Below are 576716 nucleotides of genomic sequence, written 5' to 3' on the forward strand. Positions count from 1 at the left end.
ATTAAAACACCTAAGTTTCTTCCAAATGTATGCGAATACATCGGAGGGCAACGTCAGAAATTTCCAGACTAGCTTCGGGATTCAGCCCAGTGCTCTGCAGCACAGTGGGTTTACAGAACTTGCCTCCACACTCTGAAGAGGCTGCTCCAGAGCAAGGGGAGGGGTGTCCCTTCTCAGTCCCCCGTGAGAGCCCTGGGATACAGAGTATGTGGAGAGGCAGCTGTGCACCTGCGCAGCGCTCTGCAAGGGCTTCAGCTGCGAAGTTCAAAGACAGCAGCGAGCAGGACGGTGTCAGGGAGGGTGTGAGCTGGGCGTCCTCAGGGAGAACCAGCCCACTTCCTGCCGGAGTCAGGCCGCAGCTGTACCCGGGAGCCCTCGTTAGGCCCGCCCCAGATCAGGCAGACCCAGGAAACTGAAACACGGGTTAGGATAAGGGTCTACACTTTGCTTAAGGCAGTGGAGATACAACGTGTCAGTGAGGTTGGATGGGGAAGGAGATTCTTGGCAGTAGGTTTGGTTAGGGATGAAACTAGCAGAACAGGCATCTTGTCCTCACGATGATCAAATACTGCCGTTCCCACTCCTCTTCCTTGCAAACCCATCTCAGACTCTGAGCCTGCCTACAGGGAGGAACAGTGCCAACACTTCAGGCACCAAGACTGGGACACTCCTGACAAGGCAGAGATGCAACCTGAGCCCCATGAGAGTCAAAGACAGGTGCCATATTGGATGCAGTTAGCCTGCGACCAAACGGCAAAGCAAGCCTCGGGTGTCCTGAGGGGAAGCAGCTGGAGGTGGTGGGGAGGAGGCCAGATGGGGTCTTTGGGATGAGACCAACTGGAGGATTCTCCTCTGGAACTTTGTTTCCAGTATTTGCCTAAGACATGGTCCACAAACCCAACGATGATCGAAGAGAAGATTTTAGTGTACATTTCTATGCATTGATTTTCACATGTTTTAGGAAAAGCAGTATAACTTGCACTTAAAGTGTGTGATTCCATCTGTTTTTAAGATCAGGTTTAAGGAGACATAGCCTTGAACATCCACTTTATTCAGAATATCATTGATATGTTAAGCCTTCTGTAACTTGCTGCCCCAATATATTCGGAAGTATGGATAGAGAGAATCACCATTCCCTACTCCCCCCACATCCAACGATGTCCCCCTCAGCGTCCCTCTCTGTGCCTGGCAGGGTCTGCCAGGGAGAATGGCTTGGGGAGGACTGCTGGACCCACCCCGCCAAGGGCGATCACATGGAAATGGGCGAGTCAGCCAAAGTGAGCATTTTTCAGTGTGTCCTGGCCTCAGGAACACATCTGCAGTGAATGGAGGAAATTCTCTCAGTCTTTTCTGATGCTGGTCCCCCAACCAAGTCCTTCTGGAAACATACACAGGAAGCCAACAGGGCCTGCTTTTCAGTTGTTTTTTTCTTTCTTATATTGAGGTTTTTCAGTTCTAGTTTTATTCTAGTATTATTTTTTTAAAGTTTTAAACTTGAGAGCATTATTTTGTCTTTATCCCATGTACTGTTTTGGGCTATTTCATTACTTTTGGCTAAATGATTCTCCTTTTCAAGTCACAGTATAAAGTTTCCTTTAAAAATGTAAATCCTTTTTTTTTTTTTTAAATAATATGTTTTAAGGAAAATGTTGAGAAATAATAGACTATCCAGGCAGGAATTTGGTACCTGGGATGTCCAGGTGGCAAAAATCCTGAAGGTGGCACAAAGAACCCAGTTAGGCAAACACTGGTGTATAGAATTTACTCTTCCCTATTCTTCAGTTCCCCAACTCTGTTTTTGTAAATTCAGAATATCCTTAAAGGTCGATTGAGTCCTCCTCTATCATAAACCCCAGAGCAAGTGCTCCCTGCTCTGAACTTCCTCAGCAATGCAATGGGCCTTCCGTGTCTGTGGGTTCCGCATTGGCAGATTCAAGCCAACCTGAAAATTGAAAATACTTGGAACAAAAAATTCCAGAAACTTCCAAAAAGCAGAACTTGAATTTGCCACACACAGGCAACTGTTTACATAGCATTTACACTGTATTTACAACAATGTACATACATACAGAATGCGCATTTACATTGTACTGGGCATTATAAGTAATCTAGAGATGGTTCAACATTTACAGGAGGATGTAGGTTATATGCAAATACTAGGACATTTTGTATAAGAGATTCGAGCACCTGTGGACTTGGGGCCTGTGGCGGGTCCTGGAACTAACCCCCTGTGGGGACCAAGGGACGACTGTACTGTCTGTCCTCTTAGTTTCCACTGGGTTCTCACAGCTGCTCCGTCCTGTAAGGCTGGTTCTGTTCCCATGTGCTCCAGTCCTGTCTCTCTGAGGGGAAGGACTGGGTCTCAGACATTGGTCCGGCCCCAGCCCACCCGTCCACAGCTGCGGTGCTGCTTAGCGGCCAGAGCAAATTCCTCCAAGCTTCGGTTTTCCCACCTGCAAGTGGGGGTGATAAGACCCTCACCTCGCGGCCGCCAGGATCCAGAGAGACACGCTCCTATCACAGGCCCCCGGACCCCGGCGCGCGGGGGCGCAGCCGGTCCTGCTGGAGGCGCCGTCACACCGCCCCGCAGCGCCACGCAAAGAAGCGCAGCTCTGCTCGCCTCCGTCATGAGATTTTAATCCTAAATAAAAGAGCTAGAGAAGGAAAAGCACGCCAGGGGCTAGTGCGAGGAAGGGAGGGTGGCGGCTTGCTTCCCCGAGGGCACAGCCTCCCCGCGGCTGGGGCAGGGGCCCGCCGGGCCCGGCGCACACAGGGCGCATTGAGAACGCGCTCGGGGGGCGTCGGGCCGCTCAGCGCACTGAGCGGGCTATTGTGGGCGCAGAAACAGTAACAGACGTCTCTGTGACGGGGCAAAATGTGTCCTTTCTCTGGGTGGAAATTCCCAAACTCGAGTTTTAAAGGGACCTCGCTTTATTGTTATTTTCTTTAGCATAAGACGTTGAGGTGTGAATCGAAAGCTGTGACTCTCCCCGGAGTGCGACTGCGGGGCTACCCCGCCGCCGCCAGCTCCCTGAAATGAATGGGCGTATTATGCCTTCCGTCAAAAGTTGTGGCTCTTAATTAAAAACGTGATCGCGGGTCTTTATGGAGACATTGTTTAGGTTTTCTTTAGCTGTTAACACATCATAAATCATTTTAAAAGGACCTTTCCCCCTATTGCTTAATGGTGAGTGTATTTTTAAAAAGCGATTCGAAAATAAAACTGGGATTAAATTTAGTGTTTGACAAGGTGCTAAGGGGCTCACCACCTCGCTGGGCTAAGACAAGAGGGCTTTGCTTCATCTGCTACTGATGTTCCCATCTCACCAGCTCCAATGTGGCTTCACTGGTAGGAACAGCAGGGTGACTTTGGTGTCAAAAGTTTAATGGGTGGGTACCAGGGAAAACTCCAGCCAGACCTCTCTACCCAAGCTTCCCTTTACTCTCTTGTAATTGCGAAACATGCAACTCTGCCGAGAAGAAAATCCTGCTTCTTTTATGAACTCTCCTGTGAGGCCGTAAAGCAGGGAAGGCGTGGGTCGCGTGTGGGCGCATGTGAATAACCCATAAATCCCAAAGACCTTGGCCTCACTTCTCCTTCCTGGTGCGGGCTGCCTGAGAGTGGAGTAAGCGGCGTGAGCCCTTGGCTTCCAGTCCGTGCGGGGCTCCTGTGCTTGCAGAGGCGGGAACCACTGCGACTCTGAGTGGCCGTCACGCACACTTCCTGATTTATTGGGCTGTTCTTAGGGCCTTCTGGTTGGATGGTACAGTGTGGACAGAACTGAAGGACATGCCCGGAGTCGATGTGGGACCTTAGTTGTGCAATGTTGTTGCACTTTCTGGATGCCTGTGTCTTCTGCAAAGGGGGAAAACAGTACTTTCTAAGGGTATGATGAGATGACAAATGTCAAGGTGTTTTGCAAACTGCCAGGCACCAGGCAAATAAAAGAGGTTGTGATGATGATGATTCTAACCCAGTTTAACAATCACTTAAAAATATCATTTCTCTGCAAAATTTCTAGCTGGCTGTGAAGGTGGTTTTGGCTTTTTGTCTCCCCTTCTCTAATGGAATTTCTTGTAGAGAAAGGCGTTCTTTTGTTTGCGGCTGGCAGAGAAGCTTGCTGTCCACAAGTTTGCCTTGCTTCCAGGCACCCAACTCCAAGTGAGGCTCGGCCTCACAGCCTCCCAGTGGTGGTCGCCCCGGTAGCCAGTAGAGGGCGTGCTGCCCTCTGCGCTCAGCACCTGGGATGCCAGTGGCCGCTGGGCTTCCGGTTCCCTGCTCCCTGTCCTGGCTGTGACCTTGACTCTCGTGTGTGCGCCTTGGAGACCACACACGGAGTGGGCAGCGGTTCTTGTCTTGTTTACTGAAGGGAGAGGAATTTAACTGGAATTCTTCAGAAATTACAAAATGCCAGACTTATTCCTGGTTACCGTCCATTCCAAAGTTTATCCCTGATTCCGCCCAAAGTCCCTCCGGCAGGGAGCCTCTCCACCTGCAGGTGGCAGCTTTTGCTGACTTAGTCCAGCCTGGTGTCTGTCCCCCCTGCTTCCTGCGCTCTCATTTCCAGTCCTGGCCCTGGTTATGCACCCCTCCACAATGAATTCTCTATTCGAGTCTCAGGCAGATTAGCTCCATGCTCCCCGCCTCAGAGGAGGGGGGCATTCACAGATTTTGATGAAGAGAGTGGAAGGATCCCAGCGAAAGTCATGATGTCAGCACTTAGCTTGGAATGTAAGTGCCAGCCCATCCCTTCCTACTCTGAGAAAGGCCACTGCCCTCGACACCTCCCAACCCCAAGACTAAGCACCATCCTCTCTTCGTTGTCAGCTCTGCTGCCTTCGACCTTGGAGAACGTGGTTATGTAAGCAAGTTTGCCTCCCGTGATTGGCTAGAGTTGATTCTAAAAGTTGAAAACGAATCCACAGTGTTTATTCTTTCATAGATGACATAACTATTGTCCCTTGCAGAACCAAGCAATGTGCTATGATGCCATTTCCATTAATATGCGTGGAATAGGATAATCTCAGTACTCAAAGGAGACGCTACCTGGAAGTTCAAGTTCAAATGGGGTCTCTTTTTTTTTTCTACCCCATTAATTGCCTTTATTATGTTATCAAAATTCCCCTAGTCCTCAATCATAAGAATTATTCTATCAATTTCTCCTACTCTGTCCTCCTCCTCAAACTCACTCTCCCTCCAAATGGTGATTTCAGCTTGATGCTGCCATCCTGGGAATTCTCTTTACTCCTCTTCTGGGTGGGGTTCATTTTAGGTTCCACATCTTTCTGTCTCTTGGTTTATTCTCTTGTTTTGCAAGAAATTTTCTAAGAATAGGTTGGTGGGAAATAAACTTTTTGACACCTTTAGGATTCTGAAAAATCTTGCTTTTACCCTTGCATTTGATTGATGCATGAACCAATAACACCGATAACCAATAAGGCAATATTAGTCAACTTTCTTTCCATAAAGTTGCTTACCCAACAAGCCTTTAATGACTCTCTACTAGGTACCATGCACTAGAAATAGAAAGATGAATAAAGCAAAATTTTGCCCTGTAGTTGTTCAGAGTGTGAAGGGAAAGAACAAACATATATATGTAATTATAATACAATGAGGTAACTGCTCTCATAGCTATGTGCAATAAAATACTGACATGCATGCTACAGATAATAAGTGTAATAAATGGCCAATAATACATAAATCATTTGGGAGGAATACCTACGTTCTAAACACTGAACATCTTTCATTTAATTCTCAAAACCCTATGAGAATAGATTCCATTGTTCTCCCCATTTTTAAAGATATGGAAACTGAGGGGGAATCCCTCCTCTTGAAAAGTTCTAGTGAAACTGCTATTTTTAATCCACTCAGATGGAATGTTGTGGAGCTAAAATGGAAGAAGCTTTGGAAGAAAGAAAGTCATCTCACAGATGCCAAAGGGAAACCCAGACTCAGTTAAACACGCATTCTAGACCCACCGTCTTCAAATTTCAAAAGCTTTACAGAGAAAAGAGCCATTATTTCCAAAGCTGAAATCATTATAAGGGACAGTCGCCCACAAAGGATGAAATACTCTCAAAAATTAAATTCTGACAATATAATTATGAATGATTTTTTGATGAAGAAAAGGGGGAGACATCTATAAAAATCAATGTGGCTAGACTTTCTGATTAATTCACATTTTAAAAGAACACGTACAAGAGATGTAAGGAGGGGCAGAATGCAAAGGACAGATGGAAAAGAGAGGCTGGTATGAATGTGTAAAAGGAGAAAAATGCTGAGACTTGGAAAAAACACCAAGAAGATGGGGCTTCCAAAGATGCATCCAGAACAAGATTCATAAGGAACTACAGGGTCTCTCCCAGGGCGGAGGGTGTAATAGTTAAGAGATAATGCAGAAGAAACAGAACGACACAAATATTTAAAAAAATTTTTTCTGTATTTCTTAATATTTACATTTGAAAGGAACTGAACAAAATTCTATAGGTGGGAACCAAACCTCTCTGAGATAGCAATTGTATCTACAAGATGAACATTTTAATTTTTATACTTTACCAGGTTTGCATCATCAGAATCATCTTCATTTTGGAAAACGAGTTAGGTTTTCTATGTTTCTCTTTGCTCTTAGTTTAATTGACATAAGAGCCAAGTATTCTTTGAACATCTGAAAGAACTCATTCATAAAGACTACTTTTTTTGTATAGGTCTTTAACAATTTCTTAAAAACTACTTCTTCCACTGTTATGAGGCTTTTGAACTTTCCTGTGCATTTTGTGTCAATTTTCATAGTCTATGTTTTCCTAGAATACTTTCCATTTATTAAAATGAAAGGTTAACACACATTTGTTTAGGATTAAAAAAACCTGTCTCTCTAGCCATGGCTATTCACGGATATCAATGGTGGTATCTCTTTCTTTGACTTTAAATTGTGTTAATTAGGTGTTTGAATTTAAATTGGCCTATTAAATATTTTCATGTATTTTTTTTCTTCATCCTTGAAGGTTTAGTGGTAGCAGCAGCAACTGTGGCATCGATGACTGGCAGTGGTGACATGATGGTCTTCATTTCTTTCAAAATGGTTGAAGGAACTGAGAACCTTTTTCCTGAAGAAGTGAGGACTTGTGGTGGTGACAGCTGCCTTTCACTCTGCCAGGCATTTTATATGTGGAGAAATGCTAGACTTTTCCTATGTCGCTCTGGACTTTGAACAATGGGGAATAGGAATTAAGAGGCCAGGCTGATGTCAACTTGATTTGTGGAAGAATTTTCTAACAATTATGAATGGCCAGCAGTGGATTGAGCTGTCTGGGAGGAAATGGGTTCAGTTTCAGATACAGGCAGGTAAGGAGGGTCACCTGGTCATGGGGTCATAGACAGTAAACCATATGGGCCAGGGGACCAGGGCAAGAGTGACCACTGTGCTCCTGTAGGACATGAAGATCCTGTGATTCACACGGTCTTGCATAGAGACAGTTATGACAAGGCTAAAAAGTTTCCAGGCATCTGCCTTCTGAATCCTGTGCTATCTCTAAGTTGTGTCAGAGTAACCTCATGCTTAAGAGAGTAAGTTCTACAATCTGTCGTGGGGCGTGTCCCGGCTTTGGTACCTGCTAGCTTGTTGAATGTGGAACAGGTTATTTACTCACAGCCTTGTTGTGTGAGAGAAGTGAGATCACGCGTGCAGAGCGGGTGTCTCCCTGGTGCATGGTGAGTGCATGACGTACATGGTAGCTAGTATTATAACCACCTCCTCTCCCAGTTGCCTCAACATCCCCTCCTTCACTTTAGCATTTTCTGCTGTTTATTTCTTACTAACTGAGGGTCTCTGTCGCATTCCGGAACATGTGATGTCTTGGTTCTCTTGTTCAGACACTGACTGTGTACTTTGGGGCTCCCCTTTTGGGATCCATCCGTTGGACACATTCTGATTTACTCTCATCCTGCTTTTAACACTCTCCCTGATGAAACAATAATCTCTTCAAAATTGTGCAGGGAGGAGAGTCTAAATTCTTCGGTTCACCCATCCAGGTGGACAAAGAGCCAAAAATTACTCATCCTCATCAACGACCTCCAAGAGTTCTTCCTACCAGGGTCTACCGCACTTTGCTGTCTGATCTGAGCACCAGAGACTCAAGGTTATTGCCCTTCACCCTACATCGTCTAAGGTGCGCCGTTCTTCATCCTCTCCCGGACCAAGCTTTGGTATTAGTGTTGGCTCAATAGGCAAAGAAGATAGCCTACTTAAATTCCCACTCTCACAGGGTTTTAGAGCCACGGGAATTCTCTTTTTTTTCAAAGCAAGTTTTCCTGATCCATCATCTCCTGCTTCTCCCGGCTCTGTCCAGCCTACAGCTGCTTCCTGCACTTACCATCAGTAAAAGCCTGGTCTCAGGGTGGACCACAGAGTCTGTTTCCATTTCAGCACTCTGGCTATCACCTAAAGGGGAAAGGTCCCTAAAGCTGCAAACTCATGAGATAGCCTAACAGCCTCTTCCAAGGGCGTGTTTCATAACGGTGCCCATTCACCCGGGGTCTAGTCTAAGGCGGGCAATACCGGGAATCTCTATGTACCGCCATGCCTTTTCTCAGAGCCAATAACTAACTCCATGAAACAGGAAAGGAAAGGTCAATATTTGCAAGTCCTTGCTTTCAAGTTTTATGGCAAGTCACTGCAGAGAAAGCAAAAACATCTGTATTGGAATATTTCGATCACTTTTTGAAAAAAGTCTGTCTTTTCATTAATCAAACATAGTATATTTTCCTCCACTTGGCAGGACTATAGCAATTTGGAAAACTGGAATTGTAGGGTCTTACAGTTAGATGGAATCTTTGGAATCATCCAGTCCCATCCTTCCTCATTGCAGGAATTTCTTTAAGAGCATTTCAAGCAGCTCTAAATCCTTCCCTGGGTGGAGGGCTTTGTGCTTCAAAAGACAGACCATCTAACTGAAGGCTTATTTCTATTGTTAGAAATTGTTTTCTTCTTTGCTGTCGCAAAATGCCAACAATGATCTCCTAAGTTTGCTACCTAACCATCTGTAGGCAGAATTTTGGTCCCCAAGACCTTCACCTCCTGGCGTTATTCTGTTAAGTATGGCAACCTACACGGCAAAAGGGGCTTTGCAGACATGGTTAAGGTTACTGATCAGATGGCTTTGAGACTAGGTGAGTGGTCGAGTGGGACTAATGTAATCACAGGAGCCCTTAAAAGCAGAAATCCTACTCTGGCTGGTAACATAAGGGAAAATGAGGAATTCAGGACAGGAAGAGGATAGAATGTACTGTTTTTGGCTTGAAGATGAAGGAAGCCATGTACCAAGAAAACTGGGACCTCAGTCCTACCAACCACAAGGAACATAATCTGCCAACAACTTGAAAAAGCAAGTACCCTTTGATTTCAGCCTTGTGAGACTCTGAGCATAAGACTCAGCTGAGCCACTCTGCGCCCAGACTTCTGAATCATGAAACTGAGATAATAAATGGGAATTCTTGTTACTTGAGAAAGGACCCCCAAAGTCATCCGTGACCCCTGGCTCTCCCCTCTGCTTCACATCTAAATGTTAATAATGATTGTCCATCCTACTCAGGGAAGCCCTTACAACAGCCCCTCTTTCCCTCCCAAGTGTCCCCTTCAGTACTTGGGTCCCTTCTTGAGGCTATAGGCACATATTTACCACCTGTTTGCCCCTCCAACACCCTACATGGGCCCACCATGACAGATGGGTGACACCATCCAGTCTTCCCAGGACTGAGGGGCTGCCCAGGATGTGGAGCTCCCAGTTTTAAAACTGGGAAAGTCCTGATGAACTGGCATGAGTTGTCCACCCTACTGTTGGTTGCTTGCTCATGATGGAGGCTTCCCCTTAACACAGAAGCTGGTCATACCAGACACTGGTTTCCACAGCCTTCCTTGCAGCTTGGGCTTGGACACAGGATCTAATGCAGGTCAGTGGAATCAAAGGAAATCTGCAGGGAAACTTCTGGGAAGGTGAACAAAGAGGAACAGCCTCTCTTATTGCCTTTGAATGTCTTTGGGTGAAGATAAGATGTCTGGAGCTGTAGCAGCCATCTTGTGATTACAAGCAGGTAAGCCTAAAGACAAGGTCCATATGCTGATAGGGAGAAAGATGGAAGGAATCTGGGTCCTTGAAGACATAATTGCCCACTGCACTAACCCTGCAGCCACCTTCTTCTTGACATCACGGAAGATAATATTATTGGAGCCACTTTTAGTCAAGAATTTTGTTTCTGGCAGTTCAAAACATCCTCATGGATAAGATACCATGTCTACTGCACATTCTGCTTTCTGAACACCTGTTGATACATCCATGGACCCTATGGAATAATCTCTAAAGCACTCTTATCTCATTGCATTGTCATTACGAGTCCCAGTTCCTGCTAATTTGAAATTCTAGCATATAAAGATTAGTTTTCCCTCCAACACACGTGCAGGAGGTAAAGTAGATAGAATAGTGACATAGAGATTTTGGCAAGAAGATTACAACACAAAAAGGCAGTTGAGGAAAATCAAGCCAGAAATTGACAATTATTTTCTCACTTTGAGGCACAAAGCACTGGGAGATGTATGACGTATAGTGAGTTGGCAGTGTGTGACATTCTGCAGGTTGGTGCTTGGGTGATACAACCCTGCGAGTTGGGAAAGGAGGAGTGGGGAAAGACTGCCCGGCATTGGGCAGCGTGTATTCACATATTTGGCACTTCTAACTTTCCTGCTCTGAGTCCTAGAGACAGGCAGAGGCAAAGCGGCAGGGCACCTACAACTTGGAGCCATAAATTTGAAGCTACTGAACATTAAGGTGCAGAACGTGTGCCGAGGGGAAGGTACAGACCAGTCCATCAGCACGAAAGCAAAATGGATTTACATGCATCTCAACCAATGGGTTACTAAGCACAAAATATGAATAAAAACTAAATTTTGCCAATTTCAGAGAAATGTCATCATTACCCTTCATATTTAGTGGGAAACCTTCATAATTGTGAACATGCACATATTTATAAGAGTTTTCATGAGTTCATCGCCCCTACCCTATTTGCAGGTTTTAAGTTTGGATACCTCAAATTTTTCTAACCTGAGGTTTTCAGGGAGTAACTCTCATGGTTGGGAGTGAGGTTGCAGAGCAGAGAACATGTCTGTCTCTACCTCTGAAGGCACAGTTTCTTCTTCATGTCTTATACTCAGTGCTTATCAGGAGCGAGTTGATAGGTAACAGATGTTTTCTAAAACACAGATTTCATCTCGTGGCTCCATTGCCTAAAAGCTTCCAGTAGCTCCCACTGCCTAGAGAATGAATGCTTAGCACGATGTAGAAAGTCTGATCGCAGCTCACCTGGCAAGTCTCATCTCCAGCTCCTTCTCTCGTTGCCCCACACACTCCCTGATGTCGCACCAAGCATCGTCACTCCTCTGCAGACACAGCCTTCACTTTCTCACCCGTGCACCTTTACCGACACTGCCCCCTCCACGGCACATTCTCACCCGATGTGTTCCTGGTGAAGTCTTACACGTCATTTACACCTAACTCAGAGTCAGCTCTGCTCCATGACTTCTCTCCACACATGCTCCTGGGAAGCAGGTGAGCACCTGAGCACCTGGCAGAATGCCTGGCACACACGATGTTCTCAATAGGTGCCTAAGGAATTGAGTTACAATGAATTGAGACCAAATCCACCTCCTTGTAATTTGAATATTGGCACTAGTCCTTCCCTGAACATACATAAGGCAAATCTATCGTCTCTTCTACATAACCCATTACACTTTGAGGGTAGCCATCAGGCATCTATTTCCCCTTTGCTTGTTCAGACTCTTCCAGTGATTACAGTGATGGTGTGAGTTACTGATGACCCATCTTTGTCAGTGTGCAGAGCTCTTCTGGCATTACCTCATTTGACTCCCAGACAACTCCCTAAGGAAGGCAAAGCAGGTATGAATCTGTCTTTGTCCCCAGGTTAGAGATGAAGAAACTCAGTCTTGGAGAGGACAAGGGGCTTGTGCCAGGTCACGTAGGGGAATGTGAATTCATCTGACTTACATCCTCATTTTAAAAAATATGCTTTATTGAGTCCTGATCACCTTGGTCCCACTACTCAAAAACACCTCTTCGAACAAACAATTTTGCTTTCAGTCCTCAAGTCAGGAGAGAGTTTTGTTTTTCATGCTGTGGCTGTCTTACCATCCCCGGAAGGAGGTTGAGTGAAGCTACAGTTTGGTTTGGATCAAGCACTACAAATTCTGATGCAAAAAAGTGACTGAAAGATCTGTGATTCCCAGGGAATTTGCCCAGTGTTACTAACTGGACATTGACAATATAAGGTTTTGCATTTTCTCCCATTCTAATCACTTGGCCTCCCCATTTGAAAGCTGCTAGGCTGTGGTTAAAGCTGACCTCTCACCAAGTATGTAGGTATAAACACCCTGTTGGTTCACAGGTCTTGCAACAAAAGTGCATGATTTTAGCAATTTTTAGAGGATTTCAATGGCCTCCTAAACCCTGAACATTGTTCTATTGGATTCATGGAATTGCCACCTGTCGATGAAACAGGCAGCAGGCTTGAATTCCTCTTTCTTCTCCTAAGCTGTGTGTGTGTGCACAACGTCTGTGCTGTGTGTTGTGCTGTGTGTGTGTGTGTGTGTGTGTGTGTGAGGCATCTGCACTGCTTTGGTCGGTGTGTGCAGTGCTGGCAGGAGAGGGAGGAATGGTCCAGGAGGGAGGAATCTGCCTTCTCCCCAGGAATGGCAGGGATGTTGAAAAATCTTCTCTAAATCCCTAATCTCTTCACCCAAGATTAAGCAAATAAAATTGTTGGCTTGAAGAAGTCAGATTCTTGATGACTCTGAAGAGACAGCGGCAAAGTGAGGCAAGAGGCTTAGCTTCATATCAGGCAAGAGATAAAGGGCCTTCGGTTCTGAATGACAGTTTGAGCAACATGCCCTAATCCGATTACCAGGCAATTCAGTGTCCCTCTGTGTTCATGGTGCTTTTCAAAAAAATGGCCGCCGAAGAGTTAGTGTTCCTCACCCGAAGGCTGCGGCTATTCCTCAGGATAAAGTAACCCTGACCCGAAACTCAGGGCCAAGGGGCAGGAGGCTGGGGCGAGGCTGGGGCAAGGGGCAGCCGAGACTCATCTCTCATAAGGGTCCTTTGTTCACCAGGGCTTTGTTGAAGCTGTCAGCCTCTCTTCTGCCCAGAAGAGGGAAGAGGGGATGGAGCCAAGGGGGTGGGTGGGGGGCTGGGGCCTGAATTCCACATCAATTCTGCTTCGAGTTTTCCAGGTGGAGGATTCTCACATTGAGTACATCTGTCCTCTCCTTTAACCTCCAGGCTGAATCAACCCCTCCTTTAAAAACTGTCCTATGGGACTTAGCATCTTTTAATGCTCTATTTATTTGGAACAGAGGGAGGGCAATGTGGTGTGAAAGAACAGAAAAGGTATATTAATGTCTAGGGACTTGGGTGGGAAATCCTGTTATAAGTCACGAGAATAAGATTTACAAGTAATGGACACATTCTTGGGTGCTGTATTCCAACCTCTGGCTCCTGTGTTTCAAATCCAAACCTGGTCCCTCAAGACTGAGGCGCATTACTTGGCTGGCACACTGATGTGTTATGCATTTCTTCAATGAAAGGCTTATTTCTAGAGCAGGTACCCCCAAACGTGTGTGGGCTGGATTGGTTTGAACCTAATTTCATCTGGAAAGTGGCTGGCAAGTAATTTAACCACATCTACCCTTAGCCTGAGTGGGAAGGGAACATTTTGTGAATCCTTGGGCGGAAAACCTGGATGTGGTCTTCACGGTAAGGGACATCTAATGTTCCTTTAAGAATTCAGAGTGACATCAGGCCTGGACTGAGAAGTCAGTTCACCTCCCTGAGTGACAGTGACTTTTAGCTCTGGTTAGAAGTCAGACTTAAGAGGAGAAGGAGGGAGCTGTCTCTAGCTCTCCGGCACTCTTGATCGCAAAGAACCCCTCACTGGAGCTTTGTTTTTCCTAACACATACACAAAAATGCGAGGCATTCTCAGGTGGAGGGTTTTCTTGTTTTAGCAGCATGGGGCCAAGGAAAGATGCTGGATAAATGCGTTACTCACTCCCTGATCTCAAAGCCATCTCCAGATTTCCCAGGGAGGTCAGTAATCTCCACGCTTCGTTCACCACTAACATCACCTTGGGCATACTCATTTAAATCAGAGATTTCTGGCCCAATTCTCGCCCCAGTCAGAATATCAAGGGGATAAGGCTCAGGGACACATTATTATAACAGTTTTCCATTTATTTAATGCTGGTCATCATTGCCTGGTACCACCGATGGAGGGTGTCTTGGGGCAGGAGAGGACCCACCAAGGAATGTGGCAGAAGGTCCCAAGGTGGTTTGGCCCTTTCTTACTATTAAATGATTATTAGCCTTTTTTCCTTTTAACAAAACCTCCTTTTTACAATATATGATGGCTATTCTGAGAGGAGACCTGTAAAGGGTGTAGCTTAAGTCAGAAATGTAAATATTTGGATATTTTCAAATCCTTAGCCTTTGTATTTTACAGCTGATGAATGTGAGGCTTGGTTAAGGTAAGTGACTTGCTTAGGTTCAGCCATATATTTAGTAGCAGAACCAGGTTTCAAACTCAGCTTTTTCAGACCCCAAAGTCCGTAATCTTTCTACTCCATCATGTCAACAACTATGAAGGACATGATGGGTCCTGTGTTCCATGGCTCCTCTCACGTTAAAGGGGACTTCAAAACAAGTGTGTCTTCTTTTAACCTTCCAGTGTTTGTTGTGGTTGTGATTTCTGATTTCTGATTTCCCCAGGATGGAAATCCCTGGTGAACACATCCTCAACCATCTCTAAGCACGGGATCAGAGGCCATGGGCCACTAGAGATCTTGGCTAACGCCTAGCCCACTGGAACATACTACTGTTCATGTTTTTATTTGTAATTTGCTGATTTTTCTCATCATTGTGATTGAAAGATTTACGCTTACACTCAGTAGAGAAGCAAGGCTGGTTGATTCAGAAAGAAAATCTCCTTTTTCCTTGTGGAGTTAAACGTCGACATGCGGCAAACCACTTTAAAAAGGGTGGGGTGTTCTGCCTTCAGAAATAAATGGGGTGTCTCAGGTCAAAGAAGGGTGCATCCAGATAGCACAGATGTGTACTCTAAAATAGGACCAGCGTGATTCTGAAGCCTGGAGTGGAAACAATGACTGTGTGGTCTGAGCTGAAGACTGGAGTTGGCAGGACTGGTGGAGGACCCTGTTACACCTGGAGCAGGGGTGGTAGAGGAAGGGGACGAAGATGGTGGACATGGAATGGGGAGAGTGGAGAGACGAAAACTGCCGTGTGTTTCCAGATGGAAAATGGGGAGGAGGACGAACCTCCACTGAAGCTGGAAAGGCTCCCCAGATTTACTTCAAGGGCTGTGCCACGTAACAAAGAAGAGCCTGCTGGTCCTTGCAATTATGCTGATGATGCAGCATTAGTCAGCCTTGGATAATAAGTAGATGAAGGGTACTGATGATAGTGTATTCCCAGATGATGTGCTCTCTGTATGCCAAGAATTCTTTGTACAAGTAAACTCTCTCTAAGGGACTGAAGCAAAGCAGGGTGGAGAATGAGATCCTCATGGATCCAATGCCACGTACAGCTTCTGATAGGAGAATTCTTTCCTCCTCACCTGACCCTGGGGGACAGAAAAGCAGGCAGTCCCAGGAGCACCATGGTTGAACAAATAGTAGGTTTAGTCCATTGTCTTAAAAAAACTACATACCAAAAACCTTAAAAGAAAACGGAGAATTGGGACAATAGGTATGTAAAAAAAAGAAAAAAAAAAAAAAAGGAAAGAGCAGAGCTGAGTCCCAGCCCGCAGATGTCAGTAGAATCAAAAGGATCTGGGTTACAGAAGACCACATGCCAAGCCGCTGCCACAAACAAGAACAGGACGTTGTGGATTCTGCATCCGCTCTTTGTCTGCAGCAGGGGCTGCCGAAGCCTGTTCAGCGGGATTTCCACATCAAAGACAGGCGAGGCTTCTCGGCCTGCCTTGATGGCAGTTTGACAGCCAGTGTCCTATCTCAGATCAGTGCCCTCTGCCACTCGTTCCCACAACAGGGACTTCCTAACTTATCTGCCCCGAGAAATGTATTCCTTTCAAATTATTTGTGAGGGAAATCTCAGGGGGAAGAAACTCACAGCCTTTTGGCTCTGGAGGTGAGGTGAGACTGTTACCAGCACAGCTCACCTCTCTCGGCGTCTTCTCTTGGCTTCAGGATTAAGTGGGATCTACAGTGAAAAACTGCAATAAGATATGCAGATATTTTCAGCTTTAACCACTGTTTGCAGCGCCTCAAGGGACTTTACAAAATTGACAAAGGCTTGAATGGGGATATATTATTCTTTGGATGCAGGTTATAGTCAGAAAAACATTGAGTCTTCCTCCCCCACCTTCCTTCCATCCTTCCTTCCTTCCTTCCTTCCTTCCTTCCTTCCTTCCTTCCTTCCTCCCCTTCCCTTCCCTTCCTTCCTTCCCCTTCTGCCTCCTCCACTTTCCCTTTCTACTTTCTTTCCATTCATCTGTCTTTTCTGCTCTGCACGAGAAAAGGGCTTAGGAACAGTGAAACAGCGTATAAATCCCACCAGGATATTCCGACAGACGCTAGATGGCTTAGCTGCAGTGCACTTTAGCCAGGAAGCAAGAAGGACAACCTGTTACTACAGTGTGACCAGTGTTACCCAAATACACCCTCAAATAGTACTTTAAAGACTCAAATTCTCACTGTAGACTTAACTTTTAGACACTGGAGTAAGAGGATCCTAGTCTTTTAAAGAACTCTGGCTGTGTTTGGACAGTAATGAGACTTCAAAGTCATTGAGTAATTAAGCCATGCACTTCTGTGTGCAATTATGTGATGACCATTCACAGCCTCTTAAAATTCTTTCCTCCTTCAGTTCCCCTACATATACCAGTGTTCCCCAACCTTTGTATCTCAGGACACTCTTTCCATGAGAATTCAGTAAGTTTCACTTTCACTAAATATTCCGTCTCCTCTAAGTTTGGGAAACACTGCAACATTCTGTAGAGCCCCAGAAAAATCTATGTATCAAAGGCTCTATGTGATTTTGGAGTCAATAAATCTTCATGACTAGGTTTACCCTCACATATTTGACACACAGAGAATGTAACTTTACATATCATTCATCAATGATTGTGGATCGAGAGTAATGGTCTAGTCTACTCTTGTTTCTTTTCTTTCTTTCCTTCCTACCTTCCTTCCTTCCTTTCTTTCTCTCTCTTTTCTTTCTTTCTTTCTCCCTTCCTTTCTTTCCTTCTTTCTTTCTCTTTCTTTCTTCCTTTCTTTCTTCCTTCCTTCCTTCCTTTCTTTCTTCCTCTTTCTTTTTCTTTCTTTCTTTCTTTCTCAGGTTTCCTTTGGTGTCTCTGAATCTTCTCTTTTGCTACCCAGTTACAGACTTTTCTCAAGGCTCAACTCTTGCTTCTGGGTCTTTTTCCCTATGCATTTTTTTGAGGTTTTCACCCACTTTTACAGATTTATATAGCAAGTTTTACATTCAACTCTACAGAAGGTCTTGGCCTTTTTCTTTTGTTCCATTTAAATTCCCATTTGTCTTTCTTATAAATTTATTTGGAAGTACCCTCTACTTCCCTCTCCTCAACTGAGCTGATTCCATCTTTTCCTGCAATCCAGTTTCCACTTTTAGTTTCATTCTGTGTTAATGACACTGCCATTCTTCCTTGAGAGAGGGAGATCTTAAAGTCATGTTTTAAGTTTTTCCCCTGTCTTGAAAAAATGATTAATGACATTTTTCATAAATATCTTGAGGACTCTTGCTTCTATAGAGAAACATTTAACATTGAAAAGATGATAAGAATCTTTATACAAATATGAAGAATTCCATCTGTGGATTTAAAAGGCTAGGAAAAAATGGGTTGGTGTCACCAAGTGTAAAATTAGAATGGTATTCCTTAGAGAACTCTGCTGGAGGTCTCCCCTCCTCCTCAACTTAGAGACCAAATAAACAAGAAGAAAAAAAAAATGAATGAGAGGTTGAAATTAAAGAGCAAGAAATACTCTTCCCCAAACTGGAGGAAGATGGTAGGTTGATGAGGAGTACATGCGGATCAAGCCGGGGAACACACGGAGGTGAGAATGTGTCCAGCTGGTGTGTCCGGTGCCTACACAGGAGACGCTCTGCCACCCTGCAGGGAGTCCTGGTGTCTGTGCCTGTATGCTTTATTCCATCGTGTTTGAACTCTCTCTGTGGTCTGGTGAATGGGAGGTTTCCCGGCATTACCCTAGCTTACTCTTTAAGAAGTAAGAAGTACCTTGACCACACTGGTAACGCTCGTCATAGAAATTGTTTCTTTGAATTCTGTGTCTTAGCACTCTGATTATTTTTCCTCTTATTACACAAGCAGTGCATGCTCATCAAAAAAAAAAAAAAGTGCAAGAGAATAAATAAACAATACCTATCATTCCATGCAACCAGATGTCTTGGTATGTAGCCTGTCAGTCATGTTTTTGCTTTTTCATAAATATGTGCATTGATTTACAAAGATCATTCTTCTATAGCCTCCTAATCTGTGTTTTTAAATTTTGAAAATGTTTTCACACAATAAATCTACTTCACAGCCTTATTTGTGAGGGCAACATAGCACTTCATCCCTGGGTTTCCTCTGACGTTTTTTCAACAGTTAGATTAACAGAAATTCTTCTGTTATAAACAGTGCTGTTATGAACTCTTAGAGATAAAACTTTGTGCACAATCTTAATTATCTTCTTTACATGGAATATTTAGAGTGGATTTTCTAGGTTAAGGGGCATGCACAAATTGTAAGTTTTAAGAAAATATGTTCTGACACTTTACTTTCCCAAAGATGCTAATGACTGTTTTTGCTTTTTTCTGCTATTATTAATTTTTGATAAGTATTAAAATGAAAAAGGTCACTTCATTGTTGTCATTATATTTGTTGCATTATTAAATAAGGTTGAATAAATCATTATATCTTCATTATTAGCATTGTTTTATGTCTTTTATTGGGGTATTTACCGCTTTGTCACTAAGTTGAAGGACCTTTTGCATATTAATGATTAACATTTAATCATAGGCAGTATTTGACTGGCACTTTTTCTGTGCCAGACATTATTCTAAGGTTTTACACACATTATCTTTGTTAAGCCTTACTACTTCTCTGTACAGCAGGTACAATGATTATTTCCTTTATTTTTTTGATGGAGAAACTGAGGCAGCTTAAGAAGTTTGTCCAAAGATACATGGTTTGTAAATTTTAGAGCTAAAATTTTACCAAAGCAACTTAGTTCTTAATCTCCTTGATACTCAGTCTTAAAAGTGAATTAACATTAAATATATTACACATCTGAGTCTGTTATGTTGTATTCTGATTCTTTTTCCTGGCCCACAAAATATTTTTATTTCAGGTAAACAAATCTATTAGCGTTTTCCTTATGTTTTCTGCTTTTGATGTTATATCAGGCTTCTTTTTACCTAACAGACAGTTGTTCTAAACCAGTAGAGTGCAGAGAGTACAATGATGTCTCTTTCATTTATAAACACCATGTATATTTTTGTTTTATCTGAACTTTCCATACTGTTCAATTAATGTCTCTTCATTCATGCTTTTTTTTTTGTAGTTTAAAATATAATTCAACATCTGATAAAGGAATCATTTGAAGAAACCTTTTAAAGAAAACTTATTGACCAGTCTTCTTTATTTCCTTTGGTAAATTTTTGCCAATATTTTCAGACATTTCTAAATATTTCTTACATTTGTTTTTAAGTCTTTAAATATGTTCATTATTATTTTTGAAATCGGTCTTTTCTTTTCTGCTACGTTTTCTTATCAATTCCCATTTTCCTTCTTTGGTTGGGTTGGGGGGTGGTGCACTCCTCCACTCCAGCCGTGTGATTCACGAGGAGCTGTTACGTCTTAATAGACCCCACTCTCCAGTAGATTGGTCAAAAGGTGGGCATCCCACCCAGGCACAGAGAGCCAGTGTCTTTTCTCAGTCTCTTTAAACTTGGGACTTAGAGAACACACCCCCTTCTGGCGGTGGAAGATATGGGAGGTGAGACATGGGAGCTTCAAACTAGGTGGAGGAACCCAAGTTACAGTGAGAGACACTGAAGCTGATGCACAGATCAAAGCAAACAAGCGGTGTAACGAGACCACCAGTGTTCAGAGCCTGGTTCTAGGAGACTCCAGGCCTCAGAGTTCCCGCTGCCTGGGGCTTCCCCTAACAGCTCATGGCACCAAAGGACTGAAGATGTTACTGTAAATGATAATGTGTGTTTAATTTGAAATTCCACTTATTTATTTCTGGTATGTTAGGAAAGCTATTGATTTTTGTATATTAATCTTAAATCCTACAACTTTGTTATAATTGCTCATTAGTTCAGGAGTTTTTTTGGTCAGTTTATTCACATATTCTATGTAGATGATTATGTCCTTAGTGAACAAAGATAGTTTTATTCCTTCCTTCTCCATCAGTATACATTTAATTTCTTGTTCTGTCTTACTGCCTTAGCCAGGACTTGCAGGACAATGTGACAAGGACTGGTGGGAGGGGGCACATTTGCCTTGTTCCTGACCTTAGTAGGAAAGCTTGTTTCTCACCATGAAGTATGACATTAGCTGTAGGTTTTTATGGTAGCTGTTCTTTATTCAGTTGAGGACGTCTCCCTTTATTCCTACCAGGATGACAGTTTTTATCTTCAATGCACATTGGATTCTGTAAAATGCTTTCTCTGCATCTATTGATATGACCATGTGACTTTGAATTTTTAGCCTGTGGAAGTGATGGATTACAGTATTTGATTTTTGAATGTTGAACCAGTCTGCCATACCTAATATAAATCCCCCTTGGTTGTGGTAGATAATTCTTTTTATACATGGTTGGATATGACTTTCTAATATTTTGTGGAGGACTTCTGTATCTATTTTCATAACAGATACTGGTTTGTAGTTTTCTTTTCTTGCAATGCCTTCGTCTGGTTTTGACATTAAGGTGATGCTGGACTCATAGAATGACTTTCAAATGATTTCTCGTTTCTGTCTACTGGAAGAGATTGTAGAGAACTGGTGTAATTTCTTTCTTAAATGTTTAGTAGAACCAGGAACCCATCTCAGTGTGATGCTTGATGGTTTGAAAGGTTGTTAACTGCTGATTAAATTTCTATAATAGAAATTGGTCTGCTTAGATGGTCTATTTCTTCTGTGAATTTTGGCAGATTGCGTCTTTCAAATAATTGGTTTATTTCATTTAACTTATCAAATTAGTAGGAATAAAGTTGTTCATAGTACAATTTGTTATCTTTTTAATTTCCATGTGATCTGTGGTGCTGTCTCATCCTTTAATTTTGATATTAGTAATTTGTGTCTTTTTATTAGTTAGCTTGACAACAGGCATACCAATTTTATTACTTTATTTTTTCAGAGAACCAGCTTTTGGTTTTTGTTGATTTTCTCTATTGATTTTCTGTTTCGAATTTCATTGATTTCTGCTCTATTTTTTACTGTTTCTTTTCTTCTGCTTACTTCGAAATTACTTTGCTCTTCTTTTACTGGCTTTCTAAGGAGGAAATTTAGACAATTGACTTTGGAGCTTTCTTCTTTTCGAATATACGCATTCGATGCTATAAATTTCCCCCTGGGCACTTTTTTCACTGCATCTCACAAATTTTGGTTAAGTTGTCCTCTCATTTTTATCTAGTTCAAAATATTTTTGAATTTCTCTTGAGATTTCTTCTTTGACCCATGTGTTGTTTCGAAGTGTGTTGTTCATCTCCAAGTACTTTGGGGTTTTCTAGCTATCTTTTGGTTATTGATTTCTAGTTTAATTACACTGTGGCCAGACAGTATACAGTGAATGATTTCTATGTTTTTAAATTTGTCAAGGGACGCTTTATGGTCTAGCTTGGTGAATGTTCCATCTAAGCTTAAGAAGAATGTGTATTCTGTGGCTGTTGGACGAAGTAGTCGACAGATGTCCATCATACCCAATTAATTGATGATACCGGTGAGTTCAACTATGTCATTATTGACTTTCTGGTTGCTGGACCTGTCCGTTTCTGATACAGTCATGCTGAAGTCTTCAACTATAATAGTAGATCCATCTATTTCTTCTTACAATATTATCAGTTTTTGCCTCATGTGTTTTGATGCTCTGTCAAATTAACAATTAAGGATTGTTATGTTTTCTTGGAGAATTGGCCCTTCTATCATCACAGAATGCCCCTCTTTAACCCTGATAATTTTCCTTGCCCTGAAGTCTTCTCTGTTCTAAATTAATATAGCTACTCCAGCCTTCTTCTGGTGAGTGTTAGCATGGCATCTCTCTCTCTATCCTGTTACTTTTTAATCTATATATACATCTTTATATTTAAAAAGAGGTTCTTGCAATCAACATATAGTTGGGTCTTGTTTTTTCACCCACTGACTTTTAATTTGTCTTTTAACTGGTATATTGAAACAATTTACTTCTAAAGTGATTACTGATACTACTGGATTGACATCTATTATTGTTTTCTATTCATTGCCCTTGTTCTTTTTTCCTGTTTTTGTCTTCCCCTCTTTCCTGCCTTCTGTGGTTTTTAACTGAACACAATTTAATTTTCTCTTCTTTCTTAGCATATCAATTATATTTCCTTTTTTTAAATCTTTTTGTTTGCCCCAGAGTTTGCAATCTACTTTTACAATGAATCCGAGTCCACTTTCAAATAACACTACACCACTTCATGAATAGTTTAAGTACTATGTCATGGGGAAACATTCCTAATTTCTTCCTTTCATCCCTTATATCATTTCCTGTCGTTACTTTTACTTTCATGTAAGTTATAATCATTAACTATGTTGTTGCTATTAGTTAGAACAAACAGCACATTGTTATCCATTAGATTCAATTAAGAATAAGAAAAACAAATTCTTTCATTTACCTTCACATATTCCTTCTCCCATGTTCTTTCCCTCTTTATGCAGATCCAGTTTTCTGACCTATATAAGTTTCCTTCTCTATAAAGAATTTCTTGTAACATTTCTTGAAAGGCAGGTCTAGTGGCAATCTAATCACTCAATTTTTGTTTGTCCAAAAAACTCTATGTCTCCTTCACTTTAGACAGATAATTTCTCAGGATACAGAATCCTTGGTTAGTAGGTTGTTTTTTTTTTTCTCTTGCAAAACTTTAAATATTTTACTCTGCTCTCTTCTTGCTTGGCATGGTTTCAGAAAGTGAGTCAGATGTAATTCTTATCTTTGCTACTCTAGGTAAGGTTTTAATGTTTTTCCTCTCTGGCTTCCTTCAGGATTTTTTCTTTATTTTTGGTTTTCCACGGTTTGAATATGCTATGCCTAGCTGTAGTGGAGTTCTTCTTCTTCTTCTTGTATTTATCTTGCTGAATGTCCTTCTTCTTGTATTTATCTTGCTGAATGTCCTCTGAGTTTCCTAGATCTGCTGTTTGGTGTCTGACATTAATTTGGGGGAAATTCTCAGTCATTACTGCTTCCAATGTTTCTTCTGTTTCTGCTATTCCTGAGATCCCCATTATGCATATGTTATACCTTGTGTAGTTGTCCCACCATTCTTTGATAGTCTGGGTTTTTAAAATTTTCTTTCCGGTCTTTTGTCTCTTTGCATTTTCATTTTGAAGTTTCTACTGACACAGCCTCAAGCTTAGAGAGCTCTTTCCTCAGCCACGCCCATTAGTCTGCTACTAAGCCCATCAAAGGCATTCTTCATTCCTGCTACAGTGTTTTTGATCTCCAGCATTCCTTTTTGATTTCTCCTTAGATTTTCCGTCTCCCTGCTGACACTGCCCGCCTCCCTCCTCTGTTCTTCCATGGCATCTATTCTGTCCATCAGAGCCTTTAGCATACGAATCATCATTGGTTTAACTTCCCCGTCTGATGATTCCATCATCCCTGTCACGTGAGTCTGGTTCTGATGCTGTCTCTTTATAGTGTGTTTTTTACCTTTTACTGTGCCTGATTTTTCCCTGATAGCTGGACATGATGTAGCTAAAAGGAACTGTGGTGAACAACCCTTTTGTAATGTAGAGGCAGGGTGAGCGGGGAGAGAAAGCAGTCTACAGTTTTATAGTACCCACTACAGCATGTTTGAGTGAACCTGAGCCTCAGGACCGTGAATTCCACATGTGGTTTCAGACACTTGCCCCTTAGGTGGGACAGGACAGCTGGAGTGGGCTGGAGTGGGGATTTTCCCTTTGCCCACATGGAAGGCTAGAGGGAGGTGGCATTGAGCATACTCCTTCTCCAAGGCCAGGGAGGCTCAGAAAAAGCCCCAGTCGTTGAGGCTCTGGTACCACAGTTTCCCTTGAACACAAGGCTTGTTAAGAGGAACGGGATTCTCTGCAGGATTTCAAAATGGTTATGTCCCCCCATTTCCCCCTGAATTTCACTCTGTGAGATGATCAGCCTGGGGGGGCTTCTGAGCTCATACTCACAAATGTGTCCCCACTGCCCCCCGTGACTGGATCACTCTAGACTCGTCCACGTAACCTGTAAGCATCACTTACAGGTTAGGTTTTCCTAGCCCAGCACTGCTTCCCATGGTTTCTGCTCTGTTAAGTTGTGATTCTCTGTATTTGCTTGTCTGTCTCTAATTTTGGGGCCAGTGGTTTGCCCTGTGACCTCACTTCTCTGACAAATTTAAGAAGAGGTCATGGTTTTTTTCAGTTTGTTCAGCTTTTAAATTATTGTTTAGACAGAGCGATGACTTCTAACCTTCTTACTTCTTGGACCTGAAACCAGAAGTTCAGGCCAGTATATTTTTATGCATGAAAGTTTTATCAATCAGTCCATGATATCTTTTTTGCAAAAAAAAAAAAAAAAATTGTGTATATACACATACACACATTATACACATATGTAAATTGAATTAATTTTTTCCTTCTTCTGACTATAAGGTTTTAAGTATTAAATGTTTATACTGGATTGAGTAATCATCATAGTTAGTGGAAAGTAATTGATCAAATAAGAAAACATAATACAGATTTTGATAAATAATTACTAATCATATAAAATAAAATCTTCTGACTTAAAATTTGTTAACCCAATCATTTGTAATTAACTTTCTTAATTTTCAGGAGGGACAACAAGAAGTCTTTACTGAGTTGTATCAAATGGTATTAATTCTACTTGTACCTCCTGCACTGAGAGATTGCATTTTTAAAGCCAAAATTAGGTAAAGCTGAGCTCAAATATCCCTATGAAATTTGAAATCTCACATTTATTCATCTCAAAGTCTAATTTTTCAAATGTTCTCTGAAAGTATCTTTTTAAATGACAGTCAGGCACTTGAGAATTTATACACCCAACACAACTACCTTTTTAAGTTCATTTCATGGTTGAAAACAATTTGACAGAATTAGAATAACATATAAAGTTTGAGCAGGAGGAAGTAATTCAAATGAAAAAAGGTGTTTTCTAAACTGTAGGGACCAATGGATGTATCATTTAGAGTTTTGTTTTGGGTTTTTTTGTAGGGGGAGGAGGTAACTAGGTTTATTTATTTTTAGAGGAGGTACTGGGGATTGAACCCAGGACCTCATGCATGCTAGGCATGCACTCTACCACTTGAGCTATACCCTCCCCTGGATGCATCATTTAGAGTGTATGTTGGAATGTTCTGTCTATACATTCATACATTAATAGTTCTCATTTTGGAGGAGGAGTTTAATGTACTTGGGGAAATAAACTGCAAACAAAGAAGAGAAGACTTGAGGTCACTGGTAAGCTAGCAAGTAAGGAGCTTACAACAGGCACGTTAGTGGTTGTTGTGAAATGTTAAATTATATTCTGACTATGCTGACACAAACCTGACGAGTAGGTTGTCCAAATGAAGAAATAAGCAGGTGTTGGAACATATAGGTAGCCGAAGACATGTTGCCAAGTGAAAAAATAAATACAGATTTACAACTGCCAATGAACTATTGGTAAAAGTTAATGAAATTATTTCTTCCATGGGCTGAGTAAATAATCAAGAAAATATAAAATTCTATCTTCTGATCTATTCTCCCTTTACTCAAAGCTACAACATTGATCTGTTGGAAGAAACTGTGAGAGTTTTTACTTCCTTCTCCTTGAAATGATACAAAACAGGCACCTGATATCCACTCTTTTTGTTTTTCCCAAGAATGTTGAAAGTAGCAGACAATTCTCGCCGATGTGCGTGCACGTGCATGCACACGTGTTAATCCTCACTGTTCCCACAGCACGACAGATAAAGAGATAAGGCATAGATCCTTGCCCTCAGTTTGTGGCCTTGCTAAGGTAAAATTCCACTGTCTACCATGTTTCACACTGACAGTTTCTTTGCTTTGCTCTCACCAAACTCTCCCTAAGAAGTGACGACCACACGACTGTTGTAGAGAGTAGAAGAGGTACAGTCGTTAGGTAGCAGCTGCCATCCCTCCTGCTGCCTCAGTCTACAATGTGCTGGGATTTAGGACGTCTCAACATAGGCCAAAGCACCATGCTTTGGCTTTAATAGAAGCCTTGGAAATACAGGAAATGACTCAACACGCTGGGTGAGACCGTGGTGGCTTGATTACAGACGCTTCTCCGACATTTGGAATGGTCTGTCTCCTGGGACGTTTTCACAGCCCTGGGGCACTGCAGTCAGGTTTGGGATGGGTGAGAGGAACACGTTCCTTTTAAAAAGCGGGTCAGGGTAGGGGTCTAGCTCAGCGGTAGAGTGCGTGCTTAGCACTGGGTTCAATCCCCAGCACCCCCATTAAACATTTTTAAAAGTGGGTGAAGGTGACACTAAAAGGGAAAGGGACAAATTTTGAGAACCACTTGACGGCTCCACCCCATTTTCAAGCAGATCAACTTCAGGAAAGAGCATTAGTTTAAAACAACTACTTGAATGTTCCTATGTTAGATTCCTGGGGCTGCTGAAATAAATTTCCACACACTTGGCAGCTTAAAACAACAGAACTATATTCTTTCATGGCTTTGGAGGCCAGAAGTCTGAAGTCAGTTTCACTAGGCCAAAACCGAGGTGTCAGCAGGGCTGTACTCCCTCCAGAGGCTCTAGGACGGAACGCATTTCTTGCCTCTTCTAGGGTCAGGAGGCTCCTGGCATCCTCGGCACCGGCCAGTTCCACTCCAGGCTCTGTCTCTGTGGTCACGCTGCTCTCTCCTCGTCTTCTGTGTCAGATCTCCCTCTGCCTCTGTCTAATATGGACACTTGTGACTGCATTTAGGGCCCATCCAGATAATCCAGGATAATCCCTCCAACTCATGATCGCTTACTTAAGCACACCCACAAAGACCCCTTTTCCATATCAGGTAACATTTACAGGCTCCAGGGATTAGGACCTGGTATCTTGGAGGTGCATTATCCAGCCTACTATTGTACTTCGTAAATATTTTCCATCTATTTTAAGGAATTATCTGCTGTACTTTTAGTGCAGAAATGGTGTATACTAAAAGAGGATAATGCTAGCTTCTTAAACCCCAACAGTGGTGAATTCTCTTGGGTTCTATAAAAATGTTGCTTGTTGGTCTTCATTTTTACAGTAGGTATGAATTTGAGTGTGGTTGTGTATGTGTGTGCGTGCGCACACACGTGTACGCATTCTTAGGATACGCTGGCTGATGCGACATTAAGCTATCAGGTGCTCTGTAAAATTCTGGAGAGCAAAATCAAGTGGGCCTACATGATAAGAGAGACAATACTCATTATGTTGACCTAGGGTTTCCAGTTTCCACAAAAACTTGAACACTGATATCCAGCCTCCTTCCATAGACTCCCTGGTTCCCTGCCTCTGCAATCCAGCAACCCCCAATAAATATCAATGACCCCATATGCTTTGGGATCAGTGCCTAGTTTTCCCTTGGGTTATTGAAACCATAGACACTTGGCACCATTCAGCTTTAAATTTGGGGGGGGGGTGCGGTTCAGAGCCATTGACCACATAGAGCTCACATATTCCAAAGAAGCCAAGCTCTCCAATATATAGCAATGATAAACACAAAGTGGAAGCATAATTTGGGCAGGACAGGCCTCTTATTAGCTAAGAAGGCCCACTGCATGCCAGACAGAGAGCAGTAACGGTGTCCCCGGCACACAAGCCCAAGACCAACTATAAATGAGCCATTTGAGTCACTCTGAGTGGCTGTGCTAAAGGACTTCCAGATGTCCTCAACGGCAGGCCCCCGTTCCATAATCCGGGTCTCATCCACCATATGGTGCTGATTTGTTGCTTTCATAGAGCAATGCGGGATGAAACATGGTCTGCTCTGCAAGCCACAAGGGTTGGTCAATTGTTCAAGGCCTCATCGTTCATCAGACTGGCGGTCCCTATGGCAGACACTTCTTGACTTCCGTGGGAGGAGGTGTGTAGGCATACTCTAAGGACAGACAGTTCATGAAACATATAAGTCATTATTTCAGTGCCCTGGAATGCGCCCTCACATTCTGGGGTCTCCTCACAATGCTCCGTCCATGGACAGCAGGTTGGGGCTGCAGTGGAGCTGTGACGTGCAAAGCAGGGATCAGAATCCTCTGTGTGTGTTCATCCTTCCAGTCCTGTTTCATTACTGACAATGGTTACTCCTAATCCCGAGGCCAGGGTCCATGTCTTACTGATCTTTGTAACCCACATCACTGACAATGTTGCTTACAATACTGCTGACATTAAGCACACATTTGTTTGAATGGACAGATTAATGTGTGAACAAATGAAGACTTGAGGATCTGGATTCTAGCAGACTGTTGTGAGGAGTGTAGCAAGCACTGAAAGTATTCTAGAACCTCAGAGCCTTGGGAATAGGAGGGGATTTTGAGAACTGTGACCCACAGAGACCCACTCACCAGGGTGGACTGAAGCTCTCAGGAAGTTACCTGGCTCTGGAAGCCAGCCCCAGACCTGGCAGCCTGAGGGGCTCTGACCCCTGGGAGGAAGCCTCAGCTTCCAGACTTTTGCAAGGCCAGCTTCTTCTCTTCATTCAGCTCTTGGATCAAATGTCACATCCCTCCACCCATTGCATCACCCTATTTTCTTCAAGGAAGTTTTCATTTATCTTTATTTTATTTTTTTTTAACCATTGATGCATTTCCCCATCTTTCACAGTTTTTTGTTTGTTTTGTTTATTGGGGTGTCCTCAGCTCCTAAAACAGTGTCTAGCATGGTTCAGTTTGTTGAGTAATTGAATCGACAAACTCTCAGAACTGGTATACACTCAGGTAAGAGAGAGGGGTAAGTGGGGGCGATCTAGGTGGTGGCCAGAAACTCGGGGTGGGCGGTAAGAGAATGATAGTCAAGGGAATTAGTCGATGTGCACCTGACCGCATCCTCAAGGAAGAGGGTTGGCAGTCGTTAAGGCAACTAGCTACCAATTTTAGAGTCTGGAGAAGGGCAAGGATTGGAATACAATGAACAGAAAACAGTAAGAACTGTGGTGGGTCAGCAACCATGTGGGACTAGGGAATGCTTCTGGGTCAAGCTAGTGGTCTAGAAGAATTCCAGGGATGGATCCTGGCTCTGGTAGGGTGAGTTCATCCCCAAACAATGAGGTTGGTGAGGGGACTTTAAAGTGGGTGAGGCTATTTGCTATACACACACACACACACACACACACACACACACATACATATATATATACACACACGCACACATATTTATGTTAAAAATACTGACGTTGATGGTCTTAAATTGGGAATTGGGAGAATGGAGCTGTGTGTTTTCAAGCTTAGGAGCTTGGGAGAGGCTTAGGCAAGAGAATAAGAGAGAGGGGATGGGGTACAGGAAGAAAACCAGTAATTTTTGAAGGCCTATTCATGTGCCAGTCTCTGTACCTTGTTGTTTACGTGAACTGTTGCATTTAATCCAAGCCAACCTTACAGGGTAGTTACTATCAACTTCATTTCATAGCTGAAGGAACTAGGTCTCAGGAAGGAAGAACCCCCTGAAGGTTACTCAAGTCACGGAGAAGCCAGGGTTTAAACCCAGGCCTAGATGACCCCGTGATCCTTTCATTTCCCCGTTCCGCCACCGTGGTTTTCTATTAAGCACTGCTTCCTCCCCTCTTCCTTCTGGGATATGTATGATGTGATGATAGCGCAGTGACCCACTTCTGTATGAATATCAACAATTCTGAGGTGTCGTCTATGACTCTCCCTCTTTCCTTCCCACTCGGAAAGGCATCTCAGGATGTGGGTGTGATGTTATTGGCGATAACCTGAGGTTTGGGTTAAAAGGCAAATGATTTATTAGATTTCTAACCTTCAGTAAAAACTGGTTGTGAGACACCAGGGTAGGGGTGGACTTTAATTTGTTCAGATCTTCTTGGGGTACCCTACTTGCTATGGAGTTAAATTTCCATCAGGAGCTTGAAGAGTACACCTTAGTATCGTTAAAATCTGATTTAAAAGACTCAGTGAAAAGGAATATTAACCTGAATTTGGAACTTAGCCTGATAAAGCTGTTATCCTGGATCAATAAATGGGAAATTAGCTGGACTGAACCCATTCAGTTTGGAAGATTAGCAGAGGAAAGCTCCTTTTTAATGAATCAGAATGTATCATGGCCTGAGAACAAAAGTCAGGATTAGTTTTGATGCAAAAATGTAAAAACAGACTCCTACTGACTCTCTAAATGTAACTTAGAACAACTCTGGCTGATATGAATTGAACTTAGTCCTGTATGCAAAAGTCTAGAGCTTAGCTGATTTTGTAGACAGCAACAATAGAAATACCACGTAATTACCTTCCTAGGACTGCCGTAACAAATTCTCACAGACCTTGGGGACTTCAAAGGATGGAAGTTTATTCTCCCGTAGTTCCGGAGGCTGAAAGTCCAAAATCAAGCTGCTGGCAGGGCCATGCTCTCACTCTGAAGGCACAAGAAGGAGACTCCTTTGCATCTTCTAGATTCCGGTGGCTCCAGACATTCCTTGGCTTGTGTTCGCCTAGCCCAGTCTTTGCCTGCATCTTCCCATGGCATTCACTTCTGTGTCTGTCTTCTCATTTTCTGTCTGTCTCTTATAAGGACACTTGTCATTGGACTCAGGGCCCACTTGGATAGCTTAGGATGATTCCATCTCAAGACCATTGATTCAATGACATCTGCAAAGAAGGTGGACATAATCTTTTGTTGGTGGACACCTCGGCTCACCGTGGTCATATTTTACCATGTAGAGGAATGCAAGTCAAAGTGGGAAAGGACTTAAAAGACAGAGTTACAAGATAAAATTGTACAGGAAGCATGACCTTCTTTTTTCTTTTTTTTTTAATGATGCTGAGTGTACTAAAGCTGAAAGTAGGTGCCGCGAATGGGCATCAGGACAAATTAGGTGGCTGTACACACCTGGGAGCAGAGATCTACCACGAATGAGAAAATGAACTGCCAATCTATTTCTCAAAGCAACTGGGCCACTTTATGTTCCCACCAGCTGTGTATGAGGGTTGTGATTTCTCTACATCTCAGCTGACTTTTTGATTCGACTCATCCCAGGGAGTGTGAAATGGAATCTCATTGCGGTTTTGATTTACACTTCTCTGATGACAAATTATGTTGAACATCTTTTCATGTGCCTGTTGGCCATTTTATATCTTCTTTGAAGAAATGTCTATCCATGTCCTTTGCCCATTTTTTACACATCCAAGCAATTTGAACCTAAGAACACTGTCAAAAACAGTAGAGGTGGTGGTGAAGGGAACTGGAAGGAGATTAATGAAGCTAATGAAAGCACATCCTGTAGGGCGGCTAGCGTGCAGGAGAGAACTGAAAAATAAGACACTTGGGAAGAGCCCCCTATGATAGGAACAAATATAGGTTATTTAAAAATTAAAATGAATACGTACAGAATGAGTATTTTGACACATGTTTCTATGATCAGTTTTTTAGCTATCTCTTGCTCTAATATCTTGTCACTGGTATTTTCCTGGAGAACGTATTTTTCAACATGACAATTTTAGGTTTTAAAATTATCTTAAACATTGGTAAATGTTGACAAACACATCTTCTATTTCGATTAGGATAATGTCATGGCTTTGAACTCAGTTTTGAAATGCTGTGTGTGCCAAAGCTATTTTCAAGTGCATTGCTGTTCCTGGATTTCTTAATTTAGTAAAAGCATTATTTTTACCATTGTCTTGTGCTTTGCCATAATTTGTTTTCTGTATAATCGCTGTGAGCTAAACTGTTTTATATTAAAATTTTAACTTTGAAATTTAAAATAGAGTTTACACTAATGTGAGATACTTCATTTTTTCCCCAGATATTTCATTTTTGACAGAAGGAAATTCTAAAAGCTTTACCTTAATTGCTGTTATTTTTATGCAGATCATTATATTACTTATAAATTATCAGATGTGTACCCTTTCTTTCTCTTTCTAGTCTGGTCTGTTTTGCACTGTCAGAGACTTTCCTGAGCAGTAATGCAGTATATCTTTGCCTTTTTTCTGACTTCAGTGGGAATGCTTCTAATATTTCATTATTAAAATGGTACTTACTTTTGATTTCAAGAAAATGTCTTTTTTTTTTTTAAGTAAAAGAAATGCCTGTTGATTCTAAGATTTATTTTGTTAGGAATTAGTACTGAATTTTATCAAATGTTAAGCCTGTGTTGTAACATTAAATATTACATTACTATCTTTTAAAGCTGTGAATAATCTTTCTGTTCCTGAGTACACCCAAGTGAACCCCCTACAGCAATACATAAATACTCAGTTTTCATGAAGATATGGAGCAAAAAGCTAGACAGTCTTTGGTGCATTGTTGCAGAGGTGGGAGCAGACGGAACACCTGTGATCTTGGATCTATGCTCAAGGCTCTGAGGAAACAAACTCTCATGCATTCTAGTGGGAGTGTCATCTCGAACAATTGTAATGGATGGCAATCAGGAGATACATCAAAATTATGAATACAAGTACCCAATGAGTAAGCAAATTCTGTTCTATGAATTTATCCTGTTGACATATTCTCAAACATCTAATGTGAAACATATAAAGATTATTCATTTCTGCATACTGAGTAATAGCAAAAAGTCAGAAAACAACCTAGCTATCCATCAGCAGAAGACTGGTTAAATCAATCATGGTAACATTCCCACAGTGGAATAAAGTACAACCATTAAGAAGAACAAGAAAGCTCTTCATTTACTCAGGTGGCAAAATGTGCCAAGACACATTATGAAACCCAAAAAGCATACCCAGTATGCTAGCATGTGTAGACTAAAAAGGGATGGAGAATAAATTCATAGCTGCTCTCCGGCAAAATATACCTGGGATTCAACTCGTTCTGACCGACCTCATTGCCAACACCTGGGTCCAAATCTCCCTCATCTCCCACAGGGTGACTGAGATGGCTCTCTAGATGGGTCACTGCTCCTGCACTTGCTCCTGAGCTGTCTGTCTGTTGTCCACATAGTTGTGGTTGTTCTTCTTAAAAGATGCCTCTTCTGCCCTTCAAAGGTTTCCCATCTTCAGAGTGAAAACCAGAGCCCTTAGGGTGACCTGCAGAAAGAGCCACGGCTCCCCTGCTCTCGCTGTCACTTGTGGTCCAGCCGTCCTAGTCTTCGCGGAATCGCTCTCAGCATCTTCTCTCTTCCAGGCTTTTCTGCCCGTTGGTTCCTTCCCGGATGCCTCCTCCCAGGATTCCCACATAGGTAGCTCCCTCCATGCCCTCAAGTCTTGACTCAAAAGCTGTTTTCTCAGTGAGGTCTATCCTGACCTCCACTTCTTTATATTCCACCCCCCACACCCTTCTTTTATATCTGTCTCTTCTGGTTTACTTTTTTCCTTTGTAACACTTGCTATTACTTACGTCTTTCACATTTCAATTATTTCCCTGTCTCTTCAACTAGAATGAAAACTCTATGAGGGCAAAATTATTTTGAGGAAACCTCTTTGTCTACTACTAAATCCTCAGTACTCTGCTCATAGTAGGCGCTCAGCAAATTTTTTTTTAAATGAGTAGCAGAATGAATAAATGACTGAATGACGATAATTAAAATCTTTCTGGAAGACTACCTGGGAAATTGGTAACAGCTCTGGGGAAGGGAACTGAGAGGTCACATTCAGGCGGAGTACTTTCCATGGTTTGTCCTTTTGTAATACAAAATTTGAATATTTTGCCTAATAAAAATACATAAATTAACTCAAAAGTTAAAAAAATTCTTTTAATTGGCAATCACCATTACCTAACTGGTTTATGAAATCTTTTGCGTTGCCAATCTAACTATGAATAATGTTACCTGATTCTAGTTCTAATTTACATCTCTATTGTTACTGAGGTTAAGGGTATACAAATACACTCATACGAATTTTCTGTAAACTGTACGCACATACTTTGCTCATTTTTCTGTTGGGTTATTGTCTTGTCTTATTTGATTTGGAGAAAACCTTAAACATTAGTGATAGGAGTTGGAAATGTGTTTTCCCAATTGTTGTCTGTTTTTTGACTTTGTCTACAGTACGTTTTTCTTGCAAACATTCATGATTGTATGTACTTCAATGTATCTTCTTTTTTTTTTTTTTCCTGAAAATAGTTCATGTTTCTTTCCTGTAACAGTTTAAATAAAATAGCAGTTATCTGTCCTTTAAAGATCTGGAAGCTTTCCTCTGTGAAGCTAACTGTGTTTGGGTGTTTTGTGGGGTATAGATCAAGATAACTGTCTGGTTCTTCTACTGTAACTGATGCATTTAGACTTGTCATGTCATCTGGTGTCAACCTTAATAAATATTATTTTCCTAGAAAGTATTTTATTCAAGTTTTCAAGTTTATTTTCATGAAGTAGAGGAAAGTAGTTATTTGTAATTCTTTTAATTTTTCTCTATATTTGTAGTTATTTCCTCTTATTTGTTTTTTGAGCTTACTTATACATTTTAAGTTAGATAAAAGTTAATTTATTTTTAAAAGAACCAGATCTTGGAATTATTTATTAATTCTTCCATTTTATTCTATCTATTTTATTTTATTTTTTATCTTCATTCATTCATTTATATTGTATTTGCTCTTTTGTGATTATTTTTCTGATTTCTTGAGTTGAATGCTTAATTCATTATCATTCTTTCATTTAAAACATTTACTGAGGTCTAAAAATTTTGCTCTGAGTACTGCTTTACCCACATTTCGTAAGGTCTCACATATAACATTTTCATTGTTGTTGACTTTCAGAAGTTCTACAATTTAAGGTAGATTTCCTCTTTGATTTAAGGATTGATTAGGAAGCGTTTTCTTTTTTTAAAGCTGGCATTTTATTTTATTTGTTTTTTGTCTGTCTGTTTTTGGTGGGGGGAGGTAATTAGGTTTATTTATTTTTAGAGGAGGTACTGGGGATTGAACCTAGGACCTCATGCATACTAAGTATGTTCTCTACCACTGAGCTATACCCATTCCCCAGTCTTTAAATTTCTGAATGGTAGGGCTTTTTGTTTTATGGCTTAATATTAATTTATATATTTTTTGGAAATGTATTGGTATTTATTATGGCTTAATAAATCACCAAATTTTGAAAATATTACTTTTCAAAAGAAGATCTATTGTCTTCTTCTGTCTTACTATTTGTCTCTTTTTTTTCTTATGAACTGAAATATATGGGTTAAAACCATCTTTCCTTAATGTATTTATATTTCTCATAATGTCTCCCATAGTCTTTACTTTATGAATATAAACACTATGTTGGTAAGTTATTGCTAAGTGTTTTGTTTCATTATTAACTTCAAAATGTTCTTTTTGTTTTCCTCTAATGCTCTTTGTATTAATTCAACTTTTTTTTTTAAAGATCATGACCCCTCCTTCTCTTTCACTGATGGTTGTCAGTCTATCATAGCCAGTCTTTCCAAATTATGGTTTATTTGTGTCTCATGTATTCGGGTATATATCCAAATATCTTTTTTCTACCTAAGGATGAATTTAACCCATTTTTATTTAATGATATGATACGAGTTTTGTCTTTATTATGCTCTATGCTTTATGCTATATTTTCTGTCTGTAGCTTTAAGAAATCTACCATTATGTGTGGTCTGCTTCTTTTGTAAGTGTATTTTATCAAGCATTAGAAAAATCTGACAGTTTTCTCTAGGGGTTACTTTAAGAAGTATAACTTTTGTCATCTCTTTATACCTTTACTTTTAAAGACAACGTCTCTTAATTTCATACTATAAGGAATGAAGAACTTTCTCCCCACTCTTATACCACCTGCTTTTAATTAATCATCCTATTTTTTCAAAATGTTTATTATTATACTTTTAGTATACTTACACTTCTATGACTAGATTTGTAGATCTTAAATTCTGTCTTTAACTTCTAGTTAATAAAGACTATGAATTCTGTACTATTTAGAAATAATCCTGAGTTTCCATTCAGCACTAAATAACCGAGGCAGTGTGAGGTGTAGGTGTCACATCATCCATTGTCACAACCTAAAGACACAGATGGAAACTTTAGTCTGTTTTCACACACGTACTGGCCTGGCTGGGGGTATGCAGATCATTCAGCTGTGCTAAAATTTGAGGCATGGTAGGTGTGCAGGGGTGCGATATAGCTTTTGTGGAAGACCTGCTTTCTCAAGTCAGGGGAACTTACACTCTAGTTACACTGCTGCACTAATATCACATCATAAGGGGCAGGGAGAGGAAGGAGGAAACTCGAGATACATTTTTCTGCTGCTGATGGAGGTCAGGCTAGTCCCCCAGCATCACTCTAAAAGGTACACAGAGCTGATGAGGTTGTGGTCCATTAAGGACCCCTCCCCAAGGACACCAAGCAACAGACTGTGACTCAGTGTCCATTTTTTTTTAAATTCTGAATCTCATCCACCATATGAAGGAGCATTTTTACCACTGACGCTTCTCTTCTTGGCAACATCATTGCGAACGGTGACTTGCTAAAATTACATCCTCGTCTCTCACGTTTAAGTGTAACAAGCAACTTTGAAGCCTGTTCTACTGACAGGCTCACAGCTACGGCAGCAGTGACAACACCAATAGCAGCTCTGGCTGAGCACTTACTAGGCAACCTAATTCCTTTTAGCATATACCTAATCTAATTTTTCCATCTAACAGCAAAGTATTGGGAACCTATACCCAAGAATTGTTGCCTGGGAAGCTATCTGTGTTCAGGGGTATGGAAATGGAAGTGGTATCAGGTGCAACGAATGAACTCATTCCTCATAAACAATGTCACCACCACTTTATAGATGAGAATGCGAAATTAAGGGATATTAGAGTGATGTATATGTATACTTATAGCAAAGAACTCATTGCCAGAGTAACAAGTCCTGTAAATCAAAAAACAAAAGCAAACTACTCAATTAAAAATAGGCAAAAAAAACCCTCCATCGAACCCTACCTACACAAAGAAGGTATCCGAACTGTCACACAGCATACGAGAGGCTGGTATCCAGCGTCATTATTCATCAATGAAATTAAAACCCAAATGAGAGATCACTGTGCCCGCCCACCACAGCTGGACGGCTAAATTCAAAACCCTGACAAGGCTTAGAATTTCCAAGGATGTTAGTCACCTGAAACCCCTACACGTTGCTATTGAGAGTGTGAAGTGGTTCAGCCACTTTAGGAAACTGTAGAACCATTTTTTGCTTCTGAACCTGATCTAGCAATTCCACCTCGAGGTACACACCCAAGAGAAAGCAATGCGTGTGCTTCCAAAGATAGCTGCACAAAAACAAGTTCAGAGCAGCTCTGTTATAATAGCCTACACTCAACAACCCAAAATGTCCATCAGCAGAATAAACTGTCGTATTTGTTCAAAATAATATTATTTATCAATTAAAAAATGCACTACTGTTACACTCAACAACATGGATGAATCTTAGTTGTTACACGGACTGAAAGAAGCCCACGCACAAAAGAGCGTCTGCTGCGTGATGGCAGAAGAGGCATAACTAATGCACAGGTGACCAAAATCCAAAGAGTGGTTAGTTTTTGGGGAGGAATGATGAAAAAGGACTCAAGGAACTTTCTGCAGAGATGGTAATGTTTTCTCTCTTGCTCTGTGCTGTGTAACCTGCGTATTTTACTAGTTGTTAACTACCCAAATTAAACACAAGAAGACCACAGGAGAAAAGGGAAGCAAGTTACTGAGTATGTGCCAAGCCTAGACAGCAACCGGTAGACCTTGTGTTCGCACTCTGCTTTCTCCCTCCCCATCACAGTGTACGGCTTCAGATGACCTCTGACCCTGGGGCTCGGTCCCCGGCACTGCTGGTAGGTGTCATATCATCATAAATCTATCCAATAGGTGTGCATCCCTGCTTCCTGGTCCTCAAGAGGCTGAGGCTTGTGATGGATGCCATCCAACCATGTCACTGCCTGAGGAGCTGACCTGCCTCACGGGCAGGGGGGCAGAGTGGTGCATCAAAAAGTCACTGCAATGCACTTTACCCAAAATTAAGTGCTAAGGGATAATAATGGGGCTTTTATGCTACGTGCATGTTTTCCTTTCCATTAAATCTCAGATATGCTGTTTGCTTTAGTACCCTTAGTTCAGGCAGCTTTGAAATCCATCGGGGAAAGAAACCCTTCATTAAGTTCCGCAGCCCAGCCCAGCAATGCAGCAGTGCTCCTATTTGGTTTTCCTTCTGTAAATATTTGTGCTCTCTCAGGCTAAGGAGTGGCCTGTGCCAGAGACTAAAATATCGCCATTTATAAATCCTCCAGGTGCAGCAGGGAAAGCCTGACCCCTCACCCTGTCCCTGCGATGACCCCAACCTCGCTCTTGCGGACCACCCTCTAGGCTGCCCCCAGTGCAGACCCGTGATCACCTCTCCAGGTTGCCTGCAGAAGAGCAGGAGAGGATGAACCTGAAATTGAATGGTTATTGCAACCCAGCTTTTTCAGTCAAAAGGTGAAGGTTACTTAGCTTTAGTGGCTGCTGTTAAGCTTGTTAATGAAGACGGAAAAACAATATTGACATCAGTGAAGTCCAACTTGTCTAGAAATGAAGGCTGATTTATTATAGAAATGAAACAGAAGACAAATGGAAAAGTGAGCTATGTAATAAGACCAATAATAGAAAGAAAATTGTAAAATTCTTAAAGAAATATTTCTTTTCTACTGGGTCTATTCATCTGGGTTTTCAAATTTCTACTTTTCACAAGAGGATCATGATATGAATGCTAACCCCAAATAAGATGCCAGACTGAGGCTCAATTATCTTCCACTGCGAACTCCAACTTACTTACAGCTAAGGGAATTTTGATCATTCACTCAATAAACATTTATTGAACAGCATAATATTCCAGATGTTTGGCTTATTCACTTACTTTTTAAACTTTCAGTTTTACGTCTCTATAAATTCATTTCCTTTTCCATTTTCCTTAATTCTTATAATGCTGATTCCCATCAGAGCTATGATATTCCATGTATTTCAAAGTTTTATCTTATATAAATTGCCCTATCTAGCTTCTAAGTCTATGATAAGGGGCAACAAAAGTCATCTTGATAAAAGCCTATGAAAATATTTTCCACCTTAAATACATTTAAAAATGTAATCTAAGTCCTAAACCTTTGTTGGAAAAGAAAAACATCAAAGAAGTTAATTCATCTTTGTAACTTTAATAACCTTATAAAAATGGAAACAGAACAAAAAATAGGGACTGGAAACTGACATGAAATCAGAAATTTTTCCAGTAAGAAAAAATATGATTGCTGAATTTTAAAAGGCAATGAAGCCCATACACATTAGATGAAAGTTATAAGCAGCAAATAGGACTTTAAAATACAGTGTCTTGTCATATTCTAGCCTTCAAAGTAATTCTAACAACAAAAAAAAAAATCCAAAGGGAAATAGTATAGAACACAATTTCTTATTATTTCATAGTACAGTTAGAGGTTAATAATGAAAGGATTTAAAAAAATCAAAATACATAGAAATATTTTTAAATTTCCTTAAGTAACTTGTAGAATGAGAAAATAATAACTGCAAATATAGAGTTTTATAAAATCATGGCTTATCTAACCATCTTCCTTTCTCTGGGTGGGAGCTTGGGGAAGGGTAAATGGTGACGTATCGGACCACCTTCCTCTCCTCCTCTTTTCCTCAGAGACCCCTCCCGGGGCTGGAAAGGGATAGTCAATTCCAATTTCTTCTGCAAGCTAGGACCATTTTTACTAAATAAATATCCGGTGTTTACCCCAGTAGCCTATCATTTGATATGATAATAGAAGAGAAAGAATTCAGACAATCTTTTTTCAAGAGAAAGGTGTGTCTTGCTGCAAAATCCTGCTCTTCTAGGACAGAAGTTGAACAGCGTGGCTTCTGGGGGCTGAGAGGATGTCCTGCCTTTGACAGGCAAAACAGTTAAGTCCACTAATAAATTTAAAAGTATTATAACTATTATATTTTATTACTAAGCAAGAAGAGTTAAAATAAATTAGGCATTTAACAAAGAAACTAGAAAAATAACAAGAATACTGAATAAACCAAGGAAGCAGGAGAAAGGGAATAATAAAATAAGAGTAGAAATTAATGAGACAGGAAAGAAAAAAACAGAATTGATAAATTGTCAAATAGAAAGTTCTTAAAGAATAGGTAAAGTTAAGGTGGTATTAGTTAAAAAAATTCGAAAAAAATGCAATAGTAGGAAGGAGCAGAAATATAAAAATAGGGATATTAAGACTTATTAACACTACAAAGCTACATCAAAACAGCATGGTATTGGCACAAAAACAGATATATGGATCAATGGAGCAGAACAGAGAGCCCAGAAATAAACCCACAAACTACGGTCAATTAATCTTTGATAAAGGAGGCAAGAATATACAATGGAGAAAAGATAGTCTCTTCAGCAAGTGGTGCTGGGAAAGTGGGACAGCCACATATAAATCAATGAAGTTAGAACACTCCCTCACACCATACACAAAAATAAACTCAAAGAGGCTTAAAGACTTAAACATAAGACAGGACACCATAAATCTCCTAGAAGAGAACATAAGCAAAACATTCTCTGACATAAATTGCAGTGATGTTTTCCTAAGTCAGTCTCCCAAGGCAATAGAAATAAAAGCAAAAATAAACAAATGGGGTTGAATTAAATTTATAAGCTTTTGCACAGCAAAAGGAACCATAAACAAAATGAAAAGACAGCCTACTGCATGGGAGAAAATATTTGCAAGTGATGTGACTGACAAGGGCTTAATTTCCAGAATATACAAACAGTTCATTCAACTCAATAACAACAACAGAAAGCAGCCCAATCAAAAATAGACATTTCTCCGAAGAAGACATACAGATGACCAATAATAGGCACATGAAAAAATGTTCAATATTGCTAATTGTCAGAGAAACGCAAATCAAAACTACAATGAGGAATTACCTCACACTGGTCAGAATGGCCATTATTAAAAAGTCCACAAATGATAAGTGCTAGAGAGGGTGTGGAGAAAATGAGGGGGTGTGTGCGTATATATGTATATGTACACACAATGGAAAGAATAAAATAATGCCATTTGCAGCAACATGGGTGGACCTAGAGATGATCATACTAAGTGAAGTAAGACAGAAAAAGACAAATATCAAATGTCACTTTTATGTGAAATCTTAAAAAATGATACAAATGAACAAAATGAAAACAGACTCACAGACATAGAAAACAAACTTATGGTTACCAAAGGGGAAAGGGGGGAGGGATCTATCAGGAGTTTGGGATTAGCAGATAGCAAACTACTATATATAAAATAGATAAACAACAGGTTCTAATATATAGCACAGGCAACTGTATTCAATACCTTGTAATAGCCTATAATGTAAAAGAATATGAAACAGAATATGCACATAGATGTATAACTGAGATCACTTTGCTGCACACCTGAAACTAAGATAACGTTGTAAATAAAATAGACTTCAATAAGAAAAAAAGCAAAAACAAGACATTAAAGTACACAATACTTCAATTAAATAATAAAATAATAATTCTCCTAACTTTTGTCTTCATGTCACTATAATAAACTTGAACATTATTATTAAAAAAATAAAGTACACAATACAATATAAAACTTTATGACAATATATTTCAGTGTTGATGAAATGTTCAAAGCTAAGTTGTCAAATAGAAAATTTAATAAATAAAATCTGCATATCCATAGAAAAAAGAGACAAATATTTATTAACTCCCACCAAACCTCTACCCCCTTTAAAAAGGGGCTAACCACACTGTCTTACAGATCAGTTCTTCATTTTTGTGAGACAGTTATGCTATAAAATATGTCAAATCTTTAGAAAGAAATGAAAAGCTTTCATATCTCTGATCCTGGAGCCTAACACACAAAGGATAAAAATGGAACATAGGGACCGATTCATATGAAATAGCAAATATCCTGAATAAAATGCCAACAAAATAAATATACCAGTAGATATATCCATATATATATGTGAAATAAAATGCATATTTTATGGCAAGAGAAGAAAAATTTAAACATAAACAATAGTCTCTGCCCTTTGGCCTCCCTGCCCACCCCCCTCACCATGCATTGTGTGTCTGCATTATCGACCCAACCTCCCCCAGCGGCAGAAATCCTGGCTCAACCATAAAAAGCAACATTCTCCCGGCATCACAAGACAACGCTTAAAGATAACACTCCTTCTTGATCTCATAAGGGGCCAGGATGACGCTTAGATCTGGATTGGGTAAACTGTCAATAATACGACATTTAATGTCCAGCCCTCTGCCTCAAAAAGTTTCTATAACAATGCCTTGAGTTCTAAGGGGCGGAACAGTTCCCGGAGCTTTCTGAGATGCTGTTCTCCATATAATCCTCAATTTGTCGTAAATAAAATTTTCCATTTCTTTCTTAGATTGGTATTTTGTCTATGTATATGTCCTAGTATGCACCCACTTCTGTGGTCAGCAGGGTAGCAGGACTTAGCGTGTGTGACAGGCTTTCATGGTAGCCATTGGGTTGTCTAAAAGCCTAGCCTGAACTTGAATCCACCTTCCCAGGGTGGATGGGGGGTATCCATTCTGTTCCTTTAGAACTTACTAAAGCCTGAGCCCGGTGTGGAACTCCATGACTGGCTGACCAAACGTTAACTCTTCAGCCCCCTTTAGCAGGGCTGTCGTAGCTGCTCCTGCCCTGTCCCTTAGCTCTCAGATCTAATTGTGCAGAGAAGTCAGCAACCACCTGAGTAAGGGCTCGCAGTTTCTGAGCTAATACCCCGAGGAAAATTCCCTTTTTTGTGAATGTAAAGGTCAAAGGGTGTGGCTCAGTCTGGGAGTGGGGAGGGCCAGGGCAGGGGCCTGAAGTAGTTGCTTTTACACTTCTAGAAAGGCCCCTTCATGTTCTGAGTTTCATTCAAAAGTATCATCATCCTTTCCTTTTGACTTTTCCTACAGAGACCCTGCTGTTAGACTCTAGTTAGGGATAAGATGTTCAAAACCCGGCCATTCCCCAGGAACCCCCTCAGCTGTTTTCTAACTTTAGGAGGGTCAAGACTGCAGATGGCTTTGTTCCTTTCCTTGGGGTGGGGTGGGGGGGAGCCTTCTGTGACCTTCCATGAGAATGACACCCAGGTTGGTCACCCTAGTTTGTGACCCACGGATGGGCCCACTTTCCCGGTCTCCCAGCCGGTCTTGGGGCCAGGCTGTGCTGCACAGGAGGATGGGCTATTTCTGCAGGACGCACCCACATGGGCTATCTCTCCCCGCCATGGACCTTTGGCTCCACACCCCTTAGATGTTCTGTTTGGGATTTGTTTCCAACTAGCAATGGGGGCCGTCAGAGTGATTAATTGGCCCACAAATGCCATCAGATTTGACCCTAATAAGATTTCTGGTTTGGGAAATTTGGAACCAGCACCAAACTGTTCACAGATTCCTCAAAAGATCCAAATAGGTGTCCAAATGGCATGGACTCCGCTATAATCAGAACAAATGCCTCTTGAGTTTGTAATGGCCCAAGCTTAAGACGGTTGGTCCCCCCCATGATGTCCCACAGGGGTTAGCTGGGACCGCCTCCGGGCCAGAGCAGCTTGGCCACCTGAGTTCCTGACCAGTGTGGTCCCTTGGCGGGTGGCACCGCTGTCTGACTTGGTGTGTGGAGGGTCTTCTCTTTCCTCCTTTTGGCTGAAAGGGAGAAGCTTTCAGACTTCCCACCAGGTGAGAGCTAAAGGCAAGACGGGTTCCCCAGGGTACTCACCAGATCGCCGGGCAGCTGGCATCCGGTGCCGATTCTGGGAGGGAGCCCAGGAACCTCAGTCAAGCAGTGTATCGCGTTCCCAGTGGTGGGGCTCCTGGTCTCGCGAGCAGCTCCCGGGGCTCCCCAGGCCACTTCAGAGAAACCACCGCTGCCCGGAAGAGGCCATGTCACGGGGTCCGTACCCACCTTGGGACCCTTTTGCCCCAGGTGTCCCCTCTGTCCTTTCCTGAACTTGGATTTAGAGTCCTCCCTCCCTTTTGTCAGGTGTCCTCGTTGCCTGGGCCTTTTTCCAGGCCTCCTGGGTCACGGAGCTGCCCGCCGCCATTCACCAAGACAGAAGTGACCACGGAGGATGCTACCGTCGACCCCACGGCGTCGGCGAGGAAGGCAGAAGGCCCTGGGGCGGCCGCTATTGCCTCGTTCAGGGGTCGAGCTGACCGCTACTGGTGAGAGAGCAGGCAGGACGGCTGGGGCGCTCTGTCATCTACGGGCCCCGCAGCCCCCAGGCGTCGGGCACCGCGTGACTTTCAGTCTCTGATCGCCAGCCACGACGCAGTGTGTGTGTGTGTGTGTACACCACACACTGGGGTCAGGTTCTGGGCAGAATTGCTCTGAATTTTGCCAAAGGCTGCCAGGTTCTACCCCTTCGGAGTCCTCGGAGCCCTGAGTCAGCCATCCTCACAGGCACCTCCCAGAGCCTCCAGCGTTCTCCCAAAGTAGCGCTGAGCTAAAAAGTCACTGCCCGTCCTGTCTCGGGTGTCAGATTTTTGTTACTGACCCTCCCCAGTGGGTCCCCAACAAGGGTGCTCCTGCCTAGTGTCGACGAAGCCAGTGGAAGGAGACCGGACTCGGTTCAGAAGCTGAGGAAAGCTTTAATCCCTGACTGAAGAATGGAGAGGAGTGGGCGCTGCGCTAGCGCGCATGCTCCCAGACAGGCCTGGGGGGGCTGCTTTAAGGGTCTCCTCCACAGGACGGCGGCGTTCTCGCAGGGCGGGCACCGCTCTGTGGCTCTCGCTCCAGACTGCAGTGCCAGGCGCTGCTTCCCTGCACACAGCCCCCGCCGCCATCTTTGATTGAAGTGTTGGGAGTGGGGCTTCTGCACACAGCCCCCGCCGCCATCTTTGATTGAAGTGTTGGGGGTGGGGCTTCTGCACACAGCCCCCGCCGCCATCTTTGATTGAAGTGTTGGGGGTGGGGCTTCTGCACACAGCTCCTGCCGCTATCTTTGATTGGGCGTTGGGGGTGGGGCTTCTGCACACAGCCCTTGCCGCCATCTTTGATTGGGCGTTGGGGGTGGGGCTTCTGCACACAGCCCTTGCCGCCATCTTTGATTGAGGTGTTGGGGGTGGGGCTTCTGCACACAGCCTCTCGCTGTTTTGGATGGAAGTGTGGGCAGAGCTTCTGCACCAGGCCCGGGCTGTGGCGTCCAAGAAGCTCTGGCGTCTGAGCAGTCATTTCGCACCAGGGACTCTGGTCTGAAGGGTCCGGTGCAAGGCCTCTGCATGCGGTGAAACTAGACTGAGCAGAAAAGAGAAGAAAAAAAAAAAAAGGTTAGACTTTATTTTATTACCCGGGTTCTGTTTTTATTTCCTAGGAACTGTTTGTGGGCTTTGCCCGTGACAAGGTTGGAGGAAGAGCTTCTCTGTGGGTTCATAGAAGCCGAGAGCTGGAATGTTTTCTAGGAGAGAGGGGGTTATGCTGAGCGGTCAGAAATGAGGACGCCAGAGAAGGTTCTGGCTTTTACAGCGAGGAGGTCTCTATAGTTCTTCCAGGAATCCTTTTGGAGGCCTATCTTGAGAAGAATCTCGTTTTAAGTAGGTTGACTAGTGAATGAGAGGTGATTAAGTGTGATTAGTAATTGCAGACAGCTTTTCACGAAGGGTTTAATGCTCCGGGAAAGAGAGTTGCGCACTTGGGGTTCGGGATAATTTTTTTCCCTTAGGGAAGCTAGAAAGTAGATCCCGTTTATTTGCTGATTAAAATAATCCAGGGAGGAATCAGTTCCTTGTGCTGGAGGGAGGGTGTCATTGCTGGAGGAAAATATTTGAGGGTGGAGAAGAGAGCCTTCATAAATGGTTAGAAAATTTAGATAACAAGATGTGTAAATATGCTGTATTATCTGCAAATGAACCTCTGCAATTAAGTAGTTTTTGAAAGACTTAACATTTAAAAATGCTTAATTTGATCCAATTAAGTGCCTGAGAAGAACTGGGAAGGTTTTGACAGATAACAGTCATGAGGAGAGAGTTGCTTGATTGTACAGAGTTTCAAAAATTTTTTATGATGAGAAATAAACAAAGTGGCCAGTGGAGCAGAATGCAGTATTAAGGGGTAAACCTAACAAAATAAATAAGGTAGTGTGTGTTGAAACACTGGAGAAAACATTATTCATTAAAAAGTCATCTCACAACTTGTTGACCCACAACTACTGAGCCATTTGAAAAAAACAACCAGATTAGATCATGCTGCCAAATCATATTAAATTCCAGGTGGATTAGCACTTTAACAGACACCATAAAATACTGAAAGAAAACATAATGGACTTCTGAGCATACTTTCAGAAAGAAATAGATATGTAAATAGGCTGACAGATGGATTAAATAAACATTAAAATCCTCATTGTAAGATCCAAAGATGGAAAACTCTTAAGTAGCTATGAAAACATGTTTAGATCAGAATTTAATAAAAAGGAAAAATAATCACAAAAATATTATGCCCCAAACTAAATGATTATAAAAGGTCTTGTATCATGCAATCCCTACTTTGAGATAAAAAAAATACATATATACACACACTGCAAAGAGTGAAAAAAAGAATTGTTTATTTCACAGCAAAGAATCACCTATAATATTAGTTTTTTAAGGAGCCTTTCCATAGTTCCCAATACATGTGTCATAATAGGAAACAAATTTTTTTTCATGATGTTGGAGCTAATAGTGGCTATTTTAGATAATTTATATTAAAGTCAAAATCTTAAGTACCAAACAGCCTTTTAAGAATTACGTTTGCTGCCTATTTGCAAAAATTTAGGGGGGATAAAACCCTGAATAATGTAAGTATTGGGTATTTATACATGTATTTCTTTTCATGGCTAGAATTGGCGAACCTTGACCTTGGTCAACATCCAAGTATTGAGTAAATTTGTATTTGTTCTGCTGGATTCATGAGTGGGGAGGGGATTTCTCTTGAAGGAGTCCATGTTATCTCTGTGCCAGTCACTGTGTTAGCTTCCTGTGGCTGCTGTAAAAATTATTATAAACCTGGTGTCTTAAAACAACAGAAGTTTATTCTGTCACTGTTCTGGAGGGTGAAAGTCTGAATTCAGTATCACTGGGCTGAAATGAAGGTGTCAGCAGGGCCATCCTCCCTCCAGAGGCTCTAAGGTAGAATGCATTTCTTGCCTCTTCCAGGCTCTGGTGGTTGTTAGTGGTGGTTCTTGGCTGTGGTTCCTATCTCTGCCTCTGTGGTCACATGGTCTTCCTCTAGTCTGCGGTGTGAACTCTTTCTGCCACCCTCTTATAAGGGTATGTGTATTGCATTTCAGGGCCCACCCTCATAATCCAGGATAGTCTCCCCATGTCAAGCTCTTTAATCTCATTTGCAAAGTCCTTTTTGGCCATATGGGGTAACATTGATAGGTTCCAGGGATTTGGATATGGGCATCTCTTTGGGCATTATTCAGTGACCCACAGTCACTCTGAAATGTGCTCAGTCCTGGGGGGCAAGACCTTTGGTTTTGGGCAAGGAGTGGTTTCATACTCTTTCTGAGGAGGTGGGAAATAAAACTCCAGGGAGGTGGTTCTAGTGAGGAAAATGAACTGCTGTTTGGCACAAAGGATGGTGACTCAGTGAGGCTCCTGCCTTTCATTCTCTGCTAGAAACTAGAGGAGGTTTTGGGTGTCAATCAGCAGCAGCTACTCCCAGAAGCAGCTTCTAGGCAGCTTTCCTCTTGGGAGCATTACCTCCGAGTTCCAGCTCCACCGGTGGGCAGCCTAGGTAACCAGAAGTCACCTTTGAGCTGAAAGTCCGAAGAACAGAGCAGGACATCCTCCATGGTCTCTGGCAGAAGGTGACAGCTCACCAGAGGGTCATTCTCCCATTGTGGTCATTAGCCTAGAGTAAGCGGTGACGTTAATGAGAAGAAAGCCAAAGTGAAGAAATCCAAAAGCTTTGTTTTGAAGTCCCCAATAGCAAAAAGATCAGAAATAGCATGAATCCAATTTGATGGGGTTGGCAGGAGTCTGTGCCTTCTAGTATAATCCCAATTTTAGATCAAGGAAGTTGAGGGCATAGATTTATTGCTTAAATCTCTTTTCTGATGAATTTGTTTTGTTACTTTTCATTTTAAAATCTTATATTACTTTATTACAAAATTTTAGTGTCTTGGGCTTGGATCGTGGAAGATAAACAATAGATTTAAGTATCTTAGAAATGATCGTCTGAGACACTTTCTCTGTCTACTCACGAGCTTCACTAAGGATCAGAAGTGATATGAAACCAGCAAAGAGAAAGGATATGTCTCAGTTAGCAAGAGTCTGCAGTAGCCTCCTTCTGTGCTTTTTGAAAACTGAGGCACCCAGGGTAGTGTTGACAGTTGGCCGGCCACCCAGACCCAGTGGATCTGAAGAGAGATGAACTAAGGGACTCCCAGATTTTTATGGTCCACCCTGTTGGAATAGCTACACCAGTACTGAGAAATAGTTTGTTAGCGTGGTAATTTTGCTGCTCAGCACATTATGTCACCAAAGCCTAATGTCTGGGTTCTGAGTGATTCATATTCATGCAACTACAATTTTCTGTGCTTGTACCACAAGTTATGGATCTCCCTTTGCCTGTGCCTATTTCAGGACCTAGAAATTTCTCATGTCACTTGGGGGCTTTCCGTGTGCAGGTATGGCCATGGGTTAGTTCCCAGTATCTGATCTCCAGCCTCAAGCTACCATCCAACTCCATTCTCATATTTCCTAACTGTGTAACTTGACGTTCTTCAAGAGCTGTTCTACCACTGCTCCAAACGTGACATGTTTTTTCCCAACAGGATCATTTACATATCTCAATACATTCTTTTTCCTATTCTTTATTGTAGGGTATTGTAAGATGTTGAATATAGTTCCCTGTGCTATATATTAGGACCCTGTTTATATATTTTACATATGGTAGTTCTGCATCTGCTAACACCCAACTCCTGATTTGTCCCCCACCCCTTCCCCTTTGGTAACCATAAGTCTGTGAGACTGTTTCCGTTTTGTAAATAAGTTCATTTGTGTCATATTTTTAGATTCCACATATAAGTGCTATCACATAGTACTTGCCCTTTTCTGTCTGACCTACCTCACCCAGTATGATAATCTCCAGGTCCATCCATGCTGCTGAAAATGGCATTATTTCCTTCTTTTTTATGGCTGAGTAGTATTCTGTTGTATATACATACACCTCACCTTCTCCATCTATTCCCCTGTTGATGGACATTTAGATTGTGTCCATGTCTTGGACATTGTAAATAGTGTGGCTGTGAACACTGAGGTGCATGTGTCTTTTCAAATCAGAATTTTCTCTGGATGTATGCCCAGGTGTGGGGTTGCTGGATCATATGGTAACTCCATTTTTAGTTTTTAAAGAACTCTTCAGTGGAGATATTTTTGACCTGAGACCCAAATGTTAGGAAGATACCAGCCAAGGAATACCTGAGAGAAAATTGTTCCAAGAACAGAAAAAATAGGCTGTAGAGACCCAAAGATGAGAAGGAGCCCATTGTGGTCAAGGAACAGCCAGTGTGGATGGAGAATAAGAGAGAACCATGTGAGATAAAATCTGAAGTAGTCAAGTCATTCAGAGTTTTGAGGATGATGGGGAGAATTTGTATATTATTTTAAAAGAGCTGAGACGTTCTACTGAAGGGCTTTGAATACAGGTATAACACAACATGATTTATACTCTTAGGAGAACACGTGGCTGCTGTGTGGAGAATGGATTGTGGAGGGAAAGAAGACATTTCCTGAGCAGTGGAATCTAAATGAGAGGTGGTGATGGCTTGAGCTAGGATTGAGGCCATGGCGTTCACTGAGTGTGGTTGGATTTAAGATTAAAGTTAGATTTGGGGTTCTGTTGCTGCTGAATTAGTTAGATGTTGGTTGAGAGAGGAAGAGGAATTAAGGATGGCTTGATGTCTTGAGCAGCTGGGTTACTCGTGATGCCACACTGAAGTGAAAAATGGGTAGGGCATGTTCTCTTTGGGCATCTGGAGATGCCCATTTGACATCCCAGGGGAAGTTTCAAATCAGCTGTAGGTCATATGAGTCTAAAGCTTCAGGGAGAGTTCAAGTTTAGAGACATAAATTAGAGCACTGCCAACTTACTTAAAAAAAAAAAAAAAAAAGAGAGACTAGATATGAGCTCCCAGGAGAGAGTGGGTAGAGAGGGAAAAGCAGAGTTCATAATCACTTTAATCTTCTAAAAATACTCTTTTAATGAGTGTTTTCCTGCTTTCTTGCTCAATGATTCTAAAGCTTTTCCATTTTCATTAGAATGTAATTCACTTTAATGATTAAAGTGCTGAATGAAAACCCAATATCCTTTCCAGTTACTCCAGTCCGAGCTCATCTGTCCATACTCCGGCAGTTTCTGTACCCTTCTGGCTAATGGAGAATTAACCTTACCCAAAGGGATATCTGGCCTTTCTCCTCAGCTATGGGAAGGTGATTGCTGGGCACCTAGATTATTCTGCCTCATAGAAGCATCTTTGTTTGCCTGGGTGCTCTGGCCACTGGACAGCCTAATAGTGTGATTCATGTTGGGGCCTCTGGGCCATGGGGTGTCAGTTCTGGCTTCTGGAGGGACTGGAGACCAAAGGAAATAATCCCAACCTTAGGGAGAACCTGGATAATAAAGGTCAGTCATGCAGACAGTGTGGGATTGAGTCCCAGTAAAAACTCTGGACACCAAAGTCTGAGAGGACCTTCCCTGGTTGGTAATACTCCCTGCATATTGTCACACATAGTGACTGAGAGGAGTTAACTCCATTGGCGAAGCCACAGGGAAAGGATAATCGAAAGCTTTGTATTTGGAAATTTCCTGGACTCTGCCCTATGCGTCCCTTCCCTTGGCTGATTTTAATCCATATTCTTCCCCTGTAATTAACCGTAAGTGTGAGTATAACAGCCTTCAATGAGTTCAGTGAGTCCTTTCTGTGAATTATCAAACCTAAGAGTGATTTTGGAAACCCTCTGTTATGGACAAAATATTTTTATCCCCCCAAATTCACATGTTGAAATCCTAACCCACAATGAGATGGCATTAGCAGGTGGGGCATTTGGTGATTAAGTCATGAGGGTGGCATTCTCATGAATGGGATTAGTGCCCTTGTAAAAGAGACTGCAGGGACCTCCCTCAGCCCTTCTGCCAGGTGAGGACACAGTGAGAAGACAGCTGTCTCTGAACTAGGAAGTGGGCCCTCACCAGACACTGAATCTGCTAGTGCCTTGATCTTGGACCTCCCAGCCTCCAGCAATATGAGAAATACATGTTGTTTAAATCACCCAATCTTTGGTATTTTTATCATAGCCGCCAGAACTGACTAACACACCCCGTGAGTTGGCAGTGGATATCGTTTGTAGACTGTTCCCTCTAACTTGGTGGTTGGCCGTATTATTCCCCCCTTCATTTTGGTGGTTAATCACATTCTTGTTTCCTTGTTATTCAGCTGTTTCATGTGTTTCCATGTCCTTTTCCCCAAGAGTGGATCTCCTAGAGAGCTTTCATTTCTTTTGTATCCTCCTCAATAGGTTCTCAATATATGTGTTAATTTGTCATGCTGTTAAGTCCATTATCTTTCTTTTTCTAAATAATTATTGTATGACTTAAAAATACTTGAGGGGAAATTTGGACTTTAGGTAATTTTTCTTCTTGTACTTATTAAAATGAGGAGGTGCTGTGTATGTGTTTAAGGGGTTGTCCAGGAGGAAGGTGGAAGAGGAAGAAGTTTTTCTGAATGTGATTTTCTGTACTGTTTGACTTCCAGTCAGTACAAGGTGTAGCTGCATTTCCCTGATGCATCGGGCATAGATTCGTGGGGAGTTGATCCTGTCGCATTAAGAAGTGTCCCAGCAGTTCAGAAACATGCATTTACTGAATTTGGGGAGATATTTCAAGGAGAAACCCTGTGTCCTGGTTTTCTGTTTAGAGTACTTACACTTGTCCTATAAACCTATACGTCCCAATATGGTAGCTACAACCTATGCATGGCTGTTGGACACTGGAAATGTGGCTAGTCCAAGTTGCGATGTGCTATAAACGTAAAATACACACTGGATTTTGAAGATGTAGTACAAAAAAAGGTAAAGTAGTTCTCTAATGATTTTTACAAACTGATCGCATGTTGCTAGGGTAGCTTTGAATCTGTTGCTTTAAGTGAAAGATGCTACCACGATTAGTTTTAGCAGCTTTTTACTTTTTTAAGAAATGTGGCTGCTAGAAATTGTAAAAGTATGTGAGGCTCGTGCTTGTGTATCACATCATGTTTCTGCAGGTCAGTGCTGCTCTGTAGCCTGGAAGAGTCACCCACCGTCTGTCTCCATCACTGTGTGCTCATCCTCACTTCTGGGTGACAAAGTCCGTGGGAAATGGGAGGTAATCCTTCCTCGTTTTAGTGCTGGAGTGGAACACATGGTTTTCCTCCCTCCTTTTTATGTCTGATAGTCATTTTCTTTCATTTTTAAGAGGTGGGGAGGATGAAAAGAAAGAAGGAGATGGCTACTTTCAGCTGTCATCCATCCAGATGTTCTTGAAAAAGCTTCCTTAGAAACAGAAGATGGGGAAGCACGGCAATAGCTCAGAATAACCAGTCAAGAACCCGTCTACAACACTTCAACTCCTCCAGCATGTATTAAAGAGAGAAACTTCAAAAGTGTTGATTTTTTTTCCTTTTTACATTTTTCTAAAAATGTTTCAGAGCCAAGCAGAGATTGTGGGTGCCAAGATTTGGTGAAAAGGGCTTTTTCTTTTAAATCACAGAGTTACTAGCTCTGAGAATTTGGTCATCACAGAGTCTACATAACCTCCCATGAAACACCAGGAATGTTCTAGTTTAGTAATGGCCTTACCTGTGCTCTAGGGCACAACCAGTGAGAATCTCTGTAACTGGGGAAAGAAAACGACTGAGAGTTTACAGTTAAATCTTCTGGTATTAATGTGTGAACTGTATTAGTGACTTCTTCAAAGCAGAATCTGGTTCCTGGTTGTATCAGAAGCTCTTTTAATGGTTGTCAGTTCTGTAAAGGGAAGTATCTATTTTATTTCTCTGAAAGCATTAGAATCTATAGAGATAGTGTCATTCCCCCCCCCCCCCCATAACCACAGTGACTGTCTTTGCACAGTAAGTCTAAAACCCATTACCAGACAACCGGAAGATAGTACGGTAGACACGGCTAGGCTTGGATGCTCTGCACAGATCTCTCATGGGGTGCAAATTATTACTTTTTTTTGGGTGGTTATCAAGTGTGAGAGGTCCTGACCCTATCAAACACAGCTAGTTTAATTATATCCCCTTTTAAAGGCAGTTTAGTCACTCAAAATACATTTTTCAAGCCCTCCAATGAAAGGCATAAAAAGGGAAAAACTATCTTTGAACCATAATTTAGTAATTCTTCAATCTTGATTTTTTGGCTTTCCTTGCTGCCTAAGTGGTCATATATTTTATAAGCCTTGCTAATTTGCTGTTAAATTTGCTATTTATATGATCCTAGATGATTTGTTGGACTTCATTGAACAGAAAAGATTTTTATTAGCAGCCAGTGCTTTAAAAGAGGTGTTTTTTTTCACACTATCAAGGCCACTTTCTCATCTTATTGACAGCTTTATGAGTGTAGCTGGATAAAGAACAGTTTCCTGTATCCAAAGCCGTTGTGCATTCCATGGGGCAAAAGCTTGGGCTTTTAATTAGGATATAAGAGCCTTCCTTTTCTCCCAACATTCCCTGGGGGCACAGAGCAGTTACACTTGGATTTAGATAGTTAATCACTTTTCCAGACTTCAGTCCACTAAAATTAGGGAGGTCTTTAGGGCCCATGTTTACCTGGATCTGGGCCAGCCCAAGATGGTATTTCTTTCTGCACATCTGCATTTTGTATATGTACACTCATGGTTTTGCCTTTCTAATTAATTGAAGGTATTTTGTCTACTGCAAAAACTGTCAGATGAGTTCTGTTTAGAATCTTTGTTGAGCCCCGATTGGATATTTTTCACAAGAAAATGAAATATGCCCTAGACTTTTCCCAGATGAGATTGCTTTCTGCATCAAGTGCCAGGCAAATTCTCGTCATTCCTTTCTCTTCTTGTCTTGACCTCACTATCCAGCATATTTATAGGAGTTTTAAGGTTTTATGTTTCTGTTAAAAATTTCCTTATTGTTATAATCCCATTCAGCCAATTCTTTCTCCTTTCAACATGGTGTTAAGGCTTTGATGATGAAAACGAGATGCCAAAGAGTACGTGAACATTTAGGGGCTCAAAGTGGTAGCCTGGTTGATATATTTTGCTAGTATTTGGTGTCTTTTGAGCCTCTGTGGGAAGCATGTGTTTTCAGACTATTCCAGTCAACTGGCTCTGGCCCCTCCCTCAGTCTTTGTAGATGCATTGTTAGCAATCATACTAAATGGGCTTCTGCCAAGGGCATTGAGAAGTTTAATCTTACAGGGTCTTGCCTGATGGTGTGACACCAGTAACAGGGACACTGGGACCAGCTGAAACCTACTCACTTATTTAAGTAACCATCAGGAGTCTGAAATGAAGGTGCTCCTCAGGAAGTCTTTCTAAATTGCCCTTTTTTGTTTGTTTGTTTAGTTTGTAACCATGTCAAGAAAACCTATTTATTGACTCCAAAATGAAAATAAAACAAAATTTGAAAAAGATACAGATTTTTACTCATGGCTCAGAAATCTGGCAGCTTAGCGATGCTGCTGGTAAACCTCAACCATGTCTCATTGTTTGGAACGGCGAAATAAGAGCTAGCATATTGGTCTCAAGTTCAAGGTCTGCCTGCATCCAAGCATAGGCAAGTTTCCCTATTCTTTTTAATCTCCACCTTGTCCTCAATGAACACACGCATCCAAACAAGCATTTGCAAATGTCTACACAATTTACAAATGCAGCCTAACCCAAACTAATTCTGCAAGCGCTCCTCTGTGAGCCATTTGCTTAGAGTGCCTTGACCACTTCCGTGAAGCAATGAGCAGGGTCGCGGACTGCAGTTGGAACGCATTCTGATGTGGGGCTTCGCTCTGTCAGTCATTGGCGTACAGTTTCCCGAGTGTCAGTATTTGTGTCTTAGAGCAACTAGTGCTGAATTTTAATCTGTTTAACAGATTGCAGTGAACATCAGTTCTCTTTTGATTTGTGCAGAATCAGTATGTACTTTATGGGCTCCTTTGTACTAGTAACTACGTAGCCTGAACGCAGCGTCTCTGGCGGAGCCCCTCCTGTGGCTGCATTCTTGCTTCAGATCAATAGGGTCGTAAAATTGAGTTTTAACACCTTCCATTTCCACCCTCATGATTCTGGCAGTTATGTTTTTCACTTCCTAGTCTAGGCAATCACTCTGCTTGCCCATTTTTAGCAATGGATCTCCTGATGTTCCTATTGATGCTCAAGATGTCTCTTCTCACCAATCAGTGATCCTGACCTAGGGATTCTGTGAAAAGTAATCCTTCTTGGGAGCTAGGGAGCCTCTAGTCTAAGCTCTTCCCTCATTAGTGTGAGGACTTGGGCAAATCACTTCACCTCTCAACATCTTGACTCATCCAGTGAATCACAAGACCAGATACAGGGCACTTCCCCATTGCTTCATTTTGCTGTCCCCAAAAAGCAGCTAAAAGCAGCTTTACCCTTCAAAATTCTTGGTGCAGATACATGCCTCAAGGAACAAAACAAATACTTCAGTTTCTTTGCTTCCCTTTTACTTTTTTGCTGACTGTGCTCTAGGAGATTGTTGTACCAACTTAATGCATGTGATATATGGGATATTTTAGAAAATACTTCTTAAAGTTCCATCCTTCTATGCATTTTACCTCAGCTCCTTAGTGTTGTGTCCTTCATTATCAAACAGGATTTGATTTTCTTTCTTCCTTCCCTCCTTTCTCTCCCTCCCTTCTCCTAGTGACAGGACAACGCTCCCTCTCTGTTCCGTAGAAGGGTGTTCCTTGACTCGTGGTCCCTTGCCCATGCTCGTACACCCAGCCATATTCTCCAGCCAGCCTACATACCCTCTGGATTATATGGACAGGCACGACCTGTGGATTTTCTTAAGGCTCCAAAGTGAATGATAGAATCAAAACTGAAACCTGTATGTAGTCAATAGACAAGAGTATGCTTCTTACGTGGGTCCATTTACCCCATATTTTCTCTTGGTGGTTTTACATCAATCATACCCATTTGTGTGTGTATGTATTTCTGTCTGTCTGTGTGATAGGAGTTGGCTCTGGACAGAAGTCTACATGATTTATAGTTAAGAAATAAGTGATTTTTCTTGAGAAGCTACCAAGGTTTTCTTATTGTCTATTTCTTCCCCTCCTTCCTTTTTTCCCTCCCTCCTCCTTTGCCCCTTTCTCTTTCTCTCTTTCCTCCCTTCTTACTGTCTATGCCTAAGCTCTTTTCTCCTTCAGTATATACCTTGGCACATAGGTATTTCTCTCCAATAATGTGTTACCTCCCCAGGCATTTCATTAATAATAAGAGCTGCAGTTGGATCACAACTACTTGGCCCACTAGTTACTCAGGTTGTTTTTCTTTAATTACTGTTCTGAAACTCCTCCTGAGATAAACCTGGTTTAGTTCTGCCTCGTTCTACACGGTCTTACTCAGAGCCAGTCTCTTGCTTCATTCAATAAATATTTATGGAGCACCTACTGTGTACCAGGTGCCAACACTAAAGAGTTCTGATCTCTGCTCTCAGGGAGTTTGGAGTCTACTGAAACACGAAAATGAAAGTGAAAACAAATAAATACAGCATTGACAGGTGTGATAAATGTTTGACACCAGGGTAATGTCTTGTAGGGAAGAAGAATGAGGAATGTGCTGCTTCTAGATTGGTTAACTGGGGAAGGTCTCATGGAGGATACAGGGTTGAGGGGAGGAAAGCCAAGCCCAGTATCCCCAGCACAACCAGATGTGGCATCGGAAGATGTGTTGTATTTTGCTAACTCTAAGCAGGCTAGTGTCTGGGATATAGAAGCAAACTAGGGGAGTAGTGAGAGTTAAAAGTAGAGTGGTTGACAGAATGTCATTAGATATTATGCTGAGGAAATCAGATTTTTGTCCTGGAGGTAAAAGGGGTGGCTTAACCAAATTTATATTTGGAAATGATCATTCTGATAACAGCAGTGGTATATCCAGGTTTTATGGGGCCAGATGCATATATAATTTGGTGGGGGGGGTCATCTCTTTAGGAAAAAAATAGTGTGAATTTAAAAATACAAAATTAGATACAAAAGTGAATATTTGTTTAGAATGAGAAAAGGGAGTATAACAAATTACAAGTTTAAAAATGGTGAGAAAAATCGTGAAATCTGGAAAAATACAATATTTTATTAATTTACTGTGAACCCGTTTCTGTAAAAGATTTCCCCCATTTGTAAAATTAAACCTTTGGTTCACCTCTTCACATGACAGTCATTTTGTTATATCATTTCCTATTGAAGAGTAGAAAAGTTAATTTAGTTTATCCTTCGGTATGGTTAATGGAAATTTTATTTATTATTAAGAGTTTAAAATTTTCTTTCATCTTTACAATTTATTGGTGGTCTTACATACATTTTTATGTTTGTTTATCAAATTTGAGAAAACCTCTTGTTATTTCATGTATTATGAGCCATAAGCTTTTTTTTGTATATATATTATTTTTATTGAAGTATAGTCAGTTTACAATGTTGTGTCAATTTCTGGTGTACAGCATAATGCTTCAGTCATACATGAACATATATATGTTTGTTTTCATATTCTTTTTCACCATAAGTTACTACAGGAATTCTAATATAGTTCCCTGTGCTATATAGCATGAACTTGTTTATCTTTTCTATATATATCAGTTAGTATCTGCAGATCTCTAACTCCCAATTTATCCCCTCCAATCCCCCTCCCCACTGGGTAACCACAAGTTTGTTCTCTATGTTGAGAGTCTGTTTCTGTTTTGCAAATAACTTCATTTGTCTTTTTGGTTTTGGTTTTTGTTTTTGTTTTTGTTTTGGTTTTTGTTTTTGTTTTTTAGATTCCACATGTGGTATTTTTCTTTCCTTTTCTTGCTTATTTCACTGAGAATGACAATCTCCAGGTCCATCCATTTTGCTGCAAATGACATTATTTTATTCTTTTTTGTGGCTTAGTAGTATTCCATTGTATAAATATAAATATACCACAAGTTCTTTATCCAGTCATCTGTCCATGGACATTTAGGTTGTTTCCATGTCTTGGCTATTGCAAATAGTGCTGCTGTGAACACTGGGGTGCATGTATCTTTTTGAATTAAGGTTCCCTCTGGGTTTTGCTGAATCATAAAGTAAGTCTATTTTTAGTCTTTTGAGGAATCTCAATGCTGATTTCCATAATGGCTGCACCAAACTACATTCCCACCAACTATGAGCCATAAGCTTTTGACACATCATATCACATTTTCCTGTGTACTTACTAGTATAAATACCCTTTGTATGGATGACTCTAATTACTCTAATTATTGATGGCTTTATGTTGTGATGCTAGGAGAGTAGGCACAGAGATAAGTAGTAGTATTTCTGGAAGTCATTCTTATGTGGAAACAATAAACAATAATTTAACCTCTATGTGGACGTGACTACGAACCATATACATATATCCTAGTAAACGCCAACCAAATGTAATCCCAGCCTAACTTCTCTTTGACTCAACCCCCAATACCACCTGACACAAGAGGAAGTGTGACTGGAAGTGGAGTGGAGTGACAAGAGTCTTACGCAATGGTGGTGAAAGCATCTTACTTTGCAAATTTTGCAAAACACATGGCCATGTGGACATGTACCAGGGCTCTTTCCAAGCCTTGGCAGGGGCCGGCGCAAGTGAGGGGCCACGAGACAAACTTTATCAGCCTCAGGAAACATATGCTGCAAGGTAGCCAAGGTAATGATGGAGCACTGGGGTCCTGCCTGGAGGCACAGAAACCTTGGTGGGGCTATGACTCTGAGATGGGTCAGTGGGAATGAAAACAAAGGCATATGTGATTTTTATATCTCTTCTTTAAAGAGGAAGATAATTAATAGTGATTTGTCTTCTGGGGGAAAGGGGAGAGGGAGGGAATAAGGATGATTCACCTTTCTGGCTTGAGTAGCCGGAGGTGGTTATGTCATGGAGACAGGAGACAACACTTGTGAACATGATTGAGTTTGAGGAGCCTGATGATATCTGAGTTGGCAATGCTGGTCTGAAGATCAACCTGGGAGGTGATGGTGGGGGCTGTGGGACTGGGAAGTTGGTGGTGCCATCGATCAGTGGAATATTGAAGCTGGAGCCAGGGAGTGGCCACTGCCTCAGCCAGAGGAGCCCTAGAGTAGATAGTAAACCAGGTTAATGGCCCTGGCAGTTCACTGTAGGCTTGGCTTGAACCAGACCCCGCTCTTCTACAGGCACTGTTTTCATTGACATTTTCATTCAACTTAATTTGACATGTTTCATGGCAAAAATTCCTGGGCCTAAGGTTTATAGGTTTTTAGTAGAATCTCTCTCTCAGTTCACAACCAGGTAACAAATCAGGAATTTTTTTTCTTCTCTCACTCACACTTAGATAAGTTCGAGCTGATTCTTCTTATTATCCTTCTTCTGGTCATTGCTGTTAATCTTTTGTTCCTTACTCATACTTTTCAATTCCATTTTAGTTCTATAGTCATTTAAATTCTTATTTATATCTAATAAGACTGCTGAAGTCTTTTCTTTAAAAAAAAAAGCACACTTTTTTTTGCATTTAAATAAAATTTATTTTAACTGAAGTCTTGAATTCAAAAACATATTTTAGTGCAATCATGATTTTAATTTTTTTTCTTCCAGTCCTACTGAGGTATAATTGGCATACAACACTATATAAATTTAAGATACACAGCACCATGAGTTGACAGACGTACATACCACAAAATGATTACCACAGTAAGTTTAGTCAATATCCATCATCTCATAGTTACTATTTTTTCTTGTGACCAGAACTTTTACGATTTACTCTCTTAGCAACTTTCAAATATACCAAGCAGCAGTTTTAACCGTAGCCATCATTTGTACACTATCCCCAGTACTTGTTTACCTTATAACTGGAAGTTTGTGGTTTTTAGCCACCTTCATCCAATTCCCCCATCTGAAGTATTTTCATGTCTGATTCTGTTCTTTGTTACAGTGGCTTATTCCCACTCATGGTGTCTTTTTTCTTGTAAGCTTTGCCTTTGTGTTTTAGTTTGTTTTGTTTTTATTGTGAGCTTGTATTCATTGAAATTTTATCATAGGGGAGTGGAAATTCTTTGAGGTCCACATTAAGGGCAATTTCTTTGAAAAAGATTGTGTTTGATCCTTCTTGAAGGCATTGTAAATTCCTGGAATCACTTTAAGCTAACTTCTCAGTTTATGTACTATTTACTTTGCTTATTTTTAGACTATCCCCCATAATGTAAATTCAGACCTCAAATCCATATAAAGGCCAGCTCATGGTTGCAAATTATGAAGAAAGATTTTTGTTTTCTTTTCATCCAGAGACAAGGTAATTGTAGGAAATTTTCTTTGGTATCTCCTTTTGTGGAGTGTATTTCCATCTCCCCCCCCCCCCCAGTCTCTCTTTCGCTGAAGATGTCCAATATTCACAGGAATTTTTTTGTATTCATTTCTTCAGTTTGTCAGGCAAGGGACATTTTCTGGGAAGGAGACACATTCCTAGACTTTGTCTCCTTTCCCTGGGCAATTGTTAAAAGTGAATATTTTGGTAACAGTAATGAAGATGCCCTGTGGGTAGTCAGCAGCTTCGAAGCTCACTTTGCTGGATTCTTGCATTTGCTCTGTAATTGGCCTTCAAGGATTTTCGTTATTTTCTTGCCAGCTCAGGCACACATGTTGAATGATCATTTTTAGGTATTTTGTTGCTGGATGATTATTCAGGTTATTGCTAGAACTGGAAGCTAACCGTGACTTTCTCACACAGTTCCCAGCCCTGCACCAGCACTTTTCTTTTCTCTTGTTGACAAGAGAATGGTATGTCCTTACCATTTTCTCAAATTATCTAGCCTATCTGTCTTGGCTATACGCAGTCTGCTTCCTTCACAGCAATTCCCTAGAAACTCCTTGAATTTTCTGCTCCACCATGGACCATTGTCATCCTGAGAATCTCCCACCTCTGCTTGCTAGGTGAACCTATGATCTCCTGGATTCAGTGGCTTCCAATATTTTGTTTATTTCTCTAATTTCTCTAGTATCTCATTAAAGAATTCCTCAATTACTGGACATTTCTGAGTTCATCAATATCTAGGAAAGTTTTTATTTTGCTCTCAAACTTGATTGATGGTTTGCTGATGTATTGAATATAGGTTCAGAATAAATTTCCTGGACTTCTAGTTTTAGTTTCAGAATTTAAAGAACTTGGGAATCACTCTTGTCCTTACAATAGGAAAAGAGCCGAACACACTGAAGATCATGACTTTTCTTGGGTCTGTTGGAGAATTGAGGTCTCAGGGCAAATTGCTACTCCCGAATCTGGAGAGAATGGCAAACCCAGAGAACTAAAATCTGTTTCCATGGAGCAGAAGCTAGTAGAGCCTTAAACTGGTAGGAACAATTACATGGTAATTTTGATGAATTGCTGGAGACTGAACATGGAGTGGCACGGAGGTGAAAGCCTCCTAGAGGCTGCAGTCTTAGCACGTTTCCCTCCACAGTCATGGACTTTACTTCCAGGAACCCCCAGGTGCTCATAGTGCAGAGCTAAGGAAGATGCCTTGCTGACTTTGGCAGAGGGAGGGAAAAGTCATCTTTTGGAAATGCCCAAAGCAGTCTCCATAGCAGAGACCTACTGTCTAAGGGGAAAGCCGTTACCAGGGCCTTAAAACACCTAGGGAGAAGAGTATTTACGCACTCCTGCTCCCACTAGCCTCCTGCCTCACCTAATGGTGAGGAGGGGAGTACTAAGAAGAGACATTTGTGAAAGTCGCAGCACAGGCACAGGGGCCACTGAGAGACAGAAGTAATCATAAGATTATAAAATGCTTTTGCACCCTCACGCCTTACCGCCATATCAGTAGGACTGCAGTGTTTCAGAGCTGAAAGACCGGCAAGGTACAGACTCGATACTTAAGGAGCAGTGCTTAGGGAAGCTTAACACAACAAGGGAAGTGAAGACAAGGACGGCAGACAAGTTCAGAACCTCTGGTGCCTACAGCTACAGCTAATACCAAGCAGTCCAGCTCCCAGTCAGATTAACATGAAACCTCATGTTAACAGATTTTTATCTCAGTCTGTATTGCCTGATGCATCATGCCTGACTTTCATCAAAAAGTTATAAGGTCTGCTAAAAAGCAAAAAATAACACAGAATACAGAAAGTGCTATGGTCTGAATACTTACGTCCACTTGGATTTGTATGTTGGAATCCTAATCCCCAAAGGTAATGGTATTAGAGGTGGGAGCTTTGAGAGATGCCTGGGTTATGAGGATGGAGGCTTCATGAGGCATTAGCGTTCTTATAAAAGTGACCCCACAGAGCTCCCTCACCCCTTCCAACATGTGAAGATACAATAAGTATGTGGCCTGGAGGGGGTCCCTCACCCAACCATGACGGCTCCCTGATCTTGGGTTTTCGAGCCTCCAGAACTGTGAGAAACAAATTGCTGTTGCTCCTGAGCCACCCACTCTGTTGCATTTTGTTACAGCAGCCTGAACAGACTAAGACAGAAAGAAAGCATCAGAACCAGGCTCTAATATGACACACATTTTAGAATTATCAGACTCGGAATTTAAAATAACTATGATTAATATGTTAGGAGGCTTGTATTCATCAGAATTTTATGGAGAAACAGAACCAACAGGATATGTGTGTATATCTATACATACATACGTATATATGAATAAATTTAGTATAAGGATTTATTATAAGGAGTTGGCTCACATAGTTATGGAGGATGACAGGTCCCAAGATCTGCAGTCAGTAAGCTGGCCGACCCAGGAAAGCCAATGTGTGCTTCCAGTTTGAGTTCAAAGGCCTGGGAATCAGAGGAGCTGATGGTGTAATTTCCATCCAAAAGCCAGCAGGCCAAGTCTCAAGAAGAGTCAATTTTCAATTCAAGTCTGAAAGCAGGAAAGACTGATGTCCCAGCTTACAGTCAAGCAGGAGGAATTTCCTCTTACCCAGCCCTTCTGTTCAGGTCTACAGCTGACAGGATAAGGCTCATTTATAAGGGAGCACAGTCTGGTTTTACTGATTCAAATGGTAATCTCACCCAGAAACACCCTCACAGATACATTCAGAATGTTTGGCCAAATGTCTGGGTACCTCATGACCTAGTCAAGCTGACACATAAAATTAACCATCATGGAACTTGAATGGAAAAAGTAGACAGCATGCAAGAACAGACGGGTAAAATAAGCAAAGAGATGAAAGGAAAGACAGAATAAAAATGAAATGCTAGAAAATAACAGTAACAGAAATGAAGAATGGACTCATCGGTAGACTGGACAAAACTGAGGACAGAATGAGCTTGAGGATATGTCAGTAGCAACTTGCTAAACTGAAATGTGAAGAGAAAGAAGAAGAAAAACAGAAAAAAGGATCTGAACTATGGGATGATCTCAAAAGTGTAAAGTACACATAATTGGAATGCCAGAAGGAGAAGCAAGAGAAAACAGAAAAATATTTGAAGTGACAATAGCCAAGAATTTCCCCAAATTATTGATAGACACAACACACAGATTCAAGATGTTCAGAGAACACCAAGCAATGTGAATACCAACGCTGCACGTGGGAACTTTACATTGGAACTGCAGAAAACGAAAGACAGAGAGAGAGCCGTAACTGCAGCCTAACAGTCAGACTCACTGCAAACAGAGTCCAACAGAGAGACATTCTGCAGAATACTGACCAGTATTCCTCAAAGCTGCTCCTGTCATCCAAAACGAGGAAAGTCTGAAAAGCTACACAGTCAAAAGGAGCCTAAAGAGACAGGAAAGCTACACGTAGCGTCCCTGGGTGTGATCCTGGAACAGAAAAAGGACATTAGGTAGAAACAAAGCAAATCTGAATCAATATGTAAAGATACTGGCTCATTAATTATAACAAACGTCCCATATTAATGTAAGATTATTTATGAGAACTCTCTATACTATTTTCTCAGTTCTGTAAATCTTAAGTGCTCTAAAATATGAAACACATTTAAAAAAAAAATGACCCTCAAAAGCTGGAAGGCAGTATCATGTAGCCAGTGGTCTTCATGAGAAATCAGATTGTTGTTCCTTTGTGGGAGATAAGATTTTTTCCCCTTCCTCTGGAAGCTTTCAGACTTTATTTTGTTAAATCCATGCTGTTCTTAAGTTTCATGACAATCTTTCAGATGTGGTCTCCTGTCATTTATCTTGATCGTCACACTATAGCCTTTTTATTCTGAAGAATGTTGTGTTTTCCCTCTGTGAGTTTCTTTCACTCTGTATTTGTTGCTTTTCCCCCCGTTCTCTGGTCTTTGTGGTGACTTCCATAAGTAAGATTGCTGAACTGCATGGAACCTGCTCGCATCTGTTTCCTTCTCTGCCTCCATTGTTCTGATCTACGTTTAGGGGAGGTGTCCTACTCTTCCAGTCCTTCCACTGCCACTTTATATTTTGGCAATCTTATTATTAATTTCTAAGAACTCGTGTGTGTGTGTATATATGTATTTTTTACTTTTCAGCATCCTATTTCTTGATAGATACATTTCCTCTCAGATTTTATTGAGGTTAAAAAATGTCTCTCTACCATATTTGTTGTCATTTTATGTCACCTGATCTGTGGGTTGCTGCTGCTTTTTTTCACGCTGCTGGTTTTTTATCCTATATCATGTAATTCCTGGTTGCCTATTTATATGTGAGAATGATGATCGTGTTGATGATTGGATGGAGTTGATGTGAGGTTCCTGTGAACTTCTGCAGGCTCTGGGAATGAGCAGGCTGGCTTCCCTTCAAGCTGGCTTGGAAGGGAACTGATTACCTGTGAGATTAAGATCATCCACATATAGAATCAGAAGGGCTTTACCCTGTACCAAGAGCAACCATAATGCACATTCTTCCTATGCAATTTGCTTTATTTATTTAGAGGAGGTACTGGTATATTTTTTAATATGAGATGAAACTAGGCTTCCTAGACTCAGGGTGAGGGTGGGGCAAATGGCACTGCCAGTCTTGCTTAAACCTTCCAACTGTCCCCTGCTGTCTTTCCCTTTGATGTTTCACTCTGGCATTCCGTTCCTGCTGTCTCCACACTGGGAGCCTCTCCTGTGTCTGTCTGGAGAATGGGCCCTTCCTTACCTTGAAGCTTTAAAACCAACTTGGATGTCCCTTGATGACTTCCATTCCCTTTCTTTATGTGGTTATGAATTTGTTTCCTTGTAGTGTAATTTTGCTGACACTTTCCTGAACTTTGAGAGGGAAGGGGAGGAGAAGGCATGTGATGGACTTGCTCCTTTGAAACGAAAGCCTCAGATTACTCTTTTAAATAAGAAGACTTTATAAATAACAAACATACATTACAAAATATAACACACTTAGTTAAATTGTCTTTATTTTCTGATGTGCAAATAGATGGGAAGTCACTTGCAGATTGCATTTTACAGTTCTTAGCCCCTCAGATTCAACAGAAGTCATTTTGTCTAGTTGTTGTTTACACAGAGGAGACCAGGGCTCTGAGCAGAGAGCCCTGCACTGACTCATGGAGAAGTATTTGGGTTTTGGGGTGAGATCAGTCTAGCTTGGATTCCACTTTTCCTGCTGGCTGTGAGGTTTTGAGGAAGTACTGAATTTCTCTAAGCCCCAAATCTCTCATCTATAAAACGGGAATAACGGAACATGCTTTGTGGAGTTCTTGTGAGGACAGAGTAAAGTTACAGCTGTAAAGTGTTGAGCACTGTGCTTTAAATGGTCTAACCTAATAAATATTGCTATCACCATCAATAATTATCTCCATCCAGGTTGACGGTACTTGCACACCCAATAGACATTGTTTTTGTGGTGGATAATGATCACCCAATTTGATATCCTTTCACTTTGCCATGTTATAAGTGATATACGTGTGACATTATAAGTTGTACAAAGGAATGGAGAAAGGAGTTTAACTTTGTCAGGAAGAGATTATTGTGACAATGAGACAACTATTTAAAAAAAAAGTAAACATGAGAAGAAGAGGCCATGTGAGCAGCCCTCGTGATCCACCTGTGTTTTGTTTGTTTTGCCTCAGAAGTTGGTTTGTAAATGACCTTTGTAAATGACAGTTATGAACAATGACATTTGAATGTTTAACTACAGCAGAATCTGGAATTAGAAGGGACCAGACGGAAGCAGAGGCACTGGGTTTTAGAGCAGTTGGACAGGAGGAAGAGAGACGTTAGGACTAGGATGCATTTTACTTTTCATTATGGGTTTCAATGATGGTGTAATTAGGCAAATGGGCTTCTGAGTACAGAAAACAAAACACATAACTTCTGTGTGGGAAATAAAAGAAGCTTTAGGGCAAACACAAATGAGGTAGTCCAACAGAACAGGAGGAGAAGCCATCGGAACCAGGATGGAAAACAGGGTCTTGGGACAGGACACGTTTAATCCTGTTACCCAAACCTGCAGATTAATTCTGCAGTTAAAGTTCAGGGGTTGTGGGCGTGGTGCAGGAAGGAGGTACCAGATTCCCTCTGCTCAGTGTTCATTTTGTAGACTCTCTGGTGAGTGTATGCCTTTCTCTTGTTTGACCCACACAAGCAGGGAGTGGGGAAGCTTCTCCTCGCATGTGTTTCCCCACTTACCAGGGTCGTCGCTGACATTCTGCACACCCCGCCCTGCCTGTTAACCCCACGCATCTGCTAATCAGCCAGGTCACTTGCAGGCTGGAGGTGTGCTTGTGTTGTGCTTCTTGGCGGGCTGTTGTGTTGTTGCAACAACTGTAAATGCCATATGCAGCTGCCGTGCAGGTTGTGCTCAGAAGGCTGTTTGTATAATTAGGGCGTCAGCCAGGGATGGAGCCTGCCAGCTGACATTCAAGAGGCAATAATAACTTAATTTCCTTCACAACAAATTGGCCCTCTGATAGGGAATTTAGTTAGACTCCGAACTCGGGGATGGCTTGTGAATTCCAGCAAGCACATTTCTGTCCAGTTATTACCATTGGGGTGGGATGAGCACGCCTACAGCCAAGTCCGTCTCCTTGCTGCCTGAGGATAAACCGAGGAGTGGTACTTCCCCACACCTTTTTATTTGCAAAGGAAAGATACATTGTCAGAGGAGCCAGCAGGCCTCAGCGAAGGATTTGTCAGATAAGTACAGTGTCATGGAAGATTTTTGCCCATCTGGTGTCTCTAACTGAGCACAGTTCAGGAACCTCTTTGCTTTGTCATGGTGTTTGGGGTTAAATCAACTAGAGATCTCACCTGGAACCAGTTTCCTGAGACACTGACTTCACTGTGCCTTTGTTCATGTTTCCCTTAGGCCCAAATATTTCTCCTCTCGTCAAACGTTTGCGCGTAGCCATTTCCTCTGTGGTAACTTTCTTGATCCCTCTCTCTTACCTCCAGAGGATAGGATCGCTTTCTTGTTGTTTTTCTCACATTTGGTATAATAATTATAACATTTCTCTCTCCCGAGTGTTTGTGCCCGCACCTGTCTCAGAGTTGGCTGGGAGGCTCGAGCAGCACCTGTTTCTTGTCCATCCTGGTAACACCTACAGTGCCTTTTACCCAGCAGGTGCTGAAAGCAGTTGTTAAATGGACTTAAAATATGTTTAAAGAGCTATAAGCATTCTCTGTTTTAAAATATGCGTAGAACTTTAATCACAATGGCCAACAAAGGTGCTGTAAAAGATTAGTGGCTTGATTACTTAAAAATAAAGCTTGTTATTACACAGTACGTATAAACAGATTTGTCTATGTTCGTATGTGGTAGATAATATTTATATTTTGGATATCTTTTGTACTCACATATTTATACATCTCTACCTTCATATACACACCCGTAATAATTTCTGTATCCATATTGGCATCTATTACTTTGATACTCTGTGCCATTTAAATGCGATTAGGAACTTTTAGTGATCTGGAAAGACTTGATGCCTTCTGAAAGGGTGAGAAAGTTACAAAACGTTATATACGTTAGGAGTGTTGATTTCTATAAAAATAATCTAGTGATAAATATTTATGCACCTAAAGTCCGGAAAGATGTGACCAAATAATACTGAGTGTTTATCCATGATGGGATTTGGATTGTTTTTACTTTCTTTTGCTGATATGTATTTCCTAAAATATTTGCAACATATATACAAAGCTTTTGTGTTCAGGGGGAAATGATTATTGATGTATAATTAATATATTTTCAAAATTTAGTCAGAGGAAAGATTTTAGCATTTCCAGATTCTTTTTAAAATAATGTCCAGGACATAAGTGATGTCTGGAAGTGATTTTTCTTCAAATGCCTGATGATAGGGTTAATTTCTTTTACGAGTTAAATGTTTCAGTGTTAGGGTAGATAGTGTTTCTGGGTTCACAGGTGCAATGGGGGTGAGGCAGGAAATTAAGACATTTTGAAATGAAAAACATCAGCGCTGGGGCTGAAACAATATTAAATTAAGCATGCACTTTAGTTATTTATTTTGTTTTTATTTTGCAAGAAGTTAAAACTGAGTTGGGTTAGGCAGTAGCAAAGGAATAATTAGCTAAAGTTCCCTGAGCTTGTACCTCATTCCGGTAATATGCTGTTTATATTGATACACAGTGTTTTTTAATCCTTACAGCTATTCTATAAGGTAGGATTTAAAAAGATAATGATATCCATTTTATAGAAGAGAAAAGTTAGCCTTAGGTTAGATCATTTTCCCATGTCACCATGGCTGAATTGGACCTCAAAACCAGTCTGTTTGACTTGATAGCCCAGACTCTGACTGCCTTCCAAACAGCACACATTTGTGAATAACGTGCCTGAGTGTGTTTTGTATTTGTAGTTATTTATTTATTTATTTATATTATTGACGTATAGTCAGTTTACAATGTTGTGTCAATTTCTGGTGTACAGCACATAGTTCTTTAATTTTTGATCTAAGGCTTTATTTTATACATAATGTAATGAGCAAAGGCTGTACTCAGTGCCATGGAAGCACCTGGTGCCCCACCCAGGTCCCCACCTCAGGGCCATTGGTACCCTGTTTTATTCCCTGTGGGTGGAGGCTCCTAACGGCTCACATCAGCCCTTTCTCGAGGGACATCCCTCAGTGAAGGGGACCTACCTTGACCAGAATGCATCCTCCTTCCTCACCCTGGGGGCAGAGAGGAGAGGCAGCCAGAAGTAAAAGACTGACTCACAGGGGGACGTGAAGGACCACCTCCTTGCCCGGGTTCTCCTTCTACTGGGGCAGAAGCCAGTTTAGGGCTGGGACCACATCCTTGCTCAGCTTCCTTCCTCTGACCCATCCTCCTGCCCTCACTCTCTTCCTCCTGAGAGCACTTCTTCCTATGAGACTCTCCCCATCTCAGGGTCGGCTTCCAGACACCCTATGTGAAACATTTAGATGTGTAAATAATTAAGTGGAAATATATTATGATGTTTTAAACTCCACTTCTATGAGTAAGGCTGAACATCGTTTCATATGTCCAAGTCATTTGTATTTCCTGTTCCGTAAACAGTCTCCTCATAAACTTTGCTCGTGTAAAATATTGCTTTAAATCCTGAAGCTTGTAATATGTTTTTGTATCTAGTAGGGCCACATCAGCCTGCCCCGCTGCCTACCACCTGTCTGCTGCATTACTCTTCTTTTTCAGAATTTAGTCTTATCTTTGTTTAGATTTGCATATATTAACTTCAGAATCAGACTACTTCTCTCATGAGATCCCATTGCTGTTAGTGTTGGGACTGTAGTAAATGTTTAGATAAACTAGGATGAATTAACCATCATTACGCTGGGTCTTCCTAACTAGAAAACATGGAATGACTTCATTTATTCAACAGTCCCTTTGTGTTCCTCAGGATTGCATTAAGGCTTTTCTGCATGGAGAGTTTGCATTTTCTGAAGTTTATTCCTCTGTATTTTGTGTCTTTGTTTTTGTAAGTAGAGTATTTTATTCTATCATATATTCTAGTCCATTGTTTTTCTGTGTGTATGTTACTGATTTCTGTGTATTGGTTTTTACTATAATACTGTGTATTGTATTTACTATGTTTTCATATTGTACTGTTTTGGGTTGATTCTCTAGTATATTTCAGGAATACAGTTATATCACCTACAAGTGACAATTTACCTCTTTCTCTAGATTTATACCTTTAATTTCTTGCTCTTGTTTGTCAGTATTGGCCAGAATGAGGATAAATAAATGTCCATTATTACCATTAGTGAACGTTCATTTATTGTCTCTGATTTAGGTAGGAAATCTTCTGGTATTTTTTCATTACACATGATTCTGGGTTTTGGATTGAGGCAGATAATGTTTTTACCATCTATGCGTCTATTTTACTAATTTGTTAATAAGACACTTGGATTTTCTGTTTACTTATTTTTGAGCCTGTAATTTTGCTGCATTCCTTCTTTCTTCCACCTTCCTATTACCTAGAGTCAGATATGACAGTTGTCCCTCTGTATCTTCAGAGGATTGGTTCCAGGACCCCATGGATACCAAAATCCTCCGTGGATGCTCAAGTTGCTTGAACAAAATGGCCCGATACAGTCGGCCCTCCATATCTGTAGTTCCATGTCCGCAGATTTAAGCAACTACGGCTACGGCCAACTGCATTTAATGGCGCTAGGTCAAAAACAGCTAGCTTCCTGGCCTTCTCTCATCACACCCTATAATAACCCAGCCCCCTAAGTATTTACTAGCTCAGCCTCATCTTCTAAACTGTCTTCTAAGATTTCTTACATTATCAACGTAGGGTCAGGGTGAGAGACACTCTGGTCCCTCTATTCAGTGTAAAATTTGGCATCTTTTCAAGAACACAAAAGGGGAAAGGAGGCAGGTCTGAGAGTCTCCTTGCTTGATTCTCACAAAGTCCATCTATTTAATTTTAACCTTGATTTATCAAACCTGTGTTTATCAGAACAAATCAGTGTTTCTCTTCAGACATGCATGGCGATAAAGCCCACAAGTTGGTACTCCCCTAAACAAAAGTGTTAGAAGATGAAATGTCTCTTGGCACCCATACGCTCCTGCAGTACCATACACTGTTACGCTACTCATTTGAAAAAGTATGTTCTCGTATTAGTTATATATTTAATCGATTATTGTATGCATGTGAGTGCACGTGTAAGTGTGTGTGTGTGCATTATGTATGTATTACCCAAAAACTCAGGCTTGAATTTCCCATCCCTTATCTGTAAGGGGAAACACTGTAGAGAAGCTGTAATTTTAGCAGGCCTCCTTGGAGATACTTCACATGGTGTTTCAGTATCATTCTGAACCCGATTCCTTTATGTGTTCATTCACTTGACAGCAATTTATTGAGTACCAGCTCTGCCCCTGAAGTCTAAAGGGTTAAATACTACTGAGAGGGTCCAAGCCCGAGCAGACTGTTCTCTGCCCTGTAGGTATTGAGCTTATCACTCCGAAGGTAAATCCTGGCTTCCCTGCAGCATTCTCTGCCGCAGGCGTGTCTGCCAGGAACAATGACCATTTCAGTGTAGGTGAAGGTAAGGTGTGCTGGGCCCTAGGGGAGGAACAGAGTCTTGATAAAACCAGCCTGGAAAAGCTAGGTAGGGGGCAGCTTGTAAATAATGGTCTGATTTAGACAGTGCCCACCTTGTGTCTGGCACTTTGCTTTACAAATGTTATTTTATTTAATCAGCATAACAGATAGGTATTATTCTAACCTGACATTAGCACATCAAGCGTCTACTTTTAATTCCAGCTGGGGCGAAGAAGCTTGGAAAACAGAAGCGTTCCCAGCAGGCAGGCGCACCGGGCAGCAGAAAAGTGTACAAAGCAAAATGCAGATCCCAAGTCTGAAGTGTCAATTATATTTCTAACAATTGCATATGGATTTCATTAGCTGGCTAAATGGTACCTATTTTAGCATCCCGCCAGCTGGAGGGGTTTCCAGTAGGAAATGTGAGAAGGGAGAGTCTAGGAATCTCAGGTTCCCCAGGGCCTTCTGGAATTTGTACAGATTAAGCAAGATAAGGTCAGCCCTAAAGTCCCTTTTCTTCTTGCACCCTCTGAGTGGTCACCTCACGGATGAATAAGACCAGAGCACCTGTATCTGTCCAGTGGGGGCCAGGGCTGTTTTATTCACATCCCTTCGGGCCGCTGAGGCTGTGTCCCCCTTGGGGATGGTAGGCAGAGGCAGAAAGAATTCATTCAGCACCAGCTCTCTGTGGGAAATCTGTATCTCTTTGACATGAGGGCTTTTTATTATATGCTTTCCATTACATCTTTAGCACAGCTTTGTGTTGGCTTTTCCCATAGGTTAAATATAATGACGGGTAACCTAATCCTGAAGGTAACAGAATAATCTTAGAAGACACAAGGCTGTATTTAATTCTTGCCAAATGACAGAATGTACCCAGACTTTGAACAGACCTCCGCAGAACTCCAAGAAGTTTTTGTGTCTTTCCGAGCTTGGAGCCAGATCTTCCCTTTCTATTCTTTTTCCTGCTCCCAGGCAGGATCTGATTTCACACCAATCGATCCGTAAGAGGATAATGGTATCACAGTTCAAGACAGGCAACCATGGAGAATTGTTTTATATGCTTCTGATACTCAAGAAGTTTCAGTGGCCTGGGCTATGTCTCAGTTTTCAAGGAGAGTCAATTCCAGGGCAGAAGACAGTGTGGCAAAGAAAGAAACAAACAACAACAGAAACACCATGACTTTGGAATCCGGTTGACTTGGTTGGGAAGCACTGTTCTGCCTCTTACTAGTGATGCTCTTCACAATGCCTGGGCCTCAGTTTCCTGATTAGTAAAATGATGATATCCATCTTGTAGAAATTTTGCAGGAACAGAATTAAGGGGATATGTGGAGTGACATTCAGAGTGTGTGTGTGGGGGGGGGTGGTGCGTGCGCGCGCGCGCGCAGAGCCAGGCAGGAATCTTTTCTCACTTGGCCTCATTTTGCAGATCATTTGAAAATACCGTCGAGTGCTGTCCAGTTAATTCTCCCCCTGCCTGGGAACGGGCATCACGCTGTCCTCCAGCAGTGCACAACTGCAGTGCTTGAAGTTGGGACAGTAGCTAGCATTACTGTTGGTGGACAGCCAGCTTCTTTCCCTGGACTCCATTTGTATATACAAAAAGCACTACTAAGAACATTTTATATAGTGAAATGGACATTATTTAGATGCTAAGGATTATGCAAAGAAACACATGCTCCCTGCCTCCAAGGGACTCTTGGACCAGTAGGAGAGCCAGATACTCCTGCAGTGCCTGGTGGATGCTTGAGTTGCAGTGAGTTCACAGAGAAAGTTAAGGTCGAGTCTGTTGGAAATAGAAAAGGAGAGGCGTCCAAGAGGAAATGACCTTTGAGCTGAGACTTGAGGCTGAGTAGGTGTTTTCAAAGGAAGAATGGACTTGGAGGGCGTTGTGCGAATTGAAATAAGTGAGACAGAGAAAGGAAAATACTATATCCCCTCCTCTGTTTTCTTTCTTTTGTTCATTCTTTCTTTAACCAGGCTGAAATTAGCACCTCATATGTTGTATCTTGTCAGGATTCGGCCAGGAAAGCAAAACCAACAGGAAATGTATATTAAGGGATTTGTTTTGTGAGTGAAAAATTGGCTTACATGATTGTGTGGCTAACTAAGGCAGGCCAGCAAGAAGGGCAGACTAGAACACTCCGCTACAGGGCAATACTGCTGTCCACAAGCAAATTTTCTTCTTCAGGGAATCCTCCACTCGGCAGCTGATTGAATTAAGCACACCCAGACTACCTAGCATAATCTCCTTTGCTTAAAATCAACTGATAAGGATTCTTAATCATATCTACAAAATAGCTTCATAGCAACACCACGATTGCTTTCCAGAGCCTTCCTAGTGTCTTGAGGCATTTAGAGCCACCTCCCTGTGAGGGAGTGCAGTCTGCCTCTCACACTAGTTTTCTGCACAGCATGCCCAGTACTCGCTGTAAGAACACACTGCTGTGGCAGAAGGGTGCTCCTCGGCATAGAAGGAGTAAAAGTCAGCACCAGATGAAGTAGGAGGATGGGACAAATCAACCCCAAGATAATTTCTCTATTGGTTCTTACCCACCTGTTGAACTTCTAAAGAAGATGATAAGAAAAAGCCCGCAGTATTGCAGGAGGCAGCAAACAGAGGTCCTCCCCTCACAAACCCACTACCTGTAGCCTCATCACAGAAATGTCTAGGCTGTCTCCCAGACTGGGGGTTGGTCATGCATAGCCAGGTCCTATTTGCAGGTAAGAGACCCAGAGGGCTGGCTCTTTTAGGAGCCACTTCAGATCTGGCCCAGTTACAAAAACAGTGGTTCTCCCACATGGTAGAGAGGTAGACATCATTACTAAAGTCATGGAGGGAAGTGACACAAGGCATCATGGAAACAGTAGGGGGTGTTCATACACCTGGAGATCACCAGTGTCATATCTGAGCCCAAGGAGACAGTCATGTTTGAAGCTTATTAAATAGGAACCAGAGCAGGAAGTTGCAGTGGGGACCAGGGCTTAGGGAAATGCCCCTTGAGAGCCAGCTTGACCAGTGCAGTACAAAGAAAACCATACACTCTCAGAATAGAATGCTATCTTCTCAAATTGCCACGTCCCAGGTCCTAGTAGCAATCTCGTTTGTTTTGTGATGTCAGCTGTGATGCAGCCTGAGACCCAGGCAAGTAGAGCCCCTTCTCATACTGAGCTCCACACGAGTGCTCCTACTTGCTGGAGTCCCCTGTGTTTTGGTTCTCCAGGGCTGTGGCTGAAAGTCATAGATTGCCTTCTGTGTTTTGGTGGAAAGCACCAACATCATCATCTTCCTTTCTTCTTTCTCTTTTCATGAAAATCCCTGAATATAGACAGTGAACGTTCAGTCCAGTCCACAGGGACAGTAAGTACAGGACTTGTGTCCCATGGGGGTGCTCAGGGGAGGGATAAGGGTAAGGGGTGCAGTTGCTTTTGCATTGGAATAGAAATGTCTATATCATATTTTATGTATATATATACACATACACACATACATGTTTTAATGTATAGTTTATTTTTCACAACATATTTGAGTCTTCTTGCTTAAGAATTTTTAAGCACTGTGTGTATGTGTGTTTGTTGTGTACAGGGTGGGGTGGGGGTAGGGAGCAGTAGGGGAAAGGGACAAGTGGTTCCATCACCACCTAATGAGCCAGACTGGGGCGTGGCTGGCACACTCTTTCTAGCCGATGTATGAGGCCAGAGAGCCATCACTTACTACTATCAAGGGCTCCTCGAGCATCCAGCTCGAGCATGATAAAGTTTTCCAAGTAATGATTTAAGAAAATAACTGTTCACTTGGCCACTATAAAATTACATCAAGTTTTCCTGTGTTTAAGAAAAGATAACAGTTCTCAAGAAACACAAAACTCAGAAGCCACATAAAGGTAGAACTGGAGGTCCAGAACGGATTTCCACTGGGGATGATTAAACTGTAAAATATCGAGTATGTGTGTACACACACACTCCTCAAAAAGGACTATATTAATAACATATTATATTAAAAATATATATTAGAAAAGAGAGGTAAAGAAATAACAACTTGAGTTTTTTTCTTAAGAGCCTGAATCACAGTTTCTATAAACTATGTTGGTTACAGCAATGCTAGTGAAGAGGTAATGGATATTAATAGCCTTTTGTCAGCTCCTTAATGAATACTGCCTTTTAGACCTCAGATGCAGCAAACATGTATCAATGCCATACTTCCTCACGCACGGGGCAGCAAAATCTCGTTTAAACCTCTTGTTCTATTGAAATAACAGTTCTTACCAGTTAAGGGAACTGAGTGCTTATGGGTGCAAGTAACTTACTAAAGGTCACATAGCTCCTAAGTCATTGAGTAAGAGCTCAAGTCAGGTATGGCTCCCAAGTAAATTAGTGAATCCTTTGGTAAGGAAAAGAAAGGTATTGAATTATATTTCTGGAAGGTGTTCTAAGGAAATTGGGCCAACATCCCGTATTACTCAGGGTGGTATACTCAGAGAAATAAAAATCACTAGGAGTAAAGGATAGGCTAGCCATTTCTTTCTAGAGTATGTCTGTTCTGTTCTAAGAATAGTGCCACGATCTGCAGAAAAAAGAGTACTTTTACAAAAGCTCAGTGGGGTCCCTCCATCCCTGTCTAGCCTTAAATGTATCTTATATCTTCAGATCTTTAACACTTAAAAAGCTAAGGAGGTTCTAAATGTCTGTGCTTGAGCAAAAAATAAATAAGGGGTAAAAAAGGATAATTGGTTTGTTCAGGTGTAAGATCATGAGAAATACCCTTTACGCCTAAGAATGACCCATATTTCTGCCTGCAAAGCAAGACTTACGATGACATCAAAAGTGTGTTGGGTGGAACCCTGAAGATTAAAGAATGGCAGGCAGTGAAGGCAAAATCAGCATTGGCAACATCACCCCAACACATTTTCTGGGCCAGATCCCCATGGACACCTGAATTGTGGGTCTCAGACCAAGTGAAAAAAAACCTCATTTTTTTCTTTGGAGTATGTAACCCTGAGCTATTTCTCAATGACTTTTATGTTTTGCATAATACATCACAAATATTTTTAAACACACTGCTAAAATTTATTTTATATGGCTGCTTTTCAAGAGAATAAGTAGTTCTTTTTAATCCCAAATCCAGAGTCAATACACATAAATAACAATAATATTTTAAAAAATATAAAGATGCTTATTTTTGTTAATTTACAGTATTACTTAACTATCAGATATTTGTGAGATAAAATTATTTTGGTATCATAAAAATACATATAAAATGTTATAAATTTTCATTTTTCTCCTGTATCTTGGATAAGCTGGTCTAAGATATGTTTGTTTCAACTAATTGTCTCAGAATTCTTAAAGTAAATAGCACTGTGTGTAATAAGTTCCACTGAATAGTATAAATTATCTTGTGTCTCAAACACAAAAATGAAGGTAGAAATTATGTAAAGAAATATTAAAAAGCAAAAACAAATTAATTCAGTCTTTATTTCTCATTGAAAACTATAGTAGACTTTTTAAACATTAAATGCTTTTGAAATTAAAAATGTAACATCTTATAACCAAGTGAACAAACACGATGATATTTAAACTTAAAAAAGCAGTAAGATCTGTTTTATTCCTCTGTCTCTGGGGAATTAGTGTGTAAAACTTAGTATGTGTTTTCCCACAGCTTTCTCCTTGATCATACAGTTATGCAGAAGCAGTTATACACACTAGCTGAGTTTCTTAAAATGGGCTGTTCCTATACACATTACTTTGTAAACTGCTTTTTATTTTTACATTAAAAATTATATATGTGTGTGTATATACACACATACATTCAATTTTAACTAACTGTAAAAGCAATACATGTACATTGCAGCATTTGGAACATTAGGAAATGTAAAGTAAAAAATAGAAATTACCAGTAATTCGATTACTCAGAGACAGCTACCATTTCAGGTCTTTTTAGTTATGATTGTTTTGTACTGAAGTCATTTAAAGCGCTCAGAAGTTGCAAAAATAGTACAGAGAGTTCTCATTAACCCTTCTCTGAACTTCCCCAGTGATAATATCTTATATAACACAGTGCATTTTCAAACCAGGGCATGGCCACTGGTACAGTGCTGTTAACTAGGCTGCAGACTTCACTGGATTTCACCAGTTCTTATGTGCACTTTTTTGGGTGTATTTCTCTGAAATTTTTTCTTATGTGTAGATTTATGTAACTGTCACCGCAACCAGGATGCAGAACTGTCCCATCAATACACAGGTGCCTTCATGTTACCCCTTTAAAGTCACACTCTCCCCCAGCCATAATGAATGTCTGGCACTGGTCTGTTCTTCAGCACTACAGTTGTATTACTTTGAGAATATTTGTGTGTATGTGTGTGTGTGAGTGTGTGTGTGTGTATATTTGTTTTCCTTTGCATGTTTTTTGCTATTCGATTTTTTAAATTCCTACTATACAGCACAGGGAACTGTATTCAATGACTTGTAGTAACCTGTAATGAAAAAGGATATGAGGAATATATGCATGTGTGTGTATGTGTGTGCATGTATGTGCATGTATGTATATATGTACATATAACTGAATCACTGTGCTGTACACCAGAAACTAATACAGCATTGTAAATTAGCTATACTTCAATAAAAATGGGGGAAATTTTTAGCAAAATGACTCTAGCAATGCTTAAATGAAGTGATAGATGGCAAAAAAGTTTTTTGAGACTGTTCCTCATGAGAATTGACTGCTGACACTCTCTTACTTTCTTTTTAGGTGTTCACATGTTTTAAAAATAGGTTTTATTGAGGTATACTTAATGTACATTGCACATTATAAAGTACAAACTTTCATAAACTTTGGCATTTGTACATGTCCATGGAAACATCACCATTACGATAATGAACACATCCACCCCCCAAAGTTTCTTCCTGCCCCTTTGTACTTTTCCCTCGTGCCTCTGCCCACCCACACGATCACCAGGCAACCGCTGGTCTGCTTTCATCCCTCCAGATTGGTTGCATTATCTAGAATTTTATATCAAATTGAATTAAATAATCTGTCGCTCTGTATCTCTCTGGCTTGTTACATTCACTCAGCTTGATTATTCTGAGATTCATCCATGCTGTTTCCGGTGTCAGCAGTTCACTCATTTTTATCACTGAGTAGTATTCCATTGTATATCCCAATTTGTTTATCCATTCACCTCTTGATGGGTACTGGGGCTGCTTCCAGGTTTTGGCTAGCATGAGTAATGCTGCTATGAACATTCATGTGCAAGTCTTTGTGTGATCAAATTTTTAAAAAAATTTCTCTTGCATAAGTAATAGGGTAGAGTGGTAAGTATGTGTTTAGCTTGTAAGAAATTGTTGATTGGCTCTGCCAAAGTGGCTGTAGCATTTCAGATCCCTGAAGGATAGGAGAGGACCAGTTGCTTCCCAGTCTTACCAACATTTGATGTGATCAGTTTATTTAATTTCAGTAATTCTAATAGGCTTGTAGTGGTTTTTCATTGTGTTTTTACTTTGTATCTCTTTAATAAATGATACTGAGAATTTTTCAGTTGCTTATTTTCTGTCTGTGTTTCTTCTTTGGTGAAATGTCTGTGTAAATCTTTTGCCCTTCTTTACTGGGCTATTTACTTTCTTATTACTGAGCTTTGAGAGTTTTTTATATAATCCGGATACAAATCTTTTACCAGATACATGATTTTTAAGTGATTTCTCCTAGTATGTGGTTTGAATTTTCATTCTTTTAACAGTCCCTGTCATGGAGCAGAAGTTTTCAGTTTTGATTAAGTTCAGTTTATCAGTTTGTTCTATTATGGACTGTGCTTTTGATGTCTTATCTAAGAAATCTTTGCCTAACCCAACGCCTCAAGTATTTTCTTTCAGAAGTTCTGTAGTTTTAGCTCTCTGATCTATTTGAAGTTAATTCTTGATTATAGTGTGACATATTTTCATCAAAGTATATACATTATGTATTTGTTTATGTTTAAACAAATTTTCATTCTATACATTACCAATTTCTAATTGTTTTTAAAAATGTATTTTTGTAGCTCTCATTTGATTACTCTCAGTTGTGAAGCTAAATATTTTATGAGAGTTACTACGATGACACCTGGTGTAAGTATACCTCAGTCCCACCCAAAGCAGAATTCCCTAGTTCCCCAGAGAGCTTATAAAATGTGAACTTTCTTCTACAACAGAAATTATTCCCTTTATCTTCCTGGCTCCTGAAGACAATCACGGATTTTTTTTTTTTTTTAAGCTTGGAAAACAAGCTAGTATAATACTACAACACACTATTCTTTTGATTTTGTCTAAGTCTTTTGATACTTTTTTTTTTTATGTCCCACCGTGGCCCTTGTAGATAGTTGCACAAACTCCATTTTTCATGACAGCAATATCTAAACACAAAATTTAAAGTATTTGGTAACAGCACTAAATTCTTGATGTATCTTCCAGTTCCATAAAGTTACATTTGCAAATGGCATTTCAGAGATTACCATAGGGAACTACTCACTGGTCTCCAACTTAAATGTAAAGATGTAGCTCTCCAAACAGTGATTGGTGGCATGTGTTTGGAAAACGAAGCATTTAGGCACTCGCCCAAATATTAAGTGGAAATCAGTGCTGCAAGGCAGATGTTTACCATCCCTAAACAAATGGACTGCAGGACTGACTCCACGGGTCTCCCAGCTGTCGATTTGCTCTCGTTTCAGCAAGAAGAGAGTCATTTAAAATGAAATCCCTTTGCCTTTGTAAAAACAGTTGTGGGTGAAAATCACATTTTATTTCAGAAACATAATCTGCTGATGACTTGTTTGGAAATACATGGAGTCCATACAGGGTGGACGCAGGCAGTGGGACAGGATAAACATGGCGACCAATTGTGCGAAAGTCTCAAAAGTAAAACCCACTTGACAGAGGGATGGCCACTTGGTCTTCTGATGGGTATGGCCCTGGATTTCCAGTCTGTTTTCAGGAGGTCTGTGCTTCATGTGGAGAAGCCAAGATTGTCTTTCTTAATCCAGGTCTTCATAGTTAGGAAATAATCTTTCAAGTTTCAGGCATCATGTTGTCTATAGGTTTCAGACATTTTGTTGCCCATCATTGTTAGTATGGTTGTAAATTTTTATATTTCTGAAGTTGTTAGTTGTTTTGGTGGGCTGCCTTAGGCATATTATTTCAAATTGGAAATCTAAAGGAATGTTTATTGGGTACTGTTTCTAAAAGTGACACTGATTCTAAAAGTGAAAAGAGGGGAAATAGAGGCACAAAACTGGTTTTATAATAGAATATTATTTTGAATAATATGGTAACATTTTTCCTTGTCTTGGAGTTATTATCAAGGGGGAGGGTGAGAATTTATTTCCTCTAAAATATATCTTACTTTGATTTTTTAAGTATCAGTGAACCTGACTACAGATTCATTCCACCAGCATGCAAAGCTTTCTGCTCTCAAAACTGTCCTGCTGGAATCAATAAGCTGTTGATTAAAAACCTTGTTACCTAATACATTTAGTAAGCTTAATCTGTTTTTTAGAAACCTAATCACTTTCATGTCACTAGCTGCAGGGGTAGAGACAAAAGCTGTGGCTAATTATTAACAACTTTACAAAGCTGATATTGAATTTCTAATATATCCCAAATGCCCCTTTTCTCTGATTAGTTCCTGTGTCCCACCAGCTCACACATTGCTAGCTTAGAGAATGGCTTTCGGTTTAAGATCCTAAGGTTTCAGAAGAACTTGAAACAGTAACAGATTCTCTGGTCATTTTGAAACAGTCCTGTACTGCTACAACATCTGGATACAAAGGGGAATAATTGCTGGCTGGGAGAGGACCAATAGCATCCTTCCCTTCCACCTGCTTCAAGATGGCTGACTCCCAGCTGCTGGGTAAAGAGGACGAGTGGGGTCAGATTTGCCTCATAAAACAGGCCAACTTGGTTTAGATGTGTTTTAACTCTCAGATCTGTCCCTTTCCCCACAATCTCTCCTGAGTTTCAGAACTATATTTCTAACTGCCAAATATACAAATATTTCCTAAATTGCAGAAAACAATAGTGATCTGAAAGACAGTACTGAAAGTTGAGGACCAGAGACTGAGATTTTGAATTGAAAACTAGTCCTTGATCTGTCCCTGGGGGTCTGTCCTGGGAGTGAAGGTGACATAATTAAGGCATCCAATTAATCTGGCATGATTGGTGAAGGCTCTGACTTCTGAATAGCTCACCCCATATGCCATATAACATTATAACTCAGAAAGAACATGCTGGAATCATTATGCCTCATGCACGAGTCACACTGGTAGAACAAGGTCTAAGGCCAGGACAAAAAGATCATTTTCCTCTCAAATCTGCCTATCTCATTAGCCTTTTCATGGGTGATATAACTGCCCCTTCCCCCCAAACATGCACGGGTCCCGTGGCCATTCCTACTACACATGCCATTTCCATTATGGTTATAAATTGTGTGCCAAACCCCCAGAGGCTCTTGTCCCAGGTTACAGATACTTATTGAAGATGAGCTATTATATGATGGCACAAGGAAAAATGAACTTTAGGAAGCAAAACTAACAGATTTTTTAATAAACCATTAATTCATCTAGCATGTGCAATATGGGTAATTACCATAAAGTGGAGTACATAGTTCACAGGGATTATTTCTGAACTTACAACACACACACACCCACGCAAACACACCACACATGCACAGTCTTTTCAAATAAACATGACCATCAGTTTAATATTTTAATTTTATTAATGATTTTAGTTTTATTTTTCTTACCTTTTCTAATTTTTCCAGTTGAATTTCTGAGTTATAATTACTTTTATCATTGTGTTTTGGTTTTCTTATTTAGGATCTGAAATTCAAACAGCTGAGAGTTGACCCTGTTGGTTATATAACAAAGATACTGTGAAATTATATTCTCATATTATCTGTGGGTCTCTCTATGTAGAATGTCTTTGAGGTACCTGGTTGAAATTTGATGAATTTGCTGCCAGATGATATTGGTGCCTGAAAGTTTCTGAAAATCATATGTTTTGGTCAAATAACTAAATCAGCTTTGCAATTTTACACAAAATACCCATTTCAAAATATTCATTTAAACCACTAATCTTGTACCTTTATTACCATTTACTGTATTGAAATTGTTTTATATAAATTAAACTAACACATAAAGTTAATTTCTTTCCTAACTAAAAATTAGCCATTTTGAAGACTAGTTTTCTTTCCACCTATGTAGTTTTAAGAAAAGAAGCTATATTCCTTACAGAAAATGATTGAAAGAATTTGTTGCTAGCAGACCTGTCTTAGAAGCAACACTAAAGGAGGTCCTTCCAGCTGAAAGGAAACAATAACAGATGGTAATTCAAACCTGTATGAAGAAAGGAATAGGACTAAAGAAGTAGGTTAACATAAAAGACTGTGTAAATACATAGTTTACTTTTTTTTTCCTCTAAACTTCTTTAAAAATTTATATAAAATTTCATTAAATAGTAATATGACATTGTATCTTTGAGTTTATAACGAACATAGATGTAATATATATGATAACACAAAAGGGTAAAAATGAAGCTATATTGAGGCAAAATTTTTACATTTTATCTGAATTAAGTTGTATTAATCTTATGTACATTGTGATAAACTAAGATGCATGTATAATTCTTAAGGAAACTACTAAGAAAATAACTAGAATTATATATAGTTAAAAAAGACAAAAGAATAAAATGATATGTGAAAATATAGCTGTTTAACAAAAAGGAAATAAAAAGGAAGAAAAAAAACGCCAAAAAGGCATATAGCAATCAAAACAGAAAATGGCTGATATAAATCTAACCATATCAATAATCTAGTAAAAAGTAAATTAAACAATCGATCAAAAGGCAGAGATTATCATACTTGAATGTGAAAAAAGCCAAGATCCAAATATATGTTGTCATAAAAGGCAATATTTCATCCTTTTTTTATGGCTAAGTATTATTTTGTTTTATATTTACATCTTTATCTAGTCACCCATTGATAGACACTTAGGCTGTTTCCATATCTTGGCTATTGTAAATAATGCTGCAACAGACATGGGGGTGCAGGTATCTTTTCAAGTTAGTGTTTTCATTTTCTTCAGATAAATACTCAGAATTGAAATTGATGGATCATATGGTAGTTCTATTTTTACATTTTTGAGGAATCTTCAAACTGTTTTCCATACTGTCTGCATCAGTTTACATTCCCACCAATAGTGTACAAGAGCTCCCTTCTCTCCATATCCTCACCAACACTTGTTATTTCTTGTCTTTTTGATAAGTTATTCTAACAAGCATGAAGTGATATCTCATTGTTTTGATTTTGACTTTGATTTGTATTTCCCTGGATGATTAATGATGATGAGAATTTTTTTAGATACCAGTTAGCCATCTGTTTTCTTTCTTTGGAAAATGTCTATTCAGATTTTCTGACCATTTTTTAATCAGGTTGTTTTTTGTTATAGTGTTTTTTTCCTGAGTTGTATGAGCTCTTTATATATTTTGGATATTATCCCCTTATCAGATATACAGTTTGCAAATATTTTCTGCCATTCAGTAGGTTGCCTTTTTATTTTGTTGATGGGTTACTTTGCTGTGCATACACTTTTTAGTTTGATGTAGTCTCACTTCATTATTTTTGTTTTTGTTTCTTTTACCACTGGTATCAGATTCAAAAGATCATCTCCAAGACCTATGTCAAGGAGCTTACTGCCTATTTTTCTTCAAGGAGTTTTATGGTTTCAGGTCTCATGTCCAAGACTTTAATCCATTCTGAGTTAATTTTTGTGTATGGTGTAAGATAGTAGTCCAGGGTCATTCTTTTGTATGTGTCTGTTCAGTTTTCCCAACACCATTTACTGAAGAGACTGTTCTTTCCTGATTGTGTATTCTTGACTTTTTTGTTGTGAATTAATGGATCATACATATGTTGGCTGATTTCTGGGCTCTTGATTTTGTTCCACTGATCTATGTGTCTGTTTTTATGCCACTACCATAGTGTTTTAATTACTATAGCTTTATAATAAAGTTTGAAATCAGGAAGCATGATGCTTCTAGCTTTGTTTTTCTTTCTCAAGATTGCTTTGGCTATTTAGGGTCTTGTGTGCTTCTATCCAAATTTCAGCATTGCTTGTTTCATTTCTGTGAAAAATGCCATTGGAATTTTGATAGGGATTGCATGGATTCTGTAAATTGCTCTGGGTAGTGTGGGTATTTTAACAATATCAGTTTTTCCAGTCCGTGAGCGTGGAATATCTTTCGATTGATTTCTGTCTTCTTTAATGTCTCCCCTTCGTGTTTGGTAGTTTTCAGTATGCAGGTCTTCCACTTAGTTGGTTAAATTTACTTCTAGGTATTATTTTTGATGCAACTGTAAATGGGATTGTTTGATTGTTTTCTTAATTTCTCTTTCTGAGTTGCTGCTGACAGACTCAATCGGAAGCCAGTTTGTCTGAGAGCAGAGCTGATTTACAGAGAGACATGTAGAGAAACAGAACCAGGGGTCCTGATCAACCCATATCCGATGCCAAACCTCTCTTTAGACATTTCCTTCCCATGAGGAAATATACCTTTTGTCATTTAAGAGCGTTTTCTATTACTTGCAATCATAAGTACTCTGCCTGGTAAAATGCCTATGCCTTAAAATCTAAGCCCTGGGTCATTAGAGTCTTAGATCAGAAAGAGTGAGGAGAGGAACTTTTTTTCCGAACAGTGTTACTGGGTTTGGCTCTCTGAAGTGTGACTGCAAAATGGTGGGCTGAGTGAATTTACTCAAAGCTAAAACCAAATATTTAGGACATATTTTTAGATGACAGACTCCAGGAGATGGTAGGGCTTTTACACACATTTATTACCTTAGAGATGGTGAATAATTTTTAGACACTACCTGCTCCGCACCTGACCGCCTGGAACTTGGTTTACTGGACTATTAATAAATGCTTGTTGAATCCATGAATAAATGGTTGAAAGGAGACGGTGGAAGAGAGTCGAGGAATGGAGGGGGAGGATTTCAGTATCATAGCTGTATCGGTGTGGCAATTTTGTAATGTAAAAGTGGGCCAGACTAACCTGGAAATTCTCCAGAAATCCGTTGCCACAGCTGGTGTTTGTACATTGGAGACTTCGTGTCCAAGAATGAGCTATAACATTATGAAGTGTTAGGCAGTGGAACGACCTGATGACAAAAATCAGGAGAGGAAAAAATTGGACCAGTTAGTGCTTCGTGATGCATAATTCAGGTCATTCTGTAGTGAGCCGTCCCCTCCTCCCCCCGGCTCACATGGCATTGCTGCATAATTATATCATGTGACTGAGCGCCTTTGTCCAATCTCCCACCTGGGTTGCCATCACACCCCTCAGCATGAGTCATTCGAGAGCTGGAGATCTGTTTATTGACTCTGATCCTCTCTTGTAAACAAAAGGCCCATTTGCTTCAGAGACTTCCCATTTGGTTCTCCAGCAATATGTACAACATGAACTCACACACTCTTAAAAGAACTTTTAAAACGTGTGTTTAATAGGAGACCACACAGGAGCCTATGAAGACAATGTTACAATTTTAAAGGACATGACAACAATTTGCCAAAACACCAGGCCCTAAACTTAAAATCTCAGGAGGAGGAGAGGAATATAAACGAACTATACATATTAACGAAAACTTTGATATTGATAAAATAAAACTGGAGAACATTTTATAACACTTGGTCCTACTTTTTCTTCGCAGAAGCTATGTCCTGAGATATCTTGGACTTAATTTTCATTTTGTCATTCAGAACAAGAAACCCAGTGCTCCTGTATCCATTCTGGCTGAGAGTTCAAGTGAAGTGTTTTTTGAAATGTTAAAAGAAAAATGAGTTCAATATAAACTTGGTATTAACACAAATAATTTCTTTCCTTAGAATGACCCTTTAACCCAAATGATCTCATCTTACTCTACAGTGTTGCATGTGATAGGATATCATGTAATGAGGCTATAAAGCTCGGAAGAGTCACATTTCAACTAAAAATGGAAGTTGGTAATAAACAAAGCTGGCTAGTTTCACTGGGAATGGAGCAATATAGTAAAATGTAAACACACTGTAAATTGATCCTGGGTGGAAGGGTTGGAAACTCTCTTGACACAGACAAAGACAGTGGAAGGGGAGTGAAGCCCCTGATTTGCTGATGATACTTAATATCCCCAGAATTAGCACTGCTACCACCATGATTGCCACTCACCTTGGAATGACAAGACTTGGCCAACTGGCTTCTATAGAATGAGCCAAACACCATTTTGGAGTTTTATTTTGCAGCTGCTGTAAACCCAGGGGAAGATGCCAATCCCAACTGAAATCCAAGAAGAAGGAAGAGAAGAAATGAGATCTTGGCTATAAACGATTCATCAACTGTTTCTGAGGGGAGATGCTGGCAGAGGTCACTTGGGTCAATACAGAGCGAATCCCTCATCACTTGGAGAAATCTGCTGGCTGGCATTACGTTAGCTCTTTGCAAATGCAAAGCCTTAAGCCTTCCATCAGTAGCACCTGGGCTGCTCCTGACGGATGAGCAGAAATCATTAAAGGTGTCAGAAGTTTCTGGAAGAAGTCCAGGTGACAAAATTCTCTGGGGTGAATACAAAGTGGACAGAGCGTAGGAACTTGCTTTCGCTTTATGTCTCCCTCTGAGTCTCCCCAGGAATAAGCAGCCCTTTGCAAATCACTCTTCACGGCAGGAATGGAACTGGGCTGGAAGCCTAGGGAGCAGAATTGCATGGATATGACCTCCTACCCCCCAGACCATGCTTTTTCCACACCTCAATGGCCTGCACCCCTTCAAATAAGACACAGTACATACAAGCTGTGAGAAGGGAGGGGGTGAGGGTAGGTAGGTCGTCTTGAAACCAAACCTAGTTTATGCCTGAAATTGAAAGCAACAGGCGTGACCAGGCACAGGTCAGTTTAGGGCTGCCGGTTCTTAGACTGCAGGTACCAGGAAGTGAGGGGAGATGGAACTCTTCTGATCCTTTAAGGAGAATGCCCTCTGTGGACAGAGGTGAGGGGTGAAATGCCGGAGGGGATGCTCACACTGCCTTTTAAGAGGGCGGGCTCTCTGAGGGCAGAATTTTGTCTTCTTGCAGAGAGGCTGAATCTGCTGAGCAACAGGAGACTCCCGTGCAGTACTCAGCCTCTTCTCTGAGTAAATGTTGAACAAATATTTACATCATACTGGCTCGAAGCGCTGCCACATTGGCGGTCCTGGGTACCCACCTCTCTCCCCAACAACCCAGAAGGATGGGTGTGTGCCTCTGAGCACGGAAGGACACAGCATGAAAACAAGCAAGCAAGCAAACAAGTACATTTAACAGCCAAATTTGTGTGGGGCCTTAAGTGCTGAGGCCTTGAGAACGTTCTGGCCCTGGAGAGCCTCTCTCCACATGAAGGAACCAGAAGGCAGAGAGAGACCTACTTCAAGAGCGCTTGCCTAGACTCATCCAGTGGTAGAGTAGGGAGAGACTAGGGAGTCTCTGGTCTGGTGCTTTGGAAACATTTTCTTAATAGGACCCTTCTTGTTTTATTTTGTTTTTCAAACAAAATGTTACAGGGAGCCTCACAGTTGTGCAGAGGGCTGTGGAGTTCCTCTGGTGGGAACTAGGGAGGGCGAGCGTCTTGCCTGCTGAGCCCTCCTGCGTGACCCTCAATAGTGGAATTCTTTTGTAACACATTATTAGCCACTTCAAATTGTAAATTATTTTGAACTATTACTCTTAGAGTTCTTAAAGTCATCTAGAAAGTTTTTTTTAAACAAGAAACTGTATTTAGTAAAATTTTTAAAAAGTTTTCAAATTTTATGAAAATGTTTTGTATATTACAGATAGCAAAGTAGAAAAACAATTTTAAAAAAAGCAAAAAAGAAAAAAAAAGGGGAATCCCACAAGACTGGAGCTTTGGAGGAGCACAATTTGAGCATGTTTTTAGATGAGGCAAACATCTCAAGAACCTTATTTATAAAAGGTCATTGATTTATTAAATAAAAATAAAACAAAAAACCAAAACCAAATCCAATTTAATGTGTTGAAATTGTTTAAGAGACATCCTATGTGGACCCTCACCTCAAGAAGCTTTTCATGTGGCAGGGAGGGAAAGATGGATACAGAAACGTAATGCAAGCTATGTGGTGACGTCAACTATGAAAGAAGCCGATAAAATGCTCTGGGAGCTTATGCTAGAGAGCGTTTTCATTCCACCATGGGAATACTCAAGGAGACCCTTAAACAAAGTCTAATATCCTGGGACTGTTGGGGTGTTGGAGGTTAGGAAAGTATAAAAACCAGGTGGAGAGAGTTCTAGCAGAATAATCAACAAGCCAAAACTCAAAAGTGTGTCCAGCCTCCAGTGAGCAGCTGGAGCTTCTGTTTTGTATAGAGGAATTCTCAGGAGCTGAGCAAGATGGGTGCAGATGAAGCTAGATATTAAGAGTCAGTTTAAAGATTTGAACTTTTATTCTATAAGTGAATTGTTGTTTTGAGATGGGAAGTGATGAAAATCAGAGATGAGCATAAGGAAAATTGGTCACTGGGTGCTTTCAGAATGGCCAATTGTAGGGACAGACTTCAAGACATTAGATAGTGGCAGAGTAAAAAGGAAGGGGCACATACAGGACCGGTGACCATCCAGTGCAGTCCATAGACTATAACCACGATCCAGTGGGGTGCCACGTGAGAAAAAGTTCCGTCAACTATCAGTGCTAATCAAGGCATGGGTTGTCGTTAAGAGAAGGGGCATGTTGGAGTTCTGGATTTCAACTTTGAGTCCCTAAGTCCGTACGAGCAACAGTTTCCTTGTGTGGTTAAGAGATAAGACAGTATCTACCCCTTGGGGTGCTTGGGAAGAGTTCAGATAACAACACAGTATAATCTGAGTTTCCCGCAAGTCACCAGACTGGGTATAGATGAAGTCTGAGGTGTTCCAAAAAGCCCTTTCAGGGCCTCAAGGCTGAGTCCCCAGCTTGCAGGACTGTTGGGCCTCCACTCCTCCTGAAGTCTGTCCCAGTAATCTCCAGCACTTTCCAGGTAGGAGTGCCAGATTTAGCACAAGATCAACAACAACAAGACGGCCAGGTAAACTGGAGTTTCAGAGACAACGCACAGTCTTTTTAGCATAAGTATATTCCCAGTGGTACACCTGTTTTGACTGCCTCCTCTCCACCCCAGTGGGGAGAGACGGAGTCCCGTTTTAGGAACACGAGCGTGGCCAGACCCTGGACAGCAGGGGTGGACAGTAGCTTATTAGTCACGTAGACTCACAGCCAGGGTCGGAGGACATCACACACCATGCAGGGCCACGCGGGGGCCGGACTCAGGAACGTGGGGCTGCGGGAGGCAGGATCTGCAGTGTGAAGAGGATGAGCTGGCCCCTGGTATCTGGGAGGGTGGATCGGCTTGTGTGGCTAAGTCCATGTGTTGCAGGAACTGCAGTCCATCCCTGGCCCCCGTGATAAGGAGGGTTGTTTGGCCAGAGGATGTTGTCTGCAGGAGCATAACGGGGAGGAGGATTTGCAGTTAGGCCTTTGAGACCCTCTCAGTTCTAAATGTCCAGGTGACACATAATACTGATTTTAGGCCTTTGTACCATAGTGTCATTCGTCATTTATCTGAAATTGAAATTTAGTGGGTGTCCTGTATTTTATTTGGCAATCTTTTTTCCAGAGACTGCTTCAAACGCATAGCTGTCAGCCTCTGTCTCCCTGGGGATAGCTGGCCGCTTGTGAGCCTCTGCTACTTAAGCTGTCCTTGCAAATCTGCTCCAGCCTGCTCTCTCTCACCATCAACTGCAGCTTCTCTGCCCGTGTGAGCCTTCTCCGGGCTGTCAGGGCCCTGGTACCCTGAAGTCTGTGGCAGGATGTGTTAGGGCCCTTTCTCCATATTGATGTCTTATTTTTCGAATGAATCTGAAGAATCAAGACACATAGAACCGAAGACTCAACCTTCAGCCAGAAACACAATTGCCCTGGCTTCTGTCCCTAACCTCTTAAAATTTGTCCTCAGGCTGGGATAAGTGAGATCCTTCCAATATCTGTGTTCTTTCCCCAAACTCCTAATTTATCCCACCCTCCCACCTCTTTCCCCTTTGGTAATCACAGTTTGTTTTCTATGTCTGTGAGTCTATTTCTGGTTCATAAATAAGTTAATTTGTATCATTTTTTTAAGATTCCACATGTAAGTGATGTATTTGTCTTTCTCTTTCTGAGTTACTTCACTTAGTATGAGAATCTTTAGATCCACCCGTGTTGCTGCAAGTGGCATTATTTCATTTTTTATGGCTGAGTGATAGTCCATCATGTGTATGTTTGTGTATAAATATAAATACTACATCATCTTTATCCAGTCATCTGTCTGTGGACATTTAGGTTGCTTTCATGTCTTGGCTGTTGTAAATAGTGCTGCTGGGAACATTGGGGTGCAGGTGTCTTTTTGAGTTAGAGTTTCTCTAATGACCATTTTGAGTTAGAGTTTCTCTAATGACCACATCCTCGAAGCTGTGCTCTATTTCTTCATCCAATTTTCACTTCTTCAGGGAAGACTTCCCTGGTTTCTCTGACTAGTCCGGTTCTTTCAATCACATGTTCTGATGGCCTATTCTCACCCCTACCTGTGTGATATTTGGTTCCTGTCTGCACTCTGGCTGGGCCGTTAGCCCCATGAGAGTGAGGCCTGCCTTTGCTAATCAGTTTCACACCCAATGCAGCTCTTCCTCCTATGAGCCATTCAGCATACAGTAAACAGATGGGTGGCAGTTACAGGAAAAGACAGTTTGTAACTGGCCATTGACACAGGGGTAGGGACGAAGTCAGAGAACAAAAATAGTCTTCACATCTGGCTAGACAGTGTGGTCAAATCATGAAAGATAGACCTTAACAGGAATAAAAGTCCAGCCAGCCACAGAGTCAGAACATCAGTTGTATCAGTAAAAAATCTGGGGGACATTTGAGTAGGTCCTGGACTTGTAATTAACCGCAAACTCAAGGTCAGCCGTGACTGTGAGGCTGTTATGACGTGTGACAATACACAGTTTACTGTCCAGAGAAGTAGGAGTCTCCCTGTGGAACTGGGCGTTTGTCTGATGCTACCTGGTGAGCTGTCTGTCATTCTAGGTAGCCTTCACAAGAGGGCTCCAGAGTTACTTAGCCAGGTTGGAACGGAACCTTGAAACCAAGATACATTGCACAAAGTTGAAGGGAATAAGAATATTCTACTTGAAGAACAGGGAGAACATGACATATGAGTTTTCAAACACTGGACATTGTTTTGTTGAAGAGGCACACAGACTTTTCTGTCCTGTTCCAGGTAGTAGAACTAGGAGCTGTGAGCAGCAACTGTGTAGTACCGGTTTTCAGCTGAATGGGAAGAACTTCCCAATGAAAATTCCCTGGAACTTCAACAGGTTACATCACCTCATTCTCAGGTGTCTTAAGTAGAGACTGGGTCATCATTTGGTGAAGATGTCGTAGAAGGGTTTCCTCAGGTTTGGCTAAACTATTTTGGGGGACCCAGTGCAAAGTGAAAATGTGGGACTCCTGCCAGGGGCAAGGAATCTATCTCCCACAGCCCCAACCCACTGCATTTGGGTGACCCACAAGGGGTTATAACCTCCAGGCCAGGACATGCCCCAAACCTGGACGGGGGGTGAATGAGAGGCTCCTGGGAGTCACCTGGGTTGGGGACTGCTGTCACCTTGCCCCTTCCCCAGGAATAGCAGTGCATGAGTGTGGCCCCAGCTCTCTCCTGGGGGTAGAGGGTGGGCCTCCGTCTGCTGACATGGCCCAGCTGCCACGTGGGTGGCAGTGATCCATGGGTGGAGGGACAGGAGGGGGCAGGGCAGGAACCTGTCCTGGGAAGGCTGGGGAGGCAGCGGGAGAGGAGACCAAGTACGCATTGAAGCTCGAAAGTCCCTGGATCACGTTCCCTTACAGAACCCCAGCTCTGCGGTAAGCTTACCAAGACTCTCAGCACAGCCGCTGCAGAGCTTTAAACCTCAGGCGAGCCCTGCTGAGCACAGGAGGCTGGGGCTGGGGCTGGGGCTGCCTCGTGAGCCCCATAGATTTTGGGATGGAGTCCTGTCAGGAAGAGCAAAGGGGACAGCTTCTCCTTGGGTCATGGGCCAGTCTGCTTTGGAACCGACCAGAGTTAAGAGGATGAAGATGGCAGAGAGAACAAGGTCAGCCGCAGCAGGTGACCAGTCACTCCAGGAAAGGGGTGGAGGCCCTGCTGTGTGAATGGTGAGAGCAGCCCAGCCCAGACACACGAGGCCCTGGAGAGGGAGCCGTCCTCCACGGCCTGCGGGCCAGCCGACGAGGTGTCACCTGATCCTGGACCTCGACGTCATCTCCAGTTTCAGTGACGGGACCCCTGCTCACATCTGTGAGATCTGTTTCATCCCTCACAGCACCTAAGCACACAAAACACGTTCCTTTGTGCCAAAATCTTTTGTGCCTCCTGCTCTTTCTTTTCCTCTCACTTCTCCGAGGTCTCTCAAGTATTTGCCCTGTGATTATTGAAGAATTGCTTTATGTTCATTCTCCTGGGAACATGGAAAAAAAAAATCACACTTGAGATTCTATTGTCTGAACTTAAGTTACAAGAATTGAAAGCGTTAATGTCTTAAAAAGCAACCGGCATCACCTGTGTTTGGTCATTGTAACACAGACCAAATGGCTCTCTCCAAACTTCTGCTCTGGTATCCTTGTACAACATTATTTGTCTCTATTTATTATTAAAAATATTTTCCCGCTGTCTCATATGGAACAGCTTTTGAAGACTCCCGTGAGCCGCAGCTGGGAAACTCCTTCTTTGAAGTGCCCCACTGATTCATCTCTTGTCAGTGGCAGGCTCTTCATGCTCAGACATTTTATACTTTTCACAGTTATTTCAAAATCCATTTCACTTGACGTAGCATCAATTTATCATTCTGCACACACTCCTGTTTCTCTTGTCCCTCATTTCTCTCACTTTGGCATTCTGTTAAGTTCATCAGAGTACTTCTTTCCTCCTCCTTTTCCTTTCAAACTGCATTGTGGAGCCTAGAAAGACACTGAAAAGCCCACTGCTTTTGAAGGTTCAATCCGGTTTTTCCATGGACCCCCAGCTAGGCCCAGAGTTTACAAAAGTTGGAGACGGAAACTTACGAATCTGCCTAAATAATAAGACCAACTGCTCTCAGATATAAATCTGAAAGTGGGTGGTTCGTTGGAGAACATCAGCTTGGCCCTGTTTAGAATCAAAGGCAGCTTCTGTGGTTGGTCCGCCTGGTTGCTAAATGCTGTTCTCAGTGGACCAGCTCTGCACCTGGGCGAGATTTGCGTCGGGTTGTCTAGGTGTGAGAGAGAGCAAGATGATGATCCTGGGGTTCTGAAGTGGCTTCAGATTCAGCAGAGCATTCCCTTGAGGCAGCTACACAGAGGGGCCTTTTATTTCTTAGCTCATTTTAGCTGAGTATTATCACGTGTATTTGACTTAATCAGGAAAAAAACCTGTCATGATGGAAATCCGGGTAGTTGATATCTCAGGATCTTTCTCTTAGCAGCTAGCAAGACAGTGCCGCCTAAGCTGCATGAATTGTACGCGGCAGTCCTGTCATTGTCGTTCGTATTCGTCAAACTCCTTTGGCCTATTTATTTTCCTCTTGGAAATCTGGTAAGAGGCTCATTGGCGAAAAGAAAAAAAAGGAAAAAGAAAGAAAAAAAGAGGAAAAAGATAGAAAAAAGAAAAGGAAAAAGAAAGAAAAGGAAAAAGAAAGAAAAGGAAGGAAGGAAAAAAAAGTGCAGCCAGAAAGAGAGCCAGACCCTCTCTTTCAGAAACTACATGATGAGCTGAAGCTTAGGGCCTGAAAACAGTGATTTATATGGATTGCTGCCTTCATATATTTGTGAGTGTCTTTTAAATACAAAATTCATGCTTCAAAGTACTTTATGATTGTAGAAGTTATAATCCTATTTATACAATAATTCAGAAAAGAACATAAAGGAAAAATAACATCTTAATCCCTTTACAGTATTTTTATAAAAATGGAATTGCATCGCATATACAGGTCTTTTGGCTAATCCTGACTATTTTTACCTTGTACAAATCAAAAAGATGCTAACTATCCAATGTAAATATTCTAGTCAGATATAATGCAGGAAGTGAGATCTCCCCATATTCTGCCATCCCAATCATAAGCACTGCTCACGGGTTTGGGGGTCACTTCCTGACCTCTTACAATACACTGATTTGTCAGTTTCTTTGGCGTTCATTTCCCTGCACTGTAAGCTCTGCACAGAGAGGGTTTTGTCTGGTTTTACTCTTGAGCAGTGCTTGGACATGCAGTATATACTCAGTCAGGAACTATCCAGTGAGCGAATGGGCACGTGAGTGAATTGCTGATGACTCCCCAGGGTTAGGACAACGCTCGTAAATACTGTTTCAGATCTTTAATCATATTGTTATCAACACCTGAGAAAATAGCATATTTAGTTAAAAGGAAGAAGGAAAGGAAGGAAAAAAGACAGGAAGGAAGTAAGAAAGATGGGAAGCAAAGAAAAAAGGAAAAAAGCTTATTTTAATAAATTAGACAGGAAAATAGTATCGTGTAGACTTTAATTTATTTCTGATGAGGTCTTTTCTCATTTTCTCTATTAAATTATCTGGAAGGCCTTAGGCTAATCAACCTTCTGTGCTTTTTATCTTCTAATTTACAAAATTCAACTTTTATCTTTGTTATTTTCTTTCTCTGCGAAGTTTAGAATTTTTCTCTGGTATTTGAGTACTCAACCTGCCCATGTTGAATTTTTCTTCTTTAACTCTGAAACCATCTAATATTTTGATTTTGCTTTTGAGTACCTTTCTGACCACATACCGTAAATTTTGATAAGTACTATTTCCATTCTCTATATGTTCCATAGTTTTATTTTCTTTTATTTTTTCTCTTATTCAGTAATTATTTAGGATTTTAATTTTTCATTGGTTACAGCAAATGTAATTAAAGCTTTCTTTGTTATGAATTTATATTTCTATTGTATTTTTGTTAAGGAAATCTATATGCTTTTCATCTCTTGGAATTCATGAAGCTCTTATTGTCCTCAGATGATCAGTCTTTATAAATGTTCTGTAGATGTTGAAGAACAAATTGTGATTTTTATTTATAGTGCAGAAAATTAAATATTCTAAATGTGGTAATCCTTAAATTAGTAAAATCCTTATTGTGTTCATTTTTTGTCTAATTTCTCTGTCAAATCTAAAAAATATAAAAAGTCTCATAAGTATTGTGCCTTTGTTAATTTCTTAGTGTTTGCTTTATGTTTATAGTGATTGTAATTTGCTGTCTAAATATTCATAACGCGTATCTTCATTGTGGGTTATGTTTTGATTGACCTCTTTCTTTTCCTTATTAACATTTTCTCCTCTGTTGGACCAGGTCAAACAGTAGCTCCTATGCTTGAGGTAGAAGAGTAGTTACATTGGCTCCTGGTTGCAGTAGACATTGGAACAAGCAGTAGTGGAAGGTGTCACTTCCAGCTCCTCTCTTTCATGTCACCTCTGATTTATTAGAAAGACATTTGGTGGCCCTTGAAATGAATCTTAGTATCTTTTGCTGGATGCAGCTCCAGTGATCTTAAACATTTCAGAAGCTTCTCTAGAAATGCTTTTGAGACACAGTTCCTGGTGATGTGATTTTTCTTGGTTTGTTATGAAAGAAAATACATGTATTTTTGAAGAGAATAAAGTATGCCTTTGGGATTCAGGAATGGGAATAATCATATCAGATGGCAGGATGTTATGGCAGCAACTAGACTTAAGTGCAGGGATTAAAGCCGTCTTAGAATTCAGTGGAAAATTACCTTTTAAATTTAAGAATGAGGAAAGTAATCCCTTTCTTTAGTCTGTGAGTGGAACAAGTTGGAATTTAAAAGCTAGGCATGCAGGATAAGCTTCCCTCAGAAGTAACCTGTAATTATGAAATTCCAAATTTCTAATTGGTATGAAGGTGAAACCCTGACTCCCCACCATAACTGAAGAGTTTTGCTCTTAAGTTCTGGGTTACACTATTTGGGAAAAAAATAAAGTGGTCAGGCTGTGTCCCCGGCGTGAACATCAGAGTGGTAGATGGTGGTTACAGTATGTAAACGGGTAACATTTTAATCACTACAACCAGCACATACTTAATTTTGACCTCCATTAATTGCTTTTCCTTAGAAACACCTCAAACCTTCCCTTACTCCTATCAGTAACCATAAGATTTTCGCCATTACTCTCTAGAAATACTTTATAGTTTCTCTTTTCTAACCCAGAGTTTTTCCAGAGTGACAGATCCATCAAAAGAACATCTGAGAGTAGAAAGCCAATCATCTATCAAAGGAGAATTAACCAAAATTGAGAAGAAAGAAACATGAGTCAGTCTCATTTCAGATGCAGTCAGATCTGGGGACGATCTTACATTTGGTATTCGAAATATTTGGGCAATTCCCCATCCTTATCTCCATCCTTCTCTGTCAGATTGGAGGTCTGCCTGACGCATGCAGTACCTACCATCCACACTGAAGGAAATCCCAGTTCTTTGCAGTACTTTGAGAAGAAAGCCATCATCTTGACACACTATTTGTTATAGTGAAAAGCCTTTGTACAGCCATCTGTTTCTTATAAATGTGTTTATTTGTTCACCCCAGAGGAGCAGGGTCTTGGCTAAGCAGTCCCCAGTCACATAAGGAAAGTCATGATTATCATCAGAATCCTCAAGTGCTGATAATGAAAGTCATGCTGTTTAGTTTCTCCACTGTATAAATCAAGACACATACATCTCACTAAATGTTTGTTCAATGACTCATGTCCATGGATTCAATGTCTTTGAGTTTTTTCAGTCTCCTAAATTAGGTCCAAAGAAGAAAACGTGAATATTTTTTAATGTAAAGTTTATCTACGCATTATCAAAATAACTGGTTTAAAAGCGAAAATTATAAACATCTACTAAAGGCCAAGACAGAAGAGAATGGTATTCTCAAACATTGTCTTGGGGATGGTGAACTGGTTTGGCATTTTAGGAAAATAATCTAGTAATTTCAACAAAAAACCCACACCCCATCTACTAACTTGTGCACATTTAGTCTACAAAACAGGAGACTTAGGACTTAAAGATATTTAGCAGGGTGGTATGGTGGGCTAAGCAACTATTTGTTTTTCCCCAAAGATGAAAACCGAGTTGAGATTAAAACGGCTAAGTACTCCCACTTTCCCAGTTAAATGCTGGCACTTCCCTAGAGGCACAAGCGCTGCCAGGGTTGGGGCATGGGGAGGGGGGTGGGGGAAGGAAGCAGACCTTCAAATCAACCATAAAATTAGAGATTTTTTCCTCTCTTTTTTTTTTTTATTAAGTATAGTTGGTTTACAATGTTGTGTTAATTGCTGGTATGCAGCATAGTGATTCAGATATATTTATTTTCATTTTCTTTTTTATTATAGGCTATTACAAGGTATTGAATATAGTTCCCTGTACTATACAGTAGGGCCTTGTTGTTTATCTGTTTTATGTGTAATAGTTTCTACCTGCTAATCCTGAGCTCCTACTTTTTCCCTCCACCCCACCCCCCACCATTTTCCCCTCCTGGTAATCATAAGTTTGGAATGAATAAGATTGAATCTTCAGAACTCAAATAAGGCTGTCTTATCAAACAAAAAGCTACCAAATTGTGATGGTTTTTTTATAGAAAGGGGGTTTTGATAGAGTATAGTTGGGATTGGTTATTGGAAAAATAAAATTCTCCCATTTTTATATCTCAAGTGGATATACTGCATTAACGATTATTACGCTGAAATGTACATGCTTATTTTGGGGAAGAAAGTATTTTTTCTGCATATATTTTAATCATTAACATGGTTTGCAGTACATTGGTAATTTTTTTTCCTTCTGGAATAAAAGTTTGGCCAAAAAAAGATACATGAAATTAATAAAATATACAGAGAACATGAATATAAAAATCAAAATGAAAGCTGGGAAGAGGCACAAAATACTGTTTAATTAATTTGGGATGTTTACTTGTAGATGGTTTAAATGAATGTTTGTGGAGTGTCTTCTATGTGCCACAAGCTGAGTTGGATGTTTCCACATTTAGTACATCTGGTGCAGTCAGAGATGCAGTACCTGACTTCACAGCTCTTTGTAGACAGAGTTTTCAGTGATTGCAGGGAAGAAACTTTGAAACATAATATCCTGAAATTTTAAAGTTGGTTTCTGTGAATTTCACAGGACAGAGCTCAAAAAATATATATGCATAGGACAGGAAGGAGGGGAAAAAAAATCAAAGAAAATTATGACCTCAGAAACCAGAGTTGGTTCTGCCTAAAGACTCATCTAGAGAAAAAAGTTAACCCATTTTTAATCAAAATCCCGGGACAGGGCTGTTGGTGACGTATTGGCAACAGTCAGCTGTATCACTTGAAGGCTATCCAAATTCTTCACCTCTTTTTCTTCTCCCTCTCCCTGCCTGCTCTTCTCAAAGTGAGGTTCTTTCCCTTAAAAACAAACACACAAAATGTCTAATCAAGGTCATACAGTTTGAATTCACATGGGGTCATTAATAAATTATCTACTTTGGAATGTAAACATCCTTGTTTGTCCCGTCTTGAATCTCCACAAGGCCACATCTGGTTGTATTGCTGACTAGCTTTGTTTATCCGGGGGTCCAGTTTTGACATCCTTGGCAATGATGGAACATGACCACAGGTCATGGGGTTCCAGATCTGAGGAGAGGGATTCAGACTTGAGGTTGAGAATGTTCAACCTCTCATCTTTCCTTGGCCAGGGACTCCCTGCAGCGTGAATCTTTTGTTGTGATTGCTTTTCCTCTACTGTGATCACCCAGTCCACCCTTCCCTGGTAGCCTGGGTAACCCAAATATTTGTTGTCTGCATATTCTCAAGCATCAGCTTTCTCTTGTCATCTTTTAAATGTTAGACATTTGAATATATATGGCTTGGTATATGTCAGTTCTCTCCCCCAAATCTCTAGAGTTAGGCAGATGGGGGTGGAGCGTTTCCTGTTGTCAAATTCACTTCCCGAGTCCCTGCCCCTCTGAATTCCCAGTTGCCCTGCCTCAGTCACAGCTCCTACTGCTGAGGTCTCACTTCTGAGCTGCTCTGCCCTCCGCTAAAGGGTACATCTCTTCTCCCTCCTGCAGAACCCCACTCACACAGTGCTACTGTGTGAGTGGACGTGGGAGAGTTTTAATGATGTTTAGAGGGTGGGACGTGAAATTTGATGACAGAGAAGAAAACAATTTCCAATTTCATGGCAGACATGACAGCTTTATAAATGTATTGGCTACTTCCCAAAACAGGGACAGCCTTACTGGTTGTGTCCCTCTGTAGAGCCTTCTGCTGCGGTCTTTGTATACCAGTGGTTCTGTCTTGACTGTGTATTAGGATCTCCTAACAATTTGTTAAGGATCCCAATGCCCAGGCCTTACCCTAGACCAAATTAAACAAGAATCTCTTGGGGTGATTCAGCAAAGTTTGAGAACCACTGCTCTAGATACTTCTTACATTTCCCTCTCATCTTTTCTCAGATCCCTGAAGTCCTTCTCTCTCCAGGTTCCCAGGGAAGCCAGATACTCCTCTTATTTCATTAGGAGCAATTCAGGTATCCTATGTGTGAAGGTGGGTGCCTGTGTTTGTATGTGTGTGTGTGTCTGTCTATACAGACATCTATGCTTTTGGTCTCATACCAGCTCATCCATGCTGTGCCCAAGGGTTTTCATTTTCTTCTCCATAAGTTTTCCCCAAAATAGGCTGAAGCAAAAGAACCATTTCCCCTAAAGACAAATTGTCACCGGCTGAGAAAGCAGACACATTTGCAGTCAGTTTTTGCTTAAATGGCATTTTTTCCCTTAACAGTATATATGGAAAAAGTCCTTTGAACCCCTTGATAATAAAGGGCTTTGTACATCTAAAAACTCTCCCTGTGTGTACAGTGCCTAGCTCTACTTCCTTGGGAGATCAGAATTTCCTGCTGCCCAAGCAGTGTGATCTCAGAGAAAGCTGTCCTCACCCCAGACTCACAAAACCAGACCCTCCAAAGTGAGACCCAGGGCACTCCTGCACTGGTGTCTGGGGCTGGGTAAAATGAACTGTTAAGTCCTTTTGATCTTTAACTCCTAAGAGTCTGATTTCCCCGCACGTGGGAGGAGAACCTGGCGTGAGCTGACCCACAGGTGTGAACTTGCCTAACCTCTGCTCTCCACATCTGTTCTCTTTGCTTTGGTGTTATTTCGCGTTTTAATGGACATTTTTATTGAGAATTGGAGGAGAACAGATGCCAGTGAGAAAGTTTGCTTTTTTACAGCTTCATCTGTCCTAGCTTGTCCCATCACCCAAGACTTGGTTTTTCCAGAACAAACAGTATCTTCAGCCTCTACATCCAGGTGCTTTGGAGGTCTCATGAAGATGCCAGAGAGTGGCTGTGGGTATGGTTTTGGAGGGCTAATTACTAAAGCAGCTAGAAGCTGTCCAAGACACAGGATTCCTTTGGTTTGTGGGACACCTTGTGCCTTCTATGTTGGCAATATAGGTGGTCTTCTAAAATCTTAAAAAAAGGGTGGTTTTCTTTTTCATAAACCATCAGTTCTACAGCTCAGGAGTTGCAGAATAATGCTGCCTTAATCAGCTGTTCGATGTGTTACTAATAATGGTGTTTTAATGCCAGTATTTGTGATTATTTATTTTTAAAAATATATTTGAGTTGATTCGAGGTTATTTCTATATTAAAAAAAAAAAAGCTGTCTCACTTGGATTCCAATATGCTTCCCTGAGCCTGACAGAAAGGCATGGAGTTACAGCGCATGCTTGGGGGGTCCTGCATAACTTGGCGCTGGCCCGCGGTTACAGGTCACACGTGACATCCATCATGTGTGTGGGGGAGAGAGGGCTGGGAGCTGTTGGGATAATCAATGCAGTAAGAGGCAGTTAAGTTCAAGAAGATGCTGTGAAAATTACATGAGTGATCATCTTCTCTCCACTACAAGCTGTTTCCTTGTTTGGGTTAGAGTTTCATCTACCTAGGAAATTATATTCTTTGTTTTCTGCATTCAATAGTAGTTTATCCACAGCCTTCTAGATGTGTGTTTGCTTTACTCTGCGGCTTGGGCATGACACTAAAACAGTCACTGATGAGATTCTCAGAGTTTAATTGATTGCTAGGTAAATCTTTTCTGGCCAAAATTGTAGAGCCAATAGGACAGGGTTTTGCACAATCTTGACTTAAGTACTTGTTGATGGAATAACTAAATGGAATAACTTACGACATGTGGCACACAAAATGCAACACGAGGAGGCTGTTTTCTGAAAGCGCAGTGTATTCTTATGTTCTTTCATCCTCGCCCCACCAATCCACACCTTGGGTCAGTTTTCTTAAATTTCTCTTACCGTCAGGCAAGAAAGTGAGATTCTTTGATAAATTGCTGAGGTTTCTGCAATCAACATGAGAAAAATTAAGTTGCCATTGCCGGCGTGGAGCAACCCCAGCCCAGCCCCTGCACGGGTGCGGGTCCTGCGTGCCCGAGTGCGCCCTGCCTGCACGGGGGTGCTCTTGCAGAGCCAGGATGTCCTCCCTCTCCCATGCACTGCAGGTTCTATTTCTTGACCTCTCTCAGTCTTTGAGAGTCTGGGAGGAAAGGCTCCTTGAACTCACCTCTGCTGCTTTCATCCGCATCCCTGATCTACTTCTTCTGTGTCCCACCCTGACTTCTCTCTCTCTCTGCTTCCAGCCATCTCCTGTTGCTCTTTGTCTCTCAAAAAAACCCCTGGCTTCTTCCCTCATCCCTATTCCTTATCTCGGAGCCTGAGACACCTAAATCAGTATCAAGAGATCATGTGTCCTGGAGTCTCAGCCCTCTGTGTCCAAACAGACACTTCACCTGGAAGACCTACTGTGATTTTAAAATCAACGCACTGTGAACAGGGGTCCCCACCACAGCAGTTAGCCTGAGCGCATCACAGAGGCTCTGTCAGAGGAGCAGAGGCCCTAGGTGGGAATAGAAGGAGGGGCTCGTTACGGGGTTTGGACTCCAACACATGGAGAAAGCTGGTTAAGCAGTTTGTGGCATCTGCTGCTTCCGTCTCTGGTGCTGGAGCTTGAACTGAATAGAGCGAGCAGCTGGGAAGGAATGATGGTGTGAAGCATGAGAGAGAAGGGCGGACTGGAGCCCACGTCTTTCTCTTGCTCCTCTAAGCAGCCAACTTTAATGATGTTGACATGCTGGAGATCCGTGCCATGGGCTCAATACACAGCTGGTCCAGGAGTCAGAGAAGCTGCAGGGAGAGACCTGGCAACGTGCAGTTAGCTGCTGCGAACACCTGACGTGGCCGATCATAAACATAGGTGCTGCATTATTTCTACCTTCCAAAGCTCACATGAGACTCTCTTGGGGCATCATAATGGGAAGAGACTTCTAAGAAACTATTTGTCCTTTAGTCATATTGACTGAGTGCAAAGCCACCCCCCCAAGCTCTGTTACTGTTCCCTCCACATCATTTGTCACTTTGCTGTCAAGCTGAGTTTTGGGGATGTTGAGTTTTTATTTAACTGCCATGCTATTTAAAAACTTCCATTGGTCTGACACTGCCCAGAGTGGTGTTTTCCCTTTTTGGGGAGATTTCAGGTGTTCTGTGGAGGGACACTGAGGGTCTCAGCACAGTGAGCCCTGGGCCCTCATCCCTGCCTCAGCCAGAACAGTTTTGCCTTTATCTGCTGTAAGTATTGGACTTCCTAGGAAGATTTCATTTGTAGAAGACCTACCTGTTGGTGTTAAAGAAAACAAAAGAAAAAAAAAAGAGAGCGAGAGACACAGAGAAGGAAGGAAGGAAAGGAGAAAGAACCTACTAGCCCAGAGGATCAAGTTCTTACCCCTGCAACTGCCAATTCTCCTTATTTACCAGCTTTGTCTCCTGTTACTAACCCCAGTAGGAACTGTCTTCATTAGTGTGACCGGGTCCCTTGGCTATCTCTTAAAAGTCTGTGTTCATTACCAATTTTATACCTCGACTTTTTTTTTTTTTTTAAAATTAGATTGACTAAAAAAAAATCCCTTGGTTTTTCCTTAAGCAACTGTAGACCAATGTTGTCTCTGAGTCAGGGTAGAGAAGTGCAGACTTGTCTCCTAGGAGAGAGGGGAGGATGACAGTGGGGTACCACTTACTTTACTTAGACAGACACATATGCACTATGCACTGGTTATAGTTTTATATTAAATTTTTAATGTAAATGACTATCTAAATTTATATGTAAATGGCCATGTCCTCAAAGTAGATAAAGATTATTAAAAACATGTCAGAAACCATTTAGAAGAAAAGTAACGTTAGTAGCATCTATTCAGTGCCTCTTACGCACCAGGTCTCAGAATTTTCCCCTCGTTTAATTTTTAAGGTGACCCCAGGTGTAGGAGTCATGAGCCTCATAGAACCAGTTTATGGAGGAATCTCAACTCTTTGTGGGAGAAGCATGAAGCAGTTTTATTTTTTCTAATAACCTCCCCAACCACATTCTGTATCCTGGGCACTGAGGATGTTTAATGACATCTCAGCTAGATTCTATGCCTTTTGGGTCTCTTTTGGTTTTTTGAAGTGTCTCATTTGAGTTCTGAAGAATCAGTCCTGTTTATTTAAAGCCTTCAATCTAATGCCTAGTAACCTCTGTCTTTTCCCTCCTGCCTGGGTGGGCTAAACCTGTGGGCTGCAGTGGCTGATGCAGAAGGGGTGGGCTGGGTGGTCTGAGCTCTCACAGCTCCCCTTCCCTCTCTTCCCTGCCCTCCTCCTTCCTTTCCAGTTGTGGTCGGAAGGAAAGAGAAAAGACAGAAACCCTTTTTACTGAATGCTCTTAATGAGGTCATAGTCCCTGTCTTGGAGAATTATATATGCTGTTTTAACTCATTTCTTTGGACTCTGCATTATGAGCGATGACTCTAACCTGCCGATTTGACAAGGAACTCATCCCAGGCAATTCTCTTATGTATTTATGGTTCCTTCTAAGATCCTGCTTCTAATGAGAAAAAGGGAAAGGGTGTGAGGCTTTGGCATTTCTTGCCCTCTATGACAGTATACCACGGAGTCAATGATGGCATTTACTGAGTCACTTAACAGATGTTTACTAAACACGTATGTATGATGGATACCATTCTGATACCAGGTGTGAATAATGCCAAAAATAAAACCTCACATGCATGTAGAGAGGTAAAAAAAATTTCAACTCCACTACTCAGATATACAAAGAAGAGGACAGCCTTTTTGTTTTCTATAACCAATAGAATTTTCTAATGAGGGCCTATCCTGCTGTCTGTTGGCTGGAGGCAGAGGGTGGTATTTAACTTACCAACTAATATTTCAGTGTTTGGGGACTTGAAGTCTTTTGTTTTATTCAGCTTTAACATGTTTTTTATTGAGTTATAGTCATTTTACAATGTATCAAATTCCAGTGTAGAGCACAATTTTTCAGTTGTATGTAAACATACATATATTCATTGTCACTTTTTTTTTCGCTGTGAGCTACCACAAGATCTTGTATATATTTCCCTGTGCTATACAGTATAATCTTGTTTATCTATTCTACCTTTTGAAATCCCAGTCTGTTCCTTCCCACCCCCCGTCCCCTTGTCAACCACAAATTTGTATTCTATGTCTATGAGTCTGTTTCTGTTTTGTATTTCTGTTTTGTTTTATTTTTTAGATTCCACAGATGAGCGATCTCATATGGTATTTTTCTTTCTCTTTCTGGCTTACTTCACTTAGAATGACATTCTCCAGGAACATCCATGTTGCTGCAAATGGCGTTATATTGTCGGTTTTTATGGCTGAATAGTATTTCATTGTATAAATATACGACCTCTTCTTTATCCAGTCATCTGTCGATGGACATTTAGGCTGTTTCCATGTCTTGGCTATTGTAAATAGTGCTGCTATGAACATTGGGGTGCAGGTGTCATCCTGAAGTAGGGTTCCTTCTGGATATAAGCACAGGAGCGGGATTCCTGGGTCATCCGGTAAGTCTATTCCTAGTCTTTTGAGGGATCTTCATATTGTTTTCCACAGTGGCTGCACCAAACTGCATTCCCACCAGCAGTGTAGGAGGGTTCCCTTTTCTCCACAGCCTCTCCAGCATTTGTCATTTGTGGACTTTTGAATGATGGCCATTCTGACTGGTGTGAGGTGGTACCTCATTGTAGTTTTGATTTGCGTTTCTCTGATAATTAGTGATATTGAGCCTTTTTTCATGTGCCTATTGATCATTTGTATGTCTTCCTTGGAGGATTGCTTGTTTAGGTCTTCTGCCCATTTTTGGATTGGGTTGTTTGTGAAGTCTTTTAGTACTTATTAGATCTTTTGGGGATAAATGCTCAATCTATCAGTTTATCTCCCCTACTTCTGTCCATACATATGGGGACACTTGGGTGACCTCCTGGGCATGTCAGGAGGGGCCTTAGAGCCACGTGCTGACCTTGCATCTGGATGGTGTAGTTTGTCGATGAGGACTGACCATTTGTGGTACCTTATGGGTACCCATGGCTGCAGCTGATGGTCTTGGTTCTTTACCTCTGGTGGCTAATTCCTAGTATTCTGTGTCTCCATTTCATATCTGAGTGGACACCAGTCCCCTGATGCTTTTAGTATGTTGGCATCATCACTGGGGATGCAGAAACTTCTGGTTCTCCGCCCACCATATTTAGAACATGGGCTACTTTCGATAGAGGCTGCTGAAGTCCCTTTTTCTAATTGTCCTCAGCCATCAGTGCTGCACCATTGATGATTGCCCCCCCTCCCCGAAGCGTGTGGTCTCCTGCGGGGCCCAGCAGGGAAGAGCGGGGCACTAGTCTTGATGTTCCAGGGTTCCCCACGCTTATACGGACAATTCTGCAACCTCCTCTCCTGAGCCAGCCCCAGGGGCACGAGGAGGTGCTGCGTCTGCTCTGCTGGCCCTGCCTTGCTGCTCTTTTCCTTCCCGTGCCCCTGCTTTCTGTCACGTGAGACTTGCTGTACCCCCATCCTCCTCCTTCCTGGGGACAGGGGGCTCTGTGGCTCCATGGATGGTGCAATACAGGGAGAGAGAGAACTTTCCATGTATTCTCTCCTTTGAAGGTCTTTAAGACTGTAAGAAAATATCAGTGAGTTTAATAAAAGGAATTTTGGAAAGGAGGACAGCTTTAAGCCTCTGTAAATTCTTTTGTTCTAACACTTCAGCCAACTCTGGGGAAGACCTAATATCTCCAACCAGTGAATTACTGAGTCAGATGTGTTGCTTCTGTGTCCCCAAACACAGACGCTTACATACTCTTGGAGCAGAAATCTGTCCTGAAATGCATTTGAAGCTGCCTTTTCAAAATTAAAATTTACAGATGGTGCAGTTAGAGTTCCAATGACGAACAAGTTCCTGAAGTTGTATGAGCAGAAATTCAAAGTATATCCTCAGGTAAAGGGTTAAATGAAGGCATTGTTTTGTTTTTGCATGTGAGATAGGTAGAAATCCAGTATTGGCAGTGCATGCTATTCCTGTTACACAGCAGCTAAGGTTTTGGATTAAACTGAGGGATGGAAAGTTAATTTTTAAAGGTTTAGGCTATTCACAGGACTAGGACTAAGAGATTGATAATGAAATAAGTTTAACAAACTCCAGAAAATGGGTGTCTTAGTGAATTTTATAAGCTCAAAGGTGTAAGAAGTTCAGTTACTCTTTGTAGATATCCATTACTTACAAAGATGTGGTTTGCTTATGGCTGGTAGGAATTTAGTTAAATTCTGAGATCAGCTTCCTTATGTACACTGGAGTAAATTCTTATAAATGCTTCTGTGTAGCTTTATGAGGTGTGTAATAGAATTTGCTATGTGTTGCCATAGTCCTTGTCCTCAAAGAATTTCAAAACTTAGGGAAGAGATAAGCCATTCAACCAAGATTAAACCACATGCTTTGATTATTTCATGTCCAGTGCTGGTTTCTGGGGGTTCTGTGGGGCTGGGGCATCAATGGTTTCCAAGCATGTGGCATCTGAGATTCACTGAGTGAGGTTAGTTTGGGAGAAATTATTCTAGGTTGCTCTTTCAATAATGGAGATAAAACTACCTGCTAAAAGCTGAGGAGCAAGGAGATGAGCACCAGTGTTTTATGTCAGCAAATGAGAGGAAATGTGAAGACCACCCCTGCCACCCTCTCATGGTTGACACACTGGATAGAAACAGAGAGCAAGTTTCAAAGAGTGGCTGGGCCCAGTCACGATGGACAGTGGTGGCAGGCCAGTGCAGTGAACCGCTGAAGTTGAGGGCAGTGTCTGTTGTAGTGTCTGTTTGAGAAAGCAAAGGCATTTTAAAAGGAAAATAAAACTGTGGAGTCAGTGATTACACAGCTGGAAAGATGCCAACGCATTTCATTTCGAGTTTGTCACAGATACCAACTTCCATGCAAAAATGTTTTGACCTAAATTTTATTCTATTCTGGGCACTACCAACTTACGTAAAAAGCACACTGGTTCAAAGGTATAAAAAAAAATCTAACTAGAAATGTCTTGCAGTTCTTAACAAGACACTCAGCTGGAGTGGGGAGAGTTTGATAGTAGCTGAGATGAATGAAAGGATACATTGGGAGGCATTTCAAAGGCAAAGTGTTGGTTCTTATCAGAGAGCATAGAGGGGATAAAGAAAGTATATTGAGTTTTTGAATAACACTAAAATTTCAAAATTGTTTGAAAAGCAGAAGAGAAAGAACATTTGGATTGTGGAACAGATTTTAGGGGAAGAGAAAATGAACTGCTCTGGGACTTTTCATAGGAAGTGATGTCAGAGTGTAGTTGATGGATGTGGTTGATGACGTGAACACTGAGGTGAGGGGTCAGGACTGAAGAAAGAGATTTGGGTCCTGAAGGACTGTGGTAGGCTGAATCATGCCACCCTGAGGTGTTCACATCCTAATCCCTGCAACCTGCGCACTTTACCTTATGTGGCAAAAGGGGTTTTGATTTTGCAGGTGGGATTGACTTAAAAGGATCTTGAGATGCCTTATTCCATGGACCCAATATAACCATAAGGTCCTTACAAGGGAGATAGAGGGGATCAGAGGGAAGTAAGAGAGAAAATGATGGAAGCAAAAGATTGAGTCATGTGAGGACGGAGTCAGAAGACAATAAATGCAGGCAGCCTCCAGAAGCTGAAAAAGGTGAGGGAACAGACTGTTCCTTAGAGCCTCCAGAAGGATCCAGCCTTGTCAATGTCTTGACTTCAGCCCAGTGAGACTGATTTCAGTCTTCCAACCTCTGAAACTATAAAATCATAAATTTGTGGTGGGGGGGAGGGTACAGCTCAAGTGGTAGAGTGCATGCTTTAGCATGCACTCGGTCCTGGGTTCAATCCCCAGTACCTCCTCTAAAAATAATAAACCTAATTACCTCCCCCCAAGTGAAATAATAAATTTGTGTTGTTTTAAGCCATGAAGCTTGTGGTCATTTGTTAAAGCAGCCACAGAAAATTAATACATGGTCCTAGTTAACACCGGACGGAGTAGACCCTGTAACTGAAAAATGTCCTTTCCAAGGCTTCCAGAATCTTTCGGTTCTGTTTCTATAGCCCACGGTGGTGTGGGGAACCATGCAATCCCACTAAGGTTACCCAAGTGCAGAACCATGCCCAGGCTTCATAAGAACGTAAATGATCTGCTATGATCTTTTCTCTTTTTAAAGGATTATGGTTTAGAAGGTATTTTTACCCATTTTAAAATGATATTTATTTCTATTTTGGACTGATTGTTCTGCATTATAAGATATCTTCCCAGCATAAGATTTTAAGTTCTTGAGTCAGTGTTTCACACGTGTGTCCATGTGTCCCTGGGTGTGTCTGTGGACATATTCTTGGGAGTTTTAAGGAGTCTATACATTACTCAGGTTTGAAGGACGCTGAAATACTTATACACTAAATGAACAAAGGGATGAAGGATGCTTCCAAAACAATCAGATAGTGAATTCCGTGAGGTGGGGAAAGCGTAGAGCATGTTGTTGGGTGATGTGGAAATCAAAGACCTAACGGGCATATTTAATTTTTCCCATCTCAAGCTGTGACAGTTATGTGGACATGGCCTTGTAGCGCTTTTTCTTTCTTTCTTTCCACTTAGAGTATCTTTTACTATACAAAGTGCAGGGCAGCAGCATGGGCTGATATCGCAGCACCAGACTACATCTTGCACCTATTATCAGTCCTGGCTGATGGTAACAAGTGGACGGCAGGCCTCCCCTTTCAGGCCCCGGCAGAGGGCACAGCACTGTTTCAGATCACCTGAAGGGCGCCTGGGCGCGCCTCTCCCAGCACCTGACGGGGAGGGGTGGAGGCCCAAGAATAATTGCCGTGTCACTGGCATGTGATTTATTGCCATGCTTAATTATGTCTACAGGGCACCATCTGGAGACCCAATTTGGGTTCTTTACGAACAAAAATTAAAGTCAAAATGTACCTTCTTCTGAACTCAACTGAGTCCCACTTTGGACTTCTCACACCTGGAGAATATTACCCTCTGCTTAGTCCCCAGACCATATCCTAATTGTTTTAGTTCAGAGGGTCCCAGACACACAGAGGAAGTCTCGCTGTGGAGGCTGTGGGTTTCCCTCTCTCAGACCATGCTGTCCAAGGGATGAAGCATGTAGAATGTTCGTATTATACCAAAGACTCAGCAGTACAGTGAAATCACCTTCAGCCCATTTCTAAATTGTTATGGCCATCAGCCAAATGTAGTATTGCATTGACTGGCACTTGTTGTTTTCTAATTATCAATTGGCTTATAATTGTCCCCAGAATATTTGTTTAAAATGGATAATGGCAAATCAGTACAGATTGTTTTTTAAAAACTATTACTCAGTTTTCAAATGTTTAATCTATTCTAGGAATCTTTTTTTAAAAAAACATATTACCGTGAAGAGTTGATTTAAGAAATACACATTCCTTTCAATTAAAACCCAGAGCATTAATCAAACGTTTGACACTATAAATGTTTCCAATTAACATCTAGCTTAAAACCACATGTGGTCCAAGTGAAATTCAAAAGATCTATCTGTCCAGGTGACCTCAGAGAAACCATTAACACATGGCTGGAGACAGCAAGAAACATTCTCCATTTGTGAGACTAAGATAAAGAATCAGTTTATGACTGATTATTACTTGAAACATCCCTTTCAGATGTGGGCTTCCTAAACTAGAAGTTTAGGAAGTTTCTCACAGTGTCAAAAAGAAAAGTAAAAAATATATACATATACATATGTATATGTATATATATATGTATATGTATATATTTAACTCAGACATAAGAAAGAATGAAATAATGCCATTTACAGCAACATGGATGGACCTAGAGATTATTATACTAAGTGAAGTAAGTCAGGCAGAGAAATATAAATGTCATATGATACCACTTATGTGGAATCTAAAAAAATAATACAAATGAATCTATGTATGAAACAGACTCACAGATATAGAAAACAAACTTATGGTTGCCAAAGGAGGAAGGGGTGGGGGAGGGATAAATTAGGGATTTGGGATTAACAGACAAACACTACTATATACAAAACAGATAAAGCAACAAAGATCTACTGTGCAGCACAGGGAACTATATCCAATATCTTGTAATAACCTATAATGGAAAAGAATCTGAAAAAATAGATATATGTATAATTGAATCACTCCTGTACACCTGAAACCTTTAAAATCTACACTTCAATTAAAAGTTATATATATAACATACAGAGAGAGAGAAATGAAGTTAGGAAACCATCCCACAATCCAATCTTGATTAACAGCTAGTAGGTCCAACACTGTCAAAGACAGAGGTTGTTCACAGTACGGGCTTCATCAGTAATCTTACGGCTAAGAGAAATTTTCCAAGCAGCGCTTTTTCACTTTCTGCTGCAGAGGTAGCAAACTCAAATACTTACAGGGCCCAAGTAAATAAATGAAAGAAATGGGATGTCAGACTGTAGTGTCAACCACAGTAACCTGGAGAGCATGCCTCCTGTCTGGATGTGAGAGCTACCACCCAGCTCTAGCCAAGTGCTCTCCTATGAAAATGGAAGCCCAGTTGGACCAAACATACTGATATTTCAAGAGAAGCCAGGATTGAAGCTTTTTAATAGGAACGCATGAATTTTACATGATGGCAGTTAATTCAATTGAAAACAATAGCATAGACCTCTTTGCGGCTAATTTGTGACCTTCGTGTCTGCTGCATAGTCAGGAGCTGGGCTACTGTGGTCAGAGGCAGTGAAGGGCACAATTTGGATGAAAGTGAATCCCTTTCAGTAACATGTCAGCACAACATCAGCCTTGGACGGCATTCTCTGGCTAGCTCACTGTGAATCCACCAGCTAGCTCCCAGCAGAGAAAGACAGAGTACATATTTTCCAAATAATTTCTCAACTGATCGGTCAAACTTAATTGTTAAATTATTCCAGGTGTGCTATGCAGGGGGTTATTACAACCATAAGGAAAATGGTAACATTAAGACATGCCCATTTGCCCAGTGTCCTGATGAATTGCATTCTCTCTCTCCTGTCTCCCTGCAGCCTGTCGACAGCTGGGCTTGTCAATCCAGTTGAGGGCTGCCGGCAAACACCGAGGGCCAGGCTGCTGTGGATGGAAAGGTACATACTTCTCCTTCTCTCTCTCTCTCTCTCTTTTTTTTTTTTTTTTGGTTCTTCAAATATTTTTCCAAAAGAAAAAAAGAAAGCAGAAGATGACCATAATAAGATAAATGCCTGGCAGGTTACACACAGTAAAATATTGGACACTCAAACAATTTCAAGACCCAAAGAGCCATTACATTCATGTCTGATTCTTTTTTTCCTTGTAAGATGCAAGACCAAGGTTTGTATATCTTTGAGAGAAATTGTTCAATGGCTTTAAAAATAAGAAAAGATGATAATTTCAGCTTATTTAAGGGGACAGTTCAGTTCATAACCACAGCCAGAAGGCGTGGATTCTAGTTTTGTTTTTCTTCCTCACTAGCTATGTGACTGTTGAGTAATTTGCATTGACGGGATCCAGAATTAACCACTGTGGCATAAAAATGATTTTGAACTTGAAGGAGTTTAAGTTCCTGAAATCCCTTATCACCTAAAAGCAGAGGCCTCCAAAAGAACTCAGTGTCATAAAGCCCCTTTTTGGGAGCAAGTCTAATTTTCTCCCCTCTGAGAGGAGAAGTCAGTATCACACCCAAACAGACATTTTTCACAAAACCAACTATCTCCCACCTATTCTCCAACGGCCTCATTTATTTTCCCCAAAAATCATTTGTTTTCCCATAAGTGCCCTTGTCACCCTCTTCCTAACCTGTTGAGATGGTATACAAGCCCCCAATTCTAACTACCCCTTTGAGTCACATTTTTCTGTGAACTCCTGCATTTATATATGTATGTAGATAAATATTCTTTAGTCTGTCTTTTGTCAGTTTAATTTGCAGGACCCCAAGGACAAACCTAAGAAGGTAGAGGAAATCATTTTCCTCCTCAACAGCATCATTTTTTTCTCACTGTGGTTTTGATATGCATTTCCTAATGACTAGTGATGTTAAGCATTTTTTCACGTGGATTATCAGCCATTTATATAAAATAATTTGCCCATTTTTAATTGGGCTCTTGGTTTTTTTTTTTTTTTTTTTGGTAAGAGTTCTTTATATATTCTGAATACTAGACCCTTTTAGATACATGATTTGCAAATATTTTGTCCTATTATGTGGGTTGTCTTTTCACTTTCTTGATAGTGTCCTTTGAAGCACGAAAGCTTTTGTTTTGGTTGAGGTTGTTGGGAGGGAAATTTTTCCTCTTCCAACTTGGACCCAGTGGTCCAGGGCATGCAGTTAGCTAACAATAGACAGATTAGCAAGGGGAAAAAATAATCAAGGTTTATTTATGCCCTCAGTAGAGAGTAACTCCTTCAATAGCCAGAGATTAAAGTATTATATGCAAAACCTAAACAAAGGTCTTGTTTGTTTGCTTTTGTTTTTGCCTTTAGTGCTGCAGTGGGAAGGTATGAAAGTTTCTATTGGACTTTTTGGTGCTAATGGAATGATGTAGTCTGTCCCCATCTCAGCTGAATTCATAGGAAATTCCTTAGAGGTGAACAGCAGCTGTATTTTTTTGGAGGCTCTACTCTAGTCAGATAAGGGAAATTTAGATAAAAATTTTTTTCTGCATCTTCTTTGGCTCAAATGTTTTCAGTTAAAAATAATCTTTATACTATAAGAGGGTCTCCACAAGGTTTAATTCATCTTTTTTTATTCTTTATTTTTCCGTTGCTTGTGTTTTTGATGTGATACTGTTACTGAACCAAACTTGGGTCCACTCTCCTGCACCCAGTAAAGCCAATCTACTGACGCCAGGTTGTGGTGAAGGAAAGTGCAGTGTTTATTGCAGGCACCAAGCAATATGGGCAGCTAGTGCTCAAAAGACCTGGCGTTGGTCCTGGCACTTTTGATTTTTGTGGTAAAGGAGACAAGGCACTTGCATTGGCTAGTTGAGATAGATGTTTCTGGTAAGCAACGGAGCTCACGTGCGGCAACACCAGGGTATTCTATGGCACTGACTTTGTCTCTGGTGGTGCGCTGGTTGGAGCGCTCCCTTTTGCACTCAGACTTGGTCATTTGGCCTTGTTTCTGATACGGCATTGGTTGGGAATTTCCCTTTCGGGGTCTAGGAAACTGCGACCCTGAGAGATGGTTTTGCATTGCATTGGTTTCTTTGTTTGCTTGATGTTTGACAACATGGGCAGTGAATAATTAGGTATAGGTGATCAGAGCTCTGTTCTGTCTTGTAGTCCCCCAGGATGTATTTGACAGAGTTGGTAAATTTTCAGCTATGGTCCTATAAAAGGGAAGAAAAATGGATTTGAGATTTCTAGGTCTCCCGTCTTCCAGGCCAACCTGGACTAATTATCCTGTCTCTGCTCCAGACTCCATTTTGGTTTGTTTGGCCTCACTGTGCATTGGGCACATGAACTTGGGTATGACAACAATATCTACAAAAACATTGCTTATTCCAAGATTTTTACCTGTGTTTTCTTAGGAAAGCTTTACAATTTTAGCTCTCACATTTAGGTCTTTGTTCTGTTAATTTTCACATATAGGATGAAGTATGGGTCCAGCTTCGTTCTTTTGCATGTGGCTAACCACTGGTCCCAGTGTTGTAAAGGCTGTTCTTTCCTCATTGGATTATCTTAGGACCATTGTTAACTCATGCATTTATGCGCAATTGACTTTTGTACCTGGACTCTTAATTCTGTTCTGTTGATCTCTAGGCTAAGCTTTATACCAGTATCACACAGTCTCAATTACTGTATCTTTGCAGTAAGCTTTGTAGTCTATTACAGTGTTTTGAGAGAAGTTATTGTCAAGGTAAATTTTAAAACATTATTTTCTGTTTTTAGTAGATAATTTCCAGGTGATGGCTACATGTAGGCACCACTAGTTTCTCTTTCATATCTTTGATTTTGCATTCATAGCCCTTACGATTCTCTCACCAAGAATTCTAAGGTAGATTTCTACCGTGTTAGGACTTGGCTCCACCAAACTTCAAACCTGGGCTCATAGGTGTTACTGAAGACCTTTACAACAATTTTACACACAGAGATGCTTCCACTCTTTTATTTCAGTATTTTACTTTCAAAATGTTAAACTTTTCATTGCTAAATTTAATTGCTAAAGCCCATACTAAGGCTCATATTAAGTCATTCTAAGTCTTGGCAAATTTTTTTTAAAAGCTTTACTTACTCTCCAGAGATACTATAGGTGATTCATTGAATAGTTACTCATGAGTAAATCTGTGGCTCTAATTATTCCACGTGGTTTTTGTAGAAATAACTTTTTTTTGAATTATAATTTACATGTTATGATTTACCCTTTACATATAATCAATTCAATAGCTTTTAGTTATAGTTAGTATATTTACTGAGTTGTGCAACTATCACCATAATCCAACTTTTGAACATTTAGAACATTTTCATCATCCCCATGAAGAGATCTACTCTTTTCCGTCACTCCTCATTCCTTCCCCACTCCCAGCCCTAGGAAACCACTCATTTACTTTCTGTGTTTACAGATTTACTTGACTTCCTAGGACCAGGTGCTGAGTCAGCATAGCTTAATGGTTAGCCCCTGGTTGGCCAGGAATTATATTTAAGTTCCCTGTTTTGAGCTGAATGTTTGCATCACCTCCCCTGACCCCAAAATCATATATTGAAGCCCTAACTCCCAGTGTGATGGAATTTTGAGATGCCTTTAGGAGATTATTAGGGTAAGATGAGGTCATGAAGGTGGAGCTGTCATGATGGGATTAGTGCCCTTGTAAGAGGAGACAGCAGAGAGGTCTCTCCCTTTCTCTCAGCCTGCACTCACACTGAGGAAAGGCTGGAAGAAGACACGGCATGAAGGCAGCTGTCTGCGAGCTAGGAGGGGAGCCCTTGCCACAATCTAACCATGCTGGTACCCAGGTCACAGGATTCCAGGCTGTAGAACTGTGAGAAAATAAATTTCTGTTGTTAATCCACCCAGTGTATGCTATTCTTTTATGGCAGCCCCAGATGACTGATACACCCCTGAGCAAGGAAGCTTTTCATCCTTGACTGTTGGATCTCTGTATGGCTTGGAAACTGCTTCCACAGTTCAGTCCCGTGTAGCCAGTGGCTGGTAGCTGTGGGATTCCCTCTCCTGTTGTTCATGAGAAGACATTGCCTTTGCTGTGCACACAGTCTACCCAGACCAAAATGATAGTGATTTTAGGTCTTCTTTGACTGTCTCTTACCTAATCTCCCCAATAAACTGCTGGCTTTTTGGTCTCTACTGGAATTGCCTCGAGCTGTTACTCACTGATAGCTGATTGCTCTATTGTTTTTAACAACTCCCTAGGGCACAGGTTGCTCTGTGGTCTTATTCAGATAAAGTCAGGCTCCTTGGGTTACTCAGACCACGCCTCCCCCACCCCTGTGGGATGGGACCTGGGAGAGTGGGATAGCTGCTCTTCACTGGGGGTCCCTTACAGAGCCCTCCCGCCTCTTCCCCACTGCAGACTGAGTATGTTGTCAGTAAAATCAGTTATGACAGTACCCAAAACCATTATTAATATTGTATTTTTAGAAAACTATTGAATATGATGGGAAATAGTCACATATTATAGGAAGGAAAATGTAGTGTAGTATTACGGTATAATACCTAACGGTACTGAAGTGGCAAATATAGAATATATTTGTAATTTTAAAACTTTTAATGTGGAAAGATCTATATCAAAATATTTGTACCTCTGTGCAGTATATATCCAGATTTACCTGAATTTTCTTCCCTTTTCCAATTATATTTTCAAATATTGCTGCAGTGAACCTTTGCAATAAAAACTCTAAAAGTTGTCATAAAAATACAGTGAGCCCCTTGAATACTCGTTAGTTCAGAAAGAAGCGGTGTAACAGGGCTTTCCTTTTCAAAAGGCTCGCAGCTGGGAAAGTCGTCATGTCAGTTGTTTCAACACCAACGGGCTTCCGTCTGAAAGGAAGCAAATCTTGAGAAGGGCCTTGTGTTCACAGACAGTGGTGCTCACTCAGAGACCCTTTTCTTAGCTTCTCCTCACCTGAGCCGTGCACGCTCACCTTTTGCTTAAGCAGAACGATCTCTCAGCCAGGAGCACATAGGTCTATTTAAACGATGACAGCAGTGCTTAGAATGAGACTTGGATGGATTTTCAGAGAACGTGTAATTACTCTTCTATAGTGAGTGGCATCTGAATGGGTTGATAGCTTAGGAGGGATGAGAGACTCTTCAAAGTTCTGACCACACAAATGACAGTGGTTCTGCTGAGGAGGAAAACAGAAACCAACAATTGTCCAAGCGGTCAGCTTTCAGCTTTGTGAGGACGGCGACCAGGCTTACCTTGCCTGTCACTGTCTTTGCGTGGCCAGCAGAGGCCCTGGCGTGCAATCAGTGCTGATGAGTATTTGTTAAGTAAACGAGCTCTGTTTTAATATAATACTATATATATATAATTGGAAAGAATGAATATACAAGAGAAGTGGAAAGAGGAGGCATTGAATAATTGGAAGAAAATAACCCAGAACAAGATACTAGAAAATCTTAAATGACAATTAAATATATGTTGGAAACAGAAGAATATCACAAAAGAAGTAGTCCCATTCTTGCAGGAAGATGGTATAATGTCAGCTGAGGATATGTTTCATGTATGCTTTCATTTGTTCATTCTTTCCTCTTCCTTCCTTCTTTCCTTTCCTTCCCTTCCTTTCTTCCTTCCTTTCCTCCTTCCTTCCTTTCTTTCCCCACCTGTCTTGTCCTTTTTTTCATTCCTTTTATTTAAAAAAGCATTTGAGGCCCATTCCACACCAGACACAAGTTAAAACACTGTACTTTCTCTTACAGTATCAATTTTACTCAAAGGTTTTTGGGAAAATTATGCCTCAGTAAGCCTTGATATATTTTAGATTGAATGAAAAAAGGGCACATGAATTACAAAACATATTAAAAAATCATATTTGCTTCCAGTGAATCCAGCTTCCTGTTCAACCTCTAGAAGACCATTTTGGACTCCTCACGATTAGGGATTCTTTGGTAGATACTTTTGGGAAGCACTGTTTGACATGAACACCTAGAAAGCATGTTGATCAGTATGTGGAAAACACAAAGCTTGGAGGGATGGTTTTAGGTTGTATGAAAGAATGAAGATTTAAAAAAGAGCCTGACCTTACCAGGATCAAAGTGAAAAGGTAAAAACTGTCCAATTATAATAAATCATTCACTCAAGGAAGAGATGGAGGGGGAAGGCATTCAGAGAAATTCACAAGAAAGGGGTTTTAAGTTGTACATCTTTAATATGCTCCAGCAACTGGATGGTGAGTCTAAAGAAAGGTTTATGTATCTCAGGCTAAATTATATGGATAGAGGGAAACTCCATTTTATTCCAACCACAGTAGGTCGGATTATGTTTTCCTCAGAATATCATATTTTTTAAGAAAGCCATTGACAAATTTGAATATATTCAGAGAAGAGTGGACAAGACAATGACAAAGACGTGAAACCATGTTATATAGGGGATGGTGTAACTGATGAAGGAACGAATCTCATTGTCATACTAAGTGAAGTACGTCAGAGAAAGACAAATACCACATGTCACTTACATGTAGAATCTAAAAAATGATATAAATGAACTTACTTACAAAACAGAAACAGACTCACAGAGAAAACAAACTAATGGTTACCCGGGGGGAAAAGGGATGCGAGAGGGACAAGTTAGGAGTTTGGGATTAGCAGATATAAACTACTATCCATAAAATAAACAGCAAGGTCCTACAGTATATTCCCCACAGGGAACTATGTTCAGTATTTTGTAATGACCTATAATAAAAAAGAGTATGAATATGTGTGTGTGTGTGTGTGTGTGTGTATATATATGAACTGAATCACTGCTGTACACCAGAAACACACGGCATTGTAAATCAACTGTACTTCAATAAAGAAGGAAAGTTAAGGTCAGCGTGAAGGCAGTGAGGGCATTCTCAAACACTAGAGGGAATGTTGACTATTATTAATTGCTCTATAGCAATTTGGCAAGTATATTAAAGGCATAAAAAAAGTTAAAAAAAAAAAAAGAAACTAATCTCAAACACTGTTGTGACTACCTTTGTGGTATTTCACGGACCACCATGCTGAGGTCACTAACAATCCTCAAAACTTAGTGAGTTCAAAACAAAAGTGCTTTTTTGAGAAAAGTAGAATATTTTATTCTCATTCATGCCACACGTTGGTCATGGGTGGTCATTTGCTCCACAGTCACTTGGGGACTCAGGCTGACGGAGACTCTGCCATCGTACACCTGCATCACCTGAACCACTTGTCTGTATCAGCCCCTATGGCTGCAAGAGACACTGTGACTGGAGAGTTGTGTGCAGGCTCTAGAAGGCTTCTGCTCAGCAGTAACATGTGACCCCACTGAGCTGCAAGGAGCCGGAAAACATGAGCCAGCCCCGGATCAATGTTTTATTTAACCTCTTATAAATTGCCAAAATTTTAACTTTACATTGCTTTATCTTCAACCCAAAGGATAATATCTAGGAAATCATGGGCCTGCTGTTATCTTTTCTCTAATATGTATTAAAATAAGTGACTTAGAAATATAGAAGCTCAGTTCACCTGTAAGTGTTTCACATACTACAAAAGGTGTCACTTTAGAGACAGAGGACCCTGCTGGGTGCGATCAACTGCAGGGAAGGGGAGAGGAACACAGCCTCTACGGGAGGGGCTGTGAAATGCTGTGGGATTCCTGAGGGGGTCACACTGCAGAACAGTTACAACCATGGTGTCCCCAGACGAGGACAGCCGTTCTGGTCTGGAAACGTTAGGATGGAAATGCATAAGAATTAATCCATGGCAGATTAATAATATAGTAGGAAAGAAATGCAACATAAAAATGAGTTTTAAAAATTGAGTTTTGACTTTCCACGCTTGGTATTTTTTTTGGTAACTTGTGTTAGTCATTTAACAAGGCTGAGTAATTGAAGGGCAAATAAACTTGGCTTGCTTAAAAATCATTTTGCTGTGATAATAACAATCACTGTAGTGTTACCACCTGCTGTGCTAAATTCTTTCCTCGCCTTATCCCTCTTAATCTTTTCAACAGTTATATAAACTGGATTCTATTAATAGTCCCATTTTATAGACGAGACGCCTGAGGCTAATTTACATTAAGGTACTTACCCAAGATCACAGAGCTAAAACTGAAACCCAGGTCTTCATCTAGAATCCAAACCTTTGAAAGGAACTCTTATTCTCAGCTTATTTTAGAGTCTTTCCTTTTAATGTTTCCATCATTTCTTTGTCTCTTAACTATTCTTTTTAGATGTAGGCAAGGTGTAAAAAACGTTAGTTCTAAGAGGACTGTTAGACAGATTTTCTGAGTGATTATTCTGTCTTGTTTCATTTTCTTACTTTCATATTTCTTTTTTCACTTCTTCTTTTTAACATCTTTCCCAGTCCGAAGCCCAGAATCAACAGGATCAAAAATCAAACAAAAATCTTGATCTTCCGTAAGGACACACGTGGGGGATTTGGGAGTCTCAGCTGTACAAATATGACGCCATCTTTAGATAAACTGCCTGGAAGGATGGGGGGCCCAGTCCCCGAGAGGTGCATGCAGATGTCGTGTGGCCATGCCTCTAGCCAGCTTTATTGTCTGACAGATACGGAGCACAAATACTGACTTCCGCTATTTTTGCTGTAACTGCAGCCATAAACAGTGATTCCTGCAGGAGAGGGCAGAGTGGGAAGAAAGCTGCAGTGTCTTCACAGCCCAAGAGAGCCTCTGTCTTTGCTTCAGGACAGAGAGAAGCAGGATATGAATAAGGTCCTTATGGAACGATTCAGTGCAAGAATAATAAAATGGTGATGACGTGAAACATCCCGGGGCTTTGACGGACTTGGGGGGGGGAGCCCTGTTGGTTCCTCGTTGTCATCTGTGTTCACTTAGCTCAAGCAAGTTCTGAACGTAGGAAGGAACAGAAGTGAACTCAGCCTCCCTCCAGTGCTCCACACACTCACCTAATCAGTCCTCTTCCTCTTCGAATGACAATGCACCATTCCTCATGACTACTTTTTTCCAGTTTCTTCCCATCTGTATCCCAATGTAGCAAGGGAAACAACCAACACGTAGCGTGTTGTTGGTCTTGTGTAGGAAATGAAGGGATTCCTCTTTTGGTGGCAATCTGTTCACTTGTCAAAGGTACAAAAATCAAGAGGATTTTCCAGTTGAGGGCTGCTTGTTGTTTTTTAGATCCAGAATTAAAATTTACTTTGCCAGTGTAGAGTGACTCAGATTTCCTGTTTGATTGGATCAGTGTGTCCTGTGTGAACTTTGGGAAACTGCGAGACCATAGTATGCAGTAAGGACAGTGACAGTATTATGAAGGGACAGGCACCACCAGGCTGAGGGTGGGTCCACAGAACAACTGGCTCTCATTTGCAAGAGAATAGGACTCAGCTCAGCCAGGCACTCAAAGGCTCGGCATCATTCAGTGCTGCGCAGTCTCCACCTCCAGGTACATCTGTCTCATGCCTGCATCTCACCCCCTGCACAGGTCAGTCCAGAACCACTGGAACTGTGCCTTCTTGAGAGATTCACGGAGTAAATCCAGGAATAATCCAAGAATAAAGCCTGCAGAGTCACTGTCGGGGGTCAAAAATCATCCTAGTAGATGCAGAGGAGCAAAGTGATAAACGTGGTCTGGAGGTGGAAGTGTGCTTGTGTGTTGAAGGTGGGAGTGTGTGTTTGTGCATGCTAAGGAAATAGTCAATTCTGTTTTCCTCTAGAGTCACTGTTACGAGACTTAACACATTGGTCCATTGCAGCAGTGGCTTCCATGGTTAAATGCTGCTGGTATCTCCCTTTAAAAGGGTCATTCATTAATTGACTTAATGAGTGTGATGGAGAGGGGGTGGGGTGGGACATATGAGCACGTCACATCGGGGAAAGAACTTGGTTTTTAGAGTCCAGAAGAGTTGAATGCCATTCTAGGTTCAGGCACATACACTATGTGTGATTTTGCGAAGTTTCTTGGGTTTTTCTGAGCCTCGCTTTCATTTTCTATAAAAGAAAAAAAAAAAAAGACATGGTTATTGCAAGGCTGAAAATAAATAATATCTGTACAGTATTTAGCATATAATCTTTCTCCCCTTCATTCCCATCCTCCATCCTCTGTAAGAAATAACAATCAGTAAAATACAGAACGGTCTCTATCCAGCAGTTCACAGTACAGTGCGGGACTGAGCGTCCACTCAAGGGAATTCAGTGGGACCGATATCTTAGAAAACCAGCTGATATGGCTTGTTTGGAGAGAAGGCTGCAGACGTACCACATTTGTCTAAGATTCACATAGAACTTGAATCTACAGTCATCCTTTGTGTGTAACTCATAGAGCACTTTTTCTTTCAAGCTTTTGTAAAAAGGGTGAGGATTGCCGTTGATCCAGGGTCACTCTCCACCTCCAGTTGTTTAATTCATTGTAAAGAGGAGGTCTTTCCAAACTCCCAGCCCTCAGAGTTCCTCTCTAATTTCACACTTGGTAACATGAGCTTGTTCTCCGAATCATCAGTTACATTTTTTTAAAAAATGAATTGCAGTCTCTAGGGTTTTCACTGAGATCTCATAATGTTGTTAGTCACCCTAGAGACACATCTGAGGTCTCCGCTTGAAATTATGAAGGTCTTTAAACCCAAACACGTGAATACCATTCACTGTGATAAATGCAAAGCAGTCTCCTCACTTTTCTTTACCAACATCCACTGAACTCTCTCACTTTGGATAATTATGATTAGATGACAATGAAGCAGTTTTGGGGTTCGCAGTCTGTTTTATTTATATATTCATTTTGATTATCAAACAACAGTGATGATAGCTGTTTTTACTGAGTTTGTGGAGTGATGTTGGCATCAATCCTTAGATCTATTGGTTGTAATAAGGATATTTCCACCCCCCTACCCCAATCTAGTCCTGCTCTTTCTAAAATCAAAATAACATGCCATGGCATTTAATAATAAGATGGGCAGATGGAGGGGGCCGGGTCAGTGCCAGGATATATAATAAACTTACGTAAGATTAACCCAACTAGGACCCAGGACGTGGACCCTCACAGGGAACCTGCCTACACAGGAGAATGTAGGCTGCTTGGACATGCAGCTCGTGGGATGCCTGAGCCTAAGTTCATGCTCAGATTTATAGAATAGGAAACTATTTATAGACCTTCTTCCACTCTAGTGAGGAAAGAAGTCTTGTTTGTGTTATTTCAGGGTCTAGGTAGGCAAGTACAGACCTATGTTGGTGGCTTGACTTGGATAATTGTGTCCTAACATGAATACAGGACTATTTAAATAATCTGGGAATATACACGGCACTTAAAAATTACAATATCTGCCTCTATGTTACATTCAACTAGTTGAGTGACCTTGGCCAAGTCACAGCTCACTCAGCTTTGGTTTACTCGTCCCTAACGAGGGGAACACCGTGTCTTCCGCACAGTGTTGATGGGATTAGGTGGATTATGTACGAGAGGAGACTTCTGAGTTAACAGTACAGCATACACACTCGGTCCCCTTCTCTGTTGTCACCTGCCTTCCCTCCCCAGCTTTACTGAACATTCAGAAACCTTTGATGACTTTCTGTTAAAGCCAAAGACATTAGCCTGAGATTCAGTCTCAGCCTGCCCACTGTTATTCCCTAGGGTTTCCTTGCACACATTTTTAACCTACAACAGCAAGTCCATTTTTCCTTAGGTGAGTCCATTGTAGTTGCAAGATCTCACAGGGACATCTAGTTGTGCCAGCTAAGTCTGACATCCCATCTTGTAGCATTACTGCAGTGAAAGAGAGACTTTGGTTTTTAAGATGTGGAAGTTTCATGGTCAGAATCCCAGCCCAATCCCTGGGCTAGGGTCACGCCCAAAAGTTCATGAGAGGCAGAATGCCAGCTTGTTAATGGCCAATACTAATTGCCAACCCTTTATTTTATGCTGTTGCAACATCTTCCTAGAAATTGATGTTAGCTTTGCTGGAGGACTATGAAAACAGAGCAGGAGGAATCCATTTGATGAAATTGATGAGTGTGTTGTTAATGCTGAAGGGTCCAAATCCCAGTGGAAAATAGGTCTGTGGGTGCCCCAGAGAGGTTTGGCTCTCTTGGCAGAGCTCACGGGGGTGCACTGTTGTAACTGGGGGATGGGGCATAAATGCATGGGGCCTGGACCCGCTCTCAGACAGGCAGGGTCTGGTGGACGGTGGAAACACCTGTAATTTAGTGTATGTCTGCAGAGGCTCTTGCCCATCCCCGGCTGACTTGTACTGAGGACAGAAGGAGGCTATATTTAGTGGATAATTACAGAGATGCAGACAGGGAGAAATCCCTGCACACCTTTCTTTGGTTAACTTACGAGTCATTTTCTCCCAGTAAACAAAACCCCCACCTGAGACACCTGAGATCACATGGCTTTTCTTAGAAGCATGTCATATGTTTTCTTCCCCTCTTGCCCATGTTTTGTCCATCATGAGAAATGATCTTGCAGAGTTCCTGACAAACTTGAGATCACAGCAGAGCCAGCCTGACCCAAAAAGCTGACCTGGAAACCTGGGAGATTCTTCTTGAAACATCCCAGCCCCATTCCAGGGCCTCTGTGGTCAATCTTCAGACAACAATCTCAGCTCCTTAAGCCAGTCCATCACCTCATCTAGAGTGTTTGCCATTCTTAGTTTGTGTCAAACTCTTAAGAGTTGGGCAAAAGGAAACATATTTGGGCAAGCAGTTCAAGAAAAGTCAAGGTGATTGGTGGCCTGGTCCTTCAACTCCCTCCCACACGACGCACAGATAACTAAACTGAAAGTAGCAGCGTGTGTGAAAAGGAAATCCCACCATCCCAGCTCCCTTACCGTGTTGTCTGAGTAACCACGAAGACTCTTCTAGGGTTTTCCCATGAATTCTCAAGAATTGCCCACTCTAGCCCTCCTGATGAGTTTACCAGTCTGTATTTTATTAGCCGGTCTGTTATGTGTTCTTCAGTATTCTAAAATGCAGCTCTGTGATTATCACTGGATGCGGAACATCCATGTTTAGTCACCTCTGAGCTAGCCACGAAGATGCCCCCCAGGGACGTCCTGCTGCCGGGTGAAGGCGGCGTCACACGTGGAGGGGCAGCCGTCCGCCACGTCCAGTCTGCTGGCCCGGGAGGAGCAGCGTAGGAGGCGGGAGTGTGGTCTGAAAGTGTCTTTCATGTTGCCATTGCTCATTTGTTTTCATTTGCAGTAATTATTTTGAAATCTTAGTACTAAAAAAGAACTCAATGTTCTATATTTCTCTGAAGGAAGACAGAGATTAAAATGGCTGGGAAGTATCAGTTTAACCTAGTCCCAGAGCAAATACAGAGACAGCTCTTAGGTAAGTGCTTCACCAGTAAATAGTAAATAGCAAGACACAGAACATGGGAAAGCTCACTGATATATTCAAGGCCATTTTTTATTTTTTAACTTTATTGAGAAATGATTGACAACTGTAATTGTATATGTTTAAAGTGCACAATGGGATGATGTGATATACGTTACGGAATGATTACCAAGGTCAACAGAATAAACACCTTCAAGGCGCTTTTTCCTGTGACCATTTTTGTATCGGTGCCCCATGGAGAAATACTCTAGATACTAAGTGCACTCGTGAAAGAGCCCTGCGCTAGAAGTAGCGCCCCCTTTGTAGGCAGAAGACGTAAAAGGACGTTTATTTTTAGGCTGTTCAGTAAATATTATCCTGTTAGAATATATTCACGCACTACTTGCAGAAACCGAATATTAATATAATTTTTAAAAATTATACAATAATAAGAATCAGGTGACCTCACAGGAGTGCTGAGCCTGCCTGTTGAGCAACTTAGGGCATTTCCTCAAGGTTTCTAGACCCAGTTTCTCATCAGGAGGAGATGGTGCTTGATCAAGGTTAAGGAATTCCTCTTAGGGTCTGGGTTCCCCTGGCTCTCAGCTGAGACTCAGTCTCTAGGAGTGGAGGGACAGGGAGGCACTGAAGGCTAGAGAGAAGACTGTGTGTGAGTGTGTGAGTGAAGCGGATGCTGGTGGTGCTCCAGGACCTCAGCCCCGTTCAAATCCTCCCCAAGAGGAATTCTTAGATGTCCTTCTATGTTAAACCACGTTTAAAAAATGTGGGACTATATGATTCTCTATTGACAATTGTATTTCTACCAAAAGTCCAAACCAAGCCAGAACAACCTGTGTGAGGAGCTTCTAGATCTACAAGGCATGTGCTCTGAGCGGAAAGGTACTGTTTACGCAGAAGGCACATGGAAGCGCTCAGCTCCCATCTCAGCCAGTGTGTTCTGCCTGTTGAGGGAGGCGGCAGAGGCCGAGTAGGGAAACCTTAGTGTCCAGCCCGTCCTTCTCCTTGGTTCTTCTCACTGCAGGGCTGGTCGCGTCTCTGCACGTCTCATCCTGACATGTGATTCTTTAGTTTTAAAACTCAAATGAACCAATTGTTTTTTTATCAGTTGCAACTCTTCCTATGGCAAGTGATAGAAAACCCAGTAAAATTTACAGCAAATAGCAAGGATGGTATTTCTTCTTGAAACTGAGAAGCCAAGGGCTTTAAGCTTTGATGGATCCAGTGCCTCAGGGGACATAATAGTCCCCTTTTCCCTCAACTCTGTGCTCCCTGTTGTCCTGTTCTCAGGTTCCAGGTGGTGACAAGGTGCCTGCCTCCCAGGTACAAGTCAGCATAAGACAGGGATCTCTCTCTGGTCACGTCCACGAAAGTCCAGGACTTAACTGACTGGATCACCTTGAGTCGTTGGCCCTCTAGATCCCAGTCATGAAGGAGAAATTTGGTGCTCTGATCTAGGATACTATTTCCTGAAGTGTAGAAAAATCAGTAGGTCCACTGATAACATCCCTGCTGGCTCCTCTGAGTACTTTTACAAAAAAATTCTGAAATTGGTAGGAAATATGGTGCCTTGGGTGATCATTCCTGCATCCTCCTCTGTCCTCTGTGAGTCTAACGAAAGAATCAGGGCCAGGTATCATCTCTCTGTAGCTTAATTTTTGTAACACAACTTACTTGTAACAAAGGTTTTTTTTTTTTTAAAGCAATACACCATTTTCGTTAAATGTCAAATATTTTCAAACCATGCAGTAATGTATCAGAACTCTCTTAAGCAAACCCACATAAGCAAGTCTTGAAGAGGGAAGAAGTTGCAGATTGAGTCTCAGGCAGAGTAAGAAGAGAATCAAAGGGAGAATGAGGGTATTGTTGCGTGAAAAATAATAACTATGCCAGTTTACAGGATGGAAACCTCTAAGCATGTTACCCTTAGCAAAGTGGTTTTATTCATCGAAGTCTGTCTCTCTTTGGCATGAGGAAAATATTATTTTAGTTCATTAATAATTCCAAAAGTGTTTTATTTAATATTTTGACAGCAATTTCAAATGGAGACACTTTCACGTGCATACATAGAAATGATTATTTTTAAAGGTATATAGTCACACACACATAGTTATTACTACTAGTTGAATCATAGCCTGAGGTAACGAGGAAGAAAAGGTCAGACGTCGAAACACAAGACACATGGATGTCGAGAGCACCATAAGCTGGAAGGGAAAAACAAATTTATTCTCCTATCTTTCATCAGATTTTTTAGAGTCATGAATAGCAGAGACCTTCTTATTGATTAAATGTCATAATTCTGAATTTGATCAAATCATAAAGTGCCAATCAGACTATAGTTTTTAAACCATTATAGATAGTGAAGGAAAGATGGAATTAATAAGAAAGAATTCACTAAGAGTTTTAAATTATCCCATCTTTATCTTGTTAAGAAAAATTAGAAATTGTGCATGCGTGTGTTTTCAGTCCCAAAGAAGTGTTTCTTCTCCTAAACTCACAGAAGCCCAGTTCCCCGACTCTCTGAGGCAGCAGAGTTACAGGCGAGCGGCAAATGCCTTTTCCCCGTGTGTGGTGGACGTGGGCCCCACCGTGCGCAGGGCTGTGTTTCCCTGAAGACTGGTGAGTCCAGACCAAGCCAGGACCCCCACATCCCTGGACTCAGACCGGAAGAGTTTCCCTGACGTGCAGATGTTGTACCCAGACCTGGCAGTCTCCTAAAAAAAATGCCAAAATAGTCTTAGGAATTTAAATCAATCAGCAAATAGAGAGGTGTCTAGCTCCAGCTGAGAACTTCTCAGCTTTACTCAAGCCTAATCCTGTCTCAGGAAGGCTCCTGAGTTCCTCAGTGCTCACTGCAGGACCTGCAGGGGGAGCCATAGCACCAAGGTATCTCCGGCCATTCAGACTGTGTCTTGGGATGTTTGGGATTCACAGCGAGGTTACACAACCTGTGGCACGTCACAAAGGAAACCCGTGCAGGTAACATGAAGTTCTGTGATGAGCATTTGGGCAAACGGGGCTGTCTTTTACATTCCTGTCTATGTGAACAAGCATGAACAGAGAAAAATCTTTACCAATCTTAGACATTGCTGATGGTGGCCGTCGATACGTCAGAAATCTTAAGGCACTTTCACAGCACAGATGGAAGAGAGAATTTATTGGCCAATGGTCTTTGCTGCTTGCAGCCTGGCTGAAGGGAACCTGTGTATCTGGGAGTAGTGGGTGCTCCTCAGCGCGGACAGGTCGGCGTTGGGGAAAGATGAGCTTTGTTTCTACTGTTGACAAGCACTCAAAGCCCCTGAAATCACACGGGTCAGAGAAACCAGCTGTGGCTATTGTTCTTGACCCATATTAGCAGGGACAGTACCAGTCAGGATGGCAGGCACTGGCCCAGCTGATTCCTGGCTCTCCAACAAGCCCCGAAGGTCAACGTGAGGCCCAAAGGCCATGTTCCCACTTGCTGTTTCCTTACTTCTTATGGAAAAGCGGACCCCAGTTTCAGCAGAGCAAACCTAGGTGTTTCATTCTTCCTTTTCCTACGTTGGAAAGATTTAAAAGTATTATAGTTAAAGTGGTTCAAACTCAACCTGTATAAAGGTGAGCAAACAGGGAGACACACGAACACACAAGGAAAGACTCTGCCAAAGAAGAGAAACAATCTGAAAAGTCCAGCCACTGTAGCCTATGAAATGGAATTCTTCCTACATGAGATAGAATAAAAGGATAGAAAATCTCTAACTGGTATTCTGCCCAAGTTTCAGAGGATGTGGCATCTATGGAGTTGGAGCAGTCATGAAAAGGTACAGATCTGAAGTCAAGCAGACGGCCTGCAATAAGCCAGCTGGTTAAATTTTAAAATGTAATGAAAGAAGTGAGCTGAAGATGCCCCGCTTCCGCTCAGAACACTGGAGTGTGCTCTAGCAGAAGGAAGTGTAAGAAAGTCTCTCAGAACCCAGAGGAAAAGCACACTGACACTAGATGGATGGAGAAAAGAAAGGAGATATGTTTTGTGTATTAAGAATTCCTAAAGTGTAACATAGAGGGGAGGAGGGAAAGGAAATCACCGAAATAGTGATGAACAGAAAGTTGTTAAAATGAGTAAGGGTTATGATCTCGTTGGAAACATTCAGCAGATCCTAGAGGGACTTACTTAATAAAGCCTCTCATTGGATGAAAATTTCCAAGCACCTTTATACTGTGACTCTGAGCAAGGGAAAGACAATCAGCTAGGATGGGCACAGTCTGTTTCAACAGAGCTGCATCTGCTTAAGCAGATCACAGTCGGTGGTGTAAAGCAAGGGACGTTCTGGGGACCTGCTTACAAGAGGTGAACCTTAGGTGGCTTAAGGAGATAAGGAGTGATTTTTTCGGAAGAAGTGATATTTTAGCAGACTTGATGACCAGGTGTGCATTATCTGGATGAACAGAAAAGTCTGAGTAAGTGAGAAGGAATGTAATTAGGCAGAAGTAACAGCCTGGGTAAAGTCTCAAAACTAAATGAGAGAATGACACATTCAAATAACTAAAGAAATTCCTGTGAGATTATCTCTGTATTTTCAAAGCTTTCTCTAGTGATAACACAAAGAATGGGCAGTAAGTAGAAGAGCAAGACTCAGTGGGAGACCAGTTAGGAGGCCTTCGCAGGAATTTAGGGAAGAAGAGGTAATCTAAACCAAGGCAGTGGCCTTGGGAAGAGGAGTCTGTAGATGTGAGACGTTTTAAAGGGGTAGAGCCAACTTTAAATCAATTAGATGTGGGTATCAGGAAGGAGGAGGGGGGAGGGGGTCAAGGGTGACAGCCAGGTGTCTGCGATGGGAACTGTAAGAGGAGGCTTGTAGTATTTGCTCCACTTTGACCTTGTTGAATTGATGTGTTAATGAGATGTTAAATGGGCAGCTGGATCTAGAAATGGGAAGGGATACCTAGGCTGGAGATTGTGGGTGCTCAGTGTATATGTGTAAATGGTGCCAGGGGAGAGGATGACCTTGCTTAAGAGCGTGGAGAGTGAAAGAGGATAATGTTCAGAAGAGAAGAGAAATTCTCAGTATCCTTCTCTTCTCGCTCTCCTCACTCTCCTAAGCAGGGTCACCCTCTCCCAAGGCATCATTTACCGTTAATCTAGGGAACACTCACCAGGCCCTTCACTAATGGGATGCAGATGACTCCTGCAACTGGAGTCTTAGGGGAGATTCTGCACCTGTTTTTCAATAGTGAGGGGCCATAACTAAGAGACTGGGCCAATGGTAGCTGTCACGATGTGGTTGAAAACTGAGGCTTTAAATGGCACGTAGAAAAATCTTGCCTCCTGCTCCCGCCCCAAGTATTTGGTGGAAGTTCAGGGAAGGGGGTTCTTAGGGAAGAGCTAGGTTTCAAACATGGCATGAAGGTGAAGTGACAGAGGTTTAGCAGAGTCCACTTCTCATTGAAGAAGAGCTTCAACTGGCAAAGTAGAAATTCCTTGGGAGAAATGGGAGAGATTTAAGAGAAGGTGCAAAGAAGTATGTAGAAGAGAGATTAATGAGTGGCGGAGTGCTACATGTCATGCACTAAAAAAGACATGAGATATGAAACGTGATGGTGTAAAGTGGGAACCACATTGAATTATATGGAAGATAAGTTTTTTAAATGTCATGTTTAGTGGAAAAAATACAGTAAATGCCCAAACAGAAGGAGACCAACAACTTAAATGGGATCTAAAAGCAGTTTGTCACCAGATGGTGACTTCAAATATCAGACAGTTGTGGGGCAGCACTTACAGATTTTGAGGTGGAAAGACTGTGAGACCAGAGTTTTATACCCAGCTGTCGTTTATGTGAGAGGATGCTAAAAATTACCAGAAATGCAAGGACGCAGAAAATACAGCAACCAACATGCACTTCTTATAAATATCCTTAGAGTACTCCAGGGACTTGAGAAATGCATCCAAGTTAGAAACATGGCTTCTGTATCAAGAGTGTGTGTGTGTGTATGTGTGTACATATATCCCTTTTCTCTTCAAATCCTGAGAAAAAAACTAAAACGGGGGTATAAGAATAAGATTAAATCCTTAGCAGTCCTGGGAAACAGAGAAGGGTTTATCTGCAGAAATTTTAAGGAATTTTGGAAAATTATAAAGTAGACTAATTTGACAGGGAAAATAGAGCCAAGAAAATCACAAACAAATAGAGACATCTGGAATGGGTCACTGGAATGGGTCGCACCAGTCTTCCCCACAGAGCCCTGGAAGAGCTCCAAGATCATCATCCACCAGAGCTGGAAATATTTGCTGAATGATGGTGAATGAATGGGCAGCCTGTGCGGCAATTAGCAGCATAATTAGTTGAAGGGTTGCCAGCCCAGCTGGACTGGTCCTCAGCTCTGGTACAGAGAGGGCTGGCTGTGGCATTTTCTCCTAGGATATAGCAGATGAGATGAGTTCTGTAAATAAAGGGGAGGCTCTGTCTCCCAGAAAAGGGAAGTATAATAGGAAAACAGCTCTGTAGGTCAGTAAAATGCCCTAAAATTCCCTGCTCCCAGAGGAACATCTGCTTGGCTTGCTTCAGTTTATTGAGATGAGTCCTTAACCTGCGTATGTGCTCTCCCAACCTGAAAAGAGGTCTGTTTGTGGGACCATCCCCACCCATTTTATAATCTGAGATTATATTAATGGGGTTTGTTTCCTCCCACCCTGGTGCTGCTTACAGTTGATGGGGGATTAGTAAAGATTATTATGATCTATCAGGGAGCACTGTGGGAGCAGGGAACATTGGCTGACAGCATGGAAATATCTAATCTCTTGTTATTTTCCCAAACATTTCTGTATTTCAGGATTTTAAGATTTCATCTTTGAGCTCTATCCATTTAGAAGCCTGATTATTGCATCTAAGGTGATGCACGTTGAAAGAAAATGAATTTAGAAACACCAATAAGAAAAATTCCCATTTATTGCACATTGTTTGAAATCATGTGATGTTTATTTCATGGCTAAGCAATTTCTACTTGCAGAAATGGACCCACTGATCACAGTCTTTGAAAGCAACATGCACAAAGCACAAAGCCCTCAAGCCTTCACTAAATTGAATCAAAGTTCCCACCAGTGTAATCATAGAAGCATCATAGTTTGTGATGAAATCCTGTGTGAAATCTTCATTTTTTCCATGGCTAGGCTTCTACAATATTCTGTCTTGCTACTCATTAGCAGATTACAAGATGCTTTAAGTTCAAGTTCAGAAATCTTATAAGAAAATGTTAATTTTAGAATAGGATGAAGCATGTTAAATGGATGATTATGACCCACATTGGGAGGTAATTTTCAACTGATTAATGGTGGGCCAGGTGGAGAAATTTTGGCACAATGTGGAATGGGAAATGCTTCTGTGTCAGCGAAGGCTGTAGATCAAAAAGGAGTCTATTTTCCTGGGGAGGCAGAAGATGTTGTAGGAGTGAAAGAAGAGTCATTTCTGCAGAAACTGGAAGTGAACTTGAAGACTTAAGGAAGTGAGTTCTCAAATGTAGCCCAGACCGAGTCGGAAATAGTGGCTGGATGAGATTGATTGTCCCCTCAGTCAGGAGAACAGGATTTTGATTAGAGTTTAAAATATCATGGTATGGGAAGTAAGTCCCAGATTTCTCTGGGAGCTAAAACCTGGGCCCTTTAGAGGGTTCCTGTTATGTTCATAATTGCTATTTTTTGATCTTTACAACAGACTGTAAGATAAACACAGTTGCTTTCATTGTTGAAAAACAAAAATAGTGTCACAGTCATTATGGGCTTAGGCGTCTGAGCCTACCTTGGTCAAAACTGAAGGGATGACAAAAATGGTACCCTCGCTTCTTCTACCGTGGTCCCTCTCCTCTTCCTCACCAGGGTATCCCGCCTACCTCAGGGTTATCGCAGCTCCCAAGCTAATCCTAGGCAAGGTGTGAGTTCATGTGCTCATTGATGGGACACCTTCCAGAATATGAGTCAATTTCAAAAGCAAACTGTCTTTAGAAAACGAAATGGCATACTTTAGTTAAAAAAACAAAGAAAAAGAAATGGCAAGACAAGTCTTTGGTTTAAGGCTGAATGGTTTATCAAAAGGGTGGAATAAATAAGAAATCAGACGTTGGAGGGACTCATGGCGGACTACCAAGAATGGCTTATGTCAAATTTTTGAAGGCCAACACCAAACCAAGCATCATTTTATTTAACACTTACAATAAAAACCTGAGGTAGCTATGTTGAATCCTCTGTGTACAGATGATGAAAGGCGATGATTCAAGGACACTGATGTCATATTTACGACCATGTAGAAAGTTTAAGGTTCATGGCTCAGATTTGAACCGAGAGTTACCTGGCAGCAGAGGGCATGTTCTTCCTTCTCCACAGGAAACCTGGTATTAGAGAACACACGGCACAGGCCAGCACCAGGTACTCGGTGACAAGTGACATCTCCCAGTGCTCAGGGGTGGCCTGGTCTGATCCTCGTTAGTCTGAGGGGTTCTGTAAGACTCTGAAGCATCATACTCCAACTGGAATCCAACAATAACTAATCATTTCTACTGATTAAACCTATTTCTAAAAGAATTAAGAAGAAGTGGAGTTCCCTCCTGACTATGGTTGATATTTTGCAGGCAGGAGGTTGACCTCATCCTACACATCCTCCCCACACATTTCCTGGCCCACCAGAAACTGCCCACATCCATGGCCAGACTTGGGCAGAGGCCTCCAAGCTGGGAACAGTCTGTGGAAGTGGGTCGGTGAAGCCAAACTCTAACTGTTCTCTGGGTGCATCCTTGTCTGTGTGATGGAAGTCCCCCGCCCAAGTCATCCTTTCCTGTCTGGGAAGTAGTTTCTGTTCTTGGCAATACCACTGATTCAGGAGTGATTACTAGTCACTTGCTGTGAATAGGGTAGTTGATGAAGGAAAAGACATGTTTCTTGGTGATGTAGCCCCATGAAGATGTGCTAGGCTTTGGGGGATGGTTTCAGCAGTATCTTAGGCGAACCCCCTTGTCCTGACCGCTCACGTCCTCCACTCAGAATCAGTTTAGAGGCAGAGATATCAGCTTTGGTCCCTCTTGCATGTGACTGAGTAGTATATGAGAGACATCCAAGGACTTGCTGATATAAATGCGTGTGAAAATATTTTTTGTTTGTTTTACCACAAAGCCAATGAATATCTGAGACAGCATCTTGGATACTTTAAAGCACTACTCAAGAGTGAAGTGGAGGTGTGATTTTTTTTTCTTTATCTCTCGTTTAAAGGCCTGCATCTATGGTTGGCCTCAATCATATGTCCATCCTAAATTAATGTTCTTTTCTTTTTCCAGTTCAGTAAGGTATTTACAAAGCCAGCGCTGCAGTTTTAGCAGGCCAGGGTAATTGCGTAAGGATCAGCCCTTTGGAAGACCCTGGCCTTGCTAACTGATGGGTAATGTCTCAGAAAAGTGATCCATTGCTAAGGCTGAAAAATCTTGGAGGGTTCATGCAACCTGAGGAGTAGGATAGAGAGGTAACCCCTGACAGCCACCACTAGCCCAGTGTTCACAGCTGGACCTGAGTGTTAGTACAGACTCCTCTGATGCTCACAGCCGGACCATTTTGTTTCCCTGGAGCCCATAATTTCATGGAACCTCAGATGAGGTTACTTTAGACCATGATAAAAAGAAAACAGGCCACTTCATAATTTTGTTTTAGCACATACTAAAAACAAGTTTATTGTGACACTCACAAAATACCCAATCATAGAATTGCCCCACTCTCTGAAAACATCCTAGCTGATTCTTCAGACCATTCCCCGAATCAGCCACCCAAAGCTGAGTTCCTGTAATGAGTTATTTCTGACACCCTTCTACTGCGATGCCCCCAGTTTTCTGTGGTGCGCGTTCTCCCTCGTGTGATGAGAAACAAACCCAATTCTCTCAACACCAGGTGTTTCCTTACTGCACATGGCATAGGGCACTGACAGAGCTTAGAGTTAGCCCACGACTCCGCCATTGCTAACGCAGAGTAATTAGGAGTCTCCCTTATTGTCCTCCCTCCCCACCCCATTCAGTGCCCGTGATAGTCACAGGTATAAAGTTCAGTGGTGGGACACTGCAGTTTCCCCTGCACTCCTGAGGACAGCAGTTCTCAGCATCCTGTGGGTCAATTTAAACCTTTTCAGCCAGGCAGACGGTCCAGTGCCTTGCCTACCAATGTGGAATGTAGGAGCTCCCCGTCCCTGTCAGAGGGGCTCTCGTGGTGAGAGTCATCTTCATTCCAGAAGGCATATGTATCTGTATCCCCTTCTAGACTCCACAATGATGGATGTTTTTTTTAATTGAAGTACAGTCAGTTACAATGTGTCAGTTTCTGGTGTACAGCACAATGTCCCAGTCATGCAGATACACACATATATTCATTTTCATATTCTTTTCATTAAAGGTTATTACAAGATATTGAATATGGTTCCCTGTGCTATACAGAAGAAACTTTAAAATCTATTTTTATCTGTAGTGGCTAACATTTGCAAATCTCAAACTCCTAAATTTATTCCTTCTCACCCCCTTTCCCCAGTAACCATAAGATTGTTTACTATGTCTGCAAGTCTGTATCTGTTTTGTAGATGAGTTCATTAGTGTTCTGTTTTTCATTCCACATATGAATGATAGCATATGGTATTTTTCTTTCTCTCTCTGGCTTACTTCACTTAGAATGACGATCTCTAGGTCCATCCACGTTGCTGCAAATGGCATTGTTCTTTTTTATGGTTGAGTAGTATTCACTATGAAGGATTTCTACAGAGCTGGCTAGTGGAATAATGGGAGGTACCGGCTACCCAGGTGCTTCACACGTGGAATGTGTACAGTTGGGCTCAGGGTCAGGAATTTGATGATTGTAGGGGCGAAGCAGCAAGCATGTGCACGAGGGCCGACCGGCAGGTCTGATGCAGCCCCAGGTCATGGCATGTTTGGCAAACTGGCAAGAGCATGTTCTTTCTAAAGAGGGGACAATTTCATTGCTGCTCAGCTCTGCAGTAAATCACTGGGGTCCCAGTGTGGCCAGACCACTGGATTCCTCATGTGAAGTGAAAAGACAGATTTAAAAATATGAAGTCTCCTCATTGTCTGATGCTGGCATTAAATTCAAATGCTTAAAAATACCATGAGTATTTTAAAACTATATAATTAAAACAGCAAATTCAGCCTATTTGTTTCTAGTTTGTGAATCTGCCGTATCACTCCCTCCTCTTTTACAAAGTGAGAAGAAAGCATAATAACACTTAAACGATTTCTTCTACCAAATCTACCTTTTTTTCTTTTGCTACGGAAGTAAGTTATTCCTTGTGGGTTTTCATAGGAAAATAAAATTTTAAATATTTGGCTTTTCTTATAAATATATATAATTCTTAACGATAATTATTTCCATCAGGCTAATCTCCATAAGCAATTCTATGATAACAAACCAGGAGCTGAGGGAGTTGAACAGTCACCACTTCTTAGATTGGGGATTGCAATTTGAACTTACGGTGAATTATAATAACCAAAAGGACATACATTGTCGTAAGATCAAAACCATATTCTTTGTCCAGTCAGGCCCATTAATAAAGTTATTTGTTTCATAAGAATAAATCCTATGAATTTCTAAAAAAAATAAATTTATAAACAAAGTGAAAGGAAATTACAAGCTAATTTATGAGTATCACTTATATAGTGAAATGCAGGGAAGGGTATTTTGTTTCATCACGATGCTTATATTTGAAGGTGGTGATGATGTCTGATGATGAGGCCAGGTTTTGCTGACTTGATTGACAAATGGTATAATCCTCTTCCCATATTTCCTTTAAGAGTCTTTTTCTTTTTTGCAAATAATTGCTTAGAACTTGGCAAAATTTCAACACCCTAAAGAGTCAAGGGTAAACAATCGAGCCATAAATGCCAACCCACTGTGTTATTTGCTTAAACTGGCGAAGTCTCTCTAGAATATAAAAATACATCACATAGCACTTACCCTGTGAGGGCTTACAATCAAGGCTCACACAGTCATGGACAGAGAACAGCTGTAATGGCCACTAAGCTCAGTGTTTGAGCAACTCTCCACCCAGGCTATTCTTAGATTCTTCCAGCAATAGAGAACATACAAGTCTCAATCCCTATTTATCTTGAACAGCTATCATAGAAAGCCCTTTCTTACAGAGACTGACACATCTCATTTTTGGACCTAGTTTTCCACTGGAGCCATGCAAAGTAAGTACAGTCCTCCTTCCACACGGCCGCCCTTCTAACTTGTCAGAGATACATTTCACGTTCTCTCCTGGCGAAACAGAATGCACTGAGTTCTGCAACATCTTGACATCATGCTTCCTTCAAGCACATGCTCTGTTTTCACCATTCTGGTCATCCTTCCTTCCTTGTGCTCCAGCAATGCTGAGGCCAGTAAAGAGGGAGACTGGTACTCAATTTCACTTGTGTATACCCAGCATACGATGGTATTATCTGTTTTAATACCACTCACCAAGTGGTTGAAACTTCTTGTCTGCTAAAACTCACAAGAATTTCCACTTACGTTGGTTTCCAAGACACACCTAACGGATGCTGCTTTTGTAAGATAAGTCCCTTGGATCCAAAGATAGGATCTTAGACCTAGCTCTGGTGAGTTTCATCACATTAGTCGTGAAACAGCCAAAAGTCTTGCTTGGAGGTGGCTGCTGAAGGCATTGTCCTCAGAAGGAACATGACGTCTTGCTAGTAATTAATTCTCGTATGAAGCCGCCTCTTTTGAACTACCTAAATTTGTCATACTCTTACTGTTTTTCTCTTTTTCCTTACATTAAAATGGGAGGTTTTTATTTTTCTTGCATTCAGAATTAAGAAGAATTCGTTTAAAAATTTTCACGAGTCTCTCTTCAAATATTGAAGGTCCAGATAAAGACAGTCGGGAAGTTTGGATTTCTTCTAGCTTTTCTTTGCCAGGTTAGCGGATCTGTGTGTGAGGCATCAGGATGGAACCACTGCTGGAGCCGGCTGTGGGATGTCACCTCCGTGACAAGTAGTTTATTTCCTTTGTTTGTTGTGGCAACATGCAGTGAGCTGGGACAGGGCCCATGGTTGCTAACTGGCAGGACTTTTCAGGGATTCTAAAACCTCCCACGGTCTTCAAGAGTCTTCCAGATCCCCAGGGCTGTTGAAGTGCTCTGTCTGTCAATGGGCACCTTCTCTTCTTGCTAGAAACCCCCCTGGAGTGACTGTCCTTTGTCCCAGGCTGAGGCCCACGTGTCCACTTGGGACAAGTTCTGTTTGAGCCTCTGCAGCCCGTGTGCTCCTTCAGGTCTGAGAATCGGGTTCCGTGGTGTGTAAGACTCTCAGGAAACAGTGCTGGTGATTACTCGTCCTGCTTATGATGGAGTACTGAGTGTGCTGTTTGAGAAGAGCAGGATGGGAGGAAACAAGAACAGTGCCACATGTCCTGAGATAAGCAGAAACAACCCAACAGCATAGAGTAGTTAATTACTTAAGTGACATGTTACGGGGAGGGAAGGGGTAAATTGGGAGTTCGGGATTTGCAGATACTGCCTACTATATATGAAACAGATAAATAACAAGCTTCTGCTGTACAGCACGGGCAACTACATTCACTGTCTTGTAGTGACCTGTAATGAAAATGAACATGAAAAGGAATGTGTGTATGTACGTGTATGGCTGAAACATTATGCTATCCACCAGAAATGGACACGTTGTAAACTGACTATACTTCAATTAAAAAATTTTTTAAAATAAAATAAACTGCAGAGCATGAAAAAAAAAGACATGTTGCTAAGAGACAGTCATTAACAAATCAGTGGGAAATAAGTGCTTTTCCCTGACAGCACTGGCAAAGAGCAGATTTCATTCATGGATCAGGACTGGCATGGAAAAACACCCCACTGTTTGGAGTTCATCAGAGATCTGGTTCAACTCCTGGGTCCTTGGGGAAGCTGAGTAGCCTGTCACCCCAGCTCAGCAGGGCGTGGTCCAGGGACACTGTGCTGAGTCCTAGGCACATGGAATCAGTTGTAAAAATCTTTCCTTAGAAATGAAGGGAATTGACACACTGATCCATTGTGATGAACAAATAGGCTCCTCTTCCAAGTGCTGTAAAACTGTCAACACCCAAAGTGCTATGGATTTTAGGATACAAGCTCTTCTGTCTTCTGGGACAGTTAGGCCAGCTGTGAAGTTCATGTCGGAAGGGAGGCATAAGCCACGGTAAGCCACTCTCACCTCCCTCGCTCACAGTCCCACCTCAGGGACTGAGATGTTTGGCTTTGAATCCAGCTACGTGCCCTGGAGCCCAGCGAAGAGATACTAATACTATCCGAGAATTCAGAAGCCAGAATAATATCTTGTAAACAAGAAGAAGAATTTCTTCCGGTCAAACAGTACTAGTTGAACTTTAAGCAAAGTCAGATATTTAGTATTAACGTGTTAAAACCATGGCAAAGTTGTGGCCAGTACTATTAACACATCTAAAGACAAAAAGCTAACAAAAAAAAATGGAAAAGTGAAATTATTACAGTAACGGGAGGAAAGGAAAAAGAAAACCAAGATCACATGAAAAAATAAAAGCAGTGAAATAAACTCCCATGATCGAACACCAAAGTAGAAAAACATAAGTATTTGGAAAGAGAAAGGAACTATGATGACAGATGATGATGATGACAATGATGATGGTGATGATGATATACACTTAGGTAGTAGTGTTTTGTGTGCCAGGCTATGTTCTGGTGTTTTAAATATATGAACTCTTTGAATCCTCAGAACAATTCTATGATGTAGGTATTATTCTTTTTATTTTATAGATGAAGAAACCAAATCACCAAGAGGTTACAGTAATGTCTTATTTTTAATACTGATACATTTCTAGTCTTATATACAAGTGCTTGTTGCAGGACTTACTACAATACAGCTGCTTTGATTGGTATCTTCCCTTAACAACCATATCCAAGAACTCAGTCCTGCAAGTTCTACCTCCAAAACATATGCTAAATCTGTCATTTCCTCCAGGCTCTCCTGCTGCCTTCCTAGCGTAAGGCATCATTATTTCACCTAGATGATATGACAACCTCCTAACTGGTTTTCCTCTTTCCACTCTTTCACTCTTACAATCTTACAATCTATTCAGCAATTAAAATAAGCTTGTGAAAAAAGAGCCCACTGTAGTTAGAGTACATTCTAAACTCTTCAGCATGGTTTTTAATTCTTTAGATGATTTGGCCTCAGCCTACCTCTGCAACTTCATTTCATTCTGTTCTCTTTCACTTTTTTACGGGTAGAGGGTTGAAGTTCCAATAGCTTGTCCTTTACCTAGAAGAAGTATATCCACATGTGCATAGCGTTGGATCTCTGCAAGGGTCCCAGGTACTTGCACTTCCTGCTGACCGTATCTGATTAGCGTACTATCAGCATGGTGGCTCAGCACGCCATTCTGTAGAATGTCGAGACAGTCAGTGTCCCTGAAATCATATTACGACAGAGAGCAGGAGAATAAACAGCCCTGGGCAAGAGAACAAACATGTACTGCGGTCCTTCTCACGTAAAAGCAAATTGCTTTTTAGCCTTCTTTACTGATGGATGTTAAAAAGAACACTTGCTGGGTGGACAACCCCACAGCAGATGCCAGAAGCTGTGTCGCTCGCTGCTAGTGAAGATGTCTCACCTGGCACGAGCTAGAACTGGGGCTGATGTTCGGTTTACAGGAGTCCACTTTCGCCCACTGTGCTTCACCCGGTGTTTGCTGGGCCCAGGCAGTGTAACTAAGAGGGAAGGGAGCGGCACCACCAGCCCTGCCTCCTTCAGGGCCTTTGACGTTGGTAGCAAGTGCTGCGGCTTTCCTGGAATGCAGCATTCCTCTGCTTTGCCGTCCTGGCCCGGGTACTAGGGGAAGAGTAATTTCTAGGTCGTTTGCTAGTTCTCTTACCATAATGACTCTTCTTGCATAAATCAGAGCACCAATGTGAGAATTTTGGGAGTTGCTAAATATATTTATCCCAATCGTGCACTTGGGGATTAGAAAACCACCAAGAACTCGTGGCAGGATTCCCTTTATATCAGGCTTTCACATGTGCTGGAAGATACTTTAACTTGGGGCCCACACTGGCCTTTAAGTTTCCCTGATGTCAGTGTCAGTTGACTCCTTACCCACTGTCCTTTTGAAATCTGGGTTTCCCCTTTCCCCAGTGTACATGACTGTTGAATGGCTGCAGTTTAGTTAAGGGAAGTGTTGGGGAGTGTTTACTGAATATGCTTTTGGTGTTGTTATAAAATTCTTCCTCAAGGCTGGTATCCACTTGGATGAATGATTCTGGGTTTGTGATCTGACTTCACCTGGAAACTGGGCGAGGGATTGCACTTTTCCACTGGAGCTGATGTCGCTTTCTTTTCTCACTTCTTATGTCTTTCCTTTTCCTTTTCCAACTTAAGTGAGGCTGACAATCTGTCTTGTCCCCGGGGTCGTCATGCTCTGTGAGCCGTTGGCGGAGACAGGCACTCTCATTGCCGCTCCTCCCTTGCTGCCCGTTGCGGTGATAATCTTGTTTCTGAGGACTAAGCACATTACCCGGTGCTGCCATGGCCCAAGCCCACCATCCCCACTGACACAAGAGGGCCTAACCTGTCATCAGTTCTCTCCTACCAGGGACAGACCCCGCTCTCCTTGGCTAGAGATGGAAGTGTCCTTTGAACCCCCTGGAGTGTATTATCAGTTGGTAGATCTTCTGACCTCATGCAATGAATTTATTCTAACATTCCCACTGCCCTAAACCTTCTGATATCTTCTTTAATACCACAGTAAGGCAGTTCTAGCATTTTTACTTCGTGTGTTGTAGGTCATTTTTTGACCAAGTTTCAAAGAGTCTTAGCCAGCTGTGTTTAAAAATCATTTCCAAGTGGCTTTTCTAGGATGTTAAAACTGGACGCATGGGAGAATGCATCCATGTTAATAAATTCCCCTATTATTTATTTGTAGTTTTTTTAGATAATTGGTATTGTATTGAAAGGGAGACTCAACTAGATGTACACATTTGAAACCCAATTTCAAGATACTTTTATCAAACAAAGAATGCATAGAATTAGAAATAGAGTTTTTATAATTCAATGACACCACTGTTTACGTGAAACAATATTGTATTTATATCTAGTTTCTAAATTTTGAGTGGAGTAAAGTTCTCCACTCAAAATAAGAATAACAATAACAAAAAACTAGGCATTCTTAGAGCAGAGATAATTCCATATTTTGATTATCTTGTTGCAAGGAAGCAAAGATTATTTCTTAAGTTCAGAGATGATGTTAAAAAGGCACAGGGCACTAAATTAAAAGGTGTTGCCACTGGTCAATTTATGACAATTTGAGTGTCAATGGAAAATTAAAGCAAACAATATGGTTAATTAGAAATTTTTATTTTGTAAAACTTATGAACTGATCGGGGTTATCAAGAAAATGTAATTTTTTTAATTAGCTAGTGCCATATTCAAGTTAATTTATCTAAGAAAATACATCTATGTAAAAAGCTGACTATCAATGGAATACTTCTAAAGGAGTTAAACCCCAAGTTTAAAATGTCCTTATACATGAATAGCAATAGGACACGTGCTTTATAGGAAAATTTACAATAAAAGCATGTGAGCTTTATAGAATCAACAACACTGTGACTGCTCCTGTCACCTAGAATTAGACGAATCAGTAAAACCTGCAAGTGGGACTCTTTTTTTTTTTTTTAAGGGTGCATTTCTGAGGCCTTGAGTCTTACAAGGACAGTCATCTATTAAATAATATTTCACTAACTATAAATCCATAATGAGCTATGTTAAGACATTCTTTTAAAAAATATGTATGCTCACTCTTATAATCCAAATGAGTGGAGTCATAATCTGCTGTGGGCTCTGGAGAATAACTGTATCTCATATCTCATCCCTGCCTGAGGAACATGCTTTCCGTCCCTGACTTGTCAGCTTCATGGACCGCTCTGCTCCCCCCCCCCAAGACTGTTCACTGGAGAAATCTCTCGAGGCATTTCTTACCCCAGCGTCTTCACCTTTGTTTCTGATTGACCAGGCTGACTTTCACCCCTTGATCTTAACTCTTAAATTGGAGGGAAAGAAACAACTGAAATACTTTTTACCATCTGAGGGGTGAAATCTTCCTTAAAACCTACCCAGTGTCCCTGGGACAAAGTGATTGAGAACTACTCCTTTGTTAGTGAAAGGACAGACAGTTATAATCACCTGGAAGCTCTGAGGCCCCCACACCGGCAGTCTCTGGAGACTGTACTCACTGTCCCAGGTAGTAGGTGAAGAGTGGGTCTGACTTCTAAGGGGGGACATTTATGACACACACCAAAAAGCCAAGAGGCTCCACATGCCATTGTATAGAATGAGTAATCATAATATGAATGAAATAGAATTGGAAATAAATTGAGAAAAAAATTATAAAACTGGTACAGATTCAGATTTTTGAGGAGATGGTGGAAAATGGGGGAAGCACTCATATTAAACACTCAAAACATGGGAGGTCAAAATATATTTTCCTTTCTTTCAGAAAGAAAACACAATATCAGAAATACAGGCTTCTACTTTTAAGATGCCAGTTTTTAATTAGTAAATTTCTCTTTTGTTTATTTACTTATTTATCTAATCTATCTCTGTACTTTACAGTTTATTAACCTCCTGGCACCCAAGCAGAAAAATATGAGAAAAATTATTAAATTTAGGAATTTTTTGATTATTATTTCTTCAGATAGTCCTCTGTTCCTTTCTCTCTCTTCCTTCTGGGACTCCCATTATGAGTATGGTGATTCATTCAGTGATGTCCTGCAGTTCTCTAAGACTGTTCATTTCTCTTCATTCTTTTTTATTTCTGTTCCTCAGACTGGATAATCTCAACTGAACTTTCTTCAAGTTTGCTGATACATTCTTCTGATTACACAGATCTGCTGTTATTCTGTGGTAGGCAGAATAATGGTCCCCAAAAATGTTCATGTTCTATCCCAGAATCTGTGAATTTATCATTACATTGCAAGGAGGAATTCAGATTGCAGATGGAAATAAGAACTCTGATAACTTGACCTAAGATAAGGAGATTGTCCGTGGTTATCTGGTGGGCCCAGTGTAATTAAGAGAGCCCTTCAATAGGGAAGAAGACGTAGAACAGTAGAACCAGAAAGGTAGCATCATGGGAGAGATTTTAGCTGCATTATTGTTGAAGATGGATAAAAAGAGGCAGTGAGTGAATGAATGCGGGGAGCTTCCGGAAACTGGAAAAGATGAGAAAATAGAGTCTCCAGAAAGGATCACAAAGGTACCTGCCAGTACCTTGATTTTAACCTAGCGAGACCCATGTCAGATTACTGACCTCAAGAATTGTAACACAGTTGTTTTAAGCTGCTAACTTTGTTGCAGTTTGTTGTAGCTGGGAAGCTAATTCAAAGCCCTGCTGTTGGGATTCACATTTCAGTTCCTCTTTCAACTTCAGATTTTCCATTGAGTGTTTTTTAAAAAGTAATTTCTATAGCCTTATTAATATCCTCTAGTTGGTAAGACACCATTCGCATTCTTTCCAGTGGTTATTTAGGTATGGTATTTAGTTCTTTAGCATATTTAAAATAGCTGATTTAGAGTCTTTGTATATAGTAAGTCCAACATCTGTGTCTCCTCAGGACCATTTCTATTGACTTCTTTCTTCCTGGGTATGGGTCGTACTGTCTTTTTTTCTGTATCCCTATTTTTTGTTGAAAACTGAGCATTTTAAGTAATGTAACGTAGTAATAGTGAATGACAGATTCTCCTCCCTGCTCCTTCGTCAGGTTTTGGTGCTGTGGCTATTTTTGTTGCTGTTTTAATTATTGATTATTTGTTTAATAACTTTTCTAAAGTAATTCTGCATAATGTGCATTCTTTGTCCTGTGTGGTTTCTAAAGTCTTGCTTGATAAGCTTGATGTTTGGCTGATGATTGAACAGGGATTTCCTAAAATGCCTGCAACCAGTAAATTTACCTGTATTCTCCATTGGGTCCCGTGTGTATAGTAGGGGCACAGTTTACAACTGTGTCAGCCTTCACTGCTTGCTTGCACAGATCCTCAAGGTTATCCAGAGATGAGAGCGTAGGGCCTTTTCAATTCTTCCTGAGAATGTTCACAGCCCTGCCCATGTTCATGGCTTAACACATGCATGTGGTCTCTCTGACTCCCAGTGATACGTCAGAGCTTCTCAAAGCCCCTCTGGACAATTTATTCCCTAGCTTTTCTTTTTAAGCTTTTTGGTTGGTCTGCATATACCTCAACTAGTATTGCCATCTTAGGCAATTATAATGTTAAACTGTTGTCTATGATGGTTTTCAGCCAGTTTCTCTGTTGAAACAGCACAAAAGCTGCTAATACTGGACAAGCTCTGAGTCAGGTCAATTAAAAAAGTCTTTGAAGTGGTGTTTTCCAGGAAACTACCAGGCAGGGAATGGGATTTTGAACAAGTTCCTACCCTGACCAGCCCTTTTCAGTGGCTGCCAGGCTGTTGGTTTTCACTGTGATTGTAGTCTGTTGGTTTTCGGGGCTACCACAAAGCTGGAGAGAAGGGATGGGAATATGAATGGCTGAAATTCTACAAAGCTTGCTGTTCTTGTCAGTTCAGCCATTTTTCTTGCATGAGCGCTCCATGGGTTGCTGAGAGCTTTGGTTAATTTTCAGTGTTGTGAAAAAGTTAATTCTGATCACTTAACAAGTGTTCTCATTGGTTTTATGCAGAGAATTTTTGGAGGGTCTTGACTCTGCTGTTTTCACTGACATCAGTTTAAATTAGTTGTATGGTTTGAAAGTGTTAAGATCATTTTCCACAAAATCTTAAAACTATGTCTAATCTAAAAATTAATCATAGTTCCAAAAGGTACTAGTAAATATAAATAACATAGCAATAAGAGTTTTCTAAACAAAGTTAAAAGATTTATTTTCAAAGTAATAAATAAAAAGTTTTCATGATTAAGATGAACAATTCCAGTTCTAATCTTCCTGTGACTTCTAAGTTTTTTGATGCCTAAATATACTTAAGTATTTTGTTTTATTGATTATTTCCATACCCATACCTAGCAAATTTACACATTGGTTATTTACCCCTGGAGAAATACTCGCTTTTCTGAAAGAGCTGAATCCAAGGATTTATAAAGTAGAAAATTTTGGTAACAAGTTAAATTTCTATTGACAAATTATTTATGAATGTGTGCAATTGAATATTATGTGGCTGTTAAAAGATTCACTGGAACTTTGTATTAGGCTGATATGGAAAAATATTCATTACATAATTTTAAATTAAAAAGGTGAATAATTATGCATATATATAATGTTGAAACTAATTAAAAACCAATAAGACAAAACATAACTATTTATATATGTGCATATACACTTGTAATCATCTGTAAAAACATCTGGAAATATACATATAAAGTAAACATCATTGGTTATTTCCAGTGATAATTGTGAAGTCAACAGGATCTGGGTTGGGATAGGGGAGGGAGGGTGCAGGGAAGGGGCAGATTATAAAAAATACTAACTTTGAGATTTTAAAAATCTATTATAGGTGTCATTTTGTTAATATAAATTAAATCTAAAATAGGTACAACTAAAATAAATTTTTATGTATGAACATATATCAGATATTGATAGTAATTACCCTTTTGGTCCTGGAAAATTGTGTAGATTTAATTTTCCTATGTGGAGTTTTCTACTTTTTTCTGTAATTCTCTATAATAAACATGTATTTCTTTGAAATAAGAAAAAATTAAAAATTGATATAGGTAAATATAGATAATAAAGAATAAATAGGGAATCTCTAAATAGTATTTTAATACTTTAATAGTTGGGCAAAAATTATAATTTGGTTCAAAATTGAACACTAATGCTATTACATCTTGTGCAAAATATATAACACTTGGAGAAGCCTATTTGTATAGCTCTAGAAACTAAAACCTATTATCAATTAAATAATAGGCCAAAAGTTTTTCCCTCCTCCTTTGTCTTTGAATGGGACTGCTATATATTGTGACAGGATTTCTTAGAGAGTCCCGGAAGGTTCTCCTTGAAAAATTATACCTCTAAATAACCCTAGCACATATTAAAATTCCAATCCATGGGCCTGGAAAATAATATATACCTTAATTGAATATATGTGGTTAAATCCCAAAAGATGAACAGAATTTTATTCAACTTTCCATCATAAGTCCCTGAGCCCTTTGAAGTTACAGATTGAAATGTATTTTATTTCCACATGACAGATGTGACTTAAGAAGTGCCACTGAATTTTTATAAATTTCTGAATTCATTGCCCTACTTCCCAAAAACAATCTCATATGTTCCTTCTTGCTTTCGAAATGCTGAAATTTTACATACAAAAATCACCTTAGTCACAAGAGTGGCGTCAAAGGGTTTCTAAGATGTCTTGCAATGAAGCAATCTCATTGCAGAGTCTATTCCCTAATTCCTCTTGATGTGTCCTGGTCATCATACTCACCACCGCCCTGCTGAAAGACAAGGACAGCACCCCCTCTCCTCACCCCAGAAGAACCCCAAGCTGATGTAAACTTTTGGGTGTCCCAGCTCTGTCTATCTGTCACCCCCGCTTCATCCCCTGACAGACTAGTGTGAACTAATGCTGACTCCCTTCCTGGAGTTGCTGAAAAGAAAATGTGACCGAGTGAATAATGTATTGCAAATGTCAAAATAAATTTCAGCTAAAAATGATATTTTTCAAGGAGATCTAATGAGAAAACTATTCAAAAGGCAGAGTTAGAGTTTCCTGGTTCCACATTTAATTAACTCAATCTGACTTTTATTATGCTTTGTATTATGTGTTTCCCTGTTCGGTAAACAAACAGCAGAAAATTAAACTAGGGCAACTGCCAACTAGCAGTAAATTTAATTGAAAAATAATGAATTGCCATAGGGTACCATAGAGTTTTGTGAAGATAAACTTATTTTTCCTGGAAAGTTTCCACTTGCATTTGTCACAACTTGATATATAAAATGAACAAAAGAAGTGAAATATGGTACTTGATGGTAGATGTATAAAAGTGGAATGGCCTTGGAGAATAATTCAAAGGCCGGTTTCTAGGGCTCTGAACAGATGAGTCGTGTTCCCTCCCAGAGAGCAGGCTTGGCTTCCAGGGGTGTTCCAACCCTGCCCTGTGGATCCATAGAGCCTGTCCAGATTCTGCCTTATCATCTTTCAGCCAAAGGAAGCTCATCACGGAAGAAGCAGGGTGACCCTGACAGCAAGGAGTGCACATGATTTAGGGAACAGGGAGACTTCAGACAAAAAACGATACTCCGAAGTAAGTCTATGCCAGGTGACTAGTAGCTGCTTAAGTCATTCAGATTTGATAAGGGTCAAAAGTATTGATAAATGTTTGGCTATTTGTTTTCTTTCCTTGATATCTTTTCCTGATGTACACGTACTCTTCTAACGATTCTCTGAGTTTATGTCCAGGCATGAGAAGGTTTGAATTAAATCAGGAAAGAAATAAGATGTTTCTGAATGATGTAAAAATGACCACATCTGTTTCTCAGTCTCACAGTGTGGAGGGCAGGTGTATGTTTATCTGCTTGTGGATTCAGTCTTCCAGGTCCAAGGACGTGAGTGGAACAAAATTCCCACTCCATGCCCCAGACGCCCTGAGCAGGAGTGGAACCGCTGGGTTCTCCGCACATGTAATCATTCCCTCTTGCTGTTGAAAAAGATATTACTCAGTTATTCTCCTGGGTTTGCAGCAAGAGTTCCTACTCTTAGAGGCTATTTGGCACAAAGAATCCACTATTTGGTGTTAGATATTCTTTTTGATCCCATCCCCATGCATTACTGGTTAGATAGACTTTGAAGAGTCATTCATTTATTTAATTTATATTTTCTGAGCACCAGCTATGTGATTGGCACTATTCTAGTTACCAGGGCTTTAAAACAAAACAGAACCGAACAAAAACAACAAAAATTCCCTGACTTCACAAAACTTACAACTTTTAGAGGGAAAGACAGACAAAATCAATGAATGTGTCATAAAGTGATGCTTACGAAGGAGATACATGGAGTTCCAGAAGTCGGCAGCTGGTTATAGTGAACCTCCCTGTGAAGGTACCATTTGAGAAAAGACTTGAAGGAAAGAGGAGTGTGACTTGAGGATATCTGAGGGCAGAACGCTCAGGCAGAAGAAGTGACAGGATGCACTTTGACAAGGTTCTGGGTGTCCTTGGAAAAGCACAGAGGCCAGGGCAGCAGAAGTGAAGTGAAGGTGGCAGGAGACAGGTCAGAGAGGGCACAGGGCCCTCTGGTGCAGGGTCTTTGCAGCCACTGGAAGGATTCTTCACTCTCAGCAAGGGGACAGCCTGCAAGGGGGCCTCGGGTGAAGTGAGAAGAGCGTACTCAGAGCTCGGTGGGCAGGAGGCGAGAGAGGACGCAGGCAAAGCTGGCTCTTTGCAGCCGTGTGGGGACAGGAAGCCAGGGTGGCTGTGATCAGGTTCCTCACCCTGTGAAGTGAAGAGCTTCTGGAACAACCTAACATTTTTAGCCAACTTAGCCAATGAGGAGATAAAACTTGTACTTGGTTATCTTAATAACTGGAAAAATGCAGGTGAATGTCTATTGCTTTATAATATGGATCAATAAATGTTCATTCTTTTCTGTTTCAAAGCGTCTTAACCTAAAAAGTGGTGAGTGAAAGCATGAGAACCACAGGCTTTTAGCAAACTCTGTACTAACAAATTCAACTCAAAGAAGAGGTTGGAGGCTATAATTTATAATTCGTATACATTTTTAAAAAACATTTGCAAGGAACAATACTGATGGCCATAGGGAGTTAATGGACAGATTTATATACATGAAGTTATATTGTTTAAAAAGTACTGTAGTTTGTAAACCAGGCTGATGATAGTTATTGCACTAGAAATGTAGAGAGAAAATGGACTAGAGATAGTGGTGAAAAGGAATTGTAGCTTAACTTTTTCTTGTTTTTGAAAAGCAACTAAGGAGAAAATTATCAATAGTTGTTAAGTCCAAATGGTACTAACAAGGGTGACTTTAATTTTTGCTTTGTTTATGGTATAAAACATTTAAAATTTTAATTGCAATTCAAAAGTGAAACAAAAAATAGAAGCAGGTAAAGAGGAAAGGAGAGAGAAGGAGGGAGAGAGAGGGAGTCAGAAGGGAGAGTCAATTAGATTAACCATCATCTACTTTAAGCAGACTTTATTTCAGTTTGAAATATGGCTTTTTAAACATTCATCAGCAGCTAGACGTTAGCTGAAAATTATCTGCATAATTAGTAACCGTTCTAACTGACATTGGAGTAGTACTTTATAGATTGTAAAACCCTTTCATGTAACTTAATGCATTTAGTTCTCAAAACAATGGTAAGTGATAAGGCGGCAGTTTGGGAATGCCCATTTTACAGGTGAGGAAATTAGCATCCAGGGTTGTGAAATGATTTTCCCACAGAGTACTTGCTGCAGAGCCAGGCTTGGGACGCCAGCTTCGGGGTCTGAGGATTCAAATAGCTACTCCTCTTCAGCCTCCGTAACTGTGAATTTCCAATTTAATAGTAATTGTGTTCTTTTTATTTCACGAGAAGCATATGGGTTCTATTCTCACTCTAAAAATACCAACAATGTGGGAAAGCCAAGCACTCCTTGATTCTCTGGCACCTCTGCCCAAGCCCTGTGACCTGTCTCGGGACCGCTGACCTCGGAGATAGCGGCTTTTACTCTTTCGGTGTGATCCTTGTGAACCCATTCCTTTATAAGTTCATACATATATTTGTACCTTTAGAGATATACTTTTGTTTTTGACATAAGTAGGATGAAATTAGGTCTCTTTCTGTAAAAAAAAATTTCTGAATTGTCTTCCAAAGTGGCTAAACCAATGGCAACTCTGCATACAAATGGATTGCTTTACATCTACAGTGCTGGTTATTAATAGCCCCTTTTGTTTTACCAGTCCAAGAGGGAAAAATGCCGTGCTCTTCTAAGTTGTATTCCCTGGGAGGAAGTGAGCATCTTTCTGTGGGCTCATTGGCTGTTTGCATGCCCTCTTCTTTTTCCTTTATTAATTTGTCTTTTGGATGATTTACCTTTTTCTTATTGATTGAAGAGTTTCTATATTTGGTTATTAATTTTTTATGTTTAAACATATTTCAAATATTTTTCACAGTCTTTCTTTGCCTTTTAACATTCTTATAGTATCCTTTCTCATAAATAAATTTTACATGCTACTAGACTTACTGTATATGCATTCTTCTTTGAGGTCATGTTTTAGAAGACCACTCCTGTCCAGAAATTAATAAGCACTTTTATACTTACATGTGATTTTGCTTTTCGGTTTAGTTCTTAACTGCACTTGGAATTTATTTCTGTGAGAACTCAAAGATCTATTTTCTAAATAGAAATACAATAATTTTAAAGCCACTGAATCAAAAGTCCATAGTTTCCTCAGTGATCTTAGTTACTGCCTAGATTATTCTATACAAAATCCTCATATAAACTGAATCTGTTATGTGCTCTATCCGTTTTAGAATTGATACACATAGACTGATGCAGTTCAGAATTTGTTGAGTTACATGAAAAATCCAATGCATTTAAAAACTCAAGCAACTCAGATTGTAGAATTAATATTTCAGTTCTTTCATTTATTTCCTCTTGCCCCAACTGTAGGCTCTTCCTCAGAGAAAACTACCGTTGCTGTTTATTTCTCAGACTCTTTTCAGTCTTTAAGTATTAAGCAATATATGAATAGATTCTCTCTGTAAAAATATAAAAATGCTAAGAAAGGACTCCAGGTGCCTTTCATGATCCCTTCCAACACCAGTACCCTCCTTTGCAGTTATTACTATGAGCAATTTAGGTATTTCTTCTAGACCATTTTTTTAAAACAAGCATTGACATGTATGTAGGCATACAAAATACACATGGGGCTGATGTTCAGCTGACATACGATGGTGTGGTTCTATCAGTTATTAAAATATTGGTAAGCTTCTGTGCTGTTTGACAGAGAGCTTCTGCCTCTGGCTCCCCAAGTATCCTCCACTTGCTGGGTCACCCCTTACCTTCCGAGGCCCCCCACCCCCAAGCCCCTGCAAGCCCCTCATTATATAGCAGCTGATTGTGAGAAGGGTTAGTGCCCCAGGTGGCAGTGGGCCCCCAGCACTGCCTCCCGCGTCTATTTTGGTCTGTTGTTTCCTGCATACTAGTTGTTAAATGTCTTCAGTATCATCCCTGACCATACAGTATATATAGTAGATTTCTAAGGCTTACATTTAAGTTTAAAAAGTCAAGCTGGAGAATAAGGTTGGCAGAGAAGCAGTCCCTCCAAAATGTTCATGTCCTAATGCCTGGAACCTAACACCGTATGTTATGTTATATGACAAGGTGGGTATTCAGGCTGCAGGTGTAATTAAGGTTGCTAGTCAGCTGATTTTGAGATGGGAAGATAATCCTGGATTGTCTGGGTATGCCTCATATAACACAAGTGAAGGAGAAGTGGACATGACAGAGTCTGAGAGGAGCTGAAGATGCTGTGCCTCTGGCTTTGAAGACCAAAAAGGGCCACAAGCTGGGGAATGCAGGCAGCCCCTGGAAAACAGAAAGGCCAGGAAATGGATTCTCCCTTAGAGCCTTCGGAAGGAACACAGGGCTGCTGAGACCTTGATCTTAGTCCCATGAGACCCATTTCTGATTTCTGACCTGCCAAACTGAATGAAAAGATAATTTGTGCTATTTTGAGCTACTAAGCTTATGCTGATTTATTAGAGCAGTAGGAAACTAATGCAGAGAACTGACAGCACAAATTGTACAACTGATACTACAGTACAATTCATTTCAAACCACTCTAAGCTGTTTCTCACCTCTAAATTCTTAGAAAACTGTCCCTATCATGGCCTTCCAGTTGTTGCAATTAATGGACTGTGTTTGGTTCACATCTTACAAGATCTTGTGGCACTGGCCACGGTGGAGACCTCTTTTTTAAGTTCTCCCCCTGCCTATTTCGCTACTAGCATCCCTCATTGCTTGCTTGCTTGTTTGTTTTTGCATTTTGCTGCATCTGCATTATCAGTGTTCCAGTGTTCTACAAATTTTGTCCTCGCTCCCTCCCTCCTGGGTCTGTATAGTCTTTGATGAGCTCACTCACACCTTCAGCTCTGCTGCTCTCTGCCAGTGACTCTCAGAGGCTGGTCTCCAGTTCAGGTGTGAAGACACTCCTGTGGTTTTGATCTTCCTTCCTCCTCTCTGATTTGTGATTCAGCAACTGTGTCAAAATCAAATAGTACTTGCAGTTTCACCGTTATCAAAAGTCCTGGTTCTTTCTAAGAAGATGAGCTGGATTTGCCTTCAGTCCACTTCCTCAGGTCTCACAGTCTACTTAGATCTAGGGGAATAAGACACACCGAATCTCACACTTTCCAGACTGTCACAGAAGCCAACAGTGTGCTCACGTCAGTGCTAAGGCGAGACTCTTAAGTCTAAGTAGAGCCCTGGAGAGTCGCTTTCCAAAGAGAAATATGGAAAAGAAAGCAGCTCATCACCGCCACCGCCACAACCACCACACCATCCCCTCCAGGGTTTCTGCCCCCACTGTCTGCACGGCTTCGGCTGTCTAACCTGGTGGGGAGCAGGGGCTGCTGAGCTACCTGGGAGGTCAGCAAGGGTCTTCTCACTTCCTTACCAGGATCTCTCCAGACGGACTTCGACCTGGTCTTAGCTGAGGGCTTGCTCTCTTTTCGGACAAGTTATGGAATCCAAACTTCCTCTATAAAGCACAGAAGTGCAGTCTCCCCAGTGACATCTAGCCACTGCATCTATGGCCTGGAACAGCTGTTAGAATCAGGCTTGTTACTCTTAATTCTCCCAAAAACGCAGATCCTCTGGGGTCCAAATGATACCATTCCTTGTCTCCTCCTGCCCTTTCATCTGATGCCTTTTCTATTTTTGCCTCTACAAATCATCTATTTCTCTCTCTCTCTCTCTGGGTCCTGTGCTGGTCTCAATAAAACTTGTCTCTTTAATTTTAGTATTTTTAGTTTGTAATCAGTGTGTGATGCCAATTACAAGTTATGCTCTGACTCTGTTATCTCCCAAGCAGGCCCTTCAGGTAGTAGGTTCACAGAATGACTCAAGCTTTAATTCAGATGGGCAAGGAAAATGGGGTTTCTTTATTCTCTCAAATAGATCCAATCATTCGTAAAAGCTCTACCCGCTGGGTAGCAAAAAAACATGATGCCTTTTAAGGATGATTTTCTGTTGTATTGAAGAAGATGATGATGATAATAGTTGAGCTTTCTAAATGGCTCGGGGGGTCAGTTCTAAGCAGGAGCCACATCTTAGAGGAGTGAGAAGCTATCCTTACTCTAGAAGATCTGTTAGATCCCCCAGCAATACCAACTTAACCCAGACATGTAGAGAGCCTGGTGGTAAACCAGCAACAGACTCTAGTCGGACCTAAACTCTTCCGTCGTGGAATGGAATGTGTCCTTGACGGGGTATATGGCTCTGAGGGGTCATGAAGCCTTTCAGGGAGGAGCGGGTAGAGTATAACAGACCAGATTGTTCTGAAAAATCATAATGAATCTCTTCTGCACTTCTGGGTACAAACCCTTCTCCTTACCGAATTCCCACTGGCAAAATAACTGTCTGCCTTGGAGTTAGGGGTGGTGACTATTTCTGTAAGAACACAAAGAGAATGAAACAATTCCATTTTGGGTATCTAAACTAGGATTTTGGAATAAAAAATGAGCTGGAAAGCTGGGTAATCAAGCCTACCCAGATCATCTTCCCTCAAAACAGAGATTGCCGTCTTTCTGCTGGGATTCTGCACTGCAGCTCCCATCCGCCTTGTGAAACCCCTCTTTACCAAGGAAACAGCAGTGCAGAAGTCAGCACTCATACTTTGTTGCATTCTGCTGCTGCTGCTCAGAATATAACTTGTAATTGGCATCACACACTGATTACAAACTAAAGAGTCTAAAATTAAAGGTGCTTAGGTTGGAAACTGGTGGTTTAATTGCCCACCATCTCTCCCTTCTCCTGGGAGTAAACACCTTTCTCCTTCGCACTGTCGGCAGCCCACCCCCTTCAACCTGCTCTAACACAGGGTCAGGATGGTGCCTGCGAGCTTCTGTACGAACTAACCTCTGTCCACAGTGATTGGAGGAAGAGCAGAAAACTCAGCTAAGCCAGTAGGAGTCCTTCCTTGAGATCTTTTGAACTGCACTAAGCAGTGTCTTTTGAAGGTGAAGCTGGTCTGGGTTGCATTCAATCACCCTCCCCCTTTCCCCACCACCACTCACCCCTTAGGATGCCGGGATTCTGTCCTTCTTGCAGTTTCACTACATGAACCAATGTATTTTGATTTTACCTAAGCTTGTTTAAGTTTGATCTCATTTTCTTGTAATTAAGAGCTCTGACCTGGCAGTGCTCTTGTGAGTTTATGAATTTGGCCAGTATTGAATGAAATTACTCTCCCTCTCTCAATCCTACAATACCAGATAAAAGTATTCCTAATACATTGAGATGCTTCCTAGAAAAGGTTTTGCCAGTGTTTGTCCATGTGTTAAAATTTTTAAATAGCCTTTTTTCTACATCCCTTTGCAAATAGCACTAACTTCCTTTAGAAAGAACAGACAAAAGGAAGACCAGTTCTTCAACACATGAGATACTATGACGTGATTTCTCTGGCCTTTATGTTGGGAATGATTTTGCTGAATTTCTATTCATTTTTCATTGGTCAGATAAGAAAAAAAGCTATTTTCCCCTTTCCATGTTGTAAATGAATATAATTGCCAAAAATTCAACAAAGTCTTCTGATGTGAACTTGTGTTAGTTTCAGCTAAGCCCCTTCAAACACCATCACATATCTAAGGACCTGGGTATCAGTGTCTATTTTCACAGTTCTTTCCAATTCTAATGAGCTCTAAAGAAGTTTATTTCAAAATAATCCTTCTGTATTAAGCTCTGGCTTATTGACAAGTCCCCTTTTATCATAATTGTATGAAGTTTATTTTCTAAATGAAGGTTTATTTTCACATGGAATTCTGAGGTTTTGCATTGTGTATATGAGGCAATTAGTTTGGGATTTTTGGAATTTATCTTAGACCAGACAGATGTCTTCAATTTACACACTCTAGGAGGTGACAAACCCTATTAACATTCAAAAGCTATCAATTTGCTTTATCTTTGTTCTTCAGCGTTGTCGGCTATGATCCAAGGGAACTCTTTTTGTTTGCTTTTTTTTTTTTTTTTTTTTGGTCATGTGTGTTCATGTAGACAGAAGCAGAAATTTAAGGAAAAAGGTGGAAGATAGCTTTAGTAATTTTATCACTGTCAAAATCTGGTGGGTTACTGTAAGAACCATGAATTTTACCTTTATTAGGAATGTACTTTTGCTGACTAAAATTCTTTCCTTTTAATAGTTCCGGTCTATGCATAGACACATGTCCTAGTTGCTTGTCTTTCCTCTTGTCATCCTTTACCTTGTTGGTGGCCCCGAGTTAAATCTGGTACTGCCTTTGCACACACTTTCTTTTTTAGTTGTGGGTTGTTTTTGCACATGTAGTATAAACACCTCTCTAAGTTGTTCGTGCTTCAGCGTGAATTCAGTTACCCTTCTATTTGTAGATCAAGAGTAGTGGCACTTGTGTCATGTGTAAAGTCCAGGACTGTTGATTTGGGGGAGTCTGGGCGTGGGATGGGGTTGGGGGGTCAGTGATGTTGTCCCATTCTTCTTTTTTTTTTAATTCTAAAATTGAAGACCCTACCAGTGTTGCATCTTTTTCAGGTGCACTCTGCAGCCACTAGATGGCTCAGTGGATATGCTCAGGTCTTTCCCAGAGTCATTATTTCAACATGCAACAGCCTAAATTGCTATTCATTTCTCACATTGAAATCGAAAACTGCACCCGGATTGTGATGATTATAGGATTAAAAAAATGAGGGCACAGCAGCCCCAAGACTCAATCTGAACAAACCCAGCCCACCGTGGGACAGTCTTGTTTACATTTGCCTTTATTATGGCCACCATGTTTTATTTTAGGTGCACGTGGGGCATATTCTTACTGGCAAGGAGAAGATTATGGACTAACAGATGTCATCGGTAGTGTCAGATCCAGATCAAATGTAGAATGATTATACATCCTGACACAGTTGTTTTTGAAATCAAGGGTAATCCATTATTTACAGGATGTCTGACTAGTTTTGGTGACATTGTGCTTGCCTTTGAACACATGCTGTTTCCTTTATCATGGATTAAGTTATTTACCTATAAATCCAATAGAACTAAAGCCACTTAAAACTAAGATTAGAGGGACACTTCCTTAACATAACTACTTCCAACCACTTCAAATGTATGTATTGAAATATATTTAGTGGTGAAATATTATAGGAGTTCCTATTAAAACAAGATCGGTATACTTGCTGTGAAACTTTGAAAGTTCTTTTCCTGGACATCCTAGGTAATGCAGCAAGTCAGGAAAAATAGAAAAGATAACTACTGTTAGAAAACAAGAGACATAATCCTCTGTGTGTAAATCATAGTATTTTCTACTTGAAAATAGGTTTTAATAAGTGTTATAAGTGGGTCAGTTACAAATAAATTGTACAAAAATCATTAAATTAAAAAATTGTACAAAAAAATCACCTTTCCCATGTGCAGCAATTATCAATTAAAATAAAACAAAAAATTATCCATTTACAACAATATGCAGGAATACTTAAAAGAAATGCATAAGACCATATAACAAAAACTAGAAAGTTTTCTTGGATGATGTAAAAATACATTAAAAAAAAGAAAAGAAAACTCTTCCTGGATGGGAGCAAAATATTGTGAATATATTAATTCTTACCCTAATTAATTCAAAATTTTAATGATAGTTCAACAAATGTCACTCCAAGATTATTTTCTTTCCAAATTTCGTGTGAAGACTCAATGGAGGAAAAGAACCAAGAAAATAGGAATGAGAGACTCTTATTGTTAAGTACTTTGTTTATAATTTATCATGAACCTACAGTAATCACAAAAGTATAGCATTAACTATTCAAGGACAATAATAAGAGTTCATATATAATAAATATTAACTAAATACTAATACATATATTATTATTATATATTCACATGTGATATACCATAAGATATATGTTTGAATTAGTATTTAATAAGGTAGCTTTTCAAATCATTGGATAAAGAATGGATTTATTCAACAAATTATGTTTGTTTAATATTCTAAAAATAATTAAAATATTTCCCTACCATGAACTCAAATGCAAAATATAATCCAGGTGGATTATAGAGAGAAATGATGAAATATAAATATTTAAGAAAACCAAAAGTATGAACTTGAACATTTACATAATAATGAGGTAAAGAAAGCTTTATGAGCAATTAAAGGAGGAAGTGTTGATATATGTAATGATCTAAAAATAAGTGTTTTTTCCCCGTAAGTATAAAAATGATAAATTATCAACAAGGAAAGTTTTTTTTTGGTAGAGATTTATTTTTTAAATGCTATTATTCTCAATAGTATTGAGCTCTTAAAATCAATGAGGAAAAAAAAAACAGTACAGCAGAAATTAAGGAAGGGCAAAGACATGACCTGGCAAGCCACCAGCAAAGAAATATCAATGACAAATGCCCTAGATAAAATTTTTTTTCAAGTACACTAGTAGCCAAAGAAATGAACATTATAACAACAATGAAATACTGTTTTTGTCTCAAATTGGCAATGACTGAGAAGAATAATTTTTGAGTGCTGGGCAGGGTACAAAGAAATGGACCCTCATAGTCCAATGGTGGATATGTAAATTGGAACAACATTTCTGGAGGGCAATTTGGCAGTGCATTTCAAACACATTAAAATGTGCATATCTTTTCACCAAGGAATGGCACACTTAGGGTTCGATTAGAGGTGTATACAAATCTGCGAGGGTGATCACCATCCTGTCTCATTACTTTGAAGATTTAAGCCAAATTTAAATGTTCGGAAATACCTGAGAGATCAGGTAAACTACAGTATGCACACAGAACTCTTTTATCTAGTCATTCAGCAAGAGTTTATTTATGGTAAGATACAGGGTACTCACTAGAGATCTGAAAGACAGAGGACTAGGAAGTGTTCACAGGACACTGTTGGGCAGGTGACAGCAAGGCATGGAGTAGTACGCACGGAGATCCTGTTTTTATGAAACCTGGGTGCCCCTGCCCTCAAGACAGTGAGGACACAAGCTATAGCGATGCTGACACCCATACTGTGGAGCGGCTGAACGTGACTGTGGGATTTTAGTTCCCTTCTCAAAATCTCCCTCAGGAATCATTCTTAGATTCACATAAAACTGACTCAAGCCTGCTATGCCATATCTGGTGTGTAACAGTGCTCTCCAGAGAAATAGAGAAATAGGAGATACACATATTTATATTTACATGTTACTTAATGTGTATATATAAAAAGAGATTTATTATAAGGAATTGGCTCACACAGTATGTGGGCTGAGAAGTCTCAGGTTCTGCCCTCTGTGAGCTGGGGACGCAGGAAAGTCAGGGGCGTCAGGAAGACCTGAGAACTAAGGGAGTGAATGGTGTGGGTCCCAATCCCGTCTGATGGTGGGGAGGCTGATTTCCATGGCGAGCAGTCGGGCAGGGAAGGCACATGCTCCTTCCTTTGCTTTGCATTTTGGCTCCATTCAGGTGCTCGGTGGATTGGATGGTCCCCCCTCATATCGAGGGCAGTCTGCTCCACTGAATCCACTGAATCAGACACAGCTCTCTCCCAGAAATACCCTCACAGACACACTCAGAAATAACGTAGAAGCAGATATTTGGGCATCCCACGGCCAGGTCAGGTTGACACATAAAATTAACCATCACACAGCGAGATGTTGAAAACATTCCCACATTCCTGGGGACTTTAGGGATTTAACTTTTCATGCTGTTCTCTCTGCCGAAAGCCAAACTAGACAGGGAACATGGCACCCCCTAATTTTTAAAGTAAATATTCCTGGTTCACCATACACACAAAGTGTATTTCCATGCAGAACCTTCACTGAACACTTGGGTTGGGTGCATAACACTCAGAGCCCTCTGGTTACCCATCTACCCAGGGAATCCTCATGTGTGGGCAGCTCCATCTCAGCCTGGCTGGTCTCTCAGTGGCCCCTTGTATCATGTATGCTCCAGGGTTCTCCGGAGAAATACAGCCAAGAGTCTTTTTAAAAAATTTAAAACATACATATATATAGAGAGAGGGAAAGATTTATTTCTAAGGAATTGGCTCACATGATTGAGGGAGCTGTTAAGTCTAAAATTTGTAGGGCAGGTTGGCATGGAAACCCAGGCAGAGTTTTTATGTTGTTGTCTTCAGGGGAGTTTCTTCTTTGGAAAACTTCAGTCTTTGCTCTTAAGGTCTGCAACTGATTGTGTGAGGCCCACCCCCCGTATGGAGGGTGATGTGCTTTACTCAGTCTGCTGATGTAAATGTTAATCTCATCTACAAATACCTTCACAGCTGCATGCAGACGCTCTGTGGCCAAACACCCGGACAGTGTAGCTGAGCTGTCATACCTCCCTGTCTCCTTCCTCATGCTTGTCTTCTCTGTGCTTTCCATTCCATATTCCTGATAAGTTTTCATTCAAAATGATTTAGTTTCTTCAGCAGGAATCCTTTCAAATAGGCCATAACCTGGAGTTCTTCACCTTTTATTCCCTTCAAAATCTCCCGAATCTTCTACGTACTAAATTCTGGAGTGATTTCTTCAGGTGAAAGCAGCACCTGTATTCTCTTGTGGCCTCAAGTAGAAAGTAACAACAACAGCGCTTCCCAGTTTATACACACACACGTGTGTGTGTGTGTGTTACTCTGTATGACGAATGACACACAGCAGATTTTTTAGTTTTTTTGTTTTTTACTTTCTTAGCACTGTTGTATGTTTTCAATGGTTTCAACAATATATGCTTTTGTAATGGGGAGAAGTTATAGAGATGTATTCAGTGAGCCAGTGTCTGTTGATGCTTTATTGCTTACTTACAAAACGGACCTGTAGGGGACTTAGAATAATTTACATTTAAATAACATATTGCTTCTTACATCCATTGCTTTCTTTTGCATCAATTGTTTTATTTTCTGCAGTTTTATGAAGTAAACAGGGCAATTATAGTTGTCCTTGTACAGATGTGAGCATTAGGCAGTAAGAAGCGTCCACACTGAGACCCAGTTGTAGGTCTTCTGACTCTGGGGCAGTGATTTCCCATTTACAGCAACCCCTGCATCACTGTGGGGCAGAGCTGATCCATACAACCCTCAAATTTTTGCTGCCGCACATACCGTGCAGGGGAGATGCCAGAGGTGTGCTCTGTGTCACCGTGCCTTTTCCCTAGGGAGAGTCAGTTTCCCGTCTTGTACCCAATGCTGTAGACCCCACTGTTAACCCTATTTGCGCCTCCCTTTCTTCACTAGCTCTTTAGGGCTTTGCTGGGGCGTAACAGACACATTCACTGAGCAGCATCCTCTGGTTCCCTTGAGGATTCCTCCTCACGAGCCGCACTCCCACTCTTAGTTTCTCATAGACGGACCTGTCTGGAGGGCTTAGGGAAAGCTTTCTTGCTCCTTCCAGTCAAACACGTGGAAAATTATAAAACAATTTTCATTGCATTGACTTTTTCCTGGAATGAAAGGATCAACCAGTAGGGAAGTCGGCCCCAGAAAGCCATCTGTTCTTTCCACAGTGGGTCAGTGAGAGGTGGCCTCTGCAGTGGGACAGAGCATCCGAAAGACTTCAATTGCAGGGTGACCATTAAGCTAAAAACTTAAACTTTGAAATGTGAGCTAATTGAACATGTAAAAGGATAAAACTGTATTAGTTATTTGTGATGTATTATAGATACATGAATTTAAAAACTTGTATATAATGCTAGTTTAATAATTTCTATGTGGGAGGCTCTGTTTTAAATACTTACCATCAAATTGGATGATTCCCATTTTTCTAGCTAGAGGAGCTGTGGCAGGGAGAAGCTAAGGGACATGGCCAAGGTCACACAGCTAGTCGATGGCAGCGATGGGAGTCCAGTCTAGACCTTGTGTTCTTACCCTATGCTATGCTTCCACATATATCACACAGGTCATTGCTTTATGCAGGTTTATTGAACACCTGCTCTGAGCCAGGCACTGGACTAGACCTCTTCTGTGTTACTCATTGAGTCCAAAAGACATCTTTATACTGATGAAGAGAATAAGACCTGGGGGACAGGGTTAAGTTGCTTCCTTACTGGTTTCAAAGCCATATCCATTGGCTCTGGGTTCTCATATCTGTCTGATTCCAAAGCTTGTGCTGAATTATGAAATACTATCCTTTGATTACTGGGTGTGGACTTTTAAGTAATGAAGACCCTGATCTTTTTCTTGGGGAGGATGTTTATCCATGTTCCATGGGAGTGCCAAGGGCAGAATTATCCAAGTGGGTCCAGTAAGGGCACGGGGGAGAGACTGCTCAGATTCTACCCCATCCGTAATTTTCCCTCTACGCTTCTAGGTGGTAGGCTGAGATCCCTCCTGTAATAAAAGAGTAACAGGAGAAAAACAAACAGAAGTTTAATAACATGTATACCTCTTTGTTCCTGACTCAGAGCTTCCCAAACCTTTGGTGCTTGTTAGTTCATAAGAGCAGTAGGAACATCTTTTGTTAGAATATTTGTTCTTTTGTCCTTAGTTCCCCAAATGGCTTCAGAGCCATAAAGGTGAAACTGACTTCACAACAAGACTCTTTCAACCACAACTGAGTTTATATTAATAAGGTGTTAGTTTTCTAGTTTCTAGCAAAGTTACTCAGTAACACAACGTACGTATATATTTATATTTATTTTTTTTCATTATAGGTTATTACAAGATATTGAATGTAGTTCTCTGTGCTCTACAGTAGGACCTTGTTATTTTCTTTGTGGTTTTTGATTTATATTTCCCTAGTAACTAATGATGTTGAGCATCTTTTTGTATGTTCACTGGCCATTAGTATGTCTTTGGAGAAATGCCTGTTCAAACCCTTTGCCCATTATTTGTCTTTTTATTGTTGAGTTGTAGGTGTTCTTCTTATGTTCTGGGTACAAGTCCCTTATCAAATATATGATTTACAAATACTTCATCCTGTTCTGTGCGTTGTCTTTTTCATCTTTTTTTTTCCTTCTTTTTAAAATTAAAAAAAATTTGGGTTGGGGGAGGTTATTAGGTTTGTTTGTTTATGTATGTATGTATGTATGTATGTATGCATGTATTTATTAACAGAGGCACTGGGGTTTGAATCTAGGACTTTGTGCATGCTAAGCACCCACTCTACCACTGAGGTATATCTCCCCCATGATATAGCCCATAAACTGTAAAATTCACTCTTGTGCAGCAACTGTCAGTACTGATTCCAGAACATACCTCACCTCACAAAGAAACCTGGCACCTTTGGCCATTACTCCCATCCCCCACTTTCTCAGGCCCTGGGAACCACCAGTACTCTTTCTGTCTCTATGGATTTGCCTGTTCTGGACATTTCATATAAACAGGGCCATACTGTAGGTGGCCATTTACCTTCAACTCACTTTTAACTTCAATTTATTAATTTAATCATTGATCTAAACAATTCACTGATTCATCTGATGATAAACAGCAAGGGAAAAGTACCCCAAAACTCATTTATTTCAAAAAGGCTCAAGTCAGATAAATAAGGATGCCTATCTCCATTTAAGTAGGGAATAAAGTCTCCAAAGTAATTTGGTCTAACCCTCCCTACACTACAGTGTCAGTTGTTCTAATTTATTACTGCCTAGAAAGTACCAACAAATACAAAATTTATAGTCATAATCCATATGCTGCCCCAAAGAGAGTTTCACTCTGGAGAGAGAGAGCTCGGGTTCTGGAGTCATAACACTTTGGCACAGATCTTGCCAAATCTCCACCATTTCTGAGCTGTTTGATTTGAAGCCAATTAATTTACCTCTCTGTTCTTCCATCTGCAAAATAATAGCTCTGGCCCCATCTAATTGTGGTGAAGATTAAGTGAGTTAATTAAAGGAGTTAATGCACGTCAAGAATGTTGAAGAGGGCTTGTCACTTAGCAAACACTTAGTAGCTATTATTATTATAGGAAGTATGGATTGCTACAGAAATGCCATATTTAGTATTTATGTCCATTCTACTAACTGTGTTTATGGAACATCAGAGACTCTCTCAAAATTCTTAGAACTGTGGCATTTAGCAAAGTCTATTTGTCACATTCAAAATATGTAACAGCATGTACCATCCAGGCACTGACCAGTCAGAATGGACAGGCACTGCTTTAGAGGAGGCCAAGTGTAAACTTCCTAGACGCCAGATTGTGGGAAAGCTCGGGAAGGGTGCCTGACCACTGGGATGGTGGTAGGGGCCCTCCAGGCACTCTGGAAAGCATCCATTTGCCAGCCTGTAAAAAGGTATTTCAATATATCGCCTACTGGCAGACTGCACGTTAGCCTGGCTTCACAGCTACCATTGAATCACGTTCTTTCTTAACTGTCCTAAACCGAAATGAAGCAGAAAATAGGTACAATTATGAAACAGCGAGTATCTTTTACACTCCACCCAATTCCAAAGGAATTAAAGCCTTTTTCCCTTTAGTGGAAAAAAAAAATGAAATGCGGAACTGTGTTTAGATTTTGTGTATCTATTACATGCTCCCAAAAGGGTAAATGGACCAGAACCTGGGTAAATGGCCCTGAACTAACCAGCCGCCTTGGCTTGCTCAGTTGTGTGGCTTGAGCGCGTCACACTAGGCGATGGGTTACATACTTTCATCTCGTTAAACTCTGCTCCTTTTCCTTCTTTACACAACTCCAGCCTGGGCTGCAGCCCTGGGATCCAGAGTGTAGCCTGAATCCAGAAAGGTAGGAATGCTGTGATAAGTCCACGGCGTGGAAAATGCACCCAGCCCACAGAGGGGTTCGCTGGCCCCTGAAAAGGGGTTTGCTGCTACAAATTTTTTGTCCAGAACATTTGAACCAGCAGTAGTTCAGTCTAGACACAAAGTGGCCAACGTGCTTTGAACAAATCTGCTTTTAGTGTGCAAAGTGCTCTTGTTTCCAGTTATTATTCTGAGTGATTAAACAAACTGCCAAACTTTTCCTGCTGCAGTCACCATTTATTACTGAGATACTTATTGGGGATTTAATAGGACTCCATTTGAGACAATATCTCCAGCCTTACACTTAAAAGAAAAGAGATGTGTTTTTGGCACAAATTGATAGAGTTTCAAGATTTCTGTAATAGATACACACACAATCATATTGTTGAGTCAAAAGAAATGTGTTTCCAATAAGCAGTATTTACTGGGGTTTAACAGTGCTATAATAGTTACCTGTCTATTACATGGTAGTCAAAGCTAAAGAAATGTGTTTCTAATAATCAGTTGGCACTTATAGTAATATAAAAGTGCCATATGATATCTGAACCTAGAGACGACCTATATTTTAGATTTTTTCCTGGGCGCTCATTCATGACATCAGGGTATCAGTGATTGGCCATTGCAGAGAAGGACATTCTCATCAAAGGGCTAGAATTTTTATGCTTTGCTCTTACACTTTCTCAGCTTTTCTTTTTTCATTCTTCCTTTTCCTTCTGCTTAGCCTGTATTTCCTTACACCTTGTATTATATAAGTGGTGTAGTTTGAATTTTGCCTGTATAAAGTAATGGGATCTTTCTTTCCAACTAGGATAAAACGTAACTGAAAAGGTACCTTTAGCTCATTTTGGGGGGGAGGGGTTAGGTAATTAGGTTTATCTACTTATTTTTTAAATGAAGGTACTGGGGATTGAACCCCGGACCCTGTGCATGCTAAGCATGTGCTCTACCATGTGCTCTACCCGCCTTTAGCTCATTTCTTCCCTACCTGGAGAGATAGATGGGAGAAATCTGAGAGCTGCCGTGATGTCTACGTGGTGACAGATTCCCTGGGGAACAACTCTGCCTCTAACTATACAGTAATAACTTCATGAGTCATTATGCTAGACACCGGAAATTTATTCAGTTACATCTCAATAAAACGGGCAGTGGGGGCGAGTTTCAGCCGCTCTCTCTCCCTGGCCCATCTTGAAAGCAGCCCATCCTCCCACACTTACATAGACTTTGCCTCTTTCATTCATACGTTTGGCAAATATTCATAAGGTATTTGTCTTATGCTACATGCTCTGCTAGGTACTAGTGCCACTGAGAAGGGGAAGAGAGACGGGGCAGCCTATAAAGACACGTTGCATGGTCGGCAAAGGTCACACCCATATGAGCACAGGGCAAGGGGGGCATGGGGGGCAACGACCCGCCATCAACCCTGCCGGCTTCGTTCTGTTGTCAGAGGGCGCAGGATAGGGAGCACTCAAAAGATGATGCTGCTGACAAGATGTGACTCTCCTGTGCCTTCCGGTACCTCGGCTCACCTCTAAAGCATCTTCCTGAAAGTGCCCTTCCTAACACCCAGACCCCCTGTTTTCACATCACCTTTGTGCTCCTCAAACACTAAGCAAGATCTCATTGATGCAGTGGCTTGTCATGTCTCCTCCTGGTAGGATGGAGACTCTGCAAGGCCTGGCTGCCGCCGTGAGGACCGCTGCAGCCCTCGCAGGCAGGCAGAGGAGGCTCTGACAGCAGTGGGCACTTCGTCCTCATTGCTTGGATGAATAAATGCACAAACCTGCCGTGCTGTTTAAACTTCAGAGCAGTGGCCCCCAGGCAGCCATGGTTAAGGCTTTCAGGACGAGGGAATGCTCTTTTCTTGAGGAAGTGAGATGTTCAGGGTCCCACACAGAAGGTGGCTCACACACGTGCCTTGGTGCGCATCGTAGACTGGCTTTGTTAGCTGCCCAGCCGGCGCTTCCTCCAGAGGAGACAGAGTGCTCAGTCCAGGAAGGATCCTTGGACTCTGCACTGAATGTTGCCTGTTGTCTCCTCCAGCTGAGCCGTGGCAGCGAGTGCCGGCGCTCAGGGTCTGCAGCCAGACGTGGCCTCTCTGGCTGTAGCTGACTGCAGCCTCCAGGGCCTCGAGACAGCCAGTGGAAGCTCATTAAGAGCGCGTGCCTCTGCTCCCTGCCCCTGCCCAGTGTCAGCCTTCAGCAAAGGGCTCCGGGGAAGATCAGTTGCAGGACAGGGTGAGGCTGGGCCAACACAGGGGTTCCCTCCCAAAGCTCCAGAGGCCTCGGTTCACGGCTCTGCGGACACTGGCAGCTGGGGGAGGACTTGCCAGACCAAGAGCTTTCTGCAGGTTTATCCAGCCCTGCACATGCACATTTTGAAAAGCAGGGATCTGTGGAGAGTTGACTCACTCTTCAGTGGAGCTTCCCAGTTCTACCTCCCCAGCTCCTGGCCTGCCCTCCCCCTCTTTTTCTCTCCCCTTTTGGAATTCTGAGACCCCCATGTTAGGAAGTGTTTGCTGCTAAAGGTTAGTGTTTTTAGAAGAAATTTATTCCAGTAATAATAGTATATTGAATTTGTACCATCCTCTGACAGACGAAGACTATTGTTTCTAAACGTACTTTGGAAAATGTTGCTATACATGTATTAGCTCACTTGGAGTTTTCAGCCTAATTAACAATCGTGAGAGTAACATCCCAGTTTTACATGAAAGGAAATTGAGATTCAGAGAGGTTAAACAGTTTACCCAGGGTCACACAGTTGAAGATGGGTAGAGGGGAAACCAAACTTCTGTTCTCTCTACCATTTCATCTTGATGCAGATCTTTGGTTTAGATAGACAGAAATTGAAAGATTTCTTTCCAGTTTCTGAGATATTCCTTTTTAACCTAAAAGAAAATAATACCAAATATTTATAGCAAACATTCCTGTTTAAGCATGGGTAAATGCAGCTTACACAATGAGTTGTATGTCGTTTTCAGAGACATTTTTAATGTTTCAGAATATGTCCCTAAGGCTGAATTCTTTGCAAATAATACACCCAAGTTCCTCTCTCTCTCAAAAGGGCCACAATTTTGTAATTTGATATTTGAAAGGAAGTGATACATAATTTTTACACAGTTTACACTGTTTTACTTGGTATTAAAATGATTGCTTGATATTTTAAGTTTTTATGAATAGTGATCCCATTTCATTAGTTTTATTAACGCACATAAAAACAATTTAATCTGAACCTTACTAATTTGAAATTCATGGCCATCCAGATGTAGATCCTTACCTTTGTTTGGCTAATGGGGAAAATGTGTAGGCAAATGGAAACTGTAAACCCTAAGTGTTTAATATACTTAGGAAAATACGTATTTCAGTCTCTTTAGAACCAGATGCTTGCACTGTGTGCATATCTTATTTATTCATTAAGACCAATCCCCAAAGGGTTTTGTGTGCCAGCAGTTACTGGCTTAAGAATGTTGTCTGGTATAGTCTTGAGTAATAGTTATAACTCATTTTGCTTAAACCTCATTGGGGAAACTTTACTGGTTCAGGCTGCTAGTCCAGATTAGTAATATTTAATAGCAACGGAAAGAACACAGAGTTTGGACCCAGACAGACCTGGTTTGAATTCCAGTGCTGCTGCTTTTTAGCTGATTTAATCCATCCTTGAACAAATGGATTAATCCCCCTGTGTTTCATTGTCATACAAACTGAGACACTTCTGAGAAGAAAAGAGAGTATTGTTAGTAATTACTCTGGAAAACAAGCAGAATCAGGGACTGTCCAGGGCAAACCAGACATACGGTTACTCTGTCAAAATGTGATTTGTCTTTCAGATTTCTGGGCCTTGTCTTATCTGGATTGCTGGTAGACGATGTCTTGTTTCAATTTGTCTATCATTGCTTCCACTATTAGGACTCAAATCTCCCAGCCAAGCCCCGTGACGTCATCTTAAATCTGTCACATTCAGTTGTGAGAATATTCTTATTAAGGTTATTAAGTCAGATGTTCGTGTGTAGACAAATCCTAAAGGCAAGTTTGAAACTTCTTATGTAATTGAAAACTTTCCCACTCCTGATACTGGGTCTGAGCCCCTCGGGACCAGCAGAGGGAAGGAGTGTGCTCTATTCCGTTCCTCTTTGTTCTTCTAATCCTCCCTCCTCTCCTCAATCCACTGATCCGGCTCCCCCAGGGTCAGGGCGGGGGACATGGGATTACTAGGAAAGGGGCCCTGCCCCACCCACCCACGGCTTCCTCGGGGAGCACGCTCACCGTGCACTATACACTTTATCAAAACTCTGTGCCACGCGTGGCTTTGATTGCCAGGCCTTTGGTTAACGATGACGTTGAGTGTATTTTTACCTGTACGTCTCTTCTGTGGGTTACCTATTTATATCCTTGGCCACTGTCTCTTTCTTTACCTTTTGTAATAATATTTTCTTTTACTTTCTTAGAATAGAAAGAATAATAAAAAAAATTCCCATGCTTAGAAATGATGATGATTAACATTTTATAACATTTTCTCTTTCTGTTTTTAATAGAAGAACTAACACACTGCAGATAAAATTGAAGTACACTTTATAACTATAGTAACCATGAACTCTAAGTAGTATATCATTCATGTATGTTTTAAATTTATATAAATGATAAAATACAATACCCGTATTCTGTAATTTGCTTCTTTATTCAACAATATGCTTTTGAGAGGTTTCCATTATGTATATTAAATGTACATATTTTAAAGTTTCTTCTAACTGCTGTATCATATTCCACATGTGTACCTGATTATTGAAAACCCTGTAACTGCCAATAACATGCTGTCGTGTTTCTAAGATTTGGTTGTTACAAGCAATGCTGGTAAACATCCTCATACATGTCTCTCCATGTTTGTGTGCAAATAGTTCTGGAGGGTATTTACTAAAAGCAGGATTTCTGAGAGATAAGATACGTGCATTTCATTTTTACAGGCTACTGACAAGATGCTCTGTAGGTTAGTCATACTGTGCTCCTGCCAGCAAGCTCTGGCACAACCCACTTCTCCACGTTCTTACCAGCAAGTGATGTGGCCAGACATTTAAATCTCTGTCAATCTGATAAGTGAAATATAAAGTTGTATTTTAATTTGTAATCATCTGGTTTTGTTTCTGTCTCGCTGTCCACTATTCAGTTAATACTGAGTGTGAACAACATTTGTTACGCGTAATGGCTACTTACACTTCTTCATCTGTACATCTCTCATTTGTATTCCTTGCCCATTTTTCTTTTGGGAGAATGGCTTTCACTTATACTTTAATAGAAGTGCATTCACAGAAGATTTTAGCTTTGATTATATTCCAGCTTATATTTTACTTTTTAGTTTTCTTGTGGTGTTTTGGACACTTAAAAGTATTAACTTTTTGTGCAGTTATGAATTAGCCTTTTCTTTTATGATTTTCCTAGTGATTTGATACTTACTGTATTTGGATGCAGGGATGGAGGTTAGTATGGCTACAAAGCTGTTTTCAGATGAAGAGGAATTTTATAGCTTTAATATTCTCAATTTTGTAGCTTTAATATTCTCAAATGGAATAGGGGGCAAAACATATGAGAAAGGTAATACTTCATGTGGGGAAAAATAGAAATATTACCTGAATTGTTAAGAAGATAAGTGATTTTGTTCTAAGGAGGGTGAGGTGGCATCTCCTGAGCACAGCTACTTACTGGTTCATCCTTCTCAGTTACCAGGACAGTCCCAGTTGAAAGAACTCCAAAACTGTGCTTATTGCGATTATTTATTTCTGGACTTCGTGTCAAAATAATAAAATACTTCTTTGAGAACTATTTGTGACATTGTGGATTTGGGTAGCATGTTCCTTTTCATGTCTAGGGAATCCAGCAAAATAGGATTACTCCTGGAGTAATCTGACCTGAACACAGCATAAAGAGAAGGGAAATTATCACGCAAACAACAAACATAAACATAATCAGCAGCCTCTTCTAACAGCTGACACTGGAAGTTCCTGGGTCAGCCAAGTGAGCCCTCCTGATACTAGGCAGAGACTTTGACTGACGTTTCCTGTGTGTAAACTCTGTTCTGTCTGTAATTGTCAGAATCAATTATTTAAATAAGAGTCAGCCAGATCCTGTGCTTTTCTGGACCTGGCCTGTGTCCGAGTCACTGCCTCCCAGGATACTGTGCATCATGAGCATGTGCTGACATCCTGTCCTTCCAGGACCGGATCCCTGGAAAGAAACCTAAGATTCACAGCACAGATTTGCAAGGGGTGGTAACTTGGTTTGGAGGAAATACTAATTGGCTACCGAACCTTCCATGGATGAATTTGGAAGTAATTTATATACTCTCCAGAGACTGGCCTGGGAAAATAGGGACATAAAGGTTCTAATCCACAAACACTGCAAATAGTAAAGTGGCTCCAAACTCCAGCCAATGAAACTACTCATGTGAGGGGCAGGCTGCCTCAGTTGGAAACAAGCTTCAGACTCAGTGGGAATCTTCACGGCAACGCCAGCATACCTGCCAGTAATCATCTTTAGGGCTTCACATTCACGTACCTGCTGCTGTATCTGGAATAGCCTCAGTATCTTATTTCCACTGGTGCTTGGAATGAAGATTATTTCCTCAGTTTTCCCTGTAGCTGTTGGAATAATGTCATCACTTCTGCTGCATAGAGAATTTCCTTTCCTAGCTGTTGGCAGAAGCCTTTCCATCCCCAGATGTGGATGGGACAGAGCACCCCTGAAGCACAGGCAGTGTCATGTGCTCAGCTGCGAGCTGTGTTTTTAACGCAATCTGTTATTTAATCTTTGGTAGCCCTAAGTTTGGTGTTACGGCCCACAATTTTTACAGAGCATGCTACTGAGATCCAGAAAAGCCAGTTATCCGTTTGTATTTGGGAGTCCAGGATTCAAAGCCACATTTATCAGACAATAAAGCACTTCTCTTGGTACTGCTCCTCTCTTATTGTACCTGTTCAATGCCATCATTAAAATAAATAAATAACTGGGTGATCTCAGCCAAGTCATATCATATTTTTTCCTTCATGGAGCATAAAATGAGAGGGATGAATGACATAATCATAAATACTCTTTCTGTCTCATAAGTCTTTCAGTTTTATAAATAGGAATAGAAATATCAGTGTCGTTCTTTATATCAGTAATTGATAATAAAGAGGTGAACCATAATTAAAATGAGACAAAGCCTTCAGAAAACACATTTGCGTATGATTTTCCTCTATATTAAATAAAACTTCTATATTTTTTTAAAGATTTGTTGTAGACAGAGTTATTGTAACATTTACAGGGAGATTTTTACCTCTGGTTTTTAAAAATTTGTAAGTTTATTATCCAGTCAATCTCACTTTTCCTTCAAAGACTTGTTTCGTTTTTATGACGTATTAAAGACCAAAATGCGTAATAATAAACTAGCATTTCAAAAGCAACAAAATTTATAAAAATATCCAGGAATTAACATAGTGAGAAAAGTGTGGGCTCTATGGACAGAAAAGAAAACCTGAATAAGTACATGGAACTATTTCCTTCGAAGAAAAGATTTACTGTAGAAAAGTGATCGATTCTCTTTGAATTAACATAAATTTAACAAAAGGTCAATAAAAAATTTAACATTTTTTAAAAAACATTTTTTATTGAGTTATAGTCATTTTACAATGTTGTGTCAAACTTCAGTTGGCTTTTAGGAAAACTTAATATAATGATTTTAATGTTTACTTTATGCAATGAAGTTGTAAGAAAGGCAAGTTTTAAAAATTAAAGTTAGTGCTAGGGCTTGTGGAAGAACTCTTGCCAGATTTCCAGTTGCATTATTAATTTTGGTTCTTAAAACTATAAGCAAAGTTTTGATGAAAAAGGTAGAGAGTAGATATTCTAGCTTAGGCAGCATATCAGCTTAGCCTTCTAAAAATTTAAATGGGGAGTCAAGGATTCTGGTCATGGGTTGTTTAGAGAGTAAAGAATGTGATCAGTCCACTGAAGACAAAGAGTGAAGGAAGGGGTGTGATTTATTGGCTGCCTCATCCCAGCACAAACATTAGCTGTATCTAGGAAGGTATATCACTTAGGGTGGAATTCAGCTATGAGCATACAGCCCAGAGAGCTAGGAAGTTTGCTCCAAACAATTACTGGATTTCTTATTCTGGATCACACTTGTCATTCCTAGAATATAACCCTCATTCTCTTGATCCAAGATGGCAGTGTCTACTTACTAGGCAATAGGATGCAGGAAAAGAGTGAGAAGAGGAAAAGGGTAAAAGGCATAGACCAACAGCCCGAAAGGAAGGGTCTTGAGATTTGCCTTCTTCTTGTATCACATGGACCAAAACTGGGTCACATGTTAGTCACATGGGTACATGAGCACCAGAAATGTTGCCTTATTCCAAGGAACATGGTACCCAGCTAAAATTCTACGATCCTGGAAGGAATGGATACCAGGAGACAACCAGAAGTCTCCACCACAGAGGGAGGGAGGGAGAATTGAGGGGAGATCTGGGCAGGTATTATAGTTGGGATTTGGGAATACCTTTGTGAAATCTTCTCTGAAATAAGTGTGGGAGATACTTCTTGGCTCCTTTGGTGTGAATGTGATCAGGATACAAACTGAAATCTCTTAAAATCCTGCCAGCCAGAGTCACAGCCTCCTACGGTGTTAATTTATGTTATGCCAGAACCTAAATAATACAACTTTAGAAAAAGGTTCTTGTTTTAGAAAATGAAAAAAAAAACATTTATAGATCCATGAAATCATGCTGTATATAATATTTTAATCTGTATTAAACTTAAAACTTTGATAATAATGTTTGGAACAGTAACCAATATAAAGTGAGAAATTCTTAATCTTTCCAAATCATTGTTTTTAATGCCTGCGTAGCATTCCACCACAATTTATTTTACCAATTCCTCATTGTTGGATTACTGGGTACAGGTAGCTTTGTCATAGTAGGTAAAGCAGACCCTTGCTTGACCTTATTTAAGGACCACGAGAATGCCCCGTGTTATCAAATCAAACAAACAGTTGCTCGGCTGCTACAGAACCTGTTTCGCTTAAGCCTCTTGCTCTGTTTACCGTTTGTCCTGGTAAACTGTTAATCCCAGTTGCTCACTCGGCTTTGAAGGATTTTTTTTTTTCCTTTTCCCTTTAATCAGTGCAACCAAAGAAAACCAAAAGTAACTTTGACTCTCAGGTATCAAAAGCTGTCCCCCAGGTTTGTGTCAGGTTGAATTGGATGTGTCCAACAGGGGACGCAGACTGATGCGGGGCAGGTCTGGTGCCCAGATGGCTGACCCACTCTTGTTTTGTTTTTCAATTGAGCCAATATACAACAATCAGGATATTGCACATAAACATGCAGTGTTCTGGCTTTTCTTAAAATATCAGGAGATGTGACAGTTCCAGACCACCAGCCCCCAGCACATGACAACAATGAGAAAGCACTGACGAGTGACTATTCCTTTACCACATGCACCCAAGCTCCTTGCAGACTTCACCACTTTGTATTACCTCCTCCATCCTGAGACCAAGTGTCGTTTGCATTTTAAGCACACAGAGAGAGTTGGTTTTCTTACTAAAGGGAAACCCTTCTCTTTGACCTTGCCTCTATCAAAATTGAAAAAGTGAGAGATAATCTAAGAGGGTTGCCTACTTCAAGAGAAATGTGAGGGAGCCCATTGCTTTGTGGAAGTTGAAGATTCTTAAATAACCGCAGTCATGCTAGGTCTCTTCTGTTGTTACCTTCTGGCCCTGGTAGGTCTGTGGGTCTGAGACCTCTGTAATACAGCTTACTTCTGAAATACTTACCTAATGAAATGTCTGATGTCAAGTTTCTTCTAATAAGAGAAACCATCTCTGTAACTTTATCCCTCCCATTCTCCATCTTAATGAAGCTGTGCATCTGGGTGACTGTCTCATACCTCTGGCCGTGCTCATGCTCGCATTCATGCTCAGCACCCAGGAGTTTTGCTTCCAATGCTAAGCCCACCTGTTTTTCACATCTCTACTTCTTTTCTGCACAGATCTCATTAGCTATAAAGAAAACTGTTACTTCCCATAGCTACTGCTGTTTCTTCCTTTACTGCCCAGATGCTGACGCAGGGAGTGTGTGGTCCCTGACTAAAGCTTTCTATCACCCATGCCATCTGCTGCACATACCTCAAGCCAACCTTGACTCAAGCATTGTGGGGTCTTTTCCAACCACTCCCCTGATAATTCTCTCATAAAGATGACCAATGGTCTCCTTCTAACCACTTCCAATTACTTTACTTTAATTGAACTTTCTGGACCTTTTGGCAGCATTGATTTTCCATGCTTTCTTAAGATCTGGCTGTCCTTGAATTCTGTGACAATATATGCTGCAAATTTTCCCATGCCCTAGTTGCAAATGACTTTCTTCTTTAGTTTTTCCTCTCAACTACAGCACTCTAAATTTTCTCCTGTGGAAAGTTCAGATATTTACAGCTTCTGTTACTCCATATATTTCCTTTTTTTTTCAGGATTTATTTCTCTTATAACAGGAAGTTTGTAGCTTTTGACCATCTTTACTTGTTTTGTTCATCCCCCATGCCTGCCTCTGGTAACCACTAGCTGGTTCTCTGTATCCATGACTTCATTTGTTTGTTGTTTGTTTTTAGATTCCACATATACATTAGATAATATGGTGTTTGTCTTTCTATGTCTGACTTATTTTGTATGATGTCCTCAAAGTCCACTCATATAGTCACAAATAGCAGAATTTCCTTCTTTTTTATGGCTAAACAATATTCCATTGTATATCCATGTATTTCATATGCCCCCGAGATAACACCTCTTCACAAAATCTTTTACCCAAATATGTGTATAGCTTTTTTAGATTTTGAAAAGTGCCCTTCATTTACAGTTAGCCCAGTGACTCATGCATCATCATTTCAACAATGCTAATGTTGATATTACCATTACTATTCCCGCTTTAAGAATAGACTCCAAAGAGGTGAATAGGCACCTCCTCATAATTGGTCAGAAATTAGTGTAAGTTCCAGTTTACTGGTGGAAGGACCTTGGTGCTGGGGTAGACGGCAGCTAGCAAAGGTGATTGCGCACAATGAGTTAATAGTATGAAGTCCACCTGGTGATGGAGACCAAGAATCTTAACCCACAGATCGTGTATTACTGTAGTATATATTTAGTGAAAAAAAAATCCACATATAAGTGGACCCATGCAGTTCAGACTCACGTTGTTCAAGGGTCACCTGTACTCCCAGGTCCTCCCTCTGTTTCTCATGACTTTGCAGTTCTTCGTTTCACTTATCCATGCACTATAATGACTGAAAATGTTATTTCATTAATTACTTTTCAACAAACGGCTTTCAGGTAAATTTAAGAAACAAAATAGTTCATTTTATTTCATATAGTCTTTCTCTGGTGTTCCCCCTTTCTTTCTGTAGATCTTAGTTTCCGACCTGAGTTGTTGTCGTTCTGCCTTTATATGCCATTCTTACATGCTTCTTACACTGTTTCTTGCATGGCAGGCCTGGTGGTGATGAATTTCCTCAGTTTTTGTTTGTCAGAGAAGGTCTTGATTTCCCCTTGTTTAAAAAATTTGTTGGATTTAGAATTTTTAGGCTGCTATTTTTATGTATGTTTCCTTTTAACACTTTAAATATTTTACCTCATTCTGTTCTTGCTTGCATAGTTTTTGGTAATTCTTATCCTTGTTGCTCTATAGAAAAAGTACCCACCCCCAACTTGTTCAAGATTTTCAATTTGCCTTTGGTTTCCTGCAGTTTGAATATGATATGCCTAGGTGTTGATTTCTTGGTGTTTATCTTCCTTGGTATTTTTTGAACTTCCTGAATCTGTGATTGTCAATATTTTTGAAAATTTTTTGCCATGATTACTTCAAATATTTTCCTCCTACTGGTATTCTAATTATGCATATTTACTCCTTTTGAAATTGTCCCATAATTCTTAGATGTTCTTTTTTTTTTTTTTCCATATACACACATCTTAGTTTCGGTTGTTCGATTGATGTATATTTATACTCACTGATTCTTTCCTGGGCTTTGTCCAGTCTACTGAAGAACCATTAAAAGCATTAGTCATTCTGTTACAGTGTTTTTGATTTCTAGCATTTTCTTTTGATTCTTAATGCTTCCATCAATTTATTAATTTATTGAAACTAATCACAGCTATCTTAAATTCTCAGTCTGATAATTCCGAATTCCGTTTCTTTATCTTAGTCTTGTCTTGATGCTTGTGTTGTGTCTTCACGCTTTGTTTTTCCTTGATTTTTAGCATGTCAAGTAATTTTTATGTTGATAGGCAGACATGATAATATGAGCGAGGTAATTGGAACTGAAGTAAGCAGGCTTTTAGTGTCAGGTGTCAAGCTAACCTGGCTAGATGCTGAGCCATTGCTGTGGCCAGAGGTGCTAGAGGCTTCGGGTTCCTCTAGTGTCCTTGTTTTCATCTCCCCTGATGACTGGGCTTTCCTAAGAGCTCTTAGGTAGAATAGGTGCCCTGCAGCTCTTACAGCTGTGACCCACTGCTGCCACACCAGAGCCCAGTCGGTGTGGTGTCACAGTGCGGGTGAAGGGAAGTGTCCCATGGTCTTATGATTAAATCCCTTTCTTTTGGTGTGCCTGTGTCCTTTGGCTGTGATCTTTAGTGTGACACTAAAGAAGAAATGTGACACTGAAGAGAGTGTTCCTCTCTTCCCAGCGAGTAAATAGCAGTGTCAGATTTTTTTTCCACTTCACCAAGTATTTTTTTTTTTTTGTCATATAGTTGACTTACAATGTTTCAGGTATACAGCAAATTGATTCAGTTTTATATATATGTATATGTATACATATATATATTCTTTTTCAGATTCTTTTCCATTATAGGTTATTACAAAATATTGAGTATAGTTCCTGTGCTCTATAGTAGGACCTTGTTGTTTATTTATTTTATATATAGTAGTGTGTATCTGTTAATCCTCAGTTCCCAATTTATCTGCCCCTTCCCCTTTGGTAACAATAAGTCTGTTTTCTATGTGAGTCTATTTCTGTTTTATAAATAAGTTCATTTGTATCATTTTTTTAGATTCCACATATAAGTAATATCATATGATATTTATCTTTCTCTGACTTCACTTAATATGATAATCTCTAGGTTCATCCGTGTTGCTGCATATGGCATTATTTCATCTTTTGTGGCTGAGTAATATTCCATTATATATGTGTGTGTATATATATATATATATATACACACACATATATATATATCACATATATGTATATACATACCACATTTCTTTATTAATTTCTGGTTTTGACACTAACCTTGTGAGTTTGAGTTTTTTTTTTTTTTAAACTCTGAGTCTCAGTTCTCTCAGGTTAAAATGGTGAGAATAATATTTAGCTTACAACTGAGGGCACTTGAAGAAGATAATGGTTGGGAAGCACTTAGCACTGTGCCTAGCTGACTGTAAGGGCTCAGTAATGTTATTATAAATATACATAGAATTTAAAGTTTATATATCTAAACTTTGCAGTCATACTGAAAATTATCATATGTTACTTATTCTGCTTACATTTGTGATCTAGTCTCGACAAGTGCCCACACTGTATGGCACACACCCCTGTCTCAGAAACCATCCTACCTGTGACCCCTGATACTGAGATCACGTGTGACTCTGCCATCCTCCACCCCCGCACTCCCGGCTGATGAGAACTAGGGAAGGCACCTGATACGAAGAGAGGCCGTATGGCCTGGACAAGTAGAAAAGACAACTGAGAAATGCTAAGAAATTGGACCAGGTCTGCAGTGAGAGAACAAACTGCCATGAGGCCAGGACAGCCATGGGGAGTGACTCCTAAAGCAGGAGGGAAGCAGGGACCCATGGAGGATGAGGAGACACGAGAGAGAGAGTCCCAAAGCTGCATCTGCCTCCAGCTCAGATTCCATCCACTTCCAGAAAGATCTCAAGGGGATTTTACGTGGAATTTCCAACATCATTCTTATGTTGGAACAATAAACACTCAGAAATAACTAAAACTGAGTAATGAGGAGGGTCTGTCCCTGTCAGTGAGAAGATACGCATTTGAAGAGTGAGGCAGCGTGTGCTGCAGACAGACGGGTTGAGGGGCACACGAGGTCCAGGGACAGATCATGAGCACATGAACATTGTTACAGAGTAAAGCACATACAGCTCCACTGTATGGAGAAGGGATGGATTTGCCCACACAAGATACTGAAGTAATTGGCTCCCCAATTTGAGAAATACAAAGCCAGATCCTTCTTCACTTCTTTTACTGGCATAAATTCCAAAAGAGTTAATAACTTAGATTTAGAAAAGAAAACCACACAAGTTTAATATGAAAAGACAGATGATTATGTATGTAACCTAGGGTGGCTAAAGAGTTTTCTATGGACAATATTAATGGTATCAATCATAAAAGGAAAAATACAGTGGATTTAACTACATAAATATTAAAAACGTTTGCATGTAAAAAGGGATTAACCAATAAAAAACAAATTAAAAATTGGAAAAAATGTTGCAACACATAAAAACAACAAAGGATTAGACCTCTTAATATGTAAAGGACTCATGAATAGCTAAGAAAATACATTGGAAGAATGAGAAATGGATACCACATATGAGTGTGGTCAACTTTTGGTGACCTCCTTTTTTGTAATAACATATGCACATATATGTATATATATATAAACATGTTTTTCATAAATAGATATAATTCTGTAAAAAAAAAGAAAATTAACATATTAGACAGCTCAATAAAAATAACTGAAGAGATTTACCCTGAATTTTAAACATATAATAGAATCGTGGGTGATTTTTATTTGCTGCTTTTGCATCTTGCTGTAATTTCCAAATTTTTCAGCAATAAATGGATTGGAACTTTTGGAACAACAAAAAATAGTTGTAGAAAAGGGAATGAATATGAACAATGGGATGGATTGCTACCTTACTTTGTTTGCTCTATCTGGCTTTCTCAAGATGCTCTAAGTCTCAGGTCTCACTGAAGGCCTTTGGTGCAGGGTTCCTTGGCCTCCATGTTTGGATGTATGGCACAGGGGAAGCCATTGTGTGCACTGGGCCAGCTGGGCCAGCCAGCCTCCACAGGGCGTGTTCCTGGGACCAAACAGAGCACAATGAAGAAAGACGGGAAAACAGCCATAGGCTTATATCACAATAAAGAGAGAGCATGACTCCAGGAACTTTCCAGGGCGTTTCCAATTTGGCATTTCCTTCTTGACCTTTGAGCTTCTCACTTTCCTTCACAGAGACTGGCCCAGAGCTAGATTTAGCAGTATCATTAGAAAAAGGCAGTTTCCCCAAGAACTCCCTGAACTCGAGGAGGCAGGTTCAGATATAGCCTGGCATGGCGCCTGTCTAACAGGGAGTGACATAGCCTTGGAACAGCTCAGGAGAGAGGGCAGATGGCTTTCCAAACTCAAGTGAGTCTTGGGTATTACATGGTCTTTCATCTGTGCAAACGTGTGATATGCCAGAGTGTTCACGCTGCCTCACAGTTACATCACTCTTCAGTTTCTCTTCTTTGGTTCTCCTTGACCTGCCTCCAAACATAAAGAAAAGATGTTGCTTTTGCCTTTAACACTGATGACAGTTTTGATACTTGGGGCAGTGGGGGTTGTCATAGAAGTCAGCAAGGACACTCCCATCTCTATGGCTTTGGACCTGTCTGTTGGTCCAGCATCGAGCCCCAGCCACTGCCTGCCCCTGTGTTTCAGTCACACACAGTTGCTTGGATCCTCTGAGTGACTTTGAAAGTCTGGTCTCCGTCTTGGAAAGCTGGTCCCACCTTGGCTCCACTTTGCCTTCTCCACCTGATTCATTCTGCCAGAAAACCACAGCTGACCCCTTAGCCTTGTTCAGAAGCTCTGTGAGCATCCTTTGATTTCCTCGAGCCAAGACTTTGTGTTCCAATTGCCTGCTTACTCCTCTGGCTCCCCTACTCCTCACCTGCCACGTAAAAACCAGGTGACAGTACACAGACTAAGCACCTGCACTCTGGCCTCAAAATGCCTGGATTCAGACCTCTGTTCCCCAACCTGTGTTATTAGCTGTGTGTGTTAGGCAGTCAAATCAAATCGACTCTCTCTTCTTTCATTTGTAAAATGTGGGTGACAATGGTGGCTGTCTTATAGGCTTGGAGTGAGGTAAAGCCTGTGGGCAGCTTAGCCTATTGGGTGGTTGCACAGTAAACAGTCTGTATAAGATTTATTCGGTATGTTAGTGTTCTCTTTAGCGTATCGCACAGAAAGAACTGTTCATGTATAGAGAGTATTCCTATTTCTGGTTTGCTGATCTTCCCCTCACTAGCTTTATCTGGCCATGTTAGCTTACATGTTCCCTAAACATGAACTCTTCTCTGCCTCAGGGCCTTTGCACTAGCTGTTCCCCATGCCTGGAGTACATTTCCCTGACTCTTTCCCTGTGTGTTTGGCTTCTGCTCATTCTTTCAATTTCAGCTTAATTATCTCCTCCTGGAGGTTTTTAGGCTTATCCTAGGAGAAGCAGGTAAACTTACCTCCTGTTTAACTTCCTATTAATGGCACTAGGTTTATTTCTCCTTAACTTACTCATTTACTTCTAGATTGCCTTTATCTCTCACCAGCCTGTAAACCCTCTGAGAGCAGAGGCTCATCTTCCTCTCTTGGTATCCACAGCAACCATGCAGTATCTGGCACAATCCTCAGTGTTTGTTGAATGAATAAATGGTGAGATTAGTAAGTGGGCTAAAGGAATGCACTTCTCTTACAAAATTTTGTCAAATGACACGGTCAGAGACCACGGAAAGGCTTAGCTGGAAATCCCTGTTCTCCTTTAGCATCAGCAGCTAGCATGGAAGTCTGTCTCCATTTTCCCTTATCAAGACCCAGGAAACTATGCTGAGTCCTTTGAGCTTCTTAGAGGGGAATAGCAGTGCATAAACACAAAAGATAATCTTGTTTCTTTTTATGAATTCAAAATTATTTTTGAAAAGGAACAGGCCCTCTCAAAGCATTATGCCCACACAGTCTTTCCTTTAAGTAGCAAAAAACCCCAAATAGTTTTGTGATCTCTAATGTAATGCAGATGGGGAGGGTAAGAATTTGATGGTCAATTAATTTAGAAAATATCCAGGGCCTTGCAGAAGTTCAACTTATGGACTTTGAAATTTGACTCGTGATTACAATGCCCTTCCCCTACCCCTCTCTTTCCATCCCTAGATATAAAAAGAAAGGAATGCTTGTAATATCGCTTATGGAATGTTCTAGAGGGGTTGTTAAGCTGCCCTTCATAAAAACTCTTGGATCAAGTTTTCTTGGCCTTTTCCAGTTGGGACTGTTCCTGAGCATTGAGGTGCAGCAATATTAAACTGGCAGGCTGCTGAGAGCTGATTATTGTGGGGAGTTGAAAGGAAAGAGCTGGCATCTTTGTGCTTCATTAATCTTCGAAGGAAAGAAAGCTCTGGCCACTGGACCAAAGGCCCACATGTCAGAGCTTGATTTCCTGTTCTTCTGGGTTTTGGTTTGAATGTAAAGCAAATGTTTCAGGGAACTCCAGGCAGCTAGGAGGCATGCTCCTCTCCCCTGTGACCAGGACTTGATTTCATGAATTAATATCCAACTCCAAGAAAGCCAAGAACTATTGAGGCCAGAGGCAGCATGCTGCTGAGAGCTAGCTGTAGGCACAGTTACTCATCAATCCATCAATCAACCAGTTAGCAGTCGGTCACTGAGCATCCCTGAAATTCTGGAACAAAATAGCATCTTCTCTTTCTTTGCATCCAGAGTTCTTCAGATACACTCCCAATATTTCACCTTCCACCTTTTATTGCATCTGAATATAATGTTTTTCTCAAGAGAGAATAAACTGCATAACAGCATTTTTGGGTAACAACTGCATTGAGATAGAGTTGATGAACCAAACAATCCATTCATTAAATTGTACAATTTGATGGTTTTTATTATATCCACAGAGTTGTGCAACCACCAGCATGCTCAATTTTCTAACATTTTTATCACCCCAAAAAGGCCCCATCTTATCCTTTAGCTATGATCCCACCAAGCACTGTGTCACTCCTCTCCAGACCTTGGGCAGTCACTGGCCTATTGTCTGTCTCTACAGATTTGTTGAGTCTGGACATTTCAGATAAATAGAATCATACAACATGCGGTCTTTTGTGACTGGCTGTAATAGCATCTTATGTATGACATTTATCTTTGTGTCAAGCTTAAAAAATGTTCTCAGTGAATAAAGGTATTTGAATAAATGATTGTCCTTCTGTCAGTTCACCACTGTGCTGTAATTGTGTAGAAGGAATAAGACATAAATACTGACCACAAGTTATCTTCCATTCAGATGACAAGAAAAGATGGACGTAAAATACGAAAATCAGCTAAACTGTATGACCTAAAATGCTCACTTAAGTGGTGCACAGACTGGAAGGATAAGATGAAACAGTCAATGTTAAGGGCAAAATGTGTTAAGTGATACAGGCGTGGTTTGGGTTTTATTCTAGTTCACTTCTCGTGGAAACGTTTCTCTTGGCCCCTCCACCTGTATCTGTACCTAAAGGTCTGTGTCATGTTTCTGCCTCTCCATCTCGGTTTCTTTCAGCATAGTATTTATCATGTTTTTGGAAAAGTATCATGAAGTTTCAGATTCTTTCAGTAACTACCGTGGTTTCTTCTCCTGAAACATGAGTACGGAAACCTACGACTTGATTGATGAATAATACTAGGACTAGGTAACCTCAAATGTAATAACCCTTCCATGCTCCCCATTGTTCATTTCCTCCTCCTGTTCCCTGACTGCACATGGTCCAAATCTGGTCTTCAATGTGCTTGTTGACAGTGAGGCCCCAGAACTTTCTCTGAGCAGGAGCTCCATTCTCTGCAGGCCTTTCCCACTTCGATAGTCCATCTGACTTCAGACTCCATGTATTTAAAACAAAACTGTTTTTTTTTTTCCTCATACCATCCTCCTCTATGTCAGTGAAGCCACACATGCTTGAAAGCTGAGAGTCACATCTCCCCCCGCCAGTTCTTCATGCTGTACGTCCAGCTAAACATCAAAGTCTGTTAATGTTTGCCGTGGGCGGTGCTTCACCAGTTGTTTATTTCTGCTTGCATCCAGCTCTCGAGCTGCAAAATGTAGATGACTGTTTCCAGGCCCCACAAGGGAGTATGAGGAGCGAAGAGCACAGGCCCTGAGTTCTTCCCTGTACAGAGGAGAGTGCCCACTCTTCACCAAGGCCCCGGCGCTGCGGTCTGCCGGGTGTGACTCTGTGGCCTTGGGGAAGTAACTTAGCTTCTCTGTGTCTTGCAGGTAAGACAGGAACCTCTCCTGTGAGTAATAGCATGGAGTGGTGAGGATTAAATGACGCGGTCTGTGGAGGTGCTAGAAGGTTGCCGGGAGCAGAGTGAGAGCTCAGAAAATGCACCCTCTCGGTGGCTACACGTGCTGTGTTTGCTCAACTTTGTCAGAAGTAGGGGAGGCCCAGGTTCCCCTCGTGGACTGGGCTGTACGCAGGTAGCCAGGCGTGTGGCCTCCCCTGCACTCGCCTCAGCATGAATGGCCCAGACGTGCGTCTGTGCCTCCTCTTCTGTTCCGGCCAGTGAGAGGGAGGTGGGGCTTGGTGCCTAAGGACTTCCCTGAGATGACTGCAGATGTGCGCCAATGAGAAGATAAGTATGTAGAAGTATTTCATGCTTTCCTTGCTTTAGATTTCTTTAAAGAATGAAATTTGCAGTTTGTTATGAGTTCTGACTGGTGCAGAATGAGTTTCAACTGGCTACTTTGAACCAACAAACCTACTTTTCACTGAGCCAATTCCTAACTGAAGGAGCAACCTCAGACTTCCACAGTGGAGATGAGACACACCCACACACTAGCTCATCTCATGACATTGTAGTTATATCTCACACTGACTCTCACCTTTTCCCCCATTTTTCTTTTCATTCTTTGGTCTGTAAGAGCAGTGTATCTATAGTTACCCACCCTGTTCACCACTATAGTCCTGGGCGATAACTGATTCTTTTCAGAGGGACGTGTCGCAGACGCAGGAGCCTTGTGCACGAGGGCTCCGGGAGGGATTTGAGCAGGGGGAGTGCGGTTCCTCCAAGTGCTCGACTTCCCACATACCTACGTTCAAGGTCCCTGAACTCACGTGCTCATAATGTCTGGTATGTTTGATAAACAAAATCAGAGTCATTACCTACCTAAACTTGGGGGGAAAACCCCACCCAGTCGCATTATGTTTGAGTGAAGTCAACTGTATTTATCCTGGTACACAGCCACCTCCAAAACGTGTTTTCTTTGGCTGTTGGTTTTGGTGCACGTTCACAAGGAAAATCTAACAAGCTCATTCAGTGGGAAAGCAAATGTGGCTTGAGATGGAGTGAGAGATCTTGTAAAATTCCCTGAAAAGGGCCAATTCTCTATTGGATGCTCAAATCCTTTCTCCACTGTGAATATCTGTTACAAATGCATGGAGAAGCCTCATGGTTTCACCATCTTCTCCTCACACGATCAGCCAGCGTAATCACACAGAGATCCGCACAGGCGCATCACCGCCTGCGAGCCAGCAGCGCTCCTGCGGCAGAGAGACGCCAGCCTCTGACGCAGCAGCATATTTTCTTCCCAGAGGTTTGGGCAGCGAAGAACACATGCTGAGGCCACGAGACTGGAGAGCCAACTGCCCTATTCTGTGTTCCAAATGGCAAGGAGGTGGCAATCATTAAAAGGAGATCATTGCTAATAGCATATTTAGAAAATTCAGCCAACTGCCTGGTTTCCTTTTTTAGCCTGCATGAAAGAGTAATGCAGACCAGCTCCATGGCTTTGGAGCTGCTTTAAAACAATACCACATACTCCCCAACAGCAGCCCAGGAAAGAGGATAAGTGTTGATATATGTATGACAAGGATCCCCTTCAACACTTTTCTTATAATGTTTTGGGCAAGTATTTAGCACTTGTCTGCTATGTACCGGAAAGCAGTGAGCAAGACAGTCATAGTACCTCCCCTCAAAAGGCTTACGGTCCAGGGGAGGCGGGTAAAGAGCAGGAAGACAGGTAAGTGCCAGGGCCCTAGGATCACATGGAGAAGCATTTGCTCTAACTGGGGGGTGGGGGGCAAGGCTGGCTGGCTGGAGTAAGTGCTGTCTAGTTGGAGACGTGAAGGATGGAGAGGAGAGAGCCAAGAAGAAAAGGACGGTCCCAATGCAATGGGAGTTTGTGCATGAATCTGAATGCGAGAGAGGACATGGCACGTGGGAAAAACTGGACGATGGGAAAGGAAAAAGAGGAGCAGTTTCTTTAGATCACACGAAGGCATGTTAAGGAGTCTGGGGTGTGTATGTGTGTTGACGGGGGGGTACATGGAAGAGTGAATTTGTTAGATTTGTGTTTCAGACAAAGCACTGTGACTAGCATGCAGAATGAATGGGAAGGTATAGGATTGCAAACGGGGATGCCAAGAGAGGCTGGCACCCAGACTTAGACAGGAAGATGTTGTCTGAACTAAATTAATAACAGTGATGAACAGACATAGAGGAGTTCAAGGTGTCCAGTATCACTGCCAGGTGTTAACAGCATCCTAGTTGCAAGAAGCTTCCTCTACAAAGGCTAGACCCATACTATTGACAGGGCTGCTGAAATCTAGAACATGCATTACTAGAGATGTGTTTCTGTGGATGGCAATGCCCAGTTATCAATTAAATAGATCTGCCTTGTGGCCCTCAGATGGGAAAAAGTGACAGATTAGAGTGGTTGAGATTTGGGAGATAAACACTAAGCTATTATTTGTTTTTATGCCAATAACACACTTTCTTAAATGTGATAGCTTTAAAGCAAGTGTTGAAGTTGAGTACCATTAGCTCTCCAAGTTTGTTTTTCTTTTTCAAAATTGTCTTGGTTATTCTAGGTCCTTTGTGTTTCCTGTGGGTTTTAGAATGGTCTTGTCAATTAAAAAAAAAATACTGCGAAGAGTTTCATTGTGATTGCATGATGGCAAATAATGAGGTTTTTAGGTATGCAAAGATTAAGAAAATTGGCCTTTCATGTACCATTCCGGGGAAATTATTTGAGGATTTACCCTGGCAAGGACAGAGAGAAATCAAAAGGAGGATTTGGATAAACCCCAGGGGTAGCCATGAAGCCTAGATGTCATCTGGTCTACATCATAGAAAGAGGTCAGGGGTGGATGACGTCCCCAGGAAGGAAGTGAACTCTGTGCAGTAGCAGACCACGTTATGCAAAGGCTGAAATGTTTGGAAGCTATGGTGGGGATACGTTACATTTTTGAAAACAAGAGAAAAAAAAAAGGAAGGCATTTGGAGACTTCTGTCAGGGTGAGGGAGAAGCTATACAGACATCTATGGTCAGAATATAAAATGAAATTTGAAAGTGGCATTTTAATTAAAGCTATTAGAGCATAAGAAAAAGAAATTCATTTAACCTTGATGCAAGACTTCTGCTTTGTGTGGTACAGAGATCACTGTGTTGATGCAGTAAGGGAAGACACGTGCTTGCCTGACCGGTGTGAGGTGATACCTCATTGTAGTTTTCACTTGCATTTCTCTGATAATTAGCCATGTTGAGCATTTTTTCATGTGCCTGTTGGCCATTTGTATGTCTTCATTGGAGAATTGCTTGTTTAGGTCTTCAGCCCATTTTTGGATTGGGTTGTTTGTTTTTTTTCTTATTAAGTTGTATGGGCTGTTTATATATTTTGGAAATTAAGCCCTTGTCAGTCTCATCTTTTGCAAATATTTCCTCCAATTTCAGAGGTTGCTGTTTTGTTTTACTTATGGTTTCCTTTGCTGTGTAAAAGCTTATAAGTTTACCTAAGTCCCATTTGTGTATTTTTGCTTTTATTTCTATAGCCTGGGTGGACTGCCCTAGGAGAACATTGCTGAGATTTATGTCAGATAATGTTTTGCCTGTGTTTTCTTCTAAGACGTTTATAGTGTCTTGTCTTATCTTTAAGTCTTTAAGCCGGTTTGAGTTTATTTTTGTGTATGGTGTAAGGGAGTGTTCTAACTTCATTGATTTACATGCAGCTGTCCAGTTTTCCCAGCACCATTTGCTGAAGAGACTGTCTTTACTCCTTTGTATGTTCTTGCCTCCTTTGTCAAAGATTAATTGACCAAAAGTTTGTGGATTTATTTCTGGGCTCTCTGTTCTGTTCCATTGATCCATATGTCTGTTTTTGTACCAATACCATGCTGTTTTGATTACTGTAGCTCTATTGTATTGTCTGAAGTCTGGGAGGTTATTCCTCCAGCTTTGTTTTTTCCTTCAGTATTGCTTTGGCAATTCTGGGACTTTTGTGATTCCATGTAAATTTTAGGATTATTTGTTCTAGTTCTGTGAAGAATGTCCTGGGTAATTTGACAGAGATGGCATTAAATCTGTAGATTGCTTTGGATAGTAAGGCCATTTTAACAGTATTAATTCTTCCAATCCAAGAACATGGGATATCTTTCCATTTCTTAAGTCATCTTTAATTTCCTTAGTTGATGTTCTGTAGTTCTTGGAGTTGCAATATTAAGATTTCTATTTTTGTTTGTCTTCTCAAATGGTTTCTAAATTTCTCATGGAAGTGTTCATTCACAGCCTGTGGCAGAATCCTGCTTCTTATACTTTCAAAGGAGAGATAAAATATTTACAACATATCTAGAGAAATATGCCAATGGTTCCATAAGGGTACACATTTCTCAACTTGGGAAATAGTCACTTAATGATGCTAAAGTCTTTTTTTATGGAAATATCTTCCACCTATGAATTATCAGTGCAAAACATTTGTTCACAGTAATTGCATAATAGAATAGCAGCATGAGACTCCTAACCTAGACTCCCCAAAGCTAATAAAAATCTAATAAACCCCAAGTATCCTCCCCCCTAAATCAAGGTCCAGGGATCAGCAAGAGTTTGCAAATTTTGTTCTGCAAGCATCAGCCCATCCCCCAGCTTGAGGGCATGGAAGCGCTGACATGGAAGAAGGTGGTTGGGAAAATCGCTGTGGAGAGAACTGTGGAAAAGGTGGCCTTTATCCTTTTTCATTCCCTTTTGCCAAGTTAGAAGGAGAGTGTCTCCCCTGCACCTTAAGGGAAGTAAAAGAACTTAAAGACTTGAATGTGTTCTCTGATGTTGGAGACAAAGAGTGTGTCACAGGCCTGAGAAAGCAAGCTGACAGTAAAGAGGAGACACGCACTCACTGGGAAGGGTTGGCATTTCTGCTGGTGGCAGAGGAAACGACACAGGTTTCCCTTGGGATGAGGTATGGATGTGGTGGAAGGCAGCCACCCAAGTGTCGTCTTCCACAAGGTTTCTATCCAAGAGGATGTCTAGAGCGGAGAAGGAACTCTAACAAAGAGTTGGCTACGTGAAGCCCAGGCTTCCTGAGAAACCACAGCCGGAAGGCTCACAAGCGATGCCACGTCAGGACGTCGGTCTGTGGACCCTGACCTGGCTAGAGGGTACCAAGGCACACCACAGCTGTGCTGTCCAGGTCCTTTTCTGCCCTCCCCTCCCCTCCTCGTGGGTCCACCACTGCAGGGGCCAAGAGCTGCTGCCCAGAAGCAGGAGCAGGGATGCAGCCGTACACGGTGCAGGAACCCGCTGTCCCCCCCCCCGCCCTCTGTTCTGGGCTCCGGACCTGAAGCAACTGAAGCTGAAGGAGGAGGAAAGTTTTAAACCCGAATGGAATTCGGGGTTTTAAAATTACTCTGAATGGGAATTGTGTGTTTATTAAAACAGACTGGGTTCTTTATTTTTATGAGTGACAGAAAAGGACCACGTGAGATGAGAGCGAGGAGCAGATTGGGAACTTTTCCTCAGAATTCGTTTAATGGAAAGTGGTGAAAAAGAATAATGTGGATTTCAGCCTACACTCCATGGAGTCCAGTGCACTCAACTGACAAAATAATTTTCTTGAGTTATTGTTGTTCATTTAAGCTTTTTTTAAATTAACCTGAGGGTAGTTTTTGTGCACAGAAGAGACCATACAGAAGTTATTTAGTTTCTAAAATTAATTCTAAATACATTATAGTTACAAAGTTAAAATCCTAGCTCTTCCTCATGCTTTTAAATTCTGTTTATAAATTATATTATTGTACTTACTTTCTTAGCAAAGTTTAACATTGGCTCTTAGAGTTCTTCTCACTAATGCTTGGTCTCGATTATAAACTCAACTAATTTAATTCCTTCAGATACTTTAGACTTCACATTTAAATTTGATGTATTTTCTTTCTTAAGTGCTTTAATTGTATAACTTAACAAATCATTCCTTATAAATCTAATAAACAAACATAAATATAATGACCTTTGAATTCTCTTAAATGTTCCAATAGAGGATATAAATGTGGAAAGACTTAAAACCAAATTCACAAGGCTGCATTCAATATTTAATTCACATTTTAATTTTCAGTTATTGGGCTGCCACACTAATAAGCCAGATTTTCACAAACATAGAGCAAGTTCTTAAATATCAAATACTAAAACCCTGGTGTCCCTTTTCTTCCACATTTAAAGGGGTTATGAGATGCTCACCACTAAGGAAGTTATTTGCCCCTGCAAGTAACTGATGTGAATTTTGACAAGAGATTCCTGATGAGTGTGAGATAAAGGATTACATGCATTCAGGACAATTTTCTGCCAATTAAGGACACTATATATGATGACACATATAACACGGGCTTGCTTCTTCAGCATGCTTGGAGTTGCAAAAAGAAAAATTTCAGCCTGGACACTGCATCTTGTCAGCAACTTTGATGTCATGGTTTACCCTGTACTGGTAATTGCTTACATTAGTGACTCTGTAGCTCAAAGGAGGTTTCCACGTGGCATAAGACCTCGAGATTCGTGTCTCACACATTACCTAGTCCTTATTTCTGCTCACAGACATCTGCAGCTTGAACCTAGGTTGATTACCTCATTTGATTTTCTGTTTCCTTGGATCATCTTAAGTAATGTAGGTGTATTTTTTTGTCTACTGCTAAACACCTTTGAACCTGATGGAAGCCTGCATTTTGTCATCATCCTGGACCACCCAACTCTTATAGGTATTAAAATGATAACCAGTTGCATTTTGAATACCTCACATAGCTACAAGGCCATTGTCAATTTGTACAGTGAAACTTCAAATTAAAAAAATAGTAAGATCATGAATGTAGCCCTCTGTTTGAGACTGTGCTGCGACCAATTCTGTTTTTTTTTTTTTCCCCATTTAACAGACATGGGAGGTTGGCTGCACAGATATTTTTATTTTATAGATGAATTCATTGGAAGATAAAGAAGCCAGGCAGCCCTCCCAGAACATGGAGAAAATAGGGAGGAGAATTAAGACCCAAACTCAGTTCAGAATGCAAGGGCGCCAGTGCGTTCTGTCGTCCCTCCCTGCCTCTCCTGGAAAGTTCAGCAAAGGCAGACTGAAAGAATAAACGTTGGGAGAGAGTTTTCCAATATTTTTTGAGCTTAATAAAAAAAAAAAAGAAAAACAGCTTTTTTTAAAAGGGGGCATTTTTATTATGCTTGTTAGGCCTTTCTGACCAACTTCCATTCTTCAGGGGTGTGTAATCATGCTAAGTCCTGGAGGGGGAAATGCCTCTTTTGTAAGTCTTCCTGATTATCTATTTCTAGTGGACTCATGAAGAGTCAGGAGCACTGGCATTTTTCTTTGCTATATTTCAAACCTGGCAGAAGCTTTTCAAAGCAGAGTCACAGAGGCTTCTGTTAGAAATCCACCCCATGCTGCAAGTTGGTGTTGACTGCCACTGCCTGGGATGGGATGGGACAAAAACCCATAAGGCGAAGTGTCACATCACCGATTTGATTTTCAAATGCCCTTCACCATTTTTTTTTTTTAAAGCAGTGGAACTGTTTCTTCACTCTAGATCTTATGTAGGAAGCTAATATTTAAAGAGATAAAAGCAGGGTAGCTCTAGTTTAAATGCAAGTTAGAGATCTGAATTCTTTGCTCCTCTGCCTTTCCTTGGGGACCATTGAACACTTCAGCACCCATAGTGGTTCATGGAAGACAATTTAAATACCAGTCTCACAGAAAAGGCATGACCGTCTAAGCATGGCGTTTCTCTTAAAAAAAAAAATAATCTACAGAGGACACTTAGAAGATTTCTCTTTGCTCCAGGAGGAAGAAAGTCGAGCCCTGGTTTCGACAGAGGCAGTTGTCATTCTGACTCCATCTCTACCATCTAACATTAGAAACAGTGACATTACTGTTCCCGCCGTGCAGAAGACTTGTGTGATGTCTCCCCGATGTAGCACGTCTCTACTGTTTTGTCTGAGGCAAATGTATGTCAGAGAGTAATCAGTAAGCATGGCTGCTGGAGTCAGGTCTCTGTGGGAGAATTTCCCATCCCCTCTGCTTTAGCTCATCCCAAACGTGGTCTTCGCTAGTGAGTGGAATTTATCACAATGAAGCTTTTCTGTGAAAGGTGTTTAGTCTCGCGATGCCCTACTTCTGCTTTTCTTACCAAATCTTCTTTTTTTTTTTTTAACATTTTTTATTGATTTATAATCATTTTACAATGTTGTGTCAAATTCCAGTGTTCAGCACAATTTTTCAGTCATTCATGGACATATACACACTCATTGTCACATTTTTTTCTCTGTGAGTTATCATAACATTTTGTGTATATTTCCCTGTGCTATACAGTGTAGTCTATTCTACAATTTTGAAATCCCAGTCTATCCCTTCCCACCCTCCACCCCCCTGGTAACCACAAGTCTGTATTCTCTGTCTGTGAGTCTATTTCTGTCCTTTATTTATGCTTTGTTTTTCTTTGTTTGTTTGTTTTTGGTTTTGTTTTTTAGATTCCACATATGAGCGATCTCATATGGTATTTTTCTTTCTCTTTCTGGCTTACTTCACTTAGAATGACATTCTCCAGGAGCATCCACGTTGCTGCAAATGGCATGTTGTCGGTTTTTATGGCTGAGTAGTATTCCATTGTATAAATATACCACCTCTTCTTTATCCAGTCACCTGTTGATGGACATTTAGGCTGTTTCCATGTTTTGGCTATTGTAAATAGTGCTGCTATGAACATTGGGGTGCAGGTGTCATCCTGAAGTAGATTTTCTTCTGGATACGAGCCCAGGAGTGGGATTCCTGGGTCATATGGTAAGTCTATTCCTAGTCTTTTGAGGAATCTCCACACTGTTTTCCATAGTGGCTGCACCAAACTGCATTCCCACCAGCAGTGTAGGAGGGTTCCCTTTTCTCCACAGCCTCTCCAGCATTTGTCATTTGTGGATTTTTGAATGCGGCCATTCTGACTGGTGTGAGGTGATACCTCATTGTAGTTTTGATTTGCATTTCTCTGATAATTAATGATATGGAGCATTTTTTCATGTGCTTTTTGATCATTTGTATGTCTTCCTTGGAGGATTGCTTGTTTAGGTCTTCTGCCCATTTTTGGATTGGGTTGTTTATTTTTTTCTTATTGAGTCGTATAAGCTGCTTATGTATTCTGGAGATCAAGCCTTTGTCGGTTTCACTTGCAAAAATTTTCTCCCATTCCGTAGGTTTTCTTCTTGTTTTATTTCTGGTTTCCTTTGCTGTGCAGAAGCTTGTAAGTTTCATTAGGTCCCATTTGTTTATTCTTGCTTTTATTTCTTCTAGGAGAAAATTTTTGAAATGTATGTCAGATAATGTTTTGCCTATGTTTTCCTCTAGGAGGTTTATTGTATCTTGTCTTATGTTTAAGTCTTTAATCCATTTTGAGTTGATTTTTGTATATGGTGTAAGGGAGTGTTCTAGCTTCATTGTTTTACATGCTGCTGTCCAGTTTTCCCAACACCATTTGCTGAAGAGACTGTCTTTATTCCAATGTATATTCTTGCCTCCTTTGTCAAAGATGAGTTGACCAAAAGTTTGTGGGTTCATTTCTGGGCTCTCTATTCTGTTCCATTGGTCTATATGTCTGTTTTGGTACCAATACCATGCTGTCTTGATGACTGTAGCTCTATAGTATTGTCTGAAGTCTGGGAGAGTTATTCCTCCAGCCTCTTTCTTTCTCTTCAGTAATGCTTTGGCAATTCTAGGTCTTTGATGGTTCCATATGAATTTTATTATGATTTGTTCTAGTTCTGTGAAATATGTCCTGGATAATTGGATAGGGATTGCATTAAATCTGTAGATTGCCTTGGGCAGTGTGACCATTTTAACAATATTGATTCTTCCAATCCAAGAGCATGGAATATCTTTCCATTTTTTAAAGTCTTCTTTAATTTCCTTCATCAATGGTTTATAGTTTTCTGTGTATAATTCTTTCACCTCCTTGGTTAGATTTATTCCCAGATATTTTATTACTTTGGGTGATATTTTAAAGGGGATTGTTTCTTTACTTTCTTCTTCTGTTGATTTATCGTTAGTGTAAAGAAATGCAACTGATTTTTGAACGTTAATTTTGTAACCTGCTACCTTGCTGAATTCTTCAATCAGCTCTAGTAGCTTTTGTGTGGACCTTTTAGGGTTTTCTATATATAGTAACATATCATCAGCATATAATGACACTTTTACCTCTTCTTTTCCAATTTGGATCCCTTTTATTTCTTTCTCTTGCCTGACTGCTGTGGCTAGGACTTCCAGGACTATGTTGAATAGGAGTGGTGATAGTGGGCATCCTTGTCTTGTCCCAGATTTTAGTGGGAAGCTTTTGAGTTTTTCACCGTTGAGTACTATGCTGGCTGTAGGTTTGTCATATATAGCTTTTATGATGTTGAGATATGTTCCCTCTATACCCACTTTGGCGAGAGTTTTTATCATAAATGGGTGTTGAATTTTATCAAATGCTTTTTCTGCATCGATTGAGATGATCATGTGGTTTTTGTCCTTTCTCTTGTTGATGTGATGTATTACACTGATTGATTTGCGTATGTTGAACCAGCCTTGTGTCCCTGGGATGAACCCCACTTGGTCATGATGTATAATCTTTTTTACGTGTTGTTGGATTCTATTTGCTAAAATTTTGGTGAGGATTTTGGCGTCTATGTTCATCAGTGATATTGGCCTATAATTCTCTTTTTTTGTAGTGTCTTTGCCTGGTTTTGTTATCAGGGTGATGGTGGCTTCATAGAATGAGTTTGGGAGTATTCCCTCCTTTTCAATCATCTGGAAGAGTTTGAGAAGGACTGGTATGAGTTCTTCTTTGTATGTTTGGTAGAATTCCCTGGTGAAGCTGTCCTGTCCTGGACTTTTATTTGTAGGGAGGTTTTTAATTGCTATTTCTATTTCCTTTCTAGTGATCGGATTGTTCAAGTGTTCAGATTCTTCTTGATTCAGTTTTGGTGGACAGTATGTTTCCAGAAACTTGTCCATCTCCTCTAGGTTATCCAGTTTGGTTCCATATAGTTTTTCATAATATTCTCGTATGATATTCTGTATTTCTATTTTGTTTGTTGTAATTTCTCCATTTTCCTTTCTTATTTTGCTAATTTGTGCTCTCTCTTTTCTTCTTTGTGAGTTTGGCCAGAGGTTTGTCGATTTTATTTACTTTTTCAAAAAACCAGCTTTTGGTTTGGTTGATTTTTTCTATGGTCTTGTTAATCTCTATTGTATTTAATTCCTCTCTGATCTTTATTATTTCCTTCCTTCTGCTGCTTTTTGGGGCTTTTTGTTCTTCTTTTTCTAATTCATTCAGGTGGTGGGTTAAATTGTTTATTTTAGATTGTTCTTCTTTTTTGAGGAAGGCCTGTATCGCTATAAACTTCCCTCTTAGCACTGCCTTTGCTGTGTCCCATAGGTTTTGAGTGGTTGTGCTTTCATTATCATTTGTCTCAAGGTATTTTTTAATTTCAGCTTTGATTTCCTCATTGATCCATTGTTTTTTCAATAACATATTGTTTAATCTCCATGCTTTCCTTTTTTTCTCCTTTGTTTCTCTGTTGTTGATTTCCAGTTTCATGGCATTGTGGTCAGTAAAGATGCTTGAGATAATTTCTATCTTCTTAAAATTGTTGAGGTTTCTTTTGTGCCCAAGTACATGATCGATCCTGGAAAATGTTCCATGTGCACTTGAAAAGAATGTATATCCTATTTTTTGGGGGTGTAATGCTCTGAAAATATCCACCAAATCTAGTTTTTCTATTGTACTATTTAATTTCTCTGTTGCCTTGTTTATTTTCTGTCTGGAAGATCTGTCTAGTGATGTTAATGCAGTGTTAAAATCTCCAACTATGATTGTATTCCCATCAATATCCCCCTTTATCTCTGTTAGTAATTCTTGTATGTACTTAGGTGCTCCTATATTGGGTGCATGTATATTAATGAGTGTAATATCCTCATCTTGTATCACTCCTTTAATCATTATAAAATGTCCTTCTTTATCTTTCTTTATGGCCTTTGTTTTAAAGTCTATTTTGTCTGAAATCAGTACTGCAACACCTGCCTTTTTGGCTTTTCCATTTGCATGGAATATCCTTTTCCATCCTTTCACTCTCAATCTATATGTGTCCTTCTCCCTAAAGTGGGTCTCTTGTATGCAGCATATTGAAGGTTCTTGCTTTATTATCCAGTCTGCCACTCTGTGTCTTTTGACTGGAGCATTTAGTCCATTAACATTTACAGTAATTAATGATAGATGTGTGTTTATTGCCATTTTGAACTTATCTTTGCAGTTGAATTGGTATATCCTCTTTGTTCCTTTCTTCTTCCTTTTGTGGTTTGGTAATTTTCCTTTGTATTATCATGGATTTTATTTAATTTTTGTGACTCCTTTGTAAATTTTTTGGCTTGTGGTTACCCTTTTTTGTAAATCTATCAACCCATTACTATAACTGTTTTTATTAAACTGATAGTAACATGATCTCAAACCCATCCTACTGTTAAAAAAATTTAAAAAAGAAAGAAAAAAATATTCTATATTTCCCTGCCTCCCTCTCCCACTCTCAGTGATTTGTATGTCTTCTTTTATAATTTCATGTTTACTTTATTTGTAATTCATGAGTTATCACCTTTCCAGTTGTGTGTTTCTCATTTCTGTAGCATCCTGCTGCTTTTCTATTTAGAATAGCCCTTTCAATATTTCTTTTAGCATGGGTTTAGTGTTGCTAAACTCCTGCAGCTTTTTTTTTGTCTGTGAAACTCTCTATTTCTCCTTCTATCCTCAAGGATAGCCTTGCTGGATAAAGGATCCTAGGCTGCATCTTTTTTTCATTCAGGGCTTTGAATATATCTTGCCACTCCCTTCTGGCCTGTAGTGTTTGTGTAGAGAAATCAGCTGAGAGCCTTATGGGGGTTCCCTTGTAACTTACTCTTTGCTTTTCTCTTGCTGCCTTTAGAATCATTTCTTTATCCTTGACTCTGGCCATCTTGATTATGATATGTCTTGGTGTGGGTCTATTTGGGTTCTTCCTGTTTGGGACCCTCTGAGCTTCCTGTACTTGGATATCTGATTCCTTCTTTAAGTTTGGGAAGTTTTCAGTCATGATTTCTTCAAAAACCTTTTCAATCCCCTTTGATCTTTCTTCTCCTTCTGGGACCCCTATTATGCGAAGATTGGGACGCTTTATATTATCCCATAGGTCCCTTATGCTATTTTCATTATTTTTTATTTGCTTCTCTTGTAGTTCTTCTGAATGGGTGCTTTCTATTGCCCTGTCTTCTAGATCACTAATTTGTTCCTCTGCATTATCTAGTCGGCTTTGCACAGCTATTAGATCATTCCTCATCTCTGTCAATGAGTTTACCCATTCTACTTGGCTCTTCTTTATAGCTTCAGTTTCATTTTTGACATATTTTATATCTCTAAACACTATCTCTTTTAATTCCTTCAGCAATTCGATCACTCCTTTTTTGAACTCTTGATCTAGTAGGCTATCGATGTCTGTTTCGTTGATCTTTCTTTCAGGGGATTTCTCTTGTTCTTTTAATTGGGAAAGGTTTTTCTGCTTCTTCATCTTGCTCATACCTCTTTGGCACTGTGGTTTATGGAGTATCAGTTGTTTATTTTGGTCCTTAAGGATTTTATCTATCTGATGCCTATTTAGGAATAGAACTTAGGAAAAAAAGAAAAAAAAAATAAGAGAGAGAGAAAGAATTTTAAAAGAAGGGAGAAAGAGGGTTTGAAAACAGTGTATAATGAATAATAGAAAAGTGAGTTGAAGCAGAGTATTAATCGGGTTGAGACGTCCTTTTGAAACCTTTACAAAAAAAGGGGGGGGAGATGAATAGATGTATTTGAAACCTGTGTCTAATCAATAGCAGGACATCAAAACCCAAGAGAAATAGAAATGAATTAAGAATTAAGAAGTAAAGATTAAGAGAGTAATAGAAAATAGAACAGGTAAAAACAGATTTAAAAAAAGGGGGGGTGGTTGTTGGTGTTCTCCTGGAGTCTGTGTGCTTTTAATGTGAAGTCTTTCTGTCTTCGTCCTGTTTTGGAAGCTCAGCTTGCTGTTTCAGAGGCCCTCCGTTGGCGCCCTCTTCTGTGCTGCTCCCAGCACCTGTCGGCAAGCAGATCGCGCCTCCTCCTAACACTGGGTCAGGTGCAGCTCTCCTCTGCTGTGGGCGGGCGGGTCGCTGCCCCTCCGGATGCCGCAGTCAGATGTTGCAGACTGGCCGGGTAGGAGGGCGGGTCGTGCCCACTCCCAGCACCTCGGTCAGGGGCTGTGTTCCTGCCCGAAAGGCGGGGGGCCGCTCACGCTCTACCTGCGCCGCCGCCGGTAGCTCCGCTGCTCTGTGCGGCTGCGCGCTCCGCCCTGGTCGGCGCTCCGCCCTGGTCGGCCCTCCGTGGGTGGGTTCTGGGAAGACCGAGGGACATCCCTGTCCCTGCTCCGAGCCAAAACCCAGCTCCTTGTTTGTCTTTGTGGAGCAAGTTCTCTGAGGGACCAGGATGGAAGGATCCTGTCTGCCCCAGGCTGCAGGCCAGTCTCAGTCTGGCCTTTGAGGCTGCTAAGCCCTTTGGTGCGGATGCAGGTTTCGCCCCCGCCCCCGCCTGAGTGCTCAGCGCGGAGGATATGGCGGCTGTGTCTGAGCCCCGCCTCTCTTCCCCCGAAAACTTTCCGCGGGTTTTCAGAGATGGGGGTGTGCACCCTTCCCCCGAGAGCACATCAACTTTGCTGTTTTATGGAGGGCCCAGATTGTTCTGCCCTGTGCACCCACAGCCACGGCGCGCAGCCCCTTGCGTTCCCCCGGGGCTGCCTCCGTGCAGCCACTTCCGTCCTCCGCCCGGCTTGGGCAGCCTGGCCCTGCCCGCGGCTGCCGGCCCGCGTCTCAGGCTGGGTGTCGGGGGGACGCTCTGTGCCCTTTTAACTTAGTTCTGTCGGTCAAGGGCTGCTCTGTACAGATCGGAGCCTCGGAGGCTCCCCCTCCATCCCGCTGGCCTCTCAGTTGGAGAGCGGAGACCCAGCGAGCGAGCGCCAGTCCTTTGCCGCTCCCTTCCCGCGGGACCCGCCCCGCGCTGCTTTGCCTGTTGTTCTTTCTTTTTTCCTTTTCTCCTACCAGATTTTTGGCGTCTTTATCTTTTGAAGAGGGCGATGTTCTGTCGGAGTTCCACAGGTGCTCTGGTTGGCTGAGTGGGTCTGTAGTTGTGAATCTTGGTGTATCTGTGGGAAAGGGTGACCTGCGAGCGTCCTTCTACTCCGCCATCTTCCGGAAATCCCCCTTACCAAATCTTCTTAATTGAGTACTGGACATCAGACAGAGAAGTAATGAGAAAGGAGGAACAGGGGTTCTGGCCAGACTTGTCAGTTCACGTTGTCTTTCTGGAGACCCAGATGCTGCGATGCTTGGCGCTCCACCCACGTGTAATTTATGTTACAGTTATCGATTGCTTCTGCTGCCTCTGAATTATGGAAACAGACTTGGAAGTCATTAAGAAAAAGGTAGAAACTATTATTGTAGTGCTTCTACTATCCAATAGTTTGTGGTTTTCCTTTTACATAAACTTGGGGGTTGAAATCCAAGGCCAAGCGGGAATCATAGCCATGAAAAACACGGGCATGTATTTTATTCCCTCAAACCATTTTGAAGAGTTTTGACTATATTATCCAGCCCCAATCCTACCCCCCCTCCCCAAATTTCAACCCCAAATCCCCTTAAAGATTAACAAGCTGACAAACTTTGCTAATGTCAGGGAGAGGAAAGCAGCTCCCTGCTAGCTGCCGGAAATGGACTCCAGACTTCCTCTTTCTTCAGCTGAGGACACTATGTAACTGTTCAAAAATGTGAGGGTTTCTTAAAGCATGATGATTATTACAGGACTGAGATGCAGGCTTCTCCTGGAGCCAGGTAGCAACGTTCAGCCAATGAATCAGACCCCAGTCTGGCCTGATGTTCAACAAGGAGATGATTTATAATGGGATACAGGGGCAGCCAGCGGATACAGCTCAGAGGTTGCATAATCCAGACCAGCTGGGCACAGACTGGGACACTCCTCTCCCCCTCCTTGTCATTTGCTCCCTGCAGAACATGGAGAGCAGGTCTTTGAGAGGCAGCTTGAAGATGCTCAGCACACAAAGATGCCGGCTTATCAAGAACTGGTTTCACCTTATGTCTTTCTAAAACCCACATTGGCCCAGAGGAAATATCCCAGCAGGGTTTAGGCTCAATGAAACTCTAGAAATTGTGAGAAAGTTCTAGTATATAGAAAGATTATTTCTTCTTCTGATGTGTGTGTTTTGTGAGTGTCAGGGGTTGGGGAGAAGTAGCTGAGTTCATAGAAGAGCATCATTTATATTTCTCAAAAGGTTATTATTTCCATAGTGTCTAATATACTTTGGATCATAATACTTGTATTATTTTTGGTTCTGCAGCTGTATAATAATGTATTATATTTATCTATCATAAATATATGTTATTCACTGGCATAGCAATGTAGCAAATGGTATGTAATATTATTACTCCAATAAATAAAAACACTTAAATAATATGCAAATGCTATTTTAAAACATATGAAGTCTCTAGACAACTTATCACATGAAATACAAGTTTCACGAAATGATATAATTACACATATTGTATTTTCAGAAACATTTCTATACCTATTTCTATAGGAAACAAATATTAGCTGAAACTGAACTCATAAACTGATTAAAAATGGGTCAGGCAATTGTAGCCTTGTCATCTCCATCCTGCTTCCTCCTCCTGTGCTCTCCGCCTGCTCCTCCCTGCTCCTCTCCTCTTACTAAAGGTCCGTGGCCATAACTTGCACTCTTGTACTTTACTACAGACTCTGTCAAAAGCCTATTCTATCCTTTGGGAAAATCTCTTTAAACAGGTTTTCCTTGATTTTTATGATAAGTTACCAGTTAAAATCTACATTAAACTTTCACCGTTAAAATGATACTATAACATTCATAAGAAGGGTGGGCAGCTCATTATGTTAAGGGATTTATCTAGTAAATTCTTTTGCAGAGCAAACGGGGACCAGGCAGGGCTGAGGCCTCTCTTCTATTACATTAAATGCTTGAAGACACTGGAGAAATCCGTGAAGAGTTTTGAGAGGAAAATTTAGTAACTTCCAAATTCCTGGACAAAGTGTTATTCATGTGTGAAGATAATGGAAAGAGTTTCCAGATATGCAAATACTTAAAGTATGCAACCGTGGCGTATCTATTCAGAAAAAATGTTACCCAGAGCTGAGCTCAAATGTCATCAGAAACTGTAACAATTTTTAAAAAGTCAGATTCCATAGTGAAGAAATAGAATGAAGGACTATAAGTAAAATTTGAAATTGTTTAAATATATAATTGTTAATAAATTTACATGAAAGTTGCAAAGCACTATGAAAATGCCATAAGTAATTTTGAAAGATTAGAAGGCTTTAAAATGAGAAAAACAATAATAAGCACCTTTCAAAATCTTGTATACATGCAATAGAAAGTGGGAAAAGAGAAGGAATTTTCTTCTCTGAACTGAAGGGAATCAGTAGGTATTATTTCCTACTTGAGGTTGGTAAAGAGCTAAAGGACTAGTTTTTTAAAATTAAAATTAAACTGTAATTGAATTAAAAACAGAATTTATATCTTATAATTCCCTAAGAGAAATAGACAAACATAGCCCATATAACAAAAGATAGGGAAGGAAATCAATGTACAATATGTAAAAGACAGAATAAAGCAAGATGGCATGTGGACAATAAATGTAAATTGGAAACTGGTTAAACGTAAAAAGACAACAGGAGCTTGTATTATAAACTAGAAGTTAACTGTACTCTGTGCACAAGAGCTCACTGAATACAAAGGAAGTTAGAAAAGTTCACATTCAGAGGGTATGAAAACCTTTCAGACAAATGCGAGCTAAAAGAAACTAGGTATCACAATATTAATATCAGAAGCTACAGAGTATTCAGAGCATTAATTGTTAAAAATCTATGGAAAGAATTCCAAGCCAAAACAATATTGTTTCAGTCGGGACTCTCCACTAGGCTTAGTTCCCAATGATCAAATCTATGCATTAGAGAAAATTCTATGTCATGGCCAGAACTTACAGAGGGATGTCTCCCACCTAATATCGAGAGAAGCACGAGCATAAGTGGTGGAAGCAAGGGCAGAGAGAGGGAGGTGCAGAGGTCTCACCAACAAGGGGTACTGAACAGATGAGGAGATGTGGAATTCCTGCCGAAACTGTGTGTGAATGGTCTATTAAAACTAACACACAGGGAAAAATGAAACCAGTGTGAGTAACTGCTCATCAAAAAGAATTACTGTATATTTCAGTAAGGTCGCAAGCAGCAGAACATCTTTAAAGTTCTGAAAAAAAATCCTCAATTCTATATGCATTAAAAATATCCTTTTAAGATGAGGATGAAATAAAGATAAAACTAAGGGAATTTGTTACAGAAAGACCTGGACTACAGTATATACTAAATTATGCACCTTGGGTTGAAGAGAAATAATACCAGCTGCTAAACTTCATCTACAGGAATGTAAAAAGAGCACCAGAAATAGTGAGTATGTGGGAAAATCAAAGACGGCTGACGATAATGATGGAGAGACAAGATGTGTGTCAGTAGCACAGAAGACAAGGGGAACATGGAACCGTGACACTATACTGTGGTGAATTTCTTACATGGCTTATGATGGTATCATATTAGTTTTAAGTAGGCTGTGATAAACTGTGGAAGAACTTTGTAATCCTTAGAGCACCTACAAAATAGTAGAAAGAAATTCAGAAAATCAACAAAGTAAATACTTGCTTCTATGAAAAGATTAAATAATATTGATACAGATAGACCCTGAGAAGACTAATTAAGAAAAAGAAGAGACACAAATAACCAGTATCTGAAGTGACGAAGGTGATGCTGTCACAGAACCCATAGATATTAAAAAGGACACTATAAGGAAAATTGTGAACTTTATGGCAATATACATATGATGACTTAAATGAAACAGATGCATTCTTTTAAAAAGAAAATTTACCAAAACTGACTCAGGAAAAAAATAGAAAATCTGAATAGTTTAAACTCTATTAAAGATATTTAATTAATACTCTTTCTCCCAAAAAGAAACCTCAGTTATATCAAATATTTAAGGAAAAAGTAATACCAATCTTACATAAACTCTTAAAAAAATAGAAGAGGGAGGAATGCTTCCTAATTCATTTTACGCATCCAGTATAATGCAAATACTAAAACGAGACAAAGGTATTATAGGAAAATGAAAATGCTGACCAATATCACTTATAAATATGAAACAAAAATCCTCAATTTAATATTAGCTAATAAAATCAGAAATACATGAAAAAGATAATACCGTATGAGTTCCCTCTAGGAATGGATAGCCAGTTTAATATTTGAAAACCAATCAGTGCAATCTGTCACATTAACAGAATAAAGGGGAAGAGCTATCAGGTCATCTCAATAGACATAAAAAATTAATTTGTCAAAATTCAATACCCATCCTTGATATTTTTTTCAAGTGCAACAAACTAGGAATAGATTAAATCTTCTTCAATCTGAAAAAGAATATTTCTGAAAAATGTACAGCCAATACTGTACTTCAGTGGTATCATTCTGAATGCCTTCTGCCAAAGATCTGAAACAAGGCAAGGATATCCACACTCATCATTTTTACTCAACATTGTATTGGAGGTTGTAGCCAGTGAAATAAAGCAAGAAAAATAAAAAGCATGTATATATATATATGTATATATATATTGGATACAAAGAAGTCATTGTCTTTATTCACAAATAAATTTATTGTCTATGTAGAAAATCCTAAAAAAAAAAAAAAAAAGAGCAACTGGTACAACTGAGTAGCAAAGGTCACAAGAAACAAAGTCAATTTACTAAAATTATATTTCTCCTTTCCAACAACAGCAAAAAGAATTGGAAAATGAAATTAAAGCATACCATTTACAATTGCCCTAAAATAGAAAATATTTAGAGATATCTTTAACAAAATGTATGCAAAACTTGGACACTTAAAATGAGAAACAATGCTAAAAGAATTGAGAATCATTAAAGAAGACCTACATAATGGAGAAATATGACTTGTTCCTGGTTTGGAAATACCAATATTGTTAAGATGTTCATTTCCCTCAAAATTGTTCATACATTCATCACAGTGACAAAATCACAACAGGCTCTTTTGGGTGGGTGTTTAGAAATTGACAGGTGGTTCTAAAATTTAATGGAAATGAAAGAGCCCTGTAATAACCAAAAGAAACTTGAAAGATAAAAAATGCTGGGGACTTAAAGTACCTGGTTTTGAGATTTATTTTATAGTGGCAACATTAAGGCAGGATGGTGTGGGTGTAAAAAAGGACAACTAGATCTGTGGAATATTATAGAGTCCAGAAATGGACTGTCATACAGTCATTTGGTTCTGACAAGGTACCAAATCATTTCAGTGGGAATAAAAGGTCTTTTCAGTAAAGAATGCTGGAATAACTGGCTATTCCTATGGAAAAAAGTGAACTTTCACATCTTCTTCATACTATACATACAAGTTAATTTAAAATGGATCGTAGACTTAAGACATTAAAGGCAAAACTGTAAAGTTTATAGCAGAATATGTAGAATGTCTTTATGAATTTGTGGTAAGCAAAGATTTCTTTAAGATGATGCAGAAAGCATTAACCATGCATAATTAATAATATGAATTCATCAGAATTAAATCTGCTCATAAAAAACACCATTAAAGGAAGCCGCAGACTAGGAAAAAATATTCACAATACTTTTACATCACCAAGGCATATCTGGAATTATTAGTTATTAATAATGAAGACCTTGAAATTTTAAAATGGGAAAAAGTCATGAAGAAACCTTCATAAAAGATACGAGATCATTGATCATCAGGAAAACACAAAATAAATGTGCAGTGAGATAGCACTTTGTATCCAGTAGAATAGTTAATATTAAATGACTGTCAGCCACACATGCTGGTGAAGAGGTGAAGAAACTGAAGCTCTGATACTCGCTGATGGGGATGTAAAATGGTAAAACTAATTCAGAAAATATGTTTGAAGTCATACCTCTATCCTGTGACCCAGCAATTTGACTCTGAGTTATTTACCCAAGAGATGTCAAAACATACGTCCACAAAAAGGCTCTACCAGGTCAAGGAACGCTTCCTGCATCTGCTGTTAGTATTGGTGGCTGATGGCTCACAGCTGCTCCCCCTCAAGAGAATTGTCCTCAGCTGATAGGTGCCACCTCATTCAAGAAGTTATACTCCCACTCTGAGAAGGGGTCAGCACAACTGATGACTGATACAAAGTACAGAAGGTCAGCCCCCTTGTCTCAAGGATAATCCAAGATTTGACCTATGACCTCATCCTTACTCTGCTTCCTTCCTCCCTTTTAGGTTTCTCCTGAGAGCACTCCTGAAATAAATTATCTGCACCAGAATCCAAGTATCAGGCTCTGCTTCTAGGGACTTAACCTGCAATAAGAGGTCACAGCTCTGAGAATTTCTTGTACAAGAATGTTTATAGAAGCTTTATTTGTGTAAACCAAAAACTGGGGATTTGTGGGATGGGAAAGACCCACAAATGTCCATTTACTGTAGAATGGGTAAACAAACTGTGGTATATCTTAGAATTTGAGTTCTATAAAATTTAATAGAGTAGGATTGGATTGGACTGGACTGAACTGAATTGAATTCCATTTACAGAATTGAATACCAATCAGCCATCAAAATGAACAGACTACTGACACATGGAACAGCATGGATGATTGTCAGAGACAAAAACCCTGCAGCAAAGCAGTTTCAAAGGATACAAGGTCAGTCCATGGTTGAGAAAAGTACCCATTCAGTGCCCCCAAAGAAAAGCTTCTGTGGCCATCTCAATAGTTTTCACGTCTATTAGTGATTAAAAATGCACTGGTAAAATAAGAAGAGATGATACTGAATTCTTCATTCTCCTTCCCTCCTGATGAATGTATATATATCATTGTACTTGTGATTTGGATAAATTTTCAACTTTTTCTAGAGTAAATTTTCATAATGCACATTTAAAAATGTTTTTAATGAGGTATAGTTGATTTACAATGGTGAGTTAGTTTCAGGTGTATAGCTAAGTGACTTGGTTACACATACATATATATATATATATATGTATATGTATGTGTGTGTGTGTGTGTGTGTATATATGCTTTTTTTCAATTCTTTTCCACTATAGGTTACTACAAGATATTGAATATAGTTCCCAGTGCCATACAGTAAATCCTTGTTATCTATGTTATATATAGTAGTGTATATCTGTTAGTCCTGTACTCCTAATTTATCCTTCCCCCCACTTCCCCTTTGGTAACCGTCAGTTTGTTTCCTGTGTCTGAGTCTATTTCTGTTTTGTAAATAAGTTCATTTGTATCATATTTTAGATTCCATATAAAAGTGATATCATATGATATTTGTCTTTCTCTGTCTGTCTTCACTTAGTATGATGATAATCTTTAGGTCCATCCATGTTGCTGCAAATGGCATTATTTCATCCTTTCTTATGTCTGAGTGATCTTCCATTGTATACATATACACCACGTCTTCTTTATCCATTCATCTGTTTATGGATACTAAGATTGCTTCCATGTCTTGGCTGTTGTAGAAAGTACTTCTATGAAGATTGGGGTGCGTGTATCTTTTTCAAATGAAAGTTCTCATCTTTTTCCAGATGTATACCCAGGAGTGGGATTGCTGAATCATATGGTAACTCCACTTTCAATTTTTTAAGGAATCTCCATACTGTTCTCCATAATGGCTACACTAATTTGTATTCCCACCAGCGGTATAAGAGGGTTCTCTTTTCACCACACTCTCTCCAGCATCTATTATTTGTAGACTTTGTGATGATGGCCATCCTCACAGGTGTGAAGTGATACCTCTTTGTGGTTTTCATTTGCAGTTCTCTAATAAATAGCGAAGTGAAACATCTTTTCATGTATCTGTTGATCATCTGTATGTCATTTTTGGAGAATGTCTATTTAGGTCTTCTGCCCATTTTTTTGATTGGGTTGTTCGGATTTTTGCTTGTTTTTATTATTGAGTTATATGAGCTGTTTATATGTTTTGGAAATTAATCCCCTGTGAGTCGTATCATTTTCTTCCAGTCGGTAGGCTGTCTTTTTGTTTTGTTTATGGTTTCCTTTGCTATGCAAAAGCTTATACTTTTGATTAGGTCCCATTTGTTTTATTTTTGCTTTTATTTCTTCTACTTTGGGAGACTGATACAAGAAAATATTGCTACGATTTGTCAGAGAATGTTTTCCCTCTGTTCTAAGGTATCATAACTTCTGTTTATGTCCTTAAGCCATTTTGAGTTTATTTTTGTGTATGGTGTGAGGGAGTGTTCTAACTCCATTGATTTCTATGTGGCTGTCCAGCTTTCTGGAACCATTTGGCTGAAGAAAATGTATGGATCTTTTTTCACACATCTGTTTCATTGAGCTTTAATTTCTTTTCTTTTTTTAGTATGAATGTTCTACTTCCTAAGTCAATTATTTTAATCATTTTTTTTCAAAATAGTATCCATTTTTTGAGATTTTAATATTTAAAATTTTCTCTACATTTTTTCCCGTGGTTACTTCTTTCTTTCTTTCTTTCTTTTTTTTTTCTTGATTAAAATAAGCAGAGCTTTACCTATGTTATTTATTTTTAAAGAACCAGCCTTAAATTATTGTTTTTATTTCCTCCTTTAAAAATTATTTTTCTAACTTTATTCTTTGTCCTGAATTTGTGGTTATTGCCCAATTTCCGTCTTATTGACTTGATCATTTAATTTAGTTTTTCTTATTCTTTTTTGAAATGAAAGCATTTAATCTATAATTTGCCTCTGACTATGGTTTTGACTAAATTCTGAGGTTTTAAATTCTGTATAATGTTCTCAGTTTTGTTTTCACTTCAATGTTCTGTCATTGAAATTTTTATTACCTTCTTTGCACAATATTTGTAGGACAATGTTAGTTTCTTTTTTCCTCATTTCTGAGTAGTTTTTTTGCTGCGTTTGTTTTAAATTCGGTCAATTTCTAGTTTTATTGCAATGTAACCACATAAGATAGCCTTTACATTCTTTTCCTTTTAGAAATCTTTGAAGGTTTTTTGTCTTGCAGATTATGATCAATTTTTAAGTTCCCCTTGGGACCTTGTAAAGAATATGTATTCTCTGTTGGTTAAAAAGTTTGGCGTATCTAGTAAATCAACCTTACTTCTTTTATTATCCAATTATGCATGCTATGTCTACTTGACCAAATGTGGTATGTTAAAATCATCAACATTCATATTTCTGATAATGTTGTCTACACATACAAGAATTTTTACCTTATATATTGTGGAGACAGTTCATTTGATTGATAAAGTTTCATGCCATTATATCTTTACCGAGGTTGGTAATTATTATCAAACTGAAATGAATTATTTTCCCTTTAATGCATTTTGCCCTGCATGTAGTGTTAATAGTAACCTTATCACTTTGCTTTCCTTTTTGCTCAAACATACCTAATATATGTTCTTATCTATAATATATATGTGTGTGTGTGTGTGTGTGTGTGTGTGTGTGTGTGTGTGTGTATGTATAGTGTGTGTGTGTAATTTTCTTTTGCATGATACTTTGTTTTAGGGGTGTGTTTCTTACATTCGTCATATGGCTGGGATTCTTTAAATTAATTTAAGTATGCTCGTGGTTTAAAAAAAAATGTTTTTTCGATTTCTAAATAATTTTAGATTTCAAAGAGGTTACAGAGGTTTCCTACACATTCTTCACCCAGTTTCCCTCATCTTACCTTCTTACATAACCATGGTCGGTATAGCTAAATTAACACTTCGTCAGGGCATCATCAGTTTTTCCAGTAATGGTGTTTCCTGTTTCTGCATCCAGTCCAGGACTGTACGTTACACCCATTTGTGTCTTGTTTGTCTTCCCAATCTATGAAGTTGCCTTCATCTTTCCTTGTTTTTCATGTTGGCACTTTTGAAGAGAACTGTTCAGGTATCTTATAGGACATCCCTCAGTTTAGGTTCATCTCATGATTTCTGATGACTATCCTGGGGTAATGGATTTAGGGGGGCGGGTAACACGACAGGGACAGCCTCTGCTCACTGCGTGTGTCAGGACGCCGTGGTGTCAGGACACAGCGGGTGATACTGTGTTTGTCCACTTCCTGAAGATGGTGTCTGTCAGGTTTCTGCACTGTAAAATCATTATTTTTCCCTTTCTATATGCTATTTATCAGAAGCAATCACTAAATCCAGCTCAAATTCAAGGGGGGAGGGAAGTGAAGTCCCACCTCTCGGAGGGAGGGGTACCAGATAATTTGCAAACATATGTTAAAGCCACCTACAGTAATTAACAGATACAGTGGGACGAACTTGGGGGTTATGCAAACACCCTGTTTAAAATATCCTTGAAGCTTCACCCACTAATTTTCGCCTTCATCAGTGGATCTCGCCGGCAGCAATTATCACTTTGGTATTCTAATGGTGATATTTTAATTCTCTCGTTCATTCTACGTGTATTAATTGGAAATTCTTCTGTACAGAATATTTGTCCCTTCCCCTCTAATTACTGATTTACTTAATTGGCTCTTTATCTCAGTAAGCACTTGTGGATATTTGTTTTATTCTTCAGGTTATAATCCAGCACTAAATGTTGTCATTATTTATTTTGCCATTGGGATCTCTTTTGGGTTAACTCCTAGGGCTTTTTGACCTGCTCTGTCCATCTGTCCATCCATCCACCCCCATCTATCCATCCATCTATTCATTAGCATTCACTGCTTTCCGGTGCTGCCTGACCCTTGAGGCTCATCTTATATTTTCTCTGTCTTAGCCTTAGAATCAGCGCCCCCTCCCACCCCCAACTTCTCTAACCATCAGGAAAATGCAGATCGAAACTACAGTGAGCTGTTGCTCCTGCAGGTTTCAAGTGGTCCCTTAGTTGAAGAATGCACTTCCTTCTGAAAACCCCGATTGAAGCCAGGGAGCTAAATCTGCTGCTGACATCATCAAGCCGAATTTCCACAAACTGGAGCTGATAACTGTGGCTAAAATTGGGGTAGCTGCGAATGAGGCATTACTGATGTTAGACAGAGGCAGTAAGTGGCCTTTAATCTGAGGACTTCATGGAAGGCTGGCTGGTGTTTTGGCCTCATTACAACAGCTGAGTCAAAACACTGGTTAGAAACCACTGAAGAGACATGCATTTCCACTCCCAGGCAGACACTGTGGAGACAGGATGGCCGTGTTTGTCCGTGTGAGCCTGTGTGTTCATGCTCTGGCACTGCCAAGCCCTGCCAGTGTCTGAGTCACCCCCTCGGACCCCTGCAGGTCATCTTTGTATACCAGCGCTCAGCTTCCTGGTCCTGACCCAGGAACCCAGCATGCACTGTGAATTCCAAGTTTGCAAAGGAGAGAGATGCTGGCAGGAGGTTCTGATGGAGGCTGCTGGTTTCTATTTAGTTGCATGCCAGTGGATCATTCTAGAGCAGAAGGAGGGAGTGGGTAAGAGAGCCATTGTGCACACAATGTAACGTTTAATCCACAGCCTCAGGTCAGATAGGTCCTTTTCAGCTCCTTCAGTTTGAAGAACTCAGAGTATCCGAATTTCAGGTTCCTGAAAGCACATCTGGAAGATTTTATTGCCTTTGTCTATGACCCTGGTATGTGCCCCAGCAGGAGACTGCTTTGTTATTAGAACATCTGGGTCTGGGTCCTGGAGCTACTCTCTGAGGTCTGGGCAGATCCTTCCATTTCTTCAACTATAAAACAGGAGCGGTAGTCCTGGTCCTACCGCCATGAAGGGGTGTTCTGAGGCTTGTGTGGCAGATCATGAGCGGAAGTGGCGTTGCCAATTCAGCTGTCCACCACTGTGTGGCAGGGTGATGTGGTTGTTCAGGAAATAGCCTGTGGACTCTGACCACCAGGGTGATCATGCTAATCCCAGTGTGGACCCTCAGCGGGTGTGAACTGGGAAAGCTGCTTGATCGTGGTGGCTCAGTTCCCTGGGAAAGGGATGGCACTAGTCCCTGCCCTAAAGCTGTGTTGCAAGGTTGATACATGTAAATCATATTTCTCTGTGCCTGGCACAGAGCAAGCGTATTAAACAGGTCCTGTTGATTGGAGCTGTTATCCAGCCCTCTCGGGTCCTGTATCTATTGAACAACCTAAACTTTCAGAAGGGTGTTATTCCTGGATCTTTCCAGACTAAGAAGAGAGCCACAAAAGCGCCCTCACCCCCTAAGAAATGTGCATCTCCACGGGTTCCACCTTGTTTTCTGTTCCATGCAGGCATCCCGCACGGCTTGTTTGTAATCACAGATAGTGGTATTTTAAAATTGAAAGGGCCATTTAAGTTCCTCCAGTCCAAGTCCATCCTTTTGTAGGGAAGGAAATTGAGTCAGAAAGTCCAGACAGGTTGACACAGAACTAAGTGAACGCTGGAGCCAGGCCTTCTCACCCTGAGGCCAGTTCTTTCCACTAAAGTTTGACATGTTCCCGTAAGTTCTCAGGATTATAAAGCCCCTTAATCTAGAAGAGACTGGCCTGAACCCCCTACTCACATCTTGTGGAAAGTCCCTGAGAGGGACTTTTCTGAGAATTCCCCGGGAACTTGGGTTCTCACTTCCTCATGCGTTGGCTTCTTCCAAGAGTGGCCTTCCCATCTTGCACCATGCTGACCTTTCCTGTTGTGCTGACCTTTCATTTTCAAATTTCATTTTTCATTTCATTTCATTTCATTTTCAAATTCAGTTTTCTTTTGGTCTCCAATCCAGTTTCCGGGTTCAAAAGTGAGGTCCCAGTTCCTCCATTTTCTCTTGTTCTGATTCTTCTCTGTTGCCTTCATTCCACTCCCATCTGCCTCCCACACTTTCATTCCCCCAAATTACCACAGGACTATGTTGTTATGTGGCAGCCTTTTAAAAAAGGTTTCCTTTAACAGGCATTAATTAAGAAAATACAGAAACAGATTCTTCCCATTTTCTCATGCAGAGCAACTCAACTCTCAAACTCAGCTCTGGGCCACCTCCTTTTGCCACTAAAGCTTAGTAGTTACCACTTACAAGGACTTGGATTAAGCTTATCAACCAGGAAACCCTCCTCACTGTGTTGTGCAAAGTGGCTGCTGTGGCCCCTCCATCACAAATACCTCCTTAGCAGTTCCCCTGGAAGAGTTTCTTAATGGTTCTGGCAGAAGAACACTGGGGAAGATTCTAATTATCCTGATGTGGGACAAATGTTTATTCCTAGATGAGAATTTATGGCCAGAGGTGGATGGGCTTTCCCCAGACTGAGTGGCAGGCCCTCCTCTGTGATGGTGGTACTCTGGTGGGACAGCATCCATCTTAGCCATGTGCGAAGTGTTCCAGGAGGGGAAGAGGACTTCTGATATCCAAGGAGGTGGGGATGATGTGCTAGACAAAAAAATTACAATGTCTACCCTAGGCAACATTAAGGCAAGAAGTCCCTTGGCCTGAACCATTCTGCACGTTGCCACTTGATTAATCTTCCTGGAACACCGCTGTTCTGAGTTTCTCTCATATTTCACAACTTTCAAAGACTTCCTGTCACTCAGTGGATAAATCTGGGTTGGAGATAGTTCAGGGAGGGTACTCAAGACTATCCATGACCTGCCTCCAGTTTGCCTTTAATTTTGAATTCCACATGGCCTCCTGCCCCCTCTATAAAGACAGCCTTTGGGAAGGAGAATGTAGTTGGTGTCCTACAAACACATTTCATAGGTCCTACACCTGGAGCATTACACAAGCTGTGACATCATCCAAGGCCTGCCCTCTTTCATCTATAAAATCCCGACCATCTACAAGGCACTTTCTAACCCCATCTCTTGTGAGACCCCTCATGACCACCTACTTCCTACCACCCAGGATGGTGAGACAGGAAATGAGCAGTGGGAGACAGCAACTGGATAGAGCTTCCTCCTGACAGCAAGGAAGATGCCTGCTTGGGGTGCACCATTTTTAAGTGTAAAAATCGTAAGTCACTTGCACTGATTGCACCCAGTGACTCTTCAGCAAAATGAGTGTTGGACTTGATGTAAGGTCCCATCCAACTCCAAAATTTGATAGGAGAGCCTATAAAATTAGGTTTGAACTTGGCAGTTGTACAGCACCGGTGATAGTGTGATGTATAATATACTGGTCCTTGTCCTCATTCCTGGAGTAGACTTTTGGGATTTCCTAAGTGATGAGTGTTAACGGTGAGAAGACAGGCTTGTGTTACTCATATAACAAACCCCTTTCAACCACACCTGAGTTTGTATTAACGAGGTGACGTTTGGAAAGCCAATAAGGATGGGGACCGGTTGCCAGAGAAGCTAACCACATGGTTAGAGGGCTGGAACGTTCGGCTTCCGCTCCCGCCCCCACCTTCCCAAAGCCCTCCAACTCCCAGGGAGAGAGGGAGTGGAGGCTGAGCCAGTTACTGATGGCCAGTGATTCAGTCAGTCATGCCTACCTAATAAAACCTGCATGAAGAAAGCTAATCTACAGTTTGGAGAGCTTCCAGTTTGGTGAACACATGGAGGTGCTGGGAGGTCAGTGCATCCAGAGGGTACTTTGCCCTGTGTAGCTCTTACTTCTGGCTGTTCCTGAGCTGTATTCTTTTATAATAGACTGGTCATCTAGTTGATAAAAGTGTTTTCCTGAGTTCTGTGAGCCATCCTAGCAAACTGTCAAACCTGAGGAGGGGGTCATGGGAAGCCTCAGTTTATAGCTTGTCAGTCAGAAGTACAGGAGGCCCAGGAGTTGTGTTTGGCATCTGAAGTGGGGCCAGCCTTGTTGGACTGAGCTGTAGAGGAGGAAAAAAAAAAAGTTCCCTCTGCCCTTCTGAATTCTTGGTGGAGAAACCCAGTCATAAAAGACAGATTAACAGGAGAAAAACAAACAAGTTTAATAACACGGATACCTCCTGTATACATGGGAGATCCCAGGAACACGGAGCAACTCCCCCAAACAGCTCAACCCCTCACCTTAAATACCAGCTGAAGACGAAAGACCTTGGGGAGTTGGGAGTCAGTTATGGGAACTGAACAGGAAAAGCACAGTAAACAAGGGCAAGGTCACAAATGGAGTGTCCTTGTAAATGTAAATTTCCCTCCCAGAAGGGCAACTTGTTCTTTGTTTTCAGAGATTCTCCCGTGTTTTTAGCCTCTCAGAAACAATGATCTCAAAATATCCTTATGCCAAAGAAACGTATCTGCCCCCTTACCCTGTGGGGTGTGACACCATCTCCACACAGACAGTAGCAGATTGAGTTGGACTGTAGGACACCCGAGCAAATTAGCCAGCTGGCGGAAACCCCACAAGTTTGGTGACCAGAAGGGACGTGGATAGTGTCAACTGAGATAAAAATCACACGACGTGGGAGTTGTGACTTAAGTTTTATTCAGGGCAAAATGAGGACTAGAGTCTGGGAGATGACATCTCAGAACGTCCTGAGAAGCTGTTCCAGAGAGGCAGGGGAGTTCAGTGTTACATATGACTTCAGTGAAGGGGGCACGTGCAGTCAAGCACACATTTCGGCAGAGGCCTGCTGCTGGTCACAAGGAGCAGGGCATCTTTAGTGATTTTAGTGCTTTTCTAGATATGAGGAGACCCAAGAATTGGGCTCATAAAATCGTTCCTGAAAATATCTAACTATCTGAAGGCCTGTTCAGCCAGTTTCCCCAGAGCACAGAGCACCTCATTCCTGAATTCCTTTCTGGGAGTGTTGGAGGTCAGCGGCTGCAGTGGCTCATGAGTTAATCCCAGCAGAGGTAGATGGCAAGTGGTCCAATCCTTGTAGAGGCAGGTGGCAAATGCCAAGTTTTAGGTAGCAATAGTAAGAGAGGAACACAGAGTTCTCCTGTAGTTGATGTATAGAAGTGTTTCCTTTCACCACTAATATATAGAATTACTTTGGAAATCACATGCACTCTGAGAAAGACATGCCTTACCCTGGGCCACTCCTCTTTCAAGAGCTGTTTTGCACTTTGTTTTCAGGAAGATGCAAATAAACACCTACCCCTCACTGTGTTCATTGCCCCCTTAAAAAATGAATGGAAGAGGCAGATTGAATGCCAGCCTCTCTGCCTTTTTGTGGAGAACAGAAATAAAGCCCCTTTTGATACATGTCTGTTCTCTCCAGTGGAATCTATCAGCCTTTAGAACTACATGTGTTCATCCATTTACTTTCCTAGGAGGTGGGATGGTGACAAATTCTGCCAAGAACACAAGAAAACAGAGTATAATGGATAACAGTATCCGTTTAGAAATTTGCATACAAGGTGAGTTTTAAATTACGGTTTATTAAGCATTCAATATGAGTAAGTTGCCAAGAAATGGGCCACCCACAAAGGTGTGACGAAGGTAATCGTCTTCATTCGTAGCATTTCATTTTGCAGCTCCATTTACTTGAAATGATTTGGTGCCAAAATATATTGAACAACATTATTTCCTTCTCCTGAGTGTACTTACACACCAGGAGAGAGGAAGGGAGCATTTCAGTCTCATAGTGGGGAGAAAGGGAGGCAGCATACCGGGCAGACTCGGAGCTGAAGGCTGCGTTTTGTGTTTCAGTGGCCAGTGAATTTTCTATTATCTGATCCCAGGGAATTCCTCCAACTGACGTGTCAGGGGCTGTCATTACGCTGCCATCGGGTCTGACAGTCATGTTGGTAAACACTGAGTGCTACAGAGGTTGGGCTTCTCTCTGGCAAACGCTGAAGAGTTTATGAACACCTAGTACCGCCTTGTCAAGTCTGCTTGTTCATCTGCATTTACAGATGCCCAGTGGTAGATGGGCTGAAATGCTGCCCTGGGCAGGGCACGCAATGGTCCCCAGTGGCCCCCAGTCAAAATACAGGGCAGAAACAGCAAGCCAATCTCGAGGTTGGGGGTGGAGGCATTTCCTGTATTTTGTGAATGCCCCTGTCTGCAGGCTGCTGCTAAGGTCTCTGCACTCATACTTTCCTAATGAATGAGTCTCCTGAGAAAAGCCATGAACACCAAACAGATACAGTTTCTCTCTGACTGTGCCATAGCACGTGCTGTGACTGTAAGTCCGCCCACCCCACGCACGCTACCTGCGGGGCCTTTGGCTAGCGAGGTTACTGCGATTCTGTCTCAGTTTTCTTTTCTGTAAAACAGGGCTTCCTCTATCCACCCGTTTATTCATCCCTGCACATCCTGCCTCCCCAGACTGGAAAGCTCTAGAAAAGTAAGAGCTCTCATCTCAGTGTTCCTTCTCCCTGGCACTGCCCACCCTCCTGTTGCTGCAGGTATGCTCGGTCCCTCATTCTCGTGCACCGCAGGTTCTCAGTAAGGTGTCATCTCTGATTTTTCTCACGGATGTCACCCTAGTACCGGCCTGTCTGCATCCGTGCCACGAAGGTTCACAGGTCAGTCAGCAGCATTAAGCTTCCCAGTATCTTAAGAGTCTATCCTCTTCAGCCTTGTGACTTGTCCAGGGTCAGTAACTGGGGTCCCCTCCCTCACACAATACCTTCTGCCTTCCACACACCAGCTGCCATTCAAACCCACACTGAAAAACCTGCGCAAGCCCTGCGTAAGAAGCCGCAGGGGAGAAAGGTGCGGCCACGGAGTCAGGAGCATCCAAGCTGGGCTGGAAACACTGCTTGAGAAGCAAGGTGGAGCCTCCGTCACAGGATCGGCTGTTGTCAGACACGTCAGGCCAGATTGATAAGCAGAAAAGGCTGTCAGGGCGTGGGCACCAAGGGTGGGCGTGAGAGGTGCTGACAACTGGATGTGAGTCAAAGCCCTTGGAGCTGATGAAAGTGATCACGGCACTGGATTTATTGACATCGCACCACGTATCCGGCACTGTGCTGACTCTCGTTATGCGCCATCTCGTGTCATCCTCAAAACGGTATTGTTATCCCCACTTTAGAGATGAGAAAACTAGGCCGCAGTTCAGTAGCTTGGCCACAGACACACACAGGCAGTAAGTGGCAGAACCACAAGTCAGACTCAGGCTGTTTGATGCCAGACCTCAGGCCCTTACCCGCCACTCATGCACCCGCTCTCCAGCTGGGATGGAGGAGTGGCCAGAAGACAGGGACAGAATGATGTGTCCACCCTGCTCGTGTGGGAAACATACACTCTGCATTTCTGCAGCTTTACCTCATCTGTCTGAAAGAAGTAACATCTCTTTTCCCTCTTACTTTTAAATTGAAGTATGTTTGATACAGAGTGTTGTGTTAGTTTCTGGTGCACAGCATGGTGATTCAGTTACACATATACATACATGCATGTTCTTTTCCGTTATAGGCCATTACAAGGCATTGAATGTAGTTCCCTGTGCTGCACAGTAGGACCTTGCTTTTATCTATTTTTTATATAGTAATGTGTATCTGCTAATCCAAACTCCTAATTTATGCTCCCCCTTTCCCCTTTGGTAACTGTAAGTTTGTTCTCTATGTCTGAGAGTCTGTCTCTGTTTTGTAAATAAGTTCATTAGTGTCCCTTCTTAGATTCCAGATGTAAGTGATATCATATGATATTTGTCTTTCTCTGTCTGACTTACTTCACTGCGTATGACGATCTCCAGGTCCATCCATGTTGCTGCAAGTGGCATTATTTTGTTCTTTTTTTTTTTATAAGGCTGAGTAGTATTCCATTGTGTATGTATGTGTACCACATCTCTATCCAGTCATCTGTCGATGAACACTTAGGTTGCTTCCATGTCTTGCCTATTGTTAATAGTGCTGCTGTGAACACTGGGTTGCATGTATGTTTTCGAATTTATGAGTTTTCTTTTGGATATTTGCCCAGGAGTGGGATTGCTGGATCACATGGTAACTCTATTTTTATTTTTTTAAAGGAATCTCCATGTTGTTTTCCATAGTGGCTGCAACAAATTACACTGCTGCCAACAGTGTAGGAGGGTTCCCTCTCCAGCATTTATTGTTCATGGACATTTTACTGATGGCCATTCTGACCAGTGTAAGGTGATACCTCACTGTGGTTTTGATTTGCATTTCTCATAGCTAGCAACGTTGAGCATCTTTTCATGTGCTTGTTGGCCATTTGTATGTCTTCTTTGGCAGAGTCTTCTTTCTTGACCAGCCTTCCTTCTGGTACCCCAGCATTAAATGGTAATAGTGAGCTTTTAGCTGTTTGTCTTTGCCCAGGCACTCAAATAGCCTTTCCCTGGGAGCAGGTTACACTGACATTAGCAGAATCCTCTGTACAGAGTCTTTTCCTTTGCACTAGTTGTGTAAAGGCTAAGATGAATGAATGAACACTCCCTGTTGAGTATCCATGTGTGTCAGGGTGTTTTGGAGGGCACTTTTACCTGCCATAGCCTTTTATCTCATAATAAGCAGTGTTCATCTAAGCAGACAAACCCAGAGAAACTCAATGACTTGCTCAAATTCATTCAGAAAGTGCAAAGCTGTGTGATGCCGAGCCAGGCTTCTTCCCTTTGGTCTCGTGCTGTTCACACTACAGTGTTTCCACCTGCAGTGACATGTGATAGGAGACAATCCAGTGAGATAAAAATGCACTTCTGTGGAACTACTATGTGCATGCCACCACTTGATGGACTGTGAGCCAGGCCTTTTGATCTGGGCAGGATTCAGACAAGAAGGAAAGCAGAGTCATTGAGGCTGGAAGAGGAGCAGGAGGGAGGTACCTGATACCACGGCATGTTAAGAGGTCGGCAAGAACGTGGACCCCAGTGAAGCTGCCCTTCAGAAACTCTGCCTCTGTGAACTGGAAATCGTCGATCCCAGGAGAACCCTTTGGGCTTCTGTTCCCTATTTCCCAGAGCTCTGAAGAGCACAGCACAGGGTTTGACCAGTGTCTTCAGCAGATACTGACTGCCCGGCTTCCACACGCTGCGCACAGGTTTAGACACTGGGGATGGAACAGAGAAGAACAAATCTGCCTCCACGTTGGATCTGTTTCTTTAACCTCTGTATTCTGTTGCTTTTACTACAAGTTAATCACTAAATGGATGTTGGCAATAAGCTTAAATTATACACAATGGCCCTTTTCTAGGAACCCTGCCTCCCAGGTAATGAGCTAAAATACCTTTGTTTAGCTCACAGGAAATTAACACAGCCCCTCCGGAGGCTGACCAGAACCAGGGAATGTTTGACTTCACTCCCTCCCCTTCTGGTATAGAAGAAGCATGAATTCTAACTCAGGCAAGATGTTTCTTTGGGACACTAGTCTACCATCTTCTCGGTCTGCTGGATTTCTGAATAAAATCACTATCCCTTGCCTCTTCAACTGGTCCCTTGATTTGCTGGCCTTTTGTGTGGTGAGCAGAAGCAGCTTGGACTCGGGAACAGGGATCCAGCCAAGAACAAGACAGACAGGGTGCTTGCCCTACGGAAATTGCATTCTGGAGAGACAGAGAGTGGACATGTGTGCAATGATTAAACAAGATCATTGACCGCTGGGTGAAAGCTGTAAGTAGGATAATGGGTTAGAACCGCGGAGAGGCTTGGAGGCCTCTCTGCGTCAGCGACACAGGGATCCTGGAGGGCTGAAGGCAGCTGGTCCCGTGAACAGAGAACGCATCCCAGCACAAGGAACGGCCCACAAGACCTTAGTGGGCAGAGGCGTGTGGGAGAGATGTGAAGGAAGTGATGCTTTCTTCACTCCCTTTAGCCGAGGGAGCAGGCTGAGACGTGGTGTGAGACAGGAGAGGCAGAAGCAGGCCGGGAGCACATTTTAGGTCATGGGAAGGGGTCTGGATTTTGTTCTGAGTCTAATTAGAAGCAGAAAATGGCATGATCTGATTTACAGCTTGAGAAAGAGCCCTCTGGCTGCTGGTGAGCAGCCTGAGAGGCAGAGTGAGCCACAGAAACCATATTCAGGAGACACCGTGACCACTTGTAGAAAGAGGAAGTCCCTTAGAATGACCTGAGAGTGTAGCAGTCGCATTTGTAATCTCACATGATCTTGCTTTTTCAAGATAACCACTGGTTCATAATATACTTCCTGTCTTGAAATAGTAACACTAATTTGTTTTTGTTTGTTGTATATTCATTCTGCTTTTTAAAACAACATATTATAAACATGTCTGTATCTTACTAAGCATTTTTATCACATCACTTTTGATGGTTGTATAATATTTTGACAGATCGATATAGTTATTGCTATATCAACGTTCGTTTCTATAATAGTCCTTCCAATATGTGTGTTTTCTGTAATACCACCAGCCAATTCTCCAGTTCTCAGCAGAACTAACCAGGTGTCCCCCCAGAATAAGTCAGTTCTGGCACTAGCTACATGGAGGTAGTGTCAGATCCCACAGGTTAAAGGCTCAGTCCCACAAGATCACCCTCCACTTCAGATGCCAGTCGCAAGTCCAAGTTGTCACCCGTGCTGCTGACCGACTGGCTGTAGGTCAGACGTTCCACGACCCCCTCCTTAGGTTTGGTGAATTTTTTAGAGCAGCTCACAGAACTCAAGAGAAACATTCTACTTACTAGGTCACTGGCTCATTACAAACGGATCTAACTCAGGAACAGCCAGTTGGAAGTGATACACAAGGCAAAGTGCGGGAAGAGGTGCAAAGCTCTCTGGGCTCACCCCTCTCCCAGCACCTCCACGTGTTCACTAAGCCAAAGCTCTCTGAGCCCCATCCTTTTGGGGTTTTTGTGGAGGCTTCATTATACAGGCATGATTGATTAAGTCTTTGGCCTTTGATGATTAAACTCAACCTCCAGCTCCTCTCCCTTCTGAGGTCAAGGGGTAGGACTGAAAGTTTCAACCCTCAGATCACAGGTTTGGTTCCCCTGGCAACCAGCCTCCATCTTTAAGTTACCCAAAAGTAACCTCATTAATATAACAAAAGACATCCCCATGACTCTCATCACTTAGGAAATTCCAAGGGTTTTAGGACCAAGTATGTATTTCTTATTATAAATTTCAGTATCACAGTACTGCAGTGAGCAATCTTAAAAACAAAACTTGGTGAATATATTTAATATTTTCCCAAGGAAGCATTCTCAGAGATAGGATTTCTGATTTACAGATAAAAATTTTTAGTGTTTGCTCTGCTTTGCTAAATTATACCCAACGAATTCTTATTTACTCATACTTTTGCTAACTCTGGCTAACACAGAAAATTATTAAATTTTTAAAAATAGACTCTTGTCCAGCATTTCGAGCTATAATATCCTAATTTTTCTGTAAACATGAAGAAATAAAGTCTACTAATTTAAAAAATCCTTGTGCTGCTTAATTCATATTTTTTCTGATTGAGATGTCTCCTTTTTCCTTATTTTCTTAGGCATATTTTGTATTAAAAAGTAATGAGGCATAAAACTAAATTCAGATCAAATCAGAACTTCTTTGGGGGACCAAAACTTGCTGAAACTGGCACCAAGTCCTAACCTTAACCTTAAATTGGATACGGTCCTCGAGGCAGCATCCTTGTGAATGGATCTGTTTATGCTGTGAAGCTTCCACAGGAATGTGTTTATTTTAGGGGAAAAATTTAGAAGGAAAAAAAGAAGTTAAAGGGCAAAACAAAACAAAACAAAAACAACCCCCCAAAAACCCAAAACCCAGTTGTCCTGGATTTTACTTAATCTCAAATTTTTTTCAATCAAATTTGCATTTCTGTTTTCCTTAATAGATAAAGACGGCCAGGCCAATTCAACATTGGCTGACCACTTACACTATCCCAGGCCCATTGCTGGACCCAGGGAACTCAGAGATAATTCAAAAACATTTGTGCCCTCAAGGATTTCACGTTTCCTACAGGAGATGAAAAAGCCAGCAGAGCCCAATTGTTGTGCTAGCGACGTTAGAAAGTTGCACAAAGAACAGAGGAGCCACAAGAAGAGGATGAAAGCCAGGCCTCCCCAACAGAGACCACGATGCGGAGACGGGTGACTAGGAGCTGTTTGCTGACATCAGGAGGGAGGGCATGGGGCAGCCTGGAGTACGAGGGCAGCTGGACAGAAGGACGGAGACGAGGCCACAGGGGTGGCAGGATAAGGCCATTCAGAGCCAGGGTTGGCACACGTGCCCGTTCTGGTCCAGCCTGCCCACTAGGAGTGGTTTCCACAGTTTTAAATGTAAAATGCAAAAAAACAACTGTTAGTCTCTCTGCTAGAAGTTACTCGATTCCCCTTCCTGGTCCACAAAGCCTAAAATACTTATTTTCTGACCACTTTACTGAAAAATTTTGCTAACTCCTGGTGACTTTTTTGTTCTAAGCTCAGAATATTAAGTACGACCCTGTGGGTGACAAATGCCAGGAAGCCGAGGATGAACACGTTCTGTTTTGCATTAGAAGCGTCTGTATCCTAGGAAGAAGCACAGAGGCAAACGCGAGGAAGGAGCAAGGCTAGGAAAACCAGCTACGAGCCTACTTCTCTAGTCTCCCAAAGGTGCAAGAATCAAAGAAGGATAATTGTTCCCATTAGATGTTTGAAAATACATGCACCATTTTCCCAATAACCAAATGAAATTTAGATTTGAAGAATAACTGCCCATAATCAAAGTGACCCTTGGGGAGAAAATTCTGGTTCATGGCTTGTGACTACATCCACGCATCCTAACACTCCCACACTCTGCAGGGACCAAGAATGATCACTCCAGAACGTGTGGGTGTCCGGAGCTGAAAACTAGACAGTTGTGTAAATGTCCGCCCAGATCTAACTGGAAAAACCCTAAAAGGAGAACATTGACAGAAAGCAAACCAATCCCTGAATTCCTGTTTAGACGGTCATTGGACACGACAGCTTCCTCTTAGACCCTCCGAGAGGGGACAGAGCAGCCCACACCTGCAGTGTTCAGACTCGCTTCTGCCCCTGCCTTCCTGGTCAGTCCAGGCTGAGGGCGAGAATGGTGGTTCTCACAAACCAAGTGATGGGGCTGCGGAAGCTGCGGTGAAACCACTGTGGCAGTGGCGCTTTCTCTCCAGCTTCCCCGGAAAGCAAGGGACGACTGTGGCCTGAATCCCTTTGTAAAGGAACAATGCCGCTTCCCCGCCTGTGCATGAACTGCCCTGCCCTGAGATGGAAAGACGCCAGCCCAGAGAGATGCAAACTTCTAGGTGCTTCTTTGTCTCCCTTTCAGTCTTTCTGACCTGGTTGGCAAGCCTGATATTCACTCTCCAGAGCAGTAAGAGAGCAGCACTGGTGAAGACGCCATCTTTGCACACAGCTTATGAGTTGTCCAAGGCCATGTGAGAGTTCATTGTCACTGGCACCAACTGATTCAAGCCCTTGCTTCATGAATTTGAGCAGAACCAGCCAATGGCAAGAGGTGGTCCGCCTTGTTTGTCTGTACAGGTTATAGCAGCAGGGGCTGGATGCCACTTCCCCTCAGGAAGGTTCACAGGAGGAGGAAGATGGAGGCCACTCTCACACAGCCGCACACCCTTGGGGTCACTCTGCTCTGGTCCTTGTCCAGGCCATGAGTGGCTGCAGGCAAGTGTTAGGCAGCCTTCCTGTTACTGTTCCTTTGAGCAACTCCCTTCCTGCGCCCCACAGCTGTCTAGTCACCGTCATCACCTCTGGCCACCATCCCGACTTCTCTCCAAACCTCATGGGGCAGTTTCTCCCTGAGCCCTCTCACTGCTTCATCAGTTTGCATCTCCCTTCACAAGTCTTGCAGCAGCCTGACAAAGACAATACGGTCTAAAACACGGGGGCAACTGTCAGCTCTGGTTTTCTGGTGGTGCACGTTGAGGCCTGTCCCTTCTGTGGCTTGGGATGTGTTCTCCCACCCCCCAAGGTTTGCTTTTCTACAAAGGAGTAGGTGGGCACCCCCACGCTGCCTCATGATCTCAGTCCTTCCTCCTGTGTCTCCTAAGGTACAAGACAGAAGTACAAGCTGTATTTACCAATATTAAATATCTCCTGGTTCACCAGGGAAATGGGGAGACTTACTTCATTATGTTACAGACTTAGTTACAGCTGTGTGGTTCTGATCGTTGGCACTGGGAGGATAACTCAGAAACCGCCAGGGCGGTCTCACGTTGGGCATCTCTGAGCATGTTGCCATCCCTGAGACAGCCCATAATGAAGACCAGCGTGCTATTTACAAACCTGGAAATGAAGACGTAGAAAATACTGATCTGAGAAGAAGCAAAACCACCAAAACTTTGAAATCATCATACCTGGAAGTGTACAATCAGAGTGACTCATATTTCCCTTCAAAAATTTTAGCCAATAAGGCACTATAATGGAAAAATGAATAATTATCCAGGGAGCGCTCCGGAGTTCTCAAGCAAAGTGAGGAAAAGTGTGTGAGTGTGTGTGTATTCGGGGGTGAAATAAACCATCGCAGAACTCATATGACTTAAAACCACCACCACCATTTACTCGCTCATGATTCTGCAGAGATGCGGCGATGGACCATCTCTCCTTCACAAGGCCGTAGCCTGGGCCCCTCCAGCTGGGAACGTGGCAGAGGCTGAATATCCAAAGTGACTTCGCTTCCATGTTTGGTGCCTGATCTGGGGTGGCCAGAATCCTTTCCAGTCAGACTACTTAAATCATGCTTCAGGGTTCTGAGAGAGTGAAAGGGTTCACAGGGGCCAGGAACTTCTGCTCCATTCTATTGATCGCAACAAATTACAGGACAAGATGCAGGGGGTGGAAAGTGGACCCCCAGCTCTTGCTGGGAGGAGTGACATGTAGGTCTAGGAGCGGGAGGGAACCGTTAGGAGTCGTATTTGAAACAACCTGCCACAGACATGTTTGTGTTGGACAGCTGGCAAACACGCTCTCCTTCATCAAACTCTGGTCAGGCTCTGAGGAGCGAGCCCTCTGCTCAGCTAGTCCTCAGCTTTGCCCAGTGAGAACCGTATCTTTGAGAGCAAACAATTTCCTCCACTTGCCACTCTTAAGACATTCGAACAAATACCAGCATAGTTCTATCAGCTGGAGGCTGTGTCCCTGGGATGGCGGTTTTGACCCCCTTTAATGGCTGCCTCAGGAAACTCAATGCTGCCAAAATTGTTTACTGCTTGTTCTAGCCAAAATCTGACCTCTCTTTTCTTAGAGCGTTCACTTCAAAAACCTTGCAATTGCAAATCCTTCCTCTGTTCCTTTGAGATGCATCTTCTGCAACCCAGGAATGTCTTTCTCAAGGACCTGAGAGCCATTCCTTCGAAATGTAATCATCAAAAAGGTAGGGCCTGGTCCCCAACCTCTGTGGGCAGGTCAGAGCCTAACTTTGGGAAGTGACAGTTAGCAGACACGGGTGGCTTGATCGCACTGGCCAACCTGCCTGCTTTTTGCAGTTTTCTACTTTCCTGGCTCTGTGAGGCTCCTGTTCTTTCCTCCTCCCTCACTCTCCCTTCAAAGCCCCAGAGACCTCTGCACAGATTGGAGCTGAGCTGCGTCTCTCTCCTCCACTGCGGCAGCCTGAGTGAAATCTGTGATACAGCTTTTTAACAAGTGTCTGCTGAGTCGTTTTTCTTTGACAAAATTCCTGGTGAAAGATGACGTGTTGAAATGTGGTATTTATGTTGAAGATGTAGAGAGGTGGGCAGACTGAGATGTATTTAGAATCTGGACCAAAAATTCCTGGAGATAAAGGGAAGGAGAAAGAATCAAGAGTTAAAGATAAGGTTTAAGGTTCAGGTTTGGGCAACTGCATGGTTAGTGGTGCGACTCACTGAGACTGGAGACATGAGGGCAGGGGTAGGTCAGGTCCAGCTCATTGGTGCTGATCTGGAAAAGTCCTCCAAACGGAGATGCCCATTAGGCCATTAGGTGTATGGATTTGAAGTTCTGAAATGAGGTGAGCAGGAGGAGTGCATCTTGAAACTCCTTATTTCAAAGGCTAATTAAAGTCACTTTATCCTTTAGGAAGACTAGAGGAGGTGTTTAGAAGGAAAAGAAAAGAGGGCTTTAGACTTTGGTGATAAGCAAATAAAATATCGACCATAAATTAAAACTGAGAAGGGTCAGATGGAGAGAAGGCAGGATGGAACTGATCCAGGGTGTGGGTAGAGAGAGGGTCGCTAGTCTGGTACCGCTGGGTGTGACAGCAGTGATGGAGGCTGGGCTTAATGCAAAGGCAGGTTATACTTTCTGAGAGCTCCAATGCCTCTAGGAAATAAGAAGACATTTAGTCTAAGAACAAGAATAGAAGGGATGGAGTGGGAGGAAAGTAGACGTTTGAAATGTCTGTTTACAGGAAATGAGAGCCCAAATTGAACCAGGCTCAGGGTTACATATATATACACATGCCTCCACGTCAGGCGGTGTGAAGTGAGGGAGTGCTGCACACGGCGTTGGCTGCCCGGTGTGCAGGATGAACAAGACTAGTTCAGTCTAGAGCACAAAAAGGTGGAGCCCCTCCCTCCCTCTTCCCCCAAATACACCGAAATATGTGTGAATACATGTATTCTTTACTCTTAGATGGACGTTGTCTGTCTAGAGGTTGGAACAACGTGGGGGAAATAAAAATCCTTTTTTGTTTGGTTTTTTTTTTTTTGTTTTTGTTTTCTTCTGTTACTGTGTAAAAATCCTCCAAATCACATGATTTTTCTGGAAGATTGTTCTGTCTCCACAGTCTGCCCTACTCTTCCCCAGCGGCTGCTAAGTGTTAGACGCACGTCGAATGCTCTTGAATTCAGCTCTTACAACCTGCTTTTCCTGGTTGTAATGGGGATGCCTTAAATCAACAGCAGATATGATCCAATTCCCATTATGCGGAAACTGCTTGCTTACCTCTAATAGCTGATTACTTAAGAGTTTTTTAAAATTGAAGTACAGTCAGTTACAATGTGTCAGTTTCTGGTGTACAGCATAATGTTCCAGTCATGCATGTACATACATATGTTTGTTTTTATATTCTTTTTCATTAAAGGCTATTACAAGATATTAAATATAGTTCCCTGTGCTCTACAGAAGAATTTAGTTTTTTTAAATCTATTTTTATATATAGTGGCTAACATTTGCAAATCTCAAACTCCCAAATTTGTCCCTTCCCACCCCCTTTCTATAAGATTGTTTACTATGTCTGGGAGTCTGTTTTATTTTGCAGATTAATTCATTAGTGTCCTCTTTTTTCTTTCTTTCTTTCCTTTTTTTTTTTTTTAAGATTCCTTATATGAGTGATAACCATGATATCTTTCTTTCTCTTTGTGGCTTCATTTAGAATGCTGATCTCTAGATCCATCTATGTTGCTGCAAATGGCATTATTTTATTCTTTTTTATTGCTGAGTAGTATTCCATTGTATAAATATACCACAACTTCATTACCCAATCATCTGTCAATAGACATTTAGGTTGCTTCCATGTCTTGACTATTGTATGTAGTGTTGCTATAGATATTGTGGTGTGTGTATGTTTTCAAATTAGAGCTCCCTCTGGATATATGCCCAGGAGTGGGATTGCTGGATCATATGGTAAGTCTATTTTTAGTTTTTTGAGGAGACTGAATACTGTCCTGCATAGTGGCTGACACCAATTTACATTCCCACCAGCAGTGTAGTAGGATTCCTTTTCTCCACACCCTCTCCAGCATTTGTCATCTGTGGACTTTCTAATGATGGCCATTCTGACTGGTGTGAAGTGATAGCTCATTGTAGTTTTGATTTGCATTTCTCTGATAATTAGTCATATTGAGCATTTTTTCATGTGCCTATTGGCCATTTATATGTCTTCCTTGGAGAATTGCTTGTTTAGGTCTTATGCACATTTTTGGATTGGGTTGTTTGGTTTTTGTTACTAAGTTGTATGAGCTGCTTATATATTCTGGAATTAAACCTCTGTCAGCTGCATTATATGCAAATGTTTTCTCCCATTCCTTAGGTTGTCTTTTTCTTTTGCTTATGGTTTCCTTTGCCATACAAAAGCTCATGTTTAATAGGTCGCTTTTGTTTATTTTTGCTTTTGTTTCTGTTGCCTGGGTAGCCTGCCCTAGGAGAACGTTGCTGAGATTTATGTCAGAGAATGTTTTGCCTGTTTTCTTCTAGGAGGTTTATTGTGTTTTGTCTTATACTTAAGTCTTTAGCCATTTTGAGGTTGTTTTTGTGTGTGGAGTGAGGGTTGTTTTAACTTCATTGATTTACATGCAGGTATCCAGTTTTCCCAACACCGCTTGCTAAAGATTCTTACACTTAAGGATATTGAAACTGAAAGAACTGTTTGGATGAGATTTACTTTAGTTACTAATTAGTTTCAGGCACCAGGCTAGGAAAATTCTGGTTTGAAGGCCACATCTGACCCTCCACCTGAATTTATCTGTCCTTAGAGAAAGGATCAAAAACTGAAATATTGAGATAGTCCCAGAAACCAGAAAGCATCATGTTACACTGAACGTTGACTTAGCCACGTCTGAAGTGGATGTCACAGCTGTCCTGTGTGTCCACCCCCTTTAGCTTTCTTACTTGCTGGCAATGAATAGAGACCAAATATACATACATCGTTTTAGTATTTGGTGACTAGAATTGCATACTCCTTTTCAAAACTTAAATGAAAAGGTAGCCTTTGTTGTAAATTATTCTTCCATGTCTTTGACTGACTTTTCTTCTCCTATAGCTTGTTAGCTCATGATACATTGAAAGAATTGTCCCCTCTCGGTACCAGCAGATCAGTTTCAGATGATGATTGTTAAATAATTCTGTTTTTAAAGAAAAAGGTGACATGAGCCGGATGTGTCCAGAATACTTCTTTTTTTGTTGTTTCCTTTTTTCTAATTATTCTCATGAAGCCTCTTTGAGAACACACAGGGGACAAACATGATTTCAGATGACATCAGCTGGTAGACAGATTTGCTTTCCTTTATCCAGTCTGATACCTAGTTTAATTTATCTAAATCTTAGACAGATGTAATTCTGTTCACAGAAGGTAAACAATTGTGAGATAAAGATTATGACTTAGGTTAGTTTTTCTTTGAGCACCCAGCCTGATTCTGTGATCTTGAAGAGCTTCAGTGGATAAAATCGTGTTAGGATCTGCTGTCCTTGAAAAAGATCCATTTTATTTGGGCCACTTACAGGTGCCACCAGCTGTAGTGTTTTGTGTTCCTAGTATAAAGCATGAGAGATATGTTTAATTTTAATCCTTTCTTTCCACTTAGACTTAAGTGGGAATTGCAGATGGAAAGATAATTACTAAGAATTAATGCTTACATAGTGATGGTTATGTACTGCACATTGTTACAAGCTCCCTTCGTGCATTAACTAACTTAATTCCCCTGTGGGATGGGTACCTAATATCGTCCCCAGTTTTCTGATAAAGAAACAAGCCCGGAGACGTTAACAACTTACCCAAGGCCACAGCTTGTGACGGCGGAGCTGGTGCTGTGCTCTTAGCTGGCTCTGCTGCTGGCACTGAGCACAACACGGTCACAGTGGGCAGCACAGACTCCCACATAGACGTGTATAATGAAACCTGGAACTCTTATTATAGAAATATGTGCCTAATATTATGGGGACTCAGAGAAAGACACACCTGAGGCAGCTGGGGGAGAGGATGGGCTGAGAACCTTCCTGGACAGGGACGTTCCTGAGCTGATCCTTAAAAGCCGAGAAGGCTTGACATGGGCAGAGGCGGGAAGGGCGTCCCGTGGCAGGGGGAAGCGTGAGCAAAAGCAGCGAGGTGGCGACGTCAGGGAACCACAGCGTTTCATCCAAATTAAGATGTCCTTGATTGTCAGCTCTCCATGTTCATGTGCGCCACTGAGAAGGGCAAAATGCTGCCAGCCTGACTGATCATCAGTAGAAATAAGCATGCTGACTTCAGAGATATTAAAATGTGTAAAAAACATACACCCTAGAAGAATGAAATACGGTACAGAGAGTTAGGTACAGCTGGGAAATTAAGTGAAAGAGAAAAAGTAGAAGGAGACCATGGCAAAATCTAGCCCTTTGGCAGTGGGGGAGGGAAATAAGACCAGCTGTAAGTTGTTTTTGAGCTCAAGTCAGTAGGACTTGGTGCCTCATGTACCTCCAAATAGTTGCTAAGTAGTTATGACAAGTAGTACTGGATTTTCTATGTGTGGTAGCTTTAGATACATCGACAGAGAGACAGAGAAAGAGTAAAGCAACTTAAAGCTGTGGAGCAGGTGGAATATGGCCGTGATAATTTTGTGAACATAGGTCTGATAAAATTCATGCAGAAGAGCAGAATTTCGTCCTAGAGATACAGATGTGGGAGTCTTTATCATGGATGGTAGATGGAAACAGAATGATGATCACCGTGGAGAAAAGTGTGCAGAACTTAGTAAAAACTGAGACTGACAGCAACATCCTCAAAAAAAAAAAAGTGGAGCACCTGTATCTCAGGTGGGATGGGCATCCTTAGCACCCAGTCTAAGCAGAAGATAGTGCAGATAAATGCGTCTTTCATTTCCTGAACTGACATTACGAGCTCATAAAATAAGTTTTTCCAAATGAAGTGTGTCTGGCAGAGGAACACTCAGAGCTTCCTGCAGTGGTGGACGTTAGAGGAGGTGCCGGAAAGAGGGAGCCAGACTCATTAGTCACCCGAGAATTAAAAAGCTAACTATAGAATGAATGGAAAGTTCTGAAACCCAGCTGATTGCTAAGGTCAGTGGGTCATAGTCACAAATATTTACTGAATGCCTACCTGGTACAGAGGGTACCATTGTGACTCCTTCTCCACGTTCAAATCCAAGCAGCCCAAACCCAGAGCCCTTAAGGAAGGCTCCCTTTCCATCTGATAACAGCGGGGATGAGGTCACTTTTGGCTTCTTGCAGGAGCCTCAAAATGCTCGTCCACAGGAGCCAATGAAGGACATTTCATTGTAAACTTCATCAGTTGGCAAAGACGTGGGTGGCAGGCCAGGCTTCCTAACTCAGCTCACACTCAGAAAACCCAGGATCCAGGCTGTCTCCTGACGTTCAAGTAGAGTGTTTGGATTCCACAGTGGGCTTGTGTTTTTGCTACGAGGTCTCTTTCCATTTCTGTGTAGCCCTCTAGTCAGGAAGCCAGCACGACATCGTGTCCTGCAGGCACCACAGTTGAATGCTGTGTTCAGATCCCTCATGTTCCTTTTGGAGGAGGTGAGTGGTGCTTTTCCATTTCACAGATAAAATGTCTAAAGCACTAAAAAGTGAACTGAATGCCGAGTTCTTCTAAGTTAATCTCTGAAGGGAGAAGGGCCCAGTGATGTTTCATAAAGTTGCAAGTTTAAGAAGGGAAAATAAAAAAAGAATAAAACAGAAACTCTGCTCTAAAGAAACATGAGGTAAAGACCAGTTAGACTTGGATCAAGTTTGCCTGACACAGAAACAGGCAGTTAATGCTATTAAACATTAATCATTATATGACTGAAAAAAACCCCCAACAGATGGATGGATTGATGGATGGATGGATGATGGGTGGACAGGTGATAGATAGTACATACATAGATGGACGGATGAGTGGACAGACAGATAAGTGTGTGGATGGGGACTAATGGATGGCAGTTACATGGGTTGATGGATGAGTAGGTAGAGCGATCGTGGCCAGCCTTACCTGGCACTGAATACTGAAATATGACTCAGTGATACCACAGTGAAAAGACGCTTGAGGTGAGTGTTTTATTGTGTGACCTGGAACCAGCCCTTCAACTCCCCAAGCCTGCATACAGCCCTTGTGGAGATTTTAGTAATAACACCATGATTATTAGTAACTAATATTCCACTGAATGTCAGCAATTGGGTTAAGAATTTTACGTAGAGCATCTCACTTGGGCCCTGAGACAATCCTGTGAGGGAGACTATTTTACTAACACTTCAGACAAGGAAAATGAGGCACAGAGTTTCCCTCAGTGGCCTGAGGTCACAGAGCTACGAAGCTGAGAAACCAGATCTGAACCCTTCTAAGGCCCGCACAGTTTTTACCGCTGTGCTGGAGACACTGGGCATGAGACTGTTCAGGAAGTTGCCAAGTGGAGTACGTAGCAGGCACGTACCAGTGAAATAGGAATAAAACGCGATTCCTGAAAACAAGTGAAACACAATCAGTTAATAAGCACACCTTGCCTGTGACGTGGCTTGATTCCAGGGAATGCCAAATCCCGGCACGCGTTTCCATGTGGCCAGCACATGTGGATGTGCTGAATCCCAGGAGGTGCTAGGAAAGGGGCGAGGTCCAGGTAGCATCTCACCCTGAGGAGCCATGGAGAGTCTCTCTCCCACCCTGCTTCTCCTGACATCAGGGCAGAACCCACAAGCGAACCTTCGCATTGGATGGAGAAGCAGGCCGTGGGTTTAGCATTCCTGTATTTGGAATCCAAGTGGGGTGACGTGCACCACAGCCGTAGCCCGGGGGGAAAGCCGCAGCAGGCAAAACCAGTGCAGCCCCAAACGGGGCTCTTGGATCCGCGAGCAAGTGCATCTCAGTGGAAACTGCAGAGCCGGGGCTGGGGGTCGGGGGGAGGAAAATGCACTCTCTGAACTCCCAGCCGTAGGCGTCCTCAGCTCCACGTTCACTGCTGAGTTGTACAGAGACGATACTGAGTGGATGTGCATACACACCTGGGGGAGCTGCTCTCAGCACACCAGCCTCACAGCCCAAGAAAAGCAGATGCGTGCTTGGAGCAGGGCTCCATTGTTCCCCCACCACATCCCTGCTGTGGACGTGGCGGTACCATTCCCACCAGTCATCATTGTGCATTGTAGGCCCTTGGCATCGCACGTGAACTACAAATGGCAGACATTAAGTCTTACTGTGGTTGTGACTTACATGTGTGTGTCATATGTGCACACAAGTACATCACATACATACATGCCACGTACATGTCGTGTGTACTGTGTATACCATGTGAATATCTGTGTTTACACATCTACACACATCACAACTTAACACACAGACATACGTCATATGGACATGTGTATATGAACAAGTATATGTGTATTTAAAACAGTCACCTGGTCTGTTACATGCACTGGAGCTGGAGTTAGGGCTGATGGCTGGGAGCTGCAATGTCCTGCTTGCTCGGGCAGACTCAGGCCCCTGTCCCAGTTCTGGAGGACTCAGCCGCCCTGCCCCCACTGCGGTCCTAAGTGCAGATGTAAGTGCCTTCTTCGTAACCTGCTCTTTCTCTTGCCTGCTCTGAGCTCTGCGTTCACTCCCGACTCAACCTCCACCCTGTCCCGTCAGGGCCGCCCACTCCAGACACCCCACCCCCTCAGCCCCTGTGCAGACATTCCCTCCGCCTCTGTGCTTGACTGACACGCGCCTCCCTGTACCTCTTCTGTGCATCTCAGGGTCCAAGCCAGGACTTACGTTTCTCTCAGTCCTCAGCGTCGTGTCTACAATTTAATAAATTTTCCAGCTTCAAGTAAAACTCCTCATTTCTTCAAGATTTCATGTCACACAGTCATGTCTTAAGCCGACCCTCCTCCCCACCGTTTAATAATAACAGTGTAACGTGACATTGCGATTGTAAAACTTGTGGGTGTTAAACAATGCGAAGCTTAATTTTCTCTCCCATTGTCTCTCTGTTGTGTTTGTCATGGAAAATTCTTTCGCTTCTTCTAAAAGAAAGCCCACTTCATTCCATAAATTTTGTGGTCATTCCAGAGTCATATTAAATGACTAGGCCAGGCCTCAGTTCAGAAACTGGACTCCCCAGTCTGCATAACGTACAGAGCTTCCACCTCTGTCACAGTGACCCCCCCTTTGCTCGGCTCCCGCCCAGCTCTCTGCAGAAGGGGGCGCCCTTAGCTACTGCTCTCTCACAGGGGGACCCGGCCTACTCCAGGGACCTGCAGCTCCTCCTCTAGCTCCTGTCTGCCCAGGTGCGTGGCCCGTAGGGTCAGCCCAGTCGGATGGGATGTGAAACAAGCACACAGCAGCTCTTCCTTTGTTTGGACTACATCTGGTCCACGACAAATGCCAACCGAGCTTTGCCCTGACCAGCTCCAAGCGTGCAGACTGAGCCCGGTGCAGACATCTGTGCTGCGCCTCGCCCATCGGCAGTGAGCTTTTTAGATCCGCCAGAGGGAAGGGAGACCCCGGCACACTCTCCCTCGTACCGCGGGCTCACGTGGGGGATTCTCCGAGCAGTTCCACTGAGGCCACCCCCCCTCACCCATGGCAGAGCACCGCCTTCTCCGGGGAAAGCTGTGTGACGAACCTCTCTTCTTCGGCCGACAGCCGGCGCAGCCATGTTACTCCCCGTCTGCGGGCAGAGAGCAAAGCCCTGGGTCGGGTCTGACTGCTGAGCCTTGTTTCTGTCTCAGGTGTTCTCCTGGGTGATTCACGCTCCCTCAGGCTCCTCACTTTGGAATCTGTGTCTCTTGTCTGGAGGCCTGGACCTCTTGGCAGAGCGTTTAGCGTGTGACATTCTTCTCAGACAGCAGTCCCACGGCCCCAGGAGGTCGGCATTGTGGTTGCTCCTCACTCACAGAGACCTGTGTCCCCAGGACACACTAAGGGACCCAGCTGGACTGTAAACCACGTTTCTTGGGCCCGGAAGCCCAGGTATTACCGTGCCGCCCGCCAGTGCTGCTTGAAGGCTGCTGGCTCTCCCAGGTCTCCTCTTCATGACCGGGACCTTCAGTACAGGGGGCCTTGCTACTGACTGCTCCCCGCCCCTGGGCTGCCGTGTGGACCATCTACCTGATGGTCGTGCGGTCTTCTCAGTCCTGACACCCAGCCTCAGCTTTCACAGCCACTCACGCCCGTGGCTGTCCTCTCTCCTTACACCTCTCCTTCGGTCGTCACAGACATTCCTGGGGTCGTGACATCAAGACCATCCGTCCCATGATGCGCTGGAAGATTTTGTCTGTATCAGTTCCCCCCCGCGCTTTCATTCTCCCAGCTTATTTCCTTCTAGTCCTGCATGGCCAAGCCTCGTGCAAGAGTTGGCTACCGTGTTTCTCTGTGTCATTTTCACTGAGCTTCCACTGTCTCCTGGCTCCCGTCAGCACCACCGTGGGAGAACTTTGTAGTGATGATTTCTTTTTCTCTCTTACCTCGCTAGTGTATCATACCCTTCAGGACCTCTCGCCTGAATCAGCATAGCTGATGACGCACCCCCACCAAAAGCATTCGCAGTCCCTGTGCTCGCCCCTTCTCATAACCCTAGTCCACACCAGGGTGTAACTTCCTCCCGGGCGGGAGTGGTAGCTTGTGTACCGGGAAGTACCCTTCACCTAGAGAACTGGACAGCCAACAGGGACTCCTCAAATACTCGTGCTTTTTTAAAATTACATCTGACATACAAAACGGTGTGAGTTTAAGTCGTGTGGACAGACTGATTTTACTCATTTATTCTTTATTCATCTGTTAAACACTTAAGCTGCTTCCATATTATATCTTAGCTGTTGTGAACAATGCTGCGATGGAGAACAGTATGGAGGTTCCTAAAAAATTGAAAATAAAACTGTCATACGATCCAGCAGTCCCACTTCTGGCTATACATACTCAAAGGAAATGAAAATAGGTCACAAAGAGCCGTTTGCCCTCCCATGTTTATTGCAGCATTTTTTGTTGTTGTTGTTACAGTAGTCAAATGCGCATCCTTGTTGAGTGGATGAAGAAATTGACAATAGGAGGCTCTGACCAGGCTGGCAGGAAAACTGATCGAGAGACAGGTAGAGGTGAAGTTCTTAAGAAGGCAGCTTTGTAGAATAATCCGGATGGAAAGAAATACGTGGAACTTGGCCCCAAGACATGACTAGGAGTCTCGCAGGAAGGGACTGAAGGCGAAACGTCAGTGAGCAGTTGTCAGGGCAGTTTTTACTTTCCAGAGGGAGAAGGCGAACCAAAGAAATGCCTCATGTTATTATTCATGAAAAGAGCTTAATGGCCAAGCGGGAACATTTGTTAGGGGAAAAACTGAAAGGAAGAGTTTAAAAGCTAAGACAGCCTGACTATTTTAGAATAGCTTGCTGAAAGTCCAGGATAAAGGCATGCCAAGGAAGCAAAAGACCTGGCACTTTAAAGAAAACAACAAAAGCACACATACAACTCTTCATGGTCAACTGGCAAAATAAAATAGGTTTTTCTCCTGCCATTTTTCAAAAATGGAAAGACAGGCTAACTGAGGAAAGCAGGAAGGCATACACTAGAAATTAGACATGCTTAAAAAAGAATCTAAGAGAGTATTGGTAAGGGAATCCAAGGCTAAAAATAATGGACTCTTTATATCCACAAGGAGGGCGAGGTCAGCTAGAGGCTCAGGGAGCCAGTTAAATGGGTGTTGTGCGAACGTAGAATTCAGATAAACTACAGCAGCAGCAGTAATGCAACAAAACGGTTTTAGTGATGGCCAGCCATACACCAGGCACCATTGCAAGTACTTTACATACATTGCCTCATTTAATCCCCACAACTTCCTGCTATTAGTCTCATTTTACAGACAAGGAAACTGAGGCACAAAGAGGTTGAGTATTTACCCCAAAATCACACAGCTGGTAAGGAACAGATTTGAGATATGAATGCAGATCTGAATCTAGATTCTGCATATTCTGTGCCTTGGACTTTCCTTGTAAATTACCAAATAGATCAGAGTTATTGCATCAGTTCCTGGGAAAATATACAGGGTAAACTGTCAAGCCAGATATAAATACAGCAGGTAAAGATTAGATGGCAACTCTGTGAGGGGTCATTAAAAAATTGCAATGGTTTTGACACACAGCCTCTGAGCTAGGGTGATGGGTAATGTGATCTATGCCCTAGTTCCAACCCATCCCCCACCTCTAAAATGCATAAACCCAGAGGAGACGACCGAGCAGTGAGGCTAGATTTCATACTAGGTAAGTTAGTGCCACCTATGACCAGAGTTAGTTACGGAGTACTTAACAAAATGTCATCTAGCCTAGAAAAAGCCACACCATGGTTAGTGAAAAGCAATACCTGCCTGTCTCACAAGGCCAGCTCTGTGTTTTAATTCACACCTTCAAAGGGTTAAAGAAAACTGATGTCTCTGATAGATTTTGACGTTATTTATTTTGATGTTATTTGAAACCCTACCTTGTTCCATAGGGCTTAGGAGAGATGAATAAAACACAAGTTAAATTAAAAGAGAAGGCAAGAAAAGAAAGGCAAAGAGAGGAACAAAAACTATAGCCAGAAATTGGTCTAAACCCTTATTGCATCGATCCACAAATTTAGATTCTAGAATTTCTAGCACTTAGACACACACACACACACACAACCCAAGTACAAAAAGAAACATTGTCAATTACACAGCTTACAGTTTCAGAGAGAGTAAAGCAAATCAGTTGCTCGGAGAACCTATTTGTTGTTGATACTCGCAGCCAGCAGGAATTTACTCTGGGATTTCTTGTAAAGAAGACCCTGTGTAATGTAACTAACAGCTTCTCGTCGTGTGTTACGGTGAACACAGAGCCGAGTTTCAAAAGCTATTTCTTATGTTTACTCTCAGTACAGATGGAAAGCATCAAAACAAAGCATTTTATTAAAAAAAAAAATCCATAGAGGGCAGACTTTTGATACCTTTGGATTATGAAAGGATTAAATTTTTAAATTGTTATTTGGCAGGCAAGATTAGGGATAAACTGTCAATTCTTTGAATAAAGAACTATTGATATCTTTCCCAGGAATGAAAACTCTTATAAATGATCTGGAAGGAAGTGTTTAGAGTGAAATCTTTGGGATTAGTGATGGTGCTAAATTATGAGGTTGTATGCATGTTCATTTACTTACCAAATTTTTATTAGATACTATTATTTTCCAGGCAAACATGGTATTAGGTTCTGGGGCCACATTAACCTTCATCCTCATGGAAATTCCATTCTTGCTGATAAACCACAGGACTCTTTCATAAAACTGGACAAGATGGCAAAATACTGTCAGATGCTTTTAATGGAAAGTGCAGGGTGGCTGCACTTTGTGCAAGAGATGCATTCCTGAAAACCTAGCAAAATTCAAGACTGATTTCCCCTTAGGAACACATGTGAAAGTGGACTGGAGGAGCAAATTAAGCTTGGGACCGTGTTCTCTTTCAGCTGTTATTACAGACATTTGCTTTAAGACGGCTTTTCATTTCCTCAGCAATGTCCCTCATGTTTCTCTTCAGACTCTGCAGAATTAACAGCCGAGCACACGTTAGTAGTTTGCCCTACTTCATAGTGTTGTATCACATCTAACGTGTTTCTAGAAGTTAGTGATTTCCAGGTGCAACTTTCAGCAGCTGCTCTAGTAACACAACATAGTAAATGTTTGGATGACATTGTTTGTTAAAGGAGATCTTTTTTTTTTTTTTCAGGATTCCATTAATAATAACAATACATATTAAATGATAAATTATAATAATGCATGTTAAGGGCAATATAATGGTTACCAAAATTGCTCAGGACTACCGATGCATGTTAATTGCAACATCATAAAATACTGACAAAAATGGTGGGTTTTTTTTTTTTTAAACCAGGCTAAGTTATTTTTTGTGTGTGTGGCAGTGACAGAAAAAGTTATATTTGAATATGTCAGTAAGTTTTAAATTTTTGCAGTTCTTGACAATTAAAAAAAATTGAGATCTGTACATTTTGAAGGGGTATAAAACACGATTTTAAGTAATATTTTGTACTGTACTATTTCAAATTTGCCTAATTCAGATTCACATAAAATGTCACTGGCTTTTTGGAGCCAGGCAGACTTGACTCCTAGGTTCACCATTTAAACCTCTGGCCAGGATTCATACATCTTTATGCTTTAGAATCAGGAGTCATGAGTTAGGAAGGTAGAAAATAAATAAAGCAAAGGAGACAGATCCCAGGAATGAACTTCTAAACAGTTGCCCTTCACTCCAGTGGAAGTCTGTCTTTTGTGTACTTGGCCTTAGTTTTACAGGGACAATAATCAATCAACATGTAATCAATCCATATTAACAGAACAAAGGATAAAAATAACATGACCATCTCAATAGTGGCAGGAAAAACACTGGACAAAATTAAACACCATTTCATGATAAAAATACTCAACAAATTAGGACTAAAATAAAAGTAAAACTACCATATGATCTAACAATTCCACTTTTGTGTATTATCCAAAAAATCAGTATCTTTAAGAGATATCTACACCCCCATGTTAATTGCAATAATATTCACAATGGCCCAGAAGTGGAAACAGCCTAAAATGTGTATTATTGGATGAATGGATAAAGAAAGGGAAAAATATACATGTGATGGAATATTATTCAGCCATAAAAAGGAAGTTTTGTCCTAAGCTACAACCTACATGGAGCTAGAGGACTTTATACCAAGTGAAATAGGCCAGTCACAGAAGGCAAATACTGCATGATTTCACTTACAATGGATACCTATAGAGGTCAAACTCACTGAAGCAGAAAGTGGAACGGCGGTTGCCAGGGCCGAGGGGGAGGGGAACGTGAGGAGCTGCTCTTCAGCAGGCATAAAGGTTCAGCTACGCAAGAGGAGGAAGCGCTGCAGACCCTGTGTGCGGCGCTGTGCTGCAGCTGACCGCACTGCGGCGTACTCGTAAGCATTTATTAAGAGGGTAGGTCTCAAGGTCTGTATTTTTAAGCATACACAAAAAAAGCATGAGCAGAGGGAAAAATGAAAAAGGACGAGGAGCCTTAGGCCCTCAAATAAAGTTTCCTCCAGGAAGAGGGATTTGCTATCTCTGGCCACAGGTTTCATGGCTCTCCCCCGATTTAAGGACAACTTGGTCCATGTTCTGCCTTCCTCTCCTCCTGCTGCCTCCCAGGCAGCATCTGGACACCACAGTCTCCCTGGGAGGGGCCCCCGCGGGGTGGATTGTGGCTCTACCTGCTTGTTCTGCGGGCGCTCAGCCCGCCTGTTGCTGTGGCTCTCTCTAGCTGGCAGAGGGCTGTGCGGTGGCTGCCCAGGCAAACAGGCAGGTTATAACTTTAGCCCTTTTTCGTGGTCAGCTCTTTTTTCATTTTAAATTGGGAGGACTTGTACCCATTAGTCTTTCCCTTGTGAAGGAACAGAATCCATAAGAAACCTTCTTGAACCCTGATGACTTTGGATTAAATTGAAGCAGAAATGTATGAATGCCACAATGGTGATTTCCTGATACAATATATTGAACTCTGACTATACAACTGCTGTTAGAAGTTTACAAAATCATCGTGACCCAGTTTAGTTTGTGCACAGGAAAAAAACCCCATATAACCATTAAGATTTTGTCAATCTTGTCAATGCAAGAGGCCAGAGCATGGTTTTCCTGTCTTCTCACGGGATGTGAGGATGACCTACAGAGAATCCTTCTGCTGCCTTTGTCTCTAGGCGGTGACTAGCTGCTTCCTATTAAAGTTAGTTTGACTTTCCTCAGTATGCTTTCACTTTACCACATTGACGTGTGACTAGAAATACTTTTAAGGTAATACATTCTGATTTTTGATGTATCCTAAACCTCTAATCTTATTTTCTAATAGAAATAGAGATTGTTGGGAGGGTCCCATTAGTAATGTGTAACTGACACAGTATAGATGTCATGGGCAGAATCTACATTATGGCGAGAACTGCCCATAAAATTCCTCTTTGTCATTTTTTCATAGGACAGCCCCCCAACTTTTTTCTTTTTACAGAAAATATGCAGGTATTTAGAAGGTGTAGCAGGTAAACAGTTTCCTGGTTTCTCCTTTATTTACAAGAGACCTATAAATATAGAGCCCTATAGGTAGAGATGCTAGATTTAGCAACAATACCAAAAAAAAAAAAAAAAAAAAACCCAAACCCGGGATACCCAATTACATTTAAATTTCAGATACAGCAAAATAATTATTCATTATTTAAGTATGTCCCATGCGATATTTGAGATATCCTTATACTAAAAAGGTTTTTGTTTTTCTGAAATTCAAATTTAATTGGGTGTCCTACAATTGATCTGGCAAACCTATCTGGCTGACAAAGACTTAAAGTAGAAAAAAATTCTCTAATGGTCCTGAACATAGTGAATTCAAATTATGATCAGGATCTGGCTCAAACTATCTTCTGTGTGGACCACATGAAGCAAGGCATGACCGTAAGCCACGTCTGCACTTGCTCAGATATTATCATCCGCTCACCTTGTGTGAGGAGGGGACAGGAAGGCAGGGGGCCCCCAGTCAGCAGTGCATGAAGGAGTTCAGCACAGGGATTATCTTAGCAGACTTCTGCTGCACGATAAAGCAGACGGAAAAGGTTGTTTCCTGAACGTTCCCTCGAAGCCAGAAATCCCGAGCCCATGGAGGCACAGCATTTGCTTCACGATCTCTGCCGTCCGCACACTGCAGACACACACACAAACGCCCTAAGCCTGTTCGGTTCACAGAAAAACTTTTTTTCCCCATATTTTCAATTAGGGTAAGAAAATGCTTGCTGTCTTGCTAGGAACTATGGATTTTTGCATTTTCCATGCTTCTGTCTCATGACTCACTCGACACCTTCAAAAGATAAATTGCACCATGTTTTTGTCTAGATAGTCGCAGCACCAAAGGATCTATTTAACACACAGACTTCCAGATGAAGTCAACATGATACTGTGAAACGAGCATTCTGAATTTCCAGTTCAAAATGGCAACTGGCTGCCACGCCGGTAACTTTTTATTTAAAGACCCATGAAGACAAAGAAAAAGAATACAACATTCACCACCACTAACAGCCTGAGACCAAGAGACAGACAAACTAGTATCTGGGGAAGGAGGAAATAGAACTGACTTTCGTAAACTTGCTCAGCTTTCCTATCACCGTGTCCCCCCAAGACATCTTGAAAGGAAAGCCATCAGTGTTTCCCTCTCCTTTGTCACCTTGACTCGGTCTGTATTAGCCAGGGGATTCGGCAGCCATTCTTCTCCATCTTTTTTGTGCTATGCTGTGAAAAAGGCAGGATGCTGCTTTTTAAAAAAAATCTTAGGGTCGCGTGGACATCTTTCTACATCAGAGACTCTAATCCCAGGAGGCAGCTGCGAGGTGGGTACCACCAGTGCATTCTAGGATTTGCTCTTGACTGAGCTGTGGTAGGCATGGCATGTGAGGGTTGCTTTTAAATAGAACTTAGACTTCCAAACAAATATGCAAAAATACACAATGCGTAAAAATCTGCAGCACTGTCAACATCTGAATTATTGATCAAATCACCTCCAAATGCCCCTTTGCACCCTCTGAGTATGATTCCTGGGAAACTCTGTCCTCACCTTTGCTGTTCCCTACTCACGTTTTCATCTCTAACCCTGCCTAGAACTGTGTCTGAATACCAAGGTGATCCTCGCAAACTTAGAGTTGTTATTTCATTTCGTTCATTTGGCCCCTAAAGACAAAGAACATCAATGGTGCGTGACATTTTTCTTTTAACAAAAGGCTGCACGTCGAAGCCGAGTCAAACTTTTGACCCCAGACTCAGAACAGGAGGGCAGATGGTGACCAGCCCAGGCCCCTGTAGCTTATGAAAACCAGCTTCTTCTTAGCATTATTTTTGGGAGGTAGATCATCAAAGAGGAAGTTAACTGGACTCCTGAACAAATGAGTGTGTGAGGGAGGAGACCTCGAGAGGCATTTGGTGTTCATTAGTGGCCATTCAGTAGCTGCTTTGTCATTTTTCTTGTTTGTCATAAAAAATAAATAGAGTTTAATAGATGATCTAACCTAGCAGGTTTTGGCAACAAAGTAGACTGTGTCCCATTAGGATCTTGATGTGTATAATTTAAAGTAAGATGGAACATAAAACCATTTCCAGCACACACAGGGGAGTTAGTGACATAGATTTAGGCCTTGATTGTGCAGAAATGAAAACCAGTGCTGTCTTGGATGGTGTGTTAAATCACGTATTCCGTTTTACGGAGTTTGCGCCGTAAACAGTGTGTTTCAGAATAATTAACCCTGTCATTTTTGACTTAAAAGTTTGTTTTTAAGAATAGGAGTGTTTTATGTAGGAGGCCGACGCTTAAGTGCCTTAATAGATGGCATGAAGACCAAAATAAATTCGAAGGGCAGTGCCTCTTAACTCACAGGTCAGAGCTACCATCAGTTAGCAGGAACTCAGACAGCCCAGCAAGCCCAGCGGGAGTTCTGTGCTTGGTGGGAGGATCTGGGGTTCCCACCAGGGCTCCTCGCCTAGCCGGGTGGCGAGGTGAGCGGCAGGGCCTGCAGAAGTCAGGCCCGTGGCGTGACACGGTGGATAATCGTCTCCTTTTCCACGGAGCGGCATCAGGAATGGATTAACGTCTGCAGCGATCTGGGGGACTTATCAGGGAACAGCTCAAGATTTTCCGCCAGTGGGTGAAGCGACCCGATTGTAGTCAACCCCCGGGGGCTTCTCCTTGAGATGCATTTCTTGATTTATTCTGATTTGGAGCCTACATTTGGTTTTATTTGTTCTCAAAATGCAGGCATTCTCTCCCAGCAAATAAAAGAAGCCAGTCTTTAGCTGCATTCCTAAAGCCCCTATAATTTGGAAGAAATCCTCCCCAAGATCAGGACTCAGAAAAGCATTCTGCTTCTGTCTCCTCCATCCTTTTTCTTCCCTCCTGTCACCCGTGGAGAGCATCTTCCTCTTCCTGTGTCTTAAAACATCCAGGCGATAAATGCCTAGTGAATACTGCATCCTAATGACGTTTGTCAGTGCATTGTTACTGTTAACGCAGATGTCCCCAATGTCCTGAAGGAAGAGGTGTATCTAGCTACTCCCATTTGTGCATCAGACCAAAAAGATTGGGTGACAGGCTGAATGATCCTCAACTAAAGGGCCAACTTGAAAAATGGGCTGATAACACCCTTCTCTTGGGGACTTTGTTGGGAAACTTCTAATGGCATTTTCCTTTCAGTTGCCATGATTCTGCCCTGATCACTTTTCCACATCATAACAGCAGTTCCTCCATCACTCAAGCCCAAGCATGCACAACATTTATTTCACCTGGTATTTATGAATATGACTAGTATTTACTCTCTTACAAATGGTCTCTTATGAAATGGAGAGTTTTTCTCGGGAGTTTAGTGATCCAGCAAGAAAAATCAATATTTGCCCAGAAATTTAAAAAAAAAAAAAGCGTGCACACAACCACTGACCAAACAGCTGCCTTCGCTCCCCCAGAAGACAGCTCTGAACAAAAAATAGGAAAGTCCGTCCAGGACCATCCTCCCAAGACACCCAGGCAGCCAGGAACACCTCTTATCTGGCCCGCTGACCGAGGGCGTGTGGGTGGCCGAGTCCCGTCCCCCTGCCCTGAGCCAGCAGCAGGGACCCTGCCATCCAAGGGCAGCTTTGCTTTAGGCATCCAATAACCTATGAAATTTTGAATGAAGTTTTCTTGGCAAGAAAAGAGAGAAGTAGCCTGATAATATCAGGAAAAAAGGTTTCGTCCTTTCTATACAATCTCAGCGCACTCCTGTTGTAATAGGGAAGAGCAAATCTGACTCCACGTTAGATCTGTTCCTGTGGCTCGAACCCTCTGCTCTGCTTCCTGGGCTTAATCACGCTGGTTCTGCACCCTTTGTAGAAGAATGTTGCCTGTAGCCTGCAATGGACAGGAGAGCCCATCCTCAAGGCTCTGGCCTGTAGGCTCTAACACTTTCCCATGCATCTAAAGATTAAAAGGTGCAGAAGAGAGAGTATCATTTGTCTTGTTGGAGGTTTACAGGAACAGCATGACCTGACCTACGTGGACAGCTGCAAGGACAAAGGATTCTGACACCAGGAAGTTTGCACCAACCAACCACACCCCCCGCCCTTTGTAGTATAAAAGGAGCCTGATTTCTGACTTGGATAAGATGGTTCTCCAAGACGTTAGTCTGCCATCTTCTCATCTTTCAGGCTTTCCAAATAAAGTTGTTATTCCTTGCCCCAGCACCTTGTCTCCTGATGTACTGGCCTGGTGTGCAGAGAGTAAAACGAGTTTAGACTCAGGAACACTGTGAAAAAGACTTCTGTTCTCATTTTACAGGTGAGGCAGCTGTAGTTTGAGAGGCAGTAAGTACTTCTCTGTAAAGGGAGAGTGGGCGATAGTCTGTTAGAAGTACTCAGCTCTGCCACGTCTCATGAGAGCAGCCACGTGCCGTAGCATACAGATGGGTGTGGCTGTGTCCCAATAAAACTTTATTTACAAAAAAAAAAAAACTAGTGATGCCTGGTTGAAAAGACAACTGTGAATATGTTTTAGGACCTGAGGGAGGAAGGCTGTGTCCTCTTTCCTTTTTCTATTAGAATTGTCTACCAGATACATTTCCTTTCTTTGTTAAAAGAATGGAGACTCTTACGGGGAAAGAGAAAAAGCCAACAGCCAGCCCTGAGTAGCCAGGACTCCTCCCACACAAACAGGTGCCCGAGCACAGAAGCAGGCTCCGCTGTGCCCCTCGGTGCTCCCATCACTTGAGAGACTGAATTACAGGCCTTTGGATAACGGCTTTGGTGTTGAGTTGGTTCACTGACATGAGCACAATCCTAGCTTCGAATCCTGGCTCTTAAATACAAGGGTTGTTACCTGACCTCTCTGAGCCTAAGTTTCCTGTATGTGAGCTGAATATAATAAAGCCCACTTTGCATGGCTATTCCAAGGTTAAAATAAGCGAGTGAGGTGAACGTAGCAGGAACTTTAACAAATACTGCTTCATCTACCTTTTGAATACACACACACACACACACACATACACACACACAGAGAGACACAGAGATTGTCCTTTCCCTTTGAGTGTGCCTGGCTTTTTTGGAAATAACCTCATTGCTTTCTTACCAGGTCTTTTAGGCTAGTTCATAATCTCGTACTCTACAGCAAATCAGAACTGGTCTTGAGCTTTGTTGCCTGAATCAAGTATCTAAGAATCCCATTACAGTTTTATTTTTAAGATGTTTACTGCTGGCCCAAGTGTAGAATAATATGATTAAAAACAAGGAGAAAAATTTAAATTATGTAAACCTCACAAATAGCAGAATATCTTTTGTGTAGATTTGAACCTAAGGGAGTAGATCTTTTCTTCCTTTAATTTTAACTCTATTAATTTCTTTCCTATGAGCCCTCTCCCAACATTTCATGTATATTTTAATTCTGGAAGGGAAGCACTTGAGTTCCTGGGTTAGTTCTCCCTCTGCATAGGTGTGGCTACGCGTATGTGTGTGTATGTTGTATTAGCCTATATTACGTTACTTTGCATTATATCATATTATAGTACATTTACATATGTAGAATTTTTTAAACTTACTTAAGAGTTAAACAAGTTAAAACTTAACTCTTAAGTATTTCAGTATCCAGCTATTTAAAACGCTCAGATTTTCCTACATAATCACAATAGAAACCATTCTTAAGAAATTTAACATTGTCTTTTAATCCATGGAGTTGATCGTCCTGTTTCCCCAGTGGTCCCCCAAATGTCCTCCTTTGCATTTGTTTTCCAGCCTGGGAAGGGATGCTAGTTCTCACCCTCCTCTGAGGCATCCGGCCCCAGTGGCACCTGTTTCTCCGGCCCCAGTGGGGACCGCTCTGCTTCTTGCTGAGCCTAGCCAGCCGCGATGTGCGACCTCGTTCCTGAGGGCGGAGCTCACTGTCTGCCTCGGCCCCCACCCACTTCCCTTCGCCAGGTAGCAGTCAGACTTTGTTTTTCCTAAATTCACATTGACCTCTTTCCAAGTAATCAGTCCTTCCTTGGTCTTGTACTTTTATTCATGAGCCGTCAGATTGTTTTGATCAAAAAAGAAAAAAAAGAAATCAAGGTCTTCCTTTTAAAGGGGCGGCAGACACAGGAGGGCTTCCTTGGGGCAGGGCTCTGTCCCCAGCTGGCTTAAGTGAGACCTTGATTTGTTCCTGTCCTCAAACCATGAGGACTCACTCTTAGAAAAACATTGACAAAAACTTCTTTCTGCTTCTGTTTCATCTGTGATTTGTGGCATGCAAACTGGAGTGATCCCTTAAATTGGCAAGGCTCAAAAAGGCAACTGAGCTGACCTGGGAGCCTGATTTCCTCTGGGATGCCTTCTGGAGCTCAGAGGTCAACATCAGAAACAATAATTAAAGGCTCTCGCAGCCCCTCGGCCCGTGGCTATTTTCCATCCTAGCTGGGTAACTTGCCAAAGCAAACTCCTCTAGACGAAGGGGGCCTCTCCCCAGTCACCTTCCCTGCAGCTTTTGCTGGTAACCTAATTGCGGGGCAGATAATGCAGGTCCGCCCCCTCCCCCCCACCAAAAGGAAGCAGCACTTCATCACCTAAGTCCAGGAGCTGCCCCGTGTGGCTACATCTCACAGGAACATACAACCAGTGCAGTCCCCTTTCCCAGCACAACTTTGACTGCATCTCACACAGCTTCTGTTCCCATGAAGCATCTGACTGCTTTTTTAATCTTACTGAGGTTTGGAGGGTCGCAGGGAGATACTACAGAAAGAGGTCTCCCCCTTTGCTGGCTTCTGTCTCCTCTTCTCCATCTCTGAATTTCTGTCTCTCTCCCAGAGAGAAAATTGTATAGTGTTAACGTTCAAAACAGCTCGCCTGGCTTCTGCATTTAACTGCATACATCCACCCACCACAGTTCTCATCAGACAAAACCCTTTTTACTTCTACTGGGAGTACGAGCGTTCCCTGTCCCGAGGTGTGGGCTCCACGTTCACACGCGTGCTCACCTCCCCGCCAGCCCGGAGCCCCCAGCCGAGGGGCAGCGCCCCCAGACTCACTTCCCGGGCCTGGGACAGAGACGGTTCTCGTCCCTGGGGGTTTAGAAGACCTGTCCCATTCCTCTCCCTGGGAACCCCACCCCTCTGAGCCGAGACACAGTAAAGCTTGTCCACCTCCCCTTCTTCTGTCTTTTGGGTTTTATTTCTAATTCCGTAGCAGTGGTCATATCATGTATTGTCCAAGAGCCGCTGCCGTCTGTGACTGCCGGCACCGCTGTCACTACTGTTAGTGCTGCTGCTGCTGCTCAGAAGGAGGAGGCGGAGCACAAGGGTCTGACTGCGGTCGCCAGTACCACACAGACCAAGAGACGGGGCCGCGGCAAAGTGAGTCATGAAGTCGTCACAGGGTTGCGAGGGGCCTGGAGCGGGTCCCCGGGCATATTCTGTCCTCAGAAGGCTTTGGCTCATAGAGTTGGTGTGTGATGCTTAACAGAGCTGCCTCTTCTAAACCTGTCTGGAGTAAATTGTTCCTGAGACCCTGATGATACGCGGAAAAGCGCCCAATCAGACCCAAGTGGGAACAGCCTCCTGAGGCTTTGCCGTTCAGTTCTGCTTCTGAAGATTGACTGTTTCACACGTTGCATCTTTGACTGTGTCGTTGTTCTGACTTCCAGGAAGTCCTTCAGTGTTTGGTTCTGAGCTCCTTGATGTTGTTTATAATAACCTGCTGTTTGAATGTCTTGTCAACGACACACTGTCTGGGTTTTGAGTCTAGAGAATGGGGGTTTTCTCTGGCTGATTGTCCCCCCAACGATCTAATGGAAAACCTCTCCCTCCAAATCAAATTTGCTAGATGATTGAGTCTATTGTTTAAATTTTGTGTGGCTTTTGATACATTAGGAAGGGTGCTCGGCGAAACAGAGCTGTGATTTGTGTGTGTGTGTGAGATTTGAAAGTCCTTGTGCCGAGCAGAGCTGGCCATTTTCCATCTGTTTCCATAACTGCATTTAAAATGCACTGAGGGTTGTGATTGTGGGGTGATTTTTGTTTGGCTGTCATCATCAGTTTGATATATAATATAATAAATTTCAAAGATACGTTTCTGTGGTATTGCACTTGTGAATGAGAACTTTACCGTCTGACATGAGACTCGTGGAAAAGATGATGCTGTGTTAATGACAGCGACCTTTTGAAATGTTCCGCATTCAAGATCATTCCAGTCCAGAGGTGTGCCGTCGCCCTCTCGGCTTGCGCCGTCCTCCTAGGAGGCAGCGTGTTAGCCTCCGTGACTGTTCCTGCCACTCCTCTCATCCTGCCTGAGACCGTTTCACACGTGCTCAGCCCAGGGGGTGTTCGGCTGCGTTTTCTCAGCCAGCTTACAGGGGCTTCTGTTACCCACTGGGTGAAAACTCCTGCTGGTCTCCAGCTCCTAGTGGAAGGCCCTGGGTCAGGCTGTGAGACCCTGTGTCATCCTACAGAAACACCAAACGAAGCTTGAGGTCTTCAAGCCTTTCCTTTGTGGCGCAAATCAGTTTTGTGGGCATGAGACAGACCTAGAAGGGTTGTTTTCACGAAGGAAACAACAGACGCGAGTGCAAGAAGCCCCCTCCCCTTCCACCCAAGCCTCAAAAGTCCCATAGAAACTGGAGAGGTGACACGGGATCCAAGAGGCATAGAGTCGACAGCTTGTGTGTAACCTACATTGGAAAGGAAGGAATAAAGGAAAGCCTTCAACAAGAAACCCAGACTGAATAACTGCAGGGATGTGGTCGATGATGCAGGTAACAGAGTAGCCCCAGTGGGAGAGGTGGGCACAGGGAGGGGCTGAGGGCATCCCCGTAAAAGGCAGGCGGCTTCTGTCTGCAACAGGGGTGGTGGCGGACAGTAGCCCTCCGCGGCCAGATACTTGGAGTTTTAAAGGGAAACTCAAGTCCCATTTTTCATAGGAAGTCTAATTTTTAAATGTCTTAAAATTACGTGTGTGTACATGTGCGTTCATGTATAAATGTTAATAAGTCAGTGCAGCTGGGGGCCGTCGTTTGTCTTCTCCTCTGTAAAGAGGACTCTGGCACGGGGTTTGGGAAATTCACTTTCCAGTACGAGTTTTACAGGCGAGAAAGTGAGACCCTGGTGGTAAATACGAGAAAGACGGTCAACAGTGTCCCTGTGGATGGAGGCCTGAGGTCACGAGGCTTTAGGGGCCGGTAAGTGGCAGCGTGGCAGCCCCCGCCACCCCAAAGGCGTGGCCCCACCCCCTTCCCTCTTCTGGGTCTTTCTGGGAGTCACTAGAGAGGCTCTGTGTCTAGGCTCTCATCAGCTCCTGCCTCCCTCACTTCAGCCTGACTCGAGTCTGCAGGGAACCGTCTCAGGGGGACGTCTGCCACTTGCCCTGCTTCCCCGGGGTTTTGCGGAAGATAACCACCCATCGTGCTCTGAGAACAGCAGAAAAATGGAAAGCACCCACTTTCCTGCCCTGTGCCTCACGCTGCGTGGGCCGTCGTGGGTGGATTTTGCCATCACCTCCTCCGCCACTGAGGCACAGTGACCTCTGCTCTTAGGTGGCGTCACAGAGCATCCCAGCTGCGCCCAGGCGGACCCGCACCTGCTGGCACGTGATGTACTAGGGAGCTTTCCTCCCTGACAAGAGGAGGAAACTGGCCCTTGGGCTCTGCGGGAGGGAGGGAGGGAGAGGCTCCACCGGACCCTCACAGAGTAGGAGGCGACGGCACACAACGTCTGCTAGCGCCTACTAAGCATAAAACACACTTGACACTTCGCCTCTGTGTTCTGGCTTCGTTCTCGTTACCCCCTAGGTTGACATCACACCCTCCAGTATTCGTGGGAGCCTCAGAGAAGCCGACTAATGTGGCTCAGTCGAGTGTTGGGGGTGGGGCTGGGACCCTTCCTCAACGGATGCCATTGCCTCAGAAAGAAGGTCAAAGCGTCCTTGAGCTTTGATGAGTCCTCAGACCCAGGCCTCACGAAGTTTTGGGTACTGTTTTGTAAGAGGAGTAGTAACACATTGTAGGGTCTCCAGAGAAGAGAAACCCAGTCTTCTGAGGACTGTCCAAGGTAAACGGAGGCTTGAACCCAAGCGTCACAAGGCTCAGTAGCAAAGGGGAGAACGTGGCGCCCCGCCCGCGGCTGGCGCTCCGTGCGCACCCGTTGAGTGAGCGAACCACGTGCAGTGGAGGCGGCCGACCGCTAGTCCTGGGGCTGTGAGGGACACGGGGGTTTCCTGCCTCTGTGCCTCCATTTCTGGGGGTGCAGAACCCAACCCTTGGCAGATAGAGTTGCCAGCAGCTGAGGCCAGGCAGCTGGCAGAACCACACTGGAAGGGCTGCCGTGGAACAAAGGTGGCAGCGCAACCCGGCGAACAAGCCAAACCCACAAAACAACACACACCCCGCCCCGCCCGGCCACTCCCCCCGGGGCGGTGCGCTCCCGCTCCTGCAGGGCCCCTCGTGTTCGCGGTCTGGATTCACAGCTCCCCGGTCTCTCCAACGATGATTAAAGAAACTAGACAAATGCCTAATGTTTCTTAATGCGTGCAGGTTCCCTTTCCTATTAGCTGAGTAAAGCAAAGCAAATGGAAGGTGTGACCTTTTTTTCCCCTGCTAATATATCCTCCCCAAATGCAGTGAGTGGGCTTAACAGACTCTGTGAAATTTGAGTCTACCAGCCAGGGCCTGTGGAAGAAAGTGACAAGCCAGGGTTATGAAAGGGTGAGGGCTCAGCCGTTGTCTGAAGACAGGGAGCATTTGAAATAGGGCTAAATGGCCCTGGAACCCTTGGAGTCTAGAAGACGAGGTGACACAAATAGGCGAATTAAGGCAAGCCTGTTCTGAGTTGTCCTTTTCTCTGCGTGTTCGGGGGGGGGGGGGGCTGTGCCCGGGGCGGGTCCACTGGATCCGGGGGAAGGAGCCCCTGTGGAGCAAGGTGGCCTCACAGCCCCTCGGCTGTATGGCTTTCTGGTTTGCTGGCATCTCGCGCTGTCCCAGGGCCTCAGCCTGCAGGCTTAGACTAGACGTAAAAAGCAGGCGGAGCATCCCCACGAGGCCTAGTGACTGAGGATGCGGAAGGACTCCAGTGCGTGAAACCAGCCGAAACTGGGCGGAAACCAGACCTGCCATAGGAGGAGGCGGCAGCACATTGTACCAACACGCTTCCTTAAGAAGAGTCTCCAGAAACAGTCAATAGATGGTTTCTGATGCCTCCACAATGTCTCTGTTATGGGTGGAAAAGCTTCTGCGTTCATCCGAGGGGCTCCCAGAATTCTGCTTCTGTGCCTCAGATTAACTCTCTGACTTTCAGTTGAATCCAACAGATACCAAGAAGAGATGTTGCATTTTGTCAAATGGTTTTTCTGCATCAGTTGAGAAGATCATTTGTTTTCCCTCCATTCTATTAATGTGCACATCACCTTGGTTGATTTTGATGAATTTCTTGAGTCCTGCATTTGCAACCCACGTACAAAGTGAGACTTTCACAAGACACTACTGCTCCCAATGCAGATATAGAAAACCCATCTAGAAAACAATATTCCATTTTTCTTTGTGCACAGTTCAAGAAAACACCATAAAATATCCTCAAATCAAGGCCCTGGCAGTGCCTGTGGCTGATGTACCTGCTGTGTTCACTTGCAGGAACCGTTCCCCTGTCCCCCAGAGCACGCAGCAAACAGCTGGTTAGCCTTGAAGTGAACACGGTGATACAAGAATGATGCTCCGGGTGTGTGCTCAAGGAGGTCTCGCTGCATATATAAAAGGTTGCTCGTTTATTCATGATGCAAAAAAAAAAAAAATTCTTCGTGCATTTGGCAGAAAGAGTCATCAATTATTTACTCAGAACTCCCTGTCTCCAAGCACAGCTTTTTGTGCGCATGAGGCGTGACTGCTGTCATTACTCTAAAACGTGTAACTTTCTTTTTGATGGTGGTGGATGTGCTGTCACGATGCGTGTGGCGTTGTGGTCACTGATGTATTCAATGAAGGATTTCTAGATGATTATCCCCTTTTCATCTGAGGCCCCCGTCACCCTGTCCTCAGACACCCAGAAGTTATCAGTTCATTCACTCATTCATTGGCATCCTCACTCCCTTTCTCTGCCTCCAGACAGAAGTACTGCGTTGCTAAATCATTCATTATCCTCTGGGAGCAAACATTTTCTCGAGCATCACTCCTCACCCTGATCCTAGTGAGGGCACGACTAGGGAGACGTCCTCTGTCAAATGCACCTTAAAGCCCTAAACTGTGTTCCATCCGCATTGCCGGCAGCTCCGTCACGTCAGTTGTCAGGTCAGAGAGCCTGGTTTCCGAGGCCCCCGTGGAGACAGAGATGTCGGAGCCCGCTGTGCAGGTCCCGGGGCGGGGGGGCTCCTTCACCCCCAGTGCAGTGCAGCCGCCCCCAGTGCAGGACTCAGACTGACGCGAGGGAAGACACGTGACCTGGGCCAGGAGTTACTCCTCTCCCAGCCAGCTGTCAAGGGCTTTCGTAGGCTGAGGGTGTGACGTTCCCCTTATCTGAGGTTTGGGTGGCTGCCTGGCAAAGCGTCTGGTCCAGCCCAGCTTTGAGGCCCTTGAGCCATGCCAGGCAGACAGTCCAGCCCTTGGTTTCCCTACCCAGCCCCACCAGGGGACGGTCTCGGCTTGGGTCCCCATCCTGGCTTCAGACACGGCAGGCGTGGCCTCCACAGATGTACAGGGCTCAGGTCTCCTTGCAGGAGCCTGCTGCACGGAGAATGGTGGTCTCACAGCCTTCAGCTGCCCACCCAGCATCCACAGCCGCGTGCAGGCGGGGGCCAAGCTGTTCCCCACTACTTCTGGCCAACGACTGAGGGCAGCGGAGGGGACGGCGGCTGGAGGAAGGCCGTTTCTCCCCACACGGAGCCCCTCTCACGACAGCCCAAAAGGGCTGCCCTGCAGGTTGGGGCTCTTCCCGCCCCTCTCCCTTCCTTTCCGTCTCCCCTCCTGGGTCGGGCTCGCGTGGTGACCCGAAGGTGATGCTCACTTCTGCTCCGTGTCTCCTTTATTGAAAGATAAATGGTATTTGCTCCAGCAAATCTCTCCTCCTCTAAATTCCATTTTAGTGTCTGCTCTCGGAGACCTGAACCGACACTCTTGGTTTCTAGGTTTCTGCCTTCCTCTCCTGCTCTTCCAGGACCCCCCACCCTTGCCCACGCTGTCTATGTCTGCCTACACAATGGCCTGCTTTTCTTTTCTTTCTTTTTTGGTGGCAGATCTGAAAGAAATAAATGTCCCATCTATCAAGCCTAAATCATTAACACACACACACACAAACCACAAACTGGTTTGCTTTCCGAGTCTCCACTGTCTAGGGGGCAGTCTTGGCACTCCTTGCTACCGGTAGCCCCCTGTAGGATAGATGGATCCTTCTAGTAAAGCCAAGAAAAAAGTAAAAATCAAGTAGAACTTTGCAAAAAGTAGGTGAAACACTCAAAGGTGCTCTATCTGAACTCAGTGTGATTATGTTGTATTCATGTTTATGGCACATTACCAGTGCTGGGTCAGCACTGGCACGATTATATAACCATTGTTGAATAAAAACCCCGCAGAATTTATCTCCACTCATTCCCCACTCACACTCCTTACGTGCCCCGCTGGCACGCTGTGGTGTCCAATGAGTTCAAGCTTCCTTCTGGCATTTTCTACGACCTTCACTGTTATGCCCAAATTAGAACTCTCTCCACTCAGATCTACCCTTGGTTCTTCGTGGAAAAGCCACATTTAAATCCTCGTTCTGCTCGTGCCCATTGTTGCAGCTACCAGAAAGCTGGTTAAACTCATAAAGTGGGAAAGGAATTTCCATGGAAGTCAGGATGCTGCCTTTAACTAGCTGAAGGTGTTGGATAAGTAATTCCATGTCTCTTGGCTTCCATTTTTCTCACCCATGCTGCCTAAGTGTGTAAAGTCTACTGTACATGAGAAGAATTTTCTGAGAAATGAATTTATGCAACAATATGAATGGTTGAAATTTTACTTAATACTTTTTTGTTCTTTTTTGCAGATACCTGTAAGATCGAATAAATCAGTTGCATTTAGCCTTTCTGCTGATGGAAGCGAAAAGTGTCAAGCAGTGCTGAGGACACGCTGGGAGGACTGGAAAGAGGGATCTTGCTGCTGTCGAGGTATGTTCTCCCTGCCTCACCACGCACACTCACACGCACCGTGCCCCCCCCCCGCCCCCGCCTCCCCTCCGATCTTCAGCCGCTCTGGGATAAAGGGCAGTAGTCTTGCTGACACACGTGGGCATCTCCTGGGTGAGACTCTAAGTCCTGGGATTGGTTGTCAAGGCAAATAATGGATGTCCTGACGACGGAAGACGGCAGCATGCGTAAGCGGCGTGGGAGGGGTCTGAAGCGCAGGGCGAAGGCTTCGGTGTGTACGCCGGACCGCTCCAAGTCTCCGAGAGACGGAGCCTGGCGTCAGCCGTTGCGTTTCCTTTCTCCGTCACTGGGAAGAGACCCTGAAGTCCCCGCACCCGGGAAAGATGCAAGCTGCCTCTTGCACCTGAGCCTCGTCCCCGCTGCATGTACGCACCGCAGCGCAGGGAGGTGGCGGACCGCCCGGGGGCACTGCAGGCGCTCCTCGGTCACGGGTGCTGCGGCGAGACCCTCGTCTGAGAGCCTGCAAGAGGAGTGAGGGGCCTGTTTCCTTTCTTGTCCAGACTTTTTTGACAGAATCCTAATTTTTCAGTCTTCTGCAGTCTCACAGTACAGTTTATATACACCCACTTCCCCTAAATACTCCAGAGGGGCCCTTGGGGTCCCAGGAGTTGCAGCTTCAGGACAGACGGCAGCCTGTGGGAAGCTAGGTGCATCCACCCGGTGCCAGCAGCAGATACGGCGGGACAGTGTTTTGAAGTGCTAGACAAAGGCTTCCCCTCTGTGCTCTGGGATGACTCCTAACCCAGACAGACAGAACGGAACGTTCTGTGTTCATGTCTCAAGGCAGGGGTGTTTGAACAGCTATGCCAAGAAGTAGGAGAACTGGGTCAGCTTCAGATCAGAATTGATTTTGGAAACTCCTAACAGGAACAACGGTCTACAGCAAAAAGATTTTTAAGTCCAAAGACCTCAAAATTAAGAGTTTGAGGGGCAGACCTGGTACAGCAAGTGTTTTCACAACAATCTGAAGTGAGAGGTAAATGAGGAGCTCAGTGTCCTGGCGTGCGTGGGGCGGTTTCAGAGGCTGGGAGGAGGGGATCGTGAGGGGGAAGAAGGGAAGTTAGAGGCTGTCTGGGACTCATGCTGGCCCCACTCCCCACCCGCCTGGTCCTAAGGCAGGTCAGCGGGATGACAAATCTGCTGGACTGGAGAAGCAAGGCAGTGACGTCTGGGTCTTGTCCCTGTGGAGCTGGGGGAGATAAAACCCCAGTGTCTGGTGCCCAGCAGAACCCGGAGCTGCACAGTGGGAGGGGCTGCGATGAGTGTCCCAAGGACGCAGGTCCTTAGACTTGAGAACCGCGCTGGAGAGTGGCTGAGTGCTTGCCTTGCAACCCCCTGTCTGCTGTGGTAGGAAACCCTGAAAACACTGGCTGGGAGTCAAACAGGTGTGTAGGAAGAAAGCTTTTGGCTGGTGCAAGAATGATGAGACAGTGAGCTAAATGGTCCAGTAACTGGAGAAGTGACGGGAAGAGGACAGCCCAGTGAATGCCGGCACTGACCGACAGTAGCCTAGGACCAGACTCTCCGTTCTCCAGGACACACACAACCTGCCTTGGCACTTGGCAACAGACTGAAATACAACACTGCAGGCATTGGGAGATTCCTAAAATTCACACATTCAAAAACTCGTTTCTTGAGTTCTAGACATCATTTTAGGTTTCTGGAGATGTCAGTGTTTAGAAGAAATTCTACCACTCAGTGGCATAGGATCTTAAAAGAGCAAATAGGAATAGCTCTAGAAAATAAAGTGACATTTCTTGGAAAGGTGAGTTTGTAGCTTGAGATGAGTATTTGTTCCCTGGGGATCTCAGAGGTGTGGCAGGAGTCAGGAACGGAAAGGGAGAAACATGGATGTTCCGCTCTGGCGTCCCTCCCTGGGGGCCTGGTGGTGCCGCCTGGAGTACAGCATGTGTCACCTCTCGTGGCTGGGCATCCACAGCCAACTTTCTAGTAGCTTAACTCAGAACAAGAAAGAAGGAAGACTGTCTTGGTGGGTGACTCAGAACTAGAGGCAGAAGCTCTGGGACGGAACTAGATTTCTCGTCCTAGACTCTGGGGCCTGCCACTTCGCCCCGTGGTAACCCCAGTGTAGTCTGTGTGTTGGTTCTTCTGGAAGGTTCTTATCGCCTGGCCCAGATGCTGTTATATCAAGAGCCCAGCTTCTAGCTACCAAGCTACCAGCTACCCCAGTTCCTGAGGCTGAGGGAATCCTGCCAGCTCTGTTTGGATGGAAACCATATGCTTGTACCTTCACGTCAGTGTTGGATGGCAAGATGCAGAGTGGAAGCTACTGGCTCCTTGTCCCTAGGAGTGTTGGCTCGCCTTGGGCTTGTAAAGATCAGCCCTGCAGTCTTCCGGGATAACCTAGCATTCCCGAGCTCCGTGCCAGAAACCCCCTTTTGCTGGCTGTGCGTTTGCTCGTGGTACGTCCAGAGAGGTCAGAATAGTCATCTCAGAACTGAAGCAGTTCATGCACCACACCGCCCACCACAGCGTCCCTCCCTGCAGGGAAGTTGTTCACCTAGAAGGCAGTGAGGATAAATCCGGGCTTTGTTCAGTATGGGGGTGGAAAATCCTAGTCATCAAACTCAAGTCACCCTGAGTGCCTGCTGTTGATTATAAACGAGGAGGAGAACCCGGGATGGGCGGAGTCTGGGGCCAGGAGCACCGTCTCGGGTCTGAGCGTAGCGGGCAGAAAGACTTCCCTTGCTTACACTGGGCCTCTGGTGCCCAGTCGGGGCGCCTCCCCTCACACACAGAGTGGCCTCTGCCAGCCCAGGGGGACCTGGGGAGTACACTCGCGCGGCCTTTGGTCTGCGTGTTTAGACTCATGCCACACCGAATTTCATCTGCGAGGAAAAGCTGTTTCAGATGACCATGAATAGCAGCTTTCATCAGCTGTCACTCCTCATTAGGGCCAGCAAGACATGGAAATGTACTCGAGGCCTGGAGGGGAGGCAGCTCTTTCTGTACTAAACATTTATGGACTCCATTTGCCCTTTTAAAGAAGTTAATCAGTCCGCTTGACTCTTCTTCCCCCATCTTGCTTAGGTTCATCTGACTCTTCAGGGCAGAAACCTTCGATACTTGTAAATCCAGACCTGGGTGGAACTAAGACGCCAATCTCGGTGAATTCTGGAACCCCGTCTAGTGTTCCTTCCCTCAGGGCAGTCAGCTTTGTGTCTCTGCTTCTTTGTGTGGGCGTGGCCTCAAAGAGACAGCATAGGTTTTCTGTATTAGAAGAGGTGGAATGGCATCCCCATGGGCAGGTAGACTGTCTCGTATTTGTCATTAGGAGTAGCGATGGGCTTGCTTCAGTGGCATTTGGTAAATCAGCTCTCGTAGAAAAATGAAAAGAAAGAAAGGCCATACTTGCGGTGTTTGCCAGTTTTCAGAGTGTAAATACTCTCACCATGGTTGAGTTCAGGGGACCAGCCAGACATCACTGGACGTAGAGTCCGTGAACTTGGGAGGAGGTGCAAGCAGCTGGCTCTGGTGAGCCAGGAGGAGTCAGTGTCCACCCCCTGCTGGCTCGTGGGCCTGGGAGCAGGGTACCCGGAGCTGGGTGGCGGGCCTAGGCGCAGGAGCTTCTGACTGACCTGTGCTCTTCAGGTCAGCACAGATGAGCAAAGAGCTCCTGACCCATGTGATGCAGGGGCAGGAATGACTGGCTGTGGCCCGAGCTGACAGACACACTGTGCTCCAAACTCCAGCCTAAGACCCCGCAGCTAAGAAGAATCATTCACTGGCCATTCAAGATGTTGAAACAGGCCACTGGGACAGTCCAAGCTCTCGTGTCTGGATCCTGGAAATCCTGTTAGGTTTGACTGTCCTACAGAGAGGTGCAAAACTGGGGACCAAGACCAGTCATTCAGCCCGGATGGAAACCACTGGATTCTACGGTGCTGGGGCAGCAGGAGGGGGATCCCACCCCTTCGAGGAAACTGACCCTCATAGTGCTTTTCTCTATAAGCTGCTATGGATAAAGGAAGTTTTCGTGAAGCCAGATGGACTTCTCTGATCACCACTGATTCATTTAAGGGTTAGTGCTTGATTCAAAGCAGCTGTGTGTGGGGCAGGCGCCCAGGAAATGGGTGGCCTCTGGGGTGATCTGGGACGAAACACCCCCAAAAAGGCACCTGTACAGCACGGTGCAAAAATGGCCCAGTGGGGTCCTCTTGGGGAAAACACAAGTGTAAGGTAAACACGGAATAGCTGTCATTCCTCTCAGTCTTTCTCTGTTGGGGGTGAGAAGCTGCTTCTCCGGGGCTCCGTGGAATGTGGGCTTGTCTGGTACCATAGCAGCGGGCCCCACCCTACCGTAACAGTGGACTCTCCCCAGGACCCTCGCAGAGTGGAACCAGCCCTTCACCTAAGGAAACTGCAGTGTAGGGATATAAGTTTTGGGTATAAATAACTAGTATAGAAATTGCCAGGTGTCACACAGGGGCTCCGCTAAAGGGCTCTGGGCAGAGGGAGGGAGCTTGAGTAGAGCGATTGGAGGACGGTTTATAAAAGACACCACATTGCAGCTGGGCCTTGAGGGGTTCACAGTATGAAGACCTGCGGAGAAATTAGGAGGAGAAGGGGAGAACATTCCAGAAGGCGTGAGCCGGGGTAATGGGGAGGCAGGTGTGGGCTGTCAGGTGGGGCGCAGGGAAGGAAGGAATAGCACAGCAAATAGCATCAGGAGAAAAAACCCAGTTGAAACGGGGAGGCGAGCAGTGAGCGAATGACATTGTTGTGACCAGGAGGGAGATTCTCTAAGCGTTCTGGGCAATGGCTGTGCTGATAGGGAGAAGCCAGGAACATGAAGGAAACAGCATCCTTTTCAATGATCTGTCCAGAAACAATCTGACAATGAAACTTTTCCCGATCAGGATGCCACACGTGTTACAAGAGGACGGTGGATGTGATGTCCGGCATCGCCAAAAAGCATGCAGGACGCTCAGGACCAGCTCTGGAGGTAAGTTACCGCTTCCTGGACGTCCTTCCAGCACAGTCCCTGCAACGGCGTGGGCGTGGGCGAGGTAGGAGTAACCAGAGATAATCTGATCCACTCGTTCAGCTGCTTCTGTTTCCCTTTTTAAGAGTGTGGTCTGTAGAGAAAACATTATCATTTCTGTTGCAAACCTACCCTCCCAAGAGCAAGGTTAGAGAAATGGAATAGATTCATCACACGGTGGCTGCAAACAGTAACATAAAACAGCCTAGCACCGTGCCCGTAGGAACGTCTTAGAAATGCTTTCCAAACGTGACTCGTGTGACTTTGAAACTCTCAAGTGTGCCGATGGACCTGTCATGAGCCGGTGGTGACGGTGCAGGGGGGCAGAGGGGACGGCTCTGGAGCCAGACGGTCTGGTTTGTAATCAGCCGCTATCAGAGGCCCCCCTTGGAAGCTGGAACACTCCAACCTGGAGCACGTAGCTACCCAGGCCTCAGGTCCCTCTTCCTTAAACTGATGTGGGGTTGCTGGGAACACCAAGTGGATTCACGCGTGAACTTGGAATAGTACCTACCACGTAGTGAGGAGTAACTCTCAGCCGAGAACACCTGTCTGCTCCTCTTTACTGAAGACTCACCTTCTCGGCCGTCGGGGGGAAGTTTGCTCGCCCTCTAACATCCAGAATGGAGCCGGACACTCCGGAGTCCCCCGTGGCAGCACGTTCCCAGCTACGGATAGATTGTCTCAGTGACGCCCCTTTTAGCCTGTGGACAAGAAGGGTTTTTAATTGTGTTCTATCAGAGTCACCCACGGGGGCTCTCTGAGCCTTCATACTCCCATAGGGTCTGAATTGCTCTAGACCTCCCTGCACGCCCTCCCTCCCTCCCCAGCAAGGCCGAGTCCCCCGGGGGGGGGTGATGATGGGGCGCAAGCGTGCTTGCCAGGCACGATTTAACCAGCGCATGAAGGGTCCCTGAGTCTTCACTCTTTCCTTAGAGAGCATGTTTCCTATTACAGCAGCCAGATCTTTTTTTTTTTTTTCCACATTTTTAGGTCACTACCAACGTTTATAACAGGTTTTGAAACAAAATTTTAAAGAATGCGTCACTTGTCACCTCGTGCTGGTGTCGCGTTATGAGTGTGGGAAACATGGAGATGCCCTGAGATCTGGGCCCCAGACCCCACTGCTATGTCCCAGCCCAAAGGGACTGGACATTCAGGCCTGTGTTCTTACTCACAGTTCACAGAATTTTCTGTTCTGGAGCTGATTTATTCCAAGATAATAAATTTGCCCTCCCTTCTCCTTCTCTCCTTTTTAACCAATGCACATGCACATATGCAACTCCTGAGAGGAGCTCACTTGACCTAACTTTTCCTTCTTCCTCGCTCGGTCCCTCCTGTAGACCTACCATCTCAGTCCAGCTTCCTTCAAAAATGCCTGCCGTTCTCACAGTTTTAAGATAAATAAGTTCTGGGGAGGTAACGTACAGCAGGACAAGAAGGGTTTTTCTGGTTAACAATACTGTATTGTCTGTTTGAAAGTTGCTAAAAGAATAGGTCTTAAAAGTTCTCATTACGAGAAAAAAATGTGTAGCTATTCGAGGTGGTGGATGTTAACTACACTGGTGGTCATTTCGCACTACATACACTTTTTCAGATCATTCTGTTGGACACCTTGAATGAATGCAGTTATGTGTCAATTACACGTCAGTAAAGCTGGGAAAAGTCTGAGGGAGGCGGTTCTGCAGTTACAGGGAGAAAGCGTGGGAGTATCTTCTTCCTGAAGTTCCCCTTAGTCTGAAGTTAGTATTTTGAAAAAAACAGTAACTAGTCCTATTTCTCATATAATCTCCTAAATATTATTTAAAGACCCAATCAAGAGATGTGTGTGGTTAATGTATAAGAGGGTGGGAGGCAGGCATGCATGTGTGGAATGTAAAGTAGGAAGGGAGCAAACGCAACGAGCCTTGGGTCCTTTCCTCCTTCCCACCCCTGCCCCGCAGACAGGACGTGACGAGTTTACCCCTGTGTAGATAGACTGGGGGTGGGGGACTGCGACTTCCTAATTTACTCAGTTGGGCAGGATGTGCTCAGTGCTGCCCAGAGATGACTCTCTGCAGGGAGACCTTAGTCATTCCATCCGCCAGGAGCTTCTGGGATCGTGACGCCCTTCGGCCGGAGAAGACATCCTTCTGGAATGAACCAGGAGTTAAGCAGTAGAGCCTCTCCAATCAGATCAGCTCACGTCTCCCAGCCTTGCCGCCTCATCTGAATGCTCTTTTCACATGGTGCCATCTCTTTGGCTCTCTGCTTTCTGCCCCCGACCCACTTCACCCCCCATCAGAGTGAGTTCGGCATGCGTAAATCCCTTCTTGCTTTCGCTCTTCTGACGGCTGTAGCTGGGCTGTGTTGTTCCTGATCCGATCCCTCTGTCCTTGTATCCCATGTGGCTTGCAGTAATACTGCAAATTATACTGGGGAGGAGGTCTTATATATATTTGATATACAATGTTGTGTTAGTTTCTGGCATACAGCATAGTGATTCAGTTATGTGTATATATATTCTTTATAGGTTATTACAAGATATTGAATATAGTCCCCTGTGCTATACAGTAGAACCTTGTTTATCTACTTTATACGGAGTAGTTTGTTCCTGCTAATCCCAAACTTCTAATCTTTTCCCCACCACTTCCCTTTCCCCTTTGGTAACCATAAGTTTGTTTTCTTTGTCTGTGAGTCTTTTCTGTTTTGTAAATAAGTTCATTTGTATCAGTTTTTTAGATTCTACATGTAAAGTGATATAACTTCACTTAGTATGATCATTTCTAGGTCCATCCACATTGCTGCAAATGGCATTATTTTGTCCTTTTTGTGGCTGAGTAATATTCCACCATATATATCCCATCTTCTTTACCCAGTCATCTGTTGATGGACATTTAGGTTGCTTCCATATCTTGGCTACTGTAAATAGTGCTGCTATGAACATGGGGTGCGTGTGTCTTTTTGAATTGGAGTTTTCATCTTTCCAGACATATGCCCAGGAGTGGGATTGCTGGATCACATGGTAAGTCTATTTTTAATTTTTTAAGGATCCTCCATACTGTCCTCCATAGTGGCTGCTACCAGTTTACATTCCCACCAGCAGTGTAGGAGGGTTCCCTTTGCTCCACAGCCTCTCCAGCATTTATCATTTGTGGACTCTTTAATGATGGCCATTCTGACTGGTGAGGTGCTACCTCATTGTAGTTTTGACTTGCATTTCTCTGATACTTAGCGATATTGAGCATCTTTTCATGTGCCTGTTGGCCATCTGCATGTTGAAGCCCCAGTTGTTGAATGTGAACGGGCTCTGCGGTTAGTCAGAAGGAACAAGAGCTGAGCAGACAGCTGAAGCAGCCTATGGGCTGAAGGGCATGATGTGCTAGGAAATGGGGGGGGGGGGGTCGTCTGGATGGACATCACGAAGTCAAAGCCAGGACTGATGGAAGTGTGCAGCTGTCAGTGGCATCCAGCAACTTCCAGTGGAAGCGCTGGGCTCTCCCCTCTCCACTCCTTACAGTCTCAACAAAAATCTGTCAGTGTGCTAAATGGATAGAGTTTGAAATTGTGGGAATGAAGTCTGAAGTTCTTGTTTTCTCATGGGGGGCCCATCTAGGATTTCTCTTTACTTCCAAATAGTTAATAGCGTAAGAGGGGCCTGAAGGGTCTTCTCTGTTCCCTTAGAAGGTCAAGGAAATCAGGATGTACCACTGGAGAGAAGGACTCGGTTGACCACTTGGGGGCTCTGTTTAGGTCTTAAAGAAGCTGGAATGGTTGCCTCCAAAGACCTTGTTGAATTCCATGATTAAATGAAATTGAAAGGTAACTGAGATTTTTCTGCAGTGCATTTGACATTTAATCGACAGTCTTGTGCATTTGTTTATGCCCCTAGCCAATTATATTGAATTATTAGATTTTGGTCCAGAGGGTTGGGAAATTGCATTGCTGTCCTTAAAACCCTAAGTTGTTAGAAAACTTTAAAATTTAATGCCTCTTCTATTTTTCATGAAAAAGCAGTGTAGGTTGTGGATATAATTAGGATTGAAGAGAACATTTTTTAGTGGCAATAATTGGAATCACTGATTTCACTTAAATATTTATTTTTTCATTCCTTTCAAAGGTTTTTTGCTTGGAGCACAGGCAAAAAGAAAAAAAATAAGACCCTGTGATTGGCCGAATTCTTTAATAATCATCCCACCTTCCCTATTACTGCTGTCCAGAATGTTGCAGTGCATCACCCAAAGGCTCGAGGAGAAGGAAATGAGACCCCTGCCGGGTCTAGATGAAAGAGGAAATCTCAGAACACTTCACAAATCTGAGGGGTCTCTCTTATCCCTGTTGGCAAACTCCTGGCCCCTGAGCCGTGTGTCAGGTTGAATAGCCACTTTCCTTTAAGAATCTCAGGTAGAAAGTCGGACCCATTGTGCAGAAAGGTCTCCGAGGGCCAGCTGGGTTGAACTTCCATTGATCTATTGAAAGGAGGTCAGTGTGTCCATCTGTTCTTTTTCATTTTTAGGCAGTAAAATCGAGGCATAGGCAGGCAGAAAGCTTGTGACCATGACCTTCATTAGCCTCTTCCTGAAAATGTGATAGACACCTCTGACCCTTCTTTTGCTTCAAGGCTACAGCCTCAGCCACTGAAGCTGCATTTACTGCCAAGCGTATGGCGACAGAATCACTTTTCTTAATTGCTCTTGAATGTAATGGAGCAGAAAAGAGAAGGCAGGTCTTCCGACTCCTTAGCCTCAGCAGCAGCTAATGAATCAAGCCTCCCACCCCTGCACACCCCTGGCTTTAACTAGGACAGGGTGCAGGGTTTCCTGGGGCAGATGGCTGTGACCTAGGACCCTGGTGCACAGAGGTTCCCCTGGAGGGGGGTGCTGTGTGCCCACGGGGGCCGCCTGGTGCTGTGAACAGATGTGTTTCCTGCCCTGGTGACTGCGCTTGGGTTCTGTAACTAAAGAGGTCCCCGCTGACAAATTCCTCCAGCGCTTTTAAAACCACATTTCCCATGAAGGTCTTTCTGAGGTGAAGTAAAAGTTAACGGGAAGCACAGCGAGGGGCCGGGCTCAGGTTGCATTTGCCAAGTTTATCATGATTCACACGACGCTGTGGATCCCGCAGACACACCCACTCTGATGGGACGTGGGAAATGTGGGGGCAAGCGAGTTTGCCACTTCCTTCACATGATTTGTCCCTAGAGCAGAGGCAGAGTGCCACCCTGCCCACACAAGGAAGGCTGTGTTGGTGGTAAAGGATGTCTCCCACCCTCCCCAGGAGGGGAGCGGCTTGGCCGTCCCCACCGATGTTAACTTCAGTGATAGCGGACGTGTGTCGAGCGCCTGTCACATGCCAGCACTGCTCACAGAACCGGATGCACATACCTTTACTGAGTCTTTGCAGCAATTCTGCAGATTCCATGTCGTTAACATCCCTGTTAACAGAGGAAAAGGAAGCAAGTTAAAAACACGCTCATCTGGCTGTGTGCTTTTGGGACCCCAGATATCTTATGGGCACCTGTATTTCAGCGATAGGTCTGGGAAGCTGAAAGTGATGAAGTTAAACACACTGTAAAAAGAGTAAGTGCTCATTTGAGGCCCCAGTGATCTTGTCCATCTTCTTTCCGAAGCTTCGTTTCTTCATTTGATCCCTAGAGTTCATGCCCTGAACTCCAGGCCAGGGATGGAAAATAGGTTTCATCACAAACAGTGGCTTCAGTCACTTGCAGTAGCTTCCAAAGCACGTGGTTGTGAGGATTCTTGGGGGAAGTCGGGGTTGAATGTGTCAGAGCGCAATGGTGGTGTCTTCTGTGAGTACAGGAGGGCAGGTGAGGCGGGCAGCGCAACCCCCACGGTGGTGCCGTTGGACCGCTGTTCGCCCTTCAGTAGTGACCTGAAACAGCACATTAATTCATTAGCTTATGCATTCTGAGATGCTTCTCTGTTGGTGGCACCATGCTGTCTCCTGCCCTCACACCACCAGCCATCCCCCATCCGTCCTAGGAGGCTCGGGTCCAATTCTGCTGCACTGAGAGTGGTCCTGTGATCAGAGTGTCAGCTCAACTAGAGACTCAGCTGGGGACGTGTGCGGTCTGAGCCCTTCTCTCCCTGAGAGCATCAGTTTTTCACCATGAAGGATACAGTGAAAAGGAGGGTAGGCTGACAGCTGGGCACATGAGGGCTGGTACAGGATGAAAAAGAGAGGGGCCAGCAGTGACATGACAAAAGGCAAAGGAAGGTGACAGCCACTGCAGGTCCTTGTGCACATGTTATTTTGCTGCTGTTTTTGTTTGAATGCTCTACTTGTGGCAAGGATGGGATTGGTTGTAGCCGAAGCAGCCTGGAGAAGAGGACAGAGAGGAGGAAAGAAAGCACGGAGGGTGGCGGAAGGAAAGCGGTCCTGTGGGCTGTGAGAGAGGAAGGTTAGGGAACAAGGTCTTCTGAGCATGAGTCACGTGAAGATCAGGTCTGATGGAAGCAGCCAGGAGACTAACATGATGGGGACCTTCCTCAGCAACCAGTCAGCTGTATTAAAGAGCCACGGTCCTGTGGTTCGCCTTCCTGGAAGCAAGGACAGAGTTAGAGATGGGCAGGGAGCAGTGGAGGAATAGTGTGTGTGTGCGCGCGCACGCGTGTGTGCACATGTTCATTCAAACCACATGAGATCAATCATAATAACAAACAAGTGACAGGTGGGGTTTAATCTAGGTAGTAAGTGGGAGAAACGTGGCCCTTTTGTTTTTGTGATATAATTGTAAAGGCTAAACATTGTGACAGTCCTACTTTTCTTGGGACATTTCACACAATAACAAACTTATTATGCTTCAAAAATTTACTTCCATAAGCCAACAAAGATAAAATGGAATCATAAAAATCAACCAGTCAATCCAAAGGAAGGCATACATAGATAAAGAACAAATGGAAAACAAATACCAAGATGACAGATTTAAACCTAATCTAACATGTTAATGATTACATTAAATGTAAATGGTCTAAATACTTCAATTAAATTTCAAAGGTGGTCATAATGAAGAAAAATTAAGACCCAGCTATATGATGCCTATAAGAAAAATATTTTAAATATAAAACCACAAAGAGATTAAAAGTAAAAGAACAGAAAAAAGACTTACCATTCTAACATTAATCAAAATAAAGCTTGAATGACTATATTTATCCTAGACAAAGCATATTTCCAAAAAAATTACCAAAAATAAAGAAAACACTTCATAATGGTTAAAAAGATCAACTCTTCAAGAGGACGTAACGATCCTAAATGTGTCTGTACCTAATACCAGAACTTCAAAATATACGAGGCAAAACTGAACTATAAGAAGAAATAGGGACCTTTCTGAGTATTGGATGTATTTGTTACTTTGAATATGGTGAGGATTTCATGAGTTTTAAATATTTCAAAACTTATCAAACCATATGCTTTAAATATGTATAGTTTATTATGTTCAATTGTATGTTAATAGAGTTGTTAAAAGAGAGTATTCTGGAAATCCAAAGGGATAAAATAAATGAACTATTTGAATAATAAGTAAGCTAATATTAATAGTTGTTATATCAGAAAACCAAAACCCTCCCCATGTATTCATTTTGGACTGAAAGAAAGTTAGACATAGATGTTTTTAAGAAAATAAAAGGATATATAAAAGTCTAAAGTTTTGCTAATTTTTACTTTAAAGAACATTAAGACGAACTTTAATGCCGAGATACATTTACCCCATCGGTGATACTGCGACCTTTAAGCATTATGTCTTACAAATAAGCAGCAATGAATGACCACAACAGACCCTGTACTGTAAGAAGCAGATGCTTTTTTATTACATGAAATATAAAACACAATTTATTTTTAAACAAATAACACAAAACAGAAAATGTCCAACAAAATATGTGAAGACAGATGTTTTTAAACTCTTTAAACCTTAATAGAAAAGATACATATTTCATGTTACATAGAGACAGAAATCCTGGTGTACTGATTCAATTTAATAAATACATTTAAAATGAAATTTTCAAATTTTAAGCTTAAATTAAAATTTATTATGATTGCCTATAATTTTTCTGGTAATTTTGTCACAGCGAATTCACATTTAATACATTAAGCTGTGTCCAGTTTAAATTACTAGAGTGGAAAAGTTAAAGGATTAAGAAAATTCTCACAGAAATGTTTTGAATAAAAGACCTTAGCAGCTTTTGTAAGAAGTAATAATAATACTGGACTGAAAACAGAAGAATAAATTATATTCCCTCAGAGAAAGAAACCAGCGAGTTGTCTCACGTGGGGTAAACTTTGTAATACACACAAAAAAAAAAAAAATTAAAGACTCGAAGCTACCTTTTTGATGATTTAGTCATAGAGAAACAAGAGAAGTACTTTCAAGGCGCTTTAGGTGGCTTTTTAAAAGTGTTAGTAAGTATCAGACACGACCAGACAACTTGGAGCTTCAGACAGAGCCTCGGTAATACAGCGTATGTGTGGATGTGATTGCTACTTCAAGAAATGTGAGAAAATAAGGTGCGTCAAATCAGCGTCCACTACGAATGCCCTCTGCTCAGCTCCCTCTGCACTGCAGGGGTAAGAAAATAAACAAAAACGTACAACTGGCTTAACTGAACCAAACCATCAAGGGAAACTATTTATTTGCTTGTTTTTTTATGAACCTTAATATATTTGCAAAAATCCCTAGGAAGCCCAGACTTACCCTTGAAAAATTACAACTTTTAATTTAAATAAGGCAGGGAAGCTAAACTGTTTAACCAATTTGACAGATATATAAAATGCTTACAGTCCTGGTCTATAAAGCCAGGAGCCTCGTAAAGTTTTATTTCATAGCATGTAAGTCCTCGTTCGTGGTAAATATCTTCATCTTAAAGAACTGCTGCTAAAGAGTGTTTTCTTCACTTGACATTTTAAATTGTAAGCCTGAATTAATTCCATGACCTCAAAACTTTGATAAACAGAGCATCTTGGTTTGATGAACCTAGTTTTTATAGATGCAGATAGAGGCTGAACAGCACCCCTGACAGTATATGAGTCATCTGTCATTAAGCTTTTTCCCCCAAAGTTGTCACCTGAAAAATCGGTATATTTTAACCTCCAGACCACCATTTTAACTCCTCTTCTAATAGAAACATAAATTGGGGATTTGTGCTCTACTAGATGATGGCCGAAGTGAGATCTGGCGTAGACTAGCACCGCCGCGCCCGTGACAACACGTTTAAAATAAAGAACACACGCCGCCAGGTAGGTGCAAAGGTGTCACTGAGCAAGGACCATGAGCTTGGGGGCTTAGGAAGCTCTGTGATGAAGGGGGAAGTGTCCACCTGCAGGGACACTGACTGCTAAAGAAAACGTTAGTTTTTGGCATCAGAAGACTTGAGCAAACTTTAAAGTATCCACTGTTTAAATGTGTCATTAGTGTTCACCAAGCGATCATGTTTTCAAGTTTGACCAAACTTGCATTTATACATGTTTAGAACTCGTAGAACCTTCAAAACTGTCTAATCGCCTCCCTGATGTGCAAAGTGAGGCTCTAGGAGTCCCTGCGGATCTGTTAGTGACAAGATACACGAGTCCCTGGGGACTGCTCCCTGTAGACCGACGGCCCTGCTGTGGGGACCCCTCGAGGCACTTGACCACGTAACCGCAGTGCTTGCCCCCTGGTGGATGACTTCCAGTGGGGAAGCCGAGTCTCCCTCCCGCCCACGGCTGTGTCTGCAAGACAGGCGTGAGGGCGACTGGGGTCCCAAACTCAGACTCCATCAGGGGTTACGTTCCCCCTCTCTGCTTCCAGTTTCTGCTTAGCTGTCAGGGAGCTTGAGGATTTGGAAACGCCCCATGTGTGTTTGAGCCATCTTCTAATTTCAAGGTAAAACAATCTTCAGATGGAGCACAGTTATGCTGAAATGCACAATCGCTGTGCGAAGGCACCTGGGGCTACACGGGGAGGTACGGGTGCTCATGTCTATTAACGGATTCATGCAAACAGTCATTTCCTAGCAGCAGAGAGGGAGTGTGCAAGGCTTCTAAACAACAGCTAACAGAAACGCTGAGGCTTCCGTCCTGTTTGCTGTGTGCCAGGCACCGATGGAAATGCCTCACGCGGTCATTCGGTCCTCATGGCAACCCAGAGCTTTCAGTGCTGTTATCACCATCCCTTCTTTGTAGGTTAGAAAATGGAGGCCCAGTGAGATTAAGTATGTTTCCCAGAGTCTTAATAAATGAATGCATTTAGGAATTAATAAATCTAGAATTCAGATCAGATGTCCACGCTCTTAGCTAATACTGTACAGTGACCCTCAGGAATAAAGATTTATGTTTTAAAATAGGCTCAGAAGGGCTTGAGGAGGGTGGGGGGTGGTCTGTGAGTCACGTGAACATGTCCAGTGTCCCTGGTCACCACGGGGCTAGGCCTGTGCTGCTCGATTTGGTCTGGCACCACAGGTAAATGAAAATGCAATGTCAGGATCCCTTTCGAGTGGAGCCTGAGGGTGGTCTCTTGTTGCGTGGTCTCTTACGGGGTCCACCAGCCTCTCCTTGTGGGTTACAGCCACTGGCCAGGAGCAAACTGTAAGGGTGAGGGCGAGAAACGGGACGCGGTAGCTGGGTGGTTGGGAGATGATGGAAATCGGGATGTCTGAGTCCAGAAGGGGCTGGAAGGGGGAGGAAATCACATCCAGCTGGCTGGCAAGTTTATCTTCCCCAAGAATCACCCAGGAAGGGATCTGTATCAGCGAAGGGTCTGAAATTTCATTCCCGTCTTAGTAAAGCCATCCGCTCCGGGGTGAAGGCAGGAGAGGCAGAAAGATGGCTGCTGTAGGTGCCCGAGGGACCAGAGGTTGCTTCAAGAAACCCTTCAGGAGAGACAGCAGCTACCTGGGGAGGCTCAGCCACACTGGGAAGAACCAAAGCCACAAAGCTTGCCTTTGAATTCCTACCAGAAACACCTTCACATGAGAGAGAAAACTGATTTGTCTTAGAAAATGTCTGAAGGGGGAAAAAATGCGCCACAGTCATTGGACCCCGTTCTTTGGAAACAGGCTTCCCGTGGCTTTAGCAGGAGTCATCGGTGACAGCACTGAAGTGGTTAAACAGACAGGGAGCACGGCAGGCCCGGGCCAGGTGCCCAGAGAACTCAAGCAGAGGACTCCTGTCCCATCTCTGGACCTGCCTGGGCAGGCAGGCATCAGAAACGCGGTCCACGAGGTGGTCTGGGCTCACCTCTTGATCTGGGAGTCACTGAGGGTAGAAAGGCTGAACTCCAGCCACGGCACAGCAGACAACTCTGCTGCTGGGCGGAACTGTGAAGCTGGAAGCTTGGCTACAGAACAGCAAACGGAGCCTAATTAGCAGGTTCCAAGCAGAATGTCCTGGCGAGTGGGGCCCAGTGAGTGTGGCTGCTCACTTAAGGGTCAGGCACCTGTGTCCCCATCTGAAGACAAGGTTAGTCTCTGAGGCTGGGATGGCTCTGAATTTGCTCCTGGTAGCGTTTTTCTGATGCCCATTTTTCAGCATGACAGCAGTGAGATTTCATGTCGATCCTTTCACTCGTGGTGACACTTCTATATACACATATTTTTAAATGAAAACAATGAATAACACTCAGTTTGTTTCTACTCACAGTGATCCTACAAAGAAGGCTTACGTTTTGCTGAGGAGGTTAAATTCTGGTTGTCCCTTTGGGATGAGGGAGAAATCGTGACTGAGCAGAGACATGCTGGTCTGTGTTTACAGTACTAGTGAGGCTGACAAGCCAGCCTGGAGACTGTATTGAATATATCGTGCAAGACAGGAACGTGGCATGAAGGAAGGGGGGTCTGTTACTTGGAGTTCGTGCTGTTACGGCTGGTGAGACCTGGACCATTCATTCATGGTCTGAGGTAGGTCAGGGGCCTCACTTGAGTGCCGCATACCATCGAGAAAGTGTCTCCAATGTGCAAGTCGAGAGTGCGGCAACACCTGAGATCAAGGTGGATTTGGCTTTGGGGGGAAGGCTGCGTGCACGTGGCTGTGGAGTGTGCTGCCCTGGCCGCGTGCGGGCTGTGATGGGGAGGAAGGAGGTCCAAGTCAGTCACCCTCAGGGGCCCAGAACAGAAAAGCCAGGCAAGGTTGGATGAATCACGATCCAACCAGGTGAAGCCACCTTTGCGTTCAGGGTGGGTGATCAGGAGGGTTTCCAAGATGTGCGGAGTCGGAAAGAAGGCAGAAGAAGCAGTAGAAGGAAATAGAGGATGAGTTGGTTCCTGTTGTAGAAAGAAAAGGGGGAAGCTGATTTCATCTGAGGGGCAGAGAGGGAGGAAGGGTCAGGAAACGGCAGGGAAAATGCGAAACAAGTCTGTGTGTTTAAAAAATAACACAAAGGAAAAGCCCCAGAAGAATGACAAGAGGAAGGACAGACCGTGTGTTAGGGAATCAGGACAGGAAAAGAGCATCCTCCTCCTTCACACCCGTGAAGATGGCTATAAGCAAAGAAACAAAAACAAAGTAAAACGGAAAATAACCAGCGTTGGAGGCGACGTGGAGAGACTAGAGCCTCAGGCCTCGCTGTGGGAGTACGAAGCGGAGCAGCCCCCATGGGGCTACTTGGTGGTTCCTCAGAGAGTGAAGTACAGAACTACCCTGTGATCCAGGAGTCCACTCTGAGGGACACGCCTCAAAAATACAGAGAATCTAAACACATCCTACAGTGTGGATGGTCCTTAAAGATGTTGTATGTGACAGCCCAGACCCAAAAGGACAAATCTGTATGACTACTCACATGGAGCACCTCAGGGAGGGAGTCTGGTTTACAGAGGCAGCAGGGAGAATGGAGACTGCCTGGGGCAGGGGCAGCAGCTGGCGGGTGGGGAGTTACTGGTTAGTGGATACAGAGCTTCTGTTGATGGCGCGGTTCTGGAGAGGGGTAGTGGTGGTGGCTGCAGAACAACACTGTGAATGCATTTAATGCCACCGTATTATACACTTAGTGGTTAAGATGGTAGATTTTATGTGTATTTTACCAAAATTTTTAAAAGGGACCCTTTAAATAAAAAGAGAGTTAAAGGTACCTTGGAAACTAGTAAATTCCCACAAATCAAAGCCAATTGGATTTCATTATAAGGACCATAGAGGTCAGGACACAAAGCAGCAGATACGCCTTTTCTGGGCACTTGATGACAATCTTTGGGCAAACCCTAGACTCCGAAGGCATTTGTATGCTTGATGAAGGGGGAGGAAGCACTGCCCTCATTTCCAGATGGTTATAAATGCTGTATTCTCTCGGCAGTAAGGACTCAGGAGGAAGGGTCTAGCTCCTTCTTCTGTAGGCAGGGAATGGATGTGCAGCAGCTGGGAAAAGCCAGAGAATAAAAATCCACAGAAAATAGCACACGTCGAAGGGAAACACGGTCTTTCTGAACCAGATCAAAGCGGTGGTGGAAGCCACGGCTAACACAGGAACGGATGAGTTTCGTCATAGCTGTATTTTACTGTTCGAGGTGGGAGGTAGTCTGTAAATTAAAGGACCAAAAGCGGATGGGTGAATACAGCCCCAGTTTAGAAACTGTTATCAAGGGCTTTTTTTTTTTTAACAGAATTTTTTCCACCCCGAATCCAGAAGAGAGATGGCCTCAGTGTCAAGAAGGACTGATAATGCAGGAAAAATAGGAAGAAACATACAGTTCAAGGGCAGTCACCACTCCTCCACTGACAAATATGACCAAGTTATTGAGTAAAGAGGAAAAGTCTGGTGGCACTGATTCCTATTAATAAAAGCCAATTTTGGTCACAGTTTTTAGTGGCCTGTGGGAAATGGGGAAAGTGACTCATTTACTGATCATCATTTTAAGAGACAGGAGAAAAATCATTGTAGGTGGCAGCCCCAACCATAAAATGTCTCCAGACATTTTAGTTGGGATGAACTTGACAGCACAGTGCATTTTTTAAAATAAATGAGAAAACTGAGGTTCCATGGTACCTCAATTCATGCAAGACTTCAGCATCTCTGGTCAAATCAAGGCAATTCACCAAATTATCCACAGGACATGGGGTTTCATCATTAAGGCACAGAAAGAGCTGATGAAATTTTTTTTTTATTTTAAAGGAAGGTAGGATTAAAAAAATGAATGATTGAGCAAGCCACGGTTTCCTTTCAAGGTGTCTTTAAGTATGAAGTGTTAGATAAATCTAATGAATATATAGTCCTGCTGTTTATTAGTATGGTTGTATCCCAGGCCTCAGTGAGTGGAGAAAAAATTTAGTGTAGGACATGAAGAAGGAGAGCTCATGAGGGTGCCCGAGGGCCATGGGACAGCAGACTCAGCACGGTTCTGGGTGCCCAGCAGACGTCACGGCGGAAAGAGTCGGAGCAAGGGAGAGGACAGGGGAAGTGACAAAGATCAGGCTGGAGAAACTGGAACTGGAGTCAGTTAATAATGAAAGTGTTGTAGGAATAAATGGGCATGAAAAAGCAGAGCAGAGACTGGTGAGAAAGCAAGGGATGCACACCGAAGGCTGGACGAGGGAGACGGGCTCTGGGCGTGGTTAGCACGCGGGAGATTTGCAGCCTAAATTGGAAGACAGGATGGGGCTAGTAGAAACAGATCTGCTTCCAATTTTTCTGTGTATTCATTTTATATGGCTCAGGCTAGTAGAGTTTATCATTCCGTTGATGCAGAACTTTTTATTAATGGCCTCATCAAAAAACGGGCCAAAGAGTCTGAAAAAGGGCTCATTATTTATGGTCAGGTGGAGGGAGAGCCAGCCGGGTTCAATACGGAGTCATTTTACAGCTGGAAACCAGTGCCGTTCGGTGCTTCTGCCTTTTAGTGGGTAAGAAGGGATAAGAAAGCTACGTCCCCCAGGAAGTGTTCAGTGCTGTCTGCTAGGAGGCTAGCGGGAAGGGGATTTTTCCTAAAGGGAACTTGTCCCAAAATGTGAAGGCGCAAGCTTAGGAAAAGGTAAAGAAGATCAAAGAAGGTAGAATCAAGGCCAAGTTCTGAGATGAAAAATAAGGTATAATTCTGGGGCCAGTTACCAAAAGGGAAAAGTAACAAGAGTTTCATTGAAAAGAAAGAAGAAATTTTTGGAAAAAAGGATGCAAGATGGCTTTTGGTATAAGGACTTTGATACAAGAACATACAGAAGAGAGATGAGATGGAAGTAGGAAGGAGGGAAAGAAAGAGGCTGGAAAGATGTTTGTGAGTAACTCAGCCGAGGGGAAATGGGGGCTTTTTAGAAAAGCGGAAGGGCCGTAGCAGACTCTCTAACCTGTTCAAGCATAAATACGGTGCAGAAGTGCTTGGATCCCCTATAAAAGGTAGGTTGTTACTGTTGTAGGATATTTACTTGGACTTTTCATGACAAAGAGCAGCTGATCTGGGGCTCAAAGGGTTAAGATCAGGTGGCCTGAGGTAAGGGCTAGGCTCGCCGCTGCGGGTGGCAGTTGACGGCAGAGCATCAGGAGCTCTGGTTTCCTCTAAAAAACTGCGGTGAAAGGACTGTAGAGTTTCCTGGCTTCCCCCTGTCCTCTGGCTGACCGGCTGTTGCAGGCTTGAAATAAAGAAATCTGAGCTAAGATAAGGCTTTACGGGAAGGCAGGTGGGGGAAGTGCCTCTGCCCTGCCCGGAGGCAGGCGGCCTCTGCGGGGTGGGGCCCACGCTGCTGGCCTGGGTCTTCAGGTCGGGGCGAGGGGTGGGGCACCAGGAATCGGGGAAGTGTCCTTCCAGTAACACCGTCACCTCCTGTCAAAAACGAGGCCCAAACACTCGCCTCTCTTCATCCATCTTCAGGCCCTGTTTTCCTAATGAAAATACTCTCGGGGAAAGTCAAACCCATCTGACCTGCATCTGTCTGGGCGTCTCCATCAGGCAGGATAGACCGCTGTCCCTAGAGCTAAGCCAAGAGCAGTTGCCTTCCCCGGGAATCTGAAGCGGGAAGTGGACGCCGTCCAGTACAGTGCTTTCGGAGAGGGGGGAACAGAGGCCAGGCGGGGTGGGGACACCAGGGACCAGTGGACACAGGTGGGATGAGGGGAGGGAAGGCATTCGGAAAGTGAAGGAAACATGGAAGGAGGAGGGAAAGGCACCTCATTCCTCTTTGCAATGAAAACAAGCCCTGAAGGACGGTATACACTCTACATTGACGAGGTGTCAGGACCAGCAGTAGCCTTTAAGCTACTTTAAGTAGCCTTTAAGCCCCTTAGGAATTGCCAGCCAGCAGCGAGCTAGAAGCCTAGCCTAGCCGCGTACCAGCCAGGCAGAGCCAACAAAGGATGCCGCTTCCCCTATCGGATCCTTCCAATGCACCTAAAATATCAGACCCAGGGATTCGGGGATGAAAGGATCACAACAGAACGTAAGCTCCCTCCTCATTGTTACTGTATATTTTTGACAGTAAAACCAGAGGAGAACGAAGTCGTTGAGCCTACAGCTATTAAAAGAACACAACCAACGGTTGGGAATTTAACTAGAAAATTAGGGCTATAGCCTGAAACATACCAACTAAATATCCTAGATGTTCCACAGTGGACTCATGTATTGGAAGCAGTTTCCATTTTCAGTTTATTTCCTCCTGACATAATGAAATTCCATTATCTTATTAGTCTGCATATGAGGTTATGAGGTTGTACTGCCTTGTAATTTCCCCAAATTCATCTTTTTTTAAGCTTTAAGGAGAGGCCTGCTATCCCACAGTTTCATGATGTGACAAACCAGTTTACACTTTCCCATCCATGTCTTTCATCCGTATAATTAAGACTCTGAATGCAAATTTGTTTTCGTGTCGATGAAGTTATTTCAAGAACTATAAATTCTACAGTGATGCTGGTATTTCCCCAGAAGGGCATGGTGTTTGGGTTTGTAAAGTCGGTTTCTTCCTCAGTGACTTCAGGACACAACAGGAGAATAGAGGGTCTTTTCTTTCTGCAGTAGGACTGTCATTGGACTGAATCTGAGCCATAGTTTCCTAATGTGGGGACCCTGGCACTCGTCTCTTCCCCGATTCCATGGTGACCACATACAAAGACCTGGGGTTGCTAGAAAATGGCAGGAAGAATGCGTCTTCCTTTGCTACTAACCAGCAGCCCAGGGCCATCTGTCCAGCAGAGCACATCTACTTGAATTTGGCTGTTGAACAGAAGTGGAGCCATTTACTATTATTTCTTGACCCTTGGTTGTGTCAGGTGACAAGAAATACTGTCAGGGCACTGTCACGGAGGCAGGTTGAACCTGCAAGGCTCGAACTTGGAAAAGACTTCAGAAATGTTTTATTGGGATGTTATTCTCCCACCTGAGGCTGACTGATTGCACTTCCTAGAAACGCAGCCGTCTGTTTGTGATAAGATGCTCCCATGTCCCAACTGTACAAACGCGGCTCAGCGATGCTCTAGTCCTCGTCCTAACAAGCACACCCTGCGAACTCTAATGGAGTCATTTACAGAGTTAGAGAAAGGTTTTCAAAAGGAAACCTTGAATGGTGAGTTAAAGAGTCGAGCATTAGTTAGACTCTGGTTTCTATAGCCCTGGTTTGGACACACGCTAGCTGTAACTGGTTTACTTCTTAAGCTGGGAGCCTCCGCTCCAGTGGACATTCTGGGTGGGATAATTCTTTGTTATGAAGGCTCTCCTGTGCGTATTAGATGTCTGGCCGTGTCCCTGGCATCTGCCCACTAGGAATACCCTATACCCCACCATGCTTGGGACCCCACAGCATCTGCAGACATTGCCTTGGGATGCAAAATTGTTTTTTGTTGAGAACCAGTGTCTTCAGTGTTTGTTTCTTCATCTGTAGAGTGGAATGAGAGGGGAGAGTTGCTGTTGGTTTAAGGTGAAAAGATGCATTTGAAAGGGTAACCTGCTACAGGAATATAAGGTGGTGCTGTTTTATAAACACATTTGTTCACATGTTGAATTCTGGTCATCCTCATAGGTAACAGACTTGGGCAGGTCTCAGCCCACAGAACAGGATGGAGGTGTTTGTAAGAAGTTTATCCTCTTTACAACTGCAAAACCGAGAGTTAATTTACAGACAGCAATATTTTAAACCTCTGCATAACCAGCTAAAGAAAGGATTCAGGTGCCAAATGGGGATTTAATCGAGATTACCATTAAAGTTTATTCTAACTTTGAGGATCTTTGAAAATAAGAAAATTAGAGTGGGATTAGTACTCCTAGAACAGCAAAAATCCATTCCCTAGAAGCTTATCAACCTCTAGTTAATAGAATAAAATTAATTTCCCTTAACATTTCTTAATTACCTGAAGAATTTATACTCTGGTGACCTCAAAAGCAGGCTGGAGACCTCTGGTTGTTCTCCACCTCTGAGAAGGGTCCAGGAGGTCAAGCAGGCCTGGCTGTGGAGCAGGCAGCTTGGAAGAGGGTAAGTTAGTTGTTCACATCAGAGCAGAGCCTATCATGTTGTGTCGCTAAATGGACCAAAGGAGCCTGAGGCCAGGTCCAGGCGTCGCAAGAGGACGCAGTGCTGCGAGGGGGAAGTGGAGGTCCCTGCTCTGGAGTGGTGCTGACGCTGGATCCTCGCACACCGTGCGGGGCTCTGTGACATCTAGCACTCTCGTGAAAGCTGAGTGCTGAGGAGGTTTTCCTGGAATGGTCTGTAGTCATTCATTTTAAAAACCGTATGAACAAACAAAAAATCTAATGCAAGAAGAGGGCCTTTGTGCTCAGTTCTGTTCTTTTATTATTTATTAACACACAAAGACAAAGGTTGCTGAATACAATTGTTAGATGCTTTGTTTCCTGTGGAGCCACCTTTGCACAAGGCCAAGCAAATGCTTGTGAAAGAATCCGAAGCACAACGTGAGTTAAGAGAAAAGATGAAAAGAGTTTAAAATGAGTCTCTCGTTGCCAGTAGTGATGATTCAAGTAGAACGAAAAACCAGGGAAATGGAGGGTAGGGGAGTGGAGAATCAGGACTGGAAACAGGGACCTGGATTTGGGGTTTACTTAACTTCTGTAAATGGGAATTAATAAATAAATCCAAAGATTTGGAGCAATGCTAGAGTATCTAGAAATTTAGATAATTTTTTCATTCTTTTTTATCCTGTGTTAGCCTTCTCAAGAAATATTTACTTTGCCCGATACAGACTCTGTGCCAAATGTGATGAGAACTGCGTATTTTGAAACGACTGTAGTTTCTTTTGATGCACAGCCCTGGAGAAGAAAAGGAATGTTGTTTTAGAATTCTAGAGCATCTGGTCCTTTAAATTTTAGCAGATATGGAGAACTTCCACGAGATTGGAGACTTTTTCCTCTTGGGTTTAAACCTGCAGTATAAGGTTGCTGACAGGCTAATTATAAATGTTTTATACGGTTTGTGCATATGTGCTCCTCTCTAAACCAATTTAATTCTCACTAATGCTGATCTCGTTAATGCCCACTCAGAGAGGAAAGGAATACCCTTAATAAACTACTGATTTATTTGAGCTATTTCAACATGGAATGGGCGGAAACAGATGGAAGAGGAAAAACCATCATTTTACCCACATCTGCATTTCTTAGAGTATTTTCTGAATATTAATGAAATTAGCTTATAACTGGTACAAACAGGAAGTGGGGAAAAAATAAAGTGACAAAGTGACAGTTCCCCCTCCACCCATGAAAAACTGGGACCTTGCAAATGAGACTTTTATTGATTTTTTTTTTAAGAACTAGTTTCAAGGTTAGAAATAAGATATCACAGGCAGATTTTCTTTGTCAAAAAGAGGTTAAAAAATGAGATTCATACTCGTAAGTTCTTATTAAAGTGGGGTTTTCTGTAAGAAAAAAAGAAAAAGACAGTGAAAGTAACATAATAGGTGAGTTATTCTCCTACCACACCTTGTCCTGCTCCTAGTGTGATGGTCCGTCTTCTCTAGACAAGGACCCCGTGCTTTCTGTCAGCTTCAGTCAAGGTGAGGTTTCCATGCCTCGGGGTATTTTAATGAGCCAGGACTGGCTCTTAAAAGGTGCTGTGTCTAGGTCTGAGTGTTCCGCTGAGCACAGCTGTGTAAGGTGTTGCGTGCCACAAACGAGCCTAGGGCTGGGGAAGCAACGGGAAACCCTCTCTCCCCCATCTCAGATCACCCCCGTGCTACGTAACCATTTCCAAAGGCACAGGCGTCCACCTTTTTCATTCTCCCTGGAAAAGTGGCACTAAACAGGGAACAAGTGGGAGGTGGGGTCTCGTCCAGGGACCACCATCTGGCCTGAAGACACTTCATTTAACCTCCCTGAGACTCAGTTTCCTTATCTGTAAAATGGATATAATTATGTTCTATGTTCTTATCACCTCTTAGTAGAAGAATCAAAAAAGATGTTTTATTTGCAAGCAGTGTGATAACTGGGAAGTGGTGTGTGAACATAAGAGTATTAAGGAGTGGTAAACGGCTTAAGAAGAAGCAGCACAGGAAAACATTAAAGGGAGGAAGATAGAAGGACAGACACCAGTTTTATCTGGGCTTTGTTAAAGAGAGGGAGACAGAGGTCCTCGGGATTTTCTGGAAAGTTTTAATGGCAGCTGACACTCATACTTCATAACTGTGTATATAAAACACAAAAACTGAAAATGGGGGAGTTCAGACGAGTGAAGGTTTCCTTTTTGTTTCCCCAAATGATTGCTGTCACATTGAAGATGTGGGCGGAGGCGAGATCAATCTCTTAACATTCACTGGGAAACAAGACTGAAACAAACACCTGCAGCACAAATATTAAACTGCCTTCTCTCTACCGCCTGGTAAAAAAAATATATTATATTTTGATATTTTTTTCTTTTTAAATTACACTGTCATCCATCCCAGCCGAAGTCCTGGCCGGTCATCTGGTAGAACTTGCGGTTGAAGGGCCGGTAGAAGTCCCGCAGCCGCTGCAGCACCTCGCGGTCGATGTCGGGGTGGGTGCGGCCCTTGGTCTTGCCCAGGCAGTGCGGCCGGCCGCTGCCCTCGGCCTTCTTGAGGCAGGGGAAGCCCTTGGTCTTGTTGAAGTAGAAGTGCTTGTCGGTGATGATGCGCTTGAGGCCCAGGAAGTCCTGCACGCGGCCCAGCTCGCCGGCCGGGTCGCGGATGAGCCGCTCGCCGCTGACGAAGAGCAGCTGGCGCAGCGGGAAGTGGCGCAGCCAGTGCTCCAGGTGCTTGGCGTAGATGCCGATCTGGATGGCGCTCCACGACGTGTCGATGAGGCCGGCGCTCCTGTTCCGGAACGTCAGGCTCTCGAAGGTGGGGATGTCGGGCCGCTTGGACAGCGTCTGCGTGTAGTCCGAGACGGCCCTGGTCACCGGGTCGCGCACCACCACGATGAGCTTGGTGTCCCTGGACATGGCCGCGATGCGCGCGGGCGCCTCGCGCGTGACGAAGTAACTGGGCGTCTTCTCCATGGTGATCTGGCCGTCCAGGGTTCTGGGCATCAGGTCCCTGCGCGGAGCAGAAAGGCACATTAGAGCCTGAAAAACGAGCGGCTCCCGCTTTTGCAGAGCGAGCTCATGCCCGGGAAGCGGGGTCGGAGCCGCCAGGCCGCGCGCTGGGCCCGCTGCTCCCGCTGCTCCCCCTACGCGGTGCGTGACCGCGGAGAAGCCGCACCTCCGCTCGTGTTCTCAGTGGGAAATAATACTCCGGATCTCCTACGACTGTTGTCATGATTAAGCGTCCTAATATACCTCAGAAGCTGAGTGAAGTGGCTGGCACAGAATTTTAATTTTTCTAGTAATTTTTAACTCACAATGCAGTAAGAAAATAACGATCAAATTCTTTAGGTGAATTAAGAGTATCGTAATAAACACAATTATACTGCTATAAGATGGTATTAAAATACCCTGAGGCCTTTCTGTAGTTTTCTTATAAACAAAGTAGTTATATTTAACATACTATCATTGCACAGGACATAAAATACTTCTCTTTATAATTCCTGGCTTTTCCTGTAACAAGGACTTTTTCAGTGATCCATCTTTTATCTAATAATTGGAAATGCCTTCCTTTCAGTAGTCTGTATCTCGGTTCCTCTCTCCACCGGCCCAACCATTATGTTAAGCTACCATGTTTAAGCCTATTTTCATGTACATCAGAGTAAATTCTGACTGTCTAATCTTAAAAACGTTCTCGATGATTCTTGTCTGTTTATTCTTCCTGATGAATGTTAGAATCATTTTGTCATGTGGAAAAAAGAAAAATCCCCTTGGGAGTCTTGATGGAGCAGAGATTGCTGCCTAGTTCAAGCATGCGTTCCTGCTGAGAACTGGGGGGTTTCAGAGCCAGTCTGAAGGTGTGAGCTGCAGAGACAAAACCTATTTATTCCTCTCGTTTAAGTGCACTGCTATTAAATCCACCATTTATTACATATTTGAAATATATATATATATATATATATACACACACACACACACATTCTAATTTTAAGGCACTTTAAAATTGTTTTAAAAGAGATAGATGTTGCTCAAATCAATATTAGACTAAATGTATTTTGGGGATTTATGGCAGTGACTAAATGTGTTTTGTCCTTTGACCACTGGTAAGAAGAATCAAACTTGTAACTTGTATTAGAGTCACTTTTATTCCTGGAATAATCTCCACTTGATCATGATGGATTATTCTTTTAATATAGTCCTAGACTTGATTCATTATTATTTTGCTTTGGATTTTTCATCCACACTCATTAATGTGATGGTCTTGGAATTTTTCTTTTGATCAATAGCTTAATCAATTGTGAGAGCATGAATTATTTCAAAAATAAAAGTAGTTGAGAAATGTTTCATATTTTTCTATATCCTAGAGAAGTTTAAGTAGCAAAATAAATTTCTATTGCTTAACAATTTGCTGAGCATCACTTACAAAGGCATCTAATAGTGGTGCTTTCGGGGGTGACGGTAAGAAAGGAACCAGAGTCTTCAGAAACCGTTTCAGTTTCTTCTATGGTTATTGTCTCTTGTAATACTCTGCCTTGTGTCCACTTTGGCAATTAATTTTTTCCAAAAGTCATCCAGTTGAGTAGTTGAAACTATATGCTGAGTCTCAACTGTAATTTTGTTTTCTGCCCGTCTTTCTGCTTTCTAAATGACTTTCAATATTCACTTATTTGCATTTAGCTTTTCGATGCCTTCTTTATTCTTCTATTTGTTTTGTTCTTCCAATTTAATTAACTGAGTGTTTAGTTTACTTACTATTTAATATCTCTTCTCAAGTAATAACAGCACTTTGAGGGTACTATTTCCTTTTTTAATTTTAAATTTTTACTTATTTATGTATTTATTTTATAATATCACACCTAAAATTGAAGTATAGTTGATATACAATATACGCTGCAGGTGTATAATATAGTAATTGACAATTTTTAAAGGTTATACCCTATTTATAGTTACTATAAAGCACTGGCCATGCCCCCCAGGCCGTACAGCCCACCCTTGCAGCTTCCTTTATACCCGAGAGTTTGTACCCCTTACTCCTCCCCCTCCATCTCGCCCCTCCCCCTTCCCTCTCCCGACTGGGAACCACTAGTTCTTTTTCTACATCTGTGAGTCTGTTTTTTTTCTGTTATATTCACTAGTTTATTGCATTTTTCTAGACTCCACATGTAAGTGATATCTTACAGTGTTTGTCTTTCTCTGACTTACTTCGCTCAGCATAATTCTCTCCAAGTCCATCCATGCTGTACACCAGAAACTAATACAACGTTTTAAATCAACTGTACTTCAATTAAAAAGCAAACAACCAATCAATCCACCCATTTAAAATATGGGCAGAAGAACTGAACATTTTTCCAAAGGAAATGCAGATGGCCAACAGAAACATGAAAATTTGCTCAACATCACTAATATCGGGGAAATGCAAATCAAAATCACAATGAGACATCATCTCACACCTGTCAGAATGGCCATCATTGAAAAGAACACAAATAAATGTTGGCAAGGATGTGGAGAAAAGGGAACCCTTGTACACTGTTGGTGGGAATGTAAATTGGTGCAGCCACTGTAAAAACAGAACTACCATATGGCCCAGCAATTCCACTCCTGGGCATATATCCAAGAAAAAGAAAAACATTAATTCAAAAAGAGCCATACACCCTGCTATTAACAGCAAGATTATTTATATTTGCCAAGAGATGGAAGCATCCTAAGTGCACATCAATAGATGAAAAGATAAAGAAGATATAGCATATATATATACATATATATATATAATGGAATACAACTCACCCCTAAAAAGGGATATTTTGCCATTTGCAGCCCTTCATTTTTTTTTTTTTTCACTTTAAAAACCAGAATTTTGTAACTGGTATAAACATTTCCAATGCATCAAAAACAACAAAATACCTAGAAATAAACTTAACCAAGGAGGTTACCTATACTCTGAAAACTATGAAACATTGATGAAGGAAATTGAGGATGATACAAAGAAATGGAAAGACATCTTGTGCTCTTGGATTGGAAGAATCAACATTATCAAAATGGCCATACTACCCAAAGCAATTCATAGATCCAGTGCAACCCCTGTCAAAATGCTCATGATTTTTTTCACAGGATTTGAACAAACAATTCCAAAATTTATATGGAATCACGAAAGACTTGAATGGCCAAAGAAAGAAAAAAAACCTACAAAAGATTGCTTTCTTCCTTCCTTCCTTCCTTCCTTCCTTCCTTCCTTCCTTCCTTCCTTCCTTCCTTCCTTCCTTTCTTCATTTTGTTCTCTTTTCTTATGGTTTGATGACTAGAGAAGTTCTTTAACATCGGTTGTAAAGCTGGTTTGATGGTGCTGAATTCTTTTAGCTTTTGATTTCTCCATCAAATCTGAATGAAAAGCCTTGCAGGGTAGAGGATTCTTGGTTCTAAGTATTTCCCTTTCATCACTTTAAATATATCGTGCCACTCCTGGCCTGAAGGGTTTCTGCTGAAAAATCAGCTGGCAACTTTATGGAATCTTCCTTGTATGTTATTTGTTGCTTTTTTCTTGCTGATGTTAATATTTTCTCTTTATCCTTAATTTTTGTCAATTTGATTAGTGTGTACCTTGCTGTGCTCCTCTTTGGGTTGATTCCGTGTGGAAATTTCTGCATTTCCTGGACTCGGGTGACTTTTCCTTTCCCAAGTGGGGAAGTTTTCAGTTATTATCTCTTCAAAAATTTTCTCAGGCCCTTTCTCTCTCTCCTCTCTTTCTGGGACCCATATAACGTGAGCATTAGTGCACTTCACGTTGTCTCAGAGTTCTCTTAAACTGACCTCATTCCTTTTCATTTTTTTTCTGTTCTGCAGTAGTGATTTCCACTAACCTATCTTCTAGCTCACTGATCCATTCTTCTGCCTCATTTAGTCTAATCTTGGTTCCTTCTAGTGTGCTACTCATTTCAGTGATTTTATTCTTCAATTCTGTTTGGCTGTTCTTTATATTTTCCAACTCTTTGCTAAAAACTTCACTCTGTGCACCTACACTCCTCTTGAGTTCTCTGAACATCTTCACATCACTTATTTCTTCTATTGGGATTTTATCTTGTGCCTTGGCCTGTGAGCTATTTCTCTGCCACCTCATGTTGTCTATCTTTCTATTTGTATTTTTAGGTAGTTTAGTTATGTTTCTCAACCTTGGAAAGCTAGCCCTCTGTGGGAGATGTCCTATGTGTCCCAGCAGTGCACTCCTCTCTTGCCACCCAGGGGCCAGGGTCCAGCCAGTCCCATTGCAGAGTCTGGCCTGGGTGTGTGGACTCCTTCCGCAAGCTTTGGGATTGTTATTTCCTTATTTCTGGTATCTCCCTCACAGCTGGATGAGGTTGGACTAGAGGCTTATGCAGGTTTTCTGGCAGGAGGAGCCGGTGCCTGCCCACTGCTGGGTGGAGCTTGGTCCTGGACCTCTGGTGGGCAAGGCCGTGTCTAGAGGCCTTTGTGGCTCAGGAAGGCTGCTGATGGGTGGGGCTGTGTCCCCACCCTGTACGTTGTTTGGCCTGAGGCTTCCCTGCAGGCTGTTGGGTGGAGCTAGGTCTCGGTGCTAATGATTCAATCAAGATGTCAGCCTCCAGGAAAGCTCATGTTGATGAACACTCCTGGAATGCCCGCCACGAGCTTTTATGTCTCCTGATTGAGCCGCAACTGCCCCCCATGTCCCCAGCAGACCTTCCAAGACCAGCAGCCAGGTCTGGCCCAGGTTCCTGTGAAATCACTGCCTCTGCCCTTGGCCCCAGCACATGTAAGATTCTGTGTACACGTCTTAAAAGTGAAGTCTCTGTCTCCCCCAGTCCCGTGGGGCTCCTGGAGTGAAGCCTCACTGGCCTTCAAAACCAGATGTCCTGGGGTCCCCTCCCAATGCTGGAACCTGGACTGGGGAGCCTGAGCTGACGTGGGGCTCAGAGCGCTCACTCCTATGGGAGGGCCTCTGAGATTTAATTATCCTTCAGCTTGTGGGCCGCCCGTCTGGGGGATACGGGGCCCAGTTATGTTGTGAGCACACCCCTTCTACCTTCCTGCTGGGGTTCCCTCTTCGTTTCCAGGTGAGGAAGATCTTTTTTTTGCCAGGCTCCAGTCTTTTTTAAATCAATGGTTGTTTAGCAGTCATTGGGGTTTTGCTGTAGTCATGAGGAGAGGTGAGCTTGTGGTCCTGCTGCTCTGCCATCTTGACTGAAAATCGAGGGTACTGTTCCCTTTAAATACAGACCTGGTCAAAATCTACAAGTTTTGACATGTACTGCTGTCATTTGCATAACTTCACAAATATTTCATAATTGCATTTTTTATTTCCTTTTTGGTCCTGGTGTTATCTAGGATTGCTTTTATTTTTATTAAATTCTGATGGTTTATTTGCCATTTTTCTAAATTTTGTTACTAATTTCTATTTTGCCTTTGTACTAAAGGATGTACTCTGTGTTATGAGTTTGCCTTTGACTTCCTATAATTTTGTTCCTCCTACACTATCTGCTAATCATATATTATGAAAAATTTCAAACATACCCCAAAGTAGAGAGAATTGCAACATAAATCTCATATACTTTACATCCAACTTCAAAAAATAACTGATGTTAATTTAATTTCATCCTTAACCTTCCATTTATACGCCCCCTAGCCCCAAATGAAGTCATCATATCAATTGGTTCATAAACAATCCGGTTTGCATCTGCATTATACCTGGCACAGATTCTTCAACATTTGTGGCAATAGCCACTGATCCTGGATTCATTTCATGGTGCAGATTTTGTCACATTTTTACTTTCTTTAATATTTCAGTCAGGTTAGCTTTTTTTTTTTTTTGGAGGGGGAAATGATACGTAGATGCCTGGTTTCTGTTGCTTTTTCATTGTTGTAAGAAATCTGCAGTTCCTTTCTCAGAAGAACTTTTCACATGCCCCCATTCCTTCAGTATAGCTCAAGCGCTGGGTAAGACAAAGCAGAGACCAAGGAAGTCAGCACTGACACAAGGGAGATGCAGACGGTCCTTCCTGCCTGTGCGATGCCAGTGCCCCCGTATGACACGGATCTACGGGTTCTGTCACCGTACAACCCCCTTCCTGGAACTAGACACTGGCTAGGACTAACCTACTGTGGAAGCTCAGTTACACTTTTATCAAGTGAGCCAGGGGATCTCTCTAGACACTGTTGGACAATCTCAATGAGAGAAACTGGATCAAAAGTGTGAAAACCTTTTAGACAGTGAAAGCAAACATCAAATACCACTGAAACAGTAAGAAAGAGTATTTGTTGCTTTTTTAAAAAAAAAGTCAGCATTCTTGCCACCTTTCCTGTAATCTCTTACTTTTAACTCCCCAACCTCATATTTCGGCCAGTGAAACAGAGACAACGCGCTTCACTCGGGAAGTCCTGGTGGGCAGGCCCAGCCCTCCTTCCGGCCGGCTCTGGGGAAAAGCTCAGGTCCCCACAGCCCTTCCGCAGAGCTTAGAGCTGCAGATTGTGTCAGGCTGGAGGAGAGACAACTAATATCTCTGAAAAGAGAGACCATATTTTAAGTTGCAATAGGGTAGGGAAAAGAGCTTTCCAGAGTGGGAGTTTGAAGAGGAAACAGCTAAAATAAGATTTCGTAAGAAAAACACATCATTCTGTCGTCTGCAGTGTGAGGGGAGCTGACTGGCTTAGCCTGGGGTCGGTCGGGGCTGACGTGGGCTGCCTGCAGGCTACCTTCGGCAGAAAGGAAGATGTGATTATGTAAATACATCCTTCAGGAGGCTTACACTGTAGACAACAGTTGCTTTGTGAAAGGGCTCACAACAGGATTCTTTAAATAGCAATCTCCCTTTTAATTTCTGTATTCAGTTTTCAATTACAACTGGAATACTGATGCTCAAGAAGAGCTCCTGGATCATGTAAAGTGAAATGCACATGCATTCTGGAGTGTCATATTTTGAAATGTTTAGGAGAATTTAGAAATAAATCTACCTTCCTTACTCGAGTGAGGCACATCCTGTGACTCTGCTCCTTGCGAGCACTTGTCCTGGGCTGGACCGGAGCCATCCCAGTAGGAGGAGAGCTGTGCAGAAACACCAGGCAGCCTCTGGGAGTGGGAGGATGTGAGAAGACATGTGAGATTTGCACAGGGACAGAACAAGTCCAGGTGGGGAGTGAGAAAGTCCACTGAGTGACGGAGCAGGTGGGTCCCAGACGCCTTAATGTCCAGGTGGACAGTGGAGGCTGTTCCAACTGCACCTCTACATGGTGAGAACCTGGAGACAGGTCTAATAGGCATGGGGAAGGAGAACTGGGGAGAAACTAGAATTATAAGGAAAAATGAGAGAATCTTATTTGTTTCTTCCTGAAGATGAGGAGAAGAAGGGGTTTCACAAGCAAATTAAGATTTATGACAAGGTGGGTCGCACACATTTGTTCCTTGTCCCTAAAAAACAAAATGAGAAGTCACAATAGCCAAAAAGTAGAAGCAACATCAGAGTCCATAGACAGCTGAACGGGTAAACAAATTGTGACCTTTGCAGACAGTGGAATATTATTCAGCCTTTAAAAAGGGAATTTTTGACACCTGCTGCAACATGAATGAACTGCAAGGCCATGATGCCAAGTGAAGTAAGCCAGTGACAGGAGGACAAATATTGTGTGATTCCACTTACATGAGGTCCTTAGACGAGTCAAATCCATATAGACAGAAAGTGGAACAGTGGCTGCCAGGGTCTGAGGGATGGGAATGAGTCAGTGTTTTATGGGGACAGTTTGATTTTGCCAGATGAAGACCCCGGAGTCCACCAGCCAGGTGGGCTCGCTGCATTCAAGGAGGCCAGGACTAAGGAGACCCCTGTCTGTTCCATGCTCCCTCTGTGCCTGAACCATCACTGCTAGAAGGCAACATTCACGGAGAGGGCTATGACCAGTGACAGATGCGGGGCAGCCAAGAATGCAAGTCACGGTGTCTTAGGAAGAACACGATGAAGCATTTACCACGAACCAAGATCTGGTGCATTACTGCGTCTCACAACAGTGCAAAGCTAGAATTACTGGTATAATTTCTCAGATGAAGAAACAGGCTCAGAGAGGGAAGTGACCTGTGCAAAGACACACAGTCAAGAGTGAAAGAGACAGAATGAAAATCCAGGTCCTTTCTGCTCTAAAGCACCCAGTCCTTCAACCTCCCCATTAACCAGGCAACAGCAGCAGGAGTCTTGGTTGATGTTACAGCCGTCTTTGACATTCTAGAAAAACAGAAGGATGTTAAATGTACTACTTCCGTTCTCATCTCAGTATTAATCATTCTGCCCAGAGTCTTGCACACAGGTAACAGACATCACATGTTTTTCAAAGACTTTCTTCTGTCAGGGGAGGACCGGAGCTGTAAGGCAAAGGTAATTTACCTTGAAAAATAAATAAATCTGGCCCAAGTACACATGCTTTCTTTTTAGTCTCTACGACCAAACAAAACCACGTGCCTGTTATTGGAAGCCTCTGGCAGCAGAAAATTCAAGGGAAAACATGCTCTTTTCATGGCCATGGCCTGAAGGTGGTTCCCGTGGGGACTTGATGTGTGAGCCCAGAGCAGAGGAGGCGGCCGCCTGCCTCCCTCGGGCCAAGTCCAGCCATGTCAGTATTTCTTTTCCTGCTGATGTTCTGAGGGCCCCCACTCCAAATGTGCCTTGTAAGGCTGGAAAGACAAATCCCTTTTGTTGTTTTGTGAGTTGGTTTCTATGGGCGAGGAACACTTATGGCTGCAAACCGGCTCCCACACTGACCCCGTCTTGGGGAGCAGCTCTTGTAAAACCAAACCATCAAGATAGTCAATCATCAGACGTAAATTAAAGGCTGGTACAGGTCGCACTGCCCTTGGTAGCAGAGTCCTACGAAACCTCTCCACAGTCAAGCAGAGAGAGAGGAGGAGCTGGTTCTCACCCTCCCTGGGCTTTGTGACAAAGCAAAAAAGCTTATTTCAAGAAAGCAACCCAATGTTCCTTGGCACTGCAGAGGCGGCGAGAGAAGTCAAAGATTCTCGGTCATTTGGGGGAACCTCATGAAAGGGCAGGAAAGGCACCTGTATCCAGGGCAGAGAGAAGGACAGCCCCGAAAGGGAGGGGCAGGGGGTGCCTCGGGTCGTAAGTTCAAGCAATGATCCTTTATGTTTGTAAAGAACCGCAGAGTCTCCTGAGCAATCCTACAATTTATTATCATACGCTGACTCTTAGGAAATACAAAAATAGACCAAGACTCATTGCTTCACCCTCTGATTTTCTCCTTTTAAGTTTGCTTCATTGGGGAACTCATGAACTTGTAAAATTTAAAATCTCATTCTTAACCCAGAGCACTGCATCTCAGACTCTGGTTTAAAATTGTGTCTGGCTTCTGGGAAGTGACACCTTCTCCCAAAGTCCCATCAGGATATCAGAGAACATCCTGAGAGCAAGCCCTAACAGCATCAAGAACTAAAACCCACAGACATCATGACGTCAGGATCTACGAGGCACCCAGAGCCCAGGAAAGCACCTGGAAAAGGACAGGAGCTTGTCGCCTGTTCACAGAGGGTCAGTGTCTGGACATCAGACGTCCCCTATGCGCCAAGCTAGAAAGCGATGACTGTTCTTCTGTCCCCGAGCCCAGAACTCAGCACCCGGAGAGCGAGCGTCTCCTCACAGCCTGCACCCTGTGCTGCTGTGTCTCGCCCTCCTGCTGCCCTGGCAGAGAGCCAGGCTTTGAAAAGTATTAGTAAATTTTTTTTTCAGAATTTGAGAATAAAGTATCTCATAGGCGTTCACACAGAAAGGCAGGCAAAGTAACACGTTAACTAGGCCACTGACAAATGAAGGGGGAGAGGGAGTCTGGCACTGGCCTGAGTAACAGGAGCCTAAAGAGAAAAAGACCCTACAGGCGACCTTGAGAAAAAAGTGACCTTCAGATTACATTTCAGTTGGACAATAATAGATGCAGCAAAAATAAAGCTCAAGAATGAAGTCAAAGTCCAAGAAAGTGAGGGAACATCTAAGTTCAGTCAGAGTAGAACTAAGTCTTAAAGAATGGTTCTAAATCTAGCTATAAAAATGACACACGTACATCTGGAGAAAACTCTAACTCGTAAAAGGCACCTGCAGCCCAGTGCTCACAGCAGCACTAGTTACGGTAGCCAAGACGTGGAAACAGCCTAAGCGCCCAGCGACAGATGAGTGGGTGAAGAAGCGGCGGTATGTTTATACACGACGGATGCTACTCAGCTGTAACAAGGAATGAAGTAACGCCATGTGCAGCAGCATGGATGGGCCTGGAGACTGTCATACTAAGTGAAGTCAGTCAGAGAGAGACAAGCATCATATGTCACTTACATCTGGAACCCCCCCCAAAATGATACAGATGAACTTACTTACAAACCGGAAGTAGAGCCACAGACAGAGAGAACAAACTACAGTGACCGAAGGGGGGGGGGTGAATTAGCAGTTGGGGAGTAGCAGACACGCACTCCTATATACTGAACAGATAAACAACGAGGCACCACTGTGCAGCACAGGGGACTACATTCAATGCCTTGTAATAGCCTATAACGGAATAGAATCTGAAAAGGAACATTTACGTGAGAAAAGACCACAGATAACAGGTGTGTGTGGGTGGGTGCGAGGGAGGCAGGCAGGGAGAGGGCGTGACGGGTTACGGGGAGACAGGCAGCAGACGCAGAACGCGCTGGAGAGAGCACGGCAGGAGGACGGTGCCCTCCTGAGCCACCGCACCGCAGACAGAGGTGAGAGGTGTCTCAGAAGCCCCGCCCCCAGCACCGGGGGTTCACAGAGTGGGGGGTGTTCTGAGAAGACACGCAGCTGGATGGAAACAGAGCTTGGCTGACACTCTGGTCCTCCCGCCACCAGTTCACTTTTCTTTCCAGGATACAGCATTCTTCTCGAATCCTGGAAATGCAGTATGCTCAGGGTCTGGCCACCTGGAGGTTCCAGCTCCCTTAAAAAGTAAAGTCCATCCCTGGAGGGGAGTCCCCTTACAATCCTTTTGAAGCAGGAGAGGTACATCTCCTGATAAAGGAAGAATTGATTTTTCTTCGTCCTCTTTGGTAATTTTAACCGTGTTCTAAGACCTACAGTCCAGAAAGGGATGTGGAATTCCTGATCAAAGTGCGCAGGGCACAGCCGAGGGCGGGCGGGCAGCCCCCCCAGCTCTGCAGCGACTTCCACGCAGACCCCCATCTAAGCTCATCTGGCCCCTGATGGTCTGATAAATGATGGGTTTGAGAGCTGTGCTGCCAGCTTGTATGTGACTGCGGACAGCTGCCCCCCACGGAGCCCTCCCAATGGCCTGGAATTAGCGGTCTTTGCACAAGTGCCACTGGAGCTACGGGAAGACACGTGCCTTCCTGGCCAGGAAATGGACAAGGGAGGAGAGCGGGGAAGCTGAGAGGCTGAGGGCGTGAGGGGGAGGCCCTGACACTGTGGGAAGGCTCTCTGTTACATTTTGACAATGGTACATTTTTTTGTTTGGTTTGATTGCCTTGATTTTTCCTCCCTGTCTATTAGGTTTTGGACACAGAGGAGCTTCTGATCAATATATCTTTAAAGCTGAAAACAAGAGAAGCAACATGAAGCTGTGATTTTGTAGGGTCTGGGGCCCTGGACTGCCTGGATGTTCTTTCTAAAGTCTGCCATTGGTACCCTGCCATCTGCTTCCCTGGTTTTGAACAGCAGAAAATTACCCATATTGAATGTAGTCTGGTACAGCCATTATGGAACACAGTATGGAGATTCCTCAAAAAACTAAAAATAGACTTACCATATGATCCAGCAGTCCCACTCCTGGGCATATATCCAGAGGGAACTCTAATTTGAAAACATACATGCACCCCAACGTTCAAAGAGCACTGCATACAATAGCCAAGACATGGAAGCAACCTAAACGTCTATTGACCAATGACTGGATAGAGAAGATGTGGTATATTTATACAGTGGAATACTACTCAGCCACAAAAAAGAATAAAATAATGACATTTGCAGCAACCTGGATGGACCTGGAGATCATCATTCTAAGTGAAGTAAGCCAGAAAGAGAAAGAAAAATATCATATGATATCACTCATATGTGGAATCTAAAAAAAAGAAAAAGGACACTAATGAACTCATCTACAAAACACAAATAGACTCACAGACATAGTAAACAATTTTATGTTTACCAGGGGAAAAGGGTGGAAGGGATAAACTTGGGAGTTTTGAGATTTGCAAATGTTAGGCACTATATATAAAAATAGATGGAAAAAAACCGAAAGTTTCTTCTGTACAGCTCAGGGAACTATGTTCAATATCTTGTAATAACCTTTAATGAAAAAGAACATAAAAACGAATATATGTATATATGTGCATGACTGGGACATTGTGCTGTACACCAGAAACTGACACATTGTAACTGACTGTATTTGAATTAAAAAAGAAAATTACCTACATTCTGTCTCTCTAATAGAACTTCCAAAATAATCACACTCTTTGACATAAAATAAACCTCCACCATAACGGCATGATCGTGAAGTGAGGCACGCAGACAAAGCAAGCTTCAGGAGAGACGTCAACAAGTGTCTGTGGAGCCATCACACGTGTCACTAGGAAGGAGAAAACCGCTCCAACAGGGACACAGGTGGAGGGCGTCCCAGGGCTCTTAGACAAGAAGCACTCAGCTCAGAGTCGCACCATCTGCGAAGTCCCATGTATCGCACAGACCGATTTATTAAACTGTCCCTGAGGGCTGGCACAGTGCCACTTGTAACGTTAAACATCTGCTCTCATGACTAACGGGGCTCTGGTCCCTGGGAAGTGCTTCTCCAGACCTCCTGCTCTGTGTCTTCCAAACAAAAGATCTGAATGCTGGGGACAAACGTGGTTTTGTGTTGCTGCCAACACTGTGGATGGACATTGCTTCTGGTTTTCTGGAGGCCTGAGGGAGGGAAGGAATTAGCTGAGAGAAAACTTAGGTAACTTATCGAGTGCTTCGTGTCGGCTAGCGTGAAGTAGCTGCTTGATACAAAAGCATCGTTTGCAAGCATTACTGAGCACTCATTTCTTTGCTCTCCTCCTACTCTGATTCCTGGTCCCGGAGGTACCCACACTGTCATGGCACTCACACCAGTGACTTGGGAGGTGGAGGACACTTCGTATGTTGAGCAAACGATGCTACGCAAAGGCCCGTTAAGTGTGTGGCTCTCGGTGAAATGGATGAAGCGTGACACGGAATTCTTTCCATTGGCAACTAGATGAAAAGTGAAAGCTAGAATCGAGAATAGTTCCAATTTTATGAAAAATTTTTGACCCCAAGTGTAAGGTTTTTAGTTAGCACACATTTAAGTTTCTACTGGGGTCCAGCAGCCCTTAGGAAATGGAGCTTTGAGGATAGAATGACAACCTTCCTGCTCGCAAGGAGCTGACCATCCCAACAGAGATGTAACAGCAGACGTGGTTCAGCGGGACAGTGACGGACGGGAGTGTCTGGACGTGCAGAGGAGCAGCACCTGTCTACTTACGGAGTTTAGAGAAGACTTCATGATTGTGTGGAGACTAGAATGACGGTGAGAGTGGCTCTAACGGCCCCACTGCACGCACCGAACGCGGGTGCTGCAGGGTGGGTCTGACGGGGAGACTGCGAGCCAGTCACCGGTCACGTCACACGCCGATTCCCTTTACCATGGGTTTCCCTGTCGCCCATCAAATGGAAGAGGGGGAGGATTTCAGAAGAATCAGTGTTTGAAATGTGGAGGCGCAGAAGGTGGTGGCACATGCAGGGACTACAAGTGTCTGAGCCTCACTGGAGGATAAAGCAGGAGGGGCCCCGCAGTCCTTTTTCTCCAGGTTCCATTTACTGAAATGCCAGTGTCAGCACACACACCTTGATGTAAACGGCTGTCTGCTGCAGCACTGCTCAGAAATTCCCCAACAGGAAACAGTGTGTATGTCCATCATTCAGGGACTGGATACAAACTCCTGCTGTAACCAGGTAAAGGAACATTTTGCAATGTTGAAAAGATTGCGTTATATCTATTGCAAGTTAAGAAAGACCTTCAACATAGTATAAGCCATAAAATGACAGGATATCACCTCGCAGTTGTTAAAAACAAGCAATTAACAATACGCTTTTTTAAAATATGTTTCAGAGATTGTCAGGCTAGTGTGTCGATGGCCCCAGTTCTGCATCCCTCTGTCCTTGCCCTGTACCATGGATTCTGCAGCGTTTCCATCATGAAAGTGGAATCTGTTTTCCTCTACCTTGACACCGAGTTTGACCATGCAGCTTGCTTCAGCCAATGAGCGTTAGCAAGTGTGCAGTTATTTCAAGAAGAAATTGTACAGTAAAACCTCTTGTATATTCCACTCGTGTGCCCGGCTGTCACCGTGAGAACATGTCTGGACTAGCCTTTTGGAGGATGAAAGACAAATGGAATAAAGTTGAGTCACCCAGTCATCCCAGCAAAGACCACCCTCGATCAGCCTTGGCCAGCTGATTCCCCAGACATGTGGGCAGGACAGCCACCTGGCTGACTCACAGCTGACCACAGACACATGAGCAAGGCCGCCCAGATCAGAGAACCCTGCAGCCTTGTCAGATAAATAACTGTGGGTCTCTGAGGCTTTGTGGTAACGTTATGAAACCTGATTTTAGCCACAAACAAGTAATATGATGTATTTGTATATAATAACAGCTTACCAAAAACCTGGACAGATGCGCACCGAACTGTTAAGAGCGGTGACCTCCAGGGAGTGGAATTACTGGTCAGCTTTCAGTTCCCAACACTGACAGCACTGCTGTGCCCTGTGAGAAGTAGAACTGCTACCTCTGAGTTGGTTCATTTTCCTTCTTTAATTTATTCTTAAAATGCCAAAAGCAGAGTAGGTAAGGAAATAGGCCCTAATTCCGACAGCCTCAGGATGAAGTTGAAACAGTTACAGCACTGCCTTTGTCTGCAAAAGTTTTTGAATGGTCGGCTTTGGTTCTTGTCTGCAACACTGATGGTCTGAACATCAGCGAAGGAGTCCATCTCTATTTTAGCCCATTTTTGTAAGGATGCAGGTGGCTCCTGCTGGGGGTGAGGTCCTCGAGCTACTGATTATGTTTACTAGCAATGGGAAAAGCCACGACGAGAAAGTGTTAAGATGCTGTACACGTGAGCAGATAAGCTAAATGGCTGAGCGCGGCGATGGTGATGGTAACAGTTTGTTTTTAGCCACAGTAAGGGCCAACCGCTATGTGATCTCAAACTCCTTGAGGCTGATCTAGTTTGGACTTTCAGATGATTCAAATAAGTGAGATATTTTATAACTACCTGGATACCGACGTGTATAGTTATTTCATTTATTCCTGCCAACTGTCCGGGAGAAGACATGATTATGGTTTAAATTTGCTAGCAAGTCTAGAAAAGAAGAAAGTACTTACAAACTATTATTGATTTGGTCAGATGATTCTCCCCATATTAAGCTACAACAAACATCGTTAACTGCCCACAAGGCATTTAAAAATAACTGTAAAATCCGAAATGTCAGAGGCCCATCCCCCGGTATGAAGCACAGAACTCAGACGTAGCAGGATGGGGAAATGGGTCAAGGTTGGGGACTAGAAGCATCTGGTTCCATTTCCTAATAATTATGTGACCCAAGAATGTCTTCTCTGTGTCTCAGTGTCCCCCTCCATTTAATGGAAATAATCAAAAGTACCACTGTTACGAAAATCAAATTCAGTCATCTGCCGCTGTCTCTGCTTCTGCCTTTAAAACAGTCAGAAGCCTGGCCAACAATCAGTCAAAACCTGGTGTACATACTACTGCTGGTGACAGTAACTCATTATTCCCTCCCCTTTCCCTGCTATGTTTTTATTTCTAATATCTGCTTAAGTGAAGACACAAAAAAATCCTCTGTATTAGGGCAGTTCTGTGATTCTCCAATCCTCTTAAATCCATAGAAAGTTCAAGGGGAAACCAACGTTTACAGATCATAACAATCCAACCACACATTCAAATATTACAAGAGCCTGGCTGAGACACATGAAATAATTTGTCCAATGTTCTATTAATCAACTAGGAACAAATCTCTCTCCCCCCTCTGTCAAGCTCTCCTCCTTAGCTTGGTGACCTCACCCCCACCAGGACTCTACCCTCTGGGCCAGAGCAACCTCTAAAATATTTCCCAACCAGCGTATGTCTGCAGAACCAGTCCGTAGTGATCATAGCTAAGAATGCTGAGGAACAGGTATTTAGATAAATAAAGTGTGTCGCTTATTCAGAGAAAAACAAGACCAGCATCCCTCCGCGCTGAGCGCGGCGAGAGCGTGGCGAGGCGGTCTTACACCTCCCGACCAAAGGCAGCCTCTGCGCCCTTCCAGGCGCCGTGCCATTCACGTGCAGAATGCACGTGGACTTTCCTTTCTACTCGGGAGCAGCTGAGTGCCGTGGAGCCCCTCCTGAGTCCAGGCTTCTGAGTCTGTCACAACCTGCTTCTTGGCTGGGCTGGTCTGCAGACTGCATTACAAGCCCCTCCACTTTGTGCACTGCTTTTGGATTCTTTGCTAATCGCCTGTTCCTCTTGAAGGGACACAAACACTGCCTTAGCCTCCCTGCCCCAGTAGGCAGGATGTTCTCGGCTTTCAGATGTCCCAGCCCTTCCAAAATACAGTCCTGATCTTGGGAAAAGAAGTAATTAGCCTGATGGTGAATAAACTGCCATTTCAGCAGTGCTTCTCACTCCTGGGTTCTGAAGTAACAGAGGCCCAAGCAGGTCAGAAAGAAGTTGAGGGCGGTTGGGTCTTAATGCCCCACGAAGCTCAAATACCACCGCTGGCACCCGAAGCTCATTAGTTCCAAGCCATCACTGCCAATGGCCCCGAGCGCTGACTCCGCTGCCATGGACACTCAGAGAAGCATTCATTAGTGTTTCAACCTCGAAGTGCCATGTATGGCCTCGAAGACCTCAGTCTCACTAGCTGACATAAACTTAAAGGAAGAGTATGTCATGCACTAAAGTAAGGGAAAGCGGGGATAGAAAAGTTCACCAAAATCCATTTTGTGGGGTCTCTATAAAGACAAAAGTTCTTCTTATCATTCTTCTTGGAAGACCCTTGGCATGTTATTCTGGGCAGTGCTCCCCCCTCCTTGGTAGTCCCAGCAAAGAAGTGGTTTTAGATCTCTGGGTACAACCGCCCTCTGCTACTGACATCCGGGGAGGGACAGCCCTTTGCTGGGGACCGTCCTGTGTACTGCAGGGTCTGAGCGGCATCCCTGACCTCCACCCACTAGATGCCAGTAGCATCCTTCCCCCACCGCTGGGGCACGACAACAACCAGAAGTGTCTCCTGAGGGAGCGTGAATCGCCCCTTGCCAAGAACCACTGTTCAGAAGATTGTCACCTACATTGAGAAGAATAGAATACAATAAAATATGACAGGATTAAAACTACCAGACAGAGGAACGTAAGAGCAAGTATTCTTTCTTGAACATGCATTTCATACTTTGTATGCATAAGCATATAAATAACGTGGGTCATGCTGACCAGCACTGACAGACCACCCTGCGCTCACAAAGCAGTTACCCACCCGTGCTGCTGAGAGGTAGGTGTTAGTCTCCCACTTCAAAAATTCCTAATTTTTTCCCAAAAAGTTATTGCGTGCTTTTGTTTGGCTGTTTTAAATTTAGTATGGTTTTCTTTCAACCGCTAATAATGACTTTGTCTTCTACCTTATTAAGACAATCGACAGTCGTGGTAATTTATCTCTACTTGAGACTTACAAATTATCAAACAGCATCACAAGTCACCCAGCAGATTGTGCTGAAGGAAAATGTGTGAAGCCAAAACCTGGCCCCCTCACCACAGGGTCGACCACCTATTTTAGGAGACAGTCTGTCAAACAATGTCTACTTATAGAGTCTAACTTTGTAGACAGATCACAGTTAGCCGATGAATATCAAGTCATACAAGAAATGCTATCTGCTCCCTAGGGATGTATGAAGTACACACATACAAACTGAAACGAGTATACAATTAACAGTGTACAATGGTAAACGATCCCAGAGCTGTTGTATGTCAAGCTTCCTAGATTACCCCCCCAAAAAGAGTGACAACAGAAGATGGTGCTCTTAGTTTTGGCCACATCACCCTAGAACCCAGAAGTGAAGGACAAGTTCTCAAGCTGAAACAGAAGTCCAGAACGAGCTAGAAGTGCCGCGCATTTGGAAATGCATCAGAAATGGGCTGAGACAGGGATCAGAAGCGAGAGGCGTGGCCAACAGTGAGAAGCTACACGTAACGGAGAAAGGAGGAACTGGGTCTCGTTAGAATCCAAGACTCTAGAATCATCTAAAAGACTCTAGATTCAAGCGAAAGACCAAGAGTTCTGTCTGTCTTCCTCTTACATTAGTTCCTTTCTAGAAGAAAAGTGATGTCAAGATCTGACTATGGAATTACATAGAAAGCAGGTGAAATAAGGAAAAGACAAAGAATCAGGTTGGTTTCTCGAGAAGGAAACAGAGCCCGTAACTGAGACAAAGGATGTAGCAACTGACGGACAAAGGAGCGGAGGAGCAGGGCGGTGCCAGTGAAAAACAAAGTCGGCGGTAGGGAGTCCTTTCAAAAAGTGGTCCTGGTCAACAGTATCAGAAGCCAGATGCTGCAAGGACGGCGAGGGCTGGTGGATTCGGCAACCGGTGGATGGCTGTTGCCCAAGGAGAGAACAGGGTCCCCCACAGTGAGGAGGGTGTTTTCACATAAAGACAGAGGAGAGTGGTGGTACAAGGAGAAATCTCTCAGTTTTCTCTCAGTAGCATTCTGTCTGCTTTTGTTTGGTTGTTTTAAATTTAATTTGGGTTGCCTTTCAATAACTGATGTCTTTGTGTTTCCTGCAGACAGTTTTGGTGACTTGGGTCTTTCAACGGATAATTTATTTCAGGTATATAGATGGTCTGTGACTTACGATGGTTGAACCTATGATTTTCTGACCTGACATCCTGCAAAAGCGATACACGTTCAGTGGAAACCGTACCTGGAATTTTGAATTTGGACCTTCCCCCAGGCGAGTGACAAGTGGTACTGTGCACTCTGGTGACACTGACCAGGACAGCCGCACGGTCACCAGCGTGGACAAGCCTTGTGCTTACAGCCACGCTGCACCCAGACAGCGGTTCTGTTTCTCACTTTCAGTGCCGTAGTCAACCCACTATGTGAGATACTCAGCACTTTATTATCAAAGAGGCTTTGTGCTTGATGATGTTCCCCAAATGCAGGTTCACGGGAGTGTCCTGAGCACACGTGAGGCAGGTGAAGCTGATCGTGATGTTGGGTGGCTGAGATGTAGTCAATGCGTTTTAAACTTAGGACATTTTCAACTTTTGATGGGTTTATTGGGATGTAATCCTATCATAAGCTGAGGAAGTTCTGTGTTTTAAATTCACTACTGTAGAGTTTTCTAATTTGATATTTTTGACCATATCTATTCTCATTGTTCATTTAGTTAGGTTTCACTCCTTTTCTAGTTTCTGCATTTGAATGAATTTAATTGAATGTTGACTTTAATTGATTTTACTCTTTTCTAACTTGATATTAAAACACATAGGAACTTGAATTCACTCTTCTTCCATCACTTACTGTACAAGTAATACAGGCATTTATCATTTGGCTCTTATCTAAGTGATCTCTTACTGAAGATTTGATTTCCTCTTTATTGAAGAAAACAGGTTTTAATCTTGTAGTTTTGTTAATTTTACATTTCCTCTTATTACTTCTCACTTGTAGTCAAAGTGTGAGTTTTAACATTATTTAAACTTTCAGGAAACATGTTCTTTGTGGCCAATTATAAATGTTTTTATAAAATTTCCAGACTTTTGGAAAGGGCCTCTCTTTTGTTTGTAGGATAGGTAACTTTCTAATACCTATTTATTTTATCAAAATAAATTGCATTTTTGAGAGTTCTATACACTTACCCATATTTTCTCAATAGCTTTGGCAAAGACTCAGACAGATGTAGTAGAAACTTCTGCTAGTGCTGTGATACGTTTAACCACCTCACACACGTTCTGAGTTGCATCAGTGCCAAGTCCCTGGTTTTGATGTTGTACTATCACCAGGCACGCTCACACTGAGGGAAGCTGGGGGAAGGGTGCACAGGGGCTTTCTCTTTATTTGGAATCCTGTAAATCTATAATTATTTCAAAAAAGAATGTGAAAAGGAAAAAGAAAAACATCAAAAATTCTGAGGGCATTTCTGCCAGCTTTCACTTTCTCTTTCGATGCTGAGTGGTTGCATTCACCCAGCGCATAAAGGTTCATGAAAACTAAGCCCTGGGTCGCACTCCTGATGATGGAAGACGGGTCCTTCTGTTTCGCTGGAAGTCTTTGACCTGGAGCGTCACCCTGCCCGGCGCAGGTCTGGCCCCTCGGCACCGTGCTCTTTACGTGTGCCTGGGCACGTCTGCGCACCTGATGGGTCAGCTCTGACCACTCTCATATTTGTAAACATCATTTCATATTGTTTCAGTGTGTCTTATAAACAACAAATCGCCACGGATTATAATTCCCTGTCTTACTACGTAACTGGAGTTCACTGGTTTTTATTATGACGCCTGACTTTCCTTCTTAACTGTTTGAGGTCACTGGGATGATTACCAGTCACTAAGTCCTGACGCTCTTCTTCAGAACAGAGCTCAGCAACGCGAGGCCGATGCCTGCCGAAATGCATTTTGGGGACGACAGCTAATGCTAACCTCATTTTTCTTTTCAGGGAACCCGTTTTTGTCATCTAGATGATTGTAGTGTTTTGTTTCATTTTGTTTTTTCCTCTTTCATCCTTTGATAAAACTTTTCCCTTTGGAATCAGGATTCACTGGGGCCATTTTCATTACTTTTGCATAGTATTCAGTAACCTTTTCAGCTGAAAACCGAACTCTTGTTGAGAAAACAAGCAAGAGACTCTTCTCAAGCTCTCTATTTAATGCTGAAACTCCGTATTGCAGGGAACACGAGGGAGGACGTTCATTCTGATTCCTCCGGCAGGTTATGCTCTTGTAACTAGACAAGGCTCATGTTTGATGGGGTTTCTGCCCACGGACCTTCAGGGCACCAGAGACGAATCTACATTTGTCCATATCTAGGGCTGAGCTGGCTTCTGTTTTTTTCTGAGTTGCTGTTGAAATCTGGGAGGGCCAGAGGAAGGGGGAAGAGAAATGGTATCTGTTTTCTGGGATTCACTTTGTCAAGTGAAAAACCAAATGAACAGTCCACCAGGAGGAGGTGGGGGGTGGACACAAGAGAGCTGAGACCTGAAGCAGCCGTGGGAGCTCCCACCTGCCGCTGGAGGGGAGGGGCCTGCCCTGCCGGCGGATGTGAAGGCTGCTGGTGGGTGGAGGCCAAGTGCACCCCTAGTCACTGCGCTGCACACATCCTCCCTCAGGTCCTGGCACCTGAGCCGAGGGGTCTGCAGGTGGCTCCGCTGCGTCCGTCCCAGGCCACACCTCCTTTGGCCGGCCCCGGCCGGAGCGCCCTTCCCTCCTGCAGGCCGTCCTGCGCTGTGTCTTAGCGAGGCTGTGACAGTCTTGGGCGCGCGGGTTGTGCCGCGCTCCTGCCCTGATGCTGCTTTTCCTTAGCGCAGCTGTTTCTTCCGGCGTTTCATGGGGCCTTTGAGACAAGGGGAGACTTCGTTCACGTGACCAGGCGGACCAGGACCCATTTTAACTTTCGTGTTTCCCAGTGTCTGGTTGGCCTGGGACTGGCTTTCTTTCCCTCAAGGTAGGAGAAGACATGGACTCTCCTCACCGAGGATGTGAGACGGGCCCGAGGGAGGTGAAGGGCCACAGGCAGAGCTAGCTAATTCCCCACGGGGGCCCTTGGGGCCCCCTCGCTGTGCTTCTGGCTGGGTGCCTGACAGCTCCGGGGACCAGGACCCCACCCTCAGGGACCTCCTGCCCACCGCCTGTGCCCCGAAGCCGCCTGCCCCGCTTCCACCCCTCCCGTCCCGGGAGCTGGAGGGAGAGCAGGTCCACCCAGACTGAGGCTGGGCAGCCGGGGTCCGTGCTCCTGTCCCTGCTCAGGTCCATCCTTCTCCACTGACTGCTTTCTCCCTTTCCTGCCTGGGCTTTGAAACGCAAAACAGAGGCCTCCAGTGTCTGCAAAATGACACTTTAGGGGGAGGGGAGAGAGGGAGTGAGCATGAAAAAGAAAAAGAATGCTCAGGGGACACAGAGTTGATTCTGTCTAATTATACTTTTAAAGTCCCCCTAATTGCTCTGTTTAATTATTGATGTGGAAAGCCTTTCCTTTTAGGGAGCGGAGTAACCAAGAGCCCTCAGGACCAGGAAGACAGGCGTCACCGGCTTTGGGCTTGGTGACTACAGCAGATCCCACCCTAGAGAGGGCGGACCCCTGCGGGAGGAGGTAGCCCCGCCCACCGCCAGCGCACAGCGCCTCACAGGCGCCCAGAGTCTTGGCGGGTGCATCTCAAAGGACCTGGGAGCCCAGCAGCTCCTGCGAAGGGCGACCAATAAACAGAAAGGGAAACACACTTCGCTGCCAGGGACTCCCACTCTGCCTGTTGGTTTTCTTCCTTCTGTGAACGAAGGTTTGTTCAGACTCCCAGGCTACTGCTGCCGCGGGCTGTCTTCATGGGTTCAGCCCCCCTTCATTACCTGTAATGATCTGGGGACCTCGAGTCACAAAAGCCCAATATTTGAAGTGTCAATACAGGTTTTGTCTTTTTCTTACTGTGGGCCTAGTGCAGATATGACTAATAATTTCCTCATTCTCTTACTCGACATCCATCAGCATTCATTCCCTTGGCCCCCAGGAAAAGGCAGTGCCTCCTGGGGTGGCCGGATAAATGGATACTTGAATGTCACTGGAATGAGGGAACAGGACTGGGAATGGTTGGACTGATCTAGTAGATCCTGATTTGGGGTTCGATTCAGCTAGGATCCTGCAATGAAGGAAATCCGGTGTCTCCGTTTCCTCACCTGTAAAATGCAGAGGCACCACCGCGTGGCCTCTGAAGTCCCTTCCCATCACCCTCTGGGTACGCAGGTCAAAGAGCACAAACTCTGATGAGCAGCAACAAGGCGGAGGACAGAGGTGAGCTGCCTGCTCCTCTTCAGGAAAGGGCCTGCTGCCCAGCCCAGTCGGGTGTGGCCAGCTGACAGGCCCCAGCTGTCGGGAGTCCTCACTGTCCATCTCACTGCCAAGTCCAGACTTTTTGCTCCAGGCGGCTCTCGGTCAGACTGGACAAGGTGGTGACGGAAGCCTGGCCCGGTCTGCCCGGGCTGGGACCCCTCTGATGTGCAGCTTTGCTCCAGGTCTCCTTGCTGGGGCTGGCAGAGACTGGGCGGCGTTGGGTCTGCCCAGTCCTGCTTCCTCCCCGTCTCCTCTCCAAGTGGCCCCTCCAAGCCACCTTTTACACTCCCAGCTCCTCTGCAGGACCTAGTCCCCTGGAGAACCCAAATGGTGACAGAGGAATGAGTTGTAGACAAGATGGCATAAGACTCAGGAAAGGATGTGATGAACCAACCACAGGGGAAAGCTAAGTCACCAAGGGAGTGGTGTTTGAGGTCTCCTTTGATGAATGAGTCGGGGTTTAATGGGTAGAAAAGAAGCAAATAGGCATTTCAAGCAAAGGAGTGGGCCCAGCATAGGCACAAAGGCGCGACAATAGAAGGGAGCAGGGTGTGGGTCGGGCCGCGCGGGGAACGGAGCTCCGCGGATGCAGGGCTGGGAGCGGGGGTGGCTGGACTGACACAGCCGGAAAGCACAGGGTCCGAGACACGCAGCTGTCACGAGTGCCCCGTCTGTACAGGCCTACTGGTCTGTGGACTCTGATGCGGGGAAATGGTAACCCTGGGGCAACAATGTGCTACCCGGAGCAGTAAGATACGGAAAATTGCACAGCACAGTACCTTTGACAGCCTGAGAAAAGATACTCTACTTCCACGCAGGTGGTTTCCTTGAACACACAGCCCCTGCTATTTGTTAGGGAGAAAGTGCATTGCTTGTCCCGCTGTTAGAGCACAATCATAACAGTGATCTGTCATGTAGAAGGCAGTCTCCAGGCCCATGTTGTCAAGAAAGAAATTGGCAGGGAATATTCCTACCCCCATCTACTCATTCAGGAGAAAAAAAGGACCTGCCCCCTGGATCCTACAATAACTTCCTTAAGGCTGTCATCACAGTCTAGCAGTGAAGTTTATCCATCCTAACAAAGGTTTCATTTTATAAGTCACAATCTGATCCCAAACTGTATTCCAAGGAACACTGTCCTAGGGGTTTTCATTGTCACGTGGGAAACACTGCCCATGACAAATCCCATTTACTTGTCACAGTGAGCCTTAGAAACACAGCTCTTAAAGGTCCACCACGAAAAAAGCCGTTTAAGTTTGTTGACTTCATTCTCCACTCGTATTTGACCACAGAATCCTCCTACGTTTATAAGAGCCGCCAACACTACAGAAGCCACGCTATAGGGAAGTACGTTTCTGCGGGCTGACTGAGGATTTCAAAAGCACTTCATATCAAAGTGTGATGGTAGTAAACAAAGTAACTGCTTTCACAAAATTGCACCTTTTGCCCTTGACCTTGGTGCCTCTGGACGCAAGGATAAAAGTAAAGGGGTTTTGATCCCAGCTTGCTGTGTGCTTGGTCCTTCCAACTGGTCACTGTGTGGAAAGCCCAGTGAACGGTGGGACCAGGAATATGAAATGTACTCTTTCTGTGGTAGGCAGAAAAGCTGACAGCCGGACGCACACACTGAAGCATAACTGCGAAGTTCCGGGCCTGAGGTTTGCTGAGTTGCCAGTCATCTATTGAAAGAGTCTCCTATTCCGCGTAAGAGCGGCCCTGGCGCTTCTGGCCCCTCAGCAGTGTGTGTCTGGTAAACACAACCAAGGCACTGCTGAGCGCTTCCCTCCGATCAGTCAAGCCCCTGTTTCTGAGGTCACTTCAGCGTCATCTAGAATTCGAGAGAATCCGTCTACTGCACAAACCTGAATTTCTTGATTAATTCAATCAAATCTTTAGGGACTAAAGCATAAAAAGATGGCTGCGTAATTTTAACACTGGCTTCTCTCCCAAGTGAATTCAAGGCAAAGCATGGATAGAGTGTTCAAAGAATGGCCAGATCCTTAGACACACTCATTAGTAAATAGCTCACCTTCAAAATCCAGAACCCAGGGCTGCATTTTAAATTTTCAATCCATTTTTGCTATAGGTGCACTTCCTGAGTGGCCAGCTGCCCTCACATGTGACATTTCCTCCCATTAGAACAGGAGTTTGCAAATGGCAGCTGTGTATGTGGGGGTGGAGTGGAGGTGCTGATCCCACCCACATCCCACTATCTGAGAGGAAAAGTAAATGGGTTTTGTACCCTTTAAAGTGTTGCAGGCAGGAGAGACCTCTTTGAATGTTATAAACTTGAATAAGGAAAAAGTCCCTTCTTTTTCCCTGCCCTCCCCACTCTGTTCCCAGCATCTTTGTTTGAACGAGTCTCAAAAAACATGTAAATCTTGGCCCAGACTAAGCAAATCACCTTAAAAAGGAAGGTTAGAGAACTGTTTATTATTTGAAATGTCTCTCCCTAGACCTCATTTTTGATAAATTGGCTTCAGCTTCATTACTTCGTGATATGTCTCCTTTGACATTTAATTATACTTACTCCAAACACATTAACCGAATCAGTCTGAACAGCTTCTTATTAATATGCAAATTTCTCCTTTGAAAACCCATGAATCTGTGAAAAATCTCTTTAGGCTTCCATTAAACCCACTCAGGAAGTTGTATACCTCACACAGACACTCGCTTCATTCACCGACGCAGTGATTCAGCGTTTACTAGCCGTCTGCGTTAACTATTCTGGCCACATCAAGGGGAGGTGGTAGGAAAGAGGAACCCAGTGGGATTCAGAAGCTGAACACTTAAAAGATGAATGAGCAGAAGGCCAGGCCTGAATTAGCAGCTGTAACTAGAGTTGAAAATCGAGCTTCTTTGCAGACACAATCAGCCGGACGAGCTGAAGCAGCCCCCTCTGTGGCGGAGAAGCCGGGCCTGCCAGCGAGTGACTTCTCTGGCAACTGCCCAGATGGCTGGAGCGGGGGCAGCTGAAGTGGGACCTGCAGCGGCCTCCTGTGTGCAGACAGAACTCTGTGCATGCAAGCGTGCTCCTGGGCGCATGTGTGCATTTGCAATCACATTTGCGAGAGACCTGGTTGTCCAGTAACAGGGGGACACAGAGACACCCTTCTAGTTTGCAGAGGCACAAGACCAGAGGGGACCACTCGGAAGTTCAGGCTTCAGACTGGCAAAAGCACGGTCCGGAAGCTGTTGGGGGCAGAAGCAAGTTCCAGAAGAGGAAGCCAGAGTTCCTAAAATCAGGAAAAGAAGGCTGTGCCCCAGGAGCAAGCGGGAATCCTGGCATCGAGGAGATGGAGGCAAGATGGTGGGGAAGAGAGTTTTCCAGGAGGATCCGAAGCCTGAGGGGACAGGAGGAGAGGAACAAGGAAAGACCAATGTAGAAAAGGAATCTGGAGATCCAGCATTTAAGAGAGAATTAAGGAATTCTTTGCTACTGGTTGACAGGATACTCAAGATGGGGAAAGACAGCCATTCTCTGTCATCCTCGGACAAAGTGTGAAATCTGGAGCGTCTGGGTAGCTGAAGATAAGAGTATCAAAAAGCAGCGGGCTGGATTCGGGGTCTGGCAGTTTTATAATCTTGGTGGCTTTGACTATTTCCAAGAAATACTTGCAACTAGTAAGCAATATACTGACATACCTGCTTTGCGCCTCATGACGAAAGCGGAGGAACTATAACAGGTTCTTTTTGGTGACATCTGTGATCTTATCTGAATAATCTCAACCTCTGTAGACCCCATCTCATCATTTTAGCAAAGAGAGTATTTTTTTTAAAGGCAATGGTGCCTATTCCATCCTTTTCTCAGGGATGCTGTAAGGATTAAATTGAATGAAATGTGTCCTGGAGTGGGGAGGGGCTCTACACTGAAGAGATGTCTACACACGTGAACTTACTATACATAATAGTTTCTCCTTTACACACTAGCCTTACGGATGATCTCAACTACTCAGCAGGAATAAACCGCTTAATAAGGAGAGCAGGGAAAGAGCTAGTATTTATTGAGTCCTGTCATGAGCCAGGTAGAACTTAAGGTGATTTTTATAAATTACTTCACTTTATCTTTTATAGCAACCTTGAAGGAAAAGGGGGGAAATGCCACTGTCCTAAGTCCCGTCTGGAAGGGAAAGTTCTGGAACACAGACCTTGCTTTAAAAGAGTTTCCAGACTTTAAAAGGAAAGACAAAAAAATTATTGAACTTATTTTTAAGGCAGAAGGAACTCCCTCTGTGTTGGTCATCTGAGGTTGATTTCATCCATTGCAAATGGGTTAAGTCAAAATAATCGATAATGTTGGCATCTGATCGTATTGAGATACAAAAGATGTTACCTGCATAGAAGCAACTTCCTGTAGATACAGCCTGTAAACCGATCAAAGAGGACAAATAACCAAAACAAGAAACAACTCATTAAGTAATGAATGCTGTGAAAGAGGACTGTAACTAGATATAAGGATCTTTTCTTGCTTGTTTAAAATTCCTGCCTTATATTTAATGCAACAAATCAGAAAAAAAGATTCTAGAATAGTTCCTCTGAGAACATTGTAACAGATAAAGCAAGCTAGAAGGAGAAACCAGGATGGACTTGGTGTTTTTGAGAAAACCAACCAGAAATGTCTACGTTGGTACCGTCCTTTTCTCAGCCCAACAGTGACAGCGTGTGACTTGTCTTCTTCTTGCCCGGAGAGACAGAGGGCATGGAGGATAAACACATGACCCGGGGGTCAGTGAGTCGAGTCGGGTCCAAATCCTGGCTGTGTCACTTAGTGGCTGTGCCAACTTGAGTTTTTGTTCCTATAAGTGGCTTACGGCCTGATTTAGAGCTGCTGAGAGAATTCAAAGAAGGTAAAGTATTTACGGCACTTGGAGCGAGTAGTTGTCACAAATGATCACTACTGCCGTTAAGCAGCCCTCGAGGACAGACACGTTCTACTGCATTCTGCACCTGAACAGGTGCTCTCAGCACACATAGTCTATTCTCATCCTTCCCAGCACGTGTGTTCCACAAAGTCCTGCGGATGCTCAGTTAGTGGATACTGAACCATGATCTTATGGGAAAACAGGGTTAGGTTCTCATGAGCCTCTGGTCACATTTTCATTAATCAACCAATACATAACCTTGTTATATGTGTGTTTCTGTTTAAAAACACCTCATCTTGACACATCCTGTTGATCCATTCATATTGAACTCACAGCCAACTGCACTGTAACTCATGCCTGAACAAAGCGCATCTAACACAGGGATTTCCTCCACAGAGCACATCACCCTGGCCTTAGGACAGCAGTCCAGCGCTGTGCTTAGGGACCAACTTAAACAGCGAAATCTCCAGCAAAAAGCACAGAACTGTGAAGAGTGCGGCACTGAACAGACCACACAAAAGGACACCTGTTCACAGTGTGAGCTGAAACAGGAAGGCAGAGTGCTGCTGCTTTCTGTGACCCAGGTGGGAACCCACGACCAGGGTGACTCAAGTTCTTGTGCTCTGTGCATGCCCAAAAGTGCCCGTGCAAGCGCTGCATTAAAACCCGGGGGACTGCAAGCACAGTTCAGCAAGTAGGTGAACTCACAAATACAGATCTGTGAAGAGCGAAGGCCAACTGTATTTGTTACTGGGTGAATAGAAAGTGAAAAGGAAAACTTGTAAAAGCAGGCCAGGTGCACTGCAGGACTTCTCCTCTTCCAAATCAGGTTTTCCCCTCTTACCAACAAAGCAAAACACCTTTAGGTCAGGAACACACGTATTCACATAAGATGGCAAGTTGATGCCAAATTGCCTTCCCAATGCTAAAAAATGGCTTTACTGACTCACTGTGTATTCCCTGGGGCATGAAAAGGGGAAAAGATCTGCAGAATTATCTTAGATTCTCTCATCAAGACCAGAAACTAAAATATCAGCATATTTTTCTGATGACTCCAGAACCTTCCCTAAAGGACCCAGAGAACCACAGAGTCGTTCATTTTGCAGCTGCTGGACACAAAATGATGCTTCTCAGAACTCTACATGCCAAATCTGCATGCTCAGGTTCTGTGGTCCTTTCATGGTTAACACAAGGAAAGTTATATTTCATCCTGTCCTTATTTGTCATAACCCAGAAGTCCAACTTCAGAGCCCAGCCTTAAAGAAGGCACTTGGGTTTCAGGGTCTCCTTCCAGACACATAAACCTCCCAAAGTCGCTCACCAAGTCAGTTCCAAGATAAATGAGCTTATGCTATGTTTTTAAGTTTCTGCTTGGGGACAAAAAAGGTTTAAGTTGTTTAAAAAAAAGGGGGGGGGTAACACAAAGACTTAATTTTCAGTGCAACTGAATGGACTTGGTTTTACTTTATAGATATGAGAAAACCCATTCTATTTTTAACCTAAGGTCTCTTTTGCTTTATGAGAAGTGGCCCCCACTTTCTGCTGCCCACCGGCTGAGCACCCAAGAGGGTCCACAGACCTCTGTGCACGGATGATGGTTTGAAGAACAGGTCGGGAGAGTCCTTTGGACTGAAGGCTTGAATTTCATAACAGAGAGAAGATCCGACTTAGTAATAATGTTGCTAACTGACCCCACCAATGCCCCCCACTCCCCGCCACCTGCAACAAGGGGAGAACTGCCAATCACGTCCAGTCAGTTTCACGCATGGAAACTGAACCCTCCAAATGAGAAGCCTCTCATCCCAAAGTCACAGAGTCAGGAGGGGCTTTGTGGGCATCAGACCTGCCACCGCACAGGGTCCGTGCTCAGAAGGGCCCCGCCCTCTGGGCAGTGCTCTGCTGTTGCGCCTAAAAATTATCAATAATTTTTTTAACAAGGACCCCTTCATTTTCATTTTACATTGCTCCCTGTGAATGACCCACCTGGTCCTGCAGGGAGCTAGTTTCTGGCTGAGGGAGGACTCCACAGATTCCTGGTCCAGGCTTTCTCCCAGTTGCCCGCAGCGGCCCCAGACGGGGTCTGTGGGCTCGCTCACCACGCAGGCTCCTGTGGGGCGTCAGCTCTGTGCCACAAGAACCCCTCAATCATCCCGGGGTGGGCTGTGGGCCAGTCTCTCCACCCCGCCCAACCTGAACACACTGGGATCATGGCCACGGCCCTGCTCAGCACAGACGCAGTTTAGCTCTACTAAAGGAACGAGCTAACAGGCAGGCAGGCTAGGAGCACCGTCGCGTCCTGGGTGGACAGCGTGGACTTCGCACACACGGCCGCATCAGGTGCTGTATTTTACGCATGCGTGTTTTCACAAAGCAGCTAGAGAAACAGAGCAACCTCGTGTCACCTGAGCACAACTGCCCGCCGTTCCTCTCGGCAGGCCGCCCTGCGCCAGCGGCGTCCTCGCCCTCCCTGTCACCTTCAGCTCCTCGAGCCACCCCCCCCCTCGTCCCCATTACTTCGCACACAGGTAAGTAAATCATCGCGAAACTCTTATCTTCGCCCTGCTCCCCCGACTCTGTCCTCCCAATCTTGAATGGTTTGAGAAAAATTAATGCCCTGTGTCTCTGGCAAACGTATTGCACCTATAATTCAGCTTTAAAACCAGCACACCAGCAGTGAGCAAACCTTGGGTAGAAGGCTCACTTTTCACACTGAATTGTAACTGAATCTTCCCCTTCAGTTTTCTTTCAAGTGTTACAGGCAGCTGACCCTCACTGAAAAATCTTACAACCTTCCACCAGGCGCGAGGCGGCCGAGGACAGGGGTGCAGGGAGGGGAGAAGGCAGTGGGAACTGATCCCCTGGGGCGCAGGCAGAAGGTGATTCCAAGGTACTGGAAGTGGTAAGACTCATTTATCCCGTCCCCCCTGCCCCGACGCCGTCAGTACGTCAGTGAGGCGGACATTGGGGCTCCGGTGTTTTCTTAGGTACAATCTCGCTGAATTTAACTGAGTTTTCAAGCGAATACAATAAACATTCTTTAGCAGATTGCTTTTCCCTGCCAAGGTTTTAAAAAGTGTTTTCTATCAAGAAACATCTACTTGGTCTCTAAGTGCTGCATCTGCGTATTTGAAGGGACACATCCATTTTACAGCGTTTTTCTGTTCAAGAGAAGCGACATGTCCGAGCACTTAGTCTCAGACATGCAGCTGAGTTTCATGCACACAGCTCCCTGTGCTGCTGCACCCAGTCACCCTCTGAGCTTACGGGGCACAATTCCATCCAGACTGGCCACTGAGTAACCCAGGAGAGGTGGTCTCACCATTTTCCAAGTTACTTGATTTTCAAAGTTCTTGATACTTTGATGGTAGCACTTTCTCTTCCTAGAAATCACCCCCCCCCCTTACCCTTTAAGTGGCTGACGTCCCATTTCTGGTCCTTACCACCGCCGCCTCCTCCCTGAGGTTTTGAATTCTTGAGAAATTGTGTGTCACCTGTCACGGTCTTCCTTCACAATGAGAACTGAAAACCAGGCAGCAGGTAAACTAACAGGGAATGGGGAGTTCACGAAACCACGACCCGCAGCGGGGCCGCTCTACGAAGCTGAGCTCACGTCGGGCCACTGAAGCCGGGTCCTCCAGCCCCTTCCGGGCGGAAGGGAAGCTGTGCGGGGTCTACCCCTGAGAAGCCCCTGATGTTTTGTTTCTGTTTTGCTTTTCTTCACCAAGAATCTGGGCAGCACCGGAAGGTACAGAAGGGGAAGACTATCAGGAGGAAGGAGAAGTGTCTGGGAAGAGTCTACGAGATGAAGTCAGGGGTCCGGCCTACTGCCTCAGTTACCTGCTGTTCAACAGAGTGTAAGGCCTAACGCGACAGAGCGCTGACTTGCTCGCGGTTCTGGCTGTTGGGAAGGGCTTGTATAAGCGGTGCTTCTGCTCCACGTGATGTCAGTCGGACTCATTCAGCTGTATTCATCCTGGGGCTCGGCCGGGCTAGGATGACCCCCGTGTCTTCACTCACACGCCTCAGCTGCAAGGGCTGAAGAGCTGGGGACTAGCTGGTCTCTCTCTCCATCAAGGTCGGCCCCCTCATGTGGTGGGTAGCTCAGGGCTCCAAGGGAGCAAAAGTAGAAGCTGTCAGGCCCCTGGCACTGGCCAGCTCAGATCCAAGGGGAGAAGAAATAATTAAATTCCACCTCTTGATGGGAGACATAAGAAATAGATGCACAAATAAGAGTGGGAGGAACTGCAGGCGGCCCTCATTGGAGCCAATCTTGTATCAACTCCCAATGTTCTTCTAAACTGAGGTCCTCGCTCAGAGGAGGGCACTCAAGTCAGCTGGGGGTCGGTGGCCCTTCTCTGTGGTTTCACTAAACAGGTTGGAAACATTGCCAAAGAGCACCTTTTTCCTTACACAGCACCGCATACTTGTTATTACAGCCTCATTTCAAATTTATTTGAGTTACCTGTCAGTCCTATCACCACGAGTCAATCTGTGGGTAAAGTAGGAAACTTGTATAGTGACATCAGATCACGTGCAATTCCTCAACACATTCAACTAATCAATCTCAAAGAGAACAGAGCATAATGTATTTATGACACCCTGCTCAGTTCAAGAGACCTTGGCTTCCAACAACACAGAAAGAGGAACATTGCAGCCAAATGTCCAGAGACAAAATTGATACATGACTGGTCTTTGGGCTTCTGTGGGTCTAAAGGATTCTCAGAGATAATTCAATAATTCTGATTTTGTAGCTCACTGATTTTGGAAGCTCACCACCAACCATGAAATTTGACGTTCCACTCTGTATGTCCCAAACTCACCACGGAAGAGCTGTAAGAAAGGGGACCCCTCTGTGCCACAGTTTGGACTTAGGTAAATAAGCCCAAATCCCCTCCATGAAACGTTTTAGACTTGCAGGTCCAGACTGACAGACTTATCTTCTGAGTCCCAGCAAAAGGCAGTTCATCTCAGGTATAGATGAAATGCATTTTTGTACAAAGGAAGTCTGAGTGGTTTCTTTTTAATTTCTAATTGACTCTGATTGCCAAGCTTTTCTGACCAAAACGTCCTCAAGCAGCAATCTATACTGCAGCATCGCTGCCTGGCTTGGGCAACACGTTCTCCCGTGCTCTGAGCTCCAGTTAAGGGGTTCGTTGGTTGGTCACAAAAGGATGATTTAAGGTCCAGTTAAGGGAAGGGAGTAAACCTCATTGTCATCGACACTTATCCTTGCAAAATGTTTTACAGGTTACAAAGCACTTTTTTGTAATTATCTCATTTGATTTCAATTTCTAGGGTCCCTTCCATCTTGAATACGGTATGATTTAATGGATTGAAAAAATGCATGGTCAATTGATAAAATATATCTTTTTCCAGCAGTTTGCTTTAAACAGTCAAAGAGTTTTATAAAGCTCCTGCTGTGGGAAACTCTGATTCCTTTAATCTCTACGTTTACGTTGGAAGACCACATATCACTTTCATAATATTTTTCAAAACTTAAGGAGAGGTGTGATTTACTACTTAATGGCCAGCTTCCACTCACACGCGTTCTGCGGTTCATTGAGAGAAATCCACTGTAGAATCAGAACTTCCTAGAGAAAATGCATTCAATCTATCTTCCTGGGAGATCTTGTCATCCGTTTCTGTTGGGGGAGATGGAAAGGTGGGGGCCTCGGAGGCCTCACATCCTTTAAGCAGAGCAACTTTCCCTTGACCAGTTTTGTTCCATTTTATTTCAGTGTAAAATTTCATTCCAACCAAGAGTTCTAAGGTCATCAAATACTTGAAAACTAGTGCTTAAGGAAACACATGCGGATTTGAAAATCTTGCTAAGTCTACTTATATATTGTGATATAAGTCTCCCTACTGATGCTGTAAAAGTGTTTTCACTGAATCTATGATATGAACTATTCAAACTGACCCCACGTGTTCCCAAAGGCCACCTTTGTAGTTCTACCCAGTGGTTTGAACATGATTTGAGTGGCGCCAAACATTTCCTATCTCCAGGCTAAAAAGCCTAAGACTACAGACTTGTCAAGCCATGAGGGAAAAAAAAGAAAATTCGGCCATAAAGTTTTAAAGAATTCTCAGGTGTTACTTCTGACCCAACTGCCAGCGTGATTCACTGGTGAGAGATGCTGAGTAATCTTACTTTGGACTTCTTAATCCAAGTTCTATTAATGGATTTTAGCCACAGCTCAAAAGGTTAGGAATTAAAGACCACATTTCCACCTCTTTTTATTACATTATTCTACCCTCATCCTGGGTAATTCGTCACTGTCTCACGGCTTGGTATACACGTTGGGAATGGAAGGGCCAGTTTGTATAATTACCCTCTCCACCTTCCCATTCACAGTCAGGGCGCGAGTCCAGTTTCTCTGAGACCTGGGAGGGCAGTTCTTCCAGTTTCATGTCCTGTGCTACAAACACCCAGTTCCAAGAGGCTCGGGCTCCTTGGGCCCCCTCCTCCCTCAGTGGGGTCATAAGCCTGGTTGTTCTCAGTGCCGATGCAGGTTGAGTCTTTGCGCGTCATGCCCAGGGGGCTGTCTGCTGGCTGCTGACGCAGCACTCGTTCAGTGGACACAGATTCTCAAGGCTCTTCTGATAAGGGAGATGCAGCTCAGGTCTTTTTCCACCTGTGAACAGGGCTGGTTTTCTCTGTTTTCTGTGCATGTTATGAAGCATGCTAAAGAAAAGAAAGGCCTTGACTTAATTGTACATGTTATGAGCTCAATGCCATCCTCTTAGAATTTGTGTGTTAAAGCTTTAACCCCCAGTGTGACTGTAGTCAGAGACAGGGGATTAAGGTTGAGTGGAGTCACAGTCTAATAGGACAGGTGCTCTTCTAAGAAGAGACAGACCCCAGGCACGAAAGGCCAAGTGAGGACACGACGGCAAGGTGGCCACAGCCAGCCATGAGGTCTTACGAGAAAAAAACATGCTGACGCCTTGACCATGGACTTGCAGCCTCCAGAACTCTGAGAAAATAAACTTGTGTTGTGTAAGCCACATACTCAGTGGCATTTTACTACAGCAGCCTTAGAAGACTAAAACGGTACCATAGGATGTCAGTCTCCGGAATCAGCATAAAGATCAGTTTCCAGGAGACACTGTGACTGTCTTTCACTATCTGAGGGGCTGCTACATTGAGAATCAGATTTTCTCCCCTGTGTGCCGAGGAGGAAATCTAGAATCTGTTGGAAGTTATTAAGATTTTGGCTCAATTACAAAAAGCGTTTTAATGGTTAAAGCTATTCAAAAGAAGAATGAGTTATATACAAAAGGAAAGGAGGTCCCGTCACAACACAGCCACCGTCAGGATCCGGAATCACCATGTAGAGTATAGTCAGACTGCCGTGCTCGGCGATGCTTCAAGTGGCGAAAGCAGGGCTGAGCAGACCGGCCTTCCAGGAAGGGCTACCGCTGACCGGCTCACGATCTCGGCAAGGGGGTAGCATTTTTTAATCTCAGTTTCCAAAATTTTTTTAAAGCAAGTCTAATTTTTGTGAAAATCAAAAAAAAACTATTACTGAAGCCTTATATGAATGGAAAGAATCATCACCATCATCATCACGATTCTGTTTGTACCACCGGTGACACCAAGGACACACACACAGGTGCCCCTCATTTCACTGAGCTTTGCTTCACTGTGCTTCATTTATTAAATTTTTTTACAAATTTAAGGTTTTGTAGCAACTCTGCATCGAGCAAGTCTACAGGTGCCATTTTTCCAATGGCGTTTGCTCACTTCATGTCTCCGTGCCACATTTGGGTAATCCCCAACTATTTCAAACTTTTTCATTATTATTATATTTTTATGGTCATCTGTGATCAGAGATCTTTGATGTTACTGTTGCAAACAGATTTCAATTTGCTGAAGGCTCCGATGATGGCTGGCATTTTTAGCAATAAAGTATTTTTTCATTAAGGGATGTACATTGTTTTTTAGACATAATGCTTTTGCACCCTTAACAGACCACAGTACACTGTAAACATTACCTTTTATGCTAAAAAATCCACGTGACTGGCTCTACTGTGATATTTGCTTTATTGTGATGGCCTGGAAACAAACCTGCAATATCTCTGAAGTATGGTCATGTCGGCATCACCCTGAGTATCTAGCACAAAAACTTAACAAGTATCAGTTGAATCTTCACTTTCAACCTCTCTCTGCAGTTGACCCTTGAAAAACATGGGTTTGAACTGCATTGGTCCTATGCAGATTTTTTAAAATAAATACTACCGTATAACACGATCCCTGGTTAGTTGAACCGTGGATGTGGAAATGTGGATATAATGGGCCAAGTGTGGGACTTGAGCATCTGCAGATTTTGATGGGTGCCAGAACCACTCCCCTGTGGATAACAATGGACAAATGTATATTTTTTTTCTTGCTCTGTGCTTGTTTAAAAAATATAAATGTGTGTTTATTGGAAAGGCAAATCTCTAGACTCCTTTCCAAACCAAACTCTGAAACTTGCATCAGAAGAAGAAAAAGCAGGGGGGAACTTGGACAGAGGGTTCTCCTTTCCAAAATGGTTGCAGTGGGATCTGCACAAGCTGCAGACGCAGAGGGGGAAACATGAATCCTTCATGTTTAGGGTCTGGGACGACATTCGTAACTCGGGTGAAACTTGCCTTTTCTGTGAGTCACCTTTTGGAGGGAAGGGAGCAGATCTGCTGTTTCCCGTCGCTTTCCTCCATCACTCCCCAGGTCCTGGACCAGACATCTGGCACAGCCCCAGCCTCTTTATTGGCTCTCTGTGGCTCACATTGCCGTAGAGAAGGGACGTCAGGAGGCTCTGACTCAGGTGAGCGATAAGGAGCAGATGGTGCCTCCCCTCCCCAGCCCCTTTGTGCCCCCGGCTCCTTGGAACACGAGTAATTATTAAAAGTGGGCAGGTGATCAGAGGAGCACAGACACAGGTTTTCTAAGGGGATCTGCAGAGCCTCATCCTCTTAAAAAAAAAAAAAAATGCAGCCGCCGCATAGGCAGCACAAAGGAACCCTGATTGGGTATTGTTTCCGAGCACGGTGGCCCCTCTGTGGGTCGGGGTCCTCATCTGATTAAAGGGATGGTGGTGCTCACGGGGCTCAGCCTGCTGCAGCTCCCCGGAACGTGGATTCTCAGCGCTCACGTCAGATGACTGTTTATGAGGAGATAAACGCACGTGGCAGTCTCGGCAGGGGGAGGCTGGTGTCTGTGCTGCTGCTGATGGAAATCATCGGTTTGGTACCAGCCGGCTCACACGTTTGTCAAGTGTCAGCCAGGAGGATTAGCATTCCTCCGGGCCCTCGTCTTTATCTCCAGGCAGGAGTCTGACAACTCAAGATCACCCATGAATAAACACCGAGCCTTCCCCAGACATAATTAAACTGCCAATGCAGATATACCTAAATAACACTGATATCTTAATGACACCAGAGAGCGTCCAACTAATGAGAGCAGCATGGGGTGAGGGGACCAGGGACCGAGAACTGATGCTCTGCTCGCTCCAGGGGGCGTGGCCCTGAATCACCGTCCCAGGATTTGCTCATCATCAGGGCAGGGCTTTCATTTCTGGATTTTTCTCTCCTGTTGGTTTGCCATCACCATCTGAGAGCGCCTTTCTTCTCTCTCTAGACTCAGGAGCTAAGTAAGCATCTCTCTGCGTGGAAGAAGTTTTCATATTTTCTGTCACGCTCTGCTGGGCCCCCAGGGCTGTCGTCGTGTGGCCTCTGAAATAAGCCAGCTGTCCTCGGGACATGGATGAATGTTGATCGTGGACCTGGGGCTGCATCATCACAGAAGGGCCCGTCTCTTGCTCAGTCTGCATCACCCAGAGCATCGAGCACAGTAGCTTTCAAAGTACCAGATGAATCTCTACCTCCAGCCTCTTGCCAGTTCCTGGGGTTGCTTGAATACCGGATCGTGTGTGTGTATTTCTCTGCTCGATTTCCACCGGTCCTTCTGCTCTCATGTTCTATAATGGCCTGTCCACTAGCCAGACCGTCTCCTCTACACCAAGACGCATGCACTTCCTTTCTGCCTTGTTCCTTTATCCCCCTGGTTCTGTTGCCACTCTGCTCAGTTCCCACTATTCTGCAGCCAGTGCTCCCTTTGGAAACTGGACCACCTCTTCGGCCTCTCTAACGCCTCCCGTTACTGACCATTCATAGCCTTAACTTCTTTGTGTGAAAAATAAAGAGTCTGGGCAAGATCATTTCTCAAACTGCATTCTCTAGAACCTCAACCCTTCCTAGCACAGTGCCAAGTAGGAGATGCTCCATAAGTATGTGCTGAATGGATGAAAACACATGGGCCACAAAGAAATGGATTTCATAGACACACAGTTTGGGGAGAGTTGAGATACACGTGTTTAATCTTAAGGACTTTTCAGACCCTCTAAGGTGCTAAAGGCACTGTGATGCCCCAAGACCTACGGCATGCGAGCCCAGCGAGCACTGAGCCACGCAGTTCACGTGCTGCAGGTTGTCTAGGAGCCCCTCACAGAGCACACACGGGGCTGGGTGGTGACCCAACTTCCTGCTCTGTTATTCTGTTACCTATTAAATTATATGCTCTTGTCCTCTTCACAGCGACCCACCCTCCACTCCCGTCCATCTCAGGGGAAGAAGAGGAGCTGTCCCCGCCAGCCGTCCCCTCAGCAGCTAACACTAGGCCTCAACTTTCAAAGTCCCACTACTTAGTTATGCTAGCAAGTGCAAGTTCCACTGCCTTTAAGGCCTTTGTAACTAACTGTGTTGCTTTTATATGTTGTCTGAATGGGGTCAGGATGCTATAACAAAATGACATCAATTGAGTGGCTTAAACAACAGACTTTTTTTCCACAGCTCTGGAGGCTGGGCAGTCTCAAATCAAGGTGCCAGCAGATATGGTGTCTGGTGAGGTCTCTCTTCTTGGTTTTCAGATGACCACCTTCTCACTGTGTCCTCACATGGCAGAGGGAGAGGGCTCCGCTCTCTTCTCTACATAGGAGGGCACTCATCCTGTCACTGGGGCCCCCCTTATAACCTCATCTAAACCTAATCACTGCCCAGAGGCCCCACCTCCCAATAGCATCCCATTTGAATTTTGGGGGGACAGACATTCAGTCCCTAGCACAGATCCACCATGTGTCTGAACATCCTAGATGAGATTCAGGCTAATGAACCATCTGTAACGTTGACCTTTGGTCTGTCCTCTTCCAAGACCCACCCCACATCTGTCCTCCACCAACAAAGGCACGAGCTTAGTTACAGCCCAGCACCACTCAGTCTCTGAGCTCCCAAGTACTTCCTGCCTCTTATGTGAACATTTTCTCCTGCAGGATTCCTCTTGCTCTCCACTGTTCAACCATCTTCTGACCTCACAGGATCCCTCTAACACAGACTCCTCCCAGAGAACCACATCCATTGGTCCTTCTCTGACAGTAGCTGCCCTCACTCTGTTGGGCTCCGTCACTGGATTAATCGACACTGCCTTATTACACAAGCCCCTCAGCCACCACATGGACTTACTGTCTAGCTGTCACACTTGGGAATCCCTTATCTTTTTTTTTTTTTTTACCCATTCTAGACTCTAGGGAAGTTATTAAGGAAAGTCAGAAAACTAGCCTATCTTAGTTCACCAACTAATATAACTAAACTATCATGGTTAACAGTACTCAGAGGATTTTTATGCATTTCTTAGTATCTCCAAACTACGTTTTCCTCTACACACACCATCTCCCACAACACCCACAGGGTACTGACAGATCCTCTGTGAAAAGAGAGTTCCGTGGTCATATATATTCAGGGAGTGTGAGGTTAAGTTAAAATAAGCTTGCTTTATTTAGTCTCAGAGCCTTAAAATGCCACCACGCATTACAAATCTGCTGGGGGCGCAACTGCATGAAACAGTTACAAATCCATTTGATAATTGAACCTATTTATTATTAGTAGTAATATTTTAAAAATATTTAAAGCACATAGGCCAAATTTGGAATAGCATTATTTAAATCTTTTTTTGTATTGCTGAAGATCATTTTTTTCCAGTTTAATTTTTTTAAAGGACTTGTAAAGAGGGATCTGCTAGCTTATTTCCTTTTCTTCCCAAGAACATGGCTGCACCTCACTTGACAAGCACCTGTCGGGATGGTCTGGCGTGTGCCTAAGCTCCAGCCAGCAGAACGAGAGCAGAGGAGATGCGTATCATGTCCAAGTGTGGTCTGTGCAAACCTCCCCTCCACGTCCTCTCCCACTTCTGCTGCTGGAGATGAGCCCCAAGGCCAGCTTGGAGGCAGGTGTTGGAAACCCAGGTCCCTGAGACACTACTTGGAACAGAGTCATCCGACCAAAAATCACCTGCATTGTCCAGGTATCTGAGAAGTCTGCTTTTGTTTAAGGAGAAACTCAAATTTGGGGATTTATTCAGAGCCAGCACTAGGGTGAGATGAGTGAGGTATTTCCCTCAGGTGTAAAATTTAAGGGGGGGGGCACCAAGGATATCAGTCATTAAGGTACGTAAGATGTTGATGCAACATTCTGAGAACTCAGAACTGATGTGAGAAATATTGATCACAAAGAAACGAGCAGCATTTTATAGACAAGATCACCACCGATCTGCTCTAGCAGCGTGTTCCCCTAAGTGACAGAGGTGTCCGCCTTCCACGGCACACGTGGCCCAGTCACGGCTGGACCGCGTCCCCGCCCTGCTCACAGGAGCCCAGGTAACTCTGAACTGCTGAGCCAGCACCCTTCCCTCTCAGGCTCCTACCACTTCCCCAGCTTTAATGGATTTCATTCTCTGGAAAACAAAAACCAAAACTTTTCCTCTGAACAAATGTATTTGCGTCTACCTTTATGCTGTGCTCCAGCTGTTTCTCCAACTTTATCATAATGGGCTACCTGTCTCGTGTATCTCCTTTTTCTCCTGTACTATTTAACTGAACATCGTAGGTCTGAGTCTCCTGTACCCAATGCAGCGGCCTGCTTTGTGGAAGTAAGAACACTGCCTCAGTCCTCTCAGCCCCAGACAGAGACACGGATGGACGGGCGCTCTCTGATCTGATTTAGGGCTGTCTGACTGGCAACTGCTGTATCTGCTTCTTGAACACGTTAACTTTTCCTTGGCTGAGCATGGGACTTATAATCTCAGTGCTAGGGTTCGTCAGGGCGAAATATGACCACAGCTCTGATCAATGCAGCCTCCTGTTTAAAATACCCTCAGGGGCAACGTGTAAAGTGCAGGGGTGTGTGTGTGTGTGTGTGTGTGTAGATGTGTGTGTGTAGGTGTGTGTGTAGGTGTGTGTGTGTGGGTGTGGGTGTGTGGGTGTGGGTGTGTGTGTGTGTGTGTGTAGGTGTGTGTGTGTGTGTGTGTAGGTGTGTGTGTGTGTGTAGGTGTGTGTGGGTGTGGGTGTGTGTGTGTGTGTGTGTGTAGGGGTGTGTGTGGGTGTGTGGGTGTGTGTGTGTAGGGGTGTGTGTGTGGGTGTGGGTGTGGGTGTGTCGGAGGGGGCAGGTTCTTCTGCCTCTTAGGGGGCTGGCTCTGGCTCTGTCACCTCATTTGTAAATTTACTTGTAAAAACTAGTTCCTATTTCTACTGAGATGTATTTTTTTGTGCCCAGATCTACCTAGTCAGGACTGCATTTGTTATTAACTTTCAGGTGGGTCAGGGGGACTTTTTCAAATGCAAAATTAAGAGGAAGAAATGTGGACTAAAACTTTTCCTCCTCCAGCCTCCTGGGCAGGCCTCTACTCCAGAAGGGGGAAGGAAGGGGCAGGGCGGAAAGCCTCTCAGACCTCACCTTTCGGCAGCAAGCCAAGGATCTGAACCTTGAGGAACCCAGTCAGGAGTCCTCCCCTCTGAGGTTACGACTAATACTGCTCCCCCGTTAGCAGGGAGGGGATGGCCGGAAGCACCTAGAAAGGCGGCCTCCTGGTGTCGTTTGGACTTTTGGTCTCCTGGGACTAAGTCTTCCTGGTTTTTCCAAGATCAAGTGAATCTAAATTCCTTTTTCCCTTTCCCCAGGGCAGAATCTACCTAGTAAGTGTCGCTGTGGCCCAAAGGCACACACAAAATCTAGAGCCCTATTAACAGGAGACTGGCTATGTCTTCAAGGCTGAGTACAGAGCTGGAGCCATTCCTCCCTCCAGCTCCAGCACTGAGAGTGCAGGTTGGGGAGAGAGGGGTGCGTGGGGGTTGCGGGGGTTCGCAGGGTAGGAAACGGCGCTGCCTAGGCAGGTGCAGCCAGTGTGGGGATGAGCCTGAGAGCATCCCCACCGGCCCTGGGGGCGGGGGAGCCGCCTGCAGTCTGCCCGCTAGTGCGGATGGCACTGCAGCTCCTCAGGGCATCGAGAAGGATTTCTTGGCTGATGATAACTATGCTCTCTCTCTTAGTTGAAAAAACAAAGATCTTTTCTAGCTGTGGTTCCTTCAGGGTGCTCAGTCTTGTCCACATCAGGTTACATTCTAAAGAAACTACCCATGTACTAAAATTCTAAACAGCAGTTCAGATCTCCCTAAGTATCTCTGAGATGCTGCCTCGCCAATCAAGTTCCCACCCTCAGCTCTCCTTGTTTCTAAAAAAAGACTTTCCTCCTGAGGTGCCCCGGCCAGCTGATACACTCCTTTCTGAAGGCTCCAGAGTTTTTCCTAGGCACAAGAAATAGTGTTGACTTTTCAAAATACATATTTTTAAGTTCATCATCCCTAACCTGCTTCTCTTATCCTTTCAAGTACATTCTTTTAAAACTGTAACCACCCACATTTTTATCAAGTTTCCCTTAAAATGGTATCCAGGAGGAATTTTATCCCTTTGGAAACCCGTACAGAAAGGGACTTCAGAGCAAAGGATGATCTAATAATTTTCCTACAAAACCTCCAGGCAGGAATCTGCAAGGGAAATGAGACAGGGAGACAAGGGGCAGAACTACTGATACGATTGCCGGACAAGGATGGAGGCTGGAGACCCCGAGGAAAAGCAAACTCGAAAGAAGCAAGAACACGCCTTGGTAAATTAACCAGAGTTGGGGACTTCCTGCCTCATCAACAAGACATCTTATCCTATCAAGTGATCACAGGTTCATTCTTTTGGGTGTTCTTGTTTGTTTCGGTTTTGTTTTGCTTTGTTTCTGAGAGTTTCTACTGAGGGGCCAGCCTGTGCACCAGGCAGGACTGAGACTCAGAGCTTCTATAGATCCAGCCGCAAAGGCCAGCACCCAAGCCCAGCATCTGAGCGGCTCTGAGCCGCCCTCTGACTGCAGACAAGCAGCAGGGAGATGTGCGGCACTCGACGGCGTAGCTGCCAGTTACTACCCTACTGGTCCCAATGTTAGCAGTAAATGAGCAATGTGTAATGTATCGAGCTTATTAAAAAATAAAAATGGGAAATAAAAGTGCTCCAAGGGGGAACGGCAAATCCACAAAGTTTTCCCAGACACAGCCGTTACCAGAGCAGCCGTCTGACTGCTCAAGGCCCCGGGTGGTGCTGACGTCCCTGGGGGTGGGCGCTCAGGGGTTGGTGTGCAGCCCTGACCGGCACACAGCTGACTGATGAACGCCTCCTGTGCTGAGTGCTGGTGACTTAGGAACTGTCACCTCCCAAACCCAGGAGGCCAGTTTGGTCTGAAGCACACTCAGCCTTCCTTCAAAAGAGGGGTACCACAGAGGTTCTGTTTTTCAAGCAGGAAGAGGAAAAGTTCATCAAGGTTTCCAAAACCTGCCGAGGTGGGAAAAGACGCCATCTCTGCAGCTGTAACATGCCACCTCTCTCCACCATCCATCTCCTCTCCACTCCTCCTCATCTGGAAACTAAACTATGTGACATCCTCACAAGTTATCTCCTGCAACCACATGTAGCCAAGCCACTCTTCTTAACTCTCCTGAGGATGGTGCTGCTTGAAATCAGTGCCCTGGCTCACCGGCACACAAGCAGCAGACACTTCGGCCTGGAATCTGCAGTTGTCCCCAGTGGAGTCTCAGATGAGCTCTCTCTCCAGGGCTGTCACCCTCCCCTGCCCAGCTTGCAACCCACATTCCTACTGAGCTGAATCTCCTACCACTGCACCTTCACGCCTCTGCTGGGCCCTCTGCTTGCCTGGAGCGCATCCTCCCACCATTCCACTGCGGCAGCCCCCCAGACACAGCGCCTGCAGTGTCGGAAGGAGGACAGGGAGACGGGGCAGCAGGACGCACCCTGTTTAAAGGGCTGTCAGAGCAGACACCCAGGTCACGGGCACAGATTCAGCTTGGCGACAGAGACGACACACTGCGACAGTGCACGGGCTCCGGCCTCGTGTTCAGCTGGGGCGGGGGTGGGTGGGCTGGTGCACCCTGAGAAATAAGGAAGGGGCGCTGAGGCTGTGCAGCCTTCCCTGTGGGTCTCACCTCCCTCAGGGGCCCTCAGAGTGAAGCACATCACCCCACAGTGACCCAGACCTGATCAAACGGCTTCCCAGGTGTGTGTCTGAGCTCTATGAACCTGCCTTACCCGTGGCGTTTAAGACCTAACACTCAAACAAGACATGATTCCCCTACGACAGAGCATGACCCTTTTTAATGAAATTGTGAAAATTAGAAAGATACTTTTATTCAGCAGAAGGTGCTGGGACAATCATGTAAATCTCTGAGATAAGAAATAAGGTGTCTTCTGTACCTTAAACCACACATGAAAGTAAATTCCCAACCTGTCAAGAGCTAAGCGTGTATGTGGAAGGACTGTGTTTTCTATGAGAACTTGAAAACAGAACTGCATCTGCAATCACTCCTCGAGAAGGATTTTCTACCCCAAAAAGCAAAGGAACAATCGGGAAGGTAAAAGATCCCTCTGACTTTGTAAAAACTCCGGCCTCTCAACGTCCTTCAAGCAGTCTTAGACAAAGTGACTCAAGGGCGTGCCTTCAGCACAGAAAGCCAGTGAAGGGTGACCTCCCTTCTTCTGCTTCAAGGTGTTTCTGCGGCTGGTTCGCAGGTGGAACCACGTTTAGGGGCCTGAGGACCATGGGACCAGGCACCTTTCCCACGACAGCAGACTGGAGACAAGCAGTAAAGAGGGGCGGCCTTGGAGGAACTCGGAGAATGTCCCTGGGTGGGTGGGTGGGAGTTAGACAGCAGGGAGGAATCTCAGGGCAAGCGGGGACCTGCTGGGAACCCACAGGCAGCAGTGCTGGCCGCAGCAGAAAGGCCCCTGGATGGGGAGACTCCCCCAAAGGGCCGGCAGCAGCAGGGAGAGCTCAGATGCAGCGGTGTCCGTCCCCAGAGAGAGGTCTCGGCCAAACCAAATCCAAACAAACAGGAACACAAACTCCCAACAAACAAAGGCCCACGTAGAAAGTGGCCACACAGCCCGGCAGACTCACAAAACCAACAGGGAACAGGGGTGGGGGCAGCCGGGAAGCGCTCCCCCACGGCACTCTGAGATGACCCTCTCCTCTCCCTGGCACAGGTGCTGAGTCACGTCGTTAGAACGGATTTCTCATAAAGGGAGCCTTTTGTTCCTCTGAGGTAAATCACACACCCTATTTTTTTGAGCAAATTAAAGGCCTGGATAAAACCCTGAACACATGAGTCAACAGATAACGAGAGGACATCAGTTCTGGAAAGAGAAGCCACAACATTAAAGGAACAAAGCCCTGAACAGAAAAGGAAAACAAAGGTACATTTTAGAGAGAGAAAAAAGATTTACCACAAACAAACAAAATTCGAAGTAAGTTTTAAGTGATATGTGCCCCATGTGCTCACAAAACTTAAACACGGACTTGATGGAAACAGAAAAATTGTGAGAGACTAAGACAGACTAAGGAGAGCTGAGAGGCAACAAACAGGGGTCGGGGCAACCATTAAAAGATACTAAAAATACAAAAGTAGAAAGTCCACCATCACTGTGGAGGTCAGATGGGACGCCATCCCCTCGGGCGGCAGAGGACAGCCGTGGGGAGAGGGGGACGCGGAGGGCGGCCGCAGACACAGACCAGCGGCCAGGACTTCATGATGCAGGCGCTGGCTGTTCTGGAAAAAGCGCTCATGGTCTTGAATCTTGGGACAGAAAAAGTTTACCCACGACAAGGACAATTACTCAAAAGGGACAAACATGTGCTGTGTCCTGCTAAGTATTTTGAATTTTAAGAATAAGGATTGTACAAGTTCCCTAAAAGCAAGACAACAGCTGTCTGAGGTATCTAGTTCACAGCAGTAAATACCGTAAGATCCAGGAACCAGCTTATGCAGAATTTGAGGGGGAAAAATCTATGACTCCGAGAAGCTACAATCTACCAAGACTGTATTTAAGAGAAGATTTTTTTAAAAATTGGACATGCAAAGAATCATAATAAAATGCTGAAACTATTACTTAAAGTACTACAATGAATACATAAATAAAATGTTAAAATATATAAATTTTAAAAACAAAAAACAGCAGTTTTGTGGCATATGTGAGTAATAAAAACATGCAAGTGAATGATTAAGAAAGATTCACACTACTATATATAAAATAGATACACAGCGGGACATACTGTACAGCACACGGAACTATATTCAGTATCTTGTAATAACCTATAATGGAAAAGAGCCTGAAGAAGAAAAAATATGTATGTATATAACTGAGTCCTTTGCTGTACACCTGAAACACTGTAAATCAAACTTTATTTCAATTAAAAAATATGATGAATACCAGCCAACTTTGAGAGTTAATTAAAAACCTTGTGTAGAAAAACAAAATTTAAAAACTTAAAAAATAAGTAACAATGACAACAAAACTCATGAAATGGGAAGACTATCCAAACGTGCCGCTCAAAGTGCGTCAGTGGACAAAAGCGGAGGGAACCCATCAGGGAGATGTGTTAAAAAAAAATACAGCAACATACTGCTCTGCAGAGACACATCTGAAGTGGCAAATGGTTTTAAAAAGTAAAATTAAAATTATTTTGGACAAGCAAAAATAAATAATTAAAGTTGGAGAGTAACAGCAAATAAGTCAGAGTTTAAGGGCAAAAGCACTGAAAAATGGTAAGAGCCAAAACCTCTGTGTTGTCCACCAGGCACCTGGATGCAAGCTGAAAAAGCACTCCATCCTTGGACGCTGCGGCCATGTGGCAAGGTGCTTGGGGTGGGAGCGAGCATCTTTGTTTCGGTCCCCTGGCCCCTCAGCTGGGCACCGCCACGGACGGATGTGGGGAGAGGTCGTTTCATACTGATGGACTGTCCCTCCTCGAAACATCTAGGAACTCATGCACCTGCCTGTCCAATCTTCAGCTCTGGATTACACTTACAGCAGAGTGCAATATATATATATATATATATATATTATAGTATGTGTGTATATACTATATACATAAAAGTTTTAAGCAATTCACCATGTTTACGGTATCCTTCTCCTTATAAAGTTCTAGCAATGCACACATTGTTAACAGAGAGCTTCAGTGAACAGCTGACAGGGCGGGACTAGCATTCTCTCCCTCACAACGTAAGCACACGCTATCCTTAAAGTGACCGAGGAGACTGATGAATAATATGCAAATAGATTTTGATCTTTTTTTTGTTTAGGCTGAGCAATTAATTCTCATTTTTCAAAGAGTTAGTTTAGAGTTGGGCCACCAACTTTTTTCTTATCAATTCTTTGATCCCATAAACTTTTATTTCGGCAAGCGTCAGAGTTAACGGGAGAGTCACAGTGAGAGTGAACCGCTCATCACTCTTCACCCAGAGTCATCAGTGGCTGAACCACAGTACAGTGAGGTGCAGGCACAGTGACGCCTCTCTCCTAAAGGCTGCCCCATGTACGTCCTTCGAACAAAACACACTCTCCCACATAATCGGAATACAGTTGTCACAGTCATGATAGAAAACACTGAGGCGTGTGTGTGTGCGCGCATGCTTGTAACGTGTGTCTGGCCTTCTGCTTCAGGACACAGGGTCTCCATCAGTCTCCACGCCTTTGCTGGCTGTGCTCGCGCTAGAGCAAGCCGACCTCGTCCAGGACGAACCATGCTCACTGCGTCGCTCAGCACCACAGGTGAGCATCCCTAAGTTACCCCGTGTTGTGTATCTGCTTCACTCAACACACACCTGCAGCAGGGGAACCTGACAGAGATGCGGACTCTGAACTGAGGTACTTGGTACTTCAAGAAAACTCTTTTAAATGCTCTTTTAAATGACAAAGACATCAAATTAAAGTGGCATTCGTCAAGTTTATGGGCTGGGGAAAGGTTAGTGAAATTCAGACAGATTCCAGCAGTATCATCCAGCAAAGCACAAAGCTTAAAACGCTTAGCCTGTGGGGGACCTGGGTGTAAAAGCGCCACCAAAGACTGGAAACAAATGCTTCCCTCTCCCTTGTTTCTGCTCCTCACACATCTAAGCAGAGGTCCCCACCCCGCTCCTTGCATATTAGAATTGTCTTGGGACCATTCGCAACACCCAGACGCTCTGGCATCCACCTTCAACCAGCAGGATGAAAGTCTCTGCAGAGAACCAGGGCATCAGTACCACCAGCTCCCCAGGCTGCTCAAGAAAGTGGCCAGCACAGGGACCCAGTGCCCTGGAAGAATGGCCGCTCAGACACTGGCTGCAGCTGGTACTTCTGTCCATTTCCTACCAGCCGTAAGTTTCTTGTCTCAGGAGGTAACGCTGGTCTGCAATTTTCTCTCCCTGCAGCTGACTTTCTCCTGACCATGCACCCTGAGATGCTGTCTGCCAGGCTAGCACATCCCTAAAAGCACTGGCCTCCGACCTCCCAGTGAGATGGGCACACTGGGGATTTCTAGCAGGAAACAGTAGCCCTTTCACTCACAGAAGCACCCAAAAGACAGAGCTGTACATTTTGCCAGAGCAAACGTCCAGCTCACAGGGCAAGGAGAGGCGGCTGGGAGAGCACAGGGACAATGCCCCGAACTGGTCTGGCTGGGGCTGCGGGTGTAAGCAGCTCTGGACGGGAAAGAGCTCTCTGCAGGAGGCCCCTTGTGTCTTGACACTAGCCTTGAACTAAGGCCACCCCCCGTGCTCTACCCCAGCCTCAGCACGCCCCTCAGATCTGTTGCCGTGTTGGTTCTTTCCACAGATGAAGAACCAGAAGTGGAGAAAGAGCAACGGACGGCCAGGTCTCGCCCCCAGCCGCCCCCTCAGTCACCTCGCGAACAAACTGTGTGAATGGTCACGAGACGTCGACAAGCCTGCCCGTGGTGGGGGTGGCGAGGGCTCTGACCTGTCTCAGCGCTTAACTGAGGCGACTTCCCCTTGTGCCTTTAGAACTTCCGTGGCTGAGCAGAATCTTTGGAGATGGTCTTTAGGAGACAGACTGCCGGCATTCTGATTAAAAGCAACTTTCCTTTCTATCAACATTGCCTCTCTCGAGTATTGATTTTGAGCTGCGAGCAGCTGAACCCAAGTTCAGTAACAAAGGCAGCTTCCTCGGATAATCTCCTGGCAGAGATGGGCTTCCCACTGCACCAGGGAGCCTGGCGACAGGAGAAATCCACAGCCGGCAAAGCCGGCTGCAAATTCAACCCTTCCAGACAGGTTTCAAGCAGAAACCAGTGTCTGAGCTCCTTCAAACACTGCACAGGGGACCAACGACGGATGTGACTCTGCCCCTTGTTCCCACCACCCGGTCCTGTGGGTGAGAGGCCAGCAGCAGGAGAGGGGAGCTGCGGCCTGCAGGCCCACCACATGCCAGGAGATGAGTCAGACGCAGACTCGGTCCGGAGGAGTCCAGGGTAATTTATCCTGCAGAAGGCAGGGACGGACCCCTCCACCTCTCACAGACTGACACCCCGGGCCCTTGTGAGCACTTCACATCCTGTCACCAGCACACAGGGACAAACAGCAGGCTGGGGACAGTAACTCTATCCAACTCCCAACATCGCAGCCCCCGCCTGCCCCTCTGATCTCCCTCCCATCCTGGGATTGAATGGCCCTATAAAAATGTCCAGCGTGAAAGACACATTCAGAAACTGAAGAAACATTATCCTGATGGAAGGCCTTTAACCTCCTCCAGCCTCTGCCTTTAGGCCCTCCCTACCAGGCCCCTCCATACCTGCCCCCGCCCCCACCCCGCCTGGCAGGGAATTTATGGGCTGTAAGTCCTGTTTTCCTACACTGATGGAAGTCGCTGGCAAACATCTCCACTGGGCCAGACTCCATCCAGAGAGTCAAATATCAAGGCACCCAGCTGAGCTCCAGGACTCTGGGTTTACGAAGCTGGTCGACCTGCCCTGTGACCGTAAACCATCTTATATTTACTATGACAGGGCCGTATTTGAGTTCATAAAAAAGATGATTTTTGTCTAACTTCAGTTGCCTGGAAGGCCCTAGCTTCTTTTACAAGGGGATTGAGTATCAGGAGCGGATACAGAGCCTGAAAAGCTAAGTCAGCCAGCTGTTGTTTGCTCCCTTTGTTGGGGTAAAGGAGCCCCATCGCTCCACAGGGGCCTCCGCAAGGCCCACAGGTTCTCAGGGCCGCCCGGAAGTGGGAGGAGTGCACGCCTGCAAGGTGGCGCGCAGCGGGCAGGGGGAGGACACCCGGCCCCCCCCCCGCCCCGCAGACCTTTTTCTCCCAGGGGTGTGCAGAGTCCCTTTGGAAAGGTGGATAGTCGGTGACGAACTTTCGGATGTGACGCCAGAAGCCTGGGGAAGGTCAGATCTCAGGTCAGCCATTCGGGGAGCAGGGGCGGTGGGGAGGTGGCGTCAGCATTGAAAGAAACTGAAGCTGGAGACCAGGGAAGTGAAGGGACTAGAGGGCATGACTTACACTGCTGAAGGAAGCAGGCTGACCCCTCTGCTCCTGGGGTCGCCTTAAGGGTCCGCATGCTGGCCAGATCGTTCGTTATGCACGAGGACTTCACGGCTGGAGGAGGACTTTTGCAGGGAGTCCAGGCAGACGACGAACATGTCACAGTGGTCCAGCTATTCGGCTGCTCCCAGCGCGGGGCGGCGTTGGGGGGGGGGGTGTGCAGGGTGCATTTCGTTTTCTTCATGTTTATAGCAGCTGGACGGGTTGGAAATTCAGGGGTTTCTTTCGAGCTCTGACATGTTCTGCCTCAAAGAATCACTAATACAGAGGAGTTTAGCCCAGCAAGGCATCACAAAGCCTCCTTCCCTCGCGACACCGGTCCCCGAAGGATGCTGGACTGAAGGCTCTGTTCTCTTTCTGGCTGTGGAAATTTGTCCTGGAAGAACATGGCTGGAACAGCCATGAATATGTTTCTGAACTCAAAATGCTTTTAGTCACCTGAGAGGGCAATTTACAATCACAAAATTGCAACTATAGAGTTTTTCTTAATTAATCGTCATAGCATGAATGACCCAATCTACTATTACACTATGACATACTTGGACTGGCCCTACAGACCAAAAAGCTGCATGACCGCCGCTCCACAGGACACGCAGGAGTTTAGGATTGGCTTTAGGAAGTTTTTAACGTTAATCCAAGAAAAGCAATGCTTCCATCAGCAGCACCTCAGGACATGTGTTAATGGTTGTTTTCTATACGCTCATCTTGATTCTGCCTGTGCACAGCAACATGTGTTTGTAACAGAAGGCACTAGGAGTGAAGTGTACTGAGCGAGTCTGAAGGGAGTAGGAACTTTCTCCAAAGATCCAGGTTCTTTTTGACGGACACTTACGTTTCAGAAGAAATTATCCAACCTGGGACTCAGCCTCTCAGTGTCCAAGTTTAGTCCATTTACATTTACTTTGATTACTTGTAAATTGGATTTGTTTCCCTCCATTTGATGCTTTCCAGTTTCTATGTCTCCTCCAATATTCTTTTGTTCCTAGTCTATGCTTTTTATTTGGCTCTTTTTTTGACTTCTCTTGGGTTGATTGAGTTTATTTGTACTTTGTTTTACCATCTCTCCAGTTTGAAGTTATTTTTGTTCTTTTAGGGGTTGCATTTAAATGGCTGGCACGATGATCAACGTAAGAAAATCTGAAGTTAATATCATTATCCTTCTCACTATCAGCACTGCCCCCCACCTCACCTCTTAGTCTCATTAATAACCCAATCAATTTGTGACTTTTACTAACTTTACAGTCATTGTTCATTTAGAAGTCCTAGCACGTTTACACAATTCCTGGCTCCGCGGTGGTTTTATTGCATCGTGCTTCCCTCGCGGACTCAGTCCTCCTTGCTCAACTATGTCACTTAGTCGTTGTTTCAGTGCAGGTCTGCACGTTGTGAACTCTTTTATTTATCTGAAAGTCCTCCGTGTTCTGTTCTCCGGAAGTCTTATTAAGTGTATCTTGGACCTAGTTAGTCTATTCTTTGTGCCTATAAACCACACTCTTTTAGTGTCCCATTTCTTTATTTCTTTGGTAATTTCAGCAAATCTTTTAGTTATTAATATCTTCCAGCTGTTTTTGCCCTGCTGTTTGGTAAATGTATCAGAGTGACGTCTCAGTTATTACCAAGTCTGTTTCTGCTACTTCGGTCCGCAGTTTAGCTTACCCACTGAGTTTTTAATTTCAACTCTATATTCCTTTCACATTCTCTTTGGTCTTTTTCGAATTTTTTTTAGCTTTTTCATTATGATTTTTATATTTTTAAAATTTCTTTAATAAATGAAACAAGCACACGGGCATCTTTCAGAGTGCTGTATCTCTGAGGTCCGTCTGGGGTTGGCTGGTTTCCTGTTCCACCTTCATGGCTGATTTCTCTCCTCAAGTGACTGAAATGGCAAACGGTGACCTGGTCCTCAACTGTGGCTGTTCATTCTGGGGAAATCTCTTGGGAACAAGTTATAAAAAATCATCCAGAGCAGTTTCAGTTTTATTCCCCCCTGCCAATGATACCAGGTGTTTCAATAGTCCTGAGACCAGTTCTTATGCTGATTTCTCAGTGTGTGGTTCTCACACATTACAGAAAGCATAAACTCAGACCACGTGCAAATGTAAGTTCAGAACTGCAGCTTGAATTCTTGTGGGGGATTTTTTTTTCTTTTGTCCAAAATCCTATAGAAAAAGGACAAGCTTCCTCGCCACATTTATCAGAGCCTGGGATGTGAGCCGTGAGGTCAGAAAGCGTGGGGTTCAACAAGGCACTTGGCAGATGTAGGGGCCGTAGCTTCCTCTCTCCTGGCAAACACAGGCCACACCCCAGAACCCCAGCCTCTCACCGGCAGAATGTCTCCCACTCGTCCTCTGTGGGTACTGCCACCCCAGCCCCCACTTGCTGCTCGGGCAGACAGAATTCCCTCTCTGAGCTCCACCTGGGGGCACTTGTCTCTGCTGCGGTGGTTGTGGTATTTTGTGCAACATTCCTGTGTGTTTATCGTTAGGGGCAGAATGAGGTGGGAGGGAGATCACATCTTCCCTAAGCTCAGTCCACCTCGTCCCTGGAAGTGTTTCTAAGATAATTAAAGGTTTTCATTATGAGGTTATACTGGTCCCACATCTCAGGAGCGGAGAAGCTAAGCATCCAGCATCCCCATGCACTGCTGGGACACACATGGCAGGTGCGCCCAGCACGTGAGCCCTCCAAAGGAGCCCGCAGTGAAACGCCGTCACACAGGAAGCCCAGTGTCCAAAGATGACACCAGAGTGAGTCACGTGAGTCGCCGCTCCTGGTCCCGGGCGGTGCCCGGCCAGCTTCTCCTGTTCCCTCTTCTCTGTACAACCAGCCATGATTTTTAAGATGTGTGTTTTCACCACGAGCAACTTCTCAAATTTTAATGCAGGAAACTAGACTGGAAGTAAAATTCTGATGTATATCTAGTCCCTTAGGGAAAGATGGCGGAGGGGGAAAAAAGGCAGAATAGAACTTCTGAACAGCAGGCTCAAGAATCTCAGTGACACCTCCTGCTGGTTTTCGCATCCTCTGCCCTAGAGATCTGCAATGCGCCCGGAGCCTCCCCGCTCCTCCCCCTTCCTGGTCACATAAGCTGGGACCCGGGAGCTCTATTCTGGGAGGCAGCGCTAATCCAGCTTGGAAAGTGGCACAGGGCGGAAGACGGGAGTTAGCAAGTTCGCCTACAGTCAGCCTAACCTCTCCAAGCCTTCTTACTGCCCAGAAGCTATCACATCGCCTAGAATTACTGACAGTCAGATGTCCTCAGCACATCTCTGAGACTCCAGCTGCCACCCAGGGATGCAGAACAAACAAACACTGTCAGGCTGTGGAAGGTGTGCGTCAGCAGCCACCACTGCCGCTTGACAGAGAGGGTGCACGTCTGTGACGTTTCAGTTTCTCCCCCACGACTGATGGTTCCCTCTTCAGCTATCTGCTGCAAAGACATCTGTCGCTTTCTGTCCTAAGACGACAAGAGCAGCTGCTTGGTACAGACAGACTTTCCATGATAAAGGTATGATCGCCTTAAAGACAACCCTAGAAACAAAAGGGAACAAGCACGGGTCCATGCTTCCAGCACACCAGAGCTTTAATGCCTCTCCTTTCAGTCTCTATCTTTGCCTCACGACTTTCATTTCAGCGCAGTTAAAATCATAATACCCCGTGTATTTTTCATGCATTGATAGGAATACTGGGTTCCTAAGTATCTCATTTTTATTTTATCACAACAACCCTCTAACTAGAGCACAGTGAAAATTCTGGTCATTTTTAGAGAGAGGGAAGCAAAGACACAGGTATTTGGGGTGAAGTCCCAGGGCGTCACAGGGAGACAAGAGAAGCTTGCTGTCATCAACACTCTCTCCTTAGATGTTGGCAAACCCAGCGTCACCGCTGGAGTTAAAGGGCGGAAGGTGGGATGGAGGGTGGCTCTGAGGAGCAGCATCACTAATTCAATCAGTGTGCACCTGCCCGGAGCTCAGAGTAAAGCCAGTTTTCTTGTGAGCTGGACGGCCCCGAGGGGAATCCCACAAGAAAAAACCCCCCAGTGCCTTCTGTGACGGCAACACGAGAAGCGGTGGGTGGTCTCTGCTGGAGACTGCCCTGATGAGCTCTGCTCATTTGGATCTACAAGTTCTCTCTTTAAAAACAAATTCAGTCTCCCTGATTCTCATATTTTACATTGTGCAGTTGATGCATTCTTTTAGTAAAAGCTCTTCTCTCGGAAGCTGCAGGAAGGAGATCTCCTTCAGAGGGCGTCCAAGATGGCGCTGGTGACTGATGTGCCAACTCCAATTTGTCTCGGTGACAAACTGGCAACTCGCCCTAACTTTCCCAGGGCCCTGTGGGGTCTGAGGGAGTCGCCGGGCCCTGAGGGATTGTGGAGACACGAGAGCGCCTACCCCGAATGGAGGCTAAATCGATGGGAAAACGTGAGAAAACTAGCGCAGGAAAGTGTCGGGAGCAGACTCCGGGTGGTGCGCAGCCGGCCCTTGCGTAAAGCTCCTTCAGCTTTACGAGGCTCTGCAGTCGTTCACGGTCAAATGCTGCTTTGAAAAATGTCCTCCCAAGTCACAAAATGCTGTTGGATAGAGTTTTCCATCTCCTGCCATCTCTTTTCGCCCCACTCTGTCACCGCGTCTTTGTCACCTCGATGCGTTGTTGAGAGCATGTCTCTAAAGATGACCAAATATTTTCAGAAAAGATTGAGTCAACTAAGTCAAACTCCTTTTTGAGAAAACAAAACTGAGATCCTAACAAGCAGGACAGACTTGTCCAAAGTCAAGTCACCACTGGAGGGTTCAGGAGGTCTCCTGTTCCCGCCACACTGCATCCTGCACACCTTCCTCCCGGGGGATGGGCAGTGGGGCCTTTGTCTCATGGATGTTACTTGGAAGGACTAGAAAACCAACATACTTGGAAATTCTAAAAGGAGGTATTGGACTAGATGACCCAAGGTCACTGCCAATGCGAAAATGAGATTTTATGATACGCACTTTTTCCTTCCTAGTCAGATGACCTGTTTTTGGATAAGAACACACAAGTTCAGATCCTTCGGGCTGAGATCTAGTAAAAAGTCTGTGAAATTCAAGCGGGAAGTGAATGCAGTGCAAGTAAATTGTCACACCATCCTGAGTCTATTTCAAGTTTAAAAAAATGCTTAAGATACATTTTACATTCTGCTACAGTTGTGTCTAAAAAGAAAACCTGCAACTATGTCTCGTTTCTGATATTTTTATATGAACACACACTGTTACACAGTCCACTTAGCTTTCCTCTGATTATGGAAGATGCTCTTTCCTTGAACTACTGCCTCAGCATTCCAGAATATAACTCACAGACGCAAACCTTTCTATGTCTAAAGTATCACCTGAGAACAATATGACGTTTTCCTCTGATTTTAAACTTACCTTGACTTTAGCAAACAAACATGAAAAAAAGCCTTTCCCGGGGAAACAGTTTGTCCAACTGACTACTTCCTTTTTCTGATGGATGTTATAAAAGGGGAAACAACTCGTTTGGCAAAGTACAGTACATCATTACTCAAACTTGAGTTCAATAGTTCAGATTTTTAAGGCCTTGGGGAGAAAGAAAATGAACTTTCCTTTTTTAAGGAAAATGATTTTGCCCAAGCTTTCTAAACTGAGCCAGCATTCTACAAAACTCGGATAATAAGCACTCCTAAGTCAGACATGCAAATCAATAACTTGACATTGCTTAAATATCTAATTATTTGATTTTAAAAACTTCCTGTTTGAAGGGCAACAATTTCACCCAAACCTTTAAAACCGTGCTGCAGATTATAATAGGTACACGTAAGTCACACGTCCAAGGCAATGTACTAACAGAGCTGCTCATGTGAACTGTTACTTATTTGCTTATTTAAAAAAGAATAAATGGAGGGGAAACATGCCTGCAAGAAGAGAGCTGAGACAGAATCTACCCACTGATGTAGTCTGCTAAACACTCAAGGGGTCGGGCATGGAGTGAGACATGTCCTGTCCAGTGGATTTCTAGGCACTTCACTGTTATCACCTCCACATTTGCGTACCACTCGCATACCTTATATCATTTGATTCATGATTTTCATGCTTCCTCTCCCTGAGAAATCAAGAATCAATTACAAGAAACTGTGTCTGAAATACCGTCACATCTTCCTTCCTGAATGCCCTCTTTTTTAACCATGTTGCCATAGAGCATAACCCCCAGTGGACAGTTAATAAGATTCAGGCATTTGTCATTTTTGTAGAGGCAGGTGATTTAAATTCCTGTGAAGATGGGATAGTCATTCAGTCTCCACAAATGTGGGGAAATGGTTCTTTCCAAAAAAGATCAAGTAGACAGAATTATGAGGAACTTTACTGGAAACCACGGCTATAGAGAGGCTTGTGACCGGGGAGAGAGATGCGGAGGAGCACGTATGAACGTTTCCACATCTGAGGATGTTAGGGCTCACAGAGGTCCCCCCCAGAAGGATCCAGGGTGCCCACATCAGGCGCGGAACCTGCTTTCCCCTCCAGCGCCCCTTCGCTGGGTCCCTGGGCCCCGTTATCCATGGCTCTGAAACGTGTTCAGAGGTGCTTTCTCTTTCTCTTCCCATCAAGCCTGCTGCTTTCTCCCTGGCTGCATCCTGCAGCCTTCCAGCCGCGCAGCGAAACGCTCCTGGTTTTGTTGCATGTGTGCAGAGGGCGACATGATGGCCGGCTTTATTGTAATCAGGACATTAGATGAGTGACGATTTCATGCAGTCATTTGTTTGCAAACCTAAGCGCTCTGGGTTTTTCATTCCTCAGTTCTCTGGGCTTCTCACACCCTCCCTCCCTCCTTCCTCCCGCATCCTCTCCCATAAATCCCCCTTCATCTGTCACCACACTGCAAAAGGTCGCTTTCTGAGTAGACTGGAAAAGACCATCATGGTGAAAAGAGATTAATTATTTGAAATATGCCAAGACTAAACTGAGAGAGATGCCATGAAAACAGTTTCCAAACTTGAGACACTCAAGTCCTCTCTTATCTTCAGCAATTTTCCACTTCAACGTCCTCCAAGTCCTTCCTCTACGAGCCGCTATCAGTTAGAGAGAAATGATCACCGTTAACTGAATGAGAAATAAAACACAACAGATTTTTTCTCCATGAGCAAAACCTAGAGAGATGCCATGAAAATAGTGAATTTGTGAGTCAGACAGTAGGAATAAATTGGTTTGGTTTTCTCAGGTTTTTCCTTCTTACTTTCTTTCATTCTTTTTTTTTTTTTTTTTTTTTTTAAATATTTTCTCACCATCACCAACATTTCCAGAGAGGAGAAAGGAAGAGCTCAGAAGCATTGCAAAAAAGCCTGCTATTTGATATTCATAGAGAAGAAATAAGAATATGTTACCAATGAAAGACTATCCAATGGTTGACCCTTTAAAAAAATGTTCAGTGTTGGTGAGAGAAAACACAAAACATTTACATGTCTTCATTCTCTTGTGGAACTTTCAAGCGAGTATTTGAAAATTTGGAGATTCTTAAAGCAAGTTTATCTGGCTTTCCACACTTGCAGTGGAGTTTAGAATAGGCTAGCACAGCGATGCCTTGAAAATCAGCCCACCACAGTTTTACCAAAACATTCAAGAACACTCAACAGGCATGGCAGACGCTGCTAGTGTTCCGTAACCACTGCAGGGAGCCTTAAGCATCCACCCAAGGAGGACAACCTGCAATAAAAAAGACCTGCTAAAACTTCACGACAGAGAAACTGCTGGTCGAGCCATGATGCGTCGGTAACCACGTCAGCGCAGAGAACAGGACACGCAGATGCGCCGACCAGGACAAAAGCACACTGAACACACTGCAAACCCTCCTCCGTCCGTCGCACGAATGACAAGCCATCACGGTCATAAAACAGGTATGCGGCCTCCATCTGTCAACTCAGCCCAGGAGCAAGAGGGAGACAGCGAAGGCTGGACACACGCGTGGACGGAGTTCGCCGCACCCCCCGCCTGCCTGGGAGCGCTTCCACGACCTCAGCCACCAGGGCCGGGCTCTGTCTCTCCACAGCGGCCCGCCTGGTCTCAGGGTCACCAACGACTTCCTAGGTGACGACCCAGACATTCTTTTGTCTCAAACCTCTGTTCAGCCTCCTGTAGCATCTAACACCTGTGACCTAGAAACCATCTCCTCCCACCACCAGCAGCACTTCCTTATGAAAAGTTCAAACATAGGAAGAACACTGGGAAGAACTGTGCAGCAAATCCCTATCTACCCACCAACTGAAGTCTACATACAGATTCTTCTGTACCTTTATTAGCACATCTCTCTCTATTCCTCTATCCGTCCATCAATTAATCTTTTCATTTTGAATGTGTTTCAAAGTAAATTCTAGACACCAGGACAGTTCCCGCTAAACACTTCCTGGGTACATCCTTCCTTGGGGCCATAACGTAGACACGTTTTCCTGCCCCTGCTCCCCCCACCCCGCTTCGTGTCCAGCCTCAGCAGTCATGCCTGCGGCCACAGCTCAACCTACCATGCTCCAACCCTCCCTGGCGCCCCATCCACTCCTCGGGTCTGAAACAGCTATCTGCGCCTCCTGGTGCTGCTCATCCCGTGTCCCCGCTTACAGTCACAGTTAACGATAAACATATATCTGCGCTAGAAGCCTTCACATATTCTCCAGCTTCCCCCAGCCCTTTCATCCTTGCTAGCATCCCACACAAAATGTTATCATTCCTATGACCAAAAGGTCGAGCAAATCTTCCCCTCTGCTTTCCAGGGCCACAGCCCTTCCCTAACAGCGCTGGCTCGGCTTGCACCCTCCACCCACGAATGCCACCTGGGACGGGCTTTCACGAGAGCCGGAGAATGTCTGCAGGATCAGCCCCTATGGAGAGCCCTCAAGACCTCTCCCCAGCCCCACCCCGAGAGCTACGCCATCCAGTATGGTAGCCACGGGCCTCGGGTGCTCCTGAATACCTGACACCTGGCTAGCCAGGACTGAGAAGTGCTGCAAGCATACAACGCAAACAAGATTCGGAAGATTTTGTATGAAAAACACAAAACATCTCACTGATTTGTCACTGTTGATCACGTGTTTAAACAATGATATTTCAGACATATTGGATTAAATCAAAATATGATTGGAATGAATGTCGCCTCTTCGTTGTTACCTCTTTAAGGAGGCTACTAGAAAATTTAAAAGGACATGTGCGGTCACCATTCCATCTTTGTTGGACAGTGCTGATCTAGACTGAAGTCCAGACCCCCAGCCCACACCGCTGAGCATCCTCAGAAAGCTTCCCCTGTCCTCGGTCCTCACCTGCAAAGACCGAATGCTGACTCAGAAGAGAGATCAGGGGATGAAGTGTGACCCCAGCGCAGGAGGCCCAGGTTTCCAAGACAAGAGGCAAACAGGAGAAGCTCCAGCAGAGTAAACACTTACTCAAGGACAGAGTCAAGGACAGCAAAACGCAGTACTAAGCGTTTCTTAAAAAATGACCAACGACTGCTTTGATTTGTGTCTATATGATGTCTCTTCCAAAGTAGAATCTTTGTCATTGAGTCACCTTTACATGAAATACCATCATCCTGAACAACTCTGCGTATTTCGAGACGTCCCCACAGGTCACTGCCCAGGATGGACTATACCAGCCTCGCCCAGCGGCAAGGAGCTGTCGTTTCTGGGCTGGACCTCGAGTGCGGGTTAGTCCGTCACATCGTGCACCACAACACTGCCCATGAACGTCAGGGGTGGACACTCACCTGAGAGTCACACGACAGGTAAAGCAAGGGAAGACCCTGGGACGTACTTCAGGCTTTTCGCCTATCCTAGAAGTCTGCAAACTAGGCTGGCAAGCCAAGGGCTTTTCTGGTAAATAAAGTTCTGCTGGAACATGGCCGTGCCCAGTGATTTACACGTCGTCTAAGGCTGCTTTCCTGCTGAGGAGCAGAGTTGAATAGTTGTGACAGAGACCGTGTGACCCATGAAACCTAAAATATTTACTCTTGGCCCTTTCCAGAAAAAATTGCTGACCTATGGCTTAAGGCATCATTTTTTCATTAAACAAACAGTGAATCTATTCTGTGACAGGCCCAGCTTCAGGCCCTGGAGTTACAAGGTTAAAAAGATTGAGGTTTTGAATCCGCAGCAGGGGATGCTCACATGTAGCTTCCCGAGCGACCCTGAAGCACGTTCATTCGTCTGTGCACCCGGGACGTCTGCTCACACTAGCCAGTGTCTTCCCCACTTCCTTCCACTGGGAGCCGCTACTCCAAGTACATTTCACATCCAGCCCTCCTGCACACACTGACCTACATGTGGCTGTAAATGCTGAGCCCCGTCTGTCAGGATAATACCTGCCTGGCTGACTACATGGGGCTCGCGCTCCTGTCTGAACCTGCTGTAGCTCCTTCCATTAATACCACAGTCGGTGGTGTTTTACACTAGTATCTTGGGATTCACAGTTTGAAAACCTCTCAGAACATACCGATCTTCCCCATAAGCCGTGAGTTATAAATGAGCAGTCGTACTCCCTCAGATGAGTTTATTTTATTCCATTCATGCAGAATTTTGGTTTTAGTTTGGGTTTTTAATATGTCAATAGGTTCTCGATATGTTACAAAATCAGTATTGCAAGATTCCTTTGAAAACTCAGAGGCCCTGGCGATCATGAGTCTACTCTCCTCCTCGGTCACCAGCAGCTGGAGCCAAGAAGGTGTCTCGAGTGTCTGCTTCCAACTTGCCACCCTTTGCCACGGGGCAAATGCACCTGAAACTCCCAAGAATTTTCATCACAAGCGTTCGCGCCCCATGACCTCCCCCACCATATAAATATGAAACAGACCCAGTGTGTTTTCCTTCCATCAGTAAACCCCAGCAGGGCACTCTAGGAGACCCCCGGCCCTGGGGAAGCCTTTTCTACACACAGTGCTGTAACCCCAAGTCCTCCTACGCCGAGAAGAAAGGGAAAGGCCTCACTGGGAAGGAAAACAAGTGGTCTTTATTTCTTTAAAAAAAAAAAAAGAAACCAAAACCACAACATTTGATGAAAGAAACTACAAGAATAAAGTCCACCAGAAATTTGTAAGGGAAAAAAACAGACAGATGCCACTTTTTGTTTACTCGAAAGCTTTGTCTGCGAAACGAAATCACTTCACCGCGACTGTGGCCTTTTCTCACCGCCAGAACTTTTCAAAACATCGATTGTGAGCAAACATGGTGTCAGTTAAGAAAGGTGACGAGGGAGCAGTTCGTCCTGGGAACACAATCCAGTTCCCTTTTTAAATACCTGAGCTTAATGAGAATCTGCAAAGATTTATGACCGTAACAAACACACCATTTTTGACTTTGTCATTCAAACCAGCCTGGCAACTTTGAGATTTCCTACTGAAAGGAGAGATCTAATCCAAGTAAGTGATCTGAAAAAGGGAGCGGGAATTTTATTCCCGAAATTTGATTGATTACTTCCTACCCTGAGCACTCAAGAGAGAAAATGCAAACTTGCTCCTGTCTGTGCTTGGGTTTCCCTCACTAATCTTTCACAAGCAGGTAACAGCCATAGAACACAAACTGCTTGTGAGGCTCCCTCGGCCAGTCGTGGAACACTCTGTTCCACAATCTGTGAGCATCACAATATTGGGGAAAACATCTGTGACGAAAACCAGAAAAGTAAAGAGGACTGACCACTGACTCAATTCAATCCAATGCTTCCATTCACCAGTTCTGGGAGGAGGAAAAATAACGCTATCAATTGTTCCGTTTTCCGGAATATTTGTTGTCATTGGTGCAAATCCCCCAAAACTAAATTTGTATAATTTGGAGCATGTAATGGTTTCCCAATTGTCTCCAGAACTTTATGCTGAAAATAAGAAGCCCTGAGCCCTTGTCTTTTGACGTAACACTGGGCAAGGCGCTCTGGTTTCTTCACATGCGGAAGACCATCTCTAGGGCACCTTCTAGTCCCCCCATCCTTTAGAGCTTATGCTGCTGTCTGGCTAGAACCAAAGGAAGTGCAAACCAACAGCCGTGCCTTGTTTGGCAATGACCCGACTACAGTAAAGGGCTTAGAGCTAGCAATGACCAGTTGGTAGGATATCAATTAGACAAAAATTATTAATAACAATAAAAATGAAGATACAAGAATCCTTTGGGGTAAAAACTGGCCTATGGCCAGAATGGGAGTATTAATATTTCTAAAGAATTTTTTAAAAGGGTCAACCAAAAAGTGCAGATTCAGAAGAGTGAGAAAGGTGGACTCTGGCAGTGACTCAGCCGTGTTCCGCAGGACTGGCTAGCTGGGGGCTTCCTACAGTCGAAAGGGAGAGTGGGGCAGCGCAGCCACCAGCCCACCCTGCCCCAGTTCCAGGCACAGCAGGCACCTTCCCACTACGTCTCTGATGCTGTTCTGGCCTCCTCCCCGCAGTGGACAGAAGGAAGAAGCTTGCTCGCTCGGACCACTGAGTAGTTTCATTTCGTGATTACTGTTACTTTTTAATGGACGGGTGAAAAATCAACTGAATGGCTCAGGGCTTCTGATCTTCTCAACAGGATGAGCTTTGTGACCAGATTAGATTATTTCTTAAAAAAAAAAAAAAGAATTACACAAAAAGTAGAGGTGGCTTTAGTTATTCCATATAGGCCAACAGACTCACAAGGATATTTAAATACTTAAAAATTCACTTTTTCAACTGTATGTTGACATGGTGCCTTGCTTCTAACCTCAGATACAATACTCAGAACCAACATGTCCTCTCTCACATGGACCAGCCTTTCAACCCCCCCACCCCGTCCCTGAGCCGCTGGTGGCTCGCTGTGGAGGCAGGAACCACACGTGGCCAAATTCTGTCTGAGAACATGACGGACCATCGCAGTGGTGAAGTGCTCGCACGAGGCGGGTGGGCCTCGGCCCAGCACCAGGTCTACTGCTTACTTGGCCAGATGACCTCACACTAGTTACTTTTCCTTTTTGAGGCCCAGTTTCCTGATCTATAAAAGACAGTAAGTATAAGTAACTAGACCTACCTAATGATATTAATAACACTAATAAAATGTCTAGACCATGCAACTTCATCTAGCATCATCCAGTGAGGGCTCCACAAACGTAGCTGTCATTACCTTACATCTACAATGACAGCTAGATCATTCAGACAGAGAGTCAGTAGGGAAACACTGGCCTTGAACTATACTTCAGACCAGACGGACCTGACTGATGCACACCGAACATCCCATCCAAGAGCAGCAGGACGCACGTGGGACATTCTCCAGGACAGATAGTACGCTCGGCCACAAATCAAGTTTTAACAAATTCAGGAAGATTGAGTTCATATCAAGTGTCTTTTCCAACCACAATGGTATGAAACTGGAAATCAGTAATGAGAGGAAAACTGGGAAATTCACAAGTATGTAGAAGTGGAACGATATGCTACTGAAAAACCAGCGAGTCAAAGAAGAAATCAAAAGGGAAATCAAAAAAATATCTTGAGACAAATTAAAGTGGAATTGGAACACACCGAAATGCATGCGATGCAGCAAGAACAGGTCTAAGAGGGAGGTTTCCAGTTATAAATGCCGACACTAAGGAAAAAGAAAATCTCAAATAAATGACTTTACCTCTTAGGAGCCAGAAAAAGAACAATCTAAGCTCACAGTCAGTAGAAGGATGGAAATAACAAAATTCAGAGTGGAGATAAATGAAACAGAGACGACAATGACAAACTTCAAATGTACTTCACAGGGTTCAAATTTTCGCTGTTTTTAAAAAGGTTCCACATGCATGAGGAAAGCTGTACACCAACCAGTGTGGCAGAACGCAAACAACAAGCCCACAGCGGCATTCGGTCACAGAAGCTATTTTTATCCACATAAGCATGTAGCAGCCTGTCCTTCGCAGGACGCAGGTCACACAACAGATCCAAGTGGACCAGCGACTAAGAGGAAATGCTGTTAACTTGAGTCTCAAGATGTGGCTGGTACTGTTTTGTTATGCTTAAGTAAAAATGTAATTTTTATTTTTACAGTTGTTAAAAATACCAAAGGAAATGTTTCAAGGCAGATTTTTCATTACTCTATTAATAAACCAACCATTAAACCAGAGCCTCAGATACACAACTATGTGTTTAAAATCAGAAATCTTGAGCATGCCACTCAGACAGGAACTTTGAGTCTGATAACACTGCAACGCTGGGCTCAGCCATTTCAGCAGAAGAGCCACCCAGGATGCCAGGGCCGGTCCTCCAGCGCGCACGGGAGGCTGGATTTTCTCCGTTCCTCCCTTATCCTTCAACCTCATGATTGCTCCAAGTCTGCTTCGCTCCCCTGGCTGGTCTCACAAGCACAAGGTCAAGGAAGCAGACCAGATATTTAAGCTGACCCCCCAAATCTGGGCAGTGCTATTATCTTAGCTGTAAGGAGCGTCCTCAGGCCCGACCGGCTCTCCTCACCCCATAACCCACTTCCCCACCCCTGACAACTGCTCCGCCTACGTCTGCAGCAAAAAAAGCCAGATGCCCAGGTCGGATTTTCCTCTGACCCCGACTTCAGTTCTTTGTGTTCTCAGAAACCTGTCACTGACATCAAAGATTTTGCTCTCCAGCACAAGAAGGTTTCAGTCAGGACTGGGTGACTTTTTATACCTTCTTGACTTTACATTTGCCAGCCGTAAGGAAGAGAGAGAAGGAAAGACAGAACGGTCCGTGCTTCAGAGACAAGAGAGTAGGAGGGCAGCGGTGAGCCAGTTTTACTATGAAATAAGCTGAGGGAAAGACCAGCACGTCTGGAGCAACAGGTGTTGGCTGAGGGAGCCGGGGCCTTCGGGAGGGGAGGGAGGGAAAGGGGCTGAGGGCTGCAGAAGCAGCCCTCGGGCCCTCTGCCTTCTTTGTTAATGTTGCAGTTTTTCCTTTGGTCTTGGAATACTTTTAGATAACACAATTTAAAAAACAGTGCAGAAAGTCCTCAGAGACCCCTTTAACCGGTTTCCCAGAGGCTATCATCTTACGTGACCCTGGTACAAGGATCAAAACCAAGAACTTCACCTTGGCGTGATACCGTGAGCCAGACCGCCCCCATTACTCACACGCCCTCAGTTTTTCCACGAACGCCCTTTTTCTACTCCAGGGTTTCCAGGCTATACTTACTTATCAGTAATTGGTCTCTTTGTCCCCTCCCAGCAGTGACAGTCTACCAGTCTTACTTTGTTTTCATGATCTGGACATTTTTGCAGAGCACTGACTAGGTATTTAGCAGCGGCTCCACCCATTCATGTCGGTCTGACGCTTTCTCCTGCTGAGACCGGGGGCAAGGGTTTGGGGGAAGCAGCTCTCCTCACTGCATTCTACCTGGAGATCCATGACCTCAACACAACAAGGGAGTGTCACCCTCACCCCTGGGTGCGGGTGGGGTCCTCCGGGCTCCTCCACTGTCACGTCCCTGTTTTCCCCTTTCGTCCTGCCTTACTTTCAACCTGCCTGCCACCCCTCTCGGCCAGCCCACCCTCCCCAGCACTGGGCTGCAGTCACAGGAAGCTGTCTCCTGTGGGAATTCTGAAGGCAGCTTCCACAGTGTATCTCAAGGATGTTAAGGGTTAAGCAGGCTTCTGTGGGCTGCTTGTTAAGAATCCTGGGACCCTCCTCCAAAGCCTGTACAACACAGGGGAAGAAATAAGGCTGCATTACTGATGCTGAAATGAAATCATCTGGAAGTATTTTCATGTGAAGCTGGCTTTCAGAAACAGAGGCAAAACACACTAACAAACTAATCTGGGACATATGGCATTCCTTCCAGTCATGCACATTTCTAATATAAATCTCCTAATCACTTATACCTTGTTTTTCAGGTTTATTGTCAAGCCAGTCTCTTTCATTTCCCTCCAAAGGACAACCTCCCTGCCTAAAAGAAGAGGCTCTGGCAGAGAGGCGGAGTGCAGCTCAGCCACGAGAATCAGATCACACTTGCCATAAGCATTACCTAACGATCTTCCCTCCTTTTTTTTTTTTTTTTTTTAAGTAGGACCAAATATACTCTGATAATGATGAGGTTTTCAAAGTTGAGCCGTTTGGGTTCCTTGCCGACTCTCCCTCCCACTAGGTGGCGCTACATGTCACATTCCAAGTGGGCTGCTCTCAAGAGTCGGTGAAGAGCATTTTTTTTTAAACCTTTGCAAGCATGTCACTAGTGACAAGTACTAAACTTCCTTCTTAATAAACATTTCTCCTTTTCTTTCTACATTTACTGTCATCTGACAACTGAAACAGGGGAAATCTGAACTTGTGGAATACAGCGTTCAAGTCATCATAGATTAAAAGTAAATGTTAGTGGCAGAAGGGTCATGACCACATGAGTGACATGAAAAAGCAGGAGTTGCATCATTGGAGGCAAGCAGCTGGGAAGATGTTTCAACTCACTGGACTCAGCATTCCCTCATTTCTAAGTTCTGGTTTCACATAAGTGTCTTTCACATAAGTTTATCTATTAACTGTATCAGTATCTCCCCACCTCTGGCAGAGATTTTAAAACTGTATCAAATCAGTAAAGATTTTAAAGTACAGGCAAACATTTTAAAGACATTCTTAAAAACGCAAAAACTAGGTGGGTTAAAATATTACTTAGGTGAGGTTTCCTCTGATTAGAAACCTCTTTCCACAACTATAACTCATTACTTAAGCAGAAACAAACACTCTAAAAGCTTCGAGTCTAAGATCGTTAGGAAGCACACGGAGAAATGATGCTCTTTATCAGCCAAGACACTGCTCCTTGGTGGAGGAAGACGTCCCCCTAAGGAAAAGTCCCCCGTCTGTAAAGTTCCTGACCCAGCCCAGAACCTGACTGATGGTGACTGGGATGTGCATTGTTCGAATGCATCCCATAGAGATAGGAGACCTTGGTTGTTTATATCAAGTCGGTCTGTTTGCTCTGTGATACTCTCCTCCAGTGACGTGAGCATCTGGTCTATGTAAGGTCAGCCCCGTTGTCATTAATTGCACACGCTTACTTCATTCTCACCCCCCCCCCCTTAGAACACAGAGTTGGCACATACTCCTTCCTGGCCAATCAACAGACTTATTTATATGAGACAAGTGTTCCGGCCAAAGCGTTTTTGGTGTTTGGGGGTGGGCAGATTACAATACTGTGGAGGGTTTGGCTCCGAGGTGGCTGTGTGTTTCACACACATCAGCACATGCTAAGGCTCATGGTTACCAGGGCCTAACCGCTCACACAAGGCACTCTCCACTTCCGAGCTGCACCCCGTGTGCTTCGTTGCTGCTGCTGTTGTTTTTAATGCCTGGACTCAACAGTCCAAAGCCCATTCCACCTGGGTGCCTGACATGGCTCAGAAGTTCCACAACCACTAAATAACTTTCCTGTTATAAAAATTCTATCACTTTCCGCACCTACCGGGTGCCTGCTCTTGCACGCTTGTGTGCTTGTGTGCGTGCGCACGAAACTTGCATGGTGCATGCACATGCACGTGCACACACACACACGAAGGAGACTTTGGCTCATCCTGCCCAGGCGGTCTACTGGGGAGACGACCCAGGGCAAACAGAATGGCAGCAGGTGGCTTCCCGCAGAGGTTGTCTGCAACTCTCACTGGATGGAGAGTCCAGTCACTGAGGGTTCCTGGGGGCACACACATGAAAGAAATTATGCCCTCTCCTGCCTTCCCATAGACACGTACTCTAGACTCAAGGCCCAGAGCAGCTTCTCCCCCACCTTTCATCCCTCCTGATGTCCTTCACCCCCTCTGAGGACACAGAGCCGCTTTGGACGTCAGTCCACACGACCTTGCATGGGTGGCCAGACTCCCTTGGCTCGAATTTCATTTCCAACCCTTCGTGTAGAAGGGCTGGTGGCTCAAAAGGGTGGGAATCTGCACACGGAGGTGCAGCCTTGCAGCTGCTCCCAGCTGCTATGAAATGCCGACTGCCCTGATAGGAACCGAAAGTTGCTCTGTTCAGCCTGCCTCTACAGTGGACTCGATAAACAGGGCAGTGATCGTTCAGGGCCAGAGAACAGTGAATTCTGATGATTAAATCACGGAAAGAACAAACCCCTAAACTCCAAGCTGTCAAAGATTATGCAATCTGTGATCTTCCTGGATGCTATAGAGTGAAATAATTTTAGCAATCATCTTCTCTGCAGAAATCATCCAGTCTCACTAAAGAAAATCAGTCAAAACGGAGGAAAGAGACATACTGGTATAAGAGATGAGATAATGAATACTTAGTATCTTGTCCCCAAATGCAAGACTAAAGTGTTACCATATTCAAACATGTCCGTACACACACATACATAAGCACATATGCATACACAGTATATATACACACACACATATCTTCAAATATTTTATGGACAGGTATTTTTCATCTTAGGAGAAAAAGAACCACACCCTCCAGTTGGTGCAGACAGACAGGCAGAGTTGGGAGGGAGCTTCTCACTGAATTCCAAGTTCACCTGTGCTTGAACTACAGCAGAGACATTTGGTCTTGACTTCCAGAAAAGATCTCGAAGTTTTGAAGCTAGCGAAACAACTCCCCACCCTTCATCAGGAGCCCAGCACGCGCACGATGATGGGAATGGAGACTGTCCATGGTGAAGGATGGCCTTCCCGCGACAGGCCAGCCACAGACATTTGTTGTACTGATACCATGTCGGCTAAATTAAGAAATATGGAATGTTCTCTAAACCCATCAGGGTGGAGTTTCATAACCAGAAAACTCTACTGATGTGTCCTAAATGTTCATCAACACATTTCCTGGCATATTAAACTCTTCCTTTCTTTCATTTATTTTAGAGTAATAGTAGGACATTTTAAATCAATAAGGATAATCTCTCTCTTAGCGATTTTGAATAAATTCATTTTCTTGGCCTTTACTATGAATTTATTCAAATGAAGACATTGTTGATTACATTATTCTTGGGATATAGTTCATAAAGTATTTACATTTTTTTCCTAGAGAGAGAAATTTATTGAAACATTTTAGCAACAGGCATTTCTAACTCTCAAACTCAATTTCTAAGAGATTGTCTTCAGACTCCCTAAAGGCAACAGATTTCTGAAGTTGTCAGGACAGTAGGGGGCACTGCCACAACAAACTATCACGGCAAACTGGGAGTTCACTGAGCAAAAAACATAAGGCTAGACATTTATGACTCTCCTATGTCAACAAGCATCTTAAAAATATTGTACATTTTTTTCTCTTCCATAATTCACTTCAGGGTTCAAATCCTGGGGTTTTCTTTCCATTTCTGTGTGTGTGTGTGTGGTCATCAGTGTCTGTTAGAAAGCCTCTATTACAAATTTCAGGCTGATTCAGGAAAGTCTAACCGAATCCCTTTTTCTAAAATGCTGGCTAAATACAAGCGCTAAAATGCACTTAATAGTTAAGTGGCATCTTGTGCGATTATTTTTTCACAGTTAAGTCTTCAATCTTGCTCACAAACATCAAACTCCCAAGTTCAGAGTCAAGATGAAAGAGAACTGTGGCAAAATTTCATTAAATAATTGTATAATCCAGGCTCCATAGGTTGGACTTTTTTAATAAGAGTTTTTCCATGTAATTGAGTTAAACTTAAATTTATGCATCCAACAAAAGACCATTGCAAATGGTAAAACAAAGACCTTGCTCCAACACTTGGAAAATTAAATTCACCAAACCATGGAGTCTACTGTGTAGTTATTTTTGTAACCGCCATAAATTGCTTTGTAAAACTCCTCTACTGAAGTAAACAATCCAAGGAGATATTTACTTTACAGCGCGCATCCGGTTTCCAAGTGAGAGTAGCCTAAAAGTTTATGACTTTTCCTTTTTTTTTTTTTTTTTTAATACTTGTGTTTCTAGTTACCTTGAAACCTTCCTTCTCTTACACGAACTCGGAAAAGTCCACAGAAAATCAGATTCAGCTCTGTAGATATACTGTGCCCTCCAGTACTTCTGGAATGGGAAGAAACAGTCCTACTTTGTGGAAATAAAGTCTATAAGGCAAAACAAAAATAAAGGACTTCAGTACTAAATATTTCACCATATTTAATAGTACCTCAGAGTCCAACATTGTCTTAGATGTTTTAGGCAGTCGGCTTGAAATGTGTTCACTTAGAGCACTGTAGCAGGCCGAATTCAGCGTAAACTGCTATAGATAAGAGTTTTAGGGGTCTTTAATCACTTCTTTCTTGTGTCCTTGATGGAAAAAACAGAGCTGCCTTTGTGCTAAGAAGAAGGACCTGTTGTTTCCAGATTCAACAGGTCATTTTTATAAGGACTTCCCAGAGGATACAACATAAATGACAGAAACACAAGGGGATTTTTTAAGTGGCTGATGATTTTAAATGATATATATACTATAGTAAGGGAGGGCTGTTTGTTTTTCTTTCCAAAAAATGTAAAGTTACTGTTTTAAACAAGTTTAATGTCTGAATTTGACTTTCAGGACCAAATATTTTCTCATGAGTTGGATTACTGTAAATTTGGCTCCTGAAATCCATCTCAATGTCTGCTTGACCCTCATGTAAATAAACTTGTCAAATCATGTCTACTTCTGTTTTGGGGATGAATAGTTAATTGAGTGGGCTTTTGAAATATATTTAAATGGTGTTGGAACTTTTGTGATACTGTTTTAGTTTAAATAACAAGGAGAATGCATATGTAATAAACATGATACAACTTTATAAAATGGAAAATTCTGGTAGGGCAACTTTTCATTGTACTCAGAGGAAAGGAAAAAGGCCAATATTTCATGGCAAAAAAAAAAATCAGGTGACACTAAGATTTATTAGAGTTTGGCTTATTCTGTTATTAAAGATGGTCTGAATTTGAGAAGATGGGCAAATTTAAGATTAAGATCTGAATCAGAATTGTTTCCCACACTGTGCGAGGACAGTTCCTCACAATGTAACCGAGTTTCCTATTTTTCCCCACTTTTCTTCCTTTAAAAAAATTCGGCAACCTCATTTATAAAGAGAATTGTTAGACAGTCCTTTAGAAAAATTTCTGCCAGTCCAGAGACAAACGGTACTCTTCCCGACAAATAGAGAAAGCATTTTATAGAAGTCTTTCCTTGCCCCAAACAAAGTTACTACCAACGAAGCCTTCTCTGAAACACGTGCTCACGTATATTTCCCAAATACATAGAGTCCAGTTCTTGGCACTTTAAATCTCTGTATTACTTACCACCCAGGACAATTATTTCTTAGCAAAGGCTTAAGAAAAATAAATAGGGGCTGGCAAAGACCACATTAACCACAGGGAACTGCTCACAAGATAAAAAAGAAATAAAAACAGGCTTCCTTGAGAAAGGGATCCAATAGGTTACATACCTGGGAACTGCACAGACTTCTAACTTGGGGGGGACTTTTTTTTTTGTTTTCTCTTTACCTACCAACAGAGCAGGGATACTTTTCACAGAGCAAGAGAAAATGATGAGAGCTATTTGGGGAAAAGGGAATCCTGAGGACTAAAGAAAAAAATCTCAAATGCCAAAACTTTCCGGCCACCCGGCCTTCGACATCCACTTCCCCTGAAGGGGAAGGCGAGGTGGGGAACCCAGACCCCTCATCTTACGGACAACCACTGATGACCCTTTGCCCTCCGCACGAAGTGGGGAGGGAGGTGAACTGAGGGTCACCACCCTGCGCTCTGACTGCCCCCGCCCGCCCTGTCCCGCGCCAGCTCACCGGTACCAGGCGAGGCCCTTGTGGTAGCTGCGGTCGAAGAAGTGGGGCTCGGCGCCCACGGCGCGCACGTCAGGGTGCACGCGCAGGAACTCCAGCAGCGCCCGCGTGCCGCCCTTCTTCACGCCGATGATGATGGCCTGCGGCAGCTGCTTGCTGCCTTCATCCAGCAGCAGGGCCAGGGTCCCCGGCGGGCTCTCGGCCACGCTGCTCCCGGCCCCGGAGCCCCCGGGACTCCCCGCCAGGCCGGGGGGCTCCTCTTCCCAGGCCGCCTCCTCGGCGGCGGCGTCGCCCGGCGCGGGCGGCAGGCGTCTCAGCCACGGCTGCCCTTGCAGGAGGCGCTTTCTCCGCGCGGCCGCAGGCCACGCCGCCGGCTCCCCTGGGCCTCTGGCCAGGACACGGCCAGCCGGGGCCCCCGCCTCCTCGCCGCTGCCCGACAGCCCCACGACGGGGCCAGACAGGGTCTGGCAGCGCTCAGCCAGGCAGTAGAAAACGTACAAGGATGTGAGCAGAGAGCAGAGCATCAGCAAGAACTTCCGGAAGATGCTGCGGGACAGTGGCTCGGCAGAGGTGGGGTGGGAGCCGGCCGGGCCCGGAGGGGCCATCCTAGCCGGAGGCGACGTCGGGCAGCGCGTGGGCCATGCTAGGTCGGGATTCGGCCAGTTGCCCTGACATCCTCCGGGAGGGACTGCGCGCTGGACGGAGGCCACATCGCCCTGAGTCCCTGGGGCCGTGCGAGCTGCCCAGGCGAAGGCAGCCGGGGCTCCTCGAGAAGACCGAGCCCCGGGAGCCCTGGGAGCTCCGCGCGGGATCCTAGCCTCCGGTCGAGGGGGCAGGAAGGGGGACGTGGTGCCGTGCTTAAGAAACCATCGTCTCAGACTCGCCCAAGTCCTGAGTCTGGGGCCGCGCTCGGCACACCAGTTCCCTGAGAGTCGCCGGAATGGGGGTCGCGGCCGCGATGGCGAAAGCGTGCGTCTCGGCCCCGGATCGGCGCAGATCCCAGCTCAGCGATCGCGCATCCTTCGCTCGGTCCCGCTGAAGGGACGCGCAGCGCCGGGGCCGCTGAGCTCCGTGCACCGAAGACCGCGGCAGGGACAGCGCCTCCCAGTCCTGCTTCCTCGGTCCCTGGCCCCCCTGGGCGCGCCCTCTCAGCCCTAAGGCCAGGTCCCCGGAGTTCCTCTGCTAGAGCTGGAGTCAGAGGACCCTCCCCGAGCAGTCGGTCTCTCTTCACGCGCGCCCGGCCACTCCGGCTACTCTCAGGCCCCACCTGGGAGCGGCGTGGCTGAGCCCAGCTGCAGGAGACCTGTCAGCGGCCGCGGCCACTGCGCTCGCCGCCTCCCCGTCGCCCCGTCGCCTCACAGTACGCCGCCACCGCCACCGCCACACGTGGGGCTCCGAGGGCAGCAAACTTGGCGGTGACGTCAACGGCCAGGGCCGAACCAGCCCCCGGACGAGCGCAGCGGGGCGGGCAGGGTGCGAAGGAGGAAAGGTGGCGCGGACCCCTCGGCTACCGGACGACATGGGAGAGGGCGGGGGCGACAGAAGCGACGCCCCTTCCCCACTCCGCCCCCAACCCCCACCCCAGCCGGTAGCCTCGCGGAGCAGGGTCTGAGGTGGCTCCCGGGACTTCTGAGTGACAGCCAGGGAGGCCGGATCCCCAAGGGCCTGACTTCCACCCAGGGAGCTGCTAGCTCTATGGGGGGCTCCCAACCTCTCCAACTCTGCTCAGCCCGTCACAGCCCTAACCCTTCCGAGTTCCCTGAGCTCCGCTCCCTCCCTCCCGTGTTGCTACGTCCTTCCTCCGCCCTGCCCCGTCCCCGCCCCGCCCCCTCCGCGAACCTCTGGAAGTTTTGTTGGCTGCAGTTCCCGGGACGGCGCAGCGCGCCACGCCCCCGTTTGTCTGGAGTGAACCGAATTCCTCCGCAGCGGCTTCGACTTCCACCTACTCTGCTGTTCACTGCGGGCTCTGGAGCAAAACCTTCTCTCCCTTCAGCAGCTTTTGGTGCTTGGGGATCTTGTTGTTGTTGTTGTTGTTTTTCCCAATTGATTTCCCTTGTATTAGTTTAGGATGATGGAGAGTTCCCCAGGACCTGGAAAGGAGTAACCTCTTAGGAAATAAACTCATAAATGAATCAAAGGGAGAAATTTATAGACAGATAGAGATAAACAGATGTAGATACATCTCTCAGCTCCGATTCCAAATCCGTATGCCCAGTTTTTGATGGAGTTTCAGTGTGTTGCACGCGTGCGCCTCAGTGAGGGATTTAAGTGTCCTTCCATAAGCTGCGGTTTCCTCTAGCTCTTGCCTCCTCTGACCTTGTGCCCTCCTAGAGCGCTCCTCAGAGAGCAGGTCAGGAAGGGATGCTAATCGCCTGGCTGTTTAATGGAGAGAGGTGGCCCGTGGAACCTGCATGAGGTGGTTTTTAATTCCAATCTGATTTGTTTCCGATTTCCTGGCTTCCTGGTGTCAGCAGGACGCCCTGAAATGTGGGCGGCAGTTTGGCCTCCTCACACGGGCCCCTGCACGTCGTGCCGGCGGCTTTGCGGGCCCACACGGGTGCTAACACGGGGGTGCAGGGGACTCACGAGAAAATCCTGCTGTTCAATGTCCGGACTTCGCCCGCCTGCCTCTCTGTGCTCTATCTGACGTGGAATGGAGGTCTGGGAAGTCCTTTTGAACCTTCCAAAGGAGACCCCGTGGGTCTGACTCTGTGCCTGGGTGGAACTGCCCCATTGGTGCCGGCTGGGTAGACACGCACTACTGGACTTGGTATCAGTACCGTGAAGTACCGATCCCAACCAACCCTTTGTGCAAACTAGTGAAGCGCTTGTTAGGTTCCACTCCCGTAAAGCAGCGGGCTTTTATACCAATGAACAGCAAGCTCTCATGCCTCTTTGTGTCCTAAAACTGGCTATCGACAATCCAGCTGAGGTTTAAAACCAACTTGAACTTAATATATTTTAAAGTTTTGTCTCTAGGTATTTCAGGCTGATTTGCAGAAGACAGACCCAAAAAAGACCATTTAAAATTACTCCGAAAGCTTGTGCAATCCCGTAAATGTTTACAAGCATGCTAGGGCTTTCTCACCGGGAAAATGATGATCTCCAAGTTTCCTCCCAGCTCCAGGATGGCAGGGTATCATGCGTTTTTGCTTTCACATTTGGGCAGCTCTGTGCATTGGAAATAAAATATAAGCCATAAATACAAGCCCCATAGGTAATTTAACATTTCTAGTAGCCACCTTTAAACGGTAAAAAGAAACAGGTGAAATTAATTTTAGTAATATATCTAATACACCCTAAAAACGTGATTTTCACATGTAGTAATGTAAAACTTATTGAGGTTCTTTCTTTTCATACCAAGTCTTCAAAATCCAGCATGTGTTTTACACTTTCAGCACTGCTTTATAGGGCCGAGCCACATTTTAAATGCACGATGCCCACAAGCGAGTGGCTACCATACTGGACAGCACAGGGGGACGTGGTTTGGAGAGATGTGTGTATCTGTCAGAGCCTTGACAGGAAACAGCGTGTCCAAACTAGGACAATTCCTGGAGGGTTTATTTACAAAATGTTTATTTCCAGAGAGTGGGAAAGCAAAGGCCATGGTATAGCCCAAGAACCCTGGAGTTGTCATGGCCCTTAAGCTAAAGGAACGAGGGAAAGGAGAGGCTGTCAGAACCTAGAAGGAACAGTCATGTAGAGGAGGGCCTGTGAGAGAAGCAGTGAGCTGTTCTGGTGGGACACGGCCCATCCAAGGCAACCTCTCAGGGACAGGGTCAGGGAAAGATTCTTGACAAAACAACAGGGGGCCAGTATGTGGCACTATGTCTAATCATGGAGAAAATCATGAGGACTGATTAAAGTCTCATGATAACACTAGTTATGGTCGTACTCCACACTGTTTAAAAAGTGCTTCCTTTCATCCATTCAGATGCATTTATTAGAATGGAAACCAGTCAAAGCTGATCATTATAGTGACATTTTGAAGGGAGAAAAATGGCTCCCAAAATACCAGCAAGCACGAGGGACAACAAAGCCCAGTTTCTTCTAGTTTGTCCCTCTCTCTTTCATATTAAAGCTTATAGCCACCTCTTGAAACTGGTAAGGTTCTATCAGAAGAGCTCTTGCTGTCATGGAAGCCAGTCTTATACTCGGTGGCAAAACAGGTGAGGGTGGTGTTCAGTGACTTCCAGCTCTGGGACCCTTCTCTCCCTGAGGCGGCGGGGGCCCACTGCTGCTCCGTGTCCTCACCCAGCATCCTCTGGGGCATCTGACCTCAGGCCCCCCCACTTATAACCCCCTTCATTCTGCTGCACCAGAGATCACCTGCCTTCCCTCACACCCACCCACAGAGGGTTACATTTTTCAGAAAGGAATATTTTAAAAAATAACTCTCCTACCTGCCTTAGAACCAATAATTCATGCTTATTTAAAACACTTACATATACAATAAAACATAAAGAATAAAATAAAACAAGTCACACTTAGAATTTCAAATTTCATTGCCTGGAGATGACCATGATTTATATACTGGTTTGTCTCCTTTACAATTATATATATACACACATAACTTTTAATAGTATATTTTATATTACTATATATTATAATGATTATATAAATCAAATGTATTTTATATTACTACAAAATTATAACTATGTAATATCTAATTTTATACATTACAGTTATATATAGTTTATACTTTATATCTGTGCATTATATATTATTTGTATATTTTCTCTTTATAAAGCTATATATGCGAAGTTATATATGAAGTTACATGTATGGATAGACAGATGTGGAGACAGATTTTTTTTAAAAAGACCAAGACTTCCCAGCCGCGTGTAGCAAATGGAGAGCAAGCCTGTAACAATGAGCGTAACTGATGGGTATGGATTCACAAATGGTTCTTCTCAAAGAATCTAGTGTGCTTCTCTAGGCCTTCTTCACCTCCCCTTATCCCAGAGGACTGACACAACTAGGAGCGACCCTCCGACCTGCACTACCCTGTTCCTTCCCCATCTGTTCCTCGCCCTCATCCCTGCCTCCCTCTCCTGCCAGGCACCCCACCCGCCAAACCAACATGGAAGCCAGAGTTGGGGAACCCATTGGTGTCAACTCTCCAGGTCAGCTTCCTGGAGCGGGAGCAGAGAGTAACATGGCACTGGGAGACAAAAAGATCATGTCCTGCATCTGGGGAAACACAGGTCTTACGAGCTAATAATCTAAAAGACAAAATGTGCACACATTCCTGAGAATGCAAGATTGCCCTGTGTCCAAATGAATGACCAGAGGTGCTGACACTCACCAGATTCATGTTCAGTTCCCAGATGTGCCCTGTCCCTTCCTGTCCCAAGGAGCATGGTGTTTCAACCGAGAATGTGCAGCACCTTGATCCCTCATATATCAGCTCAAAACACATCTTCAAGGATGACTTCCCTGTGCATCCTCTGCCCCTTGTCTGATCAAGCCTCCAGGTCCAGCTTCTCAGCATTCTCAGCAGTTTTCCTTACAGACTCCAGGGGGGGTCCGTTGTGTTATATGCGTGGCTATGTCTGTGCCCGTGCCTAGACTATGCGCACTCCAAGGCGCCCAGGATCACTCCTCAGAGGCACACCTGGAATACTTAGCACGTTGCCTGGTGCAAGGAGATGCCCAGTGAGGACCTGCTGACGAACAGCGAACCCAGAGGAGGCCTCGGGGCTGGGCGCCCCAGCCTGAGAGAGCGCCACCTAGGAGCTGAGGCGGGAGGGGCGCAGTGCACTGTGAACTGCCTGTGTTTCAGTGTGAAGGCAAGTGCAGGCTGGCCTCGAGGGGGCTGGAAGTAGCCCCAAAACAAGAACAGAGAAGAAAACAAGAGTCGGACCCTGAGGGCCGCGAATGAGTTTTCGAGGGAGCCCGAGCTTCTGCTGCACAGCTGTGGAGATGCGCATGGTGGCATTTGCCTCGTCAGGAAGACTTCCCCTGAAAGAGCTTCTCCTAGGCAGTGCCAGGGCTGGGGGACAGTGCCAGGGCTGGGGGGCAGTGCCAGGGCTGGGGGGCAGTTCCAGGGCTGAGGGGCAGTGCCAGGGCTGGGGGACAGGGTTCCAACTCAGTGACGCGTTCCTATGAGGACAGAGCAAACGTGACAATAATTAGCTAGAAATTAGGAGGGAGATTTGGTGGAGGTAGTGGATTTCAAAATGCATCTTATGGAATTGACTGGGGGGACATGATATTTTGGGTCCGAGGAATAAGCACCAATGTGGCTGTCACAAGGGACAGTCAAGAAATGTTGACTAATGAACTGTGACCAGATCTTCATTTGTACTTGTTTTAGCCCTAAGGAAATGTTTCAGTTCTCTCTCTTTTAACTTAGGAGACCAAAAAATTAGGGTCTAGGATCTTCAGACTTCAAATTCAAATGCTTGATTTCTTGTTCCCAACCCTAGGAATAGTGAAGGCAGCATTCTAGAAACTACTTTGAGAGCTGAATGCTGGATAGGTTGGAAAAGCCTGACATGGATGAGCCAGTGAAGAGACTAGAGTTTGATGCCAACTATAAAATCATGGCATCCCAACTTGAAATGTTGGCAGAGGGCACAAATAGTGAAAATCCAAAATACCTTACAAAGAAACAAACAACAAAATCTGCAATAGGAGAGATATAGCAGATGAAAGAAAAGTCGAAGTCAGAGGTCACTCCAAGTGTCCCCATTGACTCTGCCCCTCCCTAGTCAGCCTGGTGTATATTTGCTAGTTGGCTTTTTTTTTTTTTCATCTGTCTCTGCAGTGAGGCATGCTCGCACTTGCTCTAAATTGACTTGGGGACCAGCCAGTAGGGTTGGAGAAACGGAGTCAAGTAGGCAGCAGTCAAATAGCCAAGTGGGACTTGAAGGTGGGTCAAGTCACTAAAGATACAGCCTTGGTCACATGTCCATTCTCACCAAAGGATGAAGCAGCCTTCCAATGAGGTCACAGTGACTAAGTGACTATTTTGATTACTGTTAAATCACATCTGATTCTTACTCATCTCATGTTGGAAGCAAAAGTGTTTTCTCAATCTCTGGTGCCATGATAATTAAAAGGGTAATCACTGCTATCCTGTGAATCATTAAGAGTTCAAATAAAATAGAAGGATGGCCAAGAATTCCCAAAGTAAGTGGAATTTAAGAAGAACCTTGGTGAAGAAGGAGTAAGAGTTTTGCAGATGGAGATAAGCAAGGTGGTTGTTCCAGATTGAGAAAGAAAATGAACAAAATTATTACAAGACAGTATAAAGAATTGTCCTGACCGGTAGCACTGACCAGCATTCATCTCTGCAGTTTGGACAGTAAAGGGTGGCGGGGGAGAGACTAACGGTATTCCCTGAGTGCCAGGCGTTGTGCTGGGCTCTGAGGGTTGTTCCTGGGGGTAGGTCTTACTCTGAGTGGATGCTCGGATTTTTTTCTTGCCATTTCCAATGCTTCAAGAGACCAGAGTTTCCCCAGATATAGCCCTAGCCCTGGGAAGCACTCCACAGCAGAGTGTTCTGTGATAGAGTAAATTTGAAAACCTGTACCCTCAGCACTCCTGATAAACATCAGCATATTACAGTCTCTAAAGTGACTCTTCAGTAAAGAAACCCGTTAAATTTGCTTACTCCAGTGTTTTGCAAGCCTTTTGGACCAGGGACTCCATGACCCCTGCCCTACCCAGCTAACACCTATTGTTCTCAGGGACGCGTGCCAAGAGGTGCAGTCCTAAGCTTGCAGAGGCTTGCTGTTGTCAGGGGCCTCGGAGCACAAACGTCTTCCGAACACGCCGGGGCCTCGGAGCACACAGTGAGGTCCGGGTTTACTCTGAGACCAGGTTGGGACACTTCACCAAGCATCTGGGGTTCTCTTTGTTCTGTTATTTCTCCAGAGACCCACCTCCCCCAAGGGACAGAGCTTTAACTAAGGTCTTGATAAATGATCATTTTCATGAATTATTGATTTAGCCAAAAATAACTAGAAAGTTTGATAAGTACACAGAGATTTTCTCAGGCTTCTTGCTTTTGTCCCGAGTCAGTTCTCTCCAATTCTGTGACATAGGAAAGAAATGGGTACACCTTATTGAGAAGTGAATTGGCATGCAGAAAGTTCAAGGGGCATTTCCTGTAGACTGACCATTTGGGCTCTCAAAGTCCCTTGGCTCCAGTAGAAGTTAAGTGTTAGATGAAATAAAAACTGTTAGGTGAAAAATGGGACCGATTTACATAAGTAACCGAGAGCTAAAAGCCGGTTCAAGGAGGGCTACGTGGTTACTTTTACTTGTTCTCCTCTCAGTTTCTTTTCTGAAAGGAGAGGATGCTGAGTCCATGATTTTTTCTTTATTATAATATTAGTATTACTTTTATTTAAAGGATATTGTATACTTTTTTAATAGTAGGTAAAAATTGAGTTAATCTTTTAGGTGAAATTCAGGAGGATGGGGACACAAATAATAGACCTGAACAATAAAGGAGAGTCTGAGTGCGTTTCCTTGGTTCCCCAACTCCAGAGGAGATTTAAATGCATTCCTTGTGCCATGTGAGAAGGAGCTGAATCAGAGGGAAAGCAGGAGAGTGACGTGCCAGGGCTTCCTGAGCAGGAGCCAACGTCCTGTCCCCCTCTGCCCACCAGCCCAGGAAGGGCCAGGGAAGGGGCAAGGCTCAAAAAGATCCCCCACTTCAGAGCAGCTTGAGAGAGGAAGAGGAGCGGGACTGTGGATTCCTCAGCAGAAAGCTCCAGCAACAACTCCCTAGGGTCCCCTCAAAGTCCCAGAGTCATGGAAGAAGGAACATGAGACAGAATGAGGTCTGGATAAGGATGCAGAGTCTGGAGAAGCCTGGGGGTCAAGGACAAGGCATGACACAGCCCTGAGAGGCCTGGGCTGGCGACCTAGGACAGGTGGGACAAAGTGCGGCTCGTCAGACGACCAGTGGATGGGCACCAAGGGCCAAAGCCCAGACTCCCTATATCTTGGCATCGCTAAGGCCAAATAGGAAATACAGAGTGGGAGCAGAGGGATTGATAAGGGTCTGGGAGCAGGGGGAGGCGGGGGAGACCTGGAGATTACCCAGCACGGACTGAGGTTATGTTTCTGTCACTTGGAAAGACAGGAGCTCAAAATGGAAATGCAGTTCAGTTTTCAAAAGCACAAGAAAGTTATTTCACGTGCACCCGATTTCCAGCTTGAGATTTCTGTGCCTGTCACACTCTCTGGAGTAGGTATAGACCCGCATGCTTAGTTTACTCATCAGAACATATGAGGCACGCCTTAACCCATCTATGGATACCATCTCTTTCAACAAATGGTTTTTATTTTTATTTTTTAGTTCTGATTATTTTTTCTATGCAATCATAGAGCTTTTTCAGACATTAGTAAGCAACTGAGTGCGAGATTAATTACTGCCAATACTTTTATGCACATTGACTTGGTCTACATTAAATACTTACAGTCCTAAAGTTTGGATGGTTTGATCTCCTACAGTCTTATTTGATCAGGATATTAAATGTTCAAAAGGCTTTTAAGACTTCATCCTGTTAATTCAAGATGAGGGTCTCTTCTCTCTTTGTCCAAATAATCTCCTTTTCATTATTCTCTGGAACACCTAGATAAGGCACATTCACATCATACATTAACATAGACACATAAACACAAATAGCTTTATATTTATGGCAAGAGATTTGAATTGATAGTCCTCTTAGGACCCATTTCATTTCCCCTGCTAATGATTAATTCAAAAAAAATAGAAAAAAATAACTATGACTAATACATCGAATATTAACTGAAATTAGAATAATCATTGTGGACGCTCCTCAAATTATGCAATATTCCACTTAAGCAAATTTTGCCTTCAGCAAGCTGGTTCATAAAGCACATGAAACACAGGGAGATGGTGGGAAAAAAATAATGAATTTTTATAGATGATGGAAAATATTGCATTAATTGCAAAATCATTGGAGGAAAAAACCATGGTACACAGTTGGGTAACTGAAAAGGGAACAGACTGTGACTATCAAGAGGAAATGTTTTATTTTCTGTTCCCCACGGGGTTTCTATTCTGAGTCAGATATAGGCTCAGGTTCTAACAGTGTTACTTGCAAACTCACCCTCCTTTACTGCTTTCTCCTTCATGGCATTTTCACTATCCCAAATGAAGGTCCAAATGATGCCAGCACAAAGAACTAATGCCTGTCTTCTCTTTCCTCACTGGCTCGTCCTTTTCAAGCTGTACTGGGACTTCTGGAACAGAACGATTGCAAAAGTTTGTTGTTGTTGTTTTTAATGAAAATACATGTGGTACAACTGTAAAATAAATACCCCTTTTTAGTTCTAATGATCATTTTCTATATAATTTTCTATACATTTTTCTATCATTTTTTTCTCAGTCATATTATTAAGCAGCTAACGGTGTAGGATGAATCACGGCGCATTGTATTATTTTTCTAGGGCTGTTATACAAATTACCCCGAACTAGGTGGTTTTAAACAGTAGGAAGTTATTTTCTCATAGTTCTGGAGACTAAAAGTCTGACACCAAGGTGTCAGCAGAGCCATCCTCCCTCCAAAGGCTCTGGGGAAGGACCCTCTCTTGCTTCTCTCCAGCTTCTGGTGGCTGCTGACAACTTGGTGTCCTTGACTGCCTGTGCATCACTCCAATTTGTGCCTCCATCTTCGCGTGGCACCTTCCCTCTGCGCATCCGTCTGCCTGCATCTCTTCTTACAAGGATGCCAGTGATTGTACTTAGGACCCACTCTAATCCAGTATGACTTCATTTTTTTCACTTCACTTTTTAAAGCTGAGGTAGAGTTATTTACAATATATGTAAGTTTCAGGGGTACAACATAGTGGTTCACAATTTTTTAAGATTATATTCTATTTATAGTTACTATAAAATATTGACTAACCACACCTTTATCCATTCAGTCTGTTGATGGACACTTAGGTTGCTTCCATAACTTGCTTATTGTAAGTAATGCTGCTATAAACATTAAGAGTATATTTGTCATTTCAAATTAGTATTTTTGTTTTCTTCAGATACACACCCAGGAATGAAATTGCTGGATCATACAGTAATTCTAATTCTAGTTTTTTGAGGAACCTCCATACTGTTTCCCACAGCGGTTGCACCAATTTACATTCCTACTAACAGCGTACAAGGGTTCCCTTTTCTCTACATCCTTGCCAGCATTAGTTATTTGTGATTTTTTTGATGACAGACACTCTGACAGGTGTGAGGTGATATCTCACTGTGGTTTGGATCTGGATTTCCCTGATGATTAGCGATGTGGAGCATCTTTTCATGTGCCCATTGACCAACTGTATGTCTCCTTTGAAAAAAATATCTATCAATATGACTTCATTTTAACATAAATGTTGATCACATCTGCCAAGATCCTATTTCCAAATAAAATTACATTCACAGGTACTGAAGAGAAGGACTTGAACATATCTTGGGGAGGACAGAAATCAGATCACAACAAACCTGTATCAATGCCATTAGCTTAATAAAAATAGCCAAGATGTATGAACTCTTACTGTGTGTTAAGTGCCTTGCAGCTATAATCACACTTAGTTCCCATATGATCCCCCAAGAGTAGGTTCTATGACCGCCACTGACAGATGGAAAAATTGAAGCTTGAAGAAGACAAGAAAATGTGCCCTAAGTTTCCTAGCTCGTAAGCTGCAAAACCAACTCTGAAGTACCTCTGTCTGATACCAAAGCCAATGCTCTTAACAATTAAGACTGGGCATCTCCCTAATGAAACAACATAACTCCAAGGTTTTCCACCGTAATTCAGTGGAACTCTTATATAATCGCAGATGTTTCCAGCTCAGTCTGCAGGTCCTTGTTGTATCTGTTCACACCCGTAGGACTACTAGAAACGTCCTCATGCGCTAGAACCCCCACAAGCTTCCTCTCTTGGAGCTTCTGTTCATTCCTATCTTTGACATTTCCTAGGAAAGACCTGAAGTTTATTTTCTTGCAACCTTCATCACCTCCGTAATTCTTGCAGTCTTTCTATGACAAGGAAGAAGAATGAGAGAGAGACAGACAGACTGTTCTGCTGGTATTACTTCTCTCAAGGTAAAGGAGCATTTTATCCATCTGATCCTCTCTTCTGTTTAGCATTCTGCCCTTTAACTGCTGGCATAACATTACCTGGTGCTGCAAAGGTAATGCTTATCTTTACTAATTAAACACTAAAAGCCCAAGCTCACCTCTGAGCTTTTTACAGCTTAGCCTCTGACACAAATCTCACCCTTTTAAAGGACTTGGAATAATTCAAATCCCAGACTATGTAAGAATGTAATTTTTATAGACCCATTTGCCCAGGAAAAAAAAATAATATTTTTAGATATGACTATATAGTGATTTTAAAAAACAGTTCCTTCTTTGTTTATATGATCAGGTCTCTCTCTCTCTCTCTTTTTGCCTTTATAAGAAGGGGAACTCAATCTGATGTACTAAACATCCTAAGAGACCATGAGCAAGAACAGGGAGAGTTACCAAGAAAGGGATGTTTTGAGTAAGTTTCTTGCCTAATCAGTTCCTCTATTTGTTGTAAGATAACCATCAACTTTTTCTTCACAAATGATGAATTAGTTTTCTTAATACCTCTTCTTTCTTTGCTGACTTGAAATGATGCGTTTCTCTTATATTTAGCTTAAGACATACTTGAATCTGTCCTGGGACATTTAATTTTGTTCGATTGATCTGTTACTTTCATCAGGACCACCACACACTATTGTTACAGTATGTATGGTCTGCTATCACCCTAGGACTCCAAACCCTAAACTGCCATCTGAGAATGTCTTGACTATTCTCACATCTTTATTTTCCTAGAAATTTGAAATTTATTAGGTCACTTATCCCCCAAAATATGCTGTTAACATTTTTATTGGACTTTAATTACATTTACTGATTGCTTTAGGGGGAATTCACATATTATATTATATTATATTATATTATATTATATTATATTACACAGTCCCTTCCAAGAACATGGTATACCTTATTCTACTGCATTACAATTATTCTGTTCTACTGAATATTGTATGACACAGGAAGAGTATTTCATTGTCTTCATAAATTCCTGCATCTTTTGTTATGGTTATTCCTAAGTGAGTTAGATGTATGATTGTTTTCTCAATGATATTTTTCATAATTTTCCCCTGATATATAAACAGGCTATTAACTTTTCCATATATATTCAATAACTGGCACCCTTACTGGGCACTCCTGTTAGTTTCACTGTTTTTCAACAGACAATCGTTTAATCTCTAGTTGATAAAAATTGTAAATCCTCTTTCCAAAAAGTGTAACTCATTCCTTTTTCTTGCCACATTGCATTGGCTAGAACTGTAAAAATAATACAAAATAATAGTAAAGTATTAGATGCCCTTCTTCTGTTAATGTTATTGGCAGAATGCTTCTATATTTTGACCTTTAAGTATGACGTTTATTCCTTTTTTCCACAATGGATTCCTTATCTCATTAAAGAATTAGCTAACTTAATTTCCAATACAAAAATACACTTTAATTATAAATGGTTATGGGAGTTTGTTTAATGCCTCTTACAGATACTGAGATATTTGTTCTTTTGGGTTTATTTTCTGTGATCTAATATTTTATGTTATACCAATTTGTGTTAATGTTGAAGTGTACTCACATTAACCTCCTTGGTAATGTGGTTTTGTTATTATTTTATTCTGCTCTTGTATGTGTTTTCTAAAGTTTTATTTGGGATATTTGCATTTATATTCATTCCAAAGGCTAAACTTTTATTGTGTCCAATTTTTGTCAGGTCTTTTATTATGATTAAGCTGGATTTCTAAACTGACATAAAAATTCTATATTTTCCCATGCTCTGAACAAGTATAATTTATGGGTTATATATTATGTGAGAGTAATATAAAAATTATCCATACAACAATTCAGATCTGGAGCCCTACTGGGGAAGGTATTCAGTGACAATTTTTAAAAATTTATCGTTGCTATATTCAGATTTTCTACCATTTCTTGAATCAGAAATTATTCCTTAAAATCATTCATGAGAATTTAGATCAATACAGTAAACTGAACATGCTCATTACTTTATGGGGTGGGAGTAAAAAGTGTAGCAAATATCACATGTAGACCAGAAATGTTGCAGAATGCATGAAAGCAAGACAGAGGAGTAGCTACATGGAGCCAAGTGCTATCCAAAACACTGAAGGACACACAGCTGCAGAGATGAGCATGGTCCCACGTGGTCCTAATGCCATTGTCAGTAGGTGGGTTCAAAAAGTGGAGGGGCCGTTCATCAGATGCTCAACCTTCTTCCTCTGCACCTCCTCCCACACAGCTTGCTGAGGGACCGAGCAGTGGGAAACCCTCAGAGGTTCTGGGTCATCAAGGGCCAGCCCACCCCACCTGGTAACCCCTGTCAGTGACCAAACTACATAGGAAAGCACAGGCAGAAAAACAGAGATTCCTGCAAGACTTGACAAACATGAATTGCTGTTTTGCGGGTTACAAAACAGTCAAACATCAGTAATGACATTTGGTTCAACTTGATTTGAACCAGCAGGAAAGATCAATACTTAACTGCATGAAAAGAAGAAACAGTATTTGCAGGTAAAATAGGCTAACAGAGGAAACAACAGCAGCAAAACACTTTTCAGTAAGTAAAATTAATATCATCGGTGAGGATTAAGAGAATACTGCATTCATAGAGAAGAATCACCTCCACTTCTAACTTAAGATAGAAATTTTTTCAAAGAAAATCTTTCTCAATACCTATACAAATGAGTAAAAATGAAGAAACAAGTTACCTCTCTCCCATTCCAAAATTAATCAGAAAAAAAAAAAAAAAAGAAAGAAAAGAAAAAGAGAGGAAACCTAAGTCAATTTGAGCAGACTGGGGAATAAGGCTTGATTCTGCTCCTAGGTCTGCCTTCAGTCCCTATAAACCATTCTGGTGAATGGACAAAAGCCTGAGAAATTTTACTAACATTCCTGAGTCTGGAGAGATGAAAACTGAGGGGGCACCTTTATCTTTTGACTCTTCTGATCAATAAGTAATAGAAATTATTGCTGGGGAGCAGTGAATGCATCAGATAAATTACTGGGTAGCTTCATCCAATTAGCAGAGTAAAAACATTTATAATAGAAAATATTTTCAAGAATGAGCAAAAATTAAAAAATCTGAATGAGGCACATGAAAAGTATATTGGTGTTGACTTTTAGGAAGTCAAGTTGCCACCCTCTATCTAAATAGAAATGACAGATCCTTCCAGGAATTTATGCTAAAAAAAATACTTGCACTTGTGTCCAAAGATGCAGAGCTGTTCCATTTCCACGTTGTTTATAATAGCAAAGTTGCTAACACCCTGAATGTCCATCAGTAGGGAAGTGGTTTAGTAATTTATAAGACTACCTTCCCAAGGAACACTCGGAAGCTATAAAATTGGATGAGATAGATCCACATGTCAACACTAGATTTATCAACTCATTTGCTTAAGTGAAAAAGTAAGTTCCAGAGTAGTATGGATAACATTACCTCACATGTAGATTTTCCCATGTGAAGACACAAATACAGGCCTACATACATACTGCGTCGATGGGGAGAAGAACGAACACTCAACTCTTGATGGCGGCTATTGTTAAGAAGAGTGCAGGAGATATGAAAAAAGAGATGCTCTTGGTTTTTCTATACTTGCTTAATTTTGTGACAGCACACGCATGTTTCATTTGTGCGATATTTGCCTAGTAAACATTAAGAACATGCTAAAATCATTTATCAAGGTATTCTGATTGTGTATAGTATTCCCTTATAATTTTTCAAATATTGTATTTGGTTATGTTACAATTCTAATTCTTACTCAGTACACTTATGTTTTATCCTCCCCCCTCCATTTTTTAAATGAAGCTTGGCAGAGTTATGTGCGTTTATTTATTTTGCTCAAAAAAAAAAAATAACCGAGAAGTAAAACTACCTTTTTTCTATGTTCTGATTCATTGATGTTTTTTGCTTGTAACTTTGATAATTTCCTTTTTTCTTCTTTCCTTAAATACATGTTGTTGTTCTGTTCTAGAAACTTGAGCAAGAATAGAGATCATATTTTATTTGTTTTCATTTTTTGCTGTTCAGTGATGGAAGTTTTTAGGCTTGTAACTTTTTATCAAAGTAGAACTCTGTCTACACCCCAAAGCTCTTCTTCATGATGTCTGTATCTAGCTGATGCTTACTGGCCATGTGCTGGGCATTGTGTTATGAACCTTACACGTAATGTCAGAATTCTTTGTCTCATTTTACATGGGAGGAACTCAAAACATCTCTTTGGGGGAGTGGGCACTCCCTCGTTCTCAGTTTACATGGTCTGAGAAGCATGGATTCAGCCTGATTTAGAGGGGGCGGGCACAAGAGCCAGAACCTGGCCATAGTGACAGGGTCACAACCAGGCAAATGACTGAAACCCTGACAATTAGAGTCTTTCATGAGACTTTTTCTGAAAGTCTCAGAAAAAATTACACTCTTCCATGTGGAATCTTTAGCTCTATATCAAAATGAAAACAGGTACCTTTGCCCCATTGTGGACAGAGTTTTCCTGAGATTGAAGACAAACGCAAAGATACCTGTGCTGATTTATGAAGGAAACAGGGACAAACTCTTAATAATATTTTCTAATACCTCCAGTCAACTATACCTGAAGCCAGAATCACCCCCATTGAATTTCCTTGTTCAATGAGCCACTGAATTTTAATTTCAGCTACTTGAGTTTTTTTTTTTTTTGTCACTTAGAATCAAAACAGTTCTTAGAGAGTTAAATCCCCAAGATCCCAAAACTACTGATCAGAGGAGTCACAATACGACCACAAGTTACCCACTACCAAGCCCATGCTCATAACCGTCAGCTCTGTTGCTCTTATTCATTCATTCATTCATTCGTTCAAAACACATACCTTTGAAGAGTTGTGGGCTGGATCATTTAGCATCTTTTAAAACCAGGAAAGGAATATGGAGATCTTTTTGTTTGTGATAGGAAAACCATTGAAGAACTTTGAGTCAGAGTAATGTGATAGGGCTCACACGTCTAACAGATCAGTCCAGTGATGGAGAATGGACTTTGGGGGACCAGGAACACCAATGAGGACTATCACGGCTTTCCTGAAGAGAAATCTTGCTTTTTTGAAGTGGGGTGTTATTGGTGAAGGTTGTAAAAGGAGATATTTGAAATGCATTTCCAAGATAAAGCCAGTGGGACCTAGCTGAGGGATTCAGTGCGGAGTATAAGGGAAAGGGAGGAAATATACTTAACTGTGACCTGAGGAAACAGCATAAACAGAAGGATGAAGAAGGCCAGGCTCTGAGACCTGAGGTGTCCGGTGTGAAAAGACTGAGAGAAGGGAGAGGAGTCAGAAAAGAAATGTGAGGAGAGACAGCCAGCAGGGTTGGAGGAATGTGAGCCGAGCGTAAGGCTTCAAGAACTTGTTTCAAGAAGAGTCAGTTGTACCCAGTGGATGGAACGGTGATGTTGATCGCAGAGAATCAGGAGTAAGAACTGGCTTGAGTTCGCTGAGATACAGTCTGTTCTTATTTGACAAAACAGCTCCGTTAGATTGGCGGGTTCAAGGGAGGGTTTCCTCTTTTCCACACGGGAAACGTTACACATGTGCAGCATGTCTGTTTCCTGATGGAACTCATCTAATAGAGAGGTAAATAGTCAACGGTTCCTTCAAAGGAGGTTTGGCAAACAAAGGGAAACAGAGACATGGTCCAGAAACTGGAGAAGGCGTGGGGAATGTTTTGAAAGGTGGAAAATGTTGAATTTCAGGTTGATGAGAATGCCTCAGTCCACAGGGAAGAGAGACATTTAGGGGAATTCAGTCCTTGGGTAGGTAATAATGTCAGGGATCTGGTGCCCAAGTGGGGAAAATGACCTTGGGCAGAAGCAGAGGTTAAGGCAGAACACACGGGCACAGTCCGGGGGAATCAAACATTTGGAAATGAGAGGATGACGCGTGGCGAGCACCTCACACTCTGCCCGCCACCACTTTCTGCTGTTCCAACTCATTCGTGATCCCATTTCAGTCTTTATCTCATCAAGACCTCCAGTGCATTCCCTTCTGATGAGTTTTCCACTGCTCATTTCTATTTCCTTAAGGCACAGTGAGAGTGTTAAAAGATGGGGCTTGAGGTGGGGAAGGAAGGTGTGAAACTTTAAGAGAAGGAAAGTGAATTTATCAGGAAATACAGTGCAGCCAGCCCACCTGGCACTTGCAATCATGAACTTAAAGGACAGCAGATTAGCAAAGTCCTATTCTCTTGAGTCAGGTTCAGTTAATTGCCTGGGTGCAGACTGACATGCATCAAGATTTGAGACTAACCAAGGTGGAATTTGTTAAACAAATACTATGAAGTCCAAGAAGAAAAGGGAGTTAAGGGAGGGAATGTATGAAAACCACAGAATCTAAACTGAGTGGGAGAAAAGGGAAGGCATGAGTGGGTATCAAACAGTGAGAAATGATAAAACCAATGGATTTGAGGTGAGTGACTGGAAAAATAAGATGCGATGATACAGGGCTTTTGGAGATAATACAATTGTTGGTCATGATAAGACCTAAGGCAGTACTTTAAAACTGTTTTTGACCTTGACCTAGAGTAAAAATATGTTTTATCACAACCCAATACACATATATGTACATGTATCTCTATATACATCTATCTCTCCATGTATGTGTGTATATGTACGTGTATATGTATATATATTTTTTTTCAGAAATTGGCTCTTATGATTATAGAGGCTAGCAAGTCCAAAATATGCAGGGTAGGCCAGCAAGCTGAAGACCCAGGGAAGAGCCAATCCAAGTCTGAAGGCTCTCTGGTGGCAGAATCCCCTCTTGTTAATCTTTTCTTTCTATTCAGGTCTTCAACTGATAGAATGAGGCCTACCCACAGTATGGGGTACAATCTGTTTCACTCAAAGTTCACAATTTAAATGCTAATTTCACCCAAAAATGCTCTCACAGAAATATCCAGAATAGTGTTTGACAAGCCAAGTGGCCACATAAAATTAACCATTATACTCATATATTTTCTGTTTCAAACACATCCTGCTCCACACAAAAACATCAATACACAAAGAAGCTGGTCTTCTGCCTAGACTATATAAGTCAAATTTGAAATCTATGATTGCATATTTGCCTATTTATAGTTAAACATTTAATTACCTGCTTTCTAATATCATAGTTAAATATTTGCCTAAAATCTACATTTACTATATCCCACATTCAGCTAATCCCGCTACACAAATTATTTTTAATATTTTTTTCACCACAACCTCTCTAGGTATTATTACCAATTTGCAGTTGAGAAAAATGAGGGTTAAATATCTAAAGCAACTTGTCCAAAGTTACTACCTAGAAGATGGGAGAGCTGGATCTGTATGTAAGATCATATAACTCAAAATCTCGAGTCCACACAATTCCTGCCTTGTTTTGCTACAAATACTTTTTATTCATTATTACCCATTAATTCTAACACACACTGTTATTACCTCTCATTGAACACTCAGCGGGTATGAGCTATACGCTAGATGCTTCACCTGTATCAGCTCTGAACCTTACAGCTCTCCTACCAGATCTTAGATGCTGGACCAGGCTCAGAAAGCTAAACAGATGTCAGTAAGGATGTGCGGCAGATCTGCCTGGCTGTGCTCCTTCCACTTCGTTGCCGCTGCAGTGGTCTGGGGGCCAATGCTGTGCCCCAGAAGACATGCCAGCGAATGTTCTTTATCAATCTGGCCAACACACATGACTTCACAGGGTAGCAAGCATTTGCCACCAGCCCGCTGCTCCTTTTGCAGAACTCACCTTGCCAGGAGTACCTCTAGCCCACTTGGATCAAAGAGCAACTGTAACTGAAGTGCAGTGTCATTACTCACACAGCTTTGAGCCGCTGAAGCTTAACTTCGTTAAATTTACATCACCACCATAAATCTTAGCAATGTTCTCCTAGGGCAGATTACCCAGGCAACAGAAATAAAAGCAAAAATAAACAAATGGGACTTAGGTAAACTTATAAGCTTTTACACAGCAAAGGAAACCATAAGCAAAACAAAACGACAACTTACAGGAAAGGAGAAAATTTTTGCAAATGAAACTGACAGAGGCTTGGTCTCCAGAATATATAAGCAGCTCATATGACTTAATAAGAAAAAAACAAACAACCCAATCCAAAAATGGGCAGAAGACCTAAACAAGCAATTCTCCAAGGAAGAAATACAAATGATCAATAGGCACATGAAAAAAATGCTCAATATCACTAATTATCAGAGAAATGCAAATCAAAACTACAATGAGGTATCACCTCACACCAGTCAGAATAGCCATCATTCTAAAGTCCACAAATGACAAATACTGGAGAGGCTGTGGAGAAAAGGGAACCCTCCTACACTGCTGGTGGGAATGCAGTTTGGTGCAGCCACTGTGGAGAACAGTATGGAGATTCCTCAAAAGACTAGGAACACACTCACCATATGACCCAGGAATCCCGCTCCTGGGGATATATCCAGAAGGAACCCTACTTCAAAAAGACACCTGCACCCCAGTGTTCACAGCAGCACTATTTACAACAGCCAAGACATGGAAACAGCCTAAATGTCCATCAACAGGTGACTGGATAAAGAAGACGTGGTATATTTCTAAAATGGAATACTATTCAGCCATAAAACTGACAATATAATGCCATTTGCAGCAACATGGATGTTCCCGGAGATTGTCATTCTAAATGAAGTAAGCCAGAAAGAGAAAGAAAAATATGATATGAAATCACTCTTATGTGGAATTTGAAAAAAAACAAAAAAAAACCCATTAAATACAAAATAGAAACAGACTCATAGACATAGAATACAAACTTGTGGTTGCCAAGGGGGTGGGGGGTGTGAAGGGACAGACTGGGATTTCAAAATGTAGAATAGATAAACAAGATTATACTGTATAGCACAGGGAAGATCTTATGGTAGCTCATAGTGAAAAAAATGTGACAATGAATATATGTATGTTCATGTATAACTGAAAAATTGTGCTCTACACTGGAATTTGACACAACATTGTAAAATGACTATAACTCAATAAAAAAAGTTTAAAAAAAATCCATGAATGATAAATGCTGGGAAGGTTGTGAGGGAAATGGAACCCTCCTACACTGTTGGTGGGAATGCAGTTTGGTGCAGCCATAATGGAAAACAGTATGGAGATTCCTCAAAAGACTAAGAATAGACTTGCCATATGATCTAGCAATCCCACTCCTGGGCATGTATCTGGAGGGAATTCTAATTCAAAAAGATACATGTATCCCAGTGTTCACAGCAGCACTATTTACAATAGCCAAGACATGGAAACAACTTAAATGTCCATCGACAGATGAGTGGATAAAGAAGCTGTGGTATCTTTATACAATGTAATACTGCTCAGTCATAAAAAGAATACAATAATGCCATTTGCAGCAACATGGATGGACCTGGAGATTGTCATTCTAAGTGAAGTAAGCCAGAAAGAGAAAGAAAAATACCATATGATGTCGCTTATATGTGGAATCTAAAAAAAGAAAAAAGAAGACACTAATGAACTTGTCTAACAAAACAGAAACAGACTCACACAGGGGAAAGGGGGTAGGAAGGGATAAATTTGGAAGTTCAAGATTTGCAGATATTAACTACTACATATAAAAATAGATAAAAGACAAATTTCTTCTTTATAGCACAGGGAACTATATTCGGTATCTTATAATAACCTTTTATTGAAAAAGAATATGAGAACAAAAAAATTTACATCATCAAACAGACATAATGAAGGATTGCTGACAGAAAGAAAATAGGTATAAATTATACTTTCATGTACATTTGAATCATTCTGGAATCATATTTAATACTCAGTCACTAAGTGTAGACACTCTAAATTCAGTAAAAAAGTTATCATTTTAAAAAATCCTTGGAACTTACGCGTAGATGAATTTCCAATCATATACCCATTATAGAAATAGACTTGGATATGTCAGACCAAATCTAACTTCCCCATTTTACAGATGAGGAACTGAGGGGTTATATAAAACAGTAAATATAAATAACATTTCTATAGTGCTGAGTCCTGGAGCTGAATTACCTGGGTTTAACCCTAACTCCACCACCTGTCAGCTGCCTGCTCGTGGACAAGGTACCTCATCTCCCCCAGCTTTAGTTCCTTATCTGTGTCATGAGGATAATAGTGGCAGTATCGTCTGTCACGACTGAGTGAGTAGTTGTGAGCAATAAATGAGTTAATACGTGTAAAAGGCTGTGCAGCATGCCTGACTCATAGAACGCATTTAACCAACAGTAAACACGTAATTGCTATGATTTATTTCCCCTTTCTTACTCGGTAGGCATAACAAGGGGAAGTCCTGCAGCCAAAGTTATGGGATGTGTGTTTTACATCACGTTTTGAGGGTGTTTTAGCATCAGGAATAAAGGACTTTGAAACATGCAAGTCTCTTTGAGGAAATAGTGGTTTCTTACTGGAGAAAACTGGAGGACTGTGAGCTCTGTGACTGCGGAAAATGAATGCCCATCAAAGAGACAGAAATTGGCCAAAAGCACGCCAAAATGGAACTCACAGAGTTCATGGATCTAAAAAAAATGCTACTTGAAATGATATTTAATGATATGAACAATATGTAATTAATACAAACTGTGTGATAAAGATTACACAGGATTAGAAATTCAGAAAAAGAAGCTGCTTGCTGATGGCGGCAAGAATCGGAAGGCTGAGGACAGGATTCCTTTTTTTATGCTTTGGGTTTGGGCAGGTGGATGGAAGAGGAGAGACCTTCCAGGAAAGGGGAGCAGCTGAGTGACAGCACCGAGGTCAGAATAACGTGGGCAGAGATGATGCAAGGATCCAGGAAGAAGTGACAACTCCTTTACAGAGGGTGGCACCGGGTGTCTCGGCTGAGCTGCCTGCACCAGCCAGCGAAGTCTGCGACACCATTTTTTTGAGCGTTCCTTTGTGTTCAGGAAAGAGTCCTCCTCCTCATCTGCATGTGGGTGCTTGGTGTCCCCTACACAGGGGCCTCATGACCTCCTCTGGTTTGGATGAGCCTGAGGGCCCCACAAGAAACAACTGACCCTCACCCATGGGCAGTGCAGGATGTTCACAACCTGAGAATTCTGGGAGGGGGGTGAGTGTGTGTCTCTAGTTTACAGGTCTGGACAACAGGGAGGCTGGTGAAAGAAGAAGCACAGCTCAGGCACAGGGCGGCCCCGAGGTGGTGGCTCCAACAGCAGTGTCACACTGAGATCAAATTACACCCCCCCAGGGTCTCTCCAGTGGCCAAACGAAAAAGAGCTGGTTTCCAAGCTGCTCTCCGGCAGGTGTTTCCTCCCAGAAGACTGGGAGGCAAAGTCTGAAAGAAGCTGATCACCACATGTCCCTGTGCCTATTTGAAACAGGGAGCCACCTACAGGAGAGAGAACTGAGTACCAGGTACCAGGAGACAGGTCACCGAGAACTCCAAGTAATGGCAGGAAAGAGAACACAGGCGTGCCGAGGTGCTGAAGGTCACAGGGGGGCCCCTTGAAACAGCTGCACTGCAAAGGCAGCAACATCGCGAGGGAAGGAGCAGAGGACATGCAGGTTGGTGGGCTGTACGTGAGCCCCCTCTCTCTCTGGGGACTGTGGCAAACACTCTTTGGGGCAATTCAACCCAGAATTTTCTGTTGGTAAGACTCTCTTGGGACTCCTGCTGGGCCTGCTAGAGCCCTGCCCGCCACACCTGCTGCATAAGCATCTCCAGTGCAGCGCCCTGGATGAGGATCCTGGTAATTCTCATCACTAGGGAAGTCTGGACAACTCTGACTTCAGAGCTTTCTTGAGAGGTACAGAAGTGGATGGTGGAGGTCTGGCCACTTAGCACACAGCGGCTCTTGACATAGCAGAACCGTTAAAGTGAATGATGCTGGCGGGTGACGCGGAGAGGACGTTCAGGTGAGAGTTGTAAACAATTTCGAGTTGGCATGCTGTGCAGATGTCAGCCCATGTCTGTGGCATGCATTAAATAGGCCACAAATCCTAGGCAAGAGGACAGTCTGCCATCAGCAAATGTATCATAAGTCCTTCTCCCTAAGAATTTTCCTGATGAGAGTGTAGAAAACAAATCTAGATATCCCACTGCATCAATGTTGTCATTAACAGATTTACATTTTAATCAACAATACAGGCACTTGGGTCAAATGAACCACATAGGAATAACAGTATTAAACGCTTGACAGCTCTAGAAGTTATTTATCTGTTCCTCTTCATACAGATGTATATGTATTTTTCTATCATGAGATAAAAAGGAAATACATATAGAAATATAGATATTTCCTTTGAACAAGTAACCAGATTCTTATCTTAATTTTCAAATGGCATTCTAAGTATAAAATGTGTGACACGTTTGTCAAGTAAATCTTTAAGGGCTGGCATAAAGTTCCCATGCCCCGGAATATAAAGCTTTCTCACAAGACAGAGAGAAAAAGACTCGCGGGAGCTTCCTGGGGAGAACCTTCTATGCCCTTCTGCACTTGCGTTCTATAAACACTGTCCACTTTGCAAGTTGGAGGTGTCCCACACTTTAATATAATTTGTATTTCCTGTCTTATATTGATTTGGCTGGAGTTCACATAAACTGTGGTGCTTTGCCCACCAAGAGAGAAAGTCGTTCAAGTAAACTTTTACTCCTTTCTGGAATTCACCCCAGTCCCCTCCTCTTCTCTCTCCCCCTTCACCTTCACCCCTCTCTCAGCCCAACTCTACCCTTCCCTTTAAAAAAAGTTGCATTAGTTCTTTACAAGTGAGCAAGAACAGAACCAAATGTTTCACATCTGCTCTCTGAGTTCACGGATTAGCATGAGAATGAGTAGCCAGTGTTTCAATGATGCACAGTCCAGTGGATGAGAATGGGGGCTCAAGCCTGGTATCACAGAGCTCGCTGGCTCCTGCCAGATGTCCTAGGCCTGGGACACAAAAGCGGTGAACCCAGGGCTTTAACAAATCACCTTTCTCTGGGGCTAATCACTCAAGAAAAGGTTTTGTTGTGGGTTTGGAGAGGGTCAGGTTGGTCTTTCTCCAGTGATCTGCAGCCTCGCCCAGCCCCTCCAGCCTTCACCCTCTGGACTTTCTAAAGAGACCTCTTATTTCTTTCCCCCAAATGCAGGGTCTGAGGGCAAAAGCTGCAAGCCAGGGTCTCCCGGAGGCACGAGGGCTGCGGGGGCTCGTTAATCAGGGGTGCCACGTTGCCAGCATGGCACTCACGCCCTCTCTGAACAATGAAGACTTTAGCAAGAATAAAACGGCGCAGTGGGCATGTGCAAGGTCAGGCTTAGCGGCAAGGTGGTTCCGGTGTCACCACAGTCAGAGGAGTTCTGCACTTGCGGAGGGAAGGTCCATGAGCCGAGAGGGTGGTTCTCAAACTGGGGTCCCTGGATCAGCAGCCTCCATATTGTCCGGGAACCTCGGTAATGCAGGTCTTGTGCTCCACCCTGACATCCTGAGCAGAAACTCCGGGCTGGACTCCGTAGTCTGTGTTTCCAACACACCTTCCAGGGATTCCTATCTTGAGAAGGTCTCCTTAAGTTCCAAAGAAAAGAAACTCTCGGCAAAGTCGAGTTCAAGTCTCGCCCTTTTACTTACTTATTATGTGACTTTGGGCAAGCTGTGTAAGCCTCTGTTTACTAGATATCTGGTCTAATAACATCTGTCTCAAAGGGGTTCTTTGAGGATTAAACAAAGTAATCTGTGCAGCATCCTTTGCGGAGCACCGGGTACACAGTGGGTGCCCTGCACTTGCTGAGAAGCAATGTGACACGGCAGCAAGGTTTGGATTTTTGGTTCAATAGAGACGCGGGCTCCATGTCTAACTCTGACCCTTTTGAGTATGTGACTTTGGTCACGCAAGGTCCATCTGTGAAATTAACTGTCTTTATCTCTTTCCCAAAGCTCTACGGATTAGATGCGCTCACATACACGATGCTCAGCCTTCGCTGGCTGCCACCGCCCACCTTGCCCTATCCGGGTTAACCACGCCCGTCCCTGAGTTCCCATCGCTGCGCCGGCACCTCCCCGCTGCCCGCCGTGCACGCTCCCTGTGGACTTCCCGGATGTCTAAGCTCCCTGTATGCGTCTGTGTATCTCCAGCACGGCCTCCGGCAATGAACCCTGAGATGAACTGAGCCTTGAGAATGGACTTCTGGGAATTACGAGGACCAGTTTAACCCGAGCCCTGGCTCTGGGGAAGGCAGAGCGGAGGTTCACTGAGCTCTCTGACCAGGACTTGGATCCCAGGCACCACGGCCTGAGGGGCAGGGCTTGGACTCGGGACTCCGCCCCCCGTGGGTGCTCTTCTGACTGCCGCCCCCACCCCCTGGCTGTGACCCAGCCCTAGCTCTGAGAGCCCGCCGACCGCGGCGGGTAGAGGCAAGGCAGGACCTCCCCAGTCCTCTGGTTTCGTTCTGGCTTCGCACTTCTGTTCTTCAGGCAGCAGCCAGTGGAAAGAATCCTGGAGTTGGGGTCGGCCTTTGGGTCAGACCTCCAGCATCTACCGCTTGAGCTGCATCAAATTGGGTGAGGACAGCCGCCCCACCACCACCTGGGAGCACCCACCACATCATCCCAGGTGGTCCTCCCTGCAGCCTGGTGAGGACACTAGGTGTGGGATCACACCCACGTCTGTGAGCTGCCTGATGCCACTTGGCTGGTTTATGGCACTGTTAGGGCTCTCACTGTCTCTCCAAGTCAGGATTACTGACTCATCCATACCAGGAGCTCTGGGAGGTGGAGGCAAGGGCGGGCTGCCTGGTGCTCGGGCTGTGCATCTCCTCAGTTCCGAAAGGCGGGTGGTGGTGTGGTTAAGAGCATGTACTGCGAGCCAGTCTGCCAGCCTTAGAATCCACTGTGACTCTGGGTAGGTTACTTAACCTCCAAAGGCCTCAGTTTCCTCATTAGTGAAGTGGAGGTAATAATACAAACAGTAGCCACCTCCTAGGGTTGTCGTGACGCTCGCAAGGAATTAACAGAAGTAAGCCGCGCGGAGCCTTGCCCAGCACCAATGGCCCCAGGCCTTCAGCGCGGTGCCCCCATCGTGGAGTGGGTCGGTCTCGCGCTGATGTCAGCGAGGGGCTGGAAAACGAGGATCCAACTGAGGACTCTGTCCTCTGTATTTTCTTAATGCCCGCCCCCCACAGCCTGGCTCACTAACTGTGGTGTGAGTTGAACCACCACCCAGTGCTGGTAACTAACATTTCCTGAGCTTTACTGCGCGCCTGCTGTCCAGTCCACCCCGCCACACTACGCACAACAGACGCCGCGTGAGGATGAGGAAAGAGGCACAGGGATGCTGAACAAGTTGCCCCGGGGGGCGAGTAAGCGGCCAAGTCTCATGGGAGACGGTGGGGACGGGGCAAGCAGGAATTTGCAGAGCGATCCTTTCTAGAAGGTGCTGAAGCAAGCAGAGGCCACCTGACGTCGAGATGACTTCCTAGCAAACTTTCCCTGTTTCCTCTTCCAGGATAAAGGCGGCCGCAAGCAGCCCCGGGGAGGCAAAACCAGGCTCCTTGCTGTGTTTCTGTTACAGCGTCACAAGCAGATGGCAGTCTGAGGCCCGAGGTAGCCGGGACGAATTGGGCAAGTACCAGTACCAGCTCCGTGGAGGCTCCCTCCGCACCGTAAATCAGGCCACAAAGCAGCCGGGGTCCCAGTCAACTGCACAAGGGCGGCCCATCACCCATCTCTCTGCCCCCAAGCGCAGGGCCAAGAGGAAGTGGAACAAAAGGTCGAATGAGCCCCCAAGAGGAGCAGCCCCGCTGACTTCCACTGGCCACTGGCCTCTAAATCTTGAACTGGGATTCAAGTGCTCTTTAGCACTGGTGAATTGGGACTTGAAGCAGAATTAATTGCCTCCAAATTGTCTCTTTCCTCCCAGCCATCCATTTAGTCGCTCTGGCAGAAGGATAATGACACTTCATGAAATACAGCAGCAGAAGCAGGCCCTGTTCACCGCATCCCTGGAAGGAGCTCAAAAAAGTAAAAACTTTCAAATAATATATTTTCCCCCAGGGTGAGAATGAATATAAAACACTTAGGTCGTGATGGCTTTCGCTTAAAAGGAAAACATATCTGTTTGTTTCCAAATAATGAAGTTTTTGAACCTTTCCAAGGCTGTGGTGAAGGAACGCTCTTGGTTTCACGGTAGTGACGTAGAGTCGGATCTTTATTCCAGAGGCTGTTGTCTCACCCAAGGTGTATCGCCTTCCTGGTGGATCTCACTGCACAGAGAGGGGACTGGAGATGCCTGGGGTCGACATGGTGCTGTGATGTGGCTCCCCTGTGAGAGTCTTTTCAGAAATTCGCTTTGGGAAATAGGTGGTGAGAGTCAAAGCTGAAACCTGGATTTGAATAGAGGCTGAGAGTTGCCCTCATGAAGCCACCGGCTCTGTTAGAGGTGGTAATGCCCACGTAATTTTAAGTCCCTTTGAAGGCATTTAGTGCTCAGAATGAGTAGCAAGGAGATGTCAATCAGATATTTAACACCTATATTCCAACTAGCAATGGACTAGAAGCTGAAACGCTGCAGGGTCAGGGATGCCCAATTACAGATCAAGAGGGGCTGGAAGGATCTAACTAGCAGTGTGTGTGTGTGTGTGTGTGTACATGTATGCAGGTATATGTATGTCTACATACATATGCAGAAATATAACTTAAAAGTTTTTTTAATTTCAGGGCATGTTGTATTCATAAGCAGAAAACATTACCTAATTCATGTCATCATTTAAGCAAGGACCCCAAGTCCGGTGCCCACAGAGGAGACATAAGGGATTTAGGGGAGGGACGCATGGAGAGAAGGCCAGCTGGTCCCGCTCATGACTGTCATTGCCAAGTCAAAATACAAACCCAGAACTGCCTAATACATTCATTTTTCAAGAGAACCCAAAAGTTCTGGGTTTTTTCAATATGAAACCTTTTTTAAAATTGGCTTCATTGTTAAACAGATAAATATATACGGTTGGTCCCATCTATGCGCCTAAGGACCTGTATCCAAAATACATGAGCAACTCCTACAAACAAGACAGTTTAAAAAAGAAGATCCAGTTAAAAAGTGAGCAGGACACGTAAACGTGCGCTGCAGAGAAGAGACACCCAAGCGGCAATACGTGTATTAAAACATGCTCTGGGTCACAGTCACCAGGGAGATGCAAATTAAAACCGCACTGGGTCTCACTACATGCCCGCCCAAGTGAACAAACTCGAGAATCTGAAAGGACCAAGCACCGATGAGGACGCAGAGCAGTCAAATCTCTGACACGCAGGACCTGGGAGTGTACATTGGTACAACCACCCTGGAAAGATGTTCGGAAAGATCTTCTCAAGCCGAGCACACACCTAACATGCTCCTGCAGTTCTGTTCCCAAAGGAGTTCTACCCCATTACAAATGAGTGCCTGTGCCCCAAAAACATGAACAAAACTAATCACAGTGACTCTTTGTTGGCGCCAAACTGGAAACAGTCTGATGGATAAAGTAAAGCTGATTCGGACAATGGGCTAGGACCCTGCTCTGAAAAAGAACAACTGACACCGGCAGCCACGTGGGTGCCCTGCACAGAATTCTGAGTGTTAAAAAAGGAAAAAGCAGAAGAGTTTCTTTAAATGATCATTCCATTTAAATGATGTTCAAGAATAAACAAAGTTAAGCTTCAGTGATAGAAGTCAGAACAGGGGCTGCCTATGAGAGAGGTTACTGACCAGGAGGGGCACGTGGGAGCCTTCCGGCGTGCTGTACATGCACCGCTTTGTGATGTGGATGGTGAGTGCGCAGGTGCAGACATAGGTAGAAAGTTACTGAGTTGTACGGTTAAGATTATTGTTCCCGATCTGGCCAGTCTCTCTGGCTTTTGTGTTCAAAAAACATAAGAAGTGGTTTTTAAACCACCCACAAGAATCATTCAAGGACACTTTAAAAAATTACTATTGGCTGGAGCTTTTCCAGATCAAATCAGAATCTATGGGAAATGGGAAGCGGGTGGAGCACCAATTTCTGATGGAGTAGGATTGGCTGTTGGAATATTTCTCTCTCTCTCTCCTTGGATAATTACAATTAACAGCCAGCACTGAAAACCAAAGCGTAAGGGAAATTTAGAGCACTACTGAGTAAGAGAAAATGCGGGATCAGTGGCCATTGTGTCGGTTAGAAGCAGTGACCCCTCTGGGCGGAGGAGAAGGGCAGCGGTCTTGCAGCTCATGAGAGACCCCAGGTAGGAAATGGCCCGGGGTTGTGCTGTCAGCAGGAGCCAGGCTCCCAGGTGGTCTCTAATGACCAGTGCTGGCACACAGACTCTCGCATGATTCAGAGATGCCCCTTGTGACCAACAGGATGGGCGACAGTGACAGTGTGTGATTTCCATGACTAGTCACAACAGGCATTGCAACTTCCGCCTTGGCTCTCTTGAAACACTCTCCCTCTAGGAAAGTAGTCAGTAGGCCTTGAAGATGCTCACGCCACCCTGCGGATAGGCCCACGTGGACAGGAGCTGAGGCCCCTACATCCACAGCACCCCATCCACGGCCTCCTCTGCCTGTGGTTCTGCTGCTCCCTGTGTGTGCTGATGTGCCCTTCAGCACATCTGGAGGTGTATGCAAAGAGCTTTGATGCGTGGGCCAGGGCTCTGTGACTTAAAACCACCACAGCGCAGGTATCATAGTGAAATGTCAGAAAGAAGAATGGTTCAAATCAGTCCATTACCTTCTACCATTTTTTTTACTGCCCATTTGGCATGATTTATGCTATGGACAGCTCTTAAGATGACACTCAAGAGATATGATCTAGATAAGTGATGCAGAAACCACAAAATGAAAGAAGTTTCCCCCAAAGAATCATGATTCCAAAATCAACCGATGGAACCTGGTCATTTAGTTACACAAACGAGTCCTTATCTTTAAATGAGTTTGCATATTTTCTGCATCTGAGGCTACTTTCTTATGAAAAGTTTATTTGCATTTTTCATAAAAAAGAATGTAAATAGAAATATGTTATTATATGTTAAAAATAACTATGTTAGCCATCCTGCATGGTGTGTTTGGACTTAGGGCCCTCATAAAGTAGGCACAGGTCACCAGGTACTGACTATGCTTAAATTCTAAGTTCCTATTTATTGAAATACTATCTGTCTTAGCTTGGGTTATCGTAACAAAAGGTTGGCTTAAACAACAGAAGTTTGTTTCTCACAGTTCTGGAGGCTGGAAGTCCAGGATCAAGGAGCCACCGTAATTCAGTCTCTGATGAAAGCTCTCTTCTTGGCCTGAAGACGGCCACATCTGTGCTGCGGCGTTCTCAGGTGGCCTTCCCTTCTGTGCACGTCTGTGGGGAGAGAGAGTGCCAGTCTTAGCTTCCTCTTCTTACCAGGACACTAGCCCTGTCTGGTTAGGGTCCTACACTTATGACCGTATTTAACCTTAATTAGTTTAAAAAAGAACCTAACTCCAAACACTGTTGCCTTGGGGGTTAAGATTTTCACACATGAATTTGGGTGGGAGGACACAGTTGAGTCCATGGTGCCTCCTAGTAACAAATGATCCGGGCAGGAAAAGCTTTAATACGCAGGCTTTCTGTGGACAACTCTTCTCCATGATGGAGGCTTGTGTGATTCTGTTGTCAAAAATATGAATGATGAGATTTTTTTTCCCCTTAAATCTGTATCATATGAAAAAAGTAATTCCCACACTACTTCCATCAAATTAATAATGTAATTTTTAAGCCACATTGATTGAACATGATACAAAAAATACACTGAGCTATAGGGAAAGGAAAGAATTTAGAATTATTTAAAATGTGTTTTCATGTGTAGACTCTCACATCTGAAGAAACTGCCTTTTCAAGGGTATTGTTCCAAGCTGATGGTGATTAAACTTGTAAGAATTTGCAAGTTATACATTGTTCAAAACACAGGACAAGGTGGAAAGCAGGGTAATCAGTGCTTCTGCTGGTCCCTAATGACATATAATAAAGCTGAATTTTCTTCTAAACAAAGGACATTTCTAAAAGATAGCCTCAGAAAAGAGAAGACAAAGTTTCCTTCAGTAAATTGGAAGAGGAAACAGCGGAGGACAGCAGGTAAGAGGGCCTGCGTCGCAGGGGTTATTCTCAGAGGCACTGGGGGCTGACTGTGCAGTGATGCTCACCCTGACTCTTAGGCTCAGATTTTACCTTCCGACCAGAGGAAGGCAAAGGGACAAAATGTCTAGGAAGCAAGTGCTGAGTTTAATCAGTTAATTTGTGTGTGTGGTAAAATGCATACAACATGAAGTTTACTGTTTTCACCATTTTTAAGTGTACAATCTCGTGGCATGAATTGTTCTATCATCACCACCATCCATCTCCAGACCCTTCTGATCATCCCCAACAGAAACAGCCCAAACAGTGGCCATCAACCAGTGACTGCCCATCCTCTCACCCCCAGCCCCTGAACATCGCTCTGTCCTGCTCTGTTCCTGTCAATCCGGCTATTCTAGGCATCTCCCTGATCCACCACAGGCTCACTCAAACCTTGGTTAGCAGTGGGGTGTCCTGGAAACGAGCTCCATTTGTATTTGAGCTCTGGAAATTGCCAATCATGTGGCCCTTTGCACATTATTTCGATTTTCTGAACCTCACGTCTGTCGCATCTAAATGGGGGGCCCTGTCTTGCAACACTAGCCAAAACTGAGACCTCACACAGGGAAGACCAGCACGGCGCCGGAGGCCCGGTTAGGCCTCGCCGCCTCTTCCTGCTCAGGTGTCCTCAGAGCTTCTTCACCCCGTGACCAGAGCTGGGCTCCACTGCCTCTTACTGATTTCTCTGCTCAAAATGTTCCCATCGCTAGCTCACACCTACCTGAAATCTCGCTTGATTGCAAAGGCTATCCCAAACTGCTCACTCAGGATTGCTTCCGGGTCCTGCCCAGGTCTCAGGGAGCACCTCTCCGGACGAGTGGCCTGGCCCTGGCGGCACGCCTCCCCCCGCACAGCTCCACCGAGCCAAGTTCTTTTCATCTCCTAGGACCGATTCCCTTGATCTGGGGACTTAGCAAACATCCATTCAACAGGTTTCCTAAAACTTTCCAAGACTGTGGAAATCATTTTATTTACAACTAAACTTCTAGACTCCTCTGCAAACATGTGAGCATGCCTAATGGGTGAACGAGCTGCAGTTGGAATCCCACATGTTTTCTGACGAGGAGTCACTTTATTTTCCCTAAAGCCCTGTGGCCTGCCTCAGACGCTCCTGGAGACTCTCATGAGTGTCGTTAGGGGACATTCCAGACTATCCGACCCTGTGTTGCATTTTCAAAGCCTTGCACAGTGTCTAACACATGATACAAGTTCTATACATATTTGTTGAATCAACAAGTGAGACAGGGTGGGAAGAGAGGCAGCACCGAGGCCCCCCTCCACGCTCACACTCAGTATCCTCAAAACCCTTGCCAACATAAAGCTGCAATAAATCTGCCAAGTCAAGAATTTCTTGCTGGCACCAGATCTCACACCAGTCTTAGACGTCAGTCACAGGACATCCTGATGGCTGCTACAGTCACAGAAATGCCCGAGGATGCCACACCAGGCCTTTCCCCAGGTCAGATGAGCTGTTTAGCACCTGGCTTCTCCTGTAAAAGTGACCCTCTTCCATGTATAAATGCAGTCACAGCATTTTTGCCACTTCGTGCCTGTATTCTCATGTCCTTTTTGCATTGATTTTATGTTCATTTATAGTATAAGATACAGTAGATATACACTAAGCGGTTATGCAGTGTATTTTGGTTATGGAGATGTAGAATGTAGGTGTTCTAGTAGATCAGTAATCTGCCCTCTTGTTCTGTGTCAGCCGGTAGCTCCTTTACATCCTTGGGGAGGGGTCCTTATCTGGGCCTCAGCTTACTCCTCTGCAAACTGAGGGGCTGTGAACTAGAACCAGACACCCCACTGCAGCTCCAGGACTCTGTCCACAGCTCTGCTGGCTCGCTGATGAACAGACACATCTCAGGATGAGACGATGCTCTGTCATACGCCACTTTTGCTTTGTGTGGAGAAGGCTATTGTTAATACTGCCAGTACCTGTGGCACCTGAGGCATCATGAGAACCAACAGTCACTTCCTTCTGAAGGACAGAGCCCAGGTGTATGAACATCCCCCGTCTCTGGACCATCTGGCTGCTGATGATACAGTACTAACATCCATACTCAATTTCCCCCTTGGGGAAACAAGGACCCAAAAGAGGCAATGTCAAAAAAATCGATTTAATCCAGATTCTGTCCCTCCAGAGGGCAGCTGGCCGGGGGGAAGCTGAGGGAGGAGAAGTCATACAGCCGAAGAGATCGCCCCTTTGGTAGTGGAATGAGCAGTGTTCGAACTGTGACTTAAGGAGGTCGGGGGATTTCTCTGAATTCTGGAAGATCTTGGGTGTGAATGAGGCAGTGGCCATCTAACCAGGGAGCCAGCACAGCCTTTCCCGCAGTCACGGCGAGGACGGCGTGGCCAGGAGAGCAGCCTGGAGACAGTTTTGCCTGGGTAACACGTAAGAGTGCCAGGCCCAGGCATCGGGCCAAGCAGGACAGTTCTCGGAGTGCCTCGCTGTCTCTGCCTCGCAGGTCAGAACCCGTCTCTGGGAGCTCCCCTGCAGGAACTGCGGGGCACGCAAACCTCCGAATGAGGGCTTTGACTCTGGAAGCGATTTGAGTTGTACTTTTACATTTTCACATGTTCTAAAGTTTTTTAGAGTTAAATTCTTGCCCAAGTGTTAGATTAAAAAACAAAACAAAATATGAAGTTCTCTCTAGTTCTTCTTTTCCTCTAGCCTTCTTCTCTCGTCTCCCCTGACACCCACCCCTTTCAGACTCCATTTCTGTCTTTAGCTCCTTCACCCATCTCTGGAATTTGGGCTCTTCATGTCCTGAGGACAAAACCTTTGGCACCAACCGGTAGTTTCTGGGCAGCATCTAAAGCAAGGATCTCTGTCGAGGGGGCCTGACCTGGGAAGACAGTTGACAGAAAGCAAGCCTAGGAGATCAGCGGAGACAAGACTTGTATCTGGAGGATCTCTGGGACGCTGGGGAGAGAAAGGGCTGCATAAGCTCAGACCTACACGATTTCTAAGGGAACCATGTGGATCAGAACAATAAGCTCTGGAAGACAGGCTAGTTTGGGTCACTCCTTCATTAAGAGGCAGATCAGGACGTGGACTAATGAGAGCATGCTAAACGTACCCTTTTACCACAGAAAGAGCTGGCTTAGTGAGCCAGTGAGGGAAAAAAACCTTTTTTAAATAAACTTCTAATTTCCTTTTAATTTGTAGATTTAAGCACAGAACTGTCCTGATTTCTATGAAAGGGCAAAGCCAGGATACCACTGGACCACAGACATAACAGTTGCCTTGGGCATCACACACCTTTGCAAACCTGGAATTGAAATGATGGTATAACATCTTGATCTTCCAGAAAGGAAGATAATAATAAAAATAATAAATAAAAGAATAAAAGAATAAAAAATTAGGTTCTAGTCCTGGTTCTGAAACTTGAGGTCCATCACTGCCCACAGTGACAGCGTTTGTTTGTTCGTAAAGCTGTTTCCCAGGATGGACGTTGATTGACAAGAGGCAGTCCCAGGTGAGAGGTTCCCAGTGGAGACAGTCTTGACGAAGGCGCAAGTCCAGCTCATCTGCGTGGAGCTGCTCTCAGGGCGTGCTGTGCAGGGGCTCCCTCCCCATCCCGCGCCCACAGCCTCAGGCACGCTGGCTCTGTCCCTTTTCCTTGCTCCTGCTCCCATAAGACTCCACCTCTGTAGGGTGGAGAAGGCTAAGAGATCCCTGTTAGCATCTCAGCAAGATCTCCTAAGCGTACAAACATGGAAAGCAGAAAACCTGGTTGTCAGGACACCCAGAGAATTTGACATCCTTCATAGTATTTTCTGGGCATGATTTTTCATTCCCTTAAGCATTAATGCCTATCACTGACCCCTTAACACATGTTCTTTCCCACTGAATGGTTCCACTTTCCTCGGAGGATGTCCGCCAGTAACTTTTCCACTAAGAGAAATCTAGGCTGGCTGCTATTCGGGATTTTCTTGAATTTAGTTATGGACATTAGCTACAGAGGATTTCTTAGAAAATGGTTTAAAAAAAAAAAAAAGCCTCATCAACGGGAAGTCAGTGTGTCCAGCTCTATTGCCACAAATGCTGGGTGATTCTGAGGCCCATCACTGTTCTTCCTGGGGACTCAGTTTACATATTTGTACAATGAGAGTGCTGACCTAAAGTAACTCTTGAGATTTCCCAGCTCTCGCATTCAATGCTTCTATGTTTTCAGTACTTGCTGATGTTTTAAATGTTATTACTTCATTCCCAGAGGCCCCCTGATCTGCCATACCTCTGTCCAGATTCCTCCACAGATAAATAGTTCCAGGTGGAATTCGTTTAGATTTATTATTATTATTTTAATAGCTACCATATATCCAGTGCTTACTATGTGCAGAATATGTATTATCTGACATAATCCATATGTAACCCAAGTCCTAGGCTTACCTTCCTCCGTATTTTGGGAAAAGGGGAATCTGTCTTAAAACTGTTTCTGGCTCCTACTGGCAGCTGCTTCTCTGGGCTGCATCCTCTTCGCAGCTGCTCTCGGCTGCCTCTCACACAGCACTCACGGCGCTGCCAGCCGTCACCTGAAACTCTGAGCCTGTGGTCCTCCTGGAGGTGGTCCTGCTCTGCTGCCAGCATCTGGGGACTGGGAAATATGGAGGGACACTCCTCTTTCCTCCGGTGTCTCAATCCCTCCAGCTCCACCATACACGCCTTTGTGTTTGTAACATTATAGAGTCGGGGATTACTATTCCTACCCAACAGAGGAAACAGTAACTCAAAACTGGATGTGAAATATGATTGTGCCCAGAGCCCCAAATAGACAATGAATAACGAAAAGACAGATGGCTGACTGGATGGACGGGCGATGAAGCAGAGGTCTTCGCCATGTCCTTTAGGATGCAGCTCAGTTCACACTCTTGTTCTCTGTCTCCAGAGCCTCCCTCCCTTCCCTCTGAGAGAGGTACCTTCTCTTATTCTTCTTTCAAATCTCCATTTTTGTTTCATGAAACCACACCTGCGGTCCGCAAGGGTTGATCTCAGCTTAGATTTTATCACTTTCCTCCTCCAGGGCAAACTATAGGTCGCATGAACCTACAGCAATGTATTTCCCAAAAGTCTGAGTTACTAAGCAGAGAATAACATCACAGGTTGTTTCATCCCAGCAGTTCAGTTACGAGTCTCCAAAACATACTAGACAAGTTCACGGTGAATGCTGACCCTTCAGGTCCCATTTTCTTCCAAGCCTCTCTTTCCATGTGAGGTCTAGGTAAGCCTTCCTCGTGCTTCCTCAATTTTCTTGATTATAAGACCAAAGATTTACACACACCTTCTAACACAAACAATGTATTTTATAGAACGTATGTTCTCTAGAAAATACGAAACACTTTTTCTTCCTAAATGCAGCATAATCCACACAGATTCTCTGGCCCACCCTTGAGGTGGTTCTGGACATTATGATGATATCAGCTCTCCCGTGTCTTTCCTGCAGTCGTGCCCGGAAGAGACGGGTGTGAATAAAATGGTGCTTATTTTTTGCTTCTTCAAACCACAAAGCCATCTATACGTTGTTTCTTGCAAGAAAACAAATACTGTATCTACCGGAAATACAGGGAGGGGCAGCCTATAAATATCAGGGAGGCCGCTGGCTAACAGTGCTGCTCAGCTGCCCTGCAGCCTCCCTGCTGCTCCTCTCTCTGTTACTGAGAGAAGATCGTCAAAACCTCCTACTACGACTACGGACTTGTTTGCTCATCTTTTCTGTTACATCATTTATTTTGGATTTGTGTATTCTGAAAGTATGTTAGAGCATGTAAGTTTATGTTTGTTATGTCCTCCTGATGAACTGCCCCCTTTGTCATTATGGAACAGTCCCCGTTATACCTTGCACTGCCCCTTCTATTTGACATCAATGCAGCTACGATAGCTTTCCTGTGATTAATGTTCTTAGGGTATACATTATTCCGTCCTTTTACTCTCAGTGTGTCTCTGTCTTTATATTTAAATTATATCCTTTGTAAAGATGCTACAGATCATTCTTTTTTTATAGTCTGACAACTAATGCCTTTTAATTAGAATATTCAGTTCATTTATATTTAATGTACTCGTACATTTGTAGATACGGTTACATTTAATTCTATCATCTTGTGATGTTTTCTATTTGTCCCACATACTCTTTGTTCTGCTTTTCTTTCTTTCTGGCCTTCTCGTAGATACCTCCTCCTTTGATTTTTTAAGTTATTATTCTAGAGATTACAGCATGCATCTTTAACCTAATCCAGTATGTCTTAAACTGTTATTATATCACTTGAAACACATAATAATTTATAACAATATAATACTTTTAATTTCTTTTTCTCTTTCACTTTGGATAATTTCTATAAACATGTCTTTGAATTAATTAGTTGGTTTTTTTTTTTTGGCTGTGTCTAATCTGTTGATAAGCCAATCCTATAAATGTTTCATTTAACATATCATATCTTAATAACATTTTCATTTTAGGGTAGTTTTATACAGTATCAACACGTTATTAATACTGATGCCAGGTCTTATCACCTGGCTGAAGTCATGTTTGTCAGGTTTCTCCAATGTACGGTTACTCTTTTTTCCCCCTTTCTATATTGTATTCTTTGGAAGGATGTCACTATGTGGAGTCCACACTGTAGGAAGTTATGCTCCACCTTCTTGAAGATTATTTGGAATTATTCTGCTTAGGAGAATTGTTCGTTCATTCTTTCTTTCTTTCATCATTATATGACTAAATCATGGCTATCACCATGGATATTTATTGTATATGTTGGGTTATAATCCAAACCTACTTTATTTTGTTGCTTAAATTGTTTCAGCTTTGGTCATTGGGAGCTTTTTCATTTGACTCTGGTATCCATTAGACAGACCACATCGTGGTGTCATTTTGTTTGTGTGTTTATGTGTGTGTTTAAATACTTATTTTTCTAGCACTTCTTTAATATTAACACCAGGTGTTCCAGGATCATCTAGTATATTTCCTCCACAACTCCTAGAATCACCAATTTCTCCAGGAAGCCTTGACTCCCTTTATTGGAGAATAGTATTTGAAACCAAAATCTGGGCACTTGGTGTGCTCATTGCTACTGGCGTGATGTTGCATCTAGGCTCAGAGGACAGACCAAGGAGACATATGCAAATACACTAAACCATGTATGTGAGACGCATCTATACATATTTTGTATGCACTCTGTTGTAACTATTTAAGCTAAGCATGAGTTAATACTGATGTCCCCAACTCTAGCCCATTACCACATTAATCATTCCAATCTCCTCTCCTTGCTAATGTGTAATCTCCCACTTCAGTGAGAAACCTGGCTCCCACCATCCACCATCAATTCACTTAACTGTTCAATTCCAGTAATCAGGCATACATTTTTTTCAGAATTAATAACTCATACTACTGTAGGAATAACTTTATCAACTAGAGTACAGTTCTGATGTACAATTCATTCTGCCTTTAGTGTTACAGGTTCCACTCATATCAAAAGTCACTAACCTTGGGATGTGGTGCTTATTTTTAATGTGTGGCTCCTTTCAGGTTTCACTAAAAAGCCCACGGCTCTTACCAGTTCCTTCTGCTTGGCAGGACTTCAACCCTTAACTCTCCTTCCAACACCAGACGGTTGCTAAAATCTCTATACAGTTATTGATTTTGTTTTCCAACTGCTGCTCTCTGATGTATTCCTTGGGGTTACTGCTCAGAATATGAACAGTTTAGGAGTCAGTGAGGGGGATTTTACGCAAATGCTGAGAATCCTGCTCTGTATCGCTCATGTTTAGGAAATCTCCTTTCCATTTATGAGCACTGTGACAGACTTGAACTCTGGATTCCGATTTGCTGTTGTTGCTGTTGTTGTTTGCTTGTTTGTTTTTCCCAGTTCAGTTAGATTACCACTTTCTCGCATTCTGTTTCTCTGTGCGCGGATGGGAAGTGGGAAGCGCCCTCACGGAAAAGGGCACTTTGATACAGAGCTCGCCTGGCTTTCTTCTCCACTTTCACACTTTCCTGTCCCTTCCAGGTTCTTCCATATTTGAGTTGCTCTACAATGCTTTCTAACAGTTTATATTTTGTGCAACACTTATCATTGGTATTGGCAGGCGGATGGTCTCATAAAGTCGTCCTGAAACAGAGCAGGTAGAGAATTTAATTCCAATGAGGCCTCGTAGGTTGGCTAGGAACTACCTAACAAATACACCCTCGTCTAGGATTTGGGCCTCTCCTTGGTAGATTCAGAAACCTGATTATGTCAGGTGGATCTGTTTATATTAACCAATCACAAGACTAATATAAAATCAGAAAGCCATTTTATTAATTTCCCAAGATAAATAAGACTTGGACCAGAGTCCTCACAGCTGTACAATCAGCAACTTTCTTTTCCTGCAGGCAAACCTACATGGAAGTCAAATTATAAGCAGCGGTTTGTTCGCCGAGCATGAAATCAGAAAAAGAGAAGTTCGATGGATGTTTGATGGAATCAAGCTAATACAGCCTCAGGGGTGTGTCTCCGCAAAATGGGAAACCTGGCAACTGGGCCAAGGCTCCTCCAAGTTCACTGACTGACCTGCTTTTCCTCTGACAGCTCTTGTTTATCTCTGTGCCCCTTTTTTTCTGGACTTCTGCGGCTAATCTGTATCTTTATCCAAGGACACTGTTCTTCAGCAAGAATGTCAGTAACACTGACACGATTCCATATAGTACTGGTCTAAACACTGTTCTATCTTTTTCTTGGGACTTTTTATATTTCTAATTGACTCCTGTGTTTATTCATCCAGAGATTAATTCTAAGAAAAACATGTTATTTCACTAAAGTTAAAAATCTAAGAGAAGGTCTTCCAGCATGTCCCAAGCAGGGACTACAATGTCTACCTCTTTGGATTCAAAGATAAAATGGGATAGCATATGTAATGCTTCTGGCACTTACTTGATAAGCATTTAAAACGTTCTTTCATTTCCTTCCTCTTACTTAATGAAAACAGGTGGTGAAGAAAACACATCCATTTTTTTTTCTTGTGTGTTCTCCACATGATAATCAATAATTCTTAAGTTTTTGCTGGCCAGAAAAACAAGGGCTCCGAAAGCATTTTTCAGTCACAAACCTGGATGGAGATGAAAAGACAAAACAAAACAAAAGCATTAAGGCTTTCAATTACCAATTCTCATTTACAAGACACTGGTAAATCAGACCCTGACTCCCCAAAGAAATATCAGCGTTAGGACATCGGAGTCTAACTTCGAGCAGTCAGGAGGAGATCTACGCCAAGGATCTCAGGGTTTCCCTGGGTGGTGATTTCAGAAACGGGGCTGCCAGCCCCGTCAGCAGCAGATAGAAATTATGTGCATGGTAAGTACACACATTATAACACATCCCTTTAACATCCCTTCATATTCACCAGAAGAGTTCACTGTCTGCTACGTGGACAACACTAAAGTGATGTCTCTAAATGTTATTTGGTCGAATCCACACAGTTCTAATAACTAGGGTTGGTTCTCATTTCTGGAAAAGGAAACTGGTACAGAGTGGACTCTGTGTTTGAATGAACGTGGTTGAGAGGGGTTAATAACTTGCTCAAAATCGTATCTCCAGCAGGCATCAAGGCCGGAATGTAAACCACTCACGCCTAGCTGCTAAGGCTCACTGTCATTCTAATACCACATGATTCCTCTTAACAACCTATTTCCTCTTAGTCGAGGCTTGTGGAGATCACAGTTAAAGGAATGATTCTGACAGTGAAGATTTGGGGACCTGGAAGAGATTCAGAAAGAGTTATTTGAAAAGACAAAAGTTTGGGGAGCTGCCTATCAAAAACAAGAGCTCTATCTTGTTCATCCTATTCCTGGACCAGGAAACATACATTCCAAACTGAACTCACGTCCTTTCTAAGCTATGCAGTTACTAACTATACCAAGGAAAGGTTTCCTTTTTAAGAGAAGCATTTTGTTAAATGGAAGGCATGTGGAAGAGGGAGCCAGGCATCCCTGCATAAGTCACAGAGCCCACTTGGCCTCGGTCTCCTCATCAATCAACGACGGGGGTCAGCCCAGATGGTCTTTAAGGTCTAAGAGTTCAAGGTGCCTTGCCTCAATCACAACCATTCTTTCCTTCTGACCCACCTTTCCAGCTGCGTGCTAATGGAACAGATTGACAACAGCCATCACAGAGTCGAATTCCCACGTAAAACACAAGTCTTGTTATTTTGGTACCAATTACAAGGTTATGGATCATGCTTAAAGGTGTTTAATATGCTGTAATGTTTAGACACACTTGGCTCCAACATTTATGGGAGCTGTTTGTAGCAACAAGCAGCATGCTCTCACTCTATAAGTATGCAAGACTGCTGTAAAAACAGTACAGATGGGCCGGAAAGAAAGGGTCTCACACCGGCTACAAGGAAGGGCAGCAAGTGTTTCTGGCTGCACTGCGGTTTCACCTACTGACTAGTCTCTCATCACCCAGAGCCTGCTTTTATAGGCGCACATTTTGTTGTTGCTCCTTGCTTTCTTGCAATCCCCAATGCAGAGCCTTTGTAAAAACGGTACGATGGATTTTTACAGCCTTGTCTGGCCCGTATTGTGCTCAGGAGTCATATATTTTTAATGAGACCACAGTTCCATGACTGTGTTCCTGTTTATCTCTTCTCACCGTATCAAGGTGACAGGTGGCTACGTCCCAGCCGATGGGAAACGCCTGAAGATGCTGGGTGATGCAGTGACAGGGGGGAGACTGGAAGTCTAAAAACCGTAGCTGTGTTTGAGGCCTAGAGGGACTGTATTCCTGAGGCCAATCCAGTATATCTCCATTTTAAAAACTCCATTCAAATATGCTTTTAAAACTGAGAAGGAAGTGAAACATATAATCCATTTAAGAATCAGATTCCTGCCTGAAACCACGTTTTACAACTTAGGGTTGGGAGAGCTTTCGCAAAGAAACCCCTCTCAGCACTCATTAGCTCACAAGCACCGGCCAAGCCAAAATAACCTTTTCCGTGCTGAGAACATGCAGCCACGTGCATGCTTCTACCACCTCTCTCAAAAAAGAAAAAGAAAAAGAAAATTAAAAACCTCACTGACTTGGTTGCACTTCCTTGAACTGAAGGCATCATGTTGATGGAGGAGCAACTGAACTTGAATTAGTTTAACAAATTAAAACAGATAAAGTGGCAAAAAGTTACAGGGTTATTGGAGGTAAGAAAGACTCAAAGAAGCAGAATAATTTAGAAAAAGTCAGCCTTAACATACACCTTTTAATTTAACTCACTTATGCACTTTTGAGCATGCTTGAAGGGCTGGTGTCTGCACTGGGGATGCAAAGCATAACAAGATGTGATTCCCATCCTTAAGAAGTTTACCTCTAGAGCAAGTGTCAGCAAACTAGACCCAGGGGGGCCATCTGGCCTATTTTCGTGCTACTAGTGAACTAAAAATGGGTTTTGCTATTTTAAAAGGTTGAAAGGAAAAAACACTAAGAAAAATAAAATGCAAGAGTTAAAATGAAAAAGAACACGCCAAACCATCTGTGGCCTGCAAACTCTAAAATATTTACTCTCTGGCTTTTTACAAAGAACATGCCATGGGGAAGGTCAAATCACTGAATCACAAAACAAGGGCTAGGGTGGGGGCACTGTGTGGTTCGCCAGGTCCAGCAGAGAGGTGTCTAACTCAGATGTGAGAAACCCCGGGAGACTTCCTGGAGGAAGTGGCAACTCACCTGGGATTTCCAGAATGGTAGACATTAGGTAAACAAGACAGTGGAAGGAAGGTTGCTTGAACATTCAAAGCAGAAGGAACAGCATGGCGTAGAAATGGAGAGAAGTTGTGTTGCAGAAACATAGACGGAAAATGAGTCGGAAGAGGTAAGACTGGTGTAAACAGGGGTGTGGTCTCCCTTTCCAGGTCCAGATTGTATCTACTGTAAGTCCAGACTGTCCTTTGAGGGCTTAATCCCTATCTCCAGACTGGTAACAATCAAGGGAGAGCAATGAAGGCAGCATAAGAGCTGACCTGGAGGAAGGGTCTGCAGGCTTGGGCAGAGTGTGTCCTTGGGTCTGGGACAGGCACTGGCCTTGCTGGCCTCCACTTGCACTAGTCCAACACCGCTGCTGGAGGCCTGCCAAAGCCTGAGTCCCCACGGGCATCGTTTCCCTCTACCTCCCAGACTCCAAGCCTCAGTCGTCCTCCATCCTCTCATCCTCCTCTTGGGGACCCAGAAGCCTCTCCTTTTTAACTCCCCAAAACACAAAGGTCTGATAAAACCCTCTGTTGTGGACAATGGAGCTCCTCATCACATTGTCTGCTACCAGCCAGATGAGGCTTAGACATACGAGATGCTGCTGGAAATACTTAAAAGGCGAACACTTTTGGAAGATTTACAGTAAATTCATGTTCCACGGTGAGTGACTTCAGTGTTCAAGGAAACGCAACTTCATGGGGGTGGGGAGGGATATATTGGGAGTTCGGGGTTTGCAGATACACACTGCTGTATATAAAATAGATAAACAGCAAGATCCTACTGAACAGCACAGGGGACTATATTTAATATCTTGTAATAACCTATAATGAAAAAGAATATGAAAAAGAATATATAGACGTATAACTGAATCACTATGCTCTACACCTGAAACTAACACAACGTTGTAGATCAACTACAGAGTTTGGGATTAATAGATACAATTACTATATATAAAATAGGTAAACAACAAGGTCCTACTATATAGCACAGGAAACTATATTCAATTTCTTGTAATGAGCTGTAATGGAAAACAATCTGAATGTATATACATATATGTATGTATATGTATAACTGAATCACTTTGCTGTACACCTGAAACTAACATTGTAAATAGACTGTATTTCAATAAAAATAAAAAAAAGAAAAAAGAAAATGCAGTTTGTTTTCTATATATAATCCAACTGGACCTGTGACTCCCAGCCTAGTCTGCCAATTTATGGTAGCCATTTCCAAGGAAACCAAGTCACTTCTGGAACTATGTGAGGTTACTTTATGAATTAACCTTGATCAATTCGGTATTTAATGTGTTTGACTGACACTCCTCTGCCTCAGCTCTTCCTGGGGGAGATGAGCTAAGTCCTGGGGCCTTCCAGAGTGTGACAAAGGAGACTGGCTTGTGGTCCTCAGCGTTCATCAGCCAGCCTCTGCTGAGACGTGCAAACCTGAGTCTTTGGTCATTGCCACCTGCTCCTGTGCATCTGTGGCTGAAACAGCATGCTGCCCACTTCATTTTGAAATCCACCCCATGACGGTCACTCTCTTCCTGACCACAAAGGCCTGCTCTCAGCCAGTTCTGAGCCACATTTAGGACACAAAAACGTTCAATGTCCTCCAGGGTCTCACAGGAATGTCCCAGGCCCACTGTGTCTAGAGATGTCCGACCACTATTGGTTTTTTCTTTCCCTTTTTAATTGAGGTACAATTCACATAACTTACATGTAACCATTGACCATTTTAAAATGCACAATTCGGCGGCATTTCATACATTTATGAGACATTTTGCCTAACCCCAAAAAGAAATCCTGTACCTACGAAGCAGTTACTTCCCGTTCCCCCTCCCCCAGCCCCTGGTAACCCCCAATCTTCATTCTGTCTCTATGAATTAACCCACTGCATACAAATGCACATGTAATGTTTTCTGTCTGGCTTTGTTCACTCAGCAGAGGGTTTTAGAGGCTCATCTACATTGCAGTAGGTATCACTAGCTTACTCCTTTTTATGGAAGAAAACTATGCAATTGTATGCATATACTGTATCTTGTTTGACTGACATGTGGGTTGTTTCCTCCTACTGGCGACTGTGAACTGCTTTGCTACAAACATGGGTGCACCTGCATTTGCTGGAACACCAGTTTTCAATGCTTTGGGGTACGTACTGACGAGGGGAATTGCTGGGTGACGTGGTAACTCTAGGTTTAACTTTCTGAAGAATGGTTAACCTATTTTCCATAACAGTTGTGCTATTTTTTATTCCACTGTTACTTTTTCAGCCCTGATGTAGAAGGTTTTTCTTCTAACTCACTGCTTTCTTGAGCTGCACCAGAACCTGAGACACAATAGCCTTCTGTTCTGTGAATCCAACAGGTCCGCTGTCCATCGCCCTCGGCCCCCAGAAGCTCAAGGAGGAACAAGAAGGAGCACAGTATACATTCAAGGCCTTTTTCTTTGGCATCCAAAGCTTCTCTCCAAAAAAAGCCCCAATCTTGCCGTGAAAAGCTTTCACCTTTAAGGCTTGCTCTCAGGTATTAGTGTCAAGAACGTAATCTGATTTCAGAGACAGGTACCTGATTCTATTCAGAGCTCTAATGAGCCCTCCCCAGGAACACAGAGGACACAAAAAGCCATCACTGATTTTTGGATAGTGGAGAAAGATTCCAACACAGGAAACATTTGATTAGTATCTCAAAATATGACCCTGCTATTCTGTGTCTGTGAAATAGAAATAAAATAATTTGGTGACTGATTGGATGCTGCAGGTGAAAGAAGAGAAGTTAAGAATGTAGCCAAGTTTATAGCAATCAGTGGTAATGACTGGAAATCAGGAAAAAAAAAGACTGGTGGGTGAAAAGACTTGGAGTTCAGTTTTATACATTTGGTTTAATGTTCAAGGGAGACAAGGATTTGAAGATATTCATGGAGAGTGTTTGAAGTGACATATTGTTGGATCTCAAGATGAAAGGGAGTGAAAATAAAGCATACATGTTTAGGGAAAAATTAGAAAATTCAAAGAACTAGATGTATCCATGAGACTGAAAAACAGCTGCAGACTTTTACTGCCAGGATTGGGTTGGACCCAGTTCTTCTGTGGACACCTAGAAAAGCTGGACAAAATTTAAAAAAAATTTTGCTTGAAATCAATGGAGAGATGACAACAGGATGAACTGTGTGGCCAGGATTACAGTAAAATGAGCTTAGAAATCGGAGCCACTTGAGGATGTCTGTTGATTCCCAAGGAGGCAACTGAGAGGCTGAGTTCCCGGACTGATAGTTTTGTGAGGCAAAGGAGACAGGCACTGGCATTCCAGGCCTGCTAAGGTGGCACACACCATGCAAGCCCTTCATTTTGGTCTGGATCCAAACTGGCTTCACCCATAGAGGAGGCATGAGCCAGAAATAGACACGCCTTCCCAAGAACTTCACCGCAACTTCAAGTCATGTCAGTCCTTGAACTTAGACCACAGCAATCCTGGGCTGATAGCACTCCCTGTCAGCTGGCAGACACAATTCTTCAGAAGAAGATAACCTCATCCAAAGCCTCACGTTACTTCTACAAACTGTTTTGCAAATGCAATATCCAGTGCACACATATGCATGCATGTAAGGAAACAAGACTACTTGTTAAAGGTATTTTGTTTCCCACTGATTAAGAAAATACTGTAAATACTTGGATGCTATTCTGGGATACTGGTACTATATATATATAGTATACACACACACACACACACACACACACACACACACACACATACATATACAAACACATACACTATGCTAAAAGACTATTCCTGGATACTGGTAATCTCTGTTTCTTGATTAGCATTCTGGTTACATGGGTGTGTTCACTTTGTGAAAATTCAAGAAAAAATAACATTATCTGTTGACAATAAAAATTCAAAGAGTCTATAACTCAATAAAAAATTATTTTAAAAAATTCGAAGAGTGCAAAAGAGTGCAAAACATCATATGGTGAAAAGTACATCTCTTCAGTTCTCCATTTTTTTATAAGATGCAAATACTGTTACCAATTTTTAGATATCCTTAGATATTCTTTATGTAGACATTACGTGTGTCTATGAATGTAGATGTATGCATGTAGTTCTATAACTGAAGGATCAAATATGTGCATTTTATTGTCAAATAAAATACATACAGAAAAGTGCAGAAATCATAAGTGTATAATTTGATACATTTTGACAGTGAACATACCCATGAAAATATAAACAAGATACTATCATGTTTAACCCCCCAAATATACACCAAAAAAAAAAAGCCCAAATAAAAACAAACCCAGGGATTCTGATTAAGATTGCATATAATTTTTAAACTAATTTGGGGAGAACTAGCATATTTGATCTATTTACAATAGTGTTTCTTCCAATCCATGAACATAGTATATCCTCCATTTAGTTTCCACTTCATTAATTTCAGTAATGTTTTATATAGCACTGTACAGTAGAAATGCAATGCAAACCACAAATGCAACTAATATATATACAAAATCTTAATTTTTTTTGGTAGCCACACTGAAGGAAAAGGGAAAAAAACAGGTGAAATTAAGTTTAAGAGTGTATTTTATTTAATCCAATATATATAAATTATAGTTGCAATGTGCAAATATTTTAAAAGTTATTTTACATTATTTTTTACATACTAAGTGTCAAAATTCAGCATGCATTTTGCAATTAAGCACACCTCGGTTTGAATAAGCCACATTCCAAGTGTTTAATAGCTCTATATGGCTAGCGATACTGTATTGAACAGTGCAGTTCTATAATTTTCAGAGTAGAGAAAATGATACATATTTGGTAGATTAACTTCCAAGATGGTTGATGTCTTTTTGACACTACTGTAAAGTGTATTAGGTTTTTAAATTTCTTTACTTGTTTGTTGATATAGAAATACAGATTTTTGTATATTGCCCTTGTATCTAGTAATTTGATTAATTTACTTATTAATTATAATAGTTTGTAGATTATTTCTAATATAAGCACTTTAGCATGGCAATTCATCTTATTTGAACATGTTTCCAGTTTATATGACATCAGATGAAAGATATCCTTTTCAGTGGGATGAAGAGTTATGTTCTCAAGGATTCTGGTGCAAAACAGCCCAGAACTGTTTTCTCAAAAGCATGACTTCTCTGTGGATTGGGTTGTGCCCTTAAAGATGTGGAATGTGTTAACTCAGTATTTTCCAGTTGGATGACTGTGGATTTTACTTTCTCCTCCATATGAAATAATTTTTTTCCTATAATTTTTCCATCACTTTGTAATTTAAAAGAAAATTTTAAATAAACATTTTTGGGGAAGCCATGAGAAATGTAATATTATTGACCATTAGAAATTAAGACCATGAGCTCACAGTCGTTTATCAAAGCACATGCTCTGAACAGTTTTCTCAGTCACAGTGTTGAAGTGAGATAAGCAAGCCCAAGTCTCGTCTTCAGTAAGTCATATCCTTTGTACTTAATGATAAAAATTGTTGTCTCATGTATTCAGTATTATTGGGCAGAAAAGCACTGTGCATAAGTCAGCTTCCCAGACAATTAAGGCATACTACTTTGTACAAAAGCTTTAAAAAATCACAGCTTTTATAAAATATTTTAAATGCACTACATAGTTTTAGAATGCCCTTGACGGAACATATTAAACTTCATCTGACCTTTGATTGATGATTCATGTCGCTCTTAGGAATTACAGTAATTGTTCGATGCTGTAAACCAGGTTTGCTCTCAGGGGAAATCGGAATGTATAAACCTGTTTATTCTTTTGTTAAATTAATGCAGGCTGTTGTTAATTTTTAATTCGAGTTTCCAGATTGTTTTTTAAAATCATAATTTCTTGTTTTAAACTTACTCATACCACATCTTCTTACTTCCGCCCCAAGCCCGTCCCAGCACCTTCCATAATACTCTATGAATCCGGAAAGAACTTGAAGGTGGAGAGTCAAGGGTGTGGACAATCTAGAGATCTAGGGCTGATGCTTGTCTAATTTTTAACTTCCATTTCAGAATCAGACAATGAAGTGGTTAAGGTAGAAAGGAGATTCAGTGATATGCAAATGGGCATAAAAGGGGTCTAGGATCAGGCTTAATAAGCGGTGTAAGAAAAGACCGTGAGCTTTCGCTCCAAAATGCTGTGACAGCAATTTTGGATATACAGAAGCTTTGCAAACCCATCATACTCCAGCCAGTTGAGGGTTATGGACATTTGTCATCTAAATAGGAAGTTGTCACTCTACCTCCAAGATGAATGGACACATTAAGGAATAAAAACTATAGCTAAAATGCAATTTATTAATTGGCCCATGTGGGATCCAACTAGTCGAACTAGATTTCTTCAGTACAGGACCTAAAGCAGAATGTATGACTGTAATTCCAGCTCCACCAATTACTTAGGACACGCCCTTTCACCTCTGTCATGCAGACTGCATGGGCTTTAGCAGGGTAACATTTTGAAAGGCTTACAGATACTTGCCCTAGTATTTCCATTCTTTACTCTTTCCCGTTTCAAGTAAATCTGCCATTATGTGCTTATTCTCAGAAAAGGCAGGTGAGAGAAGCCAGCAGACAGATAGGAATCTCCTACAGTAAAAGTTTCAAAACACACGTGTCCTTAAAGGAGTAGAAAGGATCTGTGATAAAGACAAAATATTTAGGAGAAAACTCTGTAGTCTTTCCTATTTTTTTTTCTTTCAGATTAGAAAGTGATACCCTAGATTGTGAAACCCTGGATTGCATGAGGGAAGGACACTGGGAGCTCCCAACCACAGGGACACAGGGAAGTTCCAGTTAAAGGTGACTAAACTCAAGGGAGGAAGCAAAATATCAAATGGGCATGTGGGGTACCAGGACAGTGCAGTGGGGTCATCGGCTCTCAGGGGAGAGTGAAGGCAGGGTGTGCTTAGGCACACAGCTGGGAGCCTCACAGTGATCTGCCACCCCAGTGGGGTGCTTGGTCTCAGAGTAAATCCTGCTCACCCCCAACCCGCACGGAAACACCAGAGAGCAGGGGAAGGACCAGGAACAAGTGTGCTCCAGATACCTGGTGATAGACCAGACAAGGAGCTGCTTATCTGAGATGATGCCACTGTGCCAAGACTAAAAATCGTAACTCATTCAGTCCTCATAAAAACCCCAGAAAATAGATGTTGTTACTGTCGTCTGTTTCATAGAGAAGGGAACTGCAGCTGAGAGGAATTAAATAATTTATCAAAAGCCATGCAGTGATGGAAACAGGATTTGAGTCCAATTCTGCCAGGATTCAGAGACAGTACTCTTGAGGCAACTGGCAATGCCTCAGACATTCGACTTTCAATCCTAAACCCCCTGTATGGGAAGGCAGTTATTGCACACTCTGGCATCCTCGTTATATATGTCAAAAATGCTAATCATATGCACAGTCTACAAAACCCATGTTAAGAGAATAAAATTCATCTAATGCCTTTAGGAGTGCTATTATGTAAAACCATATGATAGCCTTGGTTTTCTGGTTTCTTATTTATTACTGTCTCTGCTAACAAATGCCTACTTTTATCAAATCCTAAGTGGATTCCTTTAGCCCATACAGCTGTAAACATCCAGTAAAGCCTTTCATATGCAGAACACCTGAAACCACCTCCTACCTCCTACCCAACAGCAGAATCACATATGAGTTAATTAGGATTAGGGACAACTGGAACATATAAACTCAACACAGCAGTGGCCTAAACAAGATAGAAATTTTGTTCTTTTCACATAAAAGCCCAGAGGTACCTAATCCAAGGATGGCAGGGCAGCCCTGTTCCACAAAGTCCTCAGGGACCCAGGCTGCTTTATATCTGCAGTTCAGCCATTCCTAGAGTGTAGCTGCACCCTCATAGTCCAAAACAGCATCCGTAATCCAGGCAACAGATGGATGGAGGAAAAAGGACAAAGGTACCAACCGACTGCTTCCTAAAGAGGTGCTCAGAAACTGCCACATGACACTTTGCATTTCATCCCATTGGCCAGACTTTGGGCACATGAACACATCTAGCTGCAAGCTAAATGGGAAATATACCCTATCCTGGGCAGTCACTGGCTTAGCTAGTAATTTTATTGTTATGGAGAAAAGAGGAAAACAAATGTTAGAGCAGAGCTAACAGTCTGGGGCACATCACATTACTGTGTGTGTACCCTCTCTGTCTCGAAACCTGGATCTTGGTCCCAAGTCTGCGGCCCTAATGATTCACAGATCTGTGGCCTGAATCTTCAAACCCGATTCCGTAAGACTGCTCAGTCCACAGCTGATCTCAGTGTCTGTCTCTATCTTAGATATTGCTTAATTAATCATGTATCAGGAAACAGGACACAAGGACTAGAGTGTGCGGCTAAAGAGTCAACACTGTGTGTGTATGTACGTGTGTGTGCACACATGATGTTTATGTCTGTCTCTATCATATGTTCAGATGATACCTATATATTATACGCCTTTGCATATAATGTATATACATGCCTATACCTGTATATTGTATATCTATAAAGATATCTATGTATTATTTAAATTTTTGAGATTGTTAAATATGTAACATAATACAAAACTATTTGAAACATAAATATGTAGTTTAGTGAATTATGAAGTGAACACCATGTAATCATCACCTGGAACAGCAAACAGAACAGTGCAGCCCCCAGGAGCTCCACACGCCCCTTTCCTCATAAAACCTCTGTCCCCCTCAGAGATAACCACAAAGGTAACCGCAAATCTGACAATCATTAAAATCTCATATTTTTCAATAGAACACTTGGATTCTAATCCCACTTCTGCCTCTAACTTGTTGGGTGATCTCAAGCAAACTACTTGCATAGAATCTTCCATGTATGTGTGTATGTCATTGGAAGTTTTCATTTTACACAATATATACTGAATATGTTTGTGTGTGTGGTGAAAATCTCCAGTGTGGTGGTATTTCAGATCATTTCCAGTTTTTAAAATCTGCCTTCTGTATGTGGATAAATAATTGCATAGTTTTTTTTGTTTTTTTTTGTTTTTAATCCTTGAATGCTCTTCCAGGTAACTGTTAGCATCTTTTAAATAGTTAAAATGATAACTAACATTGCTGCATTCCCATCAGAAATGAGGTTTAGTCCATTTATAAATGCAGTAATAAACCTCATTTAATAATGTTACTCTTAAATGATGAATTATTTTATGCTCAATGCTCCAGAAAGATAGAGATCATCTAACTTGTAAGGTACATTTTTTTTTTTTGACTCTGTTAACTTAATTAAATTTTTGGTGTCAAAACTCCATTAAAGTGGCCTGGCAGGAAAGGTACCTGGCTTATTGCACTAGATAATTAAATTGCGTCACGAGAATAATTGGCTCAATAAAGTAGAGTCAGTGTTTGTTATCTCTAATCCTGAGGAAACTAACTTTAGTGGCTGTCTTTTCAGAATAATTTGGAATTTTCAACAAATAACTTTCTTCAAAGAAGGCTATATAAATTTAAAAACCAGAGTAGGAATGCTACACATAATAATGAATATGAGCTGATATTTGATGTAGGAGAAATAAAGGGAGAGAGATGGGGAGAAAAGGTTTTGGGAAGAGGGAAGAAGGGAAATTAATAGAAATGAAGGCAAAGAAAAGGAGATGGGGGACTGAAAAAGAAACGAGAGAGAGGTGGAAAGAGGGTTTCATAAGCTTAGAAATGAATCTGTTAATGTTAAGCATTCTGACACACCTCAGTGCTCACCTCTGGACAGTGGATAGCTGAGTAAATGGCCCCCTTCATTACTGTCCTATGAATTGTTAACTGGTAGTTACTCCCTGAGAAGTCTTTTTAAACCTTCTCAATTACGAGGGAGTCATCACACAGTTGACTTTACCTGGTGCAAGTCCAATTCTATATGCCCGTTAAAAAAAAAAGAAGAAACTACAGTTTAGATGGGCGGGGGCAGCGGGGTGATGGCACCCACATTCCATCCAGAAAGCAGTGTCCTGGGGGAGTATGAGATGGGAACGGGGCTCTGCATTCTCTCTGCGTGAGCATCTCACCAGCAGGAGTGGGACCCAGTGCTTGAAGGTGCAAATGTGAATGTGTCATGAGCTTTTTCTACTGAAGAGATGACAGTCTGCTCCAGTACTGGAGGAAGAAACTGGCTGTGCTGGGCTCACCAAGTCCCCACGTTCGTCTCCACCAAGTACCTTCCTAGAGGATTTTCTAGGACAATTTGCCTACATACTTACTTTAGATCCGACCTTTTGCTTACAGTGTGACACCACTGTTTCACTGAAATGAACACCTATCGTCTCCAGAATTTTGAAACTCTATGAAAAATGAAACAACCTAGAATGATAGAATTTAACATTTAGAATGGACCTTTGGGGGTCAATCAACGTTACCTCTGAGCAATCCGTTCTGTGACACCTTCGTAAGATGCCCAGCCAGCCTTTTAGCTGCCTCTGGGCTCACGGCATATGCTGCTGGATGGAGGGACACTGGTTAGACCGTGTCCTCTTTTTTATGGTAATCCTTGCTTGTCTTGACTTAAATTTTCCTTTTCTTATGTAAACAAAATTAGTTCATTTCACCACCAATGAGGAGCCATTATTTTCAGACTGCTGTTTTGTCTTTTCAGATTCCTTGGATTTACCAAAGATCTTAAACTGCAGTCAGTTCAAGTAAAAGAATTATCCACATTTGATGTGAACAGTGTTGAATGATGTGGCACTACCATTTCTTATGATCAGGCACTTCTGCTTCTTTTTGTGCAGTGTAAAGGTAGCATTAATTCATTTTTCCCATTCTCAGCCCCTGGCAACCATTGGTCTGATTAGTGTCCATGCAGTTTCGCCTTTTCCAAAACACCTGAATGGAACCTTACAGTATTTAGTGTGTTGAGTCTGGATTCTTTCACTGAGCACAACAAATTTGTGATTCTTCCCATCAATTAGTATTTCACTCTTTTTTTAAATTGCTGAGTAGTATTCTAGTGTATGGATATACAAGAATTTGTTTATCCACTCATCAGCTGATGGACATGTGGTTGTTTCCAGTTTGGGGCATGAATAAAGTCACTGTAAACATTTGCATACAGGTTTTCGAGTGAACAGAAGAGTTTATATCTCTTAAGTAACTGCCTAGAAGTGGCGTGGCTGGATCATACAGCAGGTGCTCAATTAAAGGTATGAGAAACAGCCAAACTGTTTCCCAAAGTCATTTTCCTACTTTGCACGCCTACCAGTCCAGGGTCTCCTCTTGGTCTGAATCCTCCTTCCCTTAAACTGGACAGAAATTCAATTTAATAACTGTTTACTGACTTCTGCTCTCAGTCACTGTGCTTCCCTTTGTGTCATCTGCATTACCCAAGGGTGGCCAAAACTTTCCTCTGAACTTGAATACGAAAGACTTTAAGAAGCATTTACCTTCTTTTTTGTCTCCAAGCCTTCAGTTTTTTGTTTATTCAGGCAAATATTTCATTGGTAATCTCAGAAAAGATCCTAAGGTTAATAATGAGCACATTGATTTGTATGATTGTGTATTTCTTACACTTCAAGTTTCTTTCCCATATATTAGTTCATCAAGCCTTAAGTTTTAAAACAAAAATATCAGTGAAGATTTCTATGTTCAACTACAATTTGAAGCGCATTTCACCTTTTTCACTTCATTGCACCCTTGAGGAGAAGCAGAAATGAAAGTGGTCAAGCTTAAGGGTCCTATGGGACCCTGGTGCTGGAGCATGTGGCTTTCAATCTGATGAACAGAGACGCTAAAGGAGCCGTCGTCCTACTGGTGGTGCCTGTCTTTACTTTGTTACTAAAGTCTGCTCTTTGTTACTCTTTCCCCACACTGCTTGTCACTGCCTGGCTGCCTGTTTGCGATGCTCCTATCATGGGATCTTGCTCTTGGGAAACTGCGGTGCTACGGTTGGAAGATGGACCTAGGGTACCTCCCCTTCATAGGTGTTCTTTCCCTTAGAATAATAAAAACAGCAATCATAATAACCACAAAACAACAATGAATAATACATTTTAAAGTGCCTGACATGTATCAGGCCTCGTGCTAAATGCCTTACATACATTTATTTGATTCTCATGATAATCCCTTGAAGCAAATCTTTGGTCCACAGTGTATGGAAAGAGAAACTGAGAGTTAGAGAAAGGAAGTAACTAACATGCTCAATGTTTACACGAATGATACAAGGAGCACTTTAGTAAGAGTACGGTACTGACCATGCAGGAAAGGTGCTCTCTGACCCACCCTGCTTTTTCTTTTATTCCCTCCCATTTGCTTTTCTCTGTTAGGGTAGCTGACACCTGCCCAGACTCATACCTTCTAGGAACAGTCTACTTGGTATGGCCATTAATGCTCTGTGGATGCTCTGTGGCAGCAGATACGGAGCTGAAGGAGGCCTAAGCAAGGCTCTGTGAGGCTGACACTATTCCACCTGGCTCCTTCCCTCTGCCCCCCGCCCCGGGCAGGGGGCAGGAGCCACTCTGCACCTACTGCAGGTCTCTGAGACCAGACACCGCAAGACAGCTGGAGTCCTGGCTTCCTCAGAGAGAACCTGGACTGGCGATGACCCAGAACAACCCAAATCCCAGGAGCTTAGGCTGAAACAATCTGCCAAGGGAATGTAATACTCTGAATAGTTTTCAGTTAGTTCTGGTTTCCATTTATCTTTCTTCCTTGGCAGGTAGGCCAAGGGTGAGAGGAAAATGGGACAGGTGGAGAGCGGGGTTCGATTGAATTACCTGCCAGGACTTCAGAAACCCACACAAAAGAAACGCACAACTCAACCTGTCATCTCTTTAGGAACCGCTTCTGGAAGGCTGCTGACGGAGACGCTAGTTCTCCGGAGAGCATCAGGCTGCCCCCAGATAATTCACGTGGCAGCATCAGGGGCAGAATGAAGGTGCAAAGAGCCCGCTGGGACCCAGAGGCAGACGGATGTTCCCCAGCCCACCCTCTGCTGCTGGTATTATTACAGCCCTGCTTCCCGAGTCACTGAGCAACTATGCCGCAGCTTCCTGTCCTCAGGAGGTGTGGATTCACAGTTCCGTTACGGTATTTACTCCTCTCCCTTCTTTAACATTGAACTTCTCATTCTGGCCACTGAGAATTTGCTACCATCCCTCCTACTCCAGTGGATTTTTACGAGCACACTTGCTACATCACTTAGTGACCGAGGCCATCCTCTACCGCATGAAATATACAGACATCACCTACGGAAGAATATTGCACAGTTACCCCAGGAAGATTAGAGCTTTAAAACAAGTCAGCCTATTTCCTCTGTCTTCTGGAATCTTGGAGCACTTGTTATTTCTAACACTCACCTGACATGTACTCATTCAGTAGTCCATCTGCCACCCATTAATTTGCAATCTTTACTGAGCAACAGCACCAGGCTTGGCACTAAAGCACAGTGCATGTCTCAATCCTGCCGTGCTCTGCAGTGCTAGGCAGCACCTACATATCTCACACTGCACCTACTGCAGGTCTTTGAGTTTTTTGAGTCGAGTTTTTTGAGTCAAGGACTAGGTATCTTTGTATCACTATGTGTATCTCAATGTTGGGAACAGAGTAGACACACAACACGTTTTTCTGAAACAGCAATCCTAATTTAACTTTTCACAGTATGGATAAAGATGGAATCACTGTATCAGTGACTAATCCAAATAACGGCACTGTTTGCCGGACCCCCTTCAGAACCAAGACTTCCAGGCCTCTACAAAGTCGTGTCCTCCATGTTTTTCTGAGAGCCCCCACGAGATGTCTCACAGGATCTCAAAAAGTCCTGTTTCCACTGCTCTGATGGGCCCTGGAGTTCCCACCGAAGCACTGCTGACAGTCTACTCTCTGTCCCCTGACTTTTCCTTGCCCTCTTCCTGTGCTCTACCAGGCCCCAGAGTCCCCCACGCCCACCACTTGACAGTGCCACCCTACATTCCTCAAGATCTCAACGCTACGTGTGGGCTGTGTTTGAGAGACCACAGAGTCCTGCAACCTACTGAACTTAGTAAAGCAGCTCTTCTTCAGTTAAGCACAGACTGTGTCACTGGAGTCCAGAACAAGTTCAAGAAGGCATCCACTACATTGTTCTCACAAATATCATTTCTCTCCAATGATGACAGTGTGCCATTTTTCCCATCAGTTTTCTTAAACATGTCTGAATCCCTGAGTGAGCCCAAGCTGTGGCTCAAACATTAATCCATGTTATATTTTTAAGTCCTTATTATAAAAGCAATACATGTTCACTGTACAAGAAAATAAAAGATGAACATAAGTCACTTATAAACCCACCACCCAGACCTAACATTTGGGGATAGATTCTTTTAGTTTTTCTTGCTACACATTTTGTGCAAACTAGAGGAAAATTTTGGTATTAATCAAAATTCCTCCTGTATTTGTTTAGAGGGACACTTTAAGGATGAGACCCCAATCATAGCAAAAGTTGTTCCCTGCTTTCCTCAGGAAAAAAAAAAAAAATAGGGTATAGAGTTAGAGCTTCCCTAGAGAAAAAACCGGGAAGAAGAGTGGAAGATAATGTGGCTGGAACCATCTGGAATGGCAGAGAAGTAGCTGGAGCCAACTGAACGTTTGGGAGGAGGCTGGTGAACCACAAGCTGCACACAGGGGACTGCGATCTTCATTAGCATGAAAGGGGGTGGGTGTAGCTCAGTGGTACAATGTGTGCTTAGCATGCCCAAGGCCCTGGGCTCAATCCCCAGTACCTCGATTAAAAAAATAATAATTAAGAGCCAATATTTTTTTTGAAGTATGCATAAAATTAGAGTAAATGAACTCTGAGATAAAATAAGCCACCTTCACTAGCATGAATGACCTTAGAGAAAAGCAAACAGATGTAGAATCCAATAGAATGTCATTGAAATATATATAATAATTTTAACCAAGCTGCACAGAAAGACAATGAAATAAAAACTCAAAATAAAAATCAAGAAAGAGATAAATTAGTAGCATCATCCCATCAAGTGATATTGTAACCTAGGTTTGTGAAGGATGGTGGAGAGAGAAGCGTCAAGGACAAGGGGCATTTTAAAATCTAAAACAAGAATTAAAACAACAGTGTATCTCGAGCCCAAGGACATGGGCTGCGAGACCCGTCCCAGTGCTTGGAGGGTATGCGCTTCCAAAAAGGCTACAAGCTGGCGAGGGTTTGCAAACCACCAGACCTCACATTCTGGCTTGAACTCTGACTTGTCTGCAACCCAGCCCACTGACACGACAACCCCGACTACCGTCATGTTGTCTCCTTAGTGGGTGTGTCTTAATAGTCTGGAAAACTACAGGGAAGGGATAAATCAGTTCCACGATACATGTGGTTAATTCAGGACTGCGGTATTTAAAGTATTTCTAAGAGAGATTGGCATATTTATTAATCTGACAAATAGTCTTGTGATCCCAATTTAAATTACAAAACTGAGTAATTTATTTTAGATATTTTGTAATATTTGGTTAAAAGACATAAAATAATGTTACTACATTTGTGTACAATATTGGAAGATTTAAGAAAAGGTAAGCTTTTCTGTAGTTGTGTTTAATATATTGGATTTATGATATTGGGGAAGTTGTGCTTGTTAGAGACATATTAAATTAGAAAGTTGAATATATTTAACTTATAAGTGCAGTTTAAAATAGTTACTGGAATTTAACAAACTACATTCATGGCATGTTAATCAAAGGCATATTTCAAGATGCTTGTTAAAAATTACTAGATTTTATGAAAAAGACAGTAAGATTTGTAAGTTGCATTTAAATGCTCAAGGGAAAATTGATATTTAAATCTATTATTATAATTTATTTGTTTATTCAAAGATTATATTGGGTGTCCTCAATAAATATTCTAAGTGCTGGGGACAGGGCAGTGACTTGAACCCAAGGAACTTACATTCCAGTAAGATGACAAACGTAAATAAATGGTGAAATATACAACGTGGCAGAAGACAAAAAGTTCAAAGGAGAAAAATAGCCCAGTATTGTTTGACGCTACTGAAGGGCGCAGATGGGCCTTGAGGCTTGGTGTTCACTTTTTTCTAAGACAATCAGGAAAATCCATCCCATCCATCCATTTTTCAGTGAATACTAATACTTGCTATGCATTACTTTAGGCTTTGAAAACTCATTTATCAACTGCTGCTTTAAAGGCCAGGTCACTTTGTTATGTAAATTAACTCCATGCAGAGCCTTCCTTCAAGAATGTGGCTTGGGAAGCAACCACTAAGACCTATAAGGTCTCAACTCTTGTTCAGCGCTGTCCTTCTGGCCCCTGGCAACAACCACAGCTGGAAAGGTTTCATCAGTCCATCCCACTGTCCTCGTCAGACGCGTGAGGACGCGTCTCAGAGCTATTCGTTGCTAGTAAACACCGTTTCCTGGCCCAAACAACAACCATGACAACATCGTTTTAGTTTACTCCCCATGATAAAGGACCTGAGCAAGGCCTTAGATAGAACGAGTCTTTTGGGGCAGGCTCCATCCTTACCTTCGTGTCTCCCACGTCCCAAACCCTCCTCTGTTACGGAACCTGCTCACAATGTCCTGACTCCATGGGAGCTTCCACAGAATGAAACAAATTGTTTTCTAAAGAGGATGCTAGGAGGGACAGGACCTGAGGAAGATGGGCCGCGCGCTAGAAAGCGAAAGCAGGCGTCAGAGCTCTGACTGGCATCTCAGTCTGCTGCAGGGACATGAAATCCCTTCACAGCAGTGGGGAGTGAGTTCAGAATGACTAACCTCTGCCATGTGTCACTAATGAGGAAGGTTACAGCCGATTCCATCCCCAGGATCGTTAACTAAATGTGCTAAGGTTGTTTCCCAAATCTGAGTTTGAAGTTACAGGAGAAAAGGTGGCTTCTCTGCAGGTAACTAAGAGGCAACTAATGACATAAAATGGCCTGTTATTTGCTCAAACATTTGGATGTTTGTCAAGTGAACTGAAATCAGGAAATGTCCTCTAGTCGGAAAAGAGATCAGAAAGGAGCTACTCTCTAACCCCCTTGTCTCTGCTTCGTCTAGCTTTTTCTGAGCGCACATTTGAATTACCATAGTAAATATCGCCTACTAAGTTACCTGTGTGCCTTTTTGGTTGAACAGATCAGAGTAACAAATAATTAGTAACTCATTATATTGAACGCATATTTTATACTAAAATGTTTTGGGGGATAAGTGTCCCTTTCTATAGAATAAGCATTTTAAAGTAATTCTTTGTAACATTAACTTAATACCACTTTTTAAAAAACAGCTAGAGGTAAGAGCCTAGGAAATAAAATATCTGATTAATCTGATCACACATCTTTTCTGCCTTTTCCCAATTCCAATCAAACTATAAATGCCGTTCTAGAGTATGCAGTTGTTGGACCAGAGGCAGGGGGCTCTTGGAGGATGTTTGCAGAGGGAGGGTCTCTGCCCTACTGCCCATGTATAGGGATAGAGTTTGCTGTATGTGGAAATAGAGGGAAAAGATTTAAATATCAAGGTATTTGCAGGAAAGAGCTATGCCTGAAAAGATCATGTCTCCTGTAGTAGTTGAACAGTAGTCCCCCAAAAGATGTCCACATCCAGTTCCTGGAGTCTGTGAATGTTATCTTGTTTGGAAAAAGGATCTTTGCAGATGTGATCAAATTAAGGATCTTGAGATAGGTTCATGCTGGATGACTCAGGTGGGCCTTTAATCCAAAGACAAGAAGAGAGTCACAGACACACAGAGAAGATGGTGATGTGAAGGCAGAGCAGAAGTTGGAGTGAGGTGGCCGCAGGCCAAGAGAACCAAGGTGCTCAGAGCCAACAAAAGCTGAAAGAAGTCTCCCTTCTCAAGCCATCCCTAGAGGATATGAGACCTTGTCAATACACTGACTGTGGACTTCTGGACTCCAGAACTATGAAGAATAAATTTCAACTTTGTTAAGCTACCTGAAGTGTGGGGACTTGTTAAGGTGGCCCTAGGAGACTAACATATCCCCCAAGGAGAAGGGCCACCCAGGAGACCTCTGGCCACAGAGGAATGGTGAAGAACTGGCAGGTCGAGCAGGTAAGTCCCTCCATAAATCCAGACCTCCCAGCGGAGGAGGCCCGCGAGTAGAGAGGGTCCTCCTGGGGTCCCAGAGGGAACCCGCAACTTACCAACTGGTCCACCACCAGTCCAATGGAGGAGACACTAATGTGCCTTCTATCACTCTCTGGTCCCCCAAACTCCATTTTAGGATCCTTAATGAACTGCACCCCAAGGGAAACAGAGCGATGGGTAAGAGTCTTTGATTGAATTTTCTGCAAACAGGCTGAGCTGCATGCAGAACATTTACTGGGGAGAGCTCCTGGGAAACACATCAGGAAGGAAGAAGGACCTTAGATATCAGAGGGAAAATCTGATGCTCAGTGCGGTTTCAGCTGAGGCGTCAGCAAATCCAAGGGAAGCCTGAAGCTGAAATGGCCTCTGGGAATTGTCCCCAACTGAGGTGAGGGGGCTGGGTCTTCCTTACAACAGTGAGCTATCAGCCATGATTTCCCCTGGGAAGAGGCCATGATTTTGGTCACAGCAGTTCCTTGTTGTTGCATTAACTCCCAGGAGGGATGTAACTGGGAACTGAAATAGACATGCTACAAAAGGACGCCTAAAAATAGGCTGGTGCCGGAAACACTATGCTGTCTTCCAAACCTAGAAATGCTGGAGGTAGAGCATGGTTGGGGCACAGAGTAGAAGGAAGCAAAACTATTCAGAACTGTCATGCTTTGGACTACACAGATACAGAAACAACGGGGGAAGTGAGAACCCCGAAGGAGAGACTGGTAGTTTGTTTCCACACGGTAGGAAGTGTTTTGGATAGGGGAAGGTGATAATCAGTGGGAAGGAAATGTGTAACAGATTTCCAGCTGATTAAGGAGAATACTAATTTGGTTAAATGGAAAAAATGAGAAAAAAAAGCAAAAAGAAAACAATAAATGAAACTAACCAGGCAATGTAAAATAAGATGGAAAGAATAATGTTAGGTATATCAGTTGTTAAAATTAAAGATGGAAGAGTTAATTTCCCCTGTAAAACAGGCAGAGATGGTTGAAATGAGCCCCCCACCCCCAGCAGTTACATGAAGTTTATGGGAAACACACTGGGCGGGGTAGCTTGTATTTGTCCTTATGGATTCACTCTACCACCCCTTTCTTCACGTTGCAGTCTTCTCTGGGTGGCTGACCTATAGGGACTACAACCCTCATCTCCTAGTTCTGAGTTATTTTCAGCCCATGAGGAGCATTGAAGATCAGAGTGAGATCCTTCCTTATGAGGGGGGCCTGGCCCAGCTGTGTCCCTTGAGGAAAATCCCTGCTCCTTCCAAGATAAATAACTACTCAATTCTCTCTCCTCCCAAGTTCCAGTAACCTCTCGCCTCCATCGTCCAATCCCTTTAGACCTAGGAGTGCAATAGTTCAGCTTCTACTAACTGCAAGGTACCACGTCACCCATATGATACCCTGATACTCACACCTGATAAAGAGTGTGCCATTCGCTTTCCTATTTGGAATTATCCTATTTTAAGTGCACCAGTTGTTTTCTGGTGGAGCTTGGCGAATAACTGGTTCCAGAAATGGCCTTAAGAAAGAGGCTCTCAAAATGATATTCTCAAAATGAGATTCATATACTCAAGATGTGCAGGAATAACTTCCTTGCTGAATGAAAATAGAAGATGAGTAACAGTGCAGGAAGGAGAGAGAGAGGCACTGGGGGACGTGAGGCTGTGGCAGTGATCTCCTGTGACAAATAGGAGTCAACAAGGTGATGGAGACACCAGGCTTCTTCTTAGGCCCTACAGGGTGTGCACAGAGAAAAGGAGAAATTGAAAACCAAGACACACAACTGGGGACATGCGTGGAAAATCAGGAGGTCTCCACCAGTCTCAAAACATAGCTGTGTGTCCTGTGATCCTAGGAGAGAAGTGGCTGAGGGCCACGCCCAGAGTATGAGTGTACGGGGCAGGAGACACAGCACTTATTAAATGTTCAGTCCCACTCAGGCTCTGGTAAGGACACGAACGGGGGACACTGGGGCCCTGAGTCCTAGGATGAGAATATTTGCACAAACATGTACAAAACTGAAAACAACACGCAAATTTCTTTGAACCTCCATTGCGGGAAGCAGCAGCCTCACTCGCACCGTCTACGTTAACCAGCCATCGCCTGCACAAAAGCCTTTCAGTGACCACACCCGGGGCAGGTGCCACACAAGATGATGCCTAGGCACTCGGGAGCCACACCAAGGTGGCTAACTTGTCCCAGTTTGCCTGGCACTTCCTTGGTTTTAGCACTGAGAGTCCCATGTGTGAGGAACTCTTTCAAGGCCAGGAAAATTGGGACAACTGGCCCCCTAACCAAATCCAACACTTGTCATTGCTTCTGGGTCCACTGAGTCAGTTAGGGACAAACACAGCCCAAATGCAGAGGCAAAAGGCTTGCTCCAAGGAGAAGACAGTTTATACTCAAAGTCAGTAACAAAACCCTGCTAATGTATATCAGATGAAGCCTGGGGAATATGCTGGGAGTGGATTCTAAGGATGCCAGGACAGTGGGGAGGAAATCTGGATTGGGAGCTCTCACCTACACTCTGGGACTTAGTGTGTTCACTCAAACACCTTACAAACGTATGAGTAGTCTGCTAGGTCGCTTAGTCAAACCCTGAACTTAATGACGATTCTAAGACGTCCCTGCACTCCCAGCATACGGCAGGAAGCAGTCTGCAAGCTTAGCAAAACGGGTTTGTGCTAGAATCTATCACACATGACTTGCTCAGCCACCCACCCACTACCAAACCTCCAGGAGGGCCTGCAGAAATGTTAGCTATGTCAAGTTTCCTTACTCTCATTTGCACTGTTGGACAGTTTACAGGGAGCATGTGTTTTATAATCAGAAAAAAAATGTCCCACTAAGTAAATTTTTTAAGCAGAGTAGGTATATGAGTGTGGAAGACCAGAAGAGCCATGCAGAGTCTCTCCAGCACTGCTGGGTGAGCCCTAAGTGACGTGTGTTTTGTGGCTGAGGGTTCAAGGATTCCCAGAGAGGAAATGTGGGAGAAGTTTACGGAGGTAACTCTCTAAGAAAAGGTCAAGGGAGCACAAGATGGCCACAGACGGGGTCCAGGCCTGGGAGACGCTGGGCCGTGAGGACACCCTGTGGGAGTTACCTGATTTCTAGGAGAAGGGGGACTGTTTGCACAGTGGATGCTTCTGGCTCCCCAAGAACTCCCTGACACCACATCTTTCAGTGTTTAGTGGAAGGGTGGGAAGAAAAACACATGAAAGAAAAATCTAGAATCTTATGTTAGAAACACAAATATCTGGACCAAAGAGAAAGCAAGAAAAGGAGGTCCTCAGAATCTGTCAACTTTTTAGCCCTCCATGTGGTCGGGAAGGAAAGGAAAAACTCCAGAAGCCAGTCAAACTGTTAAAAATTTGGTTGAAGCCCTGAAAATGAGATGCCAGTCATATTTCTCGGTTGAAGAATTTTCCTGATATTTCTGAGCCTGGAGGAGTTAAAGGCTGAGTGTGGACAAGTTTGGTGGAACTTACAGCAGAAGCCACATTAGTCCACACAGGGTTACCGACAACGTGAATGTTTAAACATCAACAGTTTCAGTTCAGAATTTATGGAGAGGGATGGTCCTGCTGGAACAAACCTAAGGTTCCGGGCAAAGCCCTATTAGGAACAAGTTTTCACAAGACTTGACGAAGTCCAAAGCAAAGACTAACACTGGAAGACATTGAGTGCAGAGCCCCCCGCCTCGCCACCTGGCTAGGGAGACAGTGAGCAAGGAGAACAGACCAGAATAGTAAGAAAGAGCTTCCAGGAACGAGTCCGTAGTCCACATACTATGAGGAACGCTTTTCACGAGAAGGAATGAGAGCCTCGTCACCATCGAGAGCTAAATTCAGTTCCAGATTGAGATACTGGGGAAATTACTCAAAGGGCAAGAGATACCACCAGGTTGCAATGTACCAATGTACAGTGATGGTGCTTCCATGGAGAAAGGACGGTTCAGGTAAGACCCTGTAAGGCAGACACTGACGCCAGGGCGAATTTTGGAAGAAAGAAACACCTCTGATATCACCCCCTCCAGAACGCAGCGCGGACAGTGCTGGGGTCACTCGATGGGGGGCTTCCCAGAAGCTACGGCTGCGAGGCTTTGGACTGTGAGTCGGCCTGGCATCCTGCAGCCAGAGGACCCCATGTTTTTTTCTTCTCTCTCACATTTTCTCTGTCTGCCCTCCTTTTCCAATGGATCATGAAGGCTCTGTTGAGTCCATGTACTGAGTTTCAGAAACATTTTTATTACGAGTGGGTGCTAGTGGGTGGGCAGGGGAAGTCTTGTTTATCACCCAAAGCAGTCTGGGCGGGCCAGATCCTGGGGTACCCTGCCAGTCCTCCCCCCGCCACTGTAGAAGCGTAGGGCACAGCCGAGCCGACGGGTTATTCTGCTATAGATCGCTCCATGTTTTACTCTGGTAGGTGGAAGACGGGCAGAGCTACAACTGGCAAAGTAGTCTTGACTCAACCTAGATGTTTTTTAAAAGGTAGCAGCCTGAGAAGGCGCAGAATATGAAATGTCAGAGGACAAACACTTCCATTTGTTTCTGTGAGGTTTAATTTCAAATTTTAATTTCTCTTGGGAGAATGAGTAATGGGAAGGTGGTCATATTCAAAGTGATTTTTTTCCCTGCCATTAACTTGTTTGGATCTATCTGCTGTCCTTTGGTATATTTCATAACCTTCTCAGGCGACACAGGTAAACTGTATTGGACAAGGTGCCTACAAGTAACGGGTTCATCGAGCATGAAATGATCACCTTCACTGCTTGTTCTCACATGGTATCACACAGCTCCACCTCCAGGCGTAGCTCACTGTTTATCACACACTGTGTTTTCCCCACTATATGCTCTTTAAGGCAGGCACGTTGTTTTTTTTGTATTTTTTGTAACCCTAAAAGCAAACACAGTGCCATCCATTAAACAGTGAACTGAACCCACTGTTCAGTGGGACGAAGCACCTGAAGTGCTCAGTACGAAGCTTGGCACAGGGAGACCCTCCCCTTCGGATGGGATGAGAGTGACGGCAACGCACACAAGCAGTGGTAACGGTGACGGTGGTGACAGACGCAGCTGGGAAAATAGGACTCAGCTGCAAAAACAGCCACTAGACCGGTCCGCTAGAGACACAGACACACTGCTCGCGGTGGAGCGGTATTCCCAGCTCAGACCAGGAGCGTTACCTCACTCCGTGTACGCCTCTCTTTTACCATCATTTCACTCACTCACTGACTCACTGACTCACTCACACACACACACACACACACACACACAGTCATGGATTTTGGACTTCCCTGCCTTCTCTGCAGGCGTAATTCACCTGCTGCCAGGGTGAGCTCTACCCCTAGAAGGAGAGATGTGGCGGGGGGGGGGGGAATTTTGGCAGAATTTTACTTAAATATGTGCAGAGTGTTTTATAATATTTTTCTTGGCCCTGCCACTCAGTAGTTACCTTTAAATTTACTTTATGTGAAACCAGAGAAACCTCACCCTGAATAACCATTTCAGGTGGAGTTCAGGCTCACAAACTCTGGATTGCCCGGTTGGCCTGCCCACTGACTCTTGCCAAAACTATTGGTCAAGTTGCCACCTGGACTTCTGACCCCTTGAGTTCTCTCCCTTTCCCTCCCTCCCCTCCAAGCACACGCCTAGTAAATATGCTACACACACACAGATAGCGTCTATCTCCAAATATAAGGTGACTTGCCACTCTCCCCATGAAATCATGAAAGAAAATAGAATGCTGGTCGATCAAAATGTTAGTGACACAGATGAAGAAGTAAAACGTCTGTGTTCGACAGTTAATTAACTGGGGGTGCACGACACTTACAGGCACGTGCTGTGTAAGATAGTCTTTTAATTCAGAAACACTGCTTCGCGTTCAAGCTTAAATGAAGAATGCCGTTCAGATTTTTCCCATGCAGCTTTGAGGTCAGTATCTTCCTCTTCATCAAGCCACTTGCCTTGAGTCATCAAACGTGGTCTCCTCAAAACCAGCATCCTGCTTCCTTTCTGAGATAAAGCACTCTTTGAAGATCAGGACAATGATGACACTGAAATTTTTGTCCCAGGCCACAAGTTCCATTTTCATACCCTAAGGACAGTTTTTTGTTCTTTTTTCCCATTCATCCTCAAGGGATTTATGTGTGATTTCTGCCGCATATTCACTTACTCTTTGATTTGTTTAAATGTTTAAATAGTTTGATTTTTTAAAAATCTGATACCACCCCACCCCCAATCTGGATCTCTTTAAATTTCTCTGCCTTCGTTTTCTTGTTTAATAGATTATGTCAGGTGCTCACTATAAAAATCCAAAATCAGCATTGATTGAAGCTGTTTCTGGCTAATGTGTCTTTAAGCCCAAACAGTATGTTGTTCAAATTGCAGTAACGGAGAACACAGACACAGCAGTAGAGAATGCATAAGGGTTCAAAACTATTGCAACACTGTCCTTTCTAAGGGGTCCTTCTTGGGGGAAGATACATGCTTTCTATACACGTGTATGTACGTAAGTGTTGTTTCTTACATAAAACCTGAGTTTTAGCTCTCACAGGGGACTAACTCCTATTTAGCCAAGGCTCTTGGCTTCAAAGACAGAAACTTAGATCAACAAAACACAGAGAGCGACTTACTGGGTCCTTTAAAGAGAGGACAGAGAGGAACTGAGCCTGGGACAGACCGATTGCAGAACTAGAGGAAGGTGACACTTGCCCTCAGTTCCTCCCTCCATCAACCCCACCTCTCTCCTCTCCACACGTCTGTGTTTGGGATCACTTTCTTCTTCTTCCATCAAGTTCTTCTCTGCTTGGAAAACACACGCACTAGGCAGCTGCAGCCTGACACCATCCTGAGTTAGCAACTAGAGAAAGGAGAGACAAGACTGCTTCTCCTCAGTCAGCATATAAAAAGTCCCAAGAGACGGATGGAAGGTTCCTTGTCTGTTTTTTGGATTCCTGACAATGCCTGAGCTAGTGAGTTGTTTTAATTTGCCTGGCCTAGCCCATGCCTCTGCCCCTAGACCACAGCTGTGTGCCCAACAACTCCCCTGAAGGGGTGTAGGGGACATGGTCCCTAAAGGAAGAGGCAGTATGCTTACTGGAAAAGAGGGAGAAAGGAATTCAGGGTGCACCAAAAGTAAACCACAGAAGTTCACTTCAGACATTTTATAGTCATTTAGAAGTCAACTAATTCTAAGAATATTTCCTTTACATAGATACTGAGAAATTGCTTTATTTTTTAAATAATTGATATATTACTCAACGCACATTTCTAGCCGTGAGTCTACATTATAACTGTGTTGCCTAAATGTCTAAACCATTGTTGGGAACCAATTTCTGCTTTAGAAATGTGATTAAAATGAACAATGTTGTATGTCTGTGTCTGTGCTTGCACAGTAGGAAAGACCAAGTAATAAATCCATTCCCTTTGCTACTATTTAACCATTTCTGCTACCATCACGTGGAATGTTTAACTCTTCTGTGGTCCTGTTACGCTTTACAGCCTGCAAGAGTACAGCCCGCACAGTCTGAGAATTCAGGGACCCTGACCCTCATCAGTATCTTACCACATCTGTAATCAAAGCTTGGCTCTCTCTTAAGCTGAGAACACTTATGCTTCACAGTGACAAATGTCACTCTGTCCCCTTGCCCTTTGAGAAGGGCTTCTAATGGCCTCCTCCATCCACCTTACACTGCTTTTCCCAGCTGCGGGGGATTAAATAAGTTATGAGATTTTTCCTACCAGTAAACTTTCTGAACAAATAGAACAGCTTTTCATTGTGGTGTTTGGGAATTTTTCAAAGCTTTCTTTTTTAGTTCTTTTCCATTAGGTTTTAATTTGCAAAGTTTTATAAGCAAAATTAACCAGGAGAATCAGATTTTGATTTGCAGAAAGTTTCCAGTTAGGAAGACTTCATTAAGCCACACGGCTCTGGCCCTCCCGCCTTCCCTTTCTATGCTGTGTACGCAGGTACCCTGCTGGGGATGGCGGAGGGAAAATCAGAATGAGGTTTCAAACATCAACATACATGACGGTGCTAAGGGTGTAAAATGAGTGTAGCGTGAACTTCCACGAGCTCCAAATTCCAGTTATAACCAGGTCAGCTGGGACTTAGGTGAGCAATACCAGTGGACCTGAAAGTCACGAAAGAAAACACTCTTCACTACAAGTAGAAGATCTAAAGGAAAACATCATCTACCAAAGCCTTTGGGGAAAAGAGCTTTAGGACTTTGGAGCTACTTTGAAAATCTTAGATCTAGCAAAAGTTGCCCAACGGTTGATCATCTCAGGAACAGTAAATGTCCACCTCTCACAATGACTCCAAGACCCCATAGGACCTGCTCCCACTTAGAACTGCCTGATTTGGAAAATAACTGGACAGGACACTCAGTTCAACGTGGATTTCAGATACACAGTCAGTGCAACAAACTGCACAGCTGTGACCTGTGTTTCCTCTGGCCGCCCTACTCTCGTCTCTTCTCCTCCGTTCTCTTCCTCGCTGACTCCAGTTCAGGTCTAACTCTGGTTCCCCTGACACACACCTGGCTCTACTGTTGCTCAGTCTGCCTAGAGCTCTCTCCTCCAGGTGCCCACATTGCCAGGGCTGCCATATTTTTAGCGAGAAAAATATGAAATGCCTAGTTATATTTGAATTTCAGATAAACAGCAAACACACGCAGAGTAAAACCTTCCTTGTTGTTTATCTGATGCTCCGACGTCACTGCACACCTGTGTGAGCCTGCGAGGGCTGCTGTAACCAAACGCCACAGCCTGTGCATCTTAAACAATAGAAGTTTGCTTTCTTATGCTTCTGGAGGCCAGAAGTCCAAGATCAAGGCGTTGACCAGCTTGGTCTCTCCTGGGGCCTCTCTCCTTGGCATGCTGATGGCCGCCTTCTCCCTCTGTCCTCACATGGCCCTTCTCTGTGCACATGACGCCCTGGTCTCTTCCTCTTTTTATAAGGACATCAGTCCTACTGGATTGGAGCCCTGCGCTTAGGGCTTCATTTAACTTTAATTACCTTCTTAGACGCTCTAGCTCCAAAAATACTCATATTGGAGATTAAGGCTTCAATTGGGGGACTCCACTCTTTGGAACCCCCAAATTCACATATTCCTCACATTCTAAAAAACATTCACCCTCATCCTGATAGCTGCAAAGGTCTTATAACCCGTTTCAGCACCAACCCTAGACCCAAAGTCTCATTTAATATCAGCCACAACAGGCAGGAGTGAGACTCGAGGTATGATTCTTCTTGAGGCAAAATCCTTCTCCAGCTGTGAACCTGGGAAACCAGACAAGTTACATGCTTCCAAAACCCCACAACGGGACAGACACAGGATAGACGTTCCCGTTCCAAAAGGCAGAAACTGGGAAGAAGAAAGGGGCGATGGATCTCAAGCAAGTCCAAAATCTTGGTGAGATAAGTTGGTAAGATAAGTTCCCTCAGATCTGGGGATGGAGAATCTTCCTCTCTGGCTTAAAGCTCTGCCTCCAGGCTCACTGGGGTGACAGCGTCACCCCTGCTCAGCCTCTAAGGCTCTGGAGGGCAGCAGCCTGGTCCACCAGGACTGGGGAGGTGGCCTTGCTCTGTGGAACGGAGGGGGAGACGCCCCACACCCTGGCCTGCGCGTCCGGGCCTGCGGCGGGAGGGGCACCCCCAGGCGTCTCAGAGTCTCCCCGGGGTTGTTCTCCCTCTGCCTTTCAGGACAATGCATGTTTGCAGCCGAACGGGTCTGGGATTCTGTAGGATCCCAGAAGTCCAACAGCCTCTTTTCGTTTTGTCCTACCTCTGTCCCCTGTGGTCAAGCTGGCGGCCCTGTTTCTGTGGGTGTAAGGCCATCCCTATTCCCGGCTTCCGCCGAGACGGCTGTCCTCAGCGTCGTGCTTCATGTTTATAATCTCTGTCAAACGGCTTTCTAGCCACACCCGTAGTGCTCTCTCCAGAACACACTTTCTCACTTTTTGCAACACAAACAGGCTGAGTATTTTCCAAATCTTCAAGTCATGATTACTTTTTTGCTTAACAATACCATTTTATCTCTCTTCTCTCACAGTGTCCTATAAGCAGCAGGCTTTCAATACTTCACTTAGAAATCTCCTCAGCTAAAAACCCAAGTTTGTCATTTACATGTCCTACCTTCCACAAAACACTAGAACACAATTTGACCAAGTTCTTTGTCCCTTATAACAGTCTTATAACACTTTCCTCCAGTCTCCACTAGCATGTTCCTCATTTCTGAGACCTCACCAGAATAATCTTTAAGGTCCATATTCCTATCAATAGCCTCTATAATTATTTTTTTTCTAACATGCACCTCAAAACTCTTCTTGCCTCTACTCTTCCCAGTTCTAAAGCCTCTTCTACTTTTTAGATGTTTGTTACAGTGGCACCCACTTCTCAGAACCAGAGTCAGCTTTGGCTGCCAAAACAAAATACCACAGACTGGGGCATGAACAACGGAAATTCACTTCCTCAGAGTTCTGGAGGCTGCAGGTCCGGGGTCAAGGCGTGGGCAGGGCTGGTTTCTCCTGAGGTCCCTCTCCTCGTCCTGTAGGCAGATGGCCACTTCTTGCCGTGTGGTCATGCGGCCTTTTCTCTGTGCACTTTTCCTTCTCCTTATAAAGACATCCCTCCTTCTGATGTCAAACCTCCCATTCCTGTTACCTCTTCACATGCTCATTCATCTGGATCGAGGCAGGAAACATGCTCTAATTGCAGCCTGTGTCCACCAGGAAAGACAGGCAGCTTTCCACCTCTTTTCTGCCTTTGAACAGCAAACTAGAAAGCCCCCAACCTGAGGTCTCCTGGTTCACTGAGGGCTGCACACACCGTTCCTGTGTTTCCTATTAGGAGCGAGCTGTGATGGAATGCTGAAATGCTTCTCCAGGGCATGTTCAGCCATTCAACCATGCACACACAATTAGCCCCTGCATGGTATGCTTCTCGCTTTTTTAAAAAAAAATGTCTTTTCATATGTGTTCAGATTCCATTTTCAATTCTCAGTGGTGATCTATAAATCCACATGTAATGTGACTGCAGGCTTTCAAGGATGAATAATAGAAAGAGAAAGGCTATTGGAAGGCTGGCTGGGAAGAGAGGCACCAAGGGTGAAGCGGGGAGAGATCCTTTGAGAGAAAAAATTATTGATTACTTGAAAAAGCAGAGATAAGCAATCACTTTTCCTTGCTGTATCAGTTAGCTATTGCTGAATAACAAACTGCCTCAAGACCCAGTGACTTAAAACAGAAGGATTTCATACTGCTCATGACTCAGCCAGTCATCTGGGTGGACCTGCTCATTTGTGATTTGTGCCAGACTGCTTCAGCAGGTCAGCGAGGGGCAGGTTTAGGAGGGCTTCACTCACGTGTCTGTGGTTGGCTTTCAGTTCCTGGGACAGTAGGCTGACTGGGCCATAGATGTCCCAATATCTAGCAGGCTAGCCTGGCTTTACACATTGGATGCTGTTGTGGAAGCACACAAGACCTTCCGAAGTTTGGGCTGGGGCCTGGCTCACCATCACGTGTGCCGTATGCCACTTGCCAAAGTCAAAAGGTCAAATTCAAGGGGTAAGGAATAAATTCCACCTCTTCATTCCAGGAGCTGTGAAGTCATGTTGCATTGGACATGGTTTCAGGGAGGGCTGAAGGACTGTCTTCATGTCTGCAATCAATGTACTATTCTTGCCTTTCAGAAAAATTTCATAGATTCCATGTAAGGATAGACATGGTTTCTGTAGACTGCATGAAGTTAGAGGTATGTGTTCCCGTTGTAACCCCTGGATTCCCAAAGGGGACATGAAACAGACTATGATGGATGACGCTGCATGGTCCTCAAAATATTTTTTAAAAAACCTATCTGGTCAAACCTGTCCTTCATGATTACGCCTAGTGTTCAAATGTTAGGCCACAGGTATATTTTGAGAATGCACTCATGTGTCAGGCACTGGGGGGTACAGCATGATCCACACACACCGAGTTCCTGACTTCGGGCTCACAGAGAGGACAGAATGGAAGAGACTGCACCATGCTAACTGAGGCAAAAAGGCCTGTTTCTCTCCAGCGCCAACCCTCAGCATCTCCCTCTCGAACTGTAGATATACTTTGCTAAAGAGAAGAAATATTCAACAACACTTGTTAAAGCTGGTAAGGCAGGACCACTGCAATGAGATCTACAGGGGGCAGGAGATTAGGTTCAACTCTGGACAGAACCCAGGCAAGTGGGGGTTTATAGCCAAGGAGCAGGGTGGGGGGGTCAGTGGATGGAAAATTAGTAGGAGGAAACAGCAGGGGCTGGGGGGCTCTGGCTAAACTAACAGTAGGACTCTTGCTGAAGGCAGCCAGGGCAATCAGACGTCACCTCTGGGATGGGGAGGATGAGTGACCTGATCTGATATCAAGTGTTGGCCGTGCTAGTTAAACTCATTTCACAGGGTTCTTGCTAAAGCTGGATTTGACAAAGATGTGCACGGACAGGACTAGGAGAAGGTTCGGGACCCAGACTGAGGCTGGTCAAGGAAAGCATCTCTGTCAATGTACATTTCCCCAAGTTCGCCCTGCCATCTATGCTTCTCCACAGACTGCTTCGGTCGCCCGTCTCCCCAACCTGCCATCCACATGTGCATCTCCGCCTCCCCCTGTAGAGCCAGTACCAGCCCTCAGTCTCCAGCTCAGACACTGCTTCTTCCAGGTCATCTTGCGTGTCCCTGCTCTGCACTCCAGTCCCAGCAGGGCTCTCTCCCAACACATCCTGGCTCTCACAAGCTCATCACTCCCTCTCACCTTGCCCCTCTCTCCCAGGAAGCTCTTGAAGGGGTTCTGAATAGGCCACACTGGCACAGGGATTATTTTGAGCTGGAGACATTTGAGAATCAACAGCTGAAGGAAGAGACTTTTTCTGAAATCCCTTTATTTGCCTAACTGCAAACTATCCCAAAGGAATTCAACTGCCATCGATGGAGTTCAGGTCAAATGACCCCAAATATGGTACCTTGGCATTTGAATATCTTATGCTAAACAAGTATGAGGTGTTAAAACAAGGCAACAGGTGCCAAATAAAGTCGCTTATGCTCAGTCTCATGTCACCAGACTTAATTCACGGTTTGGGCTCTTCCAGAAATAGAATCTTAAACCAGTCAGTCAGGAATCCCCTAATCAGCACTAGAGAGGTCATCTGCCTGGCAGACCCCTGCATTCCCTAAAGGAAAGTGAGTTTGCAATAACCAACCTGCTTTTCGGCTGAGTATAACTTCCTGGTCCCTGCTCCCTTCTGCCTAGAAAAGTCTTTTGATTTGTATAGCTCCTCACTCTGCTGGATGGGATGCTGCCCCATTCATGAATTGGTGAACAAAGCCAATAAGATCTTTAAAATTTAATCAGCCGAATTTTGTTTTTTTAACAGATAAAACCACAGAAGGAGGAAGGCCACTCTGACCTTCCCCTGACCCTCACCCTTCTCCCCTGAAACAGATCATACAACTGGCACGTGAGAGAGGAATATGACTCAGCCATTAAAAAGGATGAAATAATGCCATTTGCAGCAACATGATAGACCTAGAGATGATCATACTAAGTGAATGAGTCACACAGAGAAAGACAAATATTATATGATATCACTTAGATGTGGAAACTAAATGTGATACAAGTGAACTTATCCACAAGCCGGACAGAGACTCACAGACAAACTTATGGTTACCAAAAGGGAAGAGGGGAGGGGGATAAATTAGGAGTATGGAATTAGCAGATACAAACTACTATATATAAAACAGATGAACAAGGTCCTACCATATAGCACAGGGAACCATATTCAACATTTTGTAATAAACTATAATGGAAAAGAATATGAAAAAGAATGTATGTGTGTGTGTGTCTGTGTGTATAACTGAATCACTTTGCTGTCCACCTGAAACTAGCAAAAAATTGTAAATTAACTATACTTCAACTTAAAAAAATAACAATAAAAAACTCCAAGGCCTGCAGGGGCTGGGCTGGGAACCTGAATGAATGGGCAGATAGGGTGCAGGGAAAGCCAGCTGCTCCTCCTACCTGCCTTGACGAGGTGAGTGACACAGTCTCAAAGGCAGGAGGCGCTAGGAGCCCCGGAGGAATGGGGAACAGGTGTCCTTTCCTTTAAAACAGGGTGACTGCTCCTAGGACACACCCGCCTTCAATGCTGCATGTAAAGGTGGGGCCAGTTTTGTCACATGGTCCCACTTTCCAAGAGAGGCTGGAAACGCATATCTTTCTGTGAAATATCTTTTTTAAATGTCAGTTTAAGCTTTTTAAGAATCATAAGGTAGGGCGAAGAGGCCACAATGTGGCCACACTGAGGCCGCATGCACCCATTTAAGACCTCAGCTGTGGAAGCTCCATCAGAAAGGATGTTACTGTGTGGAAAGCAGTATACTGAGGACATGATTTACAATGGATTTCAACAATATAACATTTTCTAGCAGAAATACTAACCACTGGAGCTTGGTAATCGCTGGCCTTTATGCCCCTGCGGGAAAGGGAACCCTGAAGTCACCTGACTGGATGGCCCTATGTGATGCTGTAGAGACTAAAAAGGTTGTCCTTGGTGTCTTTACTCTGCAAAATCTTCTCCTTGGCTGGACCTTCATTCCAACAGGAGCCTAGCCTGGATCTTCTTTTTGGCCCCAGCTGGAGGTCTGCTAATCATGTCCAAAGACATTAGCTGATAATGGCTTAACAACTTACATTTCCAAGAGACATTTAAATTTTAAATGAGGATGCAGAGATGGAAATTCCACCTTCTTTCCTCACCATCCTTGAGAACCAGAGCATTATGAAATGACAAAGCCAGCGAGGGAATGCAGGCCCTCAATAGATCCTGGGTGACACCACACAGTCGTAGATTTTAAGCTGAAGATCAATTAATTAATTTCATAATCATGTAGCTTTGTTCGCGTTCTGGAGGTCATCCGGAACCCTTATTAGTACTCTCTGTGACATCCTAGCCTTCTTAAGGAAATAAAGCTAATTAATTGGGGTAAAATGTATAATTTCAAGAGAAAGAGAAGGATTTTTTTTTTAAACTAGGCGTACTGAATCCATTTACTGGAAAGATTCTATTTTAATGTTGGCCACTCACACAGACGAAGTTGATTATGAAGAGAGAAATTGTTTGCTTCATTAGGCTTTAATTATAGAGATGAATTATTATGGATGGAAAGAGGGAGCCACAAAATTATGGAGATTGAATTCCAGTTCAATAAACAACTTCAAATGTCTTTACTGGAGACATAAGCTAGTCGTGTTCTTTTTTGCCAATTTAATTGGATGTCCATTGACAAATGATGTTAGAATGGCCCTGGAAGAATCTTAATATCTACAGTGCGTTGCTGGCTATCATTTAAATTATAGTTTTTTCCTTAATTATATTTTCTGAGGGTGGTATGAAGACAGATAGGGCTTACTTCCACTTCAATTTATTTCGTGTAATAATGACAAAATGTTACATTCCTGTTTGCCACTATCCATGAAGCCAAATTGCTTCTATAACCTCTCAAAGGCCTTCAGTGGCTCCCCAAGGCATGCAAAGATGAGCTGTAAACCTTGAGCTTGATACTGAGGGACTTTCTGAATCAGATCTAACCTAAATATCTAATATTATTATTCAGCGTTTTGTTTAAAGGCACAAAATTTCTGCTGTGGCAAATGTTCTGTTCACCGTTGCATCAGGAGGCCTGGCATCCTTTGTGTCCGAGGTTTTAGGCACATCCCAATTCTGCATTTACACTTTTAAATTTAATCGTTTGAATCCCAATTTTCAAGGCCATGTTCAAATTATACCTCCTTCAGCTCTGTTACAGGCACAGTATTCTGTGTCAGTCCTGTGCCTGACTTTGTAAAACATACATCATCTGTAGCACTCTTTTTTATGTCTCTTACGTTACTGGGAGTTTTCACCCTGGTCCTTCAACCAGACTTTCAAACCTCTGACACACGATAGCTCACATTTCTTAATACTTTAAAATAATGGTTCCATCAAAATTTTGTGAAAAAACAGTAACACTTATGTGACAATTGAAAATTTGAAAATGGCATGTTTGAGGCTATCAGAGAAGTACTGTGTATTTTTTAAGGGTGAGAATATCATGGTGGTTATATGATTATGCTTTTTAAAAAAGAGCATTCTATTTTTAAAGGAACTTAATAAATAGTTATGAATAGTTATGACATAATGCAATGTGTAGGTTTTGCTTCAAATTAATATGGGAGAGAGGAGAGTGAGTCAGGGCACAGAGGAAATGACCGACTATAAGAATATCACAAGTGACCAGTCAGCACAGATGGCTGTCACCTCTGGGTGCTTGGAATCCACGTGCTCTTCTACCTACTTTTATATATGCTTAAAAGTTTCCACTGTGAAAGAGTTTGAAATTTCTTAAAATAATAAAAGTACAGATTTGAGGGGTGGCATCAGGACACTGGGAGGGGGTACTCTTCCCAGCATGGACTAGCCCCTTGGTCTGTGGCCAGTCCCTTAGCCTGGCTGATGCTTCTAGACCATTCTCTCAAGACATTTCAGTGTATGTCTCAGCCTCTTCCAGCTCTGAAACTTGGTGAAAGTAGGTGCTTAGGAATCAAAGGCTGCTTTTTGAAAAATGGAAGATTATATAAACCCTCTGGAGTGATCACTTTAACACCAATGAAGTATAACCCTTCTGGGGAGTGAAATGAAACACGAACAAACGCAGCAGGGCAGCAGCGGGGGCAGCACAGCTGGGAGCGGCGGGCAGCCAGCAGGAAAAGGGCTTCCCGTCCACAGTTTGTTTTGAGAGCAGTGATTTGGCAAGAAAACGTTCTCTCTTCCATGACCAGAAAGCTTTAAAGGCCTAGAGGGACTTGGAGTGTCAGCCTAAGTTGAGCCCAGATTAAGTAGCACAAAGTCACTCTGGACACATGGTCCTTTTGAATAGGGAATCAAAAGAAATATTAAGTCAGAGTAGGAAGAGACCAAGCGAATTAAAGTTCAGCAGGTGAAGGCCACTCCAACCGGAACAGGGTTGCCTTTGCCTGTTGGAGGGCGACCAGCACACTGAAAACGGGAAACTTTCCTCTCAATGTCAGGCCATGCCTTTGTGCTGAGCCCTCTGTGGACCCAGAGAATTAAAAATATGTCAGCATCATAACGGTCAAAAGCCCTTCAAATCACGGAAGGCAGAGAACAAGTTATCTTGAATCTTGCCATGGTTAACTAGCCTCTTCAGAAAGGCCAATTCACACAGATAAACTACAAGCAAAAAATCAGAAAACAAACAGAAAAACCATTTAGCCTTCCCTGTGTGGTCAGAATGGAGGTATCTGGGTTTTACCGGGCACAAACGCAAGGCATCTGGAGGACAGCGATGTTCACTACGCTCGTCAACGCGGTTGACTTTCATAGATCACAGCCTTGATTGCTAGTCTGTTCCTTCAGTAGGTTAGTTTCCCTCCACAGCTCTACTGAAGCTCAAAATGTTAGATATCATATACTTAGGTTATTGGAAAACAGAGTAAAATAAAATCCCTTAGTCTAACTTTGGATATGTCAACAGCTAAGAAAAGGAAGGGTGACTATAATTTGTAGAATACATGCAACGTGGCAGAGCCTTCCAAAGACTATCTGCACTCTAATCCCCTCAATAAAGATGTTTCCCTACAGAACAGGTGAGGCAACGCCAGTGGCAGAGCTGGGGTTTCACAGCAGATGACAGACGACACGCAAGGCCCCTCTCACTATCAATAGTTTCTCCATCTTGTCTGCACATCAGAATCACCTGGAGAGCTTCAAAGGCTGCCTAGGCGCTTTTCCCTGGAGATCTGCATTTTATTTTTCTGGGTGGGGCATCCAAATTTTTATTTTATTTTATGGGTTGCCCAGTGCAAGTTGAGAGAATTATCTGGAAGCAGGAAGCTCTTCCCTCCCCCTTCTCCTCGACCTGTAAAATGAGGGGACTGGCGTGGAATCTCTCTAACGTGAAGAGGCGTTTCAGTGGATAAGCACACAGGCTCTGGAAGCTGCCTGTCAGGATTCAAGTGCCCCTTACCGCTCACAGCCCCTGGGGATATAAGCCGTGCGGGTGTGCTGGGGTGAGCTGTCCGCGCTCATGATATGTCCATGCTGTTACCATGGCTCGACCCCCACCTCAGCACAAGTCAGGCCAAGGCCAAAGGCAGAGCCCAACCTCACCAAGCTCCACATCCTCTGCAGGGAGGTCACTTAGGTCCGGACACTGTTCTCCAACCTCTCCCTTCACTCATCCACCCACTGACTCCCCAGTCCTCACCGTTTGCATACTTCCCAACCACAGTCTTTGTCCCAAATATTCTATTGTATTTATCTGTTTTAAATTTGCCATAAAAAAGCCAAAGAAATAAATTTTAAACAAAATGAAGTAATAAAATGAGCCTGAAGCTGTCTGTCCTATCTAACGCACACACCATCTGGTTTCTAAAATGTTTTCCAGTGATTCAGAACTCGTTTATTACTACATCTTATTATTGAACAAATTTATTACAGACCCTCGCTGTAATATGTATTCACCTGGAGTTACCTTTTAACCATTCAATATTTACTTGAGAATAGCCCATGTGGGGGACTTGTCACCATTAGCAGCATTAATACACTATGTTTAGCTTAAATGTCCATCAACAGATGACTGGATAAAGATGTGGTATATATACACAATGGAATATTACTCAGCCATTGAAAAGAATGAAATAATGCCATTTGCAGCAATATGGATGGACCTAAGATCATCACACTAAGTGAAGTCAGTCAGAGAAAGACAAATATCATATGACATCACTTATATGTGGAATCTAAACAAAAATGATACAAATTCTATTTACAAACCCAAAACAGACTCATGGACATAGAAAATAAACTATGGTTACCAAAGGGGAAAGTGTGGGGAGGAATAAATTAGGGGCTGGGGATTAACAGACGCATATTACTATATATAAAATAGATAAACAAGGACCTACTGTATAGCACAGGGAACTATATTCAATTTCTTGTAATAACATATAATGGAAAAGGATCTGAAAAAAAAAATACATATATATATGTGTGTGTGTATAGGTATACCTGAATCATCTGCTGTGCCCCTGAAATCAACTACACTTCAATAAAAAATAAAAAAAATGTAAAATACACTATCTTTAGTGTATGCCTCAAGAACGCAGGCTGGTAAGTTCAGACACATATGCTTTGCCATTTGTCACTTACCGTGTCTCCACCAGCGGTGTCACTGGCACTGTTTGTGCTCAGGGCCTTGCTATCCACAAGGCTCCAGTCGTTTGTTGCGCTGCTGCCGTACCCTTCTGAAGGCCTCGGTAACATGCCCAGGAGGGTGCTGGCTCCTGTCTAGGGTCTAGAGCAAGAGCACTGACAGCTCACAGAGCCACGTGAGAGGGAAAGGGGCCTTGGAGATCTTCTAGGTCAATGTCTCCCTTTTGCAGATACAGAAGCTGAGGTGCGGGAAGTGGCTGCATTTGCCCACAGTCGCACAACTACTAAGCAGGGCGAACCACCTCCTTCCCGCTTGCAGGCGCGTCTCGAAGTCTTCTACTGTGATTAAGGAGAGTGGGCGAGGGCAGGAGTGACGTGGGAGTGGGGATTACAAGGTTCTCCAATGTTACTGTGCCTCAGAATTACCGGGGGGGGGCTTGTTAAGACTCGGCTCCCTGGGCCCTCTCCCCGAGTTTCTCACCCATACACTGATGGAGCCTGAGGATTCGCACTTCTAACACGGGAGCCACACTTGGAGAACCGGAGTCTCAGGTGAGCACACTGAACTCACTTCCCTGACCCCAGCTACTACTGACGCTAAGGATGGCTCACTGTGACTAGCAGCACCCTCAGGCCCAGCCCTGGGCTGCCATGCGAGGTGGTTTACAGGCATTCTCTAAATTTTCTCCCTCCCCCTTCATTCTGCTCTTCACTGTTGCCCTTTCCCCCGCCACCTCTGAGGCGTCTGTTAGGTGCCTGGGGCTCTCAGCGGGGTCGCTCTCCACCTAGCACAGTGCAGGTAGGAGCCTCAGTGGGGCCGCTTAGCCCCGCCACGCGGTGGGAGAGGGTAGCCATCACGTGTGTTCACAACCCCCAGGCAAGAGGGGCCGTAAGCACGACTTCACACTCTTTGGATAAGTAAGTTACTTATTCCTTTTAGCTCATAAATCCTCCTGAGCTGTGGCTCAGTAAGAAAAGCTCTCCAAGGAGAGGTGCTACCGAGAAGCACAGCGTGCGCACACTTGTGCGGACGCTGGTTGAGACGCTGACCCTGAGACTGCCTTCCCTTGGTGATGGCTTCCAAACTTCTTTCTCTTCTAGGGCAATGACCCAGGTGGAAACGCCACCCTAACTGATCTGCCTGTTGACTTTGCGCAGCATTAAGAAAACCTGGGTTGAAAATCAGAGGCACCTTGCCTTCAACACTATATATGGTAATGCATGTGGGGTTGTGTTTCCACTTACACTGAATCACGAATTTTAATCTGAGCAAGTATTTTATGATGTATGCCTGTAGGAAATATGACGGATGCACTCCAGAAGTTGTGAGAAGACTTCTACTTTTTTCTTTTTTTCAGTGCTACAGAAATCATTGCATAAACACAGAGCAGATGAGAAAGAGACAAACTCAATCTCCTGGGGAGAAAACACACGGCATTCAAACCCATTGATAAGAAGTCAGTCATACGTACGTAAGGGTCAAAACACCTGGATAATCTGATTTTTCTATAGTGCCTTGGCTTCTAAAATTTCCTTATTGAAGAATGCTTGTTTTTGACTGATTCTCTTTTCCTTCCACAAAACTGCACTCTTACCAAGACTTTGCACCTGTGACACAACACGTGGAACCAACACACGCGAACACAGGAAAGATGCACTCAGCGTGGGGTATGAAATGAAAGGCTCCCAGTGAGGCAAGAGGAGTCACTCTCTGGAAGGAGCTGCCTACCAAGCCAGCACTTTCAGCATTTCCCAGCGTCCCATTCTGTCACTTTTGAGTTTCTACCGTTTTCCAACTTTTCCAACTGTGAGGCAATCAGATTGCTGACACCCCTTCCACATGTGCTGCAGCGTTATCTGGGGGTTCACTATGTAAGGAAGCCATTTTACCCGTGTGTGTGTGTGTGTGTGTGTGTGCGTGCGTGCACACACCCAAAGCATAAGGTTCCTCTTGTGCTGTGGGTATGATGTCAGGGGCCTTTTCTCATTCTCATCCACAAAGCTTTCCTTCTTCTGATGCAGCAATTAGTCAACTATTAATAAAAAGACATTAGGTTATGCTTACTTATTTTTAAGGCATGACATCATCCCCTGTCTTAATGTCTAGCAATGGGGCAATTCACAGGTCTTTCCATCTATTACATCATGGAAGCCAATTGAACTTGGCAATTACCTTGCTGTTTTCACAACAGTGTTGAAAGCGGTGCGGAAAGGGGGGCTAGTCATAAGGGTCTGAATAAACATCTCTGTGGCTGTGTGTCCTCTTACTTGTTAAGAGAATTTGTACCCAGTGAAAAGTGCCTGCAGAGCCCAGGTCCAAGTGCAAATATCCCCACTTTATTCCAGAACAAAGCAGCAACTCTCAGTCTGAGGGGGCAGAGTAGGCTTGGTAACATCCACAGTTGTCGGCCGGCTGTCAGAGACCATCCAGTAATGAAGTCTTTGGGTCTGCTAACTCAAAGCTACAGACTAAGTTGAGTCCTTGCAGGAGCACACCCGCTGAAACACTCTTGGCTTCGCAGAATTTTGAAAATGGAAAGGAAATTTGAGGCTCAAGTTGAGACACGGGGGAACTGAATCCTAAATGACTGAGGAAGTCTGATTAATGCTGAACAGTTAGCAAGTGGAAAGACTGGCTTTATTCCTACTCTGTGATAATACCTCCGTCTTACACATGCCGCCTCTCTAAACGAGTGTGGACTCTCTTCCCACAAGTGGGACTTGGGATATCTGGCTTGAATTTATCTGGCTCTTTGCAATGATTAAACAAACAAACAATAGATAAATAAGATTATACTGTATAGCACAGGGAAATACATACAAGATCTTGTGGTAGCTCATGGTGAAAAAGTATGTGACAACAAATATACGTATGTTCATGTATAACTGAAAAATTGTGCTCTACACTAGAAGTTGATACAACATTGTAAACCGACTATAACTCAATAAAATAAAACTTTAAAAATAAATAAAACCTTAAGGAGCTAAAAACAAAAACAAACAGTTTCTCTTTGCTGAAGTACTCAAGTCACAAGGATGTTTTTCACACTGAAATAACCCTGTGCTCATAATTCAAGCTCCGGGAACAGGACTGTTCAAGGATTTGATGTCAATGGACTATTGAAATGAAATCCTATCACTCCCTCTCTTCCCTAGACTCCGTATTTTAAGGACACAGATTAGTCTTCACCAAAGGGATCAATCTTTTTTTCTCTACTCTCATTACAGTTGAGCCCAAAGCAGTGGCTTTATCAATAAAGGGTCTGATTATGTTGGTCATTAAGAAGATAATCAGATCTATTGCTCAGTGATGAAACTGCCAAAGGGCTAACTAATTGAATATAAAAGACATGGCCTTTGACCAAAGCCAGTCAAGGGAAACCTCTTTTTCCCAATCACAGTCTCTGCTCAGGACAAAGCCATAATGACAAGACCCAGACTCTGACCATTGACTTTCCCAATATGTATGCTCTCTAGAATCAAGACCAAGATTTAAAACAGGTGGAACTATTTACGCAAGAGTGCAAGTGTAGGGGAGGAAAAAGTTTTCTTCGACCCTCTTGGGGTCCTGGCTGCATCTAAAAATTAAACTGACAAAGAGAGATGAACAGGAGAAAAGCGCAAATATTTTATCGAAGCCTGACATGTCCAAGGAGCCTTCGAGAGAGAACGAAGTCCCAAAGAAGTATCCAGAGCAGGAAGCTCTTAGACCTTTTAGACAAAGAAACGCTACATCTATGAAGCATGGACAAGACAAAGGGGTGGGCCAGGGCTAGTAAATGGTGAAGAATTAACCAGGTGGATAAGGGTGAGTTTAACAAGGCTGTTTACACAGCCTTCTCAGCCCCCGGTGCCACATCTCTGGTGATAAGAACATCTTTTCTCCCAGTACAGGGAGGGTACCTTCCACATGGGAACTTTATGACCTGTTTCAGGGAAGAAGGGGGAAGGGAGAGGGTCAGAGTGACTTTCCTACTTCCATGGCTTCCTATTCCATTACACCAAGCTGCCTGAACCCCACTGCCAACAATTATGTCCCAAGAATATGCCTAGAAGATTGTCATCCATCTCTAAATGGGTGGTAACCCACCCATTTAAAAAGGTCTGAATAGTTTTTAGTACTTTTGTTCATCTTAGGAGATAGAGGAAATGATATGCAACACAGAAATACCACCTTTTTCAACATAATTTGCTCTGGAGTGATTTCTCCCAACCACAGAAGAGTAAGCAGCACTTCACATGACATGGACCCTTTTGTACTTGTGAATGAAAACATCAAGAAAAGTAAAGTGGATTGTATTACTCAGCCCCAAACTCCAGGCAGAAAGTGTGTCTATAACAAAATATAATTAGTTGGAACAAGATGTTGGAGACAGGGACACCAACTCTTCACATAGCCACCAGCACTACCATGCATTTCATCATAGGATCCTAAAGGTTTCTGCACCGTATACATGGCCAGTGACACATTGTGCTGTGAACTGAATGTCTGCATCCCCCTAAAATTCAACTGTTGAAGCCTAACCCCCAAGGTGATGGTATTAGGAGGTGGGGCCTTTGGGAGGCGGTGAGGTCACGAGGGTAGAGACCCCACAAGTGGGATTAGTGCTCTAACAAAACAGACCCTACAGAGCTCCGCAGCCCCTTCTGCCAAGTGAGGATACAATGATGAGTCTGTGACCTGGAAAAGGGGTCTCATATGATGAATGCTGGCACCCTGGCCTTGGACTTACAGGTTCCAGAGAAAAAAATGTGTGATATTATATGCCACCTAGCTGCATTTTGTTACTGCAGCACTAACAGACTAAGACACCATGCACTGTACCATTTGTGGACCCAAAAGAACTTCGTTGCTCAAAGAAGAGTTCTGAGGAAACCCAGCACCAACATCGCTGAGAGCGCATTAAAAAAAAAAAAAAAACAAAACCCAGAATCTTGGGCCCCAATCAAGATGGATGGAATCAGAATCCACATCCTAACAAGCTCTGAAGGTGACTTGTACACACACTGACATTTGGGAAGTACTATTTTAGAGGAGTGATTCTCAAATTTGGGCAGTCACTGGAATAATGGAGAGTTTTAGAAAAGATTGACAATGAACTTAGAATACTCCCTCCCATCATACACAAAAAATTAACTCAAGATGGCTTAAAGACTTAAATATAAGACAGGACATGATAAATCTCCCAGAAAAGGACACATGCAAAACATCCCCTGACATAAATTGCAGCGATGTTCTCCTAGGTCAGTCTCCCAAGGCAGTAGAAATAAAAGCAAAAATAAACAAATGGGGCCTAATTAAACTTAGAAGCTTTTGCACAGCAAAGGAAACCATAAACAAAAAGAAAAGTCAGCCTACCGACTGGGAGAAAATATTCGCAAACGATGCGACTGACAAGGACTTAATTTCCAGAAAATATAAACAGCTCATACAACTCAATAACAACAACAACAACAACAACAAAAACCAATCCAAAAATGGGCAAAGACCTAAACAGACATTTCTTCAACAAAAACATACAGATGGCCAAGAGGCACATGAAAAGACGTGCAGTTATCACTAATTCTCAGAGAAAGGCAAATCAAAGCTACAATGATGTATCGCCTCACAAGGATTAGAATGGCCGTCATTAAAAGTCTACGAGCAGTAAATGCTGCGGAGGGTGTGGAGAAAGGGAGCCGTCCTACACTGCTGATGGGAGTGTAATTCGGTGCAGCCATTATGGAAACAGTATAGAGATTCCTTAAAAAACTATGTGTGTGTGTGTGTGTGTGTGTGTGTGTACATATATATATAACTATCGTGTATACCGAAAACTAGCCAACACTGTAAATCAAATATACTTTAAAAATAAAGAAAAAGACTGATGCCCGATTCTCATCCCCAAATATTTCAATTTAATTGCTATGAGGGTGGAGCCTGGGCCCTGGGGTGCTAACGTGTAGCTGAGTCTTTGATCTCTGCTCTAGGGCAGTGTTTTCTCAAGCTGCCCTGGTAACCAGGTACTGGTTAAAATCTCAAATCCCCAGGCTCCACCCTGGAGTCACTGCTGCACTACCTCTGATGACCAGCTCTTGGAGGCTGTGTGTTCACAGGTGGCCCAGGTGATTCTGATCCTCAGAAACCTTTGGCAAACACTCAAGGGTAGCTTGAGCACACAGAGCACGAGAAGAAGTAGTGTCTCTCAGAACAAGCTTCTGGGCTCTTCTCGCCCGAAGCGTTACTTTGTTGGTTCTCATTAGACAGCCTTTCATGAGGCTCCACTATGAATTTATTGTGTTTTTCTCACTAACAGAGGGTTTTGACTATTAGCTTTTATATTTTAGAGCAGGATCTTTAAATCCATCATTTATTCATTCAAAGAATACTTACCAAAGACTATATTTATTGGACAATGTTCTCAACACTGAGCGCATAAAACTAAGTCCTTACTTCCATGATCTTTTTGTTTTAATGAGGGAATAGATCATGAAAAATGAGTAAACGGAAAATCTTTAGTGATAAGGGCTGTGAAGAAATAAAATGCATAAATGTACTAGAACGTGGCTGAGGGTGAAAAGCACCTGCTTTGGATAGGTTAATGGGAAGCCTTCTGTGAGGGGAGATTTTAAACTGACACTTGAAGATGAGAACCTGGGGGAAAAAATAGCCAATAAAAGTGTGCTCCAGGCAGAGGAAACAGTAAGTACAAAAGGCCAGAGCTGGAGGAAGCCCAGTGTGTTCTAAGACCAGGAAAACGCATACCACAGTGAGGACAAGAATGGTTCAAGGAGAGACTGCAGACAATGGCATGGAAGGAGGTCACCTAGGGCTTTGGCCATGGTAAAGGGCTTAGGTTTTATTCTAAGATCAATGGAAAGTCATTATAAACAGGGTAAACTGGGGGTTTGGGATTTGTAGATATTAACTACTATACATAAAATGATAAACAAGGTCCTACTCTACAGCACAGGGAACTCTATTCAATACCTTGTAATAGCCTATAATGGAAGAGAATATGCAAATACATGTATGTATATGCATGACTGGGACATTGTGCTGTACACCAGAAATGGACACACTGTATCTGACTGTATTTCAATAATAATGAAAAAGAAAAAGAATATGAAAAGGAATATATGTGTGAGTATAACTGAATCACTGTGCTGTATACCAGAAACTAACACAGCATTGTTAACTGACTATACATCAACTAAAAACACACGTTTTTAGAGAAAGTCATTAGAAAGCTTTCACAGGGTGGTGGCATCATTCGGAGGCTCTTTGGAGAAAGGTTTGCTGGGGCAAAAGCAGGGCTGGACGTCTAACGAGGCAGCTGTTGTGGCTGTTGAGGTAAGAGATGATGGTGGCTTAGACTGGAGGAAGAGGCAAGGGAAAATGTGCAGCCACCCCCAATGCATGGTCCACTGACATATTTCTATGATTTGATTTACTCCCCATTAAAAACAAAAACCTGGTCTGTTCCTATGGTGTCTATGTTTTACTTGTTCCGTAGAAGCCTGTTTTCGTCTTTGTATATACCCAGCCAGAAGAACTGGATTCTTCCCCATTAGGGTGTGAGACCAAGGGAGGACTGTCCACTCATTCCTGGTAAGCCTTTCACTCTGGTTTAGTTAGATTTTTATTCATAAGTCTCTGCAGTATTTGCTTTTCCCAATACTTTTTTTTTCTAGCTTTGATTTTGAAGCCCTTCTAATGCTCTTTGTCAATTGTGCAATGCTTTCCATGTGAGTGGAAGGAGAATTCATACCATTTTGAGTGGTTAAGTGCCTTCAAATGATTTAAAATGCTGGGAAGATATTTAACTCTCTGGCAAGGGGATTCAGAGAGCATGTTATTTCCAGCTGTGGGTTAGATCCCTATTTGGAAGGGAAAATTCTTAGCATCAAGAATATCATAGACTATATCCAGGTGTTTTTTAAAAAACTGCAAAAATATTGCAGCTAAGAAGAATCTTTCATTGTTCCTTCAAGATGCCACACTTCTTCCCTAGTGAAAATGGATACCAGGCACTGCACTTCTGAAAGGACTCTTGGAATCATTCCAGTCAGCTAGGATGGAAAGCGAGCTTTTGAGAACATTAAAAGCAGGAAACTGGAGCGAGAGAATGTGGGCATTTGCAAAGGTGCTAAAGATGAACAGGACTTAACTTTGTAAAGAAAGAAGTCTGGGGTAGGTGGTAGAAAATTCCATTCCGGAAGAATGAGAGTTATAAAAAACAGGGATTAGGAGGAGGGCTCGAGAAGTAATAAACCACTGCATTGATGGTGCTAGGTTAAGAGGAGGAGGGGAAAAAGCAAGGCGATGTCATTATGACTCAAGCAAAACAGTTGCTCTTGGGTCCTGCACCAGTTACCAGCTCACAAATAGTTATACTCAGCACTCCTCAAACTGGGTTGTTAAGAATATATGCCTGGATTTTAAGGTTGACCTCCAGGAAGACAGACAACCCATGCCTTTGTGTTACTTTCAGAGAACAGACATTGGAGTGATGGGATCATGGACCAATTCAGACTAAAGACTGAATTAAGTCTGCTGGGCTGTGATCCAATTAATAGCAAAGCAATTCAACATAATTGACCTGAGAAAAGTTGATTTGGTGACACATGGATATAGCTTTGACAGCTTAGCAGTGAGATCAGGGAAGGAAATTAATATGTGATTTAAGTAAATTCAGGCACCTGGTAGTTTAATAGGTTTAGACACTTTCATCTTTTGTTATTGGATTGACTCTGGACCAGTTGGGAGTTACTGAAAAATTGATTGCAATAACCTGGCCTCCATGATATGCCACTTTGGGGCTCAGAGCTCCTTCCTGGATCACTGAGGTGAAATGATGCCATGCAGCTCTGGCACAAGCTTGTGTCTTTGATTTACACAGACCAACCTTGTATTTCTTCCTAGGAGGGTGGCTGCAAAGCGTGATAAATGGTGAAAAGTTCTGGAACCAAAGGTAAGACTTAAAAATGCCAGAAAGACCTGGGTTGGACACAGTTCAAGCATTACACTTTTAATTAAACCAAGAAATTGGTCACAAGCTGGTTTCTTCTAGATTCTGGCCCTACATTTGATCCAGTATTTCCATGGCTGCTGCAAGAACCCGGGCTACTGGCTCAGCTCCACCTGAAAATACCTGCTCACGCTTTGGTTTTAGAGCCTGTGCTGTCTGGTGTGCCCTGTCCTCCCACTGCGCTGCAGGCATGTAGGTGGTGTCTGGGTCCTGATACGATATAGGTGAAAAGAGAGGCTCTAAATTTTCCACAAGCTTTTTCACATGTAGAAGTAATCCAGGAGTACACAATTTCAAGCCCTATGGAAGTGAATGAAGTAGCAAGTAAAAGAATATTTTACATTTAAATGGGCATCACCCAATGGCCTTCCAAAACTTCTGTACCAATCTGTTCTTATGCAAACGGTGTATCAGAGGGTCCTTTCTTTCTCATGTCTTTGCCAGAGAACTGGTACAACCATTGAGCTTGTCTGAATCTAAATCTGAATATGGGTTTGGGGTTGGTTTTGTTCGTTCTACAAAATGGGATCACTCACTGTTCCCCAGACCCACATGTCTTCTTTCTTTTTCTTCTACAGCAAGTTCTCGGCCAGTGCTCTGCCTCTCACTGCTCTTTCCTTGGCCTGGAGCACGTCCTCAGTTTCCCCATCTGGCATCCCCTTCAAGCCTTAACTCCACTGAAGCTTCTCCTTACAGAGCTTGCCTCTCCACTATTTTAAAGACAAACCAGATTCACTCAGAAGTGATTGCCTATCATATTTCTCTACCTGCTTCCCCCAAAGAACATATCCTCACCTAAAATACCCTTGTCCAGGTGTTTGTTTTCTCTCTCCCTCCACCAGAGCCTTGCTATCAGAGACCTGTATGTCTTTTACTGCACTCTTGCCCAGTGACTGGCAGAAAATAATGATGTCTTTGTTGACTTTATGCATGAATAGCTTCTCCATCTTTTTCTTGGAGTCCACGGATGGAGAGGAGTGGGGAGGAAGATGTGGTATCTGTGGTGACTCTTGCTTCATACCCCTTTCAGTATTCTCTTGAAAGGAATATGATGTCCCCCATAAAATCAGTGCCCTTTAAAGAAATGAGACACAGCTTCCTTCTTTATGGTCTCCTTTGATGATGAAATTGGGAAAAACCTATCATACTTTGAGACTCTTGCTTACTTTTCCTATTTGGTTCAATGCATCTTCCAAATGATAATTTGCACCATAGACACCAAAATAAGTTACTTGTTTTTATAGTGGGAAAGAAGTATATTAATTTATCTGACTTGTGCACTTTCTCTGACTCCTAAGAAAAGGCATGGAAAGCTCGTGGCAATTTGGTATGACAGGGATTTTTCTTGCTCTTGGTGGTTGTTTTTGTCTTTGGTTTTTTCCCCCATCTCATTGTACATTTCGACAATACCAAAGAGTGTAAGGGAGAAAATGTAACCCACATATAACTTTTATTATTCAAATTCATGTTTTTTTCTTAAGCTGAATTCCTCTAAAAGCAGACTCTGAGATAGTATTGGAGTGGAAGTCATTTACTCTGGAAGTAATTTAAGGAGGCACCTAGAGGAGAGTGGAGCAGTAGGAGGACGCAGGGGACGAGGGCTGTGTCAAGGAGCAGGTGACCCTGAGAACTGGGGGGGGGGGGGCTCAGTCCTGCTGGAGACATCTGTCAGACCATGTAAGACACATCTCTCAGTTGGCCCACCTGAGAGACAAGTAAATTAGTGAATTCGTATTCCATTTCCAGTCCATGACTGGCTGAGGGCTGCTTCTACAGGTGTTAGCTCCCTGGCCCCCTACTCCTATCTTCTGAGTCCTGCCCCAAGCACAGGCTGTGCAAGCTACCATGGCCAGAGAAAGCCCTCAGGCAGACAGTCGTGGGTCCTTACAATATGAGGCCAGCATGTCCCAAAAAGACACCGGAAGGGCGCTGCCGACACCTGCTGTACATCGTTAGAGACAGGTCCAGGTAGATCCACGCTGGCACCAAGTCCTACCCACCCCCCATCCCAAACAGGCAGCAGTTAACAAACAGAGCATCCACAGAAACACGAGTTAGGAAAGTCAAATTCAAGGCTGAGCATACAAACAAAATCACTGTTAGTAGGTGGGGCAGTGAGTCAAGGCTTCAAACATGCTTCTCCTCTTTGGCTTGGTCTCTTGGATTCCCAGCATCTATCATGAGGAGGATGCATACCCAGGTTGTATTTGGCCCAAGGAGAACGTGAAGTGGGGCAGACCTGAATCCAGCCTGAAGTCAGGAGCCCGGCCCAGCCAAAGTAGAGCCATCTAAAGTAGAGCCACCCTAGTCTGCAGACCTCTGAACAAGAGAAACAAGTGCTTGATATTGTAAGCCACTGCTTTTCGGAGCTGTGTGTTATGCGACATTATCACAAGGGTAGCGGGCTGATGCAGTACTCAAGGGGCTAGATTAAATAAAGCAATGAGGACAATAGTTTAAGATAAATATTATTACAGTCCTCATGGATATGGAGTGGTTATTACAGACCATTTAAGAATGGAGAGAGAATCAATGAGAGAGCTTGTGAACTGTAAATGTCATCACTAAAATTAAAAGCTTGGTGGTACGGACTAAACAGCAACACGGAAACAGATAAAGAACAAATTCATTAGTTAACAGATTGGGACAAAAACTTGATCCAATGTTCAGCACAAAGAAAGAAACAGGTAATTATGAAATGAAAATTTCAACATGATGGATAGATCCAAGAATGGAAGGAAAGGGAATATGGAGAGTAGTGAGAAAAAAATTTTGGAACTAAGAACTCATCGAAAGTATCCATCACCTAGATACAGCATGGCAAAATTAGAATAAGAACTTGAGAGAGAGAGAGCATGCACTCGAGCGAGCATGAAAGACAGGAGGGTCGGACAACTGTTAGTGGAAAAAGGACAACAACTCTACATCTATCCTTGCCGGAGAAGTCTCACCCACACACTCACAGTGACCCTCGGAGCCCTAGACAATAACAGACATGCAAAACAAGCATGGCTTATCCTGGCCCAGTCCTATAAGATCAGCTTTATGGTATCTTTCCAAGCATTTCAAGAGTTCAATTTGTTAGAATCCTTGCTGATTTAAATAGTGAAATTTTAGGTCATTTATGGGATCAGGAACAGGATCACACCTGCTTTTGAATTACACCAGGATGAAGCCATGGTCCCTACAACTCTGGCCTCAAGTTTATAAGGCGGTGTTAACAGCTTGGGCAGGAGACCTGTATAAGTTCCCTGTTCGTGACCTACAGCAAGGATGTGAAGACTTACTGGACTGAACACTGTAATGTAGAGGCTACAGTCCCTCTTTAACACTAAAAAGGATAATGATCTAGATAGTTGGAACAAGAAAACAAGTCCTTTATTATTCCCTAGGGACAGGTATCCAAGGATGAAGAAATAAGAAACAAGAAAAATAATACAGATGCATTCATCAGCAACACTGAATTTAAAAATTAAATGAAAAAAAAAAAAGAAGCTTTGGTAAACTAGGAATAGAGCACAATGTTGTTAACTCCCTAAAAGTTATTCCTAGAGAGGGAGAAAAGGGAACCCCTCCTGCACTGTTGGTGGGAATGTAAATTGGTGCAGCCACTACGGAGAACAGTATAGAAGTTCCTTAAAAAACTAAAAATAGAGTTACCATATGATCCAGCAATCCCACTCCTGGGCACATATCCAGAGAAAACTCTTAATTCAAAAAGACACAGTGTTCATAGCAGCACTATTTACAATAGCCAAGACATGGAGCAACCTAGGTGCCTATTGACAGATAACTGGATAAAGATGTGGTACATATATACAATGGAATAATACTCAGCCATAAAAAAGAATGAAATAATGCCCTCTGCAGCAACATGGATGGACCAAGAGATTATATTAGGTAAAGTAGGCTGGAGAAAGACAAATATTATACAGTATCACTTGTATGTGGAAAATAAAACAATGATACTAATGAACTTATTTACAAACCAGAAAGAGACTCACAGACATAGAAAAAAACTTATGGTTACCAAAGTTATGGGAAAGGGTAGGGAAGGGAGAAATTGGCAGATACACACTAATATATAAAATAGGTAAACAACAAGGTCCTACTGTATAGCACAGGGAACTATATGCAATATACACTTGTAATAAACTATAATGAAAAGAATATGAAAAAGAATATACATATGTATAACTGAATCACTTTGCTATACACCAGAAACTAACACAACATTGTAAATAAGCTATACTTCGATTAAAAATAAAAGTAAAAAATATTAAAAAGAGTTATTCCTAGAATCCTATAGCAACCTTCCTACCTAACGGTGATACACTTAAATTATTCCACTTGCAGGTTTTTAGCTTTAATTTTCAATTCCAAATATATGTCTTCATGCTATATTGACACACATCTATAAAACCACTTTGAGTGGCTGTACAGTACTTCACTGTATGCATGACCATATTCTAACTTATCTAATCAGCCCTCTTTGATGGGGATTGGTTGTTTCTAATCTATAATCTATAAGGCGTGCTTCACTGAACACCACAGCTGAAATTTCCCACACCCCTAACTCTGATTGGGTATTATCAACATCTTTAATGTTGACTAAATTAATGATTGAAAAGTAAACCTTGTGGGCTTAAAATTGTCTCTTTTAAAGCGCCAGTGAAGCAAAAGATGGTCCTGTGTTCGTTCATTCCACAAAGAGTGCCTACAGTCCACTGGAGCTGCTCCATGCACTTGGCACATCCGTATCACTGAACCAGGCACAACTCTCTACCCTCTTCTATCCCATGTGTTTCTTCTTTTGTGAGCTACTCACTATCTACTGAGCTGCTCATTTTGTTCCTATGGATTTTTAGAAACTATTTGTGCATGAGTATTTTTAAGTATTCAATTCAATTATTATTTAACTATTGTCATAATTATAAACAGCTTGCTTATATTTTAGCTATTACTATTCTTTGTCAGCAGTTCAGGAAAGTATTGACTTACTGCTACCCTGTATTTTCCACCTATTTATCCAAGGATTATAGAAAGAGTCATCCACAGTTTCCTGTAATATTTTTATAATTGTTAAGCTTTTAATCTAAAAACATAGCAAATAATATACAAAACAGATTCACTCACTGGCTGGGCCTGACCTGAGAATCCCATGCACCATGAAAAATGCGGGGTCGACTGTCTGTAACGAAGAGCACTTGCACCTGGCAAGGGGTAGGTATGTTTTAATCCTGCACCAGACTTGCCCTGCATTACAGCAGAGCGACGTCAGCAGAACTGCATCAAATCACCTAAGTCAAACATTCTTGGAAGCAGAGTTACTGCCTTGAAAACAAGGTCTAAAACCCCTACGAGACTCACTGGCCCTGCCCCACCTGCGCTGCAGCTGAACATGACACGCCCTCTCCCCTGTCGCCGTGACACGCATCATTCTTCCGCAGTGAACTGGGTTTCCTCCCCACACACTCACTTGGCTGGCTGCTGTTCATCCGCCAGATCTCAGCTTCAAAGTTGCCTCCTCCAGGAGAAGCCGGCAGTCAGGTCATAAATATTTCTTGGGCCACCTACTAAAAGCCAGACCTTCTTTGACCACCCTCTTCTCCCCACTTCCCAGCCAGGGCTGGTGAGGTGCCACTCCTACATGTGGCCACATGGCACCCATCACACTAAACTACAATGGCCTCGTTCCTTGACTATAACAACTGTAGGTAGTGAGCAGCCTTGTGTTGTTCACTAGGGTGTCCCCAGCCACTGACATGTAAATCAAAGTGCATATGGATGGAACAGTAAACCAGTGAGAACCAGGAGGAAAGTATGAGACAATTTAATTTCCTGCAAGTGAACAGGGCAAGAGAAATCATGCCCATCTTCAGAGACCTATGCTGTGGGTGCCTCTGAAAGGCTCTGGCTTTGAAGCCAGAAGAACTTGTCTCAGTTTGTGGCACCACTGGGTTCCACGTCTGTAACCTTGGATGGAAAAGCTTTCTCAACTCTGGTTTGCTTATCTATTAACTGGCATAAGACCTATACTCCCCAGATCTCAGGGTAACATTTCCTGAGCTCTTACTATGTATGCTATACATTGAGATTATTTCATTAACGATATTGCCTAGTTTAATCTTCACACCCTGTGATGGAGATACTGTCATCTTCATCAATCAATCAGAGAATCTAAGGCCATCAAGCCCAGATGAGGAAACTGGAGAGGGTCACTTAGGGCAGCAAGGGTACTGGGGCTATGCAGCGAGTCTGAATTGCAGACAGGCTGTGTAAGAGAACCAAGTTCCCAGAGCTTGGAAATAGCAGGCCTGTGATTCTGACTCAGGACCAGCACTTCATCACTGAGAACATCACTTAGCCACGTTCCACGGCTTTACTCAAGTTGGGACAAGGGAGATACAAGTGGACAGGCTCTGTGAACCGTCAAGCCAGGGCAAACACCAGTGATGCAGGGCAACTCCTCTGTGGGGCAAAGAAGGCAGCAGCGGCATCTGGGTGTTTGTCTCCAGGGGGATTGTGTGCCTGGGGTTTCAGATTGGATCCAAGTTCAATGTGTCTGGCCCAAGGTTATTTTTGATTCAAGGCCACTGTGTCCTGGTTTCTATCAACACTGAAATAAACACCACGTTGCAATCTGCACCTTTTATTAATGGTGTGACTCACTTAATGAGGGCTTTGCTGACTCGCATCAATCTTCCTTCTCAAAGAGGCCCATCAAGGAGTTGTAGACAGCTGCCAGCCTGGATCTACTCTGCGTCAGCATTTGGCGAAGTCCAGCCACCCTGCAAGCTCCATCTTTTCCAGAAGAGGGGAGAGAGCAAAACGTCCAGAACCAAGGGCAGCCCAGAAACAGACACAAGTTGTAAAGGCTACTTTATTGGTTTTCTCTAAACATTGTTTTTTATTTTTTTAAATTTTTTTTAGTTTCAGGCAAACAGCGATGGATGGATGGCTCTTAAAACCTAATCGTAATACAGTGTCTAAATGGGCAAAGGTACTAATCAAGCTGTGATAGGAAAGGCTGGAATAAGGAGAGTTAAATGAGACATGGGGATTTTTCATTGAAAAGTTTCTCTAATTTCGCTTCCCAGGCTGACTCATAAAGAAAAAAAAAATTCTGTTTTGATGACAATACAGGATCTAGAGTAGTTCACGTTATAGGATGGTGGCCACGTGAAGATGACGGCTTGGTGTTCCCTGAGTTTGGAGCAGAATCTGCAGCTCCGTCTCCACACAATCACACGCTGGCCACTTTAAATCCCGTTCCCCACTCCACTAGCTCTTAGTTTGGTTATTGCCACTGTCCACACTGAGTTCTTGGAGAGCAGTTCAGACTAAACCCAAATTAGTCTTGGTTTCCTTTCAGAATAACCCAGGATCCTTGTTTTACATGGAAGGTGGCTCGCCATGCCTTCCCCTCCCTGCCTTCCCTAGAGGAGCAGGTTCAGAGTGGGAGCTTCCAACAGCGATCCCATCGGAGGACCAGCCTGCTTTCCCTTCTCACCATTGCCACCTCGACTGAACTGAGGCAGGAAACTTAAAAGTAGGGAAGAAGTCTTTCCTAGCATCACAATCAGGGGAGGGTGCTGCTTATGGTGAGAATATAAACTAGATGTGATGTGAAGGTAAATTAAGGTAAGGACAGCCTGGGTGGAACTGCAGCACAAGTTCCATCTTGGCCTCATGAGAAACATGTAGGGGAAAGCCTTGTTATCCCCGATCATTTCTGTTGTGTCTGGGTGGGGGAGGCTGGAAGTGACGGGATGCAGAGGGGCTCAAAGGGAACGCTTCCTTTCGAGGCTTCTCCTTGGCTCCTCTGTGGGTGAACCTGCCGGGCTTCCGCACAGCTCGGGGCGGGGTGGGGGTGGGGGTTCCACAAAGCAGCCGTATCATCCCCCCGACCTCCTGCATGATGCGTGGTTGAATCTGAGAAAAGTCACGTGGAATTCAGAGGTAGCCCTGCTAGAACACCTGGGCATGACGCCTGAAGCCAGCAAAGGCAATGAAGGCAGGTTAGAACGATTCCTTATTGCATTAGGCAGTGGCCACCACTCACACAGCAGTTGGCCAGGGACAGAGAAGAAACACTGCAGACAAGAAGTTACCCTGCCAGGATTGTGGTGTTGGAAGCATGACCAGCCCTAGTCTGGCTGTTCAGCTTCTGAACTGGTAATCAACCACCAGGTTAAGATCGGAGAGGAAGACGCTATGAAAAGGAAGGGAATGAACACAAGGCCTGGACGTTATTCAAACAGAGTGAGAATGAGAGAAAAGGCACACTGCACTCCAGAGGTGGAGGAAGGATTAGGGGAAATGGTAGGAAACATTCGGAATGCTGGTGTACGTTGGCCGCCTCCTACTTTTCTCAGCAACATCCCACAAGAGAGAAACGAACTTCAGCCCACAACTAGCCAGGCTGCAAGCCAGATGGAAGGGAATACAGCTTTCCTAGGACAAACATTTTTTGCCTGTGGTCTTCATTCTAAGTTGACTGAGAGTTTGGTAACATAGAGCCTTGCTGCAGGGCTGGAAAGGAAAAAAAAAAAAAAAAAAAAAAAAAACAACCAACATAATTTCTCCTAAACCTCAAACTGAAGTTTTAAGTAGTGACTTAATGCCCTGGACTTAGCAAGAGTTAAAACTCTGGCCCCAAGTCCTTTTTGAAACATCTTCCACTAAGGGTTCTCTACCGGATAACATGTCCCAGCCTGGTAGGAATGGTCAGGTTAGCCAAAATTATCACCGAAGCTTGTGGCTTCCAACAACTCCAAGGTCACCATTATTAACTTGAGAGAACAGTTGGGCACAGCACAGAGGCGAGAAGGTAAAAGACTTGGCTTAAACTGATAGGCACAAGATATTTGGCAGTAGTTACTTGTATATGAAACCAAGGGGAAGTGATATACAGGAAACCTACTTAAAATACTGAGGAAATTATATCTGAAGAAACCACTAGCTTGGCAACAAAAGCCAGTAATCATCCAACTTCTCAGCAACTCCCAGGCCCTCAGAACTGCATCAGCAGGAAGAGCTAATCAGCTGCGCAGTCCCCAAGAAGAGTGACCTGTCCAAAGCCCACATCAGGCGCGGCTACAGAGGACGATGGGCAAGCTGCAGAGGGCGAGGCTGTGGGACGGGGCACCAACAGCCCAGCCCACTGCCAGGAGGGGGGCCTGCTGTTCCTGCTCCGTGACCTGGGTCCCATCGTAGATCCAGAGAGGGGCAGGGAGAGAACTGGAAACACAGCCATCCCTGGTCCGTAACTACTGCCTGTTTCCAGTTCTCCTCTTATTTTTTCCTTTAAAACTACATTTTCATTTTGGTTTTCGTAATTCCTCTTCACTGATGTAGATAAGGTACAGGAATAAGAAAACTCACGTCTTAGTTTATAAATTACTGATCCATGAGACGCCATACCAGAGCTGATGGGAAAGACTCCACCTCACCTGGGAATTGTGGAGCTCGGGTTGCCCTACCTGGGTAGGACCTGAGACTGTCCCCCTGTGGGAGAGGATGATGCCACATGTGTGTGTGGGGGGGCAGATAGTACATGAATATTCAGGGGGTTGAAAAGGCAGACAGGCAGAAACAGCTAGACCCCAATATTTATTCTCTTCTCTCAGAATACATTTAGCCAAACACATAGCTGCCTGTAGTGAAGATTATACTTCACAGCCTTCCTTGCGTTGTGACCATGTAATTAAATTCTGGCCAGTGGGACGAGAGCTAACGTGGTAGATACAGATTCTGGGATGTTTCCTTAAAGGAAGGGCACGTGCTCTTCTTTGGGCTTTGCTCTTTCAAGGAGGATGGAATGAAGACATGATGGGTGGAGCTGGAACTGCCATTTCGTTTCTTGGGAACTAAGGCAAAGACAAGAGAGGCGGAGCTGAAGTTCCCGATGACTTTGTGAAACAATGCCCACGGCAGCTCTAGATTACTTAGCTCTACACATGAAACAAAAAATGAACTCCAAACTTATAAAAGTCACTATTTTTTTCTGGTTCTTTCAAACTTAATAAAACTATAATATGTGTATATCACCTAAAAGTACTCAAAGCAATTTTCAGTCAACTAGTAGACAAATCAAAATAAAGAGGTCACATGCAAGAAAGTATTTATAAAAGAACTGACAGTAAGCACTAAAACTATTAAAGTAGAAACGAAACTTTAAATAATACCAAATATAAGGTAGTTCAAGTATTGTAAAAGTATTAAGTAAGAAGTTTCATGATGCAAAGTAATGATAATAATTTGAAAACTTAAGGTATATAATACTCTTTTGTTTGTCTTATGGGGGGGGGTTAGGTTTATTTATTTATTTATATTTGGAGGAGGTACTGAGGATTGAACCCAGGACCTCGTGCACGCCCAGCATGTGCTCTACCCTTGTGCTGTACCCTCCCTCCTAAGGTGAATGTTAGATCTTACTTATCTTTACAAATGAAGACTTACACATGCCAAACACTGTTCCAAATACTTTATATGCATTATCTCACTGAATTTCCACAATAACCCTATGATACTAATCCTATGTCCACGTCAGAGATGGGGCAACATAGGCGTAGAGAAGGTCAGCCCTTTGACCACTGCCATCCTCTCACCTGCCAACCCAAACCTAGGAGATGGCAGAGCAGAGCAGGACATCAAAGAGTGCTGATTTCTTCGTTTTGCATAAAGAAGGCTCACAAGTATCTCGCTCTTGTTTTTGACAATTATACTATCAATGATAATCAAGTAAAAGAGAAGGTATCCCTTCTAAGTCAGTAGAGGAAAAGGTATTCATAAAAATGAATTCTAGCCCATACAACAAAAAAAGAAAAATATGTGAAAGTAAAGGAATATAAATGCTTGAAGTACTCTATTGAAACAAAATCCTACAAGTGGAGGCGAAATATAAAATATAGAAGTGAAATCAACAATTGCAAAGTGAGGACCAGTAACTAACCCAAATACTTAATACATGTTAAAAGAGATATTTTAAGTCAACTTTTTAAAATTACATGATGTAATTCACCAGGTGGCAGCTTATCACTGGAACAACTATCACCCTATATGAAAATGAAGTCTAAATGAATTAAAGGTGAAAATACTTAAAAAGCAACTTAAAAAATCAGAAAAATATCTTTATATAATTTAGAACAAGGATGATATTTATATATACTTGATAACAAAGCAAAAATATAAATAAAGAGATACACATTACAAGGTGACCATTTAAATACATATATGTCACAACACACCATAAACAAACGAGATGAAACTAAGAAAAAATATGCAATGTTTATGGCAGGGAAAAAATTAAATTCATAATATATAAAAAGCTCTAAAATGTAAATAACAGATAAACAGTCATCTAAAATAAAAAGAGAAAAAAAATGAACAATTTACCAAAGAAGAAATACACATGGTCAATAAATATATTTGAAAATATGATATTGCTCAAATATCTAATAGTAATTTTGATTGGTAATCATTAAAAAATAAATACATTTCCCAATGTCCACAAGGATGTGGGAAACATGTTTCTATGTAGTATTTCTGGGGGAAAAATTGGTTCAACTTTTGGCAATATGTATCAAACCTTTAAAAATGTTCACCAATTTTTACCCAGAAGTTTTGCTTCTAATAATTTATATTTTTGAAATACTTGGACTAAGGATTTAGGTATAAGAATATTCACACAGTACTTGTTAGTACAGGAAAAAATGGAAACCACTGAAAATTCTGAAACAAATATGCATAATTAAAAACTATAATGTCACTGGAAAATGTTTTAAAATAGTGAGAAAACATTATATATGTATGTGTGTGTGTCTGTAAGAGTGGAAATGTATCTATATTCTTTTTTCCCACTTAATTGCAGTGATTATCTGTGTGTGTGGTGAAACTAAGGGAAACCGATTTTCCTTTGTGCTATTCTGTATATTTTAATTCTTCTGCACTCATTATTTTCATAATAGGAATATACGTTGCTTTAAATATTAAATTAATAAGGATTTAAAATGTTCTTTAAGATTTTATCCAGCTCTTAAAATCAAGATAAAGGTTTTCGATAGTTCCAAAATGAATTACTTATCTTGATCACCTAAACCTTACCCTTCTTTAATATTTCTTATCTTGGCACCAACAAGCCAAAAAGCTGAGAAATGCCCTAAACTGCACTCTGGCCCTTGCACCTCCAAGTCTCCTAAGACATATATGCAGTCCGTTTACCTTCTTTCAAATATGACATCCTTCTGTCCATCCCTCATTACATAATAAACTGACTTTTGGTTGGAAGGAACCCTTATGTGGTGCCGTCTCTCCCCGGGACTCCTTAGACTGTGCCTTCTCGCTCACGCGCGGGAGGTGCCAGTGCGGGCGTCTGGCATCTGGCCTCCCACTCCCAGCTGTGTCACAGTAGTCAGTCGAACCACAGAGCCACAGAATTTCAGAACTCACAGGAACACGAAGGTTACCTTGCCCTGCCCCTAAACTTTACAGAGAGAAGAAACTGAAGGGCAGAGCTGTGAAGTGACGGCCCGGTATCACGGAGCTATGTCACGCGAGGCAGTGACTAGACCCCGGGTCTCCCAGGCACAGTCCTTACCACCTCCGACCTCAAACATTCATTCGAAATGGCTGTTCTTTGTCGACGCTGGGCCTCCTCTTCTGCCCCTTCTGTAGTTCTAGCAGTGAAGGGGCTTGTAGAATCAGAGTGCTGGCAGGGACTTGGGGTGCGAATGCTGGCTTTCAGCTGAACTTGCGATGTGGCTGTAGCTGAGCCGTGAAGCAGTTTGGTCTTGGCTGCCCCTTGCTTTTAATTCAACTTTGCAAAGTTAAAGGAATAAAGTATAACAGAAGCTTCCTTTGATTTAAGGCTGCCAGGGGAGAGCCCTGAGTTAGATCCGAGTTGTTTATTTAAATCAATGAATGGAACTTTGGCAGAACAGCTAATAAACAACCCTCCACAAGGTCAGGCCAGGCTCCCTGGACCCAAGGTGTTGGGTCTGAAATGCAGCCGCAGAGACCAAGGTTCATGCTGGCCTCACAGAGGTCTCCAGTGGTCTAGGGTCCCCATGGGGCCTCAGGTTTGGAACACCTTCTGAGAAGCCAGGCCAGAGGGTGCTGGCAGCAAGAGGAGCTGTATTTTACCCACCCTAGATGGAGGGACGGCCAAGGGATGCTGCCCTGGGGGAAGCCAGCACCCACCCCAGCCCCAAGTCACGCAGGCTGCTGTGCCGAGACCACAGATCTCCTCTAAGGCTGCCCCATCCGCCAAGGAATCCAACCAAAACATAGTGAGACTTCACAGTCCAGCTGACACCCACATTTGAACTTTTTAAACCTTTACACTTGATTTACAATTACGTTCACATACTGATGTACTCGTGGGCAAGCTGACCCTAGAATGACTCCCCGCCCCATCAGCGAGTTTTCTCCCTGAAGCCTCTCTTCCCGCTGCCCCTTCCATGCAGAACCACCTTTCTTCTCCTCCTTTCCTCCCTCACTTCAAGATCGAGTTCAGAAGCTGCCTCCTTCACGTTTTCTTCCCTTAACAACTCAGGATAGAGTGAACGTCCTCTCTTCCATCCCCCCGGAGGACCTGGGTGGACACATGGAGGCCACTGCCATGTGTTTCCTAATCTCGTGCAGCTATGGGGACCTTTTTACCTCCCTGCATGCTTTGCTCATAATAAATGTCCAACAGAAAGACTGAGACACGGAGAGTGCGAGCACAAGGGTGGAGAGCGGGTCTCACCCCGGAGAAAACGAGGGAGGACCAGAGGTGGGCTCATTCAGGCACCATTAGCCTCCATCTCCACTCAGAACGAGCTGTGGGTGTTACTTGGTTTTGGTTTTGGTGAGACAGGTGCACCTCGGGGCTTGGCTCCACTGCTCTTGTCTTTCACCGCGAGGTGGGAAGCCCTGGCTGACGTTAACAATTGCTCATGTCTTTCCCTCATGGTCTTTTTACTAAAGCAGTTTTACTAAAAGGCTGTTTACAGTCATTTCCCTTTCACAGCTGGCCCCAGAGTAAAGTGAAAACAAAAAATGATACCCAGGGGTTTATCCATTTTTCTCCCTTATAAACGGTTGGTGCCTCTCAGCAGCAGAGGTTCACAATCCCCAATTTATAAATCCTTTCAGTAGGACTGGCCTGCCCAGATTGACTCACAGATGGAACGAGCTCAGATCCCTCCAGCCTAGCCGGGCACATCGTGCTGAGTCTGGCAGCATCACTGTTGGCTGTGTGACATGGTTGGGGGGCTGTGGCTCGTGGTGCACCAGAGCCGTCCAGGGAGGAACAGGAACACCGACGTGAAGCGGCTTTAAGGGGATTCCAAAGAGCAGGGGGATTCTGTTTACCCTGCACGTATTTCCTTGCATTTCTTTTTTGTTTTTCCAAGCAAAGACCTCTAGCATGATATTCAGTGTACCGGAAGCAGGGGACAGCCTGCCAGCAGCATCTAAAATTCCAAGTTGGAGTAAAGAAAGTAAAGGGGCAGAGGCACAAACTGGAAAGGGAAAGTGAGGCAGAAAGCCAAGACAGCAAGTCTGGTTCAACCTTGATCAAAAGGGGAAGAAGGTCACAGCTGAAGCTCACTCATCAGGGTGGTATGTGGGGGGAACTGCCCAGACAAGTCATTATGTCAGTGACAGTGAGTGACGGGGAGGAGTTTGTGCAAGGGGGCTTGTCACCCTTCACAGGTGTGCTTTGCTAAATAATACGAGACCCCACTTGGGATTTGCTTTAATGATACGTGTTTTTCATTCATTTAGTTTTTCACGCACTTATTCATTCATTCATTCAAAATAAGCATCAGCTATAAGCTGGGAAAACAATAAATCAGTCACAGCGCTTTCAGCCTAGTGATAGACATGGGTTTAAATAGTTTCCTCTAGTTAGCGGCATATTAGGGACATCAACCCTGGACTCAGTCTGCACAGTCCAGGTAAGAAGGACGGCTCTGTGGAGCCTTGACTCTGAGACCTACAGGATGAAAAGATGGAGCCAGACAGAGAGGAAAATAGAGAAACAAATACTAAGTGGAGAAAGGAAGACACTCAAAATCCTAAGAGTTAAAGAAGCTTATTGAGTCTAAGAAACAAGGAAAAGGCAAGTAAGATCAGAAGCCAAGGGGAAAGCGGCTTAGGATGAGCCTGTGGGGCTGGCCAGGGGATAGATCATTCTGTGTCCTGCAGCTCATGTTGAGGATAATGAACGTCATCATGAGGGTGTTGGGGAGCTACTGGAAAGTTTTAAGGGACGGCATGCTGTGACCAGACAAGCATACTGTGACTACTGCTCCACCTGACCTATGGGAGAAAGGCCATAGGAGGTTAGTGTGTCGGTCTAAGTAACGACAATGGCGGTTTCATTCTAGGATGCTAGATTAGGCTAAGACGATAGTGGTAGAGTTGGAGAGAGTGGACGCTCAAGAATATCTGGGGAGTAGGGCTGACAAGACTTGCCAGTGGAGGGGATGTGCAGTGGGCTCCCGGCGTGAGCGATATCACAGGCAGTGAGGCTTCTGCTTTCTCCCATCAAGCCCTCCTTGTTCCCCCAAATCAGGGGGGCTGAAGGAAGACCGCAGGCTTCTCTCCCTCCAGTTTCACCTGTAGGTGGCGCATCCATCTCTACCATCTGCTTTAATCCCTGCCTCCCCACGTGCCAGCTGGGGTCTCCGGCAAGACACTGAGCTTCCATGAGCTTTGGAGTCCTCAGCCGTAAAATGGGGGAGTTGAGAGAGTTACTGGAGATCTTATTTAAAGAGTTCCTGGAACAAAGAAGGAACCCAATAAATGGGTGTTCGTTTCCTCCCTCCTTTTCTTAGCTCTGCCCTCTGAAATCCTAAATTCCGGGCTTCCCTTTTCCAATCATAATCTTCTGTCCCGCCCCTCTCTCACTCCCTCCTCACACAGATGTGCTTTTCCACCTCCAGTTACTTCCACTTCCAATTAATGTCCAGACAAATATTCATGTATTGCCTCTATCCATTTAGCGAATGCTAGCTAATGCCTCCAAGTTGTGCCCAACTTCCAATGCCCATTTTTGATCTTGTGGTTATTTACGACCTGCGTTTATGGCGACCTCTTGTTCCCTGGTGAGAGAAGCACTAAAGTGGCTGAACTTGAGGACAGAGGTGCAGTGCCTGGGAAGTAAAGAGATGTTGCAGGTCAAAGGCAGGGCAGACAGGGACACTGTCTGGGGTTGGAGCCAATTCAGAAGCAAAAAACCAGAGCCAGGCAAGCTGTTGGGTGAGAGGAGGCAGACCCAGCTGACAGAGATAAGGAGTTCTGAAACAAAAGCAAAGACCTGCCTCAGACAGGAAACCTCTCATTCCCTTCCTCTGTCACTGCTGTGGCTGGATCCAGATCTGCTAACCTGCTGGCTGCAGCGACCGCCACATTAACAGACCAGACGGCAGGTTTTATGCAGTCATGCAGTCTGGCTTCTGATAGAGATATCAGACCTGCCCTTGGGTGCCTCTGAGAGTGCCTTCTCAACATTTAAAATACCTTTAAATTAAGGAGGAAGTTGAAACTAGTTCATCTCTGAGAGTCCTTCCAGTTCTAGGACTTTTTGTGTTCGATGGAATGATCTTAGTTTTATTTTGTTTTTGGCTTCTTCACTGAGTGTACAGTAAAGTGAAATCAAACAGCAAAGGGGGTCCACGCCAAAAGCCCCACTTGCCTTCCTCAAAGGCAATCACTGAAGCAAGTTTTGTGGTTATGTGTATATAAATTTTTACATAAACATTCCAACGTGAAAAACCATTTACAAGAGTACCTGGGCACCTTTTCTCACCACTTGCCTGTCTTTCAACCACGCGTCCCCAACTCTCCCCCACCCTCATTTACACAGTCAGTCCCCTTATTGTGCCTAATTATGCTCAGCACGGACTTCTACCACTGTGTCTACATTTTCTAGCTAACTCACTCCCCCTTTTAAAAAATGATGAACAAGATAGCAGGAATTAATGATATAGAAAGAAGACAACAACAACAGCAAGTTATAGGTGATTTGTAAAACCAACTCTGTAAGATTAATGAACTAGATAAATCTTTGGCAAGTCTCACTAAGAGAAAAAAAGACAAAAGTAAGCAATACTGAAAGCAAGAAAAGTGATAGGATGATAGCTGTAGAGGAGGCGTTTAAATTATGAGAATGTTGTGTACCATTTAACGTCAACAAATTTGAAAATCTAGATGAAATGAGTGCTTTCTTAGGAAAACAAAAATTATACACGACTGAGTACAAAACCTAAGTGCACTAATAACCATATAAGAAACTGACAAGGTCATCAGAGATTACTGCTAAAACTTTTGGGCCAAGGGTTTTATACACAAATTCTACCAAGCCTTCAAAGAACAGGTAATCTTTGTGTCATTAAACATATTCTACAGCATAATAAAGGATAGGAAATTTATCAACTCAATCTGCAAAAATAGTACCTGGAAAAAAATGTTGGCCAACCTCACATACATAGATATAAAAGTTCTAAGTAATAAATTAACCTATCAAATCTGACAGCTTAATAATAAATTGCCAAAATGGTTAATCTCATATACTATTGGATAAACCACTAATATAATTTACCATATAGGCTGATTAAAAGACAAAACAATACATTATCAACTCAAAAGATGCCAAAGAGAGCATTTGAGAAAATTCAACATCCTTCCTCATAAAAAAATTTTTAATATTCTTTTATTAGAATGAAATGTCCTCAACTCTCTCAAAGGGGCTTCACCAAATCCCACATAACTGTGAAATATTAGAGGCAGTCTTACTAATCAGGAACAAAACAGGATCTCTATTATCATTGCCACTGGAAATATTAGACAACGCAACAAGACAAGAAAAAGAAAAGCTTTACAGTGTTGCAAAGGACAGATTCTAATTTTCACAATTATCAATGAAGAAAATCTAAAAGAAGCCAATTAAAATTATTATAACTAATAAGGTAATTCAATAAAGTGGCCAAGTGGAAAACAACCTAGCAAAACTGTTTTCTTATATGCAAGAAAATATAGTAATAGTATAATACGGCAAATATCTAATACCCTTACAATATGCAAGTGCTGCTCTAAGTGTTTTACATGGATTAATCTATTTTACCCCGCCAACAACCCTACACATTAGGTATCACTACTGTTACATTTCACAGAGGGGAGAATTAAGCCCCAGAAAGGTGAAACAACTTGCCCAATATCATGCAGTCAAAAAGTGGCAGAGCCATGGTATAAACTGAGGGACCTTGGCTGCATTATTTCATGCTCTGGAAGTCAAATTCAGAGTGAATATTCTCATTCAAAGTTTTCTAAAGTATACAAAAAAGAATTTCTGTCAGATAGGCAAGCATTTTTAATTTGATGAAATCAAATAAGGGTGATCATTGAAGGATTCAGATTCTCCCCTACACTGTTAATTGAACTATGAATTGATGAAGCCCCTTTTAAGGCAATTTGTTAGTATCCATCAAAACTGAAAATAAGCTAGAAATTTATGTTAAATAAACCCTAAGTACAAGAAAACTTATTGTAGAATCATTGGAAATAGCATAAAACAGACAACAACTAAATGTCCACCAATAGGGCAGTCTTGAAGTAGAGTATGCTATATATCTTTACTATAAAATATTATGCAGCTGTCAAAAAGAAGGTATTGATATAGGAAAATCACAAAGACAAATTTTCAAATAAACAAAGCAAACTGGAGAACAAATTGCATAGTAAGACCCCAACTGAATTTTTTAAGGGCATAATGCATATACATATATGGATATGTAAGCACAGAAAAGGGACTGAAAGAATATAGTCTTTGTTAGCAAAAATGACTTCTGAGAAGACTGAGGGAAGGACAGGAATGAAAGGGAATTTTCAAGGATTTCTTTATGTAACTCTTTATTGTTGGAATCTCATATAAAAGGAGTATATTCATAAATTCCAATGTTCTTTAAGAGGAGAAAAAACTTTAAGTAGAAAATGAAGCATTAAAAGACATCCTACGGAATGGGAGAAAATTTTTGCAAAAGACGAGACTGACAAGTTGGGCTTAACCTCCAGAACATATAAACAACTCATACAAACTTAATAACCAAAAAACAAACAACCCAATCCAAAAATGGGCAGAAGACCTAAACAAGCAATTTTTCCAATGAAGACATTCAAATGGCCAATAGGCACATGAAAAAATGCTCAATATCACTAATTATCAGAGAAATGCAAATCAAAACTACAATGAGGTTATCACCTCACACCGATCAGAATGGCCATCATTAAAAAATCCACAAACGATAAATGCTGGAGAAGGTGTGGAGAAAAGGGAACCTTCCTACACTGTTGGAGAGAACGTAAATTGGTGCAGCCACTATGGAAGACAGTATGGAGATTCCTCAAAAGACTAAAAATAGAGCTACCATATGATCCAGCAATCCCACTCCTGGGCATATATCCAGAGGGAACCTTAATTCAAAAAGATACATGCATCCCAATGTTCATAGGAGCACTATTTACAATAGCCAAGACATGGAAACAACCTAAATGTCCACTGACAGATGACTGGATAAAGAAGCTATAGTATATTTATACAATGGAATACTACTCAGCTATAAAAAAGAGTAAAATAATGCCATTTGCAGCAACATGGATGGACCTGGAGATTGTCATTCTAAGTGAAGTAAGCCAGAAAGAGAAAGAAAAAATACCATATGATATCACTTACATGCATAACCTTAAAAAAAAAAAAAAAGGACGAACGAACTTATTTACAAAATAGAAACAGACTCACAGTCATAGAAAACTAACTTATGGTTACCAGGGGGGTGGGAAGGGATAAATTGGGAGTTCAATATTTGTAGATACTAACTACTAGATAAATAAAACAGATAAACAAAGTTCATACTGTAGAGCACAGGAAACTATATTCAATATCTTACAGTAACTTATGGTGAAAAAGATGAAAATGAATATATGTATGTTCATGTATGACCGAAGCATTATGCTGTACACCAGAAATTGACACAACATTGTAAACTGACTATACTTCAAAAAAATTATATAAAAAAAGAATTACTTTTAAAATTAGAGTAGAGGAAAAGGAAGTCTTTTGACTAAAGAATGCAGTCAATAAGCACACCGAAGCAGTTGTATCTTTTTGTAAAAGAAATGAGATTCTTGGGGAGAAAAGAGTTTGGAACTGTCCGCTCCTCTAACCACTTCCACTAATATTTCTTGAGATAAGGGGGAAACAAATCCTGCCCTATCTTACTCTCGCACAGAGGAATGTGAGAAGCCCTGGAAAGGCAACGAACTTGCCCTGTCATAAAAGAATGCTGGATTGCGTTGTTTCATCTTGGAAACAAGATTAATAAGAACTGTTTAGTAAGAGCTACTTTGGAGAATGATGTAAGATTTGTCAGTAGCTCTCCTCTGGGGGAATTAACTCAATGCTCTTTCTCAGAAGTCAGTGCAAAGCTGAAAGTATAAGCCTCTGTGCTTGTGTCGGGCAGGAGAGCTCGGGGTGCCAGACGACTGGTCAGTTTAAACACTGTACCATCCACGACTGGTAAAGAGAGCTGGGAGGATGCTCCCTCTACCCCCTACCTCAGTAACAGCAGCTTCAGTTTAGGGCAGGAGGCAGTCAGTGCTCAGGAGTGGGCAATGACAGCAGTAAGGGGAAAAGCCCCAAACCAGTCCAAGAAACAAGCAATATTGCTTACTGTTAATTGAGCAGGGTCTGGACAGGCATGCCTGAGAATGAATCCTGGCTCTACCACTCAAAAGCTCTGTGACCTTGGGAAAATTGTGTGATTTCTCTTATCCTCAGTTTACTGATCTTTAAAATGGTGATAAAACAATTTTCTCAATGGTTTGTTGCGAGAAATCAATGAAATAATCTGCCGAAGCCCTTAGCACAGTGTCCAGAACACAGTAAGTATTCGATATGGATTAGGTATTGTTCATAACAATGTTATGATCACTTTAGGAACCAGGGAAACAGAAATCACACCCCATTAGGAATTTGATCTCTACTTGTGGTTGTTTCTGCTCAAGGGCAGAGCAAATCCCAGGGCTCACAGAGGAGTAAATGGTTATCGAGGGTGGCCTGGAAATGCCGTAAGCCAGGACACTGGCTAGAGCTGTACTGTCCAGTGTGATGACAGTCTGGTTGGTTCACAGTGGCTGTGCCACTCATCCTATAAATCAGATTCATACTCTGGATCCAAAGACACAATATGGAAAAAAGTAAACTATCTCATCAATAACATTATATTGATCACATGTTAAAATGATAGCATGTTAGATGTGTAATAGGGAAGAACAAATCTGACTTCATATTACACCTGTTCCTTTAGCTCTAACCTTCTGCTCTGCTTCCAGTGCTTAGTCATGCTGGTTCCACAAATTTTGTTAAAAAGCATTGCCTATAGCCTGAAAGATACAGACAGCTCAATCTCAAGACTCTGATCTTTAAGGCTATAACACTTTTCCATTCATATAGAGGTAAAAAATTGCAGAACTGAGAATGACATTTGTCCTGCTGGAGGTTTACAGGGACATCATGACCTGACCTGTGTGGACAGCTGCAAGAACCAAGAAGTTTGCAACAACCAAGCACACCCTCCCAACCCCCGTTTTTAGGATAAAAGGAACCTGAATTCTGACTTGGATAAGATGGTCCTTTAGGACATTAGTCCCCTAGTCTTCTTGATCAGCTGTCTTTCTGAATAAAGTCATTACTCTTTGCCCAACACCTTGTCTCCCAATTTATTGGCCTGTCAGGTGGTGAGCAGAATGAGTTTGGACATGGTATAAGATGTATTGGGTGAGATTAAATAAACTATTAAAATTACTTTCATCAGTTTCATTTTACTTTCTTTAGGTGGTTACTAGAAAGTTTTCAACTGCATTTCTATCGGACAGCTCTGGGCTACAATCTATTTGTCCTATTAAGTACATCTTTAGCATTTCCACATATATTTCTGGGAAGGTAAGTGAGAAGGAATTCTCCTCTCCTTTACTTAGAGAAACTGAGAATTGAAGTGATTTGCCAGGAGACTTTCTCAATGTCACATGTACCCAGGTGAAGAAAACAAATTCAAACAGAACAGAAGATTTCATAATAAAAGGCAGCAGTCTTCCAGCCCACCCTCCACACTCCTTTCCTGCTGCACTAACCTGCCTTCACCAGAACAACTCACAGGCCGTAAGAGAGAGAGCAATCCTCAGAGCCACTCAGTTATCTAAGCACAGCCTGTAGCTTGTAACAAGAACTTAGGGTTGTTTCCAAAGAGTGGGGCGAAAAAGTCTTGAGGAAGTGAGGGGTGTTTGGCTTCAGGCATCTTTTCCCATAATTTGATGTTCAGCAGGCACACTGGCTACCCTGGTCTGCAGCACAGGATAAGGGAAATAAGAATTTCCCTCCTTGAAACAGGGTTCTCCCAACTTTTTGAACCAGGGATCCCCAAAGTCTGGCATCAATTTACCAAAAATAAAAAGAACTGAAGGTCACACTGAACCTACAATACTATGAGAAAGATTAGCTCCTGGCTTGGCAAGCTTTTTTCTGTTAAAAAGAAAAACCAGATACTAAATATTTTAGGCTTTCAAGACTATATGGTCTGTGTTGTAACTAATCACCTCTGCCCGTTGTTGCACAAAAGCAGCTGTAAACACTGTGTGATGAATGGGGATGGCTGCATTCCAATAAAATTTTATATACAAGGACAGACAGAGGGTCATTTCTGCGAAATGGCTATAGTTTGCTAACCCTTGGATTAGGGTTTCTAGCTGAAATCACATCCAGATTACAAAGGGCCAACACAATTTGTACAAGGGGAAGAAACAGATTAACACTGAGTGGCCTTATCCATAAACCTCAGGAATTCAGGACTATCTGGGGGAAAGGGAAGCAGGCTAACCTAAGATGAAGCGGAGACGTGTTGCTGACAGCGGGATGGCAGCCCCGGCGCGGGGCTTCATGGTAGGCTCACCTTGAGATGCTGGGTGGAGAAGAGAAAGAAGACATAGAGGAGGCTGTTAAGGCTGGTGGAGGTTTTCTCCACAGTGGGGAACACCTGCACATCTTCCACCGTGAAAAGAAGCTAGTCAAGAAGAATGAGTGAGTCACCTGGGAAACAGGAGGAAAAGCTGAAAAGGTTGGCCTGGACAAGAAGGAGCAGGACTCCGTATTTTAATGAAGGAATGGAATTCAGTTTTCCCCAGTCTCGCAACTACAATCTGTTTCTCCATTTTCCATGCTTTCATGATCCACTGATCTGTGTCCTCCTCCCACCACATCACCTGTGGCCTTGCATCGTAACTGCTTAGTGGAACACTGGCCTTTCTTTCTCCAGTAAAAGGGAATCCATGTCAATCATCTTCCCACCTTCGTATTTACTCACTCGGTGCGCTCCTGAGAGAAGCTGCCCGATGTCAATTTCACTGAAACACCAGTCCAGAGAAGAGGAAGCACGCGTGTCCCGGAACGTCAGGGATACAGGGCTGCTTTGTCACCAAGCCTCAGTTTTAGACTGAATTAAAAACCATCTCAGTTTAAGACATCACCTGGCAAAATGTTGGCCTACCACGTGAGTGGATGAGCATGAAATATGGCTGGTGGTAGTTCTCCTTTCTGAGCGTCTGCAGTCACAGGGTAAGTGGAGATGACCGATTTTCCTGAATAAAGCTGGGTTTGCACTCAAGATAAATGGCCAGGCGAGGTGAGCTTTGATGATGAATGAACTGGGATTAGCATTGCAAGCATGATGGAGAAAGGCTTTCTATTCCTGACACTTAAAATCATTACTCTTGGTTAACATCTGCCACGATTAATCACTCCACCTCTGTTTGCTCAGAGTACTTTGTCTGGCTCTCAGTTTGAGTGCTGGTTTTAGACTACCTTCTATTATCCACAGTGTATGAAAGCCTGTCTTTCCGCTGGGCTGTGATTCCTTTGAGAGCGGGGACTGTTTAAACTGATTTTGTGTCATAGTGGAAACTCCAGGGTTTCTGTATAGCAGTGGCTTTGGGGACAACAATCTAAGGCAAGACAGCCTAAGAAAAGAGTCTGTGGGCTGGGTTTGCTCTACAGACTCATTTTCTTTTAGATTCTGTATTTCCTTAGGTAGGTTTAGATGGTAGGCGATGGAAGGATAGTAAATCTCAGATAAGCCAGAGCTCCTTAAGACGAAGAGTCCCCAAAATGCTTTGTGCATACATGGTTGAATTGAGTATGTTGATATTTTACCTCAATTTCTTTAACTGCTAAGAGGACAGAGGAAATGCTTTTCACCCAACACTTCGTTCTCATGTGAAGAGTTGCTCCACGTGCTTGGAAGACATATTCTGATGAGGTCTGATGACCATGTCCTTCTAACAATAGTGGATTCTATCTGTAAGAGTTGACCTTTGGAGCTGCTGAGTGTGGGTATGTAATTTAGGACTGGGAGCTCGGACATGGCTGAGTCACTCAGCACAATAGGAAGAAGAGGCATGAAATGGTAGGAGTGATAGCATGCGGAAAGCCAGGCTGAACCAGCAAATGGGCGCTACATCGAAAGAAGAAAGAATTTCCACAGCCCCCTACACACACACACACACACACACACACACACACACACACCACACACAGCTCTCCTCTGGTGGCATAGCTCAAAATGAATTTTGAAGAGTAGAACTATCTGAAGGGCACTGGTATCTATTTCCTGAGATGTGTGCAAGGCAATCCCCCTGCTGCAGACACAGTGACCTGAGCTACAGAGACTGGTAGTGAAAGCACTGAGTTGATGCAGAGAAGTAGCTCCCCAGCCAAGGCTCCATCTCCCAGCCTGTTTGCATCTGGTCCAAATGGCTTGTATCTGACAACAGAATGTGGGTGGGAGGAGGGGTGACCTTCTGGGATGAGGCGGTTAAATACGGGGTGCTCAGTACTCTAGGCCAGAAGTTGGTAATTTTTTTGTAAAGGGCAGTCACTTTTTCAGGCTACACAGGCTCTATGACAATTGCCCAACTCTGCCATTTCAACAAAAAAGCAGCCACAGAAAATACGGAAACAAATGAGCGCCACTGTGTGCCAATAAAACTTTACTTACAGACACTGAAATTTGAATTCCATATAATTTTCACATCATGAACTATCATTTTTCTATTAATTTTTTTTTCAAACACTGAAAAAAATGTGAACACCATCCTTAGCCTGCAGGCCATACAGACACTGGTGGTGGGCTGGCTCTGGCCTGTGAGCCTCCGGCTGCCACCCACCCCACGTGTTCTCGCTCAGCCGGCTGACTGCCACGCCCAGGGTGCAGGTGCTTCACTGGGGGACTGAGGCCCCGGGGAACAGCGGAACGACACAATGGAAAGAGAATCCCCAGGTGAGCTTCTTAAGACAAACAGGAATATCTTCAGGTGAGCAAGAAACAAACCTTTATTTTGATAAGCCACTGAGATTTGGGGGCTGTTTGCTACAGGAGCTACTGTTGCTTCTCTTAATAACCTCCCTCCCCCATCTCTTGCCTCAATGAAAGATCGAATCATTTCTGCATTGCACAAAAAATGTTTCCAAAGGCTCTCTCTTCTATTTTAAAATAATCTCCAAGGAATATATACTCACACCTCATTTGTCTACACAACTGTCCCATCCCCCTGACTATCTGCTGCACTTTTTGCAGTGGGTGTTTGGAACTCACTCCATTTTCTCTCAAACCCCCAACGCTCATCCTCCCTCTATAAGCTAGTGACTGTATCATTTTCTCTGAATCCAGGTCCATCTTCCCTAAGAAAAACTCCTCTCTTCACCTGTCATCAGTCCCCACACTTCTTTAAATACCTCTGAATCAGCGTCAATTCTACCTCTTTCAGGGAAGAAGGCTCCCGACCCTTGGACAAGGGAGTCTCTCTCTCTCTCATCATCATCATCTTTAACCCCTCTGCTTCTAGTTGGTTCTTTCCTTCTGCCTTCAAGGATGCTATAATCTTTCTCATCCTTTAAAGTGAAAATGGGGAAAAATGGAACCCCACTAACTTCTCAAGCTTATGACTTCTGTCTCTCTCTAAAATAAAGACTGTATTTTTAGAGCAGTTTTAGGATCATAGAAAAATTGAGCAGAAGGTAGAGAGATTTCCTGTGTGTCTCCTGCCCCTACGTATGTACAGCCGCCCCCATTATCAACATCCCCCCCAGAGTGATGCATTTGCTACAACTGAGGAACCTGCACTGACACGTCATAATCACCCTGAGTGCACAGCTCACATTAGGGCTCACTCTTGGTGGTGTGCATTCTATGGGCTTGGTTAAGTGGGTAAGACACATATCTACCATTAGAGTGTCCTACAGAGTAGTTTCACTGTCCTAAAAATCCCGTGTGCTCCACCTATTCATCCCTCTCTTCCCGCCGACTCTTGGCAACTACTGATCTTCTTACCGTCTCCACAGTTTCACCCTTTCCAGAATGTCCTGCGTTTGAAATCATACGCTATGTAGCTTTTTCAGACTGGCTTCTTTCACTTTCACTGCATTTACATTTCCTCCGTATCTTTTCATGGCTTGATAGCTCACTTCTTTTTAGAGCTGAGTAACATTCCATTGTCAAGATAGATGTACCACAGTTTTTATCCCTCCACCTACTGCAGGACAACTCGTTGCTAGGACCCCTCTTGCCACCGTCAGATTTCTGAGGCAACGTCTGATATGCAGCCTCTCTTTGCATTCGTTCTCATTCTCCTTCGCAGTTAGGGATCAGTCTCATTCCCACCCTGTAACAGCTCTTGAGGTCACCGATGATTTCAAGGCTGACAAATCTGTGGTCTTTCCTGTCTTTATCCATCAGAATTTCTGCAGCCCTTATTAACGCCTCAGAACACTAAGTGTCCTAGGCCTGGGGTGATCCAGCTAGTTACACATCATTTTGGAGCCTGTATGAAATTCATTATTCATTAGCCATTGGTTCTGTGTATTGCCAGGCTCAGTAGAGGAAAGCTAGATTAGACAAGAACTTGTGTTCATTTAGGCAAGAGAGAAGCCTATGCCAGTTGCTGGGGATGCTATCCAATGTGCACAAGTGTGCTCTCGTGAATTAAAGTGACTGTGATATTTAATCACCTCTGACAAAGCCAACTGCTTCAGGAAATAGAGAAAAAAATGGGTGAAAGCAGGAGAAATGTCAGAGACAGAAGAAAAAAGAACAAAGTACTTATCAATATGCCTTCATTGTAGTACCTACATACTGTTAGATTGAATCAAATGAAATCATCAATATTCAACGTTTTGACCTACAAAAGTGAGAATGTCATGTGGTTCGATCTCTTATATGAAGTATCTGTTACTTCCCAACAGCCTGCATTTAAAGTTTTGACACTTATTATATCTCTAAAGCTTGGCATGTAGTGGGGTCTATGTGTGTTGAATCAGAATTCAGTTGAAGGCAATGACTGTACATCAGGAAATCTGTATTCAAGTCTTAGCTCCACCACAACCAGCCATGTCCACTTAGATGTTGCCCTTGATCCAAGTCAGTGTTCTTTGTCTGTAAAATGGGGACAGTCCCTGTGAGATATCCCTCAAACACTTCTTGTGAGGATCAAATAACAGTGTAATACGGCAGCCTTTTGTCAAAGATAAAAAGCAATGGATCTTTATATAATTCACAGCCAGGATTCACTCATTATAAATACTAATGAACTAACATGGAAATGGGGAGGGGGCACCACTGAGACCTAGTTGCACTTTCCTATTTCACAGACAACTAAATGGGGCTGAGAAAGGACATAACTCAGGTCATACACCTGTGATGTGCACGTACCCTTAAAACCCAGATCCTTGCCTTATACCTTCCTCGATCACCCCAGACCACTGAGCTACAAATTCGATGCTACTTTTTTAAGCAGGGCTTAAAAAAAAAAAAAACCTACACTATTTCTATACCAAACTGAAAGCTCTTTGACCCCAAGCAGATCACAAGTAAGATTTTCAACACTGAAACAGCCCATCATTAGCTCTTTTAGGCTAAGGATTCCTCCCGATGCACCGTGGAGGTTTGCTCACACCCGAGCCTATCCAACCACGGATCAACCCCAGCCTCCCGCTCGCAAAGATCTCCTGGATCCTCTCTGCTGTCTAGTTGAAAGCTTCTTGACTCAACTCCAAGGAATCCTTTTCACCTCCATTTTATTAAAATCATTTTCTCATACTATAAGCTTTCAAGAAGATGTGGACAGCAACAGGGAAATAAACAGAGCCAATCTATTTTGTATCATCAAAGTCCTTAAATGATGAAGATGTGAAATACCAGTTTCTCTTTTTTCCTGTTCATCATTGTGCAGGAGGATTATTGAGGCTAACTGAAGCCTGTTTCATTTTTCTGCTATTGATGTGGGTTTTAGCTGAAGTGGAATGAAACATATCATCTGTGAAGGGAGATTACTTTTACAAATTAAACCAATGTATCTTACTGAGTTCTATTTCCAGAAATGTGACCTTATTACACTTCATAATTAAAAATGAGAGCAATAAAGGCATGCTAGCCAACATGACTTCTAGTAACACCTGCTGGATTTGACTTAAGTTTGGTCTTGACCATTAAAGCATCACAAGGCACCCCGTGGGGACCGTGATGAAGAGCCCCCCATTGTATCTGTTGGTCCTGGCTGTTCCAGACAAGATATCAGCTGGCATGTGTCCTTAGTACATAAAACGCCCTTGAGTATTTGTGTTGGTGTTATGGAAGGAGGAGAATGGGGCTCTAAGGGTGACTGCCTCTCAGATGAGAGAGAAGAAAAGGAAGGGAGAAGGAGGGAAGGAGAGAAGGGCAGGCAGACGTGGAAGCCAGTTTGTTTTGAAGGAGAAACTAGTGGGAAACAGGAACCTGTGCAGGCAGAGGGCTGGCGCCGGGAGGCGCTGATGGAGCAAAGGGAGACGGGCACAGGGTAACGAGCCTCCCTGCCTGGGCTCAATCAAGTCACCAGTTCCCCGTCAGGTCCCCGACACAGAAACCTCCGGGACGTCTGATTCACCAGCCCTGCCCTCAAGCACGGTGGGCAGATGGCAGTGGGGCCCCAGGACCCACAGGAGACCCCTGCTTCCCTTCCCTTCCCCAGTCTCCTCAGCGTCATGGGAAGGCTCCCCAGCTGAGACCGACCAGGGAAAACACTCAGGCAATCAGGCTTGTTTTCAGAGACTAAACACGCCGGAACGCTGGTGCCTTGATGTGTTCTACCTCCTTTCAAGCAGGAGCGACGCAGGGCTGTACGTAATCAGTGAGTGATGCTGTCTCCATACGGATGCCTCTAGAATCCCTTCACAGCCCCAAAGCCACAGCATGCCCCCTACTATATTGTTATTGGTGGCAAATCCTCATTCGCTCAGAGTGGATTTTACTTCGGAAAAGTAGCTAAGAGCCGTCTGTTGCCCCGGCTGGTGAAAGGCGGTTATCCAGCAGGGTCATCGGACTTTGGCTAACACACAAGTGCAACTTGAGAGGACCTTCCTGGGCACGGATCATAAACCGGTTCTGAGGGAAATCAGAAAGGCAGGCATGGGAGCTTTCCCAAACATGCTTCCTTCCTGAGTCAATGAGGGGGTCACTAATAATCAGATGCACAGATTCTTTCAACGTATAATCTCATAGCTACACTGTATGGTCCACATTTGGGAAAGAGGAAACAGACTCCCAGGGAAGACACCTATTCAGCCCCACGGGGGGAGTGGACAGCAGACTCGGGGGCAGACTTCCCCCACTGGGACGTACCCAGTAGGCTTTGCACTCCGCGGGACTCGTGACCCACTGACCCTTCCTCAGCTGCCCCTTCTCTGTCCTCATCCTCTCCATCTCTCTTTTCTCTGGACCTCAACTTCCTATCACCTTCTACCTCCTAAAAGCACAAAATCAGGGTAACTTTGCCTAACAGAGTAGACCATCAAACAAACCCTAGTTAAAAAAAAAAAAACAGATGTTACAGTGTCAAACAGCAAGTAGCAGCAATCACCCCAAAGCAAAAAGCAATCAAAACACAAGCAAGGCAGTCACAAGCTTCGTATTTGATCTAAGAGGGAGACATCTGTCGCTTAAAATTACAATACAGTTGGTTCTTGTTATCTGTGAATATTATGTTCTACGAGGTCACCGAGAACACTGAATTAGCAAGTACTGAACTATTGCTCCTAAGATAAATGCAGGGTTAGTGTCCTGCAAGCCTCTGGTCACAACATTTTTATCAACAGATCAATACACAACCTTATTTTATGCATGTTTCTGTTGAAAAACTCATTTCATAAATACTTTTGATTCATCAGGATGGAACTCATGGCCAACAGCACCACATCTGTAAGCAGAGAGTCAGCAATAGGGTCAGATACATCTGCATAACAAGGCCCGTCCCTGACGCTCCTCCACGTGCCTTCTACATGTTATCACTTCATACTCATGACGCCAGCAGATTGATTCTAATGTGTGGATCTGATAAATGAGAAAACCAAAGCTGAGCCAGGTAAGGACAGCTGGGCAGAGGATCCAGACTGCATCTGCCTGACTGGGAAGTCAACATTCTTCCCACTGCCCCACACCACGCCTCTCGCTTGGACAAGGAGAAGGTGGCTGTCATGTCTTTGCTCTTTGTTTGCCACATTTTGCTCTCCTATAATTCACACAAGGACGTTCAACAACACTTCAGACACCCTGCAATCCAAGCATTTAGGAATCAGTGGCATCAAGACATCCCTGCAGATATCAGGGACTGAAACGCTGGCATGCGCCCAGTAGTATCTGTTGTACTGAACCAAATCCTGAAGCCTGCTGAGGACAGACTATGGGAACAGGCATGCCAGGGCAGGAGGAAGAGGAGCGTGGGTGTGGGCATCATAAATCAGGAATGAATTTGTTAAGGAGAGTTTCTTAAGGTTTCAAGGAAGTCTCTGTGGGGCAGAGGAGTGAGAAGAAATCAAGATTTCCAGGCCAGTCATCCAGGTGGGAGAAGAGAACTGGAGGGAGGCTTGTAATGAAACTGCACAACAAGCAGAGATGTACATGGATCCAGCCACCAAATCAGGTAATAAAGTGGGTGGCGTGGATGCCTGCAAGAATCACATGTTGTCCGATGCTAAACCAGGGGCTACCAGAGACAAGGTGTATTAGGCAGGGTTCTCCAGAGAAAAAGAACCGGTAGGAATATAAATAAAGAACCGGTAGGAATATAAATACAGACACACATGTCTTACATTTCACACACGCTGCATCATGAGAGAGAGAGAGAAATATTATCAAGGAATTACAAGAAATTATAAGGAATCAGCTCAGACAATTACAGAGGCTGGCAAGCTGCAGGCCCTGCAGTCAGCACGCCGCAGGCCTGGGAGAGCCAATGGTGTAGGTCCAGTTCCAGTCTGAAAGTTTGAGAACCAGGAGAAGTGATGGCCTGAAAGCCAGCAGGAAGAGCCGATGTTTCAGTTCAAGTCTAGAGGCAGGAGAAAGTTGACTCCTACTTTGAAGGCCATCACACAGGAGTAGTTCTCTTAGTTGGTGGAAGGTCAGCCTTTTTGCTCTACTCAGGCCTTCTGCTGATTAGACGAGGCCCACCCACACTGGGGAGGGCATTTACTCAGTCTACCCACCTAAATGTTAATCTTATCTCACAGAAACACCCAGAATAACGTCTAACCAAGTAGACATATAAAATTAACCATCACACAAGGTATAGGAATGAAAAGGGAATAAACTCACAAAAACAGCTAACAAGCTTCCCTGAGAGTCTGGTAGATGGGAAGGAACAACTAGAGGACAGACTGGTGCAGATCTTAACAGCATGAAACTGCAAAGCACCCAAAGAAGTTACCTGGTGTCACTGATGGTGGTGTAGGGGGCTGGAGGGGTGTGTAGGTGAACACTTGGACAGAATACGCAAGCCTGTGTAAGCTTTCAGTAGCATAAAAGCTGCTTCTCCAGCCAATAAGGATTTGGGATGAAAGCATAATTGTCTTTATGCAACTTTTGTCCAAGCCGAACTGTATGTCAGCGTTAACAGAGTGATGGTAAGACTGGTGAAATCTGTGCAATGTTCTGGAACAAGAATTTCTGCTTGTCTGAATGCTGAGCGTGAGATGTACGTATTCACAGGATGTCTGCAGACCCCAGTGCAGTTTTCTCGATACATTAGCACTGACCATCCCACCCCCATCCCAGGGCTAGAGCAGGGCCATCAAGGGACAGGGAGTTCCCTTCAGACTGGGCTGGATTAGTTCTTGCAGTAAGTTCTGCCCAGGAGCTGAAGACATACATTTAGTTGTAATTTTGTCCCTTGATGATAACATGTAAAAACCATGGAACTGAGTGCACAGAAGGGTCACCTAGGAATCAAATTCCCATTGTCTGGGGCCCTGGCATCGCTGCCTCTAGAACCTCCCCAGATGATGCTGACAGGCGGCAGAGCTGAGAACAATCAATCCAGGGAAGAGAAGAGCATCTCAACCAAATGCTGAGGCAACCTTAAACACTAACCAGAGAAGTAGAGGCCCCTGAAGAAAGAAAAGGCAGAGATGAAAGGGCTTTGAGAGGAGGCGGGGTCGACGGTATCATCTGCCATGAGTCAATCTGATGTGGTTAGAGATGCGCCCAAGAACACGGCAACAGGAGGCAGTCTGCAACCTTGACGAGAGTGACTGGGACAGAAGCCAGATTGGAGTGAGCTGAAGTGGAAACAGCACCACAGCGACATTTTTGAGTTCTGCTCTGAATAGATGAGCAGAAATGATGTAGCAGCTGCTGAAGGGGATTGGGGGATGGAGAGACTTTTTTTACACTGATGGGAATGGCCAGATAGAAAAGAAGAATTTGACGACGAAGGAGAAAAGCATGGTAACAGCAGCAGTGATGTCCCTGAGAAAGCAAGAGGAGACGGAGTCCAGATCTTTGATGGGAGCCTTAGAAGCATGATGGAAGATGGAGGGTAGGCCAATAAACCAAGGCAGGTCTGTAAATGCAGTGATGGGAAGGCAAGGGAGTCCTCATCTGATGGCTTCTATAAATATTTCCTTATACCAATACGATCATACGCTAAGGAAGTAATATTTTGAGGTCTGTTTTGGTCGCCCCATTGACTATACCATGGACACTTTTCATGTCAATACTTGTGTATCTCAATCATCCTTTTACAATTTCTGCATAGTATTCCTTTGTACAGTTGACCATAATTTGTTTAATCAATATTCTTGTAGTGCTAAGTTGATTCTTCCCCATATAGTGATGATAAATGTCCTTACACATTCTTAAAAATTATTTTCCTCAGGATAGATTTCTAAGGATGGGATTTCTATAAAAATCATCCTTTGGTATTAATCAACTTTCCTCACTCCAGTATTTCATTGCTGTTTTGGGCAATCAGGATTCTACTTTATATACAACACAATGGATATAATTGCCATTTTCTTTCATTTTTTTTTTTTATGTTGGGTAAAAATGTTTGCTGCTGATGTGACTTTACTCCTAAGGGCCTCTTTTAATAAACTGTGGTCTCACTTACAGATTGTTTGGGCTTCATGTGAAATTTCTTATTAATTGTTTAATGAGCAGCTTCTCGCTTTTCTGCTAACACAACTGTCAACCTGGAGCTGATTGGCCCACCTTAAAAAGCACTGCTTCTGGCAGTTAAAAGGCACTGGAGTTTAACTTTACAAGGACAATTTCTCCTCTCCTTCACATGTGCCCCCAACATGCACCCTTTTATGGTACTGTTCTCTTTTGTTGATTCACATGTGAAATTCTTAACTTTCCAAAACTGACCCTAAGTCCTCTGAAGACTCATACCAAACTTGGCTCAAATGTTCCTGACTCCTCTCCACCCAAAAGAATTTTTCAGTTCTTGATGTAACACAGGATCCTCGAATTCTCCCCTCACCCTTATTACACTTGAAAGATACTCTGCAGAAGGACACTCTCCACTACTGCCTTTGAATTCTTCACATTGTCTAGTATAGAAGCACAACCAGATTCACTTTTAGTCCAATACCCATAGCATCCAAGGATGCCACATGAGCCAATATCTGCTTCTAATGTCAAAGATGAATGAGCTTTTCAAAATGCACATCTGATCAGCTCCCAGTATTGCTTAAAGCCCTGCAGGGTTTACCTATTGCTCTTGGAATAAAGACAGTTCTTCCTAAGAGGACCCACAACGACCTTCCTGCTCTAGTGTGAACCCCTTGCTCTCTAAAAACCATTTTTAGAGGTCTTACGTTAGTTTCTTGAGCAAGCCATGTGCTCTTCTACCCCAAAAGTTGTTCCCTTTGCAGGGAATTCTGTTGACAACTGTCTGTCTGGTTAGCTATGCCTCATCCCTCAGATCTTCACCTGAATGTCACTTCTTCAAGGAAGCACCTCTGCCCCCATAAGGCTGATTATACGTTCCCCATAGTGCCATTTGATTCCCTTGTAGTCCTTACTCATGACTGAAATGTTCTATGTATTTCTGTGCTTGTCTGATTAATGTCTGTGTCCCCTACCAGAGGGTGATTTTCATGAACACCAGGACGGCATCTGTTTCCTTCACCATTACATATCTATCATCAAGTACAGCATCCAAGAGATGTTTGTTGAGTGAATGAATGAATGAGTAAATGGCTAAAACTGAGAGTTACAGCACGTAAGAGCTAGTGATGGGTAGTTGGGGGACTGACCTCATGATGGTGGTGCAGGGAAAGCAAGGAGCAGAGATCAACTGTCAAAACCTTCTTAAGAAGGGTGCAGAAAAAGACTTCAAGAATCAGGGGAGGGTGTAGCTCAGTGGCAGAGTGTGTGCCTAGCACGTACAAGGTCCTGGGTTCAATAAGTACCTAGTTACATCTCCCACAAAATAAGAAAATAAATATAGAAAAAAAAAAAAGACTTCAAGGATCAATCAGTGTACTATAACAGTATATAAAATTTTGTTCATACATATTTTTGTGGTAACAGAGTCCACTGCATTCATTAAATATTCAAATGGATCCTGAATCTCCAAAAAGATGGAAAACCACTCATCCAATCCCATCTTTGGGGGGGGTCAAGTAATTAGGTTTATTTACTTTTAGAGGAGGTATTGGGGATTGAACCCAGTACTTGTGCATGTTAAGCATGTGCTCTAACACTTGAGCTATACCTTCCCCCTCGTCCAATCCAATTTTTAAACAAGAACTAGACACATGTCCAGAATTGAAATTTGGTCTCCTAAATTCCCACCTAGTGCCTCATCCATTGCTTTCTGACCAAACAATAGTAACCATCATCATCATCATCGTTATCATTATCACCACCGTTGCCACCACCATCACCACCATCATTAGCATTATCATCACCACCACCACCATTACCACCACCATCATCAGCATTATCACCACCACCACCATCATTAGTATTATCATCATCACCACCATCATTAGTATTATCATCATCACCACCACCACCATCACCACCATCATCATCATCATCACCACCACCATTAGCATCATCATCAACACCATCACCATCTAAAACATTTGTTTCTGTAGGCCCCTGATTCTTTGGAGATCCACTAAGCAAAATTAAATCTTTGAAACTCTGGGCTGCCCGAGTGTCTGATGAGGTTAAAGGCTGGGTAGCTGTCCTTAGTTATCCGGCCTCACTCCTCTCCATGAATCCTCAGAGGCAGAGAGCTCTGAAGGCAGTGCACAGCCGGGGCTTTTCACCCTCCATTTACCTCTTGTTTCTAACTAATGAAGCCTCATGCCCTTGTTGGGCCTTGTTTCTACAAGACTGGACACCTTCTTTTAACAGGACGTACTTGAAAAACAAGATATTTTCCTTTGTACTAGAAACAAATGGTGATTAATGTGCTCGTCGTAATTAATCTGTGGTGACAGATTAGTGGTGTAGCAGCAGTTCCTTTGCTGCTGTGGGAGCCTCCCTCGATAGGACAGCTGGTGAGAGGGGACACCAAATTCAATTTGTCTCTTATTTGCATACATATGACAACCATCTGTGCTAACAGCACTGCAATGTCTCCATTAGGCCCTGTGCTGGTGCACAGCCTCTCTCAGGCTCCTGTTAGGCCTGGGCAAGGGGGAGCTCAGAGCATAAACATTTGTAGAGGAAAAGAGGTGGGCTTGATGGAACACAACCAACCACGTCCCCTTTCATCAGAGGTTAAGCATTAAACGTGGGTCGAGATTCCTCTCATCCACAGGAGGGGATCTTCTTTTAAGAACTATTTCTCCTTTCATCAAAAACTCGTAGCCTCTCCATTCCAGAGATCCCACTGAATTGCTCATGGTCTATTCCCTATTATCCAGTCACTACAACCAACTTCATTTAGGTAAAGACCTTTTTTTTTTTTTTAACTGGCCTATTCATTCAAGAAATATTCATGGAGTATCTACAAAGTTTGGGCACTATTTCAGGTGGAAGAGAAACAAGTTAACAGAAGACAAAAGGGTTTTGTTTTGTGGGGTTTACATGTAGTGGTGAACCCTGGCAACAAGCAAATAAGCAAGAAAAATTACATGCAGTGTTAAGTTCTAAGCAGAGAATCAAAACGAGGTGCAAGGTGATGTGGGAAAGATAGTATTGATTGTCACATTAGATTTGGTGGTCCAAGAAGTTCTCTCAGAGGAGCTGAGTTTTAAGCTGCTATCTGCATGACAAGAAGGAATCAGCCTGTGAACATCAAAAGAAAACTCATTTTTCCAAAAAAAGGGAACAGTGAGCTTGGCATGCTGAGGAAGAGAAAGATGACCAGTGTGGCTGGAAGGAAGTGAGACAGGGGGTAAGAGCAGTGGGTCTATCTCAGTTTCCTAGAGCTGGACTAATAAGGTTCCACAGACTGAGTGGCTTAAAGTAACAGAAATGTGTGGTCTACAATTCTAGGAGTTAAAAGCCAAGAAATCACGGTTTCAGCATGGTCCTGAAAACTGCAGGGGGAAATATTTCCTTCCCTCTTCTACCTTATGATTTTGTCACCAATCCATCCTTGGTATTCCTTGCTTTGCAGACCCATCACTCTAGTGTGCCTCTGTGTTCTCCCTGTGTATTTCTGTGTCTTTTCTTACAATGATACCAGTCATACTAGATTAACCAGCTGGAACACATGGAGATCTGAAAGCCAGATAAGGCACACTGATCATAGTGTAGGAGCAATGGATGACTTTTAAAGGCTCATTACAATGAAATGACATAGTTCAGTTTCCATATGGGTATCATAAGCAGACTGGAGGCAGGGCAAGAGGGAAGGATGAAGGTATACACCACTTAGGAAGCTGTCCCATTCATCTTGGGGGCATACATGTCATGTGGCCTGAACTAGGAAAGTGACAGAGGAAACAAGAGTATGGAGGAGGGTTTGAGATCTATTTAGAAGGTAGAATCCACAGACTGGATATAGGTATTTGGAAACTGAAAGGAAACACATTTTTGTCCTGACACTTGGCAGAGTAGTATAATACTTGCTGGAAAGAAATATCTGGGGGCAGGGAACAAGTCTGTGAGAGAAAATCAAGTGCTCCATTGTGGACATGTAAGTTGGAGACATCTGTGAGACATCTACACAGAAATATAAAATCACCCATTTAGGTGTATGTACCTAAATGTCAGAAGAGAGGACTGGTTTTCTCTCTATAGAGAGAGGAATATGGGGGGTGGGGGGGGTGGAGAAAGAAGAGAAAGAAAACAAAAGAAGGAAAGGAAGGAAGGAAGAGAAGGAAGGACCCAGCCTCAAACCCAGAGGAACCCCGTGGCTCTCCTTCCCTCTCCTGCATCTGCCTTTGTGAAGGGCCACTGTGTCCCATGGGTAAGTGCCCCTTCCTGTGATGGGTGATGGATGACTTTTCTCTATGGAACATGGTGTGTGGTGATGAGCCAAGGCTTGGCTGATGCCTGATTCTACCCATATTTCATTCCTATTTCCCTTTGACCTGGTTCCCCTCCATGAAGATATGGTCCATGTTTAATATGTCTTTAGAGCTAAACACCAGGGTTTCTCAACCTCAGAACTACTGACATTTGGGGCTGGATAACTCTTTGTTGTGCAAGATTGTCCTGTGTATTGTAAAATGTTTAGCAGCCCACCTGGCCTCCACCCACTAGGTGCCAGTAACAACTTCCGCCCCCATTTGTGACAAAAATGTCTCCAGATATTGACAGATGTTCTCCGAGAAGGGGTGGGGGCAAAATGATCTCAGTTAAGGACCGCTGCCACAGACACATCACAAGGCTCTCTATACTGAAGACATTCATTAAGTATTTGCCATCAATGGTGACAGCAATTATATTTTGACACATAGCTTCTCTCTACCTTCCTTTACCCACTAAAGGAAATAGATCTTTTATTTTAAAACCCTATAAAATACCATCAGAATTTCTCATTCATCTCTGGCCAGGCCTTCAGATTCCTTGCTCAGAGTTGAAGACAAATGTGTGACAAGTCAGAATGAGGTGTAAGAGGGTGTTATTCATTCAGCCAGTCAACACACAGCAAAGTTAAACAGCAATTGAATTAACAGAGCCTTTCTGCGACCAAAGCCTGTTTTGATAAGATAGGGGAGGTTATTACCTAAGAAAAATTGCCTCCACACATTCCAATGACTTTGCATCCTAAGTAAAAAGTCATCTTTAGCACAACATATGTCCCTTTAAAATTTTATCAATCAGACAAATAGACAAATAGAGGGGGTGGAGAATGCAAATCAGACCATGAAAGTGTAATGCAGAGTCTACAAATTAATAAGATGGTAACATGATCAGACTGAAATGGCATGAAATCAAATGATAGGTAGCTGCCCTCATGATGTCCTATAGCTCCTGAAACCCTAAAGACTGAGCAGAAATATGGGGCACACATGTGGCATGGGGGAGCATAGCAATCTATCTTGGTGGCTCCCAATTCAGCCTCAGAAGCCTTGCTAATAACACTGCGTTCCTGGAAGCTACTAACAGTCAACCTGAGGAGCACTGCAGATAAAGTGGACTTGCCGAAGCAGCCCCCTTGGAGGACTTCCAGTGGGTCCACACCTAATCATGATCCCAAATCAAACCACTTTGTTGTCAAGTAGAATACAGACAATTGAAACCAAAGTAAAGGAAAGTCCTTCTCTCTAGAAAAGAAAACCTGGGCCACTGGATGCTGCCTCTTTTCCCCTAAACTCCATTCAGGTCCTGATCGATCCTTCAAGGTGGAGGTAAAAAGGGTGGTCAGTCTGCTTCCCCTGCAAGAGGGAGTCTTGGATTAGCCCTGATGCTTCTGTGACGTGAATTCAAAGAGAAGTATCATAAAGGAAAAGAAAGACACCCCCAACAAAGAAAGGGCTTGCAGAAAATACCCTGTATGAAGAAACAGAAGTGTTCTGGTTGTCAGTGAGAATGTAACAAACACCCCAAAATGTCATACCTTAAAAGCACATTATTTCTCTTTCTGTGGGTTAGATGGGTGGTTCTACTTCTTTGGTGTTGGCAGGAGTGTTACAATGGCTGGAGAGGACAGAACGGCCACATCACAGAGCTAGCAACTGGTGCTGCCACCTGGGAGCTCAGCAGGGGCTGCTGGTGGAGGGTCCTGGTTCTCCTCTGCAGGGGCCTTTTCGCCCCACTGCCTGGTCCTCCTGACAACATGGCAGCTTCTTTTCAAGAACGAAACATTCAGAAGCCGTCAGCCTTTAAGGCCTTCATTTAAAAGCACTAGAATGTTACTCTAACTACATTCTCTTGGCTAAAACAGTTACAGGGCCAGCCTAGATTCAAAGGGAAGGAAAATAAGCCCTTCCTCTCGATACAAGGATCCCCAGACATCCAGTCTACCTATGGCACCCACATGGAAACTGGACCACGCAATTCCACTTTGGTAAGCCTTTAAAGTCATCCCTTGTTCTTTCACTATGACTTGCATGCCTTCTGGGGCTTTCAAATTCCACGTGCTCCAGCTGGTTAACCCAATATGATCGCATCATTTTAAGAAGAGAAGAGACACAGAGACCCCCAGGGAGAAGATGGCCATGTGAGGATCCTGGAAGAGACCTTTTGGACACCAGCAGCCATGATGAACCTGTTATCTGACTCCACGCCTAGCCATTCTGGTGTATTTCTCTGCTGCTGGCTCAGACTCATGCCCTTTGTCCTCTACAGCACTGTCATCTCATGAAAAGCCCTCCTGCAGTTATGCATCTTGCCTGTGCTGACTATACATACCTAGACGAATTTAAGGAAGGATAATAGGGCCAGAAATATTGACTGTCTCCTTTTACCACCTTTTGGCTTTGAACACCAATCACTCCCTACACCGCTGTGACAGGGGCATATACAGAAAACAGACAAGACCCATTTTCATCTAATCAAGTTTTTAATAAGCCCAATTTCCACTTCATCTCCTGACATTTGCTTAAGGCATGCATAAATAGCTGACTTTATTTTTTAAAATATCTGCTTCATAAAGCTAGCACAAGAATTAGAACAGCACTGCCTTGCAAATGGTAAATGCTCAGAAACGTTAGGTGACGATGATGATGCTGATCAAAACAATGGCTGATGTGGTAGGTGCTTCACACATGACAGCTAACATCATTGTTAGAGAGAAGCTCCTTCAGCAGAAGGGATGGTGAGGGGACAGGAAGCAATCCATTTGGATGCAGAGAGAGGAAGGTGAGGGTGAGGAGGTTGGGGGTGCTCTCTGTCCCTCAAGAGGCAGTTGACAGAGCTACCTTTAATACCAAATTGTCAGAGACAGCTTTGGGATTTTCACTGGCACAGACACGCTTTCCTTAGAAGGTTAAAGGTCCATTCATTAATCTCCTCCCTTGTCTGTTTCAGCACATGGATGCTCTTCCGTGAAGGCAATTTGAGGAAGGGTGAAAGACACTGAGACCAGGAAAAAAGTCGGTACTCCGATGCCTGCAGGACAATCACGTGGTGGGAGGAGGGGTGTGCAGGAGAACTAATGTGTTTAACATTTAATTCTCTGTAATCGAAATTGGAAGTGCACGATCCTGCTCTGTTCCTTTCCAGAGCTGGTTTATGCAACATGCCTCCCAGCTTGCATTTGATCAACTTCTCTTTTCCAAGTAAATTTTTGTTTCACTCCATTAGGCAAAACTTGTCAAGCAAGAGCAGGGTAAGTTCTTACCCGCTTTCTTTGTACCAGTGCTACCCTCCCGGTTGACACCAGTTCAACGCACCTGCAAGTTTCTGTGATGGCGGGAGAAGCCTCATTCTGAGATGTCGAAACAAAAGCAGAGAAAAGACTTACACCTTCTAATGAAGTGGAATAAGGGGTATTTTGACTTAAGTTATCCTCACTGAACTCAGTAACTGCCAAGATACCTCTCCATTTAGCTCCAAGTAACCTGAAAACAGTCAGCTGTTCTGGAGCCTTTCTGGAGACAAAGCTTTGAGACAGAGAGGAAGTGACACGATAAGGGTCACTTCTACAGACAATAAGGGTGCAAAGAAGGCAGATCCTGTGTGTTTATCATCTATATCTTTGGAGGCCATGGCAGGAAGGCTTCAAGGTAACCCCCAATGATCCCTGCCTCCTGGGGTTCACATCTTTGTATACTCCCTTTGCCTTGACTTAGACGTAGGTCCTATGATCTGCTTCTAATCAACAGAATGTAGCAAAAGTGATGGACTGTTCTTCCCATGATTATGAGATGTTATATAACATCCATCTTGCCGGCAGGTTTACTCTAGAGGCTGTCCTTGCTGGCTTGATGAGGAAGTGGCCATGCTGGGAACAGTGTAGAACTGTGGGTGGCCCCTGAGAACCACAGGTGGCCTCTAGGAGCTACAGGAGCAGCAGGAGCTGAGGGCAGTATCCAGCCAAGCAAGAGGCTGGAGCCCTCAAGTCCCCCAGCCACAAGGAAATTAATTCCACCAGCAATCAGAGAGAGCTCAGAAATGGACTCTTTCCCCGTCAAGCCTTCAGACAAGACCGCAGCCTGCCTGATACCTTCATTACACCTTTGTGAGTCACTAAGCAGAGGAACCAGCTGGCTGTGCCTGCACTCCTATTCAAGGAACTACGAAATAATAAATGTGTGTTGTTTTAAGTCACTAGGTGTGTAGTTACATGTTATACCTCAATAGAAAATGAACCAGGGGTCCCCTGCCAGCTAGCAACACAATCCAAGCATCCTGCTTTGGTCTGCTCTGAAGGCACTCTGGTTACTTACAGGAGAGCTAAGGGCTTCTTTTGAAGCTTTCTTCCCTCACCTTCAAGTTTCCAAAATGACTCCCTGTATTTCTTACTTCAATATGACCATGACTCTAAACCAAATATATTATTAAAACCTCCAATTTCGGCCACATATTTATTTATGATTGTATTTGGTTGTTTCATTTGTCAGTTTACCTCAACTTGTCAGCCACCGAAACAGTCATTTTTGTCAAATTCATCGTTACTTTAGCACCATATTAACATAGCCACAGCTTCACTTCTGCCAAAACTAAACTGTCTAGAAACAAAAACTTAAACCCCATTTTAGAGATATAAAGAGACTTAGAGAAGGAAGGTATTTTAGGAGTTCTCTATGCTAACTTCCCCACTTCACACGTGAGAGAGGTAATACACAAAAATTAATAATGTGTTAAGACTAGATAAAAAGTTAGCGGCAAACTGGGACAAGGAAACAAGTTGTAATACTCCTCACCCACTAAGAAGTGGAATTTACACTTATAGAGAACCTGCAATGGCCAAGGCACTGACAAGTACTTCACCTATGTTCCCACTTCATTCTTATCAGTTTGGTAAGATATGCATTGTTTTTCCCTGCAGCAGGGAACATACTAGACCAGATCGGGCGCGTTCACGGTGGTATGGCTGTAGACGGGAACGTACTAGAGATTAACATTCACTCTCTCTTTTTCAATGAGAAAGGTCATCAAAGGTCTAAAATTGACTAATGGAATGCTCCCTTAAAAAGCGGGGCTGGGAGAATGCTCTAGAGGGTCAGACCAGGATAGAAACAAGGAGGTAATTTCCCTTGGGTGTGTACAGGGCTAGCAGTCCCATTTTCCAGGCAAAGGTAGGTAAAACTAGCTGCTCTTAAATAATATAAAAGTAGCTTGTGATCCTATTGCCTGTGGTGGCTTCAGTTAAAGAATACTGAGTTCAGAGAGAATGGCCTCAGTATTCAGGACAACAATTTCTTCTGTTTATTTGGCTTAAAAGAAACCCCGCCCATCACCCAGGAGGAGGCTGGGTAAGGACTGCAGAGCAGTGACTCTGTGTCCGCGATGCAGCGCACACCACTTCAGTCATGAGCCAGCTTGTGGTTTGTGCTGGCTCTCTCTTGCTGCATAACAAACCACCCCCGAATACAGTGGCTTAAAACAACCATCATTTAAATAGTTCATGATTTCATGTGTCAGCCGAGTGGTTCTTACAGTCTGGTCCAGCTCAGCTGCCCTCTGTTGGCCTCACTCAGCATCCCTGGTAAGCTGGCAGGTGAGGTGGAGGCTGGATGACCTAGGATAGTGTAGTGGGAAGAACATGGCCTCCAAAGACGTCCACTCCCTAATCCTCAGAACCTATGAATACATTACCTTACATGGCAAAAGCAAGTTTGCAGATGTGATTAAGGGTATAGACCTTGAAATAAAACATTATCCTAAATTGTCCCAGTGGGCCCAATTTAATCACATGAGTCCTTAAAAGCAGAGAACTTTTCCCAGCTGGCTGTGAAAGATGAGAAAGAAGGAAGAGTAGAGAACTGAAGCACAAGAGGGGTTTGACTCATCACTGCCGGCTTTGAAGAGGGAAGAAGGTGCCCTCAAGTCAAGGAATGTGAGTGGATTCTTAAAGCTGGGAAAGGCCCTCAGCTGACAGCCAGCAAGAAAACAAGGACCTTAGTCCACCAACCCCAAGGAACTGGTTTCCTCCAACAATCCAATGAACAAGGAATGCCCATCCTCACCTGGACTGGGGACAGAGGGAAAATCTATGTTAACCAAACTGGGAGTACTGGGATGAGTTCTTTCAAAGACTGAGTCCTTACTCAGATCTTTCTCATTTAGCTGTAGAGAAAAGGCAGTTTAAATAATACAGTGGTTTACAGCGTGGGCTTTGTGCTAGGCAGAATAATGGCCCCCTGCAAAAGGTTTAAGTCCTAATCCCTGGAACCTGTAAGTTAAATGGCAAAGGAGAATTAAGATTGGAGATGGAATTTAGGTTTCTGATCAGCTGACATTAAAACAGATTGTCCTGGATTATCCAGGCGGGCCCAGTGTAATCAGAAGTGTCTTTAAATGTAGAAGTGGGAGACGGAAGATTCAGCGTCAGAGTGATGCAGTGTGAGAAGGACCTGACTGGCCACTGATGGCTTTGAGGATGGAGGAAGGGACCATGAACCATCCCCGATGGCCAGCTATGAGCCCCTTGGCCTCTCATGGTGTCCATGGAGACCATGCAAGGGGCTGGAAATTCTACCCACCCCAGCAGTAAAGAGGGGCCCACCTCACCCCTCAGCTGGACCTGACTGAGGCCAGTGGAGAACTTGGGCTCTCCCCGCCAAGGTGAAGCAAGGTGATGACCTCTCCCCTGCAGGGGCAGTGTCAGAACAACCCAGTTAAAACAGGTTTAAATAAGATTCAGAGTCTCACAGCATAGTACAAAAATGTCCAGGTTTCAATTAAAAGATCATTCACTGTACCAAGAACCACAAAGATCTCAAACTGAATGAAAAAAAGACAACACTGAGATAAGAGAGCTGTTAAAATAATCAAAGATTTTTAAAGTAGCCACATAAAAATGCTTCCATGAGCAATTACAAACATGTCTAAAACAGGTGAGAAACAGAAAGCCTCAGAAAAGAAACAGAAACAAGTGGAAATTTTAAAACTCAAAGATACAGTTAATACAAAAAGTAAAGAAAGAAAATACAGAAAAATGCAGAAATAAAAACAGCAGTGGATGGGCACGGCAGCAGAACAGAAGGGAGAGAGGAAAGAATCAGGGAACTGGAAGACAGAATGACAGAAATTATCCAATCTGAGCAACAGAGAGAGAGCAGAATGAAAAAAAAAAAAAAAAAAAAAAAAAAGAACAGAGCCTCAGGGACCTGTAGGACTATAACAAAATATTCCCCATTCACACATATCCCAGAAAAAGCGTAGAAAAAGTACTCGAAAAAATAATGGTGGGAAGCTTCGCAACTTGACAAGAGACATAAACACAAAAATCAAGATGCTGAACAAACTCCTTCCTAAAGATGGGCAGGTGACCCTTTCAGACTGATAAGAGTCTACAGACTACTGATGGATCTTACAATTACATTGAATAAGCATTCGTTCTTGAACTCGGTCAGGAGCCAAGCCAAGAGTTGTTGGAAGGGGTAGGTGACTCTAATCTCCACCAGTCACCGTCACGACATTCCTCATAAACATACAGCCTATGTTACGTGTCGGCATGCAAACGCAGGTAAGACATATCCTGTAACTCCTTGTCCTCAAAGTGAGATTCGAGCACCAGCACGTCAGCATCCCCTGGGGGCTTCCTGAAGGCACAGCACAGGCCTGATAGATCTGAACCTGCACCCACAAGAGCCTGAGATCCACATTCCTTTGAGAAGCATTTCTGACCGCTTACTCCTTTCCTGCAACCAAATGGATGCCCCCTACACTCCTCTCACGTGAAAACCTCTATAGTTCCCTACAAACTGCAGGTTAGAAGCCGACCAAAAGCGCATCAATATTATACACTAGGAAAATCACTGGACAAAGACACTGGAGTTTTGTTCCCCATCATGAACTTCTGTGCCTGCAGATCACCTAGATTGCCAGCAGTCAATGTTTGCACGATTGCTGCTTTTTATGTGTATTTGTTTTCCTTATGAATTTAGTGCTGAAGGCAAAGTAGAAAACTGGAGGCTTCTCCCTGTTTGAATATCCTGTGATTCTGCTGTACATGTGAATCAGATTACCCATTACTACGGAGGCAAAGCCTGTGCACAGAGAAGTTAATTATAAGATCCTAAACCATGCCTGGTGTGTAATTATGGCAAGAATATTTTTTAATCCAACTGTAATTCTATTTAGGAATTTTGATGACTTGAGCTTTGCGCCTGTAGCTTATAATATCACCAGAAACCCTTCACAGAACCGTAACCTGGTAAGTCAGTTACCTGCCGAAGCTCAAATACACACGTATATAATTTAACAGTGCCCATTACACACAGGCTTCCATTATAACACTATTTCCACTCGGTCATGATTTTATGAAAAATTCCCCTATTGGCTAAAATTTTCCAGGCTTAATCACACTCCTGAGGTGAACTTTTTCAATTAAACTCCACTTAAGCCAATTTTGAGCTCTTTGAATGAAGGGAAAATACATATGCCAGACTCTTAAAAATAACTGTCAAGCAGGTTCCTTTTTTAAATGTTTCTTTTACACACTAACATTCACACTTCACAGGAGGACTGACCTGCTCGCCTCATAATTTCCAGATGACGAAGGCAGGGGTGCTCTCTTGCATAGAAATCCCCAGTAACTCCGTCCATCTCTGCCCATGGAGAATTATGGAGAGTCTGTAAAGCAGGCATTTTGTTTTTAAACCTGTGAGGCCACTTAGCATCTACGAAGCGAATTTAGTTAATACACATCCACCCTCCTCCTTACGACTCTGGCAGGCTTTTCCACTTCAGGATGCATGAGAAGAAAGTCATTTAGGTTACTGATCCAGTGTGAGTCACAGAGAACGAGGGAAGAATGGGCAATTACCACTATTCTCGATCACCTTCATTTGCTGCTTCCAAACTTTATTTTGGAACTTACAGCCTGCTGATTGCATTATTTCTACAAGGAAAACAACCTCTGATTTATCTCTCCAGGCAATTGGAAAGCAATGCCTTCTGGCTTTGGGCCATGTCTCTGATCCTTTGGTGTTCTTTCCCTAGCAAATGTTTCGGGTCCATTCCGTCCATCTTCATTTGGTTGAGGGGGAGGGAGCAGGAGGCCTGCCAGAATACGCACATCCATCCTCTGTGGCATGGCCTGCCGAAGGCAGGACAAGGAAGAATTCTCTGCTGGATTCCTCATGTTCAGGCCTTTGTGCCAACTGACAGCTGATGGAGGTGTTCTTCTCAATTCCAAAGAGGTCTCCCAGCACAGTTATATAGACAGAATTTGAAAACGAACAAAACCCTAATGGATTTCAGTTGCCCCTTCTCCAAGCTAATGCTTTCACAGGTTGCTTAAGGAGGAGCCATGTTTAAGGAGCTCCAACCAGGTGGGAATAGCCTTCTGCAAAAGCCTGAGTCGCTCTGGCCCACTGACTTCTTTATGCAGCTTATCTCAAGGGCACCTCCCTCCTTTTCAGGGAAGTCATCCCTCCCCTCTTTGAGTAGGTCACTATGCTCTCTGCACAACACTGCTGTTTGAGTCCTGGAATATGCAATCCTATTCCCTGCCACAGGACCTTTGCACATGCCACTCTCTTTGCCTAGGACACTGTAGCCACTCCTCTTCTTCTCTTGAACTGCTGTTGTCATTTAGATCGCAGCTTGTCATTTCTTCAGGGAAGCCCCCACTAACTTTCCTAATTAGGTTAATCCCCAGACCAATGTCTGTTCTCATACTGCCACTTACTTCCCCTTGGGGGTGCCTGGCACTGCTGTCTTCTTGCATTTACTTCTGTGATTCTTCTTTTATTGGTAACTGGATCCCTACCGGCTTTACAAGGGTCCAGATTGTGTATACTCTCCTTTCCTGGCATAGGCCTCTGCACAAAGTAGGTGTTCAGTAATTATTTGTTGGATAGATGGATGGATAAATGAATGAATTCACGTTAGAAATGTCCAGGGGGAGTCACAGAGCCTCAGTCAGCACTGTTAAAATGTCTTGGCATCAGAAGAATTTATCTGGTTTGCTTTATGGTGTTGTTCTAACCTTGATATGTAAGACTTCTGAAATAAGAAAATGGACAGAGAGGAAACAGTCCAGAAGAGAACCTGGAAAAAAAATCTCCACTGAGGCCTACATAAAACACCTCCTGAGCCGTAATATTATAAACCTAGAAATGGACCTTGGAGATCATTTCTGAGATTTTACAGATGAAGAAAGTGAGGCCCCAGCTTCCACTGTAGTTACCGGTAGACCCCACCCTTTTAACTCCTCGTCCATGCCTGGTCGACTGCACCCACAAGGAGACAGCCCTTAATAGAGATTAAAAAAACAGAATGAAGGGCAGAACGTAACAGGAGCTGGGAAGGCCATAGGAGAGGAACAGAGTGATGAAATCATATCTAAACCACAGGGTCCCTGAGGGCTGTAGTTAGAGAAAGAATTGAATTTCTTTCCTATTCTCCTCAATCCAACATAGGGAGCTTCACTAGGAAGTCCCCAGAGGAACAATTGCCTCTTTCTGTAACAGCTAATTATTCTTATTCTCTAATCTGTAAAGACAAAGAAGGCCAGGCAGAAGAAGACACCCAAATGTCACTCATTCTTTCAGTAAAGCCGAGTGGGGAATGTGCCAGATTCCCGAGTGTAAACCTTGCCACTTGTGTGACTTTGGTCAAGGTGCATAACTCCTTTGTGTCTCATTTTTCTCATCTATGAAATCGGAATAGTTGAACCCAATTTTTAGGGTTGTTGTGAGGATGAAGTGTAATATGATTTATAAAGTGCCTGTGCATGACACACAGGGAATTCTTGGTATGACCTAATACTATTTCAACACTCAACAGAAATGTGTTGCGTGCTTACCATGTGCCCATATGGGATGGGTAGTAGAGGGTGTGGCTTACATTATAGTTGGGGAAGAAAGACAACTTTAAGAAGCAGGGTATTTACAGATTAGGCTCAGCTCTGAAAAAAGTATTAACAGAAGAACTGGAGCAGGAATGGGGAGTTCACTACTTTTTAGACAGGCTTAATCAGGAGAACTTCTTTGAGGATGTGAAATTCAAACCAAAGGATCCAGCCATGTGAGGAGCTGAGAAAAGAGAGTTCTAGCCCAGGAAATATCAGAAACAGAAAGTGCAAGGCCTTGACGTGGGGTTGTCCTTATTCCCAGGGCGATGAGAAGACTGTGGGAGTTCTTCAGCAAAGGAAGACAGGATCTGAGTTGTGTTTCAAAAAGACCCGTCAGTCCAAACCCATAGAATGTACAACACAAAGCATGAACCAAGTAATGGAAACCATGGACTCTGGGTGGTAAGAAGGTGTCCACGTAGGTTCAATGTTCCCCTTCTAGTGGGGGGTGTCACAGCAGGGGAGGCTGTGCATGTGGAGGAGCAGGGGCCTATGCGAGAAATCTGAGCCTTTGCTCAATTTTGCTGTGAAACTAAAACTGCTCTAAAAACACTAAATCTTCATTAAAAGATCCAGCTATTGAACTGAAAAGAAAAAGATCCCTCTGATTTCTGTACAGAGAATGGGTTTTAGGGGGACAAGAGTGAAGGTAGAGAGACCAGCTAGGAAGCTAGGGAAGCCTCGGAGGTGAGAGGTGGGTGGATGGTGGTTTGGACAGGAACAGACGGGAGGGAGAGGGGCAGCACGGACGAGAGGGGTTTAGAGGAGGAGCAGCAGGGTGAGCAGAGAAGAAAGGGAAGAACGGCGGGGGTGGGGGGGAGGTGAGCCGAGGGCTCTGTCCTGAACGACTGGAAATACTGAAGCCGTTTGTCCGTTTGTCTGGATGCGGAGAGGCAGACAACGAGCACCCGAAGCTTATCGTGGTTGCTTTGGTTTCACAATGAGGGAGGCAGATCTGGGATTCCTGAACTCTTTTGTCGCTGAATGAAGGGCACCCTGCTCGGAAGGAAGCGTTCTAAGAACAAAGGAAGTACAGTTTACCTGGAGCGGTGACCTGCAGAGCTGCTGGGAGGAGGGCGAGGAGTCGGCTCACTTCTAGCAATGCCGCCTTCACGCTTTAAGAAGTGTTACTTCCTTCTGCTCACAGAGACCCTTTAAATGGTATAACTGCATTTCTCCCATTTTTCTTAAAGTAGAGAAATAATCGATGATGCCAAGTGACATGCCTCTGTTTCCCAAGAATGCCATTTAACCACATTTTCTTTTTCTTTCTTTTCTTTTTCTTGAGGCTTAAAGGCAAGCAGAAAGATTCTCAAAAACCGCGCGGAGCACCTAGGTCATGCCTTTGCTCAGACTTTAGTAATTCAGAGTCATCCTCTGTTTAGGAAAAATCTGAGAGTTTATCCTTAGAGAAGTAGTTTCCAAGGTTTTCAGGAATCTTATTTCATTACAACACAGGATAAAGTCTGAACAAGTCGATGCAACTTTTATGTAAACTTTCCCTTTTAATGCAAACACAATGAAAAGAACATGAGACCAGGAGCCTCAGGAAGATGGCATTCCCGCTCAGCCACTGGAAGTCACCTGCCCGCCAGGCTTTCACTGGTCTACCTGGAGAGGAGGAGGAGCTGAGCATCATGCCCTCTGCAGATTCCATGGTCCATCAAACACGCGCCAGAGTTGGGTGAACCCGTTCACACTAGTCAAGGCGACGAGCGATGTGCGTCTGCATTTTGCGGTGTTTGTTTCCCAGACGCTCTGCCATGCCCCCCGCTGACTGGACAGTCTGTCAGCTCAACCTCTTTCTTTAATAAATTCTTCTAAATTGGCAGTGAATTTGGAGGAAAGAAACATTCTTTGTGTTTCAGAATCACTCTCAGCATAAACTTTGTCTGGGGGCCACATGTCTTGAAGTTGTTTGTGACCAAGAGTTCCTCAAGTGACAAGTCTTTTCAGCTTTGATTCACTTTGGGTGACTCCACCATACCAGGGCTTGTACTATGTGTGACACAATGTAATCAGCCTTGTAAGCTTACTTTATAACAAATGTGTGGCTTTGATTTGAAACAAATGCACAAACCACAGCAACAAAGTGATGGCTCCTGAGACAGGAGTCAGGCGGGAGGGTGAAGGACAAGCGTAGCTGGCGAGGAGCAGAGTGTCAGCTCCACTCTCACCACGGTCACTGTCTCGTGTGTGTCGCTGAACAACTCAATCTGTGTAGCCTCGTCCTCTTTAAGACACTGGTCAGACCGTTATGGTTAGACCACAATCTCTCAGCCTCTCAGCTCGGAGATTTCATGAGTAGTTGTGGGACCTCACTGATGGCTGTGGCACAGGACAACACAGCAGTATCCTCTGGCCCCATTACTGGACTTGATACATGCCACTCGTGCCCTCATAAAGCAATCTCAGGAAAGGAGTGAAGGAGCAGGGACTGAGGCTCAGGGGGGGTACTAATGAAGGATTTCACCTTCCCCAAAGGTTTCCACTAGGGTCTCTGAGTGGGAGCCAGGGCAGGTGGCAGCTAGAAGGGAGTGGTGATTAGTAAAGCGTGACCAGGTGGCACCTGCAGGGGAAGGGATTCACTTTGTCCTTCTCTATAGCAGGAGAATGAACAGATGGAGCCCCAGACCTCCACAAACATTTCATTAACTTAACCTTGAATGTGCAGAGAGGCAGAAGCCCAACCCCTGTAACTAAAAACATCATTTATTATTGATCCTCTGCATTTAAAAAGGTAAATTCCATACTACTTCCCTGTGTTGATAATCTCCATAGTCTCTTAAAACATACAAGGAGAACTGGAGAATAGACTTCAGAGATGGAACTTTTCCTTTTTCAGGCTTCTTAAAATGGAGAATTAATGACCAGGATTTGCTCAATGAAACATTTCTCACCATGAAGTTCATAATTATTTGAGCATTATGATTTCAATTATTCTTAACAGTATCAGCCACGTCCAGTGTCCTGACAAGTGTTTCAAGTCAAAGGCGGTAGTTCTATCGGGAGTTTTATGTCCTAAACCAAGGCACAGACTAGGTATTCTTTCTTGAATTCTACTATTTCTCCATTCATTTTTTCAGTAATTTTCTACTGAGTGTAATTTTTGTGCCATGCACTCAGTCATGAACTGGGGATAAAGTGATAAACAGGACAGACAAGTCTCAGCTCTCTCCAGCCTTTTATGAAAATTTGAATTTTTTTCCCTATTTTAAAACTTCCCCCATAACGGGGCTCCAGCCTATCAACCCAGACTCTTTCCCACTATTCATCAATGTAAATGTTCTATCCTGCTGTTTGTCTGCACATGTATACACAGCCCCCCACCAGCATGTACACAGATACAATGCTAATCTCCCCAGCTCTTCACTTTCTCCTGTCTGCCTGCACTAGCAATAACTCTGCCCTCCTCTCATTCATGTCTCTAAATCCTACCCGCTTTCAAGGTTCAACAGACATCCCCCTTCTCTGCGAAGTGCTGCGCTAACAGAGGCGGCCAAAAACAAACCCCTCTTTTCTGCAATGTTCTGCACCCCTTGACCACATATCAGATCAGTCTTTTCCTGGCACCCTTTTTTCCCCTTCTCTTTTTGTGTGTACTGATCTGACCATCACATGTAAATTCTCAAATCCCTGGAAAGATGAACCATATTTTATATCTTCTATAGCCTCTCAATGTTTGAACAGTGTGTCTCAAAGCAAGTTTTCAAGTGCTTGCTTGGCCGGACTTGCACACTTTGTCTGCAATCCAGATAAACTTACAGAGATGGTAGCACTTGAGCCTTACGCAGACGTTGAGAACAACGTGCCTTAATCAACTACATTTATGTGAACCTTGAAATCTCAGACCTTTCCCTTAACTGTCGCTGCTCAAACCACACAACATCAAAGGATATCATACTTTCAGATAACACATATGTAAGCACAACTTACTACACCTCCCTAATTTCAATTACTATACTTAAATGAAGGTATTTTTAAAGACTGTCCCTCTACTGCTCTGCAATTCACCCTCCTCCTAAGTAGAGTGACCATGTATGCGTGTCTGTTTCTGAACTTCCTTTTTATTCCACTGGTTTGTCTGTCTCCCTTGTGTCTATACTGCCTGGTCTTCGTTACTCAACCTTTATAATAAATTTTGATGTCTAGTAGCATACAGCTTCCTAGATTGTTCTTCTTTAAGGATGACTTGATTATTTTTGGTCTTAGGCATTTCCAAATGAATTCAGAGATGAGATTGCTGATTTCCACAAAGAGATCTGCTGGTCTTTTTAATGGTATTGTACTAAAAACATAGATCAATTTGGAGATAGTTGCTATTTTTTATGAAATTGAGTCTATCTTGCACAAACACAACATATCCTGCTAGTTAGCAATAGGATAGCCAAATGAAAAAAAGATATATACACATGATTCCCTACCTCACACCCTATGCACAAGTCAATTCCAGATTTATGGAAGTTCTAAATATGAAATGTAAAACAACATAGCTTCTAGAAAATAACATGAAAGAAATTTTCATGCTCATGGAGTAGGAAGGAAAGAAAAAGCTAATCACAAAATAAATTAACAGATTAGACTTCACTGAAATTAAAAACAAAAAGATACCATGAAAGAGTGAAAATGCAAGCTACAAAGTGTAAGAGATATTTGTGAAGATCCAACAAAGGAATTGTACCCAGAATATGTAAAGAACACTTACAACGCAGTAAGACAGAAAACCCAAACGAAAACAGGGCAGAAATTTGAAGAGGAATTTGACAAAGGGCATTCAAATGGTCAATAAACATAAAGGCCAATAAACATAAATGCAGGTGCTCAATGCCATTCTTCATCAGGAAAATAAAAATTAAAACTATAGTGAGATACTATGTCACACCCACCAGAAAAAATGCACAACCAAAATAACTGATGTTTTCAAACCTGCCTGGATGTTCTTATCTTACTGGGATTCAGGCTGTGATTGCATTAAATCTGAAGGTTCACTTTGGAAGAACTGACATCTACAATATTGAATCTTCATGCCTAAGAATGTGATGAGACCCCTCACTTACTCATGTCTATTATTTGGAACACAGTTTTGTACAGATTTTATGAAAAATATACACTAAGAGCTAGGTATGTGTTGCTATTTCCTAATTATTTATATTTGTTATTATAATCTAAAGATTTTTAATTATCTTGTAACTGGCCACCCTGGTGAATTTTTTTAATAGCTCAAATAGCTTTGAAGTGAGCCTTTTAAGTTTCCTACGTAGAAAGTTAATAGTGCCAAAGATTGCCTTTGTTTCTTCCTACTAATAATATCTCTTACTTACATATCGTGTTTGATAGAAATTCCAGAATAAGGTCAAATATGCATGTGTGTTTTTTTCTCTTGTTATTTGTCAGAGGCCACCAAGCGTTTTCCACAAAGAGCCAGATATTAAATATTTTTAGCTTTGGAGGCTATACCGTCTCTGTCACAACTACTCAGCTCTACCATTGTAGCAATGAAAACAGCCCTGGACAATAAACAAAGAACAAACATAGCTGGATTTGGCCCATACACCATGGTTTACTGAACCCTGTTCTATTTTAGTGACAAGGCTTTTAATGTTCCACCATTAGTATGACTTTGGTTTTTGATCTCTTTGCCATTTTTAAGGAATAAGTCCTTCAATTATAGATTACCAAAATTTGGTTTTGTTTTTGTTTAATTTTGTAGGCTTTTTTTTTGCAATTCCTTTCCTTTTTGACATCTCTGAAGACCATCACATTTTAAACATCTTTTATAAGAGTGTTCTACATGTTCTCAATGTTGAACCATTCTTATAGCCCTACGGTAAGCTTAGTCATGATAAATTAGTTTTATTTGCTCCTGGATTTTATTCCACACGTATTAACTGGACACCCACAGTGTTCCAGGCACTCTTCAAGAACTAGCAGATGCATCCGTTCACAAACCAGACAAAGTCCCTGCTTTCATGGAGCTTATACTCCAGTGGAAGGACACAGATGATAATGAAGACACACAAATATGTCAAATGAAGGAGAGTAAAGCTGAGTCTGGGGTGAGAGGGTGGGCTGCTGTTTTAGAGGTAATGTTCAGGGAAAGCCTCTCTGATCAGGTGACACTTCGGCAGAGACTTTAAGGAAGTGAGGGCACAGTCTAGTCGACTGAGTAAGCAAGCGGAAGTAGCGCACAAAGTGTCAGGAAAGGGAACGGACAGGGAGCCGTGCGGACGCTCAGCAGGAGCCCCTAATGGAGTCTCGGGATGAGGTCAGCAAGGCTTCCTGGGAGGAAGCAACATGACATGAGACCTTGAAGAAAAGCTGTATGAGTGTGGCGGTGAATGTTTTGTGTCACCTTACCTGGCCACGGGGTGCCTAGACATTGGGCAAACATCGTTCTGGGTACGTCAGCAAGGGTGTTTCTGGGTGCGATAAACATCTGAGTCAGGAAACTGAGTAAAGCAGTCGCCTTCCCCAGTGTGGGTGGGACTCACCCCACGGCTGAAGCCCTGAATAGAACAAAAAGACTGAGTACAGGGAGCACTTGCCCTTCCTGCCTGCTGTGAGCTGGGACATCACTCTTTTTCTGCCTCTGGACCCAAAATGAAACATGGGCTTTTCTTGGGTCTCGAGTCTGCTGGCCCCCTGCCTGGACCTTACACCAGGGGCTCTCCACGTTCTCAGGCTGGAACTACACGGCGGCTTTCCTGGGTCCCCGTCTTGCAGGCTTCAGATCTTAGGACATCTCAGCCTTTGTAACCACACGAGCCCATACCTTATGTTAACTCTCTGTGTACACACACACACACACACACACACACACACTCCCTCCTCTGGTTTCTATTCCTCTGAAGGACCCTAATACAATGAGTAGGAGAGAAAACAGTCTTCCATAACAACATTACTTATCGTCCCAAAATTACAAGAAAAGGACAGTTTCAAGCCAATGAAAGAAGTTCAGCAGGGCTGAAGCATGTTGGGCAACGTGGAGACACTGAACTGAATTTTGTCACATACTAGACCACACACACAAAAGAGTACATGGGTTTTTATAAGGAGAAATTGTTCAGGTTACATTCTCTGGCTTAAAGCAAAAAGAAATTAAAACCTAATAAAAGTGTGGTCCAAAAGAAAAATCTAACTACACAGGGAAATTTTAAAATGCTTTTTAAAAATTACTGTTGGGCCCAAAGGTACATTAAAACTGTAATTATAAACTATTTAGAAATTAAAATCATATAAAGGACATGATCAAAACAATACACAGGAAAAAAAAAAATGTGGCCTTCAGTTTATTAAAAAAACAAGATGTACTGACAATAAACTATTAATTCAAGAAAGTTAAGAACAGTCGAGGGAAGAACTGTCACAAGTAAAGAGCCTCTATTCTTTCCGTGCTCTCTGCCTCAAGCTCTCTTCCTCCCGCATCTGCGGGCTTCCTGCCCTCCCTGCCTTCCGGGGACGTCTCTCAAGTGTCATCTGCTCAGACAGGTTTTCCCTGAAGCTCATTTCTTTTTTTTTTTTTTAAACTGAAGAATGGTTGATTGACAATGTTGTATTAGTTTCTCGTATACAGCAAAGTGATTCAATTATATGTATATATGTGACACACATATATATGCTACATATATTATATATATTATATATATATATATAGTCTTTCTCCGATTCTTTCCCATCATAGCTTATTATAAGACACTGACTATAGTTCCCTGTGCTACACAGTAGGACCTTGTTGTAGCGTATATCTGCTAATCCCAAACTCCTAATTTATCCCTCCTCCTCCTTCGCCCTTTGGTAACCATAAGTCTGTTTTCTCTGCCTGTGAGTCTGTTTCTGTTTTGTAAGTTCACTTGTACCATTTTTTAAGACTTCACATACAAGTGATACCATGTGATACTTGTCTTTTTCCGCCTGACTTACTGAAGCTCATTCCTAAAACGGCATTCCAGCCCATCTCTCTCCAACTCTGCTTATGATCCTTCCCCTGACAGAGTCTGCGTGTCTTTGCTGTTATCTGTGTCCTCCAACTGAGGGATAAGCTCCCTGAGAGCAGGGCCCTTTGCCTACTTTGTCCCTGTCACATCCCCTATTTCCAGAAGAGCTCCTGGCCCGTGTGCTCCACGTGGCGGGGTCTAAGACTGGCCTATTCACACTCCATCCCTTGCTCAGCATAAGGCCTGGAGTTTGGCAGATATGTAATAAATGTTTATTGAATTAATGTTACATTGTTTCACTGGATATTTAAAAATATCAATATTCTTTTTGGAGGACAAACATCCACATACATAATTATTAAATCAAGTGTAATAACTAAAGTATTCTGCGCATCTGTATTGTAACTTTGTGTCCAACAGTCAAATTCTGAAAGTCATATTTTGTATAATGCCAAGATTTTATCAACTGCCTCTCACCTTTCAGTTACGCTCTACATATCTCAATATTATATATACATTTTAGTGCACAAAGTTTCATGACTCTTAATTTATCTTTTTTTTCAAATAACGCTGGGCTTTGGGGGGGGTGTAATTAGGTTTATTTTATTTATTTATTTATTTTAATGGCGGTATTGAGGACTAAACCCAGGACTGAAGCTATAACCTACCCCCTTAATTTTTCTTATTTTGAAATTTTATTAATATCAAATAACCCTTTTATCCCACTTAACATTTTCAGTCTTAAATTCCATTTTGTGTGATATTAATATTAGGCTCTGAGTTTATTTTTGTTTAATTTCCCTGACATCCCATTTCCCATCCCATTATTTTAAACTTTTCTGTGTCATTTTGCTTTAAGTGTCTCTCCTATAAACAAGATCCAGCTGGAATTTGCCTTGTCAACCAGTCTGAGAATGCTAACTTCTGCTCACAAGTTTAACCTGTCTGCATTCTTCATGTGACAACCGGTAAACCTGGTCCTACCTTGGTTATTGTATTAACAGCCCTTCTGTGCCTGTTCTCAGGCTGACTTGCTTCTGCACCCCAAGCACAGGTGCTCCTGGAAACTGTGGGTCTCAGCAGTGTGAGGGGTCGAGGAGCTGACATCCATCTCCTCCTGGCCTCCTGTCCACGCTCCACATCCAGTTTAGAGGCCATTTTGAGCCACACTTAGGCTGATTTCCCAAAATACTCAGCAGCGTGACGGACTGAGTTAAGCAGGCTCTCAAGAGCCACATCCGTGCGTCTCTCCCCATGTCTACTTTGACCGAAACTGGCCATAGCAAATATCTACACTGAACATCGAGGCAGGCCTTTCTATTTCTGGACAGCTGGTAAACCATTCTCCACTGCCAACCCTCACATTTCCTAAACAGGGGGAATTGGGACTTTGTATCCTTTGTCACTTCCTCTGTACTCTCTCAGAAATACTTCGCACTTAAAACATGTTGATGGAACTCTTCCCGTGTTTCTGGTGTTGACGAGGTGTCTTCCTGATTTTTAGGTCCTTTCGGTAACGTGATCTGGCTCTCGAGTATGTGGTGGGGATGCACGGCTGAGCTCAAGTTATCATCATTTCTAAAGTCCTTGTGACATGTCTTCCATTATCCGTGCAAAACATGGACAGAATTACGCAGGTCCCTGTCTGCTGCTCTAATTATCACTGCTCAGCCAAATAGCAGTTGCTCTGCCACTAATGATTCTCATCTAAGCTGGGAATTGATGTTGACAAAACACAAGCTGTTTAGTTTTTGTAAAGGCTGATCAAATCTGCTATGGAAAAAAAAAAAGAGGCTTTGCTAGATATGCATAATCAAAGCCCCACTGATTGGGAGAAAATTCCAGCTAATAGGCAGGGAGGTAGATAATTAAAATTCTCGAGAAGGTAGGAGGGGGTTTTCAAGATCATGAAATTACAGCTGCGGTGATGCCACGGAAGTAAAATCTGACCAAGTTATCAGGTTGCTCCTTGTGAAAATATGACCAGGCGCAAGTTCAATGTCGAGGCCCTGAGCATAGCATGCTCCCCATGGCTCGCTGTTGAAGCAACACTGCATGCAGGCAGCTTGTCAAGTGGACTTGGTGTGTTTCAGGGCTTAGGAAGGAATACAGTTGGCATGTGAAGCAAAACCAGAGAGATGATGGCAATTTTGTAAATCAAGAAGACTTTATAGTAGGAAATAGGGAGCCATTGAGGGTTTATAAGCAGGAAAACAATGCAATAAAAGCTGTAATTAAGGAAGATTAGTCTGGCAGTATCAGGGCAAGATCTATCTTAAGACACTAATTTGGATACAGAGAATTGTAATGAGTTAAAAATTTAAAAAGAGAAAAAAAATCATTAAATCGTGTCTACTTTTAGCTGGCAGTAACTCCTAGGCTGGGGAGAACTCAAGGAGTCTTGAAACACTTTCTCAGTTCATTAAGTTAAATTACCTCTTGTTCTCATTCTGTATTCATGAATGCCCAAACTAGTCCTGTGGCACAGGGGGGTCTCCACACAGCCCAGGGACCTCTTGAAGGCTTCCTTTCACGTCAGTTCATTGTTTTAGGAAATGAGCACTGTTAGCCGACAGCTCACATACAGTGCAAGCCTCACACTGTCCTCTTTGCTGGAACCGTTGAAATTTCATCCATTCTTACGGGAATAAAGGACTAGAAACCTAAGCCTATTAACTCTCATTCAAAAGCGATTAGACATTGGTAGAAATTCAACCACGGATTCCAAGATGACCCGGGGCTCTCGCAGGCTTATCACAAGGTAGAGGTGGACCATGCCATGTGTAACAGTCAGCGCTCATCCTCAGGACAGGTAAGTCACTCCAGCCAAACCACTGACTGTCAGAAGCCAACACTCCTGCCTGGAACTTATGTCCCACTTTCCCATACTACGCACCTTCCTATTCAAGACCCAGCTGAAGTCCACCCTTCTTGGTGACCCCTTCTCCACTCCTCTAGCTCACAGCAGGCCTCGACCTGGATTGTAGTCGATTATGCCTGGACCCAAGACGACATTTAGCTTGTGTTTCCTGGATGGTTATTTATCCTTCCATGTATGAATTTTCTCTCCAACTAGATGATAAGCTTCTTAGAGAGAGGGAACCATGATCTATACATTACCCACGTTCAGTTCATAGGAAGCAGACAGACATGCTGAGGTTAAGCTCACTCTCAACAATCCTTTATTCCAGAAAAAGGACTGTCCTCACTGGCAAAGCTGACAACGTCCTTTTGGAATCTGCTTTAAGAGTTACCCTGTCCCGTACTGAACACTTTCAATCCACCCTCCTTCTGCTACAAGTGTCACAGATCTCCCCCAGCTGTATGGTTTCCTAGTGCTCGCGTTCTGTTTCTCCTAACAGTACTTTTCCCCAAACCACTTAGAAAAACTAGTATGTACTCGCTGCTTTCTGTGTCCAGTCACTTATGAACTCCTTGACTTTTTCCCCAACCTTGGTTTCTCTTATTGACAATCAATTGAAGCTGTTCTCTGACGACTACCGGCTCAGGACTGGAGCTGCATGTTTAACTCGTTTGGACCTAGAAATGTGACACCTAGATACCTCATCAGAGAGGGTTTCCTCCAGATACGAGGTGTGGGGCCAGTAGGCTCCTTCAGGGCTGGCCCAGCTGAGCCACCTCTTCTGACATCACACCTCTCCCAGGTGCCTACATCTCCGGCTGCCCACGTCAGATAAAAATAACACACCCACTTAAATTTGACCTCCAGGTAAACAATGGGTAGTTTTTTTCTTTTCAAATATAAGTACATCCCATGCAATATTAGAGACATAATCATATTTTTTAAGTATTCATTTTTATCTGCAATTTTACATTTAATTGGGCATGTTTGATTTTTATTTACTAAATCCGGAGATGGTACTCATTCTATAAGGTGAGAGTTTAATGGCCAGGGCTTTCTGGCCCACGCATCAACAGGTCAGTGAGGCATCGTCCCCCCCAGGGCTCCGTGAAGCTGCCCTTTTTCCTGAGCAATCCTGCTTCCTCACTCAGGAGCTGAGCCACCATTCTCTCTCTCACCACCTTTCAGAGAACCCTCCCCGCGTCATCTCTCCATCCCAGCTCCCTTTTAAACGTCCAAAGAAATAGAAAATAAGGGAGAACATGATTCCAACCCTGGAAAATAGGGAAGGTGGACTGAGATGAGGAAGTGACCAAGCACATCTCTGCTCCATGTACGTGAAGGAAAATGTCCTGCACAATAAGTGGGCAGTATTCCTGGAAGACCAAACCACGCTGAGTGGGAAGACTGCAGAGGAGACTCAAAAACTGTACAAAAGAGGAAATGCAAATGTCCTACGCACATATGAAAAAACATAGCATAATTAGGAATCAACGAAAAGCAAAAACAAGCACCGTTGGACTACCATTTTTCACCCAACACATTTTAAAGATACAGAAGGAATATTTCCACTATTGTTGAGCAAACGAAGAAGTAACCAATTGTATACTTTCCTAGTAAAAATTTTACACCTAGAAATTTAGTCTAAGGAAATAAACACATGTATAAGTGCATATGAGTAAAAATGTTTAAAATGCAAAAAATTAGAAATTGCCAATAAAGAAGTGATTAAATAAATTATAGTAGCTCTATCACAACCAGAAAAACTTGCAGTCATTTTAAATTAGTATTTGTGCATATTCATTGACATGGAAAAATATTCCAGGTCATATTGTTTATGAAAAAAACAGATTTCATATTACCAGGTAAATAATGCCCTATTTTTGTTTACCAAAAAAAAAAAAAAAAAGACATTTGGGGAAAATGATAAATATTAAATGTTTGAGTTGTGGGATTATGAGTGATTGGTTTTTGTTTTGATTATTATAATTTTTGATTTTTTCTACAATGAACAATAATCTTTGTATAGTTTTAAAAAAATACTTCTTTCTATCCCACATTCACCAAAGCCCTCAGCTTTTTACTCCTTAGACCTCGTCTTCTGTTTTTTAACCTTTCTGCAACACTTCACAGAGCTGACTCCATGGGCCTCTTTTCTATCTTCTTGTCTTTGCATATTCTGCTCTTCTCCATCAGTAACTCTCTTCCCTGGTTCTTTTCCTTTCTCTTTTCCCTTTCTTATCGACATGCCTCAGTACGGCATCATCAGCCCTTTCCCCTCTTCTCTCTACTAAATGACTTACAGATGACATCTGAATGTTAACGAGACTGACCTATCTCACAAGCATGTAAAACCCTGGTTCCATACCCCTGGTGGACTTCCAGATTCCAGTGTTCATTCTGCACCTGCTATTTTCAGGAAACAGTACCCAAAGAGGACAGCAGAGTGACAGAGCCCCCTTTGGAGGAGCATCCAATCCCCACTCACACTTGCTAACTTGAGTATATTTAAGAGCCAATGTATCTCCTCACTTTTCCCCACATCAGCTCATTTTCTGTTTCCAGCACAACTATCACTGGAGTCACTAGCCCTGACTGCTGCGGTGACTGATCAGTGAGTTTGTTAGCAAGGGAGGGACCTGCCAACGACACAGCACTCAGCCTGCACTGCGTGTCAGGGTCACCCGGGAAGCTCTGAGAAGCACTGCTGCTTGTTTCCCACTCCCAGAGAGTCTGAGTCAGTCCAGAGTGCCACCCACCAAACTGGAGGAATTTAGCATCTCACCAGCTGATTCTAATACACAGCCAGGGCTGAAAGTCACTGTGCTAGAGAAAGGGCAGGGCTTCATTTCTAACTTCACGATGAAAGGAGCAAGGTCAAACCTTTTAAAATTGTTATTATGATTACTATTTACTAATCATAGCATCTGAGTGGGACCTCTTTCCTCTGGATGGTAGAAGCTGAATTGGCTTTCCCAGGCCAGTCACCTTTTTATCCAACTCAATTCCAGTCTTTATACCATTTCCAGAATGTATGGGGCGGAAGGGTACCATCTTCCTGCTGTCAGACACCTCCCCGCTCCAACTCAGGTGGGCCTTTTCAATGCTATCACACACACACATCAGTTAGACAGGACTGGCCGCTGCTCCCCGGACGTGGCCTCCATCCCGACCTTGCTTTGCCTGCCCTCACTAGTCTTTCACCGTGAGTATCGTTCACTACCCCCCTGTCAGTCAGTTCCACCAGTAGCTCAGCTCTGAGGACCGATGATGCGCCAGTCTTGAGAGCACACCCCTCCACACCCCTTGAGAGCAAGTCCTTGTTTTCGTAAACTCCCGAGCACCTGTTATTGTACTTAATAAACCCTTCTCCTGGAAAAGTTGTGTGTACACATATCAAATATTTCCAATCAGATCTTAAGCTCCCTGAGAGCAGAAGCTAAAATCCTTTCATCTTTTAAGGGGCAAAAAAGAGGTTAAACGTGAGGACTGCAGTACTCCTGCCTGAGTTGATATCCAGACTCCGCCGCTTACTTACGGTGTGTGTGACATTGAGGGAAGCAGTTAACCTTTCTGCGCCTCAGTTTTCTCCTCCCCTGCATGAAAACATGACCTCTCAAGACTGTTATGAAGGTAAGATGAGGAAATGCACATGAACACTTAGCACAATAATTGCTCCAAATAGGGCTGATGACAGTGGCATTTGGGGGACAAAAGCACATCAAGAAAGATACTTCCCTGTGAGATCTGCAGCATTTCACGTGGCAAATAGATGGAAAATAAAAGCCCTCAGATCTGGAAAATGTTTATTACATTCCCTAACATTACTCCCTGGGACAACTCATGTTATTACCACCGTTTTCAATTATTCCAGACAGCTAGTCCCACTTCCTGACAGTATGTAAATCTCCCAGCTTGGTGCCATCTCTAAGATTCTAAATTTCATTTTGCAATGACAGCTCTTCTGAAAACTCTGCCACCCGGAGACCCCTCTGCCCTGGATGCTGTTTCTGTGTGGAATACAACATTTTTAATCGAGTAAAACAGTGACGGAGAGCATGTCAGATACCCATGCAGGATATAATCATTTGTGAAACATGAAGTCCTGCTGTGAAGACGCCAGTGAACCAAGAGACCAACAAGCTATTTCTATCCAGCAGGCTGATAGCATTACAGCCTTTGGATCTAAAAATGAGATCTATTTTAAATGTAATTCATTTTCTGAAGGATAAGTAACAAAAGCCTCTTTTGTATGCAACCGAGTCAGAAGACCAAACGCTGGGCAGAGCCGGGGAGCGGGGGAGGACGCCGGCCGCGCCGGCCGCAGCTTTCTTACACCTCCTGGCCGCGCCGCTCCTAGACAAACTGTCATGCTGCTTCTTAAGTCCACTTGAGGAACGGGAGACTTAGCAAAGAGCAATTCCGTGTGAGCTTAGAATGCATCTGTAATTTCTTTATCATCAACCTCTCTCTCCCTGGTGGGAAATTTTCATCAGTATTTACACACGTTCAAGTCACTCTTATCCTTAAAAGTAGAAGACCTCTCTTGGTCCACTTCCTCCTCCAGCTACCACTCTATTTCCTCCTCTCTTTCCATAGCCTTGAACTTCCTGTCCACAGTCCTTGTTTCCACGTCTCATGCCTCATGCAGCCCTCACACCGTTCCAACAAGGCTTCCCAACCCTCACTCTCCAACTTCATGGAAATGACCTTGAGATTACAAATGACTTCTAAGGACCTTAATCCAGCCCTCAGTTTATGTGATGTAGTTTACCAAAACCTCCTCTAAAGACACTCTTTCTAGCTTTTCTGAGTCCCCCATTCTCTAAGCCTTCCTCGACCCCCCTGACCTCTCCTTCTCTGCATTCTTTATGCAGGCATATCCTCCCCGACCTAGCAGTAATAGGGGCTGTGTGTGCCCCAAGGCAGGGTCTCAGGCCCTTTTTCTCCCTGATCCCACTTCCCAAGAGATCTCCACCGCATCCGTCAGCTCAATTACCAAGGATCGTTGACCACCCAGACCTCCCCCGAGTAGCATGGATCCAAACCTTTACACCACATCTTCTACCTGGATTTTCAAAAGCTCTATTCCAAGCTAGCTGTCACCTCTGCCACCTAAGTGATCACATCAGAAACCCCAGACACATCCATGACCCTTCCCTCGCCCTGGTCCACCCTAATGTTTGCAGGGCCAGGACTGAGGTCTAGCAAAGCTACTCCATGGCACGGCTGCCTCAGCACCCACTTTGTGTGGCCAAAGCAGCCACAGGGACCTTATACCGACACTCGCCACTCACGCAAGCACTCGCCCCAGGTGGCAGCCCACAGAGTCACAGGTGAGTGTAAGTTCCTTACCTTTTGGTAAGATCCAAAATGATTTGAATCCACAGTCTCCTCCATCTTGCAGGGACTTTCAGGGACTTATGCGCCCCTCAGATAAGACCCCTGTGAGGCTTACCGAAACTCTTCTTTTTTTGGTTTGGACTGACCAATCCAGCTGTAGGCCAGAAACCCCCAACACTCCACCCACAGACCCTAATGAAGGTACCTGCCCCAGTGTTGCCTCTGTCTCTCTCTGCACCTTGGCTTCCCTCCCCTGTGTGGCCTCTCAAGGCATGTGTATACTTCCTCCAGGACCTGTGAGCAATCAACTTCTGTTTCAATTTATCTTTGGTCTAGTTGGACCTCAGCCCCCCATCTGGTACCCTGTGTGCTACTTAACAAATGTTAATTTCACAAAGGTGTAACAGCCTAGAATAAAGAGTAAAATTAGAGCTCAAATGCATATGTGTAAATTTCATGTTCGTATAAAGACTCAGCATCACACTTCATTCACATTTGGTCTAGACCAGAATAATGTCAGTTGCTTATCATAGCAAAATACTCCTCAGACACCATGTGCAGCTACCACAAAGACCACACTAATTTATGAGCCTTCCAGGACAAAGAAAACAAGACAGATGCTGAGGACGATTGAGAAATCACATTTCATCATGAAGAACTCATTTCGTTCATGCTACACATTAGACAAAGAGGCTGACAAGTTAATTACCTCTTCTTTTACTTCAGCAGTACCTTTGCTCAAATCCTCCCTGCCCTGGAAAGCAACGTTAGCAACAGAAGCCAGGAGCCTCCATGGCATTTAGAAGCTTCCATTTACTGGATTCGATGAAGAGACAGAGAGAAGCACCTCTGTGGGGCCTGAACAGCCCTTAGTCCTGAAATTAGATGCTTAGAGTTATGGTCAAGTGATTTGCCTGGGCTGACAGGGACCCAGCCTCAGGCTTGGGCAAAGGGCCCCCTAACCTGGACCTTACACTTTAGACGAGGAGTTGGCAAATTCCAGCCACGGGCCAGGACCAGACCCTATCCTTTTTTTTGTTAATAAAGTTTTATTGGAACACACAACACTCTTGCATTCATGTACTGTCTGTGGCTACCTTGTTGTGCTACAGTGGCAGTGCTAAGTAGATGCAACAGAGGCTGTCTCAACCACAAACCCTGGAATATTTACTCTCTGGTCTCTTACAGAAAAAAAATTGCCAACCCCTGCTTTAGAAGACCCTGCCCCGTATCACAAACCTCTGCTCCAGGGCTCACTGCAAGCAGGGGCCTGCTTCCCCTAGTCTGAGCTCAAATCTGTCTGATTCCGGAGCACATGCTCCTGGGTCTGGGTCATACTACCTCCCACACGAATGCCTACTTAGGTCCCAACCTAGGCTCTGAATATATGAAGAGGAGTAAGATAGTGTTCACTTCAAGAACTCATTCTAGTGGGTTTAGAGGGCTGGTTTCTCTCTCTGTCTCCAGGTAGGGGAAAAGCGCTTGCCCAGTGACAGTGTCTGTTCCTCCTCCCCTCCCCACCAGCTCCTAATTCCTGTAACTCCTCCTCATAATTGGACTCTCATGATTAGGCATGTTCTTGACCACAAACAAGATAGGCACTGCCGTTCCCCAGAGAGCTTGCATTTTTAGCAAGCTGTGACAGAAGCACTTAACTTCAGCTGAGATAAAGGGTTAGGAAGAAAGTAGCGGGGCAGACCCAGGGAGAGTACGGGCGGAGGGAGGCCGCAGAGGGGAGAGGCCAGGAGACTCCCTTCTAGGGGAGCCTCAAGCATTCATCGGCTAAAGACAAGTGTCCCTGGAAGAGGAGGGCACGTGTGGAAGGAGGACACGTGGCTTTGTGAGGAGCGGAGGGGAGCTGCTGAGGGGTGAGGTGAGGCCTTTGCAGGGGCTGGTTAGGTCCTCCAGCTCCTGTCAAAACCGTGGCTTTTATCTGAAGGGAAATGGGAAGGTGCGGGAAGGCTGTAAATAGAGAATGCGTGCGTAGTGGAAAGATGGTCTTAGCGGCAGAGTGGGTGGGACACGGTGGGTTACAATGAAGTGAGAGGGCTGTTAAGAGACCTCCGACACGCGGCCCAGGGGAAAACCGAAGCAGCTCTGAGCAGGGTGGTGATGGGGACACGTTCAGAAGCGGACAGAGGGGAAATACATTTTAGGGTAGCACATAGAACATGATCATTTACTAGAAATAGAGGGTGAGGGCAGAGGGTGACCTCACCTCCGGCGCCTCACTCCTCCCTCAGTGTGTAAACTGGGCCGCCGAACAGGCCTGGCAGGAGAGGATCGTGCTCACGTCGCAGAGACCCTGACAGGAGGAGCCCTTATTCGCGACTCTGCTTCTCATATCTGTGACTTCAGGCCATTTCTCTCAAGGTGGGCTCTTAGAAGCACCCCCTCAGATTCACCTATTGGTATCTTACATTTAAAACACAGATTTAGAGCTCCACGCAAAGCCACTGATCAAATCTAGAGATGAGATAAGCCAGACTAGAGACGAGCCTCTCCAGTCTGTATTTTTAGCAAGTTTCCCAGGGTATTTGGACAGACCCTGAAGTGTGAGTGTAGGTCTGATCTGGGGTCTATCTGAAGGATAAACTGTGCCCCGCCCCCTTAAATCATTTCACTTGGCTCTCGCTCACTGTCCTCAGGAAGTTGGGGTCAGAAGCTTCTGCTTAGAAGAGATGACAACTTGAAACACAGTAAGTAGACACTGACAGAAAGAAGGCACCCGTGCTGGGAAGCCCTCTGAGACCCACTACCGCTGCCCCGCCGGCCCGGACCCCTGCGCTCCCCGAGCACCTCAGGCTGACACAGAGAGGCGAGGCAGGCTGCACGTGCTGGTGTAGCTCTGTCACTTCCACAAAGCTCAGTCGGCTGAGGTTACTGTACAAAACACAGAAGACAGCCCTCCCTTTCCTGATCGTCACGGGGCCGTGGTCTTTACGGAGAGGCCGCGATGCAAAAAAGCAAAGCCAGGAAAGGTTCAAAAGCACAAAAACACATTTTCAGCAGAGGTTTCTTGAAATGATAAAATTCCTTTGCCTTTTTTTTTTGTGGGGGGGAGGGTTAGGACAGACGTTATTATGGGAAAATCTGCCTTTATGGGGAGCCTGAGCTTTTAAAGTCGCCCTCTTGGAAAAACGTCCAGTTTCAAAGGCTGGACTGCACAGCAGTGAGGTTAACACCACTGCTCTTTCTCTTCCATCTTGGAGTGGATGATGGACGGCCTCTGAAGCGTCCAGAAGGCTGTTCGAGCAAGAAATAAATGTGTGCCTCCTCGTGCCCCTAGACAAAGGTGAACTAGTCTGGAAGCAAGTAGAAGGTTGGAGCTTAAATCTTTCTAGATTTGGACATATCTAAGTGTCAGTATCTATGGAAGGTCGACTGATTCACCCAGAGTTCAGAGTAAATGGGTCATGTGCTTAGTGGCTCCTACCTCTGGTCTTGCGAGGCCCTGAGGCTTCCCTACACGTGTGAAAGAGTTAAAGGCCATGCCGTCTGACAGTCACAGAGGCGTCTGCGGACAGAGAAGCAACGTGGGAAGCAAGGGGAGTCTCTTCAACGGTCCATTTTCAACAACTTTAAGGTGACATGTTGGCATGACAGCTGGGAGAGCTTGGTGTTAAAACCTCGAGGGGAAAGCAGTGTGACTGGGGGGTCAGCGTGCTCAGTATGAATCTGAATCTTGGGGTCAGATGAAGGGACAGAGGGAGAGGTGAGCACAGCTGAGGCTTTGAGGACGGCCAACTCCCAGCCAAGCCCCGGCACAAGCCCAGGGTCAGCCCACCCTCAGGAACTGTGAGCAACGCCTCTCCACATGGGCCTGGTACGCCTGGTGTGAAAGCCTCCTTTGACTGCTGGCTGGGGGTCTGGGTAAGGGCTAATAGGAGGAAGGAGAGGTCAAAGAGTCGCAAAATAATTACGCCCCTTGTCACTGAAAATTTAAGCAGAAGACGAAAAAATATTTTAGGTAGCTGCAACAGCAAAGGACCCTGTCCTGGGTGGAAAAGTCAGAGGTAAACATCACGGTAGACTCCATCAGCTCCCTTCAAATACAGAACTCTGTCTACACTGGTAAGTACCTCCAGCCCACCCCTCCTTCTCATGTGCTCAACTCTGTGTTCACGTCCCCATCCTTCCCCACAGGGCAGGGGTGGGCATTCCAGACAAGCACGCAGCTCCAGTCCCTCTGCCAGCGGGGTTGGCTGGGAAACGGGCATGCGACTCAGCTCTGGCCAGGGGGAGAGAAAAGCAAGTCTTCTAGGGTCGTATGGGAACAGCTTCCTCCATGTGAAAGACAGAAGTGCAGGGAAGGAGCCTCTTCCTCCCCTAGACATTGTGCACGTGACGCCTGGACCTGCTGAAGAGATGGAGCGATGAGGAGGGAGCTACAGCACCAGCACAACTGGAAATGGGAAACAGGAGGCTGTCCAGCCTGAGAACTAACCAACCTTAGACAGACCTCATCTCAAGCCTTCTTGTTAAGTGACTTAAGTTTTCCCTGTTGCTTAAAACCGATTGAATTGGGAGGGTTACTCCTTACAGCCTGAAGTTCACTAACAGATGCAAACACTAACACTCTCAGGTTGATGATCTGACTTTTCATTCTGTATTTGCCAACTCAGGTCCATAGTTTATTCATTAAGAAAGCGCAAACACACACACACACACACACACACACACACACACACACACACACCCCACCAAGTGGGAGCTCCATGAGAAGGATGGCGTGACAAGCCCTCCACAAGACTCACCCGGAAAGCACAGATTTACCCTCACCCCGTCTTGCCAAACAGACTAAAAACAACACTAGCTGACATTTACTACGATGTGTTTAACAGGGGTTTCATGTCAATCATCTCTCTGTTCGTACTAACTTCCTAGCTATTACTGTGCTGTTGTTTTGAGGACAACAAATTACCGGGGAAATGCTGACCCCCGCTCTTGTCAGCCACTGGGAGCGGTATTTCTCATTTGGATGCTGGACGTACCACACGTGCACAGCATTCTGACATTTGACAACCCCAACTTTCCAGTATGTGAAAGTTAGACCTGAGAGCAAACAACCCATGAACAACAGAAACAGCAGAAGAACCTCAGCTTGGCCCAGTATTTTCTCTCTCTTATGTCCTCAACATTCCGCCCTTAATAGTCCATGATTACTTTTTTACGTTGGAGTAATACTCCCCTCACTGTGGTCTAAAGCATTGCTATTCAAGGTGGGGCCTCTGGACCAAAATCACCCGAGAGCTGTGAGAAATGCAAGCCCTCGGGCCCCACCCCAGGCCTGCTGAATCAGAAACTGCGCTTTAACAAGATTTCCCCGAGATTCTAATGTGAAGTGTAAGAAACCCTAGACTAGAGGACATAGCCCTCAGGAGACAGGAAGGTGGTGGCGATTGCTTCATGTAGTCAAGGGGAACCTGAGAAAGACCATGGCAGTGATGGCAAGGAGCTGCCGGAGGCCGACCCAGGATGTCTGCGCAGTGTCTCCTTAAGTTTAGTCATGAGCCTCCAGCACAAGTCAGTCAGATGCTTTGAGCTGCAAGTAACAGAAGGCTACGTGTTGGCTTAAATGTCAATCATCACACTGAGAAGCTGAGAGGCGCACTTCTGAGCATAAACACAAAAGAAACAAAACCCAGCGCCTGGCGCAGCCTGCAGGCCGGGAGCCAAGCCAGCCACGGCTAGTCTAGGGCGGTCCACCCCGACTAGTCTCAGAGCAGCTCCAAGTGCGAGCCAGAGAGGTTGAGTGATGGCGTTTAAGGCTGAGATGACAAGCGGACAGACTGATGGACTAACTTAACATTGTTCAGGAAGAGCTGACCAGTGCAACTAGACCGAAAAAACAGAGTAAGAATTACACATATTGAAAAGGAAGAGACATAACTATCAGAAACAACAGGATTATCCCCATGGGAAACTCAACAGAAGTATATGAATCATTACTAGAAAAATGAGAGGGAATATTAATTTAAAATATATGTATCAATGTTTCTATATACCAGCAATAAAATTAGAATATAATATTCTACAAATGTAAAATGCTTAGGAATTTCAAGATTAGTCCATAATACATACGAAGTTAACTGAATAAATGAGGAGGTATATTGCAGCCTTAATTGGAATACTCAGTTTGGAAAATACGTTGATTCTCAAATTAGCCTGCAAGCTAATGCAATTTCAATAAAAACGGCAGAGGATTTTTGTTGATAATTCAATGATTTTAGAATTTATTCTAAATATATAAAAACATAAAACAGATCCAGAAATCTAGCATGGGAAGGAGGAGATTGCCATCATATGTATTAATTTGTATATTTATCACACATTAGTGTATATTACATAGCATTATATATAATCTTATAATTCATTTATATTTATTATATATTTTATATAAATTATATATTATATAAAATATAACATATTAACATAGTTATATATGTTTTATATAATATACTTTATATAAAATATAACAGTTAACATTTGTTTACATAAGCTACAATTTAAATAGCATGGTAGGATAACAGAAATGGATTAATGGACACAAGCTGAGTAAATCTCATTTGAACCTCAGCTTCTTTGTGTAAAAAAATGGGATAGTAGCAGTACCTCCTTGACGGTGCCGTCATGAGGACTCAGTGGGAGGAAGCCCAGTCACATGACTGTCACACTCTAAATTTATACACAACAAACCTCGTTGGAAACAAGGGCCACAGAGCCCATCGCCTTCCAAGACGCTGCCTGAGACGGAATGGAGCTTCAGAACCCACGAGGTGGAGAAAGTCCCGTACAGATCACTTAATAAGGTCTCAGGAAGCAGAGTACGGTCCAAGTACCCTATTAACACTGAAATTCTCCCCATCTGACTTCTTCCTTCCTCTCATACCCAAACAGGTAAGCCACAGAAAAGTGGGTGGAAACAAATACAGCCCTCAAAATGTAGTTCAAAGGAGGAAGAAGGGGTAAAATGTAAAAATCCCAGCCTAAACATGAACAGATGAATGGAAACGGCATACTCAGCTGGTGTACCACTTCCAACAGGAGTCGGGAGAGGTGCAGTGAACAAACGATCGACCACAACAAAAGAGCACCCAGAAAAGCAGGCAAAGGAACTCGTCTGGAGAAACACAGCCCATGGAAGCCAAGGGCACTGACCTACAGAACACAAACTCAATAAAGCTGACTGAGAGACAAGATTATGAAAGGGATGGTTGGGATGAAAAGAAAGAACAAAGAAAATAAGCTGAGGACCATAACAATACTATTTTGGATCTAACAACATTCAGAAAGAGCAAGAAATATGGCAGGTAAGGTTAAATATTAAACCAATGGCATAGAGGAAGGACTTGCGGGTATATGTTCAATGAATCGAAATGACAAAGGAGTTGAAGTAGTTACAGAGGGATGATGAGAACCGGAGACAAAGAAGACTCAACATAACTCCAAGTGGTGTCCCTACAACTAAGAACCCAGAAAGTGGGAAAGAAGTAGTATTCAGAAATATCATACAGGAAAATTTCTCCCCAAAACCAAAACTGAATGTACAGATTTGAATGCATACAGTGCATATGGAGAATAACTGATAAAATTACTGGCATCAAGACACAGCATCATCAAATTATGTAATTTCAAGGATAAACACAGAATCTTTAGCCCTACTGACAAGAAATAATCATTTGAAACTAGAGAAAAAGTCAGGCTGGCCTCAGATTTCACAATAAAATTCAACACCAGAAGACCGTGGAACAGTATCTAAAAGGGGGAATAAATCATGAACCTATCTAGCCAAGTTAATATTCAAGTATAAAAACAACTAAATAACTCAAGTAACATCCCACTCATGAGCCACTGTGAGGGCGGGGGTGGGGAGCTATTCTATTCTTCTGATAGAGTCTAAAATCTTTATGCCTAACCTTGAAAGAATTTACTAAGATCTAAAGATCTGTGTGGTGAAAATTTCTACAGACTTGTTGCATCTTCTCTTTCTCATTTAAATAAAAGTTAACCTGCTATTACAAAATAAAACAGGAGGAAAATGTTATGACACCTAGCAGCTGGCAGGATTATCACAGGACAAGACGTTTCAGTCCGCATATGCAAAGGAATACATCACGTGCCTCTCTCTCTCTCTCACACACACACACACATACACACACACTATCATATACGATGTCATGGACCTGAGTCCATGAACCCACCAGACTGCACGTGCCTCAGCCTATGATTAGATGTTCTGTTTGGTAAGATAAGCAGAGTCTGTCTTTCAGTAGGTCCATATCTTTGCGACACATTTCCTCTGGACAAGGGACTGCAACACAACGGCTTATTAAGAATCACCTGCAGAGATTTTATTTTTTATAATACAGATGCCTTGAAACTAGGCTTATTTATTTTTAGAGGAGGGACTGGGGACTGAACCCAGGACCTCATGCATGTTGAACAAGCGCTCTACCACTTGAGCTATACCCTTCCCCCAACTGGTGTTCTTTCTAGCAGTGCTCTTATTTCTGGAGCCTGGAACCACCAATTTAGAGAAAAGCTTCTCTCTTAAGTAGGAATTTAGATTCCCTCTCCTCTCTCCCTTCAGGTGCCTGCTGGTTCTCAGAGTTGAGTGAGTTCTTGTTTACTTAGCTGTTCAAAGGCAGTCAGCAGAAGGAGCAGGAGCAGGAGCAGGACCAGGTGAGCCCAGAGCCCCCTTTTCCCTTTGAAAAAGCAGGAAAGAAATATAAGTGCCTGGGGTGAGCCTGACTAAGCCTCCCAGGTCTCGGGAGATGCCCTTCCAACCTCCCCCGGCATCCTCGGGGAGTGTATCTTCGGGAGGGTGAGAGGGCAGGGCCACCCTCTGTGTGCAGCAGCGGAGTTTCTGCTAAAGGAAATGGGCTGTCAGTCATCTTTTGAAGGCGATCAATCTTGGCTTATAGGGGAACTTCCTTGTCTACCGAGGGGCCGTTCAACAGCTGGCCCTGAACCAGAAGGCATGGAACCGAATGGAGCTTGGGGGGCTGGGCAGACAGGAAAGAGCAGAGGGTACAGACTCTGGAGTCTGGCAGCCCAGATTCAGGTCCCACTCTGCACTTGTTAGCTATACACCCTTGGGCAGGTGACTGAGTCCCTCCATGTCGTAGTTTCCTCATCTGTGAAATGGGGACAGTAGCACAGATCTGAGAGTTGTTCTGGAGATTACAGGATAACACACACTAAATGCTGAGAATAGTGCTTGGCCCCTAAGAAGCGCTCAGTAGCTATTAGCTACTGCTTTTTATAACAGAGCAAACTGGGAGCCAGCAGAAAGAGAGCTTTGTAAAGACCCCTCCAAACTGGCCTGGATGAATCTCGAGCCAGTCTAAACCCTGTCCTGGTATAATGAGGAGGAAAGACCTTCTCCACCCTCGTACCACCCCTCGCTCGCTCCCACCCCAAGGCCAGGTGGCAGCAGTGTGGTTACCAGCAGCAGCAGGTGGCTATGACCTCAGAGAGCCCAGCGGCAGACTTGTCAATGTGGTACCAGCATCTTGTCAGAAACGTCAGGGGCACCCTTCCAGGAGGCCCAGTTTCCTGTAATCAAGTCAGTGGGGGCTCTTTTCATCCAAAGTCAGATATTAAAAAGAAATGAGGCCTTGGCCACAAAGTGAGGTGGCTTCACCATTTGGGTCACTCTCATGCAGGTGTCCTGACAGCACAGGTACTCCAGACAGGGGAGCGATGGCTAACAGCAGGGACACCACACCTGGGCCTCCTGCTGTGGTCCTGCGGCTGCAAGGACAGCCAGGCAGGGATCAGCTCTGCCTGCCCTCCTCCCCGCCTCCCAGCTGTGGAGCTGTGAAAGGCCGACGGGCCAGATGCCGGCAGCACTGAAATGCCTTCGATTGGTCTCTGAGGACAATCACTGCCATAGGACAAATGATGATGTGAGCGGAAAGGGTGATTATTCATCACTGAAACTTTGAAATACTCTCCAGCCAGTGCTAAAATGATAAAACAACAGCGGAGAGAACCCCCTTTCTGCTGGACAAGTCCCCGTAACCTTTGCCACTGAACTAAAAGCTTTCAAAGGGTGAACAGAAGTGCCATAAATCTCGGAGGCGACGTTAAATATTTGTCACTGAAACACTTAAGACTTGTTTCAAGCCCATTCCTTTCTGAAAGTTTATAACAAATAACTGAGTGGCTTAACCTCCACAAGAGCATCTCCTTTTTCACTACAAATGGAAACAAATGGACGATAAAGCGCCGGACCCTGCTGATGGGCAATTCTCAGCCACTGTGTGGTCCCCCAGCCCTGTCCAAATGGGTGAGCTGCCCCTTTTGTTTAGATTAAACTGCCTCTTGCTTCCATGACATTAGGGCGGCAGAGGTTTTAACTGGACTCTCTTTTAAACCGCCCATTAATCTTCTCTCCCCTCTCCCTGCTGAATGAATGAGTAAAGTAAATTATTTACATTCTGATGTTGCAAGAAAACTCTCCCTACATTAAGCTTTGATTTGAGCGTCAAATATACCCGCAGATGGTGTTTACCTAACACACCTTCATCATGACCTGCACTGCTTCTCCAGGGGCCCCCACTGGACTAACCCAAGGCACAGATACAGGTCTCCCGCCAACACCGAGGTCAGCCCTGAGCCACACACCCAACATTCAGCTGCTTTCAGCCAAGTCCCAATTTTACCGAGTTCCAAATATGCACAAGTGTCTCGGTGCCCAGCACTCTAGAGTTAGTGGGCTCTTCCATAATCTAAGGACCAACGTTCAGCTTTACTGGAGGAAAACAGAAGCACATCAGACACGTTTCAAAAGCTGTCCGTTGTGCTTCTTGTCAGAGTGAGGGGTGGAGGCCTTTGCTGGAAAGAACAATGTCATTCTCCGTACCAGCACTCCCTCGGCCCGGACAGACACACAGCCACCTATGGGGGGCCTTCAAGCACAGGCTGGATGGGTAAATACCCACACTGATCCAACCCTGCAATCCCACTTCTCTGGGTGAGGGAGGGAAATAAGGAAACGGATTTTTTTTTAAGAGGAGAAGGGCCCAGGAGCAAGATCAGAGCAGGAGAGAAGATTCAGACGCCCAGCAGACTGCCGGCATCCGGAACACCCTACTGCCTGAGGTCCAAATAACCATTTCCTATTGAGTTAGAATTAATAAAGTAACTTTTAATTAGGGAAGATGAATCAAGAAATACCTGTCAGAACAAACACGAGTTTACAAAGCATCTGTTCCTTCCATCTTCAATGTGCTGCCCCATTAATTTCTCCAGGCCTTTATTTCTTTTGGCTGCCCTCATAAGTTCAAAGCTTCACCCAACAAGTGAATGGTATTGAAACTCAACACCTATATGTCATATTTTGCTGACTCTTTTCCAAACTTTACCACTAACTGAAGGCATTCATCCCCTGAAAATTATCCACAACCATGCATTTCTTCAGGATGCCCTGGAGAGTAACGTGGAGTCTGGCGTTGCAACTGGGCGCTGGCTGCCATTTTCTTCCTCTAATACTTCGGCTCCAATGACGTTCTAAGGTATCACAGTCCCCTCTGGGCATTGCCACTGGCTTCCCTTGGGAACAACCACCTCCTACCCTGTACCACAACTAATGCACAATGTCTGTTCTCCCTGCAAGACTCTCCCCATCCTTCTGTGTCTCTCACTGTCTTTATGAACAACAAAGAAAGCTGCTTGTGCTTCAATGTCTTATAGATAGTAGCCACATCTTTCCATTGTTGCTCAAAGACCCCTTCCTTGCTGGTTCCCAGACTAGCAGCCAGGGTCAGGATATGTGTGTGGGAGCAAAACACTGTCTGGAACTCAGACCCATCCCTCCCTTCTACTGCACACGGGCTTGGTGCTGGAGCAAGCTTGTCTACAAGGCTCTTTATGCCAGTCAACTTCCGGTGGCCAGTCCAACCAGTTAACCTGTGTCCGTAAATTCCAGCAGTAGATTCGGCTGAGAATCAAGCTGGACATCCTCACACACAAGTATTTCTTAGCTCGTCCTCAAAACTACCACATCTCCACTAGGTCTTTCATACCTCCATGCTTCTTTAAATCTGGACAAATTCCTAAATACCGGCTGGAGATCAGTAGCACCCAGAGTACCGGCGTCACTGGTTGAAAATACAGATTCTGGCCCTGATCCAGGGCTTCTAAATCAAAACCTCTTTGTTAAGACTCAGCTTTTTTCCCCTCAGTTCTCTCAAATGACTCTTTGAGGCAGCTCAGTTTGGGAAGAGCTGTTCCGGAGCGCGGGTCTAGTCTGCACTGCCCGAGGGCCTCTTCCTCTCACTGGGCGCTGCCTTCTAGAGCGTCACTCTCCCTGACCCCATCTTCCTCAGGCTCTCGTCACCCACGCATGTCCTGGCCCTTCCCTGCCTGCACCTGCTGTTCTGACTCTCTGACGCTGTGTCTGAGCGAACGCTTCAGCTGATCATTAAAACCCTTGCGGAGCCACGGGGGAGAAAGGGGTGTGGGTGACCCCAATACTAGACTTACCCCATGTCCAGATTCAGTACATCCCCAGGCGGGGCCTGGGGGTCCTGGGAAGCGTAGCCGGAGGTTTGTTTTACAACGTGTTTCTAACAGTGCATTAGAAACAACCTCAATGCACAACGAAAGATCCCTTGATGACACATACTCAAAGTGAAAACCCACTAGGGTTAAAATGCGGGAGACAGTCAGGAGGCCTGGTGGATGGCTTAGCAGGATGGATATACGAACAAATACATAATAAAGGTAAAAATAAACTAGTAAAATGTTAACTGTAGAATCTACAGAGTAGGTACAGGCATGTTTGCTGTAAAATTCTTGCAACTTTTTTGTACATTGAAAATTTTTCATAATAAAGTGAAGAGGGGAAAGATACTAGAGTTGAATTTTTCCTCAAAACATACTCTATTTCCCAACTGACTAAAATGATTAGTTTAGATAACTGATCAGTATAACCTCAATGCCCTCCCCTAAATATTGTGTGTGCTATTTCCAAAGTAATTTACTATCAATGACATACCTTGTTTAAGTAGAATCCTTAAAAACAACTGCAGTGCTAAGGCTTTATCTTCATAAAATGTAAAATCTCTTCCCTTTCACACTCTCTCCCCCTCTGTTTGCTTATGCATTTTCTAGTCAAGTTATTTAAATCATAGAAATAGAAAAAAAAATGAATATTGCTCTCAACAAAAGGTACTATTATATTATGAAAGTGAAAAAACAGAACAAGACAAAACCATAGCTTCTAAGGAAAGTTATTAACAGAGAATGTTACTACATTCTCTGCTAGTCACTTTGAAGAGCTTGTATTCAAAGCTGAACACTTGCCGTGGAGGAAACTGAGCCTGGAGAAACCAGTGACATTCAGGATCACCTAGCGAGTAGCCAAATAAGAAAAATACAAATGCCCGGGCACTGTCACTGGAATAAATTCCCTATCAAAACTGACCCAGTGACACGGATATAAAATGGCACTAAAGTTCTGGGGGTAAAAATTACCATTCTTAAGGAAAATCTGTTAGTCAGTAAGTGGCTAGGGGACATTAGTAATGTTACACTGCTAACTCAGTCTTTAAGACAAATCAGATCCCTCTAAAAGGGGAGATTTAAAAATGACACGTAAGACAAGGTATACACTGGGAGAAAATACTTGCAAGTAGCATCTGATAAAAGATTTTGTATCCATAATATATAGAGGACACTCAAAACTCAAGAATATGAAAACAGAATGCAATTTTTTTTAATGGGTAAAAGTTCTGAACAAACATTTCACCAAAGAAGACATACAGATGACAAATAATCATATAGAAGATCTTCAACATCATTAGTCATCAGGGAAGTGTTAATTAAAACCACAATGAGGTACCACTATCCATGTATTAAAATGACTAAAAATAAATCAATAATCAAACTAACAACTTATAATACAAGTGCTGGCAAGAACGCAGAACGATTGGAAGCCTCATAGGTTTCTGCTGGGAATGCCAAATGGGACAGCCACTGTGGGAAACAATTCGGCAGTTTCTTATAAAATTAAATATACTCTTACCAAATAACTAAGTAATACCACTCCTTGGTATTTACCCAAGTGAACTGAGAATTTGTGTTCCCACAGAAAGCCACACATAAATGTTTATAGAAGCCTTATTTGTAATTGCCAAAAACTGGAAACAACCTAGACCTTTAGTAAGTAAATGAATAAACGAACTGTAACACAACCACACAGTGGGACACTCTCAGCAGTAAAAAGGAATAGACTGATCTCTGATTCAGACTGCGGTGTAGGAACGGAAACTGAATTTACCCTCCCACCTGAAACGAACAAAAAAATCCAATAAAATACAGGAAACAACAGTTCGTAAGGCAGGGAACATTAAGCAACAAAGAGCCACAATCCCTGAAAGACAGGATACACCTGAGGTAAGTCCGAAGGGTGTCTCTGGTCTCAGCTGCAGCTGGAGAGAGTTCCCAGGACCCAGCACGGGAGCGGGAGCCCTGGAGGAGCCCACGGACTCCCCAGGTCGAAGAGGCAGAGTAGAGAATTCAGGGAAACCAGGACGACTAGAGTGGAAACGACTGACAGAGACGGAACTGCACCGCACTGACGGTCAAGTGAGCACCGGTCCGAGAAGGCCTGAGAGGGACGGCCAGCAGCTGGGAGAGGAGCACCAGGCAGGACGACAAGGACAGTGCGAGCGCTCACATGGGACTATTCACACGTGGTGTGTCGATGGTGGCATTAGGTTTGAGTACTCTCATCTTGCTATTAGTTTCCTCTTTGTCCACATTTTCTTTTTTTCCCTTGTTTTCTACCTTTTTTTGGGTAAGTCAAATATCTTTATCAATATTGATATCCATATCAATATTTTAACAACCTGGATGGCTTATTAGCTGCAATTCTTTGTGATTTTATTTGGCGGTTGCTTTAAGGTTTGTGCTATATTTTTTAACCGTCACAGTCTAGCTTCAAGTGACATCGCACCACTGTGTGTGCATCTGGATAAGAACCTCCACTCACCCCCTCCAACCTTTGTGCTGTTGATCACATTCACTTCACGTTCGTATGTTACAAACCTCAACCACTGACTTATTTTTTTGTTGCTTAAATAATTACCTTTTAAACAGATTTAAATAGCAAGAAATTACCTATTTAGCGTAGTTACCATTTCCTGTGCTCGTCATTCCTTTGTGCAGATCCGTATTTCCATCTGGCAGCATTTTTCTTCTGCCTAAAGGGCTTCCTTTAATTTTTCTTGCAGTGCAGATCTGCTGGCAATGGATTGTCCCAGCTTTCATAGGCCTGAAAATATTTTGATTTCATCATTATTTTTCAAAGACATTTTTGCAGGGTGTAGAATTCTAGGTGGACGGTTTTCTGTTCCATTGTCTTCTTGCTTGCATATTAATAAACTAACAAAAGACTAATCTCAGTATACATAGAAAAGCATTTGACGAAATTCACCGATTAAAAAAAAGAAACTCTCAGCAAACTGGACATAGAAGAGAATTTTCTCTTCCTAATAAAAGATACTAACAAAAGAACCCTATAGCTAATACATTTAATGCTGAAAAATTAAATGGTTACTTCCTTTGAAATGAGGAACAATACAACAATATCCATCCTTACTATTTCTATTAACGTTGTACCAGAGAATCTAACCAGTGCAATAAGACAAGTACAAAAAATTAAAAGGCATCCAGTTTGGAAAAGATTATATAAACCTGTCTTTATTTACATATAACATGATCTTCTATGTAGATAATTTAGTGGAATCACAAAAAAAAAAATCTACTAGAACTCATAAGTGAGTTTAGCAAGATTTCAGGATATAAGACCAATATAAAAAATCAGTTGTATTTCTATATATAAGCAAAATGTGACAAAATGTGAAGAACTTGAAAACCACAAAACTTCAGAGTACATAAAGAAGACATAACACATGAAGAGACATACATACTTATTGGTTGCAGAATCGGTGTTGGATAAGATGCAAATTCTCCCACAAATGGTCTACAGAGTTAATGAAATCTCAATTTAAAAATCCCTATGTTTTGTATAAACTGACAAACTAATTCTGAAAGTCACATGGAGATACTGAAAGGCCTAGAAGAGGCAAAGAAAGCCTGCAAAGGAAGAACAAAGCTGGGGGACTAGTACTACCTGATCTCAGTAATTATTACAAAATTGCAGTAAGACAGTGTGACACTGGTGCAAAGATAAATAAGTAGGCGAATGGGACAAACAGAATCCAGAACAGACCCACTCATACAAGGACAACCAATATCTGACAAAAGTGCAAAAGCAATTCAGTAAAGGAAGATAGCTCTTTTCAACAAATGATACTGAAACAATTGAATATAAGCAAAAAATTTTTCTGCATTTCGCATCATTAAGAAAACTTGTTAATTAATTCAAAAATTAACTCATAGACATAAATGTAAAACCTAAAACTGTAAAACATCCAGAAGAAAACATGAGAACACCTCTGTGATCTTGAGTTAGGCAAAGATTTCTTCCATACAACACCAGAAGCATGGTACATAAAGGAAGAAGCTGATAAATTGAAATTCAACAGAATTTTAAAACTCTGCTTTTCAAAAGATCTGTTAAGAAAATTAAAAGACAAGAGCCACAGACTAGAAGAAAATATTTGCAAGTATACCTGATAGCAGGTTTTTAATATATAACAGACATTTAAGTATATTCAATATATATCTTAAAATCTCAAAATTCAGTATGAAGAAACAAATTTTTAAGAAATAAAGATAAAATTCAAGCAGATATTTTACTAGAGAAGATAGCAAATAAACTTATGAAAAGATACTCAAAATTAAAAGCGATGTTGCATTAGGGAAATGGAAATTACACACAATAAAATACCACTACATGCCCATTAGAATAGCTAAAATTGAAAAAGATTGACATACCAAGTGTTTGCAACAGTATGCAGAAACTAGAACTCTCCATGCATGGCTGACAGGAATGTAAAATGGGGCAACCACTTTGCAAGAGATTGACTGTTTCTTTAAAAGCTCAGCATACACCTGCCATCGGATCCAGTCAGTCAAATTACAGGTGTTTGTCTAAGAGAAATGAAAGCAGATACCCATGCAAAAAGACGAGTGCATGAATATTTATAGGCACTGTATTTGTAATAGCTCAAAGACTGGAAATAATCCAAATGTCCATCAACAGGTAAGTGGATAAATAAACTGAGTTCTATCCATACAATGGAATGGTACACCACAAAGAAATGAGCTACTGAAACATACTATACTGTGGATGGATCTCAAAATAATTTTGCTGAGTCAAAGAAGCCAGATAAAAAGGAGTCAATATTGTATAATTCTATTCACATAAAATTCTAGAAAATTTAAGCTTATCTATAGTGACAGAAAGCAGATCATTGGCGGCTTTGGGCTGGAAGAAGTGGAGATGGGCATGACTGGTGATACAAAGGGGGACAAGGAAACTTTTGGTAGTGATGGACACATTTATTATCTTGATTTTAGTGAAGATTTTATGGGAACATATCTATGTCAAAACTTCTCAGATTGAACATTTTAAATACATGCAATTTATCATATGTCAATTACACTTCCATAAATGTGTTATTTTTTAAAAGAATGCTCTACTGCTCTGCTCAACAACATGGATGAATCTTAAATGTGTTTTGCTAAGTGAAAGAACCCAGAATCAAAAAACTATAGACCAACTGATTCCATTTGTATGACATTCTTGAAAAGACCACTATAGGAATGGAAACCTGAGCAGTGAGTGTCAGTTAGAGACTGGTGAGGAATTCATTACAGAGGGGGTGGCACAGGATACGCTGGGGTCCTCTCTAGCACCCACAGCACATGGTCATCGTACACAACTCTACTTATTTGTCAACATCCTGAGGACGGAACACCACAAAGGATGAATTTCATTGTGGGCTAATTTTTAAGAGACAAGGTAGTTGGGGCAAAGCAAGATGCATCGCAGACTATGACAAATGTATGTAACTATATTAAAAGTAACACAGAAGGAGGGCAGAGCTCAGTGGCAGAGCACGTGGTCAGCACGCAGGAGATCCTGGATTCAGTCCCCAGCACCTCCATTTAAAAAAGTAAAATAAAATAAATAAATAAACCTAATTACCTCTCCCCCAAATAATTAAAAAAAAATTTTAAGTGAATAACATAATCACACTGAAAGGGGTGGGTAAGAAAGGAGCTGATGTGCATGAGAAAGAATGTTCTGATGAAGTACAGGCTGACACCTGCACTGCACAGACACTGCACTCCAGTTGGTATATTTGTTCCTCGTAGGGCTATGGTTAGCAATTCTGACACTACTTCAGATGAATATTAGGGCTAAATATTATTTAAGTAAATATTTACAGATAATCACAGCCAGGTTTCTCACTGTTGGAGAAAGAAGTTACAAATAAGCAAAGGGGAAATTCTAGAATTCAGTGTTAGATGGAAGCCTGAGTTATCTGTACAAACACATGTGTTTCTTTTATATATTCAAGTAAATAAAAAGAAATAGTGTACATACATACTAATGTATGTTTCCTCAGTGTATCTCTCTCCAAATATTTATTATAATATAAGGGAAAATAGTAAATGTACAGTGCAGAAGCCTACTAGACACCACTTTAACCAAGTGCTCAAATTCAACATCACCAGTTATAAAACATATCAATATTATATCTTCTTGATATAAAAAAGGAACAACCCTGTGATATTCTTCTCAAATATCCACAACCTTAAAAAGAAAACATCCTTAAACCTTAATATCCTTAACAAGCTTAAACAACCTTAAAAAGACAAACCTAAGTAGATGGCCATTCTATAAAATATCTGACCAGTATACTTCAAACGTTTAATTAACAGTACTGCACCAATGTTAATGTTAGAGTTCTGCTAATGGTACTACAGTTACACAAAATGTTAACATTGGGCAAAGCTGGATGAAGACCACATGGAAACTTCTTTACTCGCCTTACAACTCTTCTGTAAGTCTAAAATTATTTCAAAATAAACATTTTAAGGACACTAATAGTACTAAAAAAGATCACGGAAACTTTAAAAAATTATCCCACAGTTGGAATATCCTAAGTATGCCCCAACATAAAAAGAAATACTGCAAAAATAAATAAAGTCCAAACTCAAACAACAAATTGGGAGAAGTGTTTGCATATTATGCACAAAGGAAAACTTTTCTTAATATGCAAGACTGTTTACAAATAAGTAAGAAAAAGATAAATAATCCTATGGGAAAATGGCCAAGATACATGATCAGAGAGTTCAGTTTTTAAAAAGAATTACAAATGACTCTTAAAACCATGTAAAGATGATCAGCCTCACTAGTAATAAAAGAAATTAAAAGTAAAATTTGAAATAGTATTTTTCAGTACAGAATTGACAAAGGTCAGAATTTTATAATGCATTGTATTATTAGGGAACAAGTGGGAAAGTAGACTTTCACTAGGAGTAAAAACTGGATCAACTACTGCAGAGGACAATTGAAAATCTCTCAAAATTATAAATATTCATCCCTGTGGAACCAGTAGTTTTATTCCTAGGAATTTATCTTATAAATATGTCTAAATGAGAAATAAGAAAGTTCACTGAAGCATTGTTTGTAGCAGGAAAAAATTAGGAGCTATTTAAATGTCTATTAATATCAGCCTGACTACATAAATGAAGGCATATTCACAATGGAACCCAGCCTTAAAAAGAAGGGGAGTGAAAGGGGCTGGATTCAAGACACACACAAGGGAGAGAACAATGTGTATAACGTGCTACCATTCCTGGTTCTAAAAAAGAAAAGAAAAATTGCTATATGTTTGTACTTGCATGGAACATCTTTGAAATGATGCACAAGGAACTGGGTAATAGTGTTTACCACTGGGAAGAGAAACTGGGTGGCTGGGGACAGGAGAGGGAGAGAAATACACTACCCTTCATGTGCCTTTTAAAATGTTGTACCAAAAGCATCTATTAATTATTCAAAAAATTGATTGGATGCTTAAATACTCCTTTCCGTATTAAAAGCACAGATAAAGAACATTTTGTAGAAACAAACTCAAACAATAGGAAGAGTATGTGGCACGTGTGTCTGAGTCACCCAGGCAGGAGCCACGGCAGAAATGATGGAGAAGCACAGCCAGGAGCCAGGGACTTGAGGGCATCTTTGACGTCTGCAGCAGAGCCCCAGACTGTAGCAGCAAGTTGCATCTGTTAATAGAATTCCCGTCTCAAAGGTGCTGTGCTGCCATCCACCCGGCACTTGGAGTCTGGCTTTACTGATAGATGAATAAGATTGAACATGACACCTGTGTCCAGTGAATCCCCTGGCACCATTTAACTAACACTTAGAGCAGCTGCTTTTGAAAAATTACCTTCAGACTGGGCCCACCCTAGCAGAATAAAATCATCACCTTAAGTACTTTTCCAGTTCCCAATAAATGAGGATTCTTGCCCTGCAAGAGGAGAACTGAGCCATATTTTATTTGAAGTCACATCTGTCACTTTTTTATTTCCTCCACTGCCTACCTTAGATCACAATGCCTGTGTTACTGCAATATCCTTCCAAGAGATCCCGGCAACCCCTGCCTGAAGACCTTCAATGGTTGCTCCTTGCCCACAGCATAAAGTCCATGCTCAGTAGCAGTTACAAGGCCCTTCACAATCTGCTTTCAAAACCATTTCTGTCTGCTCTCAGCGATTCCCATGCATCTACACAGAACTACCGGACTTCCTCCAACCACACTGCCATCGTCCTCTACATCTTCAAACCATCGCTCATGCTTCTCTTCATTGCCTTCTTAATGAACCACAACTAAGTTATCAAGACTGGGATCCAATGTCACCTCCTGGCGAAATATTCCCCAGCCCCACCAGACCAAACTGATAGACTCCTTCCTCTTGCTTCCAGAACAAAGCTGCAGCTTGTACAAGTCTCTCCTGTAGCACTTATCACACTGCCTCACTACGAATCCTGCTCAGCTCTCCTCAGTGTCTGCGACCTCTGAAAGAGGGAACAGGACTACTCACCTCATATCCGCAGTGCCCAGGTAACATGATTTCCAGCATGTATTAAAAGCTCAATACTTATATTTTTAGTGAATACACAGGTTCTGTTTGCAGTTGCTGAATGTCTAATTCAACCCTGACATTCTTCCTAACTCTACGACGTGGAGCCTCTTGCTTCAAGCATTGCCTGTCCCCGGCCCCCACCTGGAGGATAAGATTTACAGTCGTCACACTCTAACTTCTGCTGAAGTTTCCGGTTCCATTTATCACCCACAGAAACATTTTGCCCCAGTATAAGTATATGGCTTATACTTCCCCACCTCCAGACTCAAATTTAATCTCTTTTCCTTGACCATAGTTTCCACCTGTACACATTAAAACCATGATGCAGTACCGCTACACACTCACCAAAAGGGTTAAAATGAAAAAGACAGCTCAATTCTGCATACTGACAAGGATGTGGAGCTGGTGCACATATAAACAGGCATAACCACTTTGGATAGCTGTTTGGCTAAAAACAGATGCTCATGACCCACAGATTCTACTCTTAGGTATAAACCTGACAGTACAGACAGGACATGTATAAGAATGCCCACAACAGTGCCCGAAATTGGAAACAACCCAAATGTGCATCCTAAGTAGGTTGGATAAAGTTTGGTTTATTCACACAATGAAACGCTACACAGCCGTGAGAATGAACCACTGTAGCTGGATCTCCCAATGTGGAATAAAGAAATCAGACGCAGAAGACAGAAGGGTACATGGTCTATGACTTATTTTATGTAAAGTTCAAAACCAGGCAAAACTAATCTACGGTGATAGAAGTCGGTTGTTGGGGGCTTAGTAACTGGGAGGGAGCAAGGTAGGTAGCAGACAACTAGGGACAGCGCCTATGCCCCAGAGCCCACTGAAATTACTCAAACTAGCCAGTCCTAAGCCTTTTTGCCCTGCCTTCTCCACTCCTGTCCGTGAAAACCACAGCCCCCCCTTCTCCCTCTGCTCTGATTGGCCCTGGTGCTCCCTGTATGGCCCCCCTCGCATGGTGTGCCCCCTCCTCTTGGAAACTGTGAATAATAAACCATCCTCTCAATAGCAGTCATTTCCTGACCGCTGGCCTTAGCATATCTCAAACGTTCTACTACTGCACTGTACTTCAAGTGCCAGAAGACATGTATGCACATTGATTTTGAGGGGCAGTGCTTTAGAAATGCTTTCCTACCTTTTGCAAAAAAGCTACCCAGAACATAGTTGAGTCCTGAATTCACGTTCCTTCCAGGACAGGAAACGGCTCCTACCGGAGAGGGAATTACCTCTGACTCAAGACCAGGCTCTGAATTTCGATGTGATAGCAGCAGCACCGCGCCCCTGCCACCCCACCCCCACCAGGCTCCGGCCCTGCCAGTGACAGGCCAGGTCTGAGCAGCCTTCTGGATTCACAGACAGAAGAGCACAGATGAGGCATCCTCTACAAGGAATCCCAAAGTGGAAACGGCCCATGCGGCTGCACCACCTTGGAAGGGCTTGATCCAGGTTCCCCCCCACCCCCCCGCCAGCTGGCTGGGGATGGCGTAAGAAAGTATTCCCAGACACCTGAATTCTCTTTCCCAACGACTGGACCTCTTGATATCTGGCGACTCCATTCTCCCCACCTCTCCGTGGAGCCTCCTTACCTGTGTTTTCTCTTTTCAGAAGTTCTACCTCAGTGGTTCAAACATAGTTCTACAGGACGGTTTTTCCCCATGGCCACTCTCCCAGCTCCAGTTTGTGTTTCACATACTTATACTCTCTGTCAAAGGAGAATGATGAGGCTGTGTATAATATGGCATGTATAATTTGCATAAACTGACCCATAAAGGAGAATTCTCACTTCATGACCTTCCTCCAAACCATCTATACTCTTGAACAAGATTGCCCGTTCCCTTCTAAGCATGAGACGCCATCATTTGTCGTTTTAAAGTATTACAGGTAGAGAAGTGGAGATGAAGGGGACTCTGACAAGGAGGGACTTTCCCAAACTCCTGTCTCAGGGCTTGGCAGAGCCCGGGTGACCAGACTCATGATCCCGATCCCAGCACCACACAGAGTGACCCTGAGTTACAGTTTGTTGAGTGCACTCGAAGTACCAGGTAATGAGCTCAGTGCTTGACAGAAACGTATCATCCAATTAACCCCACGACAACCCTGTGAGGTCGGTATCTCCATTTCCAGAAGAGTTGCCTGAAACTCAAAAATTATTAAGTAACTTTTGTTGATATGCCTTGTAAGGAAGTACAGTCATTATTCAAACTAGGTCTTTTCTGATTCAAAAGGCACAGCTCTTAATGACTACAAGATGGATATAAAAACTGAAGGTGCTTTCAGCAGAATAGCTTGGAAATTAGATACAGGATTCTAATGTACCACTGCAGATTCTGAAATATGATAGCCATGAATTTTCCCACGATACTCGAAGTGAAAAAATGTAGTATTTCTTAATTTTCATAAATCAAATTGAAGTCTGGCCTATAGCCCTCACGCACCAAAGTCAGCTTGGAGTTCAACACCAGTAATAATTGAGGCCTTCTCCTCTCTTCCACTGGACCTACCGGCCTACTAGGGTGGGGGAGGAGTCTGGCCCTTAGAGTGACATGGTAGCCCCGAGGGTCAGTGTTCCTTCACTGTCTGTGGTCTTTGTGTCTCCCAGTTGGCTTCCCTGCTTTTACCTTCACCTGAGCCTCCGCTGTACCACCAAGTCACCCACATGTGAGGTCTTGCTACCTCCAGGCTGTTGAATCCAAGTGGATCCCAGTTTCTGCTGCTTGCCTGGCTCTGCCACACTCTTTTCTAGGTCTGGTAACTCTTCTCCTTCAACTGCAGGGCCTCCAACCTCTCCTCCCAGCAGGCTTAATCACCTCAATCCCCAACAGCATTTGTAAACAAAGTCCTTTTAGAGCTGACCCTTGGGCTCTACATTCTTCCTCAATGTTACAAACAAAAATCAAACAAAATACCTGTTATGGCCCTTGGCCAAGGAAGCTCAAAACTAAGGAAAAAAAAATGAGAGAAGGAATTTCTTCCTCCCCACCCTCCTTCCATGAGAACAGCAGGGATGGGGTCAGGGGCAAAGACAAAATACAAACCCATTTCTCAAGAACTCTCACTCTTACTTAAGTGGTCATTAACTTGGAGACAAAAATATTAGAGCTGAAAGCAAGACAAGTCCCCTTTTAAACTCTCTCTGAGATTCTCCCACTGTATGTTCCCCAGACTGAAACCCTCTGGAGGTCAGCAAACTAACCAACAAGCACTATTCTCCACCCGCCGAAGCCTGGCTCACATGTCACGTCTCCCAGGAAGACTTCCCTGATTGTCATTTGGATCAGAATCACTCTTTTCTTTTCTGTGTTCTCAGTGTGCTGGTGTCTACCTTATATTAGTTGTATTCTGCTTTGTGTCCTAGATATATGTTAAATGTGCTGAATACAAATTTTTAAAAAATACCTGCCACATCTTTTAACTGGATATTTTAAAGTACAAGGGTATGAAACAGCTTTATCTAGCCCCAACAGAGACCGAGGGGATAATTTTTGACTTAATAGTCTTAGCCATGAGTTGAGAAAATTGTCAATATGCCCAGAGTTTGGCAAACATCTTCCCCAAAACTTTGTCGAGCAGAGTAACTTTCTCTGGCTTCAGACTATGAACACTCAGGGTAATTTTATGGCAAGTTCTCTTACTTAAAAACTTATCTTGGCCATCAACCAAGTCTGTATAGTTGCATTCTTTAGACTGCCAGTACCTCTACCACTCTGGGAGGGGAGTCTGTCCTGAGGAATTGATGCAGAACAACCCAAATAGGAGGATGATTACCCCTCCTGGATGTCAGAAGCTGCAAATCCAACTCCAAGGCTGCAAAGTGCATCCTGGGATGCCAGCCAGCTTAGAGATACAATCTGGTACAGCACAGACAGCCCTCAGCTGGGGATCAGAAGCCTAGCACATAACCAGGAGGAATAACTATGCAGGTTTAGCTACCTGCTACTTGGAGCTGTCTCATGCCTGTGTGAACTGTCCACTCAGTGATGCCTGCCTTGGCTCCTGGTCCCTCAGCTCGTTTTAGAGTTCTTACCTGTGTGCTCAGCTCGGGTTCTGTGATGGTGAATTCTAAAGTCATCAAGGTCTTAAGGAGTCATTTGTGTGCATAGCGTAACTAGACTGTTGTTTTGCTCCTTGACACCACATTTCTGGCACCTCCCACCCCACTTCTTACAATCTGGTTTGATCAATGTTGCGTCTTTCTGAATTCCTGAATAGTGTTCTCGGCCCCTTGAGATGAACGCATGGCTTGCTCTCATGGTCCATCCCTGACCCCAAGCTTAAATTCGAGGTCCACTTACCAGCTAACCTGTGGGGCTCTCACTCTTTCCTTGGACCTCAGCACATGGTCTCCTGCCAGATTTCCCAGTCAGGGCATTCTGCAAGGTGTTAGGAAGCTCAGTGACCTCTGGTCACTGCTTGGTGCTGTCTGCTATGTGCTGCTGCCTGCCTGGGCCTCCACTTACCCACCACCAGGATGTTCTAGACTCATTCAGGGCTGAATACTCCCCTGGACTCCTTCTGGTGGGATGGTTTCCAGTTGGCTTCCCCAGCTGTGTGGAACTTTCCATCCTCAGGGTGTCCGCTCCCGCTGGTCTGACCAACCCCGCCAGCAGCTGATGTGTGGTTTGGATAGATTTTTTTACATTGGTGTTTTTCCAAGACTTTTCTGCAGAGTGTTAGTAGACAATGTACACAAATGGTTCTATAATTAAATGTTTTGAGAATATGTCAGACAGTAAAACAGGACTCTTCATGGGAGGATTTCAGAGTCTCTTACACAATAACATGCAATGGAACATCTAAGGAGAGATATAGTGCTTAGTGTACCCAAAACTTGACCATGTTTTCCTCAGAGCACATTACTGAACTAGTATTCCATGAAACAGACTCTAGGAAATGTTAAAGGAAATTCCTCAGGGTCCAGCCTCGTGCTATCCTTGACCTCTTACAATAACGACATCAGCTGCAGCCCCCAGCCCCCTTCACAGTGCAGTAGAGCCACATGGGCTGGCTCGGAGTTTGGGACCTTCTCCCCAGTCCCCTGTTCACTCGTCTGATCACTGAATGACTGCTTCATATCCCTGCATCTCCATGTCTACTTCTCCTTCACACGGTGATCAGTATGCGACTGTGTACAGAACTACTACTATGATTCAACAATGGCAATCACTCATATTTTCTTGTTGAGCACTTGCTCTCCACTTCCCACTCGTCTAAGCACTTGGCCTGTACCATCTCTCCTAAAAGTCACAGCCATCACGTGATGTAGGCACAGACGGATGAGCCCTTTCTACAGAGGGGACGACTGAGGCACAGAATCGCAAATGAATGCACCAAACTTCACCGCTGACAACGCTAAACTGAGATTCAAGCCAAGGTTGCTGGGCTGCAAAGACCTCTTCCTCAACCCCAACATGATAATTACTCATTCAACAAATATCGAGCACCTCCTGTATGCCAGGTCATGCCCTAGGCCCTAGAGACGCAGCAATAAATAGACAGACACCCTTGCCTGGTGGAGTTCCTATCCTAGTAGAAGACAGCAGTAAGTAAATATGTGTACTTCTTGTAGCAGTAAGTGATGTGGAGAAAAATGCAGCAGCGTAGGATCTGGGCATCTGGGGAGGGGGAGCTTCCTCACCTGGGTGGTCCAGGAAGGCCTCTCTGATATAAGGTGACAACACATTTCATAAATGTGTTGCAGTGACCATTTTTAAAGATTTACTTTGATACTATGGCGATTTTTCCCAAAGCTTTCTTTGTAACTAAAAGTTTTTTTGCTCTTAGATTTAACCACAACCAAAAAAGTACAAACAATAGAAGGAAAAAATAGATAAACCGGATGACATCAAAACTGGGAAACTTTTGTACTATAAATGATACCATTTTAAGAAGGGAAAAGACCTACAGAAGAGGAAGTAATATCTGCAGATCATGCATCTGATAAGGGACCTGTGCCCAGAATATATAAAGAATGCTTATAACTCAGCTACAGGGAAGACAACCCAATTAAAAACGGGCAAAGAATTTGAATAGACATTTCTCCAGAGAAGATATTCAGATGGCCAAGAAGCACATGAAAAGATGCTCAACATCTTTGGTCACCATGGAAATGCAAATCAAAACCACAATGAGATACCACTTCATGCCCACTAGGACGGATACGATAAAAGACAGTAACGAGTGTTAATGAGGATATAGATACACTGAAACCCTCACACACTGCTGGTAAAATTGGAAAATAATTTGGCAGTTCCTCAAAAAGTTACATACAGAATTATCACACAACCCAGCAATTCCACACGTAGGTATATACCAAAGGGAAATGAAAACATACCCACACAAAAACTCGTAAACAAATATCTATAGCAACATTATTCATAACAGCCAATAACCAGAAACGATCCAAATTTCCACCCCCTAAGAAATGTGGTATACCTGTACAATGGAATACTTTTATTTGTCAATAAAAAAGAATAAAGTACCAATACACAGTACAATGAAACTTAAAACATTATGCTAAGTGAAAGAAGCCAGTCAAAGATTATTTATTGCATGATTTTACTACATGAAATATTCAGAATAGGAAAAGTCTATACAGACAGAAAATAGGTTAGTGGTTGCCTAGGGCCACGGTGGCTGGTGGGAAACAGGTAGTGACTGCTAATAGGTACCAGGTTTCTTTCCAGGGTGATGGAAATGTTCAAAAACTAATTGTAGTAATAGTTGTACTACTCTGTGAATAAACTAAAAACCAATGAATAGTATACTTTAAATGGGTGAATTATATGGTATATGAATTATATCTTAATAAAACTATTAAAATTTGTTTAATATAAAAGTAGATCTACTTAAAGAAAAATACTGAGAAAAGAATATTTCAGGAAATCTGCAGACACTGAAGAAATGTATAAAGTTGTTATCCAAATGATTGAAATGGGAATAAAACCCAAATCTTCAACCTGGCATTCAAAGTCCTGCACATTTTAGTTCTACCTTCTCAAGCTTCCTCTCCTCCCACACTGTTCCCAGATCATGCAAATTACTTGCCTTTATTTTACTGCAATAGTGATAACAAGAATTTATGGAAAGTAAGTTCTACTCTTAATGTGGGTAACCATTCAGGATCTCAACAGGTATCATCTCATGTAATCTTTATAATAACCCTATATAATAGGTATTCTTATCGACATGACCCCAGAGAAAACAGAATACTGGAAAAAAAAAAAAAAGTGCAATAGTTAGTCTCAGGAACGCAAGGCTCTGGCTTTTGAGTACCGAGAAGGAAGCAGGCTTGGGTGTCAGGGCTGGCTGTCTGTACTCCCCTCCCAACAGTGGGAACCCATTTTGTTTGGTCTCTTTTCAACGATGGTGTTTGTTAGGTTGCGATGAATGCCTCCACAGTCTGCTGATACCCCAAGTCCCCAGTGCATTTCTTTAACGAAATAGAGGAGGCCATTAAGTACAAGGCACTGTGTTCCTGTTTTGGTGTTTAATCCATCTGACAATTTTATGAAGCAGATATGATTATTGTCTTCCACAAAGAAAGAAACTATCAGGAGAATAAAAAGACAAGCCATAGTTTGGGAGAAAAAAAAACTGCAAAGGACACATCTGATACAGAATTGTTATCCAAAATATACAAAGAATTCTTAAAACTCAGTGATAAAAAAAACAAAACTCAGTTTTTAAAAATGGGCCAAAAACCTTAACCTCAACAAAGAAAGATACACAGATGGCAAATAAGCATTTTAAAAGACGCTCTACATCATATGTAATTAGGGAAATGCAAATTAAAACAATGAGACATCACCATATACCTACCAGAAAGGCTAAAACACTGATGACACCAAGTGCTGGTGAGGGAGTGGAGCAACAGGAACTCTTATCCATTGCTGGTGGGAATGCAAAACGGTACAACCACTTTGGAAGACAGTTTGGCGGTTTCTTACAAAACTGAAAACACTTTTACCGTATGATCCAGCAATTGTGTTCCTTAGTGTTTACCCAAAAGGTGTTGAAAACGTATGCCCACATAAAAACCGGCAGAAAGATTTTTATAGCAGCTTTATTTGAAATTACCAGAATGTGGAAGCAAACAAGATACCCTTCATCAGGTGAAAAGATAAACAATAGCACCTCCAGATAATGAAATACTATTCAGTGCTAAAAAGAAATGAGATTATCAAGCCATAAAAAGACATGGAGGAGCCTTAAATGCTTATCATTAAGTGAAAGTAGCCAAACTGAAAAGCTTACGTACTACATAATTTCAACTATACAACATTCTGGAAAAGGCAAAAGTATAGACAGTAAAAAGATCAGTGGTTGCCAGGGATTGGTTGGGGGAGGGGGGATAGATGAAGCACAGAGGATCTTCAGGGCAGTGAAATTACTCATAATGATGGATACCTGTCATTATGCATTCATCCAAACCCACAGAATGTACAGCACCAAGACTGAGCCCTGATGTAAATGATGGACTCTAGGTGATAACGATGTGTTGGTGTAGGTTCATAGATTGTGACAAATGGATCACTCGTGTGCAGGATCTTGATAATGGGGCAGAATCTGGATGTGTCATGCTGGGGTATTCAGGAAATCTCTGTCCTTTCTGCTCAATTTTGCTGTGAACCTAAAACTTCTCTAAAAAATAAAGTCTATTGAAAAAAAAAAAAAAGAAAGGAAAGAATAAAAGAAGGAAGGGATGGGGAGGGAGGGAGAGAAGGAGGAAGAAAGAAACTGAGGATCCCAGAAATTAAATAGGACCAGGCCAGGCAGTGGAGTGTTATGACTGGCTTGCACCAGCTGGTGGAAGGTAAGAGTGCACGTCCCCTCCCAAACGTCCAGTTAGCGGCCCAGCATCAGCCATCATTAGAATATTTACACGATGGCGATTAGCCAATATTACAGCTAGGGCTTGTGTTTGTATGTTCTGTTTTGTTTTTGTTTTTTTGAGAACCAGCTCTTGAACATTTTATACCGCTGAGAACAGTATTAATTCTATGTCTGAAAGACTACTTTTTAAGTGCCTCCTTTGAGCCTGACCCGGAGCTGCTAACAGACCGAGGCTCTTCCTAACAGATTTGTCATCCAGGTAGTAGTCTACCATCTTTCCAAAATGACTTCTCTGAATACCTATTTTCTATTATGGCACTGGCTCCACTTTATTCAAGCCCACATACCCCCTGTACTACTAGGTATTTAATAGTTCTCTTGAAATTGTCTCTCTCCTTTTTTTTTTTAATGTGGGGGCCCCAGATCTCTGTGTTCAGGGTCTTGAGTCACTGAGTAGCACTTCTGGCAAACTAAATCCTGTGTGTGTTGACCTGAAGCTCATTTTGAGTTGATTAGGATTCCCTTTACTGCTGTTAAGAATCAAAACTTTAAAAAAAAAAAAAAAACTGGTCCACCCTGCAGAGTAAATATGAACAGTTTTATTTTGGTACTAGAGGCACTAAGAAATCTGTGGTATTTTCTAATTCTTTAAATTGCCACTTCTAGCGCATTTCAAGTGTAGTTCTGGGCTAGGTAAGAACAGATTTTTAATTAATGTATTTTTTTCTTGCTAAGTCATTTTACAGTTTGAAAAACAATCCTTAATATGCTGTTGGGGGAGTTGAACACACTATACTCCATGAATATATCTGTAGCACAACCTGCTCAGAGACAATGATTCTAGCACTGTTCTGGGAGTGATGAGTACCGTTAACACGGTGTGATGGTGTGGAAGGGAAAGTGTCTTTACCCAGGGATTCTGACATGTGGTTAGTGTCTCAATAATTAACCCCTTGCCCTTGAAAAAGAAGGTAATTAGAAGCAAAGGCAATTAACTCTTTTCAGGTGATTTCCCTCAAACCCCACTTCCATCCTAGAAATGGGATTCCAGAAGGATTTGAAGGAAACAAGAAGACAGAAGCAGACTGTATCAGAAGTGCTAATGGGCCTCTGTGACAGAGAGGGTTAAATGGTGCAGCAGAACATGGGGAGGTTCTGTCTCCATGACCGTGTCCTGTCCCTCTGACACCTCAGAACATCAACAGCCACTCCCAGGCCAGGGTCTAAGGCTAGACAGGAAACTCAACCAGGGTTTTATCCCCGGTGACTCCCCAGTTTCACCGTCTGTAAGGTGGTGATAATCATGCCCTCCTCAGAGGCTCCTATCAGGATTGAATGCAATAACTGTACGAGGGAAAGATTCATAAATTTACAGTGCGAGACTCATAAATGAGATTCTGATTCTTCTTGATAATCACCCTCTGATGGCTTCTTTTGGCTGTTGCTGTTCCTCCCAGGGCAACAAAACATGTATGGTATGTCTCTGCACAGAAACCATCATGATCATGAAAGAGACTGAAAGCTTGTTGGATAGTTTCAGGTCTAAATGGAGCCACCTTAAGGTCCTAAAAATTGCAATTCCAATGGATACAACTGATACAATTTCAAGTGAAGAGAGAAGTACATTCTAAGTGCACCTAGGCAGTCTTATTGCCAAGGCAAGTGTAAAGGTGTCAGGGAATGATTTCCAGAGGGTATAAAATGAGCAAAGCATTGGGCAATGCTGACAGTTAGCCAAGTAAAGGAGGGGAGGAAGACAGGCATTCTCTCAGAGCCAACAGCATGTGCAAAGAACTGGAACTCATAGCCCACTTGGGGAAATTCGAATAGTTTGGGTTGGTTGGAGAGTAGAATGTATTGAGTGAAGAGTATCAAAAGGCAAACTCAGAGATGGGGATAGAGCTTGCATTGAATAGCTCTGTTTGCACCTAATGTTAAGGGTCTATGATACACTCACAACCCCCCCCCACACACACACACACACTACACATGCAGACATATGCACACAAAACCATATGAACTGAACATAAGCCAGAGGCAACGCCAGAAATAATCAGATTAAAATTTTCCTTCATTACCTATTCTGACTTGGCTTTTCATTAAATTAAATTTCTCTTGGATGGACATCCTTGGTTCCTGGGGTTCGTTGGATCTGTTCTGCACCAGTCTTAGCCAGTTACAACACCCACTTCACCAAGTCCTAACCTACTCATCCCCACTTTGAATCAAGGCATGATCAGAATGAATTTGAGATTATATCTTGATGGAAATAAAGAGACACTGAAGAATGTTGCCTCAGATTTGCATGTTTTACTCCTCTGGAAGCTTTGTGTAAAAAGACTGAAGAAGTTTGAAACAAGAGGCAGGTATGTAGATTAGGAGGTGATTTCAATCCTGCAGAGAAGTATTCCCACATTCTCCACTTAGGTAATTGGGCAGGTGGTGGATTAGTTACTGAAACAGGAAATACTGCACGGCGAACAGGGCATGAGGAGGGAGATATATGGTAGGAACAAATTGTTTTAGAAGTATTACATCTGAAGAGCCTAGAAAATACACAAGTGGAGTTGTCAACTTAAAGACTGATGGAGATAGAGATTTGGAAGTCATGAGCATAGCGGTGGTAGTCAATGATGTCGGGGTAAATCTGGTTTTTCACAAGTCAATGTACCAAAGCAATAAAAGAAAATGGAAGGGAATTTGGCTGATGACTGAATCTTGGGAAACACCAATATTGAAGTATTGAGTGGAGGAAGAGGGTTGGGGAAACACTGAAAAGGAATTGCCAAAATGTAGAAATAAATCTAGGGTTCTGTATTATCTCAGAAGTCAAAGGAAGATAGAATTTTCAAGAAGTGAACAATCAGGTTAAATACCAAAAAGGAGTCAGTTAAGGTAAGGACCAGGAAACGTCTATGGGATTTGGGAAGAACTGGTCATTGGTGGCCCTGACAAGAAGGATTTCAGGAGATTCAGAAGGGCAGGTACCAGACTGCAGTGAACTGAGGAGCTAATAACAGTGAAGACACAGAGGAGTCTAGAAAATTCTTTCAATATATTGCAAGAGTAAATGATTGCTAAATCTTCACCTCTGCATAATAAGCAATCTCAGGTTTGAAGGTCCCATCTTTGTTTTTTTCCCTCACACTGCATGCCTGCCAAAATTTTCTCTGCCACAACTCCTCTCCAGTAAATATGATAAAATAATGAGGTAGAAACCCGGCTTTGTGAATAATTTCCTGTGAGAACCCAGTAAACCTTTGGCCTATATTTTCCTGTCTGTAAAATAACGAAGAGGATGAATGCACTGGGCATCTGAAGAAGAGATACTGGAAAACAGAAGAGCAAAGTGTAGGTACTTTTCCATCACTCCCCAAGAGGTACAATTTTCAAATTCCCTATTTATCTCTTCCCACTCTCTTTACCCTCTAGTAACCGTAAGTTTGTTCTCTATGTGATGGAAATGTTAGCCATCTTGATTGTGGTAGCTGTTTTATTGGTATAAAAAAAAAAGTACAGGTACAATAAGAAGCAGGGTTCTTGCTAAAAGGGCTGAGTCTTGAAGAGGATCAGAATGCAGTGCCCTCCAGCTTCTCCCAGTGAAGACACCAACTTCATGTAGATAAACTTTGGTTAACATGAATATTAAAACTGTTCTAAACAATGCATCTTGACTACAAACATCAGAGGAGAATGAGTTAATCCCTAAAGAAGTTGTTTTAGATGTAGGGAATAACTGCTTCCAGCAAAGGGAAATTAGAAGAAACCCTTTTGAAACATGCCAGAGCACTCTGTCCTTCTTAGCAAGGCCTGACCCCAGGAGAAGCTATTTCACCAGTGTAGCCTTCTAGAGTTCATCAGAGCCTCACTGACCTGGGCAAGGGAGACACGCAGTTCCCGACCCCTCCAGCCAGTCTTCCCACCTAAAGGAGGGGAAGACTGAGGAGCACAAGGAAGCTCACAGTCCAGGGCACAGGGTCCCCAAAATACTAACTGCAGGGCTGTGAAGCCCCTCCCCTCCCCACACATCTTACCACTGTGCTACTGAACAACTGTTCACCAGAGTTCCTCCTACCCAGCACAACACATCTGCCTAAAGGAAAACATTACAAGGCGCACGAAAAGGCAAAAAGTATAGTTTGAAGAGTAAACACGCACCAGAACCAAAGTCAGATATGGCAGGAATGTTAGAATTATCAGACCAGGAATTTTAAAACACTATGATGAATATGCTAAGAGCTGTAATGGAAAAAGTAGACAACAACAAGTCAGGTGGGTAAGTTAAACAGAAAGATGGAAAACCTCAGAAGGAATCAGAAAGAAATGCCAGAGCCCAAAACAATGTAACAAGAGTAAAGAATGCTTTGGGTGGGTTCATTTAATAGACTGGGACATGATGCAGGATAGAATCTCTTGGCTTGAAATATTACAATAGAAACTTCCAAGACTGAAGAAAAACAAAACAAAACAAAACCCAGAACAGGGTATACAAGATCTATGGAACGATTTCAAAAGGTGTACTGGAAGCATTACGGGAATAGTGGAAGGAGAAGAAAGGAAGGAATAGACATGATATTTGAAGCAATGACAACTGAGAATGTCCCAAATTAATGTCAGACACCTTCCTGATCCAGGAATCTAAGAGATCACAATGAAGAATAAGCACTAAAAACAAATATAAACTATACCTACACATGTCATTTTCAAACTACAAGAAACCAAAGATTAAAAAAAATCTTGAAAGCAGCAAAAGGAAATAATGTCTTACCTACAGAGCAGTAAAGAATTATGTCTGACTTCTCCTCATAAACCACGTAAACAAGAAGAGAGTGGTATAAAGAAACCCACCAACCTAGAATTCCGTACTCTGAATTTATCCCTCAAAAATGAAGGAGAAATAAAGGCTTTCTCAGACAAACAAATATTGAGAGCATTTGCTGCCATTAGACCTGTCTTGCAAGAAATATTAAAAGAGAGAAGGAAAATGATACGGGTCAGAAAACTGCATCTGCATAAAGAGAGGAGGAGCATCAGAAAATGTAAAAAAGAGGTAAAAGAAAGCATTTTATTTTTCTTATTCTTCATTGATCTAACAAATAGTTTAGGATAACAACAATGAATTCTATGTGCCTATAGACCTGTGCTTACGTCTGAGTGCAATGAAGACAGTGACAGTACAGGAACGGGATGGAGGAGTCAGGACTCTGCATCATTACAAGGTACTTGCAATGCTCATGAAGTGCTATGGTGCTACTTGAAAAAAAAAATTAAAGAACAGCAACAGAAATGGTAAATGTTTGCATAAAAATAACAGACTACCCTTCCCTTAAATTCTTTAAAATATAGTTGACTGCAACTGAAAATCATACGATTATCTGATGGTCTTCGATGTAGGTAGAGATAATATACAAGACATGTAAGGACAAAGGGGAGAGAGTGAAGAGACCTGAATGGTGGTGAAGCTGCTACATTCCATGTGAAATGGTAAAATACATATTCTAAGTAGACTGTGAAAATGTATATATGAATACTGTAATCATTGTAGCCTCAACTAAAAAAATTATACTAAGAGACACAGTGGAAAAAAACACTAAATGAATTAAAATGGAATACAACAAAAAATTTCAACCAACCCAAAATAAAGCAGGAAAGGGGAACAAAGAAATAAAAAAGGAGGGAACAAACAGAAAACATAATTAAATGGCAGACTAAAATCCAAACATACCAATATTTTCTTTAAATATAAGTCCATTAAACACACCAATTAAAAGACAGAAATGATCAGAATAGACACGTGATCTAACTTTACGTCATCCAAAGACACCCAATATAAATATAAAGATATATGCAAGTTAAAAGCAAACATCTAGAAAAAAGTATAACATGTAAGCAGTAAACAAATCTGTAGTGGCTTTATCAGTCTATGTAAACTTCAGAACAAGGAAAATTACCAAATACCAAGAATAAAGAATGATGTTACATAATGACAAAAGGCTTAATTCATCAAAAGACATAACAATCCTAAATATATATTCAAATAACAACAGAGATTAAAAATACATGAAGCAAAAATTGACAGAACTAAAAAGCAAATTAGACAAATTCCCATGGTATTTAGAGACACTTCTAGTTGACAGACCTGGTAGATAAGAAATCAGCAAGGATATAGAAGAACTGAGTAACAGCATCAACTAACTGTGTCTAATTGACATTTCTAAGGCCCTCCACCCAACAACAGCTGAATATACATTCTTTTCAACTGCACATGAAACATTCTCCAATATAGACCATATCTGGATTCATAAAACAAACCTGAACAAATTTAACAGAACTAAAATTATCCAAAGCATACTCTCTGCTCATAATGGAATTAACCTAGAAATCAGTAATAGAAATACAAAAGGGAAATATCTGAACACTTGAAAATTAAACAATACACCGCTAAATAATTAATGTGTGGAAGAGGAAGTTTCAAAGGAAATTAGAAAGTATTTTGAACTAAATAATATGAACATACAAGAGTCAAAAATTATAGGGTGTAGCTGAACAGTGGAGGAAAACTTTACAGAATTCAACGTGCGTGCTGAAAAAGAAGAAAAGTTTCAAATCTATCATTAAAGCTTCCTCCTCAAGAAACTAGGGAAAAAAAGAGCAAAATTGGTATATCATAAGCTGGAGGAAGGAATTGAGAACAGAAAAAAAAATAGAGAAAATGAATAAGCCTAACCACTTTTTTAGTTGATAATTCTACATTGCATTATATACCATTTTAAAAAGATGGCAGATCTTTGCCATAGATCTGGAAATATGTACATCACAGAGACTTTTCTACACAGGGCTGCAGTGCAGTCATCCAAAACACATGAAATCAATATTTCTTCATGTCTGATCTTTCTAGATAATCATCTATGTGACACAATTGCTCCACAGACTCTCATTTTATCCCTGTAGGAAAACTAAACACTCTAATTAATGAATCCTCTAATTAAACCTTTTCCTTCACCCTGAACTTTAGCTAAAAATGTAAGGACAGACAAGTTGAAGATAAATCAAGCTTGCTGGAGAATGGATAAGGACTCAAAATGCAGTCTGTTCCCAGAAGTTTTCCAGGATGGAGAAGAGTCACCCACCCTTTTACATAGCAGGTGTGGAATATATATCCAGGGGGAAAAGGAGGAATGAACTTGAGATAAGGCAGGTAGTACAAACCAATGGTCCACAAGCTATATCCAGCCCAGAGACATGTTACTGGAATTCACAGTCATTTTAGTGGTGGCTCAAATTGTTTAAAAAGATCAGAACATTTTACATTACAAAATTCAGATTTCCACCTTACCTTTTAAATAAACAGTTATTTTTGGCAACACGGGGACATTATTCCAGGGAAATAACAAACTATAGCTGAATAGTGGCCAATTACTTTTACATAGAGAGTATTCCCTTATTTTCCACAATCTCCACTACTCCCTATTGCATACCTAATATTGAAGCAAAATGTCAGTTGCCAATTATTATTGTCTTCACGCTATTTTTTTTTATAGTAAAGGAGTATTTTTCTGTGACTTGTTTCCAATCGAAAGCAGGGAAATAAAGGATTAGGAAGGCCGTGTAATTTAAGAAAAATGGGATCAAGAAATCATTTATGTTACCTGTCTGTTCACTGTAGGCATGTGAGGTTTTCCTCTGTGCAGGAGAAAGAGGTGAGGAAGCTGGATTCAAGTGCTAGTCTCAGTTCTAACTCAGTGCGAGGGAACTTCTGAACATAGTGCAGACCTGGTCTTCACCTCAATTTTTCCCTCTTTAAAAGTTTTTGCATAAGTTAGGGTGTTTCAATTGTAAGAAAGAAGTAATTAATTAGGATAGCACATGTTGTGGAATTGATTTGAACGCTAAAGATCCAGGTTCAAGAAACACTAAGGAACCAAGCCTGGCAAGGGGCTTGGCAGCAGCCTATGGCAGCAGTCGTCTCACAGCACAGTGGGGCAGCAATGAGGGCACCGGGGGGTCCCAACCGCTCCACTGGCCTTTGCGTTCCTTGTTCACTATTCACAGTTCTAGCAGGTGACTGGCAATGCTCAGGGTAGGTGGCCTTTTTACTGGTCACACAACCAGAAAGCAGGCAGACCCGGGAGAAGGAGCCCCAAGACCCCTTTTATCTCCCACTGCAGAGCAGACATCTGGATTTATGGTCCCACCAAGACTAGACATAGTGTGGGAGGAAATTAGGCTGCTATTGGGAAAGGATAATACATGCTCTCCAGGACAAAAAAACCAAAATAAATACCCCCTATTGGATTACACATTACATGGAACCTGAATAGAAAAGACCGGAAAGGGCAGCAGTTCTGTGTGAAGCACAGTAAGAAGCCAGGAGTCCTCTGACCCCTCACTTTGCATCAGCGCCTGAAATACATTGCTGACCCAGATCTCCCTGAAGCCCAGAGTGAAAACCACAGGGCGAGATCATCTTTGAGATGCCGTGAAGCTGCATTTCTGTGATTTGAAAGGTAGAAAAATTAGTCAAGTTTCCACTGGTTGACTCAGCTCAGAGACTGACTAGACGATGTGTGCAGGATGAATCCTGACAGCCAGCAGAGCCACGAGAATGGCTCCCAGGGGAGGTGCAGTGGCACCAGTAAATCATTCTCCTTGGCTGCTGATGAGAGGGACTGGCTTCTGGGTTACCACCATCAGCGGCGGAACTGGAAACAATGACCTCGATGTTAACAGCTAAGGGGCTCATCATAGACCCCTGCGCCGCTGGGGTCCTCAGCACACAGGGGATGCCTCTGCTATGGGTTACTGAGAGCTTCTCCATGGCCCACCTCTCTCCTGGGCATTCATGTCTTCACCCGTTGTCCAGCATGGGAATTTGAGAGGAGAGCAAAGAAACCAGAAATTGTGGCCTCTTCGAGTGAGGGATCAGCAGGAAGAAACAAGGAATGGGAGAAGAAAAATCGTATTTACCAAAGATTTAGTTTTGAATAACCACCACTTGGGGTAGCAGCAGCTGGGAGCACATTATAAAACTATTACAGTATTGAAACAGAACTATACTGAGAGCATACACAATAGCACAGAAAGCCCCAGTTGCAAAAATCATTAACTCTCTGGAGATTTCAGAATAATTTTTTTCCCACTCTGGACACACCCCAACCTCACACCAGTCTGTTTACTAAGCCTCTGGAGTCTTCACTGGTTTGTAAAGAAGGAAACAGGAAGCTCAGCTGGCAGATCAAATTTACTCCTGGGAGAAGGGTCTTGTTTATGGCCTCATCTTTACTTGTTCTTCATATGTGATGGCGACTCACTCTTCCGGTCAATTATCAGTAAGAACCTTCATCTCAGAGAGAACTGAGCTGCCTCTTACCCAAAGTGTTCCAGTCTCCAGGGAGACACACTCCCATCTTGTCAACCTCTTCCTATGTCAGGGACTCCTGACCCCACTGCCAGTAAGGAACACTGCATAGCTACCCCCAGAGGACAGGCCATCATGATTGGCTCTAGGAGTCAGGTCAGACGTCAAACCTTTCTTCACATGGCTCCCAGTCTGCTCTGCCCAGCAAGATACGTCCGTCCGATAGGAAGACCTAAGAGCAAAGGAGCTGAACAGCCCATCCAGGAATAAAGCCTTCAGACACCTGACCCGTTGCCCTTAGGCCCCACAGGCCAGCCCTGTAGCCACAATGACAATTCACCTCGAGATCCAGATGTGAATCCCAGCTCTGCCCTGTACAAGCGAGGTAATCTTGACAATTATTCCATTTTTCCATTTGAACTGAACCACTATGCTGTACACCAGAAACTAACACAACATTGTTACCAAAATAATTAAAAAAAAAAAAAAAACTCACTGGGCAGATGGACAATTACAGGAGATGGTGTATGTTGTCAAAGCCTTCCCACAGCGCTTCAGGCATCATACACATCAGTAAATGGTGATTTCATTATCAACCTCCCCCCACACAGCCTACTGAACATTCAAAGTTAGCCTAGTGGTTCTCAAAGCTGAACGTGCAGTAGAATCACCTGGGGTGACATTGTCAATCATCCACAGAAGATTGTCTGTACTCTACCCCAGAGCAGCTGTGTTAAACCACTGGGGATGGAACTAGGGTGGGAGTGTGTGTGGGTGTGTGTGTTCATTAAGCTTTCTAGGTGACTCTGACACAGTTCATCTCTAAAGTAAAATTTGTGATACACCATGTATAATTGGAGAAAAAAAATTATATATAGTATAGATGTAGGTAAGGCCAAAGCCATAGTCACATGACCTAACACAATCCAAGAGATGCAGGGATCAGAGGAGTGGAAAGGGGGACACCCAGGGTAACTGTCTTGAAACTGTCCATCTCCATGTCCACTGAAGATGCCTTCTAGCAAAGCCCTTCTAAAAACAGTCTGCAGACAACCTGTGAAGCCCCCATGATTAAAAGACTTAGCGGAAGTGTTGAAACTGCATAGCTAACACTTGCAGAACATAAAAATTTCCATTATTAAATGTCAGCTAGACAACCACGTCACCACCTCTCCCACACTCTGTCCTTTCAGGAAGAACTCCCCATTGGCACTCGTCTGTAAAAATTACACTCAGGCTGCATTTGCCACCTCACGTTGGAGAAATCATCATGAGGGTGACTTTTGATCAAATTTGCCAGTGTGCTCTGTGAGCCAGAAATCATCTTGTAGAAGGCAGAGTGGATGACTGGCTGCTGGTGTAAGGTTTGAAAAACTGGGACCAGCACCTCCCCAAATAAAGCCACAAGAAGAGAGTAGAGCTGAGGGATGAAGAAAGACCAAGGCTGAATGAGCCCTTGACCCAGTCGCGCCAGAAATCTGCATCTTACACCTGTGATGCCCATCAAAGCATTCCCTTTTTTAGCTTAAATCAATTTCCATCAGTTTTCTGACATCAGCCCCTCAAAGAGTCCTGAATATAAGGGTACAGATTGAAATGCTGGAATCCAAAGACAAGCTTTCACCTGCCTCACCACATTTTCTCAGTCCTGAAAAAAAAAACAGTTCTTCCAAATGCACCAGTGTTTCATCCATCTCGACAGCTATTACGACCCTCACTGTTCCTAATTCAGCAATCCCTCCTCTGTACCCCTCATAGCGAGTCCTTTCTATTACGGCACTTGCTGGAGCCTTCGTGCTGTTCATACACATAGCTCTCCTAAAAGCTTTGTCTCTGTATTCCCAGCCAGGCTGTGGCACAGAACAGGCACTGAATCAATGTTTGGCAAATTAAATTGACACGGAGACAGGCTGGGATGATGATGATGATGTATTTAGAAGCTAGCCTGGCCTTCACCAGAAGCAAGGGAAGGCTGTGGAGGAGAGAGCTGAGCTGGCCATTGCTACCACCCACCATCCCTGCAAGTGATGAGTGGGGATTAACTCCCAAAATCACCCGATTTTGTTCGACCAAATTCATATGTGCCACATATATTATCTGATTTATGTCCTAAAGCTCAGTAACAATAGCCATTTCCAGGTTTTGTTGTTTGTTTTTTTTTTCAGTGTGATTCTCAAGGAGGGAAGGAGGGATAGAACTGGCGCTTTTCTCCCCCCATGGAAATGGTCCTCAATGACTGAGACTCACCATACGAAGAAACACAAAGAGATTTGTGTACAGATGATATGCGTGACAGGGTGGAATCTGGTACTGAAAGGGTTGAAAAACATGACAATCCCAAAGGGACAAAATGCTGTTCAGAGTATGAAGTTCTGCTTGTGGAAAGAATCTTAGTCCTGGGTCTCCCATCACCTCACCAAAGGCTCCTGAGAACGCCTCACGCCTGTGTCCACAGCGGCAAGGATAGAAGGCAAACGTCAGCCCCGATGGAGAGTTCTGGGTGATGGGATTCTTACCCTCCCATTCAGGCAGGATGTCACGAGGACAGTCTCCTGAAAGCACGCCATCTGACTCTGTCTCAGTGTGCCTCTTTGTAGACGGGCAAAGGAATTTCTTTTGAACCCCTTCGTGCTTCATTTAACTGTGATGCATATCACCCCCCCCACCCCAAATTAAGCTGAGGATGAGCACCGCACACTCCACAGGAGGCCTCACCCTTGGCTGCTAAGAATGCCGCACTCCTCGTCCCTATGAACGTGGCTTCCATAATCAACCCGGCTGTTGCTCGAGCAAATCAGACTGGTAGTTCTTAGAGTTAGCAATCTCTGAAGCCTTAATCTGGCAGGAATCTCTCCCCACCAGACAAACCAACACTTTGAAGTGACACAGGGGTGCCAAGGAGCTCAGGTTCAGAGGCTTCCCTTTGAGCAGGTAATCCCTCATCTCGGGACAACATTACAGGCGACATCAAGGGTGTCTGAGGATTGTGAGCTGCCATCACGGCAGCTCCAAGATAAGTCTCCACGCTTCTCTTTAGAACTGCCTATCATCCATTTTCTCTGCAAGATTTGCTTGCCAGTTAATAAAACCGTCCTGAGCAGCAGTGACAGGGGGTAATTACAGAGGAAGAGCACGACTGACACAATTTATTTTAAATAAAGAAGGAGGGAAAACAGGGAGAAGGAAGAATGCTTCAAAGGTTTGACTTCAAATAGCATTCAAGGAGGATGATTTTAATTCCTTGCGTGACTTCACCTAGTGTCCACCTCCTGGCCTGAAGAAGTCATCGGGACAAGACAGATTCCTGGGTGGTGGCCACTCTGACTGCTGCGGTTCTGTAAACCCTGGGCAGACTCCAGGGAGCATGGAGTCCCAGCAGAGGAGGGCAGCGTGTGTTTGCGGGCCTCCCTTTTCTTCACAGCATCAAAGGCTCTCAAGAGCCAGGAGCACATCCAAGGCCAGGCTGTGTCATCTTCTCCCCAACCTGACACCCTTTGTCACTTGCTCTTGCTTTAAGATTTTCAGTGATGGGGAGCTCAGTGTGCTCTAAGGGAGCATGATCTTTTCCCAACAGCTCAAATTTGTTGCAAAGTTCTCTATGGGAGGCTGAATAAAATCTGTTTCCTTGGAACATTCACACACTGGTCCTAGGATGACAGAAAGTCATTTTAACCCCTTTCAATGAGTCGCCGTTCAACTAGAGACTGTTGCTATGTTATCAGTTCCCTGGAATAAACAGCCGCAGTATCTCCAGTTGCTCCTTAAAAGGGTTGCTTTCTAAGTGGCCTTTCATCATGATGACTGAACAGACTATGGCAAGAGTCCGTGGCAAGTCACTTCCTTAACCCCAAGAGGAATGCTTGTCCCTGGGGGCTTTGCAAACATTGTACAAATATTATTCATTGTGCATAAGTATTGTAATTACAAAGTGCAGTGATAAACTTGGTTCTTTGTCCAATAAACTTCAAAAAATATGGCAGGGGTGGAAGAGCAAGAAACATCTCCTAGAACATCTGGTCACTCCTCCATGAGTGTCAAGAGAAATTACCCACTCAGTTAGCAACCTAACACTGACTGGAGATCAACTACTGGGAAAACAAGAACTATCTGGCACCATGCTGGGCATTGCGGGCTATTCTTGGGAATTCTGCCGTTTCCCTAGAATAAGCAGAAGCATCCTAGGACTTTCCAAGGCAAAGGGACTTCCAAGCAGGACAGCTAATCTGCAGCTTTCTCTTTTCATATCATGCAGAGGGACAAATCGTGCTCACACACCAGGCTCTGGGCAGGCCTCCGAGGCCCATCTGTGTTCCCTGCCCACCATGTTCCTCAGGAGGCACCTGCTGCCTGCATTTCCATGCCCAGTGGTTCAACCCTCTAAATTGACTCGTCCAAGAGGTTAAAATTCAGTCAAACCAGGGTTGACATGGTCTTTGATTCTCTTCCCTCCAAAGACTGATTTGACCAGCTAGACTTCCACTGAGCCCCCCTCCTTTGCCAATATTGACCCTGCAGGACAAGCAGTGTCTCAGGAATGGATCTGTCCATTTGCCAGGGGCCTGGAGCCCCAGTCCCACACGTTAAAGCCGCAGACACAAGCGGAGGTTAAAAGACAAGCCCTCAATGTATTGAGCTGTGTCTGTTGTTTTGACAAAGTAGAGAATGTAAAGACGCCAAGGCCAGTTCATTTCCCCTGCTGGTGTCACTGCAGAAGACAGATGTTTTCGGGAACCAGAGCCAGAGAGACAAGAACCTTGGCAGGAGGCCAAACTGTCTTGTCCATATCAACAATTAAAAGAGAGTCGACCCCCAGCATTCACGCTGCTGAGGACTGACCCCAGCTTGGTCTCCATGCAGCAGCAAAGTCAGCTGTCCTGTGACTCATCCAGATGCAAAGCTGGGCAGTCAGTGAGTCTGTGACCCCGCAGAACCCAGGGCTTGGGGGTTACAGTGACAGAATTAATCAGGACCGCCTCACTTGATCTCACTTGACCACAAATGGACTGTTTCACAGCCTCCTTGTGAGCAATGGCTCTGGCTGTAGTACTGCCCCGTGAAGTCACACTAGGTAAGTTATGACAACTGTGTCTGGATCGGTTCAGTGGTTCCATTCCCACCACTGCTCTGTGCGGTCTCCTTATAGCCCCGTTTACTACACCAAATTTCCTGCCTATTGCCTGGGTTAGCCTGTGTTTCTTCCTTATCTCTTTCATCCCCTTAACCCAGGAGAGGAGGGCAATTCTCTTCTTCCCCATAGCATCCCCTTCCCACAAAGAGGGATCCTGTAGCTCCCTCGTATTTCAGCACGTACTCCATAGTGCTCCAGGAATCACTTAAAACAGCATCTGCCACAAACTCCCCTCTGGGGTTGAAAGTGGTCATTTGGTTTTATGAACGAGGAATTTGCTTCCTTCCCTCCCTAAAACTTTAAACAGTAGAGATTAACTGATAGTAAACTGCAGTTTTCATATGAGCTTGGCAGACCCGGAATTTTATATCCAAACACATACCTGCTTCACTGAAATGTTCGTCACTGTACTACTTTTTGCCAGTTTGGTTTATTTCTCTCATTTGTCATAACTAATAAAGAAGAAATGCCTCTCTCCACTATCTCTGCCTACTTCTTCTCTAGTTACTGCTGATGCCCAGCTGCGGAAATGAAATGATATGTATCCAGCAAATATTTTCTTTTAGAGGAATTCACCAAAGAAGCATTCCCCCATGAAATTGATACTCTTTAAAAATACTGACAACTTACGAGTTTCTAGATCATTCTGTCCACTAACATTTTAAAATGCTTAACTGATATGTGCACTGTCCTGCATTAGTAGGTGCTATATAAATATTTGTGGGTTTAATAGATGAAAAACCAATTTTAAGGGTCCTGAATCATGCATTCCAACCCCGGACACCCACTAGTTTGTCAGTGTTTCCTCTTGCTAAAAGAGTACAAAGTCCCTGTGGGTGTCTTTAAAACACATGTAATTAGGTATTTGCTTGTTTATCAGTTTGACAAATGTTTAGTTCCTCTCCCGTATGGCACTTAGGACACTCTATAAACAAATGATTTGTTGAATGAATGAAAAGCAGAGTGTTGAGACATCTAAATACCATGTCCCATAAGAGTCACGTGAAGGGATAGCAAGATTTTAAATCCAGAAACAGAGGCTCTCAGGAGGTAATGACACCTGTCTAAAAGCAACTAAGGGGTTTTCATGGATTCTGTCCAAATTCAAAACATTGATAGTTTGTCATAGATTTTTTTGTACTCATTTCATTTTAAAATACTGCATTAAAATATTACCTTGACTAATGAGGTTTTCAGCACCCTCCTGAATTCTGCATGAGGCAAATACCCAACGTACTTCCCCTGAGCCTCAGCCCTCCAGGTAACATTTACTGCACAGGCTCAGCCAGTCTCCACCATCTCCACATACTCAAATTATGGCATCTTTCAAAGTCCACATCAGCCTTTGGCAGGTAAGGGGTGCAAAGATGGCTGGTACTTTGGGAAGGGAATCAGGTGCACTTAAGTCACTTCTTCATGATAGAGGGCTCCATAGAGAGATGGAAAAGGGACAAGGACAATAGGAGCTCAAAGTACCCCTATATTTTGAGCTTTCTGGGAAACCAGACTGGGATATTGACTTAGAATCAAGCCCTAATAGGACTTTGCTGTGGGATAAATTGTGTGCCCTGAAAACTTCAGATGCTTAAGTTCTAACCCACAGCCCATCAGAATGTGACTGTGTTTGGAGATAGGGTCTTTGAAGAGGTAACTGAGTTAAAATGAGGTTGTTAGGGTAGGATTTAACCCAATATAACTGCTATCCTGATAAAAGGAAATTTGGCCAGAGACATGAACAAAGGGAAGATGATGTGAAGGCATAGGGAGAAGATAGCTGTCTTCAAGCCAGAGAGAGAGGCATCAGATGAAACCAACCTACTACCACCTTAAGCTCAGACTTCTAGCCTTCAGAACCGTAAGAAAATAGGTCCCTGCTGTTTAAACCACCCGGTCTGTGGAGCTTCGTTATGGTGGCCCTAGAGAACTAAGACTTCTACTTAGGACCACAGATTTTTACCATCAGTCAATCTGAAATGAGGATGTAATGAGCAGAAAGCAAAGATCCTTGACAGGGTGGAACTGTCAAGCAATAGGGCAGCCTCTGAGGAACATTATCTATTCAGCCCACCCATCTGCGGGAGGCAGGACTGAAGAGAGAGATGAAGGAGAGTAAGATGTCCAGACCAGTGGAATCTCATATAGAAGCAGGAAAGGAGAGAGAATACTGTTTCACGCACTTGACTTAATGTAGTGTTCTGTGACCAGACCCACGAGGAAATATGGAACAATCCATGATCCATGGTCAGGATCCAATCAAATCTGTATTCCTTTCCCTTAGAAGAAACAAAAAGATGGTGGAAGAAGTGAACATAGACTTCTTCTTCCCCAGAGCTCAGTTCAAAAAAGAAGTTACAACCAACACCACAGCAATACAAGGGATCACAAAAGGCTACTATGAGCAATTATATGCCAACAAAAAGGGCAACCTAGAAGAAATGGACAATTTCTTAGAAAGGTACCATTTGCCAAGACTGAACCAGGTAGAAACAGAAAATATGAATAGGCCAATTACCAGTACTGAAATTGAACCAGTAATTTTAAAAATCCCAACAAACAAAAGTCCAGGACCAGACGGCTTCACAGGGGAGGTCTACCAAACATTTAGAGAAAGTTAACACTTATCCTTCTGAAACTCTTTCAAAAAATTGCAGAGGACAGAACACTTCCAAACTCATTCTATAAGGCCACCATCACCCTGATACCAAAACCAAAGATATCACACACACACACACACACACACACACACAAACTGCAGGCCAATATAATTTATGAATATATATGCAAAAATCCTCAACAAGATACTAGCAAATCAACTTCAACAACACATTGAAAGGATCATACACCATGATCAAGTGGGATTTGTCCCAGGGATGCAAGGATTTTTCAATACCCACAAATCAATGTGATATACCATATTAAGAAACTGAAGAATAAAAACCATATGATCATCTCAATAGATTAAAAAAAAAAACTTTCAATAAAATTTAGCATCCACTTATGCTAACAACTCTCCAGCAAGTGGGCATAAACGAAACATAACTCAACATAATAAAGGACATATATGACAAACCCACAGCTAACATCATACTTAATGGTGAAAAGCTGAAAGCATTTCCTTTAAGATCAGGAGTAAGACAAGGATGCCCACTCTTGCCACTTTCATTCAACACAGTTTTGCAAGTCCTACCCATAACAATCAGAAAAGAAAAAGAAATAAAAGGAATCCAAATTGGAAAAGAAGTAAAACTGTCACTGTTCACAGATGACATACTTATACATAGAAAAACCTAAAGAAGCAACAAGAAAACTACTAGAGCCCATCAATGAATTTGGTAAAGTTGCAGGATACAAAACTAATATACAGGAATCAGTTGCATTTCTGTATACTAATAATGAAATAGCAGAAAAAGAAATTAAAGAAATAGTATCATTTACCATTGCACCAAAAAGAATAAAATACTTAGGAATAAACCTACCCAAGGAAGCAAAGGACCTGTACTACAAAAACGATAAGACACTGATGAAAGAAACTGAAAATGACATAAACAAATGGAAAGATATACCGTGTTCTTGGATATGAAAAATCAGTATTATTAAAATGGCCATACTACCCAAGGCAATATACAGATTCAATGCAATCCCTATCAAATTACCGATGACATTTTTCACAGAGCTGGAACAAAAAATGTTAAAAATTTGTATGGAAACACAAAAAACCCTGAATAGACAAAACAGTCTTGAAAACAGAGAACGGAGCTGGGGAATCAGGCTCCTTGACTTCAGGTTATACTACAAAGCTACAGTCATCAAAACAGTACAGTACTGGCACAAAAACAGACACACAGATCAATGGAACAGGATAGAGAGTCCAAAAATAAACCCACACACTTACGGTCAATTAATCTATGACAAAGGAGGTAAGAATATACAATGGAGAAAAGACAGTCTCTTCAATAAGTGGTACTGGACAGCTTCCTGTAAAAGACTGAAATTTGAACATTCTCTAACACCATATACAAAAATAAACTCAAAATGGATTAAAGACCTAAATGTAAGATGAGATATTATAAAACTCCTAGAGGAAGACATAGGCAGAACACTCTTTGACATAAATCACACAAGCTCCTAGAATAATGGAAATAAAAGCAAAAATAAACCAATGGAACCAAATTAAATTTAAAATCTTTTGCACAGATAATCAACAAAACAAAAAGACAACCTACAAAATGGGAGAAAAATATTTGCAAAAGATGCAACTGACAAGGGACTAATTTCCAAAATACAAAAACAGCTCTCAGAGTTTAGTATCAAAAAAAAGCAACCCAATTAAAAACTGGGCAGAAGACCTAAATAGCTATGTCTCCAAAGAAGACATCCAGATGGCCAACAAGCACATAAAAAGATGCTCAACATCCCTAACTGTTAGAAAAATGAAAATCAAAACTACAAAGAGATACCACCTCACACCAGTCAGAATGGCCATCATTAAAAAGTCCACAAAGGATGAACACAGGAGAGGGTGTGGAGGAAAGGAAACCCTCCTACACCTACACTGTTGGTAGGAGTGTAAACTGGAGCCACTATGGAGGACAATATGGAGGATCCTTAAAAAACAAAAAATAGAGTTACCATATGATCCAGGAATCTCACTCATGGGCAATATACCCAGAGAAAAATATAATTCGAAAAGACATATGCATCCCAATGTTCGCAGCAGCACTGTTTACAATAGCCAAGACATGGAAACAACCTAAATGTCCATTGAAAGATTACTGGAAAAAGAAGACGTGGTATACATGTATATATATATGTGTATATATATGTATACACACAGACATACACACACATATATATCTATGAATATTCCTCATCCATCAAAAAGAATAAAATAATGCCATTTGCAGCAACCTAGATGGACCTGGATACCGTCATTCTAAGTGAAGTAAGCCAGAAAGAGAAACAAATGCCATATGATAGCACTTATATGTGGACTTTAAAAAAGAGGACACAAATGAACTTATCTACAAAACAGAAGCAGACTCAGACACAGAAAACAAACTAGCGGTTACCAGGGGGTACTTCTTGAAAAGTCTTCAGATTTACACTCATACCCTCTCCCAAGGCTGGAAGTGAGTCCTTCATTCTGTAAGCTCCTGCATAAATTACTATGGAACTTAGTACTCTTTTTTACAACTACCATGTATTTTTTGTTTCAGTATTTTATTAAATGTAGCAAATTGAGAACTAAGGAACAGACACTCAGATGTACATGCCAGTAGAATTAGTAGTTAGTAGTAAAAGAACAAGTAAACAAACAAAAGAAAACCCAAAATAATTGCAATACAGATAACTAAAAAACCAAGCAACCTGATTACTAGACTGTGCTAGTGGTTTTTCCCATGTGATATGACTTACAACCGCCATCTGTTGAGTTTACAGACAGCGTGCCACTGAATCTTAAACAACCCTATGGGTAAGTAACCCCAATACCATTTTAATAGGTATTAAAGCAATTTATTTCAACAAACACGTATAAGAGAACCTAATACGCTCTTTAGCCATACCAAGGATGCAAAGGTTGTTGTCCTCAAGGTCTTAGCTTAATAAGTGAAACATACAAATAAGGAATTAGATTCTAATTAAGTCAAAATATTTACATTATTTACAACAGCCAAGATATGGAAGCAAGCTAAGTGTCCATCAACAGATGAATGGATAATGAAAATGTGTGTGCGTATATATATACCTACATACATACACAATAGAATATTATTCAGCCATTCTTAAATATGAGTTGTGTCAGAAAGGGAAGGGTGTGTCAAGATTCCTTGAATTTTGGCCAACACCTAGGAAAATGGTTACAGATTTGTTTCACTTTGTATTTGTTTTCTCTTTAAATGGAGATGGTAAAGGCTCTAAAGAAGTAGTTTAGGGATGAGTACTAGAAAAGAAGAATTTTATTTTGGATATGCTCAAGCTGTACGACTATGAGATATACAATGTTGTCAGATAAGTAACATGGAGATTTTCGAGTTTGAGAGAGATGGGAAATACAAATTAGGGAGTCACGAGAGCATTGGTATTTAAAACCACAGGACAGGGTGAGTTCACCTAACGCATATGTTATTAGAGACAAGAAAAGGTCCAAGTGTGAATTGTAAAGCACTTCCACATGTGGGTAGAAAGATGACGGGGATCTAGTTGGTTAAGAAAGAAGCATCTAGTGAGTCAGGAGGGAAATGAAGAGAGGGTGGTGTTCGTTTTGAAAGCAAGAGGGGAAATGTTGCTAATGGTTCAAGTGAGATGAGGGGTAAGGACAGGCCAGTGAACTTGGAAGTGTAGAGCACACTGATAGTCTTGACAAAGACAATGATGAGAGATGGTGGAGCTGTACCTTACTGCCTAGACTGGGCTCACAGAAGCGGGACGGGGAAGACGGCCAGTTGAGGATGGGGGTGCTCACTGAGAGGACAGCACTGAAGAGGCTGGTCCTCACAAACACCATCCAGCCCTTATTCATCAAGCCCTTCACACATACCGTAAGGGAGGACATTCACAGGATTGGAGCCTGATGATAAGAATACCCTCAAGAAGAGTCAGGTACCATTTGCGGAGGATGCTGTAGAGGCCATTTTTACAATAAAGTGCCTGGACTTCAAAATCCTTGACTACAAAATCATAGTAAGATGTTGGACTCTATGATCAGTGCCCAGAGGATGAAGCCCCTGCCATACATTTTCTGTTTCCAGCAAGACACAGACCAGAGGCTTTTTTGTTGCTTTCAGTGAAAATTTCTACTTTTGGATGGCTGCACTTGGGAACTCTTTCATTTCTTCAGTTGAAAATAATGCTGTAAAATATTGATGTACCTGGCTCTCCCAACTGTAGACTTAGCAAAACCAACAAAGCGGGCTCACCCCTCCTGGTCTCCCACACCCCTCAACATCCAGCATACCCTAACCAGCCACCAGCCATTTTGTTTTCCTGTTTAAAGCTGTTTGATTTTTTTCTTTTCACCTATTAAAAGTTTTGCTGGGAAATCCAAGATATAAATCCTTCCACCTAGAAGGATCCTTCTGGATGGTCAAAATACTATCTCCAGTGCTAAATTTCCCTCAGATGAACCATGACAGCATCGTTCATATAACAAAAACACTCAGAGAACAGAAGAGGAAGTAACGTAGAAAACTCTTTCTTTGTTCTGGTCACTTACAAAACAGACCAAGAGCAGATGATGTCTTTTAAAAGCCACACTGAACTGGATTGAGGATCTATTAATGTAATTTAGGTGCTAAATTGGCTAAAAACATCCTTTCTTCAAAGTATAATATGCCTGATGATGAACAATGTCCAGAATTTTCAGCTAGTTGATGTTTTTTAAAAAGTCCTCAGCATTTACAATTAAAATTTTTAAAGTCTTCTAGCAAGAAACTCAGATTTAAGACTATGTATCACTCATGGAAGTAAAACTAGGTAGGTTTCCCATCTCCTTTCTGGGCCAGTTGCCAAAATTAGTCATTTTATTAAAGAGCTGTTTTCACAGTGTTTCCAGTTGACTTTTCCTTTCTTCAGGGTGTGGGAATGTAATGTTGTTATAAGAGGGGTTAAGTCTAAGGCTCTGGATTCAGACTGCACAAGTTCAAATCTGGACTTTGCTTCTGACTAGCTGTGTGACTTTAAGCAAGTTGCTTAACTTCTCCATGCTTCAGCATTTCTTCTGTTTAAAAAGAACTAATTATAGTAACAACCTAACAGAAGTCTAGAAAGAATTTCACCAGATAATGCTATATACAAGAAATCTCTCTCTCCCTCTCCCCTTCCTCTTTCTGATTTTCCATGTGTGTGTGTAAGTGCCATCTTCCTCAGGCTTACGTTATCCCTAGGGAAATAACCCTAGTGCCCAAGGAGAAGTGAAAAAGTAAGACACAAAATACATGTTCTGGCAACATCTCTCTCCCTCAGTAATCAGGACTTTCTGCATCTTTCTGAGCCTTGGTACACATCTGGAAAATAGAGAATGGCTGCTAAGTTAGGTGAGATCTTCCCTATGGTTTCTTCTACAGAAATATCACATCAAGAAGTTCATATCTATAAGGAGGTTAAAATATAATTTTAAGTAGTGTGGCTAAGCCTGAATACAATTATCAGAGTAATCTTAGAGCCAGGAAAAAAATAACTGATTTCAGGTTTGAAAGACATTTAAAACCTAAATTTGTAAAAATTTAGTTTTAAAAAAATCAACTTTCCCCAATGTATATATTTATCAAAAACCATTCTAATGACCAATTCACCACAATATATCAACTGAATATTGTATATTCTATTAAAAGCAAAAAAAAAAAAGGCAATTAAAATAAGGCTTTGTCAGCCAGTACAGCATTGTAAGGGTAAACACATAATTTTATGACACTTTGATGTATATAAAGTAGTTCAGAGAGCTTACCACCATGTTGGACCTCTTGAGGTTAGGGAACCCCAAGATGAGAGCCATTTGCCTATGAAAACCCTGAGTCAGTGCTGATAAAGCAATACTAGGCTGGCCCAGAAATGTATAAGTGATAATGACGTTACTAATCATTTACAACAGCCCACAAGGGACTTCGGAAATAACCTCACAGCCATTAACTAATGACCTACCTTTGATAGTATCTCCAGCTTTGAAAGCTAAAGGTTAGAGTTCATATGCCAAACCAGTGTTGAGAGAGTGACACAGCCTGGCTGCCAGCTCTCTCCCTGCCTCATGACTCCTACCTGCTTCATCTCCCCTCCGAGTGCACTTCCAGAAGATGGTAATCTTTATAGCCTTTTAACATGCTTGTAACGTCTTTTTTCATTTTAATTAAAACTATTGCTCAATGCAGAAAACTTGGAAACTACACAGAAAGGCACAAAGACATAATGGTATCCACAATCCCATCACCCTTCCCAAAATCACTTAACATTTTTATGTTTGTCTCTTCACTTTTTCTATATATCCATACATGTTTGACTTGAAAATCAGCAAAATTGTGACATCACTGTTTCACCTGCCTTCTTCAATGCCACAACGTGTCGTAAGCATGTCTCCATAACAAGAGATATTTTTATATGGTTGTACATACTTTACTTAACGAATTCCTTTGTGTTGGATGTTTAGGTTTCATTATTAGGAATGAAACTGGGATTCTGCTGTTTTATTCATTTAGTAACACCTATTGATAGGCATTCTTTCACAGACAAAGTCTCTTCCCCCTTATGTACTTCATTGACAGGACAAAATTTTAGAAGGGGAATCAACACCAATGACATATACATGTTTTGAAGGATATTCCAGATGCTTCTCGAGAATACTTGAGAATGCCATCCTCAACCCAAAGTTTACTAATTTTAATAATACTTCAAAGGCTGACCTGTGACAAAAAACAACTCACAGGATTTTCACTTGAGTCTCTCTGATTATTAATCAAGTTGTACATTTTCCACAAGGTAATTGGAGATTTGTGCTTATCTTTTATTGAATTGCTATGTATGTCCTTTGAACAATTTTCTACCAAGATATTAACCTTTTCTTTATTGATTTCCTGATTGATTTCTTTATTGACTTATTTTATTGTCATTTTATCATGATCATCTCTACAAGGTGGTTCAAAGTTAACTCATCCTCTGTAAAGACCGTGTTAAAAACGGTTTTATGTGTATACACAAAATGGACACTTTATATAAACTGAATCCTCCCATTCATGATGAGATTTATAATAGTCTTTTTTTTTCTTGTCTCCCTCTGACACCTCCCTACAATCTTCACTAGTACACCCCACAATAACTCATGTTAACTGCCTAGTATATGTTTTTTCCTCTTTTTTCATAAGTATATTTCAACATCTATACAGAAGCAAAAACATGCACAGCATCTTTTTCCATTTATTGTTTCATAAAAATGAGATCATATTAAACATTTTCTGTATCTTATTTTACTCGCTCAAGGATACCTCATAAAAATCCTGCCAAGGTAATTGGTATAATTCTAATTCACCCTTTTTAATAGCTACATAAGATTCCCTGGGGTGGATGAGCTATAATTTATTCAGCCATTCTCCTACTGCTGATACACACTGTGTTTCTAGTCACTATGAAAGAGGCTGCAATAAACATCTTTGAACAGATACACTTACTGATGGGTGCTTTTATTTTGATGGGATAGGTTCCCAGAAAGAATACTGCTGAGTCAAATTGTATGTTCAATTTATTTTTATTTTTATGGATGCTGTCAAGTTTGTCTCCTGAAATGGCGGTAACAATTCATAGTTTCACTAGCAATGTGTAAGAATTTCCCCATAACTTCATTACCATTAAGTATATAATACATAATACATGCTAAATAATTTTTATAAGTCTAAAGAGGAAAACATAGCCTTGACTACTCATAAATTCAAATGACATATGGTTTTATTGAACATTTGGATTTTACTTCTCTGAATTACAGCTAATCCCTTCGTCCGTTTTTTTATGTCAATTTGTATAATTCTTGTATACTATAGATTTTAATACTTTGTCAGCTGCACTGCAAATAACTTTTTTCCAGAGCTCATACACGTATATGTACTTTGTTTAAGGCAGTATATCCAACAGTCTCTGTGGCAAAGGGCCAGTATTTTAAAATTTTGAACCCACAGCAGATCAATGTTTCATAATATACAAAACCCCACACTTCCATGTCATGGCAATGGTAATTTACCGGGAACACTTATAAATGATGCATCTCAGTTTCTGTGTTTACCAAGACGTGGGTTGGTAGCAACTTGCAGATTGGCACTGGTCCACTGGCCACACCAGTAGTCACAACGGCTTGTACCTTCTTCTGCAATCAGTATTTCACTTTTATGTAGTCAAACTATGTCCTTCTATGGTTTCTGGACTTTCTCTCTTGTTAAAAAGGTTAAGATTTATTTCTAAGAATTCTATTGTTAAGTTTATTCCATTTAAGTCTCTAGTCCCCGTGGATTTTTTTCAAATTTTATGACATCCTCTCTTTTTGCCAAGATTTTTTAGTGTGTGGGATAGGGTCTGAGGCTGTGTTCTTTCAGGGGTGCTGTCACGTGGTCTTTGTTGTTGTGGATGGTATTATGGTCTGCCTCACTCAGCAGTCACTCCCTCTCCCTTCTTGCAGAGACTGGAAAGCTAAAATCCTACTGCTGCTCATATCAGCCGTCCTATGGGCTCCACATGTGATGCGCATTCCACTGGGCAGACACACCTCAGCAATCCCTGGAGCTGAGAGAGCAGTCTGATATTCAGCTGCGCACAGGGATCCTCATTTCCCCGGTCAGCAAAGTAGAGCAGGCACTTTGTTATCTTGGGGCAGCTGTGAAAGGTTTGAGTTCTTATATTATAAATGCCAAACAGCAAGAGCAGCAGCAGTGACACTCCTGCTTGAAAAGTCTTACGTATGATTTGGACCTTCTTTGTCACTACATGACATCCAACCAGTATTCTTTCATCTTCCCATACAGCTTCTAGAAGCTTCTTGAACCATCCTAATAAATCCTTTCACTTAACTACCAAGAGTGAATTCTTTTGTCTGCCACAGAAAGCCTTGACAAAACAGTCATAAATTAAATTATCTTACGTACGGAGATACTTTACCATATTGACTCTTTGGTGTCATTGATCCATTCTGAATGGATCAGTATCAATAGATTTATGCCAATTACACATTGCTCTTATCATAGTAGATTTATAGTGAGTTCTGAGATCTGTTCATTTGTTTGATTTGCTCTTCTCAGAAATTTATACTTCAATTTGAATTTTAAGATAATTCTATCACTTTAAGTCAACAAATAGAATAAGAAACAGACACACATTTAAGTAAAACTAAGGAACTTCCTTGAACCCTAAACCAAAATACATGAAGACTGAATGAAGAAAGGGAAAATGACTTAGAAAACCTGAGTACAATCAAACCAAGATGCTCACAGAGCAGCACGCCAACCGGCACCCCAAAGAATGTCTGAGGAATAATAAACGGGGGCACCAGATCCTGTCAGAGATGAGGGGAGAGTGCTGAAACCACGAGGCCTGCACAAAAGCACGCACAAAAAGAAATTAAACTAGATATTCATTCTCATTTCTTCCTCACAGTTCAGCAACTATCGTTTCTCTTCCCCCTTAAGAAATGGGAGGTATATTCTCCAGAGAAAATGAACTATAGAAGCTTTGAACATGGGGCCACCAGACACAGAGAGGGTGGAGGTGAAGGTCTAAGGCAGGAGTCAGCACATTTTTCCTGTAAAGGTCCAGGTAGTAAATATTTTAGGCTTCATAAGCCGTACAGTCTTTGTCACAACTAATCACTGTAACCTGTAGCACAAAAGCAGCCACAGACAACACTTACACAAATGGGTGAGAGCGTGTGCCAATAAAACTGTTTATAAAAACAGGTGGTAGGCTGGATTTGACCAATTGGTAATAACTTAAAGACTCTCTGGTCTAGGGTGATAAGCTCGGTGATGAAGTAAAATCTCCATGCTGAACAGGGAGACTCCTCACTTTCTACGACTGATCAAAAATTAGTTTACTCACCACACCCTACTTTCTCCGAACCCTCACTCTCCTCAAAAGTAAATGAGTACGTTAGTAAATGAAGATGTTATTCTTTCAAGAAACTAAAAAACCTAATAGAAAATATCTAAAGATATTAGTATGTAAAAGTCACTGATAAAAAATTCACTAGTCCTACAGTGAAGCTCACAGCTTGTCAAGCTCTGTGAGCCTGACCCAGTGGGTCTGGGTGGGGAGGAAACCCCAATAGTTCTCACTCAAGGGCCTAGGAACCAGCCTCATTTTCCAACACAAGGAGACAGCAAAAGACCCTCTGACACTTAAAGAAAACTTCTAGCATAAAAGACAGAGACTAAAACAACCAAACAGAAAATAGACACTCTGAGAGCAGAAGACAATGTCAGAGAAACTCTGATATCTCCAGAGAGGCCCTTTTATTTATTAAACACAGGTTTATTATTGAGTGTGAATAGTGTGCCAAACTTTTTTCTACATGAAAGCAAAACAGTAGTGATCAAAATAGAAAGATAACTGACTTTATGAAGCTTTTTTCTAAAGAGAAGACAAAAAAAAAATTTGAACACTGTTTTTGAAAGAATAATTATAAAACAATAAAGATTTTTTGATGATTAAAAATTTGGCAGGTAAAATTTTTTATATTTAGTAAAGATGTTGAAAGGTAAAATAGGAAATCTCCCCGAAAAACAGAAGAAAGAAATTAGAAGGAAAATAGGATAGAATGGAAAATTAGAGGGTGGATCCAGCAGGTTCAATAACAAACATTTAGGAATTCTAAGAAGAGAAAATAGAGAATATGGGAAGGACAAAACTATCAGTTCAATAATACACAAAATTCCCCAAAGCTGAAAAACACAAGTCACCAAATGAAGAAGACCCCCAAGGTACCAACACAGTAAGTGTAAATTATCCACATCAAAGCACATTTCTGTGAAACTTCAGCATTCCAGAGAAGATCTTGTTACCAAAGAGGAAGAAAAGGTCACAACTGAAGACTGTGGGATAAAAATCACATCAGACATCTCAAAAAGCAATAATGGAACAGTATTTTCAATTTTTTAATTGAAAATTATTTTCAACTTAGAATTCCACACTCAGCCAAAATATCAGTCAAATATAAGGGTAGACCACAAGCATTTTCAGACTCTCAAAATCTTTAACAATATGTATTCTCTTGTGCCATGTCTAAGGGAACGACTGGGAGATATGCTGTACCAAGAGTGAGGAAAGAAAGGCAGGGAGCTTCCAATACTTGAAAGAGAGATGAAGGAAAGTCTCAAGACACTGATGGAGGAGTTGGAGGATAACATGGGGACAAATGACTAAACACTCTCCAGTCCATGCTGGGGCACGAGGACAGATGACTCCGGGAGAAATGTCCTCAGGAAAAAGAAAATAAAATGATTATTTGACAGGTTGTTTTTTTTTTTTTAGTGTGGAAATTTATGTTGAGAAACATTGTACACAACTTTAAAAAAGGTGGAAGACAACCACAGGCTCAAGGAAAGCTCACAAATTTAAAAACCAATTATTAACTATATGCAAAACAAAATGTATATAAGAAAGGAAATACAGTAACAGCCAAATACTTAGCTTGAAAGTAAATGAGAACACTATATATAAAATAAACAAGGACATTACTGTATAGCACAGGGAACTATATTCAATTTCTTATAACAACATATAATGGAAAAGAATCTAAAAAGAAAATATATATATGCATGTATATGTATAACTGAATCACTTTGCTGTACACCTGAAACTAACATTGTAAATCAACTACATTTCAATAAAAAATGTTTCAAAAAACTAAAAAAGTAAATGATACTAACACAGCTATAACTGACAACTAATTTAGTTTCTATGTAATAACTAAAAGAGTATATGTTTTATCTTTATTGAGCTCAAATTTATGTGCAATAAATTGCACCCATTTAAACTGTATGATTTGATGAGTTAAAAGATAATTGTCCCCAGGAAGCCATTTCCAATAGAAATACAGAATTTTACCACTACCACCAAAAGACTCCTGATCACCCTTTATAGTCCATCCCTCTGTTTCCAAACCTAAGCAACTGCTTATCTGTTTTTGTCACTATAGTTTGCATTTTCTAGAGTTTCACACAAATGGAATTATACAGTATGTACTCTTCCAACTCAGCCATTTCACTCCTAGGTACTTAATAAAACTGAAAACATATGTCCACACAAAGATTTGAATACAATATTCATAGTAGCTTCATTCACAATAACCACCACCCAAAATAAACTGGAAAAAATCCAAACATCCACCAACAGAAGAACGGATGAATAAAATTTGTTGTGACCATACCACGGAATTCTATTTAGCAATAACAACAACAAAACACGAGTGATCAACTTACCAGGTAGACTTATTTCTTGCAAAAAGCCTCTTATGTTTTCTAGGTGTGTAATCATTTTATCAGGAAAATATGTATTTATTCTCTTTTCTAATTTTATACCATTTATTTCATTCCTTGTTTTAGTGAATTCACCTGAACATTCTAAACAATGTTGAATGTTATGTAACAAGCATCCCTGCCTAGTTCCTGATTTTAACTAAAATGATTATTACCTCTCTATTTAATTGAAATACTTTATATTTGCTGTTGGTTTGGGGAATATGGTCTATATTATATTTTTTTTACATTCAAATCCCTTTCTTCTCTTTATATTTTAGAGTTTTACTATAAATGGACCCTAATCTCTTCTCAGAATCTACTGATACGTTCAATGTTACTTTTTCTTTATTAATTTAGTATAGTAAGCTACTGATGAATTTCTTAATATGTCCTAGAATAAACTTTACTTGATCATTCTTTTTATTGCAAGGTCCTATTTCCTAGTATATATTTTATAACATTTTTGCATCTATATTCACTAGTAGGTTAAGCTTATGTTTCTTTCCTGTGCTATATTTTCAGGTTTTTATACTATACTTATTTGCTGCATGCAATGAGTTAAGGTGGTTTCTGCCATTTTCCAGGATCTGGAATTATTTAACTATTGGTGTAACTACCTCTTCTTCAGAGGTAAGGCAGAATTCAGCTATGGTATCTCCTTCTGTCAATGCCTTTTCCAGCAGTGCCTGTTTAATCACTTTAAATCTCATTTATTAGAAATTTTCCTTTTCAAATTTTCTACCTCTTGAGTCAAATTTCATGAATTATATTATTATAAGACAGGAAATCATCCCTTGCTCTAGGGTTTTAAATGTATTACCATAGGAGTTGGATGTAGAAATTTTTATGGACCTTTTCATTTCTTCTGTATCCATGATACCTCCTTTCTTATTTCCAATCTTGCTTTTACTCTTCCTCTTTTATTTTTTTTAAATAATCAGGCTCAGAAGGTGTTGATTTATTTTGTCGGTCTTTTCAAAGATCCAGCTTTTGAGTGTGTTTATCTTTCCTGCTATTTGTTTCTAATTCAATATTTATTTGTTCAACAAATGAATGGCAGTTATCAGCAAAATAGCTTGGGTTGAAGACCACTGGGGAGAAAATGTGTTGGGTGAGAAAGATGAAGGCCTCTTAAGAACACCAATATCTAAGGGTTGAACCAAAAAAAAAAAAAAGAAGAAGAAGAACCACCAAGATTTCAAAGAAGCAATCTGATAAAACCAGGAGAAAAACCAGGGAAGTACAATGTCACAGAAGCCAAGATAAAAGTGTTTCAAGATGGAGAACCTTGTCAACAGTTCCAAATGGTGCCCGGGGGGGTTTCTTGCCAAAGGACTTAGAAGTGCCCATTAACGTTACCTACAAGCAGGTTGTAGATGGCCTTTGCAAAAGCAGTTTTATGGTTTTATGAAGTGATAAGAGAAAAAGTCAGATTTCAGTGGGTAGAAGGGTAGGGGGAAAGCGAGGAAATGAAGATAACAGTTACAGATAACTTTAAAAAGACTGGCTGAGTACTTGAGAAGAGACAGGGGACAGAATATGGAAGGCGGCATGGGGCCGAGAGACATTTTTATAAAGATGTGGAAGACTCAAGCACATTTAAATGTTGACAGGAAGCAGCCAGCAAAGGGCTGGGTGGGAGACACAGGGAGGAGACGCAGTGCAGGGCTCAGACGCGGTGTTAGGCTCAGATGCGAGAGGGTCACCTCTCCCTTATCACAAGGCAGGAGGACAGGGCGTCTGTGGGTGGATGTGGGTGAAGCTGCCCACGCACTCTTAATGGAAGGAAGCTGTGGAAACTTGATGAACTCCACTTCCTCCATGAGGTAGCTGGCAGGGTCTTTCGCTGAGAGTAAGAAGGGAAGTGGTAGGGTTGTAGGCACTGGAAGGTAGAGAAACACTGACATAGCCACACAGGTCTTGGGAGACAGCCCAAGCCTGGGAACGGCAGAAGAATCTTCCATCTCGTCAAGAGCCCCGTTAAGTTGGAAACCATAGTTATGGAGGCACCATGCATGGGGATGAAGGTAAACAGGTGGTTGGGTCCAGGGCTGCCTGTTGGTGGGACAGTCCTAGGTGACAGCTGGTGTTTGCCAGGAGTCTCACAGCTCTCCCAACTTCTCCCCACTTCACTCAGGCAGCCCCCAACTCCAAAGCCTCCTCTTTTACCTTTGCTATGGGAAGGAAAGAAAGAAGCCTGTGTTGGACTTTTAGGGAACACAGGGATGGGACTCCCTTCCCGTCTCTCAGAGCCACCTCCCACACTGGAGCTCCAAAGAGTGAATAAGCCTGGGGTCTGCTTCCTCTTACTCCGGAGCAAGTCCTCCCAGACAGCACTGAGATAACCAGCCACTATCAGAACCACCTAGACAAACTAGAGATAAGACAGTATCTTAACTAATAGAGTCAAAGCAGAATAAACTCAGACATTCTAGCTGTTTAAACAGTATCTTGATCAGAAAGTGGTTTTTATCTACCTGCCTACCACCTCCCTCCCTCTCTCTCTCTCTCTCCCTGTATCTCTGTCTACCCACCCATCTACCTCAGTGTCTCTTATTAGCGTCTAAGTTCCCTCTGAACAGGGATCATATGTTCCTCAACCAGCCCTTCTGTTAAGCAGTATTTTTAAAACTAACATTTTAAGACTATATGAGAGTGTCTCTCAAAATGTGGTCTTGGTCTGACTGAATTAGATCACTAATTTTTTTTTAATTTATGAAACATTTAAAATCCTACCTCAGAATCACCAAGGATGCCTGAAATGCAGATTCCTGGACTGAACCCCAAACCTTCTAATTCTGAACCTGAGCAGTATACAAGATACTCTCAGGCATATTCTGGGGCAATTTTAAGGTGTGATTAAAGTGGTAATTCATTGGTAATGCTGAAGCACATCAGGGTCAAGCAGGCTTTTATACCTGCACTGCTTTAAATATTGAGCATCTGCAGAAATTTTATTTTGAATAAGGATTGCTTAAAGGAAAAGTTTAATGATAATTGCTCTAAAGCACCAACACAAGAATGCAGTGTGGGATGAGGTAAGAAATGAGGAAAAATGACCAAACCTTTAAGAGAGCAAAGCCAAACAGACACGGAGGCAAACAGAAATTGGCACAAGGTACCCACAGACGTCTGGCCAAATCTAAGTGGGGGAACCAGGAGTTATTTGTGTGGCCCTCAGGTGCCCAAAGGCTTTAACCAAGTAGCAAGTTCAGGGAATTCTGGAAGCCTTTAATGGGTGATCCAGACGGAGCTGCAAAGACTACATTACAGTCCCACTGGGTCCCTTTGAGGGCCTGTACTTCTGGCCTGTAACATGCCTATGCTGCCTTTAGGAATTTCTGCCTGGTCCTCGCCAAAAATCCCACTGAGCTGAAGCCAGAAGCACAAAGGCAGACCTGTAAGCTGGTGTCTCTCCTGCTCTAAGTCTTAAATCCTCATTGGTAAAGCAAGGAGATGGGCCAAGTGTCGCCCCATATCCCTGCCAGGAGCAGCTTTCTGAACCTATGGAAAAGCAGGCCCCCCTATCCTGGAGCCTGGCATCCATGATCCAATGTGGGTTTAGGTGCAAAGACCCTTCTGAGTTCCTGTAAGTTAGTGTAATGAAGAAAACTGGTCAGCCTCCTTTTTAAAGCAGAGCACAAGGGTGAAGCCATGTGCATAGTCTTGCCCCCATGCGTGGTTCTTTTAGGAAACAAGTGACTGCCTTCAAAGGGACAGGGGGATTCCTTGCATCTTCCGAAAGTGGATCTGTCTACAGTGGAGGGATGGAGAAGATGGCTGTGCTGTCGATGCCAGGCCGGTTCTGCAGAGCCGAGACACTGCCGTGCAGGAGCTGGCGCCCCTACTGACACAACCAGCTCGAGGAAGAGCCAGGGGCCTGTTGAGCAGCCTCAGCTCACCTGGAGAAACCATTTTCATCGACCTCCCAGGGACCAGATCTGGGTTCCAGGGCAACTTTACGAGGTGCTACTATAAGGTAACGAATAGATTTTTACCAAATGTTCCAGAACTTACAGAAGCAAGAGTTGGAAATACCCCTTCAGTAAAAATCCCCCCAAGCCCATGGCAGAAATTAATCCTCTGAGTGGGATCTGAGGTTTGGAAACAGACAGCAGACGGTTGGAGCCAGGGAAGGTGAATCAGGTCAACCCCTAAGCCCAGCGTCTGGGGTCATATAAAGGTGACGTTTCTTGATCATGAAGATGAATCACTTTTATGATAAACCAAAGTAAATTCAAAAGCATCAGACTGACTTCCTGTGTGACTCAAATTGAAAGTAATACGCCAAGAGGGAAAAGACGGCTGGGAGCAATGGCAGCACTGTCAGAATTCTTATATAGCTGCCCAGGGTGGGTGACACCACAAAGGCTGGCATTTTATTTTGAGAGGTCTTAGCAGAGTCATGAAACAAACACCCTGTTCAGAAACTTGCACCACCCAGAAAACCTACAGTCCCGAAGCTCTCGCTCCTCAGCCGAGCTCTGCTTCCTGGGCCAGCTCCTCCCGCCAGGGCCCCCAGCATGGTCCTGATGCTGGGGAGAGTTCTGGGGACTGAAGGAACTGGAGCATCACGCTGGCTCCCTGAGGTGTGGGGGCCTCTTCCAGTATGGCCTTGGCACAGGGAAATGGAAAACTATGACCAGAAAAAAGGACTAGCCCATGCCAGCGCCCTCCCTCCCCACCAGGGCCGGTCTTGCACACAGCCCCATGCTGCTATCAGAACAGGCTCTTACTGTTACATTCTACCCTGACCACAGATATCTGCAAAGTCTGTAGCAGCTTCATCCCCTCCCTGGGCTAACACGTAAATCCATGTGCCTGGCCCACAAGACCCTTACCCACCTGCCTGCCTAACCTGGGCACCTACCACCCCTCCTCACTTTAGACCCCAGCCATCCCATTCACTGCTGCACACCTTACACTGCAGACCCCCTCAACCACCCACAGTTCTCCTGGGAATGTTCTGCTCTTTTCCTATTGGTAACTTCGCGTGTGGGACTCTCGCCATCCACCCCAGGGATATTGAGGCCAACTGTCTTCTCGTCACTGGCCCTGTGGCTGTGAGGGAGGAAAGTGGGGTGATTTCTATGTCAGGGTCAGTTTGGGGGGCCGTGTCAGCATTAAGATGCCATTGGGTAGACTTGTCCTGGTCTTATTTCTGCCTGAACTCACTGCAAAAACCCAGCATAGGATGGCTGTTCTGTCAACTGTGTCCACATGACACCTGAGAATTTACAAACCAAGTCCTGAACAAAGTTCTAAATCCAAGAAGAGCCCTATGGACAATTCACCTGGGAGATGCACGAAGACAGCAAACCGGGTTGGGCCCACTGTGCTCGTGGATCTTAAGACTGGCTATATATTCAAATCAGTTGGAGAATAGTTTTTTAATATAAAGCCAATGAAATCAGAATCTTTGAAGCTTCACCTCAACATCTATTACATCTTCAAAGTTCTGAGGGAAATTGTAACGTGCAGGCCACACTGAAGACCACTGTTCCATTCCCTCAACTTCCTCCTGCCCTGGCTCTGTGTCTCTCTGGCTCCCTGCCCTCGTGCTGCCCGTCTGCCTCTCTCATCTAGGTGGAGACTAGCTCGCCTGGCACACTGATCCGGGGGAGTGGAACAAAGGACTGAAACAAGGTTGGACTACAGTTAGGACGCTAAACTCTAGAAACACGTTTTCTCATATTCAGTAAGGCAAACTATCTGCTGTCTCACTACTTGGTTGGTTTATCCCCTTTGGAAGGAACTGGGCCTCATTCAATAGAAATCCTGATTAGACTGACAGATACCAGGCAGAGCTCCAGGAAGCTGGGCTGCTGAGCTAATAGAGGAGTTCTTTAGAGTGGCTGAGAAACGGACAGAACTAAATGGAGAGGGAAAGTGTAAGAGAGGATTCTGGATAGACAAGATGACTGTCCAATGATGGGAGGAAAGGCGGTGGGGTAGAGAGAAAAACTGAAAAAGAGAAGGAGTGGGAGATGGAGAGATCAGAGGTCAAAAGACCAGGATGAGGAAGCAGACTGGTGGTTGTACCAGCTGGATACTGAGGGGTAGGGCCTGACCTGGAAAGGGACTCAAGGGTATTTTTCAGGATGATGTAAATATTCTCTGTCTTGAATGAGGTGATGGTCACACAGTTATATTCATTTGTCAGAACGCATCAAGTTGGGTCATGTCAATTATTTATGTCAATCAATAAATTTGAAAAAAAGTTTTAAAAATTAAAGAAGAAAAAATAGGTCAGGAAGTTTGAGTAGGTGAGGTGGCCAGAACTCTGGCCAGGAAGTGTGCTGAGGTCCCCAGAGTGCCACCTCTCCAGGAGCTGACTGTGAGGGCTCCTGACCACAATCAAAGGCAAAGGAGAAATCCAGAACCTCCCAGTATCATATAATCCTATGTCAGAGCTGGATCACTTTCCTCAAGTATATTCCATGGAACACCGATTTCATGAGTAAATGAATAAAACAATCTCAAACCAAATAAATTTTGGAAATGCTCATGCTCCATTCACCTATTGCATGATCACAAGATACATTATACCTGCACTGCCCAACAGGATTATAAGGTGGGTTATGCTTGTAATGTAAGATTTAGAGGAGACTTTTTTTAAACAAATTTAAGTTTGATCATATTTTTATGTAACCCAATCTATCAAAAATATTAGTATTCCAACATTCAATAAATATAAATACTATTAATTATTTTACATTCTCTTTTGGTAATACCAACCTTTTGAAATCCAGCGTTTTAATTTACAACCCATCTCAAGACAAGCCACATTTCAAGCACTCAGTAGCCACCTGTGTCCAGAGGATGCCACACTGGACAGCACTGCCTTAGCATGTTAAGGGCTCTGAGAAGGCCAACATTAAACAAACATCTTTGTTTGGGCGGGGTTGGGAGAGTAATTAGGTTTCTTTTTTTTAATGATGTTACTGGGGACAACCCAGGACCTCACACATGCTAAGCACGCACTATACCACTGAGCTGTACGCTCCCTAAAAAAATCTTTAACTTTGTTTAATCCAGTGTTTCCAAAACTTATTTGATCACCAGACTCTTTTTTTTTTTTCTGTCAGTTCCATCTCTTAGCATCTACTCTATAGGAAGATACCTCAAAAATACTGACAGTTCAGAGATTGTCAGGTGGTGGTCCAAAAATTATATAACCTGAAGACAGGTTTTGACTGGTCAATACAATGCTTTTGAGTAATTTAAGCTGGTTTTAATTGGGAGATTTCACATTAAAATCCGGATTTCTAATTTCTCTGTAAAAATGGAAACCCCTGCTTCCACTGAGTCTGGATTCCTTCACAGCAATAGGTTAAAGCAGAGTGCTGGCTTCTCACTCTTTAGAATGGGTTGGGGGGTGGTGTGGAGTGGGCTCTAAGAACACGCAGGGGCATGCTGTGCAGTTCAGAACCAGCCCCACCACTCCCACAATGTACTCACATATACCTACACCTGGCCACCCCATCCACATTCGTTACCTGCTTGCCCTGTGGGAATGTGACTATCTAATCCCTGGTCAAATTCTGTCATCTCACAGAATAAATAAAAATTAAGGCCCTCGAAAGCTTAAGGTTATGTGCCTATCTATGGTCATTTCACTGGTCAGTGACAGAGCAGTGACAGTG

At 43.1% G+C, this 576716-nt stretch overlaps 1 protein-coding gene and 2 long non-coding RNA genes across 3 annotated transcripts; 1 reads left to right on the forward strand and 2 right to left on the reverse strand.

Annotated features, from left to right (window-relative positions):
- The first annotated feature begins 59185 nt into the window (after window positions 1-59185).
- On the forward strand, window positions 59186-294053 carry LOC116669327. Its single transcript, XR_004326693.1, has 6 exons — window positions 59186-59309; window positions 112607-112684; window positions 206967-207076; window positions 255739-255859; window positions 260779-260864; window positions 293771-294053. It is a non-coding gene; the product is annotated as an uncharacterized LOC116669327 (long non-coding RNA).
- On the reverse strand, window positions 279362-356402 carry HS3ST3A1 (heparan sulfate-glucosamine 3-sulfotransferase 3A1). Its single transcript, XM_032498837.1, has 2 exons — window positions 354602-356402; window positions 279362-282267 (listed from the first exon to the last, which is right to left on the reverse strand). Exons 1-2 carry the CDS (start codon window positions 355201-355203, stop codon window positions 281646-281648), a joined length of 1224 nt encoding a protein of 407 aa, XP_032354728.1. The 5' UTR covers window positions 355204-356402; the 3' UTR covers window positions 279362-281645.
- Window positions 356403-356493: 91 nt separating this feature from the next.
- On the reverse strand, window positions 356494-364140 carry LOC116669328. Its single transcript, XR_004326694.1, has 3 exons — window positions 364039-364140; window positions 357687-357769; window positions 356494-356688 (listed from the first exon to the last, which is right to left on the reverse strand). It is a non-coding gene; the product is annotated as an uncharacterized LOC116669328 (long non-coding RNA).
- Between the last annotated feature and the right edge of the window lie 212576 nt (window positions 364141-576716).

Source organism: Camelus ferus, chromosome 16, assembly GCF_009834535.1.
Source record: "Camelus ferus isolate YT-003-E chromosome 16, BCGSAC_Cfer_1.0, whole genome shotgun sequence".
Taxonomy (NCBI): domain Eukaryota; kingdom Metazoa; phylum Chordata; class Mammalia; order Artiodactyla; family Camelidae; genus Camelus; species Camelus ferus.

Excerpts from the sequence above, each read along its gene's own strand:
- HS3ST3A1 (XM_032498837.1), bottom strand. The coding sequence starts at position 355,203 with ATGGCCCCTCCGGGCCCGGCCGGCTCCCACCCCACCTCTGCCGAGCCA. Across the intron at positions 282,268-354,601 it reads AAGGGCCTCGCCTGGTACCG|GGACCTGATGCCCAGAACCC; the intron begins GTGAGCTGGCGC and ends TGCTCCGCGCAG.